Source organism: Pseudophryne corroboree, chromosome 8 (genome assembly GCF_028390025.1).
Source record: "Pseudophryne corroboree isolate aPseCor3 chromosome 8, aPseCor3.hap2, whole genome shotgun sequence".
In the NCBI taxonomy this organism is placed as follows: domain Eukaryota; kingdom Metazoa; phylum Chordata; class Amphibia; order Anura; family Myobatrachidae; genus Pseudophryne; species Pseudophryne corroboree.
In genome coordinates this window covers 257,032,038-257,608,753 of record NC_086451.1, presented here as the reverse complement: position 1 = coordinate 257,608,753, position 576,716 = coordinate 257,032,038, and the positions used below count along the sequence as shown (strand labels likewise).

The 576,716-nt window shown below is 46.2% G+C and overlaps 2 protein-coding genes and 2 long non-coding RNA genes across 8 annotated transcripts; 1 reads left to right on the top strand and 3 right to left on the bottom strand.

Annotated features, from left to right (window-relative positions):
* Positions 1–23,973: 23,973 nt before the first annotated feature.
* On the top strand, positions 23,974–33,645 carry LOC134948909 (G-protein coupled receptor 12-like). The gene is made up of 2 exons (XM_063937189.1): positions 23,974–24,362; positions 26,250–33,645. The coding sequence occupies exon 2, from the start codon at positions 26,252–26,254 to the stop codon at positions 27,272–27,274; it is 1,023 nt and encodes a 340-aa protein (XP_063793259.1). The 5' UTR covers positions 23,974–24,362; positions 26,250–26,251; the 3' UTR covers positions 27,275–33,645.
* A 26,328-nt stretch (positions 33,646–59,973) lies between these two features.
* Positions 59,974–114,026, bottom strand: LOC134947694 (uncharacterized). Of its 3 annotated transcripts, none has more exons than XR_010182699.1 (4): positions 113,548–114,026; positions 74,347–74,529; positions 74,074–74,174; positions 59,974–60,181 (listed from the first exon to the last, which is right to left on the bottom strand). It is a non-coding gene; the product is annotated as an uncharacterized LOC134947694 (long non-coding RNA). The 3 variants fall into 3 exon arrangements; XR_010182701.1 differs by having other exon boundaries at positions 74,347–74,483; XR_010182700.1 differs by lacking the exon at positions 59,974–60,181 and adding an exon at positions 66,572–67,615.
* Positions 114,027–118,799: 4,773 nt separating this feature from the next.
* LOC134947693 (uncharacterized) lies at positions 118,800–140,632 on the bottom strand. Of its 2 annotated transcripts, XR_010182698.1 has the most exons (4): positions 140,263–140,632; positions 135,755–135,811; positions 120,237–120,324; positions 118,800–119,330 (listed from the first exon to the last, which is right to left on the bottom strand). It is a non-coding gene; the product is annotated as an uncharacterized LOC134947693 (long non-coding RNA). The 2 variants fall into 2 exon arrangements; XR_010182697.1 differs by having other exon boundaries at positions 118,800–120,324.
* A 118,621-nt stretch (positions 140,633–259,253) lies between these two features.
* On the bottom strand, positions 259,254–510,422 carry LOC134948908 (actin-binding protein WASF3-like). 2 transcript variants are annotated; one of them, XM_063937187.1, is made up of 9 exons: positions 510,284–510,422; positions 359,264–359,437; positions 349,899–350,033; positions 319,012–319,165; positions 316,107–316,224; positions 300,289–300,464; positions 298,751–299,011; positions 272,014–272,399; positions 259,254–268,876 (listed from the first exon to the last, which is right to left on the bottom strand). In XM_063937187.1, the coding sequence occupies exons 2-9, from the start codon at positions 359,394–359,396 to the stop codon at positions 268,719–268,721; spliced, it is 1,521 nt and encodes a 506-aa protein (XP_063793257.1). In that variant the 5' UTR covers positions 359,397–359,437; positions 510,284–510,422; the 3' UTR covers positions 259,254–268,718. The 2 variants fall into 2 exon arrangements, with proteins under 2 accessions (XP_063793257.1, XP_063793258.1); XM_063937188.1 differs by having other exon boundaries at positions 300,349–300,464.
* Positions 510,423–576,716: the final 66,294 nt, after the last annotated feature.

The window sequence follows — 576,716 nt, the reverse complement described above, 5'->3', positions numbered from 1 at the left end:
TCAGAGAATTAGTCACAAATGTTTGCAAACACATGTTTAGCTGCTGGCCACTTCACAGCTTCTCTGATACAGCAGTCCTAACCTACATAATAGCAGTGCCCACATAGGGCCATGTAATTTGTCACAGTAGGCCTCATGATAAAGGCTATTACTAAAACACTTCCAGAGAGCTAACTTACCCTGGAGCCACCCCCAGGATTTCCCATTGGCACTACAAGGAACAGCATGCCTTCCAAATGCTGCTCCCATTCAATGCCTCTTGCTCACAAACAGACAAACAATTTGGCAGCTGCTCAATCATACCTGGAGATAATTATATATCAGGTGCTGGAAGGGGGAGGGGTCACGTACGGGCCCTGTTGTAGAAGATCCTCTCGAAGAGGCAGAGGCCACGGATCTTCTATTAGCATCTCGAGAAGATCCACATACCAGAGCCTTCGCGGATAGTCCATGGCAATCAGGATTGCTTGACCTCTTTCCCTATTTTATTCAGCTGGTAGACCCACAGAGTTGTCAGGGCATCGAATGCTACAGCCTGTGGGTCCCTCGACCTGGAACAATACCGCTTGAGCTTCTTGTTGAATCGAGAGGCCATCATGTCAATTTGTGGATAACCCCAACCAAAGTGTCAGCCACTGGAACACATGCGGGTGGAGGCCCTATTCTCCCGAGTGCAGGTCGTGTCTGCAGAGGAAATCTGCTTCCCAGTTGTCTACTCCCGGAATGAAGATTGCTGACAACGCCACAGCGTGTTTTTCCTCCCAGAGTAGAATTCTTGACACCTCTGACATTGCTGCTCTGCTTTTCGTTCTGCCCTGTCGGTTTATGTAAGTCACCGCCATCACATTGTCCGAGTGAACTTGAATGTCCAGATTTTGAAGACGAGAAGAGGCCTGCAGAAGGGTGTTGTAGATAGCACTGAGCTTCAGGAAGTTTATTGGAAGGACGACTTCATGACTTGACCACCTTCCTTGAAACTGCACCCCCTGGGTGACTGCACCCCAACCTCTGAGGCTTGTGTGTGTGGTTAATATAATCCAATTTTGAATCCCGAACCTTCGACCCTCCACTAGGTGAGAAGTTTGTATCCACCACAGGAGGGAGATCCTGGCTTTTGGAGACAGACGAATTCTCTGATGCATGTGAAGATGCGAACCGGACCATTTGTCCAACAGATCCAGCTGGAAGGGCCTTGCGTGAAACCTTCCATATTGAATTGCCTTGTAAAAAGCCAGCCTTTATCAGAAGATCATCCAGGTAAGGAATTACGTTCACTCCCTGTTTGTGGATTAGCATCGTCATCTCTGCCATCGGTGCCATGGAAAGACCAAATGGCAGGGCCTGAAACTGGTAGTGACAGTCCTGCAGTGCAAACCGTAGATAAGCCTGATGAGGCGGCCAGATCGGAATGTGAAGGTACGCATCCTTGATATCCAGAAACCCAAGGAATTCCCCCCTCTTCCAGACCTGAGATCACCGCTTTCAGAGACTCCATCTTGACCTTGAACACTCGTAAGTATGGGTTCAATAACTTGAGATTCAGAATCGGTCTTACCGAACCGTCCGGTTTCAGAACTACAAACAAGCTAGAATAGTAACACTTGTTTTGTAGATGAGGTGGAACTGGAACAATGACCTGGGTCTGTTAGAGTTTTTGAATGGCTTCTTGAAAGGTTACTCTTGCTTCTTGTGAAACTGGTAAGCCTGATTTGAAGAATCTGTGTGGTGGGAGATCCTGGAACTCCAGCCTGTAACCCTGGAATATAAGGTCTATGACCCAGGGATCCTGGCAAGATTTTGTCCAGGTGTGTCTGAAGAATTTTAGCCGACTTCCACCTGCCTGTCTCCAGGCATCACGGCCCACCGTCATGCGGAAGGCTTTGAAGAGACAGAGACAGAGCTCTGTTCCTGAGAACCAGCAGATTTGAGTGTAGTCTCAATCTTACGATCAGCTGTATCCGAACAACGGGGGTCATTCTGAGTTGATCGCACGCTGCTGATTTTTGCAGCGCAGCGATCAGGTTACTACTGCGCATGCGTATGCACCGCAATGCACACGCACGTCGTACGGGTACAAACAGCATCGTTGCTGGGCAATGTTTCTAGCGACAAATACATTTGCACGGGTGATCTCAAGGAGATTGACAGAAAGAGTGCATTTATGGGTGTTAACTGACCGTTTTCTGGGAGTGGTAGGGAAATGCAGGCATGTCCAGGCGTTTGCAGGGCAGGCGTCTGACGTCAATTCCGGGACTGGACAGGCTGAAGTGATCGCAAGGGTTGCGTAAGTTCAGACCTACTCTGAAACTGCAAAAAACCTTTTCGTCCCGCTCGGCTGCACATGCAATCGCACACTTGCAAAGCAAAAATACACTCCCCCATGGGCGGTGACTATGCGTTTGCACGGCTGCAAAAAGTAGCTAGCGAGCGATCAACTCGGAATGAGGGCCAACAAACGAAAAGAGAAATAAAGAAGACTCTTTTTTGAGTGCACTCTTAAAGAAGTCAATAGAAGACTATAGTGTTGAAAAAGTAAGATATATTATATTTATTAATTTCTATTAAAAAATTCGAACAGTTGGTATGTCCGACATATAATAAACAGACACAAAGTTTAAAAATTACACATCTGAGATTGCTAAAGTGTAAATAATACATGAGATGATCTCATATAAACTAGATACGGAAATGTGATATAGACCATCAGTAATAACCAGTAATAACCAATGAAGCCCACACAGGGTTAATACTCCATGGACTCAGGGGTATACGCACGAAGATTTGCCTCCAAAGTTAATAACCACAGGAAATGGGTAGGTGCAAAGGTTGCAAGGAATTCTTGAGCACAAAGAGAAAAAACAGAAAATTACAATCATACGAGATTATGGTGAAAGAAGGCAGTTGTGAATCTGCTGTAAATGTTAGGCACAGAGTCTGCCAACCACTTGGACCTCTACTAAACTCAGTCTTCCTGGGAGGTCCCCCGTCCAGGTACTGACCAAGCCCATCACTGATTTGCTTCCAAGATCGGACAGAATCGGGCGTTTACAGTGTGGTAGTATAGTAGGGGCATCAATACCTGTTCTACTCTGGTATCACTAATGAGAGTTCATGTAAAAAAAGATGTAGAGTAATTCAGAATTAGATGAGACAAAGAAATATACAAGTGGATCTGCTGCCCGTGTTAGGCAGAGGTATATAAGGTAATGAAAAGTCTCTACCATGTACCAATGGATTGCGGGTGAGAGTCCAAAAAAATAGAGGCAGAAAAGATAAGAGAATATTGAATTAGCAGCAGCCTGTGCAAAGTAATAGTACACCAGAATTCTAATCACAAGGACAATCCTCTAGGATATACCATGTCCAATTCCAGATATAAGGTGCACAGAAAAAAGCACACAATTGAATAAATGAAAGAGGCTGCTTAATGGATACAATGAACTAATGGAAAATAAACAATAAACTAATGGAAAATTCCTGTATAGATCGTCTCATAAAAAGACTAAGGGGGACATTTACTAAGCAGTGATAAGAGCGGAGAAGTGAGCCAGTGGAGAAATTGCCCCATCAACCAATCAGCAGCTCTGGACCATTTTATAGTATGCAAATTATAGATGTTACTACAGTGCTTATTGGTTGCCATGGGCAACTTCTCCACTGGCTCACTTCTCCGCTCTTATCACTGCTTAGTAAATGTCCCCCTAAATCCCGTAAGTGGTATGTGCCATATTAAAACCTATTAAAGTCACTGCAGCTAAATGAATATTTATGTGTCAACATTACCCAGTCTCAGATACAGTCAGGCAATGATAAAGGCTGCGCTGGCGTTAGCCCAGGGTCCGAGTCTGGGATCAGAAGTTCTGGTGGCGGCGGAGCTAGTGGAGAGCCGGATGCGGCATGTGCCCGTGGTTCAGGCAGCTGGTGGTGGCAGGGCTGGGGGAGGGCCAGATACGGCATGTACCCGTGTTTCAGGCGGCTTGCGGTAGCAGGACTATCAAAAGCCAGATGCAGCGTGTACCCGAGGTTCAGATGGTTAGCGGTAGCTGGGCTGGCGGGGAGCCAGTGGTCCAGGAGACTGACGGTGCCAGGAGCTGGCGGAAAACGTGTTTCACCCGTCACTAGGGCTTGATCACTTCCTGTCTTGTGACCGCGATATCCCAGACCTTTAAACTAGGTTTGCGTCCAACACAATCCAATCAGTGAGGGAGGCGTGACAGAGCAATTAGGGTTGCTAAGTAGCCAGTGTACACAACTCGTTCCTAGAGTGGGGAACCGTAAGTCGACCTAAGTGTGGTCGACCTAATGACCGTATCCCTTTACACCAACCAGCAACATGGGTTATGCACGCTTATGTGCAAAAACCCGTGTTATATGCTGGCGGTGTAAAAGGGGAATTATTTTTTATATATTCTGATCTACCTGAGTGAATTGAATCCCACAGAGGGTAACTACATCCCAGATAATCGTGGTTTACTCACAGATGTCTCATTTGAAAGGAGCTGTAAAAGGCAAAAAGTAGAAACGTAATCTGTTGTGGAGCTCAGTAAGTTCTAGGATGCTAATCAGAAAGGTGGGATGTTGTTCGGGGCCTTCGTAATGTATAGATACACTGGGAAGCTGCCCAAGGCCCCACAATTCTAGGGTCCTTCAAGCACGGGTGGGCTGGGCTGGGGTGCAAATGCCCCCAGGCTTGTGTCTCTAGAGCTTCTTGGGAGGCAGGAAGAGAATCCTGCCCATCAATCAGAGCAGCCAGGCAGCATTCTCTACCTGCCTCCCAGCCTGCAGCCAGACAGTGAATGGCTGTTAAAGAATAAACTAGGGGGAGGGGGCCTGAACTGCATACCCTAGAATGTTTGTTAGCATGTTGATTGGTGGATGGCTGGAGCGATCCACTAATCAAAGAGCTGACAGCCATTCACTGTATAGAAGCTTGTGGATAGGCCACAGGATGGGTATTTATGACTTTCTTTTTTCTCTTATTCCCGTGAATGGGTGGGTAGTAGCCCCAGTACATTACTTTGCCCAGAGCCCACAATGCTGTTAAGACAGCTCTGGCAATGTCCCAGAAAATCTGGATTTTGTGCCAAAATCACGTGGGCATAATATCTTTAAACATGCTGATAAAGGTGACTATCTCAGGTCATTGGTACTTGTATTCTCGTGTTGACATTCGACATTCAGAATTACAAACCATTGGCAAATAGTTGAAGATTTGTATTGAGAAGGAGAATAGTCTAAACCTGTAGCTGCCACATTCGATCATGGATGGATCATTCTCTGGCTTTGGAATTACCAGACATGGCTCTGATAGTATCAACGTCACATTTACCTCCCTGATTTATGGGATTAAATAGTGCTACTACTAACATGGGAGGGAGAATCCTAAAAATGTATCTGAATATAGACCTTACAACCGTCAGACTGTACATCATAACTCTTTAATACAGTAGTTTCTTTTATTTCCTTTATAGAGATATCTAATGTCAGTTGCTGAGTTTGAGATTCATAATCACTTAGGGTTCTGTTACACATATTCAGCAAAGTCCTATTGTCACAACTGAGGGCCTGAGCTGACGGGAGGCAGCCTCAGTTGTAGGGGCTGAGATGTACCGGAACCTGGGAGGTTGTATCAGACCCCTGGACATGTAAGTAACATGAATAATAACTGCCCGAAGGCGTGACCACGACAACTTGGATAAAAGTCAATGATGTTTATTATGACAACTCCGCAACACAGCAGCAGTAAAAGAAAACGTAAAAGTCAGCAAAGAATAAATACAGTTCCTGGGTACTACAGGATGGCAAGAGCCACAGGGCACTGGTAGTGTGAGATAGTTCTTATGATCTTCTAGATGGAAAGTCCTTACCAGGCCCGACTGTAGCAATGGAGATAACCCAGGATTGTGCCAGCTGGTGTTCCAGGAAAAGCTGGGTTGCTGAAGATAAAACAGCTGCTGTGGATACTGGCTGGAACCAGACTGTTGTTAGCACGGAGTGGATACTGGCTGGAACCAGTTAAATAATAAATGAACTTGGGAGCGATGAAATATGAACTGAAATGTAGAACTTGAGAGCGGAGAAATAATAATACCGGTGGAGAGTGGTAAAGTGTAGAAAGGACACCGGCCCTTTAAGGAAAGCTGTACTCTGCTGGAAGCTGAGCTGGAAGCAGGTAATGTTGTAGCTGGAAACAGATGAATCCACAATGGATTGGAGAGTCAGGCTACACCGCAGGTGGAATGCTGGTGCGGGTCTCTATGGTGGAAGTCTTGAGACAGGAGCTGGAACCTGGAAGACAATCACAGGAGAGAGACAAACAGGAACTAGGTTTGACAACCAAAGCACTGACGCCTTCCTTGCTCAGGCACAGTGTATTTATACCTGCAGCAAGGAAGGGATTGGCTAGGCAATTATGCAGATTATCAATACTGAGAACAGATTGGTGGAAATGATCAGCTGACAGAATCCAAGATGGCTGCGCCCATGCAGACACTTGGAGGGAAGTTTGGTTTGTAATCCATGTGGTAATAAAAACAGTAATGGCGGCGCCGGCCACCGGAGACAGGAGGCGCCAGGCTGACAGATGCACATCCAACCACGCGGACACAGCGGAGGCCGCGGCTGACGTAATCGCCACTCAGACACTCTGCATGCAGAAGTTCAGGGACGGCGGCGGAGGCCGCGGGAGACGCCATGCCAGGTGTAATATGGCGTTTACTGTGACAGCGTCCCAGAGTGACAGGAGAGGATACAGGAATGTACACATCAGGATAACAGATGGGATCCGGTCCTGGAGCGCTGAGCCAGCCTTAGGAGGCATCTGATGGGTAAGAAATGGCGTCCAGATACCCGGATCGTGACAGCACCCCCCCCTTTAGGAGTGGCCCCAGGACACTTCTTTGGCTTTTGAGGAAACTTGGAATGGAATCTCCGGACCAAGGCAGGAGCATGGACATCAGAAGCATTGGTCCATGAACGTTCCTCAGGACCATAACCCTTCCAGTCAATAAGATATTGTAGTTGACCGTAACGGTGACGTGAGTCCAGGATCTTGGCCACTTCATACTCAACGCCTCGTTGAGTTTGGACTTTCGGAGTTGGAGGAAGTGAGGAATGAAACCGATTCAAGATCAGCGGTTTCAACAGGGAAACATGGAATGTCCTGGGTATTTTTAAGAAGGGAGGCAACTGGAGTCTGTAAGCAACAGGATTGATGACTTGTTCAATCTTGAAAGGACCGATATAGCGAGGTGCAAACTTCATACTGGGAACTCTTAACCTCAAATTCTTCATGGATAACCATACCCGATCAACCACCTTGAGAGCAGGAACTGCTCGACGCTTCTTATCCGCAAACTTCTTGTACCTGAACGATGCCTTGAGCAGAGCTGATCGTACGCTCTTCCAGATATTGGCAAACTGATGCAAGGTGATATCCACTGCGGGAACAGAAGTTGCTGGAAGCGGTTGGAACTCAGGGACTTTAGGGTGGAATCCAAAGTTAGTGAAGAATGGTGTTGAAGCAGATGAAGAATGATACTGGTTGTTATGACAGAACTCAACCCAGGGAAGTAATTGAACCCAGTCATCTTGAGAGGAGGACACATAGATGCGGAGGAAGGCCTCCAAGTCCTGATTCACCCTCTCGGTTTGACCATTGGTCTGAGGATGGTAAGCCGTGGAAAACTTTAGCTTGACTTGGAGGACTTGACATAAACTTCGCCAGAATTTGGCTGTGAATTGAACTCCTCGATCTGAGATAATTTCTTCAGGAAGACCGTGGAGTCGGAAGATCTCTTGTATGAATACTTGAGCCAACTTGGGAGCTGATGGAAGACCGGTGAGAGGAATGAAGTGTGCCATCTTGGTGAACCGGTCAACTACCACCCAGATGGTATTGAACTTGTTGCACATGGGTAAGTCTGTAATGAAATCCATCGACAAGTGGGTCCATGGTCGACGGGGAACGGATAGTGGAACCAGTTGCCCCGCAGGCGACTGGCGGGATACTTTATGTTGGGCACACTTTGGGCAAGATGCAATAAACTCCAAGACGTCCTTTTTCAGAGTTGGCCACCAATAGGACCTAGAGATAAACTCCAGGGTTTTTTGGATACCTGTATGTCCGGCAAAACGGGAAGCATGGGCCCAATGCATGAGCTTCTTCCTTAGCATCGGCTTCACAAAACTTTTCCCTGATGGGGGCGTAGAGTCCATCCCTACCGTGGAGAATGCCAACGGATTTATAATAGGATGCTTGTCTGAAGACTCTGACTCATTTTCTTGCTCCCATGAGCGGGAAAGGGCATCGGCCTTGCGATTCTGAGAGCCCGGACAGAACTGGAGTTTAAAGTCGAACCTGGAAAAGAAAAGTGCCCATCTGGCCTGACGAGGGTTGAGACATTGTGCGCCCTTCAGGTATAAAAGGTTCTTGTGGTCTGTAAGTATGGTGATTGAATGAGAAGCTCCCTCCAACAGATACCTCCACTCTTCTAGAGCGAGCTTGATGGCTAGCAACTCCTGGTCGCCAATGGCATAGTAGCGCTCAGCTGGGGAGAACTTCCGGGAGAAGAAACTGCAAGGGTGTAAATGGCCATCTTTAGCCCTCTGAGATAACACCGCTCCTACTCCAACGGAGGAGGCATCCACCTCTAAGATGAAAGGAGAGTCGATGTCAGGCTGTTTCAGAACAGGCGCAGAGATGAACCTTTGTTTTAAAAGATGAAATGCTTGCATGGCTTCTTCAGACCACTTGGACGGGTTAGCACCCTTCTTAGTGAAAGCAGTAATAGGTGCCACAATGGTGGAAAAGTCTCGTATAAACTTTCGGTAATAGTTGGCGAACCCTAAGAACCTCTGGACCCCTTTGAGGGTTAAGGGTACCGGCCAATTTTGGATTGCTTGTAGTTTCTCAGGATCCATCTCTAGTCCGGAACCGGACACAATGTACCCTAGAAACGGAATGGACTTGACTTCAAAGACGCATTTTTCTAATTTGCAAAAGAGATGATTGACACGGAGACGGGACAGAACCTCTTTAACCCAAAAACGATGTTCCTCTAAATCGTTGGCAAAAATGAGGATATCGTCTAGATAGACCACGACATGACGGTATAGAATGTCTCTGAAGATCTCATTGACAAAATGCTGGAAGACAGCTGGAGCATTGCTCAATCCGAAGGGCATGACGAGGTACTCATAATGTCCGTCACGGGTGTTAAAGGCGGTCTTCCACTCGTCACCCTCACGGATCCGGATGAGATTGTATGCACCTCGCAAGTCCAGCTTTGTAAAGATGGTAGCTCCGCTAACTCTGTCAAAGAGCTCAGTAATCAGGGGTAAAGGATAACGGTTCTTGATGGTAATGTCGTTCAAACCTCTGTAGTCGATGCACGGCCGCAGACCACCATCTTTCTTTTTTGCAAAAAAGAAGCCTGCGCCGGCTGGAGAAGAAGAAGGTCGAATGAACCCCTTTGCTAGGTTCTCTTTAATATATTCCTCCATAGAATGCGTCTCAGGCAGAGACAACGGATAAGTTCGGCCTCGAGGTGGAACCTTCCCTGGAACGAGATCAATCGGACAGTCCCATTCTCTATGAGGAGGAAGGATATCAGCAGAAGCTTTACTGAACACATCCGTGAAATCTTGATATGGAGGAGGTGGAACATCAGACGACCTGGGGGAGGAAGAACAGACAGGCAATACTTTAAACAAACATGTCTCAGCACAGGAGGAACCCCATGCCAGGATTTGCGTAGTCATCCAATCAATTGTAGGATTGTGAAGACGGAGCCATGGAAGGCCCAGGACCACAGGATGTGTGGCTCTTGGAATCACTAAAAAAGAAATAAGTTCGGAATGAAGAACTCCCACTCTCAGACGAACTGGTAGAGTCCTTAAAGAAATAACTGCATCAAAAATTTTGCTGCCATCCACGGCAGTTAAAGAAATGGACGAAGGAAGTCTCTCGGTGGGTAGGGACCACCGTTTAACATAGGCTTCGGTAATAAAGTTCCCAGCTGCTCCGGAATCAAGGAGGGCAATGACGTTCCGATAACGTTGAGCAACTTGAAGCGAGACTGGGAGATTACAATCTTGAGGAGATGGAGAGGAGATCATTACTCCTAGCCGGCCCTCTCCTTGGCGAGCTAGGATTTGGAGTTTCCCGGACGTTTGGGACAGGCATTAATGGTGTGAGACGGAGCTGCACAATAGAGACAGAGAAACTCGGAGAGACGTCTTCGGCGCTCAGCAGGAGTTAAACGGGAACGGCCAAGTTGCATAGGCTCATCTTTAGATGGTGACAGTTGACGAGGAGGAGGAGCAGAAGATTTTGGAGCAGATGATGTTCCACGCTCAGTTGCTCTCTCTCTGAAACGTAAATCAACTTTCGTGCAGAGTGAGATTAGCTCATCTAACTTAGAAGGTAAGTCTCTGGTAGCTAACTCATCTTTAATACGCTCAGATAAGCCATGCCAGAATGCAGCATACAGGGCCTCGTCGTTCCATGCCAGTTCGGATGCCAGGATCTGGAACTGTATCAGATATTGTCCTACAGTACGTGACCCCTGGCGTAAACGGAGAATCTCGGATGAAGCTGAGGTTACCCGGCCTGGCTCGTCGAAGATGCGCCTGAATGTTGACACGAAGGCAGTGTAGGAAGATAGCAGGGTGTCGGACCTCTCCCATAACGGTGATGCCCAATCAAGGGCTGAGCCACTGAGAAGAGAAATAATGTAGGCAATTTTTGTACGATCACTGGGAAAATTGCCAGGTTGTAGCTCAAACTGAATCTCACACTGGTTTAGAAATCCCCTGCAGAATCTTGGAGATCCGTCAAATTTTGCTGGCGTTGGAAGATGAAGACGTGGAGCAGAAATGGGTAAGGTGGGTGGGGTTAAAGCTGGAGTCACTGTGGTTGACGCACCAGACGCGCCTGATCCACGGAGAGTTGTCTGAATCCCATCCAGCCGAGTAGAGAGATCCTGGAGACAGCGGATGATGTGGCCCTGTGCAGCCTCCTGATGTTCTAGTCGGGCTGCCAGTTCTTGCATCGGCCTGGCCGCTTGATCCTGGTCTCCGGCTGGATTCATTAGGTCAGTGCTTACTGTCACAACTGAGGGCCTGAGCTGACGGGAGGCAGCCTCAGTTGTAGGGGCTGAGATGTACCGGAACCTGGGAGGTTGTATCAGACCCCTGGACATGTAAGTAACATGAATAATAACTGCCCGAAGGCGTGACCACGACAACTTGGATAAAAGTCAATGATGTTTATTATGACAACTCCGCAACACAGCAGCAGTAAAAGAAAACGTAAAAGTCAGCAAAGAATAAATACAGTTCCTGGGTACTACAGGATGGCAAGAGCCACAGGGCACTGGTAGTGTGAGATAGTTCTTATGATCTTCTAGATGGAAAGTCCTTACCAGGCCCGACTGTAGCAATGGAGATAACCCAGGATTGTGCCAGCTGGTGTTCCAGGAAAAGCTGGGTTGCTGAAGATAAAACAGCTGCTGTGGATACTGGCTGGAACCAGACTGTTGTTAGCACGGAGTGGATACTGGCTGGAACCAGTTAAATAATAAATGAACTTGGGAGCGATGAAATATGAACTGAAATGTAGAACTTGAGAGCGGAGAAATAATAATACCGGTGGAGAGTGGTAAAGTGTAGAAAGGACACCGGCCCTTTAAGGGAAGCTGTACTCTGCTGGAAGCTGAGCTGGAAGCAGGTAATGTTGTAGCTGGAAACAGATGAATCCACAATGGATTGGAGAGTCAGGCTACACCGCAGGTGGAATGCTGGTGCGGGTCTCTATGGTGGAAGTCTTGAGACAGGAGCTGGAACCTGGAAGACAATCACAGGAGAGAGACAAACAGGAACTAGGTTTGACAACCAAAGCACTGACGCCTTCCTTGCTCAGGCACAGTGTATTTATACCTGCAGCAAGGAAGGGATTGGCTAGGCAATTATGCAGATTATCAATACTGAGAACAGATTGGTGGAAATGATCAGCTGACAGAATCCAAGATGGCTGCGCCCATGCAGACACTTGGAGGGAAGTTTGGTTTGTAATCCATGTGGTAATAAAAACAGTAATGGCGGCGCCGGCCACCGGAGACAGGAGGCGCCAGGCTGACAGATGCACATCCAACCATGCGGACACAGCGGAGGCCGCGGCTGACGTAATCGCCACTCAGACACTCTGCATGCAGAAGTTCAGGGACGGCGGCGGAGGCCGCGGGAGACGCCATGCCAGGTGTAATATGGCGTTTACTGTGACAGCGTCCCAGAGTGACAGGAGAGGATACAGGAATGTACACATCAGGATAACAGATGGGATCCGGTCCTGGAGCGCTGAGCCAGCCTTAGGAGGCATCTGATGGGTAAGAAATGGCGTCCAGATACCCGGATCGTGACACCTATGGGTCTGGGTTGTGAAGAGAGATCAATAGAATCCCACCACCCCCTCCAGCCCTGCGTTCCCTCCAGCAATGTGCATGAATAGGGGTATATTCAATACCTGTCGGAAACTGCCGTCTTGTCGGAAAGAAGGCAGTTTCTGACAGGTTTAGGTTGGAAGGGGTTCCGACCATTCAATACAGCCCCATTTTTCCCGACTTGTCGGAAAGCTGATGGAAAGCACGTGGATCAGCGGAATAGCCGCCTATCCGTTTGCTTCTGTCGGAAAGGGGACCAAATCAAACAGGTTTTAGCCCCATTTCCGAAAATGTCGATCCGACTTTCAATAAAGTCGGATTTACACTGTCAGGACTAGAGATGAGCGGGTTCGGTTTCTCTGAATCCGAACCCGCACGAACTTCATGTTTTTTTTCACGGGTCCGAGCGACTCGGATCTTCCCGCCTTGCTCGGTTAACCCGAGCGCGCCCGAACGTCATCATGACGCTGTCGGATTCTCGCGAGACTCGGATTCTATATAAGGAGCCGCGCGTCGCCGCCATTTTCACACGTGCATTGAGATTGATAGGGAGAGGACGTGGCTGGCGTCCTCTCCATTTAGATTAGGAGAGAGAGAGAGAGATTGACCTGAGGCTGATACTGTAGAAGAGAGTGCAGAGTTTAGTGACTGACCACAGTGACCACCAGCAGTGCAGTTGTTTTATTTAATATATCCGTTCTCTGCCTGAAAAAAACGGTACACACAGTGACTCAGTCACATACCATATCTGTGTGCACTGCTCAGCCCAGTGTGCTGCATGCCTGCATCATCTATGTATATATTATATATCTGACTGTGCTCAGCTCACACAGCTTATAATTGTGGGGGAGACTGGGGAGCACTGCAGTGCCAGTTATAGGTTATAGCAGGAGCCAGGAGTACAAGACAGTCACATACCATATCTGTGTGCACTGCTCAGCCCAGTGTGCTGCATCATCTATGTATATATTATATATCTGACTGTGCTCAGCTCACACAGCTTATAATTGTGGGGGAGACTGGGGAGCACTGCAGTGCCAGTTATAGGTTATAGCAGGAGCCAGGAGTACATATTATATTAAAATTAAACAGTGCACACTTTTGCTGCAGGAGTGCCACTGCCAGTGTGACTGACCAGTGACCTGACCACACTGACCACCAGTATAGTTAGTAGTATACTATATTGTGATTGCCTGAAAAAGTTAAACACTCGTCGTGTGACTTCACTTGTGTGGTGTTTTTTTTTTTATTCTATAAAAAACTCATTCTGCTGACAGTGTCCAGCAGGTCAGTCATTATATAATATATATACCTGTCCGGCTGCAGTAGTGATATATATATATATTTTTTATATCATTATTTATCATCCAGTCGCAGCAGACACAGTACGGTAGTTCACGGCTGTAGCTACCTCTGTGTCGGCACTCGGCAGTCCATCCATAATTGTATACCACCTACCCGTGGTTTTTTTTTCTTTCTTCTTTATACATACATACTACTACATCTCTTTATCAACCAGTCTATATTAGCAGCATACACAGTACAGTACGGTAGTTCACGGCTGTGGCTACCTCTGTGTCGGCACTCGGCAGTCCGTCCATAATTGTATACCACCTAACCGTGGTTTTTTTTTCTTTCTTCTTTATACATACATACTACGACATCTCTTTATCAACCAGTCTATATTAGCAGCAGACACAGTACAGTACGGTAGTTCACGGCTGTGGCTACCTCTGTGTCGGCACTCGGCAGTCCGTCCATAATTGTATACCACCTAACCGTGTTTTTTTTTTCTTTCTTCTTCATACATACATACTACGACATCTCTTTATCAACCAGTCTATATTAGCAGCAGACACAGTACAGTACGGTAGTTCACGGCTGTGGCTACCTCTGTGTCGGCACTCGGCAGTCCGTCCATAATTGTATACCACCTAACCGTGGTTTTTTTTTCTTTCTTCTTTATACATACATACTACGACATCTTTTTATCAACCAGTCTATATTAGCAGCAGACACAGTACAGTACGGTAGTTCACGGCTGTGGCTACCTCTGTGTCGGCACTCGGCAGTCCGTCCATAATTGTATACCACCTAACCGTGGTTTTTTTTTCTTTCTTCTTCATACATACATACTACGACATCTCTTTATCAACCAGTCTATATTAGCAGCAGACACAGTACAGTACGGTAGTTCACGGCTGTGGCTACCTCTGTGTCGGCACTCGGCAGTCCGTCCATAATTGTATACCACATACCCGTGGTTTTTTTTTCTTTCTTCTTTATACATACATACTACTACATCTCTTTATCAACCAGTCTATATTAGCAGCAGACACAGTACAGTACGGTAGTTCACGGCTGTGGCTACCTCTGTGTCGGCACTCGGCAGTCCGTCCATAATTGTATACCACCTACCCGTGGTTTTTTTTTCTTTCTTCTTCATACATACATACTACGACATCTCTTTATCAACCAGTCTATATTAGCAGCAGACACAGTACAGTACGGTAGTTCACGGCTGTGGCTACCTCTGTGTCGGCACTCGGCAGTCCGTCCATAATTGTATACCACCTAACCGTGGTTTTTTTTTCTTTCTTCTTCATACATACATACTACGACATCTCTTTATCAACCAGTCTATATTAGCAGCAGACACAGTACGGTAGTTCACGGCTGTAGCTACCTCTGTGTCGGCACTCGGCAGTCCGTCCATAATTGTATACTAGTATCCATCCATCTCCATTGTTTACCTGAGGTGCCTTTTAGTTGTGCCTATTAAAATATGGAGAACAAAAATGTTGAGGTTCCAAAATTAGGGAAAGATCAAGATCCACTTCCACCTCGTGCTGAAGCTGCTGCCACTAGTCATGGCCGAGACGATGAAATGCCAGCAACGTCGTCTGCCAAGGCCGATGCCCAATGTCATAGTACAGAGCATGTCAAATCCAAAACACCAAATATCAGTAAAAAAAGGACTCCAAAACCTAAAATAAAATTGTCGGAGGAGAAGCGTAAACTTGCCAATATGCCATTTACCACACGGAGTGGCAAGGAACGGCTGAGGCCCTGGCCTATGTTCATGGCTAGTGGTTCAGCTTCACATGAGGATGGAGGCACTCAGCCTCTCTCTAGAAAAATGAAAAGACTCAAGCTGGCAAAAGCAGTAGCACCGCAAAGAACTGTGCGTTCTTCGAAATCCCAAATCCACAAGGAGAGTCCAATTGTGTCGGTTGCGATGCCTGACCTTCCCAACACTGGACGTGAAGAGCATGCGCCTTCCACCATTTGCACGCCCCCTGCAAGTGCTGGAAGGAGCACCCGCAGTCCAGTTCCTGATAGTCAGATTGAAGATGTCAGTGTTGAAGTACACCAGGATGAGGAGGATATGGGTGTTGCTGGCGCTGGGGAGGAAATTGACCAGGAGGATTCTGATGGTGAGGTGGTTTGTTTAAGTCAGGCACCCGGGGAGACACCTGTTGTCCGTGGGAGGAATATGGTCGTTGACATGCCTGGTGAAAATACCAAAAAAATCAGCTCTTCGGTGTGGAACTATTTCAACAGAAATGCGGACAACAGGTGTCAAGCCGTGTGTTCCCTTTGTCAAGCTGTAATAAGTAGGGGTAAGGACGTTAACCACCTCGGAACATCCTCCCTTATACGTCACCTGCAGCGCATTCATAATAAGTCAGTGACAAGTTCAAAAACTTTGGGTGACAGCGGAAGCAGTCCACTGACCAGTAAATCCCTTCCTCTTGTAACCAAGCTCACGCAAACCACCCCACCAACTCCCTCAGTGTCAATTTCCTCCTTCCCCAGGAATGCCAATAGTCCTGCAGGCAATGTCACTGGCAATTCTGACGAGTCCTCTCCTGCCTGGGATTCCTCCGATGCATCCTTGCGTGTAATGCCTACTGCTGCTGGCGTTGCTGTTGTTGCTGCTGGGAGTCGATGGTCATCCCAGAGGGGAAGTCGTAAGCCCACTTGTACTACTTCCAGTAAGCAATTGACTGTTCAACAGTCCTTTGCGAGGAAGATGAAATATCACAGCAGTCATCCTGCTGCAAAGCGGATAACTGAGGCCTTGACAACTATGTTGGTGTTAGACGTGCGTCCGGTATCCGCTGTTAGTTCACAGGGAACTAGACAATTTATTGAGGCAGTGTGCCCCCGTTACCAAATACCATCTAGGTTCCACTTCTCTAGGCAGGCGATACCGAGAATGTACACGGACGTCAGAAAAAGACTCACCAGTGTCCTAAAAAATGCAGTTGTACCCAATGTCCACTTAACCACGGACATGTGGACAAGTGGAGCAGGGCAGGGTCAGGACTATATGACTGTGACAGCCCACTGGGTAGATGTATGGACTCCCGCCGCAAGAACAGCAGCGGCGGCACCAGTAGCAGCATCTCGCAAACGCCAACTCTTTCCTAGGCAGGCTACGCTTTGTATCACCGGTTTCCAGAATACGCACACAGCTGAAAACCTCTTACGGCAACTGAGGAAGATCATCGCGGAATGGCTTACCCCAATTGGACTCTCCTGTGGATTTGTGGCATCGGACAACGCCAGCAATATTGTGTGTGCATTAAATATGGGCAAATTCCAGCACGTCCCATGTTTTGCACATACCTTGAATTTGGTGGTGCAGAATTATTTAAAAAACGACAGGGGCGTGCAAGAGATGCTGTCGGTGGCCAGAAAAATTGCGGGACACTTTCGGCGTACAGGCACCACGTACAGAAGACTGGAGCACCACCAAAAACTACTGAACCTGCCCTGCCATCATCTGAAGCAAGAAGTGGTAACGAGGTGGAATTCAACCCTCTATATGCTTCAGAGGTTGGAGGAGCAGCAAAAGGCCATTCAAGCCTATACAATTGAGCACGATATAGGAGGTGGAATGCACCTGTCTCAAGCGCAGTGGAGAATGATTTCAACGTTGTGCAAGGTTCTGATGCCCTTTGAACTTGCCACACGTGAAGTCAGTTCAGACACTGCCAGCCTGAGTCAGGTCATTCCCCTCATCAGGCTTTTGCAGAAGAAGCTGGAGACATTGAAGGAGGAGCTAACACGGAGCGATTCCGCTAGGCATGTGGGACTTGTGGATGGAGCCCTTAATTCGCTTAACAAGGATTCACGGGTGGTCAATCTGTTGAAATCAGAGCACTACATTTTGGCCACCGTGCTCGATCCTAGATTTAAAGCCTACCTTGGATCTCTCTTTCCGGCAGACACAAGTCTGCTGGGGTTGAAAGACCTGCTGGTGAGAAAATTGTCAAGTCAAGCGGAACGCGACCTGTCAACATCTCCTCCTTCACATTCTCCCGCAACTGGGGGTGCGAGGAAAAGGCTCAGAATTCCGAGCCCACCCGCTGGCGGTGATGCAGGGCAGTCTGGAGCGACTGCTGATGCTGACATCTGGTCCGGACTGAAGGACCTGACAACGATTACGGACATGTCGTCTACTGTCACTGCATATGATTCTCTCACCATTGAAAGAATTGTGGAGGATTATATGAGTGACCGCATCCAAGTAGGCACGTCACACAGTCCATACTTATACTGGCAGGAAAAAGAGGCAATTTGGAGGCCATTGCACAAACTGGCTTTATTCTACCTAAATTGCCCTCCCACAAGTGTGTACTCCGAAAGAGTGTTTAGTGCCGCCGCTCACCTTGTCAGCAATCGGCGTACGAGGTTACATCCAGAAAATGTGGAGAAGATGATGTTCATTAAAATGAATTATAATCAATTCCTCCGCGGAGACATTGACCAGCAGCAATTGCCTCCACAAAGTACACAGGGAGCTGAGATGGTGGATTCCAGTGGGGACGAATTGATAATCTGTGAGGAGGGGGATGTACACGGTGATATATCGGAGGGTGATGATGAGGTGGACATCTTGCCTCTGTAGAGCCAGTTTGTGCAAGGAGAGATTAATTGCTTCTTTTTTGGGGGGGGTCCAAACCAACCCGTCATATCAGTCACAGTCGTGTGGCAGACCCTGTCACTGAAATGATGGGTTGGTTAAAGTGTGCATGTCCTGTTTTGTTTATACAACATAAGGGTGGGTGGGAGGGCCCAAGGACAATTCCATCTTGCACCTCTTTTTTCTTTTATTTTTCTTTGCGTCATGTGCTGTTTGGGGAGGGTTTTTTGGAAGGGACATCCTGCGTGACACTGCAGTGCCACTCCTAAATGGGCCCGGTGTTTGTGTCGGCCACTAGGGTCGCTAATCTTACTCACACAGTCAGCTACCTCATTGCGCCTCTTTTTTTCTTTGCGTCATGTGCTGATTGGGGAGGGTTTTTTGGAAGGGACATCCTGCGTGACACTGCAGTGCCACTCCTAAATGGGCCCGGTGTTTGTGTCGGCCACTAGGGTCGCTAATCTTACTCACACAGTCAGCTACCTCATTGCGCCTCTTTTTTTCTTTGCGTCATGTGCTGATTGGGGAGGGTTTTTTGGAAGGGACATCCTGCGTGACACTGCAGTGCCACTCCTAAATGGGCCCGGTGTTTGTGTCGGCCACTAGGGTCGCTAATCTTACTCACACAGTCAGCTACCTCATTGCGTCTCTTTTTTTCTTTGCGTCATGTGCTGATTGGGGAGGGTTATTTGGAAGGGACATCCTGCGTGACACTGCAGTGCCACTCCTAAATGGGCCCGGTGTTTGTGTCGGCCACTAGGGTCGCTTATCTTACTCACACAGTCAGCTACCTCATTGCGCCTCTTTTTTTCTTTGCGTCATGTTCTGATTGGGGAGGGTTTTTTGGAAGGGACATCCTGCGTGACACTGCAGTGCCACTCCTAGATGGGCCAGGTGTTTGTGTCGGCCACTAGTGTCGCTTAGCTTAGTCATCCAGCGACCTTGGTGCAAATTTTAGGACTAAAAATAATATTGTGAGGTGTGAGGTATTCAGAATAGACTGAAAATGAGTGGAAATTATGGTTTTTGAGGTTAATAATAATATGGGATCAAAATGACCCCCAAATTCTATGATTTAAGCTGTTTTTTAGTGTTTTTTTAAAAAAACACCCGAATCCAAAACACACCCGAATCCGACAAAAAAAATTCGGTGAGGTTTTGCCAAAACGCGGTCGAACCCAAAACACGGCCGCGGAACCGAACCCAAAACCAAAACACAAAACCCGAAAAATTTCAGGCGCTCATCTCTAGTCAGGACCAGGCCAAACCTGTCGGATTTGGCCCGTCGTCCATGCAGCTGCTGTGTGTCAGGGCTGTTATTGATTTTAGAAAAAGACATTTTCTTAAATAAGCCCTAACATATACCTCACGCCAACCGGCTTCCTTCTCCACTGCCGCCCTGTGTGATACATCCTGTGCAGCAGCCGCCTCGCTGAGATCCGCCCGGCGTCACTGACACTGACAGTGGGGGTTTCCGTCTGCCTCGCTTTTACCACACTGTCAGCGGCGCCAGGCGGCTCTCAGCGAGGAGTCTGCTGCACAGGATGTATATCACACAGGGTGGCAGGGGAGAAGGAAGCCGGTTGGCATGAGGTATATGTTAGGGCATGTTTAAGAAAATGTATTTCTCTAAAATGAATAACAGCCCTGACACACAGCAGCTGCACGGACGCCGGGCCAAATCCGACAGTCGGATTTGGCCACTCTTTGAATAGGGGTTGTCGGATGCATTCCGACAAATGCATGTTGGAATGGATCCAATTCTTATTGAATACACTCCATAAACTCAGTTCACGTATGCGCACTAACACTGCCGGGTCGTACAAGCAGTGTACACGACTGCTGCTACTTATTAGTGGTGGAATCAGCAACAGTGGTAGGTATTGCAGGTATAATGGCTTTCGGAGCCGCCATCCCCACACAGGAGCAATATTGAATTTGCCACTGCAACTCAAGTTTTACTGGATACTTAATTAGTACCAATCAACCCAATAAACAGATCCCTCTGTGAGATGAAGAAAACAAAAATTCAAACTCAGGGGTCTATTTACTAAGCCTTGGATGGAGATAAAGTGGACAGAGATAAAGTGCCAGGCAATCAGCTCCTAACTGTCATGTCACATGCTGGGTTTAAAAAATGACAGTTAGGAGCTGATTGGTTGGTACTTTATCTCCATTCACTTTATCTCCATACAAGGCTTAGTAAATAGACTTTGAATTTTTGTAAATTTCATAAAGCTGAAGGTAAGCTTTACAAAAAGCAATAATACTGATTAACACTCATTATATTGCCAATCTTATTAGAGCGATTTTGTGGTAACTTTATGGTGCTGATTCCGAATATGATAATAGTTTTGCTAGATTAGCTCTAATTTTTTATATACACAGATGATAAACAAGAAAAACACAATAGACAACACAAACACCTCAACTGCCAACTGTCAACTGACAGTAGTGATCCCTTCTATAAAGAGGGGGGGGAATGGTCAAGAACAGTTATTCCTCAGAACCCAACACAGGTCACATTTTCCAGGTCACCTGGTAAGTGCACTGTGTATCTCCACCTGTCACATGTTAAAAATCCACAAGTGGCCTGGAAAACATGAACTATGACCGAGTTTGAGAACCTGTGTTCTAGAATGATCACGGAGTGAATGTTTGCATGTCTCATTTATCATCCCTTAGAAATAACGACTTTCATTATTTAATTCAGCAACTCCAAGATACCCTAGATTCATTGAAATATTCTTGGCAATAAGGTGTTTTTTTAAGGGATCTTTTATTATCAGGATTCTACTGTGCATGGGTTTTGTCTTCAATTTTTTAATGCCTTGAGTATTGCTTGTCTGTTTCTCTTTTTGTAATAAACTTGCTTCAGTCATGTGTGGATTGTTAGAGCTACACTAAAAAGGTCTACAGTCAATAGGTCTATCACAAATGTTAGACATGCATTAGGTCGACAGGGTTTTTTGGGGTGTTTGTCACTTTTCTACCACAAACAATCCCCATTAGTGTACTGCGTCCCCTCGCATGGCTCGCGCTTTGGGCAGGTTACTATTCCCAATCGTAGTCCACATGGATGGTTAAGTATAAAAAGTTGAAAATGAAAAAACAAAACAAACTTGTGTATACCTAGGGGGAATTAAAATGTTTGAAAAGTCTGTTGGGTGTCTGTTTTTTCCTATCTAATAGACAGGCAAAAACAGACACCCAACTGACTTTTCAAACAATTGAATATCCCCCATATGTGTGTCGACCATTGTCATGTCGACCTTTTGACCATGTTGAACTTTTAACCCTGTCGACCTGTCTACCTTTTACATGTCGACTTTTAGACCCTGTTGACCTTTTGACCCTGTCGACCTAATACAAGTCTACCATTACTAGTAGATTTATTGACTGTAGACCTCTTTAGTGTAGATCTACAGTCCAGATACCGCTTCAGCTATAGCAAACTTTTGGCCGCTTGAGTGTACAACAGTTTGTTAAGTTAGCCTTTGAGTGAAAGGAGCCAACTGTATGTGGCACACTTAGGGGGGTAGCAGTTGATTTACCGACAGACACAATACCGACGGTCATAATCCCGAAAGGTCAATGGCTGTCAGGATTATGACCGTCTGTATTGTGTCCGTCAGTAAATCATATTGAACCCTCCGGATTCTTTGGTGCTGAATGTGAGAAGTTGAGAATGATTTTTCTCAGGGCCACCCAGACCCATGCCCCATCCATAGTCTCCTGCTCTGGTAACATTTCAGCATCTTTGCCTTCATAATATACAGTATTGTATTCAGAGCTGGTGAATTGCTAAGCAGTCTGTAAGAGCATGGACAAAGATTTGAATCTGTGACAGTAAATAAAAAGCGTCTCTAAATGCATGAAGGTGAGGATGATGATAAACATGATAAATAACAGATTTAGAATCTCATTTATATATATATATATATATATACAGGTATATATATATAGATAAATATATATAGATATAGATATATAGAGATAGATAGATAGATAGATAGATAGATAGATAGATAGATAGATAGATAGATAGATAGATAGACCTGTAATGAAAAGGAAATTATTATTTATATTCCATGTGTAAGAGTGCTGTAGTGAGTTAAGATTCTCGGACTGTATGACAGTGCCATAGAAGAGTGTAATTCACCAGAGTAAAGGACATTTTTCACCTTCTTATCACATAAAGGAAATGTTTACAGATGATCTGTCTTTCTACCTTAAAACACACTTCAGCAGATGCATGGAGCTGTTAATCTGTGCACCAAAAACTGGTGCATTGCGTCAAGACAGATCACTGCTGGCTTGATACATAGACCTCATTAGTTAGTACGGGGGACCCTGTGTCGTCCTCGGCAGCAGCTTACCCCTGTTTCTGATAATGATTAACCAGTGTACTACAGCCTGCTGCGTAATACAATATAATTACTGGGAAGCAGTTTTTGGAGAAATGTTTATTTTGATACATGAACACCATATCATTTAACAATTTACTATCCAGAACCTTAATATAGATTTGTTTAAAATTCTTAATTTTCTATGAGTCTTTTGTCTCTTAATAATTCCCTTAGTGTAAAATGTGTTCACTGCTTTATTAGGCTGATGTTATGCTAAATATATTACTAGCTACTCGCCAGGTCAATAACCCTAACAGAATTACAGTGCGGTACTCTGAACCAGGAATGTTCTGCATTTGCTATTTAATATAAGAAATGAATAGACCTGAGGGTCAGGGATTCCTCATTCCTTTTATTTCTATGGAAACTGTTGTTGTCAAAGAGGGAAATGTATTGACTGTGAGATAAAAAGGAAAAAATCCAATCTCTGCAGCAAAAGAGAGGACAGAAGATTGTTTAATGACGCAGGATAGGATGTGGCTTTAACCCTCTATTACTGACTTGATGCAACACAGAGATTGCCGTGGCTTTGAAGCTTTAGGGTTAATGGACAACCCAAGCTTCCCTGCAACGATGACATCATTAACATCGGTATTGAACGTCACCTATAAGGGGCTGGGTTTGTGATTACTGGGCAGAGCTAATCACTGACTGACAGGAGCTGCCATTTTCTCTTTCTACACATACCTTAATTAGGAGATTTAGCATTTTGTTGAGAGGAAAACAAGATCAGTAATGACTATACAGGACAGATGCAAAACGGATATAGTTAAAACAAACAAACAAAAAAAGAGAAACAACAAATAAACAATAGCCACAGTAGTAGAAATAGTACAATACTACAAATAAGTAGACAAATACAAAAACGATTTCCCCCCCCCCCCCACGTAAACAGATTAATGCATTTATTATTTCTTGTTTGATCATTAAAAACAAAGATAATGGTTATATGTGGACAATTAATTATTGCATTTCCATAGTTAAATTAATTGACCAATAACTGTGTGGCTATATTCTGCAGAAAAATGTTTAGAGCTAATATGTACAGTAAGTAGTCTCATATAACGTATAGGCATCCGAGAGAAACAAAACTCCCGATTATAGGTACGACTCTGCAATGTCGTATTGATAATATACTGCTCCATCACAAGCAGTAATTACAGTAGGCAGACAGTTCCCCAGTGGATGTAAAACAAATGCTAGTAGTTTGTAAGAGCTGACCCGAAGGAGGTGTGTCCCTATACATGGAGAGGAAGAAAATCTTATGAATGAAATTCCAGAGGTGTGGTGTGTGCCTGCTGCAAGTGCCCTGTGTGAGTGTGCGCTCGCCTCGTTATTATTCTGCTCACAGCACCTTCTGATTCACAGACTTGGGAGCTGATCATGAATATAAGCGAACACTTTGACGTCAGAGCTGTGATTTCTCAGCAGACCCAATGGGGTAAGAATATTAAGTGCAAGTGAAAGCCAGCAATCTGGCAGCAGAATTAGCAATGTTAACCAAGGAATGAGCCTCAGCAAGGACTGCAAGGACTAGCACAAAGGGGATAGAGCTGGAGTGGAAAGAATACCGGAAAGGTAGGAATACAGCCTGTCTACAGCTGTATATACTCACTCTCACTGTATATGTGTCTGTGCACTAGGCATACTTTTACTGTTATTTTGCAATACCACTAATAAAGCTGTTGCTCTATCTATCTATCTATCTATCTATCTATCTATCTATCTATCTATCTATCTATCTATCATTCATCTATCTATCTATCTATCTATTGATCTACCTATGTATGTATCTATCTCTGTAGCTATCCAATGTTGTCTATGATCTGTAACTATTGAAGATAAAAATAGACGCCTGGGTATTTAAAGTTGTTGTATGTTAGGAAGATCATGCATACACTGTGCTAAATATGTGTGTTTTATATATATATATATATATATATATATATATATACATAGCTACATCTGTATCTATATATAAAATATTTTATACTGTATGTGCAATTTTAGATATTTACACACAGCCACACTGTGCTTCTATATATAGACTCACATGATAATATATATAGCAACACATATAAAAATAAATGTAATCATGCCAAACATAACATACCGATGTAGAATATAATACTAATAGAGGTAGGTAGATAGATAGATAGATAGATAGATAGATAGATAGATAGATAGATAGATAGATAGAATCTAGATAGATAGATAGATAGATAGATAGATAGATAGATAGATCGATCATGCACATGCAGCACAATACATACTCCTCACACAGCATATGACGTAAGGTCGCCCAGGCTTTGGCAATGAGATATTACGGAAGGCTGTGAATTGCTGGCTATTGGCTTGTACTTTGTAAGCTGCAGTGCAGGCCCCTTCAGGGCTAATGGGTCAGGGGATAGATCTGTCTCCTGTGCAGTGTTATATCCATTGTGTACTAGAATCACATGTGTCCTGTAAGGAAAGAAACAAGCACTGATTCCTATTAGACATTTATTTTGTGTGAGAAATTTGCATAAAATGTATGATGAGCTCACAGCACTTGTCTTCAGTAGTAGACATGGGATGGCCTGCAGATAATCCCAGTGACATCTTATAAGCAGAGGGAACCCATAAATACCAGGCTGTAGATACAAATGTGGTGATGATCTGTCTCCAATGTAACAGAATCTGTATGTTCCAGCTTTACCTTGTAGAAATCCTTTGTGGTTTGTATAATCCAATCAACAAATAGATGGTAATAAGGTGCTAGGTAAGCACATGTATATATCCAGGCATGCCATATTCCAGATAGGAGGCTGTACATACAGGAGCTATTGTTATTAAGGTAAATATATCCTGTAATTTCCAGCTTTCACAAGCAGCCAAAGCAAAGGCATAAACTGTGTAATCATCTCTGTAGGAACACATGCACATGCACTAAGAATAGGCTGTCTCACTCAGCTCACCTTGGCTGATGAGGAATGAGACTGCATGTACAAGGGCACCAGAGCCTGCTGCAGAATAAATGCAGAAAGCAGGATTTCTAGCACATTAACCGGTGGGTTTTATGGTGTGTGATAGACATGTTTGGCATGGTCAAATTACATTCCAGTGATTAAACAGAAGGTGCAAGGCGTCTTGGGAAAAGTAGGACTGTAACCACTTGGCTTTCTGTGAAAACAGCAATTATTCTACATGTCAATCAAATTGATAGATGAGTCATGCATTTAATGTTAACCCATAAATTACATTTTTACTGAAATTGCTTCTAAGCGGAAATCTAAACTGAATATTATTTTTTCATTTATACTTCCACCTTCTCGCAACCCTGCGTTAGGCTGTGATTAGCACACCAAAGCCATATACTGGAATGTTTCTCCTATAAGACATTCCAGCTTTGTGTCTCTGCATTCAGTTTCCCTCTTCTCATGGTCCTCTCTCTTTCTATCTCTTTACATTTCCTTTGATGTGCAGCAATGTTTCACCAGCCTGCAGCCGCCTCCGTGGATCGCCTACTGTATTTCCACAACTCTTCCTCCAGCAGGATGTCCCACATCCACTATGACCCGTGGGATACCAACACTTCCACCGTCACAACATCCGACCTGTCCCCAGATGAGTATGTCAATCCGTGGGACATTATCCTTTGTGTTACAGGGACCATCATGGCATGTGAGAACGCAATAGTAATTGCTATACTCTTCTATACGCCTGCACTCCGTTCTCCCATGTTTTTACTTATTGGCAGCCTGGCGCTGGCTGATCTACTGGCTGGCGTGGGACTCATTGTGAATTTCATAGTAATATATGTGTTTAATAATGAAGTGGCAACATTGACTTCTGCTGGTCTGTTGCTGGCCTCCTTCTCTGCCTCTGTCTGTAGCCTTTTAGCTATCACAGTGGACAGGTATTTGTCTCTGTACAATGCCCTTACATACCACACAGACAGAACTCTGACTTTCACATACCTGATGCTAATTCTGCTGTGGGCTCTCTGCATCTGTATCGGCCTGTTACCAATCATGGGATGGAACTGTGTAAGGGATCAGCCCTCCTGCAGTGTGCTGAGACCAGTGACCAAAAACAATGCAGCTGTGCTGGCAGTGTCCTTCCTCCTGCTCTTTGCCTTGATGATGCAGCTGTACCTGCAGATCTGCAGGATTGCTTTCCGCCATGCCCAGCAGATTGCAGTGCAGCACCAATTCATGGCCACATCTCAAGCTTCCAGCACCAGGAAAGGGGTATCAACCTTATCTCTCATATTGGGCACCTTTGCACTATGCTGGATTCCCTTTGCTGTGTACAGCTTGGTTGCTGACTCAAGTTACCCCATGATATACACCTACTCGCTGGTGCTTCCAGCCGCCTGTAATTCTGTCATCAACCCCATAATATACGCTTTCAGAAACCCAGACATCCAGAAGTCATTATGGCTTGCTTGTTGTGGTTGTATCCCACCCAGGTTCTTATCTGGGCCCAGAACTTCCAGTGATGTATAGGGACCTGAAGGGATACATTTGGATACAGACTGTGCCATGCTGGGGAAGAAGAAAAAAGATGTCAAATGTTACTTTATTTTTACAGTTGATATCAGATGTATTGCTTTGAATTGTCCACAGGAAAAAAAGGTTCAAATAAGCACTTACTACCAGCTGGTGGTGTACACATGTGGCAGAAATCATCCCTTGATAATTTACAGGCAGCTTGTAGAGTCTCTTTACCTTGAGTTAATTGGAAATGAAAAAGGTTAAAACTTATCCTAATAAATCCTGCATCTCTAGGTTCTTCATTGAGTATCCATTGTTTTTGGCAACCCTGAAGAGTGGGCTTTGACTATATGTTCTGTTTTTACCACTGTCACCACTGGATTACATAAAGAGAAGCTGCTCCACTCAGCTTAGTTTCTAGAACAGAAAGCTCAGTTCAATAAGCACCTTCATTAGTACACTCCAGGCCAGTATTAATTATGTTTAATGTGTATAAATTGTTAAAACATTTAATACAGGATCGTAGAACTATGCCCACATAGAAACATAGAATATGACAGCAGATGAGAACCACTTGGCCCATCTAGTCTGCCCCTTTTCTAACCATATTGTTCTCTCAAACCCTATTTGATCCTTATTTCTTTGTAAGGATATCCTTATGTCTATCCCATGTATGTTTAAATTGCTCTTCTGTCTTAGGCTTTACCACCTCTGCTGGGTTGCTGTTCCACTTGTCAACTACCCATTCTGTGAAGTAATATTTCCTCAAGATTCACCCAAACCTACCTCCCTCTAGTTTCAGTGCATGTTCTCATGATCTATATCATAAAACTGGTTTTATTTGTAGTGAGTATAAACATAATAAATGTAAACTCCCTTTTCTCACTATAGAAATGGCTCATAGCCATGTACTTCATGTAGGTGCTTACTGAGCTACTTATATTCATTTCTGCACAGCATTCAGCTGCCAATCACTACAGTGTTCCCTCTTTGTTCCACTATCTACATGTTGCACCATTTCTTATACAATATTTGCTTAAATAAGCAGTAAAATATATTATTACATTACCCCCTTTATGCCACCATCTTTACTATAATGTGTGTGTTCTAAGCAAGCAGTATGAAGAGGGAGTACTATATATACTGTGCCTACAATATAAAGGGATCTGCCACATGTAATACACTACAATCAAATAAAAAAGGCACTTCTATTGCTTATGAATTTAAAAGGCATTGATTTGTTAATAATATTTGGTTACCAAAACAGGAAATTAGGGGGACATTTACTAAGCAGTGATACGAGCGGAGAAGTGAGCCAGTGGAGAAGTTGCCCCATCAACCAATCAGCAGCTCTGTATAATTTTATAGTATGCAAATTATAGATGTTACTTCAGTGCTGATTGGTTGCCATGGGCACTTCTCCACTGGCTCACTTCTCCGCTCTTATCACTGCTTAGTAAATGTCCCCCTTAGTCCAGTAAATACTTGACTCTCTGATTTCAGTTTATAGGTATCAATGGGATTTCCTTGCATGGGTATTGTGAAAGAGAGTACACTAGAACTACTTGGATACTTGCTCATGTATGGACATCCATAAAACTGCACTTTTTGGAAACATTATTTATAGATGAAATAACATTGTACTTGCCAACTCCCCCAGAATGTCCTCTTCGATGAAACACGTAGGCACTCACCCTGCACTTGCCACTTGAACCTCCATTCTGGTCTCTCCTGGAAGGAAGGCCCTAATAATTGCCAAGTATGAGAAATAGTATTAAAATTAAATTATTATTGTAGCTATTAAATTATTAAAATTAAATTATTCTTGTAGCTATTATTTCATGCTTTTTTTTTCATATGTATGTTTTATTTTGTTATGAGCCCTCTCCTATTTAGTATGCTAACTAGTAACTTCTAGTAGCCTGCAGTCCCCATTGCTGTTGCTATCTATAAAGAAGGCTACTTAGTTACTGAAAATTTGAAATACATTTCAACGATACTTAAGAAATGCCATCATTTTAATAAGCAGAGAATTAAAGTCTAAGGGGGTAATTCTGAGTTGATCGCAGCAGGATTTTTGTTAGCAGTTGGGCAAAACCATGTGCACTGCAGGGAAGGCAGATATAACATGTGCAGAGAGAGTTAGATTTGGGTGTGGTGTGTTCAATCTGCAATCTAAATTGCAGTATAAAAATAAAGCAGCCAGTATTTACCCTGCACAGAAACAAAATAACCCACCCAAATCTAACTCTCTCTGCACATGTTATAGCTGCCTCCCCTGCAGTGCACATGGTTTTGGCCAACTGGTAACAAAGTTCCTGCTGCGATAAACTCAGAATTACCCCCTAAATTCATATACTAGTAATTACATATAGTGATTTTTTTTTTAAACTACTTTTCAGATCTGGTCTAGGAGAAAAAAATATATGGAATTTTATTTTAGGAGCAATTATGTGTTGTTTTCAACATTTAGATCCATCATTTGGTACAGTGTGTTAAACCACATTTCTACTCAGACTATGTAATTTAATTAAACATCTTGAAAGGTTCATACCTGCTATCAAAATAAGGATCATGTATGCCAAATATAAAATTTTGTTTCTACTCAAATTCAGATCAATGGTCTCTATAAGTCCTTCTGACTATACAGGGACCTAAATTGTAAAGCAACCATAACTTTGGCAAAAATGTAATCTCTAACAACGAAGTTGAAATATATTTATTTTGTTTATATTGCATTAAATGGCTTTCACAATGAGAGGAGTTACCAAAAAAACAACAACAACCTTGTCTGTAAAGGGTTATATATCCCAAACATTGAGTTTGTATTTTCAATGTCATTATAGCAATCTATGACAAGAAAATATGCTGTATGTTTATTCAATTTTGCCTTATATATGTCATATTACTTTTGATACATTGCTTTATCAATCATGTTTCTTACCATTGTGCTAGCATAGTAGCAGTAAAAGAACTCACTTCTATTGTCAATATTCAAATTTACAGCTTGGATTATTGACATGGGATGAAAGCAGTGTTGAACTTATATATAAGAAACAGACATGGCCAAAGAGAACCTGCAGCTTTTACATATTTTCATATTAAAAAATGAGAAACACATTTTTCTCGCTGGAAATGAGTTGTAGGTCAGTAATATCTTGTGAAACCAAGATCTGTTTTGGAACAGAGGGGGAGATTTATCAAAGCTTGGAGAGAGAGATAAAGTACCAACTAATCAGCTCCTAACTGTAAATATTTTTTTAAACAAAGCCGGTATCAGCACGATTTTCCTTATCAAAATGACAAATTGTGCATATCGTATTGTGTGTACGCTCAGTTGTGCGCTCCTGCCGGTCGCATGCGGCGTCTTTCGATAGGGCGTGCTGCTCTTTCAACCGGATGATATCTCATGAGGCACCATGCATAATAATGATGGACGGAACTGTTATCATTCTGTCGTTCATTAAATGTTCCTGGTGTGTACCGGCAATCTGGCATGGTCCAGGGCAAAGGGAAATCGCTTTGACCATCTGCCCAGTTGCCGGCCTTAGAAGCTGATTGGTACTTTATCGCTCTTCACTTTATCTTTCACTAAGCTATGCTAAGTCTCAACTAGATTTCTACTGTAAAACACTGCTAAAGGAGAGGCCTTGTAACAATGTTGCACTTATGAAAATAATGCACTGTAAACTCTGTATAGAACCCCTTCAGTGCCTTGTTATGTTAACGTTTATTAGCGGCAAGTGTTAATTGGTTTGTATTATGAATATTACATGTGATTTATTATTTGTTTATCTTATAAATTCTTGTGAGCTAGGGCCAATAAAGCATTGGAGGGCTGCCAATTGGACATCCCCTGCTCATTACAAAAATACATCAAATTTGGAAGCAAAATTAACCATTTTGTCCATATTTTAAGGACATTTGGCGCACATTAGATTCAAATTATAAAATGTCTTTAAAACTATATTTATTTATATATGTATTTATGTATTTATTTATTTATTTATTTATTTATTTGCCAGGCTTGACTCCCAAGCTGTTGGGTAATTACATGTCTGGCTGGCATGCCAAATTTGGACTTGTAGCAGCTTAAATCTGGCCTAACATGTAATGACAGTGTAGCATATGTATCAGCCTTTCTACAAGGATATGTATAATAAGCAAGGGATGTTAATATATGTAGAAACCCTGTATATAATATCTGTAGATTGTTAATTTCTGATGTCATCACTTATATTCTGGGAGTTCCGATGTCATTGCAACACTGTTTGCTAAAAGGAATGTGTGTATTACAAGGAATATATCACCCCATACTGTACATTATTATGGATATTAGAAATCACCTTGGAGTTTTGTGTTATAAAATTAATTGGCCTACAGTTTGTGTTGTTAAAATTGTCACAGAATTCCACTGTAACCTCTATTATTCATATAATTTACAGTAGGGAGTGCATGATTTCATATATCCCTTCTTTTCATACAGTAACAGGAAGATGTCACTACACCTTAACAAGGTTTTCCATGCAGAAGCCTCAAGGTATCAAAAATGTCACCATTGCACAAATAAAACTTACAGGCAGCACTGTAAAACATCAACTTAAGTGGTTGTCTTGCCTAATAAGTCTTATTGCCACTGATAACCCTCTTATTTCCCAATGCAATACGCAATGGAAACCAGCTTACACCCGACAAGAAAATATAAACAAATGAATGTGGTTGAACAGCACCTTGAACGTATTTTAGACATTAGCCGAGTCAGCGATTGCCTGGAATTTGCCTCTAGATAGACCAACATTGTTGCCTTATTTGTTTGAAAGATGTTAACATTACGGACAATGCCACCTGTACGTCCTCTGCAAAACATTATTATTTATAGGCCAATCAAGGGTTTAAAACAAACTTACAAGATTTCACTAGTAAATGATGGAGGCAACCTACTATATCATCACAAAGATCCTGTGCTAGGCCCTCTTTAAAGATGCACATCACCTAATCTGGACAGCCATCAAGATGAGCACAGTGAGATAAATAATTGAGCACAATCTCAGTGGAAAAGACTCTTTTTTAGTACTTGAATAATATGAGAAAAAAAATAGGTAAGAATTTAAAGGCTCTGCCATTTCCGTGTCTTGTTTTCTCGCATCGGATATGCAACCTGTGATATACTGCAAACATTTACTTCTGATGGCAAAATCAATGCACGGTACTGAAGGGGTTGTATTACAGTTATTGTGCTGTAACAGGTCTGTATTATTTAATGTTGGTACATATTAATTGATGGCCTTATGACGTCTTTTCTTTCTGTGAGTCTCTGTTGAAAGAAGTGAACCATTCACTGCTAGGCCGAATCAAACCTGTTGTGAATTGTGATTTAGGGGTAAATGTAATGCAGTGCAAAACCTGGTTTTGCCTTGCAAATGATTGCTGCTTTAAAAAACGGGCATTCTTGCACAAACTAGCGCACCTCAGGCTTCTCGCACTGTATTACATTGACCCCTTAGTCTCAGATATGATCATGCAGTAGGTTACCACATTAATTTGTGATTCCCGTCTACTAGTCTACTCTTCCTGTAGGCTTTCATGACTCAGCAGTAAAGTGGTTATTTTCTAATTTGCCGGCAACTATGCCAATACTGACTTGGACAGTCAGCAGCACTTATGCTTAGTAACAAGTATCAATAACCACTAAATCTATCTAAAAATAAAGTTAATTTTGGAACGATCTGTATTTTTAGAAAATGATACTTGCCAATTTCTAAATAATTGAATTATTCCAAATATATAGTATATAAATAGAACCCATATCTGTAAAGGTTGCGTTTTTTTATTTTTTGTAGCAACAGAGAATTGTGGCTTAAGTCTTGCAAACCTGGACCATTGCCCCCACATTGGAAAATATTATGTCTCTCCAATTTTTATTCTTCCTGTGTGGGATGAAGACTAGAATCTTATGTCATTAGTTCATTCACCATCCTATTTCCCATGGGTTTTCAGTGCTATTGATGAGATTATTTGCTAACGTACGTTTGTGAAGTATTTGCCTTTGTAGAAAATGATGATTTTATGACATCCCAGACATTTTGAGCAAAGTCTTCAGTTTTGGGAACCAGGGCATAAATCCTACCTGTTCCCTCTACCCAGGGCAGAGCTGTCTGTACTCCCCATTGCATGAACAGAATGTTTACCAGCTTGAAACGAATCCGTATTTTTCCTGGATGTTCTGATTCAAAGCATGTATGTACTGTAGTCTATTTTTTTATAATTTTAAGATTTATTTATCTACTTGTCTCGTCTTTCTGATAAATGAACAGATTCTACACAAGAGTTTTAAATTATTATTTTTTTTATATAAGGTTGTGTTTAATGCAAATGTGTGATACTTTTGGCAGCTCATTTTGTACCTTCAATAAAATGTAGCTTTCAAATTCATGATTTTGTTGTGCCGTTAATTGAAATGAATTAAATTGCAGTCAAATTTTGTGTGAATCGAGTCATGTGTTGGAACAGGCTGTTTTGCAGAAGTCTTTGGCAGCTTTGCCATTATGCTCTGTGGTCCTGATCCTGAGTAATATGGAAATCCAAAAGCGGTGCTATATTTTATGTGTGTGAGATCGCAGTCGCACACTGAAATACGCCCTGAAAATGGTCATGACACCCTGCGTTTTTGTAGACACTCTGTTACCTCCCCTGGGTCTTTTCCTGTCAATCTGTGACTGATTCCATACTGCGAGTGACATTGCAAAGGTACCTTGCAGCAGCTGCAATGCACGCGCAGTCTGCCGATACTCGCTCCGTTGTGACACCATTAAAGTTGGGACCACATCTGTATCAAGCTCCAGGCACGTCCAGTTCTGTCTGTCTCTGAAATGGGCATGCCTGGGTGTCAACTAGTCGGCTACATTGCGAATGCATGCATTTGGTGGGAGTAATGTGTATGTGTAGCAAGACTTCTGTCAGCATATGCACAACTCATAATAGCACAGAGCATCTGTTACTGATGGATACAGCACAGGGTAAGTGTAAGCACCTATAATCATGTTGACAGTTGCGGCTACAGATTGAAAAACAGTGTGTTGTATGGCTATAAACGTGAAGCCATGCGGATACAGTACTTGCATTGGTATAATATAATAGATTTATCACGCCTGGAGAGTGATAAATAGCACATGTTAATGTACCAGCCAATCAGCTCCTAACTGTCATTTTTCAAACATAGCCTGTAACATGGCAGTTAGGAGCTGATTGGCTGGTACTTTATCACCTAGCTATTTATCACTCCCCAAGGCTTGATAAATCTGGCCTCGACACCGCCTGACTTGCTTTGCGCGAGACTCAGAATCAGGAACTGTGTTTGTAAATTTGCATTTCATGGACATTATACAACATATGGTTATTACTGTTTTAAACTAGTGTTTATATGATAATAGGGCAGCTGTATTAACCTGGAGAAGGCATAAGGAGTGATAAACCAGTGATATGTGCAAGGTGATAAACACACCAACCAATCGGCTGTTAATTTACATATTGGAGCTGATTGGCTGGTGCGTTTAGCACCTTGCACATATTACTGGTTTATCACTTCCTTATGCCTTTTCCAGGTTAATACATCTGCCCCTTTGGAAACTCATTGTTGACAGTTTCACTGCCATCTTTAGTTTTTTTCTTATAATTAATCCAATAAATAACTATGCAGACACAAAAAACTATACAATCCCAAAACACGACTACTAAGAGAAGTCATTGACTAAAATGTAAGAAATTATGCTGAAATCGATACAGCTGCCGTACCCTGAGCAGCCCTACAGAAATGTAGCATTGGGGAGATAAATGAGGAAATAGAATGAAATGAGTCACTTAAGCTCTGTGGAATAAACTAACATGCATTTGTAGTGTTAATGTTTGAGAGTAACTCCTACCTCCCTTAGCAGGAGCTACGCCTACTCACTGGAATTATATAATAACCTCATGTAGGGTCCATGTTGATGTTGACATAAATGCAAAGGCACTGACTGCATGAGCATATGATCAAAAAGCAAGGCTTGTAATTACTAGTCTCAGCAGTGTAGACAAACCGGACTTGTCAATGATATAAAAAAAAAAAAAGTTAACACTGCTATTGGCAGCAGAAGGTGTAAACTATCCAATTTATGGTTCTCATATAATGGTTTCAATCTGATGATAATTAGGAGGAGGATGTTGACGGAAAAATAGAGTTACATTACATTTGACTATACTGTAGATCAAAATACAGTTGTAGAAAGTAAGGGTGATGATGATGATGATGGATCAGTTAGTATGCAACTTCATATCTCCTAGTACAGTGGTTCCAGAACTTTTTGAAATCACAGCACCCTAGGGTATTAGAAGTTTTACCGTGGCACCCCTACACCAAAGTTTCTTATTAAGAAAGAAGTACAGTGCATCTGGAAAGTATTCACAGCGCTTCACTTTTTCCACATTTTGTTATGTTACAGCCTTATTCCAAAATGGAATAAATTAATTTTCCCTCAAAATTCTACACACAATACCCCATAATAACGAGAATTTTTTTTTTTGCTAATTTATTAAAAATAGAAAACTAAGAAATCACATGTACATAAGTATTCACAGCCTTTGCCATGAAGCTCAAAATTGAGCTCAGGTGCATTCTGTTTCCACTGATCATTCGTGAGATGTTCCTACAGTTTAATTGGAGTCCACCTGTGGTAAATTCAGTTGATTGGACATGATTTGGAAAGGCACACACCTGTCTATATAAGGTCCCACACTTGACAGTGCATGTCTGAGCACAAACCAAGCATGTAGTCAAAGGAATTGTCTGTAGATCTCCGAGACAGGATTATCTTGAGGCACAATGTCAGGGAGGTGACCAAAAATCTGATGGTCACTGTGTCAGAGCTACAGCATTCCTCTGTGGAGAGGGGAGAACCTTCCAGAAGGTCAACCATCTCTGCAGCAATCCACCAATCAGGCCTGTATGGTAGAGTGGCCAGACGGAAGCCACGCCTTAGTAAAAGCACATGGCAGCCCACCTGGAGTTTGCAAAAATGCACCGGAAGGACTCTCAGGCCATGAGAAACAAAATTCTCTGGTCTGATGAGACAAGGATTGAACTCTTTGGCGTGCATGCTATTGTCATGTTTGGAGGAAACAAGGCACCGCTCATCACCAGGCCAATACCATCCCTACCATGAAGCATGGTGGTGGCAGTATCATGCTGTGGGGATGTTTTTCAGTGGCAGGAACTGGGAGACTAGTCAGGAGAGAGGGAAAGATGAATGCAGCAATGTACAGAGACATCCTGGATGAAAACCTGCTCCAGAGTGCTCTTGACCTCAGACTGGGGCGACGATTCCTCTTTCAGCAGGACAACGACCATAAGCACACAGCCAAGATATCAAAGGAGTGGCTTCAGGACAACTTGTGAATTTCCTTGAGTGGCCCAGCCAGAGCCCAGACTTGAATCCGATTGAACATCTCTGGTAAGATCTGAAAATGGATGTGCAACGACGCTTCCCATCCAACCTGATGGAGCTTGAGAGGTGCTGCAGAGGAATGGGCAAAACTGGCCAAAGATAGGTGTGCCAAACTTGTAGCATCATATTCAAAAATAATTGAGGCTGTAATTGCTGCCAAAGGTGCATCAAGAAAGTATTGAGCAAAGGCTGTGAATACTTATGTACATGTGATTTCTTAGTTTTTTATTTTGAAGAAATTTGCAAAAATCTCAAAAAATATTTTTTTCACATTGTCATTATGGGGTATTGTGTCTAGAATTTTGAGGGGGAAAAAATAATTTATTCCATTTTGGAACAAGACTGTAACATAATAAAATGTGGAAAAAGTGAAGCGCTGTGATTACTTTCCAGATTAATTAAATTGTGTATTAAGTAAATTGTGTTTATATTAGTGATGTGCACCGGAAATTTTTCGGGTTTTGTGTTTTGGTTTTGGATTCGGTTCCGCGGGCGTGTTTTGGATTCGGACGCGTTTTGGCAAAACCTCCCTGAAAATTTTTTGTCGGATTCGGGTGTGTTTTGGATTCGGGTGTTTTTTTACAAAAAACCCTCAAAAATAGCTTAAATCATAGAATTTGGGGGTCATTTTGATCCCATAGTATTATTAACCTCAATAACCATAATTTCCACTCATTTCCAGTCTATTCTGAACACCTCACAATATTATTTTTAGTCCTAAAATTTGCACCGAGGTCGCTGGATGACTAAGCTAAGCGACCCAAGTGGCCGACACAAACACCTGGCCCATCTAGGAGTGGCACTGCAGTGTCAAACAGGATGGCAGATTTAAAAAATAGTCCCCAAACAGCACATGATGCAAAGAAAAAAGAGGTGCACCAAGGTCGCTGGATGGCTAAGCTAAGCGACCCAAGTGGCCGGCACAAACACCTGGCCCATCTAGGAGTGGCACTGCAGTGTCAGACAGGATGGCACTTCAAAAAATAGTCCCCAAACAGCACATGATGCAAAGAAAAAAAGAGGTGCACCAAGGTCGCTGGATGGCTAAGCTAAGCGACCCAAGTGGCCGACACAAACACCTGGCCCATCTAGGAGTGGCACTGCAGTGTCAGACAGGATGGCACTTCAAAAAATAGTCCCCAAACAGCACATGATGCAAAGAAAAAAAGAGGTGCACCAAGGTCGCTGGATGGCTAAGCTAAGCGACCCAAGTGGCCGACACAAACACCTGGCCCATCTAGGAGTGGCACTGCAGTGTCAGACAGGATGGCACTTCAAAAAATAGTCCCCAAACAGCACATGATGCAAAGAAAAATGAAAGAAAAAAGAGATGCAAGATGGAATTGTCCTTGGGCCCTCCCACCCACCCTTATGTTGTATAAACAGGACATGCACACTTTAACAAACCCATCATTTCAGCAACAGGGTCTGCCACACAACTGTGACTGAAATGACTGGTTGGTTTGGGCCCAAACCAAAAAAGAAGCAATCAATCTCTCCTTGCACAAACTGGCTCTACAGAGGCAAGATGTCCACCTACTCCTCATCGTCCGATTCCTCACCCCTTTCACTGTGTACATCCCCCTCCTCACAGATTATTAATTCGTCCCCACTGGAATCCACCATCTCAGGTCCCTGTGTACTTTCTGGAGGCAATTGCTGGTGAATGTCTCCACGGAGGAATTGATTATAATTCATTTTGATGAACATCATCTTCTCCACATTTTCTGGAAGTAACCTCATACGCCGATTGCTGACAAGGTGAGCGGCTGCACTAAACACTCTTTCGGAGTATACACTGGAGGGGGGGCAATTTAGGTAAAATAAAGCCAGTTTGTGCAAGGGCCTCCAAATTGCCTCTTTTTCCTGCCAGTATACGTACGGACTGTCTGACGTGCCTACTTTGATGCGGTCACTCATATAATCCTCCACCATTCCTTCAATGGTGACAGAATCATATGCAGTGACAGTAGACGACATGTCAGTAATGGTTGGCAGGTCCTTCAGTCCAGACCAGATGTCAGCACTCGCTCCAGACTGCCCTGCATCACCGCAAGCGGGTGGGCTCGGAATTCTTAGCCTTTTCCTCGCAGCCCCAGTTGCGGGAGAATGTGAAGGAGGAGCTGTTGACGGGTCACGTTCCACTTGACTTGACAATTTTCTCACCAGCAGGTCTTTGAACCTCTGCAGACTTGTGTCTGCCGGAAAGAGAGATACAACGTAGGTTTTAAATCTAGGATTGAGCACGTGGACAAAATGTAGTGCTCTGATTTCAACAGATTGACCACCCGTGAATCCTGGTTAAGCGAATTAAGGGCTCCATCCACAAGTCCCACATGCCTAGTGGAATTGCTCTATTTTAGCTCCTCCTTCAATCTCTCCAGCTTCTTCTGCAAAAGCCTGATGAGGGGAATGACCTGACTCAGGCTGGCAGTGTCTGAACTGACTTCACGTGTGGCAAGTTCAAAGGGTTGCAGAACCTTGCACAACGTTGAAATCATTCTCCACTGCGCTTAAGTCAGGTGCATTCCCCCTCCTTTGCCTATATCGTAGGTAGCTGTATAGGCTTGAATGGCCTTTTGCTGCTCCTCCATCCTCTGAAGCATATAGAGGGTTGAATTCCACCTCGTTACCACCTCTTGCTTCAGATGATGGCGGGGCAGGTTCAGTAGTGTTTTCTGGTTCTCCAGTCTTCAGCACGCGGTGGCTGAATGCCGAAAGTGGCCCGCAATTCTTCGGGCCACCGACAGCATCTCTTGCACGCCCCTGTCGTTTTTTAAATAATTCTGCACCACCAAATTCAATGTATGTGCAAAACATGGGACGTGCTGTAATTTGCCCACATGTAATGCACGCACAATATTGGTGACGTTGTCCGATGTCACAAATCTCCAGGAGAGTCCAATTGGGGTAAGCCATTCTGCGATGATGTTCCTCAGTTTCCGTAAGAGGTTGTCAGCTGTGTGCCTCTTATGGAAAGCGGTAATACAAAGCGTAGCCTGCCTAGGAACGAGTTGGTGTTTGCGAGATGCTGCTACTGGTGCCGCCGCTGCTGTTCTTGCTGCGGGAGGCAATACATCTAACCAGTGGGCTGTCACAGTCATATAGTCCTGAGTCTGCCCTGCTCCACTTGTCCACATGTCCGTGGTTAAGTGGACATTGGGTACAACTGCATTTTTTAGGACACTGGTGACTCTTTTTATGAGGTCTGTGTACATTCTCAGTATCGCCTGCCTAGAGAAGTGGAACCTAGATGGTATTTGGTACCAGGGACACACTAACTCAATAAATTCTCTAATTCCCTGTGAATTAACGGTGGATACTGGACACACGTTTAACACCACCCAGGCTGCCAAGGCCTGAGTTATCTGCTTTGCAGCAGGATGACTGCTGTGATATTTCATCTGCCTCGGAAAGGACTGTTGGACAGTCAATTGCTTACTGGAAGTAGTACAAGTGGTCTTCCGACTTACCCTCTGGGATGACGATCGACTCCCAGCAGCAACAGCAGCAGCGCCAGCAGCAGTAGGCGTTACACTCAAGGATGCATCGGAGGAATCCCAGGCAGGAGAGGACTCGTCAGACTTGCCAGTGACATGGCCTGCAGGACTATTGGCTTTCCTGTCTAAGGAGGAAATTGACACTGAAGGAGTTAGTGGTGTGGTTTGCAGGAGCTTGGTTACAAGAGGAAGGGATTTAGTTGTCAGTGGACTGCTTCCGCTGTCACCCAAAGTTTTTGAACTTGTCAATGACTTCTGATGAATGCGCTCCAGGTGACGTATAAGGGAGGATGTTCCTAGGTGGTTAACGTCCTTACCCCTACTTATTACAGCTTGACAAAGGCAACACACGGCTTGACAAATGTTGTCCGCATTTCTGTTAAAATAATTCCACACCGACGAGGTGATTTTTTTTGTATTTTGACCAGGCATGTCAATGGCTATATTCTCCCACGGACAACAGGTGTCTCCCCGGGTGCCTGACTTAAACAAACCACCTCACCATCAGAATCCTCCTTGTCAATTTCCTCCTCAGCGCTAGCAACACCCATATCCTCATCCTGGTGTACTTAAACAGTGACATCTTCAATTTGACTATCAGGAACTGGACTGCGGGTGCTCCTTCCAGCACTTGCAGGGGGCGTGCAAATGGTGGAAGGAGCCACCTCTTCCCGTCCAGTGTTGGGAAGGTCAGGCATCGCAACCGACACAATTGGACTCTCCTTGGGGATTTGTGATTTAGAAGAACGCACAGTTCTTTGCTGTGCTTTTGCCAGCTTAAGTCTTTTCATTTTTCTAGCGAGAGGATGAGTGCTTCCATCCTCATGTGAATCTGAACCACTAGCCATGAACATAGGCCAGGGCCTCAGCCGTTCCTTGCCACTCCGTGTCGTAAAGGGCATATTGGCAAGTTTACGCTTCTCATCAGACGCTTTTAATTTAGATTTTTGGGACATTTTACTGAACTTTTGCTTTTTGGATTTTACATGCTCTCTACTATGACATTGGGCATCGGCCTTGGCAGACGACGTTGATGGCATTTCATCGTCTCGGCCATGACTAGTGGCAGCAGCTTCAGCACGAGGTTGAAGTGGATCTTGATCTTTCCCTATTTTACCCTCCACATTTTTGTTCTCCATTTTTCAATGTGTGGAATTATATGCCAGTAATATATCAATAGCAATTGCCTACTGTCCCGTACTGTTATATCTTATATACTGGTGGTCAGCAAAATTCTGCACTGTCCTCCTACTATATATACTGCGCACATCTAAAATGCACCACAGGTATGGATGGATAGTATACTTGACGACACAGAGGTAGGTAGAGCAGTGGCCTACTGTACCGTACTGCTATATATTATATACTGGTGGTCAGCAAAATTCTGCACTGTCCTCCTACTATATATACTGCGCACAACTAAATTGCACCACAGGTATGGATGGATAGCATACTTGACGACACAGAGGTAGGTAGAGCAGTGGCCTACTGTACCGTACTGCTATATATTATATACTGGTGGTCAGCAAAATACTGCACTGTCCTCCTACTATATATATACTGCGCACAACTAAAATGGACCACAGGTATGGATGGATAGTATACTTGATGACACAGAGGTAGGTAGAGCAGTGGACTACTGTACCGTACTGCTATATAATACTGGTGGTCACTGGTCAGCAAAATTTTGCACTGCCCTCCTACTATATACTACGATGCAGCACAGATATGGAGCATTTTTCAGGCAGAGAACGTAGATATTTTCAGCACACTGAGCACAGATATTTGCAGCACACTGAGCACAGATATTTGCAGCACACTGAGCACAGATATTTGCAGCACACTGAACACAGAAACTGAGAGAACGCTGCATGTCCTCTCCCTATCATCTCCAATGCACGAGTGAAAATGGTGGCGACGCGCGGCTCCTTATATAGAATACGAATCTCACGAGAATCCGACAGCGGGATGATGACGTTCGGGCGCGCTCGGGTTAACCGAGCAAGGCGGGAGGATCCGAGTCTGCCTCGGAACCGTGTAAAATGGGTGAAGTTCGGGGGGGTCCGGATTCCAAGTAACCGAACCCGCTCATCACTAGTTTATATGTCATCCTTAGGGTCAGTTACGTGGTGAGGGACAAGATTTGTTTCTGCTTGTCCCCATATTTTATGATTGGCATCCACCAGCACTGGTTTTGCCTGTTACATTGACCATAGATAATTTGAATTAGTCAGTTCTGAGAATCGCCGCCCGTGACACCTTTCTGGTTACCTCAGCGTGTGTGGTATATCACCATGATCACTGCCACCAGCAGAAGTACCTTTCGCTGTGCCAGCCAGGCAAAACAAAATTTCAGGGACACACCCAGAGTCCCCTTCAGGGGTGACGGCTAGGGCTAACCACCTAATTCCTAACCCTAACCCCCCCTATTGCCTAACCCTAACACCCCTACCTTAGGTATGTTGGCTTTCGGTGGTGATGGCATTCCACGTCAGTCACATGACCGCCAGCATCCCATTCATCGGGATGCTAAATGCAACCCATATAGAGTGTATTATACATATGCAACTGACCGCAATTAGAATTAGTGCACCCACAACACACCTGTACTGTACTTTGGCTGCCTCTATATGCCACCTCCAGTCCTTGGCCCTTTTGTAGTAGTAAACCGCAAAAGACAAGCTAGGCACACATGTTGTGGCCAATAAAAGCATCATTCTTGTGTTTTCATCCAAGTCTGAATGAGGTGTAGAATCACCTTTTCTGTATTTGTAGTGGCAACAATTTTTGTAGATCAGTGTGTACCAGGGTGTTAGAAGTTAGAACCAAGGTTTATTAGATCACCCAAGGTAGCTTTTGGATTTAAGATTGCGTACAATTGTATCTATATCATAAGGCATACCTCCCAACACTGAGAAAGGTGTAAAGGGAGATGCACACTAGGCGATTTCATCCTAAAAAATAAACAATAACGACATAAATGTCGTTATCGTTTATTTTTGGGCTGAAATCGTCAAGTGTGTATTGGGGTAATATTGGTGAACGCTGAATGATGCGCGCTCCCGCACGCCGTTCAGCGATCACCAATATTGAGCTGATATGCCACTCAACCCGTCAATGTCGGGCGGTGCTACATGTTCGGGAATACCAGCAGTGACGTCATTGAACGTTATCGTTGAACAATAATGTTCAGTGTGTACGCACTATATCATTTACCTGCTGGCATGCCCTCAGCCCCTCTGTCTCCTGTGAATAGCTGCGGTGTGCATACGCACAGCATCTATTCACCGCTGCTCTGCTAGGCATAGGACACTGCAGCCAGCAGGTGGGACAGCGAGACAGTCCCAAAAAAACGGGACTGTCTCGTGAAAATGAGGACAGTTGGGAGGTATGTCATAAGGTAGCAAATGCAATACAATACACCAATATCACTAATGGTAACTTGAACAACAGCCATGTCAATTGCCAAAACCCCTAGATCAGATCAAACCCACACAGTGTTCCTGGGAGGAGACAGCACTCCACACCCCAAGTTCTGACAGATGTTAGTCACAGTCATCAGCATGTCTTTTCATCCCCTAGGTGGATACCATTATTAACATATGTCTATATTAACATATATTCCGTGAGTGACTAAGTCTTAATGAAAAAGGAATCCTATATATTATATTAGATTTACTATATTTTATATCATTATTATTCGTAATATATTTATATTTTTAAATGTATGTAAATCATATATATCTGCAAAAATATTTGGCGGGATCTAATAAAGGCTGATATCACCGGAGGTGCGGCATGCTGGCCGATTTCGGACGTTTTTTAAAAGGGGCAAACACTTACGAGGCAGAACTATGCCTTGTAAGTGATTGCCCCTTTAATGCAACGTCCGAGATCGGCCAGCATCCCACACCTCCGTCGATCTTGGATTTCATTACATCACGCCAATTATGTTAGGCTTACAAATTAGTTGGCTGATACTTATATTCAGTTCTTGTACGTATGAATTTATGATTCATTAAAGTAAGTTCAGATGTGAAATTTCAGCTCTAATCTAATTCGATCTAATTGTTTTATGTACAGGCAAATCAAATCATACAGAATAAGATATACACATTAGTGAAATAGAAATATACTAATTATATTTATGCTTCCTTAATGATATAACATAAAACAATAAAACAGACTTAGACAATTACTAACATAGGGGGTCATTCCGAGTTGTTCGCTCGTTGCCGATTTTCGCAACGGAGCGATTAAGGCAAAATGCGCATGCGCATGGTACGCAGTGCGCATGCGGAAAGTATTTTAGCACAAAACTTAGTAGATTTACTCACGTTTAAACGAGGAATTTTCATCGTTGAAGTGATCGGAGTGTGATTGACAGGAAGTGGGTGTTTCTGGGCGGAAACTGGCTGTTTTCAGGGAGTGTGCGGAAAAACGCAGGCGTGTCAGGGAAAAACGCGGGCGTGTCTGGAGAAATGGGGGAGTGTCTGGCCGAACGCTGGGCGTGTGTGTGACGTCAAACCAGGAACGAAATGGCCTGAGCTGATCGCAATCTGTGAGTAGGTCTGGAGCTACTCAGAAACTGCCAAGAATTTTCTATTTGCAATTCTGCTAATCTTTCGTTCGCAAATTCTGCTAAGCTAAGTTACACTCCCAGAGGGTGGCGGCCTAGCGTGTGCAATGCTGCTAAAAGCAGCTAGCGAGCGAACAACTCGGAATGACCCCCATAAAGCGTACACTTGCAAGTATATAGTTACTGTGCTAGAGATCATTCTTTCTGTGTTTAGTCATCTCTCCTGCCTCCTCCTGCAGCTAGCTTCTTTCTCTGGATTCTTCCCTTCTTCTTCCTACCTCACCTAACGTCTCTTCTTAACTTAACCACAAACTGAACTCATGTATATTATATATCCCTAACTTAACCATTTAGCTGGCATATTCTTCTAGTGTTGTCAATGGAATAGGTAATTATAGGTTTGCGTGAATCAGATTCCAAGGTGTCATAAAATGTGTCATGCCCAACTTGGCTTGTTGTGCCCAAGCTGTGTTTGTTTTGCCCGGGTCTGCCTCTGATCTCATTTTATCAATAGATGTGATTTCTTGGTAATACTAGTAAGTAATTTATTTACAATTTCTATGACCCATATTCTGATTTATACTGGACAATAGAGAAGCTGATTTATAATTGCCTAAGGAATTTGGAATTGAGATAATGATCTGAAGTGTATATAACACACTTGTGGAATTCCTACTTTAATGGCTTAAGCAGTAGCAACCTGTTTCCTACACAATGACTTACAGTAAAGCACAAATATATCAATATGCACACATATACAAATCACAGTTTATTAACTTATTTAAGAATTCAGCTTATACAGTCAACCCTATTTAATCTATTCCTTGCTACATAATATATCTATGCTATTCACTATGGTTAAAATCACATATTTATCATTACCAATATTTTAATTCAGGCAATACATCTTTAATCTTAATATTCCTAAATTAGAAATAATTACCTATATGGCAACATTCCCAAAGCATTTACAGTATATAGGTCAGTGGGGAGGCCTTCCTCATATATATTGGGTACCCCCAGTTGCAGTGTCGAACTGGTGCATGAAGGCCCCCCCCCCCCCCCCCCCCCCCGGGGGGATGCAGAGATATGGGACTATATTTAGGGGAATGATCAGTAAATACAGCTAGTGCCTGCACCAGGCTAATAACAGCAATGTAGAAAATCCAACATACTGTAGTCCTGTGCAGTATTATGTAACATATGCATCATTTAGAATTCAATTGTACAGTCTGCAACTAGATACCTAGAGTAGGGGGTGAGCCCTCAGTCAATGTAAGCCACCATGGATGTCTCCTGCACCCCTGTGGGCCAGTCCAGCCTTGCCCTGTTGTATTGTACAGGAGCTACTAAGTCTACCTGCTCTCTTGTTAGGGCAGTTGGAACAGACACATGTTACTGAAAGGGAGTGTATATGGTAATGATATATTCCTGTCTGAGGGAAGAAGGGAAAGGGGGGTTCGGGGCACTGCCACATATAGACTTCATGAAAAACTCCTGATAGTACACCCGGCAACATTTCAGAAACAACCATGTAAGTTCATACCATACTTGCATACATTAGCAAGGGAGGTCCAGATGTGTGAGCTGGGACATAGGGGGTCATTCCGAGTTGTTCGCTCGTTATTTTTTTTTTCGCAACGGAGCGATTAGTCGCTAATGTGCATGCACAATGTCCGCAGTGCGACTGCGCCAAGTAAATTTGCTATGCAGTTAGGTACTTTACTCACGGCATTACGAGGTTTTCTTCTTCGTTCTGGTGATCGTAATGTGATTGACAGGAAGTGGGTGTTTCTGGGCGGAAACTGGCCATTTTATGGGTGTGTGCGAAAAAACGCTACCGTTTCTGGGAAAAACGCAGGAGTGGCTGGAGAAACGGAGGAGTGTCTGGGCGAACGCTGGGTGTGTTTGTGACGTCAAACCAGGAACGAAACTGACTGAACTGATCGCAGTTGCCGAGTAAGTGTGGAGCTACTCAGAAACTGCTAAGAAGTGTCTATTCGCAATTTTGCTAATATTTCGTTCGCAATTTTGATAAGCTAAGATTCACTCCCAGTAGGCGGCGGCTTAGCGTGTGCAAAGCTGCTAAAAGCAGCTTGCGAGCGAACAACTCGGAATGAGGGCCATAGTGCGACTAGTTATATTGTTCAGGTTTTTGATACCTGCGCCCGACCTTATACTCGGTGTTGTATATGAGAAACAAGCCCGTAAGGGTTAGTTGCACCTGGCAGGCCGGGACGCCGGCCTCCCAGAACACGACCCCCATCAGAAACCATTCATTGAGAGAGAACTGCTTCTGGGCACAGTTGCTCTGACTTATACTGGGGGACACGGAAGTCCATTTAGGAAAAGACCGCTACTTGATATATCCGGAATAGAGACATTCTTTGCTCTCAAGACTGTTCATTACTGTATTCATCATACGACATCAAGTTTGCATTAATTTCTCTACGCATCGGTTTGTTTACACTGCATGCATGCTACTGCTATGAACATAGATAATACTGTGTGATCACTCAAATTATGTGTGTACTAATATATATGCAATATTGTACTGTCTGTTATACTGAGCATTGTGACTGCAAAAATAAAAGTATTTACAGACCATATAGATACTTGGCAAAACTGGGAGCGAGTCCACGATCACTGGCATATCTATAATGGGTACATGGGCCCCTGAGTCCAGAGCTGCACCCATTTATTGAATACTTACCCCTCTGGAGTCCTGCGCAGATGTCACCAGCGCTGTAGAATCACTGTAAAAATGGTGTAGCGGCTATTTTCACGGTGTTCTGCGCATGCGCAGTAGAGAAATCACTGGTAATATGGCCACCACACCAGTTTCTTGGTGATCTGCGCATGCGCAGTAGAGTCTGAACCCTCTAGTGCTCAGACTCTCCAACGCTGCCGGCAGAGAGGAGGGGTCCCGAACGGAAGAGGCAGCACACGCTCCTCCTCCTCTCTTAAAGGGCCCCTAACCAAGATGATGCTATTCATACCACTTAACCTGAAAATGAGTGACATGTCCACTTGTCCAGTGTCTGGGAGAGACTTGTCCAAATTTCAAAGCCCCCAGGAAATTCCCGGAGATGGGCACGTATGCTACACTCAATGCACAACAATTTACAACCCCTCACATGCTTCCTATACCTCTTATCCACAATACGTGCTGCAAACACCAGTGAGTTTATAGTGTCACTGGAATGAGAATAATGCATATGATATATCCATAGCCAAAGACTGAGCTGAGGCTTGTCACAATGGGGGTAATTCAGAGTTTATTGCAGCAGCAAATTTGTTAGCAGTTGGGCAAAACCATGGGGGTCATTCCGAGTTGTTCGTTCGTTGACGATTTTTGCTATACTGCGATTAGTCGCTTACTGCGCATGCGCAAGGTTCGCATAGCGCATGCGCTTAGTTATTTTACACAAAAGTTAGGTATTTTACTCACGGCGTAACAAAGTTTTTTCATCGTTCTGCTGATCGGTGAGTGATTGACAGGAAGTGGGTGTTTCTGGGCGGAAACTGACCGTTTTCTGGGCGTGTGCGGAAAAACGCAGGCGTTTCAGGGAAAAACGCGGGAGTGGCTGGAGAAACGGGGGAGTCTCTGGCTGAACGCTGGGTGTGTTTGTGACGTCAAACCAGGAACGAAACTGACTGAACTGATCGGAATGTAGGAGTAAGTCTCGAGCTACTCAGAAACTGCTAAGAATTTTCTATTCGCAATTCTGCTAATCTTTCGTTTGCAATTCTGCTATGCTAAGATACACTCCCAGAGGGCGGCGGCTTAGCGTGTGCAATGCTGCTAAAAGCAGCTAGCGAGCGAACAACTCAGAATGAGGGCCCATATGCACTGCAGGGGGGGGGGGGGGCAGATATAACATGTGCAGAGAGAGTTAGATTTGGGTGGGTTATATTGTTTCTGTACAGGGTAAATACTGGCTGCTTTATTTTTACACTGCAATTTAGATTTCAGTTTGAACACACCCCACCCAAATCTAACTCTCTCTGCACATGTTATATCTGCCCCCCCCCCCCTGCAGTGCACATGGTTTTACCCAACTGCTAACAAATTTGCTGCTGCGATCAACTCTGAATTACCCCCAATAAGTGTACAAATTTGTGTTTTTAGGATTTCTTTACTCAAACACAGGTGACTTAGGACCTTATTCAGTAAGGATTGAAAAATGTTTAGATCGCAATCTGCCCGATTATCGAATGACTGCGCATGCTCAGCATTCGCATAGCGACTGAAAATGCATACACATTGTGATCGCAATGCATACGCTATTTGACTGACAGAAAGCCGGCGTTTCAGGGTGGAAACCTACCGTTTTCTGGGTGTGTCTGAAAAATCACAGGCATGCTCAGGCGTTTTTATGGTGTGTCTGACATCAGCGATGACCACTTCAAGCCTTTTGTGTTGCAAGAATTGTGGATGACCTTGCCTGGTGCAGATAGGAAAAACTTTGATTTTCCAGGAATTGGGTATGGTTTTGCGATCAGCCTGGATATTGCGATGTATTTGCAATTTTTGCAATGGGCATTTTTTCTCTATATGTGGGTAGCAACTATTTGATCGCAGCAACTGCTTTTTAGCAGAATTCGCAATCCTTTGGAATGCATGCGGGGAGCCGCCCATTGCTGGTCAAGGCCACCCAGCATGCTGACCGCCGCCTCCCCCCCCGCCCCCTGTTCAACAAGCATAAATTGCGAACGCATTGCAATTTCTGCTTGTTAGCAGAGACCGAGGATGGCTCTTGATCACGGCGGCTGCGTGTGATGTCACACAGCAGCCGTGATCAGGCCCCCAACACGCCCATGACACGCCCCCGACATGCCCCCGTTTGCAATGCGCCGTGCCCGTTTGGCCGCCTCCGTGCCCACAATGCTCCATCTCTTCCCTGGAAACCAGTTTAATCCACACTTAAGAGGGAGATTCATCAAAATTTGGAGAGAGATAAAGTAGCAACCAAGTAGCTCTAACTATCATTTTTTAAATGCAACCTGTAACATGACAGTTAGAAGCTGATTGGTTGGTGGGGTGGAGCCTAATTACTGCCTTGCCCCGGGTGTTGAAAATCTTAGTTTCGGCCCTGCGAAAAAAGTGGTCATGATGAGGGGGCGGGTAAGCACTTCCATGAGAGAGAGAGAAAAAAAAAAAGAACAGTCTCTTCCTGCTTTTATTCTCTTCTACCCATTAAATATGCACCTTCTACCCTATAAATATATGCATGATGCCATCCAGAGATTGAAACGGAGGAGGACTGCAGAACTGCAGTGGGAGAAGCGGGAAGATGGAGAAATTTGTGATTTATCATTTTATCTACACTTTTCAGTTTACTAAATATAGAGATTCAAAAATTTTGTCTTTTTCCAGGTTAAGTGTTGGAGAAAAGTGATTCTTTAGTTTAATAAATAGATCCCTAAAATGTCTATTCATAGAGCAGAGAAAAGTCATGTTTTGCGTTAAACAAGGCTTTTCTCTGCTTAGTGCTATTAACAGAGCAGGTTACTGTGAAGAAGTTCTTGACTTCTCCAGTGGCACCCCCGCTATGTGCCTGAATCGTATCACCGGGTGTAGTATGGTATGCCGGCGACCAGCATACCGGCGCTGGGAGCCCGACCGCCGGCATACCGACAATGTGGCGAGCGCAAAGGAGCCCCTTGCGGGCTGGCTGCGCTCGCCACGCTGTGAGCATGGTGGCACGCTACGCGCGCCACGCTATTTTATTCTCCTTCCAGGGGGGTCGTGGACCCCCACGAGGGAGAATAGCTGTCGGTATGCCGGGTGTCGGGATCCCGGCGCCGGTATACTGTGCGCCGGGATCCCGACATTCGGCATACTGAAGACCACCCATATCACCATACTATAGTGCAAAATATAATAAAAAAAAATAATTGGTGGAATACTCATGCAAAAGCACAATGTTTACCAGAGCAATTGTGAATCACAGCTCAGTGCCAGCAATACATTTACAATAAGCTAATCACAAGCAGTTCTCTATTGCTGATGACTGTCATAATCATCACTGCACTTGCATATTCACTAACCTTCCCACAGATAATGACTTTCTCACATGTATATGTCTGGTGACCATTCTGCATGTCTAGGTACCTGAGTGAACATGCCCTTTCTGTAGTCAATCAAACAATTAGATATGTGCACCGGCCCATTTTTTCTGGATTTGGTTCTAATTTGTCGTCCAGTTTTGGATTTGATTTTGCCAAAAACACCTCAATGATTTTGGATCAGTATTTATTTATTTTTAAAAAAATAAAAAAAAGCTAACATTACAAAATTGTAACCTTTTCTTTTTTTTCTCCTACAGTATTTTAACCTCAATAACATTAATTTCAAATAAATTCTGACCACCTCACATCTCACAATATAGTTTTCATCCAGTTTAGGCCAAAGGCTGCAGCAAGCTGGCTGGTTACTAAGCAACAAAGCAATGGCATAAACACAGGAGTTTGTAGCACATCTATGAAACATTGCCACACAGCAGTGTGAAATGAAAAGTGGTGCAAGATAGAATTGTCCTTGGGCCCTCCAACCCACCCTTAATTTGGATATTAAAAAGGACAAGCATAGTTTAACAAACCAAGCACTTCAGAGCTAGGGACTGACACTTTTGTGCTGAAGTGCTTGGTTTGTTTGGGCCCCCACAAAACAAGATACCAATAGGTTTAAGGCAGCTAAGATAACAGCTCCACAGTGCCAGGAAGTAATTGTTATTACCATCCTCATCCTCACCCTCATCAATGAGTACATCATCTTCACACAATATCAATTCATCCCCGCTGGAATCACCATTACAGAAGTCTCTGTACTTTGATTTAATTGCTGATGAAGATCTTCCTCGTGAAATTTGTAATTCATTTTGATGAACATAATCTTTTCCACACTTTGAGGAAGTAGCCTATGCCGATCACTGACAAGGTTCCCAACTGTGCTGAAAACTCTTTCTGAGTACACACTGGAGCGTGGGTAGCCTAAGTAATGCTAAGCCAGTTTGTACAAGGGCCTCCAAATTGCCTTTATTTCCTTTCAGTAGTCAAAGGGACTCTCTGACATGCCTATTTGTATGCTGTCATTAAAATAATCCTCCACCATTCTTTGGATGGTGACCGCATCGGATAGAGTTGCTGTAGGGGTGTCACTAATTTTGGGCAATTCTTTTAGACCTAACCAGATGTAAAAATGTTGTGTTGACTCATCTGCATAACCACTGGGTCTTTTGGAAAAGCTGAGTTGGTTCCTGGTAGCAGCAGTTGCCGGAGAAACTGAAGAAAGTGACGTCATAGTACCATGTGTCACTTTAGCTGCAAACTTGCTCACCAGTAGCTTTTTGCATCTCTTAAGATCTGGGTTAGTTGGAAAGAAAGTCACAATATAGAACTTAAACGTAGTATCAAGCACGGTCTTGAAAATGTAGTGATCCGAAGATATTGACAACTCTTGGATCCTGGCAAAGTGAATAAAGGACTTCATGTACAAATCCAACATACTTAGTGGAATCCCTTTGTTTCATCTACTCTTCAATTTCTCAATCTGATTTTCCAAAAGTTTAATTAGGGTAATCACCTGACTCAAACTAGCTCTGTCTGAACTCACTTCACAGGTGACTACTTTGAAGGGTTTCTGCACCTTGACAAGACAGAAAGTATTCTCCACTACGTTGGCATAAGCACAGTCTCCCCTCCTCTCCCAATGTCATGGTTTGTTGTGTCGCTGTGGATGGCCTTTTGCTGTTCCTCCATCCACTGAAGCATTTAGAGGCTGGAATTACAGTTTGTTAGCATCTCTTGCTCCGGTTGGTAGCAGGACACATTGTAGTGTTCTTGCAGCCACTGCAATCTCCTGCATGCTGTTGCTGAATGCTGAAAATGTCCCTAAATTGTTTTGAGCCACAGACACATCTGCATGTACATGTTATTTTATTAAAAAAACAACAACTATGTACCACCAAGTTGATTGTTTGAGCAAAACACGGGATGTGTTGGAATTCACCCAACTGTAATGCTTTCACAATATTTGTGGCTTTATTAGAACGCAAATCCTGAGGACAGTCCAAGTGGGGTAAGTCACTTTTCTATGACATACCTTAGTTTTTCTAGGAGGTTGTCAGTGGTATGCCTCTTAGAGAAGCCGGTGATACATAGAGTACCCTGCCTCCCAATGAGGTGGCATTGTTAGATACTGCTGCTGCTGAAAGCGATTCACCAACCCAGTGAGCTGTCACAGTCATGCAATCTTTAGTTTGCCCATTTCCACTTGTCCACATACAGTATCTGTGGTTAAGTGGACAGTGGGTACAAACGCATTTTGTATGCCAATTATTAGTTTGTTTTTTTAACATCCTGGTACAGGCGAGGTATTGCTTGTCTAGTAAAATGGATCTAAGATTGAATTTGGTAGCGAGGACAGAGGACCTCATTTAACTGTCTAAAACCCACTTCACTAGTGGTGGATATTGGCTGCAGATCTGCCATCATGGCGTCAGTGATATGCTGTGCGACCGAGTGACAGCTGCATTCTTGCTTCCTCTTGGAAAGGATTGTTTAACAGTCATTGGCATTTTAAAAAAAAAATAAGATTTTACTTACCGATAAATCTATTTCTCGTAGTCCGTAGTGGATGCTGGGGACTCCGTCAGGACCATGGGGATTAGCGGCTCCGCAGGAGACAGGGCACAAAAATAAAGCTTTAGGATCAGGTGGTGTGCACTGGTTCCTCCCCCTATGACCCTCCTCCAAGCCTCAGTTAGGATACTGTGCCCGGACGAGCGTACACAATAAGGAAGGATTTTGAATCCCGGGTAAGACTCATACCAGCCACACCAATCACACCGTACAACTTGTGATCTGAACCCAGTTAACAGTATGACAAACGTAGGAGCCTCTGAACAGACGGCTCACAACAATAACAACCCGATTTTTTTGTAACAATAACTATGTACAAGTATTGCAGACAATCCGCACTTGGGATGGGCGCCCAGCATCCACTACGGACTACGAGAAATAGATTTATCGGTAAGTAAAATCTTATTTTCTCTGACGTCCTAGTGGATGCTGGGGACTCCGTCAGGACCATGGGGATTATACCAAAGCTCCCAAACGGGCGGGAGAGTGCGGATGACTCTGCAGCACCGAATGAGAGAACTCCAGGTCCTCTTTAGCCAGGGTATCAAATTTGTAGAATTTTACAAACGTGTTCTCCCCCGACCACGTAGCTGCTCGGCAGAGTTGTAATGCCGAGACCCCTCGGGCAGCCGCCCAGGATGAGCCCACCTTCCTTGTGGAATGGGCCTAGACAGATTTAGGCTGTGGCAGGCCTGCCACAGAATGTGCAAGTTGAATTGTGCTACAAATCCAACGAGCAATCGTCTGCTTAGAAGCAGGAGCACCCAGCTTGTTGGGTGCATACAGTATAAACAGCGAGTCAGATTTTCTGACTCCAGCCGTCCTTGAAATATATATTTTCAATGCCTTGACAACGTCCAGCAACTTGGAATCCTCCAAATCGCTAGTAGCCGCAGGCACCACAATAGGCTGGTTCAGGTGAAACGCTGACACCACCTTAGGCAGAAACTGAGGACGCGTCCGCAGTTCTGCCCTGTCCGAATGGAAAATCAGATATGGGCTTTTATACGATAAAGCCGCCAATTCTGACACTCTCCTGGCTGAAGCCAGGGCCAGTAGCATGGTTACTTTCCATGTAAGATATTTCAAATCCACCGATTTGAGTGGCTCAAACCAATGGGATTTGAGAAAATCCAAAACTACATTAAGGTCCCACGGAGCCACTGGGGGCACAACCGGGGGCTGTATATGTAGTACTCCTTTTACAAAAGTTTGGACTTCAGGAACTGAAGCCAATTCTTTCTGGAAGAAAATCGACAGGGCCGAAATTCGAACCTTAATGGACCCCAATTTGAGGCCCATAGACAATCCTGTTTGCAGGAAATGTAGGAATCGACCCAATTGAAATTCCTCCGTGGGGGCCTTCCTGGCCTCACACCACGCAACATATTTTCTCCAAATGCGGTGATAATGTTGTGCAGTCACCTCCTTCCTGGCTTTTACCAGTGTAGGAATGACCTCTTCCGGAATGCCTTTTTCCCTTAGAATTCGGCGTTCAACCGCCATGCCGTCAAACGCAGCCGCGGTAAGTCTTGGAATAGACACGGTCCCTGCTGAAGCAGGTCCCGTCTTAGAGGTAGAGGCCACGGATCTTCCGTGAGCATCTCCTGAAGTTCCGGGTACCAAGTTCTTCTTGGCCAATCCGGAGCCACGAGTATCGTTCTTACTCCCCTTTGCCGTATAATTCTCAGTACTTTTGGTATGAGAGGCAGAGGAGGAAACACATACACTGACTGGAACACCCACGGTGTTACCAGAGCGTCCACAGCTATTGCCTGAGGGTCTCTTGACCTGGCGCAATACCTGTCCAGTTTTTTGTTGAGGCGAGACGCCATCATATCCACCTTTGGTTTTTCCCAACGGTTCACAATCATGTGGAAGACTTCTGGATGAAGTCCCCACTCTCCCGGGTGGAGGTCGTGCCTGCTGAGGAAGTCTGCTTCCCAGTTGTCCACTCCCGGAATGAACACTGCTGACAGTGCTATCACATGATTTTTCGCCCAGCGAAGAATCCTTGCAGTTTCTGCCATTGCCCTCCTGCTTCTTGTGCCGCCCTGTCTGTTTACGTGGGCGACTGCCGTGATGTTGTCCCACTGGATCAATACCGGCTGACCTTGAAGCAGAGGTCTTGCTAAGCTTAGAACATTGTAAATTGCCCTTAGCTCCAGTATATTTATGTGGAGAGAAGTCTCCAGACTTGATCACACTCCCTGGAAATTTTTTTCCTGTGTGACTGCTCCCCAGCCTCTCAGGCTGGCATCCGTGGTCATCAGGACCCAGTCCTGAATGCCGAATCTGCGGCCCTTTAGTAGATGAGCACTCTGCAGCCACCGCAGAAGAAACACCCTTGTCCTTGGAGACAGGGTTATCCGCTGATGCATCTGAAGATGCGATCCGGACCATTTTTCCAGCAGATCCCACTGAAAAGTTCTTGCGTGAAATCTGCCGAATGGAATCGCTTCGTAAGAAGCCACCATTTTTCCCAGGACCCTTGTGCAATGATGCACTGACACTTTTCCTGGTTTTAGGAGGTTCCTGACTAGCTCGGATAACTCCCTGGCTTTCTTCTCCGGGAGAAACACCTTTTTCTGGACTGTGTCCAGAATCATCCCTAGGAACAGCAGACGTGTCGTCGGAAACAGCTGCGGTTTTGGAATATTTAGAATCCACCCGTGCTGTCGTAGAACTACTTGAGATAGTGCTACTCCGACCTCCAACTGTTCTCTGGACCTTGCCCTTATCAGGAGATCGTCCATTTTCTTTGAAGAAGAATCATCATTTCGGCCATTACCTTGGTAAGGACCCGGGGTGCCGTGGACAATCCAACCGGCAGCGTCTGAAACTGATAGTGACAGTTCTGTACCACGAACCTGAGGTACCCTTGGTGAGAAGGGCAAATTTGGACATGGAGGTAAGCATCCCTGATGTCCCGGGACACTATATAGTCCCCTTCTTCCTGGTTCGCTATCACTGCTCTGAGTGACTCCATCTTGATTTGAACCTTTGTATGTAAGTGTTCAAATATTTCAGATTTAGAATAGGTCTCACCGAGCCGTCTGGCTTCAGCACCACAATATAGTGTGGAATAATACCCCTTTCCTTGTTGTAGGAGGGGTACTTTGATTATCACCTGCTGGGAATACAGCTTGTGAATTGTTTCCACTACTGCCTCCCTGTCGGAGGGAGACGTTGGTAAAGCAGACTTCAGGAACCTGCGAGGGGGAGACGTCTCGAATCTCCAATCTGTACCCCTGGGATACTACTTGTAGGATCCAGGGGTCCACTTGCGAGTGAGCCCACTGCGTGCTGAAACTCTTGAGACGACCCCCCACCGCACCTGAGTCCGCTTGTACGGCCCCAGCGTCATGCTGAGGACTTGGCAGAAGCGGTGGAGGGCTTCTGTTCCTGGGAATGGGCTGCCTGCTGCAGTCTTCTTCCCTTTCCTCTATCCCATGGCAGATATGACTGGCCTTTTGCCCGCTTGCCCTTATGGGGACGAAAGGACTGAGGCTGGGGGACGAAAGGACTGAGGCTGAAAAGACGTTGTCTTTTTCTCCTTTATACGGCAATACTTCCATGTGCCGTTTGGAATCTGCATCACCTGACCACTGTCGTGTCCATAAACAACTTCTGGCAGATATGGACATCGCACTTACTCTTGATGCCAGAGTGCAAATATCCCTCTGTGCATCTCGCATATATAGAAATGCATCCTTTAAATGCTCTATAGTCAATAAAATACTGTCCCTGTCAAGGGTATCAATATTTTCAGTCAGGGAATCCGACCAAGCCACCCCAGCGCTGCACATCCAGGCTGAGGCGATCGCTGGTCGCAGTATAACACCAGTATGTGTGTATATACTTTTTAGGATATTTTCCAGCCTCCTATCAGCTGGCTCCTTGAGGGCGGCCCTATCTGGAGACGGTACCGCCACTTGTTTTGATAAGCGTGTGAGCGCCTTATCCACCCTAAGGGGTGTTTCCCAACGCGCCCTAACTTCTGGCGGGAAAGGGTATACCGCCAATAATTTTCTATCGGGGGAAACCCACGCATCATCACACACTTCATTTAATTTATCTGATTCAGGAAAAACTACAGGTAGTTTTTTCACACTCCACATAATACCCTTTTTTGTGGTACTTGTAGTATCAGAAATATGTAACACCTCCTTCATTGCCCTTAACAAGTAACGTGTGGCCCTAAAGGAAAATACGTTTGTTTCTTCACCGTCGACACTGGAGTCAGTGTCCGTGTCTGTGTCGACCGACTGAGGTAAAAGGACGTTTTAACGCCCCTTACTGTGTTTGAGACGCCTGGACAGGTACTAATTGGTTTGCCGGCCGTCTCATGTCGTCAACCGACCTTGCAGCGTGTTGACATTATCACGTAATTCCTTAAATAAGCCATCCATTCCGGTGTCGACTCCCTAGAGAGTGACATCACCATTACAGGCAATTGCTCCGCCTCCTCACCAACATCGTCCTCATACATGTCGACACACACGTACCGACACACAGCACACACACAGGGAATGCTCTGATAGAGGACAGGACCCCACTAGCCCTTTGGAGAGACAGAGGGAGAGTTTGCCAGCACACACCAAAACGCTATAATTATACAGGGACAACCTTTATAAAAGTGTTTTTCCCTTATAGCATCTTAATATATATATAATCATATCGCCAAATAAGTGCCCCCCCCTCTCTGTTTTAACCCTGTTTCTGTAGTGCAGTGCAGGGGAGAGCCTGGGAGCCTTCCCACCAGCATTTCTGTGAGGGAAAATGGCGCTGTGTGCTGAGGAGAATAGGCCCCGCCCCCTTTTCGGCAGGCTTCTTCTCCCGTTTTTCTGAGACCTGGCAGGGGTTAAATACATCCATATAGCCCCAGGGGCTATATGTGATGTATCTTTTAGCCAGTATAGGTATTTCATTGCTGCCCAGGGCGCCCCCCGCAGCGCCCTGCACCCTCCGTGACCGCTGGTGTGAAGTGTGTGACAACAATGGCGCACAGCTGCAGTGCTGTGCGCTACCTCATGAAGACTGAAAAGTCTTCTGCCGCCGGTTTCTGGACCTCTTCACTTTTCGGCATCTGCAAGGGGGTCGGCGGCGCGGCTCCGGGACCGGACTCCATGGCTGGGCCTGTGTTCGATCCCTCTGGAGCTAATGGTGTCCAGTAGCCTAAGAAGCCAATCCATCCTGCACGCAGGTGAGTTCACTTCTTCTCCCCTAAGTCCCTCGTTGCAGTGAGCCTGTTGCCAGCAGGACTCACTGTAAAATAAAAAACCTAAAAACTTTTTCTAAGCAGCTCTTTAGGAGAGCCACCTAGATTGCACCCTGCTCGGACGGGCACAAAAACCTAACTGAGGCTTGGAGGGGGGTCATAGGGGGAGGAGCCAGTGCACACCACCTGATCCTAAAGCTTTATTTTTGTGCCCTGTCTCCTGCGGAGCCGCTAATCCCCATGGTCCTGACGGAGTCCCCAGCATCCACTAGGACGTCAGAGAAATACTTTTCTTAGTCCCCTTCTGCAATGAAGATCCACCCCCAGCAGCAGGCCTAGCACTGAGAATTCTTCTGAGGAATCCTGGATAGGGGAGGAATCACCTAACTTTATCAAACTGGATGCCGAACTACCCTGCGGTCATTAGTAAAGATATTCAGGATGAAGTGGGGATTGCAGGTGTTGGGATCTAGATGAGAGTAGAGAGATAACTGATGCTGGACTGCTTGTTTATTGTTTTTTTTAGCATAAGTTTCTGTTGTTGACAAAACTTCTTATGAGCTTGCTGCAAATTATGTAACTGGAGGAGGTTCCTAGATGGTTAACATCCCTACCTCTACTTATTGTGGTTTTACAAACGCTACAGATGGCTTGACAACTGATGTTAGGATTTGGGTAAAAATAAATCCACACATAAGAGCTGGATTTTTTGGTCCTATGACAATGACCTTCTTCTCATCAGGGACAAGAACTGTTAACTGGGCCTGATGTACACAAACAACATCCTCATCCTCAACATCCTCACTGGCGCCAGTGTCAGCTATGCAAATATCCCCCTCAACCTCTTGCACCATGGTAGCATCCTCAATTTCTATGTCAGCATGTTGACTTGTGCTGCTCATCCCCACATTTGCAGAGGGTGCAGAAATGGTGGAAGGAGGCTTCTCTACAAGAACAGTATCAGAAAGGTCATGCTCACACACGGTACTCGTGGACACTCAGATTCTCCTCAGGGATTATATTTCTGAATACACAGTTTGTTCTGCTGCCTTAGTGGTCTTCATTTTTTGATACCTTTTGTAGACTCTGAGTAAAAAGGTCTTGCATCGTCATGAGAGGCAGAAGATGCCTCACTGACAGTTGCAGAACCGCCACTCATAAATGAAGGCCAAGGCCTGAGCTTTTCCTTGCCATGGCATGTGGTGAATGGCTTGTTGCCAATTTTATATTTTTCTGCACTAAACTATTCCTTTAATAGAGGTATTTTATTTATTTACCAGTGTAAATATTATTGTTGTTTTTTATTTATTTATTTATTACGGATGCCCTGACTTAAACTCTATATGCCCTTAAGCATTAACTTTAGTTGATGATGTTGAAGGACTAGTATTGTCATGACTGGTGGCATCAGATGCAGCGATAGTATTTGCTTGCTGCTCCGGTTCTTCTCTATACTGATCATTTTTCATTTTTCAATTTGCAGCTCAGCTCATACTGCAGGGAGTCAAATGGCTTTATTATGTACATGAACAAATGCACTGGGGTATAGCACAGAGAACAGAACAAACAATAGAACAATGGTGGTCATTCCGAGTTGTTCGCTAGCTGTTTTCGGTCGCTGCGCAGCGATCAGTCAAAAAAGCGGCACTTCTGCGCATGCGGTGCAATGCTCACGCGCGACGTACTTTCACGATGCAGTTTTACACAAGGTCTAGCGAAGCATTTCAGTCGCACTGCTGGCCGCAGAGTGATTGACAGGAAGAGGGCGTTTCTGGGTGTCAACTGACTGTTTTCAGGGAGTGTTCGGAAAAATACAGGCATGCCAGAAAAAACGCAGGCGTGTCTGGGAGAACGCAGGGCGTGTTCGTGATATCAAAACAGGAACTGAACAGTCTGACGGCATCGCAAGCGCTGAGTAGGTCTGAAGCTACTCTGAAACTGCACAAAATTATTTTGTAGCCGTTCTGTGATCCTTTCGTTCGCACTTCTGCTAAGCTAAAATACACTCCCAGTGGGCGGCGGCATAGCGTTTGCATGGATGCTAAAAACTGCTAGCGAGCGGTCAACTCGGAATGAGGGCCAATAATAAGATTTTACTCACCAGTAAATCTATTTCTCGTAGTCCGTAGTGGATGCTGGGAACTCCGTAAGGACCATGGGGAATAGACGGGCTCCGCAGGAGACTGGGCACTCTAAAAGAAAGATTAGGTACTATCTGGTGTGCACTGGCTCCTCCCACTATGACCCTCCTCCAGACCTCAGTTAGGATACTGTGCCCGGAAGAGCTGACACAATAAGGAAGGATTTTGAATCCCGGGTAAGACTCATACCAGCCACACCAATCACACCGTATAACTCGTGATACTATACCCAGTTAACAGTATGAAATATAACTGAGCCTCTCAACAGATGGCTCAACAATAACCCTTAGTTAGGCAATAACTACATACAAGTATTGCAGACAATCCGCACTTGGGATGGGCGCCCAGCATCCACTACGGACTACGAGAAATAGATTTACCGGTGAGTAAAATCTTATTTTCTCTGACGTCCTAGTGGATGCTGGGAACTCCGTAAGGACCATGGGGATTATACCAAAGCTCCCAAACGGGCGGGAGAGTGCGGATGACTCTGCAGCACCGAATGAGAGAACTCAAGGTCCTCCTCAGCCAGGGTATCAAATTTGTAGAATTTAGCAAACGTGTTTGCCCCTGACCAAGTTGCAGCTCGGCAAAGTTGTAAAGCCGAGACCCCTCGGTCAGCCGCCCAAGATGAGCCCACTTTCCTTGTGGAATGGGCTTTTACTGATTTAGGATGCGGCAATCCAGCCGCAGAATGCTCCAGCTGAATTGTGCTACAAATTCAGCGAGCAATAGTCTGCTTAGAAGCAGGAGCACCTATTTTGTTGGGTGCCTACAGGATAAAAAGCGAATCAGTTTTCCTGACTCCAGCCGTCCTGGAAATATACATTTTTAAGGCCCTGACTACGTCCAGTAACTTGAAATCTTCCAAGTCCCTAGTAGCCGCAGGCACTACAATAGGTTGGTTCAAGTGAAAAGCTGATACCACCTTAGGGAGAAACTGGGGACGAGTCCTCAATTCTGCCCTATCCATATGGAAAATCAGATAAGGGCTTTTACATGACAAAGCCGCCAATTCTGACACACGCCTGGCCGAAGCCAAGGCCAATAACATGACCACTTTCCACGTGAGATATTTCAAATCCACAGTATTAAGTGGCTCAAACCAATGTGATTTTAAGAAACTCAACACCACGTTGAGATCCCAAGGTGCCACAGGAGGCACAAAAGGGGGCTGAATATGTAGCACTCCCTTTACAAATGTCTGAACTCCAGGCAGTGAAGCCAGTTCTTTCTGGAAGAAAATCGACAGAGCCGAAATCTGGACCTTAATGGAACCCAAGTTTAGGCCCATAGTCACTCCTGACTGTAGGAAGTGCAGAAAACGACCCAGCTGAAATTCCTCTGTTGGGGCCTTCCTGGCCTCACACCACGCAACATATTTTCACCAAATACGGTGATAATGGTTTGCGGTTACTTCTTTCCTGGCTTTTATCAGCGTAGGAATGACTTCCTCCGGAATGCCCTTTTCCTTTAGGATCCGGAATTCAACCGCCATGCCGTTAAACGCAGCCGCGGTAAGTCTTGGAACAGACAGGGCCCCTGCTGTAGCAGATCCTGTCTGAGCGGTAGAGGCCATGGGTCCTCTGATATCATTTCTTGAAGTTCTGGGTACCAAGCTCTTCTTGGCCCATCCGGAACCACGAGTATCATTTTTACTCCTCGTTTTCTTATTATTCTCAGTACCTTTGGCATGAGAGGCAGAGGAGGGAATACATAAACCGACTGGTACACCCACGGTGTCACTAGAGCGTCCACAGCTATTGCCTGAGGGTCCCTTGACCTGGCGCAATATCTAGTTTTTTTGTTTAGGCGGGACGCCATCATGTCCACCTGTGGCCTTTCCTAACGGTTTACCAACAGTTGGAAGACTTCTGGATGAAGTCCCCACTCTCCCGGGTGTAGGTCGTGTCTGCTGAGGAAGTCTGCTTCCCAGTTGTCCACTCCCGGAATGAACACTGCTGACAGTGCTAAGACGTGATTTTCCGCCCATCGGAGAATCCTTGTGGCTTCTGCCATCGCCATCCTGCTTCTTGTGCCGCCCTGTCGGTTTACATGGGCGACTACCGTGATGTTGTCTGATTGGATCAGTACCGGCTGGTTTTGAAGCAGAGGCCTTGCCAGACTTAGGGCATTGTAAATGGCCCTCAGTTCCAGAATATTTATGTGTAGGGACGACTCCTGACTTGACCAAAGTCCTTGGAAATTTCTTCCCTGTGTGACTGCCCCCCAGCCTCGAAGGCTGGCATCCGTGGTTACCAGGACCCAGTCCTGTATGCCGAATCTGCGGCCCTCTTGAAGATGAGCACTCTGCAGCCACCACAGTAGAGATACCCTGGTCCTTGGAGACAGGGTTATCAGCCGATGCATCTGAAGATGCGATCCCGACCACTTGTCCAAGAGGTCCCACTGAAAGGTTCTTGCATGGAACCTGCCGAATGGAATTTTGCTTCGTAAGAAGCTACCATTTTTCCCAGGACTCGTGTGCAGTGATGCACCGATACCTGTTTTGGTTTCAGGAGGTCTCTGACTAGAGATGACAGCTCCTTGGCTTTCTCCTGGGGGAGAAACTTTTTTTTTTTTTTTTTTTTGTTCTGTGTCCAGAACCATCCCCAGGAACAGTAGGCGTGTGGTAGGAACCAGCTGTGACTTTGGAATGTATAGAATCCATCCGTGCTGTTGTAGCACTTCCCGAGATAGTGCTACTCCGACCAACAACTGCTCCTTGGACCTCGCCTTTATAAGGAGATCGTCCAAGTACGGGATAATTAAAAACTCCCTTTTTTCGAAGGAGTATCATCATTTCTGCCATTACCTTGGTAAAGACCCTCGGTGCCGTGGACAGTCCAAACGGCAGTGTTTGGAATTGGTAATGGCAATCCTGTACCACAAATCTGAGGTACTCCTGGTGAGGATGGTAAATGGGGACATGTAGGTAAGCATCCTTGATGTCCAGGGATACCATGTAATCCCCCTCCTCCAGGCTTGCAATAACCGCCCTGAGCGATTCCATCTTGAACTTGAATTTTTTTATGTATGTGTTCAAGGATTTCAAATTTAAAATGGGTCTCACCGAACCGTCCGGTTTCGGTACCACAAATAGTGTGGAATAGTAACCCCGTCCTTGTTGAAGTAGGGGCACCTTGACTATCACCTGCTGGGAATACAGCTTGTGAATTGCCTCTAGCACAGCCTCCCTACCTGAGGGAGTTGTCGGCAAGGCAGATTTGAGGAAACGGCGGGGGGAGACGCCTCGAATTCCAGCTTGTACCCCTGAGATACTACTTGAAGGATCCAGGGATCCACCTGTGAGCGAGCCCACTGATCGCTGAAATTTTTGAGGCGGCCCCCCACCGTACCTGGCTACGCCTGTGGAGCCCCCGCGTCATGCGGTGGACTCAGAGGAAGCGGGGGAAGAATTTTGATTCTGGGAACTGGCTGACTGGTGCAGCTTTTTCCCTCTTCCCTCGTCTCTGTGCAGAAAGGAAGCGCCTTTGACCTGCTTGCTTTTCTGAAGCCAAAAGGACTGTACCTGATAATACAGTGCTTTCTTAGGCTGTGAGGAAACCTGAGGTAAAAATTTTTCTTCCCAGCTGTTGCTGTGGATACGAGGTCCCAGAGACCATCCCCAAACAATTCCTCACCCTTATAAGGCTCTATGTGCCTTTTAAAGTCAGCATCACCTGTCCAGTGTCGGGTCTCTAATACCCTCCTGACAGAATGGACATTGCATTAATTCTGGATGCCAGCCGGCAAAATATCCCTCTGTGCATCCCTCATATATAAGACGACGTCTTATGTTCGCAAAATAGTATCCCTGTTTGACAGGGTTACAGACCACGCTGCAGCAGCACTATCTGCAGGTCTCAGTCTAGTACCCGAGTGTGTAAATACAGACTTCAGGATAGCCTCCTGCTTTTTATCAGCAGGTACCTTCAAAGTGGCCGTATCCTAAGACGGCAGTGCCACCTTTTTTGACAAACGTGTGAGCGCCTTATCCACCCTAGGGGATATCTCCCCGCGTAACTTATCCTCTGGCGGGAAAGGGTACGCCATCAGTAACTTTTTAGAAATTACCAGTTTCTTATCGGGGGAACCCACGCTTTTTCACACTTCATTCACTCATTTGATGGGGGAACAAAACACAGCCTGCTTTTTCTCCCCAAACATAAAATCCTTTTTTAGTGGTACTTGGGTTAATGTCAGAAATGTGTAACACATTTGTTATTGCCGGGATCATGTAACGGATGTTCCTAGTGGATTGTGTATATGTCTCAACCTCGTCGACACTGGAGTCAGACTCCGTGTCGACATCTGTGTCTGCCATCTGAGGGAGCGGGCGTTTTTGAGCCCCTGATGGCCTTTGAGACGCCTGGGCAGGCGCGGGCTGAGAAGCCGGCTGTCCCATAGCTGTTACGTCATCCAGCCTTTTATGTAAGGAGTTGACACTGTCGGTTAATACCTTCCACCTATCCATCCACTCTGGTGTCGGCCCCACAGGGGGCGACATCACATTTATCGGCATCTGCTCTGCCATCACATAAGCCTCCTCATCAAACGTGTCGACACAGCCGTACCGACACACCGCACACACACACAGGGAATGCTCTGACTGAGGACAGGACCCCACACAGCCCTTTGGGGAGACAGAGAGAGAGTATGCCAGCACACACCAGAGCGCTATATAATTTAGGGATTAACACTATATTGAGTGAATTTTTCCCAATAGCTGCTTGTATATACAATATTGCGCCTAAATTTTGTGCCCCCCCTCTCTTTTTAACCCTTGAGCCTGAAAACTACAGGGGAGAGCCTGGGGAGCTGTCTTCCAGCTGCACTGTGAAGAGAAAATGGCTCCAGTGTGCTGAGGGAGAAGCCCCGCCCCTTTTTCAACTGACTTTCTCCCGCTTTTTCTGGAATACTGGCAGGGGTAATTTTACATCTATATAGCCTCTAGGACTATATATGATGTAGATTTGCCAGCCAAGGTGTCATATATTGCCCTCAGGGCGCCCCCCCCCAGCGCCCTGCACCCTCAGTGACCGGAGTGTGAAGTGTGCATGAGGAGCAATGGCGCACAGCTGCAGTGCTGTGCGCTACCTTGGTGAAGACCGAAGTCTTCTGCCGACGATTTTCTGGACCTCTTCTTGCTTCTGGCTCTGTAAGGGGGACGGCGGCGCGGCTCCGGGAACGAACACCATGGCCAGTTCCATGCGGTCGATCCCTCTGGAGCTAATGGTGTCCAGTAGCCTAAGAAGCCCAAGCTAGCTGCAAGCAGGTAGGTTCGCTTCTTCTCCCCTTAGTCCCTCGATGCAGTGAGCCTGTTGCCAGCAGGTCTCACTGTAAAATAAAAAACCTAAAATAAACTTTCTTTCTAGGAGCTCAGGAGAGCCCCTAGTGTGCATCCAGCTCGGCCGGGCACTAAATCTAACTGAGGTCTGGAGGAGGGTCATAGTGGGAGGAGCCAGTGCACACCAGATAGTACCTAATCTTTCTTTTAGAGTGCCCAGTCTCCTGCGGAGCCCGTCTATTCCCCATGGTCCTTACGGAGTTCCCAGCATCCACTAGGACGTCAGAGAAATACAGTACCGTGCAAAAGTTTTAGGCAGGTGTGGAAAAAATTCTGCAAAGTAAGAATGCTTTAAAAAAATAGAAGCGGTAAAAATTTGTTTATCAAATAAAATAATAATAATAATAATAATAATAATAATAATAATTTTATTTATATAGCGCTTTTTCTCCAACAGGACTCAAGGTGCTTTACAGACATCAAAAACAATGCACATAATACAAAAGATTTAAGTAATACAGCAATAGATAAGCCACACAGACAAAAGAAAACCTTGAGCACACAGTAAGCATAATGCATGATTGGTGTAGGCATTTTGGGTAATAACTTCCAAGGGTTGTGTATTCCACCCTCACAAGGTGCCAGGTGCTGCAGCCATCTTGGGCGCACTGTGTAGGATTACCCAGGGTGGAATAGTCTACCCCTAGAAGAGATAACACAAAATGGGGAAATTGCAGAGTCCTAAAGTTCAGAGTAGGGTTCCAACAAAACCATCAGGTCCATATAATTTTCATCCCATCCACAAGTGCACCAGATGAAGCTGCCATGTTGGGCGCACTACGAAGGTTACACTGTGGGATATGAACCATACAAGGGCTAAATGCATGTATGGGCAAACTGACACGTGTTTAGTAGTATGCTATACCCTGCACGGAAAGATCCAAATGAAGCACACCCTGCCCACGGAGACACCATCCGAGGAAGCCATGTGGGGCGCACTGCACAGGTTGCTGCTGGAAGGGTGTGCAATCAGTGGAGGTAAACATTACAGGAATAGCATACAGTGGGGTGGAAGTATGCTGTAAGAAGAAAAAGAAGAGAAAACACATTTGCAGGAATCAACAGATGGAGAAAAACTGTAATAACATTATTTTGAGAAATTTATAAATGACCTGGTCTCATGGGAGCAGTGCGGGTGAGTATGAGAATGTGGGGAGCACACTAATGTGCAATGGAAATGACCCTGCTGCTGGGCCTGGTCCTGATGCTCGCTCCCCTCAGTTCCCTGCTCAGCTTGAGGGGTAGGTCCGGGGGCAGTCATGATGTTCTTGGACGGAGGGGTAGCAGGCATTGGTCCTGGTGTTCTCATGGCAGAAGTGAGGAGAGGACATATAATGAATGATCCTGAGTTGCAGTGTTTGTGGAACTAAATTTAATTAGAGATTCTAGTGTTGTCCAACGTCCAAATCCCGTTCAAACTCCGGTTCTAACTTCATCCTTAAAATAATAAGATTTTACTTACCGGTAAATCTATTTCTCGTAGTCCGTAGTGGATGCTGGGGACTCCGTAAGGACCATGGGGAATAGACGGGCTCCGCAGGAGACATGGGCACTTTAAGAAAGAATTTAGATTCTGGTGTGCTCTGGCTCCTCCCTCTATGTCCCTCCTCCAGACCTCAGTTAGAGAAACTGTGCCCGGAAGAACTGACAGTACAAGGAAAGGATTTTGGTAATCCAGGGCAAGATTCATACCAGCCACACCAATCACACCGTATAACTTGAGATAAACATACCCAGTCAACAGTATGAACAACAACAGAGCAACAGGTCAACCCTGATGCAACCATAACATAACCCTTATTTAAGCAATAACCATATACAAGAATTGCAGAAGAAGTCCGCACTTGGGACGGGCGCCCAGCATCCACTACGGACTACGAGAAATAGATTTACCGGTGAGTAAAATCTTATTTTCTCTAACGTCCTAGTGGATGCTGGGGACTCCGTAAGGACCATGGGGATTATACCAAAGCTCCCAAACGGGCGGGAGAGTGCGGATGACTCTGCAGCACCGATTGAGCAAACACAAGGTCCTCCTCGGCCAGGGTATCAAACTTGTAGAACTTTGCAAAAGTGTTTGAACCTGACCAAGTAGCCGCTCGGCAAAGTTGTATTGCCGAGACCCCTCGGGCAGCCGCCCAAGAAGAGCCCACCTTCCTAGTGGAATGGGCCTCAACTGATTTTGGCAGCGGCAATCCAGCCGCCGAATGAGCCTGCTGAATCGTGTTACAGATCCAGCGAGCAATAGTCTGCTTTGAAGCAGGAGCACCAAGCTTGTTGGAAGCATACAGCATAAACAAAGACTCTGTTTTCCTGACCCTAGCCGTTCTGGCTACATAAACCTTCAAAGCCCTGACTACATCAAGCAACTCGGAATCCTCCAAGTCCGTAGTAGCCACAGGCACCACAATAGGTTGGTTTATATGAAAGGATGAAACCACTTTCGGCAGAAATTGTGGACGGGTCCGCAATTCTGCTCTATCCGCATGGAAAACCAGATAGGGGCTTTTATGTGACAAAGCCGCCAATTCTGACACACGCCTAGCCGAAGCCAAGGCTAATAGCATGACCACCTTCCACGTGAGATATTTCAACTCCACCGTTTTGAGTGGTTCAAACCAGTGGGATTTCAGGAAACTCAACACCACGTTAAGATCCCAAGGTGCCACTGGTGGCACAAAAGGGGGTTGAATATGCAGCACTTCCTTTACAAACGTCTGAACTTCAGGTAGAGAAGTCATCTCCTTTTGAAAGAAAATGGATAGGGCCGAAATCTGGACCTTAATGGACACCAATTTTAGGCCCAAATTCACTCCTGACTGTAGGAAGTGAAGGAAACGGCCCAGCTGGAATTCCTCCGTAGGGGCATTCCTGGCCTCACACCAAGCAACATATTTTCGCCATATACGGTGATAATGTTGAGCTGTCACGTCCTTTATCAGCGTAGGAATGAACTCCTCCGGAATGCCTTTCTCCGCTAGGATCCGGCGTTCAACCGCCATGCCGTCAAACGCAGCCGTGGTAAGTCTTGGAACAGACAGGGCCCCTGTTGCAACAAGTTCTGTCTTAGAGGAAGAGGCCACGGGTGTTCTGTGAGCATTTATTGCAGATCTGGATACCAAGTCCTTCGTGGCCAATCTGGAACAATGAGTATCGTTCTCACTCCTCTTTTTCTTATTATTCTCAGCACCTTGGGTATGAGAGGAAGAGGAGGAAATACATAGACCGACTGGAACACCCACGGTGTCACCAGGGCGTCTACAGCTATCGTCTGAGGGTCTCTTGACCTGGCGCAATACCTCTGTAGTTTTTTGTTGAGGCGGGATGCCATCATGTCCACCTGTGGCAGTACCCACCGACTTGCAGTCTGTGCGAAGACTTCCTGATGAAGTCCCCACTCTCCCGGGTGGAGGTCGTGTCTGCTAAGGAAGTCTGCTTCCCAGTTGTCCACTCCCAGGATGAACACTGCTGACAGTGCGCTTACGTGATTTTCCGCCCAGCGAAGAATTCTGGTGGCTTTCGCCCTCGCTACCCTGCTCCTTGTGCCGCCTTGTCAGTTTACATGAGCCACTGTGGTGATGGTGTCTGACTTAATCAGAACCGGTTGGTCGCGAAGCAGGGTCTCCGCTTGACGTAGGGCGTTGTATACGGCCCTTAGTTCCAGGATGTTGATGTGAAGGCAAGTCTCCTGACTTGACCACAGACCTTGGAAATTTCTTCCCTGTGTGACTGCTCCCCACCCTCGGAGGCTTGCATCCGTGGTCACCAGGACCCAGTCCTGAATGCCGAATCTGCGGCCCTCGAGGCGGTGAGCACTCTGCAGCCACCACAGGAGAGACACCCTGGCCCTGGGGGATAGGGTGATTAACCGATGCATCTGAAGATGTGATCCGGACCACTTGTCCAGTAAGTCCCATTGAAAGGTCATTGCATGGAACCTGCCGAAGGGAATGGCCTCGTATGATGCCACCATCCTTCCCAGGACTCGAGTGCAGTGATGCACTGACACCTGTTTTGGTTTTAATAGGTTCCTGACCAGTGTCATGAGCTCCTGAGCTCTCTCTATCGAGAGATAAACCCTTTTCTGGTCTGTGTCTAGAATCATGCCTAGGAAAGGCAGACGAGCCGTAGGAACCAACTGCGACTTTGGAATATTTAGAATCCAGCCGTGTTGCCGTTACACTTCCAGAGAAAGTGCTACGCTGATCAGCAACTGCTCTCTTGATCCCGCTTTTATGAGATCGTCCAAGTATGGGATAATTGCGACCCCCTTGCTTCCGCAGGAGTACCATCATTTCCGCCATTACCTTGGTAAATATTCTCGGTGCCGTGGAGAGACCAAACGGCAACGTCTGAAATTGGTAATGACAATCCTGTACCACAAATCTGAGGTACGCCTGATGAGGTGGATAAATGGGGACATGAAGGTATGCATCCTTTATGTCCAGAGACAACATAAAATCCCCCCCTTCCAGGCTTGCGACGACCGCTCTCAGCGATTCCATCTTGAACTTGAACCTTTTCAGGTATATGTTCAGGGATTTTAAATTCAATATGGGTCTGACCGAACCGTCCGGTTTCGGGACTACAACATGGTCGAATAATAACCCCCTCCTTGTTGAAGGAGGGGAACCTTGACCACCACCTGTTGAAGATACAATTTGTGAATTGCAGTTAACACTATTTCCCTCTCGTGGGGGGAAGCCGGCAGGGCCGTCGGTGAGGGAGCATCTCCTCGAAGTCCAGCTTGTATCCCTGAGACACAATATCTATTGCCCAGGGATCCAACAGGGAGTGAACCCACTTGTGGCTGAAATTTCGAAGACGTGCCCCCACCGGGCCTAGCTCCGCCTGTGGAGCCCCAGTGACATGCGGTGGATTTTGTAGAGGCCGGGGAGGACTTCTGTTCCTGGGAACTAGCTGTGCTGTGCAGCTTCTTTCCTCTGCCCCTGCCTCTGGCAAGAAAGGACGCACCTCGGACTTTCTTGTTTCTTTGTGATCGAAAGGACTGCATTTGATAATGTCGTGCTTTCCTAGGCTGTGCTGGAATATAAGGCAAAAGATCAGAATTACCAGCTATAGCTGTGGAGACCAGGTCCGAGATCCCTTCTCCACACAATCCTCAGCCTTGTAAGATAAACCTTCCATATGCCTCTTAAGTCGGCATCACCTGTCCATTGCATGTTCCACAGGACATGTCAAGCAGAAATCGACATAGCGTTGACTCTAGAACCCAGTAGACCACAGGTTCTCAAACTCGGTCCTCAGGACCCCACACAGTGCATGTTTTGCAGGTCTCCTCACAGAATCACAAGTGGAACAATTAGCTTCACCTGTGGACCTTTTAAAATGTGTCAGTGAGTAATTAATACACCTGTGCACCTGCTGGGTTACCTGCAAAACATGCACTGTGTGGGGTCCTGAGGACCGAGTTTGAGAACCTCTGCAGTAGACTAATGTCTCTTTGGGTATGTTTTATATATATATATCTAAGACAGCATCTTTTATATATATATCTATATATATACATATATATATATACATACCATGGTCTCAATCTCTGCTGATAAGGTATCTGTCCACGCTGCTACAGCGCTATAAACCCATGCCGACACAATCGCCGGTCTGAGTAGTGTACCAGAATGTGTGTAAATGGACTTCAAAGTACTTTTACTGCATGCTATCTGCAGGATCCCTGAGGATAGCTGTTAAGTCAGCGCTACCTTTTGGGCAAACGTGACACCCTAGGGGAAGATTCCCATCGTATCCTGGCCCTAGTAGGGAAAGGATACTCCCTGAGAATTCTTTGTGGGAAACTGCAGTCTCTTGTCTGGAGATTCCCGCTCTTTTCTTCATGAGAGGAGGGAAATTTACCTCAGCTTTCTTCCCCTTAAACATGTGTACCCTTGTGTCAGAGACAGATGAGTCATCAGTGATATGCAAAACATTTTTTATTACAATAATTATATATTGAATACTTTCTTGCCATTTTGGCTGTAACTTTGCATTATCGTAGTCGACACTGGAGTCAGACTCTGTGTCGATATCAGTGTCTATTATTTTGGATAGTGAGCATTGAGAGACTCTGAAGGTCTCTGCGACATAGGGACAGACATGGGTAGATTCCATGTCTGTTCTCTAATCTTTTGTGCAATAAATTTACCTTAGCACTTAATTTCACATATCCAAGCAGGTGTCGGCGTTGTCGATGGAGACACCACTCACACACACACATTTGCTCCATCTCCTCCTTAGGGGAGCCTTTTACCTCAGACATGTCGAGACACACGTACCGACACACCACACACTCAGGGAATGCTCATCTGAAGACAATTCCCCCACAAGGCCCTTTGGAGAGACAGAGACAGAGTATGCCAGCACACACCCCAGCGCTATAAACCCAGGAATAACACAGTAACTTAATGTTAACCCAGTAGCTGCTGTTTATATAGATTTTTTTTGCGCCTAATTATGTGCCCCCCCTCTCTTTTTACCCTCTTCTACCGTGTATCTGCAGGGGAGAGACTGGGGAGCTTCCTCTCAGCGGAGCTGTGGAGAAAAAATGTCGCAGGTGAGTGCTGAGGAAGAAGCCCAGCCCCCTCGACGGCGGGCTTCTGTCCCGCTTAAATATACATTTTCTTGGCGGGGGCTCATACATATATACAGTGCCCAACTGTAAATATGTGTACTTTTGCCAAACGAGGTCCATATGCTGCCCAGGGCGCCCCCCCCTGCGCCCTGCACCCTTACAGTTACCGGAGTATGTGAGGTGTGTGGGAGCAATGGCGCACTGCTGCAGTGCTGTGCGTTACCTCAGTGAAGAACGGAGTCTTCTGCCGCCGATTTCGAAGTCTTCTTGCTTCTCATACTCACCCGGCTTCAGTCTTCCGGCTCTGCGAGGGGGACGGCGGCGCGGCTCTGGGATCGGACGACGAGGGTGAGATCCTGTGTTCGATCCCTCTGGAGCTAACTGAGGTCTGGAGGAGGGACATAGAGGGAGGAGCCAGAGCACACCAGAATCTAAATTCTTTCTTAAAGTGCCCATGTCTCCTGCGGAGCCCGTCTATTCCCCATGGTCCTTACGGAGTCCCCAGCATCCACTAGGACGTTAGAGAAACATCCTTAACAAATGCATACTTCACAAATGCTTGCAGGCCAAGTCCTGACTGCAGGCCTTGAGGATATTGCTCTTAAATGCTACCACTATATTAGCTGGCAAAGGGGGAGGTGTGCAATCAGAAGTTCAGCTAATTTACAGAAGGGACTTGGAGACAGATCACAGACAGTTGCAGACAATGGCCCTCATTCCGAGTTGATTGCTCGCAAGGCGAATTTAGCAGAGTTGCTCACGCTAAGCCTACGCCTACTGGGAGTGTATCTTAGCTTCTTAAAATTGCGACCGATGTATTCGCAATATTGCGATTACAAACTACTTAGCAGTTTCAGAGTAGCTTCAGACTTACTCGGCATCTGCGATCAGTTCAGTGCTTGTCGTTCCTGGTTTGACGTCATAAACACACCCAGCGTTCGCCCAGACACTCCCCCGTTTCTCCAGCCACTCCTGCGTTTTTTCCGGAAACTGTAGCGTTTTTCTCCACACGCCCCTAAAACGCCGTGTTTCCGCCCAGTAACACCCATTTCCTGTCAATCACACTACGATCGCCGGAGCGAAGAAAAAGCCGTGAGTAAAAATACTATCTTCATTGTAAAATTACTTGGCGCAGTCGCAGTGCGAATATTGCGCATGCGTACTAAGCGGAATTTCACTGCGATGCGATGAAAATTACCGAGCGAACGACTCGGAATGAGGGCCAATCTTTCTTGGTGTGTGAAAAGTGTAGCCAGAGAGAGATGATAAACTCAGATATACAAGTATGAGGATGGTTTTTTTTTACCTGTGAAGAAAGGAGAGATGGGTTTCAGTTCCGGTTCTAACTGCATCCTTAAAAAACATCCTTAACAAATGCATACTTCACAAATGCTTGCAGGCCAAGTCCTGACAAAAAAGAATGCAAAGTGAATGAACATAAGATAAATCTAAATCAAATCATTATTTGGTGTGACTAACCTTTGCCTTTAAAACAGCATAAATTCTTATAGGTACACTTGCACACAGTTTTTGAAGGAACTTGGCAGGAAGGTTGTTCCAAACATCTTGGAAAACTAACCATAGCTCTTCTGTGGATGTAGGATTGCTCAAATCCTTCTGTCTCTTCTTGTAATCACAGACAGACTCGATGATGTTGAGATCAGGACACTGCTGGGGCCATATCATCACTTGCAGGACCTCTTGGTCTTCTTCACCCTGAAGATAGTTCTTAATTAGCTGTATGTTTGAGGTTGTTTTCCTGCTGCAGAATAAATTTGGAGCCTATCAGACGCCTCCCTGATGCATGATGGACAAGTACCTGTATTTCTCAGCATTGAGGACACCTCTATGCTGTCTAAATCCCCAACTCCATTTCCTGAAATACAGCCCCACACTTGCAAGGAACCTCCACCAAACTTTACTGTTGCCTGCAGACACTCATTATCCCGTCCCTAGTTACCCGGGGAGGAGGGAATGTACAATGCTGCTGTCCACCCACTACAGACAAGGCTGGTGAAAGGTTCCAAGGCGCCCTTGGCAAATGTTCACAATGCTGTCCCTGCTTCCCCCAAACCCTCCACCACATATATATCCACTCCAGCTCCCTAATAGTACACAGTCGCAAGTCAGGCAGCATGTGCGAAAGATGTGTATGCGCACTAAAACAACTCAAATTGCTGCAAAAAAGAATCATATACTATTTACATACGACTCTAAGGCCTTTAAAGTTTAAAAATAATTTATATAACAGACATGCCCATGTTATGTAATAACTAATAAAATAGGATTTTAATTACCTACCGGTAAATCCTTTTCTCGTAGTCCGTAGAGAATACTGGGAATCCATTTAGTACCATGGGGTATAGACGGGTCTACTAGGAGCCTTGGGCACTTTAAGAATTTGATAGTGTGCTCTGGCTCCTCCCTTTATGCCCCTCCTACCAGACTCAGTCTAGCTGTGCCAGAGGAGACAGACATACTTTGAGAGAAGGATATATAATAAAAGTGGTGAGATTACGAACCAGCACACACAGAACAATAGGAAAGCCATGCTTACCAAAATTGAAACATGAACAGCAACGGCTGAACAAACCAGAATACTTAACCAAGTAACAGTGCGGGAAAAACGAAGCACCGGGCGGGTGCCCAGTATCCTCTACGGACTACGAGAAAAGGATTTACCGGTAGGTAATTAAAATCCAATTTTCTTTTGCGTCCCAGAGGATACTGTGAATCCATTTAGTACCATGGGGAAGTACCAAATCTCAAAAACCGGGTGGGAGAGTGCTGAGATTCCTGCAAAACTGATTGAACCTGACCAAGTAGCTGCTCGGCAGAGCTGTAAGGCCGAGACACCCCGGGCAGCCGCCCAAGAGGAACCCACTGACCTTGTAGAATGGCCTGTACAGATTTTGGAACCAGCAATCCTGCCGTGGAAAAGCATGCTGGATCGTGAGCTTGATGCAGCGTGCAATAGACTGCTTTTAAGCAGGACACCCAATTTTATTGGGATCATAGAGAACGAACAGCGAGTCGGATTTCCTGTGACGAGCTGTTCTCTTTACATACACCTTCAAAGCGCTCACAACATCCAAAGACTTTGAAGTAACAGAGGTGTTCGTCACAGCCGAAACCACAATAGGTTGGTTGATGTGAAAAGCGGACACCACCTTAGGAAGAAATTGCTGACGAGTTCTGAGTTTAGGCAGACAAACAATGGCAGTTGCGCGATCATTCCTGGAGATAATTATATACCAGGTGCTAGAAAGGGGGAGGGGTCACATACAAACAACAGACAGAAAAGGGTGGGGGTTGCAAATCCCCACCCCTAAATTTCCCCCAGCACACTCAAAATTACCTGTAACCATGCCTGAACCTATCTGGTAATAGAAATTCAGAGAATTAGTCACACATGTTTGCAAACGCTTGTTTAAGCTGCTGAGCCACTTCACGGCTTCTCTGATATCAGCAGTCCTAACACTACATAATAGCAGGGCCCACATAGTGCCATGCAATTTGTCACAGTAGGCCTCATGATAAAGGCTATTACTAAAACACATCCAGACAGAGAGCTAACTTACCCGGAAGCCACCCCCAGGATCTCCCATTGGCACTACAAGGAACAGCATGCCTTCCAAATACTGCTCCCATTCAATGCCTTGAATGTCTGATTCTTATGTCAAGTCTGACTGGACTTGAATGGCCTGATTCCAGTAGGGATGAGTCCTGCAGAAGGTCATTGTAGATAGCCCTGAGTTCCAGGATGTTTATTGGAAGAACGACTTCCTGACTTGACCATTTTCCTTGAAACTGTACCCCCTGGTTGACTGCTCCCCAACCTCTGAGGCTTGCATCCATGGTTAGCAGAATTAAATTCTGAATCCCGAACCCCTGGCCCTCAACGAGGTGAGAAATCTGTAGCCAGGGAGATCCTGGCTCTTGGCGACAGATGGATCCTCTGGTGCATGTGAAGATGTGATCCAGACCATTTGTCCAATAGATCTAGCTGGAAGGGCCTCACATGAAACCTTCTGTACTGAAGTGCCTCGTAAGAGGCCACCATTTTCCCCAGAAGGCAAATGCACAGATGCACCGAGATCCAGGTTGGCTTCAGAACAGCCCGAACCATTGACTGGATTTCCATAGCCTTCTCCACAGGAAGGAACACTCTCTGAGATTCCGTGTCCAGTATCATTCCCAGAAAGGAAAGTTTCTGCGTCAGTTCCAGGTAAGATTTTGGTAAGTTCAGAATCCACCCGTGATCCAGGAGTAGTGTGGTTGAGAGGCGAATACTGTCCATCAACCGCTCCTGGACGGTACCTTTATCAGAAGATCATCCAGGTATGGAATTATGTTCACTCCCTGTTTGCGGAGTAGAAGCATCATCTCTGCCATCACCTTGGTGAACACTCTCGGTGCCGTGGAGAGACCAAAAGGCAGGGCCTGGAACTGGTAGTGACAGTCCTGCAGTGCAAACTGTAGATAAGCATGATGAGGCGGACAGATCGGAATGTGAAGGTATGCATCTTAATATTCAGAGACACTAGAAATTCCCCCTGCTCCAGACCTGAGATCACAGCTGCAGAGACTCCATCTTGAATTTGAACACTCTTAAATACGGGTTCAATGACTTGAGGTTCAAAATCGACCTTACCAAACCATCCGGTTTCGGTACTACAAACAGGTTGGAATAATATCCCCTGTTTTGCAGGTGAGGTGAAACTGGAACAATGACCTGAGTCTGTACCAGTTTTTGAATGGCGTCCTGTAAGGTTATACTTGCTTCCTGTGAAACTGGTAAGGATGATTTGAAGAATCTGTGAGGTGGGAGCTCCTGAAACTCCAGTCTGTAGCCCTGGGAAATAAGATCTATGACCCAGGAATCCTGGTATGATGTTGACCAGATGTGACTGAAAAACTTTAGTCGGGCTCCCATCTGCCAGTCTTCCAGGCATCGCGGTCCACCATCATTCTGAAGGCTTTGCGGAAGCAGAACTTGAGCTCTGTTCCTGTGAACCTGCAGTTACTGGTTTTCGTGGTTTACCGCTAGCGTCTCTGGTGGCTGTAGAAGAACCTCTGGCTTTGCCATTGAACTTTGCAGTCCGAAAGGACTGTAGATTAGGTCCTGACTAAGCCTTCGTGGCTGGGGGAGCTGCAGAAGGAAGATATGTGGACTTACCCACAGTAGCTTTGGAGATCCATTTGTCTAGTTCATCTCCAAATAAGGCCTCTCTTGTGAAGGGTAGGCCTTCCACGCCTTTTCTGGAGTCTGCGTCGGCAGTCCACTGGCATAGCCATAAGCCTCTGCGTGCTGACTCTGCCAAAGCAGTGGGGCGTGCATTAAGTAGGCCTATTTCTTTTATAACTTCTACCATAAAATTTGCAGAGTCCTGTATATGTTGCAAGAGTGAAATAATCTCCCCCTTAGCCAAGGTACCTAACCCCTCAATTAGGTTACCCGACCATTTTGCGATGGCCTTAGTAATCCCCCCACATGCTATAGTGGGTCTCTGTGCCACCCCGGCAGCTGTATACAAAGATTTGAGTGTATTCTCAATTCTACGATCAGCCGTGTCTTTTAGGGAGGCTGCACCAGGGACAGGCAACACAATTTTCCGTGACAGCCTGGATACTGATGCATCCACTATTGGTGGATTTTCCATTTTTGCCTATCCTCAGGAGGAAAAAGAAAAGATGATATCAACCTTTTAGGGATTTAAAATTTCCTATCAGGATTAACCCACAGTTCTCCAAACAGGGTATTTAGTTCCTTTGACACAGGAAAAGTGGCTGAGGATTTCTTTTTTACATTAAAATAAGATTCCTCAGTCTCCTCTGTTACCTTATCAGGGATATGCAAAACCTCTCTAATGGCTTCTATGAGATCTTCTTTTCCCTGTGACTGAGTAGCCTCCCCCACCCCTGCATCCACCTCCCCCTCTTCCATGTCTGACCCCTCATCATCAGAGTCAGACTGCAGGATATGGGCCAAAGGACGCTTTTGCAGACAAATGGCAGGGAACTGAGACGCTGGTTTGGTTTGGGTACTGAGGGGGTCATTCCGAGTTGCTGCCGATTTTCGCAGCACAGCAATCAGGTAAAAAAATGGCAAAACTGTGCATCCGTATGCGCCGCAATGTGCACGTGCGTCGTACAGGCACAAAGAGCATTGGTGTTGTGCACTGGATCTAGTGAAGATTCTATTCGCACAGCCGATCGCAAGGAGATTGACAGGAAGAGGGCGTTTATGGGTGTCAACTGACCATTTTCTGGGAGTGTTTGGGAAAACGCAGGCGTGTCCAAGTGTTTGCAGGGCAGGTATCTGACGTCAATTCCGGGAACTTCGTTGCTGCAATCATCGCACAGAGTAAGTAACTACAGGGCTGGTCTTGTTTTGCACAAAATGTTTTTGTACTGCTCAGCTGCACAGGCGTTCGCACACTTGCAAAGCGAAAATACACTCCCCCGTGGGCAGCGACTATGCATTTGCACTGCTGCTAAAAGTAGCTAGCGAGCGATCAACTCTGAATGACCTCCTGAGTCTCTGTTCATAAACTCAGTCATCGATTGTCTTAATTATTGCGTCTCTTTCTCATTGCGGGACAATTTAGTGGAAATATTGGAAATCATTCCCCTAATGAAATTCAGCCAAGCTGGTTCTGCCCCGCTAGCATGGTAGGGTGCACTGCATTGAGTACACACTCTTTGCCTGACATACTGTGACAGTGACAGCACACACACACACACACACACACACACAGGAACAGGTTTAAAGCACAATTAACCCACAAAGAGCCCTTCAAGAGTGACACTGAGATAGCCTGGAGCCAGCACACAGCGCCCTTACTGTTAATGCCAAGCTTAGCCGGGTCGCAGACTAAGTACCCAGATTGGGGACTTAGTACACTAGTAAGTGCTCCACCCCCCGCTATGGCCCCCTGGTACCACTGAGGTAATCTGGAGTCTCTCCGGAGTATCTGCGCGTCCCTGTCAGTCAGCGTCTGTGTCCACTGCAGAGGAAAGATGTCGCTGGTGAGCTGCTGGATCCTCTCATAGTGAAGCCCCGCCCCTACAATGGTGTGCGGTCCTCCCTCTTTTTTATACTGGCTGAGGTCATTTTTATGCTTAAAATGGAGTCAGTCGCCTTTTAAATCTGTAATGCCAGTCTGGGTACTGTGTACACTAGGCTCAGTTCGCTCCCTCAGAAGCGGTGCATCCACACTGTGTACTGAGTCCCGAGACTCTACCGCCCCCGTAGAAGCCGTGCGTCTCTGTACCCTCATGCCGCCATAATGGCCGGCGACCTGCTAACAGGGACGCCGGCTCAGTACTCAGTACTCTTCTTTCTTCTGGCTCTGTTATGGATGGCGGCGTGCTGTGGGAATGTACGCTCGCCATGGTGGGGCGTGCAAATAGTTCCCTCAGGAGCTAGTGTCCTGTCAGCGGGGAATGGGTCCATTAACCTTTCAAGAGGTTGGGCAACTTACCCCCTAAGTCCCACGAAGCAGGCAGGCTGGTGCCATCCAGTCCTGACTGAGAATAACAAACAGAGAAAAAAAATGCAGTAACCTCTTCAGGAGCTTCCATGCGACGTGACCGGCTCCTCTGGGCACATTTTCTAAACTGAGTCTGGTAGGAGGGGCATAGAGGGAGGAGCCAGCGCACACTATCAAATTCTTAAAGTGCCCAAGGCTCCTAGTGGACCGTCTATACCCCATGGTACTAAATGGTGTCGAAGTAAAAAATATTACATAGAGAGAACATACAAACTCCACACATTATGAGTTGCTATGCTTGCGAAAATGCACAGCAATATATGGTAACATACGCATTTACACAGACATGCCACAAAGAGATATTCAACACATATTTCATACAGCACATAAATTAAACATATCAAGCACTAGACATTATAAGGTTTTAAATTATATAATGGAGTATAACATCATATATGTGTATTGTTGGAGCGGAGCAAGATGGACATGTCATGCTTGGTGTCAAAGTAATCAGATTAATGAGTAGATTGATTTGATGCCTGTGGTTAGATTGTAGCACATTGCAATGAGTAGTTATGATCAAATGTAGGAATATAAAGCCACAATTCTAATGACAAAGAACATTCCAAAAGAAAGCAGATGGACAGGAAACCAGAGGCCAGCCCCTTTGATGTCTTCTTCAAGGCTTGCATATGAACTGACCAATGACTCATTATGAATGAGAAAGTTCCCTCACCTGGACCAATAACAGAAGGCATATACTTCCTCAGCATACACAGTGTATAGCTGATCCCACACACAAGGTTTCCTGTTTTTTTGCTGGGTGCTGTTCAAGATGCTGTTCTGATCAGTTGTTGTTAGCTGGTGTTGCGGCAGATCCAAAGATGGAGGAATCAGAGCGAAGTGTGCATTGAGGGAGATGATAATTGTATGCTGGCCGTGATTGTATGAATTCTTTTGTAACAATTGCTTCCTATAAAAATGTACTTTGTAACCATATATATACTGTACATGTGATATATTGTATACATATCCTTTTGATAACAAATATATACATCAATGAGCTTTGGACCTCAATCAGACAATGTGTGTGAGTACTTATTTTCTCTTAAGGGATGTAGTGTTTGCGACGTACAGCTCACTTTTATTGTATATGGTAATAAGATGCGCCTTGCGTTGGCAACATATATTAACGCTGGCATTTTAGATCATTGTTAGAAATAGACCTGACTTTATCAATGGATTCCCAGTATCCTCTAGGACATAAGAGAAATCTTATTAACAATAAAACATACCTTCATAAGCCTATAAAAAAAATATCAATCAATATCACGTGCACTCATACCTCCATATGGGTGGTGTGCATGTGGCATCCACTTAGTGCCCAGAGAGTCTGCGGTCAACCTAGTAGCTGCTGGGCTCACCCATAAAATGTCCTACATTAGCTGTTGGACTGGTCTAGCAGACACAAGGTTCCCCCTTTCACATGCAAGTGACCAAGGCACATGCAAGAACTTCTGACCTGGGACTACAGACATTGCGTTTGAAAGTACTTATCCCTCATTCACCTTTCTCCGGCAGCTGGGATAGGGAGAAAGGTGACACAGATGTGTTTTCAGAATTTAGAAAACAAAACTAAATAAATTGCAGGTGCTGCACTCTTGGGTGTTAGTTTATACCTGATACAGGAACACACAGCACTTACCTGTTGCCACCAGATAGATACCAGCTTGCAGTTTCTGTTCCCATCCCCAGCACAAACCAGCTCCTCCTCTCACTCAGTTTGATTTGAAATCCTTGATGATCTATGACCAATGGTAACTACTTTTACCATATATGGGGAAAGCCACATGGTTTCCTTTTTTTTTCTTTCCCAAGGTGTCATGACATGGAGCTTAGCTCTGCTCCGACACCCACAAGGCCCTGCCCCCGAGCTTTGATTGGCCAGCAGTTCGTAGTACACTTAATCAGGTGTGACCATCGGTGGGTGAAACCTTCGATAGCTCCAATCCAGATGGTTTCACACCATCGAGGTTATCCATCAATGGTATCATCGCCCATCCCTAGTGCCCAATGGCCATCCCTAGTTCCCATCTAGGAGTGAGGGAAGGGATTGGAGGGGAGGAAACAGCAGGGGATAGGAGCTGCCAGGCTGGCTGTGTAAGAAGAGTGACAGGGACAGCACATGTGGTTATCCCAGAGACCATCGGAAGCAGCGACTGCTCTTGCTAACACCCTCAGTTGCCACCAGCATCATGTAGATGAAGACTATCTCTATCAGAGAAATCCTTATTACTGTAGTAGGTGGACTCAGTGGTGCATTCTAGTGGCCAGCGCCCCTAGGCAGCTGCCTAAAGCTGGAATGGTAGTGTCGGTCTTGACTACAGACTTCCTGCAGCAGAGCAGTACATACTTGCCTACTCTCCCGAAATGGCCTGGAGGCTCCCGAAAATTGGATGGCCCTTCCTACCCCAAGGAACAACAGGCAAGTCTCCCAATTTTGGTGGTGCCCGGCTGCCCACTTAGCGTGTAAAGTGGGTGGTCCAGGCAGCCGATGACGCGATAGTTGTTGATTCAAGTCCTCATAGCCACGCCCCCTGCTGTATAATGCCGGTAATCTCGGCATTGTATAGTAGGGGCTTGGCTACAATGACGTGATCATGGCTTCCACGCCCTCTGTTCTGCCTCCTTTATATTGTTACAGCTCCACCCCAGGCCAGGAGCGCCATCCAATTTCAGGAGCCCCCTGACTGTTTCTGAGAGTAGTCAAGTATGGACTGATGACGTGTATAAAGATGCACCAAGCATTATTTCAGTGCCCATGTGTGCTGAGAATGGACGTCTCAGTCCTTGCACATTGGGATGCACAGATGTGCACCAGGGAAGGGCTTTGTTATGCATTAGCATAAAGTCGCAGATACTGCTGTGTCTGTCTCGGAATCAGGCCCATAATGTGATGCATAATGATTGCTACCACACTGTCTTGGTAATTAGACTGATACTAGGGTGTATACTGTAAACACTAATATCATTTATTTTCAAATGTCATGCAGTTGCCTTTACAGAGAACACATAGGTCTTATACTGCGATCATATTTATGTTGTTACAGAATATAGTTATCTGATAGCTCTGACAAAAGACAGAATGGGAAGAAAGGGACATTTGTATGTTTCCAGCTGATATAAACCATATGCTCTACATTCATAGGAAACAAAGGGATTCTGGGATTGAGCAGACATCATCAAATGTTAATGCATGAGCATCTTTGATTCTACAGTAATTAACTCCATCATTGCTGATCTTCAATCCAGTCAAAGGCATTTAGTTTTGTGTGAAGCAATGAAATGCTCTGCTTGCTCGTAGTAGGGTAAGACCTTCACTGACATTTTCTTTGGAGCATAGGCGTGCGCAGGACATTTTATTAGGGGGTGCACAATTAGAAGGGCGTGTTTAGCACCGCCTATCAGGCGTGTCTACCACCACATATTGGCACTCAATGCAAACTAAATAATATAGAGAATTGATGCACAGATATATATATATATATATATATATATATATATATAGAGAGAGAGAGAGAGAGAGAGAGATATAGATATATAAAATCTGTTTAATATATGTTCAATTTGTATATTTTATTACCATGGATTATAGCCTAATCTCTCGAAATTTATATTGATATTGAATTTGAACTTGTCCTCCTCCAAGAGGAACGCTGTATTCTGTGGCGTTGGCACATGATGAGGAGAGAGAGAGCGTTGGTGGGAGCATGAGCGGGCATACACACGGCATGACATCATCACGACACATCCTACAGGTTAGAGGAACTGGGAGTAGGATTACGTCAGTGATGCTGCACCATAAAAATGAATGACAGCCAGACTGAGTGGAGGGGGTGGCGGGCGCAATGGGCGGGATGACAGAAATAAGCACTCTCGGCGATCGCCGATACTGCAGCAGCAGGTGTGTGTGAAGGGGTTACAGACATTAGGGGGTGCCTGTGCGCACCAGGAACCCCCCCTGCGCACGCCAATGCTTTGGAGGGTTAATGCTAATCTTTTGTACTCTCTAGTTTTCTTCTACCTGTGCACTCTTGTAAGACAGACATGTAGGGATCACTAGATATACACTTCTACCCGATAACTTGCATGTGTTAAAGAAAAGGGCCATAGTGCATTTATTTGCTCTGAAATTACTGAGTAATTCATTATAATTTACAATGGGATGCAGTCGCTATGTCAACATTCAAACAGTTGTGATGTCCAGTGCTTAAAGTGGTCCTAGAGAGGTGGTGGAACTCACCCCCAGGCGCCCATGCAATAAAAGTATTGCGCGCGCCGTAGACGCGTGCCCCCCAAAGGGGTGTGGTCTCAAAATGAAAGGGGCGTGGTCACACAATGGTAATAATGCCCACAGTAGTAGCACCCCTAATACACATAATGCCCACAGTAGTAGCACCCCATAATACACAATGCCCACAGCAGTAGCGCCCCTTTTACAATGAAACACAGTAGTAGTGCTCCTTATGCAATGTCCACTGTACTGGTAGAGCCCCTTATATAGAGCCCATAGTAGTGGTGCCCCTTATGCAATGCCCCCAGTAGTTTAGCCCCATGTAGTTTGATCCAAGTAGGAACGCCCCCAGTAGTTTAGCCCCTGTAGTTTAGCCCCTGTAGTTATGCCCCCTGTAGTTTGCCCCCTTGTAGTTTATGCCTCAAGTAGTAATTATGCCTCCAGTAGTAATGTGCCCCTGTAGTTATGCCCCCAGTAGTAATGCGCCCCTATAGTTTGCCCCAGTAGTTTGCCCCCTTGTAGTTTGCCCCCTGTAGTTAGCCCCATGTAGCTTGCCCCCAGTAGTTAGCCCCCTGTAGCTTGCCCCAAGTAGTAATGCCCCCAGTAGTTTTGCCCCCAGTAGTAATGCCCCCTTGTAGCTTAGCCCCGCTGTAGTAATGCCCCTGTAGTTTGCCCCCAGTAGTAATGCCACTGTAGTTATGCCTCCAGTAGTAATGCGCCCCTGTAGTTATGCCCCCAGTAGTAATGCACCACTGTAGTTATGCCCCCCAGTAGTAATGCACCCCTGTAGTTTGCCCCCAGTAGTTAGCCCCATGTAGCTTGCCCCAAGTAGTAATGCCCCCAGTAGTAATGCCCTCTGTAGTTTGTCCCCTTGTAGTTTAGCCCCCCTGTAGTAATGCCCCTTGTAGTTTAGCCCCCCCTGTAATTTAGTCCCCAAATAGTAATGCCCCCAGTAGCTTAGCCCCTGTAGTTATGCCCCCCAGTAGTGTGCCCCAAGTAGTAATGCCCCCAGTAGTAATGCGCCCCTGTAGTTTGCCCCCAGTAGTTTACCCCGTGTAGCTTGCCCCCTGTAGCTTGCCCCCAGTGCCTTAAAAAAAAAAAACACCATACTTACCAAGCCCGCTCCCGCGTCCGACCTCTGTGATCCTCCTGGTGTCCAGCTCCCTGCACTATGAGAGAGACGTCATGACGTCTCTCTCATAGCACACACTAGAGCCGTGAGCCGGAAGCAGGAGATCAGTACTGAGCTCCTGCTGCCGGGCTTCCACTGTGTGCGGAGAGCTGGGTGCCGCTGGTAACAGCGGGCACCCAGCATCTCCCTGCGGCGTCTGCACACATCGGGTGAGGCGCAGTTCCGCCCCGTTCTGGCTCACTTTAATTTATGGTGATGTCGATTTATAGAACATGTCAACATCTGCAGAATGTTGACCCGTTGACAATGTGAAATGTTGGCATTCTGTGCAGAGTGGAGGCTTAGGTTATGGGAGCGGAGGGTTAGGCTACGTACTGCGGGGCAGTGAGGGACTGGGACATTAAAGGCCCACCAGGGAAATGCAGCTGCCTGCTAAAGGGGTGCGACCAACCAACATCTTATTTGTGTCCCCTTTAGTTTTATAATAAATCAGTGACAGCATTTGTAGAATACAAATAATATTAATTTATGCCACCATTAATTTAATACATTTAATCAGTACCCCTTTACGCTAGTAATAATCTGTGTCGTCTTTAGTCTAATATTGATAATATGTACCCCCTATGGTACTCATACACACTGATGCACACTCTATGCTTCTTACACACACTGACAAATACTCTGTCACACACACTGATGCATACTCTGTGTCTCTTACACACAGACAGGGGTGTAGCGAGGGTGGCTCCGGTGGAACGCAAGCTCCGGGCGCCGGAAAAGTTAGAGGTCGTGCCACGTCTACCCCCCCTCCCTCCCTATACCGCTAGCTGCTGCCGACAGCCGCATAGCAGGAGGAGAAGCAGAGGGGCGCACACTGACTTGGAGACTACGTAGGGAACAGAGGAGGCCAGAGGTGACAGCTGGAGGCACTGACAGCCAGCAGGACAGTCCACCTCTTTATGTCTCACTGTCTGCTTGTAGCTGTGCAGCAGGGTTGCTTCTGTCAGGGCCGAAACTAGGATTTTCGGCACCCGGGGAAAGGCAGTAATTAACACCCCCCCCCCCCACCCCCCCCCCACCCCCACACACACACACACACACACACACACACAATAAAATACATACATTAACAACAACAAAAATCACAAAACTACGCCGCACAGTAGTGCACCCTTAATCTCATTACACTGCACAATAGTGCCCTTCATTAACAAGTGTATATATAAATATATATATATGTATGTACACATATACATTGGTAAGATGTCCGGCACTTCAAGAAACAGAGACTTCACGCCCGGTGCCCTCACAGCCAAATGGGCTATAGAACCGTTGCAGAGAAGCGGCACTCAAAGCATTGTAAATACAGGTAAATAAATTGCCACAATCCGTAGGAATAGATCAACGTTTCAGTTCATTATAATTTGTCGCCAGGATACAAACAGAATGAAAAATCTCTCACCTTAAATCCCCCACCGCTGTGAATGATTCTCCCGCCCGCCAGACGCCGTAGCGGGACGCTTCATGATGACGTAGCAGCTATCCGCCGTCACGTCCACCCAAACCCCATCACCATAGTGACCAGTTAAACAAATCAGATAGCTGCAGTACAACACAGGATGTATGTCATGAAACATTACAGTACTAGAATTCCATATGCCACATAGCAATACATAATAATTACCTAGATCACTCATACAAAAAAGCACTAGTGAAGATAGTTAAAATCTAGATAAAGTATAAATATAGTTATATAGAAGGGTCTGACCCTCCTACAGTATACAACTATATTTATACTTTATCTAGATTTTACCTATCTTCACCAGTGCTTTTTTGTATGAGTGATCTAGGTAATTATTATGTATTGCTATGTGGCATATGGAATTATATATATATATATATATATATATATATATATATAAAAAACACACAGAAAATAAATAACTAAAAATATATAAATAACACCTCCACTCACCACTGGAGTAGACAGTAGAGAGTGGAGTCTGGTCCTTTGCCTCCATGCATTGAGGCCAGCGTTTGCGGCTTGGAGCGGGTGCCGGATGTCAGGGGCAACAGGTGACGATGCGCGCACAGCCACCGCCAGGGCTCTGTGCCGCATCTATTATCCAGTCAGGACGCGGGAGGCAGGAGGTGCTGCCGGGCGGGAGAGCAGAGGACACCGAGCAGCGGCGGGTCAGCTGCGGGAGGCAATCGCAGGGGATGGAAGTGAAGCAGCGGTCGTAGGAGCCAGGCAGCTTTTGCCGCGCCCCCTGAACCTCCGCGCCCGGGGCACGTGACCCCTTAGGCCCCCCCTAGTTACGGCCGTGCTTCTGTCCTGCAGCACCACTTTCTGCCCCCGCTGCTACAGCATCTCTCTCTGTCCCACCTCTTCTTTTCCCAACTGCTGCGGCACCTCTTTCTGGCCCAGCTGCTGCAGCACCTCTTTCTACCTTGGCTGCTGTGGCAACTGTCTCTGCTCCAGCTGTTGCAGCACCCCTCTCTGCCCTGGCTGCTACAGCACCTTTCTCTACAATAATGCTGCAGCACCTCTCTGTGGGGGTAATTCAGATCTGAGCATTTTCGCATAGCGTGCGGTCAGATCCGAACTGTGCATGTGTCTGAGCCACAATGTGCCGACGTGTCACACAACAGCAACAGTTATCTGTGCCTAGCGACGGGATGGAGCGAAAAATCCGAACGCACGGGCGATCGCAAGGTGATTGACAGTGTGCGTTTGTGGGTGTCAACTGACCGTTTCCCAGGAGTGTTCGGAAAAACGCAGACAGGCTCAGGCATTTTGAGGGAGGGTGTCTAACATCAACTTCGGCCCCGATCAGCAGGATTCTATCGCAGCGGCTGAGAAAGTCCTGGGCTGCGCAGAGACTGCACAAACTGATTTTTGTGCAGCTCTGCTACAGAAGCCAACACACACTTGCACAGTGCTTTTCCCCTCCCCGTGTAGGCGGCGACTATCTGATCGCAGGGCAGCAAAAAACGCAGCCCAGCGATCAGATCAGAATTACCCCATGTGCCCCAGCTGCTGTTGCAGCACCTCTCTCTGCATTAGAAGCTGCGGAGTATCATGTATAAACAGCTCTACTGGTGTGTAAGGTGAATTACGGACAATACTGTGCGGTGTAATCTGAATTGGTATTATTCTGTGGTCATGCCTCTATATTTTTTTTTGCACGCCTTCAGAGCACACTATTCCTATTTTAAACATGGGGGGGACCCAAAGGAAACTTTCGCCCTGAGCTCCACAAAGTCTAGCACCAGCCCTGTCACCAATTTAGGATTTTTAAATAATAGGATTTTAATACCTACCGGTAAATCCTTTTCTCTTAGTCCGTAGAGGATGCTAGGGACACTTCAAGAACCATGGGGTATAGACGGGATCCACAGGATACATGGGCACTTTAAGAGTTTAAAAGGGGTGTGAACTGGCTCCTCCCTCTATGCCCCTCCTCCAGACTCCAGTTATAGGAACTGTGCCCAGGGAGACGGACATTCCGAGGAAAAAGGATTTATTTTGATTTAAACTAAGATGAGATACATACCAGCTCACACCTCAAGCATGCCGTACAACATGGCATTTAACCCAACGCATGCAACGGCATGAATAACAACAGCAACAGGCTGACTATAAACGCAACACAACACGTGTGTAACCTTAACCAATAGCTGCAGATACAGTACGCCCTGGGACGGGCGCCCAGCATCCTCTACAGACTAAGAGAAAAGGATTTACCGGTAGATATTAAAATCCTATTTTCTCCTACATCCTAGAGGATGCCGGGGACACTTCAAAAACCATGGGGTTTATACCAAAGCTCAAGAACGGGCGGGAGAGTGCGGATGACTCTGCAGCACCGATTGACCAAACAAGAGGTCCTCCTTAGCCAGGGTATCAAACTTGTAAAACTTTGCAAAAGTGTTTGAACCCGACCAAGTAGCTGCTCGGCAAAGCTGTAATGCCAAGACCCCCCTGGCAGCCACTCAGGATGAGCCCAGCTTTCTGGTAGAATGGGCCTTCACCGATTTCGGTAACGTCAATCCAGCCGTAGAATGAGCTTGCTGAATCGTATTACAGATCCAGCGTGCAATAGTCTGCTTGGAAGCAGGAGCCCCAATCTTGTTGGGATCATACAGGACAAACAGAGCCTCCATTTTCCTAATCTGAGCCGTTCTGGCTACATAAATTTTCAAAGCTCTGACCACATCTAGAGACTTCGATTCTGCTAAGGCTAGAGATGTGCACTTGAAATTTTTCGGGTTTTGTGTTTTGGTTTTGGGTTCGGTTCCGCGGCCGTGTTTTGGGTTCGACCGCGTTTTGGCAAAACCTCACCGAATTTTTTTTGTCGGATTCGGGTGTGTTTTGGATTCGGGTGTTTTTTTTCAAAAAACACTAAAAAACTGCTTAAATCATAGAATTTGGGGGTCATTTTGACCCCAAAGTATTATTAACCTCAAAAACCATAATTTCCACTCATTTTCAGTCTATTCTGAATACCTCACACCTCACAATATTATTTTTAGTCCTAAAATTTGCACCGAGGTCGCTGGATGACTAAGCTAAGCGACCCTAGTGGCCGACACAAACACCTGGCCCATCTAGGAGTGGCACTGCAGTGTCACGCAGGATGGCCCTTCCAAAAAACACTCCCCAAACAGCACATGACGCAAAGAAAAAAAGAGGCGCAATGAGGTAGCTGTGTGAGTAAGATAAGCGACCCTAGTGGCCGACACAAACACCTGGCCCATCTAGGAGTGGCACTGCAGTGTCACGCAGGATGGCCCTTCCAAAAAACACTCCCCAAACAGCACATGACGCAAAGAAAAAAAGAGGCGCAATGAGGTAGCTGTGTGAGTAAGATAAGCGACCCTAGTGGCCGACACAAACACCTGGCCCATCTAGGAGTGGCACTGCAGTGTCACGCAGGATGGCCCTTCCAAAAAACACTCCCCAAACAGCACATGACGCAAAGAAAAAAAGAGGCGCAATGAGGTAGCTGTGTGAGTAAGATAAGCGACCCTAGTGGCCGACACAAACACCTGGCCCATCTAGGAGTGGCACTGCAGTGTCACGCAGGATGGCCCTTCCAAAAAACACTCCCCAAACAGCACATGACGCAAAGAAAAAAAGAGGCGCAATGAGGTAGCTGTGTGAGTAAGATAAGCGACCCTAGTGGCCGACACAAACACCTGGCCCATCTAGGAGTGGCACTGCAGTGTCACGCAGGATGGCCCTTCCAAAAAACACTCCCCAAACAGCACATGACGCAAAGAAAAAAAGAGGCGCAATGAGGTAGCTGTGTGAGTAAGATAAGTGACCCTAGTGGCCGACACAAACACCTGGCCCATCTAGGAGTGGCACTGCAGTGTCACGCAGGATGGCCCTTCCAAAAAACACTCCCCAAACAGCACATGACGCAAAGAAAAAAAGAGGCGCAATGAGGTAGCTGTGTGAGTAAGATAAGCGACCCTAGTGGCCGACACAAACACCTGGCCCATCTAGGAGTGGCACTGCAGTGTCACGCAGGATGGCCCTTCCAAAAAACACTCCCCAAACAGTACATGACGCAAAGAAAAAAAGAGGCGCAATGAGGTAGCTGTGTTAGTAAGATAAGCGACCCTAGTGGCCGACACAAACACCTGGCCCATCTAGGAGTGGCACTGCAGTGTCACGCAGGATGGCCCTTCCAAAAAACACTCCCCAAACAGCACATGACGCAAAGAAAAAAAGAGGCGCAATGAGGTAGCTGTGTGAGTAAGATAAGCGACCCTAGTGGCCGACACAAACACCTGGCCCATCTAGGAGTGGCACTGCAGTGTCACGCAGGATGGCCCTTCCAAAAAACACTCCCCAAACAGCACATGACGCAAAGAAAAAAAGAGGCGCAATGAGGTAGCTGTGTGAGTAAGATAAGCGACCCTAGTGGCCGACACAAACACCTGGCCCATCTAGGAGTGGCACTGCAGTGTCACGCAGGATGGCCCTTCCAAAAAACACTCCCCAAACAGCACATGACGCAAAGAAAAAAAGAGGCGCAATGAGGTAGCTGTGTGAGTAAGATAAGCGACCCTAGTGGCCGACACAAACACCTGGCCCATCTAGGAGTGGCACTGCAGTGTCACGCAGGATGGCCCTTCCAAAAAACACTCCCCAAACAGCACATGACGCAAAGAAAAAAAGAGGCGCAATGAGGTAGCTGTGTGAGTAAGATAAGCGACCCTAGTGGCCGACACAAACACCTGGCCCATCTAGGAGTGGCACTGCAGTGTCACGCAGGATGGCCCTTCCAAAAAACACTCCCCAAACAGCACATGACGCAAAGAAAAAAAGAGGCGCAATGAGGTAGCTGTGTGAGTAAGATAAGCGACCCTAGTGGCCGACACAAACACCTGGCCCATCTAGGAGTGGCACTGCAGTGTCACGCAGGATGGCCCTTCCAAAAAACACTCCCCAAACAGCACATGACGCAAAGAAAAAAAGAGGCGCAATGAGGTAGCTGTGTGAGTAAGATAAGCGACCCTAGTGGCCGACACAAACACCTGGCCCATCTAGGAGTGGCACTGCAGTGTCACGCAGGATGGCCCTTCCAAAAAACACTCCCCAAACAGCACATGACGCAAAGAAAAAAAGAGGCGCAATGAGGTAGCTGTGTGAGTAAGATAAGCGACCCTAGTGGCCAACACAAACACCTGGCCCATCTAGGAGTGGCACTGCAGTGTCACGCAGGATGGCCCTTCCAAAAAACACTCCCCAAACAGCACATGACGCAAAGAAGAAAAAAAGAAAAAAGAGGTGCAAGATGGAATTGTCCTTGGGCCCTCCCACCCACCCTTATGTTGTATAAACAGGACATGCACACTTTAACCAACCCATCATTTCAGTGACAGGGTCTGCCACACGACTGTGACTGAAATGACGGGTTGGTTTGGACCCCCACCAAAAAAGAAGCAATTAATCTCTCCTTGCACAAACTGGCTCTACAGAGGCAAGATGTCCACCTCATCATCATCCTCCGATATATCACCGTGTACATCCCCCTCCTCACAGATTATCAATTCGTCCCCACTGGAATCCACCATCTCAGCTTCCTGTGTACTTTGTGGAGGCAATTGCTGCTGGTCAATGTCTCCACGGAGGAATTGATTATAATTCATTTTAATGAACATCATCTTCTCCACATTTTCTGGAAGTAACCTCGTACGCCGATTGCTGACAAGGTGAGCGGCGGCACTAAACACTCTTTCGGAGTACACACTTGTGGGAGGGCAACTTAGGTAGAATAAAGCCAGTTTGTGCAAGGGCCTCCAAATTGCCTCTTTTTCCTGCCAGTATAAGTACGGACTGTGTGACGTGCCTACTTGGATGCGGTCACTCATATAATCCTCCACCATTCTTTCAATGGGGAGAGAATCATATGCAGTGACAGTAGACGACATGTCTGTAATCGTTGTCAGGTCCTTCAGTCCGGACCAGATGTCAGCATCAGCAGTCGCTCCAGACTGCCCTGCATCACCGCCAGCGGGTGGGCTCGGAATTCTGAGCCTTTTCCTCGCACCCCCAGTTGCGGGAGAATGTGAAGGAGGAGATGTTGACAGGTCGCGTTCCGCTTGACTTGACAATTTTCTCACCAGCAGGTCTTTGAACCCCAGCAGACTTGTGTCTGCCGGAAAGAGAGATCCAAGGTAGGTTTTAAATCTAGGATCGAGCACGGTGGCCAAAATGTAGTGCTCTGATTTCAACAGATTGACCACCCGTGAATCCTTGTTAAGCGAATTAAGGGCTCCATCCACAAGTCCCACATGCCTAGCGGAATCGCTCCGTGTTAGCTCCTCCTTCAATGTCTCCAGCTTCTTCTGCAAAAGCCTGATGAGGGGAATGACCTGACTCAGGCTGGCAGTGTCTGAACTGACTTCACGTGTGGCAAGTTCAAAGGGCAGCAGAACCTTGCACAACGTTGAAATCATTCTCCACTGCGCTTGAGACAGGTGCATTCCACCTCCTATATCGTGCTGAATTGTAAAGGCTTGAATGGCCTTTTGCTGCTCCTCCAACCTCTGAAGCATATATAGGGTTGAATTCCACCTCGTTACCACTTCTTGCTTCAGATGATGGCAGGGCAGGTTCAGGCGTTTTTGGTGTTGCTCCAGTCTTCTGTACGTGGTGCCTGTACGCCGAAAGTGTCCCGCAATTCTTCTGGCCACCGACAGCATCTCTTGCACGCCCCTGTCGTTTTTTTAAAAATTCTGCACCACCAAATTCAAGGTATGTGCAAAACATGGGACGTGCTGGAATTTGCCCATATTTAATGCACACACAATATTGCTGGCGTTGTCCGATGCCACAAATCCACAGGAGAGTCCAATTGGGGTAAGCCATTCCGCGATGATCTTCCTCAGTTGCCGTAAGAGGTTTTCAGCTGTGTGCGTATTCTGGAAACCGGTGATACAAAGCGTAGCCTGCCTAGGAAAGAGTTGGCGTTTGCGAGATGCTGCTACTGGTGCCGCCGCTGCTGTTCTTGCGGCGGGAGTCCATACATCTACCCAGTGGGCTGTCACAGTCATATAGTCCTGACCCTGCCCTGCTCCACTTGTCCACATGTCCGTGGTTAAGTGGACATTGGGTACAACTGCATTTTTTAGGACACTGGTGAGTCTTTTTCTGACGTCCGTGTACATTCTCGGTATCGCCTGCCTAGAGAAGTGGAACCTAGATGGTATTTGGTAACGGGGGCACACTACCTCAATAAATTGTCTAGTTCCCTGTGAACTAACGGCGGATACCGGACGCACGTCTAACACCAACATAGTTGTCAAGGCCTCAGTTATCCGCTTTGCAGCAGGATGACTGCTGTGATATTTCATCTTCCTCGCAAAGGACTGTTGGACAGTCAATTGCTTGGTGGAAGTAGTAAAAGTGGTCTTACGATTTCCCCTCTGGGATGACCATCGACTCCCAGCAGCAACAACAGCAGCGCCAGCAGCAGTAGGCGTTACACGCAAGGATGCATCGGAGGAATCCCAGGCAGGAGAGGAATCGTCAGAATTGCCAGTGACATGGCCTGCAGGACTATTGGCATTCCTGGGGAAGGAGGAAATTGACACTGAGGGAGTTGGTGGGGTGGTTTGCGTGAGCTTGGTTACAAGAGGAAGGTATTTACTGGTCAGTGGACTGCTTCCGCTGTCGCCCAAAGTTTTTGAACTTGTCACTGACTTATTATGAATGCGCTGCAGGTGACGTATAAGGGAGGATGTTCCGAGGTGGTTAACGTCCTTACCCCTACTTATTACAGCTTGACAAAGGCAACACACGGCTTGACAAATGTTGTCCGCATTTCTGTTGAAATACTTCCACACCGAAGAGCTGATTTTTTTGGTATTTTCACCAGGCATGTCAACGGCCATATTCCTCCCACGGACAACAGGTGTCTCCCCGGGTGCCTGACTTAAACAAACCACCTCACCATCAGAATCCTCCTTGTCAATTTCCTCCCCAGCGCCAGCAACACCCATATCCTCCTCATCCTGGTGTACTTCAACACTGACATCTTCAATCTGACTATCAGGAACTGGACTGCGGGTGCTCCTTCCAGCACTTGCAGGGGGCGTGCAAATGGTGGAAGGCGCATGCTCTTCACGTCCAGTGTTGGGAAGGTCAGGCATCGCAACCGACACAATTGGACTCTCCTTGTGGATTTGGGATTTCGAAGAACGCACAGTTCTTTGCGGTGCTTTTGCCAGCTTGAGTCTTTTCATTTTTCTAGCGAGAGGCTGAGTGCTTCCATCCTCATGTGAAGCTGAACCACTAGCCATGAACATAGGCCAGGGCCTCAGCCGTTCCTTGCCACTCCGTGTGGTAAATGGCTTATTGGCAAGTTTACGCTTCTCCTCCGACAATTTTATTTTAGATTTTGGAGTCCTTTTTTTTACTGATATTTGGTGTTTTGGATTTTACATGCTCTGTACTATGACATTGGGCATCGGCCTTGGCAGACGACGTTGCTGGCATTTCATCGTCTCGGCCATGACTAGTGGCAGCAGCTTCAGCACGAGGTGGAAGTGGATCTTGATCTTTCCCTAATTTTGGAACCTCAACATTTTTGTTCTCCATATTTTAATAGGCACAACTAAAAGGCACCTCAGGTAAACAATGGAGATGGATGGATACAAGTATACTTATGGATGGACGAGCGACTGCCGACACAGAGGTAGCTACAGCCGTGGACTACCGTACTGTTTCTGCTGCTAATATAGACTGGATGATAATGAGATGAAATTAATATATATATATATAATATCACTAGTACTGCACCAGGACAGGTATATATATTTATTATGTAATGACTGATGACGGACCTGCTGGACACTGTCAGCTCAGCAGCACCGCAGACTGCTACAGTAAGCTACTATAGTAGTATGTATCAAGAAGAAAAAAAAAAAACCACGGGTAGGTGGTATACAATTATGGATGGACGAGCGACTGCCGACACAGAGGTAGCTACAGCCGTGGACTACCGTACTGTGTCTGCTGCTAATATAGACTGGATGATAATGAGATGAAATTAATATATATATATATAATATCACTAGTACTGCAGCCGGACAGGTATATATATTTATTATGTAATGACTGATGACGGACCTGCTGGACACTGTCAGCTCAGCAGCACCACAGACTGCTACAGTAAGCTACTATAGTAGTATGTATCAAGAAGAAAGAAAAAGAAAAAACCACGGGTAGGTGGTATACAATTATGGATGGACGAGCGACTGCCGACACAGAGGTAGCTACAGCCGTGGACTACCGTACTGTGTCTGCTGCTAATATAGACTGGATGATAATGAGATGAAATTAATATATATATATATAATATCACTAGTACTGCAGCCGGACAGGTATATATATTTATTATGTAATGACTGATGACGGACCTGCTGGACACTGTCAGCTCAGCAGCACCGCAGACTGCTACAGTAAGCTACTATAGTAGTATGTATCAAGAAGAAAGAAAAAAAAAACCACGGGTAGGTGGTATACAATTATGGATGGACAAGCGACTGCCGACACAGAGGTAGCTACAGCCGTGGACTACCGTACTGTGTCTGCTGCTAATATAGACTGGATGATAATGAGATGAAATTAATATATATATATATATAATATCACTAGTACTGCAGCCGGACAGGTATATATATTTATTATGTAATGACTGATGACGGACCTGCTGGACACTGTCAGCTCAGCAGCACCGCAGACTGCTACAGTAAGCTACTATAGTAGTATGTATCAAGAAGAAAGAAAAAAAAAACACGGGTAGGTGGTATACAATTATGGATGGACAAGCGACTGCCGACACAGAGGTAGCTACAGCCGTGGACTACCGTACTGTGTCTGCTGCTAATATAGACTGGATGATAATGAGATGAAATTAATATATATATATAATATCACTAGTACTGCAGCCGGACAGGTATATATATTTATTATGTAATGACTGATGACGGACCTGCTGGACACTGTCAGCTCAGCAGCACCGCAGACTGCTACAGTAAGCTACTATAGTAGTATGTATCAAGAAGAAAGAAAAAAAAAAACACGGGTAGGTGGTATACAATTATGGATGGACGAGCGACTGCCGACACAGAGGTAGCTACAGCCGTGGACTACCGTACTGTGTCTGCTGCTAATATAGACTGGATGATAATGAGATGAAATTAATATATATATATATAATATCACTAGTACTGCAGCCAGACAGGTATATATATTTATTATGTAATGACTGATGACGGACCTGCTGGACACTGTCAGCTCAGCAGCACCGCAGACTGCTACAGTAAGCTACTATAGTAGTATGTATCAAGAAGAAAGAAAAAAAAAAAAAACCACGGGTAGGTGGTATACAATTATGGATGGACGAGCGACTGCCGACACAGAGGTAGCCACAGCCGTGGACTACCATACTGTGTCTGCTGCTAATATAGACTGGATGATAATGAGATGAAATTAATATATATATATATATAATATCACTAGTACTGCAGCCGGACAGGTATATATATTTATTATGTAATGACTGATGACGGACCTGCTGAACACTGTCAGCTCAGCAGCACCGCAGACTGCTACAGTAAGCTACTATAGTAGTATGTATCAACAAGAAAAAAAAAAAAAAACAACACGGGTAGGTGGTATACAATTATATATATATTATATACAATTATATATATATATATATATATTAAACTGGTGGTGATTAATTAAACTGGTGGTCAGGTCACTGGTCACACTATCAGCAACTTGCAAGTAGTACTCCTAAGCAGACAATCACAATATATACTGGTGGTCAGTGTGGTCACAATGGCAGTGTGGCACTCTGGCAGCAAAAGTGTGCACTGTACGTTTAAATATGTACTCCTGCTCTCAGACTCTAACTGCTCCCCACTGTCTCCCCCACAAGTCAGATATACAGTCACACTATCACTTCAGCAAGTAGTAGTATACTCCTCCTAATGCTCCCCAAAATTACTAAAGTAAATACTGTGTCTCTCTCTACTCTAGTCTCACTCTCTTCTCTATAAACGGAGAGGACGCCAGCCACGTCCTCTCCCTATCAATCTCAATGCACGTGTGAAAATGGCGGCGACGCGCGGCTCCTTATATAGAATCCGAGTCTCGCGATAGAATCCGAGCCTCGCGAGAATCCGACAGCGGGATGATGACGTTCGGGCGCGCTCGGGTTAACCGAGCAAGGCGGGAAGATCCGAGTCGCTCGGCCCCGTGTAAAAAAACCTGAAGTTCGGGCGGGTTCGGATTCCGAGGAACCGAACCCGCTCATCTCTAGCTAAGGCGTCAGTAGCCACTGGCACCACAATAGGTTGGTTCATATGAAACGATGACACCACTTTCGGCAGAAATTGCTGACGAGTTCTCAACTCTGCTCTATCTTCATGGAAGATCAAATAGGGGCTCTTGTGAGACAAAGCCGCTAATTCAGACACCCACCTTGCAGAGGCCAGGGCCAACAGCATGATCACTTTCCAAGTGACGAATTTCAACTCTACCTTACGTAAAGGTTCAAACCAATGAGATTGCAGGAGCTGCAACACCACGTTAAGATCCCATGGTGCCACCGGGGACACAAAGGGAGGTTGGATGTGCAGCACGCCTTTCACGAAAGTCTTAACATCCGGAAGGGAGGCCAATTCTTTTTGAAAGAAAATAGACAAGGACGAAATTTGTACTTTAATTGAGCCTAATTTTAAGCCCGCATCCACACCTGCTTGCAGAAAATAGAGAAAACGGGCCAGCTGAAATTCTTCCGTAGGAGCCTTCTTGGATTCACTCCAAGACACATATTTTCTCCAAATACGGTGATAATGTTTTTCCGTTACTTCTTTTCTAGCCTGAAGAAGTGTGGGAATGACTTCTCTGGGAATACCCTTTCAGGCTAGGATCCGGCGTTCAACCTCCAAGCCGTCAAATGAAGCCGCGGTAAGTCTTGATACACGCACGGCCCCTGCTGTAACAGATCCTCTCCTAGAGGAAGAGGCCAGGGATCTCCTACGAGCAATTCCTGAAGATCTGGATACTAGGCCCTCCTTGGCCAGTCTGGAACAATGAGGATTGTATGAACCCTTGTTCTTCTAATGATCATTATCACTTTTGGAATGAGTGGAATCGGAGGGAACACATATACCGACTGAAACACCCATGGTGTCACTAGGGCGTCCACCGCTATTGCTTGAGGGTCCCTCGACCTGGAACAATATCTCGGAAGTTTCTTGTTGAGGCAAGAAGCCATCATGTCTACTTGAGGAATTCCCCAATGACTTGTCACTTCTGCAAAGACCTCTTGATGAAGACCCCACTCTCCTGGATGGAGATTGTGTCTGCTGAGGAAGTCTGCTTCCCAGTTGTCCACACCTGGAATGAAGACCGCTGACAGAGCACTTACATGTCTTTCCGCCCAGTGGAAAACTTTTGTGGCCATTGCCGCTCTGCTCTTCGTTCCGCCCTGGCGGTTTATGTACGCCACTGCTGTTATGTTGTCCGACTGAATCAGGACGGGCAGATCGCAAAGAAGATGTTCCGCTTGTAGAAGGCCGTTGTAAATGGCCCTTAATTCCAGAATGTTTATGTGTAGACAAGCTTCCTGGCTTGACCATTTTCCCTGGAAATTTCATCCCTGAGTGACTGCACCCCAGCCTCGGGGACTCGCATCCGTGGTCACCAGGATCCAGTCCTGGATCCCGAACCTGCGTCCCTCTAGGAGGTGAGAGCTGTGCAGCCACCACAGGAGTGAGATTCTGGTCTTGGAAGACAGGATTATCTGTCGGTGCATGTGCAGATGGGACCCGGACCACTTGTCCAACAGGTCCCACTGAAACACTCATGGAATCTGCCAAACTGAATGGCCTTGTAGGCCGCCACCATCTTCCCCAGCAACCGAGTGCATTGATGAATCGACACTCTTGCTGGTTTCAGAATCTGGCTTCTGGACCACGAACAGGCTCGAATAGAAGCCTTCTCCCTGTTGCGACAAAGGAACCCTGACAATGACTTGATTTTGACACAATTTCCGTATTGCTTCACATACCACCTCCCTGTCCGGAGGAAAAGCTGGTAAGGCCGATTTGAAAAATTGGTGAGGGGGAACGTCTTGAAACTCTAGCTTGTACCCCTGGGGCACTATTTCCAAAACCCATGGGTCTAGGGCCGATCGAGCCCAGAACTGACTGAAGAGTTTGAGACGTGCCCCCACCGGTGCGGACTCCCGCAGAGGAGCCCCAGCGTCATGCGGTGAATTTGGCAGAAGCTGGAGAAGATTTCTGCTCTTGGGAACTTGCCACAGTCGGTGACCTTTTTCCCTTTCCTCTTCCTCTAGAAGCAAGGAAGGAAGACCCTCGCCCTTTTTTTAATGTATTGGGCCGAAAGGACTGCATCTGATAGTGTTGCGGTTTCTTTTGTTGTGCAGGAACATAAGGTAAAAAGGAGGACTTACCCGCGGTAGCCGTAGATACCAGGTCAGCGAGGCCGTCACCAAACAAGACACCACCTTTACACGGCAGAGACTCCATCGCCTTCTTAGAGTCAGCATCAGCATTCCATTGATGAATCCACAATGCTCTCCTAGCTGAGACTGCCATGGCATTGGCCCTTGATCCCAAAAGGCCAATATGCCTCGCAGCTTCCTTTAGGTAGGCTGCAGCGTCCCTGATATAACCCAGCGTCAAAAGAATGCTATCCCTATCCAGGGTATCTATCTCAGATGACAAGTTATCTGCCCATTTTTCAATAGCGCTACTCACCCACGCCGAAGCAACGGCAGGTCTGAGCAGCATACCCGTAGTGACATAAATGGATTTCAATGTATTTTCCTGCTTACGATCCGCAGGTTCCTTTAGGGCTGCCGTGTCAGGGGACGGAAGCGCTACCTTTTTGGACAGCAATGATAGGGCTTTGTCCACAGTGGGGGGGTGACTCCCATTTTTCCCTATTCCCAGAGGGGAATAGATATGCCACCGGAAATTCTCTTGGGAATCTGAAACTTCTTGTCAGGATTTTCCCAAACCTTTTCAAAAATAGCGTTCAGTTCATGAGAGGGAGGAAACGTTACCTCAGGTCTCTTTCCTTTAAACATACAGACCCTTGTATGAGGAACAGCAGGGTCCTCCGTGATATGTAACACGTCTTTTATTGCCACAATCATGTACTGAATGCTTTTAGCCAGTTTTGGATTTAATCTGGCATCGCTATAGTCGACACTGGAGTCAGAGTACGTGTCGGTATCCGTATTTGCTAACTGGGTAAATGAACGCTTTTGTGACCCCGAGGGGGTCTGAACTTGTGACAACACATCCTCCACGGATTTTTTCCATGCCTTGCTCTGAGACTCAGATTTATCTAATCTCTTATTAAACAAAGCCACATTCGCATTCAAAGCACTCAAAACATTTACCCAATCAGGAGTCGGCGGTGCCGACAGGGTCACTCCCACAGCCGTTTCTTTCCCTAATCCAGTCTCCTCCTGTGAAGAGCACTCAGCCTCAGACATGCCGACACACGTGAACCGACACCCACAAACACACTGGGCATATAGGGGACAGACCCACAGTAAAGCCTGTCAGAGAAACACAGAGGGAGTTTGCCAGCTCACAACCCAGTGCTTATCCTGGTTCTGAAATCCCTTATATAAAGCCTCAGACCCGTTAGCGCTTTTATAATTACATATACAGCATCAAAATAACTGTGCCCCCCCCCCCCCCCTGTTTTGCACCCTGTTACTTGTACAGCAGTGTAGAGGAAGGACCAGTGTCTCTGCAACTCTGTGAAGAGAAAATGGCGCTGATGAGAGCTGTGAGGGCTAAGCCCCACCCCCTTAATGGCACGCTTCAGCCCCGCTATTTTTTTAAAATATTTATACTGGCGGGGGTTCGGATTTACTGCCTATAGTCCATGTTGAGGATTTTTATGCTGCCCAGAGAGCCCCCCCTGCGCTCTGCACCCTGTAGTGCCGTCTATGTGTGGGAGCATGGCGCGCAGCGCGGCCGCTGTGCCGTACCTCAAAGCCGTCACTGAAGTCTTCAGATCTTCTTCTATTCAGCCGTCTTCTGACTTCTGGCTCTGTAAGGAAGGTGACGGCGGGCTCTGGGAACGAGCATCTAGGCGTACCTAGCGTTCAGACCATCAGGAGCTAATGGTGTACTGTAGCCAAAGAAGCAGAGCCTTGAAACTCACAGAAGTAGGTCTGCTTCTCTCCCCTAAGTCCCACGAAGCAAGGAGACTGTTGCCAGCAGTTCTCCCTGAAAATAATAAACCTAAAAAAAGTCTTAAACCTCATATAGTCTGAGGATTGTCCGTAAACTTAAACCATAACATCTTAACACTTAACTATAATAAATAAAGACACGGAGACTTGAATTTGGCAGAAAATGTTAGCTACAGTATTTATTTAAATGAACCATTAACTGATGAATAATTAAACTAAAGTATGGTGGCCAGAAAGAACGGCTAAAACAACCCTATCCCATGAACAAAAAACCTATCTTATAAAAAACTGAAGTAAACCTTCCAACAAACAATAGGTATCCGCTCAACCTCCATCTTGACTACCCACCCGTGAAGGTGATGAGGCTGCCCCCGTGAAGGTGGTCCAGCAGATGTAATACCAGTCAACGAAGGAGAGCGCACCTAAAAAACCAACCACCAAACGACCTCCAATCAACTCCTATAATACAACAAAAGTTAACTTGCCGTTCTTTCCCGCCAACAGCGAAGATCTGCCCAACAGCAACTACGCTCCGCCACCATACCCCTAACCCAAAGAACCAACCACCGAAAACAGATCCTCAAGGAAAATACCTAGTCCCTGCCTAGTCAAATGAACCCCATCCGGTCTAAACACTTAGAAGAACTGAAACTTGATCCGCTGGTGCCACACCACAGCACCGCCAAGAGCCACCACAAACTTAGCAACTGCGGAATTGACCTTCCGCCGAGAGGCATCGATCACCCTACAGTCCGCAACTCCACGCCAACACAACTGCGGCACTATACAGGACCAGACAAGTCTACAGCCCGGCCAAGCACCCGCAATCACCTGTAAGTCATGAACAATGGCCAATCTAAGATTCACTGTCTTCCTCCCCTCTCTGGCCCCGCACTGTGATGACAGAAGAATCCGGGGAGCCCTGCCCGCTGGAGCGGGGAGAGCTCCCAGGAAGCACGAGCGCCAGCCACGCACGCGGGTGCGCGCACGCGAAACAGGAGCCACCTGGAAGGGGCGGCCAGTGGATGAGCCACTGGCCGCTACCCTAAACAAAACCCCCTCATCATCTGGGGACCCCGGAGCGACTCTCAGCGGTGGAGTGTGCGGGGACCGCGTGCGCGCGCGTCCCCGAGCCGCCGCAGCCAGAGAGGGATTCCCGCCAGCGGGCACCCCCGCTGGCTCCCTCCTCCGACCGCCCGATCTCGTCCTCCGCCGCCCAGCGCCCCATCCCTCACCAGCTGCCGCTGCACCGGGAGAATCCCCTGGCGCCCGCGGCACAGCCAGCGCAGGAGTGGACGCACGCGCCGCCACGCATGCCCGCGCCTGGGCACCCGCAGCTGCGCCAGGAGACAGAGCACCGGCCGTGAGCGCAGTGCTCAGGCCCGGGGCCCGAGACGGAGAGGGGGCAGCAGAGCATAATGTGCAGGGGCACCAGCAGAGCGGCGGGGACGGGACATGGCGGCCAGCACGAAATAACCAGGAGGTAATGGGCAACAGAAAGGGGGACACAAGGTGGGCACAATATAAAATGCACCCAGGCCAGGCAAGTGAGTAAAAGCAATAAGGGGCAAGCAGCACAAACACAGGAGAAAGGGAGGTGAAGAGCACTCACCCCTACCACGATTACAGCAGAAGAGGCTGACCCAGCCCCTTTACCAGGCTTAAAAACCCTTTCCACCTACCCCCAACGTTCACTCCTATTGGCTAACAATAAACTCCCATAATGCCTTACCATCCTGCCCCCCAGACTAGCTGAGGTTTAACCCACTCCTCTCCTATTCTGTCAATTCGTTCTCCTTTTCAGAGAAACTCAGGAGAGCTCCTCAGAGTGCATCCAGTCTCACTGGGCACAGAATCTAACTGGAGTCTGGAGGAGGGGCATAGAGGGAGGAGCCAGTTCACACCCCTTTTAAAGTCTTAAAGTGCCCATGTCTCCTGCGGATCCCGTCTATACCCCATGGTTCTTGAAGTGTCCCCAGCATCCTCTAGGACGTAGGAGAAATATATTTTTTCAAATGTAGCATGCACTCAATTCAGTACAGGAGAGGGTGCGCTGAAACATTCCCTTGCTCCGAGCACCATGGCACCTAGCTACACCTCTGCACACAGACGCATACTCTGACACATTTTCTGTCTGTGAAGCATACTCTGTCACACAAACTGACGACCTATTGTGCCTGTGTGCCTCTCACACACAGACGCACACACAGACACATACTCCGTGTCTGTCACACACACTGATGCATACGCTGTGCCTCTCACACACACTGATGCACACTTTATGCCTCTCACACACACTGATGCATACTCTGTCTCTCACAGACATTGACGCGCACTCTGTGTCTCTCACACACTGATGCACACTCTCTCATGCACACTGGTGAACACTGTGCCTCTCACACACACTGACGCACACTGTGCCTCTCACACACACTGACGCACACTCAGTGGCGTAACTAGAAATTTTTCTCCCCCAAGCCAAAAAATCCTTTGGCGCCCCCCCCCCCATACCCCCCACAATTGGCACTAGTAAAGGGACAAATATGCGCGTGCCGCCAAAAAGGGGATGTGGCTTTGTTGAAATGGGCATGGCTTCGTGTAAAGGGGCGTGGTATTGCAGGAAAAGACTACCTTATACCCCAGTTTTGCAACCTGCACGCCCAGACATTGGCCACCACAGGAAAGAAAAATAATCCTGATTCATGCCCCTTACATTATTTCTAATTTTTCCTCCTTATAGTAATGCCCAGTATACATTATGCCACATACTGCAATGGCCTTAGCCATTATGCCACACACAATAATGCACATGACACAATATGCACACACTGTAATGCCCCCGACACATTATGCCACACACCGTAATGCCTGTGACACATTATGCCACACACCGTAATGCCTGTGACACATTATGACAGGAATCGCAATGCCCGTTATACATTATGCTACACACTGCAATGCCCCTGATACATTATAGCACATACAATACAATGTCTGTGACACAGTATGACACACACCACAATGATCCTGAGACATTATACCACATACCACAATGCCTGTGATATAGTATACAACACACCGTAATGCCTGACACATTATGACACACACCGCAATGTCCGTGATACATTATGCCAAACACTGCAGTGACCCTGAGACATTATACCACATACCACACAATGCCCGTGATATAGTATACCACACACCGTAATGCCCATTACACATTAAGTTCTACAGTAAGGCTTCCAATTACTTTTAAATTACCTGCTCGTTGCCAGGGGTTTCATGCTCTTGGTTCCATGCACGGTGCCAGGGGTTTTCATGCTCAGGGTGTCATGCTCGTTGCCAGGGGTTTCATGCACTGGGTGTCATGCTCGTTGCTAGGGGGTAGTGCTTGTTGCTAGGGCCATGCTCCCAGTGCCACATATGCCCCCAGTGCCAGATATTCCCCCACAGTGCCAGGTATATGCACCCAGTGCCAGATATTCCCCCTCAGTGCCTGCTCCCCCCAGTGCCAAATATTCCCCCACAGTGCCAGGTATATGCCCCCAGTGCCAGATATTCCCCCACAGTGCCAGGTATATGCCCCCAGTGCCAGATATTCCCCCACAGTGCCAGGTATATGCCCCCAGTGCCAGATCTTCCCCCACAGTGCCAGATATTCCCCCCAGTGCCAGGTATATGCCCCCAGTGCCAGATATTCCCCCCCAGTGCCAGGTATATGCCTCCAGTGCCATATCTTCCCCCACAGTGCCAGGTATATGCCCCCAGTGCCAGGTATATGCCCACAGTGCCAGATCTTCCCCCACAGTGCCAGGTATATGCCCCCAGTGCCAGGTATATCCCCCCCCCCAGTGCCAGATATTCCCCCATAGTGCCTGCTTCCCCCCCCCAGTGCCAGGTATATGCCCCCAGTGCCAGGTATATGCCCCCCAGTGCAAGGTATATGCCCCCCCCAGTGCAAGGTATATGCCCCCCCCAGTGCAAGGTATATGCCCCCCCCCAGTGCCAGGTATATATCCCCCCAGTGCCTGCTTTCCCCCCTCCCTTGTGTTGGAGGGACACGGAGCGCACATCACGCGCCCCCCTGTGTCCGTCCTGGCTCTCCCCCGGCCGGTCTAATAAAGGAAGTGCCGGTTCGTGAGCCAATCAGAGCTCACGAACGGCACTTCCTTTATTAGACCGGCCGGGGGAGAGCCAGGACGGACACAGGGGGGCGCGTGATGTGCGCTCCGTGTCCCTCCTTACAGGGCAGCTCAGCGGCGGAGGGAAGAGACCACAGATTGACATGCGGACGCTCGTCCGCATGTCAATCTGTGCAAAGTCAGTGGCGCCCCCGCAGCCCCTCGCCCCCAAGCCACCGCGAGGACTGCGGGGGCAGTAGTTACGCCACTGCGCACACTACATGCCTCTAAAACACTGACACATACTCTGTTTCTCCCACACACACTGACACACACTCTGTGCCTCTAACACACACTGACACATACTCTGTGTCTCTCACACACACTGATGCACACTACATGCCTCTAACACACTGACACATACTCTGTGTCTCTTACACACTGATGCACACTCTGTGCCTCCAACACACACTGACACATACTCTGTGTCTCTCACACACACTGATGCATACACTGTGTCTCTCACACACACTGACGCACACTCTGTGCCTCTAATACACCCTGATGCACATTCTATGCCTCTCTCACACACTGACGCACACTACATGCCTCTAACACACTGACACATACTCTGTGTCTCTCACACACACTGACAAACTCTGTGCCTCTCACATACACTGACGAACACTCTTTGCGTCTCAAACACACTGATGCATAGTCTGTCTCACACACATTGACGCACATTTTGTGTCTCTCACGCAAACTGATGCACACTCTCTCATACACACTGATGCGCACTATGCCTCTCACACACACTGACACACTATATGCCTCTAATAGACTGACACATACCCTGTGTCTCTTACACACTGATGCACACTCTGTGCTTCTAACACACACTGACACATACTCTGTGTCCAGAGGTGTATCTAGTGGTCCGAGCGCCCCTGGCAAAGTAAGGGGCTGCCTTCCCCCCCCTCTCCTCCACACACACACATTTGGAATAAGGTGTGAGTATTGGAAATGGGGCATGGTCTTGTGGGGGAAAGGCGTGGACACAATAGTACTTCCAATTCAAATTATGCCGCACAGTAGTATCTCGTATTCACCTTACATCGTCCCTCCCCCCTAACCCTAACCCACCTTTCCCACAGCCTGACCTTAACCCCCCCAAGAGCCTCTTCAGTGGTGCCTAACCCTAACCCACCCTTCCTAATCTCCCTCCCTGCAGCCTGACCATAACCCTCCCAGCCCTCGCAGCCTAACCCTAACCCTCTCACGTGGCTTGCCAGTGGAGACTTTGGCACCAACTCGATCCGGATTTTGACATTCTGCATTGCTATCTATGTTGGGATGCCAGCATCAGCATTCCGAGCAGTTTCGGGATGCTGGCGTCAGCTTTCCGACCGCCAGGATACCGAATGCCGACATCTTGACTGCATCCCGAATGAAATGCTAATGAGATGCTGTGAGATGAGCCTCAAATTGACCCAGCCATTAACCAAACACCATTAGTTGGATGGTAGAAGTGCTTCCTGTTAGAAAAAACATCAGGGTGCCATCACTTCCAAGATAAAATGATCAATTATACAATTAACTGATATACATTTCCTTGAACCTGGCCTTGAAATAGGTAAGATATGTATATTCTTTATTACACTCAACAAGTTAAAGTTTTCGCTTACTTACTACTTACTTACATCTAACATGCATGAAAATCGTGTAGTTTTCCAGGTCCCTTCTCCCAAACACTGACACTTTTTTATTATCTTCAACAACAAATAGATCTATAGCACTGTGCTATATGACAATTGGTGTGTATCTGGTGAGAGTTTGTTACTGCCGGCACTGCGCCGGTGTCCCTCAGCACCGTACTGCACTAGTGATCAGACTAGTGTCTGGCAACACCGCACTTGTAATCATACTCAAAATAAACTACAGTTCCCAGCAGCCCGTCTCATAAGCAGGTTCTTCTTCTGTTTGTTCAATAGCCTAACTTCCTCCTCTATCTCTGGCCTAATATAGTAATTCCTCAGCTTACCGGCTCCATTCATCATTTGTCCAATACCAGGGTCTTGAAGTTGATCTTGCCTAATCTGGCCCTCCTTCAATTTTTCCAAACCTTCCATCTCCAGCAAATTGATCCAACAGTAGTATAGTGGAAGTGCTTCAGGAGTTGCTCCTAGTGCACCCACTTGTGCATGCTTTATATGATTCTCTATTTGTAGGATGCGGCACATTCCACAAACTTCTCCAGCCGGTATCTCAATCCATTCATCGTCCTCCTTCCCTTCTGCTGACTGCCCTGGGATTCTCCATAACGAATCTGCATCAACATTGTTCACCCCTGGCCGATATTTCAGAGAGAAGTCGTACAGGGCCAGGGCGGCCAACCAGCGGTGCCCCGTCGCATCCAACTTGGCGGTAGTGTGTACATAAGTAAGGGGGTTGTTGTCAGTGTGAACTTCGAATTTGGCTCCATATAGATAGTCGTGAAATGTATCCACGATGCACCATTTTAACGCCAAGAATTCAAGTTTGTGCGTAGGATATCGCTTTTCACTGTCTGATACCCCTCTGCTGGCAAAAGATACAGGCCGCAATTCCTCCTGATGTCTCTGATATAACACGCCTCCTAAGCCCTCTATGGAATCATCAATATGTAGGACATAGGGTAAATTGGGATTTGCATAAGCTAATACAGTGGCACCCGTTAAGCTCTCTTTTAGGGCATTAAAAGACCTTTCACATTCACCTGTCCACCTTTCTCTGAATGGTTCATTAACCTTGTATAGATCACCACTCCTTGTGTCCTTGAGGTCTTTCTCCCTGTCATAGACAAGTATCCCTTTGTTAAGTCAGTTAGTGGTTTAGCAGTAGCTGAATAATTCGGAACAAACCTCCGGTAATAGCCACAAAACCCAAGGAACGATCTTAATTCCTTCAGCTTAGTAGGGTGCGGCCAGTTGGTCACTGCTTTGACCTTGTCCGTAGCTACTCCATCCTTACTTACTATGTGCCCTAGGTACTTGACATCTTAACTGGCATAGGTGGCATTTATCTACTGATAGTTTCAGGCTGCCTTCAATCAACCTGTCTAACACTTTTAGAAGGCATTGGTTATGTTCTTCTATAGTCGCCCCGAAGACAATTATATTGTCTAGATACACAATTACCTCCCGATAATTCAAGTTACCTATCGTCTTTTCCATTGTCCGTTGAAAGGTTGCCGGTGCTCCCTTCACTCCCTGTGGCATTTGGAGAAATTCGTAAAATCCTAAGGGACATATAAATGCAGTCTTTTCTCGATCCTGAGGGCACATCGGTATTTGGTAATACCCATTTCTTAAGTCTAGAACAGAGAATATAGTACTTCCTTGTAGACAGTCTAAGGCTTCATCGATCCTGGGCACCGTATACTGATCTGTCACTGTCCTTTGATTCAATGTTCGATAGTCAATGCACATTCGTATATTGCTAGTTTTTTTCGAGCGATGACAATTGGAGAGGGATAATGGCTCTTTGACTCCATGATTACCTGATTCTCCAATAGTCCCTTCAGGTGTTTCCTCATATCCTCGAAATCCACGGGGGCTATACGCCGGGACCGTTCTCGAAAGGGAGTAGTGTCTGTGAGGACGATATGATGCTCCACCCCTTTTGCTCGACCTAGGTCCCACTCCCCAGTAGAAAAAGCTTGCTCTCGGTGTTCCAACTCCTCAATTAACTTATGTTTTTCCTCAGATGGCAGTTCACTTCCCCGAAATCAAATATCAAATTTGTTGATGGTCTCCCCTTGTTCCTCTTCAATTTGCACACCATAGGAGTAATTAGGCATAACAGCCAATTCATCATGTTTACTTAGCCATTTCAAAAGGATGGGATATATCCTGGTATTGGTTCCAATAATTAACGGTGGCTCTCCTCTCTCCTGTGGAACTCCTGGGCAAATCAACGAAATTAAGGGCACTTGGAGTCTCTCTGTCTCGTCTTCACACTCTTGTCCACATTCTATCATCACTTCGACATATCCTAAGTAAGGATATTTCTCCACGCTAAGACCCCATATGACTAACCCGGACAGGAGTTTAATTGGTACATCCGGGATGTTCGTCCTATACCAATCTTCAAAGATTATTGATACTTGAGAGCCACTATCAATCAAGATATCACAATTATGCCCATCTATCTGGGCAGTCATTATCGGGGCTGGTCCCATTAACCCTTCAGGAAGGATCCCATTCCACCACGTGCTCCCCGTTGCACAATGTCCAACCTATAGAAGGCCTGTGTGGGGTCCACGGGCCTCCCCCGTCCAATTCCCTGGTCAGTATCTTCCCTACCAGAGCTGTTATTAGGCACTCGGGAGATATTTTGATTAAGATTACACTCAAAAGCCCTATGTCCAAACCTCCCACACTTGAAACATCCTCTATTTGAGAATGTGTTCCTCCTTCCTCTTACATTCTCATTGGGAGAGTTATTCTGGGAAGAACTGTGAGCATTGTGGGTAGCTATAAACTGATCTATCTTTTTGTTTTGTTCTTCCATCATTTTTAATAGTTTATCCTCCAGGGAATTGATCTCTGTTGTAGACTGTACCACTTTAACCTTCTTTATTGTCTTCTCTCGCATCTCTATTAACGCTTCTTCCTGCTTTACCTCCTTCAACAACTCATTGAAAGTAGGAGCAGGTTCTCTTGTTCCAGAGCATCTCAGCTTCTGTGCAACCGAGTCCGTAGTCAAAGCCCCTTGGAGCAGCTGTTTCATACGACTCTTATCCACTTCTTCTCGGCTTATTCCTCCCTTATCCACAATTTTGTATAATAGTTTATCCACCCGAATCACATATGAACTTAGTTTCTCCCCAGGATCCTGAAATGTATGGTGTAGTCGAGATATTAAGTCCCCTACATCTTCCAGCGTACCGTAAACGTAATCTAGGGCTTCAAGATATGTCTCAAAAGTAGTGTTGGGATTGCTTCGCCTAGCCACTTGCACTATTCCCATAGCGGGACCCCGGAGACTCTCTACCACCCTCTGACGTTTGATCTGATCCGGGCACTGCCATTCTTCTGCCTGTTGTACTGCAGCCTCTTTCCAAGCTTCATATGGTTCTTCCCCTGTAGGTACAGGTATAATGCCCGAAAAAATTCTTAGCCTACGATAACTCCCCTCGTAGTGCCACCTTTCTAGTTGGGAAACAACTCGATCTACTATCGTTTCAAATTGTCCACCCGTTACGTTTGAATTTCCTTTCGCCTTCTCTGAGATGTTCACAGGGGCTCCCGAAGGGCCAGCATCATCTACTTCATTCTCTTTCCTAACAGGTAATATGATGCGCCATTTCTTCCCCATACTCTCATCTGCCATCATCATATGTGGTATCAAATTAGCATCTGGTTCCTTTTCTATTTCTATTAATATGGCAACTGATTCTCCCGCTTCTCCCCTCCGTTTATCCACTATTATGGGTCAAGTCATTCCATACAGAGCGCCAGTCTTACCAACCACATCCTCATCAGAGAACCCTACAAAGTCTCCCCCTATTACTATACACCTATTGGGGTGCTTCTTCTTCGTCTGACCCCATACATATACATCTTCCCCTGTCAGTACTTCCATAATCTTCAGATATTGCTACCCAACCTTGTGTTTTACTGGCTCTACTCAGGATCTCAGCAGTGCCTCCACTTTGTAACCCCCTTGCTCTGCTCTGGGGTAGCTGTTCGAGAGAGTTACTATCAACTACCTTTGTGCCTCCACCCAAACTATTAACTATTGTGTTATATCACCCGGCTTGTTTGGGTAAGCCGTATCTAATGTGTATGCGCCTATGTGTATAGATAATGCATTACACACAATCCAATAATTCATTTACCTGTTTTCTCTCCATTAGGCCTGTCGTTTCCCCTAGCAGAAGAGTCAGGCAGTGGTAAGTATAACAGCTTTATTGTACAACTATAGTTGGGTTATCAGCGTCAATAAATTCTTTAGACCGTTCCAACAAACATTCCCACCTATATAATAATTATTACACAAGTTAATCACTATATTCTCCCCGTCCTATACAATGTATTCGCATGCAGTACAAAAAAAATACCTCTGGTACCATATCAGATCTTTTAAAAATGAGATCGACCCGGGTGTTTATACAAACATTCGTGCACTGTTGGGGCCCATGGTTTCCGAGTTGTTACATGCTACAGTTATACTGCCTCAGTTATAGAATATATCCACCTTGGACTGCTTCCTTTACTTTACTCAGCGATGACACTGTTATTATAACTCACGTTTCCTCTTAACCTCCAGTTAGGGTTAATTTTCCACCCTGACTGGTCGGGCTGGTTATTACTGACTTTCCTCTCTGATGGTAAATGGTCACCAGCTGGCTATATCAAAGCATATACACATCCTATTGTCCCTGACATCTATCCAGATTTAGTATCATCAGTTTCTCTGTGTCGTGAGGCTTTACTAGTAAAGTCTATCATTACTCTCAGGCGTTTCTATCTTTTCGTTATGCTGGTAGATAAGGGAAACGGTATGACTTCAGTTCGCTAAATAGTTACTTCTCTTTCAGTCTATAGCTGCCCCTCCTTCAGGAATGTTTCTATTTCAATAGCTATCCCGATGTGGGTGCTTCCTTTTGCAGCTTTCTACTTTAACAGGCTCTACAGTTCTGGGCTTTCAGTCTATATGTGACAATAGTGCACCTGTAGCATCTCTGGGTATGTAGTATATAATCGGCCACAGTCTATATAGTAATGTGTAGTCTGTAACTGGCCACAGTCCATATAATACTGAAGAATGCTAATGGTGACTCTAAAATTAAAATTCAATTGAAAAGATTTATAATATATACAGTTAATGCAGTGAGGATTGAAGCATTTGGCACTTTAGTACTGAAGGAGTTAACTTGTTAGGGGGAAGCGACACAATGGATAGTTGCTCACCTCTGGTAGCTCCCCCGAATCCTCCTGTTCCTCTTGTTCCTCTACGCTCTGCCTCTCCACCCCCTCTGTCTGATTATTGTAAGACAGATAGTGTAGGTACCTCTTGTTGTAGTTCTTGTACCAATCAGTGAGTCCTCAGCACTGACAGGATCTAACTCCTCACCGTTCTCCCTCTTACTCTGGTTGCCTGCGCCTCTACTGCACAGCTCTCTGGCTGTCCAACCTCGCCGTCACCGGGACTGCCTCTCCGCCAGGGGCTATTTGTCTGCCTGCAGCGTTCTCCAGCCTCACTGTCACCGAGACTACCTCTCTGCCAGCGTCTCCGTACCCTGCTCTCTGCTCTGTCACTGGAGCTGCCCGCCGGGATGCTGCGTCTCTCACAGGTACCGTTTGTGGGGGACTAACTGTCACAGCATGCGCAGGGGCCCCTTTCCCTTCACTCCTCATGCTCTCCCCAACGATCTCCTGGCCTCATGGCAATCTAGAAACTTCTCCCCACATACTGCAGTACATGAGGTTAACTCCTTCACCTCATACCCTATGTAATATGACAGACTACATATGCATATGTATACACAATATATTACAATATATATATATTAAAATTACCAGTTACACACACACTGACAAACAAAGGGGGTCATTCCAACCTGTTCGCACGCTGCCATTTTTCGCAGTGCAGCAATCAGGTCACTACTGTGCATGCGTATGCACCGCAATGCGCAGGCGCGTCGTATGGGTACAAAGCGATCATTGCTGAGCGATGGATTTAACAAAGAATCCATTCGAACAGCCGATCGCAAGGAGATTGATAGGAATAAGGTGTTTATGCGTGTCAACTGACCGTTTTCTGGGAGTGTTTCGGAAAACGCAAGCGTGTCCAAACGTTTGCAGGGCGGGTGTCTGACGTAAATTCCGGGACCAGACAGGCTGAAGTGATCGAAAGGGCTGAGTAAGTTCAGACCTACTCAGAAACTGCATAAAAGGTTTTTGCAGAGCTCGGCTGCACAGGCGTTCGCACACTTGCAAAGCGAAAGTACACTCCTCTATAGGCGGCGACTATCTGATTGCAGCGCTGCAAAAAGTAGCTAGCGAGTGATCAACCCCCAATGTGCCTCTCACACACCCTGATGCACATTTTATGCCTCTCACACACACTGATGCACACTATATGCCTCTAACACACTGACACTAACTCTGTGTGTCTCTTACAAACACTGACGAACACTCTATGCCTCTCACATACACACTGACACACACTCTATGCCTCTTACATACACCTATGCATACTCTTACACACACCAACTCTTTGGAGGGTTAATGTTAATCCTTTGGACTGTCTAGTTTCCTTCTACCTGTGCTGTCTTGTAACACAGACTTGTAGAGATCGCAAGGCAAAACCATGCCTTGTAAGTGATTGCTCCTTTAAAAAAAGTCAGAGATCGGCTGGCATCTCGCACTTTCGGCAATCTCGGGAGTCATTACATCTGGCCCTTTGTCTCTTTCACACAGTAACACACTCTGGGGGTTATTCAGACCTGATCGTAGATGTGCTAGATCTGACATGTGGGGGGGCAGCAATGTTTTCGCACCCGCCAAGTAGCTCCCTGCCTGCGCAGCCTAGCTGCGCTGGCAGGTGGCTATGCACCATGTTCCGGTTCACAGTGGCTGCATATGACATCACGCAGCTACCGAAGCCTGCCCCAGCAACAGTCTGGACACACCTGTGTTGTCCAGGCCGTGTCGCCCCAATGCGGTTCTAACACCATTGGCACACACCCTCACACCCCCGCCCTTCCCGGGACTGCCTCTGCCTGTCAATCAGGCAGAGGCGATCGCATCAGTGACATGCTCTTGCACCTTACTGGGTACGCACGCATAGTGCAGCCGCTGTGCGAGCGCACTACAGAGAGGGCATCAGGCCGTTGCTGTGATCGGGTTTGAATTAGGCCCTCTGTGTCTTTCACAAACACCAACGAACACTGTTTCTCTCATACACACTGACGAACACTTTGTGTCTCTAACACACACTGATACGTACTCTGTGTCTCTCACACACACTGATGCATGCTCTGTGTCTCTCATACACACTGATGCACACTATGGGGGTCATTCTGACCTGATCGCTCGCTGCAGTTCATTGCTGCGCAGTGATCAGATCAGATTGGCGCATGCGCTGGTGCCGACGACTGTTGTTGCCTAGCGATCGCTTCTACCTGATTTACAGGCAGAGGCGGTCGCTGGGCGGGAGGGGGCGGCACAGTGGCATGTGGCCGCCGTTTTGTGGGTGCGGTTCAGCCAACGCAGGCGTGGCCAAACCATGTGGGGGGCGGGCCACAGCTGCTGCGACTCGGGCAGCGCCGAGTAACTCTCGGGCAGCCGCAGGAGCTGCGCTGCCTGGGAGTTACTCTTCAAGTACAAAAGCATTGCCACTATGAGATGCTTTTGTACTTGTACGGGAAGGAGGGGCCTGACATGCAGGGCAGAAGTAGCCCTGTGCTGGGCGTCCCCCCGCATGTCAGTGTAAGTGATCGTAGCTGTGCTAAATTCCTCTCACACACTCTTTGCCTCTAACATACACTGACATCTGTGCCTCTCACACACACTGGCACACACACTATTCATCTCACACACACACACTGATTCAAACTATTTGTCTTTCACACACAATGGCACTCGCTCTGTGCCTTTCCACACGCTGACACACATCTGTGCCCTCACACACTCTAAGCCTATGCACACCATTTGCCTCTAACACAGACTGACAAATACTCTGTGCCTCTCACACACATGGACACACACTCTGTTCCTCTTACACACACACTGATGCCCACTCTATGCCACTCATATTCACTGATGCACACTCTGCACCTCTCACACACACTGACAAAAACTCTGTGCCTCTCACACACTGACACACAGTTGTAACAGGTAAGTACTATTATTGTGTTGTGCAGGTGCAGGTGGAAGTACCTGGATTGTTCACCTGGAATCACCTCTGTTCACCCGGAATCACCTCTGGAACCGGATCTCACTACTGAACCCTAGGCAGAGGAACGAGGAACCCCAACCCCAGACAGACGACACAACACAATAGTCACCACACATTAGGACGGTGACATAAGGACAGGGGCGTCAAAACGTTTTTTAGGTTGGGGGGGCAAGATATAATCTGAGTTTGGTGCCCCTAACTCCCAGCTCACTGTCACTTAATAGGCATACGTGTTGGTGCATCATTATGATTATTAGCATTATCAGCAACATGGTAAGCACGGGATCCTGTGAGTATCCCGGCGGTCGAAATACCTATGTTATAATCCAACACTGCTCGGAATGCTGGTGCTGGGCACCCGGAGAAGTGTCCCGAGTCGAAGTGGTCCAGTGATCCGACCCACGGTGACCGCTGCTGGCGGCCAGTCGCTGAAGGTAGGAGTCCGAGGTCCGACGAGATGGGGGTTCATGTAATTGCCACGAGGATTTCAATTAAACCATGAGGTAACCAGCCCACACTGGTTGTTGTGCGGTACAAGTTTTGACATCTAAAGTGTGCTGCAGATATATGACTGTCATTTTATTATAATTAAATGTTTTACACTATGAAGCGCCCCCTCTCCATGCTTTTTTGCAAGATCCATTTACCCGAGGAGTTCCAGGGACACACAACGAGGGGAGCAGCGGTCCAGGAATTCAAAGTGGATTTAGTGATTATAATTTTGTGTATCTGGAGGAATACCGATTACGCACTGGGGCAACATTTGTGCATCTACTTGATTTTAATGATCAAGCATAAGTGAATGAGCGCAGTGTCCACGTTGCTTTATATATATATATATATATATATATATATATAAAAATATATATATATATATGTGTGTGTGTGTGTGTGTGTGTGTGTCTATAAAGTCTGTCCAAGTCCATATGTGTGTGTGTGTGTGTATATATACACCCATATACACCCATATACACACACACACACACACACACACACATATATTGACTTCACACGCACACTCTCAGCACATCAGCCCCTTATATATTTAATGATCACCACCTCCCTTACATATGATCCCCCAACCATTAAATATTTAATGATCCCACCTCATCCCCACCTTGTATATATTTAATTAACAGCACTCACTATCACTTATAAAATATATTTAACGAACCCCACTCCCCCATGTCTTTATACACTGACCTCTGATGACTGGAGTGCACCCAGAGTCAGGCAGCTTCCCGCTCCTCCTCCGCAGCCCAAGTTTCAAATGCACAGAACCGGTGTCTTCTTGTAGTCACCAGCGCTGCAGGAGTAGCACCGGAGCATACAGCGCTGCCTCCTGCGGCGGTACAGAGAGGTACAGGGCAGGCATCGGGATGATTCTCCTTTCTGCCAGGCTCCGCCATCAGCAGCAGTTCCACCAGCAGCTTCCGCTGCTGCTGGGAGTCTGCTGGGGGTGCTGGATGATCCCTATACAGCAGCTCCGGGGGGCTCTTAGAGAGTGGGGCCCGGGGTACTTACCCCCTGGGACCCCCCTTAATCCAGCACTGAGGAGAAGGATACGGAGCTGTCCACAGATGCGCAAGGGGGTGTCCAACCACAGCGCTCCCAATGCCATCATGAGCGGGGGCAGAGGTGCTAGTACACAGGTGCATCACACCTAGCTGCCCGCCACTCCTCTGCCCCAGTATTGGCACCTCCTTCATGTTTGGGGGGAGCGAGCTGCCCCCTTGCCCCCACCCATTCCGACGCCCCTGCATAAGGATTTATTATACGGGAACAAACTGGTCACCACTGTGGAATTAATCGGTTAAGAGGCAAATACAATTTACGGTATGAGGAAAACAACGCATATACTAAAAACACAATAATATTGCAAGCAACAATGTGGAATTGCTCTGAGATGATGGAATCATGTAGCATATAGTTTACATTGGCCTGTTACCACCTTTCAACTAACGTAACTCAAACATCCAACAAATGGTAAATGGTAGCCTAACTCCACTGAGACTTGTACTAAGCAGGAGGTCTAACCTCAGTAGCAAGGCGTATACATTTATATTTCAATAGCACAGATATATTATTAGTTGCAGTAAAGGAGAAATTACCAAGGTAATAGGTTCGGCGCTTGTTAAGGTAAGATGCTTCTCGTTAAAGCTGCTGTAAGAAAGGGGTAGTTAGCCCCTTGAGAGAAACAAGAAAAAGTAATATATACAGCGCTTAAAAAACTGGATATGGAAAAAACAATTGGGTTTTATTAAATAAAATTTGTTGCAACAATTAATTTAAAAATCAATTCATAGATGTACATCGAATATAAAAAGAAAAAAAGTGTTTGTAAAAAGTTTAGGCAAGCACAGCAATTAGTCTGGTATATTACCATACAAGAAGTTGAGCAATCAGTTGGTGTGTGTACTCCAAGGAACTTATGCCACAGTCCTGGGGGCAATTTGCAATGCCGGCAGATAAGGGTCCACAGATTTCTTTAGGACAGACCTTTGCTTTGTTCCGAGCAGCAACCCAGTCCTATTTGAAGCTTGGTCTCCTATGTTTTTAGTGGATATCTGTCAAATCTCCGCTTTGGCTTGTATACGGACTTCTAGGCTTGTTCCAAGTATAGAAAGATGGAGTCTGTAGTGTCCAACTTCTCTTAACCAACGCGTTTCACTGTATCAACAGCTTTATTAGTTGCAGTCTTAGAGTAGCAAGTAAAGCTGAGTACTATCAGTAAGTACGGATGCATCATCCAAAGAATGCAGTTCAGACACAAAGGGGAGAATGTCATGCACTATTTGATTTGCAACAAGCAGGTGAACATGGTAAAAGCAAGAGGGACAGAGTTAGTAATTAATATGTATATCACAAGGCAAAGCATAGTCCTCCTATAGCTATGCCCACATGCAAGTAGGGTGTCTAGCAAAGTAACTCAGTTTCTTTTAGAACAGCGGTTAGTGAGTATAGGTGGCAGAGGTAAATAGGTGACTCCAACAAGAATAAGTCCACTGAAACAGTACAAGCAGCAGTGAATTAGCAGCACACAGTTCCCCTTTATAAACATGCCTCCTGTGCTACAGCACGTCACTGAAATGGATCTCTGTGCTAAGTGTCTCTCTCTTTCTCAAGTATTGGTTTATGATAGACTCCTTAACCCTTGTTAGATTAGGTATCCTGCTCTATCTTCAGAATAGAGTCACATTGAGGAGCAGCGGGGTCTAGTGACAATTTAAGTCTCTCCCTCTAGTATTCTCTGCTCTAGCAAATCTCTCTCTCTCCCTGCTGTCCCCGAATAGCTATGGGAATTGCCACTAACTGAGGGCTCTGGTGTCAGTGTGGCTGTGGGACGTATCTGTTGGCAGTAGCCAGCTGTGTGATGTTAGTGTATTAGAATGCTTAATATTTGTAGACACTCCCTTACTAATATGTATAAGCCTGAATCTTCAGTGATGGTCCCTGGGACCAGGGGGATACTGGGAAGTGAGTGGTCCAGTGTGCAGTGTGCCTGGAGTTGATGATGGAATAAAAACAGCACAGCAGTGAACTCACATGTCTCTGTATCCTTATGACTGAATTTACAAACTTATGAACAAAACATGGTGTCAGAAGAAGTTTAACTTGGACTGCTAGTGCTCTCAGAGTGTGAAAGAATCTTGCAGAAGTCTGTAAGGCTGTGATACTCAGTGTCTGCAAATCCTACCGTGTGCTCCTCTCTTCAAACAGTGAGTAACCATGGATAAACTGGCTCCTCCAACCGGCATGCTGATGTCTGGTAACTTGTCTGAAAACTGGAAAAGATTTAAGCAAAGGTTTAATATATATCTTGCTGCATGTGGAGCTGATACAGAGGCTGACAAAACTAAGGCATCCATTTTCCTCCATGTGATAGGAGAGGATGTGCTGGTAATTTATAATAGTTTTCAGTTTGCTGAGGGGCAGAATATGGTGCTATCTTCTATAATGCAAAAGTTTGAAGATTACTTTGTGCCAAGAAAAAAATTGAGATATGAAAGATATGTTTTTCACATGTGATCAGAAGTCTGCAGATGGATTTGATCAGTATGTTACAGAGCTGCAATTTCTCAGTAAAACCTGTGAGTTTGGTGATTTAAAGGATTCACTGATTAGAGATCGTATTGTCTGTGGAATACCTGATAATGGACTCAGAGAGAAACTGCTGAGAGAGCAAGACCTAACACTAGACAAGGCAGTGACTATGTGCAGATCTGCAGAAATAACTAGATTTCAAGCCAAAACGTTATACAAGGAAGTTGATGCTGCTGGCCATGTAGTGCCGAAAACAGAGCAAAGCAAACCTCCATTCTCAAGAATGAAGCAGTCTAAGCCACAGTCTAATAAGGAAATGTGTAGTAGATGTGGAAATGCTCACAATCCTAAAATGTGCCCGGCTTATAGTAAAACCTGCATGAAATGTGGTAGACTTAATCACTTTGCCAAATGCTGTAAAATGAAAAGTGAAACAACCAATGTGCATGCTGTTAAACAAACAGAGGAATTCTTTGTGGATTGCATTGAACTTTGCAGTGCAGATAAGAAAGAATGGATTGTCCCTTTAACTGTGAACGAGATTGTCATTCCCTTTAAGCTTGATACTGTCGCGCAGGTGAATTTAATATTGTTTCAAGACTATAAAACTTTTAGAGTAAAACCTAAAATTCATCCAGCCAAAGTGAAAGTTACAGGGTACACTGGGGAGGAAATTCCTGTGAAAGGTACATGCTTAGTGACACTGAAATATAAGGGACAACAGTTTCAAACATCTCTACTGATTGTGGATAAAAATGTGCAACCGATTCTAGGATTAAGTTCCTGTGAGAAACTAAACTTGCTAAGGAAAGTTTTTATGGTGACATCACAAGTAGAAGATGACTGCAAATCGATGTTTACAGAATACAGAGACTTGTTTGAAGGTCTAGGTTATTTGCCTGGAGAGCATAAAATAAATATAGACACGCAAGTTTCTTCAGTGATACACCCCTGTAGAAAAGTGCCGTTTGCACTGAGAGAAAAACTGAAACAAGAGTTAAATCGCATGGAAGCCTTGGGTGTGATACAGAAAGTTGATGAGCCTACTGAATGGGTAAGCTCCTTAGTAATTGTTGAAAAGAAAAATTGACAACTCAGAATATGTCTAGACCCCAGAGAATTAAACAAAGCTATTAAACGAGAACATTTCAAACTACCAACCAGAGATGAAATCATGTCGCAATTTGTGGGAGCAAAATGGTTCAGTAAATTGGACGCATCTTCAGGATTCTGGCAAATGAAGCTAGATGAGGCCAGCTCAAAGCTTTGTACATTTAATACACCAGAAGGTCGATACAGATTTCTTCGACTACCATATGGAATATTGTCTGCTCCAGAAGTATATCACAAAAAGATACACATGATTTTTGAACATATTCCAGGTGTTGAAACAATGATGGATGACATTATTGTCTGGGGATTGAGATAAGTAATGGAACTTGTCAAGAAAGTGAACCTAAAGCTAAACAAGGACAAATGTGAATTTGGCGTGAATACACTTACCTTTATGGGCGACGTGGTCTCAGGTCAAGGTGTAAAACCAGACCCAAAGAAAATATCAGCCATAGTGAACATGGAACGGCCTAACAACAAAGACGACGTCAGAAGATTCCTAGGAACGATTACTTACTTAGGAAAGTTTATTTCTCAACTCTCTGAACAAACAGCCTCTCTTAGATGGTTGTTGGACAAAGATAACGAGTGGATGTGGTCACATGAACAAGAAGAAAGTTGGCAAAACTTGAAACAGATCATTACAGAGCAACCAGTGCTAAAATTCTTTGATCCTGCGAAAAGAATAAGAATTTCAGCAGATGCTTCGCAATTTGGCCTAGGCTCAGTGCTGTTACAAGAACATGAGGATACATGGCAACCAGTAATCTATGCATCAAGAGCACTGACAAGTGCTGAAACAAGGTATGCTCAGATAGAAAAAGAACTTCTAGCGATCACATATGCATGTGAGCGATTTCATCAGTATGTGTATGGTCAAACATTTACAGTGGAAACTGACCACAAGCCATTGGTAGCTATCATGACTAAATCATAACATGACTGTCCCATGAGAATTCAACGAATGCTTATCAGACTACAGAAATATGATGTACACTTGCTGTACTGTCCCGGCAAATACATGTACATTGCTGATACACTTTCTCGTGCTGTAGACAAAAGTGAAGGTTCCAAAAGTCTGATGGATGAAGAGATAGAAGCCTATGTTAATTTGATCGTAGCTTCTCTACCAGTGTCTCTTGCAAGACAAGAACAGATTCGGAAAGAAACTGAGACAGATGACACAATGAAAGTGTTGAAAGATATCATTCTGAAAGGTTGGCCAGCAGAAAATAGGATTTTACTTACCGGTAAATCTATTTCTCGTTGTCCGTAGAGGATGCTGGGGACTCCGTAAGGACCATGGGGAATAGACGGGCTCCGCAGGAGATAGGGCACTTTAAGAAAGCTTTGGATTCTGGGTGTGCACTGCCTCCTCCCTCTATGTCCCTCCTCCAGACCTCAGTTAGAGAAACTGTGCCCAGAGGATATGAACAGTACGAGGAAAGGATTTATGTAACCTAAGGGCGAGATTCATACCAGCCACACCAATCACACCGTATAACCCGTGATAAACTACCCAGTTAACAGTATGAACAAGTAACATAGCCTTGGTTCAAGACCGACCAACTATAACATAACCCTTATGTAAGCAATAACTATATACAAGTCTTGCAGAAGAAGTCCGCACTTGGGACGGGCGCCCAGCATCCTCTACGGACTATGAGAAATAGATTTACCAGTAAGTAAAATCCTATTTTCTCTAACGTCCTAGAGGATGCTGGGGACTCCGTAAGGACCATGGGGATTATACCAAAGCTCCCAAACGGGCGGGAGAGTGCGGATGACTCTGCAGCACCGATTGAGCAAACAGGAGGTCCTCCTCAGCCAGGGTATCAAACTTATAGAACTTTGCAAAGGTGTTTGACCCCGACCAAGTAGCAGCTCGGCACAGTTGTAGTGCCGAGACACCTCGGGCAGCAGCCCAAGAAGAGCCCACCTTCCTAGTGGAATGGGCCTTAACCGATTTAGGCAATGGCAATCCTGCCGTAGAATGCGCCTGCTGAATCGTGTTACAGATCCAGCGAGCAATTGTCTGCTTTGAATCAGGAGCGCCAACCTTGTTGGCCGCATACAGAACAAACAGAGCTTCAGTCTTACTGATCCTAGCTGTTCTGGTCACGTAAATCTTCAAAGCCCTGACCACATCCAGGGACTCGGAGTCCTCCCAGTCCTGTGTAGCCACAGGCACGACAATAGGTTGGTTCATATGAAAAGATGAGACCACCTTGGGCAGAAATTGAGGACGAGTCCTCAACTCTGCCCTATCCACGTGAAAAATCAGGTATGGGCTTTTATATGATCAAGCCGCTAATTCCGAAACACGCCTTGCAGAAGCTAAGGCCAACAACATGACCACTTTCCAAGTGAGGTATTTCAACTCCACTGTTTTGAGTGGTTCAAACCAGGGTGACTTGAGGAAACTTAATACCACGTTAGGATCCCAAGGCGCCACCGGAGGTACAAATGGAGGCTGAATATGCAGCACTCCCTTCACAAAAGTCTGTGCTTCAGGAAGAGAATCCAATTCTCTTTGAAAGAAAATGGATAAGGCCGAAATTTGGACCTTTATGGACCCTAATTTTAGGCCCAAATTCACTCCCGTTTGAAGGAAGTGAAGCAGACGGCCCAAATGGAACTCCTCCGTAGGAGCAGCACTGGCCTCACACCAAGAAACATATTTCCGCCATATACGGTGATAATGTTTCGATGTCACATCCTTCCTAGCCTTGATCAGGGTAGGAATGACCTCCGGAGGAATCCCTTTTTCAGCTAGGATCCGACGTTCAACCGTCATGCCGTCAAACGCAGCCGCAGTAAGTCTTGGAACAGACAGGGCCCCTGCTGCAGCAGGTCCTGCCTTAGAGGAAGAGGCCACGGATCTTCTGTGAGCAACTCTTGCAGATCCGGATACCAAGTCCTCCTTGGCCAATCTGGAACAATGAGAATTGTTATGACCCTTCTTAGTCTTATTAATCTCAACACCTTGGGTATGAGAGGCAGAGGAGGAAACACATATAGACCGATCTGAACACCCATGGTGTCACCAGAGCGTCTACCGCTACCGCCTGAGGGTCTCTTGACCTGACACAATACCTCTTTAGCTTTTTGTTGAGACGGGATGCCATCATGTCTATTTGAGGCAGTCCCCACCGATCCACGATCTGTGTGAAGACTTCTTGATGAAGTCCCCACTCTCCCGGATGCAGGTCGTGCCTGCTGAGGAAGTCCGCCTCCCAGTTGTCCACCCCCGGGATGAACACTGCTGATAGTGCGCTTACATGGCCTTCCGCCCAGCGCAGTATCCTGGTCGCCTCTGCCATGGCCACTCTGCTCCTTGTGCCACCTTGGCGGTTTACATGAGCCACTGCCGTGATATTGTCCGACTGAATCAGAACCGGTTTGTTCTGAAGCCACTCCTCCGCCTGGCGTAGGGCATTGTAAATGGCCCTTAACTCCAGGACATTGATGTGGAGACAAGTCTCTAGGCTTGACCAGAGACCTTGGAAATTTCTTCCCAGTGCAACAGCCCCCCAACCTCGGAGGCTCGCTTCCGTGGTCACCAGGATCCAGTCCTGAATGCCGAACCTGCGACCCTCTAGGAAGTGAGCACTGTGCAGCCACCACAGGAGAGACACCCTGGCCCTGGGAGACAGGGTGATCCGTTTCTGCATATGTAGATGGGACCCGGACCATTTGTCCAATAGGTCCCATTGGAAAGTCCTCGCATGGAACCTGCCGTAGGGGATGGCCTCGTATGAAGCCACCAACTTCCCCAGAACCTTTGTGCAATGATGCACCGAAACCTTTTTTGGCTTTAAAAGGTTCCTGACCAGGGCTATGAGCTCCTGAGCCTTCTCCACCGGAAGAAAAACTCTTTTTTGGTCTGTGTCTAGAATCAGGCCCAAAAAGGTCAGACGCGTTGCAGGTACTAGCTGGGATTTCGGTAAATTGAGAATCCAGCCGTGCATCTGCAACGTCTTCACGGACAGAGACACGCTGTCCAGCAACTTCTCCCGAGATCTCGCCTTTATAAGGAGATCGTCCAAGTACGGGATAATTGTGACTCCCTGCTTGCGCAGGAGCACCATCATTTCCGCCATTACCTTGGTGAAAATTCTCGGGGCCGTGGAAAGCCCAAACGGCAACGTTTGAAATTGGTAGTGACAATCCTGTACTGCAAATCTCAGAAACGCCTGGTGAGGGGGGAAAATCGGAACATGAAGGTACGCAAACTTTATGTCCAGGGACACCATCCAATCCCGTCCCTCCAGGCTGGCGATGACCATTCTGAGCGATTCCATTTTGAACTTGAACCTCTTCAAGTACAGGTTCAGGGATTTTAGATTTAGAATGGGTCTGACCGAACCGTCCGGTTTCGGTACCACAAACAGGGATGAATAATAACCCTCTCCTTGCTGGAGATGAGGAACCTTGATTATCACCTGTTGAATGTACAATTTGTGAATTGCCGCTAACACTAACACTAGCTCCCTCTCTGACGGGGAAGCCGGCAGAGCCGATTTGAAAAACTGGCGAAGGGGCATGGCCTCGAATTCCAGTCTGTATCCCTGGGAAACAATCTCTATTGTCCAGGGATCCACCGGTGATTGAACATTGAACCCAGACGTGGCTGAAAAGACGAAGATGTGCCCCCACTTGATCTGACCCCCCCCCCCCCACCCCCGGTCATGCTGTGGACTTTGCGGAAGTAGGGGAGGACTTCTGCTCCTGGGAACTGGCTGAGTGCAGCTTTTTTCCCTTGCCTTTACCTCTGGCAACGAAGGACGATCCTCGTACCTTCTTGTTTTTATTGGAACGAAAGGACTGCTTTTGATAATGTGGTACCTTCTTAGAATGCTGCGGGGGAGCATAAGGTTAAAAATTCAATTTACCGGCCGTAGCAGTAGAGACTAGGTCCGAGAGGCCTTCTCCAAACAACTCCTCCCCCTTGTAAGGCAATGACTCCATATGCCGCTTTGAGTCGGCGTCTCCCGTCCACTGTCGGGTCCACAAGAGCCGCCTAGCAGAAGTAGACATAGCGTTTATTCTAGAGCTTAGTAAACAAATGTCTCTCTGAGCATCCCTTATATACAAGGCAGCATCTCTGATATGCTCCATGGTCATTAGAATGGTATCCCTATCTAAGGTGTCCATCTCCGTAGATAAGGAGTCTGCCCATGCCACGACAGCACTACAAACCCAGGCTGACGCCATGGCCGGCCTAACTATAGTTCCTGAATGTGTGTAAATGTGCTTCATGGTAATTTCCTGCTTGCGATCAGCAGGATCCTTGAGGGAAGCAGTATCCGGAGAAGGCAGTGCCACCTTCTTGGATAAGCGTGTCAGCGCCTTGTCTACTTTAGGCGCAGATTCCCATCGTATCCGATCCTTCTGTGGAAAAGGATACACCATGAGAATCCTTTTGGGAACATGGAGTCTCCTATCCGGAGATTCCGAAGCCTTTTCGCATAATTTGCTTATCTCAAATGAGGACGGAAACGTGACCTCAGGCTTTTTCCCTTTATACATGTGAACCCTCGTGTCAGGGACAGGGGGTTCCTCCGTGATATGCAAAACCTCTTTTATGGCAATAATCATGTAACTAATACCTTTTGCCACCTTTGTCTGTAATTTTGCATCCTCATAGTCGACACTAGAGTCAGTATCTGTGTCGATATCTGTGTCAGCGACCTGGGATATGGGGCGCTTTAGAGACCCTGAAGGTCCTGGCACCACAGGGACAGGCACGGACTGGCTACCTGACTGATCCCTAGCTTCAGCCTTGTCTAATCTTTTATGCAGTAGATTTACATTTGCATTCAAGACATTCAGCATATCCACCCAGTCCGGTGTCGGCGTTGCCGACGGCGACCTGACATTCAAGCACTCCCCCTCCACATTAAGCGAGCCTTCCTCATCAAACATGTCGACACACTCGTACCGACACACTGCACACACCCAGGGAAACTTTTTCTGAAGACAGTATCCCCTGAAAGGCCCTTTGGAGAGACAGAGAGAGAGTATGCCAGCACACACCCCAGCGCAACAACCTGGAGACCAACACAGAATGCTTTTCCCCAGAAGCGCTGTATTATACTTTATTCCGCCAATTATGTGCCCCCCCCTCTCTTTTTAAACTCCCTTCACCGTGTGTAAGCAGGGGAGAGTCCGGGGAGCTTCCTCTCAGCGTTCTGAGGAGAGAGAAATGGCGCTGGTGAGTGCTGAGGGAGAAGCCCCGCCCCCTCGGCGGCGGGCTTCTGTCCCGCTCAAAATCGTGTAAAATGGCGGGGGCTCAATAATATACATGTACAGTGCCCAGCTATACATGTATATACCTATTTGCCATCTAAGAGGTGTTATTATTGCTGCCCAGGGCGCCCCCCCCTGCGCCCTGCACCCATACAGTGACCGGAGTGTGTGAGGTGATGTGGAGCAATGACGCACAGTGCTGTGCGTTACCTCTGTGAAGCCGAAGGCTTCTGCCGCCTGAGACGTCTTCTTGCTTCTGTTCTTCTGGCTCTGTGAGGAGAACGGCGGCGTGGTCCGGGGGTGGACGCCCAGGACGAACCTGTGTTCACCCCCTCTGAAGCTAATGGTGTCCAGTAGCCGAGGAAGCAGATCCTATCAGTTAAGTAGGTCTGCCCCTCTCTCCTCAGTCCCTCGATGCAGGGAGCCCGTTGCCAGCAGTGCTCCCTGTGAAAAAGTAAAAATCCAAACAAAAATGCTTTCTGTAGCAAAGAACTCAAGAGAGCTCCCTGCAGTGCGCCCTTCATCCTCTGGGCACAGTGTAAAACTGAGGTCTGGAGGAGGGACATAGAGGGAGTAGCCAGTGCACACTCAGAATCCAAAGCTTTCTTAAAGTGCCCTATTTCCTGCGGAGGCCGTCTATTCCCCATGGTCCTTACGGAGTGTCCGCTGTCTATCCATGATTATTGGATGTACCGCAGTGACCTTACAGTTGTCGATGGTATTATTTACAAAGGCAATAGGTTTGTCATACCTGCAGGACTAAGAAAAACTATGCTGTGCAAGATACATGAAGGCCACTTAGGAGAAGAAAAATGTAAGCGGAGAGCGCGTGAAGTTATGTATTGGCCAAGAATGAACCAAGACATAGCACAGACTACAGATACATGTGAATTATGTCTTACGTATAGACCGAAACAAGTCGAGCCACTGAGTCCTCACGCAGTTCCAGAGAGACCGTACCAGAAAGTTGGCGCAGATTTGTTTGATTGTAATGGGAAAACGTACATTGTCATGACTGATTATTACTCTAACTACCCTGAGGTGAAGACACTACATACAACTACTAGTAAAGCCGTAATCAATTGCATGAAGTCAATCTTTGCAAGGCATGGTGTTCCTATGGAAGTGTTCACTGACAATGGTCCTCAGTTTTCCAGTGCTGAATTTAGACAATTTGCTGATGAGTAGGAATTTGTCCATACTATGTCAAGTCCCCACTATCCACGCTCAAATGGGTTGGTGGAAAGTTCAGTAAAAACTGTAAAGAGTCTCATGAAAAAAGCTCAAGAAGGTAAAGAAGATTTCTACAAAAGTCTTTTAATCTACCGCAGTACACCTTTACAGAATGGACTTTCTCCTGCACAAATTCTGATGGGAAGGAGGATTAGAGCAAATCTCTCGATACATGATGAACTGCTTAATACACATAACTCAGCGTTGGTCAGACTGAGTAAGGAACGTCAACAGGCGAAACAGAAACTGTTCCATGACAGGCGAGCAAAAAGCTTATCTGATCTAAAATCGGGTGACCAAGTCCGTCTCAGAGATCACGAGAAAGGTATTTGGGTGCAGAAAGGTATTGTGCAAGCACAAGTAGCACCACGATCTTATACTATACGTACAGAGCGTGGAACGGAAGTAAGAAGAAATCGGGTGGATTTAAGATCTCAACCTAACCATAATGAAGACAACATGACTGAAGAATACCCTTCATCTGACATGTATGATGATCCTGATAATGGTGAACAAACCACGATTCTAGAAAGGTCCAACATGGTAGATGAAACACAGACTGTGTATGAAAGACCCAAAAGGGAAATACGCAGACCTGAGAGACTCATTGAAACATGTTAGATGATGTTCTTAATATGACGTTGTTAATTGTTGGATTGAAGCGTACAGGGCTCATCTTTAAAGAAAAGAGGATGTGATGTAAGTGTATTAGAATGCTTAATATTTGTAGACACTCCCTTACTAATATGTGTAAGCCTGAATCTTCAGTGATGGTCCATGGGATCAGGGGGATGCTGGGAAGTGGGTGGTCCAGTGCGCTGTGTGCCTGGAGTTGATGATGGAATAAAAACAGCATAGCAGTGAACTCACATGTCTCTGTATCCTTATGACTGGATTTACAAACATATGAACAAAACAAGCTGGAGCATGGAAGCACTCCTCTCAGCGTGCAGCATCAGCAACTCCATCTCTCCTGAGCACGTCCCCTCAGCATGGTGCAGACTGGCAGTGGTGTTACAGTCCCGGCTCCTCTCACTATGGTGCGGGCTGGTGGAGGTGCTAGGCGGCGACTGGCGGCTCTCCTTAGTGACGACTGGCGGCTCTCCTCAGCGGTGGCTGGTGGCTCTCCACAGCGTGTCTCCTCAACGTCACCTCAGCGCAGCATCACTCTCCGTGCTGTTACCTCAGAGCACCACTCCTCACAGTTTCTCTCTCCCTGTCATCTCAGGAGACTCCTCAGCAATCACCTCAGGAGGTAGCCCCACCTCCTACTCTTCCCGCTCTGCACCACCCAATCAGCAGCTTCGATTCCTCCTGCTCTGCAGGTCTGCACCTGGGTCCTAGTGCTCCACAAGTTGCTCTCCTTTGGTTGCTGGCATTGCCTAGCAACCTAAGCAAGGGGAAGCTGTTAACCCTTTCAGCTGCACTGTGCCTGCTAGTGAAAAGTGAGGGTTCCTTTTAGGGAAAATTTAGGTGTTTCACCCATGTTGTCTCCAGTATATGGGTGATGGTACCTATATAGCCACATATATCCCCATAAATCCAAGTTAATAGGATATCCATGTCAGAGTGTCACATATACCACCTTAAAAAACATGCGTGTCCTCACGTGAGATTTTCGAAGGCAAGAATTCTGAGACACTGTTCGTCAAATACACACTCAAGTCTTGAATGTGACAGAGCAATATTGAGCATAAACAATATACTCAAGGTAAGTACATACTTTTTACATTATATACATATATACAGAACAGCGGTTGAGGAAACATAGTGTATCAAAACTTTCAATCGCGGTACCTTAGAGGTAACATACCTCTTATACTGCATTCTGCCCTTTTAGGAATTGGGGTAAGTGCACCTTCGGCCTGTTCAAGTACAATACAAGGCATGTCATCACATTCTGTGGGTACCTCTACCCTGGGTCTTGGGGTCACTGGTTTTATGGAGCTTGGAGTCATGCTACCCATAAATAGTAAGAGCTCTATGGGGTCATGGATGGAATGCCCCCTGGGGTTCCCCTAGTCTTTCTCTACTGCCGGGACTTCAATGGTGCAGAGCTTCACTTGGTCATGAGGAACGATACTCAAATGTCCATCAGGTCTCTGGATTTGGTAAGTATATAGTCCGTCAGCTGGAACTCGGACAATAACAGGGAACATCTTCCCACATGACATGCTTGATCTGTGATTTTTCCTTTTCCAAACTTTATCTCTGATCTTGAGAGGCGTTGGCCATCTGTCCGAATTGTAGTTTTTCTCTTGCCGATGATGCACCATTTCCATCGGCCAACCAGTTGCCTAACAGTTTCTATCCAATGCTGATGTTCTTGTACCCAGTCAGTCGACAAGGTGTCAGGCTCTTCCACCATTGGTGCCAGTTCTAAATCTTTGGGGAGTTTTCCCGGTCTCCCAAACATTAAGTAGAACGGAGTGAATCCCGTGGAGCAGTGCTCCGTATTGTTATAGAGGTATGTCAGTTCAGGTAGGAGATTATGCCACTGAGTACATTTCTCTGCCGAGAGATTTCAGAGCATTCCAATTACAGTCTTGTTGGCTCTCTCACATAGAACATTCCCTTGCGGGTGATAGGCCATAGTCCGCAGTTTCTTACAGACATAGAGAGAACAGATTTCTTGGAACAACTGGGACTCGAACGCGGGGCCTTGGTCAGTAAGAACTTTGTCGGGGTAGTCGTAGGGATGTACAAAGTGTTTGAGGAACAGCTCAGCAGTTGTTTTTGCTGTCAAATCACGTGCTGGTACCATCACCAAGAACTTGCCATAGTGATCCGTTATGGTCAGGGCATACTGGAACCCAGCAGAGCTATGCTCAAGTTTCACATAGTCTTCTAAAGTAACAAGTTCAAGTGGGCAAGAGCTCGGTATTGGATGGAGAAGATCCTTTTGGGATGAATCAGCTGTCCTGCAATCCCGACACCACTTGTCGATATCGGATCTCATCCCGACCCAAAAGAATCTCTGTTGGAGCAACGACTCCATTTTCTGGGTCCCGAAATGCCCTGATTGGCTATAGTAGGCGTTAAGCAACATGTCAGCTTGCTGTTTAGGTACTACAATTTGTGAGATGGACTGGTGGGTACCGGGATTAAGGCTGGTTCGGACAACAAGGCCCTGTCGGAGGCTGATTCAGTCTCAGTGGCATAACAGTATGATCAGTTCGGGGTCAGCAGCTGCTCTCTAGGACTTCGTAAGACGACTCTTGCTGCAAATGAGGTCCATCAAGTCTTGTTGTACAGGCCTCGCTTCCTGCACTTTCTTCGAGTCAAACTCAAGATTGTCTGATGGAGCATCATCAAGTGTGAGGCCTGCAGTGGTGGTAACAGGATTGGAGGTGACTACCGGATTTCTCTTCCTGGCTTGAACACAGGGGGTCTCGATATCTTCAGACCAGTCCTTTTCTTCTTCTGCGACATCGGTAGTTGGGAGGCGAGACAAGGCATCGGCATTTCCATTGATCTTGCCACTCTGGTATGACACTGTATATCTGAAGTTGGCAAGACGTGCCATCCATCACTGCTCCAGCGCTCCAAGGCAGGTGGAGGACAAGTGCGCCAGTGGGCTATTGTCTGTGACAATCACAAAGGCTGTGGCTGTTAGATAATTTTTTAACTTTCCGGTGATGGCCCAGATGAGGGCAAGGAGCTCCAGTTTAAAGGTTCTGTAGTTTTTGCTGTTTATTTTGGTCTTCCTTAGACCTCTGCTGGCATACGCTATGACCCTCTCACGTCTGTCTTGTATTTGGGAGAGGACAGCTCCCAATCCCCGGTGGCTGGCGTCCGCATAGACCTAGAAAGGTTTCTCATAGTCAGAATATGCAAGAAGTGGGGCCTCCGTTAGTGCCGACTTCAACCATTCAAAAGCATTCTGTTGCTCCTCTGCCCATGTGACCAGGGCAGTACTCCGTCTCACTTGTCCTGACTTGCCTCGTAGCAACTCATGAAGCGGGGTGGCCACATTGGCGAAATGTTGGATAAAGCGTCGATAATATTCCATGAAGCCGAGAAAGCTACGGACGTCTTTCACTGTATGGGGAACAGACCAGTCCCGCACCACCCGTATCTTCTTGGGGTCAGGCTTCACCCCTCCCGAGCTAACTATGTGTCCCAGATATTGCACACTTGGTTTGAGAAGATGGCACTTGGACGGCTTTAACTTTAGACTACATTTGGTCAACTGGACGAAGACTTCCTCTAGATGTTTCAAGTGCTCGTCATACGATTTCGAGAATATGATGACATCGTCCAGATACAACAGGACCATCTCGAAATTCCTGTGCCGCAAACAGTGCTCCATAACACGTTGGAAGGTGGCAGGAGCATTACAAAGCCCGAATGGCATGCAATCAAACTCAAATAGACCCATGGGAGTCGTGAACGCGGTCTTTTGGGATTTGCCAGTATCCGCTCGTCAGGTCAAAAGTTGAGAAGTACTGAGCTGTCTTAAGCGCTGTCAACGATTCCTCTATCCGGGGCAGTGGATAAACATCTTTGTGCGTCACCGCACTGCTTGTAATAGACGCCTCCTGCTGCATCACCATACAGCACTATCACTGCTGCTTCCAAGGAAGTAGCAGTGACAGCAACTCCAACCACATCTAAATTAGGCAATGGTTATATCCTGCGCTCGACTTATATGGATAGATGTTAGTTGGCAGCAAATTGCAGACGAGGTTAAATCCAAAAGCTCAAATACATAATTAAGATCAGGGAATTTTGCAATTGCGCCTAGAATGGAATGAGCTGCAAAAGTGTTGTAAGATTAAATAAAATTTATATTTTATTTTAAACAACAGGTGGGGTTATATTCACAATGTATATTATGTCCAAAGGGAGATGTTTTCCGATGGGCTAATATATTATCAATATAAGATACGAAAAAAATGGAAAAAACAAAACAAATATAATGTAAAAGTAGTACAAAAAAAATATTATAAAAAACACATATGCAGTCTTTTGGTGTAGAAAAAGATACTACATCAGAACTGCTGACTAAGGGGGTCATTCCGAGTTGATCGCTAGCTGAAAATGTTCACTGCGCAGCGATGATGCAAAAACCCAGAACTTCTGCGCATGCGTATGCAGCGCAATGCGCACGCACGACGTACTTTCACAACGGCGATGTAGTTTACCACAAGGTCTAGCGAAGCTTTTCAGTTGCACTGGTGGCCGCAGAGTGATTGACATGAAGTGGGCGTTTCTGGGTGTCAACTGACCGTTTTCAGGGAGTGTTCAAAAAAACGCAGGCGTGCCAGGAAAAGCGTAGGCGTGGCAGGAAAAATGCAGGTGTGGCTGGGCGAACGCAGGGCGTTTTCGTGACGTCAAAATAGGTCTGAAGCTACTCTGAAACTGCACAAAATAATTTTGTAGCCGCTGTGCGATCCTTTCGTTCGCACTTCTGCTAAGCTAAAATACACTCCCAGTGGGAGGCGGCATAGCGTTTGCACGGCTGCTAAAAACAGCTAGCGAGCGATCAACTTGGAATGACCCCCTAAGTGAAAAATAATAAGATCTAAGTCCGTGTCTCAGTGCAATGGAGCGTGGTGTCCCACCTCACTAGAATGCACTCTTTTATGTGGCAATTAATCGTGTGACAGCACAATTCCGAAATAGGTGATCACAATCCTCAGGTTAATGGTGCAAAAAGTCCTTTGATATTGGGTAATGTGAGTTAACTCCAGGGCTGGATGGTGAATTAAGTGATAGGGGTACCCCTGATGGATGCGCGGAGAAGGGGGTGAGAAATACAGAGATGTAGGTATCTCAGCTCTGGACTGGCCGCTCTCTACCAGTGTCTGGGACACCAAAGGATACCGTGCTGCTCCGGTGCTCCCTCGCAGTGGCAAATGCAGGATTTCTAGAGGGGGGTTTCCAAATGCAATCCACAATCTCCCACTCTGCGGAACATTGGAGCAAGAGCGGGTGTCTGGGGGAGTGGCAGAAAAACCCAGTAACGACCATGGACATTAATGTAAACAATGGTCTTTTTATATTTATATACTGGATACTGTGTTAAATACCGTATTAATATTTAAAACTATAGATTGTCTATAGTATAGGCTGTACCGAACATACTTAAATCATAAAAATAAGATAAGTGGTCAGGAAAAGGTTAAGCATAACATAAGAAATAAATACACAAACATAATAGAACCAGTACTGCACTTTCTGAACACACATTCTCCCTCCTCATAGTAAGGCTCCTGTCTCTTCTTCCTGGTAGTTACTATCTGGTCCAGTACACTGATTATCAGATTCACACACAGAAAACGTGGTAGAAGAAGCTGCCACACTAGGCATGTGAAGCAGCTCTGTTCTGTCCCTTAAACTGCATGATATGGCAGCAATTCTATTATATACCATTGCTATTGTTGTCAGAATTTTAGCAACTTGCCAAAAGGATGGGGGTTTCCGTGCAACCAGGACCCCCCCGCGTTTGCCTATGCCTCTTAACCAGAATGTTGGGATGTGGCACTAGTCTCTGGGGGGAAAAAGACACTAACTTCGAGACCCAGTGGGACTCTATGTGGCGTCCTTCCCCCTCTTACAGGGCCTTACCTTTGTCTTCTGTGATTTCCTCCCGGCGTCCGCTTCCACCTCACTGTGCTGTACGTCCTGCAGCGAGAGACTCGGACTTAGATCTTATTATTTTTCAGTTAGTCAGCAGTTCTGATGTAGTTTCTTTTTCTACACCAGAAGACTGCATATGTGTTTTTTATAATATTTTTGTACTACTTTTGCATTATTTTTGTTTTGTTTTTTTCCATTTTTTCAGTATCTTATATTGATAATATATTAGCCCATCGGACAATATCTCCCTTTGGACATAATATACATTGTGAATATAACCCCACCTGTTGTTTAAAATAAAATATACATTTTATTTAATCTTCCAACACTTTTGCAGCTCATTCCATCCTAGGCGCAATTGCAAAATTCCCTGTTCACATCTAAATTAGGCCCTCTGTGCCCATCATACACTCTGTGCCCATACTTGCCGACTTTATGGCTGCTCTCTCCGGGAGAGAGCAGCCAGATCGGCTCAGCGGGGGGCGGGGCAATAACATGACGTGCAGAGAGGGGACGGGCCAGAGACGGAATGGGGAGTGGCTGAGGTGGAATGGGGCGTGGGTGATGTATCGCGTCATGCAAGCCACGCCCCCCACTGTGTAATGCCACGATTACTGGCATTATACTGCAGGGGGCGTGGCTATCATGATGCGATTCAACAAAAATTGCATCATCGACTGCCGAGACCGCCCACTTTACTCGCTAAGTGGGCGGCCGGGCAGGGGGGAACCCCAGAAATCGGGAGACTAGCCTGCTCTTCCGGAGGGCTGGAAGGGTCACCCGATTTTCGGGAGCCTCCCGGCCATTCCAGGAGAGTAGGCAAGTAAGTCTGTGCCTCTCAAACACACTGGCATACATTCTGTTCTCCTCACACACTCTGTGCCTCTCACACACACTTATGCACACTCTGTGCATCTCACACATTCTGTGCCTCTCACATACACTGATACACACTCTGTGCAAGTTACACACACTGACACACACTCTGTTATTCTCACAAACACACACATTGTTATCATGGGCGTCAGAACGTTTTTAGGTTGGGGGGGCAAAATATAATCTCATTTCGGCGCCCCTAAATTGCTGAATCGCTAAATTTCACCCTCTCATAGTTAATGCCTCATAGTTAATGAAATGTGATCGCCAACTGCACTTAGGGGTCTATTTACTAAGCCTTGGATGGAGATAAAGTGGACGGAGATAAAGTACCATTCAATCAGCTCCTAACTGTCATTTTTCAAACACAGCCTGTGGCATGGGAGTTAGGAGCTGATTGGCTGGTACTTTATCTCTGTTGAATTTATCTCCATTTAAGGCTTAGTAAATAGACCCCACAGTCACAATGCAGCACATACGGCAACGATGAGTGTGGCTACATCCGTATATAGGTGGTCATTCCGAGTTGTTCGCTCGCTGCCGATTTTCGCAGTGCAGCGATCAAGTGAAAAAACAGCATTTATGCGCATGCGCATGGTACGCAGCGCGCATGCGCTAAGTACTTTCACACAAAACTTTGTAGCTTTAGACAAGCTCGAGCAACGTTTTTTCATCGCTCGAGTGTTCGTAGTGTGATTGACAGGAAGTGGGTGTTTCTGGGCGGAAACTGGCCATTTTCAGGGAGTGTGCTAAAAAACGCAGGCGTGCCAGGTAAAAACGCAGGAGTGGCTGGAGAAACGGGGGAGTGGCTGGCCGGACGCAGGGCGTGTTTGTGATTTCAAACCAGGAACTAAACGGATTGAGGTGATCGCAGTCTAGGAGTAGGTCTGGAGCTACTCAGAAACTGCAAGGAATTATTTAGTAGCAGTTCTGCTAATCTTTCATTCGCTATTCTGCTAAGCTAAGATACACTCCCAGAGGGCGGCGGCCTAGCGTTTGCAATGCTGCTAAAAGCAGCTAGCGAGCGAACAACTCGGAATGAGGGCCATAGAAACATAGAATGTGACGGCAGATAAGAACCACTTGGCCCATCTAGTCTGCCCCTTTTTTATCCTTTAGGTAATCTTAACCCTTTATGAACCTTAATTCTTTGTAAGGATATTCATATGCCTATCCCAAGCATGTTTAAATTGCTCTACAGTCTTAGCCTCTACCACCTCTGATGGGAGGCTATTCCACTTACCCACTACCCTTTCTGTGAAATAATTTTTCCTTAAATTTCCCCTGAACCTGCCTCCCTCCAGTTTCAGGGTATGTCCTTGAGTTCTATTGCGTCTCTTCGTTTGAAGAATGTTTCCCTCCTGAACTTTGTTAAGACCCTTGGTATATTTGAAAGTTTCTATCATGTCCCCCCTTTCCCTTCTCTCCTCCAAACTATACCCTTATGGGATGGTAATGATATCCCGTCAGACAGGATGCTGGCTGTCAATATACTGATAGCGGCATCCCGCCTGCCAGAATACCAGCAGCGGGGTGAGCGCAAAGAGTCCCCTTGTGGGTTTGCTGTGCTCGCCATAGGTTTTATTCACACTCTGGGGGTCATTCCGAGTTGTTCGCTCGTTGCCAATTTTCGCAACGGAGCGATTAAGGCAAAAATGCGCATGCGCATGGTTCGCAGTGCGCATGCGGTAAGTATTTTAGCACAAAACGTATTAAATTTACTCACGTCCGAACGAAGAAATTTCATCGTTGAAGTGATCCGAGTGTGATTGACAGGAAGTGGGTGTTTCTGGGCAGAAACTGGCTGTTTTCTGGGAGTGTGCGGAAAAACGCAGGCGTGTCAGGGAAAAACGCGGGAGTGTCTGGAGAAACGGGGGAGTGGCTGGCCGAACGCTGGGCGTGTGTGTGACGTCAAACCAGGAACGAAACGGCCTGAGCTGATCGCAATCTGTGAGTAGGTCTGGAACTACTCAGAAACTGCTAAGAATTTTCTATTCGCAATTCTGCGAATCTTTCATTCTCTATTCTGCTAAGCTAAAATACACTCCCAGGGGGCGGCGGCCTAGCGTGTGCAATGCTGCTAAAATCTGCTAGCGAGCGAACAACTCGGAATGACTACCTCTGTTCACACTATATAGTCAAAATCGTAAGGAAAGTTAGTGCAAATTGTACTGTGTTTACACAGCTTGCGATACTGATGCGCACTCCCATGGGGTCGGTATCGCAAGAAAAGATAGACTGTGCAGGCGAGTATATTATATACTTGCCTGCACAGTACTGTATATTGTGTACAATCTAGTACATAGTATAGTCAAAATCACATAGTCAAAATCTCAAGTAAAGATAGTCAATATCGGTGGTTCACGGCTTCGGGGAGATCAGGGGAAATCGCAAAGTCAAAATAGGAAATAGTCAGTATCTCACAGTGTGTAAAACCGTCGGCTCTCAGATTTTTGTTCGCAGCCCCATAGGTAGATATATATATTGAACGTGCTCCCCTGAGAGTAATTAAGAGTATATACTACAGATTTTGAGAAAAGTACTCTCTTTGTTGGAGCATTGTAGAGTACTGACAAGAAGGTGCTGTAGCGCATACAGAGATGGTCAGTGTTGTTGGTATGATAAGGGAGTATCGGTTACAGTGGATGTGTATACAGACGCCTGACTACTCACATAGGAGGCCACGCTCAGACAGAGACTCTGCATGTGCCATAGGGTCACATAGGAGGCCGCACTCAGATGGAGACTCTGCGTGTGCCATAGGGTCCCATAGGAGACCGCACACAGACAGAGACTCTGCGTCTGCCATAGGGCGGGTGCAAGTTTCAATGGTTCAACTGAAGGTGGCATTAATCAGTATCACGGCACCTATGGACAATGCAAGTGGGCGTCTCAGTCCTTGCAGATTAACATGCAGGGATGTACACGAGAGAAAGGCTATGTAGCAGCATTTACATCAAGTCACAGATGTGTGACTGGCAAAGAGACGCAGATATGGGGCCTACATCAGACCTGATCGCTAGGGAGCGTTTTTTGCATCCCTGCGATCAGGTAGTCGCCGCCTACAGGGGGAGGGGTAAATCGGTGTGCAGGGGTGTGACGCATGTGCAGAGAGCTGCAGAAACAGGAGTTTGTGCAGTCTCTACGGCAATGATCGGGGCCGGATCTGATGTCAGAAACACTCCCTCCAAACGCCTGGATCCTCCTGCGTTTTTACGGACACGCCTCTAAAACGGTCAGTTGCCACCCACAAATGGCCTCTTCCTGTCAGTCACCTTGCAATCGACCGTGCAATAATTTTTTTCTCACCATCCCGGCGCTGCCCGGCGCTCCCTATTGCTGCGAATCGACATGCTTGTGTATTGCGGGGGAAATACGCTTGCGCAGTTCAGACCTGATCGCAGGCTGTACGAAAACGCAGCCTAGCAATCAGGTCTGAATTACCCCCATGGAGCTGTTGTATCTGCCCCACACTGTCCCACACAGGTCAAATACACATACATTGCCCCTACAGTGAAATAACATAACACATTGCCTCCACAGAAGAACAATAACACACATTCATTGCACTTTTCCCCTCAAAACTGACCTGTGAACTCAAAGTTGAGTGGCTTACTTACAGTAAAGTGGAAACTGGCTCCTCGCCTCCTCCCTCGTCCTCAGTGGCAGCCTACTGCACTTGCACTGCAGTGTGTGGGCAGCCTCTCTCACCCCAGTCATACATGTTTACTACTGGCAGCCTAGCATCTGCACCCGCTCTGGTGCTCCCTCCCGCTGCTGGTTCAGCACAGCTGTGTGAGTTGCCCAGCTGACGGGCACCCAATCAGAGCGGCATCTTTATTACTGGAAGAGATATAGCCCGCAGCAGCTGAGCCTTGTAGTTACGGCGCTCCCTCCCGCTGCAGCCTCAGCTCAGCTGTGTGAGCAGCGCTGCCGGCTGCGTCCCCCACTCGACGACCGCTGCCAGCTGCCTCCCCCCACCTGCCGATCTCTGCTTAGACAGGCAGTGCAAAAGCAGATCCGTCGGCAGGTGGCCCACAAATGTGAGAGGTGCGGTGCGTGTGGTGGTGCCTGCTGCCGTGCAGGTGTAGACTCTGTACTCACCAGGCGCCGCTCTCTCTCACCTTCAGGTACCGGAACCTTCAACGGACCTGGAATTCTTCAGTCGGATCCGGACACGGCGATTCCCTCTTGGAGCTGACCGTCGACCGAGCTGAGGAGAGAATGGTTTACATTAAAGGGGGTATCGACCCTTCTTCCACTGGAACAGGGGATACCCCAGGGGTGGCTGCGACCTTCACCGGCTGGGTGAATGGTCATCACCGGCACAAAGCCTCAGCTACCCAGCTTTCACACACTCGCGCTTTCGCACGTAGTGTGATGAAAGGGATTCTCACGTCCGTGAGCAATCCTAACTCCGGCGCTCGGGGACAAACAAGGGACAGACGTACACGGATGCTACTCACCGTCACGAGTCTTGCACTCCGATCTTCTCCACTTACAGGTCCCTGTAAGGAGGCAAAGAGAAACAGCCGTGCAGGGCCTAACTCTGACCTAGTGTCACACCCTATACTATCTACAACAGCGGAGCCCTCAAACTAGCTCTGTGGGTGTGGTGCAACACAACTATGCACAACTTACACAACACATACACTTTGCCCTGCACGGTAACAACATATAACACACTATCGGAGTTACAACATAAAACGGTGCTGTCCCTTTATCTACCCGACCCAGAACACCCAGTAGTGGGGACCGCACAGCTCACCCACCTACCGTACTCTCAGGGTGGCCTGAGCCTAGCGCCCAGTACCACCTTTACTCACCTCAGGGAAACACTGCTTCGCTGGGCCTAGCGCCCCCTAACTGCCCACAGGCCTGAGGCCTGACTTTGCCCACGGGCCTAGCGCCCGCCTACTTGCCGCCCGTTGGGTGACCTGGGCCTTGTGCCCAGGGTCACCTTATCGTATCCCTGATTTGGCCACAAATACCCTAGGGCCTAACGCCCTCTATTAGCCACAGGCCTAGTGCCTAGATTGTTCCCCGGGCCTAGTGCCCGCCTAACTGGTGCCGCAGGGGTGGGGTGGCTTGGGCCTAATGCCCAAACCACCTCATCAAATATTGGGGCCCCCAAGCTCCTAACTGCGCCACAGGCCTAGTGCCTGACTTGTGCCCTCGGGCCTAATGCCCGTCCCTGGTGGTCGAGGGAGGAAGAGGGGAGGGGGGGGAAGGATGCCTCACTGAGGCCTTACCTAACCCGGGGGCCTCCGGCACCGTCTTCTGCCGCTGACCCGTCCTGGCCAGCGGCGTCGTCTCCGCTGGTCCGCGTCCAGCCGCCGCTGGACATCTTCTTCCTGGCGCCCGACCGCTGGCCTTCTTCTCTTCTCCCCGTCTTCTTTCTTCGCGCTCTTCTGCGCGCCCGCTCTCTTCCGCTCCCGCCCGTCGTCTCCTCTGCCGCTCTTCGGCGCGGCCTTTTCTTCACGGTCCCGCCCGGCGTCTGACGTCAGACGCCGGGGGCGGGGCCTATGACGCGGCGAGCGCCGATTGGCTCGCCGCGTCTCTCCCTGATTGGCCGCCGCTCCGGGAGCCGCGATTGGCTCCCGGAGGGCGCCAACATTTAAAAGCCTCTGGTCCGGTGCAGGGAAAAGTGTAATCCCTGCACCGGACACCCGCCGCCACTCACCCAGCGCTGGGGACAGACAAGCTGCCCCAGCGCTGTCCCCAACTAGGGACAACACAGATGTGCCCACAGGGCACATCCTTACATTTCCCCCCCCTTTTTCCTTTGTAGTCCCTACAAAGTTCCTCACGACGTCCATTGTCCGCGGGTCAGGGAATTCCGAGGTCCCTCCGGCGAGGGTGCATTCGGGGGCCCAGCCTGGACCAGCTGTGACCCCACATCCTTCCTCCTCCAGCTCCGGGTTCCTCTTGCGTCCTGACCTCCATCGGCGGATCCTCTGGGGGAGTGGCATCTCCTCACGGTCGCTTGACGTTGGCCACCAAGGGGAATCTTCTTCCACGGGGACAACAGTCACCCACTCTTGGCCTCCGATATCGTCTGTGGCTTCGTCCCTGTCTTCCGGGTGTGGTATCGACCACCACCCAACAGCGGAATCCTCCGGGGCATCCGTTTCCTCCCGGGCAACAGCCACCACATGTCGAATTTCCTCGTGGGGCATCTCCAAAGGTCCTGTGTCTTCCTCTGGAACGGGTCCTCCCACGGCATCACAGTCCTGTCCCCGTACGTCGGTCCATCTCGGCACTCCCGGCAGGTACTCTTGCTCCAGGACTATCTCCTCCTCTTCACGGAGGGCATTCAACTGGGAGCATGACTCCACCCGATCCTGCCAGTCACTCTCGTCGGCGCTTCCGACGCCAGAGTCGTCCTCCATCTGTTCTGGGAGGGATTCGTCGGCGGACAGCTCACCGTAGTCCGAGTCCTCCTCCGATACTTGGACTGGGGTATTACTTTCCTCCTCAGCGTACTTCTTCGCTTCCGCTGGCACCTCTGCTTCCTCAGCGTACTCTTTCGCTTCCGCTGGCATCGTTACTTCCTCAGCGTACTCCTTCGCTTCCGCTGGCATCTCTTGGTACCCAGGACACTCCTGTTCCGCACGTCCTGGTCGTGTACGGTTCCATCGTGGAGAGATTCCAGACGTCTCAGTCACTGGGTCTTCACGCTTTTCTTCGCAGCGTGGTCTCTTCACCTCCCAGTCGTCCACCTCCGCCTCATGCGGGAAAGGATTCTGCCTTACTGGGGTCACTTTCTTGGGACAGAGTAGGTCCGCGGCATCTTCCCAAGGGCACTCACTGGCCGCATGTCCTGGTCGCCGACACTTCCAACAAGGGAGGGCCACTGCCACCTTCTCCAAGACGGGTTCCTGATCCACCTCCTTCACTGGGGAATCTTCACCCGTTGGTTCCGGCTCAGAGGAAATGGGCACCTGCGAACTAACTTCAAGCAAGGCCTTCCGCTCCATTTCCCTGGTTTCCTCCTCCCATCTCTGGGCGCGACCATCCGCAATCATCCGGTCTTCGTTCCACGGACAATCGGGAAGCGCATGTCCTCTCGCCTCGCAGAGCGCACACACAGGCTCTGCAGCCACCCGGTCCCAAAGCTGCTGACGAGACTCCGTCAGCTGCTTCACCGTGGCCTCGTAGTCCGTCCGGTCTTCAGTCCATGGACATTCCAGGAGCCGATGTCGGGGATCTCCACAGTTTTCACACCAGGAATCAACCTCGTCTTCGCTCAACTCTTCGTCCCAAGGACAACTGTTGTGCTCATGCCCGTAGTTTCCGCAGAGCAAACACCAGGACTCCTTCTTCGCTTGGCCCTTCTGACGTCTTCGGTCCGCTTCCTGGACCACCTTCTTTGGGGACGTCTCTCGCCAAGTACACTCGTCGGCAAAGTGACCTGTTTGCCGACATTTCTTGCAGGGCGTCACAGCGGCCTTCTTGCGCCCCTTCTCCCGGCGCTCTTCTTTTTCACGCTGGACCGACCGCTGCACCATCTTCAGGATGTCTGCCCCTGACACCGTCACCCAGTCGCTCTGGTCCGCACACGTCCGGGGGTGAGTCTTCTCCGGAGCCGTCCGCAGGGAGGTCTTCTTGGTGGCGTTCCACATCGTGTCCGTGATCCGGTCTCTTTGATCCTGCCGACTACGCCAAGTGTGAGAGGTGCGGTGCGTGTGGTGGTGCCTGCTGCCGTGCAGGTGTAGACTCTGTACTCACCAGGCGCCGCTCTCTCTCACCTTCAGGTACCGGAACCTTCAACGGACCTGGAATTCTTCAGTCGGATCCGGACACGGCGATTCCCTCTTGGAGCTGACCGTCGACCGAGCTGAGGAGAGAATGGTTTACATTAAAGGGGGTATCGACCCTTCTTCCACTGGAACAGGGGATACCCCAGGGGTGGCTGCGACCTTCACCGGCTGGGTGAATGGTCATCACCGGCACAAAGCCTCAGCTACCCAGCTTTCACACACTCGCGCTTTCGCACGTAGTGTGATGAAAGGGATTCTCACGTCCGTGAGCAATCCTAACTCCGGCGCTCGGGGACAAACAAGGGACAGACGTACACGGATGCTACTCACCGTCACGAGTCTTGCACTCCGATCTTCTCCACTTACAGGTCCCTGTAAGGAGGCAAAGAGAAACAGCCGTGCAGGGCCTAACTCTGACCTAGTGTCACACCCTATACTATCTACAACAGCGGAGCCCTCAAACTAGCTCTGTGGGTGTGGTGCAACACAACTATGCACAACTTACACAACACATACACTTTGCCCTGCACGGTAACAACATATAACACACTATCGGAGTTACAACATAAAACGGTGCTGTCCCTTTATCTACCCGACCCAGAACACCCAGTAGTGGGGACCGCACAGCTCACCCACCTACCGTACTCTCAGGGTGGCCTGAGCCTAGCGCCCAGTACCACCTTTACTCACCTCAGGGAAACACTGCTTCGCTGGGCCTAGCGCCCCCTAACTGCCCACAGGCCTGAGGCCTGACTTTGCCCACGGGCCTAGCGCCCGCCTACTTGCCGCCCGTTGGGTGACCTGGGCCTTGTGCCCAGGGTCACCTTATCGTATCCCTGATTTGGCCACAAATACCCTAGGGCCTAACGCCCTCTATTAGCCACAGGCCTAGTGCCTAGATTGTTCCCCGGGCCTAGTGCCCGCCTAACTGGTGCCGCAGGGGTGGGGTGGCTTGGGCCTAATGCCCAAACCACCTCATCAAATATTGGGGCCCCCAAGCTCCTAACTGCGCCACAGGCCTAGTGCCTGACTTGTGCCCTCGGGCCTAATGCCCGTCCCTGGTGGTCGAGGGAGGAAGAGGGGAGGGGGGGGAAGGATGCCTCACTGAGGCCTTACCTAACCCGGGGGCCTCCGGCACCGTCTTCTGCCGCTGACCCGTCCTGGCCAGCGGCGTCGTCTCCGCTGGTCCGCGTCCAGCCGCCGCTGGACATCTTCTTCCTGGCGCCCGACCGCTGGCCTTCTTCTCTTCTCCCCATCTTCTTTCTTCGCGCTCTTCTGCGCGCCCGCTCTCTTCCGCTCCCGCCCGTCGTCTCCTCTGCCGCTCTTCGGCGCGGCCTTTTCTTCACGGTCCCGCCCGGCGTCTGACGTCAGACGCCGGGGGCGGGGCCTATGACGCGGCGAGCGCCGATTGGCTCGCCGCGTCTCTCCCTGATTGGCCGCCGCTCCGGGAGCCGCGATTGGCTCCCGGAGGGCGCCAACATTTAAAAGCCTCTGGTCCGGTGCAGGGAAAAGTGTAATCCCTGCACCGGACACCCGCCGCCACTCACCCAGCGCTGGGGACAGACAAGCTGCCCCAGCGCTGTCCCCAACTAGGGACAACACAGATGTGCCCACAGGGCACATCCTTACACAAACAATAATGTAAAGCAGAGCCGGCACAGGAGGAGCGATGTGCGGTCAGGTGAAAGACTGCATATTACATCCTCCGCTCCATGCAGTGAATGTAGCCACACGCAGCAGCATTGTGCATAAATGATCGGCACCTCTCTTAAGTTGGGGGGGAGGGGGCAAGCTGCCCCCTTGCCCCACCAGTTCCGATGCCTCTGATTGTCATGCTGGGTACATACTATGCCAACTGATCGCCGACATAGGGGCCAACTTAGAAAGCATACAAACTTACCAGTTGGCGACTCAATGTGTCTGTCCAGACATCACAACTGGACAGACATTTGAATTTACCCACCCAGCTATGATATCAGTCCCTGCAGCCAGTGTACAGGCATGCAGTGGGTCACTCGTACACACAATCAGACATTCTGATATATTGGCATGTCTGTGGTGACGACCCAATATGTCAGTTAATGAAGCCGTTAACAGACATAGGGCGGGATGTACTATCCTTCGCCCCCGCGTTAAGTGACGTTTTCTCTCCGTTCACACTCACCGCTCCGCTGCCCGCCACTTCCCCTTAACTCCCCCGTCTGCTTTCTTATTTCCCTCTCCCTCCTCTTCACCGCTGCGGCCACGGAGTTCTTCTCTCGCAGTGCTTCCCATGGTGGTTGGCGCATGCGCAAGGCCAGAAGCTGCAACTGCGGCGCAGGAAGCCTCCAGGATCCGTCCAGGAAGGCTATGTGCGCATGCCCGGAAAAAAAAAAAAAGAGTGGTGTGCATGCGACAATTGCCAGGGGGAGTGCTGCGATAGTGGAACTCAGTGGCCGCGGCGGTGAAGAGGAGAGAGAGGGAAATAAGAAAGCAGACGGGGGAGCTAAGGGGAAGTGGCGGGCAGCGGAGCGGTGATTGTGAGCGGAGAGAAAACGGCACCTAACGCGGGGGCGAAGGATAGTACATCCCGCCCATATTGGGTGTTCACCCCCACCAAAGCACTACAGATATATCGGCCAACCAGTGGAATGCGTAATGTATCTGGATTCAGTTTGATATCCTATTGGACAGGATGCCATCTGTCAGAATACCGACAGCAGCATCCCGACCATCAGAATCCCAGCAGCCCCCTGGAAAGTATACCCTAACCCTCCTCTGCCCCCTACCTTAACCATCCCTTGTGGTTGCCTAAACCTACACCTCCCTGGTGGTGCCTAACCCTAACCCTCCCGGGTGGTGCCTAACCCTAGCCCTCCCTTCCCTGATAACTGCGTAAACCTAACCCTCCCTCCCCGGTACCTAACCATACCTTTCCCATCCCTGCACCCTAATCCCCCTTCTAATGCCTAAACCTAACCTCCCACCCCCCCGCAGCAGGGTGCAAGCACATCCTGCTGGAAGAACGATCGGGAGTCTGGCTGTCTGCATTTTGACACCGCCCTCCGTTGGGTTTTTAAATGTTGGGCTTATGGCGTCCATCGGGTTTTCGACATCCGTATACTGACCGCCAGGATCCCATCCTTTGGGATATTAACTGCATCCCATATATCTATTAGTGTGTAGTCAGCTTTAGTAACCACACTGAGATGAAAATTATGTGGGTCCCAATGGACCCATCATTTTAAAAAAATTGTGCGTCTATCTTACTATTTCTGGGTGCCATCAAAAGGTAATTTGTGGTATAAAAATCTAAAACAGTCTGGCAGAATTAACGCAAAAAATAGTGGTGTAACCAAAATTTTGACCTCCCTACAGCCCCCTAGAATGCACCACCGACTTCCCCACAATAAGTTTATTTAACTAAACCCCTTAACGGCTGAGGGCCGTCTGGTTAAACTTATCCAGTGACATACAATTAAGCTTAACATCTAAAATAAGATGATGTACTAAAGGGAAAATGCGGTTAAACCCCCATTTTTGGGAGTTTTACAGCATTCTCATATGTACTAAGACCTGGCTGCCAGGTTTTCGCCGCTGAGGGTATCGCCATCTTTGGATGGCGATACCCTATAGAAGCCTATGGGCTTCATATTGCCGGCCTCTGCAACCCGCTGCAGACGCCGACCCCCCCTCTCCCGGGCATACCTTCCTCCAGGCAGCCCTGGACCTGGAAGGTAAACTCCTCCTCCCCATAGCAAAGCAGCCAGAGGTCCTTCCGGCTGCAGGGGGTAGGAGCAGGCACCCCAGACAGCCTGCTGCCTGCTTCCCGGCAGCTGAGGAGAGGGAGAGCCCAGGGAGGTGACGGAGACCCCCTGCACACCACTTCCCAGGTATCGCGGGGGGCCTCCATCACCGCATTGCGATGTTGAACGCATATGTTAGTACATATGTGATCAACATCGCAGCAATGGGTGGCGAGGGGTGGCAATGTATGTTAATACATCCCGCCCGCTGAGACTTGAATTTGGCAGAAAAACTTGACGGCTATTTATTTATAAGTAGTAACTAGAGATGTGCACCATAAATTTTTCGGGTTTTGTGTTTTGGTTTTGGATTCGGACGCGTTTTGGCAAAACCTCCCTAAAAAATTTTTTGTCGGATTCGGGTGTGTTTTGGATTCGGGTGTTTTTTTCAAAAAACCCTCAAAAACAGCTTAAATCATAGAATTTGGGGGTAATTTTGATCCTATAGTATTATTAACCTCAATGACCACAATTTCCACTAATTTGCAGTCTTTTCTGAACACCTCACACCTCACAATACTATTTTTAGTCCTAAAATTTGCACCGAGGTCGCTGAATGACTAAGCAAAGCGACCCAAGAGGGCGGCACAAACACCTGGCCCATCTAGGAGTGGCACTGCAGTGTCAGACAGGATGGCACTTAAAAAAATTGGCCCCAAACAGCACATGATGCAAAGAAAAGAGAAAAAGAGGTGCACTGTGGACGCTGGATGGCTAAGCAAAGCGACACAAACACCTCAATATCACTGGAATTATTAGTTCTAATCAATGGTATTATTGGTCCAAATCACTGGAAGAAAATGACAAAATCACTGGAATTATTCATTCTAATAATTGGTATTATTGGTCCAAATCACTGGAAGAAAATGACAAAATCACAGGAATTATTTGTTCTAATCAATGGTATTATTGGTCCAAATCACTGGAAGAAAATGACAAAATCACAGGAATTATTTGTTCTAATCAATGGTATTATTGGTCCAAATCACTGGAAGAAAATGACAAAATCACTGGAATTATTCGTAAACAATGAAACATTTGTAGAAAATCGCTGCTTTCTGATTACAGAAATGCTCAGATATTCCTGCGAATCCACAATCTCTTCCCAGAGGAAAAAGAAATTGAGAAACCGTTGTTTGAGAACATTTGTTCTCTTTCCCTTACAAAGGAACAAACCACTTTCCAAGAAGACTGACGTTTTTGGGATTATGGAGACATAATGTTTTTGAATATAAATCCTAAAGCAGGTGGTGTATTAGAGCAAAAGAGTGCAAGAGACCAGCCATGCAGTTTCTGAAATATTATGACAAAATGTTACTGTATTTCATAAGCACTCATTCCTAACTCTGCTAAGTACTGTTTGGTATACTGTGTCTGGCTTTACATGAGGTAGTTGTCCATTATTTCAGCTTCCATTGACCTTTTTGAAAGCGGTAGAAGTTATCGATTATTTATTTTTTTTCCGCCTATTTTAAATTTTCTCATGCATAGCCCAGTAAAATGTTGCAATGTTAAGTATTGACTTGTGCCTTCTGGGGTCCACTTCTTCACCAAACCCAGCCAAATCTCATCCTAACCCTCTGTTCCACGTTCTCTATGTACCCCATGTGTGTCACCTATGTCTGTCTACCCCTCCCCTTTAGATTGTAAACTCTCACGAGCAGGGCCCTCTTCCCTCATGTACTTATCCTTTGTCTTACTTTAATAATCTTCAACTGTACCACATCCAGCAGTCTTCTGCCACCTGATACTTATTCCAGTGTCATCTGCTGATGTAACTATGTTTATTTACCCTGTACTTGTCCTGTACTGTCATCAACTGTAAGTTGCTGTTTTCCTGTTTGATTATTTATGTACTCTGTAATTGGACAATGCGGAACCCTTGTGGCGCCACATAAATAAAGGATAATAATAATAATAATAATAATATAGGGTGTATAATCACCAGGTGTATCTCACACATCGCTCAGTACAGATTACAGGATGTATAATCACCAGGTGTATAACACACATCGCACAGTACAGTATATAGGGTGTATAATCCCCAGGTGTATCTCACACATCGCTCAGTACAGATTACAGGATGTATAATCACCAGGTGTATAACACATGTCGCACAGTACAGTATACATACTGGTCACAACAATGCAGCAGATATTGAGCACTGATCAGGATACTAGAAGTGACACAGAGCTGCAAGATACAGCAATGGCCTACTGTACTGTACTATATATGTATACTGCTGGTCACCAAAATGCTGCACTGTCCTACTATATACTGCTCACAATAATGCAGCACAGATATGGAATGGATACTTGCAGTGACACAGAGCTGCAAGATACAGCAGTGACCTACTGTACAACTATATACTGTTGGTCACCAAAATGCTGCACTGTAATACTATATATACTGCTCACAAAAATGCAGCACAGATATGGAATGGATACTTGCAGTGACACGGAGCTGCAAGATACAGCAATGGCCTACTGTACTGTACTACTATAATTATATACAATAAAGCACACTGAGCACAGATATTTGCAGCACACTGAGCACAGATATGGAGCGCTTTCAGGCAGAGAAAGTAGATATTTTCAGCACACTGAGCACAGATATTTGCAGCACACTGAGCACAGATCTTTGCAGCACACTGAGCACAGATTACGGAGCTTTTTAGGGAGAGAATGCAGCCACGTCCTCTCCGTTCAATCTCCAATGCACGAGTGAAAATGGCAGCGACGCGCGGCTCTTTATATAGAATACGAATCTCGCGAGAATCCGACAGCGGGATGATGACGTTCGCCGTGTTCGGGTTAACCGAGCAAGGCGGGAAGATCTGAGGCTGCCTCGGACCCGTATAAAATAGGTGAAGTTCGGGGGGGTTCAGATCTCGATGAACCGAACCCGCTCATCTCTAGTAGTAACCGAATATATCTAATAAAGCAGAGTAAAGAAATTAAGAGTATGGTGGCAAGAAAGAACAGGAGTAACAGTCCACTCCACATCAATGCTCTGTACAAACTAGAGAAGCCAATTCCAGTCTACTTTTTCAATCACGGGTATCGGGATTGAGAAATGGCCAATCCCGGGATTCCCGGGATACCCGGGATCGGCTTTTAACTATGTGGCCGCCCCCTCGCACCGCCCCGCACACATAACTCACCGTAAATCGGGGGGTGGGCGGGTGGGGAACATCCTCTGCTCTCTCCTGGTGGCTCCCAGCGGCGTGTGACGGCGCAGCGTGACCTCTCACGCTGCACTGGGAGGGTGAAAGCCGGGCATCGTCTGAGCGTCCTGTGGACGCTCAACACTGATCCCTCAACCCCCTGGATTAGCCTTCCAATCCCGGGATTGAATCCCGGACGTTTTTGGCCCTAAATCCCGGGATTCCGCCGATCCCGAGATTGGCCACCATAATACAAACCCAGCCAAGTAAACAACACTAAAACACCAAACAAAGGTATCCACACAACCTTCACTTGACTACCTACCCGTCCGGGTGGTGAGGCTGCCCCCGTTAAGGTGATCCAGAAGATGTTATAACAGTCATCGAAGGTAAGCGCACTTAAACCAATTGGTAAACTCAACCAACAACAGGTAATAATCCGTTCTTTCCCGCCACCGCAACCGTCCCAAAAACAATCCACCATCATCACAGTAAAAAACCAAAGGGAGGGAGGAGAAAGCTTCTAGAAAAGAGGCTGACCTAAGTGCCAGCTCTCTAACACAAATCAGGAACAAACCCTACCCTCTGCACACACTGGTGCTTTCCCAGGTTCGCCCCCAGCCTGAGGGGTTTAACCCTCTCCTGTCCTATTCTGTCCTTTCGCTCTACATTTATTTATTTAAAATGTTTCTGTAGAGCACACAGCATGGGCTTTATTTAATCAGTGCACATGATATTATCCAAACAATCAGGAGCTTACTCTTTTACCCTAAATATGTTTGCAGTGAAGTTTAGGACAATAGAGGGCAGTAAATAATATACACAGACTGCATGTATGAGAGCTGCAGGGCAGATAAGAGTTAGGGGCAGTGGATTGACTTCTGCTGCCCCTGGGCTGCAGCATTGACCATATAGTGCATAGGTGGGCGGTTAGCACATACTGTATAAACAAAATACTTGTTATGCTGAATGTAATATATGTGCTGGCTGGATATCCCAGGGATCAGCAAGGCTGTGTTTATCACAGCCACCACACTGCCCCTGGGACTCAGCATTAGGCCTCTCCTCATACTTGCCTACCTGACCTTCTCCATGAAGGAGAAAATGCTCTGTCCCTGGACTTTCCTGGTAATGTATGATTGCCATCACCTGTGGTGAGCTAGTTAATTGATAAGAAAGGTGTTTCACCACAGGTGATGGCAATCATACATTACCAGGAAAGTCCAGGAACAGAGCATTTTCTCCCTCATGGAGAGGGTCAGGTAGGCAAGTATGCCTCTCCTTCCACTATAAGCCCACTCCCAGACTCCTGTAAAACTAGCCAATGGAAGTCTGGGGCCGGGCTCATAATGGAAGAAGAAGAGAAGCCTAATACTAAGTTCCAGGCTCACCACGTTGACTGTGATATACACAGTACTGCTGATCCCCTGGATGACCAGCCAGCACACATATTACATACAGCATAACATGTATGTTTTATATGTGCTCACTGCCCCTACTATGCACTACACATTATGGGGCATATTTATATATTTTTTGCAGACAACCTCCAAAAATAAAGATTCCTGATCACTGCAATACTGTATGTAGCAATAAGTTATCTATATTCACCTAATGTCTCCCATACATTACCGAATTATTGCCACTATTTCCTGATCCCCCAACTGCTGGGTTGGGGAATCAGGAATATTAAACATGTTTAAAAATTCTGATTCCCCGATCCCTAACGAAAACAGATGGTATTGGCAAATCTGGAATTTGAAAATTAAGAATTTTCCTTATGAATCGGCAATCTTTAAAGGCCGCTAATCGTCAGATCTGGCTGGCAGATCGGTGATACCGGTAGGGGAATTGGGGAAATGCACTTTAGATGTATGGGGCCTTTGCTGTACCATAACTGGATCACTGGAAAAAGAATTCTGATAGGAGCCCTTCTCGATGATGAATGAGAATCCCATACATCATCACTTTAATTCCTGCTTTGCCCCTCAGCACGGAAATGTGCATGTGCCGACTAGCCTTCGGACCCCTCTCCCATAAAAAATGGGGAATGGTAGCCCATACGTTACTGTAGACTAAGGACATCATCTGCATCACATTTCGGAGCTTGGTATAGCCAGCTGCATAGCAGCCCCCATAAGAAACTATGGGGACTACTGTTGCTGTTGGAAATGGAGAGAGCATGGCAGATACTGTATCTGCTGCAGTCCCTCCTTCTTACATCATGGGGATCCATAACATTTTAGGGTACCCATCAAAAAATGGGTGTTTTGGGGGAATATCCCACAAATATACTTTTATAAATAGTAGAGATGAGCGGGTTCGGTTCCTCTGAATCCGAACCCGCCCGAACTTCATGTTTTTTTACACGGGTCCGAGCGACTCGGATCTTCCCGCCTTGCTCGGTTAACCCGAGCGCGCCCGAACGTCATCATCACGCTGTCGGATTCTCGCGAGGCTCGGATTCTATCGCGAGACTCGGATTCTATATAAGGAGCCGCGCGTCGCCGCCATTTTCACACGTGCATTGAGATTGATAGGGAGAGGACGTGGCTGGCGTCCTCTCCGTTTAGAAATAGATAGGAGAGTGAGAGTGAGACACTTCATTTACTGGAGCTTAGGAGGAGTACTCAGAGAGTGCAGAATTTTGCTGATAGTAGTTAGTTAGTTATACTAGTGACTGACCAGTGAGACCACCAGTGCAGTTTTATTATTATTTAATATAATCCGTTCTCTGCCTGAAAAAAACGATACACAGTGACTCAGTCACATACCATATCTGTGCTCAGCCCAGTGTGCTGCATCATCTATGTATAATATCTGACTGTGCTCACACAGCTTAATTGTGGGGGAGACTGGGGAGCAGTTATAGGTTATAGCAGGAGCCAGGAGTACATATTAAACAGTGCACACTTTTGCTGCCAGAGTGCCACTGCCAGTGTGACTGACCAGTGACCTGACCACACTGACCACCAGTATATTGTGATTGTCTGCCTGAAAAAGTTAAACACTCGTCGTGTGACTTGTGTGGTGTTTTTTTATTCTATAAAAAACTCATTCTGCTGACAGACAGTGTCCAGCAGGTCCGTCATTATATAATATATACCTGTCCGGCTGCAGTAGTGATATATATATATATTTTTTATATCATTATTTATCATCCAGTCTATACTAGCAGCAGACACAGTACGGTAGTTCACGGCTGTAGCTACCTCTGTGTCGGCACTCGGCAGTCCATCCATAATTGTATACCACCTACCCGTGGGTTTTTTTTTCTTTCTTCTTTATACATACTACATCTCATTATCATCCAGTCTATATTAGCAGCAGACACAGTACAGTACGGTAGTCCACGGCTGTAGCTATCTCTGTGTCGGCACTCGGCAGTCCATCCATAATTGTATACCACCTACCCGTGGTTTTTTTTTTTCTTTCTTCTTTATACATACTACATCTCATTATCAACCAGTCTATATTAGCAGCAGACACAGTACGGTAGTCCACGGCTGTAGCTACCTCTGTGTCGGCACTCGGCAGTCCATCCATAATTGTATACCACCTACCCATGGTTTTTTTTTTCTTTCTTCTTTATACATACTACATCTCATTATCAACCAGTCTATATTAGCAGCAGACACAGTACAGTACGGTAGTCCACGGCTGTAGCTACCTCTGTGTCGGCACTCGGCAGTCCATCCATAATTGTATACCACCTACCCGTGGTTTTTTTTTTCTTTCTTCTTTATACATACTACATCTCATTATCAACCAGTCTATATTAGCAGCAGACACAGTACAGTACGGTAGTCCACGGCTGTAGCTACCTCTGTGTCGGCACTCGGCAGTCCATCCATAATTGTATACCACCTACCCGTGGTTTTTTTTTCTTTCTTCTTTATACATACTACATCTCATTATCAACCAGTCTATATTAGCAGCAGACACAGTACAGTACGGTAGTCCACGGCTGTAGCTACCTCTGTGTCGGCACTCGGCAGTCCATCCATAATTGTATACCACCTACCCGTGGTTTTTTTTTTCTTTCTTCTTTATACATACTACATCTCATTATCAACCAGTCTATATTAGCAGCAGACACAGTACGGTAGTTCACGGCTGTAGCTACCTCTGTGTCGGCACTCGGCAGTCCATCCATAATTGTATACCACCTACCCGTGTTTTTTTTTTCTTTCTTCTTTATACATACTACATCTCATTATCAACCAGTCTATATTAGCAGCAGACACAGTACAGTACGGTAGTCCACGGCTGTAGCTACCTCTGTGTCGGCACTCGGCAGTCCATCCATAATTGTATACCACCTACCCGTGGTTTTTTTTTTCTTTCTTCTTTATACATACTACATCTCATTATCATCCAGTCTATATTAGCAGCAGACACAGTACAGTACGGTAGTCCACGGCTGTAGCTATCTCTGTGTCGGCACTCGGCAGTCCATCCATAATTGTATACCACCTACCCGTGGTTTTTTTTTTCTTTCTTCTTTATACATACTACATCTCATTATCATCCAGTCTATATTAGCAGCAGACACAGTACAGTACGGTAGTCCACGGCTGTAGCTATCTCTGTGTCGGCACTCGGCAGTCCATCCATAATTGTATACCACCTACCCGTGGTTTTTTTTTTCTTTCTTCTTTATACATACTACATCTCATTATCAACCAGTCTATATTAGCAGCAGACACAGTACAGTACGGTAGTCCACGGCTGTAGCTACCTCTGTGTCGGCACTCGGCAGTCCATCCATAATTGTATACCACCTACCCGTGGTTTTTTTTTTCTTTCTTCTTTATACATACTACATCTCATTATCAACCAGTCTATATTAGCAGCAGACACAGTACGGTAGTTCACGGCTGTAGCTACCTCTGTGTCGGCACTCGGCAGTCCATCCATAATTGTATACTAGTATCCATCCATCTCCATTGTTTACCTGAGGTGCCTTTTAGTTGTGCCTATTAAAATATGGAGAACAAAAATGTTGAGGTTCCAAAATTAGGGAAAGATCAAGATCCACTTCCACCTCGTGCTGAAGCTGCTGCCACTAGTCATGGCCGAGACGATGAAATGCCAGCAACGTCGTCTGCCAAGGCCGATGCCCAATGTCATAGTACAGAGCATGTCAAATCCAAAACACCAAATATCAGTAAAAAAAGGACTCCAAAACCTAAAATAAAATTGTCGGAGGAGAAGCGTAAACTTGCCAATATGCCATTTACCACACGGAGTGGCAAGGAACGGCTGAGGCCCTGGCCTATGTTCATGGCTAGTGGTTCAGCTTCACATGAGGATGGAAGCACTCAGCCTCTCGCTAGAAAACTGAAAAGACTCAAGCTGGCAAAAGCACCGCAAAGAACTGTGCGTTCTTCGAAATCCCAAATCCACAAGGAGAGTCCAATTGTGTCGGTTGCGATGCCTGACCTTCCCAACACTGGACGTGAAGAGCATGCGCCTTCCACCATTTGCACGCCCCCTGCAAGTGCTGGAAGGAGCACCCGCAGTCCAGTTCCTGATAGTCAGATTGAAGATGTCAGTGTTGAAGTACACCAGGATGAGGAGGTAATGGGTGTTGCTGGCGCTGGGGAGGAAATTGACCAGGAGGATTCTGATGGTGAGGTGGTTTGTTTAAGTCAGGCACCCGGGGAGACACCTGTTGTCCGTGGGAGGAATATGGCCACTGACATGCCTGGTGAAAATACCAAAAAAATCAGCTCTTCGGTGTGGAAGTATTTCAACAGAAATGCGGACAACAGGTGTCAAGCCGTGTGTTGCCTTTGTCAAGCTGTAATAAGTAGGGGTAAGGACGTTAACCACCTCGGAACATCCTCCCTTATACGTCACCTGCAGCGCATTCATAATAAGTCAGTGACAAGTTCAAAAACTTTGGGCGACAGCGGAAGCAGTCCACTGACCAGTAAATCCCTTCCTCTTGTAACCAAGCTCACGCAAACCACCCCACCAACTCCCTCAGTGTCAATTTCCTCCTTCCCCAGGAATGCCAATAGTCCTGCAGGCCATGTCACTGGCAATTCTGACGATTCCTCTCCTGCCTGGGATTCCTCCGATGCATCCTTGCGTGTAACGCCTACTGCTGCTGGCGCTGCTGTTGTTGCTGCTGGGAGTCGATGGTCATCCCAGAGGGGAAGTCGTAAGCCCACTTGTACTACTTCCAGTAAGCAATTGACTGTTCAACAGTCCTTTGCGAGGAAGATGAAATATCACAGCAGTCATCCTGCTGCAAAGCGGATAACTGAGGCCTTGACAACTATGTTGGTGTTAGACGTGCGTCCGGTATCCGCCGTTAGTTCACAGGGAACTAGACAATTTATTGAGGCAGTGTGCCCCCGTTACCAAATACCATCTAGGTTCCACTTCTCTAGGCAGGCGATACCGAGAATGTACACGGACGTCAGAAAAAGACTCACCAGTGTCCTAAAAAATGCAGTTGTACCCAATGTCCACTTAACCACGGACATGTGGACAAGTGGAGCAGGGCAGGGTCAGGACTATATGACTGTGACAGCCCACTGGGTAGATGTATGGACTCCCGCCGCAAGAACAGCAGCGGCGGCACCAGTAGCAGCATCTCGCAAACGCCAACTCTTTCCTAGGCGGGCTACGCTTTGTATCACCGCTTTCCAGAATACGCACACAGCTGAAAACCTCTTACGGCAACTGAGGAAGATCATCGCGGAATGGCTTACCCCAATTGGACTCTCCTGTGGATTTGTGGCATCGGACAACGCCAGCAATATTGTGTGTGCATTAAATATGGGCAAATTCCAGCACGTCCCATGTTTTGCACATACCTTGAATTTGGTGGTGCAGAATTTTTTAAAAAACGACAGGGGCGTGCAAGAGATGCTGTCGGTGGCCAGAAGAATTGCGGGACACTTTCGGCGTACAGGCACCACGTACAGAAGACTGGAGCACCACCAAAAACTACTGAACCTGCCCTGCCATCATCTGAAGCAAGAAGTGGTAACGAGGTGGAATTCAACCCTCTATATGCTTCAGAGGTTGGAGGAGCAGCAAAAGGCCATTCAAGCCTATACAATTGAGCACGATATAGGAGGTGGAATGCACCTGTCTCAAGCGCAGTGGAGAATGATTTCAACGTTGTGCAAGGTTCTGATGCCCTTTGAACTTGCCACACGTGAAGTCAGTTCAGACACTGCCAGCCTGAGTCAGGTCATTCCCCTCATCAGGCTTTTGCAGAAGAAGCTGGAGACATTGAAGGAGGAGCTAACACGGAGCGATTCCGCTAGGCATGTGGGACTTGTGGATGGAGCCCTTAATTCGCTTAACAAGGATTCACGGGTGGTCAATCTGTTGAAATCAGAGCACTACATTTTGGCCACCGTGCTCGATCCTAGATTTAAAGCCTACCTTGGATCTCTCTTTCCGGCAGACACAAGTCTGCTGGGGTTGAAAGACCTGCTGGTGAGAAAATTGTCAAGTCAAGCGGAACGCGACCTGTCAACATCTCCTCCTTCACATTCTCCCGCAACTGGGGGTGCGAGGAAAAGGCTCAGAATTCCGAGCCCACCCGCTGGCGGTGATGCAGGGCAGTCTGGAGCGACTGCTGATGCTGACATCTGGTCCGGACTGAAGGACCTGACAACGATTACGGACATGTCGTCTACTGTCACTGCATATGATTCTCTCAACATTGAAAGAATGGTGGAGGATTATATGAGTGACCGCATCCAACTAGGCACGTCACACAGTCCGTACTTATACTGGCAGGAAAAAGAGGCAATTTGGAGGCCCTTGCACAAACTGGCTTTATTCTACCTAAGTTGCCCTCCCACAAGTGTGTACTCCGAAAGAGTGTTTAGTGCCGCCGCTCACCTTGTCAGCAATCGGCGTACGAGGTTACATCCAGAAAATGTGGAGAAGATGATGTTCATTAAAATGAATTATAATCAATTCCTCCGCGGAGACATTGACCAGCAGCAATTGCCTCCACAAAGTACACAGGTGGAGGCATGGTGGATTCCAGTGGGGACGAATTGATAATCTGTGAGGAGGGGGATGTACACGGTGATATATCGGAGGATGATGATGAGGTGGACATCTTGCCTCTGTAGAGCCAGTTTGTGCAAGGAGAGATTAATTGCTTCTTTTTTGGTGGGGGTCCAAACCAACCCGTCATATCAGTCACAGTCGTGTGGCAGACCCTGTCACTGAAATGATGGGTTGGTTAAAGTGTGCATGTCCTGTTTATACAACATAAGGGTGGGTGGGAGGGCCCAAGGACAATTCCATCTTGCACCTCTTTTTTCTTTAATTTTTCTTTGCGTCATGTGCTGTTTGGGGAGTGTTTTTTGGAAGGGCCATCCTGCGTGACACTGCAGTGCCACTCCTAGATGGGCCCGGTGTTTGTGTCGGCCACTAGGGTCGCTTATCTTACTCACACAGCTACCTCATTGCGCCTCTTTTTTTCTTTGCGTCATGTGCTGTTTGGGGAGGGTTTTTTGGAAGGGACATCCTGCGTGACACTGCAGTGCCACTCCTAGATGGGCCCGGTGTTTGTGTCGGCCACTAGGGTCGCTTATCTTACTCACACAGCTACCTCATTGCGCCTCTTTTTTTCTTTGCGTCATGTGCTGTTTGGGGAGGGTTTTTTGGAAGGGCCATCCTGCGTGACACTGCAGTGCCACTCCTAGATGGGCCCGGTGTTTATGTCGGCCACTAGGGTCGCTTATCTTACTCACACAGCTACCTCATTGCGCCTCTTTTTTTCTTTGCGTCATGTGCTGTTTGGGGAGTGTTTTTTGGAAGGGCCATCCTGCGTGACACTGCAGTGCCACTCCTAGATGGGCCCGGTGTTTGTGTCGGCCACTAGGGTCGCTTATCTTACTCACACAGCTACCTCATTGCGCCTCTTTTTTTCTTTGCGTCATGTGCTGTTTGGGGAGGGTTTTTTGGAAGGGACATCCTGCGTGACACTGCAGTGCCACTCCTAGATGGGCCCGGTGTTTGTGTCGGCCACTAGGGTCGCTTATCTTACTCACACAGCTACCTCATTGCGCCTCTTTTTTTCTTTGCGTCATGTGCTGTTTGGGGAGGGTTTTTTGGAAGGGACATCCTGCGTGACACTGCAGTGCCACTCCTAGATGGGCCCGGTGTTTGTGTCGGCCACTAGGGTCGCTTATCTTACTCACACAGCTACCTCATTGCGCCTCTTTTTTTCTTTGCGTCATGTGCTGTTTGGGGAGGGTTTTTTGGAAGGGACATCCTGCGTGACACTGCAGTGCCACTCCTAGATGGGCCCGGTGTTTGTGTCGGCCACTAGGGTCGCTTATCTTACTCACACAGCTACCTCATTGCGCCTCTTTTTTTCTTTGCGTCATGTGCTGTTTGGGGAGGGTTTTTTGGAAGGGACATCCTGCGTGACACTGCAGTGCCACTCCTAGATGGGCCCGGTGTTTGTGTCGGCCACTAGGGTTGCTTATCTTACTCACACAGCTACCTCATTGCGCCTCTTTTTTTCTTTGCGTCATGTGCTGTTTGGGGAGGGTTTTTTGGAAGGGACATCCTGCGTGACACTGCAGTGCCACTCCTAGATGGGCCCGGTGTTTGTGTCGGCCACTAGGGTCGCTTAGCTTAGTCATCCAGCGACCTCGGTGCAAATTTTAGGACTAAAAATAATATTGTGAGGTATTCAGAATAGACTGAAAATGAGTGGAAATGATGGTTTTTGAGGTTAATAATACTTTGGGATCAAAATGACCCCCAAATTCTATGATTTAAGCTGTTTTTTAGGTTTTTTGGAAAAAAACACCCGAATCCAAAACACACCCGAATCCGACAAAAAAAATTCGGTTAGGTTTTGCCAAAACGCGGTCGAACCCAAAACACGGCCGCGGAACCGAACCCAAAACCAAAACACAAAACCCGAAAAATTTCCGGCGCTCATCTCTAATAAATAGGCCCCTGAATGCCACACTGTAGTGCCCCCAGTTTACATTATATGCCACAGTGTAATGCTCCCAGTTCACATCTCATGTATTGTAGCTTCAATATCTACTTATATTCATTTGCAGTGGAAATTAAAGGGGAGGATAAGCAGAAATCATAAAAGGGGTCAAACCAGAATTTGCGTTTAGGGGTATCTCCCCACTTACATTAACAAAATTACATATGTACATGCATAGCGGGATTGTTGTTGCTGTGTTCTCTATTTCTATTATATGTTGTGCACCAATGTACTTGACTGTGACTGCTGCAGATAATAAATGCTCTATTAACCTCATTACTTTTACTGCAGTTTACTCCAAACACATACATCTGACCCCTCATATAATCAAATCCCAAAATACAGCACACCCTGCATCCCCCACATCAAAACACTGAAACAGTGTTCTCTCAAAAACATCATAAAATCACCAAAACACAGTATATGGTTCTCTACACCATTCAATCCTAAAATATAGTACACCCCCTAAGCATAATAAAATCAAAACACAGAAAAGCCTAATCCCTGATAACACCAAATAGCCAAACCATAATACCCAGATCATGGCCCTCATTCCGAGTCGTTCGCTCTGTATTTTTCATCGCATCGCAGTGAAATTCCGCTTAGTGCGCATGCGCAATATTCGCACTGCGACTGCGCCAAGTATCTTTGCTATGAAGATAGTATTTTTACTCACGGCTTTTTCATCGCTCCGGCGAACGTAATGTGATTGACAGGAAATGGGTGTTACTGGGCGGAAACAGGCCGTTTTATGGGCGTGTGGCTGAAAACGCTACCGTTTCCGGAAAAAACGCAGGAGTGGCCGGAGAAACGGGGGAGTGGTTGGGCGAACGCTGGGTGTGTTTGTGACGTCAAACCAGGAACGACAAGCACGGAACTGATCGCACAGGCAGAGTAAGTCTGGAGCTACTCTAAAACTGCTAAGTAGTTTGTGATCGCAATATTGCGAATACATCGGTCGCAATTTTAAGATGCTAAGATACACTCCCAGTAGGCGGCAGCTTAGCGTGTGTAACTCTGCTAAATTCGCCTTGCGACCGATCAACTCGGAATGAGGGCCCATATCCACTAATTGAAAGCAGTGTCAGACTGGGGCATAAGGGCCTACCAGGGAAATGCAGTGGTAGGGCCCCATGCTTAGGGGTGTGGATAGCCTCCAGAGGGGGTGTGGCCAGCCACCATAGAGGCTTGGCTAACATTAGTGCTAGTCCATGCATGATAATAATATTGATTAATAACAGGAATGCACTATAGAAAATACACTATAGTCCTGTGCTGTTTAATGTAACATATGTACAGTATAATGTATATAATTCAAGATCACAGAATGGCACCAGATCCCTAGTGGAGGGGTGGACCCTCAGGCATTGGGGCCCACTGGTGGTTTTCCCTGTACTTCTGTGGGCCATTCCGACCCTGATTGAAAGTCAGAGAAAACATAATAGAAGAGCTACTAGCCACACACACACACACCATATCTACTGCTTGACATTAGTATCTAATATCAGTGTGGCACCCCACTATCCTGTGGTGCCCCACTGCAGCACAGGCTCGAGCATATTGATGCCCCGCCATGCACTGCATGAGTTAACTATCCCCTAACTTTTAGTGATGTCAGTAGGAACTGACATGGAGGGCGCTAGGACCCAGGGGAGTGAAGCCTGGAATCAGAGGAGTCCAACCGTCACAGCCAGAGAACAAAAAGAAAAGTACCCTGCGATTTAATCCCTGACATTTACAGAGCGGGAAGGAATGGGCCTTTGGATTGGCCGTATGGAGAGTGGGAAGCCAAGGAGGCAAGGTGACTGCTCTGAGGAGAGTGTGTGAGGCTGCAGCATAGAGAGTCGTCATACAGAGAGCCCTGAAGGGGTGACCAGCGGGGAAGGGTGAGCGGTCACATGTGGAGCCGCCTGCGCACAACAGCAAAGTGAGACGCCAGGGATGGAAGCGTCGCAACCGCTGAGAAAGAAGCACTGACAGGAATCAGGTCAGTATGCAAGCCGCAAGTGAAGCAGCAGGGAGTCCCTGTCACCTCAGCCGGGAAGCGCTGAAGAGGCTACCCAACAGTCAGAGGGTGGAGTGCAGCTGCAGGGAGCAGTGAGTAACCTTGCCCCTTCACATTGTGTCCGTGAGAGTGCCTCAGCACAGCCAGCCATAACCCAGTGACAGCCCCTTTTTGTGTCATCTTCCAGTCAGCCCTGTTTAAGTCTGTTAGCACAGCCTAAAGGTGGGTACACACTGGAAAGATATATCTGCAGATCAATTGATCTGCAGATATATCTATGGACGGATCGGGCAGTGTGCTGTGCATACACACTGCCCGATATCGGTAGATATATTGGCCGTCGGCTGTGCTGCGGGGCCGACGCGATACATCTGTGAACGACGGAGTTCACAGACGTATCGGCCGTACACACTGGCCGACGGACCCGTGATATATCGGCCGTTCAAGAAAACGGCCGCTATATCGGCCAGTGTGTACGGGCCTTAAGACCCCTGTCACCCATCACCTGAGACTGCCAGGATCAGACAGTTGGAGGCGGTATCAGTCAGTGAGGCCATTTCAGCAGCAGCTCAGCTTGGCGGCCAGCCAACCCTTGCCAACTCAGCCAGGTGCTTCCCTCATGCAGCAATAACTCCCCTTTGTTAATACAGACAGAGAGGGAAGAGACTTTCTCAACTGTGAGCCCTGAGATATATGACACCTGTCAGCCAGCCAGTACAGCAGCAGCACAGCCTTGCCCGACAGGCAGAGCCCAGGGAGAGAATTTAATGCTTTTAGTCTGCGCAAGGTCACCTAGGGATAGCGTCAGTGTTGCTTTAAAGGAACGAGGAAAAAAGGTTACTGCCTATTAGGAGTTACCTTAAAGAGGGTGATAGTAGTCAGCACTAATACCGACAGAACCCTCTTATCCTTGATAGTGAGTGGCTATCTGACAGAATTGCATCCAGCTATCAGTCCCTATTTACCTCAGGAATTTATTGAAAGCTTTCCTATAGGATATCTGAGACAATGGGGGTCATTCCGAGTTGTTCGCTCGTTGCCGATTTTCGCTATATTGCCATTAGTCGCTTACTGCGCATGCGCAAGGTTCGCAGAGCGCATGCGCTTAGTTATTTTACACAAAAGTTAGGTATTTTACTCACGGCATAACGAGGATTTTTAATCGTTCTGGTGATCGTAGTGTGATTGACAGGAAGTGGGTGTTTCTGGGCGGAAAATGGCCGTTTTCTGGGCGTGTGCGAAAAAACTCTGGCGTTTCTGGGAAAAGCGCGGGAGTGTCTGAAGAAATGGGGGAGTGTCTGGGCGAACGCTGGGTGTGTTTGCGACGTCAAACCAGGAACGAAACTGACTGAACTGATCGCAGTGTAGGAGTAAGTCTGGAGCTACTCAAAAACTGCAAAGAAATTTCTATTCGCAATTCTGCTAATCTTTCGTTCACAATTCTGCTAAGCTAAAATACACTCCCAGAGGGCGGCGGCTTAGCGTGTGCAATGCTGCTAAAAGCAGCTAGCGAGCGAACAACTCGGAATGAGGGCCAATACACAAAACCCAGTTACTAGTTACTGCTGGATTGTAATCCTGCACCCTCTAGTGGACACTTGAGATACTGTAAGGAACACTACGGTTAATAGTAATTCTACAGCCACTGGGGGTAATTCCAAGTTGATCGCAGCAGGAAATTTTTTAGCAGTTGGGCAAAACCATGTGCACTGCAGGGGAGGCAGATATAACATGTGCAGAGAGAGTTAGATTTGGGTGGGTTATTTTGTTTCTGTGCAGGGTAAATACTGTCTGCTTTATTTTTACACTGCAATTTAGATTGCAGATTGAACTCACCACACCCAAATCTAACTCTCTCTGCACATATTATATCTGCCTCCCCTGCAGTGCACATGGTTTTGCCCAATTGCTAACAAAAATCCTGCTGCGATCAACTTCGAATTACCACCATGGTTTTGCCCAACTGCTAAAAAATGTCCTGCTGCGATCAACTTGGAATTACCCCCACTGTGTAGACCAGTGGTTCTCAAACTCGGTCCTCAGGACCCCACACAGTGCATGTTTTGCAGGTCTCCTCACAGAATCACAAGTGAAATAATTAGCTCCACCTGTGGACCTTCTAAAATGTGTCAGTGAGTAATTAATACACCTGTGCACCTGCTGGGTTACCTGCAAAACATGCACTGTGTGGGGTCCTGAGGACCGAGTTTGAGAACCTATGGTGTAGACATTTGGAACACTAATTTGAATACCATACCTAGTTACTTGCTGCCAGTCAATTGGTAGACATTTAAGGTTATGGTTAATAGTGATTTAATAGTATACGATAAATAATTTGTGAGAAGTTTGTTTACGATGAGTGTATTGAAGAAATACTTGTAATTGTGAGTTCTCCTAAATGCTGTGAACTTGTTATATGTAACTGAAATGTTTAATGCTTTACTATGGCCCTCATTCTGAGATGATCGTAGCTGTGCTAAATTTAGCACAGCAACGATCATTCACACTGACATGCGGGGGGACACCCAGCACAGGGCTAGTCCGCCCCGCATGTCAGTGCCGCCCCCCCCCCCCCCACAGAAGTGCAAAGGCATCGCACAGCGGCGATGCCTTTGCACTTCATGAGTAGCTCCCGACCAGTGCAGTGTTAGCGTGCTGGCCGGGAGCTACTCGTCACTCTCCAGCCCACAGCGGCTGCGTATGACATCACGCTGCGGACCACTCCCTGCACGGTACGAACATGCCTGCGCTGGCCGGACCGCGCCCATGAAATGGCAGCCAAACGCAGACGTTCCGCTCCCTCCCGCCCAGCGACTGCCTCTGCCTGTCAATCAGGCAGAGGTGATCGCAGCTCAGCTACTGCCTTCGGCCGTCTGGCATGCGCCGGCGCATGCGCAGTGGTTACCCGTTCACTCGGCTGCGATAAAAAGCAGCGAGCGAACGGGTCAGAATGACCCCCTATATTGCCTGTGATACCATATGATCTTGAACTGTTGATTTACTGCACATTGATCTATTCTTATTTATGGTGGCATTGCTTAATTTCAATTCTACCCTACTCACCCATTTAACCAGACAGCAGTGACACCTTATTGGTGATAATAAAATACCAGTCACTGTCCATACGTGTGGTGACTTATTTGTCTGGGGTCTGTTCGGGGGTCCTCATCCTTCTGCCGGGTGTCCAGAGGTGACAATAAAGCAGAGTCCAAGAAGACTGGGACCGACATCAGCAGGGAAAATTAAGGTACGAAACACTGCCACTTTACCACCCAGTGGCATGTGACATCAGGATCAGTGGCCAGTTTGGCAGTTGTCACGCAGTCATGTGTAACACTCAAAAACTAGAGATGAGCGGGTTCAGTTCCCAGAGAACCGAGGCAAAACATCATCATCCCACTGTCAGATTCTCACGGGTTTTGGATTCCATATAAACAACTGGGCATCGCCACCAGTTTCACTCTGGACATGGAGAATGAGGGAGACAGACCTCTGTCTCTCTCTGTGGGTGGTGGTGTTTGGTGGGGTCAGTGTTGTCAGGTCTCTGGTTTGGTCTGTCCCCGGCGGGGGCACTAGTGGGTCAGTGTTGGTGCGATGTACAAAGCGTGGAGGCAATATAAGAGTCCTGCGCATATGCGCTGATGTTTATTAGCACAGAGGTCACAGAGCAGATGGTATAACAATGAATAATAACTGAAGACCGGCAATGTGGCAAACAATGGTTGATAACTGAATCCAAAAGTAACTAAAAGTCTCATGCAACAAAATAGGAAATAACTTGATTTACTGAATGCAGATGAATAAACAAAACTCCGGTAATACTTGAAAGCACAGTCTCTGTATAACTCAATATGAAATGAACTGATAACTGAATGCAAACGGATTTGAAAGCAGAACTTCGGTATTATTTGGAAACACACAGTCTCTATATAGCACAAGTCCTTATGGCCACACTAGGCCCAAGCAGGAGACAGTCCCAATGCAATTAGTTGGTAAAACTACTGAGATGCACAGGTTGATATACTGATAATGAAGTGCACAGGTAAGGAAATGGAATGAACACCTGAGGAAAGTCTCTTACTGCTGATGAGCTTGTAGCTGGCTGTGGCTGAAATCCAGAGTAAACGGGGAGCGGTAGAATGATGAATGGAACAGTGAAGGTAACCACAGAGGATCGCTGGAAACAGGAACACAGGAACCAGGAGGACTAGACACACCATATGTGACTCATTGTCCGAGGCAATGTGAGTGAGCCACGGACTGGAACTTATACCCCTTGCTCTGCAGTGATTGGTCACTGGACTCTGGCTGGAAGCACAGCGCTGGATTGGATGCCTGGATCAGCTGAGTGCAGGTGTCATGGCAGCGTCCATACAGGCCGGATGCTGGCACACAGCAGATACATACACAGGACCAGACTCAGGGGTACTCAGCGATGACGCTCGCGGTCAGCGCATCTATGCAGCCGCAACAGGGGCCATGACCTCCGGAGGCCTGCACACCAGCACGCTGGTAATTGGGACGCTGCTGAACGCCGATTCCTGACAGTACCCCCTCCTTTATGGGTGGACACCGAACACCCACAAGGCTTGGCAGGGAAGAGTCTATGGAAGGCTCGTACCAACTGTGGAGCGTGCACATCCATGGCGTTGACCCAACTCCTCTCTTCAGGACCATATCCAGACCAGTCAATCAGATATTGCAAACGACCATAGCGATGTCGAGAGCCCAAGATCTTTTCCACCTCGTATTCCACACCCCAATGAGTTTGTACCTTTAGAGCTGCTGGAAGAGTTCTCTGGAAACGATTGAGAATTAATGGTCTGAGGAGAGAAATATGGAATGAGTTGGGAACTTTCAAATAAGAAGGCAGCTTTAATTTATAAGCCACCGGATTAATAACACTTTCTACTGGAAATGGCCCAATAAACCGTGGAGCAAATTTCATTGAAGAAACTCTAAGATGGAGATTTCGAGTAAATAACCAGACTTTGTCGCCCGGCTTTAAACTAGGGACTGCTCGTCTCTTTCGATCAGCAAAAACTGTATACAGTTGAGAAACTTTTTTAAGAGATAGATGAATCTTCTTCCAAATCTGAGAAAACCGTTGAAGAGCAGACGCAGCCGCAGGCACATTTATGATTGGTAAATCTTGGAAATCCAGCACTCTAGGATGCTGAACATAAACTGTGAAAAAAGGAGTAGTATCTGTAGAAGTATGATAACGGAAATTATGAGCAAACTCCGCCCAAGGCAATAAATCTACCCAGTCATCCTGTGAAGAAGAAATCTAAAGTCTCAAATAGGTCTCAAGCTCTTGATTTACCCTCTCTGTCTGACCATTTGTTTGAGGGTGATAGGCTGTGGAAAATTTAAGTTTAACTTGCAGTGCAGAACACAGAGCCCTCCAAAACTTTGCCACAAACTGTACACCTCGATCAGATATTATTTCTGTTGGAAGTCCATGTAACCTAAAGATTTCCTGAATAAATAACTGTGCCAGCTTTGGAGCAGAGGGCAACCCCATGAGTGGAACGAAATGTGCCATTTTTGAAAATCTATCGACCACTACCCAGATGGTATCATACCCTTTGGAGGGAGGGAGATCCGAAATAAAATCCATCGATAATTGAGACCAGGGACACCTGGGAATGGAATTTGGTAGTAATTGGCCCGCGCGAGTCTGACGAGGAACTTTATGTTGAGCACATTTAGGACATGAAGCTATAAATTCTTGGATATCTACTTTCATGTGAGGCCACAAATAAGTTTGAGATAGGAACTTGAAAGTTATTAAGACTCCAGGGTGACCAGTGAATTTGGACGTATGAGCCCAGGACAGAAGGTTTGGACGAAGCTCAGGAGCAACAAACATCATGCCTGGAGGTAGAACTTGGGACACACCCGTAGCTGCAAATACCACAGGATTTAGTACTGGTCGAGCAGTTTGTTCTGACGGTTCCTCACTTGAGCTCATAGAGCGAGACAATGCATCTGCCTTAACATTTTGTGAGCCAGGTCTAAACATTAACTTAAGTCAAAACGAGAGAAGATAGGGCCCACCTTGCTTGCCGAGGATTCAGACACTGCGCTGCTTTTAAGTAGAGGAGGTTCTTGTGATCCGTGTAGATGGTAATAGGGAATCTCGCACCCTCCAGCAAATACCTCCATTCTTCAATGGCCAATTTGATTGCTAACAGCTCTTGGTCACCGATGGTATAGTTCATCTCAGCGGGCAAGAATCTATGAGAGAAAAACCCACAAGGGTGAGTCTTACCATCCACGCCCACCTGGGACAGGACTGCGCCCACACCAACCGTTGAGGCATCAACTTCCAGAATGAAAGCCTTGTTGACATCTGGCTGTTGTAACACAGGAGCTGAAATAATAGCCTGTTTAATTTTATGAAAAGCAGACAGTGCTTCGTCAGACCATTGGGAAGGGTTTCCCCCTTTCCGAGTAAGGCAGGTAATTGGAGCTATTAATGTGGAAAAGCCTTTAATAAACTTTCTGTAGGAATTAGCAAAGCCAATGAAACGTTGAACTGACTTGAGTGTTGGAAGAGACCAGTTCTCTATAGCTTCTAATTTAGCTGGCTCCATTTGAAGGTCTGTCCCAGAAATTATATATCCCAGAAAAGATATTGAAGAAGCTTCAAATGTGCATTTAGATAATTTGCCATACAGATGATTCTGTCGAAGACGTCGAAGAACCTCTTTTACTTGTTGGCGATGAGAAACTAAATCACGGGAAAATATCAAGATGTCATCGAGGTAAACTATCACACACTTATACAGAAGATCTCTGAACACTTAATTGACAAAGTTTTGGAACACAGCCAGGGCATTACTCAAACCGAAGGGCATCACCAGATATTCGTAGTGGCCATCACGAGTATTGAAGGCGGTTTTCCATTCATCACCACTTCGGATCCGGATTTGATTATAAGCCCCGCGAAGATCTAATTTCATGAAGATGCAGGCACCTTTGACTCTGTCGAACAACTCTGTAATAAGGGGTAACGGGTAGCTATTTTTAATCGTGATGTCATTTAAACCCCGATATTTGATACAGGAGCGTAATCCTCCATCTTTCTTTTTAACAAAGAAGAATCCCGCACCGGCCGGGGAAGAGGATGGACGGATAAATCCCTTCTGTAGATTCTCCTTTATATATTCACTCATTACTTGGGTCTCAGGAACTGAAAGAGGGTATGTGCGCCCTCTAGGTCGCTTGCTCCTTGGAACCAAATCAATGGGGCAATCCCATTCTCGATGAGGAGGCAAGATATCAGCAGCTTTCTCACTGAAGACATCAGTGAATTCCTGATAGGCCTCTGGAAGGCCAGACTGAGGTTTTACACTTGCAGATTTTATTGGAAACACTTGAGCTAGACATGAATGAAGACAGGAAGAACTCCATGCCGTTAACTGTAATGTAGACCATCAAATTGTGGATTGTGCAATTGGAGCCAGGGCATACCCAATACAATCTCATAGGTAGCTTTTGGTATGACCAGGAATTCAATGAGCTCGGAATGCAGGAAGCCCACTCCCAGAACTACCGGCTTGGTTTGCTGAATGATGGAACCTCCAGCAATACGACTTCCATCCACGGCAGTAAGATAAACTGGACGAGACAGCGTTGACACTGGGAGATGGAGTCTATCCACTGCAGCTTGTGTGATAAAATTCCCAGCAGCACCACAATCCACTAAAGCAGACTATGGGGTATGTGCAATTGCGGTCGAATTGCCACAAATGTCGAAAAACGGGGCATTTTCGATAAAAAAAACCTGTCGAATTGGATTCGACAATGCAATACAGTACTTTTCGCCAAAAAACCTGCCGTTTCAGATTCGACTTTTTGCAATTCGACATTTTTCAAATTCAACATGTCTGCAATGGTAAAAATGCGGCTTTTCGACAAAAGTATATTCAATTGAAGAATGTCTATTCGACAACAATGCTTTTCGACAGTCATTTCGTCAATTTCATTCCGCCTTATTTTGCTGTCGTGATCTAATAAAAAATTTTAAAAACATGTTTTTGTGTGTGTTTTTTTGATTGATAATAGCATATCTATTTATATTAGAAGGGATTATCTACTTGGTTTGTCTATTTAGGAGCCACAAGTATTATTTTATATATTTTTTAAAAGAATATATATATATTTTTTACTGACTAAAATAATATGGAGAGATCAGAGCATGTTTTTCAGTGGGAAGGGGTGGGACTGGGTTAAAATTTCAGGAAAAAAATGCATGTGGTCCCCCCTCCTAAGCATAACCAGCCTCGGGCTCTTTGGGCCGGTCCTGGTTGTAAAAATACGGGGGGGGGGGGGGGAAATGACATGGGATCCCCCGTATTTTAACAACCAGCACCGGGCTCTGCATCCGGTCCTGGTGCCAAAAAAACGGGGGACAAAACACGTAGGGATCCCCCGTATTTTTAACACCAGCACCGGGCTCCACTAGTCAGAGAGATAATGCCACAGCCGGGGGACACTTTTATATATCGGTCCCTGCGGCCCTGGCATTAAATCACTAACTAGTCACCCCTGGCCGGGGTACCCTGGAGGAGTAGGGACCCCTTAAATCAAGGGGACCCCCCATCCAGCCACCCAAGGGCCAGGGGTGAAACCCGAGGCTGTCCCCCCATCCAAGGGCGGCGGATGGGGGCTGATCGCCATGTGTCAGAAAAAAGAATATTGTTTTTTGTAGCAGAACTACAAGTCCCAGCAAGCCTCCCCCGCAAGCTGGTACTTGGAGAACCACAAGTACCAGCATGCGGGGGGGAAACTGGCCCGCTGGTACCTGTAGTTCTACTACAAAAAAATACCCAAATGAAAACAGTACACACACACCGTGAAAGTATAACTTTATTACATAAATGCACACCGACATACACACATACAGTACTTACCTATGTTGACACAAAGTGTCGGTCCTCTTCTCCACGTAAAATCCACGGGGTACCTGTAAATAAAATTATACTCACAACAATCCAGTGTAGATCGGTCCTCTTCTTAGTTTGTAATCCACGTACTTGGCAAAATAAAAAAACGGAAACCACGGACCACGCACTGCTTTCCCCGACTGCCGGGACCCCCCCATGACTGCTGTCAAAGAGGGTCCCTTCAGCCAATCAGGGAGCGCCACATCGTGGCACTCTCCTGATTAGCTGTGCGCGTCTGAGCTGTCAGGCGGTGCACTCGAGATACACTGTAGCGCATAGGCGCTCCATTGTATCCAATGGTGGGAACTTTGCGGTTAGCGGTTGAGGTTACTCGCGGTCAACCGCTGACCGCAAAGTTCCCACCATTGGATACAAAGGAGTGCCTATGCGCTACAGTGTATCTCAAGTACGCCTCCTGAGAGCTCAAACGCGCACAGCCAATCAGGAGAGTGCCACGATGTGGCGCTCCCTGATTAGCTGAAGGGACCCTCTTTGACAGCAGTCACGGGGGGTCCCCGGCAGTTGGGGAAAGGGGTCCCATGTGTAAACATGGGACCCCCTTCAGAGCGTGGTCCATGGTTTCTGTTTTTTTATTTTGCCAAGTACGTGGATTACAAACTAAGAAGAGGACCGATCTACCCCGGATTGTTGTGAGTATAATTTTATTTACAGGTACCCCCGTGGATTCTACGTGGAGAAGGGGACCGACACTTCGTGTCAACATAGGTAAGTATGTGTGTATGTCGGTGTGCATGTATGTAATAAAGTTGTACTGTCACGGTGTGTGTGTACTGTTTTCATTTGGGTATTTTTTTTGTAGTAGAACTACAGGTACCAGTGGGCCCATTTCCCCCCCACATGCTGGTACTTGTGGTTCTCCAAGTACCAGCTTGTGGGGGAGGCTTGCTGGGACTTGTAGTTCTGCTACATAAAACAATATTCTTTTTTCTGACACATGGCTATCAGCCCCCATCCGCCGCCCTTGGATGGGGGGACAGCCTCGGGCTTCACCCCTGGCCCTTGGGTGGCTGGAGGTTGGGAACCCTTGATTTAAGGGGTCCCCACTCCTCCAGGGTACCCTGGCCAGTGGTGACTAGTTAGTGATTTAATGCCAGGGCCGCAGGGACCGATATAAAAGTGTCCCCCGGCTGTGGCATTATCTCTCTGACTAGTGGAGCCCGGTGCTGGTGTTAAAAAAACGGGGGACCCCTACGTGTTTTGTCCCCCGTATTTTTGGCACCAGGACCGGACGCAGAGCCCGGTGCTGGTTGTTAAAATATGGGGGATCCCCTGTCATTTTTTCCCCTTATTTTTACAACCAGGACCGGCTCAAAGAGCCCGAGGCTGGTTATGCTTAGGAGGGGGGACCCCATGCAATTTTTTTCAGGTTTTTTTAACACTTTTGTGCCATCTATGAAGTCGAATCCAGGACGCACACTATCGTCAATTGGTCCGTTTTTCGAAAGCGGGACTGTCGAAACTTTTTTTATTGAATATGTCGAATTCGGGTCCCGGCGGCCGGGATTCAACTGTCGAATTGTGTCGAATCCAAAAACGGTCGAATTCCAGCCGGAATTCGACCGCAATTGCATGTACCCCAAAGACTGAAGACCATTTTTAATTTCCAAAGTAACAGGCAATATAAGATCTTGAGATGAAGGAGTTTTATTTAAGGTCCCTAACTTGACTCCTCCCTTACAAATTAGGACCTGGCGTTTCCCGACCGAGCAGGGCAGGAACCAATCAGATGACCAGCAGCAGCACAATAGAGACACAGTCTTTCCCTTAACCTTCTAGACCGCTCCTCAGGTGTTAAACGAAACTTGTTTACCTGCATGGGTTCATCAGCAGTAATAGGCAGAGACTGTACAGGAGGCATAACTCGGTGTTTGCGAAGATCACCTTGGGAGCGTTCACAGGCTCGCTCACGTAAACGTAAATCCAACTTGACACATTAGGGAAATTAGGGCTTCCAGTTGCTCTGGTAGATCTCGGGTAGTCAACTCATTCTTTATACAGTCGGACAGACCATGCCAGAAGGCGGCAACCAATGTCTGATTGTTCCACTTCACCTCTAATGCCAATGTCTGGAACTGGATAACTTACTGACCCACAGTATGTGTTCCCTGGCGGACCTGAAGGAGGTCTGAAGAAGCACAGGTCATTCGCCCAGGTTCGTCAAAGATGCGTCGGAATGCGGCAACAAACTCTGTATAATTATTCAGCAATACATCTGCTCGCTCCCACAGCGGAGAGACCCAGTTCAGAGCAGAGCCAGCTAAAAGAGAAACAATATATGCAACCTTTGCTCTAGGTGTTGGAAAGTTCTGTGGCAGCAATTCAAAGTGGACTTCGCATTGATTCAGAAATCCACGACACATCTTAGGATTACCATCAAATTTACTTGGTTTAGGAAGATGAATGCGAGACATAGGAACAGAAGCAACCGGAGAGCTGGAAACTGCGGAACTAGGAGCTGGAGTAGAAACTGAAAATGACACTGGAGGAGCTGAAGTTGGAGAGGATTGCTGCAGAGTATCTAAACGAGAAGACATTTCTTGCAAGAATTGTATCATCTGCTGCTGCACAGCCTCTTGACCATCCAGTCGTGACACTAAACTTTGGAGTGCCCCTGACCCCACACTCTGACCACCGTCTGGGTCCATGGGCCTCGGACAAACTGTCAGGTCTCTGGTTTGGTCTGTCCCTGGCGGGGGCACTAGTGGGCCAGTGTTGGTGCGATGTACAAAGCGTGGAGGCAATATAAAAGTCCTGCGCTATACGCTGATGTTTATTAGCACAGAGGTCACAGAGCAGATGGTATGACAATGAATAATAACTGAAGACCGGCAATGTGGCAAACAATGGTTGATAACTGAATCCAAAAGTAACTAAAAGTCTCATGCAACAAAATAGGAAATAACTTGATTTACTGAATGCAGATGAATAAACAAAACTCTGGTAATACTTGAAAGCACAGTCTCTGTATAACTCAATATGAAATGAACTGATAACTGAATGCAAACGGATTTGAAAGCAGAACTTCGGTATTATTTGGAAACACACAGTCTCTATATAGCACAAGTCCTTATGGCCACACTAGGCCCAAGCAGGAGACAGTCCCAATGCAATCAGTTGGTAAAACTGCTGAAATGAACAGGTTGATATACTGATAATGAAGTGCACAGGTAAGGAAATGGAATGAACACCTGAGGAGAGTCTCTTACTGCTGATGAGCTTGTAGCTGGCTGTGGCTGAAGTCCGGAGTAAACGGGGAGTGGTAGAATGATGAATGGAACAGTGAAGGTAACCACAGAGGATTGCTGGAAACAGGACCACAGGAACCAGGAGGACTAGACACACCATATGTGACTCATTGTCCAAGGCGATGTGAGTGAGCCACGGACTGGAATTTATACCCCTTGCTCTGCGGTGATTGGTTACTGGACTCTGGCTGGAAGCACAGTGCTGGATTGGATGCCTGGATCAGCTGAGTGCAGGTGTCATGGCAGCGTCCATACAGGCCGGATGCCGGAACACAGCAGATACATACACAGGACCAAATTCAGGGGTACTCAGCGATGATGCTCGCGGTCAGCGCATCCATGAAGCCGCAACTGGGGCCCTGACCTCCGGAGGCCTGCATGCCAGCGCGCTGGTAAGTGGGACGCAGCTGAACGCCGATTCCTGACAAGTGTGCTCTGTAGGGGTGCTGTCCTGTCACAGTTGTGTACCTGTGCTGTTATGGGTGCTGTCCTGGCTGTCACTGCTTATTACATGTGCTGTTAGGGGTGCTGCAGCTGTACATGGGTGTTGTTGCTGTCCTGGCTGTCACTGTGCTGTACAGGGAGCATGGGCAGTTTCCTCCTGTATGCTGTAAAAATTCATGGGAGCTTTTGTTAAAATAAAAGCACACTGGTCCTGTGTACTGTTAAAATAGAGGGGTTCTAGCCCAATCTTGTATGCTGTAAAAATAAAGGGGTGCAGTTGTTAAAATAAAAGCACACTGACCCTGTTTGCTGTAAAAATTCAAGGATGCAGTTGTTAAAATAAAAGCACACTGGTCCTGTATGCTGAAAAAATTCTGGGGTGCAGTTGTTACAATAAAAGAACACTGGTCTTGTACGCTTTTAAAATTCAGGGGTGCAGTTGTTAAAATAAAAGCACAATGGTATGCTGTAAAAATTCAGGGGTGCAGTTGTTAAAATAAAAGCACACTGGCCCTGTATGCTGTAAAAATCCAGGGGTATTGTTGTTAAAATAACAGCAGACTGGTCCTGTATGATGTTAAAAAATAAGGGTGCAATTGTAAAAATAAAAGCACACTGGTCCTGTATGCTGTGAAAATACAGGGTGCTGGCCCAGTTTTGTATGCTGTAATAATTCAGGTGTTCTGCTGTTGTTAAAATAAAAGCACACTGGTCCTGTATGCTGTAAAAATTCAGGGGTGCAGTTGTTAAAATAAAGCACACTGGCCCTGTATGCTGTAAAAATTCAGGGTTACAGTTGTTAAAATAAAAGCACACTGGTCCTGTATGCTGTAAAAATTCAGGGGTGCAGTTGTTAAAATAAAAGCACACTGGTCCTGTATGCTGTAAAAATTCAGGGGTGCAGTTGTTAAAATAAAAGCACACTGGTCCTGTATGCTGTGAAAATACAGGGGTGCTGGCCAAGTCTTGTTTGCTGTAATAATTCAGAAGTGCTGCTGTGGTTAAAATAAAAGAACACTGTCCCTGTATGCTGTAAAAATTCAGGGATACAGTTGTTAAAATAAAAGCACACTGGTCCTGTATGCTGTAAAAATTCAGGGGTGCAGTTGTTAAAATAAAAGCACACTGGTCCTGTATGCTGTGAAAATACAGGGGTGCTGGCCAAGTCTTGTTTGCTGTAATAATTCAGAAGTGCTGCTGTTGTTAAAATAAAAGAACACTGGCCCTGTATGCTGTAAAAATTCAGGGATACAGTTGTTAAAATAAAAGCACACTGGTCCTGTATGCTGTAAAAATCCAGGGGTTCAGTTGTTAAAATAAAAGCATACTGGTCATGCATGCTGTAAATTTCAGGGTTGCTTCTGTTAAAATAAAAGCACACTGGTCCTGTATACAGTAAAAATGCTGGGGTGTTGTTAAAATAAAACCACACTGGCCCTGTATGATGTGAAAATACAGGGGTGCTGACCCAGTCTTGTATGCTGTAATAATTCAGGGGTGCAGTTGTTAAAATAAAAGCACACTGGTCCTGTATGCTGTGAAAATACAGGGGTGCTGGTGCAATCTTCTATGCTGTAATAATTCAGGGGTTAAGTTGTTAACATAAAAGCACACTGGCCATGTATGCTGTAAAAATTCAGGGTGCAGTTGTTAAAATAAAAGCACACTGGCCCTTTATGCTGTAAAAATTCAGGGGTGTAGTTGTTAAAAATAAAAGCAAACTGGTCCTGTATGCTGTAAAAAATCAGGGGTGCAATTGTTAAAATAAAAGCACACTGGTCCTGTATGCTGTGAAAATACAGAGGTGCCGGCCCAGTCTTGTTTGCTGTAATAATTCAGGGATGCTGCTGTTGTTAAAATAAAAGCACATTGGTCCTGTATGCTGTAAAAATTCAGGGGGTCAGTTGTTAAAATAAAAGCACACTGGCCCTGTATGCTATAAAAATTCAGGGGCACAGTTGTTAAACTAAAAACATACAGGCCCTGTATGCTGTAAAATTCTGGGGTGCAGTTGTTAAAATAAAAGCACACTGGCCCTGTATGCTGTAAAAAAACAGGGGTGCTGGCCCAGTCTTGTATGCTGTAATAAATCAGGGGTGCAGTTGTTAAAATAAAAGAACACTGGCCCTGTATGCTGTAAAAATTCAAGGGTGCAGTTGTTGAAATAAAAGCACACTGGTCCTGTATGCTGTAAATTTCAGGGTTGCTTCTGTTAAAATTAAAGCACACTGGTTCTGTATACTGTAAAAATTCAGGGGTGCAGTTGTTAAAATAAAAGCACACTGGTCCTGTATGCTGTGAAAATACAGGGGTGCTGGTGCAATCTTGTATGCTGTAACAATTCAGGGGTTAAGTTGTTAACATAAAAGCATACTGGCCCTGTATGCTGTGAAAATACAGAGGTGCTGGCCCAGTCTTGTATGCTGTAATAATTCAGGGGTTCAGTTGTTAAAATAAAAGCACACTGGTCGTATATGCTGTAAAAATTCAGGGGTGCACTTGTTAAAATAAAAGCACAGTGGTCCTGTATGCTGTGAAAATTCAGGGGTGCTGGCCCAGTCTTGTATGCTGTAATAATTTTGGGGTGCAGTTGTTAAAATAAAACCACATTGGCCCTGTATGCTGTAAAAATCCAGGGGTGTTGTTGTTAAAATAACAGCACACTGGTCCTGTATGTTGTAAAAATAAAGGGTGCTGTCCCTGTCTTGTATGCTGTAAAAATTCAGGGGTGAAGTTGTTGAAATAAAAGCACACTGGTCCTGTAGGCTGTGAAAATACAGAGGTGCTGGCCCAGTCTTGTATGCTGAAATAATAATTCAGGGATGCAGTTGTTAAAATAAAAGCACACTGGTCCTGTATGCTGTAAAAATTCTGGGGTGCAGTTGTTACAATAAAAGCAAACTGGCCTTGTATGCTGTAAAAATAAAGGGGTGCTGGCCTAATCTTGTATGCTGTAATAATTCAGGGGTTCAGTTGTTAAAATAAAAGCACACTGGCCCTGTATGCTGTAACATTCATGGGTGCAGTTGTTAAAATAAAAGCACACTGGTCCTGTATGCTGTGAAAATACAGGGGTGCTGGCCCAGTCTTGTATGCTGTAATAATTCAGGGGTGCAGTTGTTAAACAAAAGCACACTGGTCATGTATGTTGTGAAAATACAGGGGTGCTGGCCCAGTCTTGTATGCTGTAATAATTCAGGGGTGCAGTTGTTAAAATAAAAGCACACTGGTCCTGTATGCTGTGAAAATACAGAGGTGCTAGCCCATTCTTGTATGCTGTAATAATTCAGGGGAGCTGCTGTTGTTAAAATAGAAGCACACTGGTCCTGTATGCTGCAAGAATACAGGGGTGCTGTGAAAATAAATGGGCTCTGTTCTGTGTGCTGTAATAATAAAGGGGTGCTGTCCTGTGAAATGGAGAACGACAATTTGGAGGAAAAATAGTGGAGGATCAGAAACCACTTCCAGTTCCTATTACTAGTGCTGAAGCTGCTGCCACCAGTCATGAGATTGACAATGCAATTCCGTCAGCATCGTCTGCTAAAGCCGATACCCAATGTCATAGAGTGCATGTAAAATCCAGGAAGCAAAAATTAATAATCAGAAAAAAAAGTAATTATCTGACGAGAAATGTAAAATAGGCAATATGCCATTCTCGACACAAAGTGGCAAGGAAAGGCTAAGGCCTTGGCCTATGTTCATGACTTGTGGCTCAGCTTCTCATGAGGATGGAAGACCTCCTCCCTCTTGAAAAAATAAAATAAAATTAAGCTTGTTTAAGCACAGGTAAAAACAGCTTTGCATTCAGAGATAACACAAATCCCCAAGGAGAGTCCAAGTGTGGCCACTGTTGCGATGTCTAGGCCTGACCTTCACAAGACTGTATGGAAAGAGGAGGCTCTTACCACCACTTGCATGACCCCTGCAAGTGTTGGGAGGAGCACTGCCAGTCCAGTTGCTGTTGTGGTTGTACCCAGTGTACACTTAATCATGGGCATGTGGACAAGTGGAGCAGGGCAGACTAAGGACTACATAACTGTGACAGCCCACTGGGTAAATGTATTGCCTTCCGCAGAAACAACAGCAGCGGCACCAGTAGCAGCATCTCAAAAACGCCAACTCGTTCCTAGGCAGGCTACACTGTGTATCACCGGTTTCTGTAAGAGGCACACCACTGACAAACTCTTATGGAAACTGAGGGACATCATAGCACAATGGCTTACCCCACTTAGACTCTTCTGGGGATTTGTGATATCTGACAATGCCACCAATATTGTGCGTGCATTACATCTGGGCAAATTCCAGCATGTCCCATGTTTTGCACATACAATTAATTTGGTGGCAGAATTTTTTAAAAATTACAGGGGCATGCAGGAGATGCTGTCGGTGGCCCGGAAAATTGCAGGCCACTTTTGACAATCAGCGACTGCATGCTGAGGTCTGGAACACCAGCAAACACTCCTGAACCTGCCCTGCCATCACCTGAAGCAAGAGGTGGTAATGAGGTGTAATTCAATACTCTATATGCTTCAGAGGATGAAGGAGCAGCAAAAGGCCATTCAAGCCTATACATCCACCTATGATATAGGCAAAGGAGGGGGAATGCACCTGACTCAAACACAGTGGAGAATGATTTCCGTGTTGTGCAAGGTTCTCCAACCCTTTGAACTTGCCACACGTGAAGTCAGTTCAGACACTGCCAGCTTGAGTCAGGTCATTCCCCTCATCAGGTTTTTGCAGAAGCAGCTGGAGAAATTGAAGGAGGAGCTAAGATGGAGCGATTCCTCTAAGTATGTGGGACTTGTGGATGGAGCCCTTCATTCGCTTTGCCAGTATTCAAGGGTGGTCAATCTGTTGAAATCAGAGCACTACATTTTGGCCACCGTAGTCGATCCTAGGTGTAAAGCCTATGTTGTATCTCTCTTTCTGGCAGACACAAGTCTGCAGAGGTGTAAAAACCTGCTGGTGAGAAAATTGTCAGCTCAAGTGGAACGTGACCCGTCAACAGCTCCTCTTTCATTTTCTCCTGCAACTGGGGCTGTGAGGAAAAGGATAAAATTTCCTTGCCCACCCGCTGGCGGTGATGCAGGGCAGTCAGGAGAAAGTGTTGACATCTGGTCCACACTGAAGGACCTGCCAACAATTACTGACATGTCTACTGTCACTGCATATGATGCTGTCACCATTGAAAGAATGGTGGAGGATTATATCGGTGACAGCATCCAAGTAGGTATGTCAGACAGTCCGTATGTATACTGGCAGGAAAAAGAGGCAATTTGGAGGTCCTTGCACAAACTGGCTTTATTTTACCTAAGTTGCCCCCCCCCTCCAGTGTGTACTCCGAAAGAGTGTTTAGTGCAGTCGGTAAGCTTGTCAGCGATCGGCGTAGGCGGTTACTTCCAGAAAATGTGGAGAAGATGATGTTCATCAAAATTAATTATAATCAATTCCTCCGTGGAGACATTTACCAGCAATTGCCTCCAGAAAGTACACAGGGACCTGTGATGGTGGATTCCAGTGGGGACGAATTAATACTCTGTAAGGAGGGGGATGTACACAGTGAAAGAGGGTGAGGAATCGGACGATGAGGAGGAGGTGGACATCCTGCCTCTGTAGAGCCAGTTTGTGCAAGGAGAGATTAATTGCTTCTTTTTGGTGGGGGGATTAATTGCTTCTTTTTTTGTGGGGGCCCCAAAAAACCAATCATTTCAGCCACAGTTGTGTAGCAGAACCTGTCACTGAAATGATTGGTTTGTTAAATTGTGCATGTCCTGTTTATACAACATTACCACATTAGTACCATGGGGTATAGATGGTTCCCCTTGGAGCTATGGGCACTTTAAGAGTTTGAGAGTGTGGCTGGCTCCTCCTTCTATGCCCCTCCTACCAGACTCAGTTTAGAAAATGTGCCCGGAGGAGCCGGTCACAGCTAGGTGAGCTCTCCAGAGTTTCTCTAGTAAAAGTTTTTTTTAGAGCTTATTATTTTACAGGGAGGCTGCTGGCAATAGCATCCCTGCTTCGAGGGACTAAGGGGAGGAGTAGTGTCCGCCCTGCGGGTTCTGAGCCACTATCTCCGCTGACATGTCACTGAGCTCCTGAGGGGATTGAACGTTCACCGCCACAGGGGATCGCTCACCCCAGCAGCATGCCGCCACCCCCTTACAGAGCCAGAAGTTCAGTGGCGAGTTAGTCACCGACCCTCCTGGCAAGCGGGGAGCTGGTGTGAAGAACACAGCAACTTGGTAGGGAGCGCAGTATTAACTGCACTCCGGGGCTAAGCGGAACATGGTGCAGCGCTGTGAGGGGCGCCCTGAGCCAGCTCCTACACCCTACACTGTCCAGCAAGCCTGTCAGGGTCCCAGCATCGCTGCCAGCACAATTCCTCAGGCCAGTATAATCTTCAGAAGAGCGGGAAGACAGCGCCATGAAAGGGAGCGTAGCTTCTCCTCAGAGCGGACCAAGCAGCGTTCAGTGCCATTTTCCTGCCTGCAGAAGCGCTGACAGGGAGAGCTGTCACTCCAGATCAACTCCAGCTGCCTTGTACGGTACCAGGGGTTTGTAGAAGTGTGTGTGTGTGTGGGGGGGGGGCTGTGTAAAGTCTGTGTAGCCTATTAAGGTACACAGACAGTGCTAGTAGTGTTATTAGTTCTACCTTAAAAAGCGCTGTGTGTGGGTTGGCTCCAATCTTTGTGTCTCTCTGTGGCATACTTGGGGGGGGGAAACCATGTCTGACATTTCTGTGTGTGTGTATGTATACCTCCCAACTTTTCATTTCGTGCTCCAAAAAGGGGTGTGGCCTAAGAAAAGGAGGTGTGGCTTTGCGGAGGACCCACGGTCGCTAGTCATGCCCCGTTTTCGTCACTTAGGGGGCATGCCCAAAGCTCTGTGAGCTGCTGGCATGCCCCCTCTCCCTCTGACTCAGTGAATAGACGCTGTGCGCATGCGCACAGCGTCTATTAACCGCTGCTCTGCTAAGCAGGGCTGCAACAGACAGAGCCTCCCAACTGCCCCCCCCCACCACCACCACTGCGGGACACTGCGGCCGGTGGGTGGGACAGTCCTCAAAAAACTAGAGATGAGCGCCTGAAATTTTTCGGGTTTTGTGTTTTGGTTTTGGGTTCGGTTCCGCGGCCGTGTTTTGGGTTCGAACGCGTTTTGGCAAAACCTCACCGAATTTTTTTTGTCGGATTCGGGTGTGTTTTGGATTCGGGTGTTTTTTTCAAAAAACACTAAAAAACAGCTTAAATCATAGAATTTGGGGGTCATTTTGATCCCAAAGTATTATTAACCTCAAAAACCATAATTTACACTCATTTTCAGTCTATTCTGAATACCTCACACCTCACAATATTATTTTTAGTCCTAAAATTTGCACCGAGGTCGCTGTGTGAGTAAGATAAGCGACCCTAGTGGCCGACACAAACACCGGGCCCATCTAGGAGTGGCACTGCAGTGTCACGCAGGATGTCCCTTCCAAAAAACCCTCCCCAAACAGCACATGACGCAAAGAAAAAAAGAGGCGCAATGAGGTAGCTGTGTGAGTAAGATTAGCGACCCTAGTGGCCGACACAAACACCGGGCCCACCTAGGAGTGGCACTGCAGTGTCACGCAGGATGGCCCTTCCAAAAAACCCTCCCCAAACAGCACATGACGCAAAGAAAAAAAGAGGCGCAATGAGGTAGCTGTGTGAGTAAGATTAGCGACCCTAGTGGCCGACACAAACACCGGGCCCATCTAGGAGTGGCACTGCAGTGTCACGCAGGATGTCCCTTCCAAAAAACCCTCCCCAAACAGCACATGACGCAAAGAAAAAAAGAGGCGCAATGAGGTAGCTGTGTGAGTAAGATTAGCGACCCTAGTGGCCGACACAAACACCGGGCCCATCTAGGAGTGGCACTGCAGTGTCACGCAGGATGTCCCTTCCAAAAAACCCTCCCCAAACAGCACATGACGCAAAGAAAAAAAGAGGCGCAATGAGGTAGCTGACTGTGTGAGTAAGATTAGCGACCCTAGTGGCCGACACAAACACCGGGCCCATTTAGGAGTGGCACTGCAGTGTCACGCAGGATGTCCCTTCCAAAAAACCCTCCCCAATCAGCACATGATGCAAAGAAAAAGAAAAGAAAAAAGAGGTGCAAGATGGAATTGTCCTTGGGCCCTCCCACCCACCCTTATGTTGTATAAACAAAACAGGACATGCACACTTTAACCAACCCATCATTTCAGTGACAGGGTCTGCCACACGACTGTGACTGATATGACGGGTTGGTTTGGACCCCCCCCCAAAAAAGAAGCAATTAATCTCTCCTTGCACAAACTGGCTCTACAGAGGCAAGATGTCCACCTCATCATCACCCTCCGATATATCACCGTGTACATCCCCCTCCTCACAGATTATCAATTCGTCCCCACTGGAATCCACCATCTCAGCTCCCTGTGTACTTTGTGGAGGCAATTGCTGCTGGTCAATGTCTCCGCGGAGGAATTGATTATAATTCATTTTAATGAACATCATCTTCTCCACATTTTCTGGATGTAACCTCGTACGCCGATTGCTGACAAGGTGAGCGGCGGCACTAAACACTCTTTCGGAGTACACACTTGTGGGAGGGCAACTTAGGTAGAATAAAGCCAGTTTGTGCAAGGGCCTCCAAATTGCCTCTTTTTCCTGCCAGTATAAGTACGGACTGTGTGACGTGCCTACTTGGATGCGGTCACTCATATAATCCTCCACCATTCTATCAATGTTGAGAGAATCATATGCAGTGACAGTAGACGACATGTCCGTAATCGTTGTCAGGTCCTTCAGTCCGGACCAGATGTCAGCATCAGCAGTCGCTCCAGACTGCCCTGCATCACCGCCAGCGGGTGGGCTCGGAATTCTGAGCCTTTTCCTCGCACCCCCAGTTGCGGGAGAATGTGAAGGAGGAGATGTTGACAGGTCGCGTTCCGCTTGACTTGACAATTTTGTCACCAGCAGGTCTTTCAACCCCAGCAGACTTGTGTCTGCCGGAAAGAGAGATCCAAGGTAGGCTTTAAATCTAGGATCGAGCACGGTGGCCAAAATGTAGTGCTCTGATTTCAACAGATTGACCACCCGTGAATCCTTGTTAAGCGAATTAAGGGCTCCATCCACAAGTCCCACATGCCTAGCGGAATCGCTCCGTGTTAGCTCCTCCTTCAATGTCTCCAGCTTCTTCTGCAAAAGCCTGATGAGGGGAATGACCTGACTCAGGCTGGCAGTGTCTGAACTGACTTCACGTGTGGCAAGTTCAAAGGGCATCAGAACCTTGCACAACGTTGAAATCATTCTCCACTGCGCTTGAGACAGGTGCATTCCACCTACTATATCGTGCTCAATTGTATAGGCTTGAATGGCCTTTTGCTGCTCCTCCAACCTCTGAAGCATATAGAGGGTTGAATTCCACCTCGTTACCACTTCTTGCTTCAGATGATGGCAGGGCAGGTTCAGTAGTTTTTGGTGGTGCTCCAGTCTTCTGTACGTGGTGCCTGTACGCCGAACGTGTCCCGCAATTCTTCTGGCCACCGACAGCATCTCTTGCACGCCCCTGTCGTTTTTTAAAAAATTCTGCACCACCAAATTCAAGGTATGTGCAAAACATGGGACGTGCTGGAATTTGCCCATATTTAATGCACACACAATATTGCTGGCGTTGTCCGATGCCACAAATCCACAGGAGAGTCCAATTGGGGTAAACCATTCCGCGATGATCTTCCTCAGTTGCCGTAAGAGGTTTTCAGCTGTGTGCGTATTCTGGAAAGCGGTGATACAAAGCGTAGCCTGCCTAGGAAAGAGTTGGCGTTTGCGAGATGCTGCTACTGGTGCCGCCGCTGCTGTTCTTGCGGCGGGAGTCCATACATCTACCCAGTGGGCTGTCACAGTCATATAGTCCTGACCCTGCCCTGCTCCACTTGTCCACATGTCCGTGGTTAAGTGGACATTGGGTACAACTGCATTTTTTAGGACACTGGTGGGTCTTTTTCTGACGTCCGTGTACATTCTCGGTATCGCCTGCCTAGAGAAGTGGAACCTAGATGGTATTTGGTAACGGGGGCACACTGCCTCAATAAATTGTCTAGTTCCCTGTGAACTAACGGCGGATACCGGACGCACGTCTAACACCAACATAGTTGTCAAGGCCTCAGTTATCCGCTTTGCAGCAGGATGACTGCTGTGATATTTCATCTTCCTCGCAAAGGACTGTTGAACAGTCAATTGCTTACTGGAAGTAGTACAAGTGGGCTTACGACTTCCCCTCTGGGATGACCATCGACTCCCAGCAGCAACAACAGCAGCGCCAGCAGCAGTAGGCGTTACACGCAAGGATGCATCGGAGGAATCCCAGGCAGGAGAGGAATCGTCAGAATTGCCAGTGACATGGCCTGCAGGACTATTGGCATTCCTGGGGAAGGAGGAAATTGACACTGAGGGAGTTGGTGGGGTGGTTTGCGTGAGCTTGGTTACAAGAGGAAGGGATTTACTGGTCAGTGGACTGCTTCCGCTGTCACCCAAAGTTTTTGAACTTGTCACTGACTTATTATGAATGCGCTGCAGGTGACGTATAAGGGAGGATGTTCCGAGGTGGTTAACGTCCTTACCCCTACTTATTACAGCTTGACAAAGGGAACACACGGCTTGACACCTGTTGTCCGCATTTCTGGTGAAATACCTCCACACCGAAGAGCTGATTTTTTTGGTATTTTCACCTGGCATGTCAACGGCCATATTCCTCCCACGGACAACAGGTGTCTCCCCGGGTGCCTGACTTAAACAAACCACCTCACCATCAGAATCCTCCTGGTCAATTTCCTCCCCAGCGCCAGCAACACCCATATCCTCCTCATCCTGGTGTACTTCAACACTGACATCTTCAATCTGACTATCAGGAACTGGACTGCGGGTGCTCCTTCCAGCACTTGCAGGGGGCGTGCAAATGGTGGAAGGCGCATGCTCTTCACGTCCAGTATTGGGAAGGTCAGGCATCGCAACCGACACAATTGGACTCTCCTTGTGGATTTGGGATTTCGAAGAATGCACAGTTCTTTGCTGTGCTGCTTTTGCCAGCTTGAGTCTTTTCATTTTTCTAGCGAGAGGCTGAGTGCTTCCATCCTCATGTGAAGCTGAACCACTAGCCATGAACATAGGCCAGGGCCTCAGCCGTTCCTTGCCACTCCGTGTCGTAAATGGCATATTGGCAAGTTTACGCTTCTCCTCCGACAATTTTATTTTAGGTTTTGGAGTCCTTTTTTTTCTGATATTTGGTGTTTTGGATTTGACATGCTCTGTACTATGACATTGGGCATCGGCCTTGGCAGACGACGTTGCTTGCATTTCATCGTCTCGGCCATGACTAGTGGCAGCAGCTTCAGCACGAGGTGGAAGTGGATCTTGATCTTTCCCTAATTTTGGAACCTCAACATTTTTGTTCTCCATATTTTAATAGGCACAACTAAAAGGCACCTCAGGTAAACAATGGAGATGGATACTAGTATACAATTATGGACTGCCTGCCGAGTGCAGACACAGAGGTAGCCACAGCCGTGAACTACCGTACTGTACTGTGTCTGCTGCTAATATAGACTGGTTGATAAAGAGATGTCTATGTAACTATGTATGTATAAAGAAGAAAGAAAAAAAAACCACGGTTAGGTGGTATACAATTATGGACGGACTGCCTGCCGAGTGCAGACACAGAGGTAGCCACAGCCGTGAACTACCGTACTGTACTGTGTCTGCTGCTAATAATATAGACTGGTTGATAAAGAGATGTCGTAGTAGTATGTATGTATAAAGAAGAAAGAAAAAAAAACCACGGTTAGGTGGTATACAATTATGGACGGACTGCCTGCCGAGTGCAGACACAGAGGTAGCCACAGCCGTGAACTACCGTACTGTACTGTGTCTGCTGCTAATATAGACTGGTTGATAAAGAGATGTCTATGTAACTATGTATGTATAAAGAAGAAAGAAAAAAAAACCACGGTTAGGTGGTATACAATTATGGACGGACTGCCTGCCGAGTGCAGACACAGAGGTAGCCACAGCCGTGAACTACCGTACTGTACTGTGTCTGCTGCTAATATAGACTGGTTGATAAAGAGATGTCTATGTAACTATGTATGTATAAAGAAGAAAGAAAAAAAAACCACGGTTAGGTGGTATACAATTATGGACGGACTGCCTGCCGAGTGCAGACACAGAGGTAGCCACAGCCGTGAACTACCGTACTGTACTGTGTCTGCTGCTAATATAGACTGGTTGATAAAGAGATGTCTATGTAACTATGTATGTATAAAGAAGAAAGAAAAAAAAACCACGGTTAGGTGGTATACAATTATGGACGGACTGCCTGCCGAGTGCAGACACAGAGGTAGCCACAGCCGTGAACTACCGTACTGTACTGTGTCTGCTGCTAATATAGACTGGTTGATAAAGAGATGTCTATGTAACTATGTATGTATAAAGAAGAAAGAAAAAAAAACCACAGTTAGGTGGTATACAATTATGGACGGACTGCCTGCCGAGTGCAGACACAGAGGTAGCCACAGCCGTGAACTACCGTACTGTACTGTGTCTGCTGCTAATATAGACTGGTTGATAAAGAGATGTCTATGTAACTATGTATGTATAAAGAAGAAAGAAAAAAAAACCACGGTTAGGTGGTATACAATTATGGACGGACTGCCTGCCGAGTGCAGACACAGAGGTAGCCACAGCCGTGAACTACCGTACTGTACTGTGTCTGCTGCTAATATAGACTGGTTGATAAAGAGATGTCTATGTAACTATGTATGTATAAAGAAGAAAGAAAAAAAAACCACGGTTAGGTGGTATACAATTATGGACGGACTGCCTGCCGAGTGCAGACACAGAGGTAGCCACAGCCGTGAACTACCGTACTGTACTGTGTCTGCTGCTAATATAGACTGGTTGATAAAGAGATGTCTATGTAACTATGTATGTATAAAGAAGAAAGAAAAAAAAACCACGGTTAGGTGGTATACAATTATGGACGGACTGCCTGCCGAGTGCAGACACAGAGGTAGCCACAGCCGTGAACTACCGTACTGTACTGTGTCTACTGCTAATATAGACTGGTTGATAAAGAGATGTCGTAGTAGTATGTATGTATAAAGAAGAAAAAAAAACCACGGTTAGGTGGTATACAATTATGGACGGACTGCCTGCCGAGTGCAGACACAGAGGTAGCCACAGCCGTGAACTACCGTACTGTGTCTGCTGCGACTGGATGATAAATGATATAAAAAATATATATATATCACTACTGCAGCCGGACAGGTATATATTATATATTATATAATGACGGACCTGCTGGACACTGTCTGTCAGCAGAATGAGTTTTATTTTTATAGAATAAAAAAAAAAACAACACACAAGTGAAGTCACACGACGAGTGTTTAACTTTTTCAGGCAATCACAATATAAGTATACTACTAACTATACTGGTGGTCAGTGTGGTCAGGTCACTGGTCAGTCACACTGGCAGTGGCACTCCTGCAGCAAAAGTGTGCACTGTTTAATTTTAATATAATATTATGTACTCCTGGCTCCTGCTATAACCTATAACTGGCACTGCAGTGCTCCCCAGTCTCCCCCACAATTATAAGCTGTGTGAGCTGAGCAGTCAGACAGATATATAATATATATAGATGATGCAGCACACTGGGCTGAGCCTGAGCAGTGCACACAGATATGGTATGTGACTGAGTCACTGTGTGTATCGCTTTTTTCAGGCAGAGAACGGATATATTAAATAAACTGCACTGTCTGGTGGTCACTCACTATATAATATTATGTACTCCTGGCTCCTGCTATAACCTATAACTGGCACTGCAGTGCTCCCCAGTCTCCCCCACAATTATAAGCTGTGTGAGCTGAGCAGTCAGACAGATATATAATATATATAGATGATGCAGCACACTGGGCTGAGCCTGAGCAGTGCACACAGATATGGTATGTGACTGAGTCACTGTGTGTATCGCTTTTTTCAGGCAGAGAACGGATATATTAAATAAACTGCACTGTCTGGTGGTCACTCACTAGTAAACTCTCTGCACTCTCTACACTTCTACAGTACTCCTCCTAGTCCTAAGCTCCAGTAAATCTCTCTCTCTTATAATCTAAATGGAGAGGACGCCAGCCACGTCCTCTCACTATCAATCTCAATGCACGTGTGAAAATGGCGGCGACGCGCGGCTCCTTATATAGAATCCGAGTCTCGCGAGAATCCGACAGCGTCATGATGACGTTCGGGCGCGCTCGGGTTAACCGAGCAAGGCGGGAGGATCCGAGTCTGCTCGGACCCGTGAAAAAAACCATGAAGTTCGGGCGGGTTCGGATTCAGAGAAACCGAACCCGCTCATCTCTACAAAAAACGGGACTGTCCCGCGAAAATCGGGACAGTTGGGAGGTATGCGTGTGTGTGTAGGTGTTTACTATCTCACATAGCCATGTCTAGGGACTCTATGTCAAATGCTGCAGAAGATGTTTCCTCTCAGGAGGGATCCATTCCATGTACACAGGATTGTAATGCTTTGTCTCAGATCCCTATTATTGAAGCTAATAATGAGACTTAAACTCAGCTGTCGAAGAAGTCTATGGCAGTTTGGTCAGGCTCTGTCCCTATTCCTGCAAAATCTCCTAGCATGTTCCCACAGAAAAGTGCACTTGCCCAAATCATGGATAATGATTCTGATACCGCTGACGGTGATGGGGAGGTGCTGAGGGGGGCGGCATCCCTAACTAAGAGGGTGCAGCTCATGATTGAGGCCATTAGAGATGTGTTAAATATTAATGACACCACACCTGAGCAGGTTGAGGAGGCTTACTTCACTGATAATAAGAAAGCCTTGCTAACCTTCCCTGCGTCTAAAGAATTAAACGCTATATTTGAAAAATCCTGGGAAAACCCAGAGAAAAAATTCCAGATCCCAAAAAGGGTTCTGGTTGCTTTTCCCTTCCCTGAGGAAGATAGGAAAAAATGGGTTAAGCCACCCACTGTGGACGCATCTGTCTCCAGACTGTCTAAAAAGGTGTTTTTACCTGTCCCTGGATCTACCGCGTTAAAAGAACCGGCTGATCGTAAAATTGACACTACGCTCAAATCCATTTACACTGCTTCAGGAGTGGCGATAAGACCCACTATTGCCTGTGCATGGATTTCTAAAGCCATAGTAAAGTGGTCAGGCACATTACTAGAGGATTTGGATACAATGGATAGAAGTGACATTGAATTGTTTTTACGTAACATACAGGATTCTGCGGTCTCAGCCCACCGGGGACTCTGGCTACGCCAATGGTCTGCAGATGTGAAATCCAGGAGAAGTGTGGAGAACCTACCCTACACAGGTCAGGCTCTATTTGGGGAAGCGTTGGATGCGTGGATTTCCACAGCAACCACGGGTAAGTCACCTTTCCTTCCCTCTTCTACACCTTCTATGAAGAAACCATTTTCTTCAGCTGTGCCGCAGCCTCCTACCACTTTCTTTAGAGGTGGTCGGGCAAAATCCCAAAAGCCTGCACCCGCATGCTTCCAGGACCAGAGACCTGCTTCTGGTTCCTCAAAATCCTCAGCATGACGGTGGACCTCAAAGCCTGGAGGACGGACTGGTGGGTGCGAGACTCAGACGTTTCAGACACGTCTGGGTGTCATCTGGCCTGGATCCCTGGGTACAGGATATTGTGTCCCAGGGGTACAGACAGGAGTTCTTCAAATCAGGCTTGCCAGCTTTGCTGACAGACAGGGCTATCCTACAGGAAGCCATCCTAAAATTGGAAAAGTCACGGGTCATTGTCCCAGATCCACCTCATATGTGAAACAAGGGTTATTGTTCAAACTTTTTAGTGGTACCGAAACCGGATGGTTCGGTCAGACCGATTTTGAATTTGAAATCGTTGAACCCTTACCTGAGGGTGTTCAAATTCAAAATGTAGTCTCTCAGAGCAGGGATTTCAGGTCTGGAGGAGGGGGAATTTCTGGTATCCCTGGATATCAAGGATGAGTACCTCCACATTCCGATTTGGCTGACGCACCAGGCTTATCTCAGATTTGCACTGTTGGACAGCCACTATCAATTTCAGGCACTGCCATTTGGCCTCTCCACCGCACCGAGGGTGTTCACCAAGGTGATGGCGGAGATGATAGTTCTCCTCCACAGACAAGGGGTGATCATAATCCCATATCTGTACAATCTGCTGATAAAGGAAAAAGGGAAAAGTTGTTGCAGTCCACGACTCATCTCAGGGAACACGGTTGTATCCTGAACCTTCCAAAATCACATTTGGAGCCGACCAGGAGGTTGTCTTTTCTGGGAATGATCCTCAACACGGAAGTGCAGAGGGTGTTTCTACCGGAGGAGAAAGCATTGGTGATACAAACAATGGTCCTGGATGTCCTGAAGCCAGCCCGGGTTTCGGTTCATCAGTGCATTCGCCTTCTGGGAAAGATGGTGGCCTCTTTAGAGGCTCTACAGTACGGAAGGTTTCATGTTCGGCCCTTCCAACTGGATCTCCTGAACAAGTGGTCGGGATCTCATCTACACATGCGACAGAGAATACATATGTCGCCGAAAGCCAGGATTTCACTCCTATTGTGGCTACAACTACCTCACCTTCTGGAGGGCCGCAGGTTCGGGATTCAGGACTGGATCCTTCTAACCATGGATGCAAGTCTCCGGGGCTGGGGCGCAGTTACTCAGGGGGTAACCTTCCAAGGAAGGTGGTCATACCTGGAATCCAGCCTTCCATAAACATTCTGGAACTAAGAGCCATCTACAACAGTCTTCTCCAAGCGGCCCATCTTCTGCGAGATCGAGCCATTCAGGTGCAGTCGGACATTGTAATGATGGTGGCTTACATAAACTGGCAGGATGGAATGAAGAGCAGAGCTGCAATGTCAGAGGTAACAAGAATCATCCTCTGGGCAGAAAAACACACGTTGGCGCTGTCAGCAATCTTCATTCTGGTAGTAGACAACTGGGAAGCAGACTTCCTCAGCAGACATGATCTCCATCCAGGAGAGTGGGGACTCCATCCGGAGGTGTTCACGGAGGTAACAGATCTTTGTGGTGTACCTCAAATAGACATGATGGCCTCTCATCTCAACAAGAAGCTTCAGCGGTATTGTTCAAGGTCGAGGGACCCGCAAGCCATGGCGGTGGACGCCCTAGTGACTCCGTGGGTGTTCCAGTCGCTGTACGTGTTTCCTCCACTTCCACTCATTCCAAGAGTTCTAAGACTCATAAGGAGAACAAGAGTTCAGGCAATCCTCATTGCTCCAGACTGGCCAAGAAGTGTCACGTCTAGCCAGGGCCGTTACTAGCCAATTTGGATTTCAAAATGCGCCCCCCCCCCCTCCCCACATTGCTATAAAAAAAATTGCGTGCCCCCCCCCCCCACATAGCTATAAAAAGAAAAAGCATGTGCGCGCCGACAAGGGGGTGTGGCCTGATTAAATGGGCGTGGTCTCATTAAAGTGGGCGTAGCCTCGTCTGATATCATCACGCCCACCACAGGGGAAAAAAATAAAAATAAAAAAGTCCCCATTTTACACATTACAGCAGCCAAGTGTCCCCATTTTACACAGCGCGGCAGGCAGGTGTCCCCATTTTACACAGCGCGGCAGGTAGGTGTCCCCATTTTACACAGCGCAGCAGGCAGGTGTCCCCATTTTACACAGCACGGCAGGCAGGTGTCCCCATTTTACAAAGTGCGGCAGGCAGGTATCCCCATTTTACAGAGCACGGCAGGCAGGTGTCCCCATTTTACACAGCACGGCAGGCAGGTGTCCCCATTTTACACAGTACGGCAGGCAGGTGTCCCCATTTTACAAAGTGCGGCAGGCAGGTGTCCCCATTTTACAAAGTGCGGCAGGCAGGTGTCCCCATTTTACAAAGTGCGGCAGGCAGGTATCCCCATTTTACACAGCACGTCAGGCAGGTATCCCCATTTTACACAGTACGGCAGGCAGGTGTCCCCATTTTACAAAGTGCGGCAGGCAGGTGTCCCCATTTTACAAAGTGCGGCAGGCAGGTGTCAAGTGGGGGGGGGAGGGAGGGAGGGGGAGAGAGAGAGATAGAGATACTACTTACAGCTTCCCGCTCTTTGGGTCCGGCAGCCTCACGTCCCTTGCGCTGGCCGCCTCCTCCTTCCAAGCTTGTCTCCTCTCCTCCCTCTTCTCGAGCACTCCTGCTCGGGGAACGGGGTTTCGCGGAATGATGCGTTTGCGTCGTGACGTCACGACGCAAACGCGTCAATCCGCAAAACTCCGCCCCCCGAGCAGGAGCGCTCGGGAAGAGGGAGGAGAGGAGATAAGGACACACAAAGTGCCGCAGTGGGCGCCCCGTGCAGTTGCACGGCTCGCCCGCCGCTAGAAACGGCACTGCGTCTAGCAGAGTTTGAGGATCCGGCAGCTGAGATTTGCGCGAGGAGGTAGCAGGCTGTGAATGGACCAGATGAGGGGGCAGGATATAGTTCCTTCGCATGGGACACGGAGCAATGAAGAATGTAGGCGGGGTTTGAGAGTCAATGGAAAGTATTTATTATGTACAGGGCTGAGGTAGAGAACCGAGGCTGGAGCACGATGGTTAAAGACGTGGCTGGAGGCGAAGAACTGTGGACTGTGATTTGAAAGACGAGACTGTAGACGATGAACTGTGGAACTGTGGATGATGGTTGAAGACGTGGCTGGAGACAAGGACTGTGGACTGTGGTTTGGAAAACGAGGCTGAAGATAATAATCTGCAGGCTGTGGTCGGTGGTACAAAGGCGTGGCTGGTGAAGGAGATCTGTGGAGTATGGCTTGAAAGACGAGGCAGAAGACCCGGGGCCGACTGTGCCCAAAGAGTCTTACTGGTCCGGGTTTTCCAGGAGCGCTTCCACAGGCAGTAGCAGGCTAGAAACGGCAGGGCTGCAGCAGCAACAGAGAACCGACCAAGCAGGATCAGGAGGAACCAGAATACAGCAGGAATCCTGGGAGCACAGGCTAAAGCACCTACAACAGGGTTTTAACTTGAAGCACTGGCATCCCTGTCCTAAACCAGCCCCCTTTTATAGGGAGAGCTTCCCCTGGATTGGCTGGAAGAAACAGGAAACAGGAACTATGCTTAAAACTTGGTCTTCAACATGGCGGTGCCCAGTAATGCAGACCTTTTTGCAAAGCCACAATGCTCACTGCCCCTGGTCTCCTAGCAACGGCTCAGCAAAAGCGACCCGCTGTAGTGGCATCCCGCCGCCACGAGCGGACCCCATCACCGACGCTACTGCTGCCCACGGATCCGGCGCAGCAGCCCACCTACGCCGCTGCCCGCACATCGCCAAGGAAGCCAGCCCCGCGGCCCCAGCGTACCGGTAATACTCCGGACGCTGACAGTACCCCCCCTTTGCGGGTGGACTCCGGACACCTATGTGGTTTAGTTAGAAACTTGGCATGAAATGTCCGAAGAAGTCTTGGAGCATGGACATCCTCTGCATCTACCCAAGATCTCTCCTCTGGCCCATACCCCTTCCAATCAACAAGGTACTGGATGCGACCATAACGTCTGCGAGAATCAAGGATCTTGTGACTCTCAAATTCGTCTCCTTGTGCTGATTGGATCTTGGGTGATTTAGGCACAGCGGCTCTGAACCGATTAAGTACCAATGGTTTTAAGAGAGAAATATGAACTGCATTAGGAATTCTTAACTGCGGAGGTAATTTCACTTTGTAAGCCACAGGATTCAACACTTTTTCGATTGGGTAAGGCCCAATAAATCTGGGAGCAAACTTTTTTGTAGGAAACTTTAATCTTAGGTTACGTGTGGAAACCCAAACCCGATCTCCTACCTTAAGGCTTGGTACAGCTTTACGTTTCAGATCTGCATAGGTTTTATATCTCTTGGATGTCTTGAGCAAAGTCTTGTGAACTTGTTTCCAGGCTTCATTAAATTGTCGAAGTGTTGACTCTGCGGCAGGAACCTTGAGCGTAGGCAGAAGTTGGAAGTCAGGAACTCTTGGATGGTAACCATAATTAATGAAGAATGGAGAAGATTTTGTGGCAGAGTGATAAAGATTGTTATGGGCAAATTCTGCGAATGGGAGGAAGTCCAGCCAGTCGTCCTGTGAGGAGGACATGAATAAACGCAGAAAAGTCTCCAGATCCTGGTTCACTCTCTCTGTTTGACCATCCGTTTGGGGATGATATCCTGAGGAGAAGTTTAATTTCACACCAAGAGCAGAACATAGGGATCTCCAAAACTTGGCCACAAATTGAGGACCTCTATCAGACACGATTTCCTGTGGTAGACCATGGAGTCGAAAGATCTCTGCTATAAACAATTTTGCCAACTGGGATGCAGATGGAAGATTAGCCAGAGGAACAAAGTGTGCCATTCTAGAGAATCGGTCAAATATGACCCATACGGTGTTCCGCCCACCAGACGTAGGTAAATCTGTAATAAAGTCCATAGAAATATGCGTCCATGGTCTTAGTGGTACCGGCAAAGGATGGAGTAACCCAGCTGGTGGACCTTTGAAACTTTTATGCTGAGCACATTTTGGACAGGCAGCTACGAATTCCTGAACGTCAGTCCTGAGATGAGGCCACCAGTAGGAGCGCTAAATGAATTTAAGTGTCTTATGACCGCCCGCATGGCCCATGAAGGAGGAGGAGTGAGCCCATGTAAGAAGTTTTTTGCAAAGATTTGGTGCAACGAAGATCTTCCCTGGAGGAGGAAGTGGAGAGGCATTGGTTGCAGAAAAAGAGGTGGATTTCAGGATAAATTGCTCTTTTGAATGGTCAGAGGGTTCTTCTGAACTTAGGAAGCGAGATAATGCATCTGCCTTTTTGTTGAGGGAACCTGGTCGGTAACTGAGTTTAAAATTAAAACGGGTAAAGAAGAGTGCCCATCTTGCTTGGCGTGGGTTCAGACATCGGGCTGACTGTAGATACAGGAGGTTCTTGTGATCCGTGGTCATCGAAATTGTATGCTGAGCTCCCTCCAACAAATACCTCCACTCCTAAAAGGCCAACTTAATTGCCAGTAATTCCTGTTCCCCAATAGCGTAATTCTATTCAGCAGGGGAGAATCTTCGCGAGAAGAATGCACAAGGATGGACCTTCTTGTCCTCGAAAAGCTGGGATAATACTGCTCCCACTCCCACAGTAGAGGCATCAACCTCCACCAAGAACGGACGGCTGAGATCGGGTTGTCGAAGAACTGGAGCAGTCGTGAAGGCCTCCTTTAAAGATGAAAGAGCTTCCAAAGCCTCAGGAGACCACTTGGCAGGATCGGCTCCCTTCCTAGTTAATGCGGTTATAGGAGCTATGATAGAAGAATAATTTTGAATGAATCTTCGGTAGAAGTTAGCAAACCCCAGGAAACGTTGAATTCCTTTAAGGGTAGCTGGAAGCGCCCAATCCTGAATCGCCAGGACTTTAGTGGGGTCCATCTGTAACCTCTGCCCTGAAAGAATGTAACCGAGGAATGGAATCGTGGGTACTTCAAAGGTGCACTTCTCTAACTTACAGAATAACTGATTCCTTCGTAAACGAGTTAACACTTCTTTGACTTGTTCCCGATGGATCTTCAGATCCCTAGAAAAAATGAGGATGTCATCCAGATACACTACCAAGCAGTCATAGAGGAGATCTCTGAAGATTTCGTTAACGAACTCTTGAAAGACGGCTGGGGCGTTACATAGGCCAAAAGGCATTACTAGGTATTCGTAATGGCCATCACGGGTATTAAATGCCGTCTTCCATTCGTCCCCTGGGCGAATACGTATAAGATTGTAGGCCCCCCGTAAGTCCAATTTAGTAAATACAGTAGCTCCTTTAACACGGTCGAACAGTTCTGGAATCAGAGGTAACGGATATCTATTCTTAACTGTTATGTCATTGAGACCTCTATAGTCAATACAGGGCCACAACGCCCCATCCTTCTTTTTGACGAAGAAAAACCCTGCTCTGGCCGGAGATGTAGAAGACCTGATGAACCCTTTCTCCAAGTACTCCCGGATATACTCCAACATGGCCTGTGTCTCGGGAAGTGAGAGAGGGTAAATTCGACCTCGGGGAGGAGTCTTACCAGGTACTAGCTCAATGGGACAATCCCAAGTACGATGCGGAGGCAAGGTGTCCGCCCCATGCTTACTGAAAACATCTTGAAAAGCTTGGTACTCCACAGGAAGGCTGGAAGGGCTGGAAGAACAGAGAGGTCTAACTGAAGGTAAACAGTTCTGAAAGCAGTCTTGTCCCCAAGAGAGAACATCCATAGTTTGCCAATCTATGTGGGGATTGTGTCTGATTAACCATGGAAACCCTAGGATTAGTTCATGAGAGGCTTTAGGAATTACAAGGAAAGAGATTTTTTCTGAATGGAGAACTCCGACCTTCATCTTGAGAGGAATAGTACGAAAGGATATAATACCCTCAGGGATATAACTTCCATCCACTGCGGAATCAGAAATGGTACGATCCAAAGGAACCGTTGGTATTCCAGATCATTTGACCATAGCTGACGTAATGAAGCTTTCGGCAGCTCCGGAGTCGAGTAGTGCAGGGATGAGAAGAGAAGAAGAAGGGAGCTCCATTTGGGTTAACAGGACAGACTCTTTCTTGGTATGTAATTCTGAGAATTCTCCTAGCTTGACCTCTTCAGCACAAACTAGGAGCGGGCATTTCCTGGACGTAGATTGCAAGTTTTAACAAAGTGATCAGATACAGGCAGAGGTTCCCTTGTCGCCGTCTCTGACGTTCTTCATTGGAGAGGCGGGAGCGATTAATCTGCATGGGTTCTTCCGCAGTTGGTGATGATGGTGTTGGTGGAAGAACAACTCTAGGCTTAGGGCGATCTGACCGCAACCTCTCCATACAGCGTTCTCTGTGCCTTAGGTCTAACTTATTGCATAAAGAAATTAGTTTATCCAACTTATCAGGTACGTCCTGAGTTGCAAGGTCATCTTTGATCTTTTCGGAGAGACCGCTTCAGAAAGCTGCAATGAGAGCCTCCTCGTTCCAGTTCAGTTCTGAGGAAAGGGTGCGAAACTGGATCACGTACTGACTGACCGTACGTGTGCCCTGACGCAGGCGCAGGATCTCCAATGAGGCGGCAGAAGAACTGCCCGATTCATCGAAGATTCTTCGAAAGGTGGCCACGAATTCTGGATAGTTAGATAAGATGGGATCCATCCTCTCCCACAATGGTGAAGCCCATTCCAACGCTTGCCCGGTAAGTAAAGAAATTATATAGGCTACTTTGGTTCGTGCTGATGGGAAGTTGGCCGACTGTAGTTCGAACTGGATTTCGCACTGGTTAAGAAACCCGCGGCATTGTTTTGGATTCCCATCGAATTTACTGGGAGGTGGCAAATGCAACCGTGGAAGTGGTACTGGTACAGGAGGAAGCGGGACCGGAGGTGCTAATGTGGGAGCAGCTGTAGATACTTGAGGGACCGTCATGGCAACACAGAGAGAATCGAGACGTTCGGACATACTCTGCATGAACTGCACGATTTGAGATTGTGTGGCCTCCTGCTTACTTAAGCGAGACCAGATATCTGCAGTTGAATCCCCTCCTGAGGCCTGATCACCTGTCGAATCCTTTGGGCCAGTGCTTACTGTCACGTCTAGCAGAGTTTGCGGATTCGGCAGCTGAGATTTGCCTGAGGAGGTAGCAGGCTGTGAATGAACCAGATGAGGGGGCTGGATATAGTTCCTTCACATGGGACACGGAGCAATGAAGAACGTAGGCGGGGTTTGAGAGTCAATGGAAAGTATTTATTATGTACAGGGCTGAGGTAGAGAACCGAGGCTGGAGCACGATGGTTAAAGACGTGGCTGGAGGCGAAGAACTGTGGACTGTGATTTGAAAGACGAGAATGTAGACGATGAACTGTGGAACTGTGGATGATGGTTGAAGACGTGGCTGGAGACAAGGACTGTGGACTGTGGTTTGGAAAACGAGGCTGAAGATAATAATCTGCAGGCTGTGGTCGGTGGTACAAAGGCGTGGCTGGTGAAAGAGATCTGTGGAGTATGGCTTGAAAGACGAGGCAGAAGACCCGGGGCCGACTGTGCCCAAAGAGTCTTACTGGACCGGGTTTTCCAGGAGCGCTTCCACAGGCAGTAGCAGGTTAGAAACGGCAGGGCTGCAGCAGCAACAGAGAACCGACCAAGCACGATCAGGAGGAACCAGAAAACAGCAGGAATCCTGGGAGCACAGGCTAAAGCACCTACAACAGGGTTGTAACAGCACTGGCATCCCTGTCCTAAACCAGCCCCCTTTTATAGGGAGAGCTTCCCCTGGATTGGCTGGAAGAAACAGGAAACAGGAACTATGCTTAAAACTTGGTCTTCAACATAGCGGCGCCCAGTAATGCAGACCTTTTTGCAAAGCCACAATGCTCACTGCCCCTGGTCTCCTAGCAACGGCTCAGCAAGAGCTACCCGGTGTAGTGGTGTCTCGCCGCCACGAGCGGACCCCGTCACCGCTGCTACTGCTGCCTACAGATCCGACGCAGCAGCCCACCTCCTCCGCTGCCCGCACATCGCCAAGGAAGCCAGCCCCGCGGCAGCAGCGTACCGGTAAGACTCCGGACACTGACAAGAAGGGCTTGGTATGCGGTTCTTCTGGATCTACTGCTAGAAGAGCCGAGGCCTCTTCCTCTTCGGGAGGACCTGCTGCTGCAGGGGCCGTTCACTTATCAAGACTTACCACGGCCACGTTTGATGGCATGGAGGTTGAACGCCAGATATTAGCTCGGAAGGGCATTCCGAACAAGGTTATTCCTACCCTGAGACAGGCTAGGAATAGAGTAACGTCTAAACATTACCATCGTATTTGGGAAAAATATGTATCTTGGTGTGAGTCCAAGAAGTTTCCTACAGTGGAGTTTCAACTGGGACGGTTTCTCTTCTTCCTGCAAGCAGGTGTGGATAGGGGCCTGAGGTTGGGATCCATACAGGTCCAGATTTCAGCCCTATCCATTTTCTTCCTGAAACAGTTGGCTTCCCTCCCTGAGGTTCAGACTTTTCTGAAAGGGGTTCTGCACATCCAGCATCCCTTTGTGCTGCCTATGGCACCTTGGGATCTTAACGTGGTGTTACAGTTCCTCCAATCGGATTGGTTCGAGCCTCTACCGGAGGTTGAGGTCAAATTTCTCATGTGGAAGACTGTCACTTTGTTGGCCTTAGCTTCTGCTAGACGTGTGTCAGAGCTGGGGGTTTTGTCTTGTAAGAGTCCCTACTTGATCTTCCATGAAGATAGAGCTGAGCTCCAGACACGTCAGCAGTTCCTTCTGAAGGTTGTGTCGGCATTTCATATCAACCAACCAATTGTGGTGCCAGTTGCTACTGAGTCCTCAATTTCATCAAAGTCCTTGGATGTTGTAAGGGCTCTGAAAATCTATGTGAAGAGGACTGTTCGTCACAGAAAATCAGACTTTCTGTTTGTCCTGTACGATCCCAAGAAACTTGAGTGTCCTGCTTCCAAGCAGACGATCTCTTGCTGGATCAGGTTCACTATTCAGCATGCGTATTCTACGGCAGGGTTGCCGTGTTTTAAGTCAGTTAAGGCCCACTCTACTCATAAGGTGGGTTCTTCCTGGGCGGCTGCCCGGGGTGTCTCGGGTTTACAGCTTTGCCGAGCGGCTACTTGGTCTGGGTCGAACAAGTTTGCAAGGTTCTACAAGTTCGATACTTTGGCCGCTGAGGACCTGAAGTTTGGTCAATCAGTTCTGCAGGAGCCTCCGTGCCCTCCCTCCCATTCTGGGAGCTTTGGTACATCCCCATGGTACTAATGTGGACCACAGCATCCTCTAGGACAGGCATTCCCAACCACGGTCCTCAAGGCACACCAACAGTGCAGGTTTTAGTGATATCCAGGTTGCAGCACAGATGGTTAAATCAAAATAACTGAGGTACTAATTAAGTCACCTGTGCTGAAGCCTGGATATCACTAAAACCTGCACTGTTAGTGTGCCTTGAGGACCGTGGTTGGGAATGCCTGCTCTAGGACGTAAGAGAAAATAGGATTTTAATTATCTACCGGTAAATCCTTTTCTCGTAGTCCATAGAGGATGCTGGCCGCCCGCCCAGCGCTGCGTGATCCTGCAGTGGTTACTTAGTTCAGTACTGCTTAGTTCTTGGTTAAGTACTATTTTGTTACTTGGTAAGTAATATTGTTCAGCCATTGCTGATGTTTCAAGCTAGTTAGCTTGGTTTGCCTTGTGTGTGAGCTGGTGTGAATCTCGCCACTATCTGTGTAAAATCCTTCTCTCGAAGTTGTCCGTCTCCTCGGGCACAGTTTCTAGACTGAGTCTGGTAGGAGGGACATAGAGGGAGGAGCCAGCCCACACTCTCAAACTCTTAAAGTGCCAGTGGCTCCTAGTGGACCCGTCTATACCCCATGGTACTAATGTGGACCCCAGCATCCTCTACGGACTACGAGAAAAGGATTTACTGGTAGGTAATTAAAATCCTATTTTTAAGCATAATGGGGACACATAAGTTACATCAATAGATAAAGGAGCAAATATATCATATATAAGTATTATTATTATTATTATTATTATTATCATTATTATTTGCTTTTTTTGGAAGGCTGAACAGATAACAGTTTAATTTAATGGGGGAGTGGGGCGTGGGCGGGCTACATTTTTCTTTATCTCGCATGCAGTATATTTTACTCAGCATGCAAATTAGTAGTTTATAAGTGCTGCACAGTGATGGCAACTTGCAGTTTAACCCTCCAAACAGCAGTTTCTGGGGCAGAGGGCCTGATTGCAAAGCAAATTCTTTCTCCAATGGACAAAACCATGTGCACTGCAGGTGTGGCAGATATAACATGTGCAGAGAGAGTTAGATTTGGGTGGGTTATCTTGTTTCTGTGTGGGGTAAATATACTGGCTGCTTTATTTTTACACTGCAATTTAGATTTCAGTTTGACCACACCCCACCCAAATCTAACTTTCTCTGCACATGTTATATCTGCCCACCTGCAGTGCACATGGTTTTGCCCATTAGAGAAAGATTTTGCTTTTGCGATCAACCCTGAATTATGCCCAGAATGCGGTGACTACATAACTGCTGGTAATGTGAAACAACAATTCATAAATTGACCCAATGAACCTATTTTTAGTACCGCCTAAACGTTTGGCCACTCTGCAAATACCAAACTGTCTTTGATATCTAGTCTCCGGGTAAGGAAGCAATTCTTTTAATTTCTGCCCCTCGTTATACATAACGTATTCAAACTGAATGCTATACAGTTTGAGTCTTCCATATTCTAAATGCTTGGAACCAAAAGTACAGTATTTTAGATTTTTAGATATTTCCATATTTTTTTATATTTACATACCATAATTAGATATCTTAGGGATGAGACCGAAGTCTAAACACATAATACATTTATATTTCATATACAATTTATACACACAGCCTAAATGTAATTTTATACAATATTTTTAACAACTTTGTCCATGAAACAAAGTTTGTGCATCTCTGTCGCGCACACAAAAATTCAGGTTTTGGAATTTAGGAATTTGGGAGACTCAACCTGTACTTGGAATGCAGAGTGGGTGCCTTTCCTGTATTAGAAAGGGAAATATTCACACTTTCCCTTATGTTAAGAATACTAACAACTTATTTTGTTTTTTACCTCCAAGTGGTTGTACATTATAATTTTTTACATTTTGCAAAACTAAATATATTTGGAGTTTTTGGAGTGCTATAGTACAAGTATTTCAGTATGTTCACTGTGAACCATAAAGTCTAAGGGGCCCATTAATTGTACATTAAAGTGGTGACAAAAAGATTTGTTTCACCTAATTTAATGCCCAATAATGTTCCCTGTTGTAGTAATGCCCAATAATGTTCCCCATTGTAGTAATGCCCAATAATGTCCCCTGTTGTAGCAATGCCCAATAATGTTGCCCATTGTAGCAATGCCCAATAATGTTCCCCGTTGTAGCAATGCCCAATAATGTCCACTGTTGTAGCAATGCCCAATAATGTTCTCCGTTGTAGCAATACCCAATCATGTCCCCTGTTGTAGCAATGCCCAATAATGTTCCCCGTTGTAGTAATGCCCAATAATGTCCCCTGTTGTAGCAATGCCCAATAATGTTCCCCGTTCTTGTAATGCCCAATAATGTCCCCTGTTGTAGCAATGCCCAATAATGTTCCCCGTTGTAGTAATGCCCAATAATGTCCCCTGTTGTAGCAATGCCCAATAATGTTCCCCATTATAGCAATACCCAATCATGTCCCCTGTTGTAGTAATGCCCAATAATGTCCCCTGTTGTAGCAATGCCCAATAATGTTCCCCATTGTAGTAATGCCCAATAATGTCCCCTGTTGTAGCAATGCCTAATAATGTTCCCCGTTGTAGTAATGCCCAATAATGTCCTCTGTTGTAGCAATGCCCAATAATGTTCCCCGTTGTAGTAATGCCCAATAATGTCCCCCTGTTGTAGCAATGCCCAATAATGTTCCCCATTATAGCAATACCCAATCATGTCCCCTGTTGTAGTAATGCCCAATAATGTCCCCTGTTGTAGCAATGCACAATAATGTTTCTCGTTGTACTAGTGCCCAATAATGTGTTATTAATACGGGCCCCACATGTCTAGTGTTATTAATACTGGTCCCACATGTCCCTAGTGTTATTAATACTGGTCCCACATGTCTTAGTGTTATTAATACTGGCCCCACATGTCCTTAGTGCAGAGGTTCTCAAACGCGATCCTCAAGATAATCCAATGGTCCAGGTTTTAGGTTTATCCATAGCTCAAAATAGATCATTAAATCAAATTGACTAAGGTGCTAATTACATCACCTGTGGACAAGCATGGATACACTTAAAATCTGGACCATTGGGGTGCCCTGAGGGCCGTGTTTGAGAACCTCTGCCCCATTGTTATTAGTATTGGCCGAACTACTTTAGATGAATGAAGGTAGTTAGCAAAACATTCTTTGTTATTTTTATAGTGCAGGAAGTGGAAATCTATATTGCTTGCTCACACTGGTGCTGTAACTTAACCTCAGCATTAACTCTTGGTGCACAGCAGACTTGTTTTTTTGTCACTGCCCACAGTGCAGACCAGAGCGCCTAATACAGGCTGCATTAACACTTTACTGATGTACACTGGTACTATAACTGCCCACAGTCTGGCCCAGCATTAACCCTTGGTGCACACTGGTGTTTTTTGTCACTGCCCACAGTGCAGCAATAACTCTTTATTGCCGCATACTTGTGTGTGCCACCATTACCATAATATAAGCACAGTGATTCACAGCAATGTGTGAAAAAATATATAAACCCCGCCTCCCAAAAAAAACTTGTGTTTTTCAGAGCCATGCTGTGCCACCACGTTAATAATATAAGCACAGTGATTTGCAGCAGTGTGTAAAAAAATATAACAAAACAAAACAAAAACATGATGGTACAGAGTTTCTTTTCTTTCTTTTTTTTTTAATGACAGGGGTGTGCAAGAGATGCTGTTTGTGGCTTGAAAAATGTCAGAAGACTGCAATGCCTGCAAGAACAGTTCAATTTGCCCTGCTACCAGTGGAAGCAAAAGGTAGTATCAAGGTAGAATTCCCCCCTTTATATACTTCAGCAGACTGAGGAACAGCAAAAAGCTATCCAAACCTACACAACAAACCATGACATTGGGAGAGGAGGGGGAATGTACTTTAGACCAGCATAGTGGACAATACTTTCTGTTGTACAAGGTGCTGAACCATTCGAAGTATTCACCTATTAAGTGAGTTCAGACACTGCTATCTTGAGTCAGGTGATTCCCCTAAGTATACTTTTGGAAAAGCAGTTCGAGAAATTGAAGGTGGAAATGAAACAAAGTGATTTCGCTAAGTATCTCGGACAGGTAGATCAATTCCTTTATTTGCTTTGCCAGGATCACAGGGTTGTCAGTATCTTGAAATTGGATCACTACATTTTGGCGATTGTGCTTGATCCTAGGCTTGAGTCGTACATTGTGGGTTAGATGCATCACCGCTTGGAGAGTGAAAAAACTGAGAGAGACAAGAACTGTAGCTAGCTCTAGCTTCCAGAGTCCGGGATCGGATGGTTTTCCATCAACTTACTATAAACATTTTATAGGTTTACTAATCCCCTATATTCTGAAAGCTTTTAATTCTATCTCCGCAGATACTCATTTTTCTGGCCAGTCCTTAGAAGCCCACATTACTGTTCTCCTGAAACCCGGTAAGGACCCCTCGGTGTGCTCCAGTTATAGGCCCATATCTCCTCTCAATGTTTATGTCAAACGTTTTGCAAAACTGATGAACAACTTCTTGACTTCTCTTATCCACACAGACCTAGTGGGTTTTGTCCCAGGCCGAGAGGCAAAACATAATACCACCAACGTTCTGAATTTAATCCACTTAGCTTCTCGTGGTAGTTCCCCTACTGTATTGTTGTCCACTGATGCCGAAAAGGCTTTTGACAGAGTCAACTGGGGCTTTATGAGGTCTGTACTGGGGCACATCGGACTGGGTCCACGAGCACTTAGTAGGATTATAGCACTTTATAGGTCACCCACTGCTCCTTATCTATTACCTTCTCCATAGATAATGGGACACAACAGGGCTGCCCATTGTCTCCCCTGCTCTTTGTCTTCTGTATCGAAGCTCTTGCTAGGGCTACTAGATGATACCAATGACCATATTACTGGTCTGAGAGTTGGAGATATGGAGCACAAACTTGCACTGTTCGCTGACGAAATATTAGCTACAATAACTCATCCGATTTCTTCCCTCCCCCATCTTATGAAAGAAGTGTCAACTTTTGGTTATCTCTCTAATTTTAAGGTAAACATATCCAAGTCATGCGCCTTAAATATCTCCTCCCCTCCCAATATAGTGGTCAGGCTCAAACGTTCCTTTCCATTTACTTGGAATACCTCCCATATTACCTACTTGGGAATACAACTACCCCAAGATCTTTCCCACCTAGTTTTACTAAACTTTTTGACTCTTCTTTGGACTCTTAGAGATGATTATAGCAGGTGGTATATTAAGCCACTTTCCTGGCTGGGAAGGGTGAATGTTGTGAAGATGTACACACTCCCTAAGCTGCTTTGCAAACTTCAGGCTCTGCCCAAACAAGTCCCAGACTCTTGGTTTCGGTCCGTCCAACTCTTAATACAACAATTTGTATGGTCCCGGAAGAGACCTAGAATTGGTTGGGCTACTATGGCTCGCTCCACTCGGCAGGGTGGTTTTCAACTACCTGATATTAGAAACTATTACAGGTTGAGTATCCCTTATCCAAAATGCTTGGGACCATAGGTATTTTGGATATCGGAGTTTTCCATATTTTGGAATAATTGCATACCATAATGAGATATAATGGTGATGGGACCTAAATCTAAGCACAGAATACATTTATGTTACATATACACCTTATACACACAGCCTGAAGGCAATTTTAGCCAATATTTTTTATAACTTTGTGCATTAAACAAAGTGTGTCTGCATTCACACAATTCATTTATGTTTCATATACACCTTATACACACAGCCTGAAGGTCATTTAATACAATATTTTTAATAACTTTGTGTATTAAACAAAGTTTGTGTACATTGAGCCATCAAAAAACCAAGGTTTCACTATCTCACTCTCAATCAAAAAAGTCTGTATTTCGGAATATTCCGTATTTCGGAATATTTGGATAATGGATACTCAACCTGTACTAGGCAATTTTACTTAATAAAGTTTTGGACTGGACGAGGAGTCGGGAGACTAAGCAGTGGGTGGTCCTGGAGAGGCTTTGTATGCAACAATATCCTGAAATCTTCCCTTGGCTTTCTTCTCTGCCTAAACCTCCTTTTGCCCACCCCACTATTTCTTCTACTCTTTCCTTTTGGATAAAGGCGCACCGCTGGTCTTGTATCTCCTCAGACTTTGGTCCGCTGACCTCTTTCCTGGCCAACTTTGACTTCTTACCTGGTCTAAAAGTCTCTAATTTTCCTGACTGGGCTTTGGAAGGGCTCTACAGGGTGGGACAGCTGGCGATCTCTTCAGGTGTTAGACTATTTTCAGAAATACGATCTAAATGAGATAAACACACAGTTTCCACTCTCTATAAACTACTACAAGGCCCCAATGCTCAGACATCTCCATCTTTTAAATTGGCCTGGGAGAGGGACCTTGGGATAAAATTGTCAGAAAAGGAATGGGAGGTTATATTTCTCAAAGCTCATAATAGCTCTGTTTGAATACAGGTGAAAGAAACTCAATATAAACTTTTAATGAGATGGTACAGACACCCCTCTCTTCTACATGTCATATACCCTAAGGTGACAGATAAATGCTGGAGATGTCTTAACACCATTTGCTCCTTGTTGCATATTTGGTGTAACTGCTCTCTACTTAGGCCATACTGGGACGATATAATCTCTATTTCTCTTACGTCGTAGAGGATAGTGGGGTCCACATTAGTACCATGGGGTATAGATGGGTCCACTAGGAGCCTTGGGCACTTTAAGAAATCAGTAGTGTGCACTGGCTCCTCCCTCTATGCCCCTCCTACCAGACTCAGTTTAGAAAATGTGCCCAGAGGAGCCGGTCACGCTTGGGAAGCTCCTGAAGAGTTTTCTGCATTTATTTTCTGTTTTATTATTTACAGGCAGGTCTGGTTGGTAACAGACTGCCTACTTGGTGAGACTTAGGGGGGGAGTGGCCCAACCTCCCTAGGGTTAATGGTCCCGTTCCCCGCTGACAGGACACTGAGCTCCCAAGGGTCCTATTCACAAGCCTCACCATGGCGAGCGTACGGACCCGCAGCATGCCGCCACCCCTAACAGAGCCAGGTGAGTAGGTGGCCGGCATCCTGGTTAGCGGGTCATCGGCTGTGATGGCAGCATGAGGGCAGGAGTGCAGCGCTGCATGCACGCTGCACTTAAGGCTTCAGGTACACTGTAGTGTCCGCTGTGAGGGGCGGCTGGGGCCACATCTATTACCCGCAAAACTGGCACCATTACAGGGCTTCTAACCCCCTACAGACATGCTTCCACACCTCAGCCAGTATAAAGACCAGGATGACCGTGCACCATTAAGGGGGCGGGGCCTTCACTATGTGCGGACCCAGCAGCGCGCCAATGCCATTTTCCCTCTGCAGCTTTACACAGGCAGCCTGTCAGGGAAGTGCAGCTCCTCCACACGGACTCCCAAGCTCCTCAGAGGTACCAGGGGGTCATAGCAAAGGGAAGGGAGGGCAGCAATAATTTGGTTTACTAAGCCCTATTAAAGGTACTTAGTTTGCGACCCAGCTAAGTTTAATCTTTAGCTATAGGGGCGCTGTGTGGCTGGCTCCACTGTACTCTGTGTCTCCCTAGAAGGGCCCTGTGTGGGTTAGCTGTGCTTTAACCTTCTCCTTAGTGTGTGTGTGTGTGTGTGTGTGTGTGTGTGTGTTTCTTTTACATTTATCATGTTAAAGGAGTATGTATCATACACAGCAGAGTGTTTTTCTTAATCAGGGGGATCACTACAGTGTACTCAGGATAGTACACATTCTCAAGCTAGTGGATCTGAACCTGTATGGTTAGATTCATTAAAAGGGATGATTTCAAATATTTCAAATAAATTATCCCAAAGTTTAAGTCAGTCTGTAGATGACCTCATGAATAGGGATTCAGTGGTCATCCCGGTATCTCAAACCCCTGCTATTTGTCCACAGAAACGTACTCTGGCCCAAATCATGCAGGCTGATACCGACGATCATGTATCAGACCCAGAGGAGGGGGAGGTGTACTTGCTAGGGGGGGATGCAGCTTTAACACAGGGAATACAGGCCCTGATTGAAGCTATAAGAGATGTATTACACATTCCTGACAAGGTGTCAGAGGACGAGAAGGAATCTTTTTTTATTGTGAAAAAGAAATCCTCTGCTACATTTCCTGCTTCTAAGAAATTAAATTCTCTTTGTGAAGTAACTTGGGTTAATCTTGACAGGAAGTTTCAGATTCCAAAACGGTTACTCACATCCTTCCCGTTTCCTCAAGATGATAGGAAAAAATGGAAAAACCCACCGATAGTGGACGCTTCGGTTTCCAGGCTGTCTCATAAGATAGTTTTACCTGTTCCTGGGACAGCTTCGTTGAATGATTCTGCAGACCGCAAGATTGAGACCACTTTCAGCTGCGGGGGTGGCCCAAAGACCCACTATAGCTTGTGCATGGATCATTAGGGCCATTGCAAAATGGTCAGGTAACCAAGAAGGTCCTGGTACGCGGATCTACTGGAAATGCTTCTGAAGGACCCTTAACCTCTACCTCTTCGGGAGGATCTTCTACAACAGGGGCCATTCGTCTATCAAGACTTACCGCGGCTATGTTTGACGGCATGGAGGTTGAGCATCAGATTCTAGACCGGAAAGGTATTCCAGACAGGGTAATTCCTACCTTGATCCAAGCCAGGAAAGGGGTAACGTCAAAACATTACCACCGAATTTGGAGAAAATACGTCTCATGGTGTGAAAAGTAACAGGAAATTTCCTGCTGTGGATTTTCAACTGGGTTGTTTTCTGCTTTTTCTGCAGTCTGGTGAAGATGTGGGCCTACGTTTAGGATCCATAAAAGTCCAGATTTCGGCCTTGTCCATTTTCTTTCAGAAACAGTTGGCTTCGCTTCCTGAAGTTCAGACCTTCTTGAAAGGTGTTCTGCACATTCAACCGCCCTTTGTGCCTCCCACGGCACCTTGGGATCTTAACGTGGTGTTGAAATTTCTGCAGTCAGATTGGTTTGAGCCTTTACAGGGGGTGAATGTAAAGTTTCTTACATAGAAGACCGTCACACTGTTGGCCTTGGCTTCGGCACAGCGTGTTTCGGAATTGGGGGCCTTGTCTCACAAGAGCCCCTATTTGATTTTTCATGAAGATAGAGCTGAACTCAGAACTCATCAGCAATTTCTTCCAAAGGTGGTGTCTGCATTTCATATCAACCAGCCTATTGTGGTTTCGGTGCTTGCTGACACCTCTTCTGCTTCAAAGTCCCTGGATGTTGTAAGGGCTTTGAGAATCTATGTCAAATGGATGGCTCATCACAGAAAATCAGAACTTGCTGTTTGTGCTTTATGATCCCAAGAAAATTGGGTGTCCTGCTTCTAAGCAGTCTATTGCTCAATGGATCACGCTGACTATCCAGCTTGCTTACTCTACGGCAGGTTTGCCGGCTCCTAAATCTGTTCATGCCCACTCTACTCGGGTGGTGGGTTCTTCCTGGGTGGCTGCCCGGGGCGTCTCGGCTTTACAATTCTGCCGAGCAGTTACTTGGTCTGGGTCGAACACATTTACTAAGTTCTACAAGTTCGATACCTTGGGCTCTGGGGACCTTTAGTTTGGTCAGTCAGTTCTGCAAGAACCTCAGCACTCTCCCACCTGGTTTGGGAGCTTTGGTACATCCCCATGGTACTAATGTGGACCCCAGTATTCTCTAGGACGTAAGAGAAAATAGGATTTAAATTACCTACCGGTAAATCCTTTTCTCGTAGTCCGTAGAGGATACTGGGCACCCGCCCAGTGCGTCGTGTTTCCTGCAGGGTTACTTGGTTAAGTAATGTGTGGGATCAGCCGTTGCTGTTCCTGTTCATGTTGTGTTAACATGTTTTCTTCTTGTTTGTGTGTGCTGGTACAAATCTCACCACTATCCTTTCTGAATCCTTCTCTCAAGATATGTCCGTTTCCTCGGGCACAGTTTCTAGACTGAGTCTGGTAGGAGGGGCATAGAGGGAGGAGCCAGTGCACACTATTGTTTTCTTAAAGTGTCCAAGGCTCCTAGTGGACCCGTCTATACCCCATGGTACTAATGTGGACCCCAGTATCCTCTACGGACTATGAGAAAAGGATTTACCGGTAGGTAATTAAAATCCTATTTTCCCAAAATATACTTAACATTCCCATTCCCTCTGACCCAGCCTTCTGGCTGTTATCCCATTCCTCCACCTCACTGGCTTAATATAAAACATCTCTGCTCCGTCATCTGTCTAATGCAGCATGGGTTGTTATTCCCACATTATGGAGATCTCCATCTCCACCCACACAGAAAACTTGGGTCACTAGAATTGATTATTATATGAATATGGAGAACATACTCCTAGCCTCCAGGGACAGGCTTTCCGAATTCACAGCCACTTGGTTTCCTTGGATAGAATATAAATCCTCAAAAGAATACAAAGACTATATATGTGCTAATATGTGAGCTGGGAACAGCAATCAAATCCTGCTTCTTTTGCATGACAATCTCCTGGAATTGGTCACACTACATACTTCTTCCTCCTTTTCTTCTTTCTTACACCTTGCTCTTTCCTTTCGCTTTTCTATTTTATTCTCTATGTTGTTCAGATTGTATTCATTGTTTTGATAATATTCACATGGCATTGTTATGCTCCCATTACACACTCTACTGGAAAAATGTTATTGCTCCATAATAAGCTATACTAGACTGCCAGTTTTTCTGCCTGCTATGCCTAGCATACAATTGTCTTCAGTCATGTGATGTTATATTGTGAATCTGAATATACTTTTCATCCTTTCCAAAATAAAAACAGATTATACAAAAATAATTGAGAGAGAAAAAATCCTAGCCAACCAGCTCCTAACTGTCATTTTTCAAACACAGCCTGTAACATGGCAGGTAGGAGCTGATTGGCTGGGACTTTTTGTCACTCCATTTTATCACTCCCCAAGCGATGACGCATCTAGCTCTGGGTCTTTCAATCCAATTGACCCAGATCTTATGCAAAGAACTCCTGGTGAGCAGTGCCAGATTAAGGTCCACATAGGCCTGGAGCTGAAATTTATAAAGGGCCTATTGTGTGCCGCCACCGGGCGTGTGATCGCCGCACAGAAGTTCTCCCTGTGTGTCCAGGGTGGTGTGGTGGCATACTACATCACTGCACTACAGTACCTCCCCACATTACATATCTTCACTATACTACATCTCTGCACTATATCACTCCTACATCTCTGCACAACATGCCTGCACTATATCACTTCGCTACCCCCCCACCCTACATCCCAGCACTATACATACCCAAACTACCTCCCAACACTACACCCCTATACTATATCCCTGAACCACCTTCCTATACTACATCTCATCACTATACCACTACGCTACCTCCCCACACTACATCTCTGCACAACATGCCTGCACTATATCACTTCGCTACCCCCCCACCCTACATCCCAGCACTATACATACCCAAACTACCTCCCAACACTACACCTCTATACTATATTCCTGAACCACCTCCCTATACTACATCTCATCACTATGCTACACTACCACCCCACACTACATCACTCTGCTACATCCTCACACTACATCTCTGCACCATCTCACTGCACTACCATCTCACACTATATTGCTACGCTACCGTCCCACGCCTCATCTCTGCACCATATCACTGCACTACCAACCCACACTACATCACTACGCTACCTCCTCACACTACATCTCCGCACTACAGTATATCACTGCACTACTTACCCATACTACACCACCGCACTATATCACTGCACTTACCACCCCACACTACATCACTACGCAACCACCCCACACTACACCTCAACACTATACTACACTACCTCCCCACACTACATCACTATGCTACCTTCCCACACTACATCTCAGCACTATGGGGTCTATTTACTAAGCCTGGGATGGAGATAAAGTCGACGGAGATAACGTCTCAGCTAATCGTCTCCTAACTGCCATTTCACAGGCTGGGTTTGAAAAATGACAGTTAATAGCTGATTGGCTGGTACTTTATCTCCATCCAAGGCTTAGTAAATAGTAGAGATGAGCGGGTTCGGTTCCTCGGAATCCGAACCCCCCCCCGAACTTCAGCCTTTTTACACGGGTCCGAGGCAGACTCGGATCTTCCCGCCTTGCTCGGTTAACCCGAGCGCACCCGAACGTCATCATCCCGCTGTCGGATTCTTGCGAGGCTCGGATTCTATCGCGAGACTCGGATTCTATATAAGGAGCCGCGCGTCGCCGCCATTTTCACACGTGCATTGAGATTGATAGGGAGAGGACGTGGCTGGCGTCCTCTCCGTTAGAATAGATAGAGACACTTGAGTTGATTTACTACTAATTTAGTAATTTTGGGGAGCATTAGGAGTACTCAGAGTGCAGAGTTTTGCTGATAGTTACTAGTGACCACCACCAGTTTTATTTATTATTTAATATAATCCGTTCTCTGCCTGAAAAAAAACGATACACAGTCACATACCATATCTGTGCTCAGCCTCAGTGTGCTGCATGATAATATCATCTATGTATATCTGACTGTGCTGAGCGCTCACTGCTCACACAGCTGAATTGTGGGGGAGACTGGGGTGCAGTTATAGCAGGAGTACAGTGCACACTTTTGCTGCCAGTGTGACTGACCAGTGACCACCAGTATATTGTCTGCCTGAAAAAGTTAAACACTCCTGTGGTGTTTTTTTATTTTATTCTATAAACGCATTCTGCTGACAGTGTCCAGCAGGTCCGTCATTCATTATATTATATAAATATTTACCTGCAGTAGTGTTATATTTTTTTGTTCATCTCTATCATCTTTATCATCTCTATATTAGCAGACGCAGTACGGTAGTCCACGGCTGTGGCTACCTCTGTGTCGTCAGTGCTCGTCCATAATTGTATACCTACCTGTGGTGGGGTTTTTTTTTCTATCTTCTTCATACTAGTAGTTTAGGAGTCTGCTGACAGTGTCCAGCAGGTCCGTCATTATATTATATATACCTGCAGTAGTGATATATATATATATATTTTATATCATTATCATCTCTATACTAGCAGACGCAGTACGGTAGTCCACGGCTGTAGCTACCTCTGTGTCGTCAGTGCTCGTCCATAATTGTATACCTACCTGTGGTGGGGGTTTTTTTTCTATCTTCTTCATACTAGTAGTTTAGGCGTCTGCTGACAGTGTCCAGCAGGTCCGTCATTATATTATATATACCTGCAGTAGTGATATATATATATTTTTTAGATCATTATCATCTCTATACTAGCAGACGCAGTACGGTAGTCCACGGCTGTAGCTACCTCTGTGTCGTCAGTGCTCGTCCATAATTGTATACCTACCTGTGGTGGGATTTTTTTTTCTATCTTCTTCATACTAGTAGTAGGAGTCTGCTGACAGTGTCCAGCAGGTCCGTCATTATATTATATATACCTGCAGTAGTGATATATATATATTTTTTATATCATTATCATCTCTATACTAGCAGACGCAGTACGGTAGTCCACGGCTGTAGCTACCTCTGTGTCGTCAGGGCTCGTCCATAACTGTATACCTACCTGTGGTGGGTTTTTTTTTCTATCGTCTTCATACTAGTAGTTTAGGAGTCTGCTGACAGTGTCCAGCAGGTCCGTCATTATATTATATATACCTGCAGTAGTGATATATATATATTTTTTATATCATTATCATCTCTATACTAGCAGACACAGTACGGTAGTCCACGGCTGTAGCTACCTCTGTGTCGTCAGTGCTCATCCATAATTGTATACCTACCTGTGGTGGGGTTTTTTTTTCTATCTTCTTCATACTAGTAGTAGGAGTCTGCTGACAGTGTCCAGCAGGTCCGTCATTATATTATATATACCTGCAGTAGTGATATATATATATTTTTTATATCATTATCATCTCTATACTAGCAGACGCAGTACGGTAGTCCACGGCTGTAGCTACCTCTGTGTCGTCAGTCACTCGTCATCCATAAGTATACTAGTATCCATCCATCTCCATTGTTTACCTGAGGTGCCTTTTAGTTGTGCCTATTAAAATATGGAGAACAAAAATGTTGAGGTTCCAAAAATAGGGAAAGATCAAGATCCACTTCCACCTCGTGTTGAAGCTGCTGCCACTAGTCATGGCCGAGACGATGAAATTCCATCAACGTCGTCTGCCAAGGCCGATGCCCAATGTCATAGTACAGAGCATGTAAAATCCAAAACACAAAATATCATTAAAAAAAGGACTCAAAAATCTAAAATAAAATCGTCGGAGGAGAAGCGTAAACTTGCCAATATGCCATTTACCACACGGAGTGGCAAGGAACGGCTGAGGCCCTGGCCTATGTTCATGGCTAGTGGTTCTGCTTCACATGAGGATGGAAGCACTCAGCCTCTCACTAGAAAAATGAAAAGACTTGAGCTGGCAAAAGCACAGCAAAGAACTGTGCGTTCTTCGAAATCACAAATCCACAAGGAGAGTCCAATTGTGTCGGTTGCGATGCCTGACCTTCCCAACACTGGACGTGAAGAGCATGCGCCTTCCACCATTTGCACGCCCCCTGCAAGTGCTGGAAGGAGCACCCGCAGTCCAGTTCCTGATAGTCAGATTGAAGATGTCAGTGTTGAAGTACACCAGGATGAGGAGGATATGGGTGTTGCTGGCGCTGGGGAGGAAATTGACAAGGAGGATTCTGATGGTGAGGTGGTTTGTTTAAGTCAGGCACCCGGGGAGACACCTGTTGTTCGTGGGAGGAATATGGCCATTGACATGCCTGGTGAAAATACCAAAAAAATCAGCTCTTCGGTGTGGAAGTATTTCAACAGAAATGCGGACAACAGGTGTCAAGCCGTGTGTTGCCTTTGTCAAGCTGTAATAAGTAGGGGTAAGGACGTTAACCACCTCGGAACATCCTCCCTTATACGTCACCTGCAGCGCATTCATCATAAGTCAGTGACAAGTTCAAAAACTTTGGGCGACAGCGGAAGCAGTCCACTGACCAGTAAATCCCTTCCTCTTGTAACCAAGCTCACGCAAACCACCCCACCAACTCCCTCAGTGTCAATTTCCTCCTTCCCCAGGAATGCCAATAGTCTTGAAGGCCATGTCACTGGCAATTCTGACGAGTCCTCTCCTGCCTGGGATTCCTCCGATGCATCCTTGAGTGTAACGCCTACTGCTGCTGGCGCTGCTGTTGTTGCTGCTGGGAGTCGATGGTCATCCCAGAGGGGAAGTCGTAAGACCACTTTTACTACTTCCACCAAGCAATTTACTGTCCAACAGTCCTTTGCGAGGAAGATGAAATATCACAGCAGTCATCCTGCTGCAAAGCGGATAACTGAGGCCTTGGCGTCCTGGGCGGTGAGAAACGTGGTTCCGGTATCCATCATTACTGCAGAGCCAACTATAGACTTGTTTGAGGTACTGTGTCCCCGGTACCAAATGCCATCTAGGTTCCATTTCTCTAGGCAGACGATACCGAAAATGTACACAGACCTCAGAAAAAGACTCACCAGTGTCCTAAAAAATGCAGTTGTACCCAATGTCCACTTAACCACGGACATGTGGACAAGTGGAGCAGGGCAGACTCAGGACTATATGACTGTGACAGCCCACTGGGTAGATGTATTGACTCCCGCCGCAAGAACAGCAGCGGCGGCACCAGTAGCAGCATCTCGCAAACGCCAACTCTTTCCTAGGCAGGCTACGCTTTGTATCACCGCTTTCCAGAATACGCACACAGCTGAAAACCTCTTACGGCAACTGAGGAAGATCATCGCAGAATGGCTTACCCCAATTGGACTCTCCTGTGGATTTGTGGCATCGGACAACGCCAGCAATATTGTGTGTGCATTAAATCTGGGCAAATTCCAGCACGTCCCATGTTTAGCACATACCTTGAATTTGGTGGTGCAGAATTATTTAAAAAACGACAGGGGCGTGCAAGAGATGCTGTCGGTGGCCAGAAGAATTGCGGGACACTTTCGGCGTACAGGCACCACGTACAGAAGACTGGAGCAACACCAAAAATGCCTGAACCTGCCCTGCCATCATCTGAAGCAAGAAGTGGTAACGAGGTGGAATTCAACCCTCTATATGCTTCAGAGGTTGGAGGAGCAGCAAAAGGCCATTCAAGCCTATACAACTGAGCACGATATAGGAGGTGGAATGCACCTGTCTCAAGCGCAGTGGAGAATGATTTCAACGTTGTGCAAGGTTCTGCAACCTTTTGAACTTGCCACACGTGAAGTCAGTTCAGACACTGCCAGCCTGAGTCAGGTCATTCCCCTCATCAGGCTTTTGCAGAAGAAGCTGGAGACATTGAAGGAGGAGCTAACACAGAGCGATTCCGCTAGGCATGTGGGACTTGTGGATGGAGCCCTTAATTCGCTTAACAAGGATTCACAGGTGGTCAATCTGTTGAAATCAGAGCACTACATTTTGGCCACCGTGCTCGATCCTAGATTTAAAACCTACGTTGTATCTCTCTTTCCGGCAGACACAAGTCTGCGGGGGTTCAAAGAACTGCTGGTGAGAAAATTGTCAAGTCAAGCGGAACGCGACCTGTCAACATCTCCTCCTTCACATTCTCCCGCAACTGGGGGTGCGAGGAAAAGGCTCAGAATTCCGAGCCCACCCGCTGGCGGTGATGCAGGGCAGTCTGGAGCGACTGCTGATGCTGACATCTGGTCCGGACTGAAGGACCTGCCAACGATTACGGACATGTCGTCTACTGTCACTGCATATGATTCTCTCACCATTGAAAGAATGGTGGAGGATTATATGAGTGACCGCATCCAAGTAGGCACGTCAGACAGTCCGTACGTATACTGGCAGGAAAAAGAGGCAATTTGGAGGCCCTTGCACAAACTGGCTTTATTCTACCTAAGTTGCCCTCCCACAAGTGTGTACTCTGAAAGAGTGTTTAGTGCCGCCGCTCACCTTGTCAGCAATCGGCGTACGAGGTTACTTCCAGAAAATGTGGAGAAGATGATGTTCATTAAAATGAATTATAATCAATTCCTCCGTGGAGACATTCACCAGCAGCAATTGCCTCCACAAAGTACACAGGGAGCTGTGATGGTGGATTCCAGTGGGGACGAATTGATAATCTGTGAGGAGGGGGATGTACACGGTGATGAATCGGAGGATGATGATGAGGTGGACATCTTGCCTCTGTATAGCCAGTTTGTGCAAGGAGAGATTAATTGCTTCTTTTTTGGTGGGGGTCCAAACCAACCCGTCATTTCAGTCACAGTCGTGTGGCAGACCCTGTCACTGAAATGATGGGTTGGTTAAAGTGTGCATGTCCTGTTTATACAACATAAGGGTGGGTGGGAGGGCCCAAGGACAATTCCATCTTGCACCTCTTTTTTCTTTCATTTTTCTTTGCGTCATGTGCTGTTTGGGGAGTTTTTTTTGGAAGGGCCATCCTGCGTGACACTGCAGTGACACTCCTAGATGGGCCAGGTGTTTGTGTCGGCCGCTAGGGTCGCTTATCTTAGTCACACAGCAACCTCATTGCACCTCTTTTTTTTTTTTCTTTGCGTCATGTGCTGTTTGGGGAGTATTTTTTGGAAGGGCCATCCTGCGTGACACTGCAGTGCCACTCCTAGATGGGCCAGGTGTTTGTGTCGGCCACTAGGGTCACTTATCTTAGTCACACAGCTACCTCATTGCGCCTCTTTTTTTTCTTCTTTGCGTCATGTGCTGTTTGGGGAGTATTTTTTGGAAGGGCCATCCGGCCTGACACTGCAGTGCCACTCCTAGATGGGCCAGGTGTTTGTGTCGGCCACTAGGGTCGCTTAGCTTACTCACACAGCTACCTCATTGCGCCTCTTTTTTTCTTTGCGTCATGTGCTGTTTGGGGCACATGACGCAAAGAAAAAAAGAGGCGCAATGAGGTATCCTTCCAGCACTTGCAGGGGGCGTGCAAATGGTGGAAGGCGCATGCTCTTCACGTCCAGTGTTGGGAAGGTCAGGCATCGCAACCGACACAATTGGACTCTCCTTGTGGATTTGGGATTTCGAAGAACGCACAGCTCTTTGCGGTGCTTTTGCCAGCTTGAGTCTTTTCATTTTTCTAGCGAGAGGCTGAGTGCTTCCATCCTCATGTGAAGCTGAACCACTAGCCATGAACATAGGCCAGGGCCTCAGCCGTTCCTTGCCACTCCGTGTGGTAAATGGCATATTGGCAAGTTTACGCTTCTCCTCCGACAATTTTATTTTAGGTTTTGGAGTCCTTTTTTTACTGATATTTGGTGTTTTGGATTTGACATGCTCTGTACTATGACATTGGGCATCGGCCTTGGCAGACGACGTTGCTGGCATTTCATCGTCTCGGCCATGACTAGTGGCAGCAGCTTCAGCACGAGGTGGAAGTGGATCTTGATCTTTTCCTAATTTTGGAACCTCAACATTTTTGTTCTCCATATTTTAATAGGCACAACTAAAAGGCACCTCAGGTAAACAATGGAGATGGATGGATACTAGTATACTTATGGATGGACTGCCGAGTGCCGACACAGAGGTAGCTACAGCCGTGGACTACCGTACTGTGTCTGCTGCTAATATAGACTGGATGATAATGAGATGAAATCAATATATATATGTATGTATATATAATATCACTAGTACTGCAGCCGGACAGGTAGATAATATATTTATTAGGTAATGATGACTGATGACGGACCTGCTGGACACTGTCAGCTCAGCAGCACCGCAGACTGCTACAGTAAGCTACTATACTATAGTAGTATGTACAAAGAAGAAAGAAAAAAAAAAACCACGGGTAGGTGGTATACAATTATGGATGGACTGCCGAGTGCCGACACAGAGGTAGCTACAGCCGTGGACTACCGTACTGTGTCTGCTGCTAATATAGACTGGATGATAATGAGATGAAATCAATATATATATGTATGTATATATAATATCACTAGTACTGCAGCCGGACAGGTAGATAATATATTTATTAGGTAATGATGACTGATGACGGACCTGCTGGACACTGTCAGCTCAGCAGCACCGCAGACTGCTACAGTAAGCTACTATACTATAGTAGTATGTACAAAGAAGAAAAAAAAAAAACCACGGGTAGGTGGTATACAATTATGGATGGACTGCCGAGTGCCGACACAGAGGTAGCTACAGCCGTGGACTAACGTACTGTGTCTGCTGCTAATATAGACTGGATGATTGATAATGAGATGAAATCAATATATATATGTATGTATATATAATATCACTAGTACTGCAGCCGGACAGGTAGATAATATATTTATTAGGTAATGATGACTGATGACGGACCTGCTGGACACTGTCAGCTCAGCAGCACCGCAGACTGCTACAGTAAGCTACTATACTATAGTAGTATGTACAAAGAAGAAAGAAAAAAAAAAAAAACACGGGTAGGTGGTATATAATTATGGATGGACTGCCGAGTGCCGACACAGAGGTAGCTACAGCCGTGGACTAACGTACTGTGTCTGCTGCTAATATAGAGTCTAGACTGGATGATAAATTATTGATAATGAGATGAAATCAATATAATATCACTAGTACTGCAGCCGGACAGGTACTATATATATTTATTATGTAATGACTGATGACGGACCTGCTGGACACTGTCAGGTCAGCAACACCGCAGACTGCTACAGTAAGCTACTATAGTAGTATGTATAAAGAAGAATGAAAAAAAAAAAACCACGGGTAGGTGGTATACAATATTATATATATATATATATTATATACAATTTTATATATATATATATATATATATATATATATATTAAACTGGTGGTGATTGATTATTAAACTGGTGGTCAGGTCACGTTGCAACTTGCAACTAGTACTCCGAGTCCTAAGCAGACAATCACAAAATATATTATTATACTGGTGGTCAGTGTGGTCACAACAATGGCAGTGTGGCACTGACTCTGGCAGCAAAAGTGTGCACTGTACGTTATATGTACTCCTGAGTCCTGCTCTCAGACTCTAACTGCTCCCCACTGTCAGTGTCTCCCCCACAAGTCAGATAATTAATACAATACACAGTCACACTATCTAATCTATATCACTTCAGCAAGTAGTATAGTAGTATAGTAGTACTCCTCCTAATAGTAATAATGCTCCCCAAAATACTGTGTCTCTCTCGTCTCTACTGTGTCTCTCTCTTCTCTAAATGGAGAGGACGCCAGCCACGTCCTCTCCCTATGACTCTCAATGCATGTGTGAAAATGGCGGCGACGCGCGGCTCCTTATATAGAATCCGAGTCTCGCGAGAATCCGACAGCGGGATGATGACGTTCGGGCGCGCTCGGGTTAACCGAGCAAGGCGGGAAGATCCAAGTCGCTCGGACCCGCGAAGAAAAAACTGAAGTTCGGGCGGGTTCGGATTCAGAGGAACCGAACCCGCTCATCACTACTCTGTACCTGCTGGATACTGTGTTGGGTACAGTGCGGTATATATTGGGACACACAGTTAAATATTGAGTCAGTTACAGTGTGGGTCACACAGTGTGGGTCAGGTACAGTGCAGGACGGATACAGTGTAGGTTAAAGAGCGGGTCGGATACATTGCAGTAAGCAGAGCCGGCGCTTCCATTAGGCAGCTGCCTATTGGCGTCAGCACATGAAGGACGGCTCTGCGTGCACCAAAATAAAAAAAAAGTAGTGAGGCACCCGCTCTCTACTCACTTGCAGGAGCTGTTCCCTTCTCCCCCTGCTGCGTCGCTCGCCCCCCTTCCCCATGAACAGGGGGGTGGCACCTTCACTCAGGGCAGAAGGAGCTTCCCCCAACACTGGCGACCCATCCCCAGCACGTCCTGACTGGCGGCGGTGATGTGGGCTGATTATCCTGTGGATCTGCACACTACTGTCTCCCTGCACGCTGCTTGTAGCAGAGGCACTGCGGACATGTTGCCCGAACAAGAGCCCCTCTACCTGCTCTACCAAGCCCTGACGCCGGCACCAGGAAACAGACCAAGGTGAGTGAGCGGGAGACGGGAGAGCAGAGAGCAGAAGGGGAGAGAGGAGGAGGCCGGCTGTTCCACTAGGAGGCTTCCCCTGTGTCCGGCTCCTACCTCTCTCTGTCCTGACAGAGGCCCACGTTTTAGAGATCCCCAGTTTGCTATCACCGCTGATACGCCTGACACTGGCTCCTAACCCTGTGCGTTAAAACTGTGGAGTGCGGATTGCACCCAGTGACTTTGTGCTGCCCTGTGCAAGGTGTCCATCGACGTCCCAAGTCACTGTGTGTCCCATAATCATAGGTACCACCAGCCTAACCCTCTCCTCCACTTCTACAGCCTTTCTCCAACCTCCCCCCATTGCCTAACCTCCCCTCCCGCAGCCTAACCCTAACCCTTCCCTCCCCGTAGCCTAACCCTAACCTCCCCTCCTTGCAGCCTAACCCTAACCTCCCCTCCCTGCAGCCTAACCCTAACCTCCCCTCCCATAGCCTATGTCACAACTGAGGGCCTGAGCTGACGGGAGGCAGCCTCAGTTGTAGGGGCTGAGGTGTAATGGAACCTGGCAGGTTGTATCAGACCCCTAGACATATAGAAGAATTGCCCGAAGGCGTGACCACGACAACCAGGAATAAAAGTCAATGATGTTTATTTATGACAAACTCCATGCATCACAGTAGCAGTAAAGAAACATAAAAATCAGCAGAGAAATAATAATACAGTTCCTGGGTACTACAGGGTGGCAGGGGCCACAGAGCTCTGGTGGTATGAGACAGTTCTTATTATCTGCAAGTTGGAAAGTCCTTACCAGGCTCAACTGTAGCAATGCAGAAAGCCCAGGGTCGTACCAGCTGGTGTTCCAGGGAAAGCTGGACTGCTGAAGATAAAATGCTGCTGTGGGTACTGGTTAGAACCAGACAGGTGTTGGCACAGAGTGGATACTGGCTGGAACCAGTTAAATAATAAATGAGGCTTGAGAGCGATGCAATATGGATGAAATGTAGAATTTGAGAACGGAGAAATAATAATACCCGTGGAGAGAGGTAAACTGCAGAAAGGACACCGGCCCTTTAAGAGAAGCTGTACACTGCTGGAAGCTGGGCTGGAAGCAGGTGATTGTTGTAGCTGGAAACAGGTGAGTCCAGAATGGATCGGAGAGTCAGGCTACACCGCAGATGGAATGCTGGTACACCGGCCCTTTAAGAGAAGCTGTACACTGCTGGAAGCTGGGCTGGAAGCAGGTGATTGTTGAAGCTGGAAACAGGTGAGTCCAGAATGGATCGGAGAGTCAGGCTACACCGCAGATGGAATGCTGGTACACCGGCCCTTTAAGAGAAGCTGTACACTGCTGGAAGCTGGGCTGGAAGCAGGTGATTGTTGAAGCTGGAAACAGGTGAGTCCAGAATGGATCGGAGAGTCAGGCTACACCGCAGATGGAATGCTGGTGCGGGTCTCTATAGCAGAAGTCTGGAGACAGGAGCTGGAACCTGGAAGACAATCACAGGAGAGAGACAAACTGGAACTAGGTTTGACAACCAAAGCACTGACGCCTTCCTTGCTCAGGCACAGTGTATTTATACCTGCAGCAAGGAAGGGATTGGCTAGGCAATTATGCAGATTAACAATACTGACAACAGATTGGAGGAAATGATCAGCTGACAGAATCCAAGATGGCTGCGCCCATGCAGACACTTGGAGGGAAGTTTGGTTTGTAATCCATGTGGTAATGAAAACAGTAATGGCGGCGCCGGCCACTGGAGACAGGAGACGCCAGGCTGACAAGTGCACATCCAACCACACGGACACAGCGGAGGCCGCGGCTGACGTAATCGCCACTCTGACACTCTGCATGCAGAAGCTCAGGGACGGCGGCGGAGGCTGCGGGAGACGCCATGCCAGATGTAATATGGCGTTACTGTGACAGCGTCTCAGAGAGACAGGAGAGGATGCAGGAATGTGAACATTAGGATAACAGATGGGATCCGGTCCTGGAGCGCTGAGCCAGCCTTAGGAGGCATCTGATGGGTAAGAAATGGCGTCCAGATACCCGGATCGTGACAGCACCCCCCCCTTTAGGAGTGGCCCCAGGACACTTCTTTGGCTTTTGAGGAAACTTGGAATGGAATCTCCGGACCAAGGCAGGAGCATGGACATCAGAAGCATTGGTCCATGAACGTTCCTCAGGGCCATAACCCTTCCAGTCAATAAGATATTGTAGTTGACCGTAACGGTGACGTGAGTCCAGGATCTTGGCTACTTCATACTCAACGCCTCGTTGAGTTTGGACTTTCGGAGTTGGAGGAAGTGAGGAATGAAACCGATTCAAGATCAGCGGTTTCAACAGGGAAACATGGAATGTCCTGGGTATTTTTAAGAAGGGGGGCAACTGAAGTCTGTAAGCAACAGGATTGATGACTTGATCAATTTTAAAAGGACCGATGTAGCGAGGTGCAAACTTCATACTGGGAACTCTTAACCTCAAATTCTTTGTGGATAACCATACCCGATCACCCACCTTGAGAGCAGGAACTGCTCGACGCTTCTTATCCGCAAACTTCTTGTACCTGAACGATGCCTTGAGCAGAGCTGATCGTACGCTCTTCCAGATATTGGCAAACTGATGCAAGGTGATATCCACTGCGGGAACAGAAGTTGCTGGAAGCGGTTGGAACTCAGGGACTTTAGGGTGGAATCCAAAGTTGGTGAAGAATGGTGTTGAAGAAGATGAAGAATGATACTGGTTGTTATGACAGAACTCGGCCCAGGGAAGTAATTGAACCCAGTCATCTTGAGAGGAGGACACATAGATGCGGAGGAAGGACTCCAAGTCCTGATTCACCCTCTCAGTTTGACCATTGGTCTGAGGATGGTAAGCCGTGGAAAACTTTAGCTTAACTTGGAGGACTTGACATAAACTTCGCCAGAATTTGGCTGTGAATTGAACTCCTCGATCTGAGATAATTTCTTCTGGAAGACCGTGGAGTCGAAAGATCTCTTGTATGAACACTTGAGCCAACTTGGAAGCTGACGGAAGACCGGTGAGAGGAATGAAGTGTGCCATCTTGGTGAACCGGTCAACTACCACCCAGATGGTATTAAACTTGTTGCACATGGGCAAATCTGTAATAAAATCCATCGACAAATGGGTCCATGGTCGACGGGGAACAGATAGTGGAACCAGTTGCCCCGCAGGCGACTGGCGGGATACTTTATGTTGAGCACACTTTGGGCAAGATGCAATAAACTCCAAAACGTCCTTTTTCAGAGTTGGCCACCAATAGGACCTAGAGATAAACTCCAGGGTTTTTTGGATACCTGTATGTCCGGCAAAGCGGGAAGCATGGGCCCAATGCATGAGCTTCTTCCTTAGTGTCGGCTTCACAAAACTTTTCCCTGATGGGGGCGTAGAGTCCATCCCTACCGTGGAGAATGCCAACGGATTTATAATAGGATGCTTGTCTGAAGACTCTGACTCATTTTCTTGCTCCCATGAGCGGGAAAGGGCATCGGCCTTGCGATTCTGAGAGCCCGGACAGAACTGGAGTTTAAAGTCGAACCTGGAAAAGAAAAGTGCCCATCTGGCCTGACGAGGGTTGAGACATTGTGCGCCTTTCAGATATAGAAGGTTCTTGTGGTCTGTAAGGATGGTGATTGAATGAGAAGCTCCCTCCAACAGATATCTCCACTCCTCTAGAGCGAGCTTGATGGCTAGCAACTCCTGGTCGCCAATGGCATAGTTGCGCTCCGCTGGGGAGAACTTCCGTGAGAAGAAACTGCAAGGATGTAAATGGCCATCTTTAGCCCTCTGAGATAACACCGCTCCTACTCCAACGGAGGAGGCATCCACCTCTAGGATGAAAGGAGAGTCGATGTCAGGCTGTTTCAGGACAGGCGCAGAGATGAACCTCTGTTTTAAAAGATGAAAAGCTTGCATGGCTTCTTCAGACCACTTGGACGGGTTAGCACCCTTCTTGGTGAAAGCAGTAATAGGCGCCACAATGGTGGAAAAGTCTCGTATAAACTTTCGGTATTAATTGGCGAACCCTAAGAACCTCTGGACCCCTTTGAGGGTTAAGGGAACCGGCCAATTCTGGATTGCTTGTAGTTTCTCAGGATCCATCTCTAGTCCGGAACCGGACACAATGTACACTAGAAACGGAATGGACTTGACTTCAAAGACGCATTTCTCTAATTTGCAATAGAGATGATTGACACGGAGACGGGACAGAACCTCCTTTACCCAAAAACGATGTTCCTCTAAATTGTTGGCAAAAATGAGGATATCATCTAGATAGACCACGACATGACGGTATAGAATGTCTCTGAAGATCTCATTGACGAAATGCTGGAAGACAGCTGGAGCATTGCTCAATCCGAAGGGCATGACGAGGTACTCATAATGTCCGTCACGGGTGTTAAAGGCGGTCTTCCACTCGTCACCCTCACGGATCCAGATGAGATTGTATGCACCTCTCAAGTCCAGCTTTGTAAAGATGGTAGCTCCGCTAACTCTGTCAAAGAGCTCAGTAATCAGGGGTAAAGGATAGCGGTTCTTGATGGTAATGTCGTTCAAACCTCTGTAGTCGATGCACGGCCGCAGACCACCATCCTTCTTTTTTACAAAAAAGATGCCTGCGCCGGCTGGAGAAGAAGAAGGTCGAATGAACCCCTTTGCTAGGTTCTCTTTAATGTATTCCTCCATAGAATGCGTCTCGGGCAGAGACAACGGATAAGTTCGGCCTCGAGGTGGAACCTTCCCTGGAACGAGATCAATCGGGCAGTCCCATTCTCTATGAGGAGGAAGGATATCAGCAGAAGCTTTACTGAACACATCCGTGAAATCTTGATATGGAGGAGGTGGAACATCAGACGACCTGGGGGAGGAAGAACAGACAGGCAACACTTTAAACAAACATGTCTCAGCACAGGAGGAACCCCATGCCAGGATTTGCGTAGTCGTCCAATCAATTGTAGGATTGTGAAGACGGAGCCATGGAAGGCCCAGGACCACAGGATGTGTGGCTCTTGGAATCACTAAAAGTGAAATAAGTTCGGAATGAAGAACTCCCACTCTCAGACGAACTGGTAGAGTCCTTAGAGCAATAACTGTATCAAAAATTTTACTGCCATCCACGGCAGTTAAGGAAAAGGAGGAAGGAAGTCTCTCGGTGGGTAGGGACCACCGTTTAACATAGGCTTCGGTAATAAAGTTCCCAGCTGCTCCAGAATCCAGGAGGGCAATGACGTTCTGATAACGTTGAGCAACTTGAAGCGAGACTGGGAGATTACAATCTTGAGGAGATGGAGAGGAGATCATTACTCCTAGCCGGCCTTCTCCTTGGCGAGCTAGGGTCTGGAGTCCCGGACGTTTGGGACAGGCATTAATGGTGTGAGACGGAGCTGCACAATAAAGACAGAGAGACTCGGAGAGACGTCTTCGGCGCTCAGCAGGAGTTAAACGGGAACGACCAATTTGCATGAGCTCATCTTTAGATGGTGACAGTTGGCGAGGAGGAGGAGCAAAAGATTTTGGAGCAGATGATCTTCCACGCTCAGTTGCTCTCTCTCTGAACCGTAAGTCAACTTTCGTACAAAGTGAGATTAGCTCATCTAACTTGGAGGGTAAGTCTCTGGTAGCTAACTCATCTTTAATACGCTCGGATAAACCATGCCAGAATGCAGCATACAGGGCCTCGTCGTTCCATGCCAGTTCGGATGCCAGGATCTGGAACTGTATAAGATATTGTCCTACAGTACGTGATCCCTGGCGTAAACGGAGAATCTCAGACGAAGCTGAAGTTACCCGGCCTGGCTCGTCGAAGATGCGCCTGAATGTTGACACGAATGCAGTGTAAGAAGATAGCAGGGTGTCGGACCTCTCCCATAACGGTGATGCCCAGTCAAGGGCTGAGCCACTGAGAAGAGAGATGATGTAGGCAATTTTTGTACGGTCACTGGGAAAATTGCCAGGTTGTAGCTCAAACTGAATCTCACACTGGTTGAGAAATCCCCTGCAGAATCTTGGAGATCCGTCAAATTTTGCTGGCGTTGGAAGATGAAGACGTGGAGCAGAAACGGGTAAGGTGGGTGGGGTTATAGTTGGAGTCACTGTGGTTGACGCACCGGACGCGTCTGATCCACGGAGGGTTGTCTGAATCCCATCCAGCCGAGTAGAGAGATCCTGGAGACAGCGGATGATGTGGCCCTGTGCAGCCTCCTGATGTTCAAGTTGGGCTGCCAGTTCTTGCATTGGCCTAGCCGCTTGATCCTGGTCTCCGGCTGGATTCATTAGGTCAGTGCTTACTGTCACAACTGAGGGCCTGAGCTGACGGGAGGCAGTCTCAGTTGTAGGGGCTGAGGTGTAATGGAACCTGGCAGGTTGTATCAGACCCCTAGACATATAGAAGAATTGCCCGAAGGCGTGACCACGACAACCAGGAATAAAAGTCAATGATGTTTATTTATGACAAACTCCATGCATCACAGTAGCAGTAAAGAAACATAAAAATCAGCAGAGAAATAATAATACAGTTCCTGGGTACTACAGGGTGGCAGGAGCCACAGAGCTCTGGTTGTATGAGACAGTTCTTATTATCTGCAAGTTGGAAAGTCCTTACCAGGCTCAACTGTAGCAATGCAGAAAGCCCAGGGTCGTACCAGCTGGTGTTCCAGGGAAAGCTGGACTGCTGAAGATAAAATGCTGCTGTGGGTACTGGTTAGAACCAGACAGGTGTTAGCACAGAGTGGATACTGGCTGGAACCAGTTAAATAATAAATGAGGCTTGAGAGCGATGCAATATGGATGAAATGTAGAATTTGAGAACGGAGAAATAATAATACCGGTGGAGAGAGGTAAACTGCAGAAAGGACACCGGCCCTTTAAGAGAAGCTGTACACTGCTGGAAGCTGGGCTGGAAGCTGGGCTGGAAGCAGGTGATTGTTGTAGCTGGAAACAGGTGAGTCCAGAATGGATCGGAGAGTCAGGCTACACCGCAGATGGAATGCTGGTACACCGGCCCTTTAAGAGAAGCTGTACACTGCTGGAAGCTGGGCTGGAAGCAGGTGATTGTTGAAGCTGGAAACAGGTGAGTCCAGAATGGATCGGAGAGTCAGGCTACACCGCAGATGGAATGCTGGTACACCGGCCCTTTAAGAGAAGCTGTACACTGCTGGAAGCTGGGCTGGAAGCAGGTGATTGTTGAAGCTGGAAACAGGTGAGTCCAGAATGGATCGGAGAGTCAGGCTACACCGCAGATGGAATGCTGGTGCGGGTCTCTATAGCAGAAGTCTGGAGACAGGAGCTGGAACCTGGAAGACAATCACAGGAGAGAGACAAACTGGAACTAGGTTTGACAACCAAAGCACTGACGCCTTCCTTGCTCAGGCACAGTGTATTTATACCTGCAGCAAGGAAGGGATTGGCTAGGCAATTATGCAGATTAACAATACTGACAACAGATTGGAGGAAATGATCAGCTGACAGAATCCAAGATGGCTGCGCCCATGCAGACACTTGGAGGGAAGTTTGGTTTGTAATCCATGTGGTAATGAAAACAGTAATGGCGGCGCCGGCCACTGGAGACAGGAGACGCCAGGCTGACAAGTGCACATCCAACCACACGGACACAGCGGAGGCCGCGGCTGACGTAATCGCCACTCTGACACTCTGCATGCAGAAGCTCAGGGACGGCGGCGGAGGCTGCGGGAGACGCCATGCCAGATGTAATATGGCGTTACTGTGACAGCGTCTCAGAGAGACAGGAGAGGATGCAGGAATGTGAACATTAGGATAACAGATGGGATCCGGTCCTGGAGCGCTGAGCCAGCCTTAGGAGGCATCTGATGGGTAAGAAATGGCGTCCAGATACCCGGATCGTGACAGCACCCCCCCCTTTAGGAGTGGCCCCAGGACACTTCTTTGGCTTTTGAGGAAACTTGGAATGGAATCTCCGGACCAAGGCAGGAGCATGGACATCAGAAGCATTGGTCCATGAACGTTCCTCAGGGCCATAACCCTTCCAGTCAATAAGATATTGTAGTTGACCGTAACGGTGACGTGAGTCCAGGATCTTGGCTACTTCATACTCAACATAATTGCCTAGCCAATCCCTTCCTTGCTGCAGGTATAAATACACTGTGCCTGAGCAAGGAAGGGATTGGCTAGGCAATTATGCAGATTAACAATACTGACAACAGATTGGAGGAAATGATCAGCTGACAGAATCCAAGATGGCTGCGCCCATGCAGACACTTGGAGGGAAGTTTGGTTTGTAATCCATGTGGTAATGAAAACAGTAATGGCGGCGCCGGCCACTGGAGACAGGAGACGCCAGGCTGACAAGTGCACATCCAACCACGCGGACACAGCGGAGGCCGCGGCTGACGTAATCGACACTCTGACACTCTGCATGCAGAAGCTCAGGGACGGCGGCGGAGGCCACGGGAGACGCCATGCCAGATGTAATATGGCGTTACTGTGACAGCGTCTCAGAGAGACAGGAGAGGATGCAGGAATGTGAACATTAGGATAACAGATGGGATCCGGTCCTGGAGTGCTGAGCCAGCCTTAGGAGGCATCTGATGGGTAAGAAATGGCGTCCAGATACCCGGATCGTGACAGCCTAACCCTAATCTCCCCTCCCTGCAGCCTAACCTCTCATCCCATAGCCTAACCCTAACCTCCCCTCCCTGCAGCCTAACCTCCCCTCCCCGCAGTCTAACCCTAATCTCCCCTACCTGCAGCCTAACCATAACCTCCTCTTCCTGCAGCCTAACCCTAACCTCACCGCAGCCTAGCCCTATCCTCCCCCCCCCGCATTCTAACCCTAACCTCCCCTCACCGCAGCCTAACCCTAACCTCCCCCCCCGCATTCTAACCCTAACCTCCTCTCACCGCAGCCTAACCCTAACCTCCCCTCCCCCGCAACCTAACCCTAACGTCCTCTCCCTGCAGCCTAACTCTAACATCCCCAAGTGCTTGTCCCTAACCTCTTTCCCTGCAGCCTAACCCTAACCTCCCCCCCCCCGCATTCTAACCCTAACCTCCTCTCACCGCAGCCTAACCCTAACCTCCCCTCCCTGCAACCTAACCCTAACATCCTCTCCCTGCAGCCTAACTCTAACATCCCCAAGTGCTTGTCCCTAACCTCTTTCCCTGCAGCCTAACCCTAACCTCCCCTCCCATAGCCTAAATGGCCCAGTCCAGCATTAGGTAGAGGAAGAAGATCGCCACGCAGAAAGCACTGCCGAGCACCGTGATCTGCCGGCTCAGGTTCACGAACCTTGTCAGCACCAGCACAGATCTGCTGACACCGCAGCCCGGGTCACACTGACAAGCTCTCCCCGAACGTGCACATAGTAACACCTGATATAAATTGTAAAGCGGCGCAGTGTGCGATGGTGAGCAGGTAGGGGAGGCTGTAGGTCTCAGGCGGCGATTGGATGAGATCTCTGCTAGCTGTGACAGACACCGAGAAATGTTACTGGCTGCACAGCATATCCTGCAGCACCTGCACATTTTTAAAAACAGGGTCACAAAATGCCTGTAGTGCATGTTTTGTGATTACTGAATCTCTCGCCATCACATGCTTGCCTTCCCTTCTAATCTCTTACATAGAGTATTATCTTTATTTACTTACTTCTTTTCTAACATACCTTAAGCACTTACTTTACTGTCTGTCTGTCTGTCTGTACATTACTCTTCTTTACCTGTACTTATGTCTTACCTACATTCCTTCTTTATTCTCCCTCCCTTGCTACTTCTCTCTCCTTACCTTTTCCTGCCTCAGTATTGCATGTGACAACAAGACTGCAGCAGTGCTGGCCCCACCCCTTTCACGATGTCATGAAGTGGGCGGGGCTTGCAGTACGAGGAGGAAGTGCTGCATAGCCCTAAGCCCAGCCACTGGGAGAACGGAGAACCAGCACGGGCTGCAGCATCAGTGGTACAGGCTGTGCTGGGTGCTGTTACCAAACGCTGCCTGATCGGAGCTAAGCTCCGATCGCGGCAGCAATCCAGTGAAGAGGTGAGTGCAGGCCACTGTGGGGACAAAGCAATGCAGACAGTGTTTCTTTCCTGTAAACACTGGCTGCTTTGCAGGGAAGCCTGTGGGCCTATTTTCAATGGGGGGGCCTGGAGCTGCAGCTCCATCCACCCCATTGTTAATCCGGCCCTGCTGGTGAGAAAGCTGTCAACTCATATGGTACATGACACAATGGCGTCTCCTCCTTCAGTTTCTCCAGCAACTACAGCTTCCAGGAAAAAACTGAGCTTTCCCAAATGACCCACTGGTCATGCGGTATCCGGATGTTAGGTCAACAGTCAATAGGTTGCCCACAAATGGTCGACATGGTCAAAAGGTCAACATGGTCAAAAGGTCAACATGACAATGGTCGACACAGCAATGGGCAACATGAGTCTTTAAATTTTTTTATTTTTTTTCAACTTTTTCATACTTGACCGTTGTACAGATGCCGGGACCAGGGAATATTGACCCAGTAGCATGACCAGCGGCAGCTTCCCTCCTCCACGAGGTAGGAGCCGCCACTGCCTGTATGTATATAACAGCAGCTGCACAACGTCTATCTATATTATTACAATTACTTAATCAGGGCAGAGGCACTTTGAGACAATTTCCATTACTATATTAAATTGCAATTGTAACTGTGAATTCATTGCATTTCCTACATCTCCTAGTACCCAATTCTAAACTACCTGATGCTTGTGATCCACAGCTGCCTATTATATATGAACCATTTCCAATTATTTGTTTGACTATTATACAATGTAAACTTATCACTGCTTTAATAAATGGAATTTTTACAGTTCTCTATTGTTATGTATGATTTGTTTAGACAAATGGGAATTTTCTCTGTAATTGCAATTTACATTTCAGGTGACCACTAAAAAGTGAGCTGTCTGTCCTATAAGGCGGTTCTCTCACCTGAGGGTTTAGCTTGGCTTAGGTTGGCATGGGAGACTGGAACCGAAGTAGCTGGAGTGTGATGGAAGCCCGGAGGCTTAATCCAACTCCTACTCATGGAGTGATGTGCACTGCAAGTAGTGTAGGTTAGTAGACTTTAGGAGAATTGTTGGTGCTCTAGCAGTTGTCTCGAAGGCGTGAGAGAGTAAAGAATAACTTTATTTTACAGCAAAGTCTTTAGACTTAGATTCCCAGCTGTAAACAGGTAGCGGTGACTGGATGCATGAACAAGCTGGAATGCTGGAACTGGACTAGAGCGAAACCTGGATGCAGATATCAACTCTAATACTGGAATAGAAGCTGCACTGGAACTGGATTGGTGCATGGACTAGAACCAAACAGGTGACCGGACTGGAACCAGATAGGAGACTGGACTTGAACCAGGTTAGTGATTGGACTGGAACTGGATAGGAGACTTGACTGGGAGCAGGGTTAGTGACTCGACTGGAACCAGATAGGAGACTGGACTGGAACCTGATTAGTAACCGGACTGGAACCAGATAGGTGAATGGAGGAGGAAGTCTCTGTATAATACCAGACTGGAACTGGAGAACAATGGTGAAACAGAGACAGCAGATAACCAGACTGGAACTGAATTAACAGACTGGAACCGAACTGACAACTTGGTATCAGGTAGCTCAGCACAGAGCTGAACTCACTTGGAGAAGAAACATTGTACTGGCGATATGGGAGTGGCTATATTGCTCCCTTTATTGGTATCAGTCAACTTGTGATTGGCTGCTGTGATCATCTGACTGAGAACAGCGACTGGAATGGCTGAGATGATCAGGTGACTTCCTCCAACATGGCAGCGCCCATGTCTAAGTTTTGGAGGGAACTTCGACGTGGAGGAAGCAGACCTGAACCCGTCCATAGTACTACACTTGGGGGTGTAGTTTCATGAAATTACACAGTTACGTCGTGATGTCACGAAGCAACCGCGTCATATCATGAAACTCAGCTGCCCGGGCACAGTACTATAGGAGGGAGGAGGGGGAGCAGAATAGCAGCAGGAAAGGTTTGCCCGCTGCTAGAAACGGCTCTGGACTCCCTACATTTACAAAAGAGCAAAACATGGGACATGTAGAGATTTGGGCCCTCATTCCGAGTTGATCGCTCGCAAGGCGAATTTAGCAGAGTTGCTCACGCTAAGCCTACGCCTACTGGGAGTGTATCTTAGCTTCTTAAAATTGCGACCGATGTATTCGCAATATTGCGATTACAAACTACTTAGCAGTTTCAGAGTAGCTTCAGACTTACTCGGCATCTGCGATCAGTTCAGTGCTTGTCGTTCCTGGTTTGACGTCATAAACACACCCAGCGTTCGCCCAGACACTCCCCCGTTTCTCCAGCCACTCCTGCGTTTTTTCCGGAAACGGTAGCGTTTTTATCCACACGCCCCTAAAACGCTGTGTTTCCGCCCAGTAACACCCATTTCCTGTCAATCACACTACGATCGCCGGAGCGAAGAAAAAGCCGTGAGTAAAAATACTATCTTCATTGTAAAATTACTTGGCGCAGTCGCAGTGCGAATATTGCGCATGCGTACTAAGCGGAATTTCACTGCGATGCGATGAAAATTACAGAGCGAACGACTCGGAATGAGGGCCTTTGTTCCTTTATGAGCTTCTATCAGGGCCAGTTTAACTATGAGGTGGATGGGGCTACAGCCCCAGGCCTCCACATCAAAAGAGGCCTATCAACCTGATAGCATGATGATGACCGGTCATCATGTTCATGAATTGGTCTTCCAGGCAGACATGATTCATAAGCATTAAAATTGTATCTCTATTTTCCGTACAAAAAATGATGACATTTTTCTACTTATACATATTTATGGATAAATTGGGGCTGACAGTGTAAGGGGTATACACATAAACTGGCCACTCCCACACAGCTCTGGTCACACAGTAGCTCCTCTGCTTCTCTCAATAGGCGAGTGGCTGCTGCTGCCCATGGGTTAATGCATATAAGCATACATGCAATGTTGTATATAATATATGTGCTGGTTGCCTGACCCCAGGGATCAGCAGCGCTGTGTTTTGATGCAATATTCGGCTTCACTTCTTCTTTTATAAGCTCTCCCCCCAGACTCCCATTGGCTAGCTTCACAGAAATCTGGAACTGCGCTAATAGAGGAAAGACAAGCTGAGTGCTGTCCCTGGTGCAGTGGTGGCTCAATGAAACACAGCGCTGCTAATCCCGGGGGTAAGCCAGCTAGCACATATATTGTATACAACATTGCATGTATTTTTATTTGTGTTAAATGCCCAGCCCCCATGCAATGGGTGGTCTGTGCTGCGGCTGACAGGCAGCAGCTGCCATTACAAACGCCCTTCTGCATTTTCAGCCCTATGCTCATGTGGCTATTAATCTAGTCCTGGTTCCTATCACCTGCATAGGTAGACAAACACATCCAGCTGCTTTTAGGTAACCATTATGAGGCTCATTCAGAGTTGTACGTAATGCAGATTCATTTTGTGACTCTTCATTGTACATGCACTGTAGCTGAGCATATGCAACTTTGAGCAAGGAGAGTCAGAGTAATACGCATCTCACCTGCATCTCTACCTGCAGCTGAGCGGGTGTAGCTGGGTGGTAGCCGGTGTTCACATGTAGGTCAAGTGTTCTGAGGGCATGCCGTGGGCATGTAGGTGGAATTGCAGGTTATGACGCCTTGGATAAGGCTATTTCAAATGTGCCATGATAGGGATGATGGCAACTTCCACAAATGGATGGATAGTGGAGCTGCAACTTCATAGACTTGGTCAGCTTTAAATATGGGTGAACAACATCTGCATTTTTTTCTGAAAACACAATGCGTGACACTCTGAGCAGAATGATGGTAGGAGTGAAATCATTATGTCATAGTACATTCTGCAGTCACTTTTACGTTTTTGTCCTAAAATTCTGTTCAGTTTCCCTAATTTATTTCTTAAATTAGCCACCAGAGAGTCACTGGGACTGTCTGTGTTACGTGTCACCTAGGAATGCTCTTTCCTGTATAACGTATGCCTACAATGTGCAAAAGGCATAACATGGAAGTCGAGGGATCCGGATAGGCTACCAGCACTCAGGATGCTGGCAATCAGAATCTCGACACTGGTCAGAAGACCGACGCCGGGATCCTGACATCAATCACAATGTTAGCACTAAATTCCCGACTGTTGGTATCCTGATCTTGAGTATGATGGGGAGGCTTAGGGTTAAGTTGAGGGAAGCGGTGGGTTGAGGGGGGTTAGGTGTAGGCGTTAGAGGGAGGGTTAGGCTGCAGAGGGATGGTTAGGGTTAGGCTGTGGGGGTAAGGTTAGGCTTAGGCTGCAGGGGGGTTAGGCTGCAGGTAGGGAGGATTAGTTAAAGGGGAAGGTTTAACATACGTATCTAAAAGGTATCGTGATCCTGACCCTCTCTGATCGCCGGCATCACAAGTAAAACAGGAGCAGTTCATCAGATATAGGGCAAATGGCATAAGCACAGTGGGAGCTGGATTTTCATCAGCAGCCATTATTGTCCTTACAAGGTATCAATAAATATACTGCATGTTGCCCAACACTATTCACATAGAGTATATGATGGCTACACTACTGTGGCTGGTGTATAGTTTACAAAGACTACCTGTGTATTTACCTTGAAAAGCAGAGTGTCGTGTCAGCTTGTGTCTGAATATAACTATACAATGCTTAGCATGCAAAAAATTGTCCCACAGCTACAGAATCATCCATTGAATGTCACTGGGGTGTATATCAGTCACTGCGCGCATATGATGCTATAATGCAGATCTTTCAGCAGTAATATTGTGGAATCTCTGGAACAGATGTTTATTAAAAAGAGAAAACCAAATAGTGTAACAGACAAATGAATGGTTTATTGTATAAAAATATACATGCAAGTACTGAACGTTTGAATAGTAGAACGAGCAGTAGGGAGGCTCATGATACAATCAGTGATATTAATGCTCAGTAGGTATTTTTTTTTTTTTTTTTTATATAATAAAGAACAAATTCATATAGAGGTTCAAAACATGCCATCCTCACTGCACAAGAAGTTGTAGCTACTACTGACATCATGCAGATGTGGCAGGAGTATAGGTTGGAGGTATGAATGGCTACATAGAACCCCCTCCCCGTTCCTTCCCCGAATGATAACTGCATTACACTGCACTGTAAGAAGAACATGCCAGCAGCCTTTGCTGTATAACAAAAAGAGGAATTGACTCCAATAAGCGCACACCCAGGTTACATGTAAACAAATAAACACCAATGGTGAGTATAATACAATATGTGATGCCCACAACCAACATTCAGAGGGTGGTATTCAAATGATACATCACGACCAATATCCTTTCTAAAGTGATTCCCGTTATCGCGCATATCGCGCCTATAGTAATCAGGTTTAGCTGTGTAAAGGGTTGGGGACCCTTGCTACCCCGGGGGTAGTGAGCTGAAATGATTATACCATGCCCATCAGCAGAAACAGAACAGGTATGGAATAGCGTGAAAAGAATTGAATACCACCCAGAGTTCTTAGGGGTAAATTTACTAAAGCTTCTAGTAACCAATCAGATGCTATAATTTTCCTATTGTCTTTTAGAGAATAATAGACAGCATCTGATTGGTTGCTATTGGCAACATCACAAATTCTTGTTTTAGAAGCTCTACTAAAAGTATCCCTTACTCTCAAACACTTCCCATTTATAAAGTACACTCTTGAGGTTGGTTGAACTTAGGTACATATCCAAAGTCCTTCTTAATCCTTTGTACAGTATGATAGCAAATTCAATAAACTTCACAAATCTCCACATCCTCACCCTCCCTGTATATATATCTCAGAGTCAGTAGTGCAATACCACTTGGTACCAGATAAAAGAATTTATTCACAAATTGCACTCACATTAAGATAAAAACAGCAAGCATATTCACCACATAACTTGAAACCCCAAGAACATAATATCTCACTCATTTTGATTTAACCATCTGGACTCTAGCATGGATATCCTTAAAACCTGGACTGGCAGAGTTTGGGAAACTCTGGATGTGAAGGGTTCTCTTTATGGTAGAATACTGCTACCATAAAGAGAACCCTTCAAACCACCATAAAGTTAAGTCATGGAGAGCCCCTCCTATAATCACATTATACATTTCCAAATGAGAATTGCTGATGTCATGTGTGCAGGACACACCTATAGTACCAAGCCCCCCTCATTAAAACATAAACTGACTAAAGAATATGTTAAGATAAAATAAAAAATGCTTAAAAGTAAATAACATTTGCATAATACAACAACAAAAACATTGTAAGCCGTGTTGGTACTGTGCATCACCCAGCCCAGGCTCTAACCAAATAAACCACATAACAGAAGCGTAGGATTCCCTCCACAATGATGCGCAGAGAGGGGTCATGAGCATGCTACTTATAGAAGCAGGATGTGACTCTACCCTCTTTCCTCTCAATCAGTTATTCACTTTCTCTAGCCATTACCACAAGACAACCTCAAGTACAGTAAAATTTCCTTCTAAACATTGGTGAAAGTCCCAACCTTGGTGGAAAGCAGCAATATGTCCCCTGCTGTGATTGTGAGAATAATAGTTACCAAAAGCATTGCATATTTAAAACCTGGAAACCTAAGAAACCTATAGTCTGTCGAAGTCAAAAATATTACGTGGATTAATTTGATAGTTATGGGTAGATTGTAGCACATTGCAATGATTAGTTATGACCAAATGTATGAATACAAAGGACTTTCTGAGACTTGAAACTGGATTCACAGTAATGGCCCTGAGGGCAAACACATATGTTTGCAACATAGGACAAAAGCCCTCACACTGACCTATGAAGCATCGAGTTCTTGAGAGGTCTGGCATCTGGACCAATGGAAGAAGATGAAACCCACTGTTGTATACACCCATTATTTTACTGTATAAAAATAGGGACCCAAATGCAGGCAACACAATGATACATTCTCATCACTCTCACACACACATTCTCATTCACACACACACTCTCACACACACACTCTCACACACACACACACACTCACACACTCACACACACACACACACACACACACACACACACACACACACACACACACACCCTTATCAGAAGTCTCCTACCTGACGACTGGCAGCCTGATTCCAGTGAAACTAAGCATATGTATATTGGCTGTAACTGATTCTTTTGTAACTACAACTGCTTTTTTTGTAACGGTAACTCTGTAACCATATTTATACATGTTATACTTAATGATATACTGTACATTTGTTATTTTGTATGCATACCCTTTTAATATCAAATATATATATTTATCTCTGAGCGTTGGACCTCAGTATACAAATGTGTGCGACTGCCTGCTTTCTCTTAAGGGACATAGTGTTGCGACGTTCAGAGCATTTTTATCGCATATGGTAATAAGATGCACCTTGCGTCCGCAGTATATATTAACACTGGCATTGAAATGTTTATTAGAAATAATTTGAAATTCACAGTTGGGGGGCTATGTCCGCGATATCACGTACTTAATGATGCACTGTACAGACGTGCTGTGGTCTACCAGCTAAGGATGCATGCATCTAGATGCTGCTGAACCGCATACATTTTTTTTGCATTACCAGTAAGGCGCTGATATGAATCAAGGGACAAAAGATATCTTTGTTGCCTGTGAGTGTGACAAAAATGCACAATATTAGAAATGCTACAGTGTACTTATTATTGTTGCTAAACGAGGTTCAATAAGTCATACTGTGTTTGATTCAGATTGGATTGTTTTTCTGTTAAGTAAATTTAAAGAGCATTTAAAAGTTGGTGCATGCAGTAGTATGGATATAGCCGTGTTGGCATGCTGCATCCTATTCGCATACTGCTAACATAGGCCTGAAGTAACAAAGTTTTGTTTGCACTGAAAAAGAAGCATGTGGAACCTTTGTTACCATGCAGTGGGAATTGTCCATTAGGGCGACTTCCGGTGCTTGTATAATTTGTGATTTATTTGTGACAAAGGATAGAGTGTTTATATTCTGGCCGCATGGCATGGACACCATTTTGTCCAAACACATGGTTTGGAAGGGGGAGGAGCAGTGGCCATTTAAGGTCCAATGTAAGGTACAGTAATGAATAGCAAATATTACCTGTTGTTCCTGATGTATAAATCCATCACCATTTAAAAGCTACCAATTAATTTAACTAACCCATGCCATATTCACTTATAAATAGTGTTTTAATTAGGTCAGGTGAGAGTAATAGTGAGATAAATACTTGGCTTCATGTAAAAATTACACACAGGTGAGAGGTTTTTTTTCCAGGATTTGTTTTAGACTTGGAAATACTGAGTTTGTAAAATAACCCCCTGCTTGTTACAAGATAGGCAATTGAAATGTTAATGAACCTGTTCAACCACTCTGGAACAGTAAGCATGTGAACATCTCATGAGATGCAAATTAGAGGCTCTGTGAAAACTGCATTCATTCTATATGTGTGTATAAATACATGTGCTGTGTGGGGGTTTCATAAGAGTCAAATTATATGTGTGTGTGTGTGTGTGTGTGTGTGTGTGTGTGTGTGTGTGTGTGTGTGTTATATTACTATTATTATATAAAATATGTATATTTATATCATTATATGTTCTGCAAGATAGCTATCCAATCTGAATCATAGCATTTAAATTATAGTCAAAAGCCATATTGAATTGAAGTGTAATACCTCTGGGGTATGTTATCAATCACTGGTAAAATGATTCTTTTTTTTCTGTACAGAAAATCTAAAAGTATGGGTTGTTGAAAGTAAGTGTGAGTGCATTGAACCCCAGGACAAAGCGGGATCTCATCGGTGAGACTCTGAGTAAGCAGAGGCTTAGTGGCTTGGAGGCTAGCGACCTTACGTGATTTATTGGTATTGAGGCACGTAGTGTGTTTGTTTTTACAGGTAAAATGTGCAGAAAAGCGTGATTTTTGGTGTTACGCTCCGGCTGCGGAGCGCAGCTTGTGAATTCGACTCCCTGGATCGTAGGGCGTATAGATAACATGTATCTATAAGCCGTGCGGTGTGTATGTGATACATGGCGCAACGTGATACCATTTGCGTCATTTCATGCAATTGCGTCATCATACGTGCTGTGTTAGCATACGCAGACGTGATTTGTGTAAAGAAAAGGAATTTTTCGCTGACTCTTTCTCAGGAAATATTCCTGGTGGAACTTCATAGGAAGGCTTGGTGACATTTCCCAAGCGGAATTCCTGTGGAAAGAAATCAAAAAGATCAAGATTTTAACCTCCACTGAAAAAGGTGGGGTATTAATTTATTGCTGTTAATACTCCAGACTTCCAGTGCTGAGGGGCCTGGTAGGGTCCTCACTGGATATGCGGGCAATGACTACTGGAGTGGGCCGTGGTACTTGCCAGCAGAGAAGGAGCGGGTGAAAAGCGCTCAAAGGACTTTTCACCGTCGTCTCGCGTTGGCCATTTGGCGATCGTGTTAAAAGGCCTACGATGGGAGCCAGATGCGCACGCGAGAGGCGTTCAGGAGCCAGGGTTCAGGCTGAGGAGCAGAGGCCGAAAGGTCCGCTCGGTATATTAGGTGTAAGAAGTGTGGTCCTTACACGGAGGCTTTTTGTAATGATTGAGTACGTATGAATGGTGAAATATCATTTCCAGTGATTGGTGGTTTTGATCCTAAGGTATTGCAGGTAGTATGTTTAACCAAAGTCATATAAGACAAGAACGAAAACATAATAAATGTTTGAACTCGTAGCAACAATGGGAAGAAGTGAGTAAGAAAAAAGAGAAAGCAAGTACACCACCATATGTAGATGTGGAAGCAGTTACAGCCAGTATACAAACTATAGAAAAAAATATATATGAAAAATATGAATGTAACCTATAATATGTATACATGAATGTCAAAAGTTTTATTTAGGAGGAGATGGTGACCCGACTGGTTTCAGCCATTTCTCATGCACTCAGGGGAGTAATATCCAACCAGTAAAAGAGGAGCTATAGCCTGCAGGGGAAGTGGCTGAGACCAGTGTAACTGTTTCCTCTGCATCTTTGCATTCACAAAGGGGGTACAATACATGGACCCGATTCTCCCAAGGTTTCAAGTGACAGCCTGAGTATTTTCTCCCAAGCCCTACATGACTGTTTACAGTCCTTTCAGCCTGAGAATGGGTCGGTGCTGATTAGTGATGAGTGGATTTGGTTCCTAGAGATCCGAACCCCCCCGAAATTCACCTATTTTACACGGTTCCGAGGCAGCCTCAGATCTTCCCGCTTTGCTCGGTTAACCCGAGCGCGCCCGAACGTCATCATCCCGCTGTCCGATTCTCGCGAGATTCGTAATCTATATAAGGAGCAGCGCGTCGCCGCCATTTTCATTCGTGCTTTGGAGATGATAGCGAGAGGACGTGGCTGCGTTCTCTCAGTTTCTGTGTTCAGTGTGCTGCAAATATCTGCTCAGTGTGCTGCAAATATCTGTGCTCAGTGTGCTTGCAAATATCTGTGCTCTGTGTGCTGAAAATATCTATGTTCTCTGCCTGAAAAACGCTCCATATCTGTGCTGCATTGTAGTATATAGTAGGAGGACAGTGCAGAATGTTGCTGTGACCACCAGTATGTATATAGCAGTACGGTACAGTAGTCCACTGCTCTACCTCTGTGTCGTCAAGTATACTATGCATCCATACCTGTGCTGCATTTTAGTTGTGCGCAGTATATAGTAGGAGGGGACAGTGCAGAATGTTGCTGTGACCACCAGTATATATATATAGCAGTACGGTAGAGTAGTCCACTGCTCTACCTCTGTGTCATCAAGTATACTATGCATCCATACCTGTGCTGCATTTTAGTTGTGCGCAGTATTTAGTAGGAGGGGACAGTGCAGAATGTTGCTGTGACCACCAGTATATATATATAGCAGTACGGTACAGTAGTCAACTGCTCTACCTCTGTATCGTCAAGTATACTATGCATCAATACCTGGGCTGCATTTTAGTTGTGCGCAGTATATAGTAGGAGGGGACAGTGCAGAATGTTGCTGTGACCACCAGTATATATATAGCAGTACGGTACAGTAGTCCACTGCTCTACCTCTGTGTCGTCAAGTATACTATGCATCCATACCTGTGCTGCATTTTAGTTGTGCGCAGTATATAGTAGGAGGGGACAGTGCAGAATGTTGCTGTGACCACCAGTATATATATAGCAGTACGGTACAGTAGTCCACTGCTCGCCCTCTGTGTCATCAAGTATACTACAAAAGTTCAGTAAAATGACCCAAAATCAAAATTAAAAGCGTCTGATGAGAAGCGTAAACTTGCTAATATGCCATTTACGACACGGAGTGGCAAGGAACGGCTGAGGCCCTGGCCTATGTTCATGGCTAGTGATTCAGATTCACATGAGGATGGAAGCACTCATCCTCTCGCTAGAAAACTGCAGTGCCACTCCTAGATGGGCCAGGTGTTTGTGTCGGCCACTTGGGTCGCTTAGCTTAGCCACACAGCTACCTCATTGCACCTCTTTTTTTCTTTGCATCATGTGCTGTTTGGGGACTATTTTTTAAATCTGCCAGGTGTTTGTGTCGGCCACTTGGGTCGCTTAGCTTAGCCATCCAGCGACCTTGGTGCACCTCTTTATTTTTCTTTGCATCATGTGCTGTTTGGGGACTATTTTTTAAATCTGCCATACTGTCTGACACTGCAGTGCCACTCCTAGATGGGCCAGGTGTTTGTATCGGCCACTTGGGTTGATTAGCTTAGTCACACAGCTACCTCATTGCACCTCTTTTTTCTTTGCATCATGTGCTGTTTGGGGACTATTTTTTAAATCTGCCTTCCTGTCTGACACTGCAGTGCCACTCCTAGATGGGCCAGGTGTTTGTGTCGGCCACTTGGGTCGCTTAGCTTAGCCATCCAGTGACCTCGGTGCAAATTTTAGGACTAAAAATAATATTGTGAGGTGTGAGGTGTTCAGAATAGACTGGAAATGAGTGGAATTTATGGTTATTGAGGTTAATAATACTATGGGATCAAAATGACCCCCAAATTCTATGATTTAAGCTGTTTTTGAGGGGTTTTTGTAAAAAAAACACCCGAATCCAAAACACACCCGAATCCGACAAAATATTTTCAGGGAGGTTTTGCCAAAACGCGTCCGAATCCAAAACACGTCCGTGGAACCGAATCCAAAACCAAAACACAAAACCCTAAAAATTTCCGGTGCACATCACTAGTGCTGATACAGTATAATGATGATGTTATGCACTGATTCATTTGAGTCGTCCGTGACAGATACTAAACAGTTTCTGTTTCATCTCTTCCAGACAGGACACAAGGTCTCAAGGGATAAACTGCAGTTGTGTAGGACAAGGGTCAAATACTTAGGACGTAGTACTGGTACATGGTTTGACAGTTCATACACTACATGCCGTATTGGTCCTTCAAAGTTCTGCTCGAACCCGGTATGTCTCATCAGCACCAAAGGGAGCTGTCACTGATGACACCAGTATAATACTGCATGTGCCTTGTAATGCACAAAGGGTGGAGGATGAGAATACTGGTGAAGGAAAATTTTGTATAGACACTGATATGCATGATGGTATGGAATATCTGAATCAGACCTTTACTACGAGACCAGACATAAGTGACAGCCCTTTGGTGAACGCAGACCTGATATTTTTTTTTTCTCCTCTAGAGATGTTTTTACTCTACATTGCAAAAACACAACAGTTAAATTGAGATGCAAATTTGTGTTCCCTATGGGAAAAGGAGGTCTGGAATGAGAAGGGGTATGGTCAGGAGTCCTCAGGACTCTGGACAGATGGACAAGGTAAGCCAGTGTCCCCCAGGACGTATCTCCCAGGCCTAGCTGAGGCGGCACATGGTCTGACTCACCTAGGGTAAGGAAGGTATGTGCAAATTGGTAAGAGCTTACTGACGTGCACCAGTGTTCTCTTCTCAGGCAAGCAGGAAAGCAATGACCTGTCTTACTTGCATGAGGAAGAACATTTGGTAAAGTAGCACTAACAGAGCCAACCCATACTCCTCCTGCAGACGGACCTTTTCAGGTAATACAAATCGACTTCGTACAGTTACCACCCTGTAGGAATTTGAAGTATGTATTGGTGTGCACTGATGTTTTATCAAACTGGATAGAGGCATTTCCTGCAGCCACAAATACTGACCGCATAGAAAATTGTGCAGAAATTTGTGTGAAGCTATAGTAACCTTAAGATTAGGAGCAAAGTGATGGCTGAAACTGGACTATTGTGGTCATAGACACTGCCACTAGTGTTATGCAGCATCGGAACCACTCCCAGATCCCCACTTAATGAATCACCCTCTTTGAAATTTTTGTTTTGTTTTTGGGTTTTTTGGAAGACAACCTCATGTCATGATTGATCGGCCCCATGATCAGAAACACACCAATGAGGTGACAGTACGGTACCTTATCGAGATGAGCCAGCATTTGAGAACTTAACAAAAGAACTTGAAACTGTTGATTCCTGATATGCCAACTACTGTCTTGATTGTGAACCAGGAGACTGTGTGATTATTCTTTCACTCATGTTGCCTAATAGACAGGTGGGAAGGACCGTACCAAGTTTTGTTGACAGCACGATTCCAGTGAAAGTAGCCAAGAGAGAGACTTAAGTCCACGATTCCCATCGCAGGAAAGTCGGTAGTCCGGAAGGAACTTGTAAAGGGAGTGAAATAGCAGAAATATCACTTGAGGATCTGTTCCGTGAAGACTGAGAGGCGGCACTGTTGAACACTACCTGAGCGTACTAAAGGATTACAAAAAGACCAGTCATAGTAATGGATTTGCTATAAGTAAGATTTGTTTTGTTCTATTTTTTTTCCCCCGTTGACAATTTTTTTTTTTTCAGGACATTCTATTTTTGTGAGGTTTTATGAGGAGTCGAGTGTGGGACTGGAACTGGTTCTGGAGAAAGGAGTGATGTCTTTATAGGATCCCAGGATCAGCCTATCACTTTGTTTAAAGCCAGAGAAAAGCAAAGGTCTAGTAATTACGGAGTTCGGAGGTAACGTGATAGGCTATTATCTGAGGAATACTCTATTTTGTAGTTATTGTGACCCTATAATTGAAGATGAGTGCATCCAGAGATGTCAGATAAGCAATAATGTTGAATTTAACAGACATCCTATGAGTGATTACCACTCACTAGTGGGTAAGGTTTTAAATAAAACAGGATGTTGGATGTGCTCACAGGTACCTCTAAGACAAAATAATGCAGGATCAGTGCCACATTCTTTAGAGTTAGCTGAGGTACTTGAATTACACGGAAGGGGGGGGGGGACCTGTGGACAAGGAACATAATATAACTAGACCCCCTGGTCTTAATATCCACCAGTACCATAGATAAATCCCTGGTATGTTTAAATCTCACCAATTTCAGGAAACCAGGAAATTTGGAGGTAATCTGGAACAATCAGACAAGGGCCATTCACACATAGCAGATAAAGAGCTCATTAATATATGTGGAAGAAAAGTTTATGAGTGGCTCTCCCCGAACTCCAAAGGCTTATGTTATCTAGGAAGGACACTACCTGAAATAATAACCTTTGTTCAATGATGAAACAGACCTAGCATATGATCCAGAAATGGAAACAATGTTCAGGGGGTGATAGAAATATATATCATGAAAATTTTATGTCTCTCTCACAACTTGTTTGTGTTTTCTCCCTCTACCCAGCAAAACCTCTATTGAATCCGAACATCAGTGTGCAAAGACGTAGGTACATGTATGTATGCAACATTCATTCAGATCAAACATCATAGGCTATAGCACTGTCCCAGCATACTCTATAGGTTGAATGTCGTCCCACACCCAACCAGTGGTCCATTGACCGCTGAGCGCATATAGAGGATGTCCCATCCTCCTCCCTGTCTTCCCCAACTATAGTCAATGTCTGATTTGCAAAATGAATACATACGTGTGTCTAGGTCACCAATTATTGTTTGAAATATTTTTTATAATTATGTTTAGTGTGACAGTTATGACAGTTATTGTCTACTGTCAAAGGGTGGACTGCCGAAGTCAAACATATTACCTACACACAACATACAAACTCCAGAGAGGTCTCTGTTCATGCGCATACACGCAGCGTGCACAGGATATATGGTAGCATACGCATTCACACAGACAAGCCACAAAGGCATATTCAACACATATTTCATGCAACACATAAATTATACAAAGACAAAACATGTCAAGCACCAGACATTATAATGTATTTATATAATAGAGTGTAACATCAGATATATATGTATTATTGGAACGGAACAAGTTAATTATATCATGCTTAGTGTCAAAATGATCAGGAGAATGTGTGGATTAATTTGATAACTATGGGTAGATTGTAGCACATTGCAACAATTAGTTATGACCAAATGTATGAATACAAAGGACTTGAAACTGGATTCACAGTCATGGCCTTGGGGGCAAACACATGTGTTTGCAACATAGGACAAAAGGCCTCACACTGACCTATGAGCCGTCGAGTTCTTGAGAAGTCTGGCCTCTGGACCAATGGAAGAAGATGAAACCCACTGTTGTATACACCCATTATTTTACTGTATAAAAATAGGGACCCAGAAGCAGGCAACACACTGATACATTCTCATTCACTCTCACACACACTCACACACACTCACACACACAAACACACACACACACACACACACCCTTATCAGTAGGCTCCTATCTGATGACTGGCTGCCTGATTCCATTGAAACTAAGCGTGTGTATATTGGTTGTAACTGATTATTTTGTAACTATAACTGCTTCTTTTGTAACTGTAACTCTGTAACCATATTTATACATGTTATACTTAATGATATACTGTACATATGTTATTTTGTATGCATACCCTTTTAATATCAAATATATATATATCTGAGCGTTGGACCTCAGTATACAAATGTGTGCGACTGCGTTCTTTCTCTTAAGGGACATAGTGTTGCGACGTTCGGCGCACTTTTAGCGTATATAGTAATAAGATGCGCCTTTCATCCGCAGTATATATTAACACTGGCATTGAAATGTTTATTAGAAATAATTTGAAATTCACAAGTTAAATACTAGCTACACTAAGTGAACATGTAGCAGGACCTTCAGAGGAACCAAGAGGAATCTGGACCAGTCACGTTGGTTTCACAACAGATTAAATTTTCCCTGGTCTCCATTGAATGCCTTTGGTATTAACAGCATAATAACTGTGGAACAAGGTGCTGATATCCATCTATTGGTCACTGTCTTTACTGAATTAAGATGGCCTAACAAGACTTACTCTGTCCCAAGCTGCACAACCCAAAACTGAGGGCAGCTGCCTCCAAAGTAGCAACAGCATAATTTTCCTGGAAGATGTCTTGGAAGATGACCGCTAAGCATAAAATGAAGAAGGAAAGAAGCCACAAGCCATGTGTCGAATGTGTTCCCCTCTTATGCAAACTGCCAACAAACATCTATGTCTTCTTTTGGGCTACTAACATTTTCCTAAGACAATCTCTGTGCTACTGAAAGTATTCTGTCACCATCTCTGGATTCCTTTCTCTGGCTCCCATGTCATGTAAACTAGATGACGCTTTTTATTAGCCACAGTTCTATTTCTAGCGGCAGTCTTATTTTTATCTCCTCTTTTACACAGGGGAGATGTATTCAATGTGTGGAATGTTGCTTATTTCAATGTCTGCTGCATCCACCAAATATATAGCTGCACATGTGCGACAGTTACACAGACTCTCCAGCCACCATCACCACATGGGGTAACTTCTAACTGCATCTCATTTGTCGATGCTTCAAAACTATTTAAATGCATATAGGGCAAAAAACTGCTGCTTGACTGCCATCAGCAACCACAGAGATGGGGAGACCTGATATCAATCAACATGCCCTATGAGGTGTGGCTGGTTTCAAGCCACTGAACCTAACCATTGCCTTTGTACGAGTGTCAACAGAAGGGGGCAGTCTGACAGGAGCTATTAATGACCATTGGTTTGGATAATGTACAAAACATCTTCCAATGCTGCATCAAAACTCATAGATGACCATGATTTAAAGACTCCAGCTATTGTCTGTGATATGAGTGAAGCCAGTGCTGAAAGTAGGGTGGTATGGAGAACCATTAAGAAATATGGTGGTGGTACTCAGTAACACCAGCCCACCACTGGGGCATCATTTATAAAGGGCATTTTTGTGTGTGGGACATAAAATGGTGTCAGTGGCATAACTGTGTGTGGCATAATATGTAATAGACATTATGGTGTGTGGTATAATACGTAAGGTATTATGGTGTCTGGCATAATGTGTAAGGGGCATTACGGTGTGTGGCATAATGTGTAATAAGCATTACAGTTTGTGGCATAATGTGTACAAAACATTACGGTGTCTGGTATAATGTGTAATGGGCATTATGGTGTTTGGCATAATGTGTAAAGGGCATTACGATATGTGGCATAATGTGGCCATGCCCCTATTGTCATGTAGCCACTCCCCTAGTTTCATGTGACCACACGCCCTCATTACACATGACCATGCCCATTTTTACTATCAGTACCACTAAGAAAAAAATTCTACTTGCACCATTGAGTGAAGCTACAGGACCTGAAAAGACAAGAACACAGCTGGAGCATACACTAGCCTTCAATAAAATGACACTGTAGAAACTTCAGAGGCTTAAATGTTTGATATGGTCCATAAAACAGTGACTGGTCTGTTGTGTGTCATATGTGCATACTGAAGATTGAGGAGCAAATATAAATCCCGTTTAATATTACCTGACCAATGTACATCATAATACAATTATTGCGTTACAATCTATACAGACATAGGACTCTACACATATCCATTATGTTATGTGCATGTGACATAATACAGCTATATTGTTAACATGGCATTGCCCCAGTAAAATATCACAATACAATTATATTGCATTTACCTGTAATAGCATTTGGTGGCAATAGGAGTGGAATACCACCACAATGATGTACAAGTAGCGAATGTGCCTAAATTGTAGGGATATGCTTATAAATATATCTGACATGAACTTTTAAAATAAGTGCTTTCATTTTTTTTTCCAATTCAGTTCCAATTTAAGTATTTTATCTCAAAGTGCAGGCAAATCTGGCTTTCTGATGCTAGCAAACAAATTTGCTTGAAATGTAAAAAAAACTAATTACTGCAGGTTGCGAGAACAATAACACCTGTATTTGAATGCTGCATGTTAGCGGTACTTTTTTTTTTTTTTTTTTCTCAAAATAAGTAATTAGTAATCTAAAATGATTGTGATTTGTATATTCTCTTTATGCAGTGCAGTTGTATTAACGGGTTGACTAGTAAGAATATTTAATACTGTGAAAGTCTGCTTTTTTCTGTCTATGGGATAGGAGGAAGAATAAGCAAAGATTTAGGTCATATAGCCTTTGCCTGACTATTCTGCTGACATTCCGCTAGTAATTGAATTCCCCCATTGATACTACTCTCCTGATAATATCCTGCTCTTTGTTTTTACTGTTTTGCACTTAGATTTTTTCTTCTTCGAATGAGCTATATGCACAATTTTATTCTTTCTGATACATTGGTCAAGAAAATTAATTTCTCTACGGGTGGGGATTATTAAGTCGACTCTGTCTAGGTTGACAGTCACTAGGTCGACACCACATGGTCGACAGTGCCTAGGTCAACACTGACAGAAGGTCGAAATATGACTATGTCAACACGGGCATTAGGTCGACATGTGCATGGTCGACGCATAAGGTCAACACAGGGTTTTAGGTTTTGGTTTTAGGATAATGAAGGCATCTGGGACCACTCTCAGTTGAAATGCATCCACTCGCGGGGCTCGCTTTGCTCGTTACGCTAACCACAAGGGTTATAACCAACTTTATGCCCACTTGGATAGAGAAGGTATTTTTTCATACTTTCTCTATCCAAGCGGGCACAGAGTTGGTTATAACCCTTGTGGTGAGCGTAAACCCCTAAAGACATGTCGACCTTACATGTGTCAACCATGTACAGGTCGACCTAATGACCATGTCGACCTAGTCATATGTCGACTTTTTGTCAGTATCGAACTAGTCACTGTTGACCATGTGGTGTTGACCTAGTGACTGTCGACCTAACAACCAGATACCATTCTCTACACACCGTCACATTTAAAGTAACTGTAAATGCTGAAACTAAATTTACAGTAGAATCATGAATAAAACAGTACTCTGATATCACATGTTCTTTAAAATGTCACATATAGGTTTTTAGCAGTTATTTATTTAAGTGTTCAAAATGTCAAAAACTATATTTGCTTCTTTGTATAATAAACAATCAATATGGAAATATTTTTTGGTATCTTTTTTTCAATCAATCTCTTCCTCGCTAGCCTATTTCCCCCATGTTTGTAATGTCTGCAGAAAGTCATGCTCTGAGATTACGCACATTTCCTACACTAGATTCTTCAGTAAACTGGTTGAATCAGTTACAGCTGATTGTATTATTGTCTGTAATTATTTGTTACTCTCAATAGCCTAATATATTCAGGGTTTTTTTATGCAAAAATATTTCTCTGACGTCCTAAGTGGATGCTGGGGACTCCGTAAGGACCATGGGGGATAGCGGCTCCGCAGGAGACAGGGCACAAAAGTAAAAGCTTTAGGATCAGGTGGTGTGCACTGGCTCCTCCCCCTATGACCCTCCTCCAAGCCTCAGTTAGGTTTTTGTGCCCGGCCGAGAAGGGTGCAATCTAGGTGGCTCTCCTAAAGAGCTGCTTAGAGTAAAAGTTTTGTTAGGTTTTTTATTTTCAGTGAGTCCTGCTGGCAACAGGCTCACTGCAACGCGGGACTTAGGGGAGAAGAAGTGAACTCACCTGCGTGCAGGATGGATTGGCTTCTTAGGCTACTGGACACTAGCTCCAGAGGGACGATCACAGGTACAGCCTGGATGGGTCACCGGAGCCGCGCCGCCGACCCCCTTGCAGATGCTGAAGAGAGAAGAGGTCCAGAAATCGGCGGCTGAAGACTTCCCAGTCTTCTTAAGGTAGCGCACAGCACGGCAGCTGTGCGCCATTGCTCTCAGCACACTTCACACCAACGGTCACTGAGGGTGCAGGGCGCTGGGGGGGGCGCCCTGGGCAGCAATGAAAGTACCTATGCTGGCTAAAAATACATCACATATAGCCCCTGAGGCTATATGGATGTATTTAACCCCTGCCAGGTTGTCAGAAAAACCGGGAGAAGAGCCCGCCGGAAAGTGGGCGGGGCCTATTCTCCTCAGCACACAGCGCCATTTTCCTACACAGCTCCGCTGCTAGGAAGGCTCCCAGGCTCTCCCCTGCACTGCACTACAGAAACAGGGTTAAAACAGAGAGGGGGGGCATTTTGTGTGGCGATATTATAATATATTAAGATGCTATAAGGGAAAACACTTATTATAAGGTTGTCCCTGTATAATTATAGCGTTTTGGTGTGTGCTGGCAAACTCTCCCTCTGTCTCCCCAAAGGGCTAGTGGGGTCCTGTTCTCTATCAGAGCATTCCCTGTGTGTGTGCTGTGTGTCGGTACGTGTGTGTCGACATGTATGAGGACGATGTTGGTGTGGAGGCGGAGAAATTGCCTGTAATGGTGATGTCACCCCCTAGGGAGTCGACACCGGAATGGATGGCTTATTTATGGAATTACGTGATAATGTCAACACGCTGCAAGGTCGGTTGACGACGTGAGACGGCCGGCAAACCAATTAGTACCTGTCCAGGCGTCTCAAACACCGTCAGGGGCTTTAAAACGGCCATTACCTCAGTCGGTCGACACAGACACAGACACGGACACTGACTCCAGTGTCGACGGTGAAGAAACAGACGTATTTTCCAGTAGGGCCACACGTTACATGATAAGGGCAATGAAGGAGGTGTTACATATTTCTGATACTACAAGTACCACAAAAAAGGGTATTATGTGGGGTGTGAAAAAACTACCTGTAGTTTTTCCTGAATCAGATGAATTAAAAATTGCTAATATCTAAGAAATTATTGGCGTTATACCCTTTCCCGCCAGAAGTTAGGGCGCGTTGGGAAACACCCCTAGGGTGGATAAGGCATTCACACGCTTATCAAAACAAGTGGCGTTACCGTCTCCAGATACGGCCGCCCTCAAGGAACCAGCTGATAGGAGGCTGGAAAATATCCTAAAAAGTATATACACACATACTGGTGTTATACTGCGACCAGCGATCGCCTCAGCCTGGATGTGCAGTGCTGGGGTGGCTTGGTCGGTTTCCCTGACTGAAAATATTGATACCCTTGACAGGGACAGTATTTTATTGACTATAGAGCATTTAAAGGATGCATTTCTATATATGCGAGATGCACAGAGGGATATTTGCACTCTGGCATCAAGAGTAAGTGCGATGTCCATTTCTGCCAGAAGATGTTTATGGACACGACAGTGGTCAGGTGATGCGGATTCCAAACGGCACATGGAAGTATTGCCGTATAAAGGGGAGGAGTTATTTGGGGTAGGTCTATCGGACCTGGTGGCCACGGCAACAGCTGAAAAATCCACCTTTTTACCCCAAGTCACCTCTCAGCAGAAAAAGACACCGTCTTTTCAGCCTCAGTCCTTTCGTCCCCATAAGGGCAAGCGGGCAAAAGGCCAGTCATATCTGCCCAGGGGTAGAGGAAAGGAAAAAAGACTGCAGCAGGCAGCCCCTTCCCAGGAACAGAAGCCCTCCACCGCTTCTGCCAAGCCCTCAGCATGACGCTGGGGCCTTACAAGCGGACTCAGGTGCGGTGGGGGGTCGTCTCAAGAGTTTCAGCGCGCAGTGGGCTCACTCGCAAGTGGACCCCTGGATCCTACAGGTAGTATCTCAGGGGTACAGATTGGAATTCGAGACGTCGCCTCCTCGCAGGTTCCTGAGGTCTGCTTTACCAACGTCTCCCTCCAACAGGGAGGCAGTATTGGAAGCAATTCACCAGCAGGTGATAATCAAAGTACCCCTCCTACAACAAGGAAAGGGGTATTATTCCACACTATTTGTGGTACCGAAGCCAGACGGCTCGGTGAGACCTATTCTAAATCTGAAATCTTTGAACACTTACATACAAAGGTTCAAATCAAGATGGAGTCACTCAGAGCAGTGATAGCGAACCTGGAAGAGGGGACTATATGGTGTCCTTGGACATCAAGGATGCTTACTTCCATGTCCCAATTTGCCCTTCTCACCAAGGGTACCTCAGGTTCGTGGTACTGAACTGTCACTATCAGTTCAGACGCTGCCGTTTGGATTGTCCACGGCACCCCGGGTCTTTACCAAGGTAAGGGCCGAAATGATGATTCTTCTTCGAAGAAAAGACGTCTTAATTATCCCTTACTTGGACGATCTCCTGATAAGGGCAAAGTCCAAGGAACAGTTGGAGGTCGGAGTAGCACTATCTCGGGTACTGCTACAACAGCACGGGTGGATTCTAAATATTCCAAAATCGCAGCTGATCCCGACGACACGTCTGCTGTTCCTAGGGATGATTCTGGACACAGTCCAGAAAAAGGTGTTTCTCCCGGAGGAGAAAGCCAGGGAGTTATCCGAGCTAGTCAGGAACCTCCTGAAACCAGGAAAAGTGTCAGTGCATCATTGCACAAGGGTCCTGGGAAAAATGGTGGCTTCTTACGAAGCGATTCCATTCGGCAGATTTCACGCAAGAACTTTTCAGTGGGATCTGCTGGAAAAATGGTCCGGATCGCATCTTCAGATGCATCAGCGGATAACCCTGTCTCCAAGGACAAGGGTGTCTCTTCTGTGGTGGCTGCAGAGTGCTCATCTACTAGAGGGCCGCAGATTCGGCATTCAGGACTGGGTCCTGGTGACCACGGATGCCAGCCTGAGAGGCTGGGGAGCAGTCACACAGGGAAAAAATTTCCAGGGAGTGTGGTCAAGTCTGGAGACTTCTCTCCACATAAATATACTGGAGCTAAGGGCAATTTACAATGCTCTAAGCTTAGCAAGACCTCTGCTTCAAGGTCAGCCGGTATTGATCCAGTCGGACAACATCACGGCAGTCGCCCACGTAAACAGACAGGGCGGCACAAGAAGCAGGAGGGCAATGGCAGAAACTGCAAGGATTCTTCGCTGGGCGGAAAATCATGTGATAGCAGTGTTCATTCCGGGAGTGGACAACTGGGAAGCAGACTTCCTCAGCAGGCACGACCTCCACCCGGGAGAGTGGGGACTTCATCTGGAAGTCTTCCACATGATTGTGAACCGTTGGGAAAGACCAAAGGTGGACATGATGGCGTCCCGCCTGAACAAAAAACTGGACAGGTATTGCGCCAGGTCAAGAGACCCTCAGGCAATAGCTGTGGACGTTCTGGTAACACCGTGGGTGTACCAGTCGGTGTATGTGTTCCCTCCTCTGCTTCTCATACCCAAGGTACTGAGAATTATAAGACGTAGAGGAGTAAGAACTATACTCGTGGCTCCGGATTGGCCAAGAAGGACTTGGTACCCGGAACTTCAAGAGATGCTCACAGAGGACCCATGGCCTCTGCCGCTAAGAAGGGATTTGCTTCAGCAAGTACCATGTCTGTTCCAAGACTTACCGCGGCTGCGTTTGACGGCATGGCGGTTGAACGCCGGATCCTAAGGGAAAAAGGCATTCCGGAAGAGGTCATCCCTACCCTGGTCAAAGCCAGGAAGGAGGTGACCGCACAACATTATCACCACAGGTGGCGAAAATATGTTGCGTGGTGTGAGGCCAGGAAGGCCCCCACGAAGAAATTTCAACTCGGTCGATTCCTGCATTTCCTGCAAACAGGAGTGTCTATGGGCCTAAAATTGGGGTCCATTAAGGTTCAAATTTCGGCCCTGTCGTTTTTCTTCCAGAAAGAATTGGCTTCAGTTCCTGAAGTCCAGACGTTTGTCAAGGGAGTACTGCATATACAACCCCCTTTTGTGCCTCCAGTGGCACCGTGGGATCTCAACGTAGTTCTGGGATTCCTCAAATCACATTGGTTTGAACCGCTCAAATCTGTGGATTGGAAATATCTCACATGGAAAGTGACCATGCGGTTGGCCCTGGCCTCGGCCAGGCGAGCGTCAGAATTGGCGGCTTTGTCTCACAAAAGCCCATATCTCTTTTTCCATTCGGACAGGGCAGAACTGCGGACTCGTCCCCAGTTTTTCTCTAAGGTGGTGTCAGCGTTTCACCTGAACCAGCCTATTGTGGTACCTGCGGCTAATAGGGACTTGGAGGACTCCAAGTTGCTAGATGTTGTCAGGGCCCTGAAAATATATGTTTCCAGGACGGCTGGAGTCAGGAAAACTGACTCGCTGTTTATCCTGTATGCACCCAACAAACTGGGTGCTCCTGCTTCTAAGCAGACGATTGCTCGTTGGATTTGTAGTACAATTCAGCTTGCACATTCTGTGGCAGGCCTGCCACAGCCAAAATCTGTAATTGCCCATTACACAAGGAAGGTGGGCTCATCTTGGGCGACTGCCCAAGGGGTCTCGGCTTTACAACTTTGCCGAGCTGCTACTTGGTCAGGGGCAAACACGTTTGCAAAATTCTACAAATTTGATACCCTGGCTGAGGAGGACCTGGAGTTCTCTCATTCGGTGTTGCAGAGTCATCCGCACTCTCCCGCCCGTTTGGGAGCTTTGGTATAATCCCCATGGTCCTTACGGAGTCCCCAGCATCCACTTAGGACGTCAGAGAAAATAAGAATTTACTTACCGATAATTCTATTTCTCGTAGTCCGTAGTGGATGCTGGGCGCCCATCCCAAGTGCGGATTGTCTGCAATACTTGTACATAGTTATTGTTACAAAAATCGGGTTATTATTGTTGTGAGCCATCTTTCAGAGGCTCCGCTGTTATCATGCTGTTAACTGGGTTCAGATCACAGGTTGTACAGTGTGATTGGTGTGGCTGGTATGAGTCTTACCCAGGATTCAAGATCCTTCCTTATTGTGTACGCTCGTCCGGGCACAGTATCCTAACTGAGGCTTGGAGGAGGGTCATAGGGGGAGGAGCCAGTGCACACCACCTGATCCTAAAGCTTTTACTTTTGTGCCCTGTCTCCTGCGGAGCCGCTATCCCCCATGGTCCTTACGGAGTCCCCAGCATCCACTACGGACTACGAGAAATAGAATTATCGGTAAGTAAATTCTTATTTTTGATTAAATGTAATCGGAAGTCTACATAAAAACCTTCCTCCCAGGCTAAACTACAGTATCATATTGCTTGAATGTCTCTGCCCTTTACCATACAAACAGGTAACAGAGGGCCTGATTCACCATGGAACACAAAAGAAAAATCTTTCTCTAATGAGCAAAACTCTGGGGTGATTCAGATCTGTTTGTAGATGTGCTAAATTTAGCACATCTACGATCAGTTACTCAGACATGCGGGGGGACGCCCAGCACAGGGCTAGTCAGCCCCACACGTCAGGTTCCCCCTCACGGGTGCTTTTGCACCCAAGTAGCTCCCTGCCTGCGCAGCCTAGCTGCACTGGCAGTCTACTACCTGCCGCATCCTGGGTCACAGCAGCTGCGTGTGACGTCACGCAGCGCCGCGGCCCCCCCCCCCCCCCTCACCAACCATCTGGACACACCTGCGTTGTCTGGACAGCGCCCTTTGGCACGCCCCCTCCCGCCACGCCTCTGCCTGTCAATCAGGCAGAGGCGATCGCAGCCCTGAGATGCTTTTACTATGCAAAGGAGCAAACCAAAAGGCTTCAGACTGTGATCGCTGCTGCTGCAGCGATCCAGTCTGAATTAGGCCCTGTGTGCAGAGCAGGTGGGGCAGATATAACATGTGCAGAGAGAGTTACAGTTTGGGTGTGGTGTGCTCAAACTGAAATCTAAATTGCAGTGTAAAAATAAAGCGGCCAGTATTTACCCTGCACAGAAACAATATAAATCTCTATGCACGTTATATCTGCTCCACCTGCAGTGCACATGGTTTTGCCCATTAGAAAAAGATTTTGCTTTTGCAATCCATGCTGAATCAGGCCCAGAGAAACTACTGACCAGTGACATGAAAATGGTAACCACTGAACTGTGCTTTCATTTACATTTCATTGCTACCACACATCAAGAAGTCATTTTACCAAATTCTATATTCCACAAATTTCAGTTTTTCAAAGTCTGTGAATTATTTTGCTAATGTACTTAACAACAAATTGTACTTCAGAACAAAACTGATTTTTAAGATGTATTTTTTTTAACAAATTATACTAAATAAAAGTCCAACATAAATGTGTGTTGCAAGTTGCTTTTTATAAACTTAGGATAATTTTTTTAATTCTTATTTTAATCAGTAATAGGAAATGTATTTATCAATATCACTCTCTATCTGTAATCTGTTGGTCAATCTAAAATTTATTACAGAAACTGAACCACAGGATATTTGCTCATCTCTAAGTTCCAGAAATGTATGCATCAATAACCTTTTAATCAACCAAGACACAGCACGCGTCTTCTTAATACCTTTATTGTCATTAAATAACACATGCATCAAATGTCATTGGCTCTGTGTTTTTAAAACAAATACATCAACCTCTTTAAATAATATAGTAACAAGCAGCATTTCAGTTTGGTCCTATGGACAACAATACAGCAGTAAAGCTTATACTGATACCTTACGTGTCCTGGGCAAGTGTGCGTGAACACAAGTCCACTACACAAAACACGTACTTACAGTTAACAGCTGTGTACAGTAAGATATAAATACAGGCATTAACATGTATATCAAGATCACAAGTTAAAAGAGCCACCAGACAGTGAAAATAATAACCCTTTCACTGGTGGGGGAGTTGACCCTAACTTTGGCTTTTTCCACTTGTAGTTTTGAGGTAACTCTATTTCATAATCCAACTGTTGAAAAATTTCAGCTACCATGATGCTTTTTTAACTACAGTAACGGCTCAGTGAGAATCCTGGGAAATGCAGGTCAACAAGAGCTGAAGTGTCGAAGAAGACCCTTACATATTCACGTTTATGATTTTATAATGTGGGCAATTGCATCTGGAACAGTAGCTTTTTGCTTTAAGCTAATTTTGCAAAAGGTTGCACTTCCCCGATATCAGGATCCTGCGTACGCACAGGACTGATTATGTGCAAGTGCAGAATGGGTCCTGTGATCGCATCGAAGAGATGCAAATGCCTCTTCCTGATTGACAGGCAGAGGCGTTCTCGGGGAGGGATGGAGGAGAACGCCTCTGCCTGATTGACAGACACAGGCGTTCACAGGGAGAGAGTGACGTTGCCGGAAATGGGAGCATGTTGCCCCCATTTTCCTGGAGTGGCAAGGCCAAGGACTGCATTGTGGACGCATTTTCCCTGGCCTCGCAAGGCCACCTGCGACAACAAATCTGAGTAAGCTCAGGCTTACTCTGCCTGCTATCGCAGATGAACATTGCGACCAATGGTCGCGATGTTCATCACAGATGTGATGTAATCGCAAATGCAGGATTGCTTTGCAATTGCAATCCTTTCTGAATTAGGCCTTGTGTCCCCAATTTCAATAGGATCACTAGAAATGGAGGATCTTATGAACCTGTTAATAAAGAGTGAAGATTTATCAAAGCTTGAAGAAAGATAAAGTGGAGAGATAAAGTACGTACCAACTAATCAGCTCTTTTCAATCTCCCCCAGAGTTTTCTAAACCATATTCTCTTGCTATAAAAAAGGACTCACTGTACTCCTGCAGCTTGATATCGCAAAACATTAGTGATTGAGAATTAACATTAAGGAAGATCGGTCCCTTACCTAGGGCTTCCAGTAATATCAGTGATGCTTGATTCTATCTAGTGTGTTACTGACTCCACAGCTGTACCTCAAAACAACTCAATGTCTGAACATACATCCCCTCGTAATATATATAGTGCTGAGGAAGAGATACATCCAACCAGGTTCAATAGTGAAGTAGGCATACTCACCCTATCTTGCTACTATAGTATACAACTTTTTTATAATATATTCCAATAATCTTTGCGATTGTATTAAAATTCCAAACACTAATCTTCAAACTTTCAAAATATTATTTTCACAAAATACATATATTTATATATCTGTATTGTGCACTTCAGTGGCTTAATGGCAGGAAATGTACATTTTATTGTCTAAAGTGTAGCAGTATTGTGCAATATGATGTTAGAAACAAAACACCTGGAATGACTCAGTAGTTGTGGTAATATACATGTTCTGGATTCATGAGTCAGAAGACATGTTGTGTTGTAGCCTGAAGGTAGCCTATTCCAGGTTCACTGCAGAAGTATTACAAAAATTTCACAACCAAATGTTGATGTCTTTAAATCATGCATGGCTTCAATTATAATAAAAGGTAATGGATTCATTGTTATTTTTCACATCTCATAAGTGTTTCATGAAATTTTCTATTCATCCACAAGATGGCGGTATTTTGTCTAGGGCAGTGGTTCTCAAACTGTATGCCATGGCACCCTGGGGTGCCTTGTATTGGTGGTCCAGGACCAATTCAAATTATTTATGGTCAATGTAATAGACAAAACCAGTGCTGGTGGCTGTCAATCATAAAATATGTGGACAAACAGAAGCAAATCTTGTTCCTCACCACATAACTGAGCCTCAGGATGACACATAAATACAATTTACTTAATTTAATATTTCTTTCTAAATTTCTCAATATGACACTTTTGGCCTAGGGGTGCTGTGAAAACAATTCGGATACTCTAGGGTGCCGTGATTCAAAAAAGTTTGGGAACCACTGGTCTAGGGAGTTGCTAATTCCTCTTTTTACCTAATATATTTGACTATACTGTACCTCACAAAATGACTGTAGGCACGATAGAAAACAAATACGTGGTCTAGCTCATAAGAAAGCATTTCGATAACCAATACGGCTGCTGCTGCTGCTGCTGCAGAATCTGGGGCTAGTATTATGAAGTGTAGGGCCACCTGTGTACATTAACCCCTTCCTTAAATGCACCTGTGATGGGCCAATAAATTGATTATGAGCAATATCCATTCTGTGTATCATAATCTCATTGGAAGCAGAATATGCAGTTACCATTTTGCCTTATGAAGCAAAACATGGAATGTTCATATCTCTTAAAATATAAAACATTGGTAAAGTTTGAATAATCTCTAAGGAGAGGTATTAATTCTGAGATCCTGCAAGATATAAGATAGTGCTCAGTACAGGAATTATACAGTAAACATGGTTTACTGAACTTTTTGTGATTACTAGCTCAACTGTAAATAGACTACAGTGTATTAAATTGGTATGTGGTAATCTCTGTATCACCAGCTAGTCTTAAAATTTACATCCCCTATGGCCAGTTGACAGATTAGAACAATTTCTTAGAAAATGTAGTTCAAAAACAGCCGAAGAACCCAACAACTTAAATCTAATAAACACCAAGTATATATAAAACATCAGTCCATAAAGTGCTCCAACAACTGACAAAAGAAGATCAATTGTGCTCTTCTGTTTGAGAAATATACTAATGTTTTGAAGACATGGAATGAGAATTCAATGTGAATGAGGAAAATAAAAATAACTAGCACAGCGCTTGCTATTTAAAGTTTCACTGTATGATTCGTCAACAAGATGCAAAGAGGGAATCAGAGACGCTTTGATGCTGCTGCTCAAATATCGTTTCCTAGGAGACTGGATGAACTCCACTGTTTGAGGGAGAGGAGTTAGCCCTGCAGACTCTGAAGTGGGTGATGCAGAAAAAAATGAATAGTCTGATTACTAATAGAGACTGTACTTACGTTGTACTCAGGGATTTATTTCCCACTTATTTTGTGTGGTTGAGATAAGGTATTTCTCTAACCACATCATGAACTTGCCATTATTTTATGAATTAAAGCTGATTTTCTTATTGGGAGACTTTACATATAACTAATTCACACCAGTAGAAAAAAAGCACAGTATGCAGACAAACACTGGATATGCAGTGGAGATATAATTAGTAAAGCAATACAGACATTCAATTCAAGTAAAACCTGAAGCAAAAGGTAAAGCAGGGCCTGCTATACGGGGAGAAAGGACCCAAATTATGGGCATTGTGAGAGGCATTCTGGTGAATGTATGTTAATTAAAAAAAGCACTGGAGATTATGTAACTACAAGCAGAAAACAAGGCTAATAGGAATTTGGAAAGGGTAAATTACATTTGGCCATCAACCACCTATGGTTAACAAATGGCAAATAGTTTTGTCATCGATTGGGACTACCAATGGTGTACATTGGCAGTTGGAGGTCCAGTGGTGGATGGTGGCAGCAGTCTTTGCATGTGTAGCCATGGTCTGAGGCACATGCAAGAGTGAGACATTGACAGCAACTGTTTTATCACTGATGGTTATAATACATTGATGGTTGAACCAATAATAGACAACCTTAGTTTATAGTGACTACTTAAAGCTGCACTACCACCTGCTACAGAAAATGTAGGCTGACCAGTACTGTGGCATACTAAAGAGATGTGAAGTGACCGGGAATGCAGTTTAGGATTGGTGCTTTCGCTCACTCCCACCGGTGACACTATTTTAAATGGTGAACAAAATAGGATTTTAATTACCTACCAGAAATCCTTTTCTCGTAGTCCGTACTGGGGTACATTTAGTACCATGGGGCATAGATGGGTCCACTAGTAGCCTTGGGCACTTTAAGAATTTGATAGTGTGCGCTGGCTCCTCCCTCTATGCCCCTCCTACCAGACTCAGTCTAGGAAACTGTGCCCGAGGAGATGGACATACCTTGAGAGAAGGATTTAAAGGACAGTGGTGAGATTCGAACCAGCACACATAAAACAAGAGGAAAGCCATGCTAACCAAACTTGATGAGGAACAGCAACAGCTGAACCAACAACAGTACTTAACAAGTAACAGTGCAGGAAAACGCGAAGCACTGGGTTGGCGCCCAGTATCCTCTAAGGACTATGAGAAAAGGATTTACCGGTAGGTAATTAAAATCCTATTTTTTCTTACATCCTAGAGGATACTGGGGTCCATTTAGTACCATGGAGATGTACCAAAGCTCCCAAACCGAGTGGGAGAGTGCTGAGATTCCTGCAGAACTGATTGACCAAACTGAAGGTTCTCAGAGGCCAAAGTATCGAACTTGTAGAACTTAGCAAATATGTTCGAACCTGACCAAGTAGCTGCTCAGTAGAGCTGTAAAGCAGAGACACCCCAGGCAGCCACCCAGGAAGAACCCACTGACCCAGTAGAGTGGGCCTGTACTGATTTTGGAACTGGCAAACCTGCTGTAGAATAAGCATGCTGGATAGTAAGCCTGATCCAGCGAGCAAAAGACTGCTTTGAAGCAGGACGCCCAATTTTTGGGGGTTCATAGAGAACAAACAGCGAATCTGATTTTCTGTGACGAGCTGTCCACTTCACGTAGATCTTCAAAGCCCTCACAACATCCTAGAACTTTGAAGAAGCAGAGGTGTCGGTAACCACCGGAACCACAATAGGTTGGTTGATATGAAACGCAGACACCACCTTAAGAAGAAATTGCTGACGAGTTCTGAGTTCAGCTCGATCTTCATAAAAAACGAAATAGGGGCTTTTGTGATACAACGCCCCCAGTTCCGACACATGCCTTGCTGAAGCTAGGGCCAACAGTGTGACAGTTTTCCACGTAAGAAACTTCACTTCAACCTCCTGTAAAGGCTCAAACCATTCTGATTGTAGAAACTGCAACACCACGTCGAGATCCAAACGTGACGTGGGAGGCACAAAGAGCGGTTGGATGTGCAGAACACCCTTCAAGAACGTCTGAACCTCCAGGAGGGAAGCCAATTGTTTCTGGAAGAAAATGGACAAGGCCTAAATCTGGACTTTTATGGAGCCCAAACGTAGGCCCACATCCACCCCTGACTGCAGAAAAAGGAGAAAACGGCCCAGTTGAAATTCCACCACAGGAAATTCCCTGTTTTTACACCAAGAGACATATTTTTTCCAAATACGGTGGTAATGTTTAGACGTTACCCCCTTTCTGGCTTGGATCAAAGTTGGAATAACCCTGTCCGGGATCCCTTTCCGGGCTAGAATTTGACGCTCAACTTCCATGCCGTCAAACGTAGCCATGGTAAGTCTTGATAGACGAACGGCCTTTGTTGCAGAAGATCCTCACGAAGAGGTAGAGGCCACGGGTCCTCTAAGAGCATCTCCAGTAGATCCGCGTACCAGGCCCTTCTTGGCCAGTGTGGAGCAATGAGTATTGCTTGAATATTTTCTCTTTTTATACTTTTGAGAATTCCTGGGGTCAATGGAAGTAGTGGAAACACGTACACCATCTGGTAAACCCATGGAGTCACCAGAGCGTCCACCGCCATAGCCTGTGGGTCTCTTGACCTGGAACAACACCGCTTGAGCTCCTTGTTAAGACGAGAGGCCATCATGTTGATTTTAGGAACCCCCCCCCACCGACGTGTCAAGCACACGAACGCTTCCAGGTGAAGGCCAAACTTTCATGGCTGGAGGTCGTGTCTGCTGAGGAAGTCTGCTTCCCAGTTGTCCACTCCTGGAATGAAGATTGCCGACAACGACACAGAGTGTCTTTCTGCCCAGAAGAGAATCCTTGTTACCTCTGACATTGCTGCTCTGCTCTTCGTTCCGCCCTGCCGGTTTATGTATGATACTGCCGTCACATTGTCCGACTGAACCTGATTGAACCTGTGATGCCTGTAGAAGGGCATTGTATATGGCCCTTAGTTCCAGAATGTTGTTTGGGAGAATGCTTTCCTGACTTGACATTTTCCTTGGAACTGTTCACCTTGGGTGACTGCTCCCCAACCTCTGAGGCTTGCATCTGTGGTTAGCAGAATCCAAGTTTGAATCCCGAACCTTCGGCCCTCTGTCAGGTGAGAAGTCTGAAGCCACCACAGAAGAGAAATCCTTGCTCTTGGCGACAGACGTATCTTCTGGTGCATGTGGAGATGCGATCCAGACCATTTGTCCAACAGATCCAGCTGGAAGGGCCTTGCATGAAACCTTCTGTACTGCAGTGCCTCGTAAGCGGCTTCCATCTTCCCCAGAAGGCGAATGCATAGATGCACTGATATCCGGGTTGGTTTCAGAACATCCCGCACCATCGACTGGATTACCAAAGCCTTTACCATTGGAAGGAATACCTTATGTGCCTCTGTATCTAGTATCATCCCCAGGAACGGAAGCCTCCGTGTTGGTTCCAGGTGAGATTTTGGTAGGTTCAGAATCCACCGTGATCCCAGAGTAGACGAGTTGAGAGGGCAATGTTGTCCAACAATCTCTCCCTGGATGGTGCCTTTATCAGCAGATTGTCCAGGTATGGAATTATGTTCACTCCCTGTTTGCGGCGAAGAAACATAATTTCTGCCATTACCTTGGTGAACACCCTCGATGCCGTGTAGAGGCCAAATGGCAGGGCCTGGAACTGGTTGTGACAGTCCAGAAATGCAAACCTTAGATAAGCCTGATGAGGCGGCCAGATTGGAATATGAAGGTACGCATCCTTGATATCCAGAGACACCAGGATTTCCCCCTCCTCCAGACCTGAGATCACCGCTCTCAGAGACTCCATCTTGAATTTGAACACCCGTAAGTACGGGTTCAGTGACTTGAGATTTAAAATGGGACTTACCGAATCGTCTGGCTTCGGTACCACAAACAGGTTGGAATAATAACCTTTGTTGCGCAGATGAGGTGGAACTTGAACAATGACCTGAGTCTGTACCAGTTTTTGAATTGCTTCTTGTAGAGTCATACTTGCTTCCTGAGACGCTGGTAAGCCTGAGTTGAAGAATCTGTGAGGTGGGAGTTACTGAAACTCCAGCCTATACCCCTAGTTGTTAAGATCTTTGATCCAGGGATCCTGGCATGATGTCACCCATATGTGACTGAAATCTCTTAATCGGGCTCCCACCTGCCTGTCTTCCAGGCAGTGCGGTCCACCGTCATGCTGCAGGCTTTGAGGAAACAGAACCTGAGTTCTGTTCCTGTGAACCTGCAGTTGCTGGTTTTCTGGGTTTACCTCTATTGCCTCTGGAGGCTGTAGAAGAACCTCTGGTTTTATTTTTAAATTTGGCTGTCCGAAAGGACTGCAAAGTTGGAGCCGAGTAGGTCTTCCTAACTGGGGGGGCTGCGGAAGGAAGATATGTAGACTTACCCGCCGTAGCCTTGGATATCCACGTATCCAGTTCAACTCCAAATAGAGCCTCACCTGTGAATGGTAGGCTTTCCACGCCCTTCCTGAAATCTGCATCTGCAGTCCACTGGCATAGCCATAAGCCCCTGCGTGCAGACACTGCCATGGAAGTGGTGCATGCGTTGAGCAAGCCTATTTATTTTATGGGAGTATATGTTGTAGGAGTAAATCTACCTCCCCCCGGATAAGGAATCTAATCCCTCAATTAAGTTACCTGACCATTTTGCAATGGCCCTAGTGATCCATGCACAAGCAATAGTGGGTCTTTGGGCCACCCCAGCAGCTGTATATACAGATTTGAGAGTGGTCTCAATCTTGCGGTCAGCCATGTCCTTTAAGGAGGCTGCCCCAGGGACAGGTCAGATTATTTTACGTGATAACCTAGATACCTATGCATAAACAATCGGTGGATTTTCCCATTTCTTCCTATCATCCTGAGGAAAAGGGAAGGATGTGAGTAACCTTTTAGGGATCTGAAATTTCTTATCAGGATTAACCCAAGTCTCTTCAAATAGGGAATTCAACTCTTTTGATGCAGGAAAAGTAAACAGAGGATTTCTTTTTTACATTAAAATAAGATTCCTCATCCTCCTCTGTCACCTTATCAGGAATGTGCAGGATGTCTCTAATAGCTTCTATCAGGGCCTGTATTCCTTGTGACAGAGCAGCACCCCCCCCCCCCCTCCTGAGTCCACCTCACCCTCCTCCGCGTCTGATACGTCATCATCAGTGTCAGCCTGCAGGATCTGGCCAGTGTATGCTTTTGCGGACAAATGGTAGGGGTCTGAGACGCCGGTATGGGAACTGAATCTCTATTCATCAGGTCATCCACAGACTAAGGAGTAAGGAGCTGTTCCCCGCGCTGCGGGCTAGGTGCGCTCGCCACAGGTTTGTGGACACCCACGAGTGGGAATAGTCCCTGTTAGTCAGCATGCCGACTGTCTGCATTGTGAGGGGGCGGGATACCGGCATTGGTATTGTGACCGATGGTCTCCTGATCGCCAGTCACATAACTACATCCCTAAAAAGGTCCTGCATACACACCTATACAATCGTCTGTCCATTCCCCCAATATTGGGTGACTGGGCCAGGGATTGTACGGCTGTTTACCCAGCTTAAGCCATGTCTTCTGTGGCATTTAAGATAAATAAACAAAATTAGTTTAGACGTGCAAATCTAGTAGAAATGATAAGATGTAGTCAGTGACTGAATGTAAGTATTGGAAAATAGATGAGCGTACTATATACTTTATTTATTTTACTATCTTCTTTCATATATATTATTTTGTATCTTTCCCCGTTAAATGCTACATTTATGGCACATGTGCTCTTTATACACATGACATGTCTCTGCTGCTCATCTCATAATTCTGTAGGTTTAGGGGGGAGGGATGGGGGGGGGTTACCACATACAAAAATAGGAAACAAAGAAAATAACAAAACAAAACTGCAGCTGAATTATCCTTAGTCTGACTGCAATATGTATGTTTGTGTATATTTCCATTTGTTACTATGGCTCACAAGTAAAAGGTCACATTGCTTGACCATATTCATACAGAAAATGATTTAACTAGACAAGTGGAGATTTTCAGCCAGATAAATATACACAAACATGAACAGACAGGGCTAAGTGATACCAGCAGCTCACCAGCAAGCTACAGTAAGTCATGAGTTATAATGTATGCATTGCAAAACTCTAGTGAGAATCGGCACTGTCAGTACAATGTGTTATAAGCTCTGAACATGGAGACTCTGATTCTTTAATCAGACCACTCGTTTTCTTCCAGTTCTGAGTCATCATCCGACTCACTGTATTCCACAGCAATTCTGCGCGACAAGATTGTGGCGACATCATTTCCAACTGGCTCCTTCTTTGCTTCCTGTTCTCTCAGTTCTTGAACTTTCCGAAGCTGGATACCTGTACAGCAACCATAGGTCATAATTGTTAAACTGACAGTAGTAAAATTTCCAACAACAAAAAAATGTAATCAGTTGTTGTTGACAGTTATAACTGTAAGTGGCCCTGTAGTCTACACACAGCAGAAGAAGCAATTTTTTAGGCTCTGCCAATACTCAGGCAAATACAGCATGTTAGTCCAAAACTCACTAGTCCCTATTAAATCAATAGACTCTCATGAATGTACACATACAGAGATGGACACTACCTGAATGCAATGCCGATGTTTGTGCAGTTGAGCGATTGTTTGCTACAGCGCATGTGTGAATTCTTCTGAAACTCCTACAGTGCACGAGTTGCCCTTATTATACACACAATGGCGCTGTTGTGCATGGAAGTGCTGGCATCAGAGATTGTGAGGTAAAGTGATGGACGTTCATGGGCAGTGTCTGGGAGGTGGCCTGAAGGGAAAGCCATCTCATGGGCGTGTAATGGCAGTGTTGCAAGTGTGTCAATGCAAGCGGCCCGTGTTCTCAGACGCAGAGCCACTATCACCGATGCCATGCTCAGATGTAGGCAGTGCATCTGCCATAGGCTGGTGCAACTGTTGATGCTGGATGTGATGGGGCACTGATGGTGGACTATCTGGAATCCCTGACGTGCTACTGTGCACAGGAGCGCAAAGAACAGATGTCTCAGGGCTTGCACATCCTGGCGCAAATAAGTACTGCTGCAGCAACACCCACCTCTGCATTAGGTTTGTTATGCCTCTCTGCACCAAGCACATCAGTAATTGCTCTGGCTGCTACTGACCAGTTACCAGCTTATGAATGCACACAGAATAACAGTCTGCAAAAGTGCCCAAATACCACTGATTGCTACCGAACGGTCAGCTACCAGACTCAGGCATACAGGTTCCGTCCACAAATGATGGCTATGCAGAGGAAATGTGTGACTTTTCATATGAAAATACACATGGTTTTAAAGCTGATGTAGAAGTATTTTCTCTGTAGGTCTTATAGCGACGCTGCAGAACATAAGGATACAAGTTATTTTGGTTTCTTCATAGGTTCATTTATAAATGTAGGTGGAAATTCATATTGTTTCTATTTACACTATGTAACATACAGTTCTTTGTAAAATGAAAAGGAACCATAAGTCATTTTATTCCATCTCTAAAGTTATTAAACTCGACCATATAAGGTGAGAAATTAGCCATTTGCATATGGATAGTGATCAGCAATGCATTTGCAAACTTACACGGGGCGTTTTTTTCTATCTGTCGGGGTGGCGCCTCTGTACTTGCAGACAAATGCAATTTCTCAGAATAACGATCCATGCTGAATTAGGCCCTACATACACTATACTTTTCTATTCTTCTTTTTTTTTTTTTTTTGTGTGCAGGAAAACTGTTCACATTAGCTATAGCATTGGAGCAAGCTTGTGTGTATAGTTTCTCTCCTGGCTAAATCCCACTGCAGTAACTGGCAACATTATCTTTCTTGGTCTGTTTGGCACTGGTCATCTCATATATTATGATGACTATGGTGACACATAAGGTGGGTACACACTAGGTGACGTGCTCTATGAGTGACGTCGCCTAGTGTATCCCCCACCAGTGCAGTCGGTGGCTGGGCATACACACTGAGCGATATGACGTTCATATCGCTCAGTGACATCATGCAGTGGCCGGGCCGTGCAGGCAGCTATTGGATGACAGTCCAGATTGAGCTGCCTGCACGGCCAACAGCGGGGTTAGTTAGCAACCTGCAGGGTCGTGCATCACTGGTCGGTGGCGGCATACACACTTGCCGATAAAATGAGCGCCGTCACTCAGGAAGGGTGAAAATGAGCGACGTCGCTCATTTTCTCGGCAAGTGTGTATGCACATATAGTCTATGCTAACAAACTTGCTTTCTAATAAGCTGCCCAGGAATAAACTAAAGAAGCACTGAACTACAGATCTGTAGCTTTTCCTGTGCCTTGCATTCATCCAGAAAAGAATAACATGTGTTTCCTACAAGAGAAGTGTCATAATACAATCCAGCATTTAATATGAGCACTGTGCACTACTTTATATAGTAGGTGCAAATATAGACCCCTATTCTACAGTATGTGCGAGATGCAATCAACATGAAGCTGAAGGCAAGTCAGACCCAAAGGAGAATGTGTGCACCAATGTACTGTATAAACAGCCTAAGGAGAAGTAGAACTGCAGAAGGTATAACACACATGTGCTCTGTATGTACATCATGTGTAACTGCTCGCCTGGCCTTCAAAGAGGAAGCATCAGGTTGCTGTAATGTGAGGAGATTTACTGTTGCCAAACTCGAGTCCTTGTGAGCTTACAGAAGCCTCAGTTTTGAATTTTCAGGTAGCACAAAGGTATTGAGAGGGCGATATGTCAAGCTTTGGAGAGAGATAAAGTGGAGACGTTGCCCAAAGCAATCAATCAGCTGAATCTTTGATGTTATACACTGATTGGTTGCTTCATGCAACTACTCCACTTTATCTCTCTCCAAGACCTGACATATATCCCCTCCTGTCTCAAAAGGCCAGTTCAGTTTAATAATATATATTATTGTGTTGCAGTGAACAAAGATACATGGATCCCTCAGATTCAGCAATCTAACTTATACACACAACCCTATTCACACTGGGTTTAATCATTTTAGTACAGTATCTGCTTAATTTTGTTATTGACAGGTAAACAGAGCAGGGCCAGATAATAACATAGGGATCAGCTATCATTGTGCAGAGACACTGAGGCTGTGTTTCCAGGGTGGATGATAGAATGGGGATATGGGAAAGTAGGACATGCACTGCTCTTGCAACAGTTTATAGAGATGCCACCTCTCCTCTGTTTAGCTGTGAAAAATGAAACGAAGGGCAGACGGAATTAATTAACACCAATGTGTCCATACACTAAAAAGCTACGACATTTTAACTGTAATATAAAAGTAAAAAAAAAAAAGTAAAGGAAAAAGTGTCTATGCAAAAAGTCAGAATTAGCCAACAATACATTAAAGTATTTCCAGAAGGAAATATATGAATTATTAACATTTTTGCTACTTATGTTTGTCAAATGGGTCATATTTGTTACTTTATAATGAAATTTATATATAAATATAAATGAAGATTTCGGGTTGCATCCTCACCTCTGCGGATTGCAGCTAGGAGATCGCTCCTGGCATCACTCATAGGGATGAGCGGGATCTGAGGTTTCCTTGTTTCTATAGTGACAGTGGAAGGAGAAGCTGCGTGAGCAGGAGAAGCTGTGATAGTTGGAGGGCCTGGCGGAGGTGGTGGTGGAGCGACTGGTGGTCCCAAAGGACCAGTTTGAAGAGGGGAACCAGAATATGGGCAGGGTGGTGCTGGAGGAGGGGTAGGGGTATATGACGACATAAAGGCAGCAGCATTGGGAGCTGCAGGAGTGGGAGCTGAAATCGGGCTGCCAAAGGCTGTTTGTGCAGAAGGAATCACAGGTGGTGGTGGTGGAGGAGCAGGAGGCACAAAATATTCAGTCATCGGCACTTGCTGACCACTACAAGAGGAAACAAAGTGAGATAAAGTGAAAATTCACTCTTTGTGATACAATATATCAATCCAATACCTCCTGCAAGTAATAGCTTTGATAAAACCCCACATATTGCCCAATGTCATGGATGCATAGTTATTTTTGCACATGGTACCAAATTACTAAGAGCTCGTGAATGATTCCATGCATTATATGCAATGTGCATCCAGAGATGCCTTCATCTTACAGTTCCTCTGTAATACAAAGTGATCAATAACAGGGAGAACTTAAAGGTTCTCTTTTACTTTCAAAGAAAACTAGCATTTAATGTGTTTATGTACTGTAATTGGAGAAAAATGCACTATTTATTATTGTATTGTTATGATTCTTATCATTAATATCTTTACAGCTTGTTGTTGTAAATACAGCTATAAGGATTGGACTACCTGTACGACACATGCTAAAGAGGAGAAAACCACTAACTACTGTATAATAAAATTTATGTAATATTTTTAGTCGCTAAAGTAACTGAAAAGTTTAATTGTGTTTATTTTTCTAAAACATAATAAAATTATGCAATATTCATTTTGTGCACATTGCAAACTTTTTATTGGGGACATTCTTCAGATCTGTACAGTTCAAGACCTTTGATGCTTAGTCGCTGGGCCCGCTATACAATAATGATTGCAGGAGGAATCTCAGTGGCACACAGCTCCTGCTAAGACCATGGTGGCTAGGAGTCAGGAGAAGGACAGTTCTGGGTAGAAGTGAAGCATTAACATGACATTTTGTTATTGTATAGTGGTCAGCATTTTTTGCCTCACCTTGCTGGCACCTTGGTTGAATATAGAGTTGATGTGATGGTGAATTGAATTGTATGCATTACTGATTAATGGACTGATATGAATAAATAAACATTCTCTATTTGAGAAGCACTGTATAGTATCTGGTAAATGAATAAATAAAGGTTAATAATAAAACTAAATATTAATATTCATGACATCACACTGTAATAGTTTAAAGCACTGACACACACACACACACACACACACACACACACACACACACACACACACACACACCACAGTTTCCCTTATGTACATATTCTATTTCTTATATTTCCAATGCAAGTATAAGGCTAGGTACACACTAGACAATGTGGCTGTCAGTCTACAGCATGACTGATGTAATGATACATTGGTCGTCCCGTACACACTGAATGGTATAGCACATGACCGCGCGATATGTCGTTCTGTGGCCACATCCAGAAGTGTTGTTCAAAATATCTTCTGATTGGCCTGTACTGCAGGCCAATTAGAAGACGCGATGAGTGACACGCAGGAGCACACAATAGTTCGTACACAGTAGATGATGTGAACAAAATATGCGCTGGATCAAACGATATATCGTCTAGTGTGTACCCAGTACTTACTGCAGTGGCCAGTGCATAAATGAAAAAATATTGAGTTCATGTAAAATGATAACAAATAAGAGTGTTGAATTTAGAAAATTCAATTATTTAATTAATAAAGTGACTGACAATATTTGACAGCAAAGTAAATATTATACAGAAGCATCTGGACAAAATCTATGTGTATTATAATGCTCACTGACACTGGATATTTTAATCACACTGAAAATTGTATAATATTAATGAATATACGCTAATTGGTTGTACTTATATCTACAGACCTCCCCACCCATATAAATAATACAGTCCCCTTTACTTCAAACAGACCTGTGCTTAATTAAAAAAAATGAATACACAAATAAGTTTTTAGCTTCTCTATTAGTGCCATCATGAGATACTTGATATGTAGAATTTTCCATGCAAAAGCATAGGGAGGCATTCATTTGGAAGTGCAATATTCACAGGGTTATCACAATTATCTGGTAACCCCTTCATACACATAGTGCAGCATAAAACCATATGACTTGAAAAACACCCGATTTCCCCTGCAAATGTGCATTTTACCCTTTGACATATTCAGTAGCGGATCTTGCCACGGGCAAGCAGTACTTTTGCCCGGGGCGCCGCCTTCCGGAGGGCGCAGGGCGCCCTCCGGAGGGCGCCGCACCAGGGCAAGATCCGCTACTGGTGTGTGCCCCCTGCTGCCCGCTGCCCCCGGCCGCTACCGCTGGGAAGGGAAACTAGACGCGTACGCGTCTAGTTTCCCTTCCTGGAGAGGTCCTTTACTGTGCGGTGCGCGATGACGTCATCGCGCACCGCACAGCAAAGGTCCTCTCCATGAAGGGAACTAGACGCTACGCGTCTAGTTTCCCTTCGTGGAGAGGACCTTTGCTGTGCGGTGCGCGATGACGTCATCGCGCACCGCACATCAATTCAGCTGTACAGGGGGCGTAAATGACCATGCCCCCTGTACAAAGCCACGCCCCCTAAAGCCGCCCGGGGCGCCACAAGCCCCGGAGCCGGCCCTGGACATATTAGCCCCTGATGCCCCAAGACATAAGCCAAAACCCCGTTTTTCTTTCTGCAAAAAGATGCTGTGAACTCTCCAAGGTGCTGAAGTCTTCTTTTCCAAGTACCGGTAACTGCAGCAGTGAAGATTTATTTGTCCTGCAAACTATGGAGTTTGGATTCTGCAGGAAAAAAGTGTCCCTTACATACTGTAATAATTGCTATTAAAGTACCATTTTTTTATCATTCACCCAAGGTATTTAAGGTGGACATTTTTTAAAAGGTAAAATTAAGTTTGTTTTGCCTTTAAAAATATTGCAGATAAAGGGCGGTATCCTATTACCTGCGGTACATCACCGCAGGTAATGATATCACCCAGGTCTATCCTATTAGCCCTGATAAGCTAGCACAAGCTGTGGCTTATTAGGGTTTTTGTGTACTGCACCGGGTGCCGGCTCCTGACAGATCCCGATGCAGCGCTCCACCTCTGCCCCTCCTCCCCCGGTCACATGACCGCTCCCCTGTCATGTAACTAATGCTGGGGAAAGAGGGGAGACGCAGGTCACGGCGCTGCCCCATCTTCCCCATCGGGGGTCACAGCGCCGAGTGCCAGCTCCTGGCCCGCGGTGCCCTCCCTGCAGTCCCCTCCACTCGCTACTGCAGTCACAGTGGTTATCTGGGATTTTGTTGTAACTGCCTCAAGCAAAAACGGGGCTGTTTCCTCAGGATAAAGGGTATTTATTTTACAGGCGATCTAATAGGATAGCCTGTAAAAAAAAAAAAAAAAAAAAGGTGAAACATCTAGAAAAATCGTGAAAAAAGTCATTTTTTCATGCCTGGTGTTTTACAGTGGGTAATAGGATCCTGGCCAAAGTCTATCACATTTTACAGTGATTTCTTTTTTCTCCAAAAGCTGTGGTTTCAGCTGTTGTATTATGTTTAACTGCTTGATGTTATACTGTAAGTCTACAACCTGAAAATGCTTGTTTACTATAAATCCCTATTGAGAAACCGATTATAACAGACTTGAGACGTTATCCATGACCTTCTTTACAAACAACTGAAAATAAATTTTAGCTTTCAAGTTTCTAAAAACATTTTTTGCTATAAAACATGAATTGATAAAAACATTATTTCCTCTATAGTGGGACGAATGAAATATTTTGGGCCTGATTCTGAGTAGCGACGGTTTTGAATTGGCTCTCCACTGCAGGTGGAAGCCGTGATCAGCAGCAGGATTTCGCAGAACAGATTCCGGTATTCTCCTCTCTCTTTCTTCTTTTCGTAGGAGCAGTTCCGGTCCCCATGGTGCATTTAGATTTTGCAAGGTCTTCTGGCTCTAGGAATGGATCTACCTAACACCAATCATAGGGAACACGGGGCCTAATTCAGACCAGATTGTAGCAGCAACTTTGTTAGCAGTTGGGCAAAACCAAGGGGGTCATTCTGACCTGTTTGCACGCTGCCGTTTTTCGCAGCGCAGCGTTCAGGTCACTACTGCACATGCGTATGCACCGCAATGCGCAGGCGCGTCGGACGGGTACAAAGCAGATCGTTGCTGAGCGATGGATTTAACGAAGAATCCATTCGCACAGCCAATCGCAAGGAGATTGACAGGAAGAAGGCGTTTATGGGTGTCAACTGACAATTTCTGGGAGTGTTTGGAAAAACGCAGGCATGTCCAAGCGTTTGCAGAGCGGGTGTCTGACGTCAATTCCGGGACCAGACAGGCTGAAGTGATCGCAAGGGCTGAGTAAGTTCAGACCTACTCAGAAACTGCACAAAATGTTTTTGCAGAGCTCGGCTGCACAGGCGTTTGCACACTTGTAAAGCGAAAATACACTCCCCTATAGGCGGCGACTATCTGATCGTAGCATTGCAAAAAGTAGCTAGCGAGCGATCAACTCGGAATGACCCCCCATGTGCACTGCAGGGGGGCAGATATAACATGTACAGGGAGAGTTAGATTTGGGTGGGGTGTGTTCAAACTGAAATGTAAATTGCAGTGTAAAAATAAAGCAGCCAGTATTTACCCTGCATAGAAACAATATAACCCACCCAAATCTAACTCTCTCTGCACATGTTATATCTGCCCCCCCTGCCGTGCACATGGTTTTGCCCATCTGCTAACAAAGTTGCTGCTACGATCAGATCTGAATTAGGCTCACGGACCGCTACTCTACCTATACCTCCAGCGGTACTGCATCTGTCCCCCCCTCTCATCCCTCCCTCGCTCTACAGAAGAGGCCGGAAAGCAGATGGGGACTAATGCGTGAGTGCTGCACTACGACTATCTCTCCTCTCATATATCTTAAAACAATTCAAATAACAAAGGTAGCTAATATTTCTTCTAATATGGCACTAGCAGTGAATAACCATGCTTAACATAAAATAGCCTTTTTTGTTGTTGCAATATCTATCTGTTTAAATGTATAAGAAGAGCTTTTTTACAACTGTATATACAGAGTAACCAGATTGCAGGTGGAAATATATGTTAAAATACCGCACTGTGCTCATTTCGGGTGCGGGACTCAGGGTCGACACACATTAGGTTGACACCTATTGGTCGACAGTGACTAGGTTGACACAGGAAATGGGTCAACGCGGCCATTAGGCCGACGTGAACAAGGTCGACATGGAAAAAGGTCAACATGAGCTTTTTATGTTTTTTTCGTGTCGTTTTCATCGTAAAGTGATGGGGAACCCCAATAAGTGCACCGTGTCCCCTCGCTTCGGGCAAGGTGTCTCGCTCCGCTACCGCTGCACTCGGCACAGGTTACCATCGTTCCCACTTGTAGTCCACGTGGATATGGAACTGGCAGTGAGTAACTATGCCTACGACAAAGCATATTGGTGAAAATATTTGAAAGCGGGATAGTACGGCTTACAATCTGCGGGTGTACAGATTCACGTTCATAGCTGGTATACCATCCAATTTATTGGATAAACAAGGAATTTGGGCACTGGGCCCTTTCTAACCAGATTGCAGGTGGGAATGTTAAAATACCTCTCTGTGTTAATTTCATGTCTTCTATGCATTGTATTTCCTGATTAATTTATCAGAGCATACGGAACAGAAACATATGGTACCAAATATTTTCTCCAATATGGCAACGGCAATGAGTAACCATGCCTAAAAGCAAATGGGTGAAAACAATTGAAAGAGGGACAGTGCGGCTCACAATGGGGGTAATTCAGATCTGATCGCTGGACAGCGATTTTTGCAGCCCTGCGATCAGATAGTCACCGCCTACAGGGGGAGTGGGTTTTCGCTGTGCAGGTGTGCGTTCACATGTGTAGCAGAGCTGCACAAACTGATTTTATGCAGTCTCTGCGCAGCCCAGGACTTACTCAGCCACTGAGATCACATCAGGCTGATTGGGACCGGATTTGACGTCGACACCCTCCCTGAAAACGCTTGATCCCGCCTGTGTTTTTCCTTACACTCCCAGAAAATGATCAGATGCCACCCACAAATGGCCTCTTCCTGTTAAATCTCCCTGCAATCGCCAACTCAAATGGATTTTTCGCACCATCCCGTCACAGGGTGCCGATGCCTGTTGCACGCCGGCGCAGTGCGGTGCATATGCATGCGCAGTTCGGATCTGATCGCCCGCTGTACGAAAACGCACAGCAGCGATCAGATCTGAATTACCCCCAACCTGTGGCTATACAACTTCACGTTCACATCTGGTATATCATCCAATGTACTGAATAAACAAAGAATTTGGGCATTGGGCCCTTTCTATACACTGACCAAAAGAACGATAATAAGGAAGTCTTATATGTAAGTGAGTAAACCAAGTGTTCAATTTACTCAACTCTCCTTCAGGTTGACTAATATATATATGGTGAGATATGATCAATGGAAATCGTCAGGAATTTTTGGGGGGACTATTACATCCCAGAAAGAGTATGAAGATATTGTTTGTATCCTGCAGGATTAAAATCTCTTTATACAGTATACTGTATATCATGCAAGTTTTGCTTTTTGAACCACATTTTGTTTACCTTTTATACCAATGGATATTAAAATCTGGACATGTTTTCTAAGGTATCTGTATTCTTAAAACGTGGAGAAATTTGATTCCGAATAGTAAAACTCTTATGGGATATATGCATACATCCTGTTAAATACTACACATTTAGTGTTGTGTCTACAAAAATAGTGTATCAATACTAGTAAGCTATTTGTGAGAAATGGATATGATCCACTGTATGTGGTGTTTGTAATCATACATTGTATCCAAATCAGTAAACGTCATCTGAGAAGCAATACTGCTACAGACAAATTACACTCAGAGACAACGTTTAAAGCAGAATTTATTGAATATTTTTGATACTGACACTGACACATAAAAAGAGGGAGATACACCAACCAATATCTAAGGCAGTGGTTCTCAATGTGTGTGCCTAGGCACCCTGGGGTGCCTCAGGACACTTGCAGGGGTGCCTTGGATTGGTGGTCCAGGACCAATTCAAATTATTTATGGTCAATGTAATAGGCAAAACCAGAGCTGGTGGCTGTCAATCATATAATATGTGGACAAATAGAAACAAATTTTGTCCCCCAAAACATAATTGAGCTTAAGGATGATATATAAACATAATTTACTTAATTTAATATTTTGTCCTAGGGGTGCCGTGAAAAAAATCCTGATACTCTAGGGCACCGTGATTCAAAAAAGTTTGGGAGCCACTGATCTAAGTTATTCTCACACATTTAGGAGTCGAATACTTTTGGGGATACTGCGAACTCCACACTATCTGCTGAGGATAGGATAAATAGATTGTCCAACAATACATTTTGAGAGAAAACCCCATGTGATGAGAGTTGATGAACTTTCTCACAAATAAAAATATTTTCACCACAGGATGATACTTACGTCTATCACATAGTAATATCCATATATGGGTGAAATATTATTTCATTTTTCTTGAATTTATATACCCTTTATATTAAAATCTATATTGTAATAATACTTTATCATATCAACTAACTACAATAGAGTGCTTTACTTCTTGTTCTGGCCCAGGCCAAACAAACCTGATATTTGTGGACATTACTTAATTCCTGATGCACCTCCAACCTTACACTATTGTCATTCCGTTTAGGAGATATATATACACTAACAGGTTGGTTATTACATTCATTATTTATAGTCCAACAGTCCGGTGCAGGATAGTACACGTACACTGATTCTGAGTAGTACACAGCGCATTCATGTCCACATCTTTTGCCAGTCACTCCTGATGTACAGCTGTGCGTCTGAATGTACAAGGACTCAGATCATGCTTGGCGCTTCTTTAGACACAACCATCGGTTACACCATCAAAAGTTGCACCAGCCCCGTGCTAGGCGCAGACTGTCCATCAGAGTATGGCCCCAACGCAGGCATTTAAGCATCTGACGCAACTACTTTAGTGACATGCCTGGGACACGCCCATAACATGCCCATAAGACGGACTTTCTCTGGGCGTCCACAAACCTGTGATGCCTAATACATTTTCAAGACATTTCTGAGACCGTGTGTCTTAATCTCAAATGTAACTGTGCACAGTCTCTGAATGCATGCACAGTGCACTTTAAATACACGTGTAGTAGAGAAAAATCAATCAACTGCATTTGACGTTGGCAAAGTGTCCAATTCAGAATCAGGCACTTTGTGTGAGCCAATAACCCTGCTAATGCTGATTATTAGACTAAGGGTAAATGTACTCATTTACTTAATCATGTACATGTCACAATCACGCAAGAAAAATGCTAATGCACACTGCGAGCTTTGGTCCCAGATTACTGTACTTTGGGACCAGTGATATTACCAAATGGGCCACAGAAGATCCTGTTCAGAAATACTTAACTGTCATTGATGTGACAGCGCCCCAGCATCCTTGCATTGCATAAGGCTGTAAAACTACAGCACCAGTGCCTCATTTTTGTGCTTACACTTTAGACTAGCTGTTCCTGGCTCAGCTGTTTGATCTTTGAACTTTGACCCTTAGCCTTGTTTGGCTTTCACTGCCACTCTGATTTCCCTGGCTTTGTTCTTGACCTCATCCATGGATCATCCCTTGCCAACCTGCAACAGATTCATGGCTGCTTACTTGTGTACTGAACTGTCGTCTTTGATTCCGGCTCTGTTTTCCCATCAGCTATCAGCAACTGAGATCCAAACTCTGAATTTACATCACTGCAGACACTGTGTCAGGAATCAGCGTTCAGTAGTACCTCACTTACCAGCGTGCTGGTGTGCAGGCCTCCGGGAGTCACGGCCCCAGTTAGTTGCTGCATGAGTACCCTGTCCGCGGAGTGCAGTACCCATTATCACTGTGTACCCTGAAGTCCACTCAGCGTGTACCCCACTGTGTGCCCACCATCTGTACAGCATGGGCACCGCCATGACACTTGCGGTCAGCTGACCTGTAACACCCAATCCTGCGCTGTGTCTGCACACATGATTCAAGCATCCAATGCCTGCCGGCCCGGGGGGTATAAATCCAGAACATTGGCTCAGTCTCATCACCTTGAACAATGCGTCGCATCCAGTGCACAGCGTCTCCTGGCTCCAGTCTCCTGCCTCCAGTGATTTCCTAGCTCCAGTTTCTCTGTTGAACTACAGGCACCAGCCATCCAGCTCTGCTACAACTCCTTCCACAGTCGGCTTCCACTTCTACATGCAGTAAGAGACTCTCTTCAGGTGCTGATTTACCATTCTCACCTGTGTGTTGTTAATCTGCATTCAGCACTGTGCTTTTGCATCCAGCACTTAAAACAACCAGCTTGTAAATTACCAACTGTCTCCTGCTATAGCCTTGCTTGGCTTTGTGTTGACTTTGTTCATATCTATTGACAGTGTGAATCTATTGTTGTCAGTTTCCAGACCGATTACCGGAGTTATTCATTGCCTGTATTTACCGCCATCGGTTTCATTACTAACCTACTGCATATAGTTCTTGTTTATTATCGGCTTCCAAGCCAGCCATCGATGCTCACCATCGGCTTCCAGGTCGATCATCGCTGTTTTCTAATCACACTGGTTTCCAGACCAGCCCATTACCTGTGACTGTTATTATACCTCTGTCAGCTTCCTTGCTAAAAGCCATCTGTATTGCCATTTTTTATCCAGTTGCTGTTTATACCTCTGTGTGCTAAATAAACATCATTGCGCACATGCACAGGTACTTACTGCAGCCTGCTTGTTTCCTCCACTGCAACACCACTGACCCACTAGTACCCCCTCCGGGAACAGACACAGTTACAGACCTGACACACTGGGTATAGTTCGTGTGGCACACGTATGTTGTATTTGGTATGAATGTTCAACCACTTGCTACCAATGTTATACATATCGTTCCAATTGTCTTTTACATGAACCAAAATGTGTTTTTATTTATCCTATTGCAATCTATCTTTACTTTTGTACTTTTGCATCTACTATCTAATTGTCTAAATACACAGTAAATACATTTCTACTTGTGACTTAGTAGTATTATTATTATTATTATTGTTATTCTGCAGGACCACCTTGTAAAGTACTTGAGCAATGGTGTCTGTCTGGATAAATAATGTTAACATAACAATGTTTGATTTGAAATAGTTAATAAAAAACGGTCATGGCCCTGAACCAATCAAGACTAGTGGACCTGGCGGCAACAGCAGTGCCAGCCACACCGTCAGTGCTAACTCAGGGCAGTGATGGGCTTTTCCAGCAGGCCCCTACACGACAAAACCTGTGTCATCATAGGTCCCGCAGTCCCACCCATAGAGTACTCTGCAGTGACTCAGTCCCTGAGGCTACAGCCACTGCTGTGTGCTGGTGCCGTCCACGACTGAGAGCAGGGAAGAACTGCTACTGACAGGTCAGGTTAGTCCTCTGTGAAGGGCTGGGCAATTAATGTGTGTTTTATTTTTTTCCTGTAGGGGGCAATGCAGTTTATTTTTTCCTGTGGGGGGGCAATGTTCTTTATTTTTTTTACTGTAATGTGTGTGTGGGGGGTGATGTGTGTGTATTTTCAATATTAAAAATAATAATTAAAAATTATTAATTTTGGATGTAGCTGGATTGAGGTGTGTTCCATAATGTGCTAGAAGACTAGTACGGGATAGTAATAATTCCTTCTCCCAGTTCCCTTATTCTAATGCCTGATGCTGCAGGAGACCACCCCCATGCAGACTCTGGGACCTGGCTAGCACTTTATCTTCAAAGACAGTAGGTATGATTGACCATAAGCAGTCATTGCAATTATTTTTCTTAATGTCTAAAATTATTTTTTTTCATGACCCCTTTATATCCAGTGCTTTATTGTAATTTATGTATATGAATGTGTATCCCATTTAAAAGCACACACCGGGGTCTGTTTCTAAAAGGCAAAAGCATTAAGATTTTTTTTTTCCCTGTATACCATGCCCCACAGCCTGCAGCAGCTGCCACCAGCAATAGCCTCCCCATGTAACGCAAGTGTAAGCCTATTTCACAAGGACAATGGCTGTCCTAATATCTCTTGATATGCAAAACAAAAAAATGCTTTGTTATTAAAATAAAGCTTTTTTTACATTTCTAATTATATTAGATATTTTTGTTTTTAAATTATTTTAATGGGTTTTTTTTTTTTTTACATTTTCAATGATCTTGAGTCTCATTCTGAGTTAGGAGTAAAGCAAAGATGAGCAAGCAACTGTGCACCTGGACGCGGAAACCATGCTGCACTGCTGGTGCGGAAGATTTAAAATGTGCAGAGAAGATTTGGGAGGAATGTGTCTAAACTTAAATCTATATTGCAGTTTACAAAATAAAAGTGTCCAGCATTAGTGTGCTACATGCAAAAGCAGACAGTATTTACCCCATATGCAAATAAATAAATGTATTTGCACCCATTGCATTGCAACAGGGTTGGTCCACGTGCACAGTTACTTGCTCTTTTTTGCTTTACTCCCAACTCAGAATCAGCCTTGACTATGGGGGTCATTCCGAGTTGATCGCTAGCTGCATTTGTTCACAGCGCAGCGATCAGGCTAAAAAACGGCAATTCTGCGCATGCGTATGCGGCGCAATGCACACACACGACGTACGGGCACAATGAACGATGCAGTTTTGCACAGGGTCTAGCGATGCATTTCAGTCGCACCGGTTACCGCAGAGTGATTGACATGAAGTGGGCGTTTCTGGGTGGCAACTGACCGTTTTCAGGGAGTGTTTGGAAAAATGCAGGCGTGCCAGGGAAAATGCAGGCGTGGCTGGGCGAACGCTGGGCGGGTGTGTTACGTCAAATCTGGAACTGAATAGTCTAAAGTGATCGCAAGCGCTGAGTAGGTTTTGAGCTACTCTGAAACGACACAAAATTTTTTTGCAGGCGCTCTGCGATACAACCATTTGCACTTCTGCTAAGCTAAAATACACTCCCAGTGGGCGGCGGCATAGCGTTTGCACGGCTACCAAAAACTGCTAGCAAGCGATCAACTCGGAATGACCCCCTATGTCCTTAAAAGTGAGAAGCTGCACTTCCCTTCTTTTGTGTACAATTAAAAAAAAAATCAAACTCCCTTGGAAGCTATTCCTGAGCACAATCTAAAGCTGGGTACACACTGACTGATATGTCATCAGATCAGGTAGACCGGACTGACATATCGCTCACATCGGGCAGTGTGTATGCCCAATATGAGGGTGCCTACGGTTGCTAGAGACGTTGTCAGTCGATATCGCTAGTGACAACATGGGGGAAATTCAAATCTTTGAAAAGTCGGTTGGGTGTCAGTTTTTTCCTGTCTATTAGATAGGAAAAAACAGACACCCAACTGACCTTTCAAACAACTGAATACCCCCCCAATGAATGCTAATGAAGGATGGAATAGTGATTGTTCTGTCCTTCGTTAACATCAGGCTAACATATCGGCTGGATACACATCGCTCCAGTGTGTACCCAGTTTAAGAGCTACGTGTACAAATATGGACATTGTGTCCTAAATATATTTGTATTACTCTGCTCTGCAACCAATTGCTGGGGGTGGGAGGGGATGGTATTTTCAACTCTCAGCGCAGTAAAAATAGGATTTTAATTACCTACTGGTAAAACGTTTTCTCGCAGTCCGTAGAGGATACTGGGGATCCATTTAGTACCATGGGTATAGACGGGTCAACTAGGAGCCATGGGCACTTTAAGAATTTGATAGTGTGGGCTGGCTGCTCCCTCTATGCCCCTCCTACCAGACTCAATCTAGGAAACTGTGCCCGAGGAGATGGACATACTTTGAGAGAAGGATATTAAAGGATAGTGGTGAGATTCCGAACCAGCACACACAAACAAGAGGAAAGCGATGCTAACCAAACTTGGAACAGCAACAGCTGAACCAAACAACAATACTTTACCAATTAACAGTGCAAGAAGCATGAACGATGGACCGGGCAGGAGCCCAGTTTCCTCTACGGATTACGAGATAAGGATTTACTGGTAGGTAATTAATATCCTATTTTCTCTTACGTCCTAGAGGATACTGGGGATCCATTTAGTACCATGGGGAAGTACCAAAGCTCCCAAACCGGGTGGGAGAGTGCTGAGGGTCCTGCAGAACTGATTGACCAAATAGAAGTCCTCAGAGGCCAAAGTATCAAACTTATAGAACTTTGCAAACGTATTCGAACATGACCAAGTGGCTGCTTGGCAGAGCTGTAAGGCCGAGACACATCAGGCAGCTGCCCAAGAAGAACCCACTGACCTAGTTGAGTGGGCCTGCTCAGATTTTGGAATTGGCAATCCTGCCATGGAATAAGCATGCTGGATAGTGAGCCTGATCCAGCGTGCAATTGTCTGCTTTGAAGAAGGACACCCAATCTTATTGGGATCGTAAAGAACAAACAGCGAGTTCGATTTCCTGCAACAAACTGTTCTCTTCACATACACCTTCAAAGCCCTCACAACATCCAAAGACATTGAAGTAACAGTGGTGTCGGTAACAACCGGAACCACAATGGTTGGTTGATGTGAAATGCAGACACCACCTTAAGAAGAAATTGCTGACGAGTCCTGAGTTCAGCTCTGTCCTCATGGAAAATTAAATAATGGCTCTTGTGAGACAACGCCTCCAGCTCTGACACACGTCTTGCTGAAGCCAAGGCCAACAATGTGACGGTCTTCCACGTAAGATATTTTACATCTACCTCCTGTAACGTTTCAAACCAATCCAATTGGAGGAACTGCAGCACCAAATTGAGATCCCAAGGTGTCGTGGGAGGCTCAAAGGGAGGCTGGATGTGCAGAACCCTTTTCAAGAACGTCTGGACCTCAGGGAGAAAAGCCAATTGTTTCTGAAAGGAAATGGACAAGGTCGAAATCTGGACTTTTATGGAACCCAGACGTAGGACCACAACCACACCCAACTGCAGAAAAAGCACGAAATGTCCCAGAAGAAATTCCGCAGCAGAATATTTTCTGTTCTCACACCAAGAGACGTATTACTTCCAAATACAGTAGTAATGTTTAGACGTTACCTACTTCCTGTCTTGGATCATAGTCGGGATGACCTTGTCAGGAATGCCTCTCCTGGCTTGAATCAGCCGTTCAACTTCCATGCCGTCAAACGTAGCCATGTTAAGTCTTGACAGACGAACGGGCCATGTTGCAGAAAATCCTCGCGAAGGGGTAGAGGCCACGGATCTTCTAGGAGCATCTCCAGAAGCTCCGCGTACCAGGCCCTTGTTGGCCCGTCTGGAGCAATGAGAATTGCTTGAACTTTTTCCCTTTTTATTCTTTTCAGAATTCTTGGGATTAGCGGCAGTGGAGGGAACACGTACACCATCTGACAGACTCATGGAGTCGTCAGAGCGTCCACTGCCACTGCCTGTGGGTCTCTAAACCTGGAACAATACCGCTTGAGCTTCTTGTTGAGACGAGAGGCCATCATGTCGATTTGTGGACATCCCCATTGACGTGTCAAGCACCTGAACACCTCCGGGTGAAGGATCCACTCCCCCGAGTGCAGGTCGTGTCTGCTGAGGAAGTCTGCTTCCCAGTTGTCTACTCCCAGAATGAAGACCGCCGACAATGCCACAGCATGTTTTTCTGCCCAGAGGAGAATTCTTGATACCTCTGACATTGCTGCTCTGCTTTTCGTTCCGCCCTGTCGGTTTATGTACGTCACTGACGTCACATTGTCCGACTGAACCTATATGGCCCAATCTTGAAGAAGATATGAGGCCTGCAGAAGGGCATTGTATACAGCCCTGAGTTCCAGAATGTTGATTGGAAGGACAACTTTCTGATTTGACCATCTTCCTTGAAACTGCACCCCCTGAGTGATTGCTCCCCTACCTCTGAGGCTTGCATCTGTGGTTAGCAGAATCCAATTCTGAATCCCGAACTGTTGGCCCTTGATTAGGTGAGAAGTCTGGAGCCACCACAGAAGGGAGATCCTGGCCTTTGGAGGCAGACGGATCCTCTGGTGCATGTGAAGATGCGATCTGGACCATATGTCCAACAGATCCAGCTGGAAGGGCCTCGCATGAAACCTGCCGTACTGAAGTGCCTCATAAGAGGCCACCATTTTCCCCAGAAGGCAAATGCATAGATGCACAGATATCCGGGTTGGCTTCAGGACATCCCGAACCATCGACTGGATTACCAATGCCTTTGCCAACGGAAGAAAAACTTTCTGCGACTCTGTGTCCAGTATCATTCCCAGAAATGGGAGCCTCCGAGTAGGCTCTAAGTGAGATTTCGTGAGATTTAGAATCCACCCATGATCCAGGAGTAGTTTGGTTGAGACCAATGCTGTCCAACAACCTTTCCCTGGACGGTGCCTTTATCAGAAGATTGTCCAGGTACGGAATTATGTTCACTCCTTGTTTGCGAAGGAGAAACATTATCTCTGCCATCACCTTGGTGAACACCCTCGGCGCCATGGAGAGACCAAATGGCAGGGCCTGGAACTGGTAGTGACAGTCCTGTAGTGCAAAGCGTAGATAAGCCTGGTGAGGTGATCAGATCGGAATGTGAAGGTACGCATTCTTGATATCCAGAGACACTAAGAATTCCCCCTCCTCCAGACCATAGATCACCGCTCTCAGAGACTCCATCTTGAATTTGAACACTCGTCAGTACTGGTACAACGATTTTAGATTCAAAATCGGCCTTACCGAACCGTCCGGTTTCGGTACCACAAACAAGTTGGAATAATGGGCCTAATTTAGATCTGTTCGCTCACTAGCTATTTTTTGCAGCGCTGTGGACAGATAGATGCCGCCTATAGGGGAGTGTATTTTAGCGTTGCAAGTGTGCAAACGTGTGTGCAGCCGCCCTGGACAAAACAGCTTGTGCAGTTTCTGAGTAGCTCTGACCTTACTCAGCCGCTGCTATTCAAGCCCGGAATTGACGTTAGACACACGTCCTGCAAACGCTTTGACACGCCTGCGTTTTTCCAACCACTCCCAGATAAAGTTCAGTTGCCACCCACAAACCTTCCTGTCAATCTCCTTGCGAACAGCTGTGAGAATGGTTTCTTCGCTAGAACCAGTGCACAACAACGATCCGCTTTGTAACCGTATGGCTCGCCTGCGCATTGTGGTGCATACAGGCCCGGCGTTACCCGCTCAGCGAAGGGATGCAGTGCAGGGAGGCGCTGGGAGGGAGAGGCGCTCCCCCTGCTTTGCATCCCTTCCCTGCTGCGCCGTCCTGTCCCCACTGCTGCTGCTGCTGCCAGCTGCTGTGCGGCGCTGGCAGCATGAAAAGCCCACTCCCCCCCTCCCCTCACCTGTGTGTCAGTGGCTCCGTACATATCAAAGGAGGGGGCGGAGCTACACGGACCGGAATGGGCGGAGCTAAACGGGACAGAAGGGGCGGAGCTACACGGACCAGGCTGCTGCAGTGCTGTACTGAGGGAGACAGTGGCTTAGGTAAGTGGAGGGTGACAGAGAAATGTGTGTGTGTGTGTGTGTGTGTGTGTGTGTGTGTGTGTGTGTGTGTGTGTGTGTGTATATGGTGGGTGTGTATGTGTGTGTCTATATGTGTGAATTGTGTGTGTGCGCACGTGCTTTATGGACGCTACTACTGGGGGGGCATTACGTGTAAGGACGCAACTACAGGGGGGGCATTACGTATAACAACGCTACTACTACTGGGGGGGCATCACATGTAAGGACGCTACTACTACTGGGGGGCCATTACGTGTAAGGACGCTACTACTACTGGGGGGGGGGCATTATGTATAACGCAACTACTATGGGGGGGCGTTACATGTAAGGACGCTACTACTACTTGGAGTGCACTACGTATAAGGCCGATACTACTACTGGGGGGGCATTATGTATAAGGACGCTACTACAGGGGGGGTATTACGTATAAGAACGCAACTACAGGGGGGGCATTACGTATAACAACGCTACTACTACTGGGGGGGCATCACATGTAAGGACGCTACTACTACTGGGGGGCCATTACGTGTAAGGACGCTACTACTACTGGGGGGGCATTATGTATAACGCAACTACTACGGGGGGCGTTACATGTAAGGACGCTACTACTACTTGGAGTACACTACGTATAAGGCCGATACTACTACTGGGGGGGCATTATGTATAAGGACGCTACTACAGGGGGGGTATTACGTATAAGAACGCAACTACAGGGGGGGCATTACGTATAACGACGCTACTACTACTGGGGGGGCATTACGTATAAGGACGCAACTACAGGGGGGGTATTACGTATAAGAACGCAACTACAGGGGGGCATTACGTATAACGACGCTACTACTACTGGGGGGGCATTACGTATAAGGACGCAACTACAGGGGGGGTATTACGTATAAGAACGCAACTACAGGGGGGGCATTACGTATAACGACGCTACTACTACTGGGGGGCATTACGTATAAGGACACAACTACAGGGGGGACATTACGTATAACAACGCTACTACTACTGGGTGGGCATTACGTATAAGGACGCAACTACAGGGGGGGCATTACGTATAACGACGCTACTACTACTGGGGGGGCATTACGTATAACGACGCTACTACTACTGGGGGGGCATCACTTGTAAGGATGCTACTACTACTGGGGGGCATTATGTATAAGGATGTTACTACTACTGGGGGGGCCATTACGTGTAAGGACGCTACTACTACTACTGGGGGGGGGCATTACGTATAAGGACGCTACTACTACTGGGGGGCATTACGTATAAGGATGCTACTACTACTGGGGGGGCCATTACGTGTAAGGACGCTACTACTACTGGAAGGGGCATTATGTATGAGGGCGCTACTACTACTTGGAGTGCACTACGTATAAGGACGCTACTACTACTGGTGGAGGCATTACGTATAAGGACGCTACTACTACTGGGGGGCATTATGTATAAGGACGCTAGTACTACTGTGGGGGCATTATGCATAAGGACGCTACTACTACGGGTGGGGCATTACGTATAAGATAAATAAGATTGTGCTACATTTTGGCGTAATTTTAAATGGGGGTACTATTGTGTTGCCATGCTCCTTGTGAGACCACACCCCTTTTCCTGGCGCGCGCCAAAGGAATATGGGAGGGCGCAAATTTATAGTTTGCAGGGGGGCGCCGAACACCCTAGCACCAGCCCTGGGTGCATACGCATGCGCAGTAGTTACCTGATCGCTGCGCAGCGAAAAACGCTAGCAAGTGAACAGATCTGAATTAGGTCCAATATCCCTTGTTTTGGAGATGAGGTGGAACTGGAACAATGACCTGAGTTTGTACCAGTTTTTGAATGGCATCCTGTAAGGTTATACTTGCCTCTTGTGAAACTGGTAAGCCTGATTTGAAGAATCTATGAGGTGGGAGCTCCTGAAACTCCAGTCTTTAGCCCTGGGAAATAAGATCTATGACCCAGGGATCCTGGCATGATGTTGTCCAGATGTGACTGAAATTTTTTAGTCGGGCTCCCACCTGCCAGTCTTCCAGGCCTCGCGGTCCACCATCATGCAGAAGGCTTTCAGGAAGGAGAAATGGAGCTCTGTTCTTGAGAATCGGCAGTTGCTGGTTTGCGTGGTTTACCTCTAGCGCCTCTGTTGGCAGTAGAAGATCCTCTGACTTTGCCCTTAAACTTGGCAGTCTGAAAGGACTGTAGAGTAGGTCCTGAGCAGGTCTTCCTGGTTGGGAGAGCTGCAGAAGGAAGATATGTGGACTTAACCGCAGTAGCTTTGGAGATCCATTTGTCTAGTTCATCCCCAAATAAGGCCTCTACTGTGAAGGGTAGACCTTCCACGCCTTTCCTGGAATCCACGTCTGCAGTCCACTGGCGTAACCGTAAGCCCCTGCATGCTGACACTGCCATAGCAGTGGTGCGTGCATTAAGCAAACCTACTTCTTTTATGGCTTCCACCATAAAGTTCCTGTATATGTTGCAGGAGTAACACAATCTCCCCCCTAGATAAGAAATCCAACCCTTCAATGAGGTTACCGCGACCATTTAGCAATGGCTTTAGTAATCCACGCACATGCTATTGTGGGTCTCTGAGCCACCCCAGCAGCTGTGTACGAGGATTTGAGTGTAGTCTCAATCTTACGATCAGCCGTGTCTTTCAGGGAGGCTGCACCAGGGATGGGTAACACAATCTTCCGTGACAACCTGGACATGGATGCATCCACTATCGGTGGACTTTCCCATTTTTTCCTATCCTCAGGAGGAAAAGGAAAAGATGAGAGTAACCCTTTAGGGATTTGAAATTTCTTATCAGGATTAACCCACGGTTCTTCAAACAGGGGGGTAAATTTACTAAGATTCGTATTTTCCCGTTTGAGGTCAAAGTTCAATCACGAATGACATTGAAAGTGTAAATATGCAACTTTTTGAATTGATTACGACTAATTTACTAAGCTGCCGTATTCTGCATTTTCGGGTTTTCCGATGTCGATGTCATTCGTTTTTTTTGGCAGTGTTTTACGTGAGTGACTTGTAAAACACTGCCGACTTTAATACAATGAATCTCGGCCGGATCTGAGAGATCCGTGCTGGGCTTCATTGTGCACCTTGTTAAAAAAAAAAAAAAAATTTAAATGTAAAAAAAAAAATGCGTGGGGTCCCCCCTCCTAAGGCAAACCAGCCTCGGGCTCTTTGAGCCGATCCTGGTTGCAGAAATATGGGGAAAAAATGGACAGGGGTTCCCCCATATTTAAACAACCAGCATCGGGCTCTGCGCCTGGTCCTGGTTCCAAAAATACGGGGGACAAAAAGCGTAGGGGTCCCCCGTATTTTTGAAACCAGCACCGGGCTCCACTAGCTGGACAGATAATGCCACAGCCGGGGGTCACTTTTATACAGAGCCTTGCGGCCGTGGCATCAAATATCCAACTAGTCACCCCTGGCCGGGGTACCCTGGGGGAGTGGGGCCCCCTTCAATCAAGGGGTCCCCCCCCCCCAGCCACCCAAGGGCCAGGGGTGAAGCCCGAGGCTGTCCCCCCCATCCAATGGGCTGCGGATGGGGGGCTGATAGCCTTTGTTCAAAGTGAATGATATTGTTTTTAGTAGCAGTACTACAAGGCCCAGCAAGCCTCCCCCGCAAGCTGGTACTTGGAGAACCACAAGTACCAGCATGCGGCGGAAAAATGGGCCCGCTGGTACCTGAAGTACTACTACTAAAAAAATACCCCAATAAAGACAACACACACACACCTTGAAAGTATAACTTTAATACATCCATCCACACCTCCATATACACATACTTACCTTATGTTCCCACGCAGGTCGGTCCTCTTCTCCAGTAGAATCCATGGTGTACCTGTTGAAAAAATTATACCGTATATACTCGAGTATAAGCCGACTTTTTCAGCACTTTTTTTTGTGCTGAAAAAGCCACCTCGGCTTATACTCGAGTCAGTGCAGGCAGAGGCAGAGCAGTGTGAAGGAGGGACATGGAGCGCACAGCGCGCGGCGCTCCTGTGTCCCTCCTGCATCTCCGGCGGCAGCAGCGGCGGTTCTATTACAGGAAATACCCGTTCGTGACCTCTGATCACGAACCGGCACTTCCTATAATAGACCCGCCGCGGCCGCCGAAGATGCAGGAGGGACACAGGAGAGCCGCGCACGCTGTGTGCTTCGTGTCCCTCCAGAAGACAGCGCGGGATCGACGGAGGGGTAAGTAACAGCACTGTGGGGCATACCTGGCACTTGGGGAGGGAACGTATCTGGCAGCACTGTGGGGGCATATCTGGCAGCACTGTGGGGGCATATCTGGCAGCACTGTGGGGGCATAACTGGCAGCACTGTGGGGGCATAACTGGCAGCACTGTGGGGGCATATCTGGCAGCACTGTGGGGGCATATCTGGCAGCACTGTGGGGGCATAACTGGCAGCACTGTGGGGGCATATCTGGCAGCACTGTGGGGGCATATCTGGCAGCACTGTGGGGGCATATCTGGCAGCACTGTGGGGGCATATCTGGCAGCACTGTGGGGGCATATCTGGCAGCACTGTGGGGGCATATCTGGCAGCACTGTGGGGGCATATCTGGCAGCACTGTGGGGGCATATCTGGCAGCACTGTGGGGGCATATCTGGCAGCACTGTGGGGGCATATCTGGCAGCACTGTGGGGGCATATCTGGCAGCACTGTGGGGGCATATCTGGCACTATGAGGGCATATCTGGCACTGAGGGCTGTGTACGGCTAGAGCTGCATTTCCCACCCTAGGCTTATACTCGAGTCAATAAGTTTTCCCAGGTTTTTGTGGTAGAATTAGGTGCCTCGGCTTATATTCGGGTCGACTTATACTCGAGTATATACGGTACTCACATAATCCAGTGTTTTAGGCTCCTCTGTAAATCCTTTTGTAATCCACGTACTTGTAAAAATAAAAAAACGGATACCCGACCTCGCACTAATAGGGGACCCATGTTTTCACATGGGTCCCCATTCCCCGAATGCCTGGAACCCCCTCTGACTTAAGTCCAAGAAGGTTCCATCAGCCAATCAGGGAGCGCCACGTTTGGCACCCTCCTGATTGGCTGTGTGCTCCTGTACTGTATGACAGGCGGCACACGGCAGTGTTACAATGTAGCGCCTATGCGCTCCATTGTAACCAATGGTGGGAACTTTCAGGTCAGCGGTGAGGTCACTTTCGGTCAACCGCTGACCTGAAAGTTCCCACCATTGGTTACAATGGAGCGCATAGGCGCTACATTGTAACACTGCCGTGTGCCGCCTGTCAGACAGTACAGGAGTACACAGCCGATCAGGAGGGTGCCACAACGTGGCGCTCCCTGATTGGCTGAAGAAACCCACTTAGACATCAGTCAGAGGGGGTTTCTGGCATTCGGGGAAAGGGGTCCCATGTGAAAACATGGGGCCCCTTTCAGTTCGTGGTCGGGTGTCCCGTTTTTTTATTTTTACAAGTACGTGGATTACAAATGGATTATCCGAGGAGCCCTCTACACTGGATTTGGTGAGTAGGATTTTTTCAACAGGTACACCATGGATTCTACTGGAGAAGAGGACCGACCCTCGTGTGAACATAAGGTAAGTATGTGTATATGGTGGTGTGTATGTATGTATTAAAGTTATACTTTCAAGGTGTGTGTGTATTGTCTTTATTGGGGTATTTTTTTAGTAGTAGTACTGCAGGTACCAGCGGGCCTGGTTTTCCGCCGCATGCTGGTACTTGTGGTTCTCCAAGTACCAGCTTGCGGGGGAGGCTTGCTGGGACTTGTAGTACTGCTACTAAAAACAATATTCATTACTTTGAACAAAGGCTATCAGCCCCCCATCCACAGCCCATTGGATGGGGGGGACAGCCTCGGGCTTCACCCCTGGCCCTTGGGTGGCTGGGGGGGGGGACCCCTTGATTGAAGGGGTCCCCACTCCCCCAGGGTACCCCGGCCAGGGGTGACTAGTTGGATATTTGATGCCACGGCCGCAAGGCACTGTATAAAAGTGACCCCAGGCTGTGGCATTATCTGTCCAGCTAGTGGAGCCCGGTGCTGGTTTCAAAAATACGGGGGACCCCTACGCTTTTTGTCCCCCGTATTTTTGGAACCAGGACCAGGCGCAGAGCCCGGTGCTGGTTGCTTAAATATGGGGGAACCCCTGTCAATTTTTTCCCCATATTTTTGCAACCAGGGCCGGCTCAAAGAGCCCGAGGCTGGTTTGGTTAAGGAGGGGGGACCCCACGCAATTTTTTTTTAAAAAATTATAACATTTCCCACCCCTTCCCACTGATAAACATGCACGGATCTCATGGATCCGTGCATGCCTATGCAAACACGGGATAAAAAAGCAGGTCTGTTTTTTTTTAGCATTTTTTCACGATTTGTATTTTAGCACGGCAGTGTTTGGCTATTGTCGGCAGTGTTTGTGTTTTGCACTTTTTAGTAATGACCGATTTCTACCAAATTGCAGGCGTATTTGACCGATGGTGTATTGATTCGTTATTTTTTCCAAGGACTTCCAAAATATTACGAATGCCCTCATCACTGCCGTGATTTTTGCTTAGTAAATTACCGAGATGACACTTTGAAGAAAAAACGGCATCTCGGTCAAAATCGGGACCTTAGTAAATATACCCCAGGGTATTCAATTCCTTTGACAGGAAAAGTGAAGAGGACTTCTTTTTTACATTAAAATAAGATTCCTCACACTCCTCTGTCACCTTTTCAGGAATTTGTAGCACATCTCTGATAGCTTCTATAAGAGCCTCTATTCCCTGTGACAGAGCACCGTCCCCTTCCCTTCTGAGTCCACCTCCCCCTCCTACATGTCTGACCCCTCAGTGTCAGAGTCAGACTGCAGGATATGGGCCACAGTTAGTTTTTGTGGAAAAATGGCGGGACTGAGACGCCTGTTTGGGGACTGAGTCTCTGTTCTTATTTCATCCACAGACTGTCTTAAGTATTGCGTCTCTTTCTCATTGCGGGACAATTTATTAGAGATATTGGAAATAATTCCTTTGATGGAATTCAGCCACACTGGTTCAGCCCCACTAGCCTGGGAAGGTGCACTACACTGAGTACATAGTAGTGAGCTCCCTGGGGAAGAGGAACACTCTGCCATACACAAAACACACTCTTTGCCTGACATATTGTAAATGTGAGCCAGCACACCGCGCCCTTATTGCTAATGCCAAGCTTAGACAGGTCACAGACTAAGTACCCAGATTGGGGACTTAGTACACTAATAATCACTCCCTTCCTGCTATGACCCCCTGGTACCGCTGAGGTAATCTGGAGTCACACCGGAGGAGCTGCGCGTCCCTGTCAGTCAGCGTCTGTGTCCACTGCAGAGCCAAAATGGCGCTGGTGAGCTGCTGGATCTGCTCATAGTGAAGCCCCGCCCCCTCAATGGCGCGCGGTCTTCCCGCTTTTTTTTATACTAGCTGAGGTAATTTGTGCTTAAAATGGAAATAGAACCACTTTAAGGCTTTGTTTGCCAGTGTGGGTACTGTGTACAGTGTACTGAGACGCAGTTGTGTTCTGAGTCTGGAGATGCAATTCGCCCCGGTTAGAAGCCGTGCGTCTCCGAACCCTCATGTTGCCATAATGGCCAACGATCCGCTAACCGGGACACCGGCTTAGTACTTAGCACTCTTCACTCTTCTGGCTCTGTTAAGGGTGGCGTCGTGCTGCGGGAATGTACGCTCGCCGTGGTGGGGCTTGCGAATCTTTCCCTCAGGAGCTAGTGTCCTGTCAGCGGGGAATGGGACCATTAACCCTTCAAGAGGCTGGGCCGCCCCCCCCCCCCCCCCCCCCGTGGCCCACGAAGCAGGCAGGCTGGTGCCATCCAGTCCTGCCTGAAAATAACCAATTGAAAAATAAATGCAGGAAACTCTTCAGGAGCTTCTATAAGCGTGACCGGCTCCTCTGGGCACATTTTCTAAACTGAGTCTGGAAGGGGCATAGAGGGAGGAGCCAGCCACTCTATCAAATTCTTAAAGTGCCCATGGCTCCTAGTGCACCTGTCTATACCCATGGTACTAAACGGATCCCCAGTATCCTCTAGGCCGTAAGAGAAAGGTGAAATACTGTAAGATGGACAAGTAGGCAGTTCAGGGTGCCATCTTCTGTGCCTAGAGAACTAATTAGTAGGAAACATTTAATTTGACAATTATGTTGGTGAGATTGCTACTGTAAAATCCCAAAGAACAAAATTTTAGCTCTTCTTAAGTCCTATATTAATATGGAAAATCAGGGATGTGTGGTGAAGTAGATCGCTCAGGAGGCACTAGCTAGCATTAGAGCCAGATTTACACACAATATATGAGACAAAGGGTGCATGTGGGCATTATACACAGGTGGAGCAGTATAAACTGGCAATTTGGTGAGTTTTAATCAGAGATGTGCGGAAAAGATAGGCAGGGAAGGGGGAGGCACTGCACACCTGCCATAGACTTTTTACTCCAGAGTTTTGACTATAAAAATGATTAGAATAATACAAAGAAGACATTTCTAACATACTCTTTGTATTTTTCACATACTTTATATAGTCAAAACTGTGGCGCAAACGAAGTATGACTGTAAGGGCTCTGCCTCACCCCACCTCATGTCACTCATGGAAATACTAGAACTACAGATGTGTCCTCATTCTTCTAGCCTCACTACGCCATGCAGGGCAAGATGCCTGGTGCCAGTGAGCCACCAGGTCCCGTGCAGCTCTGCTAGAGTCGGGCACCTTCTTTTGCCGAAAATGTTTCTTAGTGGCAACGCAATGCAGCTAGGACGCACCATAAGACTATGCTGTACGACATGTATATTGTGTGTGACTGAGTCTGTACACTGAGCAGAACAGAACTTCTATTGGACGTTTCACGTGGCCTTGCATGCCGACAGCAGTAATGATGTTTGAGGACACACTGTATGTACCATAATACACAACTTTTATATAACATTAGAACTTAGCAGTAATGTCATTTATAAGCAAGTGTTGCATTATTATGCATATTACATATTGAAGTCCAAAAATGTGTTCTGTTTTGCTAAGTAATGTGTATTAGCCATAATAGCTGGGTGCACAGTATACTGTAAGCTAAAATATTTTTTTTACAGAAGTCAAAGTACCTAAAAAAAGTTTTGTATTGGGGCCAGCAAAGGCTAAAGCTGGCCAATCATAGCCATAATCATGTATTTGCACCTGCGATCAGCCAACTGACAATTACACAGGTTTCTCAGGTGTACAGATGTGTCCTCTTGCATCCTTGCACAGCAAGCGAATCACAGCATAGCGGGTTGTGTTCATACACATGCTCCCGCTATCCATTACAGTGAAATGGGCCAGTGGTGGATGTGACTGATCATGGTGCCACTACTATATGCAGCAGAACGCAACAACAAAGCAATAGGACACATCTGTATATGTGTCTGCCGCTTTGCCTCCATTGCCTCCCTTGTCTTGTCTCCCCATTCACAAGTAAACACAAGTACCAGAATCACGCTCATCTACACAGGCGCATATATGTATATGCAGCTGCTTTTCTGAGAATGTGCACAGAGATTCAATGTTAGTTACACAAACATCTCATTCTGCGCCAGCCCCACTATGTGTGCCACTGAGCTAGGAAATTTATGTAGCAGCCACTGTGTATCCAGAAAGGAATCTTTACCCCTTATGTTGAACTTCAGGAACCTGTATATTTTTCAGTCTTAACTATCTATCAGAGAGCAAGTGTACAACATGGCTTATTTACAAACAATGTTGTCTCATACAAGGTAAATGTCCTATGAATGCATATGTACTTTATGTACTTCTTTTACATGTGGGGCTTGATATTTATGAATAAAGCACAAATGCATAACCTAAAAGCAAAGCATACAGTATATGATGTATTCCCTGGTCAACTTTCTCTGACCAGTTTCCAAATATCTTCCATTTACAACACAAGTTAAACCAAACTGATTTCAAGTACTGTAACACTACTACATGTAAAATTGTGTTCAGCATTCAGAGAGTTAATAAAAACAAGTTTTGTCAGTTGCTTCCTGAAACATGATCAAATGTGTCACTTACCCATAATCCTTCAGGACCTGGGGCCGTGGGCCATTGAGAATGGCCTCTGGTGGCTGTGGTGCATGAGCCGGCTGCACTCTGTTTAGACTGTTCTGTCGGCTACCCGGAGCAGATGAGCGGTAGCCATGCTCTTGCGCCTGACTGGCCATTAGGATGATCTCTTTGTTCTCTGCAGTCAAGTGAGGGACAGCAGCCAGGATCTGCTGAGTAGGGTGATTGGGACTGGCAGGATACGAGTGATCAAGATCTGAAGCATAAGACCTGCAGTTGTTGATGAAAGAAAATCTTATTAGATAAATAAGATATCACAGAATGAATGATGTTCTAAAATCCCACCCAGATGAAAGGGGTTAAATAAGTGTGCTAATTTCTGTAAACAGTTGTAAATAGAACAGCTTTATAAAAACTTATACATACGAGCTGCGGCTAATAAATAAAGAGACTGATACTATAATTTACGTTTAATTAAATTAAGTATATTTTAACTCCATTCCCCTTCTATGTACTCCCCTTCTGCATCCACACACTGCTGTATTCTTATTTTCCATTGGTCAAAGCAGTGCTGTAGCTCATTATCGGTCAGCTGCCTCAACAGCTTTGTAATTGTCTTCTTTAACTCAGTAACTGTTGCAAAACGGGCACCCTTGAGTCTAATGTGACTTTAGGGAAAATAAAGAAGTCACACGGTGTTAGGTCTGAGAAGTATGGAGGGTGTTCTAGCACTGCAATCTGTTTCTCGGTCAAAAACTATTTCACAGAAAGATCTGTGTGGGCTGGTGTGTTGTCCTGATGGAGGATGAAACCATTTTCCACAACTTTGGCTTCTTTCTTCTGATTCTTTCCCGCAAAGTTTCTAGAACATTTCTAATATCAAAGAATCAATTAACATGGCTTTGAATTTGGATTTGCTTTCTTCATTCTTGGTGATGATGGTGTTTTCCAGTGCATGGACTGGCGTTTGTCTCAGGATCGTACTGGAATATCCATGTTTTATCACAGGTAATAACTTTATCTAAAAAATGTGAATCTGCTTGAATTTGTTACAAAATGTCTGTACAAATTTGCTTCTGATTTTCTTTCTGCTCGGCAGTGAGAAGCCTTGGAACCATCTTAGCACAAACTTTTGTCATGTTAAGACCTTGACGAAAACTTGCCTAACAGTTTCTTTGTTGATATTTACCATTTATGAGTCGAAAGTCAATTACAACAATTTTCTCTATTTTTTTTCACATTTTTGTTTGTTTTTGATGTGCAAGGCCTTTCGGGACATTCAACATCTTCGACATCCTCACGACAGTCACTAAATCTTTTGTGCCATGCAGTATACATGTACAAGTACAGTATATATTTTACAAGTACAGTTTTGTTATTTAATGGCCACGCTCATATATATACAACTTGTTTAAGAAACTATTTGAAAGCTTCAAGAAAACATTGGTTTTAATATAAAAGCAACATAAAAATATCAAACTGAAATCTGCAATCTATATCCCAGGCTGAAGTGATTGTAATGCTGACATACTGTGCATGGAACCTGCCTATTATCAGGGGACAGTGATCCCTCGGATGAAGTCACATTATATGGAGATGGTGAGAACCTGTTATCTGGCCTGAACTCCTTATCATACGCCATCATATTCCATTCCAATCTCCTGTTCCGGGCTTTGCGCACCTTCTTCACCTCTCTGGTGGGATCTTCCACCTGTCTCTGCTCCTGAAAACATAAATAGACGAGAACATCAGTTTAACTACTGAAAGACAAGTAATTGGGAGGAATAATTGTTCAACTGTGTAATAGTTTAATTAAAATAACTTGCAAAATAACATTGAAACTTTTCATTTACCACACATACTTTGTTTCATAGTGTTTATATTGGCACATACAGTAAAGGTAAAACACTGCCAAACAAAGCAAACTGCAGGTGTAACTGTGCACCAGACACCATGCAATGTCACTATAATAAGTAGAATTTCCAAGAAAATCTGAAATACATTAGTAGCAGAGCATACTATGTGCTCACTGTTAATCCAGCACACACATATATTGTACACTCCTGATGCTGCTGCTTTCCCACTGGCCTGATACAGTGGATATACTTATAAGTACACCAGTGTTATCATGCTACTTTAGGTTAGGTTAACGGGAGGAGTTTAGGGTTAAGTTGCAGGAGGAGGGAAGTTAGGATCGGTTCCGGTATGAATGGTCAACTATGTTATGGTCGACAGTCATTTGGTCGACCACGATTGGTCGACATTGGCATGGTCGACACATGAAAGGTCGACACATGAAAAGGTCGACATGAGTTTTTTTTTTACTTTTTTGGTGTAGTTTTTTGCGTAAAGTGACGGGGAACCCCAATTAGTGCACCGCGTCCCCTCGCATGGCTCGCGGGCAAGTTACAATTCCCAGTCGTAGTCCATGTGGATCGTAAAGTATGGAAAAGTTCCACAAAACAAATTTTTTTCAACTAATGTCGACCTTTTCACCACGTCCACGTCAACCATGTCAATGTCGACCAATAGTGGTCGACATAATGACTGTCGACCATAACATGGTTGACCATCCAAACGGATACCGTTAGGATGAGCCTATGCATAAAAAGAGTGTAGATTAGAAAAGAGGTCTTGAAACCATCTTTCAGGGTAATTCAGATAGTATGGTTTGCACTTGTTTGTGATTAAAGGATCCCAATAGTTGCTTGGGAAAATACATGGTTTGTCTCCCTGTGTCTTAAGCCATCACACGTTGCATTGCAGGTTCTATTGGTCTGGAAAAGTTCTTAAGAGTCCCTACTTCTGGGTAACTATAGGTTATAAGTTGCCTAACTAGGAGTAGATTGCAGCATTAACAACATCCCAATAAACTATGACCTATTGATCAAGTACTCACTCTACTAACTTCAAAGGCTTAACATCTCCAGTCCGCTGTACACAGGGTCATATGCAGGGCTGTATTAACCGATTGCTGGGCACCTAGGCTTTCAGGTATTTCAGGCACTTCAATCTTTCACCCCACTACAGCTGACGTTTGGGAAGCAGAGCTTATGACATAATTTACACTTTCATTATTCATATGGACACTGATACCCACTTACAATAAAGTCTTCTGACCTCTTTTCTCACACCGCAATTGTTCTTCCTTTTCTTTTTTGCAACAGTGCTAGTGCGCTATGGGTCCACTCTGACCCCCTCCCCCCACATTGTCTCAAACCAAACCTCAGCTGACTACAAGTATGCCTTGCTGTGAGGCAGGGTGCACAGGGCCTTTTACCATTGGAGCACTAAGGCACAGGTAACAGTGCCTCAGCTACATTATTGATGGGCCACTAATCCCTGTGGGGCCTCTAGGCTTCAGCCTAGTCAGCTGAATGAATATTACGGCCCTGGTCATATGCTGTACAAATCAACGTCTTAAATATTAACAGTTCTCTCCCCCCCATAATGATTTATAGATCAGCATTTAGTGATCATTCCATGTTGTGATCATTAGGAAGCACACAGTACAATGCCCTGCCGGCATGTATGTGTCCTAAGAAATTCTGTATGCACGGTTTGCAACATATAAATGGAATATAAATAATATAAATGTAAAGCTTATTATTAGAAGAAGATATGTGAGACCAGAGCAATCAGGACTTCTGGGTGAAAACTAATGCAAAGGACAAATTATAATGAGGGTACAGAAACCATCTGAAATCCACATAAACATGACAAGACTCCGCACAATGTCTGATAGCACCTCACTGTTAGACAACATTATTCTCAGTACAGAAGGCTTAGTATGAGCGACTATAGTCTCACTAGATTACAACAACATATAGACAGCAGCCCCTGGCTGAAATGTACACACAGCTCCCCTTACACATTGTAACTGTTTCTCACACACAGATTGGCTGGGGACAATGTACAGTACATCCTGCTGGGACTAAATACAAATTACAATACCATTGCGTGACATTTCTGCGGGATAAGACGTTAACATGTCACAACATATAAACATCAGTGGAAGGCACACTAGCGTTCCTGCCAGACTGAGCTATTTATTGTGTGCGGTGATACTTGCCTATTATCCCACCCCAAAATGTCAATGTTATTTACTGTAGCTATCAGATAGAAATGTAGAATAAGACTAAAGCTTTAGCGTTATAGGATTCTATGAGCCTCATAGATGAGGAGTCAGGACATTAAGTGCAGTAGGACAACTTTTGTACCATCCAGTTTCATTATATATTGGAAAACTATTTATATATTCACAAGTATTGATAAAATATGTTAAAATGTACAAATGTGACACAGGAAATAAAGAGAGACCCAACGTGACTTAGAAGATGGAAATGAGACGCCAAGCAGTAATTTTCAAATAATGAAAAGATGTAATTATTATGGGTACGGTTCAACGGAAATATTAGACAGAATGGGTTTACCTTGCGCACCAAGGGGGTCATTCCGAGTTGATCGCTCGCTAGCAGTTTTTAGCAGCCGTGCAAACACATTGTCGACGCCCACTGGGGAGTGTATTTTCGCTTTGCAAAAAGGCGAAGGCTTGTGCAGCAGAGCGCCTGCAAAATAATTTTGCGCAAAACAAGACCAGCACTGTAGTTACTCTTCGTGTGCATTGATTCTAACGACGGAGGGACGGCTTTTGACGTCACACACCCGCCCAGCGAACGCCCAGCCACGCCTGCGTTTTTCCTGCCACGCCTGCGTTTTTCTAAGCACTCCCTGAAAATGGTCAGTTGACACCCAGAAAAGCCCACTTTCTGTCAATCTCCTTGCGGCCGGTTGTGCGATTGGAATCGTCGCTAGAACCAGTGCAAAACCACAGTGGACTTTGTACCCGTAAGACGCGCGTGCACATTACGGAGCATACGCATGCGCAGATTAGCCGTTTTTTTCACTGATCGCTACGCAGCGGACAATGGCAGCTAGCGATCAACTCGGAATGAAGTCCTTACTTGTTTTAGGTGTTGACTGTGCTGCTTACATGAATGAAGATACCAGGCCTTGCTTCTTTGTTGAGTAACAGGTGGGAGTATGTAGTGCTTAGTCTATGTGTGTGTGGTGTGGACAAAGCAGTGTCTTATGGTATAACTTGTGTTTGAATAAGTAAGGAGCGTTGTTTCTGATGCTAATAACACATTTTATTTTAAGGTTGTAGTTATATTGTACACAGATGCAAGCAAAAATAATGCACAGCACATACAGTAGTGAATATCAGAAATGACAGAGATAGTTCACAGTTTATGGCTGCAGATCGATTTCCATATCGGTCTACACAAAGGTGATGAATTCAGTCTTAATTGACAGTCTGTTTAACGATAGTCCATATGGCAAAGTTATCGATATGCAGTGGGGGTCTTGTGCTGGAGGGATGGCGTCCTGAACCCCCCCCCCCCCCCCGGTGCAAGAACTTACCCTTTCTTGTGGATGGACGTGCGTGTCCTTTTGCGCAGAAATGGTGTGCGCGCTGCAGTCTTCTTGTCCTCTGTCCCCTGTAGGCTCCCTGTGTTGTCGGAGAACGCTGTGATTCTTGTGGCTGGTTGGCCGGGGGACCGCTGGTTTGTGCGAGACTTCTGGGACCTGCAGTATCATGAGGTCTCGCTAGCCCCGAAATCTGCAACTTGTTGCCCAGCCGCTTGGCTCGCCAGCCGTCAAGGAGACTTAGATGGTTGGTAGTGATCGCAGTGTCAGGTCTCTCGGTGTTTGTGTTCCCGGAGGGGGCACTAGTGGGTCAGTGGAGACAGAACGATGGAGAAAACGAGGAGGCTGTAGTAAGTTCCTGCATATGTGCGCAATGGTCTTTATTAATAGTAGACGCAGGAATGGAAACAACAGGAACAGAAATATTAACTGCTGGATGATCGGTGTAGGAACCAATATAGTCACAGATATAACTGAAAATCACTGGAAGTTAGGATTAATCGGCGTGGAAGCCGATGGCAAACTTGAAGTGCAGATATTGACCTAGTAACCGATGGCAAGCTTGAACAAAAGGGCCATATACACTACAGTGACATGTCAGAGACTAACGTCGGATGCGATTTAACTTGAAACGCCCGGCAGATTCCCGGGCGGCAGGAACGCATATGATACATCGTATGCGGCCCTTTTGCATACGATGTATCGTATGTGATCCCAGCCATGCCTGCGGGATCTAACATATCATGAGTGCAGCACTAACAACCTAGGGACTCCGATCCGATGCTCATGGGAACGCGCATTGGATCGGATGTAAAATACATCCAATTTGCCGCTTTTCATCCGATTTATCGTCCCGAAAGGTTGAAATCGGATGAAATCGGGCATTATCGTTCTAGTGTATGGGGCCCTTTACAGATATCGGCCTGGAAACCGATTGTGGACTGGACCTTGTGGTTGTCGGCCTGGAAACCGAAGGTGAACTTGGAACTTGTAATTATCAGCCTGGAAACCGATGATGAACTTGGGATTGTGGAACTACACGGCAGATGGTACAGCAAGGGTATGACACGGAGTAATATCCAGGGTTGCCTACCCTCCCGCATTCAGCGGGAGGCTCCCGTTTTTAACATGAGCCTCCCTCTGCCCCGCAAAAGCTCCCGGTCCTCCCGGTTTTTCATTCTACACGCTGAAAGTGCGTACTGCGCATGCGTGAGTGGAAGTCATTATTTAAATGCCGGCCGCCGATACCCACAACCACGCGGTGGCTCTCATTTAAATAACATGATGACCACATCATGCACCGCCCGTGCAGGCCCCGCCTCTCGTCATTCTGGACTTACACATGTGCAGTCCGCATTTTCCTGACGTCGGTCGCGTTATGGATTGCTGTGGCCAGGAAGTGCCTGTACTTCAAGCTCCTCCCTGTATACTGTACACTGAGCGGAGGCGGGCTGGAGCTGACACCAGCAGCAGCTGGTCATGGGGTGAGAGAGCTGAGGCAGGGTTGCCTCAGGTGGATCGGGCACAGCAGCGATGGAGCCCAGCCGTGACCGGGGGAGGAGCAGAGAAGCCTTCACAGAAAAAAAGGTTAGAGGTGTAGGTGTGTGTGTGTTGGTCCGGCTGTGCACAGGAAGCTGAGGAGTGGAGGCATGGGTAACTAAGGGGGTCATTCCGAGTTGTTCGCTCGGTATTTTTTTCTCGCAACGGAGCGATTAGTCGCTAATGCGCATGCGCAATGTCCGCAGTGCGACTGCGCCAAGTAAATTTGCTATGTAGTTAGGTATTTTACTCACGGCATTACAAGGTTTTTTTCTTCGTTCTGGTGATCGTAATGTGATTGACAGGAAGTGGGTGTTTCTGGGCGGAAACAGGCCGTTTTATGGGTGTGTGCGAAAAAACGCTACCGTTTCTGGGAAAAACGCGGGAGTGGCTGGAGAAACGGAGGAGTGTCTGGCCGAACGCTGGGTGTGTTTGTGACGTCAAACCAGGAACGACAAGCACTGAACTGATCGCAGATGCCGAGTAAGTGTGGAGCTACTCAGAAACTGCTAAGAGGTGTCTATTCGCTATTTTGCTAATCTTTCGTTCGCAATTTAGATAAGCTAAGATTCACTCCCAGTAGGCGGCGGTTTAGCGTGTGCAAAGCTGCTAAAAGCAGCTTGCGAGCGAACAACTCGGAATGACCCCCTAAGTGCAGGACTCGGGCTGGGGAGTCAGGAACCAGCAGAGCTGTGGAACTCCCTCCTCCTCTCCTCTTACTTACGCTGCTGCTGTCTTTCACTTCAAACTCCCTACAACTCCGAGTCCTCTATGTTTTCATTTGCCCACTTGAAGCCACACCTCCTCTCACTGCACAGCTGTCAGTCTGCAATGTGAGGCTGGAGCTCACTGAATAACACATGTAATGATGGCCTGGCTTGAGGAGGGGAGCTCATGGCATGTTCTGTGGTGCCCCCTCTCTGAGAGGTGCTTTCCCTCCTCCTATTGCTGCTACTTTCTGCTGGCAGTTTCTTTACTTTTTTCTTAGTTCTAAAAAAAAAAGATTGTAGGCAGAATCCCCATATGCACAGCAGCACAAGTCATCTGGAAACTGCCCTGGTTATTGGTCTGTGCAGCAGATGTCTCCATTCCTGGGTGCCCCTCTCTGTGAGTTTGTGTCCCCACCCCATGACAGCAGCACAGAGTCACAGGCAGTGCTCGAAGTGGGCTGGTATACACCGGTATGGCATACCGGCACTTCGAGCACTGACCGCTAAAGACCCCTACCGCTGCTATCATTTCAAATTTAGCGCTATTCAAGCGCCAAATGGAACTCTCGAACCGGCAGCCATTAGGGAGCGTCCGCTCCTGATTGGCTGCCGGTCCGCATCAGATTTGGAATTATAGGCGGACTGGACGCAGGGGGAGGCACCAGAGTCGCACTGAAGGCCATCGCCGCCAACCACAGCCTACTCCTCTGTACCGCCACCACCGATGACGACCACAGCCTCCTCCTCACCGCCGCTGCAGCTGACCACAGCCTCCTCAGTACCGCAGCCGCCGATCACAGCCTCCTCCTCCTCCGCACCACTGCCCATTAGGTAATCTTAACCTGCTGCCTTTCTCTCCCTACTGTATGTCCTTCCCGTCCCTGTCCCTGCTGTCACTTTCCCTCTCATTCTGTCACTCTCACTGTTCCTGCTATCAATTTACCTGACCCCGTCACTCACCCTGTCTCTCTGTCATCTCTCTGTCCCTATGTCCCTGCTGTCACTCTCCATGTCCCTGCTGTCACTCTCCCTGTCCCTGTATTTTGGCTCATACTGTGTGGCGTAATGTGAATTTTGGCTCATTCCGTGTGGCATAATGTGAATTTTTGCTTATTCGGTATGGTGTAATGTGAATTTTTGCTCATTTTGTGTGACGTAGTGTGAATTTTGGCTCATACTGTGTGGCGTAATGTGAATTTTGGCTCATTCCGTGTGGTGTAATGTGAATTTTGGCTCATTCTGTGTGGCGTAATGTGAATTATGGCTCATTCCGTGTGATGTAATGTGAATTTTGACTCATACTGTGTGGCGTAACGTGAAAGGGGCACCAGTACTAGATAGTATAAGGGGTCCTACTATTATGGGTATACGGCGTGGTACAGTACACTTAAAGACATGCCCCCTTTTGAGAGGCCACACCTCCTTTTCCAAAGCAGCCTTCACTTTTCCACACCCAGACATAAAATGTCCACTTCCACCACTGGTCACAGGAGAATAGGCAGCATGAGAGGCAGAAGAACTATCTTTGAAACGTTTAGTGCTACAGGAAGAAAGGTAAATGTGCGGCTCTGGACCTCTTGGTAAGAAATAATAAGATTTTAAACCTACCGGTAAATTTATTTCTCCTAGTCCGTAGAGGATGCTGGGGACTCCGTAAGGACCATGGGGTATAGATGGGCTCCGCAGGAGATAGGGCACCTAAAAAGAACTTTGACTATGGGTGTGAACTGGCTCCTCCCTCTATGCCCCTCCTCCAGACCACAGTTAGAGAACTGTGCACAGAGGAGATGGACAATACAAGGCAGGATTTAGCAATCCAAGGGCAAGATTCATACCAGCCCACACCAATCATACCATGTAACCTGGATCATACATAACCAGTTAACCGTATGAACAACAACAGTAACGGTCCAAGACCGATTTCAACTGTAACATAACCCTTATGTGAGCAACAACTATATACAAGTCTTGCAGAGTTTCCGCACTAGGACGGGCGCCCAGCATCCTCTACGGATTAGGAGAAATAGATTTACCGGTAGGTTTAAAATCTTATTTTCTCTTACATCCTAGAGGATGCTGGGGACTCCGTAAGGACCATGGGGTTTATACCAAAGCATCCAATCGGGCGGGAGAGTGCGTATGACTCTACAGCACCGACTGAGCAAACGCTAATTTCAGGCCCATATCCACTCCTGTCTGTAGGAAGTGGAGAAAACGACCCAGATGAAAATCTTCCGTAGGTGCATTCTTGGTCTCACACCAAGACACATACTTTCGCCATATCCGGTGATAATGCTTAACCGTCACCTCCTTCCTAGCCTTTATTAAAGTAAGGATGACCTCTTCCGGAATCCCCTTTTTCGCTAGGATTCGGCGTTCAACCGCCATGCCGTCAAACGTAACCGCGGTAAGTACTGAAATACACAGGGCCCCTGTTGCAACAGGTCTTCCCTCAGAGGAAGAGGCCAGGGATCTCCTGTGAGCATCTCTTGTAGATCTGAGTACCAGGCCCTTCGAGGCCAGTCTGGGATGAGTATCGTCTGTACTCTTCTTTGCCTTATGATCCTCAACACTTTTGTGATGAGAGGAAGAGGAGGAAACATGTAGACCGATTTGAACACCCACGGTGTTATCAGAGCGTCTACTGCCACTGCCTGAGGGTCCCGAGACCTGGCACAATACCTCCGAAGCTTTTTGTTGAGGCGTGACACCATCATATCTATTTGAGGAGTTCCCCAAAGACGTGTTATGTCTGCAAAGACTTCTTGATGAAGTACCCACTCTCCTGGATGGAGATCGTGTCTGCTGAGGAAGTCTGCTTCCCAGTTGTCCACTTCCGGAATGAAGACAGCCGACAGAGCGCTTACATGATTTTCCGCCCAGCGAAGAATCCTGGTGGCTTCCGCCATCGTGACTCTGCTTCTTGTCCCGCCTTGGCGGTTCACATGAGCCACTTCTGTGACATTGTCTGATTGAATCAGAACCGGTAGGTTTCGAAGAAGACTCTCCGCTTGTCGAAGGCTGTTGTAAATAGCCCTGAGTACCAACACATTGATGTGTAGACAGGACTCCTGGTCTGACCAAAGTCCCTGAAAGTTTTTTCCCTGTGTGACCGCTCCCCATCCTCGGAGGCTCGCGTCCGTGGTAACCAGGATCCAGTCCTGAATTCCGAACCAGCGACCCTCCAGCAGGTGAGCACTTTGCAACCACCACAGGAGAGACACTCTGGACCCTGGGGACAGAGTTATTTTCCGATGTAAGTGCAGATGGGACCCGGACCACTTGTCCAGAAGGTCCCATTGAAAAGTCCTTGCATGGAACCTTCCGAAGGGAATGGCCTCGTAGGCCGCCACCATTTTTCCCAGAACTCGAGTGCATTGGTGAACTGACACCCTTTTCGGTTTTAGCAGGTCTCTGACCATGTTCTGGATGTCCTGGGCTTTCTCTATTGGGAGGAAGACCTTCATTTGTTCCGTATCCAGTATCATACCTAGGAACGGTAGTCGAGTTGTCGGAATCAACTGTGACTTCGGTAGATTTAGAATCCAACCGTGTTGCTGGAGCACTCTCAGAGAGAGTGCCACATCAGCAATTTCTCCCTTGATCTCGCTTTTATCAGGAGATCGTCCAAGTATGGGATAATTGTGACTCCATGCTTGCGCAGGACCACCATCATTTCCTCCATTATCTTGGTGAAAATCCTCGGGGCCGTGGAAAGTCCAAACGGCAACGTCTAAAATTGGTAATGACAATCCTGTACAGCGAATCTCAGGTATTCCTGATGGGGGATATATATGGGGACATGAAGGTACGCATCCTTTATGTCCAGAGACACCATAAACTCCCCCTCCTCCATGTTGGCTATTATCGCTCTGAGTGATTCCATTTTGAATTTGAATCTTTTTATGTACAGGTTTAGGGATTTCAGATTCAAAATAGGTCTGACCGAACCGTCCGGTTTCGGGACCACAAATAGGGTTGAGTAGTAACCTCTTCCCTGCTGGTGCAGGGGAACCTTGATTATCACTTGCTGTATACACAGCGTTTGAATTGCAGCTAACACTACATCCCTTTCCGATGTGGAAGCTGGTAGGGCCGATTTGAAAAATCGGCGCGGGGCACCTCCTCGAATTCCAGTTTGTACCCCTGGGAAACTATTTCCAACACCCAGGGATTCAGGTCTGATCTGACCCAGGCCTGACTGAGAAGTCGAAGATGTGCCCCCACCGGTGCGGACTCCCTCAGGGGAGCCCCAGCATCATGCTGTGGGTTTTGGAGCAGCCGGGGAGGACTTTTGGTCCTGGGTACCTGCCGAAGCAGGTGCTCTTTTGCCTCTGCCCTTACCTCTGGTGAGGAAAGAGGATCCCCGACCTCTTCTGGACTTGTGCGACCGAAAGGACTGCATCTGATAGGGTGTTACTTTCTTTTGCTGTTGGAGAATATATGGTAAAAAATTTGATTTACCTGCTGTAGCTGTGGAAACCAGGTCCGTCAGCCCATCCCCAAACAATACCTCACCCTTATAGGGTAGTACTTCCATATGTTTTTTGGAATCCGCATCACCCGTCCATTGGCGAGTCCATAAGGATCTTCTCGCCGAGATAGACATGGCATTGGCCCTAGAAGCTAGCAGTCCAATGTCCCTTTGAGCATCCCTCATAAATAAGACTGCGTCTTTAATATGGTCTAGAGTTAAGAATATAGTATCCTTATCCATATTTTCAATTTGATCTGTCAGCTCATCTGTCCAAGCTGCAATTGCGCTACACACCCATGCCGACGCAATTTTCGGTATTAGCACAGCACCCATATGAGAATAAATACACTTTAAGGTAGTTTCTTGCCTGCAATCTGCAGGGTCCTTAAGGGCCGCTGTGTCAGGAGACGGTAGCGCCACTTTCTTGGACAAGCGCGTCAGGGCCTTGTCCACAGTGGGGGATGATTCCCAAATCTCCCTGTCCTGCTTAGAGAAGGGGTATGCCATATAAATTCTTTTGGGGATCTGCGTTCTCTTTTCCGGAGTCTCCCAAGCTTTTCCAAAGAAATCATTTAATTCATGAGATGTGGGAAAATTAATAATCTGTTTCTTTTCCTTAAACATGTGTACCCTTGTGTCGGGGACCGAGGGTTCATCCTCAATATGCAACACATCCCTTATTGCCACAATCATACACTGAATGGTTTTAGTCACCCTAGGGTGCAATTTTACTTCGTCATAGTCGACACTGGAATCAGAATCCGTGTCGGTAGTAGTGTCTTGTGTTAAGGGACGCTTTTGAGACCCCGACGGGCCCTGTGAGTCGGTCCAATCCGAGGATTGACCTCCTGATGTCCCCCCTAATTCAGCCTTATCAAGCCTTTTATGTAAAGATGCCATTCAACATATGCCACATGTCCATCCATTCCGGAGTCGGCACAACCGACGGGGGGACACCACTCATTTGCTCCACCTCCTCCTTGGAGAAGCCTTCCGCTTCAGACATGTCGACACCACGTACCGACACCCCACACACACAGGGATTAACCTACAAGGGGACAAAACCCCAACCAGGCCCTTAGGAGAGACAGAGAGAGAGAGTATGCCAGCACACACCCAGCGCTTAATAACACTGTGGAAAAATATGACCAGATAGCGCTTTTTTATATAATAATATTCCAATTCCCACTCACTGCTTCGCCAATGTGCCCCCCTCCTCTTTTTTCCAGCCCGTGAAGTTCAGCAGGGGAGAGACCAGGGAGCCAGCTTTCAGCATGCAGCTTCTGTGGAGAAAATGGCGCTGGTTAGTGCTGAGGATCAAGCCCCGCCCACCCGATGGCGGGCTTCGGTCCCAGTGCTTTTTTTATTAAAATGGCGGGGGATTCTTGGATTTACTGCCTCCGCAGCCTAATCCATCTTAACATGCCCAGAAGTGAGGAATATTGCTGCCCAGGCCCCCCCCCAGCGCCCTGCACCCTTCAGTGCTGCTCTGTGTGTGTATAGTGGGAGCAATGGCGCGCATCTTACCGCTGCGCGCCTTACCTCATGAAGATCTGATGTCTTCTGCCGCCTGATGTCTTTTGCCTTCTTATACTCACCCGGCTTCTATCTTCGGCATCTGTGAGGAGGACGGCGGCGCGGCTCCGGGACGAACCCCAGGTGAGACCTGTGTTCCGACACCCTCTGAAGCTAATGGTGTCCAGTAGCCTAGAAACAGAGCCCAACCGTAAAACCAGCCCTGCTTCTCTCTCCTCAGTCCCACGATGCAGGGAGCCTGTTGCCAACAGGACTCCCTGAAAATAAAAAACCTAACAAAATTCTTTTAAAACAGAAAACTCTGGAGAGCTCTCTGCAGTGTACCCTTTCTCCTCTGGGCACAGAATCTAACTGAGGTCTGGAGGAGGGGCATAGAGGGAGGAGCCAGTGCACACCCATAGTCAAAGTTCTTTTTAGGTGCCCTATCTCTTGCGGAGCCAGTCTATACCCCATGGTCCTTACGGAGTCCCCAGCATCCTCTAGGACGTAAGAGAAACATTGTTAAAATAAAATGAATGCTACATTTGTATACAGTGTGGGGTTATAAACAAAAAGGATTGAACTGGGAAGGTCCACCTCCAAATCAGGCCCAGAGTGTTCCAGAGCTCAACCACATCCATTTGTCTGATGTCTGAATCTCATGTCTGGAGATACACTCATACACAAACCCCCTCAGGCAGCATGCTGCACTTTGGGGTTCATTCCGACCTGCAATGCGCACACGCTTCGTTGCCGTCGCCGGGCAGCTGCCAGAACAAAGAAAAAAGTCATCGCTAGCGCGATCGCAAGAAGATTGACAGGGAGGAGGCGTTCCGGGCGTCTACTCACCATTTATCGGGCGTGGTGAGGCGAACCTAGGCGGATCCAGGCGTTTGGAGGGCGGATGTCTGACATCAATCCCGGGACCTTCGTCGCAGGATCCGTCGCACAAGGTAAATAGGTCTGACCCTGGTCTTGTTTTGCAGGAAACTTTTTTAGCATAGCAGGGCTGCACAAGCGATCGCAGCCCTGCTATGCTAAAATACACTCCCCCATAGGCAGCGTCTAGTTGATCGCACGAGCAGCAAAAAGTTGCTACTTGCGATCAACTCGGAATGGCCCCATTAGAACTTAAGATTACACCTGCCACTGCAGGACACACCCCTTAGTGGCACTAGTTACGCCCATAGGTGGAGCTAGATACGCCCTTTGGGCAGAGCATAACACACCCTCTCAATGCGGCGCATTCTACTACCAGCTAAAATCTCCCTCAAACTAGTTTTCAAAAGTAGGCAAGTATGGTAATATCACTTAGAACAGCATGGCAGGAGACAGCAGAAGGAGAGAGCAAGGATTTCCCAATGCAGGGTGATTAGCACTGACACTGCAGCTAGCAGCTAACAAACAGGTGAGGAGAAGAATGCAGCACCTGGAGAAAGTTTCTGACTGCCAGGTAATGCTGAAGTACATAAGGTAAAGCTACAACCACTCAGGATGGCTGGTGCCTGTAGTTCCACGGAAGCGCTGACACAGATAAGACTCAGGAGACTGGAGCCAAAGGATGCGACGCGTTGTTCAAGGCACTGGAGAGTAGGCTGAGCTTCCCCTATAGTCAGCAGTGATTGGAGAACCAAATCATGTGAGTGCTCAGGAGTGGATAGCACCAGGTCAGCCATCTACTCCGGAGATGGTGGGAATACATTGGGGTACACGGTGTAGAGTCTCTGCACATTGCAGGCAATCATGGAACATGCTGCCAGGCAGAGGATGTGACCTCCGGAGGCCAACACATAAGAGCACCGGTAAGTGACGTGATATAAAATGTAGATTCCTGACACGCAGGTTGTGGTAGTTGATGTTGGTGATATTAATGTGCTCAAACATGTTTCTGCCTATATTTGGCCTTCCTCAGGGAGTGAAGTTAAACAGACTGTCAATTAAGATTGAATTCACCACCGTTGTGTAGACAAGTAAGTAAATTGATCTGCAGCCATAAACTGTGAACTATCTCTGCAATTTCTAATATCACTACTGTATGTACTGTGCATTATTCTTGCTATCACTATGGGGGGATGTAATAGGGATTGAGAATCAGAAAGTTAAAGATTTTTGGAGATTTCTCCTGTTTTTTTAAAGTGGCAATCATTTACATGGCAAAACCTGCCATGTAAATGATTGCCACTTCAAAAAAACAGGAGTATTCTCTCAAAATCTGTCACTTTCTGATTCTCACACCCTATTCCATTCCCCTCAGTACCTGTATACAATTGCATCTGTGTACAACATAACTACAACCTTAAAATAAAGTGTGTTAGTAGCATCAGAAACAACACTCCTTACTCAAACACAAGTTATACCATGAGACACTGCTTTGTTCACACCACACACATAGGGGGGAATTCAATTGTTTCAAAAAAGTCGGTTGGGTGTCTGTTTTTTCCTATCTAATAAGCAGGAAAAGAAAGACACCCAACCGACTTTTCAAATAATTGAATATCCCCCATAGACTGAGCGCTACATACTCCCACCTGTTAATCAACGGAAATATTAGACAGGATTTTGAAGCAATGTTTTTACTCTATGCAGCACTATACACTTGTGAAATACTGAAAGGTGGCCATAACATCTTTACTGAGTGATAAAGGGGTTACGCATGCCTCCCAACATGACCCTCTCCAGGAGGGACAGAATGTTCTGCTACTGGACTTCCCTCTTAATGTATGATTGCCATCACCTGTGCTTAAACATCTTTCTTATCCATTAACCTATTCAAAGCAGGTGCCGGCGATCATAAATTAAGAGAAAAGTCCAGAAGCTGAGCATTTTGTCACTTCTGGAGAGGGTCATGTTAGGAGGTATGGTTATGTCTTGTTGTTAAATGGGGCCCTAAGTCTTAGGACTGCACACCTGCTGTCTTCAATGGTGCAACAGGACTCCCACTCTTACTCGGATTCCACCTCCCCCTTCTCTGGACTGCTTACAGCTCCGCTACTGTAGCTTAATGGTCCAGCGCAACATCACCACTTAATCTGGCTGTGCTGAGTCTCCTATAAATCCCATGTGCGCCATTAGGTGACAAGCTTGTTGTATATAATTAAGTAGTGGCAAATTATGTTATGCCAGACTTAATGTGCGTGCTGCCAATTTAAAAAAAAACAAAACCTCTGCCCGCGCCCCTGCATACACTACTGGGGCGCAGTTTAGCCATACACATACACACATGTATATACTTAATACTCTCCCATTTTTGCCTACCACCTTCAATGAAGCATGCATGTGCTTAACCATCCAAATGTATGTCACACACCACTGGTTCCCAGCCGGGCACTAAAGTTTGTTGTGGCTTTCAGCTGTTTCACAAATCTCTGCCCTGTGCCATAGAGAGATCAAATAGAAGGCGATGTAACAACCACCATCACTGCAACTCCAACACACAGAATCGTCTGCGCTGGTGGTACCCAGGAACAAAGAGTCAGAACAGGCCACCAGTCATGTGCTCCACGGCAACCCATTGCTGCATAACACAGACCTCCATAGCAGAGACTTCCCAGACTATCGCTGTCCCATCACATCCCGACACAGAGAGTGGAGAGTATGAGTGAGAGAATGCAGTGCGCTTGAAATCTGCTATGAACCTGAGGTCTATACACAGTAGAAATTGATGTAAAAGGATGTGGTATATTTTTGTACATACTTTCTGTCGCCTCTTCTCCTTCCTTTTGTCCTCTGTGGCTTGTAGCATCTTCTCTTTCCATAGATTGAAGAAATAAGAAGGATCTGTGTAGAATCGGAGACCATCTTTCTTGTCATCCCTAAAACGGTGGATGAGAATTATATGATGAGGGATGTACTAGGTAGCATTGTACTTTTGAATAAAGGGCCTAATTCATGTTTGTGGCCGATGTTCACGTAATGGAACAATTATCGTCAGACTGCGCATGTGCTGGGATCACAATGCAAATGCGCCAAACTGCCGCTGCGATTCCGCTCACAATGACCATTTCACGGAAAAGTGATTGACAGGAAATGACCGTTTGGAGGTGGTAAGGGGAATTTACAGGGACTGGCCTTAAAAATGCAGGCGGCTTTACTTGTTAACATTAGCAGCTCTGTAGCCTAGAAAATCACAATCGGATTTCATACAAACACGAATTAGGCTCAAAATACCAAGTGCTCCTACAGTACATTACATACATAAAATACAATAAAATACTGTATCTCCTCTAATATTAGTAACATCTGGAGTGACATACTACTTAAATATATAATTATTGAAGACAATTGCACCTACAGTATCTGTACTGGCCCCCGCATACACAACAAGTACATGCCGTTACTGAGTATATTCATTACCCATCTGTGTATCTGATGTACACGGTCACCGCTGTTTTGAAAACACAAGTATTACGGCTCCCGTACATCTATGACATTTTACTCTCCAGCTCATTAGTGTTTTTCTCCAAATATACTGCTATTCTGACCCTCATTTATGTCCCATACATCTCCTGCATATACTGGACAACAAGATACTTTTATTTTAAGTGATTTTCCTTTTTTAAAATACTTTGGGAAAACAGTTACTTATTAATATATTATGCTTGAGGAGTACTTGTTATTTCAGTTTTTGCAAATGAAACCCTTACTTTTACAGCTGCTTAGCACGGAGCATTTATCCTGCAGTGGATGTGGACGCTCAATTCTGCCCATCATGCCATGCAAAATGTATACCATACGTACTTTGGGGCACACATCCATTATGTTCCACACAGAAAGGCACATGATATAGGAAAGTAGTTTTGGAATGTCACTGCACCTTTGGGTCTAATGCCTTGTGTGGCTGGTATAACAATAAGTCTATTGGAGCATGGCCACAACTGGGGTCCCTGTCACATCCTCATGATGTCATAACATCATGTGCTCAGGGGGACATGACTGGCACAGGGAGCCGTAAAGCAATGTTACAGCTCTGTATTAGAGTTTATATAAGATATATGAATATGCAATTTGTCAGACACTAGAAGGTCCCTAAACAATGGCAAATACTATTCCAACCTAAATAAGGAACAAAAGCCTAGAAAAGAGCAAACATCATGTATTCTAACCAGGGCCATAAGGAGGGTGGTGCAGCTTATGCCCTGGTGACCCGGTATCTGGCTAGCAGGGTGCGATCGGCAACCCGCAGCCAGTTTCACTGCTGCAGTGCCAGCCAGCGTGTTCTTTGGACATTCCAGTCATGCATCCTGCAAGCTGTACAGCCGCTCCAAGCGTCCGTAGGACGCTTAGAGCGTTGGAGTAGTGAACCGATGATGGTGGAGTAGCGAACCAGTGATTGTTGTCCCGTCCATCCAGCCCGACGGGAGCAGCCTTATGATGGTATGCGCTCAGGGGGCTTGCCGGTGGCTGCACAGGGCGAGCTGTCACGATATCCCGGCGGATATCCGGGGAGGACTCACACTGCACACCCTGCACCCATTATTTTCAATACTTACCGCCTGGAGTACTGCGTGGCAGCAGCAGCACTGCAGAAATCACTAGGAAAATGGCGCGGCAGCCATTTTCCCACCATTTCGCTCATGCGTAGTAAAAAAATCACTGGGAAAATGACCACTGTGTCATTTTCCCAGAGACCGGCGCATGCGCATTAGACTCTGGAACGGCGCTAGAGTCTCCTAGTGCCCAGAATCTACAGCACAGCTGAAAAGAGAGGAGGGGGCCCACACTGAGTCTGCACACGGGCCTCCTCCTCTCTTGAAGCACCCCTAAACAGAGGTACAGTATAGCTAAGAAATGGAAATGAGCTTAGGACACCAAAGGTTAGGTGACTACAGACACCATGGGGTATATTCAAATTGCCGTCTGTCCAAAATACGGCAGTTTTCGACTTTTTTAGGTCGGAAGTGGTTCCAACCTATGCAATCTAACCCCAAATTTTTCGACAAGTCGAGTAATTCGACTTGTTGAAAAGCACGTGGAACGGCGGAATAGCTGCCGATCCATGTGCTTGTGTCGAAAACGGGGTCAAAACCTTTTCGACCATCTCAATTCGACTTTCAAAAAAGTGCCAGAGACGGGGAGCACAGCGCGTGATACGGGGAGAGCCGCGCCGGAGATGGGGAGAGCAGGCCGGAGGATGTGTTACACAGCCACCACTCACAGCAGCGTCCACCCGGCTCCAGCAAGCGAGATCTCGCTAGCTGGAGCCGGGTGGACGCTGCCGTGAGCGGCGGCTGTGATGCGGGAACAGGGAGAGGCAGAGACGGGGAGGGGGGGGGGAGCCGCGGGCAGATGGGGGAGAGCTATATAGTCGCTGCTGTAGCGCTGCTCTCCCCCGTCTGCCCGCGGCTCTCCCCCATCTCCCCTCCCGCATCTTAATTCGACTTTTTTAAAAGTCGACTTGAGATAGCATTGAATAGCCCAGGTCGGATCCATTCCGACAATTGAATGTCGGAATGGATCCGACTTCAATTGAATATACCCCCATGTGTGGCATGCTAAATGCACCAAGGGAACTTCACAGCAACTAAAATAATGGACGATCAATAGAACAACCGGATGACAAATACCACATGGCAGGACATGAGTTGTATGCCCTTTATCACCTGTAAGGGGTCAGGATATTGAGTGGTGGAGGCTTGTCACCGCGTTGGTACATCTCCATAACCGGATTAGGAATGGAATTCCGAGAGACCACCTGTTGATTCTGCACTGTGGAGCTTTTAAATGCTTTTCTCATATTAATGTCCTGCAGCGATACTGAAAACATAAAAACACACAAAGAGTTATGCTGACTCCTTTGAGGCTATAAAGACAAACTGATGATATAAGAAAATTTCATTCAAATGTGTACATGTGAATATAAGTAAAGAATTTAATTGGATACAATGCGCTAGATGTAATAGGGTGCGATTTTTGGGAACATGCAATTTTTCCCGAAATGTAATGGAGTGCGGAAACATGCGAATTTGCATGTTTCCAGTAGTCTAAAAAATGGCAATGGCAAAAATCGCATCCAAATGTTTTGCTATTGTAAACATACAACTCGGGAAATGTAATAGGGTGCGATTTTTAAAATCACACCTAAAACATTACCTAAAAATCGCACATAAATAGACCAGCTTCTGGCTGGTGAGTTTGACAGAAGCATGCACAGATCAGTGAGACCCGTGCATGCTTCTGTCTGTAAAAGTTTAGAAAGTGTTAAAAATTAACACAATGTGCAGGTTCCCCCCCAAAAGCATAACCAGCCCCGGGCTCTTTGAGCCAGGCCTGGTTGCAAAAATACAGGGATTAAAATTTATTTGGGGTTCCCCCATATTTTAACAACCAGCACTGGACTCTTAGACCGGTCCGGGTTCCAAAAATGTGGGGGATAAAAGAAGTAAGGATCCCCCATATTTTTTAAACCAGCACCGGGCTCCACTAGCCAGGGAGGTGATGCCGCAGCCGGGAGACACTTTTATATAGGTCCCTGCAGCTGCAGCATCACTCCCCCCAACTAGTCACCCCTGGCAAGGGTTCCCTGGAGTAGTGGAGACCCCTAAAATAAAGGGGTTGTACCCCCTCCAGGCACCCAAGGGCCAGGGATGAAGCCCAGGGCTGTCCCCTCCATCCATAGGCTGTGGATGGATGGCTGATAGCCGTGAAAGTGTTAAAATGAATGCTGTCTTTTGCTGTGGAACTACAAGTCCCAGCAAGCCTCCCCTGCATGCTGGTACTTGGAAAACCACAAGTACAAGCCTGCTGGGAATTAACGGGCCCACTGGTACCTGTAGTTCCACAACAAAAGAAATACCCCAAAAAAGACAAGACACACACACTGTGAAGTAAAAATTTATTTACACACACTCACACATACTTACCTACCTAGTGTCCCACGTAGCACCTCGGTCCCCTTTTCCAAGTAGTAACCATTAGGGTACCTGTAAAAAACAACAACAATATTCTCACCTAGAATCCGGTGTAGATCGGTCCTCTTCTTTCCCTGTAGGCATCCATAGGTTAAACAAAAACAAAACACAAAATACCCGAACCCTCGAACTAAAGGGGATCCATGTTTACACATGGATCCCCTTTCCCCGAATGCTGGGACCCTCCGTGACTCCTGTCACTAGAGGACCCAGAAGCCAATCAGAGAGCGCTGTCATAGCGCTCTCCTGATTGGCTGAGCGCTCCTGGCCTGTCAATCAGCAACATTGGAAGGCATATTTCGCCATTTACCTCAGGTATTTTCCCCTTACCAAAGTTCCACAGAATTTTAGAATATTCACAGATTATTTATTTATCACCAGTTATCTATATAGCAGAGAATATTTGGCCATTCACATCAGTCCCTTTCCCAGTGGAACTTACAATCTATATTCCCTATCACATGTACACACACACACATCCACGCTAGGGTTAATTTTGTTGGGAGCCAATTAACCTACCAGTATATTTTTGGATTGTGAGAGGAAACCGGATTACACGGAGGAAACCCACGCAAGTACGGGGAGAATATACAAACTCCACACAGTTAGGACCATGGTGGGAATTGAACCCATGTCCTCAGTGCTGTGAGGCAGTAATGCTAACCATTACACCATCCATACTGCCCATAGATTTACAGATGCTTGCATCACCACCCAGTCTGACTATTATACTTGTAGTTAGCGACATTTTTATGTTATGCCACATTCTTGAGCGCTTCACACACATGCATTCACCTCATCCGCTCTGGTACCACTTGTAATCACTGGCAGTGTCTATCTGCAGTCTCCTGATAAAACTAATGTGACTCCGCCCATTAATCTGCCATCATTTTGTACAACATTTGAGAAATCAACAAACTCAAGGGCACTTTTAATCTCTTGTACCTAAGGGTTTACTTCATTAAGTATTCTTTGCTGCTCTGATACAGTACTACGGGTAAATTTACTAAAGTGGGAGTTTTTTTTAGAAATGGTGATGTTGCCCATAGTAACCAATCAGATTCTATCTATTTTCTTCTGGAAGCAGCTACATAAATGTTAAGTAGAATCTGGTTGCTATGGGCAACATCACCAGTTCTAAAAATTCCATTTCCTATCTCTTGCATTGATGATGCCAATACATTTTGTTTTTGTTATTATTCAGCTTCAACTTGACGTTGAGATGAAACAAAGTGCAGGTTATTTCTAGGAGTTTCCATTACAAAATGGTGCAGTGTTTGTGAAAGTCGGTTGAGCAGTTTGTGCGCCAACTTGGAACAAACAGACAGATACAACGTTCATTTTTATTTTGATAAATGCAGTGCATTGTCTGGGATCAAACATGATGTAAAGCTATTGTATAAGAAATGGGAACCATACCCTCTTCCTCTTCCTCCCCAGTACAGATTATTATATGCAAATTGTTTGAAACAACAATTTGGTTTCTTCTAAGTAAGTTAAGCTAGGATTGTCTTCATTTGTACAGTATGTTACATTTCCCATTATCTCACCTGTGACGGACAACGTGTTGTTGTTGTTGTTGTTGTTGGATTGGTGTTAGTACTTCCTCCCTTCCCTCCTCACTCTTTTTCATTTCTTTTTGCTTAATTTCATTTTGTTGTTTATTATCATTTATGCATACTCCTTGTTTATGGTATGCATATCATATGACATATCTCCCATTCTATCTAATGCACTGATTAATGTGGTTATATACTGTATAGGTCACTCCCCACAATGCTTAGTTGTGAGGTGTCAAATAAAATGTTTAAAAAAAAGAAAAAGAATATAAATATTCCAAAGTCTCACACTCTCATCTTAATTGTATGGGAAGTATTTCTGCATTTTCTCCACTATATATTGTGCATCAAGAAGATTTGTTTGGGAAATGTTAATATGAGCTGTAATGTGCAGATAATTAAGGCAATTTAATTTTTGGCCCTTCATCATGAGCTGCATTAAAATGTGACATTGTATTAGTACAGCATGGTCTATGCTGCCGTTTACTCATCTTCAAATTAATTATTTCCTAATGAACACATGGCCTGATTAATGAATTAATAGACTGCTGGCACTTAGGAAACAAATGCTCCATACGAGTAGGTTGTCTGGGCATGGGCACTGTGTCAGAGGAGAAGGGCACAAATGCTTCAATTAATTGAACTTCAGATCTGCCCAATTACTGCCAGTGTTTGGAGATACTTGGGATTTTTTTTCATATGGTATTTTTAGCAGTCTTTTAACCACTTAACTGATTATTTATTTCGCCGAAAACCGCTCCGAAATTGTCGGGGTTTTTTTTTATGACTAAATTAGGTGAAGAATATGAATATAACCCTATCCCAAATGATTTTAGTAAAAAAAAAAAAAGGAAAAAAAATATTTTCTCATACATCCTAGAGGATGCTGGGGACTCCAAAAGGACCATGGGGTATAGACAGGATCCGCAGGAGACATGGGCACACTATAAGACTTTGAATGGGTGTGAACTGGCTCCTCCCTCTATGCCCCTCCTCCAGACTTCAGTTAGACTCTGTGCCCAGAGAGACTTGACACACACTAGGGGAGCTCTCCTGAGTTTCTCTGAAAAGACTTTGTTAGGTTTATTATTTTCAGGGAGACCTGTTGGCTACAGGCTCCCTGCATCGTGGGAGTGAAGGGAGAGAAGCAGACCTACTTCTTCTGAGTTCAAGGGCTCTGCTTCTTAGGCTACTGGACACCATTAGCTCCAGAGGGTCTGATCACTTGGTTCGCCTAGATGCTCGTTCCCGGAGCAGCGCCGTCACCCCCCTCACAAAGCCAGAAGAAAGAAGCCGGGTGAGTATTAGAAAAACAGAAGACTTCAGTGACGGCAGAAGACTTCAGGATCTCTGAGGTACCGCGCAGCGGTCGCACTGCGCGCCACTGCTCCCACACACAAGCGGCACTACAAGAGTGCAGGGCGCAGGGGGGGCACCCTGGGCAGAAATATACCACTTAGATATGACCTGGCAAAGTGATATACAGTGCATAGGCACTGTATACTGACCCCCACCAGTATAAAAATATGCAAAAATAACGGGACTGAAGCACGCCGAGAAAGGGCGTGGCTTAGCCCTCACATCTCTATACAGCGCCATTTTCTCCTCACAGAGATGCTGGGTCCGCCAAAACACTGTTAAACAGCTAACAGTGCAAAATGAGGGGGGCACAGTTATTTAGTGCAATATGGGTTCAAGCATGAAGCACTATATATATGTATATATAATGAGCATGTGTAAAATGAGTTGGTTAAAGTTTCTGTGTTTTCCCTGTCAGAAATCTGGCCATTTTAGCAATGTTGGTGGGCGTTTAGTACACGTGTGTTGACATGTGTGAGTGCTCTACCACAAACAGATATGGGAATCCCTCTGTCGGCATTGCCGACTCCAGATGGTACTTGATTCATGAGATTAAGTCTCAGCATGTCAGTAGTTGTAAGCTTTTTCAAAGGAAACACTGTTTGGGAAACACAGACGTAAGTGGGTGATCCTGTCGGCACCAACTATTATGACTGGGTGTGAAATAATGTAAAAAACCTATACCTGTATGTAGCTCAAGCACAGACGTGATAGTATTTGTGGGGGTGTCCTAGTGGAATTAGGCATATGTTTCCCTCAGACCAGGGCCGGTGCTAGGGTGTTCGGCTCCCTCCTGCAAAATATAAATTTGCGCCCTTTCATACTTTACATGCAGGGCCGGAGGGTTACCATGGCCTCTTGGGCCCCTGAGCTGCAGGAGATCCGTGTAAGCCTATGGATGTGAACTCTCTGCCCATACACTAGCGCTAGTTACGGCCCTAACTCTCTGCCCATAGCGCTAGTTACGGCCCTACACACAGACAGTGCTGTAACTAGACATTTTAGCGCTGTGTGCAAGAGAGGGCATTGGCGGCCTCCCTGCATGTAAAACAGGGGCACTGCGCGCCGCAGGCGCGCGCAAATAAAATTAGGGGCGTGGCTTCATGGGGAAGGGGTGTGGCCACAAAATAATACCAATTCATATTACATATTATAGTAGTCTCCATTATTCAAACTACGCCGCACAGCAGCGCCACTACACCAGGTAGAGCCCCTTTTACACATTACGGCGGACAGATTTCCCTTTTTACACATTACGGCAGACAGCGCCCCCCTTTTTACACATTAAGGCAGACAGCATCCCCCTTTTTACACATTATGGCAAACAGCGTCCCTTTTTACACATTACGGCAGACAGCGTCCCCCTTTTTACACATTAAGGCAGACAGCATCCCCCTTTTTACACATTATGGCAAACAGCGTCCCTTTTTACACATTACGGCAGACAGCGTCCCCCTTTGTACACATTACGGCGGACAGAGTCCACTTCTTACACATTACGGCAGACAGCCTCCCCTTTTTACACATTACGGCAGACAGCGTCCCCCTTTTTACACATTACGGCAGACAGTGTCCCCTTTTTACACATTACGGCGGACAGCGTCCCCTTCTTACACACTACGGCAGACAGCATCCCCCTATTTACACATTACGGCGGACAGTGTCCCTTTTTTACACATTACGGCAGACAGTGTCCCCCTTATTACACATTACGGCAGACAGCATCCCCCTTATTACACATTACGGCAGACAGCGTCCCCTTTTTACACATTACGGCTCTGCATACAGATACACACATACATAAATACAGTATATACATAAATACAAACACACAGACACATACCCAGACACACACACACACACACACACACACACACACACACACACACACACACACACACACACACTTTCTCTCTCACTCTTTTTACATCCACTTACCACAGTTGTGCTGGCCAGATCTTCAATAGCATGATTCTGTGTAGCTCCGCCCCCTTGGTCCGTGTAGCTCTGCCCCTTTTCGGCAGAACGATCACTGACACTCCTCTCCCTGTCACAGGGGAGAGAGGAGAAGACTTCATGCTGCCGGCGCTGCTGCGGCTGCCTGTCAGTGTGACAGGGCAGGCGCAGCAGCAACAGCAGGGGGGGACAGGACGGCGCTTGAGCTGGGATGCAGAGCAGTGAAGGCACCTCTCCTGCCCGGCGCCTACCTGCTCTGCATCCCTTTGCTGAGCGGGTAGCGCCGGGCCTGCCTCAGACCCTTCGGGGTCACAAAAATGTTATTTTGCCCAGTTACTACTCCCTGTTGTCGACACGAATACTATGTTCTATGTCGGCCATAATGTTTCCTGATTAGATCCACAACATTGGCATTCAGTACATGTTCATACACATTCAGAACACATTAATGTCACTAGGGACCCTGATGTTCCTGACAGATTATATATAATATATATGAGATGTGTATATATAGATATTTGTGTGTATATATGTGTATCTAAATGTGTACATTTATATTACAATTTATTATGAATGCTGAAGTAAAGTTATTCCTTCTCATGTGCTGGTCGCACTGTTGATGAAGCTCTAGGTTAGCCATGACAAGATGGTCTCGAATCCTCACGAGGAGTCCGAGTGTTTATTCTTCTCCCGCCGTGGATAGAATAAAGTGAATGTCAACCCCTGGTCTGCACGGGGCCCTGTCACAAAGGATTATATACAGGAGGCTAAGTGATATTTTAATTATATGCTTTGATGATATTTGCATTACATACGCATGGGGGAGTGCTTGTATTCAGAAATGGTCGGTTACCTTAGTTGTTATCCGATATAATTACCCTGGGGAGAAATGGAATATTCCTTGGGTCTTATCTAGAACATTGCAGCTTGCTGCCGTGCGACTACGAGGTATGCACTCCGAGAAATACTGGAGTATCTTCCCTATGAAGGGATAATCTGGTTTGGGGATGACTTGGTTAAGTTGATCTCGGCAGATATCACTGGTAAGTCTACCTTCTTGTGCTATGTTCCATCACAACGGTTGGTGACGCATTTTTTGTGGGATGCAGTCATTTTGACCGGTTGGATACCATTTTTATTTCCCTTCTTTGTAGGTAGAGGGAGGTGAAAAGGTAAAAGGTCTGCAGCCTTTTCAACTTCGCAGAACCTGATATCGTCCTCTGTTTCTACCACATCCACCACAGGTCGCTGGGTCTATCTTGCTGGAGCCCACACCGGTGGGAACTCGTCTAATACTCTTTAGTCAGTCCTGGAAAGGACTTGACACAGTGAGTTAAGAATAGAGTCCAAAGGGGGACATACTCGAGTTTTCCCAAATGATTCCCCTCACTGAGTTTTCACATAGATCTTACCGATTCTCCTCTGGAGAGGTAGTATGCGACGCCATACAAGAGTTGGGTCAGGATCAGGACCTGCTGTCCCTGTCACACACGAAGAAAAAAAAAGCTGTTATTCAAGCTTTTTCGTGCTTCTGAGCCCGGACAGCTCGGTCAGAACAATCCCAAAAAAGATTTCTACTCAAGAAATTGAACTACAAGATGGAATCTCTCAGGGCAGGGATCTCCAACCTGTAAAAGAAGAAAGAGGGTTTAAATGCAGTGTCATCCGCATTAAGCTTACCTGGTTTTGCTATTCAGGATTGTCATTGCCATTTCACCGGAGTGATGGCAGTATGATGGTTTTCCTTCTATAGTAAGAGCCATTATTATTCTGTACACAACGACGCAGAGGTCGGAGTTGGGAATAAGATTAGATACTGAACTATTAAGAGTTTGTTTTTTCCTGTGGAAAGAGATCTGATGATTCAGAGTCGGATCAGATTTGCAACAGTGTAAACCCGTCGATAAGTTCCGTTGATGCAGAAGATGGTTGCCGGTGAGCAGGTCAAATGCCAGAGTTGTTTTTGCGGGACCAGTTGGACATGTGTTCCAGGTCTTACCTGCACATGCACCGGAAAATAATCCTATTTTCCAGGACCAGGATATAACTCCTGTGGTGGCTTCACAGTTCTCACCTCCTAGAGGGATGAAGGTTTGGGATCCAGGATTAGATCCTGGTGTCCATGGATACAAGTCTCCGAGGCTGGGGAGCAGTCTTTCCAGGGGAAGAATTTCCAGGGGGAAAGGTCAAGCCGGGAAGCTTGTCTGCAATAAGCATTCTTGAATTAAGAGCTATTTACAACGGAACATCTTCTTCGTGTTCTGCCCGTCTTAATTCTGTCAGACGACTAAACAGCAGTGACGTAAGTAAGCCGCTAGGGCGGAACAAGGAGCAAAGCGGAAATGGTAGAAGCCGCAAAAGTTTCCGATGAGTGGAAAGGCATGTAAACGCTCTATTAGAGGTCGTCGTTCCGGGTGAAGACAACGGAGAAATAGACTTCCTCAGCAGACACGATCTCCATCCAGGAGAGTGGGGTCTTCATCAAGAAGTTTTCACAGAAGTGACAAGTCTTTGGGGAATTCCTCGATTAGACATGATGGCGTCTCGCCTCAACAAGAAACTTCAGGAATATTGTTCCAGGTCAAGGGACACCCAAGCTATAGCAGTGGACGCCCTCGTGACACCTTGGGTGTTTCAGTCGGTCTATGTGTTCCCTCCACTTTCACTCTTTCTGAAGGTGATAAACATAAGAAAAACAAAGGTTCAGGCGATCCTCATTGTTCCGGTCTAGCCAAGGAGGGCTTGGTATCCAGATCTTCAAGACTTACTCATAGAAGATCCCTGGCCTCTTCCTCTACGAGAGGACCTGTTACAGCAAGGACCGGGTGTGTATCAAGACTTACCGGGGCTGCGTTTGACAGCTTGGCGGTTGAACGCCATATCCTAGCCCGAAAGGGTATTGCCGGTGAAGTCATTCCCACATGGCTTCAGGCAAGGAAAGAAGTAACGGCGAAGCTTTACCACCGTATTTGGAGGAAGTATGTGTCTTGGTGTGAATCCAAGAAGGCTCCTACGGAAGAATTTCAGCTGGGTCGTTTTCTCCATTTTTTGCAAGCAGGTGTGGATGCAGGCCTAAAGTTAGGCTCCATTACAGTGCAGATTTCGGCCTTATCAATTTACTTTCAAAAAGAATTGGCCACCTTTCCAGAAGTTCAGACTTTCGTGAAAGGAGTGCTGCACATCCAACCTCCATTTGTGCCCCCAGTGGCACCATGGGACCTTAACGTGGTGTTGCAGTTTCTTATGTAACACTGGTTGGAACCTTTACGAAAGGTTGGGTAAAAATTTCTCATTTGGAAAGTAGTCATGCTATTGGCCTTGGCGTCCGCAAGGCGGGTGTCGGAATTGGCGGCTTTGTCTCACAGAGCCCCTATTTGATCTTCCATGTGGATAGAGCGGAATTGAGAACTCGGCAACAATTTCTGCCAAAAGTGGTTTCTGTATTTCACAGGAACCAGCCTATAGTGGTGCCTGGGGCTACTTAAGCCTTGGCTGATTCGAAGTCTCTCGATGTAGTCAGAGCTTTGAATATTTATGTCGCCAGAACGGCTCACATTGGGGAAACAGACGCTCTGTTTATCCTGTATGCTCCCAACAATAGTGGTGCCCCTGCTTCTAAGCAGACTGTTACACGCTGGATCTGTGATACGATTCGGCATGCTCATTCTACGGCTGGATTGCCGGTACCGAAGTCGGTGAAGGCCCATTCTACCAGGAAGGTGGGCTCTTCTTGGGGCAGATGCCTGAGGAGTCTCGGCGGTTCAACTTTGCCGAGCAGCTACTTGGTCGGGTTCAAACACTTTTGCTAAGTTCTACAAGTTTGATACCCTGGCTGATGAGGACCTCATGTTTGCTCAATCAGTGCTGCAGAGTCGTCCGCACTCTCCCGCCCGGTCTGGAGCTTTGGTATAGACCCCATGGTCCTTTTGGAGTCCCCAGCATCCTCTACGGACTAAGAGAAAAGGATTCATCCTCTAGGACATATGAGAAAATAGGATTTTAATACCTACCGGTAAATCCTTTTCTCTTAGTCCGTAGAGGATGCTGGGCGCCCGTCCTAGTGCGTACTGTGTCTGCAGCTATTGGTGGTCATTACATTCATGTGGTGTTTCTTTTCAGTCAAGTCTGTTGCTGCTGTTATTCATGCCATGGCATGCGGTATGTGATTATTGGTCGTGTTTACACACAAGTTGTGTTACATTTTGGGTCAGCATATTGCTGTATGTCTTTTCCATGCCGTCAGCTGGTGTTCTATTGAATGCCACGTTCTGCGGCATGTTCGACGTGTGAGCTGGTATGACACTCACCGTGTTTAAACAATAAATTCTTTCCTCGAAATGTCCGTCTCCCTGGGCACAGTTTTCTAACTGAAGTCTGGAGGAGGGGCATAGAGGGAGGAGCCAGTTCACACCCATTCAAAGTCTTATAGTGTGCCCATGTCTCCTGCGGATCCCGTCTATACCCCATGGTCCTTTTGGAGTCCCCAGCATCCTCTACGGACTAAGAGAAAAGGATTTACCGGTAGGTATTAAAATCCTATTTTTTGTGCCCCCCCCCCCCTCAAAAAACATTGAAACATCAATCGGGAACATCGGGACCATCGGAACATTGCGGCTTTCATTCTGAAAGCCGGGACAGCCTGCAGGTATACGGGGGGAGGGGGTCTGAAGGTGGCTTGGGAGGGTTCATTTACACTCCCCAGTGGCAGCCATTGTCTGCAGCCGCTGGAGGGAGGGGATCCTGTCGTGCTGACCAATCAGCAGTGATCGGCAGCACGGCAATCAGTGGGGGAGAGTGCAGGGAGGCAGAGGGACCTTCCAGTCCCTCTGACAGCAGCAGCAGAGGGAAGTTTAGCTTTCCTGCCGCTGCTAACACTCTCTATCTGACTGGTCGCATCCTGTTACGAACAGGTCAGATAGAGCACTTGAAGGCATGGTCGCATCTACTGCGACCATGCCAGGCAAGTGGTTAAAGTACTTCTGTCAGGGCACATTTCACTAAGTAGCGCTACGTCAGTACACATTTCTTTTTTTTTCTTTTCTTTTTTTAAATATATTTATTGAAGATTTTCAGAAATGACATTGTGAAAAAACTTAGCAGGTATACATGCATGCATATAAAGGCAAGTTCTATGGAAGAAATCAATCGCTACCATGAGATGAATTTCCAGAAGGCGAAAGTGTCAAACGTCATTAATAATGGGAGATGACACATATCACTAAATTTCACACATTAATAAAACATTGTGAGCCATGAAACGGAGTCAAGTGTGACGTATGACAATTAAAGAAAGGCAAGTCGTTATAACAACAGACTAGCCAATATAATACAAGTCAAAATCAAACATAACCACAAGTCAAAAACAGTAAAGAGAAGAGAAGTGAGGGAGGGGGGATAGGGAGGGATGGAGATATTCTGACATCAAGTACTTGTTTGAATAGACAACTCGGAAATATGAAATTGGGTAAAAAGGACTGAGTAATAATAATAAAGAACATCTAGTATTGGGGCAGTAGACATGCATGGCCCAAGGTACGCGAGTATCTGCTGTAGCGTAGTGGAACTCTACAATCATATAACATTGACAGCGTACATATTAATAGGGTACAACAGAATTGGGAACGAGTCCTTATGCAAACATAGTTTCAATTTACAATTGCTGTGAATAAGGTCTAGTAGCAATATATGGTCCCCATTTTATAAAAAAAACTTCGGACTCCCTTCTTGTGCATTTGGTAAAGTTGAAAACCGATCAAAGTATAAGTTTTTCATTAGTAAACCATGTACCTTAGAGAGGGTGGGAGAAGCTGGCACAAGAATTGTTAAAAAGGGGAGTAAAGGGCAGTGTGACTGGGGAATCTACCAATTATCAAAATTTGCAAACAGAAGGAAAACAGGGTCCAGGGGAGAAGGATGCATTTCTAAGTATTTTGTTCCAGAAACGTTGTACATATCTACACGACCAGAAATTATGAAACAGAGTAGCTGATGAGTGCGAACATTTCAGACATACTGTAATCCAGATTCGTCAGGCACATACAAGCTTCTTTGTTTTTGAGAAATGGACCTCTTGCAATGCAGTTGATCTAACCATTCTCATTATCTTATCAAAATATTTATACAGTGTGTTATCCAAAGGTAAGGTAGGTATATATTTCTGCCACATTAGGGTGACCGATTGCCACGTACCCAATGTCTGAGAGTCTATAAGCAAACTATAAAGATTCACAGCATTAAAAGAGGACTTGGATAAACAATTAAACAAAGGTGACAGAGGATCTGAGATTATTGAGTCGGCTCTCAATGGAGATAATGAGTTAACGTAATGTCTGATCTGCAGGTAGGTGAAGTAGTATTGATGGGAGTGATCATAAGTGTCCTTCAAAATCTGAAAAGACAGTATCAAACCTCCCGGATCAAATACTTGTGTCACTTTTCAGAGACCTTTATGTTGAAGTCTATATAGAAAAGAGTTCTCTAAGCTAGGTGTGAACATAGGATTGCCCCACAGGGTTAATCAGACCGAATAGGTCGGGACTCGATGGAGGGATTTATTTACTGCCGACCATGTATCATAAGTATCTTTGAGAAAAGCATGGTGGTAGAGGTTTGCTGGAAAGTGGGATTTAGGGGTGTGTAACAGCATACTCGGCGCGTAGGGATAAAATAATGCGCAATCTAGATCGTATATTGTAAAAACACTACTCTCCATGAACCAATCCGTAATATATCAAAAGAGGAGTGCTCGGGAATATTTTAAGTGATATGGAAAACCCAATCCACCCTCAGGTGTGGGTAGTTGGAATCTAATCTTCGAAATTCTGTTTTTTTTTGGTTTGCCAGATAAATTTCCTGAACAATTTTGTGGCTTCCGTAATACTCAAAAGGGAAAGAGTAATGGGCAACATCTGCATTATATAGGAGAGTTTTGGTAATATCATGGATCTAATGACCTCCACTCTACCCAGAAAGAAGCAGGTTTTTGCCAACTATCCAGTGATTTCGCTAAGGCAAGTAGCACCGGGGTGTAATTAAGTTTTATGCAAAAGTGAAGTCATGTTAGAAACATTAATACCTAGATATTTTAAATGCGTTGGCATTATTTTGATAGCGTCCAGTTGGTCTCTTGGCGGCAGAGGAGGAGTGCCTTTAAGGCTCAACATTTCAGATTTGTTAACGTTGCTTTTATATTCTGAGAACATACTGAACTGTTTTATGATATCAAATGCTATAGGAATGGAGTGACTAGGGTTAGATAAAACAGTAACATATCGTCTGCGAATAAAGCAAGACGGAGACCAATATTCCCAATTTGAATACCCTGATATAAGGGGGAGTGCCTCAAAGCAATAGCCAAAGGCTCTAAAGCCACGGCAAATAGGAGGGGCGAAAGTGGGCAAACCTGCCTGGTACCCCTCAGTATGGGGAAGCCATCCGAAAGCAAGCCACTGCATATTATTTGAGAAGATGGGGCAGTATACAACAACAACTACAACAATGAGATGAATTGCACAGGGAATCCACAGCGTGTCAAGGAATCATATAAGTGGTCCCAGTGCACCATGTCAAATGCTTTCTCAGCTTCCAAAGAAAGTAAGGCCCTTGGCGTGTTTGACATGGTACACTGGGAGTCCTATACCACTGCAAGGACCCTACATATGTTCACAACTGGGTTCCTACCGATGATGAAACCTGTCTTATCCCGGTGTATCACTGTGGATAAAATCAGTTTCAAACGGTCAGCTAAAATTTCTGTCAAGAGTTTATAATCTAAATGAAGAAGGGAAATAGGGCGGAAGGAACCAGGTCCCTCCCCGGTTTGGGTAGTACACGCAGTACTGCAGCATTGAAATACGTAGGCATCTTTCCAGAGAAAAGTATGGTATTAAAGACCTTCGTGAGTATCGGTGAAATTTTCGTGGAGAGTAGCTTATATTAATCAGACGTAAAACTGTCCGGGCTGGGAGCCTTGCCCGCTTTGAGGCCTGAGATTGCTCTCGTGACTTCATGCTCTGTAATGGGGGCAGTTAAAAAGTTACTGTGGTCAGCAGATATCTGTGGGATGGGAAGACCAGCCCAAAAGGCTAAAGTATCGCATAAGGGCGAAGGGGGGGAGGAATATAATGCTGTATAGTAGGTAGTAAGTATAGATGCAATTTATGCATTAGAGATGGACAGAGAGCCATCAGGCTTCTTTAATAGATGAATGGTGGCCGGGGGACATTGGCCTCTCAATAAATGAGTTAATAATTTACTAGATTTGTTCCCAAACCTATGAAACCGATATTCCCTGTGAAATGTATAAGATGCCTCCATTTTGGAAAAGAGCCCATCAAATAGCCCATACACTTGTGAGATATGGCATACAATCCTTCGATTTCGACAGCATCTGTGAGAGAAATTGAAGGTTTGTATGCACATTTAGGTACCATGCGACACGATGCGCGGGCACGCCGCTCGAATATCGCGTCTCATGATAGTATGTGCTGCACTTAATATTTATCGCATCGCAGTGCGATCGCATGTGTTTTTAAAAACACATGCATTATATTGCACTACGATGCGCGATGAGCACCCGCCGGGAGCGGCCAGAGGCCGCTCCCACTCGGCGGTGACGTGCCCATCACATGATTAACATGCAATCTATCGCATGATCACATGGTAATCACTTTGGCAGTTCAGGTGCGATGCCCCGAGATGTCACGTTGCGGGGCATCGCACAAGTGTATGGGCACCATTAGCTACGCTGTAAGATTGGAGTATATATCAAAAATAGATATAAACAGGCGCACGTATGGGCGGCTTCTCCTAGCAGCTGTAATGGGAGATAGTCAGTCTCCCCAGAAAATAGATACCAGTAAAATGAAAAACAGCGCTAAATATATAATTAAAAGACAATTTAATCCACATTAATAATAAGATTTTACTCACCGGTAAATCTATTTCTCGTAGTCCGTAGTGGATGCTGGGGACTCCGTAAGGACCATGGGGAATAGCGGCTCCGCAGGAGACTGGGCACAGCTAAGAAAGATTTAGGACTACCTGGTGTGCACTGGCTCCTCCCACTATGACCCTCCTCCAGACCTCAGTTAGGATACTGTGCCCGGAAGAGCTGACACAATAAGGAAGGATTTTGAATCCCGGGTAAGACTCATACCAGCCACACCAATCACACCGTATAACTCGTGATATTATACCCAGTTAACAGTATGAACATAACAGAGTCTCTCAACAGATGGCTCAACAATAACCCTTTTAGGTAACAATAACTATATACAAGTATTGCAGACAGTCCGCACTTGGGACGGGCGCCCAGCATCCACTACGGACTACGAGAAATAGATTTACCGGTGAGTAAAATCTTATTTTCTCTGACGTCCTAGTGGATGCTGGGGACTCCGTAAGGACCATGGGGATTATACCAAAGCTCCCAAACGGGCGGGAGAGTGCGGATGACTCTGCAGCACCGAATGAGAGAACTCAAGGTCCTCCTCAGCCAGGGTATCAAATTTGTAGAATTTTGCAAACGTGTTTGCCCCTGACCAAGTAGCAGCTCGGCAAAGTTGTAAAGCCGAGACCCCTCGGGCAGCCGCCCAAGAAGAGCCCACCTTCCTCGTGGAATGGGCTTTTACCGATTTAGGCTGCGGCAGGCCAGCCGCAGAATGCGCAAGCTGAATTGTGCTACAAATCCAGCGAGCAATAGTCTGCTTCGAAGCAGGAGCACCCAGCTTGTTGGGTGCATACAGGATAAATAGCGAGTCAGTCTTTCTGACTTCAGCCGTCCTGGAAACATAAATTTTCAAGGCCCTGACTACGTCCAGTAACTTGGAGTCCTCCAAGTCCCTAGTAGCCGCAGGCACCACGATAGGTTGGTTCAAGTGAAAAGCTGATACCACCTTAGGAAGAAACTGGGGACGAGTCCTCAATTCTGCCCTATCCATATGGAAAATCAAATAGGGGCTTTTACATGATAAAGCCGCCAATTCCGACACACGCCTAGCCGAAGCCAAGGCCAAAAGCATGACCACTTTCCACGTGAGATATTTTAAATCCACGGTTTTAAGTGGCTCAAACCAATGTGACTTTAGGAAACCCAACACCACGTTGAGGTCCCACGGTGCCACTGGAGGCTCAAAAGGAGGCTGAATATGGAGCACTCCCTTGACAAATGTCTGAACTTCAGGTAGTGAAGCCAGTTCTTTTTGGAAGAAAATTGACAGAGCCGAAATCTGGACCTTAATGGAACCCAGTTTTAGGCCCATAGTCACCCCTGACTGTAGGAAGTGCAGAAATCGACCCAGCTGAAATTCCTCCGTTGGGGCCTTCTTGGCCTCACACCACGCAACATATTTTCGCCATATGCGGTGATAATGGTTTGCGGTTACTTCTTTCCTAGCCTTAATCAGCGTAGGAATGACTTCCTCCGGAATGCCCTTTTCCTTCAGGATCCGGTGTTCAACCGCCATGCCGTCAAACGCAGCCGCGGTAAGTCTTGGAACAGACAGGGCCCCTGCAGCAGCAGGTCTTGTCTGAGCGGTAGAGGCCATGGGTCCTCTGAGATAATTTCTTGAAGTTCCGGGTACCAAGCTCTTCTTGGCCAATCCGGAACAATGAGTATAGTTCTTACTCCTCTTCTCCGTATTATCCTCAGTACCTTGAGAATGAGAGGAAGAGGAGGGAACACATAAACCGACCGGTACACCCACGGTGTCACTAGAGCGTCCACAGCTATCGCCTGCGGGTCTCTTGACCTGGCGCAATACTTTTGTAGCTTTTTGTTTAGGCGGGACGCCATCATGTCCACCTGTGGCCTTTCCCAACGGTTTACAATCATTTGGAAGACTTCTGGATGAAGTCCCCACTCTCCCGGGTGGAGGTCGTGCCTGCTGAGGAAGTCTGCTTCCCAGTTGTCCACTCCCGGAATGAACACTGCTGACAGTGCTAACACGTGATTTTCCGCCCATCGGAGAATCCTTGTGGCTTCTGCCATCGCCGTCCTGCTTCTTGTGCCGCCCTGTCGGTTTACATGGGCGACTGCCGTGATGTTGTCTGACTGGATCAGAACTGGCTGGTTTTGAAGCAGGGGCTTTGCCTGACTTAGGGCATTGTAAATGGCCCTTAGTTCCAGAACATTTATGTGTAGGGAAGTCTCCTGACTTGACCAAAGTCCTTGGAAGTTTCTTCCCCGTGTGACTGCCCCCCCAGCCTCGAAGGCTGGCATCCGTGGTCGCCAGGACCCAGTCCTGTATGCCGAATCTGCGGCCCTCTTTGAGATGAGCACTCTGCAGCCACCACAGCAGAGACACCCTGGTCCTTGGAGACAGGGTTATCAACCGATGCATTTGAAGATGCGATCCGGACCACTGGTCCAACAGGTCCCACTGAAAAGTTCTGGCATGGAACCTGCCGAATGGAATTGCTTCGTAGGAAGCTACCATTTTTCCCAGGACTCGCGTGCAGTGATGCACCGACACCTGTTTCGGTTTCAGGAGGCCTCTGACTAGAGATGACAGCTCCTTGGCTTTCTCCTCTGGGAGAAACACTTTTTTCTGGACTGTGTCCAGAATCATCCCCAGGAACAGTAGACGTGTCGCAGGAACCAGCTGTGACTTTGGAATATTCAGAAGCCAACCGTGCTGGTGTATCACCTCCTGAGATAGCGCTACGCCGACCAACAACTGCTCTCTGGACCTCGCCTTTATCAGGAGATCGTCCAAGTATGGGATAATTAAAACTCCCTTTTTTCGAAGGAGTATCATCATTTCGGCCATTACCTTGGTAAATACCCTCGGTGCCGTGGACAGGCCGAACGGCAACGTCTGGAATTGGTAATGACAATCCTGTACCACAAATCTGAGGTACTCCTGGTGAGGATGGTAAATGGGGACATGCAGGTAAGCATCCTTGATGTCCAGAGATACCATGTAATCCCCCTCTTCCGGGCTTGCAATAACCGCCCTGAGCGATTCCATCTTGAACTTGAATTTTTTTATATATGTGTTCAAGGATTTTAAATTTAAAATGGGTCTCACCGAACCGTCCGGTTTCGGTACCACAAACATTGTGGAATAGTAACCCCGTCCTTGTTGAAGTAGGGGCACCTTGATTATCACCTGCTGGGAATACAGCTTGTGAATTGCCTCTATCACAGCCTCCCTGTCTGAGGGAGTCGCTGCCAAGGCAGATTTGAGGAAACGGCGGGGGGGAAATGTCTCGAATTCCAGCCTGTACCCCTGAGATACCACTTGAAGGATCCAGGGATTTACTTGTGAGCGAGCCCACTGATTGCTGAAGTTTTTGAGACGGGCCCCCACCGTACCTGGCTCCGCCTGTTGAGCCCCAGCTTCATGCGGCGGACTTAGCAGAAGAAGCGGGGGAGGACTTTTGTTCCTGGGAACTGGCTGTATGCTGCAGCTTTTTTCCCCTACCTCTGCCTCTGGGCAGAAAGGACGCGCCTCTACCCCGCTTGTTCTTTTGGGGACGAAAGGACTGTACCTGATAATACGGTGCTTTCTTTGGTTGTGAGGGGACATGTGGTAAAAATGCTGACTTCCCAGCTGTTGCTGTGGAAACTAGGTCCGAAAGACCATCCCCGAACAACTCCTCACCCTTATAAGGCAAAACTTCCATGTGCCTTTTAGAATCTGCATCACCTGTCCACTGCCGAGTCCATAAACCTCTCCTGCCAGAAATGGCCAGTGCACTTATTTTTGATGCCAGCCGGCAAATATCCCTCTGTGCATCTCTCATGTATAAGACAGCGTCTTTAATATGCTCTATGTTTAGCAATATAGTGTCCCTGTCTAGGGTGTCAATGTTTTCCGACAGGGAATCCGACCACGCAGCTGCAGCACTGCACATCCATGCTGAAGCAATAGCTGGTCTCAGAATAATACCAGTGTGCGTATAAATAGAAAGCAGGAGCATCTCCTGAAGGCTATCAGCAGGTTCCTTTAGGGCGGGCGTATCCGGAGACGGTAGTGCCACCTTTTTTGATAAGCGTGTAAGCGCTTTATCCACCCTAGGGGGTGTTTCCCAGCGTGACCTATCCTCTGGCGGGAAAGGGTACGCCATTAGTAACTTTTTAGAAATTACCAATTTTTTATCGGGGGAAGCCCACGCTACTTCACACACTTCATTTAATTCTTCAGAAGGGGGAAAAACTACTGGTAGTTTTTTCTCCCCAAACATAATACCCTTTTTTGTGGTACCTGGGGTCAAATCAGAAATGTGTAAAACATTTTTCATTTCCTCAATCATATAACGAGTGGCCCTATTGGACATTACATTAGTCTCTTCGTCGTCGACACTGGTATCAGTATCCGTGTCGACATCTGCGTCTGCCATCTGAGGTAGCGGGCGTTTTAGAGCCCCTGATGGCCTTTGAGACGTCTGGGCAGGCACGGGCTGAGAAGCCGGCTGCCCCGCATTTGGCATGTCGTCAAATTTTTTATGTAAGGAGTCGACACTTTCGCGTAATTCCTTCCACAAGTCCATCCACTCTGGTGTCTGCCCCGCAGGGGGTGACAACACATTTATAGGCACCTGCTCCTCCTCCACATAAGCCTCCTCATCAAACATGTCGACACAGCCGTACCGACACACCGCACACACACAGGGAATGCTCTGACAGAAGACAGGACCCCACAAAGCCCTGAGAGATTATGCCAGCACATACCAGAGCGCTATATAATACAGGGATTAACTAAATTATATCCCCTTATAGCTGCTATATGTATATTGCGCCTAAATTTAGTGCCCCCCCTCTCTTTTTTACCCTTTCTGTAGTGTAGACTGCAGGGGAGAGCCAGGGAGCTTCCTTCCAGCGGAGCTGTGAGGGAGAAATGGCGCCAGTGTGCTGAGGGAGATAGCTCCGCCCCTTTTTCGGCTGACTTTTCTCCCGCTTTTTAATGGATTCTGGCAGGGGTATTTATCACATATATAGCCTCTGGGGCTATATATTGTGATATATTTGCAAGCCAAGGTGTTTTTATTGCTGCTAAGCCCCCCCCCCCCCCCCCCCCCCCAGCGCCCTGCACCCTCAGTGACCGGAGTGTGAAGTGTGTATGAGGAGCAATGGCGCACAGCTGCAGTGCTGTGCGCTACCTTGGTGAAGACTGATGTCTTCTGCCGCCGATTTTCTGGACTCTTCTTGCTTCTGGCTCTGTAAGGGGGCCGGCGGTGCGGCTCTGGGACCGAACATCAATGGCCGGTTCCATGCGGTCGATCCCTCTGGAGCTAATGGTGTCCAGTAGCCTAAGAAGCCCAAGCTACCATCAGTTAGGTAGGTTTGCTTCTTCTCCCCTTAGTCCCTCGCTGCAGTGAGTCTGTTGCCAGCAGATCTCACTGTAAAATAAAAACCTAAAATATACTTTCTCTCTAGGAGCTCAGGAGAGCCCCTAGTGTGCATCCAGCTCAGCCGGGCACAGGATTCTAACTGAGGTCTGGAGGAGGGTCATAGTGGGAGGAACCAGTGCACACCAGGTAGTCCTAAATCTTTCTTAGCTGTGCCCAGTCTCCTGCGGAGCCGCTATTCCCCATGGTCCTTACGGAGTCCCCAGCATCCACTAGGACGTCAGAGAAATATTGTTAAAAAGTTGGAAACGTATCTGTTAAACAACACACACAGGTACAGTATTGAAGATTTGGGGACTTATCCACCAATAAATGCACTTCTTTGGAAAGCAATGTCCAATGTTTATGTGGTAATTACTCACACATGGCCATGTTTTACCAGCAAGGAGGATATTCCAGCTGAGAAGGAGTGTCCAAACTGTGTTCCAAATGAGGGAATCCAATTGATTAAGCTCGTTCAGCGACGGCAATGGCAGTGTTGGATCCTGGTTCACAGATTTCTTTTCGCTGGTATTGCTGTTTTAGCTGGAAATTCCAATCAGATGGACAGTGCTGGATGGGAACTTTCAGCTAAACGATTCCTCCATCCAGCACTGTCCATCTGATTAAAATTTCCAGCTAAAACAGCAATACCAGCGAAAAGAAATCTGTGAACCAGGATCCAACACTGCCATTGCCGTCGCTGAACGAGTTTAATCAATTGGATTCCCTCATTTGGAACACAGTTTGGACACTCCTTCTCAGCTGGAATATCCTCCTTGCTGGTAAAACATGGCCATGTGTGAGTAATTACCACATAAACATTGGACATTGTTTTCCAAAGAAGTGCATTTATTGGTGGATAAGTCCCGAAATCTTCAATACCTGTGTGTGTTGTTTAACAGATACGTTTCCAACTTTTTAACAGTATATTAATGTGGATTAAATTGTCTTTTAATTATATATTTAGTGCTGTTTTTCATTTTACGCTGTAAGATTGTTTATTAGTACGAGTGGGGGCTGCCTTATAGAGATGAAAAGCATCTGTTAACTTACTCTGGGCCTTTATACTGTATATTCTTGAAAAAATTTCTTCTTAGAGGAGGCAATGAGCCTCGAATAGTGGCTTTGGATAGTGGCTCTGAATAGTGGCTTTGGATAGTGGCTCTGAATAGTGGCTTTGGAGGTTTGCCAATAGCAATGGGTCGTCTGTACAAATAGCAGCATTATGGTGGTGGAAATCCTCCCAAGCAGTATTGTCAGATTGTCTAAGTGTCGGGAACTGGCTACAGTAGAGGGGCAATGCCAAGATATGACTTAGCTTTTTTCTCGCGCTATACACAATTCCAGCCAGACCACAGCGTGGTCCGAAAAGGGCGATTAGTTCAATTTCAACTTTGGGTATATAGGGCAAAAAGGAGTGCGAAGCTAAAATCTAGTCAATACGGGACATAGTGCCTTGTGCCGCCGAGAGACAAGTGAACTCTCTATCAATTGGGTGTAACACCCTCCAAATATCCAATTTTAAATTGCTTTGCCAACGTTGGGACTCCAAATTTGAGAGGTTTCCACCTCGTTCTCTAGGTATTTGCTTATCAAGCTGAGCTGAGGAGATCAGATTAAAATATCCACACATGATTATTGGCAAATGAGTGTGAGGAGTCAGCAAAGATTGGAAAAAGCTCCTATCATAAATATTTGGTGCATAAACATTACAGTATACAAATTGTTGTATCTCAATCAAAACATGATAAAGGACATATCGGCCATTGGGGTCAACAGTAATATTCTGTATAACAATAGATAAGTGTTGCCGTGCCAAAATTATTACCCCACGAGCTTTCGATGAGAAGGACACCAAAGCCAGAACCTTCCACTGCAGCATATTGAGTTTCTGAACCTCGGCAGGAATTAAATGAGATTCCTGTAGGAAAGCCAGGTATTTATGCAATTTGGAAAGATACATGAGAATTTTCTTGCGTTTTTGAGGGGAATTTATCCCACTCACATTCCAGCTACCAATCTTAATCATTGACATCTATGATAAGTAACAGTAGACACAGCATGCATATCCATCTTTCCCAATCCATTATCAGTAAGGTCACAGTAGTAGTAATCCCCGTTGTCAGAATGAATACCTGTCAGGAGGGGAGGACACACAAGGGAGAAAAGGGGGACACACACAGAAAAATACAAAGAGTAACATGAAAATGAAAGAAAAGAGATAGAAAAATGATCAACAAGCTTTCTTATCCATTGGATACCGACTTCTCTAAAGGTTGAGATCAAAACAGAACATGTAAAGCCACTAGGTAACCTCCTGTGAACGGTACGGCTACAAACTCGGCAAACATCCAGTGCGCTGCGCATCCCAGAGATGGGTGGGAAGGTTTCTGATTACAAAGAACATGGCTGGAGAAGAACAGTATATGCAGTCAATAAATGGAGAAGCCATATAGGAAAGTGACCATAATACTAGTCAACGAGGAAATAGCAAAGCAGTGGTATGGGAGTCCCAAAATTAACAATCGGAGAACAATTTAGATACGATGAGTTCAAACAAACAGGATATATAAATCACTCAAAGGGGGATTCATCCGCTGATTCTTCACGTAAAAAGGCCTCGGCATCCTGAGTAGATGTAAAGTCCTTAAAGGAATCACCACGAAACAGGCGTAAACGAGCAGGATACAGAAGGGCAAACTTTTGATTAGACTGTACCAGTTTGGAGCATATCTGGGAGAAGGCTTTGCGTGCCATAGACAACTCAGCTGAGTAATCTTGAAATATGAGCACTTTGTGACCCTGCCACGAGATATTCCTCTGTTTGCGAGACGCCAACCATAACGCTTCTTTGTGTAGATAATTCTGCGCTCTAAAGATAACTGCACGTGGTCAGTCTCCCTCTTGGGTGCAAGCAGGGCCTATCCTATGTACACGTTCAACTATGAGATCGGCACAGGAGTCGTGGACATTCAATAGTGTAGGTAAGGTAGTGCAGATGAAATCATAAAGTTCTTGCCCTTTAAGTGATTCTGGCAATCCTATGATGCAAAGATTGTTTCGCAGGGATCGATTTTCACAGTCGTCAATCTTGTTTTGTATGTTGCAAATAGATTTAGTGTGACGTACAGCTGTAGTTTTCATAGCAGCCACATCGGCAAATGTCTTTCCCAGTTTATGCTCTGAGTCTAGGACTCGCTGAGTGAGTTCAGAGAGCTGCCTGTTGATGTCCCCTGTTTGTGCTTTCAGTAGAGGACCTATAACAGCTCTGATAGCATTCACCATATCATTATATGTAACAGGAGAATCAGGAGGAGGAAATACCTTATCCCCATGATCTGGGGCTTCAGAGGCTGATTCCCTGCTACTGTGGTCTGGTGAGAGTACTGGGGAAGAGACCCATTGAAAGTCTGTGGATGAGCCTGCAGGCAGGATGTCCCGCTGATCAGCATCCAGAACCATCTTGGATTCCACCCTGCACTACTCCTTCTACTTCTTGTGCTTTCCAGAAGGCATATGTGGCAGCAAAAACTTGTCCATACAGCGGACAAAGTATAAGGCATACTGGGGGAGCCGGGAGAGCCGATTTGTAGGCTAAAAAGCCTTGTAAAAGGTAAGATGCAGGCAGATTGCAGCAGAACTCACTCTCTCAGCTGCCTCACATACAGCAGCTGGAACAGGAAGTCCTCTACTTTTATTTTATGTATCAAAATAATTATATGTATGTATACACCATTGCTGAAGTCACGCCAAACAGCCCTTTCTCAGCGTGCCGATCATTAGTAAATATAACCCCAAGAATCTAGGGTCATGCTTTCTGGATTACATAACTATTTAGAATTTATAATATTATAAGTCATATATTTATAATATATACATGTAGTGTTTTTAAAATGAGAAATAATGCTAAGATTTGCAGTAAGAAGGCATGCCAACCACGGGTTGTTCAGTTTAAAAAGAACATTGGTCCTCCACTGTTCACAAATTGTCTTATTTACCAAGCACAAAATATCTGATGTGCGGTGCACATTGTGTGCTTCTTGAATCATGCAGGTGAACCTAAATTTCTGGCAAACTGCATATTTTGTGTAGCAAAATTGAAGTGATTGCACAGAAACAGGCCCGGTGCTACCCGCTCAGCAAAGGGATGCAAAGCAGGTAGGCGCCAGGCTGGAGAGGCGCTCTCCCTGCTCTGCATCCCTGTACTGCGCCTGGGCCCCCTGCTTCTGCTGCCGGCTGCTGTGCCTGTCACACCGTTTGACAGGCAGCTGCGCCGGCAGCTTGTAGCTTCCCCCTATCCCCCTGCAGTGTCCGTCCATATCCTGGCCGGAAAGGGGGCGGGGCTACCTGGCGCAGAGCTACACAACGCTGAAGGGCGGAGCTACACAGAAACTACTGCAGATCCAGGCAGCCAGATGGTATGTTGAAGGAGAGTGAGTGAGAATGTGTGTGTGTGTGTGTGTGTGTGTGTGTGTGTGTGTGTGTGTGTATCTACAGTATGTGTGTGTGTGTGTGTGTGTGTGTGTGTATTTGTGTGTGTGTGTGTGTGTGTGTGTGTGTGTGTGTGTGTATCTATGTGTATGTGTATCTACAGTGTGTGTGTGTATCTATGTGTATGTATGTATATGTGTGTGTATCTATCTATGTGTGTTTGTGTGTGTGTGTGTGTGTGGGAGGGGGGGCATCATTTGTAAAAAAAAAAAGGCACTTCTGAGGGCATTATATATAACTGGTGCTACTACAGGGGCTATTATGTGTATAACTGGCACTACTACAGGGGCTATTATGCGTATTAATGGCGTAACTACAGTGGCTATTATGCGTATAACCGGCGCTACTACAGGGGCAATTATGCGTATAACTGGCGCTACTACGGGGGCTATTATGCATATAACCGGTGCCACTACGGGGGCTATTATGCATATAACCATCACTACTACGGGTGCTATTATGCGTATAACCGGCATTACTACAGGGGTTATTATGCGTATTAATAGCGTAACTACAGGGGCTATTATGCGTATAACCGGTGCTACTACAGGGGCTAGTATGCATATAACCGGCGCTACTACGGGGGCTATTATGCGTATAACCGTCACTACTACGGGGGCTATTATGCATCTAACCGACGCTACTATAGGGGCTATTATGCATATAACCGTCACTACTACGGGGCTATTATGCGTATAACCGGCGCTACTATGCTGAATATTATGCGTATAACTGGCACTAGTACGCAGGCTATTATGCGTATAACTGGCGCTACTACGCCGGCTATTATGCGCAGAACCGCCGCTACTACAGGTGCTATTATGCGTATAACCGGTGCTACTACAGGGGCTATTATGCGTATAACAGACGCTACTATAAGGGCTATTATGCGTATAACCGACGATACTATAGGGGCTATTATGCGTATAACTGGCGCTACTACAGGGGCTAGTATGCATATAACCGGCGCTTATACGGGGGCTGTTATGCGTATAACTGTCACTACTACGGGGACTATTATGCGTATAATCGACGCTACTATAAGGGCTATTATGCGTATAACCGGTGCTACTACAGGGGCTATTATGCGTATAACCGGCGCTACTACAGGGGCTATTATGCATTTAACCAACCCTACAACAGGGGCTATTATGCGTATAACCGGCGCTACTACAGGGACTAGTATGAATATAACCAGCGCTACTACAGGGGCTATTGTGTATAACAGGAGCTACTACAGGGGCTATTATGTGTATAACCGGCGCTACTACAGGGGCTATTATGCGTATAACTGGCGCTACTACAGTGGCTATTATGTGTATTACCAGGGGACATTGGGGGTCATTCTGACCCGATCGCTCGCTGCAGCCGCTGCAACCAGAGGCAGCGACGATCAACTCCCGGCCAGCCCTGTGCTGGGCGTTCCCCAACATGTCAGGGAAGATGATCGTAGCTGTGCTAAATTTAGCACAGCTACGATCAACTCGGAATGACCCCCATTATGTGTATAAACAGCACTACTATGCGCAGGGTAATATGAATAAGATTGTGCTACTGTGTGGCGTAATTTGAAATGGGGGTACTAATGTGTGGCTACGCCCCTTCCTTGTGAGACCACACCCCTTTTTTGCAGCACGCTGTCCCTTTGTAAAATATGGGAGGGCACAAATTTATAGTTTGTAGGGGGGCGCCGCACACCCTAGCACCGGCCCTGCACAGAAGAGAACATTTCCACCATCCAGGGGTAGTAGCGGAGAAGAGTGCCCACTTCCATGCTAAATGGGAACATGAGTTAATCCTGCAGACCTGTGCAACCACAAGATTTCGTTGTGAAATAAGCTACACGGACACACAGGGGCATTTTTAGGGTTGTTTCTTGCCGTCCAGAATTCCGCACCACTATTTCCATTGTGCTAAATTTCACACCAGCTAAGTTGTGTCAGATATCACCTGGGTTGGGTCCGGGTGACCGGCAGTCGCGATCCTGGTGGTCAGCATCAGGATCCTGGCCGCCAAGATGCCGGCAGGGAGGTGAGCGCAACGAAGCCCCGTGCGGGTTCGCTGCGCTCATCACAGGTTCTATTCTCATTCTGTGGGTGTCGTGGACACCCACGAGTGGGAATAGCCCTGGGCCCGCTGCCGGCATTCTGGCGGCTGGGATCCCGGCGCTGGCATGCTGACCACCGTGATCCCGACCACCGGTCACCTGACTACATCTCGTGTAAACCTAGACATCTCATGGGATGTTTTTGTGTTCCGTTAGCATGCGCTTCAGATGAATAAGGTAGTTCCCCTGATATCGCCTTACTCTGATTACTAACACATAAAAGAAGCCAAACTTGTACAGAAATGGCTGAGGAAATTCCTTATGTAATACAGAACTTAATGGGGAAAAGGCTAAATGCCTGCAGAAGCCTTTATGTACAGAAGTAACCTACTTAAATTGTTTCATTTAAGATGTGTTTCCAACTCCACTTAAGTACATGAAAATGTTTATAAAAGAAAAATTCAAATGATCAAATTAAGCCTTAAATATTTTAGAGTTTAAGAGGCTTTGAACTATTGTGCTTTATCTGAAGTGCTTCTTATTCTATTCAAGTGCATCTGATGCTAATGCAGTTGAAAACTTCATTACTCTCATAAGGAGCACACTGTAGGAGCACTAGATGCGGTGTAACATGGCTACATATGGTTAACAAGAATTCAGATATGTGTCCTCATGTATTTCACTTGACTAAGAAAAAAGCTTTATATTTTATCAGGGACATGTTTACAAAAACAGAAATTAAATAGATAAGTAAATGGCATCAAGGGCCTGACCCTGAATCCGGTGTAAGCCCAAAAGCGGATGCATCAGACTGCGCCCACACCCACCATGCATATGCACCCTGACGGAGGATGTGAGAGTAGACGGTTCACTCTGTGAGTGGCCACTTCTCTCCGTCCATGAAACAGGTATTTCTGGGCAGCAACTGAGCAGTTATGTGAAGAAGGCAGAACATATCCTTTTTGTGGGAGTGTCATGAGGGTGTCATGGGCATGCAGCCAGATGACCGTACTTGTTTGGGGCGTGGGGATGGAGACTGGATGTCTGTTTCAGAGGGCGGTGGGACCATACAGATGAACAGATGCTCCAAATGCATAATAATCACAATATAATTTGTATGTATTATACAGTGCATCCGGAAAGTATTCACAGTGCTTCGCTTTTTCCCCATTTTGTTAAGTTACAGCCTTATTCCAAACTGGAATAAATTCATTTTTTCCCTCACAATTCTACACACAATACCCCATAATTACAACGAAAAAAAGTGTTACTGAGATTTTTGAAAATTTAGTAAAAATAAAAAACAAAGAAATCACACGTACATAAGTATTCACAGCCTTTGTTCAATACTTTATTGATGCACCTTTTGCAGCAATTACAGCCTCAAGTCTTTTTGAATATGATGCCACAAGCGGCACACCTATATTTGGGCAGTTTCTCCCATTCCTCTTTGCAGCACCTCTCAAGCTCTATCAGGATGAATGGGAAGCGTTGATGCACAGCCATTTTCAGATCTCTCCAGAGATGTTCAATCGGATTCAAGTCTCGGCTCTGGCTGGGCCACTCAAGGACATTCACAGAGTTGTCCTGAAGCCACTCCTTTGATATCTTGGCTGTGTGCTTAGGGTCGTTGTCCTTCTGAAAGATGAACCATCGCCCCAGTTTGAGGTCAAGAGTGCTCTGGAGCAGGTTTTCATCCAGGATGTCTCTGTACATTGCTGCATTCATCTTTCCCTCTATCCTGAGTAGTCTCCCAGTTTCTGCTGCTGAAAAACATCCCCACAGCAGGATGCTGCCACCACCATGCTTCACTGTAGGGATGGTATTGGCCTGGTGATGAGTGGTGCCTGGTTTCCTCCAAACATGACGCCTGGCATTCAGGGCCGTCTTAACAGCAGTGTAGGCCCCTGGGCACAGGAATGCACTGGGGCCCCTACCCATCCTCCAGCGGTAGGGGTGGGTGGTGCTATCAGCGGCAGCTTTGATGTCCCGTGGGTGGTAGGGGGTGTTTTATCTTTCGCTCAGCATGTAGGACCTGGAGCAGTAATTTCTGCTAATTAGTCCTTTACTGCACAGGTGGTGGAAGATGGGGTGAGAGGGAGAACACTAAACTGTAGAAGGGGGCATTGTGCTGAATGAAGGGGCCCTGGTACATGACTTCCAGGGTGGTAGGGGATGTTTAATACACATGGAAGGGGTGGATAGTGGACTGGGCTTAATATTCATCATTTTCTGGTGGGAGGGCAGCTTGCTTGACTGCAGATATCTCAAGTTCCTGGAAATAGATTTAGATTTGAATGGGCGGTACTGGGGACCTGGGGATCAGAGTTCAGGAGCCAGAGCAATCCACCAATGAAAATATAAAACTACATATTAGGCGTGTGTAGCTGGAGCAGGGACCAGCTGCTGGAAGGCTGATATCTCTGGTTCTAAGCATAATAGAGACAAGCTGCCAGTGTCCACCAAAAGTGGAGAGTCCAAGCTTTTGGAGCATACCCTCAGTAAAGTAAGACAGAACCTGAGATATCTGGCTGGGAAGAGCAATTAACAGGCTCGGATGGGGATCACTGCTTTGACATCGGATATCCCCGGTTCACCTAGGCTGATTTTCATAAATCTGGTACCCTTGGAAAGAGGGGACCCTCAGCTATAAGTCTAGGGCCCTTATACTCATGGGGCCCTTGGGTAAGTGCCCATTGAGCCCATACGAAAAGATGGCCCTGCTGGCATTCACGCTAAGAGTTCAATCTTTGTCTCGTCAGACCAGAGTATTTTGTTTCTCATGGTCTGAGAGTCCTTCAGGTGCATTTTGGCAAACTCCAGGCGGGCTGCCATGTGCTTTTTACTAAGGAGTGGCTTCCGTCTGGCCTCACTACCATACAGGCCTGATTGGTGGATTGCTGCAGAGATGGTTGTCCTTCAGGAAGGTTCTACTCTCTCCACAGAGGAATGCTGTAGCTCTGACAAAGTGACCATGGGGATCTTGGTCACCTCCCTAACTAGGGCCCTTCTCCCCCGTTCGCTCAGTTTAGACGGCCGGACAGCTCTAGGAAGAGTCCTGGTGGTTCAGAACCACTTCCATTTAAAAATGATGGATGCCCCTGTGCTCATTGGGACCTTTAAAGCAGCAGATATTTTTCTGTACCCTTCCCCAGACTCGTGCCACGAGACAATCTTGTCTCGGAGGTCTACAGACAATTCCTTTGACTTCATGCTTGGTTTGTGCTCAGATATGCACTGTCAAGTGTGGGTCCTTATACAGACAAGTGTGTGCCTTTCCAAATCATGTCCAATAAACTGAATTTACCACAGGTGGACTCCAACTAAGATGTAGGAACATCTCAAGGATGATCAGTGGAAACAGGATGCACCTGAGCTCAATTTTGAGCTTCATGGCAAAGGCTATGAATACTTATGTACATGTGATTTCTTGGTTTTTTATTTTTAATAAATTTGCTTTTGAAACTTTTTTCTTGTCATTATGGGGTCATTCATGTGTGTCGAATTTTGAGGGAAAAAATGAATGTATTCCAGTTTGGAATAAGGCTGTAACATAACAAAATAGGGAAAAAGTGAAGTGCTGTGAATACTTTCCGGATGCACTGTATCTTGTATTTCAACAAGCTAAACCTGCATTTCAGACACCAGTGTGTATGAAGCCTAATACGTCTCAAGTGTCTTATCTGCTGTGATTTTGCAAATAAGAAGCTGGTAATAAACACATAAACAATAACAATGAACCTAGGTTTTAGGTGTAGATGATTCAGACTGAAACATGACACACATAAGTACATAATAATCTACGTTAAGGTTATAGCATGACTAATTACCTTCCTCCACAGTGGAGTCCAACTGAGTTACTTTGATGACAAGTAAGTCCACTCTTTCCTGTAGGGAATTCATCCGCATGTAGAAACTGTTTGCTTCATTAAACAGCTCTCCAAAGATGTCCTCTGCGTGTCGGCCTACATCATGGGCAGGAGAATCAGCAATAAATACACCTACTCTGAATTTGGGTGTGGTATGGTATGCCGGCGGTCGGGCTCCCGGCGACCAGCATACCGGCGCCGGGAGGCCGACCGCTGGCTTACCGACAGTGTGTCGAGCACAAATGAGCCCCTTGCGGGCTCGCTGCGCTCGCCACGCTGCGGGCACGGTGGCGCACCACGCTATTTTATTCTCCCTCCAGGGGGGTCGTGGACCCCCACGAGGGAGAATAAGTGTCAGTATGCCGGTTGTCGGGATTCCGGCGCCGGTATACTGTGCGCTGGGATCCCGACAGCCAGCATACTGAAGAACACCCCTGAATTTATGTACAGTACAAGCTACTACTGTCACCTCTGGCTAATCAAGTCACATAGTTTTAAATCAATATTAAGACCAATGTTATAGGATCTGGCTTATTAGCAGTCAGTCATTCCTAATATTGATATATTGTATTATTAATTTATTATAAGTGCATTAAGTAGCCAGCGTAGCTCAATGAATGGGGAGCGTTTGTCTTATGCCAATTTTGTTATTAAATGATAAACACACAGTGACAGATTGAACTTTCAGACACCGGGACAACGACAATCTCAATCTTCTTATAATTGTATAGATATTCGGCAGCATTGATAGTAATTGGAGAAGTGCTAGTGTTTAGTGGAGCTGATCAGAACTAATAATAGACCGCTCTACCTCTGGCCAGCTGCTGTCACAACAAGCAGTGTCTGCAGTTACTAAGCAAGCTGCCACTTTCCATATTCTCTGAGCCTGAAATTTAAAGGGGAAGTGCATTTAATAACTTGCGTTTCCAGGAAGCAGCAGCTTTAGGAAGCCGCTATTAAGTAAATAAACCCCTGACTGATTTCTCCAGTTTCTACCTGTTGGTAAATTGAGAAAGGACTTTTCTTAACTTAATAAATAGACCCCTAGGTATATGTACAATTACTTTAATAAAATGCCATAACAAGTTATTCTGCTGTCCAAGAAGAGCATGTGTGCGCAAAAACACATAGAAAGTGGTCAATGCTGCCGAATATGTATGTATCAAAACTGTTAGGAAAAACACAAGGAAAAGGAAGCCAGTGTGGTTTGCAAAAGAAGTAGCAAATATTGTGAGAGCAAAAAAGTTGGATTTTAGGAAATATAAGCAGACACAAAATAATGAAGACAAAAAGATATATCTTGTTAGACAGAAGGAGACAAAGAAGGTAATCAGATGTGCAAAGGCACAAGCTGAGGAGAAAATGGCCCAGTCAGTGGGTAAAGGAGGCAAAACTTTTTTTAGGTATATAAGCGAAAGGAGAAAAACAAAAGGCGGAATTATAAAACTAAAGACGGACACTGGGAGTCTTGTTGAAGGAGACAATTTAATAGCAGATCATCTTAATGATTATTTTTGCTCAGTATTTACTACTGAAAGAGAGGGGAAGGGGCCACAGTTAAGTTGCAGGGATATTCAGGAAAATGAAACAAGTACATTTACAGAGGAGAAGGTCCTAACAGAACTCTCAAAGCTGAAAGTGGACAAATCTATGGGGCCAGATGGGATACATCCAAGGATACTAAAAGAACTTAAAGAGGTGCTGGTAGCACCATTGACAGAATTATTCAACCAGTCATTAGCTACAGGAGTAATTCCAGGGGACTGGAAAAGAGCAAACGTAGTCCCACTGCACAAAAGTGGAAGCAAGGAAGAGGCAAACAACTACAGACCAGTGAGTCTTACATCAGTAGTAGGGAAATTGATGGAAACACTCTTAAAAGAAAGAGTTGTAGATTATCTCAAATCTGGCAATTTACTGGATCCCAAACAGCATGGATTCACTGGGGGGAGATCATGTCAAACAAATCTTATTGACTTTTTTGATTGTGTGACCAAAGTGATGGATAAAGGTGGAGCCATGGATATAGCTTATCTAGACTTTAGTAAGGCTTTTGACACAGTTCCACATCGCAGACTGCTAAATAAACTTGAAAGTTTGGGATTGGATATTAGGATTATTGAATGGATAAGATCGTGGTTGAAGGTTAGAAAACAGAGAGTTGTGGTAAATGGAGTGCATTCATAGGAGGGAAATGTTACCAGTGGAGTACCCCAGGGATCTGTACTTGGACCAGTGCTTTTTAATATCTTTATTGGTGACATTGCAAATGGCATTAAAGGGAAAGTATGCCTTTTTGCAGATGACACAAAGGTATGCAACAGGGTAGACACACCAGGTGGGGTAAAACAAATGATTGAGGATCTAGGTAGACTGGTCAAGAGTCTGGCAATTACAGTTTAATGCCAAAAAATGCAAAAATAAGATTTTACTTACCGATAAATCTATTTCTCGGAGTCCGTAGTGGATGCTGGGGTTCCTGAAAGGACCATGGGGAATAGCGGCTCCGCAGGAGACAGGGCACAAAAAGTAAAGCTTTTCCGATCAGGTGGTGTGCACTGGCTCCTCCCCCTATGACCCTCCTCCAGACTCCAGTTAGGTACTGTGCCCGGACGAGCGTACACAATAAGGGAGGATTTTGAATCCCGGGTAAGACTCATACCAGCCACACCAATCACACCGTACAACTTGTGATCTAAACCCAGTTAACAGTATGATAACAGCGGAGCCTCTGAAAGATGGCTTCCTTTAACAATAACCCGAATTAGTTAACAATAACTATGTACAACTTATGCAGATAATCCGCACTTGGGATGGGCGCCCAGCATCCACTACGGACTCCGAGAAATAGATTTATCGGTAAGTAAAATCTTATTTTCTCTATCGTCCTAGTGGATGCTGGGGTTCCTGAAAGGACCATGGGGATTATACCAAAGCTCCCAAACGGGCGGGAGAGTGCGGATGACTCTGCAGCACCGAATGAGAGAACTCCAGGTCCTCCTTAGCCAGAGTATCAAATTTGTAAAATTTTACAAACGTGTTCTCCCCTGACCACGTAGCTGCTCGGCAAAGTTGTAATGCCGAGACCCCTCGGGCAGCCGCCCAAGATGAGCCCACCTTCCTTGTGGAGTGGGCCTTTACAGATTTAGGCTGTGGCAAGCCTGCCACAGAATGTGCAAGTTGGATTGTGCTACAGATCCAACGAGCAATCGTCTGCTTAGACGCAGGAGCACCCATCTTGTTGGGTGCATACAATATAAACAACGAGTCAGATTTTCTGACTCCAGCTGTCCTTGCAATATATATTTTTAATGCTCTGACAACGTCCAGTAACTTGGAGTCCTCCAAGTCACTTGTAGCCGCAGGCACTACAATAGGCTGGTTCAGATGAAATGCTGACACCACCTTAGGGAGAAAATGCGGACGAGTCCGCAGTTCTGCCCTGTCCGAATGGAAAATCAGATATGGGCTTTTGTAAGATAAAGCTGCCAATTCTGACACTCTCCTGGCAGAAGCCAGGGCTAGAAGCATGGTCACTTTCCATGTGAGATATTTCAAATCCACCTTTTTTAGTGGTTCAAACCAATGAGATTTTAGGAAGTCCAAAACCACATTTAGATCCCACGGTGCCACTGGAGGCACCACAGGAGGCTGAATATGCAGCACTCCCTTAACAAAGGTCTGGACTTCAGGGACTGAAGCCAATTCTTTTTGAAAGAAAATCGACAGGGCCGAAATTTGAACCTTAATAGATCCCAATTTGAGACCCATTGACAATCCTGATTGCAGGAAATGTAGGAATCGACCCAGTTGAAATTCCTCCGTCGGAGCACTCCGATCTTCGCACCACGCAACATATTTTCGCCAAATTCGGTGATAATGTTGCACGGTTACTTCCTTCCTTGCTTTAATCAAAGTAGGAATGACTTCTTCCGGCATGCCTCTTTCCTTTAGGATCCGGCGTTCAACCGCCATGCCGTCAAACGCAGCCGCGGTAAGTCTTGAAACAGACAGGGACCCTGCTGAAGCAAGTCCCTCCTTAGAGGTAGAGGCCACGGATCTTCCGTGATCATCTCTTGAAGTTCCGGGTACCAAGTCCTCCTTGGCCAATCCGGAACCACTAGTATCGTTCTTACGCCTCTTTGCCGTATAATTCTCAATACTTTTGGTATGAGAGGCAGAGGAGGAAACACATACACCGACTGGTACACCCAAGGCGTTACCAGCGCGTCCACAGCTATTGCCTGCGGATCTCTTGACCTGGCGCAATACCTGTCCAGTTTTTTGTTGAGGCGAGACGCCATCATGTCCACCATTGGTCTTTCCCAACGGGTTACCAGCATGTGGAAGACTTCTGGATGAAGTCCCCACTCTCCCGGGTGAAGATCGTGTCTGCTGAGGAAGTCTGCTTCCCAGTTGTCCACTCCCGGGATGAACACTGCTGACAGTGCTATCACATGATTCTCTGCCCAGCGAAGAATCCTTGCAGCTTCTGCCATTGCCCTCCTGCTTCTTGTGCCGCCCTGTCTGTTCACATGGGCGACTGCCGTGATGTTGTCCGACTGGATCAATACCGGTTTTCCCTGAAGCAGAGGTTCTGCCTGGTTTAGAGCATTGTATATTGCTCTTAGTTCCAGAATGTTTATGTGAAGAGACGTTTCCAGGCTCGTCCATACTCCCTGGAAGTTTCTTCCTTGTGTGACTGCTCCCCAGCCTCTCAGGCTGGCGTCCGTGGTCACCAGGATCCAATCCTGTATTCCGAATCTGCGGCCCTCCAATAGATGAGCACTCTGCAACCACCACAGAAGAGACACCCTTGTCCTTGGAGACAGGGTTATCCGTAGGTGCATCTGAAGATGCGACCCTGACCATTTGTCCAACAGATCCCTTTGGAAAATTCTTGCGTGGAATCTGCCGAATGGAATCGCTTCGTAAGAAGCCACCATTTTTCCCAGGACTCTTGTGCATTGATGTACAGACACCTTTCCTGGTTTTAGGAGGTTCCTGACAAGCTCGGATAACTCCTTGGCTTTTTCCTCCGGGAGAAAAACCTTTTTCTGAACCGTGTCCAGAATCATCCCTAGGAACAGCAGACGAGTTGTCGGCATTAACTGGGATTTTGGAATATTCAGAATCCACCCGTGCTGTTTTAGCACTTCTTGAGACAGTGCTAATCCCATCTCTAGCTGTTCTCTGGACCTCGCCCTTATTAGGAGATCGTCCAAGTATGGGATAATTAATACGCCTTTTCTTCGAAGAAGAATCATCATCTCGGCCATTACCTTTGTAAAGATCCGAGGTGCCGTGGACAATCCGAACGGCAGCGTCTGAAACTGATAGTGACAGTTTTGTACAACGAACCTGAGGTACCCCTGGTGTGAGGGGTAAATTGGAACGTGGAGATACGCATCCTTGATGTCCAAGGATACCATAAAGTCCCCCTCTTCCAGGTTCGCTATCACTGCTCTGAGTGACTCCATTTTGAACTTGAACTTCTTTATGTACAGGTTCAAGGACTTCAGATTTAGAATAGGCCTTACCGAGCCATCCGGCTTCGGTACCACAAAAAGAGTGGAATAATACCCCTTCCCTTGTTGCAGAAGAGGTACCTTGACTATCACCTGCTGAGAGTACAGCTTGTGAATGGCTTCCAACACCGTCTCCCTTTCGGAGGGGGACGTTGGTAAAGCAGACCTCAGGAAACGGCGAGGTGGATCTGTCTCTAATTCCAACCTGTATCCCTGAGATATTATCTGCAGGATCCAGGGATCTACTTGCGAGTGAGCCCACTGCGCGCTGTAATTTTTGAGACGACCGCCCACCGTCCCCGAGTCCGCTTGAGAAGCCCCAGCGTCATGCTGAGGCTTTTGTAGAAGCCGGGGAGGGCTTCTGATCCTGGGAAGGAGCTGCGTGTTGCTGTCTCTTCCCTCGACCTTTGCCTCGTGGCAAATATGAATAGCCCTTTGCTCTCTTATTTTTAAAGGAACGAAAGGGCTGCGGTTGAAAAGTCGGTGCCTTTTTCTGTTGGGGAGTGACTTGAGGTAGAAAGGTGGATTTCCCGGCTGTAGCCGTGGCCACCAAATCTGATAGACCGACTCCAAATAACTCCTCCCCCTTATACGGCAAAACTTCCATATGCCGTTTTGAATCCGCATCGCCTGTCCACTGTCGCGTCCATAAAGCTCTTCTGGCCGAAATGGACATAGCACTTACCCGTGATGCCAGTGTGCATATATCCCTCTGTGCATCACGCATATAAAGAAATGCATCCTTTATTTGTTCTAACGACAGTAAAATATTGTCCCTGTCCAGGGTATCAATATTTTCAATCAGGGATTCTGACCAAACTACCCCCGCACTGCCCATCCAGGCAGTTGCTACAGCTGGTCGTAGTATAACACCTGCATGTGTGTATATACTTTTTTGGATATTTTCCATCCTCCTATCTGATGGATCTTTAAGTGCGGCCGTCTCAGGAGAGGGTAACGCCACTTGTTTAGATAAGCGTGTTAGCGCCTTGTCCACCCTAGGAGGTGTTTCCCAGCGCTCCCTAACCTCTGGCGGGAAAGGGTATAATGCCAATAATTTCTTTGAAATTATCAGCTTTTTATCAGGGGCAACCCACGCTTCATTACACACGTCATTTAGTTCTTCTGATTCAGGAAAAACTATAGGTAGTTTTTTCATACCCCACATAATACCCTGTTTAGTGGTACCTGTAGTATCAGCTAAATGTAACGCCTCCTTCATTGCCAAAATCATATAACGTGTGGCCCTACTGGAAAATACGGTTGATTCGTCACCGTCACCACTGGAGTCATCGCCTGTGTCTGGGTCTGTGTCGACCGACTGAGGCAAAGGGCGTTTCACAGCCCCTGACGGTGTTTGAGTCGCCTGGACAGGCACTAATTGATTGTCCGGCCGTCTCATGTCGTCAAACGACTGCTTTAGCGTGTTGACACTATCCCGTAGTTCCATAAATAAAGGCATCCATTCTGGTGTCGACCCCCTAGGAGGTGACATCCCCATATTTGGCAATTGCTCCGCCTCCACACCAATATCGTCCTCATACATGTCGACACACACGTACCGACACACAGCAGACACACAGGGAATGCTCCTAATGAAGACAGGACCCACTAGCCCTTTGGGGAGACAGAGGGAGAGTTTGCCAGCACACACCAAAAGCGCTATATATATATCAGGGATAGCCTTATCATAAGTGCTCCCCTATAGCTGCTTTGTTATATAAAAATATCGCCATAAATTTGCCCCCCCTCTCTGTTTTACCCTGTTTCTGTAGTGCAGTGCAGGGGAGAGACCTGGGAGCCGTCCTGACCAGCGGAGCTGTGAGAGGAAATGGCGCCGTGTGCTGAGGAGATAGGCCCCGCCCCTTTTCCGGCGGGCTCGTCTCCCGCTATTTTGAGAAATCAGGCAGGGGTTAAATATCTCCATATAGCCTCTAGGGCTATATGTGAGGTATTTTTAGCCTTTATAGGTACTATTTTGCCTCCCAGGGCGCCCCCCTCCCAGCGCCCTGCACCCTCAGTGACTGCCGTGTGAAGTGTGCTGAGAGGAAAATGGCGCACAGCTGCAGTGCTGTGCGCTACCTTTAGAAGACTGCAGGAGTCTTCAGCCGCCGATTCTGGACCTCTTCTGTCTTCAGCATCTGCAAGGGGGCCGGCGGCGCGGCTCCGGTGACCATCCAGGCTGTACCTGTGATCGTCCCTCTGGAGCTTGATGTCCAGTAGCCAAGAAGCCAATCCATCCTGCACGCAGGTGAGTTGACTCCTTCTCCCCTCAGTCCCTCGCTGCAGTGATCCTGTTGCCAGCAGGAATCACTGTAACATAAAAAACCTAGCTAAACTTACTCTAAGCAGCTCTTTAGGAGAGCCACCTAGATTGCACCCTTCTCGGCCGGGCACAAAAATCTAACTGGAGTCTGGAGGAGGGTCATAGGGGGAGGAGCCAGTGCACACCACCTGATCGGAAAAGCTTTACTTTTTGTGCCCTGTCTCCTGCGGAGCCGCTATTCCCCATGGTCCTTTCAGGAACCCCAGCATCCACTAGGACGATAGAGAAATCATGCACTTGGGTCTCAAAAATCCTAAAGCTAAATACAGTATTAATGGCACTATACTGGAAACTACTGAGGAGGAAAGGGATCTAGGAGTCACTATTTCAGATGACTTAAAGGCAGGTAAGCAATGTAACAAGGCAATGAGGAAGGCTAGTCAGATGCTTGGCTGCATTGGGAGAGGAATCAGCAGCAGAAAGAAAGAAGTAATAATGCCACTGTATAGGTCATTGGTACGGCCTCATCTAGAATACTGTATTCAGTTCTGGAGGCCATATCTTCAAAAGGATATTAAAACATTAGAAACTGTACAAAGGAGGGCAACTAAAATGGTGCATGGCCTACATCACAAAACATACCCAGAAAGACTAAGAAATCTCAATATGTATAGTTTGGAGCAGAGAAGGGAAAGGGGGGACATGATAGAAACTTTCAAATATATCAAGGGTTTTAACAAAGTCGAGGAGGGAAACATTCTCCAAATGAAGAGAAGCAATAGGACACGAGGACATGCACTGAGACTGGAGGGGGGGAGGTTCAGGGGAAATTTGCGGAAAAATTATTTCACAGAAAGGGTAGTGGACAAGTGGAATAGCCTCCCATCAGAGGTGGTAGAGGCTAAGACAGTAGAGCAATTTAAACGTGCATGGGATAGTCATAAGGATATCCTTACAAAGAAATAAGGATCAAATAAGGTTAGAGATAAAAATAATATTAAAAAAAGAAAAAAAAAGGGGCAGACTAGATGGGCCAAGTGGTTCTTATCTGCCGACAAATTCTATGTTTCTATGTCATAATCAATTCCATAAGCACGAAAATTACTGATTATATGGTAGAAAGCAAAAAAAAATACGCTTTTAGTACCAGTCTATAAAACCACAGCCATCCAATCCATTACAATGTACACACAGATGATATTGTCTGCAGACATGTGGGTCATGTGGAGTGAAAACCACTAAGACTGAAGAGGCTCTGGACATGTAACCCCCATTGCTAGTTGGGAGAAGGTGGTTTCCAGCAAAGTGTACATTTGAGTACAGTTCCTCTTTAGTAAGTCTAATCTATGATAAAAAAAAAAGAATGACTATCTACTTTTATATAACATTCATACTGTAGAGTCTCAGCATCTATGTTATTGAAGACCTACAATCTCATTGTACGAACATGTGACATTTGGAAATAAATGCTAGAGGTTGCTGAAGATCTGCACCTCTGTACTAGCATGAGAATGGTATATGAATGCATTTACTTAGGCTGCCCAGCTGCTTGATGATCGCTGCCAGGGTGCTGTTGGTGACACACTCTAGCTCGCTGGTGACTCCATCTGGCACTATTCCCCGGCATAAATGCCGTGGTTCTATATTTCGCTTCACCAAAGGCATTTTTCCTGTAAGGCTCAACTGTGAGAAACATCAAAGGGCAACTGAAAAGACAATAAAAAGATATATGAGTTTTCCACCAACTGAATGGCAAATATATACAGTAAATAAATAGTAATGCCAGTACTTATTACAATCTAACAAAGCGCTGTGTAATGAACGATTAACAGCATAATTAATAATGATAAGAAACTCAAATTAACATATACTCCACATTAATGTTGGCTAATTGAATTAAACTCATACAATATTCGGTGTCTTCTTGGATCTTCTCTGAGATCGATCTTATTTGTGCGCATGCGCTGGTTAGTGGGGTTTAATAAATTTGCGCATGAGCAACAAAACTGAAAAACCGTCGATACGGACTGGAGCAGGAAGCACTGGGGACCAGGTACTTTTGTCACTCCTGCAGCAATAGCGGAGGCAGCAGCATCCACCTATGTTTCAGGGCCCATGTCTCCGCAAGCAATCCAAAATGTTGTTACTTATCGGACATGGGCATCGTTCCTTTGGAAAGTTCAGAGATCAGTGCCCATTCCTACCCCACATGTCGAGCTATGATAAGGGCAATGTATGCACACACTTGGATATTCTGTCTGCCATTAGGGAATGCTTAGCACTCCCTCTTTTTTGACATTGGGGGTAATTCCAAGTTGATCGCAGCAGGAAATTTTTTAGCAGTTGGCCAAAACCATGTGCACTGCAGGGGAGGCTGATATAACATGTACAGAGAGAGTTAGATTTGGGTGGGTTATTTTGTTTCTGTGCAGGGTAAATACTGGCTGCTTTATTTTTACACTGCAATTTAGATTGCAGATTGAACTCACCACACCCAAATCTATCTCTCTCTGCACATGTTATATCTGCCCCACCTGCAGGGCACGTGGTTTTGCCCAACTGCTAACAAATTTGATGCTGCGATCAACTCTGAATTCCCCCAAAATGAATGATCAACAGTTTCTGGGAGAGATCAGTGAAATATCTATTATCTGACATCAGGGCCGGCCCTAACCAATATGATGCCCTAGGCAAGATTTTGGCTGGTGCCCCCTAGCACCACCACTGGTTGCACCTCTTTCCCAGCACCATCACCCCTCACCCATAGCAGTCCTTATTTTGGTGTTTGTACCCCCTATATTTTAAATAGGAACAGTTCGCACATTTGGCGCACAGCCCAAAAAGGGTGTGTTTTTGCTGGCAAGGGGCATGGCCACACAATAGTAACCCCAATTCCAATTACGCCACACAGTACTGCAACTTTATTCACATTTCATCATGCGATAGTGTCCATAATTCATATTACATCCCACAGTAGTATTACTTTACCTTATAAACATTACTCCTTACAGTAGAGCCCCTTATTCACATAACATCAATTTGAATTGCTCCTTATTCACATTACACCACACCCTATTGCTCTTTATTCATATTAGATGACACAGTAGTGCCCTTTCTATACGCAACGCCACATAGTAGAGCACCCTATACACATAATGCCACACATTAGTAATGCATTTATACACATAATTCCACACAGTAATGCCCCTTACACATTATTAATGTCCTTATAAACATAATGTGCCTTACACATTATGACAACCTTTATTAATGCCCTTTGACACATAATGTCCCTTACATATATGTCGCACATTATTAATACCCTTATACACATAATGACACATAGTGCCCCCTACACATTTGCTGCACATTATTAGTGCCCCTATACACATAATGACACACATACAGTAGTACCCTGTTACACATATGCCACACATTATTAATGCCCTTATACACATAATGACACACATAGTGCCCCTTACACATGTGTTGCACATTATTAATGCATTTTTACATGACACACATAATGCTCCTTACACATATTCCGAACACTACTGCACAACCATCCCACTCACATGCACACAGCACTCACACTTCCACTAACACTGTGATCTCTGCCTCTGCTTGGATACAGATGTGTCCTCATAAATCTTGCCTCAATGCTAACGTCGGGCACCTTTTTTTATGAAAATGCATCTTATTTGCATTGCTATGTGGCTAGGATGCACAAGCAGATTCTGCTGATTAAAATGATATGCAGCATGCCTATATACTGTGTGAGACTGTGGCTGTATCTGCATATGAAATGCTATACAGAATATAGGCATGCCGCATATCATTTTAATCAGCAGAAGCTGCAGATGCCCCTAGGCATATCAAATGCCCTAGGCAATTGCCTAGTTTGCCTATAGCTATGGCCGGCTCTGTCTGACATTATACATCATATATACAAAGATTATAATGATGCTTAAAGTACAAAGAGCAATTCATAATTTGGTTATCCAGAAGCTCGTGTAGAATTGGGTTTTAAACACATTTTGCATTTTATCTTCAAGCAAAATGCGTCTTTTTATCCTGTGCATACATACTAAACAGACACACTTGTGCATACATACTAAACAGCCAGGCACACTTGTGCATACATACTAAACAGCCAGGCACACTTGTGCATACATAGTAAACAGCCAGGCACACTTGTGCATACATAGTAAACAGCCAGGCACACTTGTGCATACATAGTAAACAGCCAGGCACACTTGTGCATACATAGTAAACAGCCAGGCACACTTGTGCATACATAGTAAACAGCCAGGCACACTTGTGCATACATAGTAAACAGCCAGGCACACTTGTGCATACATACAGACTGTTGACCAATAGTGGTCGACCTAGACATTGTCGACCTAAGTGTGGTCGACCTAGAGACCGGATACCGTTGCTGACATGCCGCATTCTCCTATTAGCCTTTTCTTACACAAACTCACTAGGAAATGTTTTATTACTGTGAAGTCATTGCTCATTTCACCGTAATCCTTGAAATAGATTGCAGCAGCAGTATTCTGAGAATATTAGCATAATTGGGAGGGATTTAGAGGTATTCAGCAAATCAGAATCATCCATCGGTCGTTGTCATCATCATCACACACTTGTGCATACATAGTAAACAGCCAGGCACACTTGTGCATACATAGTAAACAGCCAGGCACACTTGTGCATACATACAGTACTAAACAGCCAGGCACATTTTACACTTATGAACAGAAGTGTAGACACTGCCAAAACCCAATAAGAGCGTCTCAAACGGAGTACCAAATAGATGCAGGTACCTGTTTTGGGTGCTCGACTCTTCCTGATGCAAGTGGCATGTCGCAAACAGATCATGATGATGATGCATACTTGCCTACCTGACCCACTCCATGAGGGAGAAAATGCTCTGTTCCTGGACTTTCCTGGTAATGTATAATCAATTACCTAGCTCACCACAGGTGATGGCAATCATACATTACCAGGAAAGTCCAGGAACAGAGCATTTTCTCCCTCATGGAGAGGGTCAGGTAGGCAAGTATGCATCATCATCATGATCTGTTTGTGACATGCCACTTGCATCAGGAAGAGTCGAGCACCCAAAACAGGTACCTGCATCTATTTGGTACTCCGTTTGAGACGCTCTTATTGGGTTTTGGCAGTGTCTACACTTCTGTTCATAAGTGTAAAATGTGCCTGGCTGTTTAGTACTGTATGTATGCACAAGTGTGCCTGGCTGTTTACTATGTATGCACAAGTGTGCCTGGCTGTTTACTATGTATGCACAAGTGTGCCTGGCTGTTTACTATGTATGCACAAGTGTGCCTGGCTGTTTACTATGTATGCACAAGTGTGCCTGGCTGTTAACTATGTATGCACAAGTGTGCCTGGCTGTTTAGTATGTATGCACAAGTGTGTGATGATGATGACAACGACCGATGGACGATTCTGATTTGCTGAATACCTCTAAATCCCTCCCAATTATGCTAATATTCTCAGAATACTGCTGCTGCAATCTATTTCAAGGATTACGGTGAAATGAACAATGACTTCACAGTAATAAAACATTTCCTAGTGAGTTTGTGTAAGAAAAGGCTAATAGGAGAATGCGGCATGTCAGCAACGGTATCCGGTCTCTAGGTCGACCACACTTAGGTCGACAATGTCTAGGTCGACCACTATTGGTCAACAGTAAGTAGGTCGACAGGGTTTCTAAGTCAATATGTTCTAGGTCGAGATGACAAAAAGTCGGCATGAGTTTTTCACCTTTTTTATTTTTGAACTTTTTCATGCTTTACGATCCACGTGAACTACAATTGGGAACGTTAACCTGTGCTGAGCGCAGCGAGGCACCTTGCCTGAAGCATGGCGAGTGAAGCGGTGCATTAACTGGGGTTCGTACGAGTACAAAGCGGATCGTTGCTGGGCGATGGATTTAACAAAGAATCCATTCGCAAAGCCGATCACAAGGCGATTGACAGGAGGAGGGCGTTTATGGGTGTCAACTGACCGTTTTCAGGGATTGGTTGGAAAAACGCAGGCGTTTCCAGGCGTTTGCAGGGCGGGTGTCTGATGTCAATTCCGTGCAAAAACAGGCTGAATTGATCGCAAGGGCTGAGTAAGTTCAGACCTACTCAGAAACTGCACAAAATGTTTTTGTACTGCTCGGCTGCACAGGTTCGCACACTTGCAAAGCGAAAATACACTCCCCTGTGGGTGGCGACTATGCGTTTGCACGGCTGCAAAAAGTTGCTAGCGAGCGATCAACTCGGAATGACCCCCAAAGTGTCCCCCTAATTAAAGCAGTAATCTAGTCACATTCTAGAACAATACTATATATTAATTCTTGCAATCTGATTGGCTCTCTTACACATACCTGTGCCACCTCTGCCTTTCACCACGTTTTCTCGAGGTGCCAACATCGCTTTCTGCAACAATTTATTATTTTAGTTTCTAATCTCCTTGGATATGCTCATGAGTTCATTACATGACTCCCAGTGTCCACTAGATGGCACCACAACAACAGAAATGCATTGGTGAGGGAGTTTCAGTGTGTAAAAAAAAAAAAGTACTTTGGCAAATATCAGCCATGGATCCAGTACTGTACAGAAATTCAGTTGTGTTATACAATCCTAAAAAAGGCACTTAAATACATATGGGACCATGCAAGCATTTAATTTATTAATGCCAAATGTATATTTCTCTTTAGCATTTAGCAGCGTATGATAATTACAATATCAGGATAATGGCATTATCTGCAAGTCCACAGATTTAAAGCAAATATTCTGTTTTGGCCAATGTTAATTATCAGTATCAGGTTGCTAGATATTCCAAGAAATATACTGTAACCCGCACATTCACATTTGTCATACTTTTATTACATCAATCACTAATCATCTATAATGAACTCTCCACAGTAGGTTCCGAGCCCTCATGACAATAATATTAGTACAAAGATATGTGACTATTTTCCTGTGTAGATTGCATTTTAGCGATCATTAATAGATGCAGCAAAACGGCACTTGTTTACTGCATGAAACCTTAGAACTTCATAAATATCGTTGCTGGCAATTACAGGGTGCTCAGAATCCTTCCACTAAAATAGAAAAAAATAAGGATGCACTTAGCACCTCCCAGTTGCATCTCTGCAGGAAAGCAAATTTCTAGGTACAATTCGAACAGTGCAGCAAGCCTAAAAACGCGGGTTTACCTCTGAAAATGCAGTTTACGAAGGTTTGGCCGCCTACCTTGCTTTCACAAAGCCAAGAAAAGCTATAGTGTGTACCCACTATGTCGTTGCCAATGGTGGTCATTCAGAGTTGATCGCAGCAGCAATTTTGTTAGCAGTTGGGCAAAACCATGTGCACTGCAGGGGGGGCAGATATAACATTTGCAGAGTGAGTTAGATTTGGGTGGGTTATTTTGTTTCTGTGCAGGGTAAATACTGGCTGCTTTATTTTTACACTGCAATTTAGATTTCAGTTTGAATACACCCGACCCAAATCTAACTCTCTCTGCACGTTATATCTGCCCCTCCTGCAGTGCACATGGTTTTGCCCAACTGCTAACAAAGTTCCTGCTGCGATCAACTCAGAATTACCCCCAATGTGCGCTCCCAAGTGTCGTTAGCGATATCTCTAATCAGTGCAATGCTGCAGACTGCTGTTATTCCAGCATACATTGTTAGAAAATGCCGATATGCATGCAGTAAGTGGTGGGATGCCACGAGGATTGATGCACCCCGCCCAATAAGCTTTAACCATATAAAACTGACACGTAATAAAGTCACTCCCAAAATCCAGGGCCTGATTCCCTGTAAAATCCTGGGAGGCCATACTGATATTCAAACTATTTTCAGTGATCCTGTATTTCAAGGGGCTGGGGATTGAGTCTAATACCAGTACCATAGTTGTTATATGCTGTGAGGTATAAACTGTGGGATATATTACAGGTACACACACTGCACTGCACCAGCACCTCTGTCGCTACATCTTCTCAGTTCCAGGTAAGACTCAGGGCCTAATTCATGTCTGTACGCACATCCCTACGCAGCTGCAAATCTTTAGGTTACGGTATATATTACACAGTCATATATTACAGGTACGCACCGCACTGCACCAGCACCTCTGTTACTACATCTTCTGAGTTCCAGGTAAGACTCAGGGCCTAATTCATGTCTGTACGCACATCCCTACGCAGCTGCAAATCTTTAGGTTACGGTATATATTACACAGTCATATATTACAGGTACGCACCGCACTGCACCAGCACCTCTGTTACTACATCTTCTGAGTTCCAGGTAAGACTCAGGGCCTAATTCATGTCTGTACGCACATCCCTACGCAGCTGCAAATATTTAGGTTACGGTATATATTACACAGTCATATATTACAGGTACGCACTGCACTGCACCAGCACCTCTGTCGCTACATCTTCTCAGTTCCAGGTAAGACTCAGGGCCTAATTCATGTCTGTACGCACATCCCTACGCAGCTGCAAATCTTTAGGTTACGGTATATATTACACAGTCATATATTACAGGTACGCACCGCACTGCACCAGCACCTCTGTTACTACATCTTCTGAGTTCCAGGTAAGACTCAGGGCCTAATTCATGTCTGTACGCACATGCCTACGCAGCTGCAAATGTTTAGGTTACGGCATATATTACACAGTCATATATTACAGGTACGCACCGCACTGCACCAGCACCTCTGTTACTACATCTTCTGAGTTCCAGGTAAGACTCAGGGCCTAATTCATGCCTGTACGCACATGCCTACGCAGCTGCAAATCTTTAGGTTACGGCATATATTACACAGTCATATATTACAGGTACGCACCGCACTGCACCAGCACCTCTGTTACTACATCTTCTGAGTTCCAGGTAAGACTCAGGGCCTAATTCATGTCTGTACGCACATCCCTACGCAGCTGCAAATCTTTAGGTTACGGTATATATTACACAGTCATATATTACAGGTACGCACCGCACTGCACCAGCACCTCTGTTACTACATCTTCTGAGTTCCAGGTAAGACTCAGGGCCTAATTCATGCCTGTACGCACATGCCTACGCAGCTGCAAATGTTTAGGTTACGGTATATATTACACAGTCATATATTACAGGTACGCACCGCACTGCACCAGCACCTCTGTTACTACATCTTCTGAGTTCCAGGTAAGACTCAGGGCCTAATTCATGTCTGTACGCACATGCCTACGCAGCTGCAAATGTTTAGGTTACGGCATATATTACACAGTCATATATTACAGGTACGCACCGCACTGCACCAGCACCTCTGTTACTACATCTTCTGAGTTCCAGGTAAGACTCAGGGCCTAATTCATGCCTGTACGCACATGCCTACGCAGCTGCAAATCTTTAGGTTACGGCATATATTACACAGTCATATATTACAGGTACGCACCGCACTGCACCAGCACCTCTGTTACTACATCTTCTGAGTTCCAGGTAAGACTCAGGGCCTAATTCATGTCTGTACGCACATGCCTACGCAGCTGCAAATCTTTAGGTTACGGTATATATTACACACACAGTCATATATTACAGGTACGCACCACACTGCACCAGCACCTCTGTTACTACATCTTCTGAGTTCCAGGTAAGACTCAGGGCCTAATTCATGTCTGTACGCACATCCCTACGCAGCTGCAAATCTTTAGGTTACGGTATATATTACACAGTCATATATTACAGGTACGCACCGCACTGCACCAGCACCTCTGTTACTACAGCTTCTGAGTTCCAGGTAAGACTCAGGGCCTAATTCACGCCTGTACGCAAATGTCCACGCATCTGCAAATCTTTAGGTTACGGTATATATTACACACACAGTCATATATTACAGGTACGCACCGCACTGCACCAGCACCTCTGTCACTACATCTTCTCAGTTCCAGGTAAGACTCAGGGCCTAATTCATGCCTGTACGCACATGCCTACGCAGCTGCAAATCTTTAGGTTACGGCATATATTACACAGTCATATATTACAGGTACGCACCGCACTGCACCAGCACCTCTGTTACTACATCTTCTGAGTTCCAGGTAAGACTCAGGGCCTAATTCATGTCTGTACGCACATGCCTACGCAGCTGCAAATCTTTAGGTTACGGTATATATTACACACACAGTCATATATTACAGGTACGCACCACACTGCACCAGCACCTCTGTTACTACATCTTCTGAGTTCCAGGTAAGACTCAGGGCCTAATTCATGTCTGTACGCACATGCCTACGCAGCTGCCAATCTTTAGGTTACGGTATATATTACACAGTCATATATTACAGGTACGCACCGCACTGCACCAGCACCTCTGTTACTACAGCTTCTGAGTTCCAGGTAAGACTCAGGGCCTAATTCACGCCTGTACGCAAATGTCCACGCATCTGCAAATCTTTAGGTTACGGTATATATTACACACACAGTCATATATTACAGGTACACACCGCACTGCACCAGCACCACTGTTACTACATCTTCTGAGTTCCAGGTAAGACTCAGGGCCTAATTCATGTCTGTATGCACATGCCTACACAGCTGCCAATCTTTAGGTTACGGCATATATTACACAGACATATATTACAGGTACGCACCGCACTGCACCTGCACCTCTGTTACTACTAGAGATGAGCGGGTTCGGTTTCTTTGAATCCGAACCCGCACGAACTTCACTTTTTTTTTCACGGGTCCGAGCGACTCGGATCTTCCCGCCTTGCTCGGTTAACCCGAGCGCGCCCGAACGTCATCATGACGCTGTCGGATTCTCGCGAGACTCGGATTCTATATAAGGAGCCGCGCGTCGCCGCCATTTTCACACGTGCATTGAGATTGATAGGGAGAGGACGTGGCTGGCGTCCTCTCCATTTAGATTAGATTTAGAAGAGAGAGAGAGAGAGAGATTGCTGTGATACTGTAGATTAGAAGAGAGTGCAGAGTGCAGACAGAGTTTAGTGACTGACGACCACAGTGACCAGTGACCACCAGAGACAGTGCAGTTGTTTGTTTTATTTAATATATCCGTTCTCTGCCTGAAAAAAACGATACACAGTCACACAGTGACTCAGTCTGTGTGCACTGCTCAGCCCAGTGTGCTGCACATCAATGTATTGTATATAAAGCTTATAATTGTGGGGGAGACTGGGGAGCACTGCAGGTTGTTATAGCAGGAGCCAGGAGTACATGATAAATAATATTATATTAAAATTAAACAGTGCACACTTTTGCTGCAGGAGTGCCACTGCCAGTGTGACTAGTGGTGACCAGTGCCTGACCACCAGTATATTAGTAGTATTGTATACTATCTCTTTATCAACCAGTCTATATTAGCAGCAGACACAGTACAGTGCGGTAGTTCACGGCTGTGGCTACCTCTGTGTCGGCACTCGGCAGGCAGTCCGTCCATCCATAATTGTATTATATACCACCTAACCGTGGTTTTTTTTTTCTTTCTTTATACCGTCGTCATAGTCATACTAGTTGTTACGAGTATACTACTATCTCTTTATCAACCAGTGTACAGTGCGGTAGTTCACGGCTGTGGCTACCTCTGTGTCGGAACTCGGCAGGCAGTCCGTCCATCCATAATTGTATTATAATATATACCACCTAACCGTGGTTTTTTTTTCGTTCTTTATACCGTCGTCATACTAGTTGTTACGAGTATACTATTATCTCTTTATCAACCAGTGTACAGTGCGGTAGTTCACGGCTGTGGCTACCTCTGTGTCGGAACTCGGCAGGCAGTCCGTCCATCCATAATTGTATTATAATATATACCACCTAACCGTGGTTTTTTTTTCGTTCTTTATACCGTCGTCATACTAGTTGTTACGAGTATACTACTATCTCTTTATCAACCAGTGTACAGTGCGGTAGTTCACGGCTGTGGCTACCTCTGTGTCGGCACTCGGCAGGCAGTCCGTCCAACCATAATTGTATTATATACCACCTAACCGTGGTTTTTTTTTCATTCTTTATACCGTCGTCATACTAGTTGTTACGAGTATACTACTATCTCTTTATCAACCAGTGTACAGTGCGGTAGTTCACGGCTGTGGCTACCTCTGTGTCGGCACTCGGCAGGCAGTCCGTCCAACCATAATTGTATTATATACCACCTAACCGTGGTTTTTTTTTCATTCTTTATACCGTCGTCATACTAGTTGTTACGAGTATACTACTATCTCTTTATCAACCAGTGTACAGTGCGGTAGTTCACGGCTGTGGCTACCTCTGTGTCGGCACTCGGCAGCCCGTCCATAATTGTATATACCAGTGACCTAACCGTGTTTTTTTTTTTCTTTCTTTATACATACATACTAGTTACGAGTATACTATCTCTTTATCAACCAGTCTATATATTAGCAGCAGACACAGTACAGTGCGGTAGTTCACGGCTGTGGCTACCTCTGTGTCGGCACTCGGCAGCCCGTCCATAATTGTATATACCAGTGACCTAACCGTGGTTTTTTTTTCTTTCTTTATACATACATACTAGTTACGAGTATACTATCTCTTTATCAACCAGTCTATATATTAGCAGCAGACACAGTACAGTGCGGTAGTTCACGGCTGTGGCTACCTCTGTGTCGGCACTCGGCAGCCCGTCCATAATTGTATATACCAGTGACCTAACCGTGGTTTTTTTTTCTTTCTTTATACATACATACTAGTTACGAGTATACTATCTCTTTATCAACCAGTCTATATATTAGCAGCAGACACAGTACAGTGCGGTAGTTCACGGCTGTGGCTACCTCTGTGTCGGCACTCGGCAGCCCGTCCATAATTGTATACTAGTATCCAATCCATCCATCTGCATTGTTTACCTGAGGTGCCTTTTAGTTGTGCCTATTAAAATATGGAGAACAAAAATGTTGAGGTTCCAAAATTAGGGAAAGATCAAGATCCACTTCCACCTCGTGCTGAAGCTGCTGCCACTAGTCATGGCCGAGACGATGAAATGCCAGCAACGTCGTCTGCCAAGGCCGATGCCCAATGGCATAGTACAGAGCATGTCAAAACCAAAACACCAAATATCAGTAAAAAAAGGACTCCAAAACCTAAAATAAAATTGTCGGAGGAGAAGCGTAAACTTGCCAATATGCCATTTACCACACGGAGTGGCAAGGAACGGCTGAGGCCCTGGCCTATGTTCATGGCTAGTGGTTCAGCTTCACATGAGGATGGAAGCACTCAGCCTCTCGCTAGAAAACTGAAAAGACTCAAGCTGGCAAAAGCACCGCAAAGAACTGTGCGTTCTTTGAAATCCCAAATCCACAAGGAGAGTCCAATTGTGTCGGTTGCGATGCCTGACCTTCCCAACACTGGACGTGAAGAGCATGCGCCTTCCACCATTTGCACGCCCCCTGCAAGTGCTGGAAGGAGCACCCGCAGTCCAGTTCCTGATAGTCAGATTGAAGATGTCAGTGTTGAAGTACACCAGGATGAGGAGGATATGGGTGTTGCTGGCGCTGGGGAGGAAATTGACCAGGAGGATTCTGATGGTGAGGTGGTTTGTTTAAGTCAGGCACCCGGGGAGACACCTGTTGTCCGTGGGAGGAATATGGCCGTTGACATGCCAGGTGAAAATACCAAAAAAATCAGCTCTTCGGTGTGGAGGTATTTCACCAGAAATGCGGACAACAGGTGTCAAGCCGTGTGTTCCCTTTGTCAAGCTGTAATAAGTAGGGGTAAGGACGTTAACCAACTCGGAACATCCTCCCTTATACGTCACCTGCAGCGCATTCATAATAAGTCAGTGACAAGTTCAAAAACTTTGGGTGACAGCGGAAGCAGTCCACTGACCAGTAAATCCCTTCCTCTTGTAACCAAGCTCACGCAAACCACCCTACCAACTCCCTCAGTGTCAATTTCCTCCTTCCCCAGGAATGCCAATAGTCCTGCAGGCCATGTCACTGGCAAGTCTGACGAGTCCTCTCCTGCCTGGGATTCCTCCGATGCATCCTTGCGTGTAACGCCTACTGCTGCTGGCGCTGCTGTTGTTGCCGCTGGGAGTCGATGGTCATCCCAGAGGGGAAGTCGTAAGCCCACTTGTACTACTTCCAGTAAGCAATTGACTGTTCAACAGTCCTTTGCGAGGAAGATGAAATATCACAGCAGTCATCCTACTGCAAAGCGGATAACTGAGTCCTTGACAACTATGTTGGTGTTAGACGTGCGTCCGGTATCCGCCGTTAGTTCACAGGGAACTAGACAATTTATTGAGGCAGTGTGCCCCCGTTACCAAATACCATCTAGGTTCCACTTCTCTAGGCAGGCGATACCGAGAATGTACACGGACGTCAGAAAAAGACTCACCAGTCTCCTAAAAAATGCAGTTGTACCCAATGTCCACTTAACCACGGACATGTGGACAAGTGGAGCAGGGCAGGGTCAGGACTATATGACTGTGACAGCCCACTGGGTAGATGTATGGACTCCCGCCGCAAGAACAGCAGCGGCGGCACCAGTAGCAGCATCTCGCAAACGCCAACTCTTTCCTAGGCAGGCTACGCTTTGTATCACCGCTTTCCAGAATACGCACACAGCTGAAAACCTCTTACGGCAACTGAGGAAGATCATCGCGGAATGGCTTACCCCAATTGGACTCTCCTGTGGATTTGTGGCATCGGACAACGCCAGCAATATTGTGTGTGCATTAAATATGGGCAAATTCCAGCACGTCCCATGTTTTGCACATACCTTGAATTTGGTGGTGCAGAATTTTTTAAAAAACGACAGGGGCGTGCAAGAGATGCTGTCGGTGGCCAGAAAAATTGCGGGACACTTTCGGCGTACAGGCACCACGTACAGAAGACTGGAGCACCACCAAAAACTACTGAACCTGCCCTGCCATCATCTGAAGCAAGAAGTGGTAACGAGGTGGAATTCAACCCTCTATATGCTTCAGAGGTTGGAGGAGCAGCAAAAGGCCATTCAAGCCTATACAATTGAGCACGATATAGGAGATGGAATGCACCTGTCTCAAGTGCAGTGGAGAATGATTTCAACGTTGTGCAAGGTTCTGATGCCCTTTGAACTTGCCACACGTGAAGTCAGTTCAGACACTGCCAGCCTGAGTCAGGTCATTCCCCTCATCAGGCTTTTGCAGAAGAAGCTGGAGGCATTGAAGAAGGAGCTAAAAGGGAGCGATTCCGCTAGGCATGTGGGACTTGTGGATGCAGCCCTTAATTCGCTTAACAAGGATTCACGGGTGGTCAATCTGTTGAAATCAGAGCACTACATTTTGGCCACCGTGCTCGATCCTAGATTTAAAGCCTACCTTGGATCTCTCTTTCCGGCAGACACAGGTCTGCTGGGGTTGAAAGACCTGCTGGTGACAAAATTGTCAAGTCAAGCGGAACGCGACCTGTCAACATCTCCTCCTTCACATTCTCCCGCAACTGGGGGTGCGAGGAAAAGGCTCAGAATTCCGAGCCCACCCGCTGGCGGTGATGCAGGGCAGTCTGGAGCGACTGCTGATGCTGACATCTGGTCCGGACTGAAGGACCTGACAACGATTACGGACATGTCGTCTACTGTCACTGCATATGATTCTCTCAACATTGATAGAATGGTGGAGGATTATATGAGTGACCGCATCCAAGTAGGCACGTCACACAGTCCGTACTTATACTGGCAGGAAAAAGAGGCAATTTGGAGGCCCTTGCACAAACTGGCTTTATTCTACCTAAGTTGCCCTCCCACAAGTGTGTACTCCGAAAGAGTGTTTAGTGCCGCCGCTCACCTTGTCAGCAATCGGCGTACGAGGTTACATCCAGAAAATGTGGAGAAGATGATGTTCATTAAAATGAATTATAATCAATTCCTCCGCGGAGACATTGACCAGCAGCAATTGCCTCCACAAAGTACACAGGGAGCTGAGATGGTGGATTCCAGTGGGGACGAATTGATAATCTGTGAGGAGGGGGATGTACACGGTGATATATCGGAGGGTGAAGATGAGGTGGACATCTTGCCTCTGTAGAGCCAGTTTGTGCAAGGAGAGATTAATTGCTTCTTTTTTGGGGGGGGTCCAAACCAACCCGTCATATCAGTCACAGTCGTGTGGCAGACCCTGTCACTGAAATGATGGGTTGGTTAAAGTGTGCATGTCCTGTTTTGTTTATACAACATAAGGGTGGGTGGGAGGGCCCAAGGATAATTCCATCTTGCACCTCTTTTTTCTTTTCTTTTTCTTTGCATCATGTGCTGATTGGGGAGGGTTTTTTGGAAGGGACATCCTGCGTGACACTGCAGTGCCACTCCTAAATGGGCCCGGTGTTTGTGTCGGCCACTAGGGTCGCTAATCTTACTCACACAGCTACCTCATTGCGCCTCTTTTTTTCTTTGCGTCATGTGCTGTTTGGGGAGGGTTTTTTGGAAGGGACATCCTGCGTGACACTGCAGTGCCACTCCTAGATGGGCCCGGTGTTTGTGTCGGCCACTAGGGTCGCTAATCTTACTCACACAGCTACCTCATTGCGCCTCTTTTTTTCTTTGCGTCATGTGCTGTTTGGGGAGGGTTTTTTGGAAGGGACATCCTGCGTGACACTGCAGTGCCACTCCTAGATGGGCCCGGTGTTTGTGTCGGCCACTAGGGTCGCTAATCTTACTCACACAGTCAGCTACCTCATTGCGCCTCTTTTTTTCTTTGCGTCATGTGCTGTTTGGGGAGGGTTTTTTGGAAGGGCCATCCTGCGTGACACTGCAGTGCCACTCCTAGATGGGCCCGGTGTTTGTGTCGGCCACTAGGGTCGCTAATCTTACTCACACAGTCAGCTACCTCATTGCGCCTCTTTTTTTCTTTGCGTCATGTGCTGTTTGGGGAGGGTTTTTTGGAAGGGCCATCCTGCGTGACACTGCAGTGCCACTCCTAGATGGGCCCGGTGTTTGTGTCGGCCACTAGGGTCGCTAATCTTACTCACACAGCTACCTCATTGCGCCTCTTTTTTTCTTTGCGTCATGTGCTGTTTGGGGAGGGTTTTTTGGAAGGGACATCCTGCGTGACACTGCAGTGCCACTCCTAGATGGGCCCGGTGTTTGTGTCGGCCACTAGGGTCGCTTATCTTACTCACACAGCGACCTCGGTGCAAATTTTAGGACTAAAAATAATATTGTGAGGTGTGAGGTATTCAGAATAGACTGAAAATGAGTGTAAATTATGGTTTTTGAGGTTAATAATACTTTGGGATCAAAATGACCCCCAAATTCTATGATTTAAGCTGTTTTTTAGTGTTTTTGGAAAAAAACACCCGAATCCAAAACACACCCGAATCCGACAAAAATAATTCGGTGAGGTTTTGCCAAAACGCGTTCGAACCCAAAACACGGCCGCGGAACCGAACCCAAAACCAAAACACAAAACCCGAAAAATTTCAGGCGCTCATCTCTAGTTACTACATCTTCTGAGTTCCAATTAAGACTCAAGGCCTAATTCATGTCTGTACGCACATGCCTACGCAGCTGCAAATCTTTAGGTTACGGAATTTCTAATCATTGCAAGTGAAGCTGCCACCAAGAACAGAAGACAGATGCTCACCGGAGCCATCACCATCTCATTCGCAACTGCGTACATATATGCAGACACTACACAATAACAATGAACATCGACTGCTAGGGTAGCCCTATGTCTAAGCAGCATCGACACGGCAGTAGAGACTAAGGAGCTATGCTTTTGTACGTACATGATCACAGCTGATGGCAGATACACACCCTGAAAATGGACTTAACACTTCTGAGCTTTTGCTGCCACTCCCCGTTACCTACCCCAAACAGTCCCTTCCTGTCAGACAGTGGGGGTAATTCCAAGTTGATCGCAGCAGGACATTTTTTAGCAGTTGGGCAAAACCATGTGCACTGCAGGTGTAGCAGATATAACATTTGCAGAGAGAGTTAGATTTGGGTGGGTTATTTTATTTCTGTGCAGGGTAAATACTGGCTGCTTTATTTTTAGACTGCAAATTAGATTGCAGATTGAACACACCACACCCAAATCTAACTCTTTCTGCACATGTTATATCTGCCTCCCCTGCAGTGCACATGGGTTTGCCCAATTGCTAACAGAATTCCTGCTGCGATCAACTTGGAATTACCCCCAGTCTGCGATAAAAATCTCAGAGCCTTGAGAACAATGGCCCAAATGTATTAAACTTTAACTAGAGATAAAGTGGAGACTGATAAAGAGTGATAAATGACCAGCCAATCAGCTCCCTAAATGCCATGCCACAAGCTGTGTTTGAAAAATGACAGGAGCTGATTGGCTGGTCATTTATCACTCTTTATCCTTTTCCACTTTATTCCTTGGTAAGGCTTAATACATTTGGGCCAATGTTTTTAATAAAGTTTACTGAAGCAGATCAGTATTATGCAAACTGCTGCCCTCTAGTTGTAGAACTACAGATCCCAAAATGCCTGATATGCAGGGTCACTAAGAGCTGAACTGAGCCTGGGTATTTCCTCCAACAAGTCTTCGCCCAAGTACATGCCCCTCTCAGTGACCCTGCTGATATGTTGGGGATTTTAGTTCCACAGCAGCTCGTGCCTCCTTGCGGTGGATGGTGGATCCTTTTTGGGAATGAGAATCAAAAAGGTTTAGTAAATATGGTGAAAAGGTGCAGTGAAATGCCATGGGGAGTTATTTTGGTGGAGTCATTTGGAAAAGGAGGGGGCCCTGATCTGTTTCTTGACTGGGGCCCCATAGGATGTTAATATGGTTCTGACAATATCCTCTCAATTTCATGATTATTTAAGGCATAACTTCCCAACATTTTAAAAAGCAAAATAGAGAAACAATTAACATCCACCACCCATGAGTACATATCTACACTAACCAAAGCCATACCAGATCTGCTGAAACCACACTAAGATACACCCAAATCATGCCAACATTACTGTGATGCTGTACCCCTTATTGGGTCCGCTGACAGTTACAATACTGTAGGAAGGCATGCATAAATGAGGCCAAACACAGCAAACGCTGCATCTGGAGAGAATTGGACATATAAAAGTGAGTAAAGGCGATGGGTCAGAACTGGTAGTAGGCTGTCTTTGATTTGCTGTTTCCCCCTACTATACAGATGGAACCTCGCTCATCTATTTTGTCTATGGCTTTAGTCCCGATCACGGAGTCGCAGCGTGCCTGGGCGCAAGGCGGCGTGCCTAGTCGTAGAGAGGCTCACAGAGCTGAGCATGGTGTTTGGCATTACCAGTGAGTGTAATACCTGCGATCATCCACCAGATGTTGCTTTCTAAAATCACCATTGCGCTTGCGTGTGGTCTCCATTGAAATACAGTACTGTACACTACAGCACAAGAACTATGTTACTGTACACTGTACAAACCAATAAATAAAAAATAGTGTATACAAACGCAAATGAACGTGTTAAAGCTATGGTCCATTGCCGTAATGGCTACGGGACTTGGATGCTCACATATCCATAACGTCCATGGACCATAGCTTTAACACGTTCATTTGCGTTTGTATACACTATTTTTTATGTATTGGTTTGTTTACTGGACCTCATTGCCGCTGTGTATTTGAAATAGCGTAATAAGATGCTCCTACTGCATTGCCCTGATTCATGCTAAAACTGTGCCGTCTCTCACTACATACAGTAGCTGTGGGCTTCCACAAAGCATGGGTCACTAGCTGCAGCCATTTTTTGAACCCGCTCTGCGATCGAGTCTGGCCTGCTACAATATGTACTGTACAGTGCCCACTGCTCGCTTATCCCCATAGCCGCTGTGTATTTTAGATAGCATAATGAGACGCTCCTACAGCATTGCCCTGATTCATGTAAAATCTGTGTGCACACTTCTATTGAATGTGAAGGTATGTTAATATAAATAAAGACCTTAAAATTAATAGTGTCAGGGAAAAAAACAGACATTCGCACTTTGGGAATCAAACCCGGAACCTTTTGAGCATGGGGAGCGACATACTTCACCGCTCGGCCACGATGCCTATATTAGCTACAGTATGGGACTTGGACGCCCACATACAGTATCTCTAGCGTCAATGAACTACAGTATTGCTTTAACACGTTAGTTGCATCTGTATACACTATATTTATTGATTTGTCAACATCAATAAACTACAGTATTGCTTTAACACATTAACTGCATCTGTATACACTATTTTTATATATTGATTTGTCTACGGGACTTGGACACTCACATACAGTAACACAGTAATGGACCATTGCTTTAACAAGTTCATTTGTGTCTGTATAAACTATTTTTATTGATGGATTTATTGGTTTATTTTTTTTTATTGACTCTCTCCGTCTGACCATTGGTCTGTGTGTACAGTATACAGTAACATTACAGTTGTCCATTTGCCAGATCTTGTAGATCAATCCGCCATTATTCGCTCTACAGTACTGGATTAGTGGAGCATTAGCCACCCAGTGGTGGAGATGTGTATTGCATGCTGTGTATGTTGTCGTGCCTCAACGCGCCTGTCCGTGAATAAACTCAACAACCTAAGCTATTGCCTAGGTGCTACTAATCCTCCGTTTAGGTGGAGAAACTGCAACGATGAGGGAGGCTCCATCTGTAACACACTGATTTTACAGAGTTGTTTCCTGTGATTGGGAAGGGAGTGTATACCTTGAAATGATTTTGTCAGAACGTAGATGTAGTTTCGCACATAAGAAGCTTTTCTCTATCAACATTTTTTATGTTTGTAAATCACTCCATATTTAAAGAAGCAGATATACAGTATATGTGTTTTTGTAGAGTAATATCAATGATACGCACTTTAGCTATAAAAACATTGGGGGTGAGTGGATTGGGACATGGAACTCGGACACATCACAGAGGGGTATGTCTGCACTATGGAGGGGGGGGGGTGCCTAGTGCTAAAAAGCCTCCACCTCTCATATTTGCACTGTCAAATTGAAATCTGGATGATTGTAGGGTTTGCTTTACTGTAAGTTATGCACCATGGAATATTAGATACTTCTGCTATTTGCTAAAAAAATGTAAAGCCAGTTTATGAACATATAAACTTTTACATTGACGCTACTTTATCAAAAGTGACCTAAATATGATCAACTGACAGCTCTGTAAATTTGTTTTTGTTAGTGGACAGGACCTGTCAGCGATGTCCTATTCATTAAAGAGCTGAGAGTGGGACATGTTCCATCATTCACAAAGCAGTGGCAATATCCATAAATGATAACCCTATATTTAACTATTTGCATTCCCAATTCTTAAGGCAGGTACACACTACCCGATGGCGGAACAGCAGCGATGGACGACTATATCATTGATTGATATAGCGTTCAACGATATAGTGCATACACACTGAACGCTATCGCTCAGCGATAACGTTCAGTGACGTCATCGCCGCTATACCCGAACATGCAGTTCAGCACAACATTGACGGGTTGAGCTGCATGTCAGCTCAATATTGATGAACGCTGAGCGACATGCGGGAGCGTGCATCGTTCAAATTGACCCCCATACACACTGGCCGATTTCAAGCTAAAAATAAGCGATAATTACATAAATTTCATTATAGTTTATTTCTTATGCAGAAATTGGCTAGTGTGCAGGCCCCTTTACCAGAGTGAACCAGCTATGATCCTTCTTAAATAGGAGCCAACTGATCATAGCTTTTGCCAGATGACTCAGCAGTAACATTTAGGTCCACATGTCGCATATCTGTTGCAGCACCCTCGTCCCATGGTGTGCAAGATCCGTGTTGATGTTGATGACCATTAGCACAGACATTCTTAACATGTAAATGAATAATGGGGAATAAATGTCTGTCCAACAGTGAGACCATCCCCTCTGCTCATAGCCTAGGTTGGCATTGTTAGTGATGGTATATGCATGACAATTGTGCTTTTGAGCACTGCTGTATATACAGGTTGAGTATCCCATATCCAAATATTCTGAAATACGGAATATTCCGAAATACGGACATTTTTGAGTGAGACTGAAAGAGTGAAACCTTTGTTTTTTGATGGCTCGATGTACACAAACTTTGTTTAATACACAAAGTTATTAAAAATATTGTATTAAATGACCTTCAGGCTGTGTGTATAAGGTGTATATGAAACATAAATGAATTGTGTGAATGTAGACACACTTTGTTTAATGCACAAAGTCATAAAAAATATTGGCTAAAATTACCTTCAGGCTGTGTGTATAAGGTGTATATGTAACATAAATGCATTCTGTGCTTAGATTTAGGTCCCATTACCATGATATCTCATTATGGTATGCAATTATTCCAAAATACGGAAAAATCCGATATCCAAAATACCTCTGGTTCCAAGCATTTTGGATAAGGGATACTCAACCTGTAATATGATAGACATTACAGCTGTTTAATAATATTTTACTCCATAATATTTCACTCTATATGAGTTGTTCTCAAACTGTGCGCTGTGACACCCTGGGGTACACTTGCAGGGGTGCTCAGGGTTGGTGGTCCCAGACAAATTCAAATTATTTACAGTCAATGTAATAGGCAATATTAGTGCTTGTGGCTTCCAGTCATAAAATATGCAGACAAACAGAAGTGAATCCTGTCCCTCACCACATAACTGAACCTAAGGATGACATAAATACAATATACCTACTGAAATATTCTTTTCTGAAATTTCCCAATAAAAAACGTTTAGGCCTAGCGGTGTAGTGAAAAAAATTCTGATACTCTAGGGCGCCATGATTGAAAAAGTTTGGGAACCACTGCGCTATATGCTAGTTATTGCTACAGTATGTTGCAATGCTGTGCAATATATTAACAGATATCCATGTAAGAAAAATACAGGCATGCTTTCCCTTTAAAGCCTATCTTATTTTGTAGCCACAGATGGGGATCATTTAGAGTTGCATAGATTCGCACTCAAACTTCAGTAGGAAAGGAGGCACACATGAAAATACGCATTTTTGTGCACATGTTCCTTCAGAGCTGTGTCTTGTTAGTATAAGTAATACATGCCCTATTGATATACAATATGGTAAGGTGATAAAGTCACACATAAAGCGGCTGTAGTTTCGGGCCTGATTTACTATTTTATACTAATGTGAGATTCCATTCAACTAATGCAAGAATCTTCCCTGCTCCATACAGACGACTCAGAATCACACAGGACTATAGCTACACTCCCATGGCACTCCCAAAATATGTGGCGGTTATGTGAGCTCATAAAGGTTTCTGCCCTGACACATTTAATTTCACAGAAAAACAGATCCAAACGAGTTCCACATGACTCCGAATAGGATGGAGATATGCATACAATTGTAAATTTGCACCTGCGCTATGAAAAGAGATCCGCCTGACTCAGGCCCTAAATGCGCAGCCCACATTTATCATATAAATTGTCACTGTGGTAAATTAAATTGAATCTTCTTTCCTGCCATGGTCCAAATACAGGGGCAGCACAATTTTAGGTTGGAGGGGCCAAGATATAATTTCATTTTGGCGCCCCTAAATTGCTGAATGTCGCCTCCTCGAGAACAGCTATACTACCAACCACACCACCTACCTGACAGAGATTAGATGAGAAGGGCACCGGGCTGGTCCCAGGGGAGGAGCTAGCTCACAGTGACTAGCCACACACTGTAGGGGCTGGAGCTGGGTGCAGGGGTGAGGAGGGCCTTGACGGTGGGCTGAGAATTGTTGTGGGGAAGGAGAAGGTGGAGCAGCTGGAAAGGGGATTACAGTATCTCCATCCTGACACTGTCCTTGGTAAACCTAAATGGTGGCTGCACTGGTGGGAGGGGGGGGGAGAGCCGCCCCTTTGTCGTCCCCCCTTTCTGACTCCTATGTCCAAATGGAAATATCAATGATGTAATACAAATAGATAGACGTGACTTTATATAATATAGTAGCAACACTATCAAGTACTATCAGTGGGAGGAGTCTAGAGGTAGCCCGGTAATCAGAAGTATATTACAAATGTTGATGATCACAATCATCATCATCAATGCATCTGTTTGCACCAGCCTGACGTATACCTATGCATTTTGTGCCTACCTGCAGTACTGATACGACGCATATATTACATACACAAAAAAATACAAACATTCACTCAATTTTCCCTATAAAATTTCTGGATTTCAAGATTCAGAGTAAGGTAACTGGGTTTGAAACTTGTAGTTTTAACTGATGAGAAAGAATTAAAAGTTTTTTATTGACATGATCAAAAAATGGAACAAAAAAAATTCACAAAACCAGAGACACCACCAAATACACAATGAGAATAAAAAAAAAGAAAAGTAGCAGTATAAATAAAGAATTGACCAGTGCATTAAAAACGAAACAGTCCAAGAAAGATAACAACACCTGGAAGGGCAATGATATCCTGATCCTGCCTCTGATGCAGTCTACAGTCTGTGGTCTTAACAACAAGGATCAGCAACAGTGTGAATATCTGACTCCCATCCTATCAGCGTGATGTTATTACTGCGATTGCAACAGATGGACACAATGTCTGCTGCTACATAAACCCTGATTAATCACTACGAGCACTGTACTCTACAAGACAGTGAGAGAAAAAAAATGTTTATACAGCATTTTCTCAATCTGATTTGACATTCTGTTGAGACACCCAGTCTGCTTGATAAACCAATGCCGCATAGGAAGAGTGTTAATCTGATGTTTTACAAGCAGCTCCATTAAATGCCACTAATTTTAAGATTTTATGGGACAGATATATTAAGCCTTGGAGAGAGATAAAGTGGAGAAAGATAAAGTACCAGCCAATCAGCTCCTAACTGCCATATTACAGGCTGTGTTTAAAAAATAACAGTTATAGGAATGTTCAATTAGCCACGGGGTTCATGCACCGGGTAATCCCTGCTGATTGAATTGTTTCGGCACAACTATTAGCAGCAGGATTAGGATCTGATTGGTTGGTAGTTTATCTCTCTCCACTTATATCCCTTCAAGGCTTAGTAGATCTGCCCCTCAGAGTATCCAAACTGAATATGATACTTGGAATCTCTGGTATAGTGTTAAGGTTTTTCTTGTTTAAATTGAATAATAAGTCTGTTACTGTCTTTAAAAACAATGGACTGAGAGTGATGGGTTGTGTCTCATTGATGATTAGTGTTTCACAGGTTTTTTTTTTTTTTTCAATTGCATTAAAACTGCATGGACATCAAGCACAAATGAGGTTCAAAAATCACTACATCCCAGGAGTTACCAATTTCACACCAAATGTAACAGGTGCTAAAGCTATTGTAGTAGTAGTATTATTATTATTATTATTATTATTATTATCATCATCAACAACAACAAAAGACCCATAGGTGAATGGGTTCCTTATACATGTAATATTGGGGGTAATTCTGAGTTGATCGCAGCAGGAAATTTTTTAGCAGTTGGGCAAAACCATGGCCCTCATTCCGAGTTGATCGCTCGCAAGGCGAATTTAGCAGAGTTGCTCAGGCTAAGCCTACGCCTACTGGGAGTGTATCTTAGCTTCTTAAAATTGCGACCGATGTATTCGCAATATTGCGATTACAAACTACTTAGCAGTTTCAGAGTAGCTTCAAACTTACTCGGCATCTGCGATCAGTTCAGTGCTTGTCGTTCCTGGTTTGACGTCATAAACACACCCAGCGTTCGCCCAGACACTCCCCCGTTTCTCCGGCCACTCCTGCGTTTTTTCCGGAAACGGTAGCGTTTTTATCCACACGCCCCGAAAACGCCGTGTTTCCGCCCAGTAACACCCATTTCCTGTCAATCACACTACGATCGCCGGACCGAAGAAAAAGCCGTGAGTAAAAATACTATCTTCATTGTAAAATTACTTGGCGCAGTCGCAGTGCGATTATTGCGCATGCGTACTAAGCGGAATTTCACTGCGATGCGATGAAAATTACCGAGCGAACGACTCGGAATGAGGGCCCATGTGCACTGCAGGAAGGGCAGATATAACATGTGCAGAGAGAGTTAGATTTGGGTGTGGTGTGTTCAATCTGCAATCTAAATTGCAGTGTAAAAATAAAGCAGCCAGTATTTACCCTGCACAGAAACAAAATAATAGAGATGTGCACCGGAAATTTTTCGGGTTTTGTGTTTTGGTTTTGGGTTCGGTTCCATGGCCGTGTTTTGGGTTCGAACGCGTTTTGGCAAAACCTCACCGAATTTTTTTTGTCGGATTCGGGTGTGTTTTGGATTCAGGTGTTTTTTTCAAAAAACCCTAAAAAACAGCTTAAATCATAGAATTTGGGGGTCATTTTGATCCCATAGTATTATTAACCTCAATAACCATAATTTCCACTCATTTTCAGTCTATTCTGAACACCTCACAATATTATTTTTAGTCCTAAAATTTGCACCGAGGTCGCTGGATGACTAAGCTCAGCGACCCAAGTGGCCGACACAAACACCTGGCCCATCTAGGAGTGGCACTGCAGTGTCACGCAGGATGGCCCTTCCAAAAAACACTCCCCAAACAGCACATGACGCAAAGAAAAAAAGAGGCGCAATGAGGTAGCTGTGTGACTAAGCTCAGCGACCCTAGTGGCCGACACAAACACCTGGCCGATCTAGGAGTGGCACTGCAGTGTCACGCAGGATGGCCCTTCCAAAAAACACTCCCCAAACAGCACATGACGCAAAGAAAAAAAGAGGCGCAATGAGGTAGCTGTGTGAGTAAGCTAAGCGACCCTAGTGGCCGACACAAACACCTGGCCCATCTAGGAGTGGCACTGCAGTGTCAGGCCGGATGGCCCTTCCAAAAAATACTCCCCAAACAGCACATGACGCAAAGAAGAAAAAAAAGAGGCGCAATGAGGTAGCTGTGTGACTAAGATAAGTGACCCTAGTGGCCGACACAAACACCTGGCCCATCTAGGAGTGGCACTGCAGTGTCACGCAGGATGGCCCTTCCAAAAAATACTCCCCAAACAGCACATGACGCAAAGAAGAAAAAAAAGAGGCGCAATGAGGTAGCTGTGTGACTAAGATAAGCGACCCTAGTGGCCGACACAAACACCTGGCCCATCTAGGAGTGGCACTGCAGTGTCACGCAGGATGGCCCTTCCAAAAAACACTCCCCAAACAGCACATGACGCAAAGAAAAATGAAAGAAAAAAGAGGTGCAAGATGGAATTGTCCTTGGGCCCTCCCACCCACCCTTATGTTGTATAAACAGGACATGCACACTTTAACCAACCCATCATTTCAGTGACAGGGTCTGCCACACGACTGTGACTGAAATGACGGGTTGGTTTGGACCCCCACCAAAAAAGAAGCAATTAATCTCTCCTTCCACAAACTGCCTCTACAGAGGCAATATGTCCACCTCATCATCATCCTCCGATTCATCACCGTGTACATCCCCCTCCTCACAGATTATCAATTCGTCCCCACTGGAATCCACCATCACAGCTCCCTGTGTACTTTGTAGAGGCAATTGCTGCTGGTGAATGTCTCCATGGAGGAATTGATTATAATTCATTTTAATGAACATCATCTTCTCCACATTTTCTGGAAGTAACCTCGTACGCCGATTGCTGACAAGGTGAGCGGCGGCACTAAACACTCTTTCGGAGTACACACTTGTGGGAGGGCAACTTAGGTAGAATAAAGCCAGTTTGTGCAAGGGCCTCCAAATTGCCTCTTTTTCCTGCCAGTATACGTACGGACTGTCTGACGTGCCTACTTGGATGCGGTCACTCATATAATCCTCCACCATTCTTTCAATGGAGAGAGAATCATATGCAGTGCCAGTAGACGACATGTCCGTAATCGTTGTCAGGTCCTTCAGTCCGGACCAGATGTCAGCATCAGCAGTCGCTCCAGACTGCCCTGCATCACCGCCAGCGGGTGGGCTCGGAATTCTGAGCCTTTTCCTCGCACCCCCAGTTGCGGGAGAATGTGAAGGAGGAGATGTTGACAGGTCGCGTTCCGCTTGACTTGACAATTTTCTCACCAGCAGTTCTTTGAACCCCTGCAGACTTGTGTCTGCCGGAAAGAGAGATACAACGTAGGTTTTAAATCTAGGATCGAGCACGGTGGCCAAAATGTAGTGCTCTGATTTCAACAGATTGACCACCCGTGAATCCTTGTTAAGCGAATTAAGGGCTCCATCCACAAGTCCCACATGCCTAGCGGAATCGCTCAGTGTTAGCTCCTCCTTCAATGTCTCCAGCTTCTTCTGCAAAAGCCTGATGAGGGGAATGACCTGACTCAGGCTGGCAGTGTCTGAACTGACTTCACGTGTGGCAAGTTCAAAAGGTTGCAGAACCTTGCACAACGTTGAAATCATTCTCCACTGCGCTTGAGACAGGTGCATTCCACCTCCTATATCGTGGTCAGTTGTATAGGCTTGAATGGCCTTTTGCTGCTCCTCCAACCTCTGAAGCATATAGAGGGTTGAATTCCACCTCGTTACCACTTCTTGCTTCAGATGATGGCAGGGCAGGTTCAGGCATTTTTGGTGTTGCTCCAGTCTTCTGTACGTGGTGCCTGTACGCCGAAAGTGTCCCGCAATTCTTCTGGCCACCGACAGCATCTCTTGCACGCCCCTCTCATTTTTTAAATAATTCTGCACCACCAAATTCAAGGTATGTGCAAAACATGGGACGTGCTGGAATTTGCCCATATTTAATGCACACACAATATTGCTGGCGTTGTCCGATGCCACAAATCCACAGGAGAGTCCAATTGGGGTAAGCCATTCTGCGATGATCTTCCTCAGTTGCCGTAAGAGGTTTTTAGCTGTGTGCGTATTCTGGAAAGCGGTGATACAAAGCGTAGCCTGCCTAGGAAAGAGTTGGCGTTTGCGAGATGCTGCTACTGGTGCCGCCGCTGCTGTTCTTGCAGCGGGAGTCAATACATCTACCCAGTGGGCTGTCACAGTCATATAGTCCTGAGTCTGCCCTGCTCCACTTGTCCACATGTCCGTGGTTAAGTGGACATTGGGTACAACTGCATTTTTTAGGACACTGGTGAGTCTTTTTCTGAGGTCTGTGTACATTTTCGGTATCGCCTGCCTAGAGAAATGGAACCTAGATGGTATTTGGTACCGGGGACACAGTACCTCAATCAAGTCTATAGTTGGCTCTGCAGTAATGATGGATACCAGAACCACGTTTCTCACCGCCCAGGATGCCAAGGCCTCAGTTATCCGCTTTGCAGCAGGATGACTGCTGTGATATTTCATCTTCCTCGCAACGGACTGTTGGACAGTCAATTGCTTGGTGGAAGTAGTAAAAGTGGTCTTACGACTTCCCCTCTGGGATGACCATCGACTCCCAGCAGCAACAACAGCAGCGCCAGCAGCAGTAGGCGTTACACGCAAGGATGCATCGGAGGAATCCCAGGCAGGAGAGGACTCGTCAGAATTGCCAGTGACATGGCCTGCAGGACTATTGGCATTCCTGGGGAAGGAGGAAATTGACACTGAGGGAGTTGGTGGGGTGGTTTGCGTGAGCTTGGTTACAAGAGGAAGGGATTTACTGGTCAGTGGACTGCTTCCGCTGTCGCCCAAAGTTTTTGAACTTGTCACTGACTTATGATGAATGCGCTGCAGGTGACGTATAAGGGAGGATGTTCCGAGGTGGTTAAATTCCTTACCCCTACTTATTACAGCTTGACAAAGGCAACACACGGGTTGACACCTGTTGTCCGCATTTCTGTTGAAATACTTCCACACCGAAGAGCTGATTTTTTTGGTATTTTCACCAGGCATGTCAATGGCCATATTCCTCCCACGGACAACAGGTGTCTCCCCGGGTGCCTGACTTAAACAAACCACCTCACCATCAGAATCCTCCTTGTCAATTTCCTCCCCAGCGCCAGCAACACCCATATCCTCCTCATCCTGGTGTACTTCAACATTGACATCTTTAATCTGACTATCAGGAACTGGACTGCGGGTGCTCCTTCCAGCACTTGCAGGGGGCGTGCAAATGGTGGAAGGCGCATGCTCTTCACGTCCAGTGTTGGGAAGGTCAGGCATCGCAACCGACACAATTGGACTCTCCTTGTGGATTTGTGATTTCGAAGAACGCACAGTTCTTTGCTGTGCTTTTGCCAGCTTAAGTCTTTTCATTTTTCTAGCGAGAGGCTGAGTGCTTCCATCCTCATGTGAAGCTGAACCACTAGCCATGAACATAGGCCAGGGCCTTAGCCGTTCCTTGCCACTCCGTGTGGTAAATGGCATATTGGCAAGTTTACGCTTCTCCTCCGACGATTTTATTTTAGATTTTTGAGTCCTTTTTTTACTGATATTTTGTGTTTTGGATTTTACATGCTCTGTACTATGACATTGGGCATCGGCCTTGGCAGACGACGTTGATGGAATTTCATCGTCTCGGCCATGACTAGTGGCAGCAGCTTCAGCACGAGGTGGAAGTGGATCTTGATCTTTCCCTATTTTTGGAACCTCAACATTTTTGTTCTCCATATTTTAATAGGCACAACTAAAAGGCACCTCAGGTAAACAATGGAGATGGATGGATACTAGTATACTTATGGATGACGAGTGACTGACGACACAGAGGTAGCTACAGCCGTGGACTACCGTACTGCGTCTGCTAGTATAGAGATGATAATGATATAAAAAATATATATATATCACTACTGCAGGTATATATAATATAATGACGGACCTGCTGGACACTGTCAGCAGACTCCTAAACTACTAGTATGAAGAAGATAGAAAAAAAAAACCCACCACAGGTAGGTATACAATTATGGACGAGCACTGACGACACAGAGGTAGCTACAGCCGTGGACTACCGTACTGCGTCTGCTAGTATAGAGATGATAATGATATAAAAAATATATATATATCACTACTGCAGGTATATATAATATAATGACGGACCTGCTGGACACTGTCAGCAGACTCCTAAACTACTAGTATGAAGAAGATAGAAAAAAAAACCCCACCACAGGTAGGTATACAATTATGGACGAGCACTGACGACACAGAGGTAGCCACAGCCGTGGACTACCGTACTGCGTCTGCTAATATAGAGATGATAAAGATGATAGAGATGAACAAAAAAAATATAACACTACTGCAGGTAAATATTTATATAATATAATGAATGACGGACCTGCTGGACACTGTCAGCAGAATGCGTTTATAGAATAAAAAAAAAAAACACCACAGGAGTGTTTAACTTTTTCAGGCAGACAATATACTGGTGGTCACTGGTCAGTCACACTGGCAGCAAAAGTGTGCACTGTACTCCTGCTATAACTGCACCCCAGTCTCCCCCACAATTCAGCTGTGTGAGCAGTGAGCACTCAGCACAGTCAGATATACATAGATGATATTATCATGCAGCACACTGAGGCTGAGCACAGATATGGTATGTGACTGTGTATCGTTTTTTTTCAGGCAGAGAACGGATTATATTAAATAATAAAGTGGTCAGTCACTAGTAACTAACTATCAGCAAAACTCTGCACTCTGAGTACTCCTAATGCTCCCCAAAATTACTAAGTAATCAACTCAAGTGTCTCTATCTACTAACGGAGAGGACGCCAGCCACGTCCTCTCCCTATCAATCTCAATGCACGTGTGAAAATGGCGGCGACGCGTGGCTCCTTATATAGAATCCGAGTCTCGCGATAGAATACGAGCCTCGCGAGAATCCGACAGCGGGATGATGACGTTCGGGCGCGCTCGGGTTAGCCGAGCAAGGCGGGAAGATCCGAGTCTGCCTCGGACCCGTGTAAAAAGGCTGAAGTTCGGGGGGGTTCGGATTCCGAGGAACCGAACCCGCTCATCTCTACAAAATAACCCACCCAAATCTAACTCTCTCTGCAAATGTTATATCTGCCCCCCCCCCCTGCAGTTGTCAAAGTCAGAAAAATATCTCTATGCACACTACCATATTTGCACCTCACACAGGTCCGTGCTGCGCATGCGTACGCTCTCCCGTACGTGCACATACTCACAGTCGCGGGCACCCGCAGGCGCACGGTATGCGTATTTACGGTAGAGTTTATGTGATCGTAGCGTGCGACTCAATCGTTACATATTTTCACCATATAATGTATTTTGTAGATCATGGTCCCTTTGATAGATTCTGAAAGTTTGGTTAATATAGAATGTTCGTGAACAGAGAAATCCCTCTTTGTTTGATACGAAGGGTCAGACAGGAGTAATACAGTGGTGTTTAGTACCCATCGGAAGAGTATTTAATTAGCAATATTCCGGTGTTGGTTTGAAGCGGATCAATCGCTCGTGCGAATAGTTATGGACATAAGAAGTTTATGAACATTTACTTTATTTGCACTTTATTACCCATGCGGCGGGAAACCCAGTTTCCCTCCCACCTGAGCTGTTGGAAATAGTCACAGCCCACCTGTATGAATCAACCTATGACCTTTTGTTATAATGCGAGGAGGAATTCCTGTGTCCAATGAACAATGAGATTGTAGGGACCATTGAATTGCATTGTGTGTGGGGCATAAATAGAAAGGCCGACCACATCCAGCTCTCACTCTTCAACGGTTATCATTGCTGAAAATCGGGAGCTGGATGTCCAGAGGCGCATGCGATCGTTTCCTTTGTGCGTAAGTTTTTCTCCGTAATCATACTGTTTCTCTCTTGTTATTATGGGCCATATCTTTCTCTCTCTCTCTTCTCTTTCTCTTATTTTCTCTTAAACGTAATTGTATTATATTTCCTGTGTAGTTATCTGGTTAGGTAGTCTATGTTATATTGTAGTGTATGATTTGTATTTGTACTAATTCTTTTGCAAGTATATCATTCAAAATATATATATGTTAGGCGTTGGACCCTAAGCCCAGGTATCTGTGTATTTCTTATAGTGTTAAGTACTCTCAGAGCGTCGGTGACGCTCAAACAGCTTTTAAATCAATAAGGTTATACTGTGTTGCATTTACACCATATCACTACACAAAGGGTTTGCTGCATAATACACTGTTTATGGTTTAGAGATAAAGGTTTAACATAGTGAGCGTCTGCGCCGCTCGTGATCTCCTCGTGGTCTCGAGCGTCCGCTACGCTGATAGCGTAGCATTGCGGTAGTCGCTCACCTATAAGTGTGCCCGATACCAACAGCGTATTCTCGTGAGCGTCTGTATCGCTCGAGCAGCCCGCTCCCGATACAGCGTCCGTTACGCTATAGCGAATCATTACGGTAGTCGGCAGCCAATAGCGTGCCTACCAGTGATCCCTTGGCTGTGAGCGAACGTAACGCTTGAGCGTCTCGACCACGGCTAGGCGATTGTTACGCAACGTGCGTACCCTTACGGTACTTCATACGTAGTTAGCGTACATTGTTCTTAGACCTCATAAAGGGTATTATATACGATAAATATTCAGCTTTATCAATTGGCGGCTCGTCCTGTCCTTCACATATCTGCACTAGGTAATTTCAGCAGACATTATCCAGCAGCAAAGGGCGGGAGATCATATTCCTCGTAGTGCTGTTTGGATAAGCGTCTGCTTCGCTTAAGTAAAGAGTGCTGAAGGAATCCGGGACCGGAACAAAACGTTAGTGTCTTTTTAAAACTGTTTATTTTATTTTTTTTCCTGTCTTGCATACACACGCACGCATATCTGCATTTCTTTTCATTTGTGTATTTTCGTATATCACTCTCCTGTTTGCCATTAAATTAAATTTTTTTTTTAGACATATAATTGATAAAACGTGTTAAAGAGAGATTTGCCGCTATTTTAGTGTAAGAGTGAAAAGGTAATATAGTTAAAGTATAGATAAACACAGCGTTGCCTGAGAGACAAGGCGGAGTCAGTGTGGTACGGGGTAGATGATAAAGGATCATATACATTGATAAACATATAAATTGTGTTACGGTGGATCTTTGCTGTGCGTACACGTGTCTCTAAAGGACTGAGACTTGCGTACGCAACCCAAGGACCGACGCACGCAGCGTACATTACGCAACGGAGCGTCCGTGTACGCCCACGTAACTCAAATCACAAGTGTTATTTTTACAGGTAAGAGATAAATAACGCAACAGGCGATAAATAGCGCAAATTTATTTTAACATTCGAAATTTAAATTAATAGATCCTTCTCCTAATTTGTAACACATCTGGTCTAAAGAGAAATTTCTGCGCAGAAATAGAGATAGAAACAAAAGTGTACATGTGGTGAGTGAGTGTTTTTTTTTTTGTCATTTATACAATTTTGAGGTTGAACCAAAAGAAATCACCGAGTACTCGTGAGAACATACGTGTATGTGACATGCACGGTGGCTAGGGAGGCATCCTTGGTTAAACATAAAATTGAGCATTAGAGTATAGCGGACCAGGAGGTCATACTGTAACAGACCAGGAGGTCATAGCAGGCCAGCAGGTTCAGGAACAGCAGACAAGGAAGTCCGCTATACAGTCCACAGGCACTACGCCCAAAAAGGTTGGTGCAACACCCATATAGGCCATACAAGCTCGCTGAAGGAATTCGCAGCCGCAATTTTCGATTCCACTGGTCGCCCAGCACATAAGATTAGTTGCTTATGTGCTGAACGATTGTACAGCACGTAATTGTGTGCAAATTAGTAAACCTGACCAGTACCATTTACGTACCACGGGTCATAAACGCTATTTGTACATTCTGACGTGATTTGTGTAATTTTTTATTTTCTGAAGGGAAGTTCGCTGGTCACTCAGGAATTGTCCAACAACCAATAGTTACTGGAAAGAGTAAGTGTTCTTCGGATAACCCTCGCATGTTCCAGTAAATAGAGGTTTATAGGGTGCCCTGTGTCGAGTGCGCCAGCACCAGGTCGGTGTGATCAGGTCGCATTGGTCGGCGTGGGCAGAGTGAGTAAGGTGCTCGGTAAACCTTACCGTCAACCTATCGTGAACCTCTCGGTTTTTTGTAAGGGTCCGTAACACCTGCAAATAATGGGGGCCAGTTGTTCAGGAAGGAGGCGATCAACCTCGGTTCGGGTTGATTCCGTAAACCGGCCCGTTGGGTCGGCAAGGTACGTAATGTGTGAGAAGTACGGAAGTCACACAGAAGTATTATGTGATGAATGGGAGAGAATGACGGTACATGACGGGGAGAAATTCCCAAGAGTAGGTAGCTTCAGCACAGAAGTGCTAACGAATTTAAGGAGAAGGATATGTCTCATTAAATCAACAAAGAGACGAATCAAGCATTATGATTATTTGCAGTTGTGGCAACAGGAGGGTGACATACAGAGAGGATTGGCTCAGGCGGCGGGATCTGGCTCAATCAGAAAACTGATAGCCACGGCCCCACCGCCACCATACATATCAGGAGAGAAATTGGTTGCGGAGAATGACGCACTAAGGTGTAACACACAAACACTTAGCAACTGTATAAATGTTAAAGATAATGTTAACCAATTAACCAATGCAAGTATTAACCCGTGCAAGTTGTACCCTGTTTTGAACTTTCCTCAGGAGTGTGATCAAGAAGACGAATCGGCAACAATTTCAGCGCTCTCTCTAGCAGCCACCATAGCAGAGACCACAGTAGGCACAGCTCCACCCACGAGACTAGTAACAAAGGCCCCTAGCGGAGGGATAGGTGAGGTCGTGTCTACAGGTAAGTACGGCACCATACACTATGCTGAAGCCATTTCACCACAGGCTGTAGAACCCACACAGAGTGATGTTGTTAGAGTTAATCCTGTTAGGGTAATAGCTGTTCCAAATGGGAAAACTGACACAACAGGGGTCACCCCTGTGAGGAACATTGCCATGTATAGCCCATTTTCCAGAATGGAATTAAGGACCATCGTGTCTGAATTCCCTGACCCTAGAAAAGACTTAGTTGCCAGTCAAAAATACATCAGAGACTTAGGTAACACTGTAGAGCCCAACAATAAAGACTGGCAGATATTGCTGAGAGCATGTTTACCCTCCAATGTTGACGCAACTCAATTTTTAGCTGATTGCGGATTAGATCAGGATGTACCTCTTACAGATGTGTACAACAAAGACAATGTAAAAAGAATAAACTTACAGTTAAAAGAACATTTCCCAGCGGTAGTCAGATGGAACAAGATATTCTCCATTAAACAGAAGGAGTCAGAGACAGCTGCAGAGTATTTTCACAGAGCATTATCAGAAATGGCAAAATACACAGGCATAGAGGACATTAAAACAAACATAAACCATCGAGAAGTAGCAGTATCGGTACTGATGGATGGTTTAAAAGAATCATTAAAGACTAGGGTACAGACCACACAACCATGTTGGCGAGGTCTGTCTGTGGCTACTTTGAGAGAGGCTGCTATTGATCACGATAGGAACATCACCAGACACAGGGAACAACAAAGTGATAAGTTAATGGCAGTAAGTATACAGGCCCTGACCACAAAACAGCCTGTGTTAACATCACCAAACCCTGTGGGAAAGTCAAATATAGTGACATGTTATTTTTGTCACAAACAGGGACACTTTGCACGAGACTGTAGATCGAGAAATGTACAAAAATCTTATCAAACCCCTAGACAACGACACGACACACGACATTGGGAGCAGGGTCCGCAGAAACGGAGTTATGAGCCACATGCAGGGGAAACAAAAAGATACCCCCCAAACAGAGATTGGCAAGCCTCTGGGAGTTCCCATTTAACCCCTTCACAGGTAGTTGCTACCAGCGGAATTCAGGGAGGTCACCATACCCAATAGGGGTGTGGCCATACCTGTAATCTGCAGCCAGTAAAATTGATTGCAAGCCTTGGAAGTGAACCAGAAATTGCAATCAATGTAGCTGGTAAATCATTAAACTTTCTTGTAGACACAGGGGCGGCCAAATCAGTGATAAATTCGACAGTGGGCATGAGAACCACTGGTAAGACAATTCCAGCCATAGGGGTAACGGGAGTAGTCCAGCACTACCCTGTTAGCAAACCAGCTGAGATTACAGTAGGGCCTTTACATACCAAGCATTCCTTTTTGCTGGCTGCATCGGCACCGACCAATCTCCTGGGTAGAGACTTATTGTGTAAAATGGGGTGCGTCATTTATTGTACTCCTGAAGGTGTATTCTTGGACATACCTGAGAATCACGCTCAGGAAGTACGAGACATGTTAGACTCCCCGTCAAAATTAATGTCACATACCACTATGACAAATAGGACTCCCTCCCAAGTAGAAGAAATGACATCTCAGATACCAGAGTCACTTTGGACTAAAGATGGACAGGACACTGGATTAATGGCAAACGTAGCTCCGGTAGTTGTACAAGTAAAAGATGGTAGGATAGCTCCAAAAATCCCACAGTACCCTCTGAAGCCAGAGGTGGAGTTAGGAGTTTATCCCGTAATAGAGCGCTTGCTACAACAGGGCATTCTGGTAAGAACGTCCAGCACTGCCAATAGTCCCATCTTCCCTGTTAAAAAGAGTGGGGGGAGGGGTTACCGGCTAGTGCAGGATCTAAGGGGGATTAACAAAATAGTTGAGAGTCAGTTCCCCGTAGTGCCAAATCCAGCTGTCATCCTAATGCAAATCCCTCCCACTGCGAAATTTTTCACTGTTATTGACCTCTGCTCCGCTTTCTTTTCGGTACCTCTGCACCCTGACAGTCAATATTTGTTTGCATTTACATACAGAGGAGTCCAATACACATGGACTCGATTACCACAAGGTTTCATAGACAGTCCAAGTATATTTTCCCAGGCTTTGCATGATTGTTTACAGTCTTTCCAACCAGTGAGTGGATCAGTATTAATACAGTACGTGGATGATCTACTACTGTGTTCTGATTCATTGGAAGCATCTCTGAAAGATACGAAACAGCTCCTGTTTCATCTTTCAGACACAGGACACAAGGTTTCCAAAGACAAGTTGCAATTATGCCAAACTAAGGTAAAATATTTGGGACACTGTCTAACACAAGGACTGAGACACCTGACCGCTGATAGAATTCAAGCAATTAGAGACATGACTCTGCCACAAACCCAGCAACAGATCAGAACATTTTTAGGAATGTGTGGGTATTGCCGTAATTGGATCCCAGGGTTTTCCATTTTAGCGTTACCTTTGCAGGAAATGGTCTCCTCAAACAAACCTGATCGGATTTCGCATACAGACGAGTCTGAGGCAGCATTTGAGAGACTTAAACAGTGCCTAACGCAGGCACCAGCATTAGGTATGCCGGACTATGGGAAACCCTTTGAACTATACGGAACAGAAAGTGCTGGTTGCGCGGCAGGCGTACTAACCCAAAAGCACGGTGATGCCAGCAGGCCAGTAGCATACTACAGCGCTCAGCTAGATACGGTAGCGCGATCCCTCCCCACATGCTTGCGAAGCATTGCTGCGATAGCATTGCTAGTAACGAAAAGCGAAGATGTCGTGCTAGGTCACAACCTCACAATTCATACACCGCATGCAGTGTCAGCCTTGTTAAATTCTGCCCAAACCAGGCACGTCTCATCAGCACGGTTTACAAGATGGGAATTGGCACTAATGGCCCCCGTAAACATCACCATAAGGAGATGCAGTGCATTAAATCCTGCAACATATCTCCCAAGTGTGTCTGGACAGACCCAAAGGGTGGAGGATGAGAGTACTGGGGAAGGAGGATTTAATACAAAGGAAGACACTCATGATTGTATAGAATATTTGACCCAAAATTTTACCGCAAGGCCTGACATCAGTGACAACCCACTGGAAGATGCAGAACTTACGTTCTACACGGACGGTAGTTGTCATAGACAGTCAGACTCGGGAGACTTGTGTACTGGATATGCAGTCATAGATGACCAAGGCACCATAGAAGCGGAACCGCTAGGCCCACCTCACTCAGCCCAGGTTGCTGAACTGGTCGCCCTAACCAGAGCATGTGAATTGGCTAAGGGCAAATCAGCCAATATCTACACCGATTCTAGATACGCATTTGGGGTAGTCCATGATTTCGGAGCCCTATGGCGCCTCAGAAATTTCATGACGGCAGCTGGTACACCGGTAGCGCATGCAGCTCACATAAAAAGGCTTCTAACAGCGATACAGGAACCCGACAGAGTGGCTGTTATCAAATGTAAAGCACATACATATAGCCAAGACCCAGTATCGCTTGGTAACAGCCGAGCAGACGAAGCAGCTAAGTTAGCAGCTGCTACCCCCAGACAGACAGACACCACACAACTGATGGTATTTAATACCATCAACACACAGAAGTTGTGTGAGATGCAAAATTTGTGTTCCACACAGGAAAAGGCAGTCTGGAAGGCAAAGGGATATGGCCAGGAGTCCTCAGGACTCTGGACGGATGGACAAGGTAAACCGGTGGCCCCCAGAGCATACCTTCCATGTTTAGCTGAGGCAGCTCACGGGCTGACTCATCTGGGCAGGGAAGGGATGTGCAAGTTGGTAAGAGCATATTGGTGTGCCCCAGGATTCTCCTCTCATGCGAGTAAAAGAGCCATGTCATGCCTTACCTGTTTGAGAAAGAATATTGGAAAGGCAATACCTACAGAACCATCCCATATCCCACCTGCCGGCGGTCCTTTCCAGGTAATACAGATTGACTTCATTCAATTACCCCCTTGTCGAAATTTGAAATATGTACTTGTTTGTATAGATGTTTTCTCAAATTGGGTCGAAGCATTTCCGGCGGCCACAAATACCGCTATGTTTACTGCTAAGAAAATTGTGCAGGAATTTGTATGTAGATATGGTATCCCTAGAATTATCGAAAGTGATAGGGGTACCCATTTTACAGGTGATGTCTTTCAAGCAATGTGTAAGTTGATGGGAATTGATAGCAAGCTGCACACTCCATACCGTCCACAGGCGAGTGCGAAAGTGGAAAGAGTGAACAGCACTATTAAAAATAAACTGAGTAAAGTGATGGCAGAGACAGGATTGACATGGCCAGAAGCTCTACCCATTGTACTGTACAGCATCAGAACCACTCCTAGGTCCCCTCTTAATCTGTCTCCCTTTGAAATCTTGTTTGGTCGACAACCACATGTTATGATTAACCCTCAGGATGATTTGAAGTGTAACAATGAAGTGACTGTAAAATACTTGATTAACATGAGTAAACAGTTAAGGAATCAAAATGATAATCTGAAGTTAGTGATTCCTGATTTACCAGATAGTAATTGTCATGACATTGAACCTGGGGATTATGTAATGATACGGAATTTTCTACGCTCAGGTTGCCTTATTGACAGATGGGAAGGACCATACCAGGTCTTATTGACCAGCACTACAGCATTGAAGGTTGCTGAGAGAGAGACTTGGGTTCATTCGTCCCACTGTAAGAAGGTCGCTGATCCAGAGAAGTCCTGTGATAAGGAACAGACGGTAGAGGTTGTATCACTGGAGTGTCTGTTCCAGGAGGACTAAGGCGGCACCTGAGCATCGAGAACCACAAGATCAAAAGCAGTTGTCGATCCCCTGTTCCCTTTTATTGTTTTTCTCCACTTCCCATCCCCTCTCCCTCAAATTATTTTTCCCCCTTCTCATTCTTCTTCGTCTCCTCCTAAGATGGACTTGCCTCAAGAGACTGTGATCCGGATTTTCCTGTTGACCATGATGTTGACCAGAGCAGTCTGTTCCGGCGAGAGTACCATGGAGTTCGAGAGAGGTTCTGGAATGGGTTCTGATGACAGAGATGGAGGCGTAGTTTTCCAAGAACAACTTAACCAACAAGTAAAGGCGAGTATCAGAAAACGATCCGATAGCATTGACCATAGAAGGAATTGTGAAGGATTGTTAGCTGAAGAAAACTGTATCTGTAGGCTCTGTAACAATGTCATTGAGGATGGGTGCATTAAGAAATGCCAATCCAGTTTTAATATCCATATGGACCGGCATCCATTGAGTGACTATCACTCCTTAGTGGGTAATGTGTTAAACAAAACGGATTGTTGGGTATGCTCTCAAGTACCTCAGGGTCATAGCAAATCAGGGCTAGTACCATTTCCTTTAACGATAGAGGAGGTACTTGAGTTAAATGGTGGGAGACCGGTGGACCGGAGGTTTAATATCTCCAGCCCTCCTAGTTTGAAGCTCCACCAATACCATGTGGATAGGTCCCTATTATGTTTCAACATCTCCAATCCCCGAAAACCGGGAAATTGGGAAGTGTCATGGAGTAACCACACCATGACCTTTTCGCATAGAGCAGATAGAATGCCTACAGATACAGAGCTTGTACGCCACATAGCCAGTAGAGGAAAATCTTTCCGGTATAGGTATACCTTAGGAAATAGGATTACTAAAGTTGGAGAGGTATCACCAGGATACTGTGCACATATCGTACAACCTGATACGTGTACTAAGCAGATGGAAGAATTAGGGTTAGGAGATTTCACATGGAAGGTGTGTAATATGGTTATGTCCTACTCCGTCCCATATGTTCTCCCCGATGATGCATATTTCATATGCGGGAGAAAGGCGTACAAGTGGCTTGCCCCAAACTCTGAAGGATTGTGTTATATTGGAAAAGTACTGCCTGAAGTAATGACTGTATCACATGACAAAATGAAAGACATACACCGTGGTGCCCAAGCTCCTTATACTCACACCCATTACGAGCACGTTGTTAAAAGGCACCTGATAGAGAAGACAGAGCATCCGGCCTCTGATCTGATAAGTGAATCCACCGGGATTCAATTCTTAATCGCGTTAGATTTCACCCGCACCGCTAGAGGAGTGCTGAATTATAAATACATTTCTGCGCTCGCCAATTTGTTAGATAATATCACTGAAATGTATGATGACACGTTTAGGTATACTGGAAGGGAACTTCAGGCTTATAAAACAGAACTGGTACAGCATAGAATGGTTCTTAATTATCTCACAGCAGTGACAGGCGGATATTGTGTCACTCTGGCAACACAATACGGCGTGAAGTGTTGCACATATATTACGAATAGCACCGAGGATCCGGTCGAGGTCATAGACCAAAAGATGGATGATATTCTCCAATTGAAGTGGGAATTTCGCAGGAGACACAATCTCACTCTTGCTGCTGTAGGTAATGAGCTGACCGGTTGGGTGTCATGGTTGAACCCGCGAAATTGGTTTTCTGGTTTAGGAGACTGGGCTCAAGGAGTCATAATGGATGTTGGGAAGTTTCTCCTATGTATCTTAGGTGTTGTCATATCGATTGGCTTGATATTTAGATGCGGTCAGGCTTTAATGAAGTGCAAACAGCGTACCAGGGTAATGAGTTTGAGGAGTGAGGAAACTGTAATCCCAATGGACTTGATATATGACCCAACGGTAGAAACAATGATGTAAGGAAAATGCGATTATACGGTCCGTTTCTTTCACCTGTTTTTCCGTTTTTCTCCAAGGTAAAAAGACCCACTTGGACGAGGAATTTGATGAGCCGATATACAGACAACAGACGGATTAAAGAAGAAGTTTTGACAACCTTATACACAGATTTGATGAACTATGCCATGGATCCCCAGTTTCCCTAGAAATTTTAAAATTACGCTAGCCCAACACTTTTGTAAATCTATGGACATTGACAGCTTTTGCTCGCACCTTATGAGCAAAAGCACAAAGAAGACTGCAATCAACAGACACCAAACAAGACCTCAATCGACGAATGATCATTTACCTGACATAGAATACCACCGCATTTACCGTAATTATGTCTTTTCTTCATTTCTACAACCCTCAGGTAATGACACACATAGTCGATAGGGAATACAGGCACAGATATCAGCAATCACATATCTCCCCCATTCATGTATCATCAACTAAAATGTGCTCCCCCATTTTGTTGCAACCACAGCCGAAAAGAGCTCGGTAAAGTTTGACAGCCCATCCACAGACCTGTACCGCGGGATAAGAAGGAATTCAAATGTATACTTCGCAATACCTCGAAGCTTGATGTACAACACGTACGGCACGATGATACATGACCCCCCCAAACATGGATCCATACACACATGCTTCTGCTATCTCACTAGGTCATACCCTTTTCCTACCTTCTCCTCTCCTCCCTTACCCAACCATGTAAATGTATTGACCCCTGACATATATTTTTCTCTTTTTGAAATGTTTTCAGGAAGTGGCAGTTATTGTTGACTGCCAAAGGGTGGACTGTCAAAGTCAGAAAAATATCTCTATGCACACTACCATATTTGCACCTCACACAGGTCCGTGCTGCGCATGCGTACGCTCTCCCGTACGTGCACATACTCACAGTCGCGGGCACCCGCAGGCGCACGGTATGCGTATTTACGGTAGAGTTTATGTGATCGTAGCGTGCGACTCAATCGTTACATATTTTCACCATATAATGTATTTTGTAGATCATGGTCCCTTTGATAGATTCTGAAAGTTTGGTTAATATAGAATGTTCGTGAACAGAGAAATCCCTCTTTGTTTGATACGAAGGGTCAGACAGGAGTAATACAGTGGTGTTTAGTACCCATCGGAAGAGTATTTAATTAGCAATATTCCGGTGTTGGTTTGAAGCGGATCAATCGCTCGTGCGAATAGTTATGGACATAAGAAGTTTATGAACATTTACTTTATTTGCACTTTATTACCCATGCGGCGGGAAACCCAGTTTCCCTCCCACCTGAGCTGTTGGAAATAGTCACAGCCCACCTGTATGAATCAACCTATGACCTTTTGTTATAATGCGAGGAGGAATTCCTGTGTCCAATGAACAATGAGATTGTAGGGACCATTGAATTGCATTGTGTGTGGGGCATAAATAGAAAGGCCGACCACATCCAGCTCTCACTCTTCAACGGTTATCATTGCTGAAAATCGGGAGCTGGATGTCCAGAGGCGCATGCGATCGTTTCCTTTGTGCGTAAGTTTTTCTCCGTAATCATACTGTTTCTCTCTTGTTATTATGGGCCATATCTTTCTCTCTCTCTCTTCTCTTTCTCTTATTTTCTCTTAAACGTAATTGTATTATATTTCCTGTGTAGTTATCTGGTTAGGTAGTCTATGTTATATTGTAGTGTATGATTTGTATTTGTACTAATTCTTTTGCAAGTATATCATTCAAAATATATATATGTTAGGCGTTGGACCCTAAGCCCAGGTATCTGTGTATTTCTTATAGTGTTAAGTACTCTCAGAGCGTCGGTGACGCTCAAACAGCTTTTAAATCAATAAGGTTATACTGTGTTGCATTTACACCATATCACTACACAAAGGGTTTGCTGCATAATACACTGTTTATGGTTTAGAGATAAAGGTTTAACATAGTGAGCGTCTGCGCCGCTCGTGATCTCCTCGTGGTCTCGAGCGTCCGCTACGCTGATAGCGTAGCATTGCGGTAGTCGCTCACCTATAAGTGTGCCCGATACCAACAGCGTATTCTCGTGAGCGTCTGTATCGCTCGAGCAGCCCGCTCCCGATACAGCGTCCGTTACGCTATAGCGAATCATTACGGTAGTCGGCAGCCAATAGCGTGCCTACCAGTGATCCCTTGGCTGTGAGCGAACGTAACGCTTGAGCGTCTCGACCACGGCTAGGCGATTGTTACGCAATGTGCGTACCCTTACGGTACTTCATACGTAGTTAGCGTACATTGTTCTTAGACCTCATAAAGGGTATTATATACGATAAATATTCAGCTTTATCACAGTGCACATGGTTTTGCCCAACTGCTAAAAAATTTCCTGCTGCGATCAACTTGGAATTACCCCCATTGTCAGCATGTTATGTTTAATAATGAACCTGCTAATCATTACTGTCCCTATTTTCATCAAGCTCCATAAAATAAATCTTTTCGGAGATTGCCTTTGGAATCTGTAGAACCCTGCTCCTCTCTTCTGGAAGGAGGTCTGGTGTATGAGGAGAGATCAATTTGGACCCATCTGTATATCACACAGCTACTTATGCACTAATTATCCCAAATGTCCTCTATTATGTTTTGTATACTTGTCACTGTTCTGGGTATCTATGTTTATTCTGTATATATGCACATGTATTGTATAACAACTCTTTTGCATGTTGGATTCAGTAACTCTGCCATAGTTTAGACTCAATAATTTAGAAGTAACACTAGAAAGGATGTGTGGTTGACCTTAAATGGTCTCAATTCTCCTTTGCTGGCCGCTCTTCCCTAAAGTCAGTGTCACTTAATACAAGCACAAGTCGTTTACTGTCTGAGTACTATCATCAGACATAAAACGTAGTTGGTAAGGACTCCTAAGTGTTTATATTATGTGTCTTAAAAATAGAAGTTAACGTTTCTAACTGCCTTTTGCAGCCTCTAATCAGACATCAGTGCCAGGGATTAGCTAGCTTCCAGCCACTGGCTTTAGACAATAAGGGGAAAATGTACTGAGCTTCGATTTGGCAAACACACAAATTTTTGCAGAATTTAAAGGGGAAATTTTATTAAAGGCAAAACCAGGCTTGTTATGCCTTTATAACAGTATCATCCCTTTTAAATCTCACAGCAAAAACCTCCAAAAATCCACGATTGTGCCAAATCGGAGCTTATTACATTTCCCCCGAACCAGACACACACTCATGCGCACACACACTTACACACACTCACACACATACATTACACTCACCACTGCAGCAGGAGTCCGGATCCAGATGCTGGAGGAGAAGCCCCAGCATCGGAAAGTGACTAAATAAATACTAAGCTAACTAGAAACTTCAAATTGCTTAATTAGTCATTAGGAGGGTTCTGCAAGGGTGCCGAGGAAGTTCTAGTGATTTTTTTTTTTTTAAATGATTTTAGGAAAAATCCGACTGGAAGTGCGTGAAAAAAGATGGAAGTGATTTCCACAGATCTCATTTCCTCTCCTGCAGCTGAATAGCAAAACCACGTGGCGCAGGGTTTTCACACGCTTAACTGAATTCCCTAAGTGTCAGAAAGTAAACGGTGGAGATAGATTATTAGGAGAATAACTCAAATGAAAGGAAGAGAACTGTAAGAGGTAGTGAAAGAGAAGGGAGTGTTGGAAGTTAAAATTGGCATAAGCAACAGAGAAAGATTAAATTACATAAATAGTACAAATGGATAGAATATGTAGGTTAGATGACATTTTATTGTGGTGCACCAAAGGGACAAATACATTTTTTAAGGGTAAGTACCTTCTATTTATATTCAAAAGAATACAGCACATCACCTCTACTGTTCCTGAGACCTAGACCTCTGCTTCTATAAAGATTTCCAAACTGGTTGGTATCCATCTTGGTTAGACAGCAGTGGCACCTTGTATCACTATACTAGTGAGAGAGAGGTTTCTAATGAGCACCAAAGTCGGCTGACGTCAGAGACCCTCCTCAAAAATGCCTGGGCACTCCTGCATTTTTTAACACACCCAGAAAATGGCAGGTTTCCGCCCAGAAACGCCATCCTCCTGTCAAACAGCGTATACATTGTGATTACATTCTGTACGCATTTTATTTCGCTATTACCCCTTGTGCGTGCGTAATGCAAATGCTACACATGCGCAGTTGTTCGAAAATCACTTAATTTATGATTTCTCTGAATAGCGGTCCATGCTGAATTAGGCCCTTAATCCCAGAAATATTTTCACTGCATTTCAGCCCTGCCACAAAAGGACCAGCTGACATTATATCAGCGATTCTCTCATTAACACAGGTGAGAGTGTTGACGAGGACAAGGCTGGAGATCACTCTGTCATACTGAGTGAAGGTGCATACACACTCAATGCTCATTTTGACCGTTTTGAGCGAGTTTGAGCTGAAAGTCGCCTAGTGTGTATGCCCCAGTGATGAACGACGAGCAATGATGCGTGCTCCCGCATCATTGCCAGCAAGGTGGTCCGTCGTCTAGTTTGTCCATAATGTTTTGAGAAAACCGCAAATTTTTCATCCATCAGCGCTCACTGTGTACGACGTGAGCGATGGATGAAAGAATAACGATTTTCACTGCACTGATTTTCAATGCACTGAGATAAAATGGCCCCTGCACCCACCCTTGGAATTTTAACCCAGTCCATTATGTAAATAGCCTTTCTAATGAGGAAAATAGCTCAGTGTCTATGCACTACTTTGGTGAAAGATATATCTTTCAGAGACACTGTCAAAATCATTTGAAATGAAAAATAAGATTTTACTTACCGATAAATCTATTTCTCGTAGTCCGTAGTGGATGCTGGGGACTCCGTCAGGACCATGGGGATTAGCGGCTCCGCAGGAGACAGGGCACAAAAATAAAGCTTTAGGATCAGGTGGTGTGCACTGGCTCCTCCCCCTATGACCCTCCTCCAAGCCTCAGTTAGGATACTGTGCCCGGACGAGCGTACACAATAAGGAAGGATTTTGAATCCCGGGTAAGACTCAAACCAGCCACACCAATCACACCGTACAACTTGTGATCTGAACCCAGTTAACAGTATGACAACGTAGGAGCCTCTGAACAGACGGCTCACAACAAGAACAACCCGATTTTTTTGTAACAATAACTATGTACAAGTATTGCAGACAATCCGCACTTGGGATGGGCGCCCAGCATCCACTACGGACTACAAGAAATAGATTTATCGGTAAGTAAAATCTTATTTTCTCTAAACGTCCTAGTGGATGCTGGGGACTCCGTCAGGACCATGGGGATTATACCAAAGCTCCCAAACGGGCGGGAGAGTGCGGATGACTCTGCAGCACCGAATGAGAGAACTCCATGTCCTCTTTAGCCAGGGTATCAAATTTGTAGAATTTTACAAACGTGTTCTCCCCCGACCACGTAGCTGCTCGGCAGAGTTGCAATGCCGAGACCCCTCGGGCAGCCGCCCAGGATGAGCCCACCTTCCTTGTGGAATGGGCCTTGACAGATTTAGGCTGTGGCAGGCCTGCCACAGAATGTGCAAGTTGAATTGTGCTACAAATCCAACGAGCAATCGTCTGCTTAGAAGCAGGAGCACCCAGCTTGTTGGGTGCATACAGTATAAACAGCGAGTCAGATTTTCTGACTCCAGCCGTCCTTGAAATATATATTTTCAATGCCCTGACAACGTCCAGCAACTTGGAATCCTCCAAATCGCTAGTAGCCGCAGGCACCACAATAGGCTGGTTCAGGTGAAACGCTGACACCACCTTAGGCAGAAAATGAGGACGCGTCCGCAGTTCTGCCCTGTCCGAATGGAAAATCAGATATGGGCTTTTATACGATAAAGCCGCCAATTCTGACACTCTCCTGGCTGAAGCCAGGGCCAGTAGCATGGTTACTTTCCATGTAAGATATTTCAAATCCGCCGATTTGAGTGGCTCAAACCAATGGGATTTGAGAAAATCCAAAACTACATTAAGGTCCCACGGAGCCACTGGGGGCACAATCGGGGGCTGTATATGTAGTACTCCTTTTACAAAAGTCTGGACTTCAGGAACTGAAGCCAATTCTTTCTGGAAGAAAATCGACAGGGCCGAAATTTGAACCTTAATGGACCCCAACTTGAGGCCCATAGACAATCCTGTTTGCAGGAAATGTAGGAATCGACCCAATTGAAATTCCTCCGTGGGGGCCTTCCTGGCCTCGCACCACGCAACATATTTTCTCCAAATGCGGTGATAATGTTGTGCAGTCACCTCCTTCCTGGCTTTAACCAGTGTAGGGATGACCTCTTCCGGAATGCCTTTTTCCCTTAGAATTCGGCGTTCAACCGCCACGCCGTCAAACGCAGCCGCGGTAAGTCTTGGAATAGACACGGTCCCTGCTGAATCAGGTCCCGTCTTAGAGGTAGAGGCCACGGATTTTCCGTGAGCATCTCCTGAAGTTCCGGGTACCAAGTTCTTCTTGGCCAATCCGGAGCCACGAGTATCGTTCTTACTCCCCTTTGCCGTATAATTCTCAGTACTTTGGGTATGAGAGGCAGAGGAGGAAACACATACACTGACTGGAACACCCACGGTGTTACCAGAGCGTCCACAGCTATTGCCTGAGGGTCTCTTGACCTGGCGCAATACCTGTCCAGTTTTTTGTTGAGGCGAGACGCCATCATATCCACCTTTGGTTTTTCCCAACGGTTCACAATCATGTGGAAGACTTCTGGATGAAGTCCCCACTCTCCCGGGTGTAGATCGTGTCGGCTGAGGAAGTCTGCTTCCCAGTTGTCCACTCCCGGAATGAACACTGCTGACAGTGCTATCACATGATCTTCCGCCCAGCGAAGAATCCTTGCAGCTTCTGCCATTGCTCTCCTGCTTCTTGTGCCGCCCTGTCTGTTTACGTGGGCGACTGCCGTGATGTTGTCCGACTGGATCAACACCGGCCGACCCTGAAGCAGGGGTTTTGCCAGGCTTAGAGCATTGTAAATCGCTCTTAGCTCCAGTATATTTATGTGAAGAGACATCTCCAGGCTTGACCATACTCCCTGGAAGTTTCTTCCCTGTGTGACCGCTCCCCAGCCTCTCAGACTGGCATCCGTGGTCACCAGGACCCAGTCCTGTATGCCGAATCTGCGGCCTTCTAACAGATGAGCACTCTGTAACCACCACAGAAGAGACACCCTTGTCCGTGGCGATAAGGTTATCCGCTGATGCATCTGCAGGTGCGATCCGGACCATTTGTCCAGCAGATCCCACTGAAAAGTTCGTGCGTGGAATCTGCCGAATGGGATTGCTTCGTAAGAAGCCACCATCTTTCCCAGGACTCTTGTGCATTGATGCACAGACACTTTTCCTGGTTTTAGGAGGTTCCTGATAAGTTCGGATAACTCCCTGGCTTTCTCCTCCGGAAGAAACACCTTTTTCTGAACCGTGTCCAGAATCATTCCCAGGAACAGCAGACGTGTTGTCGGGGTCAACTGAGATTTTTGGGAAATTCAGAATCCACCCGTGTTGTTGCAGCACTACTTGGGTTAGTGCTACTCCGTCCTCCAGCTGTTCTCTGGACCTTGCCCTTATCAGGAGATCGTCCAAGTAAGGGATAATTAATACGCCTTTTCTTCGTAGAAGAAACATCATTTCGGCCATTACCTTGGTAAAGACCCGAGGTGCCGTGGACAATCCAAACGGCAGCGTCTGAAACTGATAATGACAGTTTTGCACCACGAACATGAGGTACCCTTGATGTGAAGGGCAAATTGGGACATGCAGGTAAGCATCCTTGATGTCCAGGGACACCATAAAGTCCCCTTCTTCCAGATTCGCTATCACTGCTCTGAGTGACTCCATCTTGAACTTGAATTTTTGTATGTACAGGTTCAAAGATTTCAGATTTAGAATAGGTCTTACCGAGCCGTCCGGCTTCGGTACCACAAATAGTGTGGAATAATACCCCTTTCCCTGTTGTAGGAGGGGTACCTTGACTATCCCCTGCTGAGAATACAGCTTGTGAATGGCTTCCAATACCGTCGCCCTGTCTGAGGGAGACGTTGGCAGAGCAGACTTTAGGAAACGGCGAGGGGGAGACTTCTCGAATTCCAACCTGTAACCCTGAGATATTATCTGCAGGATCCAGGGGTCCACCTGTGAGCAAGCCCACTGCGCGCTGAAATTCTTGAGTCGACCCCCCACCGTTTCTGAGTCCGCTTGTAAAGCCCCAGCGTCATGCTGAGGGCTTTGCAGAACCCGCGGAGGGCTTCTGTTCCTGGGAAGGAGCTGCTTGCTGCCCTCTCTTACCCTTTCCTCTGCCTCGGGGCAGATATGACTGTCCTTTTGCCCGCTTGTTCTTATAGGACCGAAAGGACTGCGGCTGAAAAGACGGTGTCTTTTTCTGTTGGGAGGGGGTCTGAGGTAAAAAGGTGGATTTCCCGGCCGTTGCCGTGGCCACCAGATCCGATAGACCGACGCCAAATAATTCCTCCCCTTTATACGGCAATACTTCCATATGCCGTTTGGAATCCGCATCGCCTGACCACTGTCGTGTCCATAAACTTCTTCTGGCAGATATGGACATCGCACTTACTCTCGATGCCAGAGTGCAAATATCCCTCTGAGCATCTCGCATATAAAGAAAAGCATCCTTTAATTGCTCTAAAGTCTGTGAAATACTGTCCCTATCCAGGGTACCAATATTTTCAGTCAGGGAATCCGACCAGACCACCCCAGCACTGCACATCCAGGCTGAGGCGATGGCTGGTCGCAGTATAACACCAGTATGTGTGTATATACGTTTTAGGGTAGTTTCCAGCCTCCTATCAGCTGGATCCTTGAGGGCGGCCGTATCAGGAGACGGTAACGCCACTTGTTTTGATAAGCGTGTGAGCGCCTTATCCACCTTAGGGGGTGTTTCCCAGCGCGCCCTAACCTCTGGCGGGAAAGGGTATAATGCCAATAACTTTTTTGAAATTAGCACTTTTCTATCTGGGTTAACCCACGCTTCATCACATACATCATTCAATTCCTCTGATTCAGGAAAAACTACAGGTAGTTTTTTCACCCCCCACATAATACCCCTTTTTGTGGTACTTGCAGTATCAGAGATATGCAAAGCCTCCTTCATTGCCGTGATCATATAACGTGTGGCCCTACTTGAAAATCCGTTTGTTTCTTCACCGTCGACATTAGATTCAGTGTCCGTGTCTGGGTCTGTGTCGACCGACTGAGGTAAAGGGCGTTTTACAGCCCCTGACGGTGTCTGAGACGCCTGGGCAGGTACCAACTGGTTTTCCGGCCGTCTCATGTCGTCAACTGATTTTTGTAATGTGCTGACATTATCACGTAATTCCATAAACAAAGCCATCCATTCCGGTGTCGACTCCCTGGGGGGTGACATCACCATTATCGGCAATTGCTCTGCCTCCACACCAACATCGTCCTCATACATGTCGACACACACGTACCGACACACAGCAGACACACAGGGAATGCTCTATTGAAGACAGGACCCCACTAGCCCTTTGGGGAGACAGAGGGAGAGTTTGCCAGCACACACCCAAGCGCTATAATATATATGGGAACAACCTTATATAAGTGTTGTATCCTTATAGCAGCTTAAATATATAAAATATCGCCAAAAAAAGTGCCCCCCCTCTCTGTTTTACCCTGTTTCTGTAGTGCAGTGCAGGGGAGAGTCCTGGGAGCCTTCCTCACAGCGGAGCTGAGCAGGAAAATGGCGCTGTGTGCTGAGGAGAATAAGCCCCGCCCCCTATTCCGGCTGGCTTTTCTCCCGGAGTTTGAGATATCTGGCAGGGGTTAAATACATCCATATAGCCTCAAGGGCTATATGTGATGTATTTTTTAGCCATAAAAAGTATTATACATTGCTGCCCAGGGCGCCCCCAGCAGCGCCCTGCACCCTCCGTGACCTAATGGTGTGAAGTGTGTGACAACAATGGCGCACAGCTGCAGTGCTGTGCGCTACCTTCATGAAGACTGAAAAGCCTTCTGCCGCCAGTTTCTGGACCTTCAATCTTCAGCATCTGCAAGGGGGGTCGGCGGCGCGGCTCCGGGACGAACCCCAGGGTGAGACCTGTGTTCCGACTCCCTCTGGAGCTAATGGTGTCCAGTAGCCTAAGAAGCCAATCCATCCTGCACGCAGGTGAGTTGAACTTCTCTCCCCTAAGTCCCTCGATGCAGTGAGCCTGTTGCCAGCAGGACTCACTGAAAATAAAAAACCTAAAACTTTTTCTAAGCAGCTCCTTAAGAGAGCCACCTAGATTGCACCCTGCTCGGACGGGCACAAAAACCTAACTGAGGCTTGGAGGAGGGTCATAGGGGGAGGAGCCAGTGCACACCACCTGATCCTAAAGCTTTATTTTTGTGCCCTGTCTCCTGCGGAGCCGCTAATCCCCATGGTCCTGACGGAGTCCCCAGCATCCACTAGGACGTTTAGAGAAATCTCCTAGTGTGTAATCACCTTTAGAATAACATACTGGAAGCTTTAAAAGGAGGGTGGTGCTTGAAATCATTATTCTTCCTTTCTTAGCCATGGTTAACTGCAAGGAAACATGTGCAGTCATCATTGCTTGGCACAAAAAGGGCTTCATGGACAAGGATATTGCTGCTAGTACGACTGCACTTAAATCAACCATTTATCGGATCATTAAGAACGTCAAGGAGAGAGGTTCAATAGTTGTGAAGAAGGCTTCAGGACCATCTCCTAAATTTGATTCAGTTGCAGGATCGGGGAACCACCAGTGCAGAGCTTGCTCAGGAATGGCAGCAGGTAGGTGTGAGTGTATCTGCACGCACAGTGAGGCAAAGACTTTTGGAGGATGGTGTGGTGTCAAGAAGGGCAGCAAAGAAGCCACTTCTCTCCAGGAAAAACATCAAGGACAGATTGATATTCTGTAAAAAGGTACACGGTCTGGACTGCTGAGGACTGGGGTAAAGTAATTTTCTCTAATGAATCCCCTTTCAGATTGTTTGGGGCATCTGGAAAAATGCTTGTCCGGAGAAAGGTGAGCACTACCATCAGTCATGTGTCATGCCAACAGTAAATCATCCTGAGACCATTGAAGATCAAAGCCATGAATAAAGAATGGTACCAAAACATCCTCCAAGAGCAACTTCTCCCAACCATCCAAGAACAGTCTGGTGATGAACAATGCCTTTTCCAGCATGATGGAGCACCTTGCCATGAGGCAAAAATTATAACAAAGTGGCTCAGGGAACAAAACATCAACATTTTGTGTCCATGGACAGAAAACTCCCCAGACCTTAATCCCATTGAGAATTTGTGGTCAATCCTCAAGAGGTGGACAAACAAAAACCCACAAATTCTGACAAACTCCAAGAACTGATTAGGCAAGAACGGGCAGTCATCAGTATGTCACCCGAAAGTTGATTGACAGCATGCCAGGGCAAAATGCAGAGGTCTTGAAGGAGAAGGGTCAACACTGCATATATTGACTATTTGCATAAACTTAATGCAATTATCAATAAAAGCCTTTGGCACTTATGAAATGCGTGTAATTTTACTTCAGTATACCATAGTAACATCTGACAAAAAGGTCTAAAAACACAGAAGCAGCAAACTTTGTGAAAAACAGTACTTGTGTTATTCTCAAAACTTTTGGCCATGACTGTATATTCTGTAACAACTTTTACTACCGTCTAGCACATAGTATTCAGTTATGCCAATAGTTTATTATATACATATCAGTGGTCGAAGTGGGAATTTTGAAGTGGATGGAAAATTTGAAGAGATTTAGTGTTCACTCTGGGGTGCAGTGCTCGTCAGAAAAGGGGGCATGTCCTTAAGAGGACAGAGGTGGTGAGGCAGACTGGGATGGTGTGGCAGTGGGTGGTGGAGAGGGTGATGGCAAGATGCAGTGAGTGACAGAGCAGGTGATGGAGAGAAGCAGTAGGTGACATGGAGAGGGTGACAGGGACAGAGTGACAGCGAGTGGGTAACGGAGAGAAGCAGTGGCTTACAGGAGGAGGGTGAAGGAGAGGCAGTGGGTTACAGGGAGAGGGTGACAAGGAGTGGGTGATGGAGAGAGGCAGTGGATGACAGGCAGTGGGTGACTGAGTGACAGCGAGTTGGTTACGGAGGCAGTGGTTTACAGGGAGAGGGTTTAACGGAGAGCGGCAGTGGGTGATGGAGAGAAGCATTGGGTGACATGGAGTGGGTGATGGAGAGAGGCAGTGACTGACCAGGAGAAGCAGTGGGTTTATTTTTATTTTCTATGTTGTGTAGGTCAGGTTAGTGTTTAAACATGTTTTAAATAAAATAAAAAATAAAAAGACTTTAGTAATGGGAAACTCAGCGCCAGCCTATATGAACTCATATGGAGCACCACCCCTGAAAAAAGGCTTGCTCTGTATATCCTGTTTTGGGGTAGTTTCCAGGCAGGACTGTGGCATAAGGAGAGGAGACTGGCTGCTAATTACCTGAGTAGAAGGAGACGGGCATCGCTGTGAGGAGACCACCACTGTGCAGTCTCTGCCAGTATAGTAGTGAGCAGCACAGATACCTTTCCCTGGCAAAGCCTCTGTAACAGTCCCTACAACTGGGTGCTGCATACACCGCCCCCTGCAGCCCTACACTTTGGGAAAGTGACACAAAGACTACCACAGACCCTCAGGACTGGCACTTACCGACAGCAGGTGCTGTCTCATCCTCAGTGCCAGAGTAGTGTGCAGTACAAGTGACAGCGTGCGGCAATGTGACTCCCTCCTGCTGCTGCAGCGGGCGTGCTGAATAATACACTAGTAGGGGGTTTGGGGGGATTTGCACTGCTATTGTTGCAATGCTTCACCCCGATTCCTCACTTCAACTGCAGCGTGTTACTGCAGCAGCACTGCCTGCCTTCTCATGAGCCTGTGCGGTTCCGGGCCAGCATGTTAAATCTGGGAGGCGGGAGGGGTGGTGAGCCGGGTATGTCCGGAGGCTGGCTTTAGCTCCGTTGTGACCAACCTCATTAATTCAGGTCTGGCTCTCAGCACCAGTCATCTGTCCCGGGGCCACAGCCCTGCTCACTACTATATATGCCTATGATACAAGCCGCCAGGTGGGGAATGGCGCGGGCCACCCACTCACTGATGGTCACAGTGATTGGGACGCGGCTGCTGAGAAAAAAAGTTCAGTGCTTGAAGTGCCAGTATACCAGTGGCGTGCGGTGAGGTCAGTAGCTGGTGAGGCACTGCAGCCATAATGTTTGCAGAGTCCCGCCGATGACCCATACAGCTGCCGTGCTGATGCCCGCTGCCACCCCTGTGCTGATGCCCACTACCACCCCGAAGCCATTGCCAGTTACTGCCGCCATCACTGATGCGGCAGCTTGTGCAGGTGAGGGATCCTTTCAGATCCCTCCCCGCTGTCTCCCCACCGTTTTCACAGCTCTGTGACTGTCCAATAATATCGTGCCTAGGGGCGGCCTGACCCTTAAATTCGCCCCTGAAGGTCCCCTGTCAGCCGGGCAGACTCAGCATGGGTCACTGTGGCTGCAGACATGTCCCGCCACCCCCTCACCTCACTGACAGTGTTTCTCACGCTGCCAGGCACAGGGGCAATATATAAATATCTATCTTATCTATAGTATATACACATATTATATATCAGATGCACATGGCAGCACTCAGTGATCTATATTAGCAAAGAATCACGTGACCCCAAGTCCTTCTTAGCTCAAAGTTTTGGTGTTTCCACCTTTATCAAGAATTCTCGTGAGTTGTGTAATTCTTTACTAATATAGACCATTGAGTGCCACCATTTGCATCTGGTATAATATGGGCATGTTTCCTGGGAGGGCACCATGGAAAGTTTTGCTATATTATTGGTGTGCCAGCCTTTCTCTTGTACTATATACTGTATACAAAAAAAAAAAAAATACACATACAAAAATAATAATAATAATATATATATATATATATGTATATGTATATATCATGCTTTATAATGGCACTCACTGTCATGTGACAACCACCGGGGTGCCCTCCTCCACTACTGATATACCAACGACGGCTCTCTGGGGTGGATTACAACTCCTCTCCCCTCTGCTTTAAGAACCAGGCGGCACTCCTCGGATTTATTCAGCCATGCAAGGCGTGTATTAAATCACATCAAAAACAAAATAACAGTGACAGGCATAGTGAAACACCAACGTTTCACTTTCAACGCCTCACAGGCGTTTTTTTCAAGGTGCTATGTTGTGAAAAATAGTGAAAAACAGCAACCAAACCACACATAAGCAAGTCTTACCTTTTTAAAGTATGTGGATAAGACCACCCTCTCTTCCCTGCTGGCGTCTTCCTGGGGCCGGGAGCCGCGGGCTGCGGTGTTTCCGGGGGGTGCGGTCTACGTGACTACGTCACGCTCTGCATCCTCTCCCATTCGCCCGCTGCCGCCAGCCGTCCGTTGCCTAGGACACCGTTGCTAAGGACACGGAAGGCGGAAAATAGAATGAATGAAAAGTGACACATAGTACAAACACCAGGGGCTATTACGCTCCGTGAATGATGAACATGGGTGAAATACAGACATAAAGTGACTGTAGCGCAGTGCTAATATAAAAAAACATACATAATAAAAACATTGCTGGGAAACGCTGCCAGAGAGAATGCACTACTGGCTGATACACATTCTATTGGGTATCCTACACGAGATTGATTTAGGCATGCTGGCATACCATACAGACACTAGGCCTGAATACTATACTTTATCATCCCACTTTGTACAGACTAAGGCATGCTGGCTTAAACTTACTGTATATATTTATATTTTTATATTTATATTGTTCTGTTAGTATTTTGTGGTAATATATACAGGGCCTCTGAGGCCGGGTACTACCCATGCATGCAGGACTATGAGGCCCCCTATTCTAGGGGGGCTGGACCTATATGTATGGTCCCACCATTTACTGGGGGGCTAAGTGCCGTTCTACTTAAAAAAGAGAAAGGAAAAGGGAAGGGGGAGGGGGGGGGAGTGAAGGCCATAGGAATGAGGAGCAAGGAAAAAGGAAAATCCGAGGAGTGCCGCCTGGTTCTTAAAGCAGAGGGGAGAGGAGTCGTAATCCACCCCAGAGAGCCGTCGTTGGTATATATATATATATATATATATTTATAGGAATGATAAGTACTCATTGATCTGTTCATGTTGCTACCATCATGTGTGCTATATGCTTGTTGCCTTTTTTAATGAATTTTTTGGACAAGTAAAACCTCTTTTTGCATCTAAGCTGTGTGCTGGTTCTTCTGGGTTCAATCGCTTTTGTGGTTATTCTTGGATTTTTCCTACATGATTATACCAACCGTGCACTAGCGTTCTGTTTAACTATAAGTGAGAAGCGGCTGCTTTTTTGGATTTATATATATTTATATATATATATACACACACAAAATATATATTATATAGGGCATACATACACACAAAGTACACACACACACACGTTATAAAAACAGACAGGGCATACACACGCATCCCCCTGCCCCCTTCCTTTCCCCCATACTTCACATGCAGTTTGCTGCTGCAGGTCAGGATCTCCTCCATGACAGGGGGGTTGGCGGCGCAGAACCTCCTCCTCTTCCTCACATTTAGGGCTGTCATAGTGTGCTCGCGGTGCTGCCCGGCCACTGGCGCTTCAGCTGCCTGCGCTCCGCGTTAGGTGGTATGGATATAAAGGCCACCTGTCGCGGATGCGCTAACAGCTGAACCGCGGGGCAGCAGCAATGGGACGTGGGCGCGCAGCTGGTATAGAGACGGAGACGAGGTAGCCTGCGTGGACACACGGGGGGGGGGGGGCTTGGGGCAGCGGCGGCAGCAGGGGACTGTGTGCGCTGGAAGTGGGGACACCATGGGGGAAGGAGAACACACAGGCTCCGGCAGCGTGGTACAAGGAGACACCAGGGGGAACACGGGGGTCTGTGCGCGCCGTCTTCTGCGGGGACACCAATAGACACTCACCGTGGCAGGGTATGTCGGCCAGCGCTGCAGCACCCTCCTAAATGTGGTGCACCTTAGCCTCATACCAGGTCCAGGGTTAAAGATAGGGCCGGCCCTCCCGCTGCCCAATCCTATCTTCTTCAGTGACAGGGGCGTGCTATCATATGAGCTGAAAGCACGCCCCCTGTCAAAGCGGCACTGCTAGTAGGTGCCGCTTATAGGTCTTTTTTCAATGGGCTTTCACTGCCCGATGCTTGGCCCCGCCCCCCCGCTTTCGGACCTTTCTCAGTGACGGCGGGAGGCACCGAGAACGGTGCCTCCGAAACACATTTAAAAACAGTTTTTATAGGTTAAAATGATTAAAATAATACACAGCCTAAAGCAGATACTTATGACACAGAATCTGTGTCATAAGAATCTTCTTTGTATTCTTTTAATCATTAATGACAGGGGAGGCACTGCCTCCCCTGCCTCCCCTGACTGCACGTCCCTGCAGTATACCATATAGCAGTGACGTGCGGTGAGGTAAGGCAGAGCCTTTCCTGTCATACAAACGTCTGACTATATGAAAAATACAAATAATATATTAGAAATATCTTGTTTGTATTATTAGAATCGTTTTTATAGTCAAAACTCTGGAGTAAAAAGTCTATAGCAGGTGAGGCAGTGCCTGTCTTTTCTGCACATCTCTGATCAAAACTCACCAAATTTCCAGCAGTATATACTGCTGCACCTGTGTATAATGCCCACATGTACCATTGGACTCATATATTGTGTGTAAATCTGGCTATGGCACCAGCCAGTGCCTCCTGATACATTTACCTCATCGCACGCCCCTGCCATATACACATACTTGCCTACCTGACCCTCTCCATGAGGGAGAAAATGCTCTGTTCCTGGACTTTCCTGGTAATGTATGATTGCCATCACCTGTGGTGAAACACCTTTCTTATCAATTAACTAGCTCACCACAGGTGATGGCAATCATACATTACCAGGAAAGTCCAGGAACAGAGCATTTTCTACCTCATGGAGAGGGTCAGGTAGGCAAGTATGCATATACAGGAGTAGTTGTATACTGGTTCACGTCAAGCACTAATGCCTACTGTATATAAAAACAATGCTTTTTAACAGTGGTAGAACTACAGGGGTACAACAGGTACAAGACATGGAGGTAAGAGGAATCTGGCAACAACCTCCATTCCTTTGTAGTGGGCTCCACTCTTTCTCTTGTCTTTTGAGAGCAGAGAAGGGGGTAGAGGAGGCTCAACAGGCATGGGTGGGCCCCTAACCAAGTTTCGCCTTGGCGCCTATAGATTAACTTTTCCACACTTGCTTATCGATATGTCAATATCATTACTGTTCTGTGAGCAGCTTTGATTTCATGGGTGTTAAAATATTTAATTTCAGACAAGAAACATTATATAACATATGCCACAAAGAATTGGCTTGCAGCCTATTCTATACCTCCCAACATGACCCTCTCCAGGAGGGACACGATGCTCTGTTTCTGGACTTCCCTCTTAATTTAGGATTTCCGTCACCTGTGGGGAAACACCTTTGTTATCAATTAACTTGTTCAACACAGGCCACAGCAATCCTAAATTAAGAGGGAAGTCCAGAAACAGAGCATTGTGTCCGCTCCTGGAAAGGGTCTTGTTGGGAGGTAAGCTATTGTACAGGGAGCAATCCTCTTTCAATAGAGTAAAACGGTCTAAAATATAAGTTACCAGTTTCACAAGCTGCCTCATCTCACTGTACATTATAAAATACATGCAGAGCAATGATGTTAAACATGCTGCTCTTAGTCTTTGAATACAACATGCTTTTTCTCAGTTTTAAGTTGCAACCTCATTCATCAATGCTGTAGGAGAGATCACTCCCCATAGATTGCAAGCTTGCGCACAGGGCCCTCCTACCTCTATGATTGTTATTACCCAGTTTTGACTTATCATTGTGTCCAGTTGTAAAGCGCAACAGAATTTGCTGCGCTAGATAAGAAACTGTTAATAAAATAAAAATAGTATGGGGATGTAGAATTGTGTCATTCATCAAACTCCGTAAATGCATTATTTTCTGAATTTGATGGTGAAGCTGTTCGCTATCCTGAGATAGCTTACAGCATCCGAATCCCATCACAAGCTACCGTGCAGGAAAGGGATCTTTTCAGATCCCTCCCTGGTGTCTACCCACTACCGCCGGCAGCACTGGGCTGTAGCTCGTCTCCCCTCCTCTCCTCAGCAACGCAGCCTGTGTCCCTGGACTACCCACTGCCTCCGGCACACCTCTCCACCACGCCCACAGTACGGCACCAGCAGCATCTGGTCACCTCTTCCAGTACAGTACAAAAAGAAAAAAACTAGAAAAGCGCTGACAAACTGAACAATACTAAAATTCAATTACTTTTATTAAAATATATATAAAATACATAAGAAGACTGTCCCTAAACCACTTTTACTGACTAGATTGAAATACAGCAATCAATGATCCTAATAAATCCCTGTCATATTTATAGGCAAGCAGTTTTTTCCCCACTCACAACATTAATTCAGTGTGCTTTTTAGCAGAAAAAAATGTTTACAAATATATGCAGCAATGTTAATACACTCAATACAACAAGATATTTAGATGTATCAATTAGCAACAAAGTAGATGAATAGTCCTTATAATGATAACTGTTGCAATATTAGTTCCTGTAGCACAAATGGTTACAAGTTCAAGAGATTATCTCCAGATAATGTAACAAATGTTCCAATGGCTAGTTGTTAATTTGCCAAGCAAGTGAAATTAATGTGCATGCATAGTTGAGCTGTATTGCAGGGTTATAATTAGTAATCTCTGTTAAGCAGAGGGAGGTCGCGGTAAAACCATTTGATATTAACAGCATGTTAATATCAAATGGTTTTACCACGACCTCCCTCTGATAAATGGGTTCCTATCCACTCCCGGCTCTGGTGCTCCACGACCTTGTATCAAGCCTTATCCGGAGTTGCAGACGGTCCCAGAAACAGAAGAGGATACACACGGTGCAGAGAAAGAATACCAGTGTGGGTCTCAGGTCACAGTCAGTGTGAGACGCGTTTCCCCGCCTTAAAGCAATTCAGCATCGGCGGCTTCATCAGTCAATGACTATCACCACCTATAACTATAACCACTATAACTACCACTATAACCACCCCTATCAGGACTCTTTGGACATCGCACATTTCTTGTTTATGTTGATGTGTGTAATTGTTGTGAGTACACCAAACTACTTACTGTTTTTTTTCAGAGTAAAATGTAATAAAATACAATTTATTTTAATATGATCCTTGACACTTATTCTTCAATATTTGGGTCATATTGACTATTTCAAGAGTGCACCCACAAAAGAGTCTTCTTTCTTCTTTTTGTCTTGCAAAACACACAACATAACAATGTTTTAGGAGGTCATTCTGACCCGATTGCACGCTGCAGTTTATCGGTCAGTACTGCGCAGTGCACCGGCGCATGCCAGACGGTCGAAGTCCGTCGTTGCCTAGCAATCGTCTCTGCCTGATTGACAGGCAGAGGCGGTCACTGGATGGGAGGGGGCTGGACGGCGGCATTAAGCCGCTTTTTAGGGGGCGTGGTCCGGCCAACACAGGCGTGGCCGGACTGTTGGGAGGGTGGGCCGCGGCGGCTGCGTGACGTCACACGCAGCCGCTGCGACCCGGGCAGCAAAGAGGTTCTCCCGGCCAGCCGTAGGAGCTGCGCTGGCCGGGAGTTACGCCTCAAATGCAAAAGCATCGCCGCTGTGCAATGCTTTTGCATTTCTGCGGGAGGGCGGCACTGACATGCGGGACAGACTAGCCCTGTGCTGGGCGTCCCTCCACATGTCTGAGTGCCTGATCGTAGCTGTGCTAAATTTAGCACAGCTACGATCAGGCTCGGACTGGCCCATAGGGGTACAGGGGAAACCACCGGTGGGCCCCACTGCCTGGGGGCCAACCCTCTCAATTATACATTATGAATATGTTACATTATACTGCACAGGACTATGGTGTATATTCTACAGTGCATTGCTGATATTAATCTGGTACATTATCATGCACGCACTAGCAGTATTTACTATATACTGTATTTATCAAGCGGCCCAGACCATGCACTAATGGTTAGCCAAGTCTCTAAGAATGGGCCCCTACCACTGCATTTCCCCGGTGGGCCATTCATACCCCAGTCCGACACTGGCTACGATCAACTCGGAATGACCCCCTTAGTCTGTAAATCAGATATCAGCACAGCTGTAATGATAAATGGATAAAATTGTAAAACGGAGATATAAATTACTCATTATCTATGAGGGACTGCACCTACTCCTCACATGGGATTGGATAGGAGTTGTATCCGACATTACACCTGATGGTCTCTTACACAAAGGACAGTCATACTAAATTTTGTACAACCCATCTTTCTCAGAATGGTTTTCACTTTTTTTTTTTTTGGGGGGGGGGGGGAGTTATACATTTTGAACTAATATTTTGCCATTACTAAGCACATACTGTAGTTTCTGTTTCTGCTTGTAGTTTCTGTTACTGTTTTGCCTTTCAAAATAATTTAGCATTGAGAACTACTGTATGAGAACTAGTCTGACAGCATAAGAAATCAAAATAAATGTGCTTGCACACTTATACTGGTGATTATTCCTGTGGGTTTTGCCAGAATTAATTCATCATTTGTTGACATTTACTTATATAGTGCCAGTATATTCCTTTGTGCTTTACAATTGGGAGTTCAGGTTGCATCTACGGAAGACAGCTCCACTAATGTTCTAATTACATAATGCAGCATTTGCTGTTCACTTCCTGGTCTCTTAAGGTGTGTATACATGGTGAGATTTCAGCTATGCCCAATTCTCACTATGCGATATGGACTGTGGTCGGTGTCGAAAGCCTAGATGACTGCTTGCCATACTGGCTATGTGCGATTTTGGCTAAGTGTCAATTTTGACTATACTTTTATACTAGAAAGTCAAAATTGACTTGCCTGCATAGTCTAAATAGGCTTGGGATACCAACCTCGTGGGAACGTGCATCGGGATCGCAAGATGACTTTCACCTTGCGAGCTGCACTAACTTCCCTTGCGATTTTGACTATATAGTCAAAATCGCAAGCAAAAATCTCACCGTGTGTACACACCTTTAGCATCAGTGTTGGCAACTATTTTATATATATATATATATATATATATATAGCTTTGGAACAATAAGACAAGGTTATATCAAGTTCCTCATCCATTGTATTTTGATTTGTAAAATAACCCCCTTTGGTTTGCAAAATAACTAACTCCAGTTTTGGTAACTTCCACACCAACTATATTTTTGTTTACAATAATAAATCTTGTTTGTAGTACAGTCTTCTACTATTGGGGGTAATTCCAAGTTGATCGCAGCAGGAATTTTGTTAGCAGTTGGGCAAAACCATGGGGGTAAATTCTGAGTTGATCGCAGCAGGATTTTTGTTAGCAGTTGGGCAAAACCATGTGCACTGCAGGGGAGGCAGATATAACATGTGCAGAGAGAGTTAGATTTGGGTGTGGTGTGTTCAATCTGCAATCTAAATTGCAGTGTAAAAATAAAGCAGCCAGTATTTACCATGCACAGAAACAAAATAACCCACCCAAAATCTAACTCTCTCTGCACATGTTATATCTGCCTCCCCTGCAGTGCACATGGTTTTGCCCAACTGCTAACAAAATTCCTGCTGCGATCAACTTGGAATTACCCCCATAGTCTAATTTAAACCACATCATTTATTTGCTCTACCTTTCTCTATCTCTCTGGGGGGGGTATCCAATTACCCACGGTCATTGACCACTGCGCCGGGGGCTATCCAATTAGCCAGATAAGCTGGCGCAAGACGCGGCTTATCAGGGATTTTGTTTCACCTGCCTCAAAAAGGCGAAACCAAAGCCACTGGAAACAACCATGTCTTTCTGCGAAACCAGGGCTGTTTCTCATGAAGCACACTGGTTTTACTGAACCTGTGTGTTTTCGGGAGAAAAGCTATTTTTTTTACAGGTGACCAAATTGGATAGCCTGTAAACAATAAACTGGTGAAACATTGGGAAAAAGTGCACCCGATGTTTCACTGCATCTACTGTAATTGCATAACAACACCATGGGAAAAAAAGAAGTTCATCATCCAGGAGAAAGAACATCAGGTCAACATGTCCAGCTGTATAATATAGGCTGGTGTATCTGTGGCAGCCGTCCTCATCGCTGGTTCCCAGAGGTCCAGCATCTGTCCCCAGGGAGCTAGAGCTTGTGTGCATGAAGTCCCCACCGCTCAGGCCACTCTGAGCCAGGTAAAGAGAGACACATTTAACATGGGTCCTGTGGAAAGAAAAAATGTCCCAATTGTAACTTATTATTTATTTGGCATTAATTGTATTATTATACATTGGTGTGATTATTTCTGTTACTAAACTAGTTTTATAAAGTACAGTACACACAGTAAATGCATTTTTGTTTCCCAACAGTAATTTAGTTTGGGCATCTCCAAAAATATAGATACTGCATGTACAATGAGAAACAGACATTTAAATTGACAAAAACTGTCTGGTGACAAACAAATGATATGATGGAAATTATGCCACATATAATATATTAAAAGGTATCGCAAATTCCATGATTAAGAAAAAATAGCTAGAGGGTAAGAAAAAGAAAACGAAACCTGCATTAAAGTATGAGCTACTTAACATTTCACAATAATAAGAATCAAAACAAGTGTAGCAACATCAAAGGAGAATAACATTGTTTCATTACTATTGTTTGTGGACAACCAGTCAGTTAGAGAGACACACATGCACTAATGAATAGAAACAATGTGAAAACGTTAGCATACCTGCACAAGCGCTTTCCATACAGCTGTAACCTGTCAGATATCTGCCGTGCTGCCAGCTGTTTCGGTGAGTGCATCATCCTGAGAATCGCTGAGGTCAAGCTTCTCTTTGCCATCATCACATGCTGTATTTGCACCTGCCCTGTATCTGATTGCCTCCTCTTGGGCATATACCTGCAAAACTGCTGGGCCACATTGGTGTGATCTTGATTTTACTGTACTTTGTCTACATAGGAATCGCCCTTTCCCAAAAACTTCTTCATCCGTAGTACGTGCAGGGACCCTGCCCCAATACCCTACTTGATGCGGATCTCTGCTCGCCTCTCAGGAAGCTGTGAGCAGAAATCCACAATAAATGCAGCCTCAGGCTGGTCCCAGGAATTAGACCAGGAGCTAAATTCAAACTAATTCATTGAATCCCCTCCATTGTTAATATTCAGAAAATTTACAAGAGTAAGACTTGGGGTCTATTCATGAACTAAATGAAAACCAAATGGTTACTTTTCACTATATATTGCATCAGCTCGATGTGATATATAGCTTTGTTTAGTAGCAATTCACAGATACTTACATTTCCAACGATGCAATCCGATATCCAGGGCTCCTGCGATCCTCTCTTCAGTTGCAATCCTCTACGAAGCATGGAGTTGGCAGACAGATCCGGCTGCTGAGGTCAGGAGAGGTTGCATGGATAACAAGGGGGCCAAGCATGTGCCAGATGCCGGGAAGAGAGCAGGGAAGTATTAAACATCTCTGGCGTTTTCACACTTACAGGTAAATTAAGATTACACTATCCTGAGATGGCAAATCTGAACATACTGAAGAAGTGGAAAGCTGAGCTTTCCCTCCTTTTATAAATCGCACTCACTGTACTAAACTATAGTTATGCAATTCAGGCACGCAGCGGAAAAGGCAGGAACTTCTCGACGGAAACACTGTGAATAGCACTAAGCAGAGAAATTGCCCTGTTTACCTCAAAATATTTTTTTTCTGCTCTATTAATAGACTCCTGTATTATCACCACTGCCCTAAACACTTTTTTCATTGATGGGAAGAAGCGCTTGGGATCAGCTCTGGAGGAGGCATCCAATTAGCTGGTGCAAAGTTGAACATGTGCCAATGGCCCTCATTCCGAGTTGTTCGCTCGCAAGCTGATTTTAGCAGCATTGCACACGCTAAGCCGCCGCCTACTGGGAGTGTATCTTAGCTTAGCAGAATTGCGAACGAAAGATTCGCAATATTGCGAAAACATTTCTCTGTGCAGTTTCTGAGTAGCTCGACACTTACTCTTCCAGTGCGATCAGTTCAGTGCTTGTCGTTCCTTGTTTGACGTCACAAACACACCCAGCGTTCGCCCAGACACTCCCCCGTTTCTCCAGCCACTCCCGCGTTTTTCCCAGAAACGGCAGCGTTTTTTCACACACTCCCATAAAACGGGCAGTTTCCGCCCAGAAACACCCACTTCCTGTCAATCACACTCCGATCACCAGAACGAAGAAAAAACCTTGTAATGCCGTGAGTAAAATACCAAACTTCTTAGCAAATTTACTTGTCACAGTCGCAGTGGGAACATTGCGCATGCGCAATTAGCGGAAAATCGCTGCGATGCGAAGAAAATTACAGAGCAAACAACTCGGAATGAAGGCCCATGTGTGCAATGTATCTTGTGTGGATTTGCTCGGGGAACGAGCGCACACAAATGCAGCTATGTAGAATTGTATGCAATATGGGATGCTTCAATCCCTACAACCGAAGAGGTGGAACTGGGGCCTGAGGAGACAGGGGGTCATTCCAACCCGATCGCTCGCTGCAGTTTCTCGCAGTGCAGCGATCGGGTCGGAACTGCACATGTGCCGCAGTGCGCCGGCACATGGCAGCCGTCGTTGCCTAGCGATCGCCTCTGAGGCAGAGGTGGTCGCTGGGCGGGAAGGGGCAGCCGCCGTTTAGTGGGAGCAGTCCGGCCAACGCAGGCGTGGCCGGACCGTTGGGGGGGGTCCGCGGTGGCTGAGTGACGTCACACGCAGTCACTGCGGGCCGGAAAACAACGAGTAGCTCCCGGCCAGCACACTAAAGCTGCGCTGGTTGGAAGCTACTCTTGAAGTGCAAAGGCATCGCCGCTGAGCGATGTCTTTGCACTTCTGCGGGAGGGGGGGGGGGCACTGACATGCGGGGTGGACTAGCCCTGTGCTGGGCGTCCCCCCGCATGTCAGTGTGTGAATGATCGTAGCTGTGCTAGATTTAGCATAGCTACAATCAACTCGTAATGACCCCCAAAATTTAGTGATGGTGCATTCACACAAAAAACAGACCTGCAAATATTTGCAAATGCACCTGTGAGGAGATGTGTCTTTTTCATAGGCTTGTGTATTGAAGAGCAGATGAGGACTTGTAAGAAAATACCAGCATTTGCTGCCTATACAGAGGCGTGTGCATCTCAGTTGTAGTTTGTTTTTGTTTTTCAAGAAGGTCTCTTTTGAGTAACTTACTTCCATTTACTTCATACTTGCCTACCTGACCCTCTCCATGAGGGAGAAAATGCTCTGTTCCTGGACTTTCCTGGTAATGTATGATTGCCATCACCTGTGGTGAGCTAGTTAATTGATAAGAAAGGTGTTTCACCACAGGTGATGGCAATCATACATGACCAGGAAAGTCCAGGAACAGAGCATTTTCTCCCTCATGGAGAGGGTCAGATAGGCAAGTGTGATTTACTTCTATCTCTGTAAATGCCCCTAAATGTTCAGGTTTTTATCAACCTGCTGTGTCTTCAACATATGGCTTTGGTTCTCTAAGGGAATCAACAGCTTAAATGTGTCCTGATTTAAATGTCACCATAGTGGTATAAATGTTAGGAAATCTATTTCTTTCCCATCGTGGTTAGCACGAGCCCGGTGCGGCTTCTCCAGGTACTGGGAGCGTGTACTGGATTTGTAATATAGTAGAGGCACTCGAGCGTGGAACTGCTTGTCTAACATTTGTTGCTTCTGTTACAGCGTGAAACATATCTAATAGCTTTTCAGATTTAATCTCCAGAACACCTGTTCCAAAAACACACATTTCACAGAAAAGCCTGCTAACACAGAGCAGATTGGATGAGTGTGTTGTACAGTACCACATTCATTTCTGGGCCACACTTTCTACCTAATTAAAGCCTGATTGAAAGATCTTATTATATGAAACATTAATCTTCCATTTTTAAAACTTTACCTTATACAAAGTTATGTGAATACTTCTGAGTACTGTATACTGTATTTGCCGTGTGTAGGACATTTAAAAAATCTTAACCTGACTGTATGGATTTCTGAACCTTTGCTGTGGGACTCATCGATTCAATTAATTAATTTTGTTCCATCATCAGCTTCAGTGTTAAAATCAAATATATATATTTTTAAATAAGTAGACATTAAAAAAGTTAAGTATTACATATAACACCAGTATTTTACAAATAGAAAAATTATTCTGGATGATATTTTTAACAGACAGCCAGTGACAAATAAGATGCTGGCACCTTAAGCCCAAATCTCGTCTCCTCCTGCAGGCTACTCAAGCAGCTGTCTGTGTTCTATTACTGACAGACGGATGCTCATTTTCCTACCCTGCTGGAATTAATCAGTCATCAGTAGAAGAGACCAACAGATCATACTTGCCTACCCTCAGGGAACAGCCAGGAGGCTCACAAAAATAAGGTGGTGCACCTGGCCACCCAATAGAGAGGGCAAGTCTCCCAGACCCAGCTGCGACCTGCCACCAGCCTACCATTTACCAGTGGAAGCGGGCAATGCGGATAGATGACACAACCAACGCTAAATTGCATTATTGTAGCCACCCCACCCTCCCCGCTGTGCAATGCCAGTAATCTCTGCATTGTATAACAAAGGGTGTTGCAACGATTATGTGAATATGCAGCCACGCCACCCATCCCACCTCATTTGCGGCACCATGCCCCCGAGCTGCCTCCCTGTGCCTTGTCATGCACCCTCAAGCCTCCCCCTGCTGTGCTGACTTGCCTGCTCCCTCCTGGAAAGGGACTTAAGGATGTATGCAATATATACCCAGCAATCCTATGGGAGGAATCAGTACAATCAAGTTCAGTGGTGATTGGGGGAGTATCTAATATGCACAGGTTAGGTTGCTGGATTCGGTATGATATACCAATGGAAGGGATGCCAGCAGTCATAATACCTTACCCTAACCTCCCCTTGTAAGTGCCTAACCCAAACCCCCCCATCCTCCCTTCCCTGCCTCCTAACTCCCCTAATAGTGCCTAAACCTAGCCTCCCCCCAGCCCCCCGCGGCAGGACGCAAGCGCGAGTGGGACTGATACAGATGTAGATATGTATGTGCCAAACTCCCCGTACTGTGTGTATGTGTGTATATATATATATATATATATTATACACTGTATATACACACACATATGGGATGCAGTTACATTTCCGGCAGTAAGGATCACAGAGGTCTCAGGATACCGAAACCGAAATCCCGATCACTGACAATGCAAACAGCCAGCTAACAGGGGCTATTCCCACTCATGGGTGTCCACGACACCCATACAGCGGGAATAGAACCTGTGGCGTGCGCAGCAAGACACCAAGCCCACAGTGTGGCGAGCACAGCGGCATCGGAAGGCTGACCGTCGGATCCCGGTCACCGGCATAACATACGCAACCTACACATATATTTAACTATCTCTGTCTGTCTCTCTATATATATAAAACCCCCTATGTGTGCACACATACAGAGCAAGGGATACATGAGAGGGACAGAGAAAGAGGAATGGAGATGAAGGGGAGAAACAGAAGGGGGGCATGAGGAGAGAGAGAGGGAGGGCATGGAGAGAGAGAGAGAGAGAGAGGGGACATGGGAGTAGAGGGAAGCATGGGGAGAGAGAGGGGGCAGAGAAAGAGGCACAGGGAGGTGGGCATTGGGAGACAGAGGCATGGAGAGATAGAGGGGCATGGAAAGAGAGGCACAGAGAAAGAGGATAGCGTGGAGGCGGGAAAGGGCATGGGAGAGAAAGGCATGGGGGTTGTAGAGAGAGTGGGGGTTAAGGGGCATGGGGGGAACGAGAGAGAGGGAGTGAGGCATGAGGAGAGAGAGATTTGATCAGCAGCACAATGAGGAGCAGTGCCTGGGAGAGCAGTTACAAAACCTTCAGGTCGGGAGGAAGCCCCGTGGTCCCACAAGCTTGGTGCCCCGGGATGTGCAGTGCTCTGGAGGTCCAGTCCACTCCCCGCAGCCCGGCGACATTTAGGCAGCTGTGGGTGGATATTAGATATGCGGGAGGAGGAGAATAGGCAGATACGCAGAAGACGGGGAACAAGCAGAGACGCAGGAGAGGGGGAGATGCGGAAGGGTGGGAGGAGCAGGGATATAGGCAGAGTCGCGTCGATGCGCCGCAAGCCCGCAGTTGATGCAGGATGGTGTGAGCTAGAAGAGCACACTTGCCTGCCTGTACTTCTGTACAGCTGGGTGCCCTAACCCATTTATTGTAAGTAGGCTGCTGCTGCGTTATGCACGGCCTGCTCGATTGACCGGCGGGCAGAGGGGGTTTCCAGGTACTCGGAAACCCCCCCTGCATGCGCGTATGCCGCCTAAGGCCCTGTGGGTCCCAAAGGGCCTATTCAAAACATTCTCAGAGTAGAATGACATCACGCCAATACCCCCAATGCTTGCACTGTGCATATTAATTATAGATTGTAAGCTTGTGAGCAGGGCTTTCCTACCTCTGACTGTTTGTTTATTACCCAGTTTTGTTGTATCATTGTGTCCAACTGTAAAAGCGCAACGGAATTTGCTGCGCTATATAAGAAACTGTTAATAGATAACTATTAATTGTTTGTATTATACGTGTAATATAAGGCAGTCCTTTCCACTTACCAGGAAAAAAAAATCTTATAGTGTACTTGAAAAAAAAAGGTATGTGTGGAAAGGGAGGGGGCGAAACGACGTCGGACACTGTCAGTTTGTATGCTTATACTGACATGTACCAATTGCAGGGTTATTTAATTGGGTAGTCAGTGTCTAGCTTGTGAAATTACCCATGGCACCCCAGTAATGTCACCCAGTGCTTGCAGTGGGAAAATGCAAGTGAAAGCCCTGTGCTACAAAGCCCAGGACAGGTAAGTCCACCATAGTCTTCGTTGCCACCTCGCAGCGACTTTCTAATCCCTAGACTTTTGTGTTGTATCTAAGGAGTAATGGGGAAACGGCCATCCACCTTTATAGTACTAAGAGGGAAAAACTTAGGGTTATTAGGGTTCATTTAAAGGTTTAAATTAGGGTATTAGGGACAGGGTATTAGAGTTGATGTAGTGGTTTGGGTTAGGGTATCAGGGTTAGTTTAGAGGTTTGGGATAGGGATAGGGTATTAGGGTTGTTTAGGGTGTAGTGGATTGGGTTTGGGGTTAGGGTATTGGGGTTATGGTTAGGGTGAGGTTTGGGATTAGGGATGTGTTAGGGTTAGGGTGTAAATCTAGGTGCGTCCTGGATTTACAGATCTAATATCTTTGTTTAGATTTTGGCTCAGGCCATACAGTTTTCAATTTAAGAGTAAGGAGGAATTACAGTCTCCTTTACACACTCCTCTATACACCTAGATCCTGTCCAGTCCAAGAAATACAAGGTACTGAACCAATAATCCTGAGAATGCAGCCTATCGACTTGCTGGGGACTAGTGACTATGTTGTTAAGCGATGTTCTTTGATAAGTTGAGAAATGTTTGGAGACACAGAACGGTTTCATCCACTGTATGTGGGCAGTTGGTTTACTTTAAATGTGGCACAAGTTTCAAATCTACTTCCAAAAGACATACAGTAGGGCATGATTCAGATTTGTATGCAATGCCAATGTTCATGCAACTGAGCAATGATTGGCAGACTGCACACGCACAGCGATTGCACTACACATGCAACTAAGTACTTTTGTGATACGGCTTGCAATCAGGAATGAAAATATATTGCTATGGATTGTTGAAGGTGGGGGGCCCCAAACCAGTATTTTGCCTAGGGCCCCATGAGGTCTAAATCCAGCTCTGATACTCATAAGTGATGACAGTAATAAGACACGTAATGTGGTTTACAATGAGGTATTTACAGACTGAAGGAATTGCTAAACAAATAGGATTTTAAATACCTACCGGTAAATCCTTTTATCGTAGTCCATAAGGGATATTGGGGACAGATTACTACAATGGGGGTATAGATGTGTGCCAAAGGAGCCAGTGCACTTTAAATTTCTTCAACTGGGTGTGCTGCCTCCTCCCCTCTATGCTCCCTCCCACAGGCAGTTATAGGTAAAACAGTGCCCGAATGAGAAAGGACATACTTGAGAGAAGGAACATAACAACAAGAAGTGTGGTGAGATTTACACACCAGCACACCATAACATAACCGGGCTGGCAACAGAAAACAGCAACAGCTGAACAGGTAACACATAACAGAGAACCTGCAGAAAGTCACCGCACAGTGGCGTCCCTGACATGCGGGGGAACGCCCAGCACAGGGCTGGTCCGCCCCGCATGTCAGTCCGACCCCCCCCCACACACACACACACACAAGTACAAAAGCATCGCACAGCAGCGATGCTTTTGTAGTTGTGGAGTTGATTGTTGGTGCCCCTGGTCGCAGCGGCTGCGTGTGACGTCACGCAGCCGCTGCGGCCCACCCCCTCGCACGGTCCGGCCACGCCTGTGTTGGCCAGACCGCGCCCCCATTAACGGCAGCCAAACGCCGCCGTGCTACCCCCTCCCGCCCAGCGACCGCCTCTGTCTGTCAATCAGGCAGAGGCAATCGCTAGGAAACGACGGCCGTCGGCCATGCGCCGGCGCCGCATGTGCAGTTCCGACCCGATCGCTGCGATAAATTGCAGCGAGCGATCGGGTCGGAATGACCCCCAATATCCCTTATGGACTACGAGAAAAGAATTTACCGGTAGGTATTTAAAATCCTATTTTCTCTAGCATCCATAAGGGATACTGGGGACAGATTATTACAATGGGGACGTCCCAAAGCTTCCAGAACGGGCGGGAACGTGCGGAGACTGCTGCAGCACAGCCTGCCCCAAACTGGGTATCCTCTTTGGCCAGGGTATCAAATTTGTAGAATTTCACAAAAGTGTTCTTCCCCGACCAGGTAGCCACTCGGCATAATTGCAAGGCCGAGACTCCACGGGCAGCCGCCCAGGAAGAGCCCACTGACCTTGTAGAGTGGGCCTTCAGAGACTGAGGAACAGGTAAGGCTGTTGATGCAAAGGCCTGTTGGATAGTAAGCCTAATCCAGCGAGCAATGGTCTGCTTAGAAGCAGGACAACCCTTTTTCTGCGCATAATGAAGCACAAATAAGGAATCAGTCTTCCTGACCCAAGCAGTGCGCCTGACATAGATCTTCAAAGCATGCACAACATCCAAAGACTCCGGAGGGGCCAAAACGTCAGAACAGGATGGAACCACAATAGGTTGATTCAGGTGGAATGCGGAGACAAGGAGGAGGCTACTTGGGTCAACTATTACGCCAATTTTGACTGCCGCACTATATCCGGACCAAACACTGGACTTTATCATCTGCAGTTCAATCGAGACAACTATTTCCTGATTAAGGAGCACCATCTACCCCATCTTTACAAAGAGGACACCGTACTAAATGAGGATCCCGAATCTGGTTGATTGGAAGCTAAGACATCAGTGACGTTCTTAAAGGGACTACACCTATAGCGGTTCTGGGTAAAGTGTATTGGTGTGACTGCGCTGTCAGTCTGTCTCCATCTGCTAAATTTCCAGGTTTCTACATCAGGAACGGATGTTAATGTGCTAGGCAGTCAATCATTTCATTTGACCCACATGAATTGTTTTTAATTGTTTCATGGATATGTATCCATTTTTTACTTAAAGGCCGTTGTTACTATTAATATTTTTATTAAATTGTATAACTAGTTTATCACTCAATCCTTCGCATCATTAATTGCTCACAATAATCCATTTAGCGCTGCTATCTTTCTCTTGTAACCTTCGGCAGGAACTGCTGTCTAGTCCGGAGCTCCGCTCTGTCCTCGTAAAAGACCAAGTAGGGACTTTTACACGATAAGGCCCCCAATTCTGAGATGCGTCTAGCAGAAGCCAGGGCCAATAACATCACTATCTTCCATGTGAGGCACTTGTCTTCTACCGTCAGAGGCTCAAACCAGGAGGACCGTGGAAATTTCAACACTACATCCAAAGCACAGGGTGCCGTAGGTGGCACAAAAGGAGGTTGTATGTGGAGTAGCCCTTGTAAGGAGGTCTGAACTTCTGGCAACACAGCCAATTTCTTCTGAAAGAAAATTGAGAGAGCTGAAATCTGGATCTTAACGGAACCCAGATGTAAGCCCTTACCCACACCAGCCTGCAGGAAACGGAGGAAACGTCCCAAGCGAAACTCTGCAGGCGGATACATGTGTTCCTCGCACCAAGTGACATATCTCCTCCAGATATGATGATAGTGTTTTGACGTCACAGGTTTTCTGGCTTGCACCATAGTGGCAACGACTTTTTTGGAAAGCCCTTTGTGAGCTATGATGTTCCACTCAAATTCCATGCCGTCAAACGAAGCCGCTGTAAGTCCGGGTAGACGAACGGCCCTTGCTGAAGAAGATCCTGTCTTGGCGGCAGAAGCCAAGGGTCTTCTATGGACATGTCCAGAAGAGCTGCGTACCACGCCCTTCGGGGCCAATCCGGCGCAATAAGGATTACTTGTACTCTGTGATGTCTGATCCGCTGGAGCACCCTTGGTAACAACGGAATCGGAGGGAATAGGTAGACCAGCCAGTAAGGCCAAGGCAACGTGAGCACATCCACTGCACTCGCCTGAGGGTCTCTGGTTCGCAAGCAGTAGCAGCGAAGTTTCTTGTTGAGGCGAGACACCATCATGTCGATCTGCGGGTATCCCCACCTGTCGACAATCTGTTGATACACCTGAGGATGTAATCCCCACTTCCCCGGGTGGAGGTCGTGGCGACTCAGGAAGTCCGCTTCCCAGTTGTCCACTCCTGGAATGAGAATTGCGGACAGCGCTCTTGCATTTCTTTCCGCCCAGGGAATTATGTTTGACACTTCTCGCATGCAGGCCCTGCTTTTTGTCCCTCTGTCGATTGATGTATGTCACTGCCGTGGTGTTGTCCGACTGAACCTGCATCGCCTGATCCCTGAGTGGAGGGGAGTCCTGAATCAGAGCATTGTAGATAGCCCGAAGTTCCAGAATGTTGATCAGAAGTAGGGCCTCTTTGGCAGACCACCTGCCCTGGAACTGCGCCCCCTGGGTGATAGCTCCCTATACTCTCATGCTCACATCCGTCGTGAGGAGGATCCAATCCTGAATCCCGAAACGTCGACCATCCAGCAGGTTGGAAGACTGTAACCACCACAGGAGTGAAATCCTGGCCTGGGGTGACAGCTGAATCATCCGGTGAATCTGAAGATGTGAATAGGACCACTTGTTCAGGATGTCCAATTGGAAGGGTCTGGCATGGAACCTTCCGAAAAAAGAAAAACACCACCAAATTGCTTTTTATAGCGCCAATGTATGGATTTAATATTGTTGCTGGTCCCTTGTTCGCCGCTATGAAAGGCAGTGTTTATACCTTTAATAGAGAATAGTGGGGGGGGAAATTTGAGCAAGATAGTAGCGCTCGTGGGAGCAGCAATATTAAAATAAATGGAGAGCCAGAAATGAATATAAATTATTTAATAATTTTTTAATCAAAATAATATATAACATAAAAATTTGTATGGCATATATTACTCAGATAACGCTTTACTTATAAAAATGATCATATATAAAACACTACAGTATGTACTGTCCCATTTTCAGTGGAAAGCCAAATTATAACAATATAAGAAAATCACATCAATACAATTATGACAAACGGATAAACAGATAGAACTGTTATATTGGCTGGAATAATTGATCACATCCTAAATGAAAAAGCTAGTTGCAACAATCGTGGATCACTGTGGCATGGTGCTTGTAAGCCACTTTGAAATAATGTTTCAACTTGTAATCAACAAAGTTACTTTGTGCACAATAGTAGCTGATAATAAATGAACGAGGCTCCTGTGTAGGATGTTAATCACAATGAATTGTTATGAGAAACTCTCAGTGTTCATAGAGCCGATATGTGTGCAGCGGTAAAAAGTGGTTAATTACCTCTCCAGTGTGGCTGGTAGACCCGAGCGTCCTCGGGTGAGTCCACAATGTGCCCAATCTAATGTGGTGCTGGAGGGTTAGCTTGTATGCCAGCCGATTGGCCACAGGGATCCCGCTGCAGAAGGTCTCCTCACTCTCCCTGGGCGTACACCGCCCGCTGCAGAATCAGAGGGAGAGAGGCAGGTGTATGATTTGCCGGCTGGGTTCAGCTGCGAGGGTCCCGCTGTATATGGATCGCCTTTCTCTCTCTCTCCTTGGATGTGCGCCGTCCGCTAAGTAATCAGAGGGAGAAAGGCTGATGTGTGAATTGCCGGCTTACTGCAGCCGCACGAGTCCCGCTGTAAATGGATCTCCTCTCACTCCTTGGATGTGTGCCGCCTACTGCAATGTCGGAGGGAGAGAGGAAATTGTAGATGCTACCGAGTTTGTGTGGTCAATCCAGTGAATAAAGGGGAGGCGTCCTGACGTGTTTCGTCACCAATCATGTAACTTTCTCAAAGAAGTGAAACCTTCCGAACTGTACCATTTTTCCCAACAATTTTATGCAAAGATGAATGGAAACTCGAGCAGGTCGGAGAACCATGCGAACTATCTCTTGAAGTGTTCTCACCTTGTCCTCTGGGAGGAACACTCTCTGAGATACAGTATCCAGTATAATATCCAGAAACAGGAGCCTTTTAGACGTTTCCAGTTGAGACTTCTGTAGATTGAGGATCCACCGGTGGTGAGACAGAAGTTGGATAGTGCAATATATATGGAGCAGTAGAAGCTCCCTGGAACTCACTTTTATCAGGAGACCGTCCAGGTAAGGGACAATGTTGACCCCTTGGACTCTGAGCTGGAACATCATTTCCGCCATCACCTTCGTGAACACCCTCGGAGCTGTAGACAGGCTGAAGGGCAACTTCTGAAACTGGTAGTGATCGTTCAGTAGGGCGAACCGCAGATAGGTCTCATGAGGAGGCCAAATTGGGATATGTAGGTAGGAGTCCTTGATATCCAGGGACACGAGGAATTCCTGTTGTTCGAGGCCCGCAATCACCGCTCTCAAAGATTCCATCTTGAATTTGAATACCTTCAGGTAAGGATTTAAGGACTTCAGATTCAAAATGGGTCTTACAGACCCGTCTGGTTTTGGCACTACAAACAGACTGGAGTAGTAACCTTGACCTTGCTGGTAGCAGGGGTACTGGAACAATGACCTGGGACTGGACCAACTTGTCGATGGCCAGTAGTAGCGTAACACGCATATCTTCCAAAACTGGCAAGCCTGATTTGAAAAATCGTTGGGGACGAGCACAATCGAACTCCAGCTTGTAACCTTGATAGATAAGGTCCCTTACCCAGGCATCTTAGCAGGAACCATCCCAGAGGTGGCTGTAGTGACGTAACCGAGCTCCCACCACGAGATCGCCTTGGGTGGGTGGGCACCGTCATGCTGAAGTCTTTGCGGAAGCAGAACTGGTGCTCTGTTCCTGAGAGCCTGCAACGGCTGATTTCTTAGGCTTACCTCTGGATCCTCTAGCTGCATTGGAGGCACCCGGGCCCTAGAACGAAATCTGGAGGACCGAAAGGAGTAGACGGTCCCTGGTAGGTACGCCTAGCAGGCAGAGCCCCAGAAGGGAGAAACGTGGATTACCCAGGAGTAGCTTTGGAGATCCATGCATCCAATTCAGCTCCGAAGAGCCATTCCCCTGTGAAGGGAAGCCACTCCACATTACGCTTGGAGTCAGCGTCTGCCATCCACTGACGCAACCATATGGCTCTGCGTGCAGACACAGCGATAGCAGTGGTTCTAGCATTTATATTGCCAATCTCTTTAAGGGAGTCACAGAGGACTCGTGCCGTGTCCTGAATGTGTTTTAGGAAAGTTACAGTAGTAACCAAGGTCATATCACCTGAAAGACCCTCCTGAATCTGAGTAGCCCATGTATGAATGGCATGTGTCATTCAGCAACCAGCAATGACCGGTCTTTGAGCTACACCTGCAGCAGTGTAGATAGATTTTAGAATGGTCTCAATTTTCCTATCCCCCGGGTCCTTTACCATAAAAGATCCCGCAGCAGGGAGCACCGCCTTTTTAGAAAGGCGAGAGACTGAGACGTATACTGCTGGAGATTCTTCCCAGAATTTCCTGCCTTCAGGGGCAAATGGGAAGGTATTTAAAAACCTTTTGGACACCTGATATTTTTTATTTGGATTTTTCAAGGCTAATTTAAATAAATCATCCAATTCCTTGGAATCAGGAAAAGTGACTGTCTGGAGGGATGAAAAATACTGCTGATCCGTAGCGTCTTCCAGGGGGAGCTTTAACACATCCCGTATGGCCAATATGAGGGGTTCGATAACCTGTAGAGGGGTGGAATCCCCACTAATGGGATCAACATCATCCCCATTCACCTGTATGTACATCATCATCAGAATCTGATAAAATTGCAGGGAAAGCACGTTTTTGTGCACCAGTAGTAGACAGCGGGGGATGGGAAGCATCAGCCTTGGCAGTTAGGCTAGCTACTGCTTGTTGCAGTTCTTCTGTTTTGTTGGCATTGGCAGTGAGCTGAGATGACATATCCGACATCATAGTTTTTATAGCCCCCAGCCAGGAAGGCTCTGGAATCTCCCCCAAAGGATATGGAGCACGATGAAATAGGGGAGAATCTGGCATTACACACATTGCATGACTTCTGTTTCACCCTAATGAAATACAGAAACAATACACATACAACACATACTGAATACAATACAAGCCTGCCCTATTGTATGTGAGAGAAGACACAGAAGAGAGGACACCAGCGCACCGAAAGCTGTACAGCCCCAGTGAGACTGTCAGCATTTTATGTAGTAATATATAACAGTTATACTGCTGTACAGAAAATTCCCAAGAGGAATGTAAACTGTGCACGAATAGCGGCTCTCCCCCTCTACACCCGGGTCTGGGGCTCCAGGTCGACACCAACTGGTCGACACAGCTTAGGTCGACATGCACAAAAGGTCGATATGATTTTATTATGTTTTTTTGGTGTCGTTTTCTTGTAGAGTAACCGGGAACCCCAATTAGTGCACCGCGTCCCCTTTGGGCAAGGTACCTCGCTCCGCTGCTGCTGCGCTCGGCACAGGTTACCGTTCCCAATCGTAGTCCGCGTGGAACGTAAAGTATGAAAAAGTAGAAGAAAAAAAATTGGGAAAAAGTGAAAAACTCATGTCGACCCTTTTCCATGTCGACCTTTTGGCTATGTCGAGCTAAGGTGTGTCATCCAACTGGTGTCGACCTAAGGTGTGTCGACCTTTTTGGTGTCGACCTGGAGTCCGGATACCCTACACCCGGTACCAGTGATCCTGTGACCGTTTGGAGGAGCAGTATGAGGCTGCTGCTGCTTATGCAGAGGAAGGCGTCAAAATGACGCTAAGCCCGCTCTGATGTAGCTCCGCCCCCCGCTATGGCGCCAGAGCTACTAATAAGTTTTACACTGGCTATGTCTCCACAGGCTGTGTAGCCTCACATAAATGCTTGGTACAACACACCTCCTGCCAGTCTCAAGCAGGGGCACCCGCAGGTCCCCCCCCAGGAGGGACCCGTACGCCTCACCCACGCTACTGCGGCACCATGAACTAGGGAACCCCCCTAGCAAGGCCCCCAGTTTGTACTCACCATGACGATCACCTTAAGCCTCTGTCAGGGGTGTGCGGCAAGCTGCGGCTGCGACAGCTAAGGCGCAGTGCCCCGCTGAACAAACAGCCCCTCAGGACGGTGGTACTGCAGCGGAGAAGCGGCTCAGCACCTCATGAGGCCGGTGACCGTTTCCCCCCCTAACTCCCACGGTACAGGTATGCTGTTGCCCAAACAGCATAACGAAATAAATAAAAGTTTAAATGAGATTGAAGAAAAACTCTGGAGCTAGCAGAGTGTGCACTTTAAAAGAAATTTAAAGTGCACTGGCTCCTTTGGACCCGTCTACACCCCCATCATACTAATCTGTCCCCAATATCCCTTATGGATGCTAGAGAAATAAGAAAATAAAAATGTATTTTACCTACAGAAGAGATTATGACAGACAAGTGAACTAAAAAAAAAATGTATCATTGAATAAATGAATAATCACTGGACAATGGGGGTAATTCCAAGTTGATCGCAGCAGGAAAGTTTTTAGCAGTTGGGCAAAACCATGTGCACTGCAGGGGAGGCAGATATAACATGTGCAGAGAGAGTTAGATTTGGTGGGGTGTGTTCAAACTGAAATCTAAATTACAGTGTAAAAACAAGCAGCCAGTATTTACTACCCTGCACAGAAACGAAATAACCCACCCAAATCTAACTCTCTCTGCAAATGTTATATCTGCCCCCCCCCCCCCCTGCAGTGCACATGGTTTTGCCCAATTGCTAACAAACTTGCTGCTTCGATCAACTCAGAATTACCCCCAATGACGGGTAGGAACTGCTAGTTAGTTGATCAAGCTGACTGTGGCAGGCCCATTCCAGTAATAAAAAAAAGCAAACCAACCATATTACATGAGAGCTGTTGTCCCTGGTTATGGCCTAAAGTTACAAACAGTGTTTATCTAACATTAGTAATAATAAGATTTTACTTACCGGTAAATCTATTTCTCGTAGTCCGTAGAGGATGCTGGGACTCCGTAAGGACCATGGGGAATAGACGGGCTCCGCAGGAGATAGGGCACTTTAAGAAAGCTTTGGACTCTGAGTGTGCACTGGCTCCTCCCTCTATGCCCCTCCTCCAGACCTCAGTTAGGGAAACTGTGCCCAGAGAAGATGGACAGTACGAGGAAGGATTTTTGTAAATCTAAGGGCGAGATTCATACCAGCCACACCAATCACACCGTATAACTTGTGATAAACTTACCCAGTAAACAGTATGAACAACAACATAGCCACGGTTCCACCGAAAAACTATAACATAACCCTTATGTAAGCAATAACTACAGTATATACAAGTCTTGCAGAAGAAGTCCGCACTTGGGACGGGCGCCCAGCATCCTCTACGGACTACGAGAAATAGATTTACCGGTAAATAAAATCTTATTTTCTCTAACGTCCTTGAGTATGCTGGGACTACGTAAGGACCATGGGGATTATACCATAGCTCCCAAACAAGCGGGAGAGTGCGGATGACTCTGCAGCACCGATTGAGCAAACAGGAGGTCTTCCTCAGCCAGGGTATCAAACTTATAGAACTTTGCAAAGGTGTTTGTCCCCGACCAAGTAGCTGCTCGGCCCAACTGTAATGCCGAGACCCCTCGGGCAGCCGCTCAAGAAGAGCCCACTGTCTTAGTGGAGTGGGCCTTAACCGATTTCGGTAACGGCAATCCTGCCGTAGAATGCGCCTGCTGAATCGTGTTACAGATCCAGCGAGCAATAGTCTGCATTGAAGCAGGATGTCAGGCCCGGGTGTTTTTGTGAATCCGTTAACCCGGAACCAACCACAGGTGTAGGTGCTGGGGTATGAAGAAAGCAGCGAGGACGAAGAAAGTTCCGCTTCATATATTTATTAAATAACAATTCAGTAAGGAGTTAAATGACTAGTTGTTAATCATCATTATACTGAAATATTGCAAGAATGGCAGAAATAATATGCAAGAGAAAACTCAAAAATAAATAAAAGAAATGTTCATGGAAACATATGCAAAAACAAGCTGAAGAATAAATGTTGAATTGTCCAAATATAAACAAGCTTTGATGCTGAACTGCAGATTGTGTTTAACTGGTTAATGCAGACATGGTGAATTAACTGTAAGAATTTGCAATGGAGTTTTGAGGGTTAACTGAGAAACTGTGATGAATTATCCTTGTAATGACAACATAGCAAATAAAAAGTACTGAATTGGGTTACTTGCGGGTTCCGGAGATCACTGTGAAACTGTAGTAGAAGACAAGGTGATGAATGGGTTAAATGCAGAGTTTGAACAAACGAACAGCTGAGAGAAACAGAATCCTCCAGACTTTGAATGATAGGCAGACTGACAAGGTAACCTCATGCAGGACACTGGGAATCCAACTATTTCCAATAGGAGTGCAATTAACTGACAGCACAGCGGAGAGCCGGTGGATCTTTCAGCAGTGAAGGCTGCAGACGGACCTCTGGGAACGGAGGCGATATCTGGACCACGGGAATCACACAGGAATGCACGGAGAGAGCTCAGAGCTAGAGCACAGCTTTGATACAACAAAGCACTGGCCCAGAGTAACATAATCCCAGCCTACTTAAAGGCAGCACAAGCACGGGATTGGCTTACACCTGCCCACAGGTGTTTTCACAAGTGCTCAGTATTAGCTATTTGGTCTCCAACATGGCCACCTCCTATACAGCAGACACACCGCAGTGCCTTAGGCCATTTGGTCCCCGCACTCACAGTTCCCAGACTCTGCATTACCTGTGCCATTGATCACGCCGTGTCCCCACACGGGCGCACAGCACCGCGAGCAACCGCACTGGCAACAGATGAACCCCAGAACCCGCAAAGGTGAGAGACCGGTTCGTGACAGTACCCCCTCTTCTACGGGTGGTCTCCGAACACCTTTGAACCTTGTCAGGATTTTTGGAGAAGTATTTCTGTACCAGTCTTGGAGCATGAACATCTTCAGAGAAAACCCAGGATCTCTCCTCCGGACCGTAACCCTTCCAGTCGACCAGAAACTGTAAACGTCCATATCGGGAACGTGAGTCCACAATCTCTTTAACTTCAAATTCCTCATTCTGCAAAGAGTGAACTTTAGGAGGTTTGGACTGGGTAGTACGGAACTTATTGAGAATCAAAGGCTTCAGTAAAGATGTATGAAAGGCGTTAGGAATTCTCAAAGACGGTGGCAACTTGACTTTGTATGACACAGGGTTGAGTACCTTTACAATGGGAAATGGACCAATAAACCTGGGAGCAAATTTCTTAGAAGGAACTTTGAACTTGAGATTGCGCGTAGAAATCCAAACTTGGTCTCCCGCTTTGTAATTCAGTACAGCTTTACGTTTTCTATCTGCAAAAGATTTATAACGAGCGGAAGTTTTGACCAAGGACTTACGTACACAACTCCAGATGCTAGATAGACGTTGAAGCTCTTGATCTGCCGCTGGAACCTCTAGGGCTGGCAATGGATGAAACTCTGGCACACGAGGATGAAAGCCGAAGTTAATATAAAAGGGCGTAGATTCTGAAGATGAATGGAAGAGATTATTATGAGCAAATACTGCCAATGGAAGGTAGTCAACCCAGTCATCCTGTGAGGACGATATATATAGCCGGAGAAATGTTTCAAGGTCTTGGTTGACTCTCTCAGTTTGTCCATCTGTCTGAGGATGATATGCAGAAGAAAAGTTCAACTTGACATTTAAAGATGAACAAAGCGACCTCCAAAACTTGGCCACAAACTGTGTTCCCCGATCAGAGATAATTTCTCGAGGAAGGCCATGCAACTTGAAGATTTCAGAGATGAACAATCTAGCTAGTAAAGGGGCTGATGGTAACCCAGTTAATGGAATGAAATGTGCCATTTTCGAAAATCGATCCACTATCACCCAAATGGTATTTCGCCCTTTTGATGGAGGTAGATCGGTCACGAAATCCATTGAGATATGAGTCCATGGTTGTTTGGGTATGGATAGTGGATGTAATAGACCTGGTGGAGAACTTCTTGGACTCTTATGTTGGGCACATTTAGGACATGCTGCTATAAACTCTTGGACATCGGCTTTGAGACGTGGCCACCAATAAGACTGTTGAATAAATTTGAGAGTCTTTAGAACCCCAGGATGACCCATGAAGGAAGAGGAGTGAGCCCAGGTAAGCAGCCGTTTTCGAAGACTTGTGGCGACAAAGGTCTTGCCAAGCGGAGGAACTGGAGAGGTTCGAGTCATTAAAAAGGACGTAGGATTCACAATGGCTTGATTCGTGGTAGCATCATTTAATTCAGAAGAAGCAAAGGACCGGGAAAGGGCATCTGCCTTTTTGTTCTGAGACCCTGGACGATAGGTGAGTTTGAAATCAAATCGTGAGAAGAAAAGCGCCCATCGAGCTTGTCGTGGATTCAAACACTGAGCTGACTGCAGATACAGAAGATTCTTATGATCAGTATAAACTGTAATGCGATGTTGTGCTCCTTCTAGAAGGTATCTCCACTCCTCAAATGCCAACTTGATGGCAAGTAACTCTTGCTCACCGATTGCATAATTACGTTCTGCCGGGAGGAACTTACGGGAGAAATATCCACAGGGATGGACCTTTTTATCTTCAAAGACTTGTGACAACACAGCTCCTACTGCTTCTGTAGATGCATCCACCTCTAGTAGAAAGGGACGATTCAAATCAGGCTGTCGAAGAATGGGGGCTGACACAAAGGCTTGCTTTAAATCAGAGAAGGCTTTGATTGCTTCAGAAGACCAGTTCATAGGATTTGCTCCCTTGCGAGTTAAGGCTGTGATGGGAGCAGCTAACGTAGAATAATTCTTGATGAATCTCCTATAGAAATTCGCAAAGCCAAGAAATCGCTGAATCCCCTTGAGAGTTGAAGGAGTGGACCAATCTCGGATAGCTTGTACCTTACCTGGATCCATACATAGCTCTGATCCCGAAATGATGTAACCAAGGAACGGTATGGAAGATACTTCAAAAGTGCACTTCTCTAACTTACAATAAAGTTGATTTTTCCTCAGACGTGTCAGTACCTCTTTAACTTGGTGACGGTGAGACTTTAGATCCTTAGAGAATATTAGGATATCATCCAGGTACACTACTAGACACTTGTAGAGAAGATCACGAAAAAGTTCATTCACATAGCTTTGAAAAACTGCAGGTGCATTACAAAAACCAAAGGGCATTACGAGGTATTCGTAATGCCCATCCCGGGTATTAAAAGCAGTCTTCCACTCGTCCCCTGCACGGATGCGGATTAAATTGTAGGCCCCTCGGAGATCCAGTTTTGTAAACACAGTAGCTCCCTTTACCCGGTCAAATAATTCTGGAATTAAGGGTAATGGATACTTGTTTTTCACAGTGATCTCATTGAGTCCACGGTAATCTATGCATGGTCGTAACCCACCGTCCTTCTTCTTAACGAAAAAGAATCCGGCTCCTGCAGGTGAAGAAGATGGTCTGATAAATCCTTTGATTAGATTTTCCTGTATATAGTCAGACATAGCTTGCGTCTCTGGGATGGATAGCGGATAAATTCGTCCCCTAGGAGGGGTTTTGCCTGGAACCAGGACGATTGGGCATTCCCATTCGCGGTGAGGAGGTAGGTCGGGAAGGCTAATTGACCGGAGAGGTACAATAGAGGCTAAACAGTCCTTGGTACAAGATTTCCCCCACGAAAGGACTTCCATGGTTTGCCAATTGAGTTGAGGATTATGTTTCTGCAGCCAAGGTAAACCAAGTATCACATCTTGAGAGGCTTTGGGGATCACGTAGAAGGAGAGGTATTCGGAATGGAGCACACCAACTTTCATCTTAAGACATACGGTTCGATGAGTAATTATACCATCTGGAATTCGACTTCCATCCACTGCTGTAACGGCAACTGCTGCTTCCAGAGGCATGGTTTGAACTTTAGACCGCATGACAAAGGCTGAGGAGATGAAGTTCTCGGCTGCCCCGGAATCTAGGAGAGCTGAAACTTTCACTGTAGAACTTGGAACTTCTAATTGAATAGACAAGGTCGGCTCTTTCCCAGAACGTGATTCTAGAGTAACTCCTAGCTTAACCTCTCTTGAATAAGCTAGGAGCGAGAGTTTCCCGGTCGGAGTTTGCAGAATTTAACTAAGTGTTCGGAGGACCCACAGTACATGCAGAGGTTACCCTGTCAACGACGAAGTCGTTCCTCTTCTGTGAGGCGAGAGCGCCCAATCTGCATAGGTTCTTCTGTCGTTACCGGAGACTGTGAAGAAGAGTCTTGTCGAGGCCTAGGATGATAACGTGGACTGGATCGCTCTGCCCTGGATTTCTCTAAACATCGCTCCCTGTAGCGTAGGTCAAGTTTGTTACAGAGAGAAATCAATTCATCCAGTTTAGTTGGCACGTCCCGGATAGTTAAATCATCCTTGATTCTCTCTGAAAGTCCATTCCAAAACGCGGCGATCAGGGCCTCCTCATTCCAGTTTAACTCTGAAGACAACGTGCGAAACTGAATAATATATTGACTGACAGGACGTAAACCTTGACGTAGACGGAGAATCTCCAAGGATGCTGAGGTGGTCCTGCCTGGTTCGTCAAAGATTCTCCGGAAGGAAGATACAAACTCTTTGTAGTTAGAGAGGATAGGATCACCTCTCTCCCATAATGGTGATGCCCACTCCAGAGCCTGACCAGAGAGGAGGGCAATAATATATGCGACCTTAGAACGAGCTGATGGGAAACTGGCGGACATCAGTTCGAACTGGATCTCGCATTGATTCAGGAATCCTCTGCAAAGTTTTGGAGTCCCGTCAAACTTACTTGGAGAGGGTAACTGCAAGCGGGACGTAGGCAGCATCACAGGAGAAGCTGTAGTGGTAACTGGGACAACCGGAGTTGGAATCTGAACTTGAGACGTTTTAATAGCTGTATGAAGAGTCTCTAAACGGTCTGCCATAGTTTGCATAAACTGCACTATTTGTGTCTGTATAGACTCCTGGTTTTCCAGACGGGAAAGGATATCTGACGTAGCACCGCCTCCTGCGAATTGGTCACTTGACGGATCCATGTGGCCAGTGCTTACTGTCAGGCCCGGGTGTTTTTGTGAATCCGTTAACCCGGAACCAACCACAGGTGTAGGTGCTGGGGTATGAAGAAAGCAGGGAGGACGAAGAAAGTTCCGCTTCATATATTTATTAAATAACAATTCAGTAAGGAGTTAAATGACTAGTTGTTAATCATCATTATACTGAAATATTGCAAGAATGGCAGAAATAATATGCAAGAGAAAACTCAAAAATAAATAAAAGAAATGTTCATGGAAACATATGCAAAAACAAGCTGAAGAATAAATGTTGAATTGTCCAAATATAAACAAGCTTTGATGCTGAACTGCAGATTGTGTTTAACTGGTTAATGCAGACATGGTGAATTAACTGTAAGAATTTGCAATGGAGTTTTAAGGGTTAACTGAGAAACTGTGATGAATTATCCTTGTAATGACAACATAGCAAATAAAAAGTACTGAATTGGGTTACTTGCGGGTTCCGGAGATCACTGTGAAACTGTAGTAGAAGACAAGGTGATGAATGGGTTAAATGCAGAGTTTGAACAAACGAACAGCTGAGAGAAACAGAATCCTCCAGACTTTGAATGATAGGCAGACTGACAAGGTAACCTCATGCAGGACACTGGGAATCCAACTATTTCCAATAGGAGTGCAATTAACTGACAGCACAGCGGAGAGCCGGTGGATCTTTCAGCAGTGAAGGCTGCAGACGGACCTCTGGGAACGGAGGCGATATCTGGACCACGGGAATCACACAGGAATGCACGGAGAGAGCTCAGAGCTAGAGCACAGCTTTGATACAACAAAGCACTGGCCCAGAGTAACATAATCCCAGCCTACTTAAAGGCAGCACAAGCACGGGATTGGCTTACACCTGCCCACAGGTGTTTTCACAAGTGCTCAGTATTAGCTATTTGGTCTCCAACATGGCCACCTCCTATACAGAAGACACACCGCAGTGCCTTAGGCCATTTGGTCCCCGCACTCACAGTTCCCAGACTCTGCATTACCTGTGCCATTGATCACGCCGTGTCCCCACACGGGCGCACAGCACCGCGAGCAACCGCACTGGCAACGGATGAACCCCAGAACCCGCAAAGGTGAGAGACCGGTTCGTGACACAGGAGCGCCAACCTTGTTGGCCACATACAGAATGAACAAAGCTTCAGTCTTCCTGATTCTAGCCGTTCTGGTCACATAAATCTTCAAAGCCCTGACTACATCCAGGGACTCGGAATCCTCCAAGTCCCGTGTAGCCACAGGCACGACAATAGGTTGGTTCACATGAAAAGATGAGACCACTTTTGGCAGAAAGTGAGGGCGAGTCCTCAACTCTGCCCTATCCACGTGAAAAACCAAGTATGGGCTTTTATGTGATAAAGCCGCCAATTCGGAAACACGTCTTGCCGAAGCGAACGCCAACAACATGACCACTTTCCACGTGAGGTATTTCAACTCCACAGTTTTGAGTGGTTCAAACCAAGGTGACTTGAGGAAACGTAACACCACGTTAAGATCCCAAGGCGCCACCGGAGGCACAAAGGGAGGCTGAATATGCAGCACTCCCTTCACAAAGGTCTGTACTTCAGGAATAGAGGCCAATTCTCTTTGAAAGAAAATGGATAAGGCCGAAATCTGGACCTTTATGGACCCTAATCTTAGGCCCAAAGTCACTCCTGTTTGAAGGAAGTGAAGTAGACGGCCCAAATGGAACTCCTCCGTAGGAGCAGCTCTGGCCTCACATCAAGAAACATATTTACGCCATATACGGTGATAATGTTTTAACGTCACGTCTTTCCTAGCCCTGATCAGGGTAGGAATGACTTCCTCCGGAATCCCTTTTTCCGCTAGGATCCGGCGTTCAACCGCCATGCCGTCAAACGCAGCCGCGGTAAGTCTTGGAACAGACAGGGCCCCTGCCGCAGCAGGTCCTGCCTTAGAGGAAGAGGCCACGGATCCCCTGCGAGCAACTCTTGCAGCTCCGGATACCAAGTCCTCCGTGGCCAATCCGGAACAATGAGTATTGTTCTGACCCTGCTTCTTCGTATTATTCTCAACACCTTGGGTATGAGAGGAAGAGGAGGAAACACATAGACCGATCTGAACACCTAAGGTGTCACCAGAGCGTCTACCGCTACCGCCTGAGGGTCCCTTGACCTGGCGCAATACTTGTCACAGGCCACCGGGTGGTGAAGTGGCGGTGTTTCGTACCTTAATTTCCCCTGATGATGTCGGTCCCAGTCTTCTTGGACTTTGCTTTCTTGTCACCTCTGGATACCCAGCAGAAGGATGAGGCCCCTAAACAGACCCCAGACAAACAAGTCACCACACTTTTGGACAGTGACTGGTATTTTATTATCACCAATAAGGTGTCACTGCTATTGTGTTAAACGGTTTAGTAGGGTAGAATTGAAATTAAGCAATGTCACTATATATAGGAACAGATCAATATGCAGATCAGCAGTTCGAGATCATATGGTATCACAGGTAATATAGTCAAGCATTAAACATTTTAGTTACATATAACAAATTCACGGCTTTTAGGAGAACTCACAATTGCAAGTATTTCTTCAATATACTCGTAAATGAATTTCTCACAATTTATTTATCGTATACTATTACGTCACTCTTAACCATAACCTTAAATGTCTACCAATTGACTGGCAGCAAGTAACCAGGAACGGTGTCCAAATTAGTGTCCCAAGTGTCCACACGGTGGCTGTAGAATTACTATTAACCGTAGTGTTCCTTACAGTATCTCAAGTGTCCACTAGAGGGTGTAGGAGTACAATCCGGCAGTGACTAGTAACTGAGTTTTGTATATTATCTCAGATATCTTATAGGAAGGCTTTCAGTATAAATCCTGAGGTAAATACGGACTAAAATAACTGGATGCAATTCTGTCAGATAGCCACTCACTATCTAGGGTAAGGGGGAATCAATACTGTTCGCACGGGCTGGTTCTGTCGGTACTAGTGCTAACTAATATCACCTTCTTTAAGGTAACTCCTAATAGGCAGTAACCTTTTTTTCTCATTCCTTGAACACAACACTGTCGCTGTCCCCGGGTGACCTTGCGTAGATTAAAAGCATCAAATTATCCCCCTGGGCTCTGCCTGTCGGACACGGCTGTGCTGCTGCGGTACTGGTTGGCTGACAGATGTCATATATCTCAGGGCTCTTCCCCTCTCTGTCTGTAGTAACAAATGGGAATATTGCTGCATGAGGGAAGCACCTGGCTGAGTTGGCAAGGGTTGGCTGGCTGTCAAGTTGAGCTGCTGCTGAAATGGCCTCACTGACTGACAACACCTCTAACTGTCTGTCTGACCCTGGCAGCCTCAGGTGATGGGTGACAGGGGTCTTAGGCTGTGCTGACAGACTTAAACAGGGCTGACTGGAGAATGACACACAAAGGGGTTCTGACTGTCACTGAGGTATGGCTGGCTGTGCTGAGGCACTGTCACAGACACAATGTGAAGGGGCAAGGTTACTCACTGTTCCCCGCAGCTGCACTCCATCCTCTCACTGTCAGGCAGCCTCTTCAGTGCTTCCCAGCTGTGATGACAGAGACTCCATGCTGCTTCACTTGCAGCTCGCACGCTGATATGATTCCTGTCAGCACTTCTCTCTCAGCAGCTGTGACGCTTCCTTCCCTAACGTCTCACTCAGTTGTCGGGCGCAGACGACTCCACTTGCGACCGCTCTCCTTTCGCCGCTGGTCACCCCTTTTAGTGCTCTCTGGACGACAACTCTCCACACTGCAGCCTCACACACTCTCCTCAGAGCAGTAACCCCGCCTCCTCAGCTTCCCGCTCTGTAAAGGTCATGGGGTCAGCCAATCGCAGGGTACTTTTCTCCCAGCTCTCTGGCTGTGACAGTTGTGCTCCTCTGGTTCTAGACTTGACTCCCCTGGGTCCTAGTGCCCCCCATGTCAGCTCCTGCTGACATCACTAAAAGTTAGGGGATAGTTAACCTATGCAGTGCTGCGTTGCTAGGCATGGGCCTGTACTGTAGTGGGAACACCACAGGATAGTGCCACATACTGCTTTAGCTTTTTGTTGAGACAGGATGCCATCATGACGATTTGAGGCAGTCCCCAACGATCCGTGATCTATGCGAAGACTTCTTGATGAAGTCCCCACTCTCCCGGATGCAGGTTGTGCCTGCTGAGGAAGTCCGCCTCCCAGTTGTCCACCCCCGGGATGAACACCGCTGACAGCGCGCTTACATGGCCTTCCGCCCAGCGTAGAATCCTGGTCGCTTCTGCCATGGCCATTCTGCTCCTTGTTCCGCCTTGGCGGTTTATATGAGCCACTGCCGTGACATTGTCTGACTGAATCAGAACCGGTTTTCTCCGAAGCAATTCCTCCGCTTGACGCAGGGCGTTGTATATGGTCCTCAACTCCAGGACGTTGATGTGGAGACAAGACTCTAGGCTTGACCAGAGACCTTGGAAATTTCTTCCCAGTGTCACTGCTCCCCAGCCTCGGAGGCTTGCGTCCGTGGTCACCAGGACGCAGTCCTGAATGCCGAACCTGCGGCCTTCTAGTAGGTGAGCACTGTTCAGCCACCACAGGAGAGATACCCTGGTCCTGGGAGACAGGGTGATCCTTTGATGCATTTGTAAATGGGACCCGGACCACTTGTCCAAGAGGTCCCATTGAAAAGTCCTCGCATGGAACCTGCCGAAAGGAATGGCCTCGTAGGAAGCCACCATCTTCCCCAGGACCCGCGTGCAATGATGCACTGAAACCTTTTTTGGTTTTAATAGGTTCCTGACCATGGCTATGAGTTCCTGAACCTTTTCGATCGGAAGAAAAACCTTTTTCTGGTCTGTGTCTAGAATCAGCCCCAAAAAGGTCAGACGCGTTGTAGGGACTAGCTGGGACTTCGGTATATTGAGAATCCAGCCGTGTATCTGCAACGTCTTCATGGACAGAGACACGCTGTCCAGCAACCTCTCCTGAGCTCTCGCCTTTATGAGGAGATTGTCCAAGTATGGGATAATTGTGACCCCCTGCCTGCGCAGGAGCACCATCATTTCCGCCATTACCTTGGTGAAAATTCTCGGGGCCGTGGAAAGCCCAAACGGCAACGTCTGAAATTGGTAGTGACAGTCCTGCACTGCAAATCTCAGGAACGCCTGATGCGGGGGGAATATCGGAACATGAAGGTAAGCATCCTTTATGTCCAGGGACACCATCCAATCCCCCCCCTCCAGGCTGGCGATGACCGCCCTGAGTGATTCCATTTTGAACTTGAACCTCTTCAAGTACAGGTTCAGAGATTTCAGGTTTAAAATGGGTCTGACCGAACCGTCCGGTTTCGGGACCACAAACAGGGTTGAGTAATATCCCTCTCCTTGCTGGAGATGAGGAACTGTGACAATCACCTGTTGAATATACAATTTTTGGATTGCTGCCAACACTAGCTCCCTCTCTGACGGGGAAGCCGGCAGAGCCGGTTTGAAAAATCGGCGAGGAGGCAAGTCTTCGAATTCCAGCCTGTATCCCTGAGAAACAATCTCTAATGCCCAGGGATCCACCTGCGAGTGAACCCAGACGTGGCTGAAAAATCGAAGACGAGCCCCCACCAGATCTGCCTCCCCTCGGAAAGCCCCGGTGGACTTTGCAGACGCAGGGGAGGACTTCTGCTCTTGGGAACTAGCTGTGTGCAGCTTTTTTCCCCTGCCTTTCCCTCTGGCAACAAAGGATGATCCACGTACCTTCTTGTTTTTATTGGAAGAAAGGACTGCATTTGATAATGAGGTGCCTTTTTTGTATGCTGCGGGGGGACATAAGGTAAGAAATTTGACTTACCAGCCGTAGCCGTAGAGACAAGATCCGAGAGGCCGTCTCCAAACAACTCCACCCCTTTGTAAGGCAAGGACTCCATATGCCGCTTTGAATCGGCATCTCCCGTCCACTGTCAGGTCCACAAGAGCGGCCTAGCAGAAATAGACATAGCATTTATTCTGGAGCTTAATAAACAAATGTCTCTCTGAGCATCCCTCATATACAAGGCAGCATCTCTGATATGCTCTATGGTCATTTGAATGGCGTCCCTATCTAAGGTGTCAATTTCCGTAGATAAGGAATCTGCCCATGCCACAACCGCACTACAAACCCAGGCCGACGCCATAGCCGGTCGAGCAATAGTACCGGAATGATTGTAAATGTGCTTTAAGGTAATTTCCTGCCTGCGATCAGCAGGTTCCTTGAGGGAAGCTGTATCCTGAGAAGGCAGTGCCACCTTTTTGGACAAACGTGTCAGCGCCTTGTCAACTGTTGGCGAAGATTCCCAGCGTATCCTATCAGTTTGTGGAAAAGGATACGCCATGAGAATCCTTTTGGGAACTTGTGGTCTCCTATCCGGAGATTCCCAAGCCTTTTCACACAAGTCACTTAATTCAAATGAGGATGGAAAAGTGACTTCAGGCTTTTTCCCTTTATACATGTGTACCCTCGTGTCAGGGACAGGGGGTTCCTCAGTTATATGCAAAACCTCTTTAATGGCAATAATCATGTACCGTATACCCTTAGCCACCTTTGGCTGTAATTTTGCATCTTCATAGTCGACACTAGAGTCAGTATCTGTGTCGGTATCTGTGTCATCGATCTGGGATATGGTGCGCTTCTGAGACCCCGAAGGACCTGGCGCCCCAGGGACAGGCATGGACTGGCTACCTGACTGATCCCTAGCTTCTGCCTTGTCTAATCTTTTATGCAATAGATTGACATTTGCATTCAAGACATTTAGCATATCCACCCATTCCGGTGTCGGCGTTGCCGACGGCGACCTGACATTCAAGCACTCCCCCTCGAAATTAAGCGAGCCTTCCTCGTCAAACATGTCGACACACGCGTACCGACACACTTCACACACACACAGGGAACCCCTTTCCTGAAGACAGTATCCCTGTCAAGGCCCTTTGGAGAGACAGAGAGAGAGTATGCCAGCACACACCCCAGCGCAATAACCCTGGAGACCAACACAAATTGTTTTTCCCCAGCAGCGCTGTATAATATGTAAACCGCCAATTATGTGCCCCCCCCCTCTCTTTTAAGCACCCTTTCACCGTGTGTAAGCAGGGGAGAGTCCGGGGAGCTTCCTCTCAGCAGTGCTGTGGAGAGAAAATGGCGCTGGTGAGTGCTGAGGGAGAAGCCCCGCCCCCTCGGCGGTGGGCTTCTGTCCCGCTCAAACTTAGTAAAATATGGCGGGGGCTCTTTTATATACATGTACAGAGCCCACCTGTACATGTATATAGTCTTTTTGCCATGCAGAGGTTTATATTGCTGCCCAGGGCGCCCCCCCCCGCACCCTTACAGTGACCGGAGTATGTGAGGTGTATGGGAGCAATGACGCACGGCTGCAGTGCTGTGCGTTACCTCAGTGAAGCTGAAGGCTTCTGCCGCCTGACGACTTCTGTCTTCTGTACTTCTAGCTCTGTGAGGAGAACGGCGGCGCGGCTCCGGGGGTGGACGCCCAGTAAGAACCTGCGTTCACCCCCTCTGGAGCTAATGGTGTCCAGTAGCCGAGGAAGCAGAGCCTATCTTTGACAAGAAGGTCTGCTCCTCTCTCCTCAGTCCCTCGATGCAGGGAGCCTGTTGCCAGCAGTGCTCCCTGTGAAAAAGTAGTAAAAGGTAGAAAGAAAAAAAAAATCCAAACAAAAATGCTTCTAGGCAGAGAACTCTGGAGAGCTCTCTGCAGTCCACCCATCCTGCTCTGGGCACAGTGTAAAACTGAGGTCTGCAGGAGGGGCATAGAGAGAGGAGCCAGTGCACACCCAGAGTCTAAAGCTTTCTTAAAGTGCCCTATCTCCTGCGGAGCCCGTCTATTCCCCATGGTCCTTACGGAGTCCCAGCATCCTCAAGGACGTTAGAGAAAATTCCTATGTGTTCTATACATGTTTGATACTGTATGTGGTTTTACTTTGAGGGATGATTGTATGGTTAGTAAATGAATTGCAACCACACATGTCAGAAACGCATGTAAAAACTGGATATGGCATTAACACAATCAGATCAATTTACATGAATCTAACTTTTGTTTAACCACTTGCCTGGCATGGTCGCATCAGAAGCGACCATGCCTGCAAGTGCTCTATCTGACCTGGTTGCACAGGATGCGACCAGTCAGATAAACAGTGCTAGCAGTGGCAGGGAAAGGAAACTTCCCTCCGCTGCTGCTGTCAGAGGCACCAGAAGGTCCCTCTGCCTCCCCGCACTCTCTCCCTGCTTCTGCCGTGTTGCCGATCACTGCTGATCGGTTAGCATGGCAGGATCCCTCCCTCCAGCGGCTGCAGACAATAGCAGACGCTGGTAAGTGTAAAACAACCCCCCCCCCCCCGCCGCCCCCCCAGCCACCCCGTGTACTTGCCATCTGTCCAGGATCTAAAAACTAAAGTTGCGATGTTCCCAATGTTCCGATGGTTGCGATGTTCCCGATTGATGTTTCGATGTTTGGGGGGTTAATTATTATTATTTTTTACTAAAATCATTTTGCATAGAGTTAAATTCATGTTCTTCACCTAATTCTCTCATTTAAAAAAAAAAAACAATTTTGGAGTGTTTTTTGGTGGAAAAAATTGTCAGTTAAGTGGTTAAAAGGCATGTAAAATGCATGGTTAAAAATGCTAGTGCTTCCTAATAAATTACAGACAATCAGAATCATTAGCAAATATAATGTTAGGCATTACCAATGACAGTGCACGCCATACTTTCTTCTATGGGATCAGGAGGTTAGGCATCTATATTTTTAAGCATAAGTTGTAACCTCCAAATCCGACTGTTGCATGAGCATTTGAAGCCGTCATCTAACAATCTTGCACACACACTTATGCAATTATCGGGTTGATCACCTGATATTGGCTGATTGGGCTGATAATTGCATATCAGCCAATATCAGGTGATCAATCCGATAATTGCATAGGTGTGTACCAATATGCGCAGCCGTGCAGTTAGCTCCATGGACAACTGTACTAGCTCTGCAGTTTACGTCCAGGCACGTAGAAATTAATGTGTGATCAAATTTGTTTTCTCCCACAATTATGGAATCTACTTCTAAGAATCCTTTTCAGAAAAATCATTTACTACTAACACATATTTTCAGTTAGCACTCCATTTCTTTTTATTAGTCTCATTTTACAATGATAGAGAAATTAATTATCTTTGTTCAATGAAACAAATGGCTAAATATATATCTTTCAATTATGGACACTTTCCTACCCATGTACAGCCCTTTATTTTACTGTATTTACCTTCTCTTGGTTTATGAGTGCAATAAGACCTATTGAACATTTTTACTACCAAACCAGGATTGCTAACACAAAAGTTTTAACCACTTAATTGCTTCAATTATCCAATTCACCTGTGTTATCAGCTGCAGTATATACAGTATCCCCAAATAATATAATCCCTGAGGAAACCCAGCAAACAAGCAAGTGAAACACATATGATTTACAGATGTGTCCACATACATCTAGACCAGGCATGTCAAACTCATGGTCATCCAGCTGTTGTGAAACTACAAGTCCCAGCATGCTTTACCAGCTGATCAGTGGAAGGTATGCTGGCAAAGTATTGCTGGGACTTGTAGTTTCACAACAGCTGGAAGGCCACGAGTTTGACATGCCTGATCTAGACTCCTTGCACGTTAAACAGCCCTTTTAGTAGCTACTGTGTGACTCGGTAGCGCTAAGCGTCTGTTCTAGCAACCTTTTCTGTTGCAATGCGTCTTATTCAAATGGGACGCATAGGCAGCTTATGTTGATGAAAATCATATGCGGCATGCCTATATTATTTATGTGACTGCGGCTGTATCTGTATACGAAATGCTACTCTACAGTGTCATAGGCGCTGACACTGTAATGTAGCATACTGCATGCAAATATCGCACACAGAATATAGGCATGCTGCATGTCATTTTAAGCTGCTCATGTATCCTATTCGCATCAATTTACGAATTAGGCACATTTTAAAAGGAGGCAAGAGCAGATGCTCACAGCTACCGAGTCACGCAGCGCTCACGCCTTATCTATAACGCAACTTGTAGCACATGGAGGATAGATTATGTGGACATATCTGTATAACAATACTAAATGAACACATCACCTCCTTGATTTACACCTCAGTGCCTGTGTACAAAGATAACGTCCCTATCCTTAATACAACACTTTTCTAACAGGAAGTCCCATCACCTTGAATCTTCAAGGGTACAGGTCTCCTTGCTCCAAAAATATTCCTCTGCTGCATTCCTACCATTAATAATCTCCACCAAAGACTATAACATTACACAAATCAAACATTTATATAGGTGTGGATAGGAGGGAATAAAAGTGAAACTCAGAAAATTAGAATATTGTACAAAAGTTCATTTATTTCAGTAATTCAACTTAAAAGGTGAAACTAATGTATTATATAGACTATATTATATAGACTCATTACATGCATAGTGAGATATTACAAGCCTTTATTCTGTTATCATTTTGATGATTGTGGCTTACATTTTAAGAAAACCCCAAATCCAAAATCTCAAAGTTAGAATAATAGGATTTTAATACCTACCGGTAAATCCTTTTCTCTTAGTCCGTAGAGGATGCTGGGGACTCCGTAAGGACCATGGGGTATAGACGGGATCCGCAGGAGACATGGGCACACTATAAGACTTTGAATGGGTGTGAACTGGCTCCTCCCTCTATGCCCCTCCTCCAGACCTCAGTTAGAAAACTGTGCCCAGGGAGACAGACATTTCGAGGAACAAATTTATTGTTTAAACACGGTGAGTGTCATACCAGCTCACACCTTGAACATACCGCAGAACGTGGTATTCAATAGAACACCAGCCAAGGGCATGAAAAATTACACAGCCACATGCTGAAAGAATATGTAACACAACCTGTGTGTCAATCCAACCAATAAGAAGATACCGCATGCCATGGCATGAACAACGTCAGCAACAGCCTGACAGAAAAGAAACACCACAAGAGTGTAACCATAACCAATAACTGCAGACACAGTACGCACTGGGACGGGCGCCCAGCATCCTCTACAGACTAAGAGAAAAGGATTTACCGGTAGGTATTAAAATCCTATTTTCTCATACGTCCTAGAGGATGCTGGGGACTCCGTAAGGACCATGGAGTTTATACCAAAGCTCCAGACCGGGCGGGAGAGTGCGGATGACTCTGCAGCACTGATTGAGCAAACAGGAGGTCCCCATCAGCCAGGGTATCAAACTTGTAGAGCTTAGCAAAGGTGTTTGAACCCGACCAAGTAGCCGCTCGGCAAAGTTAGACCGCCGAGACACCTCGGGCATCCGCCCAAGAAAAGCCCATCTTCCTAGTAGAATGGGTCTCCAACCGACTTCAGTAACGGCAATCCAGCCGTATAACGAGCACACCGAATCGTATCACAGATCCAGGGTGTAACAGACTGCATAGACGCAGTCGCCCCAATCACGCTGGGAGCATACCGGACAAACAGAGCCCCTGTTTCTCCAATCTGAGCCAAATTGGCGACATAAATATCCAAAGCCCTGACTACATCGAGAGACTTTGAATCAGCCAATGCTGAGGTTACCACAGGCATCAAAATAGGCTGGTGTCTGCGAAACACAGAAAACCCCTTTTGGCAGAACTATTATCCGAGTTCTCAATTCCGCTCTATCCACATGGAAGATCAAACAGGAGCTCTTGTGAGACAAAGCCGCTACTTCCGACACCCGCCTTGCGGACGCCAAAGCCAAAAGCATGACCACTCTCCAAGAGAGAAATTTTAACACTACCTTTCATAAAGGTTCCAATCAGTGTGACACAAGAAAACTCAACACCACGTCAAGGTCCCACGGTGCCAATGAGGGCACAAATGGAGGTTGGATGTGCAGTACTCCTTTCACGAAAATCCGAACCTCCGGAAAGGTGGCCAATTCTATTCTTGAAAGAAAATTTATAAGGCCAAAACCGCACTGAAATGGAGCCTAATTTTAGGCCAGCATCCACACCTGCTTGCAAAGAATGGAGAAGAACGACCCAGGTGAAAGTCTTTCGTAGGAGCCTTCGTGGATTCACACCAAGACACATATTTACGCCAAATACGGTGGCAAGGCTTTGCCGTTACTTATTTTCTAGCCTGAAGAAGTGTGGAAATTACTTCACTAGGAATACCCTTTCGGGCTAGGATATGGCGTTCAACCGCCACGTCATCAAACGCAGCCACGGTAAGTCTTGATACACGCCTGGATCTCGCTGTAACAGTTCCTCACGTAGAGGAAGAGGCCAGGGATCTTCTATGAGTAAAACTTGAAGAACTGGATACCAAGCCCTCCTTGGTTAGACCGGAACAATGAGGATCGCCTGAACCTTTGTTCTTCTTACGTTTATCAACTTCAGAAAGAGTGAAAGCGGAGGGGACACGCAGACCGACTGAAAACACCCAAGGTGTCACGAGGGCGTCCACCGCTATAGCTTGAGTGTCGCTTGACCTGTAGCTATATCCCTGAGGTGTCTCGTTGAAGCGAGACGCCAACATGTCCTATTGAGGCACTCCTCAAAGACTTGTCACTTCTGTGAAAACTTCTCGATGACGAGTATATATCTCCCGGATGGAGATCGCGTCTGCAGAGGAAATCTATTTCTCCGTCATCTACATCCGGAACGAAGACCGCTGATATATCGTTTACCTGTCTTTCCGCCCAGCGGAAAACTTTTGCGGCTTCTGCCATTGCCGCTTTGCTCCTTGTTCCGCCCTAGCGGCTTACTTACGCCACTGCTGTCAAGTTGTCCGACAGACATTACACGGGCAGATCATGAAGAATATGTTCGTTAAAAATAGCTCTTAATTCAAGAAAACTTATTGCAGACAAGCTTTCCCGCTTGACCTTTTCCTCTGGAATTACTTCCCTTGGAAAGACTGCTCCTCAGCCTCGGAGATCTTCATGCATGGACACCAGGATCTAATCCTGGATCCCAAACCTTCGTCCCTCTAGGAGGTGAGACTGTGCAGACACGACAGGAGCAATATCCTGGCCATTAGGATTATTTTCCGGTGCATGTGCAGGTGAGACCCGGACCACATTTCCAACTGGTCCCGTGAAAACCACTCTGGTATTTGACCTGCTCACCGAAAAGACCTCTTAGGCCGCACCCGTCTTCTTCATCAACGGAACATATTGATGGATTGTCACTGCAAATCTGATCTGACTCTGGATCCTCGGTCCTCTTTCCACAGGAAAACACAGAACCTCAACCGTTCAGTATCTACTCTGATAGCCACCTCCGACATCCGCGTCGTTGGGAACAACAGCCATTCCCTGTATCGAAGAACAGTCAGAGAGAAACAACTATTTGGAGCACTTGTTTCTTGACCTCGCCGTAATCAGGGGAGCGTCTCAGTACAGAATAACAATGGCTCTTACTATTGAAAGAAAACCATCATACTGCCAACACTCCGGTGAGATGGCAAAGACAATCCTGGATATCAACACAGGTAGGCTGAATGCTGAGAAAAACGCATTTAAACCCTTTTTCTACCTTTACGTGCTGGAGCTCCCTGGCCTGAGAGATTCCATCCTGTAGTTCAACTTCGTAAGTAGAAGTCTTTGTTTCTGGTGGATGGGGATCTGAACCCAGGACCCCAGCTGTTGTAGTACAGAGCACTGTACCACTAGGCTACTCGAGTAGCTATATTTTATTTATTTTTTAACAGGGGCAGCAGGACAAAGTCCTGAACCTGATGCAACTCTGGTATGGCGTTGCGTACTACCTCCCCTTCCAGAGGGGAATCAGTAAGATCTATTTGAAAAATCAGTGAGGGCAATCATCTGTTAACTCCACTATGTACCCCTTTGGATTCTATTATTAACCCCCAGGTCCAAGTCCATTCCCGGACTGACGGAAGAGTATTAGACGAGTTCCCACCGGTGTGGGCTCCAGCCAGATAGACCCAGCGACATGCGGTGGATGTGGCCAGCATGTCTCTCTGAAAATAAAAAACCTAGCATAAAGTCTTTCCAGAGAAACTCAGTAGAGCTCCCCTAGTGTGTGACCAGTCTCTCCTGGGCACAGAATCTAACTGAGGTCTGGAGGAGGGGCATAGAGGGAGGAGCCAGTTCACACCCATTAAAAGTCTTATAGTGTGCCCAAGTCTCCTGCGGATCCCGTCTATATCCCATGGTCCTTACGGAGTCCCCAGCATCCTCTAGGACGTATGAGAAATTCCATAAAATCAATGAAAAAAAGGATTTTAAATACAGAAATGTCGGCCCTCTGAAAAGTATAATCATGCATATATACTCAGTACTTGGTTTGAGCCCCTTTTGCATGATTTACTGCCTCAATGCGGCGTGGCATGGATTCTATCAGCCTGTGGCACTGCTGAGGTGTTATGGAAGACCAGGATGCTACAATAGCGGCCTTCAGCTCTTCTGCATTGTTCGGTCTCATGTCTCTCATCTTTCTCTTGGCAATGCCCCATAGATTCTCTATGAGGTTCAGGTCAGGCGAGTTTGCTGGCTAATCCAGCGCAGTAATCCCACGTTCATTGAACCAGGTTTTGGTACTTTTGGCAGTGAGGGTAGGTGCCAAGTCCTGCTGGAAAATGAAGTCAGCATCTCCATAAAGCTTGTCTGCTGAAGGAAGCATGAAGTGCTCTTAAATGGCCTGGTAGATGGCTGCGTTGACTCTGGACTTAATAAAGCACAGTGGACCAACAACAGCAGATGACATGGCTCCCCAAATCAACACAGACTGTGGAAACTGCATCTTGGATCATCGGTGATCACTCCCACCCCGCTCACGACATGTTCAGAAGGCCAGACACAGGAATAGTTTTTTTCCCCAAGCAACTACCCTAATAAATTCGATGGGCACCTACCCCATTCCATTTGCAATTTAACCTGGCACATGTATCTACGTACCTATCATGCTGCTATTCCCTATGTGTGTTTTGGTCTTGTTATGTATGTATACTGTCTGAGAGTGGTGGCTATCGGAAATAAATTCCTTGTGTATTGTGCACTGATATACTTGGCAGTAAAGTGATTCTGATTCTGATACTGTAGTGTTGGAATGTGTTGTACATCCATGCTCAGAAAAAAAAACCCTGTGAGCTCTTTCAACGCACAGTGGAAGACGGAAAGCTACAGTGGATCTATTGGGCCCCTTTAGATGTTCTGCTGTGGGGCCTGGAGATGTTGTCAAAAGATTGCAATGTTTTTGTAGTATGGATAGCTTCCCAAGGGAAACAAACTACTCTTTTGCAGTGATCTGCTTACAGAGAAAACTCCTCTTCATGAGGTCAGCAATATGGAAGGAAAGTGGAGCAGATTGGTCATGTGATCGCTCCACTACAATAACATGGTGGGAATGTCCATGTACAATCTGACAGCAGGGAAGTGCCATATTGATATGTTTCAATAAGGAATGGTGTATTTACTTATAGAATAATTTGAAAAAAGTATAATGTGAACAAAAAGTGTAGCTCACAGTGTAGCTCAGAGGGGGTCATTCCGAGTTGTTCGCTCGTTATTTTTTTGTCGCAACGGAGCGATTAGTCGCTAATGCGCATGCGCAATGTCCGCAGTGCGACTGCGCCAAGTAAATTTGCTATGCAGTTAGGTATTTTACTCACGGCATTACGAGGTTTTTTCTTCGTTCTGGTGATCGTAATGTGATTGACAGGAAGTGGGTGTTTCTGGGCGGAAACAGGCCGTTTTATGGGTGTGTGCGAAAAAACGCTACCGTTTCTGGCAAAAACGCGGGAGTGGCTGGAGAAACGGAGGAGTGTCTGGGCGAACGCTGGGTGTGTTTGTGACGTCAAACCAGGAACGAAACTGACTGAACTGATCGCAGATGCCGAGTAAGTGTGGAGCTACTCAGAAACTGCTAAGAAGTGTCTATTCGCAATTCTGCTAATCTTTAGTTCGCAATTTTGATAAGCTAAGATTCACTCCCAGTAGGCGGCGGCTTAGCGTGTGCAAAGCTGCTAAAAGCAGCTTGTGAGCGAACAACTCGGAATGACCCCCAGAGTGCAGTAGCAGCTGCAGTTATAGAATGAGTAGTAATAAGGACTCTAAGCACCTGAGCTACTGCACCCTGCTCCTCCTTAACAAGGGTGTATCTACCCATTGGCCAGGATGGCACTCGCCAGGGGTGCCAGGCAAGGAGGGGGCGCCGCCTGGCAATGCCACCCGCGGCCAAAAGGTAGAAAAGTAGTACTGTCAGACTGTACCTGGTCAGAGTCTGTTACTGCTGCCGCGGCCCCGGTGTATGTCAGCACCGCACTGCACTAGTGATCAGACTAGTGTCCAGCAGCACCGCACTTTGTAATCAGACTCAAAATAAACTACAGCTCCCAGCAGCCCATGTTACTGGGAGCTCCCGACAGCAAGGGCTGCTGGGAACTGTAGTTTATCTTGAGTCTGATTACAAGTGCAGTGCTGCTGGACACTAGTCTGATCACTAGTGCAGTGCGGTGCTGACAGACACCGGTGCTGCAGCGGCAGTAACAGACTCTGACCAGGTACACAGCAATTATTACATAGCACAGTGCTATAGATTTATTTGCTGTTGAAGATAATAAAAAAGTGTCAAGTGTTTGGGAGAAGGGACTGTATTACCTGGAAAACTACACGATTTTCATGCATGTTAAATGTAAGTAGTAAGTAAACGAAAACTTTAACTTGATGAGTGTAATAAAGAATATACATATCTTACCTATTTCAAGGCCAGGTTCAAGGAAATGTATATCAGTTAATTGTATAATTGATCATTTTATCTTGGAAGTGATGGCACCCTGATGTTTTTTCTAACAGGAAGCACTTCTACCATCCAACTAATGGTGTTTGGTTAATGGCTGGGTCCATTTGAGGCTCATCTCACAGCATCTCATTAGCATTTCATTCGGGATGCAGTCAAGATGCTGGTGTCTGGCATCACGGCGGCTGGAAAGCTGACGCCAGCATCCCGAAACTGCTCGGAATGCTGATGCTGGCACCCCAACATAGATAGCGATGCAGAATGCCAAAATCCGGATCGAGTTGGTGCCAAAGTCTCCACTGGCAAGCCACGTGGGAGGGTTAGGCTGCGAGGGTGGGAGGGTTAGGGATAGGTTGCAGGGAGGGATATTAGGAAGGGTGGGTTAGGGTTAGGCACCACTGAAGAGGATGGGGGGGGGGGGGGGGGTTGTTAGGGTCAGGCTGTGGGAAAGGTGGGTTAGGGGGAGGGATGGTCTAACATGAATACGAGACTGTGTGGTGAATGTGAATTAGGGATACTACTGTGTGGCATAATTTTAATTGAAAGTACTATTGTGGCCACACCCTCCCCCCACCCCCCCACCCCCACAAGACCATGCCCCATTTTCAATACTCACACCAGGTGTGACACACCTTATTTCAAATGTGTGTAAGGGGTGTGGGGTGTGGGGGGAATGGCAGCCCCTTACTTTGCCAGGGGTGCTTGGACCCCTAGATACACCCCTGCTCCTTAATAAGATTTCTTATATATGTTTCAAACTGAGGCTTAAAATATTTATTGAAAGAAAAGTGGCTAACGTCTTGATCAGATAGCCATGCTCCTTGGATGACTGGAACTGTGGGACAAAAGGCTGCGGAGTTCATTAAAATTAATTGACTTTGTCAGCAAAGGTTTCCTACATTGACTGAGAAGAAGAAAAAAAGTCACACACAGTAGGTTTCATAGAACACATCCTTGTAGGGCAGGTATATATGTGCACTCAGCTAACTACAACATTGTTTTTGTAACCTGTGTTTTTCTAACATTTTTAGTATGTACAGGATCGGTGTTAGGCACTAAAATTCAGGTCATATTAGGTCTATTTTTGGGGGGTTAGTGCAGAAGACAATAGGTCCAACTAAATAATCGTTTATTCAGAATTATAGCAACTGGTGATGAATATAACATTAGTTTCTGCATATCAAGAGTTGCTATGGTAACGCCAAGACTCCAGTAAGCTTACTTCCTGTGCAAGCCCTGCAAGGTGGCCTAGGTGGTAAAACTATAGTGTTATTGTATCCCACCACCTAACATCTCTCATTCATTCTTACAGGTATATTTGCATATAGCATTTTTTTATTCTGATTTGTGCAAAATAGTGTTTTTCGATTGAGTGACTACAAATTGAGGGTATCTGAAAGCAAATATACTATAGTTAATACATATATGTGGCCAAACTGTTAAAATATCAAATTCGATTTTTCAGAGGGGAGTAGTCACAAGTGGTAATCCTAAATAGGGATCTATCAGGTCTACATTGCAGTTAAATGCAGTTACAAGGTCTACATGCAGTTAAAATACCGGCTGTAGGGATCTCGGCAATCATAAAACCAGCGCCGGAATCCCGACAGCCGGGGAAATTCCGCCGGACATAATCCTGACCACCGCAGGTTATTCCCACTTGGTTGGTGGGTCTGCGGCACCAACTGAGTGGGAATATAACCTGTGGAGAGTGTTGAGAACCACTGTGCCAAAAGCGTGGCGAGCACAGCATCCAGTCTGCCGATAAAACATATGTATTCCGGTCTACACTCATCTGGGATAGATCACTTAGTGCATTCTGGAAACTGAGTTGCTGTTGCAAATGCTAATCTTAAATAGAGATGAGCGGGTTCGGTTTCTCTGAATCCGAACCCGCACGAACTTCATGTTTTTTTTCACGGGTCCGAGCGACTCGGATCTTCCCGCCTTGCTCGGTTAACCCGAGCGCGCCCGAACGTCATCATGACGCTGTCGGATTCTCGCGAGGCTCGGATTCTATCGCGAGACTCGGATTCTATATAAGGAGCCGCGCGTCGCCGCCATTTTCACACGTGCATTGAGATTGATAGGGAGAGGACGTGGCTGGCGTCCTCTCCGTTTAGAATAGATTAGAGAGACACTTGATTTACTAATTTTGGGGAGCATTAGGAGTACTCAGTACAGTGCAGAGTTTTGCTGATAGTGACCACCAGTTTTATTTATAATCCGTTCTCTGCCTGAAAAAAGCGATACACAGCACACAGTGACTCAGTCACATACCATATCTGTGTGCACTGCTCAGGCTCAGGCCAGTGTGCTGCATCATCTATTATCTATATATAATATTATATATATCTGTCTGACTGCTCAGCTCACACAGCTTATAATTGTGGGGGAGACTGGGGAGCACTACTGCAGTGCCAGTTATAGGTTATAGCAGGAGCCAGGAGTACATAATATTATATTAAAACAGTGCACACTTTTGCTGCAGGAGTGCCACTGCCAGTGTGACTAGTGACCAGTGACCTGACCACCAGTATATATAATATTAGTAGTATACTATCTCTTTATCAACCAGTCTATATTAGCAGCAGACACAGTACAGTGCGGTAGTTCACGGCTGTGGCTACCTCTGTGTCGGCACTCGGCAGCCCGTCCATAATTGTATATACCACCTAACCGTGGTTTTTTTTTCTTTCTTTATACATACATACTAGTTACGAGTATACTATCTCTTTATCAACCAGTCTATATTAGCAGCAGACACAGTACAGTGCGGTAGTTCACGGCTGTGGCTACCTCTGTGTCGGCACTCGGCAGCCCGTCCATAATTGTATATACCACCTAACCGTGGTTTTTTTTTCTTTCTTTATACATACATACTAGTTACGAGTATACTATCTCTTTATCAACCAGTCTATATATTAGCAGCAGACACAGTACAGTGCGGTAGTTCACGGCTGTGGCTACCTCTGTGTCGGCACTCGGCAGCCCGTCCATAATTGTATATACCACCTAACCGTGGTTTTTTTTTCTTTCTTTATACATACATACTAGTTACGAGTATACTATCTCTTTATCAACCAGTCTATATATTAGCAGCAGACACAGTACAGTGCGGTAGTTCACGGCTGTGGCTACCTCTGTGTCGGCACTCGGCAGCCCGTCCATAATTGTATATACCACCTAACCGTGGTTTTTTTTTCTTTCTTTATACATACATACTAGTTACGAGTATACTATCTCTTTATCAACCAGTCTATATATTAGCAGCAGACACAGTACAGTGCGGTAGTTCACGGCTGTGGCTACCTCTGTGTCGGCACTCGGCAGCCCGTCCATAATTGTATATACCACCTAACCGTGGTTTTTTTTTCTTTCTTTATACATACATACTAGTTACGAGTATACTATCTCTTTATCAACCAGTCTATATATTAGCAGCAGACACAGTACAGTGCGGTAGTTCACGGCTGTGGCTACCTCTGTGTCGGCACTCGGCAGCCCGTCCATAATTGTATATACCACCTAACCGTGGTTTTTCTTTCTTTCTTTATACATACATACTAGTTACGAGTATACTATCTCTTTATCAACCAGTCTATATATTAGCAGCAGACACAGTACAGTGCGGTAGTTCACGGCTGTGGCTACCTCTGTGTCGGCACTCGGCAGCCCGTCCATAATTGTATATACCACCTAACCGTGGTTTTTTTTTCTTTCTTTATACATACATACTAGTTACGAGTATACTATCTCTTTATCAACCAGTCTATATATTAGCAGCAGACACAGTACAGTGCGGTAGTTCACGGCTGTGGCTACCTCTGTGTCGGCACTCGGCAGCCCGTCCATAATTGTATACTAGTATCCAATCCATCCATCTCCATTGTTTACCTGAGGTGCCTTTTAGTTGTGCCTATTAAAATATGGAGAACAAAAATGTTGAGGTTCCAAAATTAGGGAAAGATCAAGATCCACTTCCACCTCGTGCTGAAGCTGCTGCCACTAGTCATGGCCGAGACGATGAAATGCCAGCAACGTCGTCTGCCAAGGCCGATGCCCAATGGCATAGTACAGAGCATGTCAAAACCAAAACACCAAATATCAGTAAAAAAAGGACTCCAAAACCTAAAATAAAATTGTCGGAGGAGAAGCGTAAACTTGCCAATATGCCATTTACCACACGGAGTGGCAAGGAACGGCTGAGGCCCTGGCCTATGTTCATGGCTAGTGGTTCAGCTTCACATGAGGATGGAAGCACTCAGCCTCTCGCTAGAAAACTGAAAAGACTCAAGCTGGCAAAAGCACCGCAAAGAACTGTGCGTTCTTTGAAATCCCAAATCCACAAGGAGAGTCCAATTGTGTCGGTTGCGATGCCTGACCTTCCCAACACTGGACGTGAAGAGCATGCGCCTTCCACCATTTGCACGCCCCCTGCAAGCGCTGGAAGGAGCACCCGCAGTCCAGTTCCTGATAGTCAGATTGAAGATGTCAGTGTTGAAGTACACCAGGATGAGGAGGATATGGGTGTTGCTGGCGCTGGGGAGGAAATTGACCAGGAGGATTCTGATGGTGAGGTGGTTTGTTTAAGTCAGGCACCCGGGGAGACACCTGTTGTCCGTGGGAGGAATATGGCCGTTGACATGCCAGGTGAAAATACCAAAAAAATCAGCTCTTCGGTGTGGAGGTATTTCACCAGAAATGCGGACAACAGGTGTCAAGCCGTGTGTTCCCTTTGTCAAGCTGTAATAAGTAGGGGTAAGGACGTTAACCACCTCGGAACATCCTCCCTTATACGTCACCTGCAGCGCATTCATAATAAGTCAGTGACAAGTTCAAAAACTTTGGGTGACAGCGGAAGCAGTCCACTGACCAGTAAATCCCTTCCTCTTGTAACCAAGCTCACGCAAACCACCCCACCAACTCCCTCAGTGTCAATTTCCTCCTTCCCCAGGAATGCCAATAGTCCTGCAGGCCATGTCACTGGCAATTCTGACGAGTCCTCTCCTGCCTGGGATTCCTCCTATGCATCCTTGCGTGTAACGCCTACTGCTGCTGGCGCTGCTGTTGTTGCCGCTGGGAGTCGATGGTCATCCCAGAGGGGAAGTCGTAAGCCCACTTGTACTACTTCCAGTAAGCAATTGACTGTTCAACAGTCCTTTGCGAGGAAGATGAAATATCACAGCAGTCATCCTACTGCAAAGCGGATAACTGAGTCCTTGACAACTATGTTGGTGTTAGACGTGCGTCCGGTATCCGCCGTTAGTTCACAGGGAACTAGACAATTTATTGAGGCAGTGTGCCCCCGTTACCAAATACCATCTAGGTTCCACTTCTCTAGGCAGGCGATACCGAGAATGTACACGGACGTCAGAAAAAGACTCACCAGTGTCCTAAAAAATGCAGTTGTACCCAATGTCCACTTAACCACGGACATGTGGACAAGTGGAGCAGGGCAGGGTCAGGACTATATGACTGTGACAGCCCACTGGGTAGATGTATGGACTCCCGCCGCAAGAACAGCAGCGGCGGCACCAGTAGCAGCATCTCGCAAACGCCAACTCTTTCCTAGGCAGGCTACGCTTTATATCACCGCTTTCCAGAATACGCACACAGCTGAAAACCTCTTACGGCAACTGAGGAAGATCATCGCGGAATGGCTTACCCCAATTGGACTCTCCTGTGGATTTGTGGCATCGGACAACGCCAGCAATATTGTGTGTGCATTAAATATGGGCAAATTCCAGCACGTCCCATGTTTTGCACATACCTTGAATTTGGTGGTGCAGAATTTTTTAAAAAACGACAGGGGCGTGCAAGAGATGCTGTCGGTGGCCAGAAAAATTGCGGGACACTTTCGGCGTACAGGCACCACGTACAGAAGACTGGAGCACCACCAAAAACTACTGAACCTGCCCTGCCATCATCTGAAGCAAGAAGTGGTAACGAGGTGGAATTCAACCCTCTATATGCTTCAGAGGTTGGAGGAGCAGCAAAAGGCCATTCAAGCCTATACAATTGAGCACGATATAGTAGGTGGAATGCACCTGTCTCAAGTGCAGTGGAGAATGATTTCAACGTTGTGCAAGGTTCTGATGCCCTTTGAACTTGCCACACGTGAAGTCAGTTCAGACACTGCCAGCCTGAGTCAGGTCATTCCCCTCATCAGGCTTTTGCAGAAGAAGCTGGAGGCATTGAAGAAGGAGCTAAAAGGGAGCGATTCCGCTAGGCATGTGGGACTTGTGGATGCAGCCCTTAATTCGCTTAACAAGGATTCACGGGTGGTCAATCTGTTGAAATCAGAGCACTACATTTTGGCCACCGTGCTCGATCCTAGATTTAAAGCCTACCTTGGATCTCTCTTTCCGGCAGACACTGGTCTGCTGGGGTTGAAAGACCTGCTGGTGACAAAATTGTCAAGTCAAGCGGAACGCGACCTGTCAACATCTCCTCCTTCACATTCTCCCGCAACTGGGGGTGCGAGGAAAAGGCTCAGAATTCCGAGCCCACCCGCTGGCGGTGATGCAGGGCAGTCTGGAGCGACTGCTGATGCTGACATCTGGTCCGGACTGAAGGACCTGACAACGATTACGGACATGTCGTCTACTGTCACTGCATATGATTCTCTCAACATTGATAGAATGGTGGAGGATTATATGAGTGACCGCATCCAAGTAGGCACGTCACACAGTCCGTACTTATACTGGCAGGAAAAAGAGGCAATTTGGAGGCCCTTGCACAAACTGGCTTTATTCTACCTAAGTTGCCCTCCCACAAGTGTGTACTCCGAAAGAGTGTTTAGTGCCGCCGCTCACCTTGTCAGCAATCGGCGTACGAGGTTACATCCAGAAAATGTGGAGAAGATGATGTTCATTAAAATGAATTATAATCAATTCCTCCGCGGAGACATTGACCAGCAGCAATTGCCTCCACAAAGTACACAGGGAGCTGAGATGGTGGATTCCAGTGGGGACGAATTGATAATCTGTGAGGAGGGGGATGTACACGGTGATATATCGGAGGGTGAAGATGAGGTGGACATCTTGCCTCTGTAGAGCCAGTTTGTGCAAGGAGAGATTAATTGCTTCTTTTTTGGGGGGGGTCCAAACCAACCCGTCATATCAGTCACAGTCGTGTGGCAGACCCTGTCACTGAAATGATGGGTTGGTTAAAGTGTGCATGTCCTGTTTTGTTTATACAACATAAGGGTGGGTGGGAGGGCCCAAGGACAATTCCATCTTGCACCTCTTTTTTCTTTTCTTTTTCTTTGCATCATGTGCTGATTGGGGAGGGTTTTTTGGAAGGGACATCCTGCGTGACACTGCAGTGCCACTCCTAGATGGGCCCGGTGTTTGTGTCGGCCACTAGGGTCGCTAATCTTACTCACACAGTCAGCTACCTCATTGCGCCTCTTTTTTTCTTTGCGTCATGTGCTGTTTGGGGAGGGTTTTTTGGAAGGGACATCCTGCGTGACACTGCAGTGCCACTCCTAGATGGGCCCGGTGTTTGTGTCGGCCACTAGGGTCGCTAATCTTACTCACACAGCTACCTCATTGCGCCTCTTTTTTTCTTTGCGTCATGTGCTGTTTGGGGAGGGTTTTTTGGAAGGGACATCCTGCGTGACACTGCAGTGCCACTCCTAGATGGGCCCGGTGTTTGTGTCGGCCACTAGGGTCGCTAATCTTACTCACACAGCTACCTCATTGCGCCTCTTTTTTTCTTTGCGTCATGTGCTGTTTGGGGAGGGTTTTTTGGAAGGGCCATCCTGCGTGACACTGCAGTGCCACTCCTAGATGGGCCCGGTGTTTGTGTCGGCCACTAGGGTCGCTAATCTTACTCACACAGCTACCTCATTGCGCCTCTTTTTTTCTTTGCGTCATGTGCTGTTTGGGGAGTGTTTTTTGGAAGGGCCATCCTGCGTGACACTGCAGTGCCACTCCTAGATGGGCCCGGTGTTTGTGTCGGCCACTAGGGTCGCTTATCTTACTCACACAGCGACCTCGGTGCAAATTTTAGGACTAAAAATAATATTGTGAGGTGTGAGGTATTCAGAATAGACTGAAAATGAGTGTAAATTATGGTTTTTGAGGTTAATAATACTTTGGGATCAAAATGACCCCCAAATTCTATGATTTAAGCTGTTTTTTAGTGTTTTTTGAAAAAAACACCCGAATCCAAAACACACCCGAATCCGACAAAAAAAATTCGGTGAGGTTTTGCCAAAACGCGTTCGAACCCAAAACACGGCCGCGGAACCGAACCCAAAACCAAAACACAAAACCCGAAAAATTTCAGGCGCTCATCTCTTATCTTAAATAGAGTTCTATAAGGTCCATTGGCGTTTCTATAATGGGTGCAGTGTGTGCGGCACACACGGGCCCCTGAGTCCCGGGGGGGCTTACACCGCACACACTGCACCCATTTCTCCTTTCCGGGGTCCATTGCTGACAGTCTACAGAGCTCAGAGCGCTAGCAGCGGTTTAAGGCATAAAAAGTGGAAGGCACCACAGACAACCAAAGCTTTAATTTTTACAAATACTTTATAGCAGCTGTAGTGACCAATCCCAGGATCAAAATCAGCAGGATCCCAGTATTTAGGCCTAAAATTGGCTGGGATTCAAACACAGGATAGGAGCTTCCAATCCTGGGGATTTTGGGATTAGCCAGCCCCCTTTTTTTTCTAATTCCGGGTAGCGTTGAGCATCTTCAGCAGGCTCAGGCGCTTCCCAGCTCCCCCTGCCCAGCTCCCCCTCCAGTCGACTGTGCGCACTGCGCATCGTGATGTGATGTCAGAGGTAATGCTGCGCAGCCTGACGCCAGCCAGTAGCTACCCGGCCCTCAACACTCGTAACAAGTGGACCCTCCCCACCACCTGTCCAGAGGATGGTGAGATGTGTGGGCGGGAGGACTTTGAAAAATGTACATTTAAACACAACAAGCCAATCCCGGATTGATCAGTTTTCAATCCCGATTCCCGGGATTGGCCTCCCTAATAGCAGCTATATTGGCGGTTTTACTCTAGCAGAAGACACACAGACAATAAACTATATGGGGCCTATTTAACAAATAATGGTGAGAGTAAAGATTTCTTGGCCTGATTCAGCATGGATCGCAAAAAGCAAAATCTTTCTTTAATGGGCAGAAACTGGGGCCTTATTCAGACCTGAACGCTCGCTAGCAGTTTTTTGCAGCGCTGCAATCAGATACTCACCGCCTACGGGGGAGTGTATTTTAGCTGTGCAAGTGTGCAAACACATGTGTAGCCGAGCTCTACAAAAAGATCTTTCTCTGACATCCTAGTGGATGCTGGGAACTCCGTAAGGACCATGGGGAATAGACGGGCTCCGCAGGAGACTGGACACTCTAAAAGAAAGATTAGGTACTATCTGGTGTGCACTGGCTCCTCCCTCTATGCCCCTCCTCCAGACCTCAGTTAGAATCTGTGCCCGGCCAGAGCTGGATGCACCTAGTGGGCTCTCCTGAGCTTGCTAGAAAGAAAGTATTTGTTAGGTTTTTTATTTTCAGTGAGATCTGCTGGCAACAGACTCACTGCTACATGGGACTGAGGGGAGAGAAGCAAACCTACCTGCGTGCAGCTAGCTTGTGCTTCTTAGGCTACTGGACACCATTAGCTCCAGAGGGTTCGAGCACAGGGCCTGACCTCGATCGTCCGTTCCCGGAGCCGTGCCGCCGTCCCCCTTGCAGAGCCAGAAGACAGAAGAAGGAGATAAAATCGGCGGCAGAAGACTCCGGTCTTCATTAAGGTAGCGCACAGCACTGCAGATGTGCGCCATTGCTCCCACTGCACACCACACACTCCGGTCACTGTAGGGTGCAGGGCACTGGGGGGGGGGGGGGGCGCCCTGGGCAGCAATAAGTATACCTTTTGGCAATATATACACATAATACAGTCTGGAAAACTGTATATGTGTAAAACCCCCGCCATTTTTAGTCAGAAACAGGACAGAAGCCCGCCGCTGAGGGGGCCGGGCCTTCTTCCTCAGCACACCAGCGCCATTTTCTCTTCACAGCTCCGCTGGAAGGAAGCTCCCCAGGCTCTCCCCGGCAGTATCCTGGTACACAAAGGGTGAAAAGAGAGGGGGGGCACATAAATTTAGGCGCAAAAAATTGTATATACAGCAGCTACTGGGTAAACACTGAGTTGTAGTGTAATCCCTGGGTTATATAGCGCTGGGGTGTGTGCTGGCATACTCTCTCTCTGTCTCTCCAAAGGGCCTTGTGGGGGAACTGTCCTCAAATAGAGCATCCCCTGTGTGTGTGGTATGTCGGTACGCGTGTGTCGACATGTCTGAGGTAAAAGGCTCCTCTAAGGAGGTGATAGAGCGGATATGTGTGTGAGAGGGTGTCTCCGTCGACAACGCCGACACCTGTTTGGATATGTGTAAGTGCTAAGGTGAATTTATTGCACAAAAGGTTAGGGAACAGACAGGAAATCTACCCATGTCTGTCCCTATGTCACAGAGACCTTCAGAGTCTCTCAATGCTCACTATCCATAATAACAAACACTGGTATCGACATGGAGTTTAACTCCACTGTCGACTACGATAATGCAAAGTTACAGCCAAGATGGCTATAAGGTATTCAATATATAATTATTGAAATAATAGATGATTTGCATATCACTGATGACTCATCTGTCCCTGACACGAGAGTACACATGTTTAAGGGGAAGAATGCTGAGGTAAATTTCCCTCCTGTCATGAGGAAAAAGAGCGGGAATCTCCAGACAAGAGACAGCAGCTTCCCACAAGAGAATTCTCAGGCTGTATCCTTTCCCCACTAGGGCCAGGATATGTTGAGAATCTTCCCCTGGGGTGTCCTGTTTGCACAGATGGTAGCACTTGCTATTCTCAGGGATCCTGCAGATAGCGTGCACATTCTAGTATACTACCCAGACCGGCGATTGTGTCGGCATGGGTTTATAGCGCTGTGGCAGCGTGGACAGGTACCTTATCAGCAGAGATGAGACCCTAGTATGCAATATAAATATATTAAAAATGCTGTCTTAAGTGATAGATATATAGTTATAAAGCATGCCCAAAGAGACATGAGTATACTGGGTCCTAGAGTCAAAGCTATGTCGATCTCTGCTTGACGTGTCCTGTAGAATATGCATTGGACAGATGATGCCGACTTAAGAGGCATATGGAAGGCTGAGGATTGTGTGGAGAAGGGTTCTCGGGCCTGGTCTCCACAGCTATAGCTGGTAATTCTGCTAGTTTGCCTTATATTCCTGCACAGCCTAAGAAAGCACGACATTATTAAATGCAGCCTTTCGTATAAAGAAACAAGAAAGTCTGAGGGGCGTCCTTTCTTGTCAGAGCCGGGCAGCTAGTTCCCAGGAACAGAAGTCCTCCCCGGCCCCTACAAAAATCCACCAATGTCGCTGGGGCTCCACAGGCGGAGCTAGGCCCGGTGGGGACACGCCTTCGTAAGTTCAGCCACAAGTGGGTTCACTCCCTGTTCGATCCCTGGGCAATAGATATTGTGTCTCAGGGATACAAGCTGGACTGTGAGAAGATGCCCCCTCACCGACGGCCCTGCGGGCTTCCCCCCAAGAGAGGGAGCCAGTGTTAACTGCAATTCACAAATTGTATCTTTAACAGGTGGTGGTCAAGGGTCCCCTCCTTCAACAAGAGGGTGTTATTATTAGACCATGTTGTAATCCCGAAACCAGACGGTTCGGTCAGACCCATATTGAATTAAAAATCCCTGAACATATACCTGAGAAGGCTCAAGTTCAAGATGGAATCGCTAAGAGCGGTCAGTGCAAGCCTAAAAAGGGGGAGACTTTATTGTGAATCGGGACATAAGGGATGCATACCTTCAGGTCCCCATTTATCCACCTCATTAGGCGTACCTCAGAATTGCAGTACGGGATTGTCATTACCAATTTCAGATGTTGCCGTTTGGTCTCTCCACGGCCCCGAGAATATACACCATGGTAATGGCGGATATGATTGTGCTCCTGCGGAACCAAGGTGTCACTATTATCACGTACTTGGACGATCTCCTCATAAAAGCGAGATCAAGAGAGCAGTTGCTGAACAGCGTATCACTTTCTCTGGAAGTGTAACGGCAACACGGCTGGATTCTATATATTCCAAAGTCGCAGTTGTTTCCTACAGCTCATCTGCCTCTCCTAGGCACGATCCTAGACACAGACCAGAAAAGGGTTATCTCCCGATAGAGAGAGCTCAGGAGCTCATGACACTGGTCAGGAATCTATTAAAACCAAAACAGGTGTCAGTGCATCACTGCACTCGAGTCCTGGGAAGGATGGTGGCATCATACGAGGCCATCCCCTTAGGCAGGTTCCATGCGAGGACCTTCCAATGGGACTTACTGGACAAGTGGTCAGGATCACCTCTTCAGAGGCATCGGTTAATCACCCTATCCCCCAGGGCCAGGGTGTCTCTCCTGTGGTGGCTGCAGAGTGCTCACCTTCTCGAGAGCCGCAGATTCGGCATTCAGGACTGGATCCTGGTGACCACGGATGCAAGCCTCCGAGGGTGGGGGGCAGTTACACAGGGAAGAAATTTCCAAGGTCTGTGGTCAAGTCAACTGACTTGCCTTCACATCAATATCCTGGAACTAAGGGCCATATACAACGCCCTAAGTCAAGCGGAGATCCTGCTTCGCGACCAACCGGTTCTGATCCAGTCAGACCGCAGGGGTTCATGTAAACCGCCAAGGCGGCACAAGGAGCAGGGTGGCGAGGGTAGAAGCCACCAGAATTCTTCGCTGGGCGGAGAATCAAGTAAGCGCACTATCAGCAGTGTTCGTTCCGGGAGTGGACATCTGGGAAGCAGACTTCCTCAGCAGGCACGACCTCCACCCGGGAAAGTGGGGACTTCATCAGGAAGTCTTCACGCAGTTTGCAAATTGATGGGAACTGCCTAAGGTGGACTAGATGGCGTCCCATCTCAATAAAAGGCTAAAAAAGGTTTTACGCCGGGTCAAGGGACCCTCAGGTGATAGCTGTGGTCGCACTAGTAACACCGTGGGTGTTCCAGTCGGTCTCTGTATTCCCTCCTCTTCCTCTCATACCCAAGGGCTGAGAATTGTAATAAAAGGAGGAGTGAAAACAATATTCTTTGCTCCGAATTGGCCAAGAAGGACTCGGTACCCGGAGCTGCAGGAAATGCTCTCAGAGGACTCAGGGCTTCTGCCTCTCAGACAGGACATGTTGCAACAGGGGCCCTGTCTGTTCCAAAATTTACCGCGGCTGCATTTGACGGCATGGCGGTTGAACGCCGGATCCTAGCGGAAAAGGGCATTCCGGATGCAGTTATTCCTACGCTGATAAAGGCTAGGAAAGACGTGACAGCAAGACTTTTTCACTGTATATGGCGAAAATAGGTTGCTTGGTGTGAGGCCGGGAAGGCCCTACAGAGGAAAATAGGTTGCTTGGTGTGAGGCCGGGAAGGCCCTACAGAGGAATTCCAGCGGGGTCGATTCCTGCACTTCCTACAGTCAGGAGTGACTATGGGCCTAAAATTAGGATCCATAAAGGTCAAGATTGGCACCTTGGGATCTTAACGTTGTGTTGGATTTCCTGAAATCCCACTGTTTTGAGCCACTTAAGACCATGGAGCTAAAATATCTCACGTGGAAAGTGGTCATGCTATTGGCCTTAGCTTCGGCTAGGCGTGTGTCAGTATTGGCGGTTTTGTCATGTAAAAACCCTTATCTGATCTTCCATATGGACAGGGCAGAATTGAGGACTCGTCCCCAATTTCTTCCTAGGGTGGTATCATCGTTTCATTTGAACCAGCCTATTGTGGTGCCTGCGGCTACTAGGGACTTGGAGGATTCCAAGTTGCTGGACGTAGTCCGGGCTTTGAAAATTTATGTTTCCAGAAAGGCGGGAGTCAGAAAGTCTGACTCGCTGTTTATTCTGTATGCAGCCAACAAGGTTGGCGCTCCTGCTTCGAAGCAGACTATTGTTCGCTGGATCTATAGCACGAGTAAGCTGGTTCACTCTGCGGCTGGATTGCCGCATCCAAAATGGTGAAAGCCCATTCCACAAGGAAGGTGGGCTCTTCTTGGGCGGCTGCCCGAGGGGTCTCTGCTTTACAGCTTTGCCGAGCTGCTACTTGGTCGGGGTCAAACAAGTTTGCTAAGTTCTACAAGTTTGATACCCTGGCTGAGGAGGACCTTGAGTTTGCTCATGCGGTGCTGCAGAGTCATCCGCACTCTCCCGCCCGTTTGGGAGCTTTGGTATAATCCCCATGGTCCATACGGAGTTCCCAGCATCCACTAGGACGTCAGAGAAAATAAGAATTTACTCACCGGTAATTCTATTTCTCGTAGTCCGTAGTGGATGCTGGGCGCCCGTCCCAAGTGCGGACTCTCTGCAATACATGTATATAGTTATTGCTTAACTAAAGGGTTATTGTTATGAGCCATCTGTTACTAAGGCTCAGTTGTTGTTCATACTGTTAACTGGGTATGGTTATCACAAGTTGTACGGTGTGATTGGTGTGGCTGGTATGAGTCTTACCCTGGATTCCAAATCCTTTCCTTGTTGTGTCAGCTCTTCCGGGCACAGTTTCCTTAACTGAGGTCTGGAGGAGGGGCATAGAGGGAGGAGCCAGTGCACACCAGATAGTACCTAATCTTTCTTTTAGAGTGCCCAGTCTCCTGCGGAGCCCGTCTATTCCCCATGGTCCTTACGGACTTCCCAGCATCCACTACAGACTACGAGAAATAGAATTACCGGTGAGTAAATTCTTATTTTTGCAGTTTCTGAGTAGCCCAGGACCGGAATTGACGTCAGACACCCGCCCTGCGAACGCTTGGATACGCCTGCATTTTTCCAACCAGTCCCAGAAAACGGTCAGTTGACACCCACTAACGCCTTCTTTCTGTCAATCTTCTTGCGATCAGCTGTGCGAATGGACTCTTCATAAAACCCATCACTCAGCAACGATCCGTTTTGTATCCGAGCGACGCATCTGCCCATTGCGGTTCATACGCATGCGCAGTTCTGACCTGATCGCAGCGTTGCAAAAAATGCTAGCGAGCGATCAGGTCTGAATTACCCCCCATGTGCATTGCACGGGGGGCAGATATACTGTAACGTGCAGAGAGAGTTAGATTTGGGTGGGTTATATTGTTTCTGTGCAGGGTAAATACTGGCTGCTTTATTTATACACTGCAATTTAAATTTCAGTTTGAACACACCCCACCCACATCTAGTGTTCACTCTAGGCTGTTTTAGAAGGGCGCCGCGCCCTGCCCGTTTTTTAGAAGGCAAAACCCGCCCTGCCCCTTTTGCGGCGCCCTGCTAGAACAGCCGCCCGCTTCCTGCCCTCCCAGCGTGTAAAGATGCCGTGCGCATGCGCGCGGCATCCATTCACGCATTGGGAGAGAGCTGGGGGAAGCCCAGCACCGACGGAGGTGCTGGGCACGCCCCAACAGTGACGTCGACAGCCACAGACGCCCTCTATAGCAACTAAAATGACGGGGGGGGTGGCCACACCCCCTAATTTGCATGGTCGCTCCCCTGTTTCAGGCACGCGCCAATGTGCCCCCGAACTCCGGCGCCCTGCCCCTTCATCATCCTAGAAGGAACACTACACATCTAACTCTCTCTGCACGTTATATCTGCCCCACCTGCAGTGCACATGGTTTTGCCCATTAGAGGAAAATGTTGTTTTGCAATCAACCTTGAATTAGGCCCTAAATGTGTTCAAACTAAAGTAAACAATGGACATGATTTAGGGCTCTATTCAGCACGTTATTTTTCACGTAAAAAATGTGGAAATGAGCGTTTCCGCATCTTTAACATAATCCCGCTATTCAGCAAAGGGTTAATGGAGGAGAAGATGCAATTATATTCTCCGTTAATACCCATCTCACACAGCATTGCACTGTAGGGAGCAGGTCATTGGTCTCTACAGTGCTTTAACATTTTATGCTATTCAGCAAGCATAAAAAAGGTCTCGCTAAAAGTTTACTTTATATAATGCCATCTCAGAATGGCGTTATATGAAGAAAATGCTTAAATTTCACATATTTTCCCATCAGTCCCTGCAAGATCTTGAAACTCCACCCCAGTCACCTTCCCTGAAGTATGACAAGCAGCAAGTGTATGTCCAGCTTCCACCTTTAAAAAGTGTTTGCATTTATTAAAATGTGTACTGTACATAGGCTTCATAAATTATTAGTATATATACATTTATATTTATGTATATAAAATAGGGTACAAACTTAACCAGCGCTATCATGTGATAACTGGGTTAGTATTGTAACACTCCCAGTAATAAGAGTCACTGTACTCCTGGAAATGGATCAAACACATTGTTTTGGTGAAGGTGTGAGGGACCCTTCCTTTGTGATACTGTACTGACTTGGATGCTGTATATTTGTTCTTCCCACACTTAAGTATCTTACTCCTGTGTCTTTATGTGACTTTATATAAAAAATTATATATAAAAACCACATAAATGTAAATGTGTATGGACTAATATTAAGCCTATGCACAGTACAGTACATATTTTAATCAGTTTAGACACTTTTGGAAGGCTGGAGCTGTTTAAGGGGCTTTACCTGGCGTAATGTGTTTAAGGGGCTCTACCTGAAGTAATGTGTATAAGGGGCTCTACCTGGCATAATGTGTATAAGGGGCTCTACCTCGCATAATGTGTTGATGGGGCGCTACCTGGCGTAAAGTGTATAAGTGGCTCTACCTGGCATAATGTGTTTCAGGGCTCTACTTGGCTTAGTGAGTATAAGTGGCTCTACCTGGCATAATGTGTTTCAGGGCTCTACCTGGCTTAGTGTGTATAAGGGGCTCTACCTGCAGTAATGTGTTTAAGATGCTCTACCTGCCATAATTTGTGTAAGGGGTTCGACCTGGCATAATGTGTATAAAGGGTACTACTGTATGGTGTAATGTGAATAACGGACACTACTGTGTGGTATAATGTAAATTGGTACTATTATGAGGCCACACCCTTCCCCATGAAGCCACGCCCCTATATTTTTGTTGCATGCCTTCGACTTGCACTGTCCCTATTTTAAATATTGGGTGGGCACCTATTCTCTTTCTGGCACAGGGCACCAAAATGTATAGTTACGGCTCTGTCCATATTTCCATACAGGGTTAGCTTGCCACAATATACACATACATGTAATCACGCATGAAGCAACTTTACAATGTTGACAACCCATATCTGCCTACTCTCTTGGAATATACAGGAGACTCTCAAATTTTCCCAGAGATCTGGACGGTTTGGGAGCTTGATGACGTGATAGGCCAGTGGCAGATTTCCCACGAGGCACTTGAGTCACGTCAAAAGAGGCACCACCTGCTTGGGGCAACACAGCAGGCTACCCAAGTGTCTCCCCCTCCCCCTCACCCCACGCCTCAGAGCTGCTGATCTTTTTTTTAGCACCTAAGGGGGGCTGCTATTTGCATGCAGGAGATGTGGGAGACCAGCTTAACTACTGTCTGCTAGAAGGAACTAATGGTCATGAGGTCGCAGAGTCTAAGCAGGCAGTGAAACTATCATGAGGTCTATGCAGAAATGCTGCTGGATGGCTCTGCAGCTATGCTTAACTAATGTTGTGTCTAGGAACAACCTGACCCTTAAATCCACCACTGCACTAGGCAGTGAGTCTCGCTCTGGCATCTCCCATTCAATAAAAATTCAAAAAGTATCTGTCAGCTCAAGCTCTGCCCCGTACACTTATACGATGCACAAAAGTAGTATTGTCCTGACACAGTTACCTCCACATCACTTTACTTCTAAACCTTTGGCTAATACAAGATACTTTGATAATTCATTTGAACCATACTTGCCTACCCTCCCGGAATGACCGGGAGGCTCCCGAAAATCGGGTGGCCCCCCGGAACGGTCGCCATGTGCCCCGCATCTGCCTCCAGTACCCTCACCCCCCCCTTTGGCCGCCCACAATGGAGCACCAGTGGGCGGTCCGAGGGGGACCAGATGACGCGATTCGCGCTGAATCGCGTCATCATAGCTCCGCTCCCCGCTCTCCAGTGCCTGTTTCCTCTGCACTGAATAGCGGGGGGGCGGAGCACATTGAAATTTCTATGCCGCCATGCCCCGAACACGCCCCCTCACTACCGGACACGCCCCCTGTTCGCTAACCAGGCTGCCCCCTCTCGATAGAGGGTCAGCAATATCGGCAAGTATGATCTGAACCTGAGCCCAGAAAGATGCAGACATTGAAATAATATGTGTTCAAAGGAAAAACCCCACGCTATAGCAATGACAATAAAAAATGGTATTATATTCATAATTAGGGATGTTTATAAAAATTGGTACACAAGCAAGATGTGAAGTAACTAATTTGCACCCAAATTATAGAGGTAAAACTGAGTACACTAGACGATATTTTAATCAATCTGCCTGATTTTGACAAATCGTAACAACATATTGTTCAAATCATCAAGCGTGCACTCCCTATTTCAGCGCCTCCGTGGTCGTCAGCGAGATCTTCTGGTCGGCCGTACATGCAGCTCAATCTGAGGATATCGTTAACGACAGCATACTCCTGGATGTGGCCACTGATGATATATCTTTAGGTCTTTGGCAAGATTGCACAGTGTGTACGCACTATATCGTTTATCCGGGAATTCAAGGGAAATCGTTGACAACATTGCATTGTTTACCTGGCATCTAGTGTGTACCCAGCTTTAGATTTATTATTATTATTTTATTATTATCCTTTATTTATATGGCACCACAAGGGTTCCGCAGCGCCCAATTACAGAATACATAAACAAATAATCAAACAGGAAAACAGCAACTTACAGTTGATGACAGTATAGGACAAGTACAGGGTAAATAAACATAGCTACATCAGCAGATGACACTGCAATAAGTATCAGGTGGCAGAAGACTGCTGGATGTGGTGCAGTTGAAGATTATTAAAGTAAGAAAGGATAAGCACATGAGGGAAGAGGGCCCTGCTTGTGAGAGCTTACATTCTAAAGGGGAGGGGTAGACAGACAGGGGTGACACAGATGGGGTACATAGAGAGCGTAGAACAGAGGGTTAGGATGAGATTTGGCTGGGTTTGGTGAAGAAGTGGGTCTTGAGAGCCCATTTGAAGTTTTGTAGAGAGGTGGAGAGTCTGAGGGGGAGAGGTAGGGAATTCCAAAGAAGTGGTGCAGCACGTGAAAAATCTTGGAGGTAGGAGTGGGAGGAAGTAATCCGTAGGCAGGAGAGTCGGCGTGCATTAGCAGAGCGAAGAGGACGGGTGGGAGTGTAAAGGGAGATAAGGTCAGAGATGTAGATGGGAGAGGAGTGGGTGAGGGCTTTGTAAGCGAGTGTGAGAAGATTGAAATGTATTCTGAAAGGGAAGGGAAGCCAGTGAAGGTCTAGTAAGAGAGGAGAGGTGGACGTAGTGCGTTTGGTGAGGAAGATGAGCCGGGCAGTAGCATTGAGGATAGATTGGAGTGGAGAGAGGTATTTGTCAGGAATGCCAGTCAGGAGCAGATTACAGTAGTCCAGTCTGGAGATGACCAGTGAGTGGATAAGAGTCTTAGTAGCATCCTGGGTCAGAAAGGGTCTGATCCTGGAAATATTTATGAAAAATTATGAAAAACTCATGTCGACCTTTTCATGTGTCGACCTTTGCCATTTACTAAAACTTCTAAAACAGACAAGATTGCTTAGAACTTAAGCATGGATCTCTCCGTGTGTATCCACTACAGCGATAGCGGTGCGTGGCCCAGCGCGTCGCTATCGCCGGTGCGAGATTGGACCCCATGTCACCCCCCTCACTTAGCACACATCGTGCTGTGCTGAGCAAATCTACCCATAGCTGTCATGTTCTACCACAGTTTAGAAAAGAAAAAAGAAAAACCCCTCTGATTAGATGTCAGTGATTACAGCACATTTTTCCTGTACACTGATTCTCATAGTTGCTCTGCGCCTTTACATTCATGGATGCAAATACAAAGCAAGTATAAAGCCTGTTTGAAAAAGAGATATGAACAATAAGAAGCTATGACAGGTGGTAGTGCTATAGTGTTGATAACACAGCAGTACTCTGAAATACACAATGGTATATACAAGTGTCAACAGTTACGGTAGACAGAAATGCTTGCAATGGTGCATTAGTGTAAATAACAATTAGGTTCACTTTATATACAGTTAACAGGCAATGTCACCAACTGTAAAACAGGTAGCAATAATTGTACAGTTTGATGGATGAGCTTAGTGTACTGTGCACAAAGATTGTGTTTATAGAACTATCAGTGCTTATAATTATGGGTTGGAGAGAGAATCTCACTGGGTTTGTCAGCTATAAATATGAACATCATACATAGAGAATACAAATATACAAATAGAGTGCGCTGTCAACGGCAGCCTGTACAGGGAAGGTCAATTCCCTTAGAAATATATATATGAAGTGAAAGAAAAGTACTGGCGCCGGTTGAAATTCAATAACAGAATATATAAAAAATATAAAATGTATCTTTAATGAATTTATCTAGGAGATTTTCTTATCTCTCAAAGGTAAAACAACAACATTAAAAAATGAACACTGTAGGAAGCCACAAAGTATTAACCCTTTCAATTTAAATGTCCACAATTCCTGGCTAGGACACTAATCCACATTTGCCCACAAGTTATTTCGTGTATAGCTTTTTACCAGACTTGCTTCCGGACAGAGTCCCCTAGGAGTCCCATGCAAATGGAGTCCAGATGGCAGTTGGGGATAAGTCCGGGTCTGTAGAAAAACTTGTGTCGGAATTTGATCCAGTGGATGCTGATGGGTCCAAATAACGCCAGGAAGTGGATATGGGTGCTGGTACTTGTGGTCCTACAAGGAAAGGCTCAACGCGTTTCGCTGGTCTAATGGATGCCAGCTTCCTCAGGAGCATGAGTCCAGTGTCCAATTTATGAACTATATATACCCTTAATAATTAGGGATTAGTTGGAAACATCTGTTAACCTTGCTAACACATTAAAATCTATTACACAAACCCAATGTTAGACTACAGCAGAATGCAATCAATAATGGACTATCATTGATAGAGATCTTTATTTATAAAAACGAGTTCTCCAAATATCATAAAAATGTAGATTTATAATACAGAATTTGTATCATGTGATCGCCCCCAATCACATGATACTAGATAGCCAATGATACCAGTGTTGATAATTCGATACAATCGCGCGCCAGACCACGTGACCAGCTCCGATCACGTGGTCAAGCTGGCGCGCCACGCGTCCCACGGACCGAGAGGGGGCCGCCCCACACCACCGCCCGTCCCATACATTTCCGCCTGGGACAACGTGACTATCTCCGATCACGTGACCCCGCTAGTACGTCATGCGGTTCACGGACCAGGAAGAAATCACATCGCTCCGTGGAACGCACGCATACGAATAGGGAAGTGCATCCCGCACTCCTAAATCCTTGGAGTGCAATATTAATTAGAATTTTATGGATACCCAGAATAACAGGCATAGTTCAGTTGAAAAACACATATTAGTATGTAAGATGAATGAATAAATAGATAAAATAGAATAAATTAAACCCCAAAGTATTATAATTTGAAGTAGGACAGCACATATCAACAGATAAAATATCCAACCATATTTAGACAGAAATGTTGGGGAGACCATAATTGAAATAACATATAGAAGTTCTAATATCAGACCATATATTACTGTTATTATCATACTAGACGAGAGGAAAATGCTATTATTAAATTTCAAACAAATTTCATTTTTCTTATCTAACCTTTAATTATATATATTTCCAAAGAGACACACGTGTGGAGCACACTCTTATATCTATCTCTATTAAACTTAGATGTATATATCTGATTGAAGGGGGATATAGCAGCTATAAGAAGGGATAAGGGAGAGCAGGAAGACGGATATAATGATGAGAATTGAATAACAATTGGATATCACATACAGAGACCCCTATCAGTATTATCGGATTGTGTTCAACTCAATTGTCTCATTCAGCCCATCTGGATGTAGGGAGCCGAATTTTAAAATCCAGTATACTTCCCTGCAACAAAGCTTATTGAACCTGTCACCCCCCCCTTGATGTGGGTGCGACATGTTCCAAGCAGGTCAGAGACAAACTTTTCGGATCTCCCATATGTGCCTGCGAAAAGTGTCTTGATACACTATGTTTTTCGTATCTCCTAATAATGTTTCTGCGGTGCTCCATAAATCTTGTGTGTATGGGTCTTGTGGTTCTCCCCACATAGTTAAGCCCGCACCCGCAGGTTAGGAGATATATTACATAGTTCGTATCGCAGTTCATAAATGTTTTCAATTTATAGTGTTCGTTATTTCCTGGTATAATCAAAGAGCATTTTTTTTGGGCATATACGTACATGTAGTGCATCTAGTTTTCCCACATCTGAAGCACCCATTCGGTTTAGTTGACAGCCACAGACAGCCTGTCGGAGTTTCCTTTTTTTGCCCTATGGGATCCAAGAAGGAGGGGGCTAGTATGGTTTTCAAAGAACGGTTCTTTTTAAAAACCACTGAAGGTTTAGAGGGAAGTATTTGACTAAGAGTACGGTCCTGTCTGTTTTAAAGATAATAGATCGAATCTCTTGAGCTGAGTTATTATATTTGCAAACAAAGGCTAGTTGTCTTTCATCTTTCGTGCTTATTTGATTTATATCTTTATTTTCATCCCCAATGATTCTATCTTTAATTTTAGAAGTGAGAAGTTTATTCCTATCCATATGATAAACTTCACTGAAAGCTTGTTGGAGGAGTTTCTCAGGGTATTTCCTCCGTCTTAGAGAATCCATAAGTTCCTTAGCCTGCCTAGAGAAGGTATCAATATTAGAACAATTGCGTCTGAGTCGCATCATCTGCCCCTTGGGGATATTGCGTTTCCAAGAGGCAAAATGAGCGCTCTCATAATGTAAATATGAAAAGGTGCTAACTGACTTAGTATAATTTGATGTGACAATTTGATTGTCTACAATCTCAAGGGTCACATCCAGGAAGTTTATACTCTCCCTGCTATGCTGAAAGGTGAAAGATAAATTATAAGTGTTGCTGTTCAAATGTGAGACAAATGAAGTGATACTAGATAAATCCCCTTCCCAAATAATAAAAAGATCATCGATGTAGCGACCATAGAAGACCAGGTTCCCCTCCCAGCCGCTTCCCCACACGAGTGAGTCCTCAAGGTCACCCATGTAGAGATTGGCGTTGTTTTACCTTTGAGAGATAAGAAAATCTCCTAGATAAATTCATTAAAGATATATTTTATATCATACATAGATAGCTTACGTACATACAGTAGAGGGCTTTTACCATGTTATTTTCGAGCAATCCAATTAGAGCCTTTTTTTTTTTGCCCCCCAAAATTTCACATTTTCGGGCAAAAGCACACAGGATCCAGGATAAGTTCCCAAACCTGTGTTTTCGTGGAATGGGCTTATTGGGTCGACTCTATTTTGGTTGACAATCATTAGGTCAACCACTATTGGTCAACAGGCAGGTCAACACCTGGAAAAGGTCGACATGGACATCGGGTCGACATGGAAAAAGGTCGACATTGTTTTTTTTGGGGGGGTTGGTGTAGTTTTGTATGTAAAGTGACTGGGTACCCCAATTAGTGCACCGTGCCCCCAAGCATAGCTCGCTTCGCTCACCTTCGGGCAAGATTACTATTCCACTCATAGTACACATGGATCGTAAAGTATGAAAAAAGTTAAAAAAATTATGAAAAACTCATGTCGACCTTTTCATGTGTCGACCTTTGCCATGTCGACCTAATGACCATGTCAACCTAATGCATGTCAACCAATAGTGGTCAACCTAATGTCTATCGACCTAAGTGAGGTCAACCTAACAACCAAATCCCATTTTCACAGCCTCGAAGACAGGGCACTTATCAGGTATTTGATTTTCAAGACCTCAACGAGTCCCCCAAAAAATCCCTAATAAGGCCAGCATCGGGCTACCTTCAGGACTAATTTGATAGCCCTGGGGTATTAATTAGCCAGCATGGTATTACCACGGGCAATTGAACTCCCCTCTATGTCTACTATGCTACCAAATGTGAGCTATAGAACTACTGTATATAACTATACAGTGCTATAGATCTCCCAAGTGCAGTGTGGTGAGGTAAATGGGCGAGAAGGCACTGGCTAGTACCAGCAGGCCCGGACACAGGGGGGTACAAAGGGTACCTCTGAGCCAGGCCCCGATGTTCTCAGGGGCCCCAAAGTCTGGATGCACAAAACGGGGCTGCAGCCCCTAGTAGTTATTATAAAGTGAGCTTGACCGACCCCCAGCAAGTAGGAAAAAAATAAGATTTTACTCACCGGTAAATCTATTTCTCGTAGTCCGTAGTGGATGCTGGGACTCCGTAAGGACCATGGGGAATAGCGGCTCCGCAGGAGACTGGGCACAACTAAAGAAAGCTTTAGGACTACCTGGTGTGCACTGGCTCCTCCCACTATGACCCTCCTCCAGACCTCAGTTAGGATACTGTGCCCGGAAGAGCTGACACAATAAGGAAGGATTTTGAATCCCGGGTAAGACTCATACCAGCCACACCAATCACACCGTATAACTCGTGATACTATACCCAGTTAACAGTATGAAATATAACTGAGCCTCTCAACAGATGGCTCAACAATAACCCTTTAGTTAAACAATAACTATATACAAGTATTGCAGACAATCCGCACTTGGGATGGGCGCCCAGCATCCACTACGGACTACGAGAAATAGATTTACCGGTGAGTAAAATCTTATTTTCTCTGACGTCCTAAGTGGATGCTGGGACTCCGTAAGGACCATGGGGATTATACCAAAGCTCCCAAACGGGCGGGAGAGTGCGAATGACTCTGCAGCACCGAATGGGCAAACTCTACGTCCTCCTCAGCCAGGGTGTCAAACTTGTAGAATTTAGCAAATGTGTTTGACCCGACCAAGTAGCTGCTCGGCAAAGTTGTAGAGCCGAGACCCCTCGGGCAGCCGCCCAAGAAGAGCCCACCTTCCTCGTGGAATGGGCTTTCACTGATCTAGGATGCGGCAGTCCAGCCGCAGAATGTGCAAGCTGAATCGTACTACAGATCCAGCGAGCAATAGTCTGCTTTGAAGCAGGAGCACCCAGCTTGTTGGGTGCCTACAGGATAAATAGCGAGTCAGTTTTCCTGACACTAGCTGTCCTGGAAACATAAATTTTCAGGGCCCCGACTACGTCCAACAACTTGGAATCCTCCAAGTCTTTAGTAGCCGCAGGCACTACAATAGGTTGGTTCAAATGAAAAGCTGATACCACCGTAGGGAGAAACCGGGGACGAGTCCTCAATTCTGCCCTATCCATATGGAAAATCAGATAAGGGCTTTTACATGACAAAGCCGCCAATTCTGACACACGCCTGGCCGAAGCCAAGGCCAACAGCATGACCACTTTCCACGTGAGATATTTCCAATCCACGGTTTTAAGTGGCTCAAACCAATGCGACTTTAGGAAATCCAACACCACGTTGAGATCCCAAGGTGCCACTGGAGGCACAAAAGTGGGCTGAATATGCAGCACTCCCTTAACAAATGTCTGAACTTCAGGCAATGAAGCCAGTTCTTTCTGGAAGAAAATCGACAGAGCCGAAATCTGAAACTTAATGGAACCCAATTTTAGGCCCATAGTCACCCCTGACTGTAGGAAGTGCAGAAAACGGCCCAGCTGAAATTCCTCCGTTGGGGCCTTCCTGGCCTCACACCACGCAACATATTTTCGCCATATGCGGTGATAATGGTTTGCGGTCACTTCTTTCCTAGCTTTAATCAGCGTAAGGATGACTTCCTCCGGAATGCCCTTTTCCTTCAGGATCCGGCGTTCAACCGCCATGCCGTCAAACGCAGCCGCGGTAAGTCTTGGAACAGACAGGGCCCCTGCTGCAGCAGGTCCTGTCTGAGCGGCAGAGGTCATGGGTCCTCTGAGATCAGTTCTTGAAGTTCCGGGTACCAAGCTCTTCTTGGCCAATCCGGAACAATGAGTATAGTTCTTACTCCTCTTTTTCTTATTATCCTCAGTACCTTGGGTATGAGAGGAAGAGGAGGGAACACATAAACCGACTGGTACACCCACGGTGTCACCAGAGCGTCCACAGCTATCGCCTGAGGGTCCCTTGACCTGGCGCAATATCTTTTTAGCTTTTTGTTGAGGCGGGACGCCATCATGTCCACCTGTGGCCTTTCCCAATGGTGTACAATCATTTGGAAGACTTCTGGATGAAATCCCCACTCTCCCGGGTGGAAGTCGTGCCAGCTGAGAAAGTCTGCTTCCCAGTTGTCCACTCCGGAAATGAACACTGCTGACAGTGCTAACACATGATTTTCCGCCCATCGGAAAATCCTTGTGGCTTCTGCCATCGCCATCCTGCTTCTTGTGCCGCCCTTTTGGTATACATGGGGACCGCCGTGATGTTGTCTGACTGGATCAGCACCGGCTGGTGTTGAAGCAGGGGTCTAGCCTAACTTAGGGCATTGTAAATGGCCCTTAGTTCCAGAATATTTATGTGTAGGGAAGTCTCCTGACTCGACCATAGTCCTTGGAAGTTTCTTCCCTGTGTGACTGCCCCCCAGCCTCGAAGGCTGGCATCCGTGGTCACCAGGACCCAGTCCTGTATGCCGAATCTGCGGCCCTCTAGAAGATGAGCACTCTGCAGCCACCACAACAGCGACACCCTGGCCCTTGGAGACAGGGTTATCAGCCGATGCATCTGAAGATGCGACCCGGACCACTTGTCCAACAGATCCCACTGGAAGATCCTTGCATGGAACCTGCCGAATGGAATTTCTTCGTAAGAAGCTACCATCTTTCCCAGGACTCGCGTGCATTGATGCACCGACACCTGTATTTGTTTTAGGAGGTCTCTGACTAGAGATGACAACTTCTTGGCCTTCTCCTCCGGGAGAAACACTTTTTCCTGTTCTGTGTCCAGAACCATACCCAGGAACAGTAGACGCGTCGTAGGAACCAGCTGCGACTTTGGAATATTCAGAGTCCAGCCGTGCTGTTGTAGCACTTCCCGAGATAGTGCTACTCCGACCAACAACTGCTCCCTGGACCTCGCCTTTATAAGGAGATCGTCCAAGTAGGGATAATTATAACTCCCTTTTTTTATTTTTGAAGGAGTATCATCATTTCGGCCATTACCTTGGTAAATACCCTCGGTGCCGGGGACAGACCAACGGCAACCTCTGGAATTGGTAATGACAGTCCTGTACCACAATCCTGAGGTACTCCTGGTGAGGAGGGTAAATGGGGACATGCAGGTAAGCATCCTTGATGTCCAGTGATACCATGTAATGCCCTTCGTCCAGGCTTGCTATAACCGCCCTGAGCGATTCCATTTTGAACTTGAACCTTCGTATATAAGTGTTCAAGGATTTCAATTTTAGAATGGGTCTCACTGAACCGTCTGGATTCGGTACCACAAACATTGTGGAATAGTAACCCCGGCCTTGTTGAAGGAGGGGTACCTTGATTATCACCAGCTGGAAGTACAGCTTGTGAATTGCCGCCAGTACTACCTCCCCTTTCTCCGAGAGCAGCAGGCAAGGCTGATTTGAGGTAACGGCGAGGGGGAGTCGCCTCGAACTCCAGCTTGTATCCCTGTGATACTACTTGCAGAACCCAGGGATCCACCTGTGAGCGAGCCCACTGGTCGCTGAAGTTCCCGAAACACGCCCCCACCGCACCTGGCTCTGCCTGTGGAGCCCCAGCGTCATGCGGTGGACTCAGAGGAAGCGGGGGAAGATTTTTGATCCTGGGAACTGGCTGTCTGGTGCAGCTTTTTTCCCTCTTCCCTTGACTCTGTGCAGAAATGAAGCGCCTTTGACCCGCTTGCTTTTCTGAAGCCGAAAGGGCTGTACCTGATAATACAGTGCTTTCTTAGGCTGTGAGGAAACCTGAGGTAAAAAATTTTCTTTCCAGCTGTTGCTGTGGATACGAGGTCCCAGAGACCATCCCCAACAATTCCTCACCCTTATAAGGCAGATGTGCCTTTTAAAGTCAGCATCACCTGTCCACTGCCGGGTCCCTAATACCCTCCTGGCAGAATGGATATTGCATTAATTCTGGATGCCAGCCGGCAAATATCCCTCTGTGCATCCCTCATATATAAGACTACGTCTTTAATATGCTCTATGGTTAGCAAAATAGTATCCCTGTCCTGACAGGGTAACAGACCCCGCTGCAGCAGCACTATCCATGCTGAGGCAATTGCAGGTCTCAGTATAGAACCTGAGTGTGTATATACAGACTTCAGGATAGCCTCCTGTTTTTTATCAGCAGGCTCCTTCAAAGTGGCTGTATCCTAAGACGGCAGTGCCACCTTTTTTGACAAACGTGTGAGCGCCTTATCCACCCTAGGGGATATCTCCCAACGTGACCTATCCTCTGGCGGGAAAGGGTACGCCATCAGTAACTTTTTAGAAATTACCAGTTTCTTATCGGGGGAACCCACGCCTCTTCACACCCTTCATTCACTCATCTGATGGGGGAACAAAACACTGGCTGCTTTTTCTCCCCAAACATAAAACCCCTTTTTTGTGGTACTTGGGTTAATGTCAGAAATGTGTAACACATTTTTCATTGCCGAGATCATGCAACGGATGTTCCTAGTGGATTGTGTATATGTCTCAACCTCGTCGACACTGGAGTCAGACTCCGTGTCGACATCTGTGTCTGCCATCTGAGGTAGCGGGCGTTTTTTGAGCCCCTGATGGCCTTTGAGACGCCTGGGCAGGCGTGGGCTGAGAAGCCGGCTGTCCCACAGCTGTTACGTCATTCAGCCTTTTATGTAAGGAGTTGACACTGTCGGTTAATACCTTCCACCTATCCATCCACTCTGGTGTCGGCCCCACGGGGGGCGACATCACATTTATCGGCATCTGCTCCGCCTTCCACGTAACCTTCCTCATCAAACATGTCGACACAGCCGTACCGACACACCGCACACACACAAGGAATGCTCTGACTGAGGACAGGACCCCACAAAGTCCTTTGGGGAGACAGAGAGAGAGTATGCCAGCACACACCAAAGCGCTATATAATACAGGGATTCACACTTCCCACAGTGATTTTCCCCTTATAGCTGCTATAATACACAATTTTGCACCTAAATTTAGTGCCCCCCCTCTCTTTTTAACCCTTTGAGCCTGAAAACTACAGGGGAGAGCCTGGGGAGCTGTCTTCCAGCTGCACTGTGAAGAGAAAATGGCGCCAGTGTACTGAGGGAGATAGCCCCGCCCCTTTTTCGGCGGACTTTCTCCCGCTTTTTATGGATCTCTGGCAGGGGTATTTTTCACATATATAGCCTCTAGGACTATATATTGTGATTAATTTGCCAGCCAAGGTGTTAATATTGCTGCTCAGGGCGCCCCCCCCCAGCGCCCTGCACCCATCAGTGACCGGAGTGTGAGGTGTGCATGAGGAGCAATGGCGCACAGCTGCAATGCTGTGCGCTAACTTGTTGAAGACCGAAGTCTTCTGCCGCCGATTTTCAGGACCATCTTCATGCTTCTGGCTCTGTAAGGGGGACGGCGGCGCGGCTCCGGGACCGGACGATCGAGGTCGGGTCCTGTGTTCGATCCCTCTGGAGCTAATGGTGTCCAGTAGCCTAAGAAGCCCAAACTAGCTGCAATCAGGTAGGTTCGCTTCTTCTCCCCTTAGTCCCTCGTAGCAGTGAGTCTGTTGCCAGCAGATCTCACTGAAAATAAAAAACCTAAAATATACTTTCTTTTCTAGGAGCTCAGGAGAGCCCCTAGTGTGCATCCAGCTCAGCCGGGCACAAGATTCTAACTGAGGTCTGGAGGAGGGTCATAGTGGGAGGAGCCAGTGCACACCAGGTAGTCCTAAAGCTTTCTTTAGTTGTGCCCAGTCTCCTGCGGAGCCGCTATTCCCCATGGTCCTTACGGAGTCCCAGCATCCACTTAGGACGTCAGAGAAATAAGATTTTAAACCTACCGGTAAATCTTTTTCTCCTAGTCCGTAGAGGATGCTGGGGACTACGTAAGGACCATGGGGTATAGACGGGCTCCGCAGGAGACATGGGCACTACAAAGAAACTTTAGAATGGGTGTGCACTGGCTCCTCCCTCTATGCCCCTCCTCCAGACCTCAGCTAGAGAACTGTGCCCAGAGGAGACGGAGAGTACGAGGAAAGGATTTTTGTTAATACAAGGGCAAGATTCATACCAGCCCACACCATATAACCTGGAATAAACGCAACCAGTTAACAGTATGAACAAAACAGTATCAGGCAAAGACTGATTTCAACTGTAACATAACCCTTATGTAAGCAATAACTATATACAAGCCTTGCAGAAAAATAGATCGCACTGGGACGGGCGCCCAGCATCCTCTACGGACTAGGAGAAAAAGATTTACCGGTAGGTTTAAAATCTTATTTTCTCTTACGTCCTAGAGGATGCTGGGGACTCCGTAAGGACCATGGGGTTTATACCAAAGCTCCAGACCGGGCGGGAGAGTGCGGACGACTCTGCAGCACCGACTGAGCAAATGCAAGGTCCTCATCAGCCAGGGTATCAAACTTATAGAACTTTGCAAAAGTGTTTGAACCCGACCAGGTAGCTGCTCGGCAAAGCTGTAAAGCCGAGACGCCTCGGGCAGCCGCCCAAGAAGAGCCCACCTTTCTAGTGGAATGGGCTTTTACCGAATATAATAACGGCTATCCAGCCGTAGAATGCGCCTGCTGAATCGTGTTACAGATCCAGCGAGCAATAGTCTGCTTTGAAGCAGGAGCGCCAAGCTTGTTGGCTGCATACAGGACAAACAGTGCCTCTGTTTTCCTAACCCGAGCCGTCCTTGCTACATAGATTTTTAAGGCCCTGACTACATCCAGGGATTTGGAGTCCTCCAAGTCACCCGTAGCCACAGGCTCCACAATAGGTCGGTTCATATGAAATGCTGAAACCACCTTGGGCAAAAATTGAGGACGAGTCCTCAACTCTGCTCTATCCATATGGAAAATCAGATAGGGGCTCTTGTGAGACAAGGCCGCCAATTCGGACACCCGCCTCGCAGATGCCAAGGCCAACAACATGACCACTTTCCAAGTGAGAAATTTTAATTCAACCGTCTGAAGCGGTTCAAACCAGTGAGAGTTTAGGAACCGTAACACCACGTTAAGGTCCCATGGTGCCACTGGGCGCACAAAAGGAGGCTGGATGTGCAGCACTCCCTTTACAAAAGTCTGGACTTCTGGGAGAGAAACCAATTCCTTCTGAAAGAAAATAGATAGGGCCGAAATCTGTACCTTAATGGAGCCTAACTTCAGGCCTATATCCACTCCTGTCTGTAGAAAGTGGAGAAAACGGCCCAGATGGAAATCTTCCGTAGGAGCATTCTTGGCCTCACACCAAGATACATACTTCCTCCAGATACGGTGATAATGTTTTGCCGTCACCTCCTTCCTAGCCTTTATCAGCGTAGGGATGACTTCTTCCGGAATACCTTTCCCAGCTAGGATTCGGTGTTCAACCGCCATGCCGTCAAACGTAACCGCGGTAAGTCTTGGAACACGCAGGGCCCCTGCTGCAACAGGTCCTCCCTGAGAGGAAGAGGCCACGGATCTTCTGTGAGCATTTCCTGAAGATCTGAATACCAGGCCCTTCGAGGCCAATCTGGAACAATGAGTATTGTCTGCACTTTTTCGTCTTCTCAATATTTTTGAGATGAGAGGAAGAGGAGGGAATACATAGACCGACTGAAACACCCATGGTGTCACCAGGGCGTACACCGCTACTGCCTGAGGGTCCCTTGACCTGGCACAATACCTCCGAAGCTTCTTGTTGAGGCGTGACGCCATCATGTCTACTTGAGGAAGTCCCCAATGACTTGTTATCTCTGCAAAAACTTCTTGATGTAGTCCCCACTCTCCTGGATGGAGATCGTGTCTGCTGAGGAAGTCTGCTTCCCAGTTGTCCACTCCCGGAATGAAGACCGCCGACAGAGCGTTAACGTGATTTTCCGCACAGCGAAGAATCCTGGTGGCTTCCTTCATTGCCACTCTGCTCCTTGTCCCGCCTTGGCGGTTTACATGAGCCACGGCTGTGACGTTGTCTGATTGAATCAGAACCGGTAAGAACATTCCCCGCTTATCATAGGCCGTTGTATATGGCCCTCAATTCCAGTACGTTGATGTGTAGACAAGCCTTCTGGCTTGACCATAGTCCCTGAAAATTCCTTCCTTGTGTGACTGCTCCCCATCCTCGGAGGCTCGCGTCCGTGGTTATCAGAACCCAGTCTTGAATGCCGAAACTGCGACCCTCTATAAGCACTCTGCAGCCACCACAGGAGAGACACCCTGGCCCTGGGGGACAGGCTTACCTTCTGATGTATTTGTAGATGGGATCCGGACCACTTGTCCAGAAGGTCCCAATGAAATGTCCTCGCATGGAACCTGCCGAAGGGGATGGCCTCGTAGGCAGCCACCATTTTTCCCAGAACTCGAGTGCATTGATGAATAGACACTCTTTTTGGTTTTAGCAGGTCTCTGACCATGTTCTGGAGGTCCTGGGCTTTTTCCATTGGGAGAAAAACCCTCTTCTGTTCCGTGTCCAGAATCATGCTTAGAAATGATAGACGAGTCGTTGGAATCAATTGAGACTTTGGCAGATTTAGAATCCAAACGTGCTGTTGTAGCACTCTCAGAGAGAGCGACACGCTTTTCAGCAATTGATCTCTCGATCTCGCTTTTATCAGGAGATCGTCCAAGTACGGGATAATTGTGACTCCCTGCCTGCGTAGGAGCACCATCATCTCCGCCATTACCTTGGTGAAAATCCTCAGGGCCGTGGAAAGCCCAAACGGCAACGTCTGAAACTGGTAATGACAGTCCTGTACAGCGAATCTCAGGTACTCCTGATGCGGAGGATATATGGGGACATGAAGGTATGCATCCTTTATGTCTAGTGACACCATAAAATCCCCCCCTTCCAGGCTGGAGATCACTGCCTGGAGCGATTCCATCTTGAATATGAACTTTTTCAAGTACAGGTTTAGGGATTTTAGATTTAAAATGGGTCTGACCGAGCCATCCGGTTTCGGGACCACGAACAGGGTTGAATAGTACCATTTCCCCTGTTGGACTAAGGGAACCTTGATAATCACTTGCTGTTGACACAGCTTTTGAATTGCAGCTAACACTATTTCCCTCTCTGGGGGAGGAGCTGGCAAGGCCGACTTGAAAAATCGGCGAGGAGGCACCTCTTCGAATTCCAGTTTGTAGCCTTGGGACACAATTTCCAGCGCCCAAGGATCCACGTCTGACAGAACCCAGACCTGGCTGAAGAGTCGAAGACGTGCCCCCACCGGTGCGGACTCCCTCAGTGGAGCCCCAGCGTCTTGCGGTGGATTTAGTGGAAGTCGGGGAGGACTTCTGCTCCTGGGAACTAGCCGTAGCAAGCGTTCTTTTCCCCCTACCCTTACCTCTGGTGAGGAAGGATGAGCCCCGACCTCTTCTGGACTTATGCGACCGAAAGGACTGCATCTGATATTGTGGAGTTTTCTTTTGCTGTGGGGGAACAAAAGGCAAAAAAGTAGATTTACCCGCAGTAGCTGTGGAAACCAGGTCCGTGAGACCTTCCCCAAATAAAACCTCACCCTTGTAAGGCAAAACTTCCATAAGTCTCTTTGAGTCGGCATCACCCGTCCATTGGCGGGTCCACAGGGCTCGCCTAGCAGAAAACGCCAGGGCGTTGGCTCTCGAACCTAGCAGCCCCACATCTCTCTGAGCGTCTCTCATATATGACTGCGTCTTTAATGTGACCTAAGGTCAATAAAATGGTATCCCTATCTAGGGTATCAATGTCAGCTGACAAGGTATCTGTCCAAGCTGCAACTGCGCTACATACCCATGCCGATGCTATTGCCGGCCTGAGTAAAGCACCCGTATGTGTATAAATAGATTTTAAGGTAGTTTCCTGCCTGCCATCAGCAGGATCCTTGAGGGCTGCCGTGTCTAAAGAAGGTAGCGCCACCTTCTTGGACAAGCGCGTTAAAGCCTTGTCCACCCTGGGCGAGGATTCCCATCGTGCCCTGTCCCTTGCAGGAAAAGGATACGCCATAAGAATCCTCTTGGGAATCTGCAGTTTTTTATCTGGAGTTTCCCAAGCTTTTTCAAATAACTCGTTTAGCTCATGAGACGGGGGAAAGGTTACCTCCGGTTTCTTTTCCTTAAACATGTGCACCCTCGTGTCAGAGACAGAGGGATCATCTGTGATATGCAAAACATCTTTTATTGCAATAATCATATAATGAATACTTTTGGCCACCCTCGGGTGTAACCTTGCATCATCGTAGTCGACACTGGAATCAGAATCCGTGTCGGTATCAGTTTCTGCTATTTGGGATAGAGGACGTTTTTGGGACCCTGAAGGGCCCTGTGACACAGCTAAAGCCATGGATTGACTCCCTGCTTTTTCCCTGGACTCTGCTTTGTCCATCCTTTTATGTAATAAAGCCACATTTGCATTTAAAACATTCAACATGTCCAACCAATCAGGTGTCGGCGTTGCCGACGGAGACACCACAATCATCTGCGCCACCTCCTCCTTAGATGAGCCTTCCGCTTCAGACATGCCGACACACTCATTCCGACACCCCCATACACACACAGGGATATATTTATATGGAGACAGTTCCCCAATAAGGCCCTTTGGAGAGACAGAGAGAGAGTATGCCAGCACACACCCAGCGCCAACTCACACTGGAAACAAAATTCCCAGATAAATAGCGCTTTTATATATAATTATATATATATATAATACACTCACTGCCCCCCCCCCCTCTTTTCTGCCCTGTGTCACCGTGTTCAGCAGGGGAGAGTCCGGGGAGCCAGCTTCTCTGCAGTGCTCTGTGGAGAAAATGGCGCAGGTTAGTGCTGTGGGATCAAGCTCCGCCCCCCCCCCCCCCAGCGGCGGGCTTCGGTCCCGCTCAATTTTGTAATACTGGCGGGGGATTTTAATATATACTGCCTTCGCAGCCTATATATGTACTAGCCAGTCCTAGAGGTGTAATATTGCTGCCCAGGGCGCCCCCCCTGCGCCCTGCACCCATCCGTGCCTGCAGTGTGTGTTGTGTGTGGGAGCAATGGCGCGCAGCGTTACCGCTGCGCGTTACCTCAGAGAAGATCTGAAGTCTTCTGCCGCCTTTGACGTCTTCTTTCTTCTTATACTCACCCGGCTTCTTTCTTCCGGCTCTGTGAGGAGGACGGCGGCGCGGCTCTGGGATGATCGGCGAGGGAAGACCTGCGTTCCGACTCCCTCTGGAGCTAATGGTGTCCAGTAGCCTAAGAAGCAGAGCCTATCACTTAAGTAGGTCTGCTCTCTCTCCTCAGTCCCACAATGCAGGGAGCCTGTTGCCAGCAGTGCTCCCTGAAAATAAAAAACCTAACAAAATTCTTTTTTCAGAGAAACTCAGGAGAGCTCCCTGTAATGCACCCAGTCTCCTCTGGGCACAGGAACTAACTGAGGTCTGGAGGAGGGGCATAGAGGGAGGAGCCAGTGCAAACCCATTCTAAAGTTTCTTTGTAGTGACCATGTCTCCTGCGGAGCCCGTCTATACCCCATGGTCCTTACGGAGTCCCCAGCATCCTCTAGGACGTAAGAGAAAAAATGATCAAGCAACCTCGACAGCACCCCCCAGTTACCAGCAGCCATCTCCTAGCAGCAGAGCTGTGCCGAGATTCACGGGTGTTTAGGAGACGGGGCCTATTGCCGAGAAGTGCCTGGCTTCATGAGAGACCTGTACTGTGTGTAATCAGGTAGTGTGTCTCTCCCACTCCCTCTCTCTCTCTCTCTCTCCCTAGCATTCTTTCTCCCTTTACTCCTCTCCCTCTCTCTCTCTCTCTCTTCCTGACAGTATCTCCTCCCCCACTGACACACACTCTCTTCCTGCCACACTCTCTCCCTTACAGTTTTTCTCTCTCCCTAACAGTGTCTCTCTCTCCCTGATACCGTCTCCCTCTCTCTCTGACACTGTTTCTCACTCTCTCTGTCTCCCTGACACGGTCTCTCTCTCCACTGACCCTGTCTCCCTCTCTCGCTCCCTGACACGCTCCCTCTCTTTCTCTCTGACACTGTCTCTCTACCTGACACTGTCTGTCTCTCTCTCTCTCTCCCCCTCCATGACACACTATCTCTCCCACTCCCACTTGCTCCTCCCCCCTCTCTCTCTCTCCCTGACGACCTCTTTCACTCTCTCCCTGATGCCCTCTCTCACCTCCCTTTCATCCCTTTCTCTCTTTCTCCCTGACGCCCTCTCTCTCTCATTCCTGCCTCTCTCTCTTCCTGACACCCTCACACTCTCTCGCTCTACCCTTTCTCTTCCTCTCATTCACCCTTTTTCCATAAAACCCCCTCTCTCGCGCGCACTCCGACACCCTCTCTCTTTCTCTCTCTCCCTGACCCACCCATCTCTCTCCCCCTTTCTTTCTCACTTCTCTCACCCTGATGTTTCTCTCTTGCTCCTCTCTTTCTCCATGATAGCCTCTTTCTCCCCTCTCTACCTCACTCTCATACCCCCCCCCCCCCCCCTCCCTGGCACCCTCTTTGTCTCTCTCTCACTTCCCTCACTCTCTCTCCTGTTCCCCTAAAGGGAATTGTAGTGGCAGGAGAATGGGTGTGTAGGTGCGGAGGTCAAGATGGGGCCCCAGAAATATCCGTGTTCTGGGCCCCAAGAGTTCTGTTGCCAGCCCTGAGTACCAGAGCCAGATTTACACACAATATATAAGCTAAAGGGTTCATGTGAGCATTATACGCAGGTGTAGCAGTATAAACTGGTGGAAATTTGGTGAATTTAGATGAGAAATGTGTGGAAAAGGTAGGCAGGGGGTGCACTGCCTCAACTGACATATACTTTTTTATTCCAGTTTTTATTATAAAAATTGTTAGAACAATACAATGAAGATATTTATAATACAGGTTGAGAATCCCATATCCAAAATGCTTGGGACAGAAGAATTTTGAATATAGGATTTTTCCGTATTTTGGAATAATTGCATACCATAATGAGATACCATGGCGATGGGACCTAGGTCTAAGCACAGAATGCATTTATGTTTCATATACACCTTATACACACAGCCTAAAGGTCATTTTATCCAATATTTTTAATAACTTTGTGCATTTAAATAAGATTTTACTTACTGATAAATCTATTTCTCGTAGTCCGTAGTGGATGCTGGGGACTCCGTCAGGACCATGGGGAATAGCGGCTCCGCAGGAGACAGGGCACAAAAGTAAAAGCTTTAGGATCAGGTGGTGTGCACTGGCTCCTCCCCCTATGACCCTCCTCCAAGCCTCAGTTAGGATACTGTGCCCGGACGAGCGTACACAATAAGGAAGGATTTTGAATCCCGGGTAAGACTCATACCAGCCACACCAATCACACTGTACAACCTGTGATCTGAACCCAGTTAACAGCATGATAACAGCGGAGCCTCTGAAAAGATGGCTCACAACAATAATAACCCGATTTTTGTAACAATAACTATGTACAAGTATTGCAGACAATCCGCACTTGGGATGGGCGCCCAGCATCCACTACGGACTACGAGAAATAGATTTATCGGTAAGTAAAATCTTATTTTCTCTGACGTCCTAGTGGATGCTGGGGACTCCGTCAGGACCATGGGGATTATACCAAAGCTCCCAAACGGGCGGGAGAGTGCGGATGACTCTGCAGCACCGAATGAGAGAACTCCAGGTCCTCTTTAGCCAGGGTATCAAATTTGTAGAATTTTACAAACGTGTTCTCCCCCGACCACGTAGCTGCTCGGCAGAGTTGTAATGCCGAGACCCCTCGGGCAGCCGCCCAGGATGAGCCCACCTTCCTTGTGGAATGGGCCTTGACAGATTTAGGCTGTGGCAGGCCTGCCACAGAATGTGCAAGTTGAAATGTGCTACAAATCCAACGAGCAATCGTCTGCTTAGAAGCAAGAGCACCCAGTTTGTTGGGTGCATACAGGATAACAGCGAGTCAGTTTTCCTGACTCCAGCCGTCCTGGAAACCTATATTTTCAGGGCCCTGACAACATCTAGCAACTTGGAGTCCTCCAAGTCCCTAGTAGCCGCAGGTACCACAATAAGCTGGTTCAGGTGAAACGCTGACACCACCTTAGGAAGAAACTGGGGACGAGTCCGCAGCTCTGCCCTGTCCGAATGGACAATCAGATATGGCTTTTGTGAGACAAAGCCGCCAATTCTGACACTCGCCTGGCCGAGGCCAGGGCCAACAGCATGGTCACTTTTCATGTGAGATATTTCAAATCCACAGATTTGAGCGGTTTAAAATGTGATTTGAGGAATCCCAGAACTACGTTGAGATCCCACAGTGCCACTGGAGGCACAAAAAGGGGGTTGTATATGCAATACTCCCTTGACAAACTTCTGGACTTCAGGAACTGAAGCCAATTCTTTCTGGAAGAAAATTGACAGGGCCGAAATTTGAACCTTAATGGACCCCAATTTGAGGCCCATAGACACTCCTGTGTGCAGGAAATGCAGGAATCGACCGAGTTGAAATTTCTTCGTGGGGCCTTCCTGGCCTCACACCACGCAACATATTTTCGCCACATGTGGTGATAATGTTTTGCGGTCACCTCCTTCCTGGCTTTGACCAGGGTAGGAATGACCTCTTCCGGAATGCCTTTTTCCCTTAGGATCTGGCGTTCCACCGCCATGCCGTCAAACGCAGCCGCGGTAAGTCTTGGAACAGACCTGGTACTTGCTGAAGCAAGTCCCTTCTTAGCGGCAGAGGCCATGAGTCCTCTGTGAGCATTTCTTGAAGTTCCGGGTGCCACGTCCTTCTTGGCCAATCCGGAGCCACGAGTATAGTTCTTACTCCTCTACGTCTTATAATTCTCAGTACCTTGGTTATGAGAAGCAGAGGAGGGAACACATACACCGACTGGTACACACACGGTGTTACCAGAACGTCCACAGATATTGCTTGAGGGTCTCTTGACCTGGCGCAATACCTGTCCAGTTTTTTGTTCAGGCGGGACGCCATCATGTCCACCTTTGGTCTTTCCCAACGGTTCACAATCATGTGGAATACTTCCCGATGAAGTCCCCACTCTCCCGGGTGGAGGTCGTGCCTGCTGAGGAAGTCTGCTTCCCAGTTGTCCACTCCCGGAATGAACACTGCTGACAGTGCTATCACATGATTTTTCGCCCAGCGAAGAATCCTTGCAGTTTCTGCCATTGCCCTCCTGCTTCTTGTGCCGCCCTGTCTGTTTACGTGGGCGACTGCCGTGATGTTGTCCCACTGGATCAATACCGGCTGACCTTGAAGCAGAGGTCTTGCTAAGCTTAGAACATTGGCCCTCATTCCGAGTTGATCGGTCGCAAGGCGAATTTAGCAGAGTTACACACGCTAAGCCTACGCCTACTGGGAGTGTATCTTAGCATCTTAAAATTGCGACCGAAGTATTCGCAATATTGCGATCACAAACTACTTAGCAGTTTTAGAGTAGCTCCACACTTACTCTGCCTGTGCGATCAGTTCAGTGCTTGTCGTTCCAGGTTTGACGTCACAAACACACCCAGCGTTCGCTCGGACACTCCCCCGTTTCTCCGGCCACTCCTGCGTTTTTTCCGGAAACGGTAGCGTTTTTATCCACACGCCCCTAAAACGCCGTGTTTCCGCCCAGTAACACCCATTTCCTGTCAATCACACTACGATCGCCGGAGCGATGAAAAAGCCGTGAGTAAAAATACTATCTTCATTGTTAAATTACTTGACGCAGTCGCAGTGCGAATATTGCGCATGCGTACTAAGCGGATTTTCATTGCGATGCGATGAAAAATACCGAGCGAACGACTCGGAATGAGGGCCATTGTAAATTGCCCTTAGCTCCAGTATATTTATGTGGAGAGAAGTCTCCAGACTTGATCACACTCCCTGGAAATTTTTTCCCTGTGTGACTGCTCCCCAGCCTCTCAGGCTGGCATCCGTGGTCACCAGGACCCAGTCCTGAATGCCGAATCTGCGGCCCTTTAGTAGATGAGCACTCTGCAGCCACCGCAGAAGAAACACCCTTGTCCTTGGAGACAGGGTTATCCGCTGATGCATCTGAAGATGCGATCCGGACCATTTTTCCAGCAGATCCCACTGAAAAGTTCTTGCGTGAAATCTACCGAATGGAATTGCTTCGTAAGAAGCCACCATTTTTCCCAGGACCCTTGTGCAATGATGCACTGACACTTTTCCTGGTTTTAGGAGGTTCCTGACTAGCTCGGATAACTCCCTGGCTTTCTTCTCCGGGAGAAACACCTTTTTCTGGACTGTGTCCAGAATCATCCCTAGGAACAGCAGACGTGTCGTCGGAAACAGCTGCGGTTTTGGAATATTTAGAATCCACCCGTGCTGTCGTAGAACTACTTGAGATAGTGCTACTCCGACCTCCAACTGTTCTCTGGACCTTGCCCCTATCAGGAGATCGTCCATTTTCTTTGAAGAAGAATCATCATTTCGGCCATTACCTTGGTAAGGACCCGGGGTGCCGTGGACAATCCAACCGGCAGCGTCTGAAACTGATAGTGACAGTTCTGTACCACGAACCTGAGGTACCCTTGGTGAGAAGGGCAAATTGGGACATGGAGGTAAGCATCCCTGATGTCCCGGGACACCATATAGTCCCCTTCTTCCTGGTTCGCTATCACTGCTCTGAGTGACTCCATCTTGATTTGAACCTTTGTATGTAAGTGTTCAACTATTTCAGATTTAGAATAGGTCTCACCGAGCCGTCTGGCTTCAGTACCACAATATAGTGTGGAATAATACCCCTTTCCTTGTTGTAGGAGGGGTACTTTGATTATCACCTGCTGGGAATACAGCTTGTGAATTGTTTCCACTACTGCCTCCCTGTCGGAGGGAGACGTTGGTAAAGCAGACTTCAGGAACCTGCGAGGGGGAGACGTCTCGAATTTCCAATCTGTACCCCTGGGATACTACTTGTAGGATCCAGGGGTCCACTTGCGAGTGAGCCCACTGCGTGCTGAAACTCTTGAGACGACCCCCCCCACCGCACCTGAGTCCGCTTGTACGGCCCCAGCGTCATGCTGAGGACTTGGCAGAAGCGGTGGAGGGCTTCTGTTTCTGGGAATGGGCTGCCTGCTGCAGTCTTCTTCCCTTTCCTCTATCCCATGGCAGATATGACTGGCCTTTTGCCCGCTTGCCCTTATGGGGACGAAAGGACTGAGGCTGAAAAGACGTTGTCTTTTTCTCCTTTATACGGCAATACTTCCATGTGCCGTTTGGAATCTGCATCACCTGACCACTGTCGTGTCCATAAACAACTTCTGGCAGATATGGACATCGCACTTACTCTTGATGCCAGAGTGCAAATATCCCTCTGTGCATCTCGCATATATAGAAATGCATCCTTTAAATGCTCTATAGTCAATAAAATACTGTCCCTGTCAAGGGTATCAATATTTTCAGTCAGGGAATCCGACCAAGCCACCCCAGCGCTGCACATCCAGGCTGAGGCGATCGCTGGTCGCAGTATAACACCAGTATGTGTGTATATACTTTTTAGGATATTTTCCAGCCTCCTATCAGCTGGCTCCTTGAGGGCGGCCCTATCTGGAGACGGTACCGCCACTTGTTTTGATAAGCGTGTGAGCGCCTTATCCACCCTAAGGGGTGTTTCCCAACGCGCCCTAACTTCTGGCGGGAAAGGGTATACCGCCAATAATTTTCTATCGGGGAAACCCACGCATCATCACACACTTCATTTAATTTATCTGATTCAGGAAAAACTACAGGTAGTTTTTTCACACTCCACATAATACCCTTTTTTGTGGTACTTGTAGTATCAGAAATATGTAACACCTCCTTCATTGCCCTTAACAAGTAACGTGTGGCCCTAAAGGAAAATACGTTTGTTTCTTCACCGTCGACACTGGAGTCAGTGTCCGTGTCTGTGTCGACCGACTGAGGTAAAAGGACGTTTTAACGCCCCTGACGGTGTTTGAGACGCCTGGACAGGTACTAATTGGTTTGCCGGCCGTCTCATGTCGTCAACCGACCTTGCAGCGTGTTGACATTATCACGTAATTCCTTAAATAAGCCATCCATTCCGGTGTCGACTCCCTAGAGAGTGACATCACCATTACAGGCAATTGCTCCGCCTCCTCACCAACATCGTCCTCATACATGTCGACACACACGTACCGACACACAGTACACACACAGGGAATGCTCTGATAGAGGACAGGACCCCACTAGCCCTTTGGGGAGACAGAGGGAGAGTTTGCCAGCACACACCAAAAACGCTATAATTATACAGGGACAACCTTTATATAAGTGTTTTTCCCTTATAGCATTTTAATATATATAGTCATATCGCCAAATAAGTGCCCCCCCTCTCTGTTTTAACCCTGTTTCTGTAGTGCAGTGCAGGGGAGAGCCTGGGAGCCTTCCCACCAGCATTTCTGTGAGGGAAAATGGCGCTGTGTGCTGAGGAGAATAGGCCCCGCCCCCTTTTCGGCGGGCTTCTTCTCCCGTTTTTCTGAGACCTGGCAGGGGTTAAATACATCCATATAGCCCCCAGGGGCTATATGTGATGTATTTTTAGCCAGAATAAGGTACTATCATTGCTGCCCAGGGCGCCCCCCCCAGCGCCCTGCACCCTCAGTGACCGCTGCTATGAAGTGTGCTGACAACAATGGCGCACAGCTGCAGTGCTGTGCGCTACCTTATGAAGACTGAAAAGTCTTCTGCCGCCGGTTTCTGGACCTCTTCACTTTTCGGCATCTGCAAGGGGGTCGGCGGCGCGGCTCCGGGACGAACCACAGGGTGAGACCTGTGTTCCGACTCCCTCTGGAGCTAATGGTGTCCAGTAGCCTAAGAAGCCAATCCATCCTGCACGCAGGTGAGTTCACTTCTCTCCCCTAAGTCCCTCGATGCAGTGAGCCTGTTGCCAGCAGGACTCACTGAAAATAAAAAACCTAACAAAACTTTTACTCTAAGCAGCTCTTTAGGAGAGCCACCTAGATTGCACCCTTCTCGGCCGGGCACAAAAATCTAACTGAGGCTTGGAGGAGGGTCGTAGGGGGAGGAGCCAGTGCACACCACCTGATCCTAAAGCTTTTACTTTTGTGCCCTGTCTCCTGCGGAGCCGCTATTCCCCATGGTCCTGACGGAGTCCCCAGCATCCACTAGGACGTCAGAGAAACAAAGTTTGTGTAAATACACACAATACATTTATGTTTCATATACACCTTATACACACAGCCTGAAGGTCCTATAATACAATATGTTTAATAAATTTGTGTATTAAACAAAGTTTGTATACGTTGAGCCATCAGAAAACAAATGTTTCACTATCTCAGTCTCACTTAAAAAATTCCATATTTCGGAATATTTGGATATGGGATACTCAACCTGTATATTCTTTGTATTTTTCATATATTTATAGTAAGAACTCTGGAGTATACTAGAATTTGACAGGAAAGGGTCTACCACATCGGCCTCATGTCACTGCACATCACTGATTCTCCTATACCCACCACATACAGAAAAACAGACCTTATGCCCCTCTGTACTCCGTACAGCTTCCATTTATTCTGTGCCTACAGTATATAATACAGATTCCATGGCACAGAGTACGTATTTTCTGCTGCCAGTATACATTACACATGTTTGCCTATAATGATGCACAATGGACAAACAGAATAAGGCAACAGTTTTTGTGGCAGCAATAACCTGTTAGAGATGGGCGCAGAGTGTTGTGTTTTGGTTTTGGTTCTAATTTCATCCTCGTGTTTTGGTTCGGTTTAAAAGCAATAAAAAAATCAATAATCATTTATAAAATTGATTTAAAAAAACAGCTAAAAATCATGTAATTTCTTTCAATCCCAATTCTGAACCACATGAAGATCCAAACCGGAACTCGGTTTATATTGGATCTCCTCGGGAGATCCGGACCAGATTTTGGTTCAGTTCGCATCCACAAAATTTGGGTGGATTTGGATTTCTGAAGAAGTGAACCCAGAGCCGGCCCTAACCAATATGATGCCCTAGGCAAGATTTTGGCTGGTGCCCCCTAGCACCACCGCTAGTTCCGCCTCTGACCCTGCACCCCTTTTCCAGCACCATCACCCCCCACCCATAGCAGTCCTTTTTTTTTTTTCCTACCCCCTGTAATTTAAATAATATTAGTGTGCACATTCGGCGCACAGCCCAAAAAGGTATGTGTTTTTGCTGGCAAGGGGCATGACCACACAATAGTACCTCCAATTCAACTTATGACTCACAGTAGCGCAACTTTATTCACAATTTATAATGCGATAGTGTCCCTTATTCACATTACATCACACAGTAGTACCACTTTACCTTATATACGTTACTCCTCACAGTAGTGCCCCTCATTCACATAACATCATACTGAATTGCTCCTTATTCACATTACACAACACCATATTGCTCTTTATTCTCATTACACCACACCATATTGCTCCTTATTCACATTACACCACACCATATTGCTCTTTATTCACATTAGACCACATAGTAGTGCCCTTTCTATACGTTACGCCACACAGTAGAGCACCTTATACACATAATGTAACACATTGGTAATGCATTTATACACATAATACCACACAGTAATGCACCTTACACATATGACACACATTATTAATGTCCTTATAAACATAATGCGCCTTACGCATTATGCCAACCCTTATTAATACCCTTATGCACATATATTCCCTTACACATATGCCACACCTTGTTAATGCCCTTATACACATAATGACACACATAGTGCCCCTTACACATATGTTACACATTATTAATGCCCTTATACACATAATATGACACATATAGTTCCTGGCGTGAGTCAACTGGCAGCTATGCTAACGTCAGGTGCCTATTGTTTTATGAAAATGCATCTTATTTGCATTGCTATGTGGCTAGGATGCACAAGCAGCTTCTGCTGATTAAAATGATATGAGGCATGGCTATATACTGTGTGTGACTGTGGCTGCATCTGCATACGAAATGCTACACACAGAATATAGGCATGCTGCATATCATTTTAATCAGCAGAAGCTGCTTGTGCCCCTAGGCATACCAGATGCCCTAGGCAATTGCTTAGTTTGCCTATGCCTAGGGCCGGCTCTGAGTGAACCGCAAATCTCTACTCTAAATGCTAATGTTCTTTCTGCAAAAATCTAAATTGGAGATTTCTACCTTGTGTTTCTAATTACGAAGGTTATGCTAGTTTTGTTTACACTACACTAATACAAATATTATGGAATGGACGAGACAGGCATTACTACAATTTCTGCATAGGCTCCGCAGTAGGTTACTAGCGCTCAGACACTCTGATTAGCAGCAAACCACATGCTGGGGCTGATGCACAGAACATGCAAGATGCAAGTGCTCATTTAATAAATGTGTATCTTCAGTTGTAGCGTCAATCGCTATCAGCGCACATTTTCACAAGTCCTATAACTTGCAGAACATATCCATCTGAATTCAGACATATCTTTGTGTAGGCACAATCCTGCAAGGCCCACACTTCTGCTAACATGCCGACAGAACCCTGAAGTATGAGCCCAGACCCCACCCAGTCGCAATCATTCAGCAACAAGTGGAAATGTGAATGACAAATGTACATCTTTGAATCATTAGTAGTTGCTCATGTTTGCATACAGTATTCTAAGATCAAGTGCATGCACAATGCGAAAAAAGTGCAATCAGAATCAGGATCAAAGTCTGCACCTTTTTAGAGCCAGCACCAAAACAGGGGACATTTTTTTGCAGAGTAAGTGAAACATCATTGGAACCCACAGTGACCGGTATAAGGTTGCCAAGGCCCGGAGGCAAGTAATTACGATAACAATATTTCTCCCTTTACACTCCCACCCATCCTCTTTGCTCTGCTAATGCACGCCGACTCTCCTGCCTACGGATTACTTCCTCCCACTCATACCTCCAAGATTTTTCAGGTGCTGCACAACTTCTCTGGAATTCCCTACCTCTCCCCCTCAGACTCTCCACCTCTCTACAAAACTTCAAATGGGCTCTCAAGACCCATTTCTTCACCAAACCCAGCCAAATCTCATCCTAACCCTCTGTTCCACGCTCTCTGTACCCCATCTGTGTCACCCCTGTCTGTCTACCCGTCTCCTTTAGAATGTAAGCACTCATGAGCAGGGCCATCTTCCCTCATGTGCTTATCCTTTTTCTTACTTTAATAATCTTCAACTGCACCAAATCCAGCAGTCTTCTGCCACCTGATACTTATTCCAGTGTCATCTGCTGATGTAACTATGTTTATTTACCCGGTACTTGTCCTATACTGTCATCAACTGTAAGTTGCTGTTTTTCTGTTTGATTATTTGTTTATGTACTCTGTAATCGGGCGCTGCGGAACCCTTGTGGTGCCATATAAATAGAGGATAATAATAATATGCATCGTACAATCTCTGAGACCCCAACCTACTGAAAACGATAAAACACACTGAAGACTGGGACTGCTATGTCAGGTGTGTAAAAGCAAAGATTAAATATACATGTTGCATGCAGTCCTGATAAATATTGTATGTCTGCAACTGTTAGACTAGGGCAATGCACGCAGGTTGCCAGACATGTAAATAGTACATGCTGCAGTTTATCTCTCAATTTATTTGATTTACGTGTTGATGATTCATTAGGCCTTCCTTACCCACTGGTATCAATATATATGATTTTACTAGTGGGTTTTTTTTACGCTAGTGGCAGCATGAAACTGTACTGGAATTAAACCAACCGATTTCTATAGTCCTATACCCACTAAGATTTGCACTTGTACGTAGCTGGGATTTTCTATTCTGTGGCACAGTGTTTCCAATCCCTCCTTTTTTATTTAGTTATGTTCACAGCAAACTAACACATTGTGATCAAATGAATATCAATTTACTGAACCCCAACCATAAGCGAAAATGCTCATTAATAACTGCATGTTAAATGTGGTCACAAAGTCAAGTGCTCGTTAACCACCATATGTCAAACATGGTGCCCTAATATGTTATACACCTGACAAAGTATGTCATCAAACTGCGCACCGTGCAGTGTCTGCATCGCACCTGAGGATGTGACAAGATGATTGACAGCGGCGGGCATTCAGTGGGCGGTGACCCAACATTGCGAAGGTGTAGCGGGCAAAATGGGGGCGTCAGGAGCATTTTCAGGGTGGCTGCGTGATCACACACACTGCCGCTCCGAGATAAAAAATGGCGCTGGACCGCCTGTCAGCACAGCCAGGCTGCGCAGGCAGGGGTTGTCCTCTAATCGATTTGTTCGCAATTAAATTGCAAAACAAGATCTGCATCCAGCTCTGAATAACCCCCCTATTGCCATGCAGCAAGTGTATTTAATATGTGTGCAGATTTAAATGGCTGAACATGTTGTTAAATATAGCAACAAACTTTTAAGCTCTGAAGGGTATAAACAAATGATACCGTAATGTAAATAATACTGACAGTTGTGACAAGTAATTCTACTCTGGTGTCAAACAATAAAAAAAAAAAACACAATCTGTCAATAAAGTAGTGGTCACGTCCACTGATCACATCCTGTAAATCGTATAATACATATTATATATGTGGTCCAATTATCATTCTGAAATGTATTTTATTTTACTAAACACCCAATAATTAACATGTCTAGAAGTTAAAAAACAAAACAAAAAAAAAAACATTGCAATCATTACTATTTCCCAAAATTTTTTCTAGTGCATGGTTTAGAAACATCAGAAGCAAAACCAATAAACTGATAAAAATCCAATCAACTTGGAAAATAGGCTAAACCAATAATCTTCACTGTAAACCTAATACATTGCGTTGAATAGTACAATACTGTATATTATTGGTCTATTCACATTTGCTTAAAAATGTTTTGGTTTTCCTTAAGTGAATATCCTCTTGGCATGTTTCCGTGACAGCAGAATAAGAAAATAGAAAATGTGTATTCCATAAAGGATCATTTAAATGAACAACATCCTATGACACACCCACCAACATAATGAAATGCTTCATAGATTACATGCAGCATACTTACTGGTACAAATCTATATGATGGCCCAATATTACAACATAAAAACAATATAAGGTGTGAACTGAATAATGGGTTTTGGTAGGTGAAAGGTCAGAAGGTATCTATAGCCATTACAGTGGGCTGTGGCACCAAAATAGTCACTGCAGAGGCTCTGTAGCCTTCAGTTGGGGGAATAAGCAAGTAGTCAGTAATGAATGGGTTAATATGACCAGACCTAGGTATTATTAAATGCAACAGGTAGAGAGCAAGAAGACATTTGCAGCCTGGAGCTCAGCAGTGCTGGGTATCTGATATAGTGCACTCTAAAAGCCGGGACATGAGACATGGCTAATAAGGAATACGTGTTGGCACAGAAACAGTTAATGCAGAGAGTGGGGCTTGCGTGGGCTGTGTAATGGTCAGGGTGTAAACAAGGTGTCACAGACTCGGAACTCCCCCTCCATCCATCATCCCCCCTCCCCAATTCCCTCCCACCCCCACTGGATGCATTTCCCCACATCAGCAACATCCTCCTCATCCCGTCCTGAGCACAGGATCCACCCGTGAGCCGTGACAGGGGGATGCTCTCGCGCACCGGCCAGAACACACAGGAGCGTTGTCACACCAATAGCCCCCGCTGCATTACAGCTGTGCCGTAACCCCTTCCCTGCCGGGCAGCTTGCCCTGGGTGGTCGTCTCCTGACTAATCATAAAGCAGCATAGCATTCGTTATACATACACATCCCCTGCTGCCAGTGCTGCCGCCATCCGTCACTGCATCCCATCACCCGGCTAATATGATAAAGCAGGTGCCCCCGTGTGCACATGATCCTACCTGTGGAGGCCATGCATGCAGGTGGAGGATCTGCAGAGCGCGCTGCCCCGGGCTGGAAAGGCTCTGCTGCTGCTCCCTGTAATCTGCAATGCAGGCAGCGCGCATGCGGAGCGCACAGGCTGTGCTGACATGCAGGCTATGTGCCATCCACTCCTGGGAGGAGGGGGGCGCTCTGCCAGGGGAGGGAGGGGAACATCTGGGCCGGAGATTAACCCCGACACTACCAGTGGCCGGCCAGTAGCACTGTGTTACGTGTCAGCTCCGTAGCTGGTGTTACACGGGTGACTTTCTGCTTTCCAAATCGTCTACAACTTACAAGTGACACAATTCCACGTTTATCGGCGCTATAATAACAGGGTATCGGTGAAAGCCGGACCGGACCCGAAATGCAAAAAAGAGAATGATGTAATTCCGTGAATAGGTTCTGTAACATAACAGGAATGGGGGAGTTTTCGCCCAACTATATACTTCATTATCTCCCAAAGAGATCAGTGTTTCCATGTCAACCATTATACACTGAGTTTCAGTTACACGCTGATCCTTCTCTTACACAACGTGCTGCAGAGCATTGCTGATGGGAGTCCTGTGTGTGACAGGAGCAACTTACATTTTGCAGAAATCTTTTACATTGTTCTGCAACATGTTTTATATGACAAGACATAATGGAAAGCTTTCCCCATAAATCCCTCAGACACAATTTAGTGCCGTGGTCTGAACACAAGTCAATGCAAGCACCAGTATAATTATTACTGGTTGTTGTCTGCACATCTTTGGCTGGTAAAATATGTCTCATCCATCCCTAAGTCCAAAAATGAGAGAGGAGCATGGTACGTGTTCAAGCTGCATGCAACTCAATTTTGCAGATGGATTTTACAAGTTTTAGCACTGCGCATGGCCTGTGGCTGAGCATACACAGCTGTGCGCAACTCTGGCCAATTCTGACTCTGCGTCGTATAGATACAGATGTAGCCACGCTCATTGAGCGTGGCTACATCGCAGGTGGGGGCACTTGGCGTGCCAGGGCTCGCCTGCACCTAGGCACGCCGCCAAGCGCACAGAGATGCTCCTATTCACTGTGAATGGGGTGCGTGCCCGTCTACAACGCACGTGTGTCCCATTTGTGCAGTCTGCATCGCCGGGTGCACTCAGTCACAGATGGAGCCACGATTAGCATGGCTCCATCTGTATGCATCTCCACATGTGGCTGAATGAGTGCACCTGGGCAGCAATGGTGCATTCGTACACAGAATGATTTGAGCGTATGCAGAGATCCATCTGATTTAGGACAGATCTCTTGCACCAGCCAGTGGCACCGAGAGGGTGGAGGAGCGGGTACAAATTACCCAGGCCTGGGTCCGCTACCCCTCCAAGTATACCTGTAGTGTGATATCTTCGGGAAGGTGGTACTGCACATGGAAAGCAAAGCGCTCTCTAATGGCCAGCATCATCTTCCCAAATATTACTGGGAAGATGGCAGTGGCCAGGTAGGAGGGACCCGCTTCCTATTCTAGTAAGGTAGGAAGCAGTTGTCCTCCGCTGCCCCACCATGTTGTACGTGTGCCCCACTCTGAAGTGCGGGGGCACTTCGTAGCCCCACAATAATTTTAATATTTAAAAATATATATATAATGGGCATCTTCATGCCCCCTTTTTAAAGCCATGCCCCTTTTTACTGGGGCCTGGCTTGGCTCCCTACGCCTCTGGCACCAGTTATAGGGTTGGAACACTAGCAGATGGGGAGAAGCAGTGCATTGGACTAGATGTGTCCAACTCCGCATATGGGCAAAGATCTGCATTTATTTCAGTGCATGCATTGCAGCCACTGGGAGATGTGCAACTCTGAATCAGACCCAGAGGGGTGAATGAAATAGCTTGTGTCTTGCAGGCATTGGTCGCTGGGAACTCACAGATGCCTACAAGTTGCAGGATATTACATTCTCCCACATACTGGCAATTGCTCCAAATCCTTCTACATTTTATTAGTCCAGTCACTCATGACTGCATTCTGTCAGGCATCTGAAGTGAGGATACACAAAAAATAATCACCTTCATTCACTTACTGTACGTGTTTTCATATAAATTACTGGGACAAGGGCTCTGATAAAAGCCCGTCATGGCGAACAGGTACATTATGTATTGACCAAGCAGTTATTGTCATGCAGTAGGTAGCCTTTTTGTTGGAACTAATTAATGGGTGTGCAAGTGTTGATATTGCAGAGTTATACAGGCACACACCATCGGATGACTTAAACTATTACTTAGCCAGTTACTTAGCCAGTGGTGTTGGTTTATTGATAGCAGGTACAGGTGTACTCACTGTTACATGTACACTCGTGATGTTGTGTAGCTTGAGCAGAGTGGGATATAATACAGCTCACCAGCCGGTGTGCTGCAAAATGGTTGCGGTGAAGAGATGTTGAAACAGTGTATGATCTACCGCGGCCGACCAACGGACATTTCCCCTGTTCCTTCACATAAGAAGGATCGGAAAATGTCTCCTCCCAAGACACAGATCGCAGATATTACGTGACATACACTGTGAAAAATCTCACAGTGTAAATTCCGGAACTCGGCAGGGTCAGATAAAATGCCTGTCAGTCTGACAGGCATTTTATTTGTCCATGTATGCCCAGCATAAGTACCGTACTCCCCCCTTCTCTTCCCTCCGCTCCTGTGGGCATATGTGTAAGAAGCATTACTGCTGTGGACATTATGTGTGGCATTACTACTGTGGTTATTGTGTAAGGGGCACTTCTACTGTGGGCCCTATGTATGGCACTACTACTGTGGGTGTTATGTGTAAGGGGCACTACTGCGGGCGTTATGTGTAAGGGACACTATTACTGTGGACATTATGTGTATAAGGACACTACTGTGGGCATTGTGTATAAAGGGCACTACTGTGTAATGTGACATGTATAAGGGGCACTACTGTGTAGCGTGACATGTGTAAGGGGCACTACTGTGATGTAATGTTATTAAGGGGCACTACTGTGTGTCGTAACATGAATAAAAGACACTACTATGTGGTGTAATATGAATAAGGGGTACTATGTGCAGTATAGTGTGAATTAGATTGTGTTACTGTGTGGTGTAATTTGAACTAGGGGTACTGCTGTGTGGCCACGTCACTTGTGAGATCACACTCCTTTTCTGCAGCGCAAAACTTCAGCATGCACTGTCCCTTTATTATGTATGGGAGAGAGGGCACAAATTTATCATTTGCAGGGGGCACTAAACACCCTAACACCGGCCCTGCTGTCATTTGCACCAGAATTTTTACTGTATAAAGTACAGTATATGAAAAATACAAAGAATTTGTCAGAAATATCTTCTTTGTATTATTCTAATCACTTTTACTTCTGCAACTTTGCATAATGCTCACATGAATCGTTTGATTCATACATTGTGTGTAAATTTGGCTAGAAACTAGCCAGTGCCTCCTGAGCCATTTACCTCACCGCACGTCCCTGCTGGACGATAGGTCGACAGTGAAAAGATTGACGGTCAATCCATCGACCACTAATGGTCAACATGCATTAGATCGACATGGTCAAAAGGTCAACATGGTCATTAGGTTGACATGTAAAATGTTAACAGTGCTTATGATTGACAGGTACAAAAGATCAACTGGTTCAAATGGTCAACATGACAATGACCAACACACATATGGTTGACACAACATTTTAAGGGTTTTTTTGCATTTTCCCACCATTTTGATACAGTACTATCCACGTGGACTACGATTGGGAATAGTAACCTGTGACGAGCGCAGCAGTAGTGGAGCGAGGCATCTTGCCCACTGCATGCAAAGGGACACTGTACACTTATTGGGGTTCTCTGTGATCTAAAGGCACAATTTTTTTAAAATGCTGTTTCGACCTTGTTTGTGTCGACCATTTTCCATGTCAACCTTTTGAACCTGTCAACCTTTTCCATTGTCTACCTTTTACATGTCACCCTAAAGACCATGTTAACCTTTTTCAAGCCGACCATATGGGTTCGACTTATTGATTGTCGACCTAATTAGGGTCTACCTAATGATCCACACCCATCTTACACAAGACACTGCAAAAACTGTAATCTCCTGCATAGATTATCCCAAAATAGACTCTCACCAATACAATCCATTTTGAATGCAGTTGAAAGGTTGATTTTCCTCGCCAACTGTTCATCATCTGCAGATACACTCTGTCGCTATTAACTAAACTGCACCAACAGACATCTCTATGCTTATCTCAAAATATCTCCCTGCCCGACCTCTCCGCTCTGCACAAGATCTACGTCTCTCATCTACATGTATCACTTGCTCCAACTCACAATTACAGGACTTTTTTTTCGGCTGCACCCACTCTGTGGACTGCTCTCCAATGAACAAGACTCTCCTCTAGTCTCCAAATCTTCAAGCGTTCCCTAAAAACTCACCTCTGCTTATCAGATTCCATAACCGCTCACATAACATTCATAAGCCGTCCTACCCAGTGCTATTTTTGTAGGAAAATAGGTTTAGGAACTCCTGGGGGTGGGCAGCGGTGGGCGGGGCTGTGGGTAATGTGGGAGGAGCTACAATGGTTGGGGCACCATTTAAGAATAAAATCTTTTCCTATGTAAAAACCAAGAATTTGCATTCGCCATAGGCGTACGCTCCCCCCAAAAAGCAGGTGTGACCTCACTGTAAGGGGCATGGCCTTGCTGCATCGGGCATGGCCTTGCATGAAAAGAATACCATATACTCCAGTTTTGTAACCAGCATGCCTGGGACGTTTGGTGAGATAAATACAGTGGCGCACGCAGGGGGGTGGGTTTCCGAGCAGCCAGAAACACCCAGGCATTGCCTCACCTGCCATAGACTTTTTACTCCAGTTTTGACTGTAAAAATGATTAGAATAATACAAAGAAGATATTTCTAATATACCTATATTGTTTGTATTTTTCATATACTTTATATAGTCAAAACTGTAACGCTATACTTTATATAGTCAAAACTGTGACGCAAATGTTAGTGTGACAGGAAAGGCTCTTCCTCACCCCACCGCATGCCACTGCTGCACGCCCAGACATTGGCCAGCACAGGAAAAAAATCCTGATTCCTGCTTCTTATATTATTTGTCATTTTTCATCCTTATAGTAATGCCCCTTACACAATATGCCACACACCATAATGCCTATTACACATTATGCCATGCACCATAATGCCCATTACACATAATGCCACACACCGTAATGCCCATTACACATTATGCCACACACCGTAATGCCCATTGCACAATGATACACCATTATGCCCATTACACAATTTGTCACACACTGTATCGCCTATTACACATTATGCCACCCACCGTAATGCCATTACACATTATGTCACACATCATAATGCCCATAACACACTATGCCATATACCGTAATGTCCATTAGACAATGTCACACCATAATGCCCATTACACAATATGCTACACACCGTAATGCCCATTATACAATATGTCACATGCCATATCACCCATTACACAATATGCCACACACTGTAATGGCCTTTTACACATTATGCCACACACCGTAATGCCCATTACACAATATGCCACACACAGTTATACCCCACATACAATAATGCCCCTTACACATATGCCCCACATTAAGGCTTCTAATTACTTTTAAAGTACCTGCTCGTTGTCAGGGGTCTCATGCTCGTTGCCAAGGGTTCCATCCTCATTGCCAGGGGTTTCATGCTCTGGGTTCCATGCTCGTTGCCAGGGGTTTCCCTGCTTGCTGCCATTGGGTCTCATGCTCATTGCCAAGGGGTTTCCCTGCTCGTGCCAGGGGTCTCATTCTCATTGCCAAGGTGTTTCCTGCTTGTTGCCAAGGATTTCATGCTCATTGACAAAGGGTTTCCCTGCTTGCTGCCAGCGGTCTCATGCTTGTTGCCAAGGGGTTTCCCTGCTCACTGCCAGGGGTCTCTTGCTCATTGCCAAGGGGTTTCCTGTTTGTTGCCAAGGGTTTCATGCTTGTTGCCAAGGGGTTTCCCTGGTTGCTGCAAGGGGTCTCATGCTGGTTGCCAGGGGGTTTCCTGCTAGTTGCCAAGGGTTTTATGCTCATTGGCAAGGGGTTTCCTTGTTTACTGCCAGGGGTGTCATGCTCGTTGCCAAGGGGTTGTTTTTTAGATGTAGATGGCCTGGTGTGGGCTGATGCGGAGGTTGCATAAAAATAGTGCCCGCAGCCCCCATAGTGGCTTGGAAGCACTGGGGGCTGCGGGTGAACCTGCTGGGTAAATAAAAGCCCACCCAAAATGGCCACCATGGAGCAGAAGGCAGTCGCTAGAGGTCCTACCCGCCCACCTACGTTCTGGCCAAATATAGGCTTTGTCCTACTGTCAAAGTCAGAAAAATATCACGCTGCACATTGCCATATATGCACCTCATGCGTGTGCCCGCTGCACGAGCTCTCCTGTGCGTGCGTATACTCGCGGTCGCGTGCACTCGCAGGCGCACGGTATGCGCATTTACGGTAGAGTTTGTGTGCGTCTAGCGGGCGACTCAATCGTAACATAATTTAGTCACATAATGTATTTTGTAGATTATGGTCCCTTTGATAGAATCTGAAAGTTTAGTTAATGTAGTATGTTCGGGGACAAAGAGATTCCTCTTTGTTTGATACGAAGGGTCAGACAGGGGTTACACAGTGGTGTTTAGTATCCATCGGAAGAGAATATAATTAGCAATATTCCGGTGTTGGTTTGAAGCGGATTACTCGCTCGTGCGTATAGTTATGGACATAAGAAGTTTATGGACATTTACTATATTTGCACTTTATTACCCATGCAGCGGGAAACCCAGTTTCCCTCCCACCTGAGCAATTTGAAATAGTCACAGCCCACCTGTATGAACCAACCTATGACCTTTTGTTATAATGCAGAGACGAGTTCCTGTGTCCAATGAACAATAAGAATGTAGGGACCATTGTACTGTACTGTGTGTAAGTGTATATAAAGATAAGCCGATCTGGGCCAGCTCTCTACTCTTTTCAACGGTTCTCATCACTGATAATCGGGAGCTGGATATCCAGAAAGGCGCTTGCGATTGTTCCCCTTGTGCGTAAGTTCTCTGCAACCATATTTATCTCCTATTTTGTTGTAAGCCATTCTCTCTCTCCTTTCCCCCTTTTAAATGTAATTATGTCTTTGTTGTATTTTAAACGTGTAGTAACTCGGTTAGGTATTTTATGTTAGTTTGGTAGTGTATAACTTCAAAAAACAGAATTTTGAAAACTGCAATACATCACAAGCGCTAAAAAACATTAGTGCAACATCACCAGAACGTTCCTTTTGGGTTGGATGGAATATTCTTTTTATCTGATGTTCTCCTTTGGTTCAGACCATTTAGGTATGGAGACTCCAACAGAGGTAATATGGAATAAAACAGATGTAATAAAAACCAATGTGTAGTAAGTTTTGTGAAAAACCAAGGTAAGTATTAGTGCCTTTTTGAGAGGCTTTTAATTCTTCTAGAAGACTATACAGAATCCAAAGCGTACCCCACTCACACTTTAGGCGGGGATATATAAGCACATCAAGGTTTCTTTCATAAGGATGATGGCTTCTACCGTTTTCTATACACCCAGTGTGGATCTCAAGGGGTTCAACCAAGCAAAGCTGTAAATTATTTGGATGTAAGAAGTTGATGCGTACCCCAACACTCACACTAGGAAGGCGGATGTGAAGCCTATCGAGGTATCTTTATCTTCTTAGAGTGGAAGTGGTGGTCCTGATGTGGTGTATTTCAAATCACAGATCAGACCACGACAACTCCAAACAGGATGACATGAAAGAAATGGCAAAAAAACCAACCAATGTGTAGTATGTTCTATTGACCCTATTAGAAGTTTGGTGAGGTGTGGCTTAAGTACCTCTGACTAACTAAAATGATTCCAAAGCGTACCCCACTCACACTTTGAACGGGGACCATAAGGCACATCAGGGTTTCTTTTAAGATGCAGACTTTTGCCCCTTGTGTTACACCCGGTGTTAGTCTAAAGCAATACAACCAATCAAAGGTGTGATGAGCAATACAGATGCGTACCCAACACTCACACTCAGAAGGAAGGTGGAAAACCCATCAAGGTATCTTTTTCTCCTTAAGATAAACAAATGATTTATCAAATATGGCGTACCCCAACTCACAGTTTGAGGTACTAGATGACTCCCGTAAAGGTATCTTTAAGGTTCCAAATAGGGAATAATATTTCCTGCTTGGGTCTAGTAGTTCTCCATTGCTTCCAAAAAAAATTTGTAACTCCCACAACAAAAATGGAGGAAGGGGGTTACAGATATTTATTCACAGTACATGGGAAACAAGATGACGAGAAATATATAATACGGAAAAAACATATGCAGCCGCACATGAAACAATGGGATAAAAAATGGCAAAGAGGAATTTTTGGAAAACCACTTGCACAAAGATAGATAAAAATGCAAAGATAAAAAGAAAATAAAATCCAGATAGTGGCAAGTTACTCACACTCCTGCTGTCTGTGTGTATAACTTGTATTGTGTATTCTTTTGCGATTGAACGTTCATTCTCTCCCTTAAAAGGTGTTAGACCCTTAGACCGGTATTTGAGTGTTTATTATATTGCTAAAGGGTTCTCAGAGCGTAAGAGTCGCTCATACAGCTTTTAAACTAACAAGGTTACACTGTGTTGCATTTACACCTTATCACTGCACAAAGGTTTACAAATAAGTACATTGTTTATGATACTGATACAAAGGTTTAACTCTGTGAGCGTCAGCGCCGCTCGTGATCTCCTCGTGGTCTCGAGCATCCGCTACGCTGATAGCGTATCATTACGGTAATCGGCAGCCTATAGCGTGCTTGCCTTTACGCATTAAGCCGTGAGCGAACGTGCCGCTCGTGCATCTCGTCCACGGCTAAGCGTCCGCTACGCTGAGTACGTACCCTTACGGTACCACATACTCCAATAGCGTACTGAGTCTCTTAACCTTTTAGCGTGTTTAATATAGTATATATATTAGGCTTTGTCACTACCCAAGTATATCCCCCTGTACAGTCCACGCATAACCTCACATATTTTGTCTTTCTTCACTTTCACATCCTCCATACCTTTGGCCAACATTGTTAAGTAACCATATCATATAGCCCACTAAAAAAGTAAAAACCTTTGCAATCTGGCTGGACCATTATGCAATAGGTAGCACCTATCCTTGTGTATCAATGACTATCAATGCTGGACCATTATACAATAGGTAGCACCTATCCTTGTGTATCAATGACTATTTCCCTATAGATTGTAAGCTTGCGAGCAGGGCCTTCCTACCTCTATGACTGTCTGTTATTACTCAGTTTTGTTCTATTACTGTTGTTCCAATTGTAAAGTGCAACGCAAGTTACTGCGCTATATAACAAACTGTTGTTGTTAATAATAATAATAATAATAATACTTGTGCAGTGATTTCAATGTTACCATATGGCTTATGGAATTGTGCACAGATAATTAGTATGGCTAAGAAATCACGCGTATGAATGGGCTAGAAGGATTGCATATATATGTACAATTTGGCATAAAGGCGAATATACACAATTATGCATTTTTAGGCTAATGGCGTGGTTGATGTTCTTCATACTGAGATGCCCACTTGCTGTGGTGCAAATCCGTCTCAGAGCATCTTCAGATGCATCATCGGTCCACCATCGGATGCACCATCAACTTGCACCAGCCTTTGGCTGCCTGCACATGTGAGCGGTTCTACATCTATTGATGCAGCTTCTGTCAGCAACGTGGCACCAGGGCCGGTTCTTGGGCGCTGGGCGCCCCGGGCGACAATAGGGGGCGTGGCTACGTACAGGGGGCGTGGTCATTTACGCCCCCTGTACAGACTGAAATGATGTGCGGTGCGCGATGACGTCATCGCGCACCGCACATGATGAGCGGATTCGGTTTTACTCGGTTTTACTCGGTTCTCAAAACCGAATCTTATTGGCTATCCAAAACACGTGACATCAGTGAGCCAATAAGATTCGGTTTTGAGAACCGAGTAAAACCGAGTAAAACCGAATCCGCTCATCACAGCCGCACAGCAAAGGTCCTCTCCACAAAGGGAAACTAGACGCGTAGCGTCTAGTTCCCTTCGTGGAGAGGACCTTTGCTGTGCGGTGCGCGATGACGTCATCGTGCACCGCACAGTAAAGGACCTCTCCACGAAGGGAAACTAGACGCGTACGCGTCTAGTTTCTCTTTACAGCGGCAGCAGGGGGCACAGCAGCAGCGGATCTTTCCCTGGTGCGGCGCCCTCCGATGGCACCCTGCGCCCTCCGGAAGGCGGCACCCCGGGCAAAAGTCCTGCTTGCCCGTGGCAAGATCCGCTACTGCGTGGCACACCCGTGTCTAGCTAGCCACACATCATAATGCCAATTACACAATATGCCCTTTTACTTGAAATCCACTCTACCTGCATAAACTCTCCCTACCCCCTAACCTACCCTTTAACCTCTGTTGGTGACAAAAGGCAGAGCGCTGATCCCTGGTGGAGACCCAAATTATTAACTTTCCCCCACCCTATGCTGGCACACTGTCTCTTAGGTGCAGATTCAATTGCCTGCGGGAAATTTAAAAAATCCTAGCTGCATGAAGTTTTCCCACAGCCGCAGGGTTTAGCTATTCAATTGCTGGATTGAAAATGGGACGCAGTAGTGATTATTGAAATTTAGAAATCACAGCGTCTTTAGTCACACATCTCCAGAGTAATTCTGATTTTTACTAAAAGCACCCATAACCCCCCCCCCCCCCCCCACACACACACACACACACACACACACACACACACATATACTCCCAGGACTAATTCAGCAATTGGGAGTTTCCAATTAACTTAATTAGTCAGTTATCACTCACTGTCCAAAGCGGGGTCTTCTGTATCCAGCATCGGATGCCGGGTCTTCTACAGCAGGGTGAGTATGTGTGGGGTGTAGAGTGTATTTGAGTGTGTGTGTGCATGAGTGTGTGTGAGTGACCACTGGTGCGTATGATTCCCTCCCCCCACGCATAGTGTATCCCCCATCCCGTTGACGGCCGCTGAGAGAACAACATCTCCCAGCAGCCCTTGCGCCTCCCAGCAGCCCTTTTCCACAATGGGAAGAAGGAAGGGAGACCACTGGGAGCCATGGAGACCACCGGAGACTTTGCTTAACCTCGCGCCAAATTGAATTCCCCCTATAGCATGCTAGAGATGAAGCTACTGATTTGACATGACTACAGGCTCACACTTCTGACTAATTGGTTATAGCAAGCAGATATTTAAAAGTAGCAACTCACACTAAGCATCATGTCAAATTATGTGGAAATATGTCCAGGGCATTCATTTTGCTTGTTTTTATTTAACTGCTGTGGTGGTGGAATTATTACTGTCTCTCAGCACCACAGCAATCTCCTCTGTTCCCCATACTAATCCCAGAAATCGCCCTGACATCCCATATGCGTAGGTAAATAAATTCCAAAATCAATAAATTTTTTGCATTGCTCACAGTGCAATTGCATCTAGTATTTAAATATAAAGCATTGCCAGGCTAATGCACTAAATATATCTTAACCTGGGCCATAGCAGTGCCATCAGTTGGATATGAAGGATGTAAATGCTTGGGGTCCCTGTAGACCTTATTTATGGTGCATAAAATTGCCAGGGTACAGTGCCAAATGATCATTAGTGCGTACTTGCTTACTTTTGAAAACACATTTCAGGGAGATTAACACCTATCAGTGCGACATGTGCTGCTACATCTGAGAGGCCTGTCATGAAAATGACTTACATCCAAACGTAAATGAGCCCCAAAGTTAGTAAGATCTACTTGTTGAAGAAAAGACACTGATATTTTTCAGGCTTTATTAACGTATTGTGTTTTACAAGAGGTTCCATATACTGTAAGGGGCCAAGAGAAACCTTATCGAAAATGCATGTAGCCATAGAGATCATTGTGCCTTATAACCAGGGGTTAAAGTGAGCTGGAACGGGTTGGAACTGTGTTCCATCAGTTCCCCTTGGCATCCGGCTCACCTAACCCGATGGGTGCCTTGCGCCGAAGGGAGATGCCGGGCGCCCGCTGAGATCACCCGGCTCTCACTCTCCACAGCGGAAGCCGGAGCTCACTACTGAGCTCCGGCTTCCGGCCCTGTCAGTGCGCACTATGAGCGAGACGTCATGACGTCTCTCTCATAGTGCTGAGGAGCGGACGCCAGGAGGACTGCTGCGGTCGGACGTGGGAGCGAGGCTTGGTAAGTATGGTGTTTTTTTTAAAAATATGATTCAGTGTAAGAGGCGCTGGTACTGGGAGCAAACTACAATGGGGCAAACTAGACGGGGGCTAACTACAAGGGGGCAAGCTACTTGGGGCTAACTACAAGGGGGCAAGCTACTGAGGGAAAACTATGAGGGGGCAAGTTACTGGGGGCAAGCTAGACAGGGGCTAACTACTGGGGACAAACTAGACAGGGGCTAACTACAAGGGGGCACGCTACAAGGGAGCAAACTGCAAGGGGGCAAGCTACTGGGGGCAAACTATGAGGGGGCAAGTTACTGGGTGCAAACGAGACAGGGGCTAACTACTGGGGGCAAACTAGACAGGGGCTAACTACAAGGGGGAAAGCTACCAGGTGGCAAACTACAGGGGAGCATTACTACTGGGGGCATTACTACTGGGGGGAAACTACAAGGGGGATAAACTACTGGGGGCAAACTACAAGGGGGCTAAATTACTGGGGCATTACTACTGGGGGTAAACTACAAGGGGCTAAACTACTGGGGGCATAACTACAGGGGCTAAACTACAGGGCGGCATTACTACTGGGGGCAAACTACAGGGGGGATAAACTACTGGGGTCAAACTACAAGGGGGCTAAACTACTGGGGGCATTACTACTAGGAGCATTACTACAAGGGGGATAATCTACTGGGGGTATAACTACAGGGCATTTCTACTGGGGGCTAAACTACAAGGGGGCAAACTACTGGGGGCTAAACTATTGGGGACATAACTACAGGGGGGCTAAACTACTGGGGGCATTACTAACAGGGGCAAACTACATGGAGGCTAAACTACTGGGGCCATAACTGCAGGGGCTAAACTACGGGGGCATTACCACTGTGGGCTAAACTACAGGGGGGGGGGATAAACCACATGGGGAAAACTACATGAGGGCTAAACTACTGGGGGCATTACCACTGGGGTGGTAAACTACTGGGGTCATGACTGCAGGGGCATTACCACCGGGGGCTAAACTACTGGGGGCATAACTACAGGGGCTAAACTACATGGGCATTACTAAAGGCGACATTACTACTGGGGCAATACTACACAGGGGCATTACCATTAAGGGTATTACTAATGAGGGCGTTGTAAAGGGGGCACTTCATAAGGGGCATCACTCCTGGGGACATAAGGGGCACTACTACTGGCGGCATTGCATTAGGGGCACCACTACTATGGGTTCTATATAAGGGGAACTACCACTGTGGGCACTAGCAGTACAGTGGACATTGCATAAGGAGTACTACTACTGTGGGCATTGTATAAGGGGCGCTACTGCTGTGGGCATTATGTGTATTAGGGGTGCTTCTACTGTGGGCATTATTACTATTGTGTGACCATGACCCTTTCTTTTTGAGACCACACCCCTTTGTCGGGGGGGGGGGGGGCGGGGGCGCCACAGGCCCGCACAATACCTTTATTACATGGGCGCTGGGGTGAGAGGGGTGAGTTCCACCCCCTCTCTAGGACCACTTTAAGCACTGCTTATAACCAATTCAGGGAAATGACACTAATGTTCCCATTTGAATGTATGTATCTTTGACTTCTTTTTACCCCCAAGAATGCAACAGCTGCATAATAGGGATAAGTGCTATCAGGGAGATTGCTACTATTTCATGGAGTCTGCTGTAGAATGAGGGAGGGTAGGCAACTATGCATTAGTGATGTCAAATAACTTAATGGGAGGCATTCAATTTGCCGGCTGTCAAGATCCCGGCTGTCAGGATACCGGCACCAGAATCCAGTCACCCTGTGAAATACTGGCGGTCGGAAACCCGACCGCCGGCCAGGATCCTTACTCGGGTGGTGGTCCACGCCACCACCCAAGTGGGAATATAACCCTGTGGCAACCGAAGATCATTAGCCGGCCCAAAGCGTGGCAAACGAAGTAAGCCCGCAAGGGGACACACTGCGCTCGCCACCGGTATTCCGGATGTCAGGATCCTGGCGCCGGTCTCCTGACTGCTGGGATCCTGACAGCTGGGATATCATGCTGAAACCATTTTAATCTGTACTGGAATATCTATATTTCAGCCAAAGGGCATGGGTTTGTGGAACAAGATGGCATTTGTAGAGGAAAAGAAATTTGCACAGGCTAAAGGAACAAGTTGGATGGGTGCCCTTTGTAAAGTATGGAGTAGGGGTGCCCAGTTTTATACAGCCGTATAAAACCAATCTTTTGTATTGCACAGCAAGATTACTGAAATGAGATAAAGGCGATGAGGGGGATGCATTTTCAGGTGTGGTTCTTGCTGTACAGAAGGGCACATGGTTGAAAAAGGACTAAGAACATCAAAAAATTTTAATAAAAATATTGAAGACAAACAAAAGAGAGTCATGTAAGAGTGGGTACAGAACAAAGAAATGCTTGAGGGATGGGTCAAAGACGAGATGGGAAGGGAAGAAGTGATGTACAGAGCAGAGGTTCCATTTGATGGAATACCTGCTGCTGAAAGAAGAGATGTAAGATGTGCAGCTTTGTTGACAGATTTCTAGGATAGGACTAGAATTTTGAATTGCTTCTTGTACGCAATAGGCAGACAGTGTAGAGACTGACAGATGGGAGTGGCATCTGAGGAGCAGAAGGAAAGATGATTGCATATAGCGACAGAATTATTAGCAGTTTGCAATGTAGCCAGTCTTTTCTGTGATAGACCAGAGAGGATCGGGTAATAAAAGTTATGATTCAAGCATACACAAGTATTTACATTATATCACACCCTTAAAAATTGCTGATAATAAAGATAATCATTTATTGTATATGTTTTATCATTTTATGTCACTTTTCCAATTCTCTCCAGAATGCCACAATGAAAGGGAAATTTCTTTGATACAGGAAATTTATGGAAAAAAACTTTAACATGGAACTTAATTCAAGAACGAACTGACCCATGTTTAAACACCACCACACTTCCAAACTATATCTAGTCATGGATCTCAAAGAATTATTTGTTTGTTAGTTTTTCTGAAAAACGCACAGAAAATGCATTGACAACATGTTACTAAAATGTGTCTAAGCGGAATACATTAATTTCCTTGCAAAAAATGCCAAAATTGACACTAAGCAAAGCGAACGTTTGTCAGAAAATGTGTATGTCAGAGCCATTCACATATATCATTCCTTAGAGACTATGGGGGTCATTCCGAGTTGTTCGCTCGTTATTTTTTTCTCGCAACGGAGCGATTAGTCGCTAATGCGCATGCGCAATGTCCGCAGTGCGACTGCGCCAAGTAAATTTGCTATGCAGTTAGGTATTTTACTCACGGCATTACGAGGTTTTTCTTCGTTCTGGTGATCGTAGTGTGATTGACAGGAAGTGGGTGTTTCTGGGCGGAAACTGGCCGTTTTATGGGTGTGTGTGAATAAACGCTACCGTTTCTGGGAAAAACGCGGGAGTGGCTGGAGAAACGGAGGAGTGTCTGGGCGAACGCTGGGTGTGTTTGTGACGTCAAACCAGGAACGACACTGACTGAACTGATCGCAGATGCCGAGTAAGTGTGGAGCTACTCAGAAACTGCTAAGAAGTGTCTATTCGCAATTCTGCTAATCTTTCGTTCGCAATTTTGATAAGCTAAGATTCACTCCCAGTAGGCGGCGGCTTAGCGTGTGCAAAGCTGCTAAAAGCAGCTTGCGAGCGAACAACTCGGAATGACCACCTATGAACATGAAATAGCACATACTAGACTGCATGTTAGAATAATGCTTTATCAGGAGACTTGTGTGCAAATAGAGGACAGAAAAGAAGACTCTTTTTTAGGGGCACTCTTTATTTATGATTTATTAAAAATATTACACTTTATTGATATGCATTAAAAAAGGGGATTTAGGTGTCCCATTTTGAGTATACAGACAGTACAAACATTTAAAAATAATTAGACAGAGAAAATGTCTAATTATTTTTGCGTACAATTACTACCACTACTTTGATGTTATGTTAAAAAAATATAGCCATATGCAATACGTGATTAACAGGACAAATTTATTCCCCAAAACTTGGAAATCACTATTTACATTGGCTGACATTTGTATATATTTTGTCTATGAATATACATCCACATGTGCTGCTTACTGTATGTGCCTTATAGCACACTTTTCTGTACTGCTATACACTAATTATTATTTCTTAAACACAGCCCTTTGGCTACTTGAAATGACTGACTGGGATTCCATTTTCTCTGTCTAACTATTGTTAAATGTTTGTACTGTCAGCAAACTCAAAACGGGACATCTAAATCCCCTGTTTTAATGCATATCAATAAAATGTAGTATTTTTAATAAATCATAAATAAAGAAAAAGAGTCTTTTCTGTCCTCTATTACCACTAATATTCTGACTCGTGGGAGCACCACCACCTGAGAAATTACCGTGTAGGATTCATATCTGGAAAAATTCTGTTAAACGTTGGTACATATACGTCGTAATATACCTGTGTGACCCCTGAGAGCAGATCTGTGCGGAATCAACACCATTCTCTTTGAGACTTGTGTGCAAACCCAGATGTGGCCAAATGCTACTGTTGTATTTTCAGTTATCAATTCAATTGTGATGGCTTTTCTTAAAGAGGGCTTGATACAACCCATAGTAAAAAATGTGCCAATGTAATTTCTCTAATGTTGTAAACTAAGGACTATTAAACATCCTATAAACTTCACTTATATGCTACATATGTATATAGCCCCTGCGTGCAGCTAAATGAGCATATAACTTTTGCATTACTTTGCATTACTTGCATTACTTCCCCAGCCCCCAGTGATGATATTTATTGGCATGTCTGGTTTGGGCTTCACAATGCATGTGTGGGTCCTAAGTGATCAGAAGAGGATAGCGTGTGCGCTGTGAAGTCCAGAACTGGGCATAGTGAGGAACTCAGTGCAGGATGGACAATCATCCTTGCTCCCACCTCACTTCCAGACTCTGTAGCAACCAACCGCTCACAGTGGTGATCGAATCACTTTCCATGTACAATGTATTCTAGCGAATCTGTATAACTAGTGGTGCTAAGAACATGCTACAGATTATTTTGAGGCCGACATAACAAGAAGACTATCATAATAATGTATTACATTCCGTAGAGTAAATGTTGGATTTTGTTTAATAAAATTAATTTTACTATGGAATATTATAAATAACACAATATGCACTGGCATAGAAAGAACTTTTGTGGGCCCCATAGCAACATTTTGAAGGATACCCTAGTTAATGTTATGCCCCATAGTAGTTCCCAGGAACGTGCGGTGAGGTAAATTTCTCAGGAGGCACTGGTTAGTACCAGAGCCGGATTTACACACAATATATGAGCCAAATGGTTCATGTGGGCATTATACACAGGTGCCGCAGTATAAACTCCTGGAAATTTGGTGGGTTTTGATCTGAGATAATCGGAAAAGATAAGCGCCTCACCTGCCATAGACTTTTTACTCCAGAGAGTTGACTATAAAAATGATTAGACTAATACAAAGAAGATATTTTTATCATATTCTTTGTATTTTTCATATACTTTATATAGTCAAAACTCTGGCACAAATGTTAGTATGATACAAAGGCTCTGCCTCACCCCATTGTACATCACTGACTAGTGCCCTAGTTTATTGTATATGAACCATGGTAGTGCCCTAGTTCATGTTATGTCACATTGTAGGTCTGCCAGCAGGGCCGGTGCTAGGATGTTTGGCGCCCCCCTGCAAACTATAAATTTGCGCCCTCCCTTATCTTACAAAGGGTCAGCGCGGGCCTTTGGTGCGCGCCGGGAAGGGACATGGCCACACAATAGTACCCCCATTAGAATTACGCCACACAGTACCACAATCTTATTCAACTTATACGTAATGCCCCACCTGTAATAGTAGCGTCCTTTTATGGAATGCACCCGAGTAGTAGTAGCGTCCTTATACATAATGCCCCCCCAGTAGTAGTAGCATCCTTATGCATAATGCCCCCCCCAGTAGTAGTAGCATCCTTATACATAATGCACCCACAGTAGTAGTAGCATCCTTATACGCAGTGCACGCCCCAGTAGTAGAAGCGTCCTTAAATTTAATGCCCCCCCAGTAGTAGTAGTGTCCTTATATGTAGTGCACCCCCAGTAGTAGATGCGTCCTTATACGTAATGCCCCCCTACTAATAGTAGTGTCCTTATTACGTAATGCCCCCCCAGTAGTAGTAACGTCCTTACATGTAATGCCCCCCCAGTAGTAGTAGCGTCCGTAAATGTAATGTCCCCTCCAGTAGTAGCATCGTTATATGTAATGCCCCCGCCAGTAGTAGCGTACTTACATGTAATGCCCCCCCAGTAGTAGCATCCATAATGCGCGCACACACACACACACACACACATATACATACATACATACATTTCTCTCTCACCTTCCACTTACCTAAGTCTGGCTGGTTGCCACTCTCCAGTCTCCCTCTGTACAGCATCCTGGTCCGTGTAGCTCCGCCCCTTTGTCCCATGTAGCTCCACCCCTTTCATCTGTGTAGCTCCGCCCACTCCTCTGATCCGTACACAGCGCTGTCACACAGGTGAGGGGAGGGCAGGAGGCTTTTCATGCTGCCAGCGCCGCTGCCAGTGCCTGTCATATAGTGACAGGCTCAGGCACAGCAGCTGGCAGCAGCAGCAGTGGGGACAGGACGGCGCAGCAGCAGGGAAGGGATGCAGAGCAAGTACAGCGCCTCTCCGTCCCAGCGCCTCCCTGCACTGCATCCCTTCGCTGAGCGGGTAGCGCCGGGCCTGGCTGCCAGTATACATTATACAGCACAGTACCCCCTATTCATATTATAACATACAGTGGGGCAGATGTATTAACCTGGAGAAGGCATAAGATAGTGATAAACCAGTGATAAGTCCAAGGTGATAAACGCACCAGCCAGTCAGCTCCTGTCAATTTGCTCATTGGAGCTGATTGGCTGATGCGTTATTACCTTGCACTTATCACTGGTTTATCATTTCCTTATGCCGTCTCTAATTAATATTATGTCACAATACAGTGCTACAACTATAGTGCCTCCACTTCATATTGTGCCACATTAAAGTGCTTCATTCATATTATGTAACAGTGGCCCCTATTTATCAGGCAGCACTAAGTGAAGTGGTAAATACCATTTTCACTCGCCGTGGATAGTGGCATCACGCTCTTCTATCTAAGAAGAGTCTATGCCACGGTGAGCAAATGCGGTATTTGCAACGTCAGCTCTGATGTTTACCTTACATCAGCGCTGACGAATGAACTGTGTCCTCGGATAGGACTTATACCGCGCATGCGCCTGTTTATGCTAATTCCCGGCACATGTGCGGTAGTGATTTCCGGACGCGGTGGCCATTTTGGTTTTCCTGTCTCTATAGCAACCCGGCAGGCGTGATGCATGCCGGGATTGCTGCGGGAGGGGGGAGCGCAGGACGGACACCGCTGCATAACGTCTGCCCGGGGCAAATGAAGCCATTTCAGGTAAGCGAGCGCTATTTCAGAAATAGCGCTCGTTCTTAAATACAGTTTATATGGGCGAGGTATAGGGAATATGAAAGGCTAATAGCGCCGCTAGTTAGCAGCGCTATTAGCCTTATTAAATAGCAATTGGTCCCATTTACCACCAAAAACGAGTTTCCAGCAAGGAAACTCGTTGATAAATGGGGGCCATTATACTGTCCTCCGGTTCATTTTATACCACATTACAATGAGTATGTCCAGGGGCGTAACCAGATATATTGCAGGCCCCAAGACAAAAATTTGTACAGTAAGTGTGCCTATATTCCACTCAATGCTGAAAAATGTATATAGCACATGTAACTGTGATAGGCCCATCTCAGCTCTGGGCCCCATAGGAGCTGCACTCCCTGCACCTATAGTAGTTATGCCCTTAACAATATGTAATATGTTAGTGGCAATTTACATTAATATCTTAGACCTGGTCTGTTGTCTTCGAGCCCTGGCATTTCCTGGGTGTATATCATACGTATCAGACATGACAGATTTATTTTCTATGCTACTGATCAAATAATTAGTGGGGAGACAAATCTCAAAAGAAGATTAAACGCCAGATGTCATGAGTAAAGTATATACATATCTGTCATGCAGTGTGCCAGTCAGACCAATAGCTCTGCTTAATCAGCTCTCCTGGCAGCACAAGGGTTATTTGCCAATTGCCACTCATGTTCCCAGCACAAAGAGGTCAAGAGAAATGCAAGTGTTAGAACTGCCAGTTTTGCGGTAGTTGTGGCGAGGTTGCCTGACTTTTCTACAAAGACTAACTGGGAAGAGAGCATGAGGATGGTTAGTGGCCATAAGGAAAGTACTGGAGGTTATTCAAAGGTATCAAATAGCTGTCTTGTGCACTTGTTATTAATGCTGGAAAATGATACCACACACTTTCTATCAAATTAAAGGCATTTTAGTATTTTAAGGTATAGAAAATGCCTGTAAAGTGATTTTTCAGTGTTTCAATACTATTTAGTAAAAAGTTTTACCTTTCATTGCAAGATACCTCTCATTGCAAGATAAACCAAAAACTCTCTCCCATCAATACAATATCTCCATGTAACACATCATTTAACCCATTATTGAGCTTTTAGAGAAATTAACCTAACTGATATGCCTTTATTATTGGATAAATTATGATATTTAAACCCCTCCAAATGGATCCTGATATTTACTCTACCTAAAAACTTGCAATTTTCCTCAGAAATAGAAATGTGAGTTTACAATTGAATTGCAAATTCCATTTGCTGTGCAAGGTCAGTGTAAGAACAGCTCACATGACCATTTCGCACCTACTGTAACTGAATTGACACAAAAGGATTAGCAGGAAGTAGAACTATTTACCTGAATTCAACTCTCATCATGCGCAGCCCATCACAGTCTGTCCACAGATAATTAGCACTCACTTTTCCATGATTAGCATATATGATTATTGCTTTGAGCATACAGCCTCATAATGTTTTGCCTCGTGATTAACACATTTGCTTCTTTTGTTTTAGAAAATAGACTATGAAAACTTTGACTAGTAAAGGGAATACATTTATAAGAGGGTGGATGATGGATTATTAAAGGACAGCCATGACAGGCACTCCCAGGGGCCGTGTCTAATTTTTCTGCCCAGAAATTCAACAGAGCCTGTGTGATCTTTTTATGATACAACAAATTCCGCCCGTTCTGCTTTTCAGTTTACATTTGTTTGATGTTTGCGTCCTGGCTCATTACCATTCTGTCACTCAACCAGGATAAAAGTAAATGCTTTTTTGTTTTAATACCTGAACTGTGAGGAGTTGCGCAGCTTCACAAATGTTTCTACACAAATTTACATTGCAGCAAAGCACACACATAAAAGTCCCCCAGCACATTGCTCTGTCTGAACCAGTGAAAAAGCGGACCTACTGTACAGTAGTACAGACTTTATACATAAGGGGCTCACAGTTGGGTGTAAACACAAGTTTGTAATGCAAATAGCACTTTTTTGTACTGCACATGCATAACATAAATTGACTAGGGGTGTGTGAACGTTGCCCCACAGTCCCTGCATTTGGCTAGCAGGGTGCCTAGAATGGTACCCTGCAGCCAGGATCTCTGCTGCAGCTCCAGACAGAGCGTCTCTCAGACGCTCCAGGCAGACACCCTGCAGTTTCTGCAGCCAACAGAATACCCTCAGGACACTCCGGGTAATGCTACATTTGCCAGCACTGGTGGCCCCACTCCTTTTGTGATGCAAATGCTGCTAGCAGCTCTGCCTCCTTTCTACATATTCTTTTTGACCCATATTGTTTCATATGACATGCCTCTTTAAAACGATCTGTTTCTTCTGTATAGTTTTTACACCTGAGTTCCTCTCTCAATCTTAATATTTTCTGTATGTCTACCACTTGAAGCGGTCTCCTCTCTCCTCTTCTGTCCTACGTACTCCTCTCTCCTCTTCTGTCTTTCTTTTTCTTGCCATATTTGTTTCAAGGTACCTCCACCACTGTGTTACTGGATGCTCCCCTCCCCTCCTCCTCCCGTGTGCCCCCCCTGCATCCCCCCCCCTACATCGTGTTACGGTGTTATGTTGTATACCCCCCATCCCCTTTTTTTTCTTTCTGTACCCCATAAAATTGCTTTTCTCTAATAAAAACTATTGACGTTAAAAAAAAAAAGTTTCCTGCAAAACAAGACCAGGGTAAGAGTTACTTACCCTGCGCGACGGCTCCAGCGATGAAGGTCCCGGTCCTGACGTCAGACATCCGCCCTCCGTTTGCCTGGACACGCCTGCGTTTTTCTTACCACTCCCCGAAAATGGCTGGAAACGGTGAGTATCCGCCCTGGAACGCCTCCTGCCTGTCCTTCTTCTTGCGATCACCGCAGCGATCACATTTGTCGCTAGCGATGGCGTTGCGCTTATGCACAATGCATCCACCACACATGCACATTTCCGACCCGTTCGCACCACAACGAAGAACCGCTGAGTGCGAACGGATCGGAATGAACCCCTTTGTCTGCTATTCAGAATCAGGTCCATAGTACTGTTTTCTCCTGGCCTCAACCTGGCACATATACCCGTGTTCTCTCCAGGCACAAATACCTCTGTTCTCTCCAGGCACACATAACTCTGTTCTCTCCATGCAGACATACCTTTGTTCTCTCCAGGCACACATACCTCTGTTCTCTCCAGGCACACATACCTCTGTTCTCTCCAGGCACACATATCTCTGTTCTCTCCATCAGTGGCGTAACTAGGGCCCCGTAGCCACTGCAGTCGCTTGGAGGCGCAGGGCTGCGGGAAAGCCGCCGCCGATTACTGCTGTTTTCGGAAGGACACAGAGGGCACAGTGCGCGCCTCTCCTGTGTGTCCCTCCTGGGTCTCTGGCGTGTCTGTTAAATTAACTGCCGGATCGTGAGCTCTGATTGGCTCACGAACCGGGACTTCATTTGACAGACACGCCACTGCCACTGGAGACCCAGGAGGGATACACAGGCGAGGCGCGCACTGTGCCCTCCGTGTTCTTCCCAAAACGCACAGCAGCGGGGGAGCTGGGGGGGTGTACCTGGCACTGGGGGGGGGGGCATATTTGGCACTGGTGGGTATATGTGTACCTGGCACTGGGGGGGTATATCTGTACCTGGCACTGGGGAGGGGGGCGGGCATGTTTGGCACTGGGGGTATATATGTACCTGGCACTGGGGGGGGGGGCATATTTGGCTCTGGGAGTATATGTGTACCTGGCACTGGGTGGGGCATATTTGGCACTGGGGGTATGTGTGTAGCTGGCACTGGGGGGGCATATGGGGCACTGGGAGCATATGTGTATCTGGCACTGTGGGGGAATATCTGGCACTAGGGGCCTATGTAGCACTGGAAGCACAGGCCTAGCAACAAGCATTACCCCCTGGTTACAAGCACAACACCCAGCTCATGAAATCCCTGGCAACAAGCATTACCCCCTAGCAACGAGCATGACACCCAGTGCATGAAACCCCTGGCAACGAATATTACACCCTGGCAACAAGCTTGAAACCCAGCACATGATACCTCTGGCAGCAAGCATAACACCTACCACATGAAACCCCTGGCAACGAGCATGACACCCTGAGCATGAAAACCCCTGGCACCGTGCATGGAACCAAGAGCATGAAACCTCTGGCATCGAGCAGGTAATTTAAATGTAATTAGAAGCCTTACTGTTGGACTTAATGTGTAATGGGCACTGTGGTGTGTGGCCTAATTTATTACGGGCATTGCGGTGTGTGTCATAATGTGTCACAGGCATTACAGTGTGTGGTATACTATATCACGGGCATTGTGGTATGTGGTATAATGTCTCAGGGGCATTGCAGTGTGTGGCATAATATATAACGGGCATTGCGGTGTGTGGCATAGGGTATAACGGGAATGACGGTATCTGTCACAGGCATTACGGTGTGTGTGGTATACTATATCACAGGCATTGTGGTATGTGGTATAATGTCTCAATGTCATTGCAGTTTGTGGCATAATGTATCACGGACATTGCAATGTGTGGCATAATGTATCACAGACATTGCGGTGTGTGTCATAATGTGTCACAGGCATTGTATGTGCTATAATGTATCAGGGGCATTGCAGTGTGTAACATAATGTATAATGGGCATTGCGATGCGTGTCATAATGTGTCACAGGCATTACGGTGTGTGGCATAATGTGTCGGGGGCATTATGGTGTGTGGCATATTGTGTCATGGGCATTACTGTGTGTGGCATAATGTCTAAGGGCCATTGCAGTATGTGGCATAATGTATAATGGGCATTACTGTAAGGAGGAAAAATTACAAATAAAGTAAGGGGCATGAATCAGGATTATTTTTTTCCTGTAGTGGCCAACATCTGGGCGTGCAGGTTGCAAAACTGGGGTATAAGGTAGTCTTTTCCTGCAATGCCACGCCCCTTTATGCAAAGCCACGCCCATTTCAGCAAGGCCACAACCCTTTTTTGTGGCGCGCACAGATTTGTCGCTTCACTAGTGCCAATTATGGATGGGGAGGGCGTCAGAGAATGTTTTGGCTTGGGGGAGAAAAATTTCTAGTTCCCCCACTGCTCTCCATGCACATACAGTATACCTTTGTTCTCTCCAGGCACACATACCTCTGTTCTCTCCATGCACACATACAGCTGTTCTCTCCAGTCACATATACCTCTGTTCTCTCCAGGCAGCTATACCTCTGTTCTCTCCAGGCACACATACCTCTGTTCTCTCCAGGCACACATACCTCTGTTCTCTCCAGGCACACATACCTCTGTTCTCTCCAGGCACTCATACCTCTGTTCTCTCCAGGCACTCATACCTCTGTTCTCTCCAGGCACATATACCTATGTTCTCTCCAGGCATATACCTCTGTTCTCTCCAGGCACTCATACCTCTGTTCTCTCCAGGCACACATACCTCTGTTCTCTCCATGCACTCATACCTCTGTTCTCTCCAGGCACTCATAACTCTGTTCTCTCCAGGCACATATACCTATGTTCTCTCCAGGAATATACCTCTGTTCTCTCCAGGCACTCATACCTCTGTTCTCTCCAGGCACACATACCTCTGTTCTCTCCAGGCACACATACCTTTGTTCTCTCCAGGCACACATACCTCTGTTCTCTCCAGGCACTCATGCCTCTGTTCTCTCCAGGCACTCATACCTCTGTTCTCTCCAGGCACATGTACCTATGTTCTCTCCAGGCATATACCTCTGTTCTCTCCAGCCAGGCACATATACCTCTGTTGTCTCCAGGCACTCATTCCTCTGTTCTCTCCAGGCATATACCTCAGTTCTCTCCAGGCACATATATTATACAGGGCCGGTTCTACACCTGTGGCGCCCAGTGTGAAAGTTTCCACTGGCGCACCCCCCACCCCCCACCCCGCAGTGAAACAGATAGTATGTGCCGAAGGCGTGTGGCAAAAATAGGGGAGGGGCTTCATAGGGGAGGGGCGTGGCCACAGTTATGCCCCCAGTAGTTGTGCCCCCTGTAGCTATGCCCCCAGTAGCTGTACCCCCAGTAGATTTGCCCCCTGTAGCTATGCCCTCAGTAGATTTGCCCCAGTAGTTGTGCCCCCTATAGCTATGCCCCCAGTAGATTTTCCCCAGTAGTTGTGCCCCCTGTTGCTGTGGCCCCAGTAGTTGTGCCCTCTGTTGCTGTGCCCCCAGTAGTTGTGCCCCCTGTCGCTGTGCCCCCAGCAGTTGTGCCCCCTGTTGCTATGCCCCAGTAGTTGTGCCCCCTGTTGCTGTGCCCCTTAGTAGCCACTTAAAAACACACACACAAAAAACAAAACTATACTTACCACTGCACCGCTCCTGCTTCCCGACCGCTGCTGCTGATGATCCGTCTGGCCGCCCGCAGCTCCTTTCTATGGGAGAGACGTCATGACGTCTCTCCCATAGCAGCGCCGCACAGACACTAGGGGTCAATAATGACCTCTAGCGTCTGACAGGTGCACCGGCTGCAGCAGACGCCCACACAGCCCACGGCTTCTGCTGCAGCCGGGGTGCGGGTAGGCGGCGGGTGCCTGCGTGGTGACTGCGGTCGCGCCCCCAGGCCACAGCGCCACGGGCGCAGGCACTGCTTGCCCGCACCAAGAACCGCTCCTGATAGTATAGCCCTGTTCTCTCCAGGCACACATACTGTACCTCTCTTATCTCCAGCCAGGATCGGTATGAAATACCTACAATCAAAATCTCGATGGTTGAAATCCCGACAGCAATTGACCGACGGTCAAAATCCCGACACAATCAAAATCCCGACATGGACAAAATACCGACAAGGTCAAAATACTGACGTGTACAATGTCGACAGGTCAAAATGCCGACATGAGTTTTTCATTGTTTTTTGTTGTGTATGTTGACATAGGTCAACATTGACAATGCCTATTCTATACCCTGTATAAAACACGCTAAAAGGTTAAAGAACACAGTACGCAATTGGCGCACAGGTACCGTAAGGGTACGCCCTTAGCGTAGCGGACGCTGTATCGGGAGCGAGCCGCTCGAGCGACACAAACGCTCGCGAGAATACGCTGTTGGTATCGGGCACACTATAGGTGAGCGACTAACGTAATGATACGCTATCAGCGTAGCGGACGCTCGGGACCACGAGGAGATCACAAGCGGCGCTGACGCTCACAGTGTTAAACCTTTATAACTAAACCATAAACAATGTACTTATACTGTAAACCCTTGTGCAGTGATAATGTGTAAATGCAACACAGTGTAACCTTGTTAGTCTAAAAGCAGTATGAGCGTATGTGACGCTCAGAGAACCCCTTAGCAATATAATAAACACTCAAATACCGGTCTAAGGGTCTAACGCCTTTTAAGGAAATGAATGAACGTTCAATTGCAAAAGAATAATACAATACAAGTTATACACTACCAAGATAACATAAAATACCTAACCGGATAACTACACATAAAATACAATACAGATACAATTACATTTAAAGGGGGGAAGGAGAGAGAGAGAATGGCTTATAACATTAAATAAGAGACAATATGGTTGCAGAGAACTTACGCACCAGGGGAAACAATCGCAAGCGCCTTTCTGGATATCCAGCTCCCGATTATCAGCAATGAGAACCGTTGAAGAGAGTAGAGAGCTGTCCCAGATCGGCTTGTCCTTTTATACACTACACACAATACAGTACAATGGCCCCTACATTCTTATTGTTCATTGGACACAGGAATTCGTCTTCGCATTATAACAAAAGGTCATAGGTTGGTTCATACAGGTGGGCTGTGACTATTCCTAACTGCTCAGGTGGGTGGGAAACTGGGTTTCCCGCCGCCTGGGTAATAAAGTGCAAATATAGTAAATGTCCATAAACTTCTTATGTCCATAACTATACACACGAGCGATTAATCCGCTTCAAACCAACACCGGAATATTGCTAATTATATTCTCTTCCGATGGATACTAAACACCACTGTGTAACCCCTGTCTGACCCTTCGTATCAAACAAAGAGGGATCTCTTTGTCTCTGAACATACTACATTAACTAAACTTTCAGATTCTATCAAAGGGACCATAATCTACAAAATACATTATATGAATAAAATATGTTACGATTGAGTCGCCCGCTAGACGAACATAACCTCTACCGTAAATGCGCATACCGTGCGCCTGCGGGTGCACGCAACTGAGAGTATGCGCACGCACGGGAGGGCTCATGCACACGCAGCAGGCACTCGCATGAGGTGCATATATGGCAGTGTGTAGCGTTATATTTTCTGACTTTGACAGTCCACCCTTTGGCAGTCACCAATAACTGCCACTTTCTAAAACATTTCAAAAAGAGAAAAATATATGTCATGTATAATACATTTCTATGATTGGGTAGGGGAGGAGAGGAGAAGGTAGGAAAAGGGTATGACCTAGTGAGATAGCAGAAGCATGTGTGTATGAATCCATGTTTGGGGGGTCATGTATCATCGTGCCGTACGTGTTTTAAATCAAGCTTCGAGGTATTGCGAAGTATACATTTGAATTCCTTCTTATCCCGTGGTACGGGTCTGTGGATGGGCTGTCAAACTTTACCGAGCTCTCTTCGGCTTTTGGTTGCAACAAAATGGGGGAGCACATTTTAGTTGATGATACATGAATGGGGGAATATGTGAGTGCTGATATCTGTGCCTATATTCCCTATCGACTATGTGTGTTATTACCTGAAGGTGGTAGAGATGAAGATAAAGAACAATTATGGTAAATGCAGTGATAAACTATGTGAGTTTAATATACATTTGCCGATTGAGGTCTTGTCTTTGTCTTGTCTTGTCTCGATGTACATGTTGACTGTAGTCTCCTTGGGCTTTTGCCAAAGTGCGATCAAAAGCTTTCTCAATGTCCATAGACTTACAAAAAGTGTTGGGCTAGCGTAAAATTAAAGGTACTAGGGATATGGGGGTCTATGGCATAGTCCATCAGTTGTCTGTGTAAAAGGTTGTCAAATTCTTCTTCCAAGCGGATGTCTTTTTACCTTGGAGGAAAACAAAGGAGAAACGGGTGAAAGAAACGGACCGTGGAATCACATTTTCATCACAACTTTGTCTCTATCGTTGGGTCATAAACCAAATCAGTCGTTGTTATTACAGTATCTTCACTCATCACTCGGGCGCTACGTTTACACTTTGTTAAAACCCGAACGCATCTAAATATCAGACCGACCAATATGATGACACCCAGAGTACACAAAAGAAATTTCCCTACATCCATGATAATTCCTTGAGTCAATTCTCCTAAACCAGAGAACCAATTTCGTGGGTACAACCATGACACCCAACTGGTCAGCTCATTACCCACAGCGGCAAGGGTGAGATTGTGTTTCCTTCGGAACTCCCACTTTAATTGCAAAATGTCATCCATCTTTTGATCTATGACCTCAACCGGGTCCTCGGTGCTGTTTGTAATATATGTGCAGCACTTTATTCCATACTGAGTCGCTAGGGTAACACAATACCCACCCGTCACAGCTGTGAGATAATTGAGAATCATCCTATGCTGAACCAGTTCTGTTTTATAAGCTTGGAGCTCCCTTCCGGTATACCTGAATGTGTCATCATACATTTCAGTGATATTGTCTAATAAATTTGCAAGCGCAGATATGTATTTATAATTTATCACTCCTCTGGCGGTACGAGTGATATCTAACGCGATTAGGAATTGAATCCCGGTGGATTCATTGATCAGGTCAGAGGCCGGATGCTCTGTTCTTTCTATTAGGTGCCGTTTAACGATGTGTTCGTAATGAGTGTGAGTATAAGGAGCTTGGGCACTGCGGTGAATATCCTTCATTTTAGTGTGGGATACAGTCATTACCTCAGGCAGTACTTTTCCAATATAACATAACCCTTCTGAGTTTGGGGCAAGCCACTTATACGCCTTGCTCCCGCATATGAAATATGCATCATCGGGGAGAACATATGGGACGGATTAGGACATTACCATATTACACATTTTCCATATGAAATCTCCTAACCCTAATTCTCCCATCTGTTTAGTACACGTATCTGTTTGTACGACATGTGCACAGTATCCTGGTGATACCTCTCCAACTCTCATGATCCTACTTCCTAAGGTATACCTATATCGGAAATATTTTCCACTACCGGCTATATGGCGTATAAATTCTGTATCTGTAGGCATTCTATCGGCTCTGTATGAAAAGGTCATGGTTTGGTTATTCCATGACACTTCCCAATTTCCCAGCTTTCGGGGATTGGAAATGTTAAAACATACTAGGGATCTATCCACATGATATTGGTGGAGCTTCAAACTAGGAGGACTGGAGATATTAAACCTCCTGTCCACCGGCCTCCCACCACTTAGCTCAAGTACCTCCCCTATAGTTAAAGGGAAGGGCACTAATCCTGATTTGCTATGGCCTTGAGGTACTTGAGAGCATACCCAACAATCTGTCTGATTTAACACTTTACCCACTAAGGAGTGATAAGTCACTCAATGGATGCCGGTCCATGTGGATATTAAAACTGGATTGGCATTTCTTGATACACCCATCCTCAACTTCACTGTCACAGAGTCTACAGATACAGTTCTCTTCAGCTAACAATCCTTCACAATTTCTTCTATTGTCAATGCTACCAGATGGTTTTCTGATACTCACCTTTACTCTGTGATTTTGTTGTTCTTGGAAATCTACGCCTCCATCTCTGTCATCAGAACCCATTCCAGAACCTCTCTCGATCTCCATGGTACTCTCGCCGGAACAGACTGCTCTGGTCAACATCATGGTCAACAGGAAAATCCGGATCACAGTCTCTTGGGGCAAGTCCATCTTATTGGAGGAAATGGAGAAGAATGAGAAGGGGGAAAGAAACAATTGAGGGAGATGGGATGGGAAGTAGAGAAAAACAATAAAAGGGAACAGGGAATCGACAACTGCCTCCGATCTTATTATTCTCAATGCTCAGGTGCCGTTTCAGTCCTCCTGAAACAGACACTCCAGTGATACAACTTCCTCTACCGTCTGTTCCTTATCACGGGACCTCTCTGGATCAGCAACCTTCTTACAATGGGACGAATGAACCCAAGTCTCTCTCTCGGCAACCTTCAATGCTGTCGTGCTAATCAATAAGACTTGGTATGGTCCTTCCCATCTGTCAATAAGGCAACCTGAGCGTAGAAAATTCCATATCATTACATAATCCCCAGGTTCAATGTCATGACAATTACTATCTGGCAGATCAGGAATCACTAATTTCAAATTATCATTCTGATTCCTTAGCTGTTTACTCATCTTTTTTTTTTTTAAATCTGTTTATTGGTGTTTTTTCATAATGAGTATAAAATAACACAATGAATTAGCATACAATGGAGAACATGAGGAGGATGATACATTTACGTATATGATATGCTATGTTAACAGAAGGGAGGTTCAGGTCCACAGAGTAAATACTTGGTCGTAACAAATCATAAGCTGTATGTTGTCGCCATATTATTGAATCAACTCTGATTTTGGAGGTATTGTATTTTGGTGGTACCGCCTTATACACCAAACCTGTGGAGTCAAATCAACAGAGATCTCCATCTATGCTGTATCAACAGAATAATAGAGGAAGGTATAATTACCTTTATAACTAGATAATTGATTAGAAAATAACAATAATCACTATAGTCAAATCCAATTCTTTTGTAATTCGGTATCCTGGCAAGTAAATAATATTAAACCGAGGAAAGAGAAAAAGAAGAGAAGTAACAATTGAATATCAAAGACAGGAGAGGGTGGGGAAGAGGGGGATACCACATAAGGTTGGCTGGATGGGAATATGGGGGTATGGGGATGTTCTATCTATATGTGCATGGTGAAAAGAATCATAATTGATGCATTAGTATAATTATGAGGAGTAGTAGGGGGATCACATCTTTAAGGTATCAGCATATATTAATGTGATGTATCACGATAAAGCTTCTTCCAGTAGTTTCCTATGTAAGAACCATTCTGTGTGTTCGAAAACCTTGAATATTTGAGTTTGTGTGGTCTGATCCCGTGAATCAATATAAAGACCCCATTTTTTATAAAAGGTTTTAATCCCTGATTCAATGTTAATTTGAGCCGATTTTCTGTCGTAATATAAGATTTGTAGGAGTTTACTGTGTACCTCTGTCAGAGTCGGAGATGTGGACAAGAGCCAGTGGGTCAAGATAATTTTTTTAGATACCGTTACTAGGACGGTTAGGAATGGTTGTATCTTCCGTCTTCCTGGTCCTAAGTCCCATTCTGAGAAATTTGCACATAGGCACGATAGTGGTGTCGCTTCTGCATGGATATGTAATAGCTGGTTAATAAAAGCCATTACTTTATGCCAGAAGTGGCGGATCAGACCACACTCCCAAAACGTGATAAAACGAAGCTACTCTAATATGACATTTAGGGCATTCCCCGGATTCTGTGGGGTTGAATCGAGCGTGTTGCGTGGGGGATATGTATGCCCTCTGTAGGGTGCGAAGATGGACCTCCTGTAAGTACGGGGAGGCTAAGGCTTTCAGGGAGGAGATATAGTGATCACTGAGTTGTTGATGGGAAGTTAGACTAGGTATGTCCTTACACCATTGATCCAGTAACCTATTCCATCTATGTTCTGTTGATTTGGAGGTCAGAATGTTATATAACTGTCTGATACGTGTGGGTCCAGCTTTGTGTGCCGCGAGTGAGAGCAATAATGGTGTAGAATGAGAAGAATCGTCCTGTGGGTGAGCACGTTTAAGGTTTGTGTGATGTAAATAATGTCTGGTTTGGAGGTACATATAAAAGTGAGTGTGAGGTAGGTTGAACTTTTCTCGAAGAAAGGAGAATGACTGTATGGAGCCTCCCGGATCAAAGACCTTGGAGGAATTGGAGAGACCCTTCTCTTTCCAGAGTCGGTAATTAGGGTTAATGAGTGAAGGAGGGAAGGCAGGATTGCCCCATAGGGGAATGCATGATGAAATCTCCGGATTACTCCTGAATTTTTTATGTAGAGAGCACCAGTTATAGTAAATATCATGGAAAAGGGGGTTATTGCGAATCGAGGAGGGGATCAGTGAGGGTCCACAAAGTAACAAAGCTCCCGGTGAATATGGAGCAAGCATAGCCTCGTCCAATGCAGAGTCAGTGAAGAGTTCCCTGTCGAACAGCCAGTCAGCAGCGCAGCGAAACAGGCAAGCCATTGAGTATGACGCATAATCAGGGACCCCGAAACCACCTGCCGATTTAGAGGCCATCAATTTGTCTAGAGCAATGAATGATTTCTTCCCTTTCCACAGGAATTTTGACATAATTTTCCTTAGGTACTGAAGATCCCGATTATTAAGTCGAATTGGGAGCATTTGCATAAGGTAAAATAGTTTGCGGAAGACTATACTTTGTAATACAGCTATTCTCCCCAATAATGATAAGGGAAGTAATTTCCAACTGTCCAAAAGTGTTGTCACCCGTGCAATACCAGGGGAGTAATTTTCTTCATATAATCTAGACAAATTCGCCGGTATTTGAATCCCTAAATATGTAATTTTTGTGGGAACAATTTTGAAAGAGAGGGATGAAAGAAAGTTTGATATGATGTTTGTAGTGGGGCCTAAGAGCAGAATTTCTGACTTGGCTACATTAATCCTATATCCCGCCCTGCTCCCAAATGCCTGGATCAATCCCAGGATCTCCGGGATGGAGGTCTCTGGATCTGAGACAAACAAGAGCATGTCATCTGCAAAAAGAGCCAGGCGGAGATCAATATCTCCTATTTTGATTCCTTTAAACACTGAAGATTGTCGTAAGGCTATCGCTAGGGGTTCCAGTGCTATGGCAAAAAGTAAGGGCGACAGGGGGCATCCCTGTCTGGTGCCTCTATGTATCTCAAAAGCTGGGGATAGAACTCCATTACATGAGACCTGTGTCAGAGGGGAAGAATAAAGAAGTTTCAGGAGATTTACAAAAGAGTCAGGAAAACCAAAAAGTGAAAGAGAAGAGAAAAGATGGTCCCAGTTGACCAGGTCGAACGCTTTTTCCGCGTCAAGAGAGAGTATAACTGGGTGTGTGGTATGAGATAAAGAGGAGGAGGAAGCATAAATAGCTGACAGGACCCTTCTTACATTAACCTCAGAGTGTCTTCCCCAGATAAATCCCGTTTGGTCCTTGTGTATAATATGAGGAAGTAAATGTTTAATCCGATCTGCTAATATCTTGGTAAGTAATTTATAATCTAGGTTTAGTAAAGAGATTGGGCGATATGATCCCGGCTGAGAGAGGTCTTTCCCTGGTTTAGGAAGAACCTTGAGAATGGCTGTGTTAAAATGCCTGGGAAGAGTATCAGAGGTCAAAACCGCATTCAGGACCGACACTAAGGTTTCCCCCATGCGTGGTAGAAGAATCTTATAAAAATCAGCACTAAAGCCATCAGGGCCCGGTGCCTTGTCCCTGCCGAATTGTCCAATGACACTCTTGACTTCTTCAAGTGTAATGGGGTCTAGTAGCGATTGGACCGCAGTGGGGAGTAGCTGTGGAACTGGAAGAGTATCCCAGAAAGTAGAGGGCCATGGGGAGTCAGTAGGAGAAGTCATGGGTGAGGGAGGTGGGGTTGGGGAGTATAGGCTTTCATAAAAGGATCTCATTACGTCTGAAATTTCTTGGTTAGTGGTGGTTAGCGTGCCAGTGGGTGTTTGAAGCGGGTGTGTGACCATGGGAGGGCGGGAACCATTTAGTAAAGTTGTCAATAATTTGCCAGTTCTATTACCAAATTTGTAGTATCTATAACTTACTGAGAAGGAGAATCTACTGCCCATTGCAGACATGAATTCATCAAAATGAGTTTTGGCATTAAGATAGTTGAGGCGGTTTTGCGAGGTAGGGGAGGATTTATACTGCTGGTAGGCTGTCGACAGGGGTCTCTGAAACTCCAAATATTGAGTGGCATATTTTTTATTGTTGACTGAGACGTAAGATATGATATCACCCCGGAGAACTGATTTCGCAGTCATCCAGAATAATATAGGGTCCTCTTCCAGGTGGGATACATTATTAATCTGGAAAGATTCCCAGGAGGATTCCAATTTCTGTTGAAATTTTAAGGAGTTTGCAAGATATGATGGGAATCGCCACAGTTTAGGAGATGGGGAGGAGACATTTGGAAAGTGAAGGGTTGCTGTTACTAGGGCGTGATCCGATAGGGATATGGTCTCAATTTGGGAATCAGACACATGAGGCAGTAGAGAGTGGGAGAGTAGAATATAGTCTATCCTCGATAATGTATGATGGGCAGCGGAGAGGCATGTGTATTCCTTTTCCGTGGGGTGGAGGGCCCTCCAAATATCTACTGCTTGCAGTCTTTCTACTAAAAAGGGGATTCCCAATTTGGGCAGAAAAAGATGTCTCGCGGGGGGATGTGACCTATCTAGATAGGAGGAAGAAATAAGATTAAAATCACCACCTAGAAGTAAAGGTTCTGTCAGAAAGGGGGTCAATTTGGCCAGTAAAGTCTGGAAAAACGTCTTGTTGTAAACATTAGGAGCGTAAACATTGCATATAGTATACATTTTACCATTGATTTTCACAGATAATATGATATAACGACCCTCTGGGTCACCTATAGAGGAGACCACCTCCATGAGAATATGACTCTTAACCAATACAACGACACCTCTGGCTTTCGAATTATATGAGCTAAAACCCAGTACCCGCCAGTTTAAGGTGTTTAACTTCACTGTCTCCTCCGGCGTGAGGTGTGTTTCCTGCAGAAAAGCCAAATCTACCCGCTGTTTATTAAGATAAATGAGTATCTTCTTTCTCTTCGCTGGGGAGTTAAATCCCCCTACATTCCAAGTTCCCACTACTAAGTCAGGCATGTTGTCATGGTAAAGATGAAACCTATGCACCAACTACTATCAGTTTTATACGAATGAGGACAGTTACACCCTTGGAGGGGGGTGGGAGAGAGGGGGGAGGAAGGAGACAATACAAGGATGGAAGAAGTTTTAGAAAAGCAAAAGGTAGATAACAGGTCATACAATATGAAACGCGTTACCGTACTAATAATCATGCTAGCAATGACCAGCGACCTCCGACCAACGGTCATACACAAGGCCCGAGAACAGTGGTCTCGTGGATGAGCGTTATTGAACGTAACTGCGATAGTAAGGAGGGAGTTCCTCCCCGCCGTCGTCTTATAAGTAGTTCCTCCCGCCTGAGAAGAAGAGTAGAGAATTCCCATGTGTTAACTGAATTATGAGAGGCGGAGTGTCATAAATGACCATCAGGGAGTGAAGGTTATCAAGACATAGTTTTCTAGATCATTATAGACTTGAAATATGTCAACTAATGTATTAAACAACATAAGTGAGTGAATCTTGTATCTAAATGAGCTAAGTTAGCGATAACACACGATGCAATCGAGTGTAGAAAGTATAGAGAAGTGGGTGCTTATGACTGAGGATATGCATAATCAGTGTTCAGCATGCATAGTCGTTGAACGGCCTGCAAACGGCCTTAAAATGATACTGTTAGTGAGGAGGTGTTTGAGAGCGCTCCAGTGGGTTCTTTTGAATTATAACGTCGCTGCCGGTGAAGGACGATCTGTGATGTCCGCACTATCCGCTCTGGCAAGATTACGTAGGTATGCTGCTGCGTCAGCGGGTGACAAAAAGTCCTTGTGGGAGGTACCCTCATAAATACGCAAACGTGCGGGATAAAGCAGGCCAAACTTGCGGCCCTCTGATACGAGTTGTGTGCAAATTGGGGAAAAAGCCTTGCGGGCCCGGGTCAGTTCCACCGAGTAATCCTGAAATATGTAAAGCTTATTACCCTCCCATTGTAGATCTTTCACTTTACGGGAAGCAGACCAGAATGTCATTTTATGAAGGTAGTTCAGACAACGGAACAAGGTCACACGTGGGCGCGGTCTGTTGGGGGTAGGGACTGGTCCCACTCTGTGCACTCTCTCAATTACTAGATCATTACAGTCTCGTTCAATGCCCAATAGTGAAGGGAGAGTGGTGCGCACAAAGTGTGCCAGTGCTGTGCTTTTTATTGATTCTGGCAGTCCCACTAATCTTATATTGTTTCTTCTCGAACAATTTTCAATATCGTCTAATTTATTCCATATTTGGTAATTTTCTGTAGTGAGATTTTTTACTGAATGGTTAAGCCCTTCAATGTCATGGGTAGCTGCCTGGAGTTGTGTTTCAGTATGGGTAACCCTCTGTGTCAGGTGCTGCAGTTGTTTGGATATATCACAGACTGCTTGGGACAGAAGGGGTGCCATATTAGCTGTGATAGCGGCCACTACATCTCCATATGTGACAGGGGCTGTGGGGTCCCGGCATACCTGGGAGCCTGTGTTGTCTGTGCCCTCAGCAGCGGCTTTCTTGGACGCTGGGGAGATCACCTCAGGTCCGGTGTCCAGCGCCATGACACTTGTCGCGCGGCGCTTCTCCTGTCTGTTCGGCGCTGCTGCGGGAGCCTGCGGGGCCGCCATCACGGCTGTCACATAACGGTCCATCGTGTTTGCGGGTGCTGGATAGGGTGTTCCAGGCGGTGTGGAGGCTAATATAGCCTTTAAAAGGTGTTTTATAACGGGCGGCGGGGACGGAGCTCCTGCAGTGAGCTTCCTACTCCATGCGTCCCGGAACCGGAAGTCGCTGTTTACTCATCTTAACCAAATACTTTACAGTCACTTCATTGTTACACTTCAAATCATCCTGAGGGTTAATCATGACATGCGGTTGTCGACCAAACAGAATTTCAAAAGGGGACAGATTAAGAGGGGACCTGGGAGTGGTTCTGATGCTGTATAATACAAGGGGCAAAACTTCTGGCCATGTCAATACTGTTTCCGCCATAACTTTGCTCAATTTATTTTTAATAGTGCTGTTCACTCTTTCTACCTTCGCACTCGCCTGGGGGCGGTACGGAGTGTGCAGCTTACTATCAATTCCCATCAACTTACACATTTCTTGGAAGACATCACCTGTAAAATGGGTACCCCTATCACTTTCAATTATTCTAGGGATACCATATCTACACACAAATTCCTGTACAATTTTCTTAGCAGTAAACATTGCGGTATTTGTGGCCGCAGGAAATGCTTCGACCCAATTTGAAAACACATCTATACAAACTAGTACATACTTCAAATTTTGACAAGGGGGTAATTGTATAAAATCAATTTGTATTACCTGAAAAGGGCCGCCTGTAGGTGGGATATGAGATGGTTCTGTTGGTATTGCCTTTCCGATATTCTTCCTCAAGCAGGTGAGGCATGACATTGCTCTCTTTCCCGCATGGGAAGAAAATCCTGGGGTGCACCAATATGCTCTTACCAACTTGCACATCCCTTCCTTGCCTAGATGAGTCAGCCCATGTGCTGCTTCAGCCAAACTTGGAAGGTATGCTCTGGGTGCCACTGGTTTACCCTGTCCATCTGTCCAAAGTCCTGAGGACTCCTGGCCATATCCCTTTGCCCTCCAAACTGCCTTTTCCTGTGTGGAACACAAATTTTGCATGTCACACAATTTCTGTGTGTTGACGGTATTAAATACCATCAGTTGTGTGGTGTCTGTCTGTCTGTCTGGGGGTACCAGCTGCTAACTTAGCAGCTTCGTCTGCTCGGCTGTTACCAAGTGATACTGGGTCTTGGCTATATGTATGTGCTTTACACTTGATAACAGCCACTCTGTCGGGTTCCTGTATCGCTGTTAGAAGCCTTTTGATGTGAGCTGCATGCGCTACCGGTGTACCAGCTGCCGTCATGAAATTTCTGAGGCGCCATAGGGCTCCGAAATCATGGACTACCCCAAAGGCGTATCTAGAATCGGTGTAGATATTGGCTGACTTGCCCTTAGCCAATTCACATGCTCTGGTTAGGGCAACCAGTTCAGCAACCTGGGCTGAGTGAGGTGGGCCTAGCGGTTCTGCTTCTATGGTGCCTTGTTCATCTACGACTGCGTATCCAGTACACAAGTCTCCCGAGTCCGTCTGTCTGTGACAACTACCGTCAGTGTAGAAAGTAAGATCTACATCTTCCAGTGGGTTGTCACTGATGTCAGGCCTTGCCGTGAAATTTTGGGTCAAATACTCCATACAATCATGCATGTCATCTCCTGTATTAAATCCTCCTTCCCCATCACTCTCATCCTCCACCCTTTGTGCCTGTGCAGGCACACCTGGGAGATACGTTGCAGGATTTAATGCACTGCATCTCTTTATGGTGATGTTTACGGGGGCCATTAATGCCAATTCCCATCTTGTAAACCGCGCTGATGAGACGTGCCTTGTTTGGGCAGAATTCAGCAAGGCTGATACTGCATGCGGTGTATGGATTGTGAGGTTGTGTCCTAGCACTACATCTTCGCTTTTTGTAACTAGCAATGCTATCGCTGCAACACTTCGCAAGCATGTGGGGAGGGATCGCGCTACCGTATCTAGCTGAGCGCTGTAGTATGCTACTGGCCTGCTGGCATCACCGTACTTTTGGGTTAGGACGCCTGCCGCGCAACCAGCACTTTCTGTTCCGTACAGCTCAAAGGGTTTCCCATAGTCTGGCATACCTAATGCTGGTGCCTGCGTTAGGCACTGTTTAAGTCTCTCAAATGCCTTCTCGGATTCGTCTGTATGCGAAATCCAATCAGGTTTGTTTGATGAGACCATCTCCTGCAAAGGTAATGCTAGAATGGAAAAACCTGGGATCCAGTTACGGCAATACCCACACATTCCTAGAAATGTTCTGATCTGTTGCTGGGTTTGTGGCAGAGTCATGTCTCGAATTGCTTGAATTCTATCAGCGGTCAGGTGTCTCAGTCCTTGTGTCAGACAGTGTCCCAGATATTTTACTTTAGTCTGGCATAATTGCAACTTGTCTTTGGAAACCTTGTGTCCTGTGTCTGAAAGATGAAACAGGAGCTGTTTCGTATCTTTCAGGGACGCTTCCAGTGAATCTGAACATAGTAGTAGATCATCCACATACTGTATCAATACTGATCCACTCTCTGGTTGGAAAGACTGTAAACAATCATGCAAAGCCTGTGAAAATATACTTGGGCTGTCTATGAAACCTTGTGGTAATCGAGTCCATGTGTATAGGACTCCTCTGTATGTGAATGCAAACAAATATTGGCTGTCAGGGTGCAGAGGTACCGAGAAGAAGGCGGAGCAGAGGTCAATAACAGTGAAAAATTTCGCAGTGGGAGGGATTTGCATAAGGATGACAGCTGGATTTGGCACTACGGGGAACTGACTCTCAACTATTTTGTTAATCCCCCTTAGATCCTGCACTAGCCTGTAACCCCTCCCCCCACTCTTTTTCACAGGGAAGATGGGACTATTGGCAGTGCTGGATGTTCTTACCAGAATGCCCTGTTGTAGCAAGCGCTCTATTACGGGGTATACTCCTAACTCCACCTCTGGCTTCAGAGGGTATTGTGGGATTTTTGGAGCTATCCTACCATCTTTTACTTGCACAACTACTGGAGCTACGTTTGCCATTAATCCAGTGTCTTGTCCATCTTTAGTCCAAAGTGACTCTGGTATTTGGGATGTCATTTCTTCTACCTGGGATGAACTCCTATTTATCATAACGGTCTGTGACATTAATTTTGATGGGGAGTCTAGCATGTCTCGTACTTCCTGAGCGTGATTCTCAGGTATGTCTAAGAATACACCTTCAGGAGTACAATAAATGACGCACCCCATTTTACACAATAAATCTCTTCCCAGGAGATTAGTCGGTGCCGATGCAGCCAGCAAAAAGGAATTGTCACGATCCGGGTATCTGGACGCCATTTCTTACCCATCAGATGCCTCCTAAGGCTGGCTCAGCGCTCCAGGACCGGATCCCATCTGTTATCCTGATGTGTACATTCCTGTATCCTCTCCTGTCACTCTGAGACGCTGTCACAGTAACGCCTTATTACATCTGGCATTGCGTCTCCCGCGGCCTCCGCCGCCGTCCCTGAGCTTCTGCATGCAGAGTGTCAGAGTGGCGATTACGTCAGCCGCGGCCTCCGCTGTGTCCGCGTGGTTGGATGTGCACTTGTCAGCCTGGCGTCTCCTGTCTCCAGTGGCCGGCGCCGCCATTACTGTTTTCATTACCACATGGATTACAAACCAAACTTCCCTCCAAGTGTCTGCATGGGCGCAACCATCTTGGATTCTGTCAGCTGATCATTTCCACCAATCTGTTCTCAGTATTGATAATCTGCATAATTGCCTAGCCAATCCCTTCCTTGCTGCAGGTATAAATACACTGTGCCTGAGCAAGGAAGGCGTCAGTGCTTTGGTTGTCAAACCTAGTTCCTGTTTGTCTCTCTCCTGTGATTGTCTTCCAGGTTCCAGCTCCTGTCTCAAGACTTCCACCATAGAGACCCGCACCAGCATTCCACCTGCGGTGTAGCCTGACTCTCCAATCCATTGTGGATTCATCTGTTTCCAGCTACAACATTACCTGCTTCCAGCTCAGCTTCCAGCAGAGTACAGCTTCCCTTAAAGGGCCGGTGTCCTTTCTACACTTTACCACTCTCCACCGGTATTATTATTTCTCCGCTCTCAAGTTCTACATTTCAGTTCATATTTCATCGCTCCCAAGTTCATTTATTATTTAACTGGTTCCAGCCAGTATCCACTCCGTGCTAACAACAGTCTGGTTCCAGCCAGTATTTACAGCAGCTGTTTTATCTTCAGCAACCCAGCTTTTCCTGGAACACCAGCTGGCACAATCCTGGGTTATCTCCATTGCTACAGTCGGGCCTGGTAAGGACTTTCCATCTAGAAGATCATAAGAACTATCTCACACTACCAGTGCCCTGTGGCTCCTGCCATCCTGTAGTACCCAGGAACTGTATTTATTCTTTGCTGACTTTTACGTTTTCTTTTACTGCTGCTGTGTTGCGGAGTTGTCATAATAAACATCATTGACTTTTATCCAAGTTGTCGTGGTCACGCCTTCGGGCAGTTATTATTCATGTTACTTACATGTCCAGGGGTCTGATACAACCTCCCAGGTTCCGGTACATCTCAGCCCCTACAACTGAGGCTGCCTCCCGTCAGCTCAGGCCCTCAGTTGTGACAGTAAGCACTGACCTAATGAATCCAGCCGGAGACCAGGATCAAGCGGCCAGGCCGATGCAAGAACTGGCAGCCCGACTAGAACATCAGGAGGCTGCACAGGGCCACATCATCCGCTGTCTCCAGGATCTCTCTACTCGGCTGGATGGGATTCAGACAACTCTCCGTGGATCAGGCGCGTCTGGTGCGTCAACCACAGTGACTCCAGCTATAACCCCACCCACCTTACCCATTTCTGCTCCACGTCTTCATCTTCCAACGCCAGCAAAATTTGACGGATCTCCAAGATTCTGCAGGGGATTTCTCAACCAGTGTGAGATTCAGTTTGAGCTACAACCTGGCAATTTTCCCAGTGACCGTACAAAAATTGCCTACATTATTTCTCTTCTCAGTGGCTCAGCCCTTGATTGGGCATCACCGTTATGGGAGAGGTCCGACACCCTGCTATCTTCCTACACTGCCTTCGTGTCAACATTCAGGCGCATCTTCGACGAGCCAGGCCGGGTAACCTCAGCTTCATCCGAGATTCTCCGTTTACGCCAGGGGTCACGTACTGTAGGACAATATCTGATACAGTTCCAGATCCTGGCATCCGAACTGGCATGGAACGACGATGCCCTGTATGCTGCATTCTGGCATGGCTTATCTGAGCGTATTAAAGATGAGTTAGCTACCAGAGACTTACCTTCTAAGTTAGATGAGCTAATCTCACTCTGCACAAAAGTTGATTTACGTTTCAGAGAGAGAGCAACTGAGCGTGGAAGATCATCTGCTCCAAAATCTTCTGCTCCTCCTCCTCGTCAACTGTCACCATCTAAAGATGAGCCCATGCAACTTGGCCGTTCCCGTTTAACTCCTGCTGAGCGCCGAAGACGTCTCTCCGAGTTTCTCTGTCTCTGTTGTGCAGCTCCGTCTCACACCATTAATGCCTGTCCCAAACGTCCGGGAAACTCCAAATCCTAGCTCGCCAAGGAGAGGGCCGGCTAGGAGTAATGATCTCCTCTCCATCTCCTCAAGATTGTAATCTCCCAGTCTCGCTTCAAGTTGCTCAACGTTATCGGAACGTCATTGCCCTCCTTGATTCCGGAGCAGCTGGGAACTTTATTACCGAAGCCTATGTTAAACGGTGGTCCCTACCCACCGAGAGACTTCCTTCGTCCATTTCTTTAACTGCCGTGGATGGCAGCAAAATTTTTGATGCAGTTATTTCTTTAAGGACTCTACCAGTTCGTCTGAGAGTGGGAGTTCTTCATTCCGAACTTATTTCTTTTTTAGTGATTCCAAGAGCCACACATCCTGTGGTCCTGGGCCTTCCATGGCTCCGTCTTCACAATCCTACAATTGATTGGACGACTATGCAAATCCTGGCATGGGGTTCCTCCTGTGCTGAGACATGTTTGTTTAAAGTATTGCCTGTCTGTTCTTCCTCCCCCAGGTCGTCTGATGTTCCACCTCCTCCATATCAAGATTTCACGGATGTGTTCAGTAAAGCTTCTGCTGATATCCTTCCTCCTCATAGAGAATGGGACTGTCCGATTGATCTCGTTCCAGGGAAGGTTCCACCTCGAGGCCGAACTTATCCGTTGTCTCTGCCTGAGACGCATTCTATGGAGGAATATATTAAAGAGAACCTAGCAAAGGGGTTCATTCGACCTTCTTCTTCTCCAGCCGGCGCAGGCTTCTTTTTTGTAAAAAAGAAAGATGGTGGTCTGCGGCCGTGCATCGACTACAGAGGTTTGAACGACATTACCATCAAGAACCGTTATCCTTTACCCCTGATTACTGAGCTCTTTGACAGAGTTAGCGGAGCTACCATCTTTACAAAGCTGGACTTGCGAGGTGCATACAATCTCATCCGGATCCGTGAGGGTGACGAGTGGAAGACCGCCTTTAGCACCCGTGACGGACATTATGAGTACCTCGTCATGCCCTTCGGGTTGAGCAATGCTCCAGCTGTCTTCCAGCATTTTGTCAATGAGATCTTCAGAGACATTCTATACCGTCATGTCGTGGTCTATCTAGACGATATCCTCATTTTTGCCAACGATTTAGAGGAACATCGTTTTTGGGTTAAAGAGGTTCTGTCCCGTCTCCGTGTCAATCATCTCTATTGCAAATTAGAAAAATGCGTCTTTGAAGTCAAGTCCATTCCGTTTCTAGGGTACATTGTGTCCGGTTCCGGACTAGAGATGGATCCTGAGAAACTACAAGCAATCCAAAATTGGCCGGTACCCTTAACCCTCAAAGGGGTCCAGAGGTTCTTAGGGTTCGCCAACTATTACCGAAAGTTTATACGAGACTTTTCCACCATTGTGGCGCCTATTACTGCTTTCACTAAGAAGGGTGCTAACCCGTCCAAGTGGTCTGAAGAAGCCATGCAAGCATTTCATCTTTTAAAACAAAGGTTCATCTCTGCGCCTGTTCTGAAACAGCCTGACATCGACTCTCCTTTCATCTTAGAGGTGGATGCCTCCTCCGTTGGAGTAGGAGCGGTGTTATCTCAGAGGGCTAAAGATGGCCATTTACACCCTTGCAGTTTCTTCTCCCGGAAGTTCTCCCCAGCTGAGCGCAACTATGCCATTGGCGACCAGGAGTTGCTAGCCATCAAGCTCGCTCTAGAAGAGTGGAGGTATCTGTTGGAGGGAGCTTCTCATTCAATCACCATACTTACAGACCACAAGAACCTTTTATACCTGAAGGGCGCACAATGTCTCAACCCTCGTCAGGCCAGATGGGCACTTTTCTTTTCCAGGTTCGACTTTAAACTCCAGTTCTGTCCGGGCTCTCAGAATCGCAAGGCCGATGCCCTTTCCCGCTCATGGGAGCAAGAAAATGAGTCAGAGTCTTCAGACAAGCATCCTATTATAAATCCGTTGGCATTCTCCACGGTAGGGATGGACTCTACGCCCCCATCAGGGAAAAGTTTTGTGAAGCCGATGCTAAGGAAGAAGCTCATGCATTGGGCCCATGCTTCCCGTTTTGCCGGACATACAGGTATCCAAAAAACCCTGGAGTTTATCTCTAGGTCCTATTGGTGGCCAACTCTGAAAAAGGACGTCTTGGAGTTTATTGCATCTTGCCCAAAGTGTGCCCAACATAAAGTATCCCGCCAGTCGCCTGCGGGGCAACTGGTTCCACTATCCGTTCCCCGTCGACCATGGACCCACTTGTCGATGGATTTCATTACAGACTTACCCATGTGCAACAAGTTCAATACCATCTGGGTGGTAGTTGACCGGTTCACCAAGATGGCACACTTCATTCCTCTCACCGGTCTTCCGTCAGCTTCCAAGTTGGCTCAAGTATTCATACAAGAGATCTTCCGACTCCACGGTCTTCCTGAAGAAATTATCTCAGATCGAGGAGTTCAATTCACAGCCAAATTCTGGCGAAGTTTATGTCAAGTCCTCCAAGTCAAGCTAAAGTTTTCCACGGCTTACCATCCTCAGACCAATGGTCAAACCGAGAGGGTGAATCAGGACTTGGAGGCCTTCCTCCGCATCTATGTGTCCTCCTCTCAAGATGACTGGGTTCAATTACTTCCCTGGGCCGAGTTCTGTCATAACAACCAGTATCATTCTTCATCTGCTTCAACACCATTCTTCACTAACTTTGGATTCCACCCTAAAGTCCCTGAGTTCCAACCGCTTCCAGCAACTTCTGTTCCCGCAGTGGATATCACCTTGCATCAGTTTGCCAATATCTGGAAGAGCGTACGATCAGCTCTGCTCAAGGCATCGTTCAGGTACAAGAAGTTTGCGGATAAGAAGCGTCGAGCAGTTCCTGCTCTCAAGGTGGGTGATCGGGTATGGTTAGCCACGAAGAATTTGAGGTTAAGAGTTCCCAGTATGAAGTTTGCACCTCGCTATATCGGTCCTTTCAAGATTGAACAAGTCATCAATCCTGTTGCTTACAGACTCCAGTTGCCTCCCTTCTTAAAAATACCCAGGACATTCCATGTTTCCCTGTTGAAACCGCTGATCTTGAATCGATTTCATTCCTCACTTCCTCCAACTCCGAAAGTCCAAACTCAACGAGGCGTTGAGTATGAAGTGGCCAAGATCCTGGACTCACGTCGCCGTTACGGTCAACTACAATATCTTATTGACTGGAAGGGTTATGGTCCTGAGGAACGTTCATGGACCAATGCTTCTGATGTCCATGCTCCTGCCTTGGTCCGGAGATTCCATTCCAAGTTTCCTCAAAAGCCAAAGAAGTGTCCTGGGGCCACTCCTAAAGGGGGGGGTGCTGTCACGATCCGGGTATCTGGACGCCATTTCTTACCCATCAGATGCCTCCTAAGGCTGGCTCAGCGCTCCAGGACCGGATCCCATCTGTTATCCTGATGTGTACATTCCTGTATCCTTTCCTGTCACTCTGGGACGCTGTCACAGTAAACGCCATATTACACCTGGCATGGCGTCTCCCGCGGCCTCCGCCGCCGTCCCTGAACTTCTGCATGCAGAGTGTCTGAGTGGCGATTACGTCAGCCGCGGCCTCCGCTGTGTCCGCGTGGTTGGATGTGCATCTGTCAGCCTGGCGCCTCCTGTCTCCGGTGGCCGGCGCCGCCATTACTGTTTTCATTACCACATGGATTACAAACCAAACTTCCCTCCAAGTGTCTGCATGGGCGCAGCCATCTTGGATTCTGTCAGCTGATCATTTCCACCAATCTGTTCTCAGTATTGATAATCTGCATAATTGCCTAGCCAATCCCTTCCTTGCTGCAGGTATAAATACACTGTGCCTGAGCAAGGAAGGCGTCAGTGCTTTGGTTGTCAAACCTAGTTCCTGTTTGTCTCTCTCCTGTGATTGTCTTCCAGGTTCCAGCTCCTGTCTCAAGACTTCCACCATAGAGACCCGCACCAGCATTCCACCTGCGGTGTAGCCTGACTCTCCAATCCATTGTGGATTCATCTGTTTCCAGCTACAACATTACCTGCTTCCAGCTCAGCTTCCAGCAGAGTACAGCTTCCCTTAAAGGGCCGGTGTCCTTTCTACACTTTACCACTCTCCACCGGTATTATTATTTCTCCGCTCTCAAGTTCTACATTTCAGTTCATATTTAATCGCTCCCAAGTTCATTTATTATTTAACTGGTTCCAGCCAGTATCCACTCCGTGCTAACAACAGTCTGGTTCCTGCCAGTATCCACAGCAGCTGTTTTATCTTCAGCAACCCAGCTTTTCCTGGAACACCAGCTGGCACAATCCTGGGTTATCTCCATTGCTACAGTCGGGCCTGGTAAGGACTTTCCATCTAGAAGATCATAAGAACTATCTCACACTACCAGTGCCCTGTGGCTCCTGCCATCCTGTAGTACCCAGGAACTGTATTTATTCTTTGCTGACTTTTACGTTTTCTTTTACTGCTGCTGTGTTGCGGAGTTGTCATAATAAACATCATTGACTTTTATCCAAGTTGTCGTGGTCACGCCTTCGGGCAGTTATTATTCATGTTACTTACATGTCCAGGGGTCTGATACAACCTCCCAGGTTCCGGTACATCTCAGCCCCTACAACTGAGGCTGCCTCCCGTCAGCTCAGGCCCTCAGTTGTGACAGGAATGCTTGGTATGCAAGGGCCCTATTGTAATCTCTGCTGGTTTGCTAACAGGGTAGTGCTGTACTACTCCCGTTACTCCCATGGCTGGAATTGTTTTACCAGTGGTTCTCATGCCCACTGTCGAATTTATCACTGATTTGGCCGCCCCCGTATCTACAAGGAAATTTAATGATTTACCAGCTACATCAATTGTGATCTCGGGTTCACTTCCAAGACTTGCAATCAATTTCACTGGCTGCAGATTACAGGTGTGGCCACACCCCTATTGGGTATGGTGACCTCCCTGAATCGCGCTGGCAGCAATTACTTGTGGTGGGGGTAGATGGGAACTATCAGAGATTTGCCAGTCTCTTCTTGGGGGATACCTTTTTGTTTCCCCTGCATGTGGCTCATAGCTCCGCCCTTTTGGTCCTTGATCCCAATGTCTCGTGTCAGGTCGTTGTCTAGGGGATTGATATGAATTTTGCCTTTGTTTTGTTTTACAATCACGTGCTATGTGTCCCTCTCTGTGGCAATAATAACATTTTACACCTGTTGACTTACCCACAGGGGTCACAGTTCTGGGCTGAGGTGGCCGGGTAGTGAGGGCCTGTATGCTTACAGCCATTAACTTATCACTCTGTGACTCCCTGTGTCTGATGATATTCCGATCATGCCCAGCAGCAGCCTCTCCCAATGCATCCACCGACATACCTCTCCAATCAGGCCTAGTGGTTTGTATTCTATTCCTTAAAACCTCTTTTAGCCCGTCCATTAACACTGAAACAGCTACTTCCCTGTGGTGTACATTTGTTTTAATGTCATCTATACCAGTGTACCTAGCCATATCCTGCAGAGCCCGGTGAAAATACTCTGATGTGGATTCACCTTCTTTTTGTTTTATTGTAAAGATTTTATTCCACTTTACAACTGCAGGAAAATATACTCCTAACTGTAAGTTGATTCTCTTTACATTATCCTGATTATACTCATCTGTTAGTGGTACTTCCTCATCTAACTTGCAATCAGCGATAAACTTTAACGGATCAACACTGGGGGGTAAACATGCCCTCAAAACTGTCCTCCAATCTTTGTTATTTGGCTCTGCAGAATTTCCTAGCTCTCTAATATACTTTTGACATGCAGCTAAGTCTTTTCTAGGATCAGGGAATTCAGACATCATTGACCTTAATTCCGTTCGGGAAAAGGGACAGTGCATGGCGATGTTTCTGATAGGGGTTGCCCCTGAAGTATCAGTCTTCCCATTTGGCACTGCTATTACCCTAACAGGATTAAGTCTAATAACATCTGTCTGTGTAGATTCTACAATACTTGGTGAAATGGTTTCAGCGTAGTGCATGGTGCCGTACTTACCAGTCGATACGACCTCACCTGTCCCTCCGCTAGGGGCCTTTGATGCTAATCTTACGGGTTGAGTCGTGCCTACTGCTGTTTCTGATATGGTGGCTGCTAGGGAGAGTGCTGATATTGTTGTGGGCTCATCCTCTTGGTCACAATCCTGGGGAAAGTTCAAAACAGGGTACAACTTGCACGGATTAGTGTTAGCATTAATTACTTTGGTTACATTATCCTTAACTTCTACACATTTAACATGACCCTGAGTGCCATTCTCTGCAACCAATTTCTCTCCAGGTATGTATGGTGGTGGGGGAGCAGTTGCTATCAGTTTCCTGATAGGGTTAGATCCAGTGGCTTGCGCCAACCCCCTTTGTATTTCACCTTCCTGTTGCCACAATGTTAAATAATCATAATGTCTAATACGCCTTTTTGAAGACTTAATCAGACAAACTCTTCTCCTTAAATTCTGTAACACTTCTGGGTTAAAACTACCTACCCGGGGAAACTTTTCCCCGTCATGCACAGTCATCCTTTCCCATTCATTGCACAACATTTCTGTGTGATGACCATATTTCTCACACATGATATACCTTGCCGACCCGATTGGTCGGTTTACCAAATCAACCTGAACCTGGGTTGATCGCCCCTTACCTGAACAACTGGCCTCCATCTCTGCAGGCGTTGCTTTCACTACCTCTGACTTCCAATCAGGGTCTCCGGCAACCCTCACAGAAAACCAAAATGTCCGGGGTAAGGCTGCGGTGGGGGTTTTGCCTCGAGGTCCGCCCACTTAACTCCGCCCACGCTGGCCAATACGGCGACCAAAGTTCCCAGAGGTTCCGTACCCAACCTAGGGCCCCTAAGTACGTCTACTTGCTCGGGCGTGTGGGAGTGTCTTACCCTCCCCAGCAAGTGTCAGTCGCTGGAATGTCCCCGAGTGATCAGGCTACTTCCCTTAAAATAAAAAAAATTACACAAATCACGTTAACAATGTGCAAGTAGCGTTCTTTTGAATTCAAGACACGCTAATGCACACAATCACATGCGGTACAATCGTATCTGCACACAAGCAACTAATCTTATGTGCGGAACGATCAGTGGAATCTAAAATTTCTGCTGCGAATTCCTTCAGCGATGAGCTTTGTTGGCCTATATGGGTTTCGCACCAACCCTCTTCGGTTGTGCTCTCTACTTCTAGTCTGCTGTACCTGAACCTCTTGTTCTGTGACCTCCTGGTCCGTGACCTCCTGGTCTGTGCCTGGTCTGTGACCTCCTGGTCTGTTATGTACAGCAGACTCTACTGCTCATTAATGTGTCGAGTCTAACAAGGGACGCCTCCCAAGCCACCCCACGATATCACTCTCGCTGGTGTATCTCTTTCTACTGGCCTATGGTTCCCACTTCCGTAATAAAAGAGAAATCTTATATATACACACACTCTTACCACATGTACACTTTAATTTTTATTTCTGCGCAGAAATCCTTTCATTCGGTATTAGCTTAACCCAGAAGAATTGCAACAGAGAAAGTCTTTTTCTTTTAACTTTTAAACTTTTGGATTTGAGATAGATTTGTGTTATTTTCACGTTATTTCCTTATCGCTTACTAAACTATCGTGCGGTTTGTATCATGTGGGCGTATCCGTACGCTCCGTTGCGTAATACACGCTCCGTGCGTCGACCCTTGCTGCGTACGCCCTGCCCTTGTAAGGACACGTGTACACAGACCAAGTACGTCCACAGTTACACACTACACGTTTATCAATGTGAATGATCTTTAACTGTAATCATTCACTATACACCACCCAAATCTCCCTTGTATTCTTAGGCGAGACTGTGTGCGTGCCTTTTACAATTATTTCCTTAAATATTACTTTTAACCATTAATAACAACAAATGTCTCAACACGTTATCACTAATGTGTGGCAATCAGGAGAGTGAAATACGGACAAATACTACTAACCCAGGAATACAGGTGTGTGTATTTATGCGTGCGTTCGCAAAACAGAAACTAAACAGGTTTTAAAAGACAATAACGTACTGTTCCTACCTTTTAGTTCCGGATTCCTTCAGCACTCCTTACTAAGCGAAGCAGACGCTTATCTGGTCAGCACTACGAGGAATATTACCTCCCGCCTTTTGCTGATCGATAATGTCTGCTGGAATTACCTAGTGCAGATATGTGAAGAGCGGGCGAGTCCCCAATTGACAATGCCTATTCTATACCCTGTATAAAACACGCTAAAAGGTTAAAGAACACAGTACGCAATTGGCGCACAGGTACCGTAAGGGTACGCCCTTAGCGTAGCGGACGCTGTATCGGGAGCGAGCCGCTCGAGCGACACAAACGCTCGCGAGAATACGCTGTTGGTATCGGGCACACTATAGGTGAGCGACTAACGTAATGATACGCTATCAGCGTAGCGAACGCTCGGGACCACGAGGAGATCACAAGCGGCGCTGACGCTCACAGTGTTAAACCTTTATAACTAAACCATAAACAATGTACTTATACTGTAAACCCTTGTGCAGTGATAATGTGTAAATGCAACACAGTGTAACCTTGTTAGTCTAAAAGCTGTATGAGCGTATGTGACGCTCAGAGAACCCCTTAGCAATATAATAAACACTCAAATACCGGTCTAAGGGTCTAACGCCTTTTAAGGAAATGAATGAACGTTCAATTGCAAAAGAATAATACAATACAAGTTATACACTACCAAGATAACATAAAATACCTAACCGGATAACTACACATAAAATACAATACAGATACAATTACATTTAAAGGGGGGAAGGAGAGAGAGAGAGAATGGCTTATAACATTAAATAAGAGACAATATGGTTGCAGAGAACTTACGCACCAGGGGAAACAATCGCAAGCGCCTTTCTGGATATCCAGCTCCCGATTATCAGCAATGAGAACCGTTGAAGAGAGTAGAGAGCTGGCCCAGATCGGCTTGTCCTTTTATACACTACACACAATACAGTACAATGGTCCCTACATTCTTATTGTTCATTGGACACAGGAATTCGTCTTCGCATTATAACAAAAGGTCATAGGTTGGTTCATACAGGTGGGCTGTGACTATTCCTAACTGCTCAGGTGGGTGGGAAACTGGGTTTCCCGCCGCATGGGTAATAAAGTGCAAATATAGTAAATGTCCATAAACTTCTTATGTCCATAACTATACGCACAAGCGATTAATCCGCTTCAAACCAACACCGGAATATTGCTAATTATATTCTCTTCCGATGGATACTAAACACCACTGTGTAACCCCTGTCTGACCCTTCGTATCAAACAAAGAGGGATCTCTTTGTCTCTGAACATACTACATTAACTAAACTTTCAGATTCTATCAAAGGGACCATAATCTACAAAATACATTATATGAATAAAATATGTTACGATTGAGTCGCCCGCTAGACGAACATAAACTCTACCGTAAATGCGCATACCGCGCGCCTGCGGGTGCACGCAACTGAGAGTATGCGCACGCACGGGAGGGCTCATGCACACGCAGCAGGCACTCGCATGAGGTGCATATATGGCAGTGTGTAGCGTGATATTTTTCTGACTTTGACAACATGGACACCATATAAGTGTACCGCGTCCCCTCGCAGCTTCGGGCACACTTTTATATTCCCCCTCCAGGTCCACTGGGATGGTAAAGTATGAACAAGTCGGTTCCAATGAAAAAATCATGAAAAACTCATGTCGGCATTTGACCTGTCGACATTTTACATGTCGGTATTTTCACCTTGTCGGTATTTTAAATGTTGGTATTTTGACCATGTCGGGATTTTGACCTTGTCGCTGTTGGCATTTTGACTGTTGGGATTTTGATTGTCAGTAAATTGACTGCATCCCCTCCAGCCATATACCTCTGTTCTCTCCAGGCACATATACCTGTTTTCTCCAGGCACTCATTCCTCTACAGACACATACAGTACATTATACCTCTGTTCTCTTCAGGCACACAATTGCACATATGCTACCCTTACAGAGCTGGATACTTTGAGAATCATCAAGTTACGCAAGCTGTGTAAAATGGATCTGGATTCGTGACTGTATTTTTGGAGTAAAATGTCTCCAACTCTAAACTCCAAAATGTAAAAATCCTAATTACATACAATATGCCCTTGCTTGTCCTAGCTCTATACAATAAGTGCCAATATTGGGTCACATGTCTATATTTTTTTGCGCTAAGAGCTACCTTGCCAGGAGGTATCCCACAAGCCCCCCTGTCAGTAACTGACCCCATACGTGCCTCACAGGCTACCTGATAGCAGGTTTTCTATGAAATGATGGGCAGCTTATACATACATCCCAGCTTGTGGCCTAAGTGACTCAGGAGAGTCAGGACCTTCAGAGATCACTCACTGCTTTGCTTAGCAGAGCAGCGGGTGATCAAAGGATCCCCCAACTGCCCCCCGCCCGCGGGACACTGTCTGAATAGCGGGACTGTCCCGCTGGAATCGGGACAGTTGGGAGGTATGTTATATACTGTATTTATCTATCTATCTATCTATCTATCTATATATATATAAAAATGTGAAAGCGCTCACTCACTCATCACTAGTTCTCTTACTTCCCGATATGTTAGGGAGCTGAAATTTAACATATGTATTCTTCAGGTGGGAAATAGGAAAACTACGTAATTAGAATTTTAATAAACCTCTCCTTAGGGGATGAAGAGAGGGTTAACATAATGACGTCATTACCGATGCATGGCTTGCATTGCGTGAACTATAACGCCCCAATGGAGAATCGGATCAAAATTTGGATTGTACCTCCAGTGTGTAGAATTTAATAAACTACAAAGATGGTCCTGTCACTTTTTACCCTATCTGCTACGGGTGCTCCTCGGGTAACGCCAAGAACCACAGATTAATATTTACTTACATTAAGACGTCTCACAATTACATCTCTATAGATTTACCACATTTTTAACACTCATTTATATTTACAACCGTGAAAATCAGACACTCCCGTGCGAAGAACAGGTAGAACAGCTAGTATTTTATAAATGTGTGTAAATAAAATGTCACAATGTTATATATAAACTGAATGTGCTGTATTTGTGGTTTACTACAGCATGCTGAGGAATGCGTGTGCGTGCACACACGTGCATGTGTGGTGTGTGTATGTGCGTTTGTGTGCGTGTGTGCACACATGTGCATGAGTGGTGTCTGTTTCCCTATATCCCCACCACTACTTTCTAGCACCTGGTGTTCCTTAGAAACTGATAGAGCAACTTACTTTCAGAATCAACAGTGCAATGTTATTCCTGACTATATGGTATTTATAGGACAATGCAATGGCTGTGTGTAATTAAGGTGTAATTTTGTTGGCTATTATTAGCAACAGCAAAGTAGTCTTCTCATGCAAACTATACCTATAAAGACAAAGGGGATTGGCATGGCCCATTATTGCAGAATCACTGGCAGGCATCGGTGAGTTCCCGGTGAGTCTGGACGATATTTAAAAGCAGCAATCATTTAAATAGAAACCTTGCTTTTTAAACAACTGTTACTTTAAAGCATCAGTCAGAGATCTTGAAAAGCCGCCAATGCCTACAAGTCGCAGGCTATTACATTTACCCCAGAGACTTACATTGTGATGATGTAGAATATGCATAATTTCTCCCAGGTGATTTAATTAGTTTCTAAATTTACTTCATGTTACTCTACTGATTCCGCAGGGGCCTCTTAGGGAAAACATTATGCTTACATACAGTAGACCAACATCCATTAAGCCTGCAACAGGGCATTTTGATAGCCACATCAGTGATTCAATACTTATATGTGCATGTTTGGAAATAGATAAATACACTGGGTGGGGGGCAGGGGTACCCTTCGGCAGCTTTAGGCAGCTGCCTAGGGTGCCAAGATCTGTATGTGTGTGTGTGTGTGGGGGGGGAAACCTTGAGTCTGCTTATAACAAAGACACCATACTAGTCAAGTTATCTGCCCCTTGTAACAGAAAAACAGAAACCAAAAATGTCAAGAAGGACCAAAAGAAGGTTAGTTAGTGCAAACCCAAGTGGTGGAGAAAATCTAAAAAAAAACCTCCGTGGACCTGGAGAACAATAAGCCAAATTAATTAAGGTCCCCTGGGAGGAATACTTGAAAAATCTCTCTACATGCCCAGTTGTCGAATGTGAGCCATTCAAACACTGATGGGTCAACAATGTTTTTGGGTAGGAATAACACAAATTTAAAGATTATCACATCTAACACAAAAATGGTAAGCGGGTGACTTCCACCAATCATTAGCTGGAATGGCAGATGGAGGTAACCTACCACCGGAAGAGTCAGTGTGAAACCGCAAAGGAGGAATTACCCCCGTAACCACATCATCACCTGGCACATGCATAGCAGCAGTAGGAGCGACGCCCACTTCAGGCGGATCAAGACCAAGGGAAACGGACAACCAGACTGCAGCACGGAAGCGCTAGGCAAACCAGAGAGGGAGACACAGATGACAGCACAGCAGTAGGCGCAGCTGCAGGAGGACCCTGAGCTGGTGACGGGGCAAGCGGAGGCAGGGAAGAGACAGCAGGGGGCAGAGGAAGGGGAGGAAGGGGAAGAGGAAGGGGTGTCAGAGCAGTCGAGACAGCCCCCCGAGAAGAGGGCAGGGAGCGAGTTGCTGCAGGGAATACGGCTGCAACCAGGACTGAGCAGGGGGAAAAAAGCCAGGGAAAGAAGCCTGGGGATAGGTGGAAAAGAGAGGAAGAGCAGCAAGGGGGGATGAGTGTCGCGGCCAAAGACAGCAGGGAATACCTCGATGCCAACAAGGAAAATGGCCACCGTGGGCAGGAGGAGGCTAAAAAAAGGGGAGCAGGGTGAGTACAAAACGGAGTGGAAGACCAAGGGGAAAAAATATTAAATGAAGAAGAGGAAAAAAGATGGAGAGGGAAATGGGAAATAGGGGGAGGGGGGACCAGGCAACCCAGGAAAATGACCTAAATCTGCGGCAGCTGTGTGTGCGATGATAGGAAAATTAACCCACCACCGGGCGGCTGGGATCACCCCCTTCCCTAGTGACCCTAACCTGCCGCATGGCAGTAGATGGGATAAAACAGCAGGGGGAAGACAGAGCAAGGAACCAAAATTGCTACCACCGGAGACGCAACCGCCGCTGGGGAGCCGTACAGGCAAGAAGGAGGAAGGAGTGTTGAACACTGGCCTGGGTGCCTCAGCAGAGCATCATGGGAGGCGAGACGTGGCTTGAAGAATTTGTTTCACCTACGTCCCCGAAAACGGGGCTGTTTCTACTGAAAACACACAGGTTTCACTGAACCTGTGTGTTTTTGGGTGAAAACAATTTTTTTTCAGGTGAACTAACTGGACACGCCGAAAAAAATAAGTATTTTAATTACCTACTGGTAAATCCTTTTCTCGTAATCCGTAGAGGATACTGGGGTCCATATTAGTACCATCGGGATGTACCAAAGCTGCCAAACCGGGTGGATCCTGCAGAACTGATTGACCAAACTGAAGGTACTCAGAGGCCAAAGTATCGAAATTGTAGAACTTAGCAAACGTGTTTGAACCTGACCAAGTAGCTGTTTGGCAGAGCTGTAAAGCTGAGACACCCCGGCGGCAGCCCAGGAAGAACCCACTGACCTAGTAGAGTGGGCCTGTACAGATTTTGGACACTGCAAACCTGCCATGGAATAAGCATGGTGGATAGTAAGCCTAATCCAGCGTGCAATTGTCTGCTTTGAAGCAGGACACCCAATTTTATTGGGATCATAGAGAACAAACAGCAAGTCAGATTTTCTGTGATGAGCTGTCCGCTTCACATAGATCTTCAAAGCCCTCACAACATCCAAGGACTTTGAAGTAACAGAGGTGTTGGTAACCACCGGAACCAAAATAGGTTGGTCGATATGAAATGCAGACACCACCTTTGGAAGAAATTGCTGACGAGTTCAGCCCTATCTTCATGAAAAATCAAATAGGGGCTTTTGTGAGACAATGCCCCCAGCTCCAACACACGCCTTGCAGAAGCCAAGCCGAACAGCGTGACGGCCTTCCACGTAAGAAACTTGACGTCAACGTCCTGTAAAGGCTCAAACCACTCCGACTGCAGGAACTGTAACACAAACGTTGAGATCCCAGGGTGCCGTAGGAGGCACAAAGGGCGGTTGGATGTGCAGAACCTCCTTCAAAAATGTCTGAACCTCAGGGAGAGAAGCCAGTTGTTTCTGGAAGAAAATGGATAAGGCCGAAATCTGGACTTTTATGGAGCCCAAACGTAGGCCCACATCCACACCTGACTGCAGGAAAAGGAGAAAACGTCCCAGTTGAAATTCCACCACAGGAAATTTCCTGTTCTCACACCAAGAGACATATTTTTTCCAAATATTGTGGTAATGTTTAAACGTTACCCCTTTTGTGGATTGGATCAGGGTTGGAAAAACCCTATCCGGGATCCCTTTCCGGGCTAAAATTTTACGCTCAACTTCCATGCCGTCAAACGTAGCCGTGGTAAGTCTTGCTAGACAAATGGCCCCTGTTGGAGAAGGTCCTCGCGAAGAGGTAGTGGCCACAGGTCCTCTAGGAGCATCTCCAGCAGATCCGCATACCAGGCCCTTCTTGGCCAGTCCAGAGCAATGAGAATTGCTTGAACGTTTTCCCTTATTATCCTTTTGAGAATCTTTGGTATCAATGGGAGTGGTGGAAACATGTACACCATCTGGTAGACCCATGGAGTCACCACTGCTTGTGGGTCCCTTGACCTGGAACAACACTGCTTGAGCTTCTTGTTGAGATGAGAGGCCATCATGCCGATTTGTGGTATTCCCCACCGACGTGTCAAGCACCCGAACACCTCCAGGTGAAGGCCCCACTCTCCTGGGTGGAGGTCGTGTCTGCCGAGGAAGTCTACTTCCTAGTTATCTACTCCTGGAATGAAGAACACAGACAACGCCACAGCGTGTCTTTCTGCCCAGAGGATAATCCTAGTTACCTCTGACATTGCTGCTCTGCTCTTCATTCCACCTTGTCAGTTTATGTACGTTACTGCCGTCACATCGTCCGACTGAACCTGTATGGCTTGATTTTGAAGAAGATGCGATGCCTGTAGCAGGGCGTTGTATATGGCCCTTAGTTCCAGAATGTTGAGTGGAAGAATGGCTTCCTGACTTGACCATTTTCCTTGGAACTGTTCCCCCTTGGTGATCTCTCCCCAACCTCTGAGGCTTGCGTCTGTGGTTAGCAGAATCCAATTTTGAATCCCGAACCTTCGGCCCTCTGTCATGTGAGAAGTCTGAAGCCACCACAGAAGACAAATCCTGGCTTTTGGCGACAGATGGATCCGCTGGTGCATGTAAAAATGCGATCCGGACCATTTGTCCAACAGATCCAGCTGGAAGGGCCTTGCATGAAATCTTCCGTACTGCAGTGCCTCGTAAGCGGCTACCATCTTTCCCAGAAGGCGAATGCATAGAAGCACCGATATCCGGGTTTGTCTTAGAACATCCCGCACCATCGACTGGATCACCAATGCCTTTTCCAATGGAAGGAAAACCTTCTAAGCCTCCGTATTCAGTATCATCCTCAGGAACGGAAGCCTCCATGTTGGTTCCAGATGAGCTTTTAGTAGGTTCAGAATCCACCCGTGATCCTGGAGTAGTCGGGTTGAGAGGGCAGTGTTGACTAACAACCTCTCCCTGGATGGTGCTTTTATCAGCAGATCATCCAGGTACAGTATTATGTTCACTCCTTGTTTGCGGAGGAGCAACATCATTTCTGCCATTACCTTGGTGAACACCCTCGGTGCCGTAGAGAGGCCAAATGGCAGGACCTGGAACTGGTTGTGACAGTCCTGTAAGGCAAACCTTAGATAAGCCTGATGAGGCGGCCAAATCAGAATATGAAGGTACGCATCCTTGATATCCAGAGACACCAAGAATTCCCCCTTCTTCCAGACCTGAGATCACCGCTCTCAGAGACTCCATCTTGAACTTGAACACCCGTAAGTACGGTTTAACGGCTTGAGATTTAAAATGGGCCTTACCGAACCGCCTGGTTTCGGAACTACAAACAGGTTGGAATAATAGCCCGGGTTTTGCAGCTGAAGTGGAACTGGAACAATGACCTGAGTCTTTACCAGTTTTTGAATTGCTTCCTGTAAAGTCATACTTGCTTCTTGAGAAGCTGGTAAGCCTGATTTGAAGAATCTGTGAGGTGGGAGTTCCTGACACTCCAGTCTGTAGCCCTGGGCTATAAGATCTTTGACCCAGGGATCCTGGCATGACGTTGCCCATATGTGATGGAAGAATCTCAAATGGGCTCCCACCTGCCTATCTTCCAGGCAGTGCGGACCACCGTCATGGTAAAGGGTTAGAGGAAGCAGAACCGGGGTTCTGTTCCTGTGATCCTGCAGTTGCTGGTTTTCTGGGTTTACCTCTATTGCCTTTGAAGGCCATAGGAGAACCTTTGGTTTTGTTTGTAAACTTCTCTGTCCGAAAGGACTGCAGAGTTGGAGCAGTGTAGGATTTTCTAGCCGGGGGAGCTGCGGAAGGAAGGTATGTAGACTTACCCGCCGTAGCCTTGGATATTCACGTATCCAGTTCATCTCCAAAAAGGGCTTCAACTGTGAAAGGTAGGCTTTCCACGCCTTTCCTGGAATCCGCGTCCGCACTCCACTGGCGTAGCCACAAGCCCCTGCATGCTGACACTGCCATAGCAGTGGTGCGTGCATTAAGTAAACCAATTTCTTTTATGGCCTCCACCATAAAGTTAGCAGAATCCTGTATATGATGTAGGAGTAAAATTATCTCGCCCCTGGATAAGGAATCTAACCCGCCAATTAGATTACCTGACCATATTGCAATGGCCCTAGAGATCCATGCACAAGCTATAGTGGGGCTCTGGGTCACCCCAGCAGCTGTGTACAGAGGTTTGAGAGTGGTCTCAATCTTGCGGTCTGCAGCATCCTTCAAGGAAGCTGCCCCAAGAACAGGTAAAACTATCTTACGAGACAGCCTAGAAACCGATGTGTCAACTATCGGTGGGTTTTCCCATTTTTTCCTATCATCCTGAGGAAACGGGAAGGATGTGAGCAACCATTTTGGGGCCTGAAACTTCTTGTCAGGATTTACCCAAGTTGCTTAAAATAGAGAATTTAATTCCTTAGATGTAGGGAAAGTAGCTGAGGATCTCTTTTTCACATTAAAATAAGTTCCTCCTCGTCCTCTGATACCTTATCAGGGATTTGAGGGACCTCTCTAATAGCCTCTATGAGGGCCTGTATTCCCTGTGAAAAAGCTGCATCCCCCCCCCCTCCCGAGTCCACCTCACCCTCCTATGGGTCTGATACATCATCATCGGTATCAGCCTGCATGATTTGGGCCAGAGTACGCTTCTGTGGACAAATGGCAGGGGTCTGAGACGCTGGAATGACCACTGAATCTCTCTTCATCAGGTTAACAGATTGCCTTAAGTATTGCGTCTCCTTCTCATTTTGGGATAATTTATTCAAAATATTGGAAATCATTCCTTTTAATGAATCTAACCATACTGGTTCAAATCTACTAGCCTGAGAATGTGTACTATCCTGAGTACATGGCAGTGATCCCAAGGATTGAGAAAAACACTCTGCTGTGCATGATACACACTCCCTTGGAATAGTAAATTGAAAGAACACACACACACACACACACACACACACACACACACTAGAGATGTACAGCGGGCATTTTTCGGGTTTTGTGTTTAGGTTTTGGATTCGGTTCCGCGGTCGTGTTTTGGATTCGGACGCGTTTTGGCAAAACCTCCCTTAAGAATTTTTGTCGGATTTGGGTGCGTTTTGGATTCGGGTGTTTTTTTTTCAAAAGCAGCTTAAATCATAGAATTTGGGGGTAATTTTGATCCTATAGTATTATTAACCTCAATAACCATAAATTCCACTCATTTCCAGTCTATTCTGAACACCTCACACCTCACAATACTATTTTTAGTCCTAAAATTTGCACCAAGGTCGCTGGATGACTAAGCTAAGCGACCCAAGTGGGTGGCACAAACACCTGGCCCATCTAGGAGTGGCAATGCAGTGTCAGACAGGATGGCACTTAAAAAATAGTCCCCAAACAGCACATGATGCAAAGATAAAAAAAAAAAAAAGAGGTGCAAGATGGAATTGTCCTTGGGCCCTCCCACCCACCCTTATGTTGTATAAACAGGACATGCACACTTTAACAAACCCATCATTTCAGAGACAGGGTCTGCCACACGACTGTGCCTAAAATGATTGGTTGGTTTGGGCCCCCAGCAAAAAAGAAGCAATCAATCTCTCCTTGCACAAACTGGCTCTACAGAGGAAAGATGTCCACCTCCTCCTCATCGTCCGATTCCTCATCCCTTTCACTGTGTACATCCCCCTCCTCACAGAGTATTAATTTGTCCCCACTGGAATCCACCATCACAGGTCCCTGTGTACTTTCTGGAGGCAATTGCTGGTAAATGTCTCCATGGAGGAATTTATTATAATTCATTTTGATGAACATCATCTTCTCCACATTTTCTGGAAGTAACATTCTACGCCGATCGCTGACAAGGTTACTGGCTGCACTAAACACTCTTTCGGAGTACACACTGGAGGGGGGGCAACTAAGGTAAAATAAAGCCAGTTTGTGCAAGGGCCTGCAAATTGCCTCTTTTTCCTGCCAGTATACGTACGGACTGTCTGACATGCCTACTTGGATGCGGTCAATCATAGTAGACGACATGTCAGTAATCGTTGTCAGGTCCTTCAGTCTGGACCAGATGTCAGCTATCGCTCCTGCATCACCGCCAGCGGGTGGTTTTGGAAATGTTATCCTTTTCCTGGCAGCTCCAGTGGCGGGAGAAAATGAAGGTGGAGCTGTTGGCGGGTCACGTTCCGCTTGAGTAGACAATTATCTCACCAGCAGGTCTTTGAACATCTGCAGACTTGTGTCTGCCGGAAAGAGAGATACAACGTAGGCTTTAAACCTAGGATCGAGCATGGTAGCCAAAATGTAGTGCTCTGATTTCAACTGATTGACCACCCATGAATCCTGGTTAAGCGAATAAAGGGCTCCATCCACAAGTCCCACATGCCTAGCAGAATCGCTCCGTTTTAGCTCCTCCTTCAATCTCTCCAGCTGCTACTGCAAAAGCCTGATGAGGGGAATGACCTGACTTAGGCTGGCAGTGTCTGAACTGACTTCACGCGTGGCAAGTTCAAAGGGTTGGAGAACCTTGCACAACGTTGAAATCATTCTCTACTGCGCTTGAATCAGATGCATTCCCCCTACATTGCCTATATCGTAGGCAAATGTATAGGCTTAAATGGCCTTTTGCTGCTCCTCCATCCTCTGAAGCATATAGAGGGTTGAATTCCACCTCGTTACCACCTCTTGCTTCAGATGATGGCAGGGCATGTTCAGGAGTGTTTGCTGGTGCTCCAGTCTTCGGCATGCGGTGGCTGAATGCTGAAAGTGGCCTGCAATTCTTTGTGCCACCGACAGCATCTCCATTACACCCCTGTCGTTTTTAAAAAAATTCTGCACTACCAAATTCATTGTATGTGCAAAACATGGGATGTGCTGGAATTTGCCCACATGTAATGCACGCACAATATTGGTGGCGTTGTCCGATGTCAGAAATCCCCAGGAGAGTCCAAATGGGGTAAGCCAATCTGCGATGATGTTCCTCAGTTTCCGTAAGAGGTTGTCAGCTGTGTGCGTATTCTGGAAAGCGGTGATACAAAGCGTAGCCTGCCTAGGAACGAGTTGGCGTTTGCGAGATGCTGCTACTGTTGCCGCTGCTGCTGTTGTTGCTGTCGGAGGCAGTACATCTACCCAGTGGGCTGTCACAGTCATATAGTCCTTAGTCTGCCCTGCTCCACTTGTCCACATGTCCGTGGTTAAGTGGACACTGGGTACAACTGCATTTTTTAGGACACTGGTGACTTTTTTACTGACGTCAATGTACATTCTCGGTATCGCCTGCCTAGAGAAGTGGAACCTAGATGGTATTTGGTACCAGGGACACACTACCTCAAGCAATTCTCTAAGTCCCTGTGAACTAACGGCGGATACCGGACGCACGTCTAACACCAACATAATTGTCAAGGCCTGAGTTAACTGCTTTGCAACAGCATGACTGCTGTGATATTTCATCTTCCTTGCAAAGGACTGTTGGACAGTCAATTGCTTACTGGAAGTAGTACAAGTGGTCTTCCGACTTCCCCTCTGGGATGACGATCGACTCCCAGCAGCAACAACGACAGCGCCAGCAGTAACAACAGCAGCAGTAGGTGTTCCATTCAAGGATCCATCTAAGGAATCCCTGTTAGGAGAGTACTCGTCAGACTTGCCAGTGACATGGCCTGCAGGACTATTGGCGTTCCTGTCTAAGGAGGAAATTGACATTGAGGGAGTTGGTGGTGTGGTTTGCAGGAGCTTGGGTACAAGAGGAAGAAGGGATTTAGTTGTCAGTGGACTGCTTCCGCTGTCACCCAAAGTTTTTGAACTTGTCAATGACTTCTGATGAATGCGCTCCAGGTGACGTATAAGGATGTTCCTAGGTGGTTAACGTCCTTACCCCTACTTATTACAGCTTGACAAAGGCAACACACGGCTTGACACCTGTTGTCCGCATTTCTGTTAAAATAAGTCCACACCGAAGAGGTGATTTTTTTTTGTATTTTGACCAGGCATGTCAATGGCCTTATTCATCCCATGGACAACAGGTGTCTCCCTAGGTGCCTGACTTAAACAAACCATCTCACCATCAGAATCCTCCTTGTCAATTTCCTCCTCAGCGCCAGCAACACTCATATCCTCATCCTGGTGTACTTCAACAGTGACATCTTCAATTTGAATATCAGGAACTGGACTGTGGGTGCTCCTTCCAGCACTTGCAGGGGGCGTGCAAATGGTGGAAGGAGCCACCTCTTCCCGTCCAGTGTTGGGAAGGTCAGGCATCGCAACCGACACAATTGGACTCTCCTTGGGGATTTGTGATTTAGAAGAATGCAGTTCTTTGCTGTGCTTTTGCCATCTTTAGGGGTATATGCAATTGCGGTCGAATTCCCGAAATTGTCGAATTTCGGGTCATTTTCGACCAAAAAAAAAAATTCGCCTATGCAATTCAGTGCTTTCCGACCAAAAAACGGACTTTCAAAATTCGACTTTTTGAAATTCGAATTTTTGCAAATTCGACTTTTCTGCAATGATATAAGTGCTGCAATTCGACCAAAGCATATTCAATTCAAGTTTGGAAATTCGACAGCAGTGCTTTTAGACAGCAAATTCGTCATTTTCAATCCGCCACACTTCGGAGGGTGAAAACAAATAAAAAAAATTTAAACATGGTTTTTTTTGTGTTATTTTTTTTGGGAATAGCAGATCTATTTATATTAGAAGGGATTAGGTACTTTTTTTTTTTTTTTTTGGAGGCACAAATATTATTTATAATTTTTTTAAAATATTATTATTATTTTTTTTTTTTTTATTGCTGGAACGGTACAATCCGAAAAAAAAATTGCGTGGGGTCCCCCCTCCAAAGCATAATCAGCCTCGGGCTCTTCGAGCTGGTCCTGGTTCTAAAAATGCGGGGAAAAAATTGACAGGGGATCCCCCGTATTTTTAAAACCAGCACCGGGCTCTGCGCCTGGTGCTGGTGCCAAAAATACGGGGGACAAAAAGAGTAGGGGTCCCCCGTATTTTTAACACCAGCATCGGGCTCCACTAGCTGGACAGATAATGCCACAGCCGGGGGTCACTTTTATGCCGTGCCCTGCGGCCGTGTCATTAAATATCCAACTAGTCACCCCTGGCCGGGGTACCCTGGGGGAGTGGGGACCCCTTCAATCAAGGGGTCCCCCCCCCAGCCACCCAAGGGCCAGGGGTGAAGCCCGAGGCTGTCCCCCCCCATCCAATGGGCTGCGGATGGGAGGGCTGATAGCCTTTTGTGATAATTAAAAGATATTGTTTTTTCCAGTAGTACTACAAGTCCCAGCAAGCCTCCCCCGCAAGCTGGTACTTGGAGAACCACAAGTACCAGCATGCGGGAGAAAAACGGGCCCGCTGGTACCTGTAGTACTACTGGAAAAAAAATACCCAAATAAAAACAGGACACACACACCGTGAAAGTAAAACTTTATTTCTTACGTCGACACACACATACTTACCTATGTTCACACGCCGACATCGGTCCTCTTCTCCATGTAGAATCCAGGGGTACCTGAAAAAAAAGATCAATATACTCACCTCAGCCATGGTCCAGAGATACATCCACGTACTTGTAGAAAATAACAAACCGCAAATACCCGACCAAACGGACTGAAAGGGGTCCCATGCTGACACATGGGACCCCTATCCCCGAATGCAGAGAGACCTGTCAGTGACAGCTGTCACAGAAAGGTCTCTATAGCCAATCAGGAAGCGCAACTTCGTTGCGCTCATCTGATTGGCTCTGTGCGTCTGAGCAGACAGCGCATCGCACAGCCCAGTCCATTATATTCAATGGTGGGAAATTAGCGGCTAGCGGTGAGGTCACCCGCCGGTCAGCGGCTGACCGGCGGGTGACCCCCCCGCTAGCCGCTAAGTTCCCACCATTGAAAGTAATGGAGCGGCTTTGCGATGCGCTGTCACATCACAGACAGCGCACAGCCAATCAGATGAGCGCCACGGAAGTAGCGCTTCCTGATTGGCTGAAGGGACTTCAGTGACAGGAGTCACGTGATGTCCCGGCATTCGGGAGAAAGGGGTCTGATGTGAAAGCATTGGACCCCTTTCTAGTCCGGTATGGATCGGTGTTCATTTTTTTGTTTTGCCAAGTACGTGGATTATCTCTGGACCTGGATGTACCTCTGGACGCTGGAAGGTGAGTATAATTTTTTCACAGGTACCCTCGGATCGTCGGAGACCGTGGCAGTCGGCGTGTCGACATAGGTAAGTATGTGTGTGTCGGTAGTGTGTAATAAAGTTTTACTTTCACGGTGTGTGTGTCCTGTTTTTATTTGGGTATTTTTTTTCCAGTAGTACTACAGGTACCAGCGGGCCCGTTTTTCTCCCGCATGCTGGTACTTGTGGTTCTCCAAGTACCAGCTTGCGGGGGAGGCTTGCTGGGACTTGTAGTACTAATGGAAAAAACAAGGGCCCTCATTCCGAGTTGTTCGCTCGGTATTTTTCATCGCATCGCAATGAAAATCCGCTTAGTACGCATGCGCAATGTTCGCACTGCGACTGCGCCAAGTAACTTTGCTATGTAGAAAGTAATTTTACTCACGGCTTTTTCATCGCTCCGGCGATCGTAATGTGATTGACAGGAAATGGGTGTTACTGGGCGGAAACACGGCGTTTCAGGGGCGTGTGGCTGAAAACGCTACCGTTTCCGGAAAAAACGCAGGAGTGGCCGGAGAAACGGTGGGAGTGCCTGGGCGAACGCTGGGTGTGTTTGTGACGTCAAACAGGAACGACAAGCACTGAACTGATCGCACAGGCAGAGTAAGTCTGAAGCTACTCTGAAACTGCTAAGTAGTTAGTAATCGCAATATTGCGAATACATCGGTCGCAATTTTAAGAAGCTAAGATTCACTCCCAGTAGGCGGCGGCTTAGCGTATGTAACTCTGCTAAATTCGCCTTGCGACCGATCAACTCGGAATGAGGGCCAATATCTTTTTATTATCACAAAAGGCTATCAGCCCCCCCATCC

What these genes read in the sequence shown, in the direction of transcription:
- LOC134948908 (XM_063937187.1), bottom strand. Translation starts at nt 359,396, where the DNA reads ATGCCTTTGGTGAAGCGAAATATAGAACCACGGCATTTATGCCGGGGA. An exon ending in AATATCCTGACCCCTTACAG is followed by an intron (nt 316,225 to 319,011) that starts GTGATAAAGGGC and finishes CCACCGTTTTAG; the next exon opens with GGATGACAAGAAAGATGGTC. An exon ending in CCTAGCTGCAATCCGCAGAG is followed by an intron (nt 268,877 to 272,013) that starts GTGAGGATGCAA and finishes GTTGCTGTACAG; the next exon opens with GTATCCAGCTTCGGAAAGTT.
- LOC134948909 (XM_063937189.1), top strand. Translation starts at nt 26,252, where the DNA reads ATGTTTCACCAGCCTGCAGCCGCCTCCGTGGATCGCCTACTGTATTTC.